The 576,716-nt window shown below is 40.1% G+C and overlaps 2 protein-coding genes and 1 long non-coding RNA gene across 17 annotated transcripts; 1 reads left to right on the top strand and 2 right to left on the bottom strand.

Annotated features, from left to right (window-relative positions):
* Positions 1–123,972: 123,972 nt before the first annotated feature.
* LOC127046837 (bifunctional heparan sulfate N-deacetylase/N-sulfotransferase 4) lies at positions 123,973–380,798 on the top strand. 13 transcript variants are annotated; one of them, XM_050944409.1, is made up of 19 exons: positions 123,973–124,008; positions 133,310–133,432; positions 205,962–206,058; positions 214,743–214,851; positions 217,703–218,940; positions 270,519–270,606; positions 278,513–278,667; positions 296,120–296,305; positions 298,116–298,244; positions 347,825–348,007; positions 350,982–351,078; positions 353,944–354,067; positions 355,557–355,731; positions 357,060–357,230; positions 360,351–360,440; positions 361,713–361,822; positions 371,474–371,576; positions 372,767–373,263; positions 380,179–380,798. In XM_050944409.1, the coding sequence occupies exons 5-18, from the start codon at positions 217,960–217,962 to the stop codon at positions 372,884–372,886; spliced, it is 2,712 nt and encodes a 903-aa protein (XP_050800366.1). In that variant the 5' UTR covers positions 123,973–124,008; positions 133,310–133,432; positions 205,962–206,058; positions 214,743–214,851; positions 217,703–217,959; the 3' UTR covers positions 372,887–373,263; positions 380,179–380,798. The 13 variants fall into 13 exon arrangements, with proteins under 13 accessions (XP_050800366.1, XP_050800369.1, XP_050800368.1 ...); XM_050944412.1 differs by lacking the exon at positions 205,962–206,058; XM_050944408.1 differs by lacking the exons at positions 123,973–124,008; positions 133,310–133,432 and adding an exon at positions 199,553–200,080.
* Positions 380,799–385,069: 4,271 nt separating this feature from the next.
* LOC127046870 (uncharacterized) lies at positions 385,070–407,143 on the bottom strand. Its single transcript, XR_007773235.1, has 5 exons — positions 407,074–407,143; positions 404,373–404,434; positions 388,935–389,009; positions 386,676–386,799; positions 385,070–385,761 (listed from the first exon to the last, which is right to left on the bottom strand). It is a non-coding gene; the product is annotated as an uncharacterized LOC127046870 (long non-coding RNA).
* A 56,072-nt stretch (positions 407,144–463,215) lies between these two features.
* Positions 463,216–546,351, bottom strand: UGT8 (UDP glycosyltransferase 8). Of its 3 annotated transcripts, none has more exons than XM_050944430.1 (6): positions 545,759–546,351; positions 519,597–520,420; positions 481,607–481,749; positions 476,883–476,959; positions 471,071–471,290; positions 463,216–465,489 (listed from the first exon to the last, which is right to left on the bottom strand). In XM_050944430.1, the coding sequence occupies exons 2-6, from the start codon at positions 520,416–520,418 to the stop codon at positions 465,126–465,128; spliced, it is 1,626 nt and encodes a 541-aa protein (XP_050800387.1). In that variant the 5' UTR covers positions 520,419–520,420; positions 545,759–546,351; the 3' UTR covers positions 463,216–465,125. The 3 variants fall into 3 exon arrangements, with proteins under 3 accessions (XP_050800387.1, XP_050800388.1, XP_050800389.1); XM_050944431.1 differs by lacking the exon at positions 545,759–546,351 and adding an exon at positions 545,364–545,450; XM_050944432.1 differs by lacking the exon at positions 463,216–465,489 and adding an exon at positions 469,448–470,099.
* Between the last annotated feature and the right edge of the window lie 30,365 nt (positions 546,352–576,716).

Genomic DNA, 576,716 nt, shown 5'->3' with positions numbered 1-576,716 from the left:
TTTACACCCATTCATGATGACTGTCACTCTAAAGATACTAGCTAGCACAAAATTTCAACACAAAGTTTGTTGAGGTAGGGACTTTCTTTTTGTTCTGTTTGGACAATACCTACACTACAATGGGACTCTGGCCCATGACTAGGACTTCTATATGCTACTATAATACAAATAATAAAACTGACAGTAGTTGCCTTAATTATTGCACATTCAGATATATTAATCATTATAAGGTAGTCTTGCAAAGATGCTACTTATTTTTAGCTGAGCTGTTCAGAGAGTACTAACTCCTCCAGATGAAACTGTTCTCACATGTGCCATCTTGCATGTGACAAAGTAGGTAATTACCCACGAAAGCTCATGCTCCAAAACGTCTGTTAGTCTATAAGGTGCCACAGGATTCTTTGCTGCTTTTACAGATCCAGACTAACACGGCTACCCCTCTGATACATAAGGAAGTAGTTCTTCACACAGTACTTCACAAGTACTTCTTCTGGATAACTGGATGGATCGCAGTCTTGCAAAGATGCTACTTATTTTTAGCTGAGCTGCTCAGAGAGTACTAACTCATGCAGATGAAACTGGGCTAGATACATCACTGTTCTGACCCAGTATGGGCATTCTTACATTATAGAGCTATCATGTGGCATGTGATGTATGTTATCAAAATTTTTAAAGGTGTGTGGGATTGATTCTGTCAGTATAAGTGGCAAATGTAATGGTTGGGTTGTTAAAGGAATAAACTTTAATCTGATATTTTATTAGTGTTAAGACTTTGGGAGATAGATGTTGCTTTTAAGCAACTTTAACTGTTTTTAACCAAACCTTTTGTCTTTGAATAAGATGAAGTGTAAGTAGTCTCTTGGCCTATCCAAATCCACGATCAAGTGTCTTGATGTTTTTGGTCTTTTGGCCTTGAGATGAAAACCTTGTCTGTGTCTCTTAGACCTTGAAGTAAAAATATTATCTACGTTATAGCTTACACTGGAGATAGCTGAACATTGTGAACATTGCATTTGGCCTCCTCCCACCCTGCCTGCAGACCTGAACTTTCTCTAAACCTTTCATGACTTTCCAGACTCAGATTGTTATTGGTAACTGTTCAACAAATACATATTTTGGGCATATGGGTTTTTCATGATGTGTGTGATTGGGCATTTAAGTTATATGGTTTCTTTTCCCTTCATGGGTGGCCTAGTCTTTATGAACTAGAGCAGTGCCTGAATAAAATCATTACAATACAGTGCAAATACCTACATATACAAGTATTCAGAAGAGATCTGGTGTGTGTGAGAGAGAAGAGGATGAATTTCTCATCACTCAAAAGGAGTTAAAATGAAAATATACATTGAGGAGTAGGAGCTCCTCCGATCCATCTCTGGAAATTCTGCTTTAATAGGACCATGAAAAAAAAGTACACAATGTTCTCTTAAACTGTCAGAAAAAGTAATAATAGAGGCCTCAGCACTAAAATTTCTATGCAACTGAAAAATAAAATCAGTTTCTCCGTCCATTGCCCTTCAGCATTATGGAGTAGGCCTTCATGTGTCCATTCCAAAAGACAAAAGACACTCCTGTTTTGTGTAGACCATGGTTGTATTGAGTGATTGCTTCTCACGCAGGAACTATCTGTCCACACCTTGCTCCATATTCTGAGGCTGGAACTGGTTTCCAGGCAAGGTCTCATTCTTCTCGTTTACCCTTTTGCCCTCTAAAGTTCAGTGCTACTCATCCTAATGCAGTATTTATTAATTTTGTTCAGTTTTAAAGCGCTCTCTTAGCATCTTCCTTGCTCCTAAAACACTCACTTCCAAAACCAGTTTGTACAGAGGTAGCCATCCTTCACACACTAATATATAGTCTCACAAATAATGGCTTCTCCCTAAACTAGGGTGACCAGGTGTCCAGTTTTCAACCAGAACACTCAGTTGAAAGGGGACCCTGGCAGCTCTGGTCAGCACTACCAACCAGACAATTAACGGTCTGATCGGCAGTGCTGTGGAGCTAAGGCAGGCTAGTCCCTACCTGTCCTGGGGCACCGCGCTGCGCCCTGGAAGCTGCCAGCAGGTCTGGCTCCTAGGCAGGGGAGCCACAGGGCTCCGCACTGCCCCTGCCCCAAACACTGGCTCTGCACTCTTATTGGACAGGAACCAGCCAATGGGAGCTTGGGGGGTAGTGCCTGTGTGAGAGAGCAATGTACTTGGAGCCTCCTGCCCCACTTCCCTGCCTACTAGCACCGGAACTGCTGCCACTTCCAGTGTACACACAATACAAAGTCAGGACAGGCAGGCAGCCTGTCTTAGCCCTGCTGTGCTGCTGACCAGGAGCTGCCTGAGGTAAGCCTGTGCCCCAACCCCCTATCCCAGCCCTCAGCCCCCCAAAACCTGGAGCCCCTTCCTGCACCCCAGAGCCCATCGCCCCATCCCTGAACCCCCCTAAATGCAGAGCCCCTCTTGCACTCCAAACCCCTCATCCCCAGCAAACCCCCTTCCCCAACCCAGAACCCTCTCCCACACCCTGAACCCCTCATCCCTGTCCCCACCCCAAAGCCTGCAACCTGAGTCCAGAGCCTTCACCCCACCTGCACTCCAATCCCTTGCCCCAGGCCAGAGCCCCCTCCCACACTCTGAATCCTTCATCCCTGGCCTCAGCCCAGATTCCTCACCACCTCCTGCACCCCAAACCCCTGCCTTAACCCGCAGCCCCCTCTCACATTCTGAATCTCTAGACCCCACTCTGCAGTCTGGAGCCCCTTCCAGTACCCCAAAGCCCTCATCCCTGGCCCCACCTCAGAGTCCACACTCCCAGCCAGAGCCTTCACCCCCTCCCATACCCCAAGTCCCTGCCCCAGCCCACTGAAAGTGAGTGAGGGTGGGGGAAAGGAATGTTGTGAGTGGGGGACGGTGGGGTTCATTCATGTGAAACAAAATCCAGTCATGCAAATGTATGTGGGAAAGAAAAACAAACAAGCTATACACATGGATCAGATCAGGAGTCTGATCTCCTAAACATTCACACGCAAATTCTCCACTCTCCATCCAGCTCTATTTTCTAGTATTGTTTTGATTGCAGTTCTGTAGTGGCATCTTAGTTGACTAAAGTGACCAGATACACTGTTTTTTCCCCAGGAAAGTCCTGTTTTTCAAAGTCTTGTCCCAGAAATTTGGAACCTTAAAATAGGATATGCCTAAGTGTTCCATTTTATACTCCACAACAATCCTTACTCTAAAAGCAGCAAAGAATCCTGTGGCACCTTATAGACTAACAGACGTTTTGGAGCATGAGCTTTCGTGGGTGAATACCCACTTCTTCAGATGCATGCATCTGAAGAAGTGGGTATTCACCCACGAAAGCTCATGCTCCAAAACGTCTGTTAGTCTATAAGGTGCCACAGGATTCTTTGCTGCTTTTACAGATCCAGACTAACACGGCTACCCCTCTGATACTTGAATCCTTACTCTGCTTCTCCAGATGGGAGCACAGAGGGACTCTGTATCAGAGGGGTAGCCGTGTTAGTCTGGATCTGTAATTACAGTCTGATTACAGATCCAGACTAACACGGCTACCCCTCTGATATGCCCCTCTGCTATGTACATCAGCCAAACTGGACAGTCTCTATGGAAAAGGATAAATGGACACAAATCAGATATTAGGAATGGCAATATACAAAAACCTGTAGGAGAACACTTCAACCTCTCTGGCCACACTATAGCAGACCTTAAGGTGACCATCCTGCAGCAAAAAAACTTCAGGACCAGACTTCAAAGAGAAACTGCTGAGCTTCAGTTCATCTGCAAATTTGACACCATCAGCTCAGGATTAAACAAAGACTGTGAATGGCTTGCCAACTACAAAACCAGTTTCTCCTCCCTTGGTTTTCACATCTCAACTGCTAGAACAGGGCATCATCCTCCCTGATTGAACTAACCTCATTATCTCTAGCTTGCTTGCATATATATACCTGCCCCTGGAAATTTCCACTACATGCATCTGACGAAGTAGGTATTCACATACAAAAGCTCATGCTCCAAACCGTCTGTTAGTCTATAAGGTGCCACAGGATTCTTTGTTGCTTTTACAGAGGGACTCTGGGAAGTCTCTCTCCCCAGTTCCAACTCCCAGAGTGAGCAAACCTACCTGGGCTACCAGGTAGAAGACACCAGTGACAACTGACGCATAGTTAGCAGCACTGGCCATACAATAGGCCTGCAGGCCAAAGATAACTGGCAGCAACCCTGGCTCAGGGGGGCAAGGAAGGGACTGTGAAGATTCCCCACTAGGAAGAAAAACTGTATTGACCCCTACTGGAGAATGGATGGGGAGAGGGTCATAAACCTCCCATCCCTGAGGATGAGGAGAATAAAGCAATTTATTGTGATTTATTAATTATGCTGGTGTTAGGGTTAATAAAATGATTGTATGCTGACATTTAAAAAAATATGTTACTATATGCTATTTAAACATAAAAGAAAAATTGTAAATGTTTAAATATAACTATTTTTATTTTTAACTAACAAAAATGTATTAAGGTGTTATAACTAAAATATCTTTAACTTATTTACAAAATCTGTGATGGGTATTATCCCTTCTTCCACCATTCTCCTTATGCTGGGTACCAGATGTCCCATTTTTTCATTTTGATAACCTGGTCACCTTACATTTCAGTTGTATGTTTGACTTAAGTTTTATGATCAGTGACCTTGTCCTTGACTTTGCAAAGAATGCTGACTGAAAATATCAGAACAGTGAAGACTTTTTCTTCTTTTATTATAGCATCACATGTATTTGAGTTGTTTATTGCAAAACATAAAAGCATTGTAAAATGCTTGGTTAGAGTTTCTGGAACTTCACTTGCTCCGTACATGGCAACTTTCAATATTTGTATTTTGAAATTTATTGGATAAAAAATTTGAAACATATTTCATTCTTACTACCTCCCTTTTCTTACTTTTCCAAATATAGTATGAACAAGATTAGAACTTGTTTTTACTACTGATTGGCTGTGTCAGAAATTGAAATAGCAAAAAAGCAATACAGCTGAGTCATAGTTATTGACTACAACCCAAACAGCCACTATAGACATGCGCAAAATGCTATGTAAAGTATTAGAACTTTTCAAAGAACTATAGAACCCAGGACCAAGTAGACCTGGTCATCTAGTATGCTAATTCTCAACATTTTACCTACCGTTATATCCTTACCCTCACCAACTATCCCTCTAGTTAGGATCTAGCTGGAAACCTGAACATTTAGCATCTGGGGAAGGACAGAGTGGTTGCAAACCCCTGCCATCTGGCTGCAACCCCAGCTGGCAAACCCATGATGTTGGCCATCTCCTGTCAATGCAAGATCCTTCCTTACTGTCAACTCAGTATTTTGCCAATTCAAGGTTAAATGTCCCAAGTGATAGTGCTCCTATCACAATCCTTCTGATAGCATTTTAGTTACTAATACATCTTGTAGTGAGTGAAGTTTTATTTTCCCCTTTCTTAATTTCTTCATATTACTTCTATTTAGATTCAAAGCTCCGAGTACTTCATGGATCATTAAACTTAAATCCTATGGAGATGCCCCTTGATTTCTGTGGCATTTCTGAGACTGCTACCCAACTGTAAAATGGTTACAGAATATAGTTTGAATGAATTAATTCTACATTTGCACCCATCAGCACACTTTAAATATATAGTGTAGCTTTGGAAGCAGAGAAGTTATGGTGAAAAAGTTTGTAAAAGGGAGTGTCATAAACAGATAGTTAAGGGTTAATGTCTCTTTTACCTGTAAAGGGTTAACAAGCTCAGTGAACCTGGCAGACACCTGACCAAAGGACCAATAGGGGGACAAGATACTTACAAATCTTGGTGGAGGGAAGTCTTTGTTTGTGCTGTTTTTTTTTGTTCTTTGTTCTTGGGGCTAAGAGGGACCAGACGTGCAACCAGCTTTCTCCGATCTTTCTGAAACAGTCTCTCATGTTCAAAGTAGTAAGTACTAGCAAGAAGGCGGATTAGTCTTTTGTTTGTTTTTCTTATTTGCAAATGTGTATTTTGCTGGAAGGATATTTTACCTCTGTTTGCTGTAACTAGTAACTTAGGCTAGGGGGGAGGGAGTCCCTCTAGTCTATGTATAGCTGAAGACCTTGTAAACATTTTCCATCTTGATTTTACAGAGGTAATTTTTACTTTTTTTTCCTTTCTTTAATTAAAAGCTTTCTTGTTAAGTACCTGATTGATTTTTTTTCCTTGTTTAAAACCCAAGGGGATTGGGTCTGAACTCACCAGGGGATTGGTGTGGGGAAAGGAGGTGGGGGGAAGGTTAATTCTTCTCTGTTTTAGGATCCAAGGAATTTGGATCAGTGGATCTCTCAGGGAAAGTCTGAGAAGGGGAAAGGATGGGGAATGGTTTATTTCTCTTTGTTTTAAGACCCAAGGGGTTTGGGTTTTGGGTCCCCCAGGGAAGGTTTTGGGGGACAGGAAGTGTACCAAAACACTATATTTTTGGTTGGTGGCAGCGCTATCAGATCTAAGCTAGGAATTAAGCTTAGAAGGGTACATGCAGGTCCCCACTTTCTGGATGCTAAAGTTCAAAGTGGGAATAATACCTTGACAGGGAGGGTATAAATTTCCATACCTAAATCTAATTTAGATTATTAAAATACAGGAGCAGAAAACCCTGAATTCATATTCAAGTCAATGGTAACCTCTGAAAATCAGGCCACTGATATTTACATGCTTAAATCATTTTCAATTTTTAATCTCCATTTTTGGTAAGAAAATTTTGGTTTTGGCAAACACATTTTGTTAAATTTCTATAAATTTTTTTATTACAAAATTGGTGACAATTTTTCCATGAGAAGTTTTGCTTTTTTAACAAAAAGCTATTTGTCAATGAAAAAAACTTTTCCTATGAACAAGTGTTTACCACCTCTATCCACCATACAATTGACTAACCTATTTGCCATTACAACCCCATGATCTACTAAGTACTATTAACATTGTCTAGATTTTCTCTCATACTTTGCTGATTTTAATGCATATTTACAGGAATGTTATTACAACACTGTTGGATCTATAGGCTTTCATCACAGCTCATACTGTGCATGTATTTAGTACCCACACAACACCTTTATTAAAATAGATTTTAACACTGGAATTTTATCTTTTTCTTTGCCTTGACAATACTGTTAAGTTTCTCTAAACTGAACAAAAACTATTGAAAAAACTCAATAAGCAATACAGTAACTGAGGAATGACATAGCAAGGCATGAAGACAATTCTTGCTTTGAGTCTTTTCTATGCAAATGAGAAGGAAAATAGATAAAAACTTTGAAGACTCTATTTGGGAAGTTAGGAAGTCTCATGTACATTAACTGAAAGTTTGTGCCATTTTAATTACAATGTTTGAAATGAGATCAACACATTACCATAGTGAAACATTCTAGAAATGTGCCAAATATTTGTATAATTCGCCACAATATCCTCACATCTTGCTGTTTAATTTCTATTACGTTTTTGTATGCCAACCACTAATGCCACCATAATCAGCCACTGTATTTGAAATTTTCCTCTAAAAGTTATATATTTGATCTTATTAGCATTCCTGAACAGCACTCTAATAATAGTTTGGTTTCTTTAATTTAATTTCCTAGCTGAGAGATGGTATTTGAATGTGTAAAATTTTACAATACATTTTGAGAATTGGAAGTTTGGCGTTAGAAGACTCTAATGTGTCAAGAATCTGAAAGCATTAAATAAGAGTTATTTGCTGAGTCACTAGCACGGCCATATTTTTGCTCATTCTCTTTAGTACGGCCACTGAGAGCTGGCAAAGAGCACAAGCTGACTTTTATAAATTTGCTAGAGTTACACAGCTATGAGACGTCTGTGACTGTGTGACATATGTTCAGAATGATGTGTAAGCCAAATAGACAAAGGGTGAGAATATTTTAAATAAAGCAAAGGAAAAGCCTATTTCATATTCCATTAATAATAGCCAAAGTGTAGATGTGGGAATTTTGGGACAGGTCCTCAGCTACAGCCAAAGAGTGTTCAGTGAAATAGAGGGGTTGTGTGGGTGCAGAAGTGTTTTTAAACACACTTCTTTGCCTCTCCGCTTCTGGAACCACTGTATGCCAGTCCAGTCCCCAAGTGCTAGTGGTAACTAGGAATCACTGTAGTACAGGAACACAGTAAGCATGCCCTTTTCTCCCAGCAATGTCTCCTGCACTAGCTGGTGTGTGAAAAGTGGGGGAAGAGGTGCTACAGCAGCTCTGTGCCATCTGAGGATCTGTCTATGCAGCAGAGACAGGGGAGGCTCTATTTTTTTTTTTTGCTGTCCCAAGCACAGCAGTCAGGCGGCCGTTGGTGGCACACCTGCGGGCAGTCTGCTGGTCACGCGGATTCAGCGGTGTTTCTGTGGGTGATCTGCCAGTCCTGTGCCTTCGGCATACCCACTGCAGAATTGCCGCTGAAGCTGTGGGACTGGCAGACCTCCCGCAGGCATGCTGCTGCTTGCTGTGCTGGTGCCTGGAGCCACCCCTGAGCAGAGCCTTGAGAAGTACATTGACTTTGAGGCAGCTTTACACTGGTATAGCAACACAGAGCTGCCTAACACAGAGGAGGATCTGCCTCTTTCAGTTTGTAACTAGTTCTTGAAGATTAACATGGTCATTTTGCAGTATTATTTGTACCTTAATAAGTTTCAACTTTCTTTTGCTATATGAAAAAATATATTTGACTAAATTTATCTCTGGTGAAACCCCACTAACTTCCAGGCATGGGTGAGGATTCGGTAGCTTTGTGTCACCTTTTTTCAATTCTGAAGCCATGAGTTTTTTTAACTCAGAATAGAAGGTTTGTTTTATTTTATTCACTTAAAAAGTTATGATTTTTATAATTTATAGTGTTAAGTATCTGGAGGGGAAAAGCACTTTATAATAATTACTATTCATCTTTTCTGTTCTCTTGGGACTTGATGCAATATTCATTGAAGTCAGCAGAAGACTACCGTAGACCTCAGTGGGCATTGGATCAGGTCCCTGCTTACCAAATTATATATAGCTGAATTGTACCATTTTGATAAGCTCTTCTATTCTTTGTTAAGTGCATTGGAAATCATAACTAGCCCTACTTCTCTTTTAATAAAAATATTTTTATTTGAAAAGGTCTTCTCCATTTATTAATACTTCTGATTATTTTGAGTGCTACTTAAATGTTTGGTTTTATAAACAAATACTGTTAACCATATTAAAAGACTGTATCTTCAAGGAATAGTTTCCAGTAGAATTATTTAAAATGAATGTTGTTGTTAACAAACCAGGAGAAAATATGTAATCCCACATTACTAGTACCAAAAGTTCACTAAACTACAATTCTTGAAAGTCCTTAGGACAGACACTGAACAAAAGAGAATTTCCAGTTTGGTCAGTGAATGCATTATTGCTTCTGCCTATATTTTTGAAATCCTGAATGACCTATGCTCCACAGTCTAGTTCTTTGTTTGTTTCCCTTTTCAACAAAATATGTATAAATAATTTTTTTTCCTTAATAAAAAGTAGGGAACACTATTTTTATGACTGTGAAAGTATGCCAAAATGCCAGTATCACAGTTCATACAAAGCCATTTGTCAATGACAGGATACCATGAAGTCTGTTATTAGCAATGATAAATTGACAGAAAGTCCTTCAGTTATTTCCAAAGTCCTAGCAAGGCTGATTATAGAAACATAATATGTACCACCTCAAGTCATACTGGTGGGCTGTGTTGTTTGATTAATGTCTTGCTTTTTATAAAAAGTTCTTTTGCAGCAAAGCCAGCCTAACTTAAGAAACAAAATCCACCCTACCCTATTTTTTTATTTAGCAAATTTATGTTGTTTTTTGGAAATATTACATTGATTATCCCATTAAAAGTTAATATTTAGCATCAATTACCACAAAGTGCTATCAGTGATACTGGAATTACCTTCCTATACTTAGAACAGGAAATAACTGTGGCATTTAAAAACAACTTTGTGTCATAACCCTGGCTAAATATTGACTTTTTATGTAAACTCTATACTTCATTATTTTATATAGAGAAGTGTAAGTTTTTGAATTAACATTTCATTATGTAAAATAATAATGGCAGTAATAGCACTTACACAGACATATTTATCTGTAGATCTCATCGTGTATTACAAGAGTGGTTGAGCATTATTAACAGATTAACTGTGTATGCTAATCAATATTAAAGGCACTCAGTGTATAGAACTAGAAGAGCTGTTTGGAATTTTTCATACACTTTTATTAAACCAAAAAAATGTTTTCCAAAAAAGTTTTTCCTTTGAAAAATGAAAAGCAGAATTTTTAATTTTCAGCAAAATGTTCCATTAATTTTTTAAATTAAAAATAGCTAAGATTTTATTTAAAAACAATCATTAGAGAGATGCAGACACTTTTTTGAACTCATATTTATGACGGCTTTTCAATAACTCAAAATGTTGAAATCTTCCCAGGGAAATTTACGGTGAAGGAAAAATAAGATTTCCTGTTTAAATAACCATATTACTTCCCCTATTTACTTCCATATTTTTTCTGTATGTACAAGCATTTACATATAGTTTTAAAATAATTATTTTGAGAATCAACAGCCACAAATAACCAGTTCATGTTACAAGGTTAGTTAATGATTCTATCTATTACTGAGCGTATGTACTGCATGAATGAAATGACTGCAAGGTGCATGGCAATCTTTTACAAACACCATAATAAAGGATCAAATTAAATGTATACCCCAAATTAAAAACAATAGTAAGAGGACCAAAATAATGCCACTACTGCTGAGTAAAAGAACTAAGTAGAGGCAAAAAAAAAATCCTTTAAGAACTGGAAATCAAATCCAACTGAGGCAAATAGTAAGGAGCATAAACTCTGAAAAGACAAGTTTAAAAGTATAATTATGGAGGCAAAAAAAAATTGAAGACCAACTAGCAAAAGACTCAAAAACTCTCAGAAAAAATATTAAGTACAGGAAGCCTGCCAAACAATCGCTGACCACTGGACAATCAAGGTACTAAAACAAGACAAGTCCATTGCGGACAAGCTAAATGAATTCTTTGCATCGGTCTTCATTGCAGACGATCTGAGGGAGATTCTCACATTTGAGCCATTCTTTTTAGGTGACGAATCTGAATAATTGTTCCAGATTGAGGTGTCAGTAGAGCTGATTTTGGAACAAACTGATAAATTAAATAGTAGTAAGAAGTCATGAGGACCTTATGGTATTCACCCAAGTATTCTGAAGGAACTCAAATGGCAGAACTACTAACGGTGGTATCTAAACCATCACTTAAATCAGGCTCTGTACCAGATGAGTAGACAATAGGTAATGTAATATCACTTTTTTTAAAAAGGATCTACAGGTGATCCCAGTAAGTTTAAATTCAGTAGTAGGCAAATTTATTGAAACTAGACTAAAGAACAGAAGTATCAGACATGTATATGAACATGATTTATGGGAAGGAGACTCAGAACGAGTTTTGTAAAGGGAAATCATGCCTCACCAATCTATTTGAATTCTTTGATGGAGTCAGCAAACATGTGAACAAGGGTGATCCAATGAATATAGTGTACTTTGATGAGGTCCCATACCAAAGGATCACAAGTAAACTAAACAGTCATGGGCCTATCATGAATTGATAACTGCTTAAAAGACAGGAAACAAAGGGTAGAAATAAATTATCTGCTTTCAGAATTGAGAGAGGTAAATAGAAGGGTCCCCCAAGGGATTTGTGCTGGGGCCAGTGCTGTTCAGCATATTCATAAATGTTCTAAAAAAGGGGAGTAAGTGAAGTGGCAAAGTTTGCAGATGATACAAAATATCAATTCAAAAATCACATTTTCAAAATGAAATGTCAAGTCAAATCAACATTTAAATTATTTCATTTTAACCCAAGTCCATTTTCTGGATTTATTGAGAAAAACGGGGGTGGGGGTTGTTTTAGTTCAAAACTAACCACATTTTTAAAGCTTTGTGATTGAGCCACCAAACCAAAAAATAATCAATTATTTGCTCAGCGTTAGTTGCAGTGTATGTTGTTATAGCAGGCATTTTAAAGATAGTGAATAAGATTGTCTAAAGTGTTCCTATTCTAAACATTTTACTCATTTGCTTTTAACTCACTGACTCATTTTCACCCCTTGTTCTGAAATTTCTAGTATTAGTCTCTGCTCAAGGGTAAATTTTCTACATTATTTGAGCAGTGCAGCAGGGTACTAGACAAAAAGTTACATTTTCCCTATTATAAAAAAATATGGCAGCCTATGTTTGAACAGGTCTAGTGCTTAAAATATTATCCTTCTGCAGTTGTATAACTGGGATATTGATGCTACCTACTTTGTGGGTTGCTATGATATTTAAAATATATAATGTTTGCAAAGTCCTATATACATACATAGTACTATTAAGTGACTAGTACATAGCAGAACCAGGAATAAAATTCCACTTCCTCCAGTCTTTTTTAAAATGCTGCACACTTTGCTACAAACAAACAAACACACAAACCAAAAAAACCCACACATTTTCTTTACATTACACACACAGAGACACAAATGAATTTGTAGTCAAGGTGCAAAAATCACACAAGAGTATTTTTATATTTTGCATACATTTTCACTTACAAAATTGTCAGCAATTTTACCCAGGTCTACTTTATTTAAGCAGTTGTCTAGACCTTATCTAAAGATAAATTCTGTGAGACTGTATATTGAGGACCTATTTTTCCAGAATAATGTGCATACAAAACCCATATGTGAGTAGGGCTGAGAAGAAATGTAAGCCACATTCTATCTGTATAGATGCTTATAGTGCTTCCATCACTTTCGTATAAAAGTAAATTCTACTGCCAGTCGTTCTGGTGTAACTATATTGCATTGAAAGCAAAATTTGAGCTGGAAATAAAATCATCATAATGGAGCTTTAAGTATTAGTGCTGACTATAATTTTTTTTCCTCCTTGATAAGTGTTAACTAAAAAAATCTCCTTTTAAATTTATCATGGCATCATCAAGTAGTGAAATTTTCCATGACCAAAAGTGTTAAATTGACTTGTTGCAGTGTCATTTGCCTGAATAATGAAAAGTGTTCCCAAGTCAAGATCTGCACCAGAGTGTTCAGCAGAAGAGTAATATAACTGCACGGTGGCAGTAGATTACAGATGATGGAACTCTTGGAAGCTCTCCTCTATTTTTGCTTCATCTTTTAACAAACCTGTTAAGTAATCTTCCCTGGTTCTGGTGAATAAAATGGAAGGGGTTGAATTAAATCTAAATGTAGCAAGCTCTAAGAGATAAGCAAGTTTTATCCTCAGTATTTGCCTTTTCTCCCTTTAAGCTTTCCCAGGGAAGATTACATGTTGAGCTGCACAACTAAGCTTTCACAGATCACTGTTGAGTAAAGACTAGAAATATGTGATACTATACACTGTAATTAGAAAATCAGAGTAGTTAGTGGAATTTCAGTTCAGAGACACTAATTTACTTATGAGCTAACCTTAATAACATTTTACACCAAACCCTGATCACTTATTCTCACAAGCAGGTCCAGTGTAGACAGGGGGACTATTTGCACATGCAAGATGTAAAGGACTAGGACCTTTGCGGGCAAGATTTTAATGGAAGCCTAACCACACACAATTCTGTGACTGATGTGCAGTCCCCACTTCTGGTCTGTAACTCAGGGATTTACATTGAGGAGACACTGAGACTGCTTGTTTACGGATAAAGGTGACTGCTGATGATAAAAGGTGATTGTTACTCATCAAAATGTTGAAGTGATTTCTAGATGAATTCCTACCTCTCCAAAGGCTACAGGAGGGGTCTCTACCCAAGGCAAGGTGTGCGAGTTTGAAACTGCTTACCAGTAAGGGGAGCCCACCACACTACATCTGTGTGTACAAATTGGGTAATTGAAAATATAGATGTAGTTATGAAGTTATGCATAAATTATTGTGCCTAGAACTTTAGCCTTTTCCTTTAAAAAAAATTGACTCCAAATGCCATCATGTCTGTTTAAAAAACAACACCCCATTAAATCGTTAGTGTGCTGAACATCTTTGATGTGAATTATGTATATTCAAGCCAGCAATAAAAGAAAGCATTTACAGAAGTTAATCATTCAGAAGCAGACACAGCGAGGAGTTGCTGTGACTCCGTTATGTCTCTGATATCCAGTGTTGCGGGTTAAAAAGGTAACTTAGCTTGCACATTTCCTGTTCAGCCTATTTTCACATCATTTTGTTTAAGTATTATTGCTTCTTGAACAGGAATCATTTTGTCAGTGGACAAACCATATTTAAATATTGGTGACCCAGTCATCCCTTTCCAGGGTAAAACCCAGGTTTCCCTAGCTTTTGTTTGTCAGACGGTGGAGATGGATGGCAGGAGAGAGATCACTTAATCATTACTTATTAGGTTAATTCCCACTGGGGCACCTGGTACCGGCCATGGTCAGTAGACAGGACACTGGGCTGGATGGACTTTTGGTCTGACCCAGTATGGTCATTTTTATGTTCTTATATAGAGATATATTTGTAGTTTATAATTTAGAAATGCTTCCTCATAATGGACAGCACTATGAACATAGGAATTTGGAAATGTGTCCTGAATGCGGGGGTTGGGAAACCACATGGCTCTGTGCAGCAGTTCAGAGCTGCTCTTCAGTTTCTTTTATTAAAGTTTTATTTCTTTTTCATTCACTGGTTTATTTAACCAATCCCAACATAGTTTTATGGTGTCAGAAGTGCTGAATGAGAAGTCATTTTTAAGTTAACTCCTGTGTTTCCAGCTGAAAGCAGAGAAAAAAGGAGGCACCAGAGAAGCACGTGGAGCACCAAGCACAGAGGCTTTTACATGTATTTGGTGAGCACAACAGTACTCTGACTAGCTTATGAAGGGGAAAGAAGGCAAAAATTGATGTGTTGCAACCTCCATCCGGTCTGCAACTAGCCGCCATAAGGGCAGAAGAGGAAAACGAAAAAGTGAAATCTTCAATCTTTTTGCATGTTGTTGGGGAGGATGCACTGGATATTTACAACAACTTTAAGTTTGAAGAAGATGAAAGCATGAAGTTAAGTAAAATATTGACTAAATTTGAGGAACATTGCATGCCAAAAAGGAATGAAACCTTTGAGAGACACAAATTCTTTACATGCATACAAAAGACTGTTGTCACCATAGAGCAATATGTTACAGAATTAAGGAAACTCAGTAAAACCTGGGACTTTGGTGAGCTGACAGAGCCAGTCAGAGAAATAATTATTTGTGGCCTTAAAGATGATGTGGTAAGAGAGAGACTGCTCTGTGAAGGAGACTTAACTTTAGAAAAAGTTCTCTAAATATGCAGGGCAGCAGAAACTATGGAAGCACAAGCCAAAGAGCTGAATTCACCAGAAGAGGTTATCCATGTACTAAGTACAAAAGAATATATCCAGAATAGGTCAAATCAAAGAACTGAACCACTCACTATGAAACCACTGCTACAGGGAAGGTGTGGATCACAGCATGGCCCCAAACTGTGTGTTGCCTTTGGGAAACTCTGTCATAATTATGGAGAAAACAATTTTTCCAAATGCTACAGAATCCAAATGCAGAAAAAAATCAAATATATTCAATTAAAGACAATGTGATTGACGAGTTTTTCATAGACATACTAGGATCTAGCAAGCCTGATGCATGAGACTGGATACTGCCTATCACAGTGAATGGAACAATCATTCCACTGAAATTGGACACAGGAGCTCAGGTTAATATTCTGTCTGAACAAGATTATGAAAGACTGAAAAACATCACTCAAACTGGGACCAACAAAAAAATAAAAGTATCTGGTTATTCTGGAACAAAATATACCAGCAAAGGGAAGGTGCATTGCTAACATCAACCATAAAAATACCATGTACAGGCTCCCTGTATTACCAATTTTAGGCCCGGCTGCATGTGAGAAACTCAATTTGGTAAAACGGGTGCTCTCACTACAAGATCATATTGAATCTCTCTATGAGGCACTCTTTTGGGAATATCATGGCCTGTTTGAAAGGTTGGATTGCTTGCAGGGTAAACATACAGTCTGCATAAACAAGCAGATTCCTCCAGTCATCCATCCATGTAGAAAGGTGCTATTTGCACGCCATGGTAAACTCAAGGCTGAGCTTGCAAGGATGGAAGAAATGCAAGTAATAAAAAAAAAATTGAGGAACTAACAGAAGAGGTGAGCTCCCTTGTCACTGTGGAGAAAAGTAATGGCCAGCTATGTGTATGCTTAGATCCTAGAGACCTCAACAAAGCTATAAAAAAAGAGAACAATTCAAACTAACCAGAGAAGATATTATGGCTCACTTTGCAAATGCTTAATATTTCAGTAAATTGGATGCATCTTCAGGTTTTTGGAAGCTAAAATTAACTGAAGAAATTTCAAAGCTATGCACATTAAATATCCTATTTGGAAGATACAGATTCCTATGCTTACTCTTTGGTATAGCATCATCACCAGAAAATGTACCACAAAAAATCATACATATGATCTGCGAACATATTAATGTTATTGACAACTCAAAGGATGGCATCATCATCTGGGGCTTAACAACAGAGGAATATTACCATAACCTCTGGGAAGTCCTAGATGCAACGAGAGCAGCACACCTCAAACTAAATAGGGAGAAATACATTTTAGGGGTTACAGAACTGACTTTTGTTGGGGTCATTATTTCCAGTGAAGGTGTAAAACCTGATAAGAGTAAGATTTCAGCCATTGAATGATGCCACGCCCCCCATCAAAGAAAGACATCCAATGGTTCCTGGGAATGGTTAATTATCTTGGAAATGTCATACCTAATCTATCTATGAAAGCAGCCACTTTGAGAAAACTCCTAGAGAATAAAAATGAATGGTATTGAGGTGCAGAACAGGAGGAATCATGGGAAGGTTTAAAACAACTGATACAAGAACGAGTGGTGAAGTTCTATGCACCAGAAAGGCCTATTAAAATTTCATCAGATGCTTCACAATCTGGGTTAGGTCTAGTGATTTTGCAGAAGCATGAGGTTGGCAGCCAGTGGCATATACATCCAGATCATTGACTGAAGCAGAAGCTAGAGACACAGAGATTGAAAAATAGCTTTTAGGAATATTGTTTGCCTTTGAGAAATTTAATCAGTACATTTATGGACAGACAGTGGAGGTTGGAATGGACCACAAGCCCCTGATAGCGTTATTTAGCAAACCGCTAAATGACTGTACCTTAAGGATTCAAAGACTGACAATAAAGTTTAAAAGTATGATTCGGTTGTGACCTATATGCATGGTAAATTCATGTTCATACAGATGCGCTTTGCAGAGCAGTGGCTCCTACAAAACCAGAGAAGACTTTAGAGACAGAGATGAAAGCCTATGTAGATTTGATTGTAAAGTTAATTCCCACAGATAACAAGAAACTGCAACAAATAGAGAGGAAATAGAGAAAGATGAATCATTGGGAATCCTTAGAGAAGTCACAGGTGGCCTGAAGAAATTAGCAGTTGCTTTCAAAGTATAAAAGAGAATTGGAACTGCAGACATGAACTTACTGTGATAGATGGGTGATTTTCAAGGGCAGTAAGGTTGTTATTCCAATGAGCCTCTGAAAATAATTACTACAGAAGATCCATGAAGGTCATTTAGGAATTGAGAAGTGCAAACAATGAGCACAAAAAGGTGCTATATTAGCCACTGAGCAACCACAACATTACTAATGTGGTAGGAAACTGCTTCTCATGCTTGAAATACAAGTCATGCCAAGAGACAGAGCCATTGAGACTTCATCCGTTTCCACAAAGGCCTTATAAGAAGGTAGGCATTGACTTATTTACCTGGCAACCAAAGGATTATTTAATAGTCACAGATTAATAATCTCTGCATCCATAAATTTGCACACTGCACAGTACTAATAGTAAGTCAGTGATAGCCGGCATGAAGGGAATCTTCTCCAGACATGGAATTCCAGATGAAGTCTTTAGCAATAATGGGCCATAATTTTCCCGTGCAGATTTTAGGCAATTCACCATAGATTGGTGTTTATATCACAATACATCATTACTCCCCCTTCCTCCCAATCAAATGATCATGTGGAAAGGTTTTTATGGACAATAAAGAACCTTATGAAAAAGACCTTTGACAAGTGGCATGATTTGTGTAAAGCATAACTGGTTTACTGAAGTATACCCGTGGTGAATGGCTGTTCTCCAGTTCGGCTGTTAATGGGAAGAAGGATCCAATCTACTTTACAAATAACTGACTTACAAATAACAAAACTTGCTGAAATCTCATAACAATGAAACCATATGAAGATGAAATAAAGTCAGAACTGGAAACAAATATTATTTTGACAAAAGGGCCCATGATATCCCATCTCTTAACCAAGGTGATGGAGTGTGCCTGAGGAATCACACCTCTAGTACTTGGGGCCAATAGTGTACCATTGAAGAACAGCTGCATCCAAGTTCTTATGTAGCCCAGACAGACCGGAGGGACACTTTTCAACATAATCAAAGGGATTTATGAGTAATCCCAGAAACTTCCAACATGTTGACAGTAAATGTGGACTCTGACATTTTCCGTCTGATTGGTCCTTTATAATCAATGCAAAAAGAAGAAACTGCCAAGGAACAAGAGAACAACTGAGACTCTAATAAAAGGTTGATACTGGGAAGATCAAAGCAGGAGATAAAACATTCTGAAAGACTCATGAAAACTTGCTAACCTGCCTGGATAAGGGGTATTTGAGGAAAGTGAGTGGTAAAGACTCATTCGAGAGTGATAAGTTGGTAACCTCTCCTCTCTAGGTAGTTGACACTTTGGGTATATGGAAATGTACTACAAGGACTGAGCATGTAATGCATTTTATTAGATAGCTGTTTTATATGTATGTATATGAATTAATTTGTTTTTTCTTTAAGAGGGCACGTGTAGAGATATGTTTGTAGAAGATTGTAATTTAGATATGCTCCCTCATAAGGAGCAATATTATCAACAAATGAATGTGGAGATGTGCCCTGAAAGCGGGAGTTGGGTACAGCACATGGTTGTATGCAGCAGTTCACCAGAGACACTCTCCAGTTTGTTTTATTAAAGTTGTATTCCTTTTTCATTCACTGATTTGTTATTTAATGAATCCCAAGCTCATTACACAAGGGAAGGGGTCTCTTAGGGAGAAACCCCCATGAGAATGAGGGGAGGAAGTCCACTTGTTAGAGCCCTATCTTGGAAATCTGGAGGCCAGGGTCCTGTTCCCTGATCCATCACAGACTTCCTGTGGACTTTGGGCACATCACTTAGGTTTTTCAAGTTATTTAAATATCAAAAGCAGCAGATATGTTTTGAAAATACCAGCAGGTCCCTTTCTTCTTCAGATGCCTAAATACCTTCAAAAATCTGGCCCTTAGTGTTGCTGTGCCTCACTTCCCCATCTGTAAAATAAGAATTTACTACTTCTTTTTGGTGTTGTGATTATAAATGCATTAAAGACACATATACAGTGATGGGAGCCATATCAATATTTTAGTTAGATCATCATCTCACATCATTCTTTCCTGGGGGAAATTTGCATCCCCTGCAGAAAAGGTCATGGCACCCATCTCCTAATTTGCTGAGTGATCTTTGTGAGCCTAGAGTCCTCTGCACAGAGGGTCAATATCTCTGCATTGGTTCTGGGCCTCTTCAGTCTTTGTCAGCATAATTCCACTGTAAGGAGTCCACCAGTGACGACTCCTGGCCATTCTGCCCTGAGGCTTCTATGGAGGCTCTGGATAAACAGTAATTCAGCTGTAAGCTAAATTTATCTTCTTCTCCAGGACATCAGAGGGGATACAACATGGTTTGTGTTCCCCACTGATGTGCAGACTTGAGACCTGTAGAGGCGCCTCTGTTTGGGCTACAGCAGAGGTTGAGAGATGGTGCCAATGATGTGGCTGAGTTCCCCTTCCATATAAAGATGATCTGAGCCAGTTTAAGGAATTTTACAGACTCAGTGGCTTCCTACTGCAAAATTCAATATCTTCCACTATTATATGCAGTGTCTTTATTGCTGTATCAGTCCCAGGCTATTAAAGAGACATGATGGTTGAGATAGTATCTTTTAGTGGACCAACTTCTGTTGCTGAGAGAGGCATGCTTTCGAGCTTACACAGAGTTCTTCTACATTGACAGTACCTCACCTAAGTGAAACGGGTTTTGTGGTCTCAGGAAATTTCCTTGTCGGCACAGTCTACATCATAAACAAAAAATCAAAGTACGATAATTTCCTAGGTGAGACATGAAATGCCATGGAGACAGGGGCCCATCCAGGTCACTCTGCAGCCCCATCAAAGCAGTACTTTTCACGAGCACTAAATTACTACAAAAATGTTTTAAATTATTGAAATATAATAATGACCTGCTATGACTTTTATATGGTACATAATTTTATTTGCAGCTTGGCTCTTTACTGCAGGTTAGTGTTGTGTGTAGTATGCAGCTCCCATAAATGCCATGTTGTCTCTGAGAAACACAGGCTTTCTGGAGCTTGTTTCTGAGATGTAATGCCAGAGTAACATGAACATTACACAGGAAGCTAGAATTGCAGCAATGTCAGGACAATTTGAAGTTGCATAAGTTAGAGGAAATGAAGATCAGAGGGGTGATGCAGCACTGTGTTCTGAATCAATGCTAAAATATATATGTTACTAAGTAGGAGTCATTCTGATCCTGATTTTCTGGAAGTGTAAACAGGGCTCTGATTCCAGTACAAACCTGGAGATCAAACCTAGCAGGACAAGGCAAATGAAATAATTGACCTGGAACATGAGGTGACTTTTCACATCTGTAGCTACAGTACAGGAAGCTAAACAACTTTTGATCAGATATACAGAAAGCCAACATATTTGAACACTGGCACGAAGGGTTTTTATAACTTTCTCAGAATGAAAATCTCCAGCTTAATGCCAGGTGAGGAGCTTTATTACCTAGCAAAATTATTTAATGAATATGCAGTTACCTTTATACCCAATGATATTTTTGATTTCATATATTCAGTAGGAGTCGTAAGTCTTAGCTCCCCTTTTGCAGGAGAGGTACAATTTTGGGCCTCTGAACAACTTGGTGCAATTGATGTTAACCAGTACCCTTAGGTGATTAAAGTAAATGTCTGAATTATAATCATTAGTACACAATTGTAAATGCAAAAAGCAATCCTAGATCAATGCTTGGCTGAAAGTCAGGCCCTAAATACACAGAGACTTTTGATGTTGAAGGAACTTACTAGTTTGGCCCTGAGGAGAAGTACTCTGTGATATGGCACCAAAAGTGTTTCTTTTTTCTAGTGAAATGACACTCTTTGTAAAATAACAAAGAGAGGAAAGGCCAGTATATGCCTGTGCCAACTTGAGCAAATTATGCCAGATCCTCAGCTACTGTAGTTTGGTGTAGCTCTGTTGACATCACTGGAACTATACCTATTTAATAAGAACTGAGGATCAGGCCCAATTTGTTTGTATGCTGTGGAAACAAAACCACTTAATTACCTTGAAGTAAAAGGTTGTAATACAACATAGCAAGAGGAGTGGGAACTAGAAAGAGGTAAAGGGTCCTTTAATTATAAATATCTACCAAAAACTGATGTGATCCATCAGATCAGATCCTCAATAGTTGTAAATCAGCATAACTCCATTGACCTATGGCCATTTACATCTACTGTGGATCAAATCTGATGTCTTTAGTTACCTAAACTAATCCACAGCTTTAAGAATTCTTCTGCTGAGACAGGTGTCATCTCTCTGACACAAAAAATCTGAGGAGACTGAGCAGCAAAATTACCTTGCACTAATGCTCTTCTTTAATTCTTTCACTGCTGCCAATTCCCTGCATTTTCCTCTGAGGACATTTATAGGCACAGTTACTTGCTCTTAACTTGCTTCTCACTCTCTTCCATTTTTCCTTTTCTCAGAGCTCCTATCAGTCCCATGCTATCCCTCATTCAAACTTGGCATTATGTTTACACCTCTACATCAGTTCTATAACGTGGCTGTACTGTTCTCATCAACAGTTTCCACTGTTCTTCGCTTTCCCTCTATTAACCTCTTCAGATACATGTAAGATCAATATGTCCAGCAGGGAAAACATACTGCAATGAAACTTCAAATGGAAAGATACCACCTGGAAATTACAGGTAGCTATAACTTCCATGTGGCAATGTCTCATTGACTTTAATGACAAATATACATGCAAAACAACTGCAGGAACAGTCCCTATAATATTATATTATAGAACCGTAACTTCTTATTTGTACTGTGTGGATATTCTAAAATAAATAGCAATCATAGCTTTAACAATAATTAGTAATAATTTCATCAGAATTTCAATTGTTTCCAAATGCAAAATGATCACAATATCTGGAGTGCCTTTTGTTTTCTTATTAATTGATGTATTTTAATTTAGTTTTTCCCTGTTTTACTTATTTGTCTGATTATTTCACCCACACATCAATACAAAAATGGGTATAGATATGAAAATATTTGTTTATGCCATTCAGAAATGAAAAGATAAAAACAAGAGCCCCCCCCATCAGAAAATGTGGATTTCTCAAAACCAACAGTTATCATAAAAATATATTGGTTTTCATAAAACTTTAATTGGGAAGGTGTAACAGGTCCAGGATGGAATTTCTTGTCAAAATGAGAGTGAGACCCAGAATAGCTAATAGCACAGTGGTTAGGGGACTTACCTCACATTCAGAAGGACTTGAACCTGGCTCTCCCACACCCCAATTGGCTATTTTTGGAATCATTCTGTTTTAATGGGGAAAAAAATCAGGTCTGTTTTATTGTGAAGTGGAATAAAAAAGTTTCTAAACCTCAATTTTTTTCACAAAATGGAATTCTTGTTTTCTTGCCACTCAACAAATCTGAATTTACATATGCAAATAAAACACACCTAGTTTGTTGTTTACAGAATTAAAGTTATATAGTGAAAATAATAAAAACAAAATATTGAAGGGATTGTGATGAGCACTATGTTCAACCCTGTGAGAGACAGGTAGATAAAAGAAAACTAAATAGTATGAGTAAAAAAAAAAAAAAGCCCACTTTTCAGATGAGTTTTAAAAATAGACAGCTGGAGAAACTGAGAAATATATAGCACAAGAAATCTCTGCCAGCTGGCTGAAGTTGCACAGGAAAAGGTTACAATGCCAAAAATGGCAGGAAGAGTCTGGTATTAGATGAACATCCTGAATTAAACCAAAATTACTTTCAAATAACTATTGTCCAGTGGGAGACAGACATTTCTGGTAATAGGGATTCATAATTATTTAAGTATTAATGATTAAGAAGTTAATGACTTCTGTAGTCTGTAATTAAGGACACACAGGCTTATCCTTGTAGCCTCAAAAAGTGGTAGAAAGATAAATTTTCCTTTTTGACCCCTGTTTTTTCCAGCTTGGACACCAAGCAGAAGAGGATCCCTGACCTTTGCTCACTCAGCTCTAAATGGATGGCATAATTAATCACCAGGCTGATTATTTAAACTGTTCATACAAGTGCAATAGTGTTTAATAAAATGAAGTTTTCTTATCTCAAAGAGCTTTTCTGGTGTTGTTGCTGCTGCTGTTTTTAGCTGAATTATCTTCAGCTGTTACTAATTCTTCTTTTCTTTTGTTGGTTGTCCATTTCTGTTGGGAGGGGGGAAAGAGGTCATTGCCCCTCATTAGCTGAATTTGAACCGATTGGCAGGTACCCATCCTGTTGGTATATCTGTGTTTTGAACAATATGTTTTTCTAGGCAGGGACCTGCCTTTGTGCTGTACTTATGCCATCCACTTGAAATGGTCCAGAAAAAACTAACTGGATTTCATGAGGCTTTCGGGGCAATCCCAAGTCTATGCAAGAATTTAGGCTGTATGGGGCACCCCTCTGGGAACAATCACATAGCCACACCAAAAAAAGATACGGTGGGTAATATTCAGAATGCTCCTGTACCAAAAGAGATGCTGAGGTGCAGTGAATGCAGCCTGCCTGCAGTTTGGATTACCTGCCTCCCAGTAGTCCCTTCCCTTCTCTTGCCTGTTATGGGAATGGATATTCCTTCATGCCTCCCCTCCCTTAGGCCTCTGAGAAATATGTCAAGATTCTCTTGGCACCAGTGGCATCAGGTGTTTCTTTTTCCTTAAAATTTAGGGGAGTTGGGGTGTCTTCTTCCTCATTTCATTGAGTAGTGGAGATACAGGAGTGAAAGCACAGGGAGGGTGTACATGAGTGGTGGAGGAACACACATGGGAAGCATCAGGAGTTAGCATCATGCGTATAAAGAGGTGAGAGAGTAGTAGGTAAAGCAGGAGTGGGTGACGAGTGGATATTAAGTTAAGAAAGGCTGATGTAGAGGGCAGACAGGTTGATTGCCTTGGAGATTATGTATGCAAGGCACCTAATGCCCTTCCTGGCAATTCTTGCATAACTGACGAGCATTTATAGGACATTTTTGGGTAGGTTATTCTAGTAAATGAAAACATAAATAAAGCTAATAATAAACCTATTTGTTCCCTATTTAAAAATAAGAGGGAAATCTCTATTTCACTGAGAGTGAAGCCAAGGCAAGGTCAGTCTCTCAATGATGCTGTCAGAGAGAAAGATTAAGAGGAGGGGGGACAGAGAAGATTGCCACAGGTATTGAAATGACATCCTGTAGCTTTTAAACACCACACTATGTGAGTGACTGAATGCTATATGCCCAGCTAGAAAGCCCAAAAAGGCAGTGAGGGATTGAATACTGGGTAGTGCAATGTGCTGGGGTTGTGTGATCTTTTCATTTCACAATGGGAAAGTATGTGATTACAATGTCCCCTTTCTTTCATCAAAAGATTAGATATCAAAAAATATTCCCTTCAGTAGCTGCGACCCCTTGAGGGGCTCATGGTATTTGCCAGTCTTCTCATTGCAGTGCATTCCACTGCCTCATCTCCAAAACACAAACAAGCTCTTTTTATTTTAAACTGTGACAAGTGTCATTGAAACAGAAGTGCCAAAATAGATACCTTTTCCACCTTGGAAAGTTGATGGACCGCTACTTAAAATAGGTTCAATTTATGTGTCAGAACATGATATATATTTGTAACATTATTTCTGAAATTGTAACTTGATATTTTATCACCTCTACCAGCTAGATGCCTATCACAAAATTCAGCCTATATATTGGAATGATAGAAGAGGAAAGTGCTCAGATTTTTTAAAAATTAACTACAACCTGAATATTGCCATTTTTACTCTTGGATTTTAAAGGGCAAAGAGGATAAGTGGTTAATATACATACAGTAAATTCAAAAAAATAGTAGATACTAATGAAATATTTGACTGAACACTGTCTATAGAAATTGCTATTAAAATCTCAAAGAATGATGCTGTTGATTGACACAAATCAAAGTATTTTTTTCCTACATGCTTGAAGCCTCCATAACATGTTTCAAATAGCTTTCTTACCCATAAGGAAAAGTATCAGTTAGAGGGAGCTAGCTTTAACACTCATATCCCTTTAAAGAATACATAATAAATATTACTCTGCAATTACATACTGTAGCAGTTTCTACCCAAAGAACTCAAAGCACACTGAAGTTGATAGGCATTGTTATTTCCATTTTACAAGTGTGGCAGCTGAGTATCAGAGATGAGCTATGAGAGTTCAATCCCTGTGATAATCAGAACAATTGTTTAGCTGCCTAGATTTGAACATTTTGGCCTCACTGACTTGCTCAAGGTCAGTCATCAAGTGCATGGCAAAAGTGCTAATTTAAACTACCCAGGTATTTCCATTGTGCCCATCTCAGTGGTATCTGATCACTTATAGATCATAGTGAACATGAGCTACAGTATTTACCTGTGGGTTAAGTGCAGATGCAGTCTATGCAGAGACTAGCTGTATTCTAAAGCATGTTCCTACACTAGAGCCTTTTCAAAGAATTTAAACATACAGAAAATGCCATGATCACAGCTTTGTCCCATATATTGGGACTCCTAGGTTTGCTGTTCCATAAATATTTCTCTGGGGCCCTTCTTCTGCACTGTGTTTTTCTGTTGTTGCTCTATAAATAGCAGATTGAATATAGGGATTGTGACATCACAAGCCGTGTGGAATTTGGTGGCATAGGGCATGAAACAGACAAAAAAAACTATTATAGAGATATCCAGCTAGATCTCCATTTCATAAAAGATTAGCTCTAAGGAAAAAGTTTCTCTTTCCATTGTAAAGGTTGCTTTTCTTTTTTCCCCAGGGCAGTGGCTTCCTACTGTAAAATTCAATATCTTCCACTGTTATATGCAGTGTCTTTATTGCTGTATCAGTCCCAGGCTATTAAAGAGACACGATGGGTGAGATAGTATCTTTTAGTGGACCAACTTCTGTTGCTGAGAGAGGCATGTTTTCAAGCTTACACAGAGCTCTTCTACATTGACAGTATCTCACCTAAGTGAAATGGGTTTTGTGGTCTCAGGAAATTTTCTTCTGCACTGTATGAGGCAGGAGTCTCGTGGAAAAAAATAATATGATCATGTAATTGAAGACTGTCTCATAATATATTACATAAGTGGTCCAAATGAAGGTTGCATGAGCAACCTTAAATTCAGCATTTCCTACCTTTCAGGTTCTTGATACTGAAAACTAAATAAATAAATAAATAAAAATTAAGACAATTTTCTGTGCCTAATGTAAAAGGAAAAAAGTTCTATTTATACACAATTGTAACAATATACATTAGCAGTAGCGTTTGCACTCTGGACCTTCATCACTGTGTATAACTACCACCTGCGTGACACAAAATGTAATTTCCCAGAAATTAATTGAAGAACAGTGGACAGACTAGATAAGGATGGAATGGGACCAGGGCTGAAGTAGTAGTGCTGGAGCTATGGATGCTACACCAGTAGCCCTTGCAGAGTCTCTTGAATAGCCTCTCAAAGTGACTCTGCTGCCAGTCTGCAGCTGCAAAGGACAAATTTCTCCTCACAGATCTCCATAGTGCCCACCTGGTAGAGTCAGCCTGAACATTGAGAAGTGATTTGCCTTAACAACATTAAAGATGTTCATAAGTGTTTCAATTTCTAGTCATCTAGAAAATTAGTACCCAGTAATTTAACCCTAAGTCTATCTAACACTAAATCTATGCTGATATCATCATACAGCTGCTAATTTTATTTGCAGAAAGATAATAGGATGTGAAGCACTAACAGGCACAATTTTCCTAATGTTTACTTGGCCTGTTATCTATAAAGTGTCCCAGTCAAAATGATTTATACATTACAATAGAATTCATCCATGAGAAAATGTACAGACAGGGTACCGGGATTAGTGAGAATGCAGAATCAATGACTCAGCATGTTTCCCTCTCAGCTTTTAAGCCACAATGAAACTGTTTGTTGAATGTGATACATCTCCTATGTAGTGAACACTGCTGTGATACTGGACCCAAACCTGCAATCCTTACTTGTGCCTGGGACTACATACCCAACCCCACAAACATTTTACAGGCTCACTACTTCCTAGGACAGAGTCCCCCATCCTGTAAATAACATGCTTTGTTCCTAGTTTTATTAATTTACATTTAGCAGTATAAAAATGCATATTGTTCCCTTGCATTAAGTTTTCCAGGTGATCTTGATCACTCTGAATCAGTGATCTGTCCTCTTGATTTACCACTCCCCTATTTTTTGTGTAATCTGCAAAATTTATCAATAATTTTATGCATGCCATGTTATGTCATTGTAGATTTTTTTAAAATCAAAATGTCATGCAAGAGGAATTGTAGCTCAGAGGGGTGTCTTCAAAGCATGAAGCTTTCCACATCCATTTCGTGGGACAGGGCAGCTTAAGCACCACCTAACACACAATCTAGCACTGGGTGGGCCTTTTCAGAAACATTCAGCGTTGGTTGCTCCAGCTAAAGTTATTGAGAGTTTTACTTTGACTTTAGTGGGAATTATTGGGCCAGTACTGAGCACTATTGATAGTGGGCTCAGAGGGAAGTCTTCTTTAAGTAAGGACTTCATAATCCAGGCATTAGAACAGACCTTTCAGAGTAATATGTTTCTCTAATTCCATGCACTAAGCAGTTTAAAGGCAAGGTTGAGGACTTTAGAGTAGAGGTGGTCAGGAATTTTCTGACCAGTTTTTAGGTTCTTGTTTTATTTAAAAAAAAATTTCAGAAATTGCCTATTTCTGCAAAATGTTTTGTTTTTGGCAACCAGCCTGCTTTCAATAAAGTTCCTCCATAAAACAGGTAGATTTTCAACAGAAATCTGCCTGGTTTCCTGCTTATTCACTTGCTGGGCTGTGGGGATCTCAGGCTTTGAGGGTCCAATTTTTATTGGGATAGTCCCAATATTTGGGGCTTTGTCTTAAATAGACACTTATTACCAGCTTTCCAACTCCAAGACAAGGGAAGTCTCCCAGAGATGAACATCATGAGGAATTCTCCACAGTCAGGGCCGCCAGCTGCTCTATTTTTTTTTTCCCAAAAAAATAAAAGGAGACATTTTGATTTTTCTGAAATGAACATTTTTTGGAATTTCCTTTCTACAGGAAGGTTAAAAATTTTCAATTAAAACCCTTAAAAAAAAGTTAGAATTTCCAGGGCAACAGGAATTGAGTTTTGACCAGCGCTGCTTTAGTGTGCTTTTATGGAGCCAGCTCTTATGCAGTGCTTCGTGCCATACTTTTGTCTTAATATCTTTCTACTCAGAGCCTTGCCTTTATTTGTGGTTTTGTCAGGCAATTTTGAAGGCTGTGATTACAAAGGGGTTAAATGCTTTGACTACTGGAAGAACCTCCTGAACTTTACTCTCAAATGCAAGCTAAATGTAGAATCTAAATAAATCTTCAGTTTAACTTCTTAAAACAATATTTTTCATTTTTCTCTACCTCTGAGTTCTAGCTAGGGACAGAAGCAGAGTTGCTGAAATACCACAAGAAAGGCTGCTCAAAATATTTGTGGCCCTAATAGAAGCGAATAAGTTTTTAATAGTAAAGCCCAACAATTTCCTTCCTTTTGCTTCTTTCTGTTTCTTTAGCTTTATTTCTCTTTTCTTTTTCAACTTTCTGGCTTGCCATGTTTTTAGAATGCATATATCTTCTACATCCTGGAAAATCAATGAGTAACTGCAACTTACATTGACTTCTGTGGGAGGGATGGATGCGCTGCATTTCTGCACCTCTCAGGATATCAAGCATTTGAACTAAAACAAAACAAACAAAAACAAAAATTAGGTCTTCAGTGGTAGAGTTCTAAGATAAGATAGGCCTTCAGGTCAGAGCAAAGCCTCATATGAAGTGGGGTTTTATGAGGCTTCCAACACTTATTAAACATCAGGCCTCATGTAGGATATGTTTTATTTTTTGTCTGGATGAACCAGAAGGGTGAAGGTAGTTTACATTTGAAATACTTGTGAAAATTTTGATCACCCCTGCCAAAAATCCAAAATAGAAGTGAAAGTCAACCTTCATACGCAGGCCTAGGCTAAGATGGTAAGAAATGGGAACAGAAATTGGACGACTAAATAATTTAATTGTCCATATTTGCCTCTTACATGTTGGCTGGTTTTCAAAATGTTCTATAACTATTAGCTCCCTTAACTTACTTACCTTCTGTTTCTTTAAGTAATGGATTATAAACCCTGAACTGAATTTAGAAATTTGAACTCTTGGCTTGAAATCAGAAACACCATGGCATGCTGTGAAGAACCAGTGAAAGGCTATACATACAAAAATGTAGCAGAAATTAGAAATGAAGGTATTAAACTAACAATGCAATGTGCCCAAATATAAGCTCCATATTAGGCATACAGAAGTGAGTACACTTTTGTTGGAGCAATGATTATAATTTAAAAAGAATCCACGAGTTCCATTGCAGTAGTGTCAAAAACCTCATATTTACTGATTTGTTACAAGAGATTTTGGCAGTGATTCACCTGCTGTACAGTTGAAGCAGGTATCTGTATTGCTGTACAGCAAGATACGGTATAGGCTCCAGTTTCTCCTCCAGCCTATCAATATCAGTACTACAACATATCAGGTGGCTGGAGTGCAATCTGATTTGAAAAGAAATCACAAGACAAAGTTTGAGGACAGTCAAGAGAATGCACGGAAAGGGAGATTCATTTTAGCAGAAGCAGAAGGAGGAAAAACAAGACTGAGCAATGTGATGGAGAGCTATAACTTATAACTATATAGAGATAATAGAATATGAACAGTAAGGGGAGAAATAGTACCAGACTATAAAACTCCTCATGTATATTGGAAGACGAGAGAAAGAAATCTTGGTTTGTTGTATGGCTGTCAATGAAATCATAAAAACCCAGAGAGCTATATAATTTGTAATAAGATGGTCCATCTTTTCTTTATGGTTCCACTGACAGGTATAGAAAACCCAAATCCTTCCCTACAACAAACAGGAACCAATTTTACAATTGCGCTCTCCTTTTTCCTCCTTCCTTTCATTTTCAGCTGCCCTGCTTTCTCCCCTCTTCTCATCCTAGCTCTAGTTGCTGCCTCTGCCATCATTAAAAACTACTCCCTTGTCTAAGCAATGTCTGTTTAACTGCCCAAAAACCAGAAATGATAAAATAATTTTCTTTTCTATCAGACAGCTCTTACTAGTGCATGCTGCCTCGATCCTATTAGTTTCAATAGGCTTGAGTGACAGCTGGAACCTACCCCATTGTATATCCTAGCAACAAGCAAGCTAGCCTTTCAGACATGGTGGCTCACTCTAGCAGGAACATTAGACAAGAAAGAAACCGAGGCAGCTTCTGACATGCCCACAATCACCTTCTTTCCTTTTTATTATAAGCTAATTATATATCGGATATAAAAATCAAAATACTTCTATTTTTAGACAGCTGGGAGATCGTTTTTAAAAATGCCTTTTTCTTAATAAAAAAAATCATAATATAATAATACCTTTAAAGTTTTGAAGTAGAGTATCCTTTGCCAGAGGCTTCCACACTTTTTTTTCTTTCAGGCACAAACTGATCATTCACCTCATGGATTGAACTTAATCAACTATCTGACTTCAATCTGTCCTTGAGGATTTCATGCTATATTATGATGCAGATAAGAGCATTATTACTAACCTCAGAGGAAGATTGGATTGTATGGCATGCTGCTGGTACTGAGAGATTAAATCTTGGTATAGACACCATTCAGGCCATGGTTTTATCAAATCTCACAACCTAAACTGCGCTGGTCTAGTGCAGTACTTGCATGAAAGATTATCAAGGGAAGTCCAAGATGCTACAGGAAGTAATGATGGAGATTTGATATGTGACATTCTGCTCTCAGTACTGAACCAATGCTTGCTTAGGGATAGAATGCATTGTGTTGTCAGAACCATGATTTGGACAAAACACAAATCTATTGTTCTGATTACTTGTGCCATGGACAAAAACTACCTCTTATTATAACAGTGACAGTCAAAGTATTTGAACATACATAATATTTTTCATGAGAACAGGAGTGTTAGTGAATCCTAGAGTCCTAGTCAATTTTCTAACTAGGTAGCGTCAATCTCCCTACACTTTAGCTTCAGCTGGAGAGTTATTTCTCACTTTTCTCAACAAAAACTATGTAGTGTGGCAAGAGCACGAGGGCTGGTTATATAGATGGAGAGTGTTTCTTGGGCTCATAAAGGATGATCACCCAGAATAAATGCATTAATACCGCTTATGCAAGTTCTACTTAGGCTAGCAGATCCTGGGCAACAGACTTGAAGATCTTTTTTCCATGACGGAGTAGTTTACTTTTTATCTCAGAACAGTCATGGAATTCAATACAGAGGATTATAAAGATAAAAGATAGTTGTTCTGTGAAAGGCATAAAAGTTTCCACAGTGTGACTAACTTCACTATTCATTTAGCATCAGTTTGATTCAGTATGACTTATTTTCTTCCTGTTTTATTCAGTCATGGCCAGAAGCAGTGCTAAGCATAAGCAGACTAAATAATTGCTTAGGGCCCTAAGCAGCTCAAGGGGGGCTCCTATTTGCTTTTCCTTATGTGTCACGGAGAGCAAAAATATTCCTGTTTAGAACCTCCTATGGACTAGCATCACCTCTGGTCATGACTTATAACTGTCTATCAAGGGAGGCGATAAGCATGCATAATTTGTCTTCTGTGACTGCTCTATCAGGCTGCTGTCAGAAATCCCAGTGTTTCTAGATGTTCCCCTCCTTCACCCTCCCCACAACACCTTTCTTTCCTGTACAGAACAGAAACTTCTGTTTCTATCATTTCATTTCTACTTAGGTAATTATTTTACAACTTTGGCTCAGAGTCCTAGAGTAGAAAAGTTTTCAATGAGCAAAGTTGCTGCGGGGACATAAACGGCAGTGAGGACGCACATGATGAAGAATAATAAAAAAAATGAAACATCAAGCACAATTGCTGTAATTTACACAGGCATCAAGAATGTGCTGAGCAGAGTGCAAAAAATGCACATGCTATATTCTTGCATTGACAAGGGGAATACTCTGAATCAAAGCTACTCAATGACAGGACCAAAGAAAAGAAAAATCAAGTGAGGCAGAAAAGAGAGAGCAAATAGAGGAAAGAACAAGGAATAGACAGTAACCAGAGCATGGGGGGAGAAAAAAGGTAAGGAGACTGTCTTTTGTTGGGGACACAGCCCAGCAACAACAATTTGTTTTGCCAAATGAGTTTTTCTCCCTAAGGCTTTATATTTGAAGTGCAAGGTGGACAGTTGTTAACAAAAGAAAGTATAAAGAGCTCATGGATAGACTGGTTCTAGTCCCAGTGATTCTAGATTAAAACCAGTGTACGTGAAAGGAAGACTAGGGCCTGTGTTTGCAGATACCTAATTTCTCATTGTGCTGTTAATTATCAGGTCCAAAGACATACAAGCCCAAGGAGAAAGTGGAGATGAGGATTTTTGACTTGAGACTTTCATGATAATTTTCATAGAATCTATTCCATATTATTAGTAGTTTTCTTTCTGTTCATGACCAGAGGCCTCATTGTGCTGGGATTTGTATAAACATACAATAAAAGGCAGTCCCTGCCCTAAGGATTTTATAATCTAAATAAGGACAAAGATACATCACAGGGTTTATAGCACAATGTACAAGAGAGAAGAGGAAGACAAGGTTAACAGTAAGAACTTATATTTGCATACATATTTACCTAGATGCCATTTGGTATCTTCAGAGTTTGGAGTTGGTTTAATAAGGTTTGTGGACAAGCACCTGCCTGGCCATTATAATTAGGGCATTTGCCATTGTAGTCATGGGGGTTAAAAAGGGATTTGAAGGATAACAAATAGTGGCTATGCAATATACATGGATAGGATGTTCCCACATATAAGGGTAAGAATAGAAAGAAATTTGAAGATGCATGGGAGAAGTAGACAAGTGGGTGGAAGAGGCGGTCATAGTCAGAAGAGTAAGAGCAGATTATAATGCAGGAAAAAGATAATCAGCAAGGGGTATGTTTTTATTTTTTTTGTTCTGATATATTTAGTGAAATGTTTGCAGGTATTTGCAAACAATACAGAGTTGGTCAGACCAAAAGAATTGTCTCCCTTTCACTTGTATTTTATACTGGCAAAGAATGTGTTTGTAATGGATAAGAAACTAACTCTCCTAGGATCTGCCCAAGAGAAGTGCTATTCACTAGGCACTAGTCCTGGTCAAGCTGATTAAAACTTCCCATAAAAGCATCCAATGATTCTTAGAAGGGCTAACTAAGAAAGACTAGATTTTTCTGATGGGTCAACAATGAACTATGCTGGTTCCCAAAATATTGCAGGGGAAAAGGTGTTTTTCCACAGTAGGACTTACAATAAGTCTCAGTAACCACCTAGTTTTAGACAAACAAAAAAAAAACCCACCAACCCACACACCACAATGATTTTCAAACTGAGCCAAATAGAATAATAGGAAACATTTTGAAACCTGCTTTTATAAGGGATATTTGTGGCCACTTTGAACACAAATCACAGAGGCAGGTCAAACATTTATCCAAAAAAGTATGATTCCCTGGTTTAAACAATACAGGACACTTCTACATATGTAGTTGTTTCCCTATTTAATAGGGATAGACTCTGATCTCTGTTGCATAGGAGTAAATTAGGTGAAATACTACTACTTTACTTCCTATCAGAGTCTGGTCCATAGAAAACAGTACTTGCAATTTCATCCTCCTTATCTAGAAAGCATGTATTAAAAATCTTGTCTGAATTTGAGGAATTTCTAATTCATCTTGTTATTACTTTGGAAACAGGAGAAATGGCAGGGAGACATTTTTCTACCGATTAAATCATCAGAAAACTCAAGACATGGTGAGGAAAACTAATCTGCAAGTGTATTGCTCATGAAAGATTCCAGACTAACAGTTCAGAAGTCTGAAGTTCTCTGTTTATTCACAGAACAGACAGAGCTTGTCCCTGAGGATCATATAAGGTAACTGTAGTTGCAGCTATCACTGTCCGGGCAGATTGTTGCAGGAGGTCTCTCAGCCTAATGCCCTCCTCCAGTCTTTTGGCCTGTTGCTATACATATTCTAGTCCTCCAGACAGGGCACCTCTCAGTTCATTCCCCTTTTGGAGTTAACACAGAATCCCAAAAGTCCAATGTTCTTTTAAACCCAGCTTTCAACCCCCATCTGGGGCTTGCAGTTCTTGGCCTCTTCCACTTATGGAGCTTTCTCCTTCCCTTTCAGTCTTGTGGAGATCTGGGGGAACCAGGCCAACCCTGACCTTTAATTTCCAGCCAAAGAATCCTTATTAGGCAAATAAGGAGTGTTTCTTTGATCCCTTCACCACATCTCTAAGATGATCCTACCTTCACCCATATCAATATCTTCTGGAGTCTCCTTTTCCCACCTGAATCAGCTAAGGAATTGCTTTTTTAAAGACCAGTCCCAACCCCCTCTTCAGCAGCAGCTGGGCTTTATTGCGAGCAGTCCCTCTGTCTCTCACTTTTATTATAGTCAGTATCTCTCCCCTCCAGACAGGAGTTTCCCCTCAGCCCTTTTTCGGTATCTCAGGCTTCTTGATGTAGGGCAATCTGTCTTTCATTCCCTTAATTTGGCAATTCTCCCCCAGGGCTCTCTATGGGTCTGAAGTTTGTGCCTTGGATCTCTTGCCTTGGAATAGTCCACTGCAAACTTTTTGCCAGTTCTCTTCAGCTGAACACCCTTTCTAATTAGCCTTGCCATTTGGAGTGTTCAGCAGACCAGCCTTCATCTGTCAGTGTCTGCTTACTGTGAAGGGACACCTTTTATACTGATCACCTTCTCCTAACTCCTTCCCAGTTGATTGGGCAGGAAGGGAGCCTTGTCCCCAGGCTCCTCGGTCAGGCATTGGGCCTTTAAAAGTACAGTGTCAGGATTCCGTCCCCAAGCACCATTCATTTCCAGTACTCTTAGTTCTCTCTATATATCTATTGGATCCTTCTGAATCATTAAATGGCCGTGGCAAGTGGCAGGGTGGGGTGGGCTGGCAACAAGGCACTACTGCTCTCCATTGCATTTTTAAAAGCACCTAACAGGACTAGATCAAGGTACATTTATGGACTGTTAGGTGTCTCAGCAGGATCCACACAGTTCATCTGCAGCAGGCTAAAGCAAGATAGATTCACACCCCACTTTGCCATATGCTAATTGTTCATGTAGACAAGTCCAACTGAAAATCAACGAGACTTAGGAACATAAATGACTCAACTACCTATAAGGGGGAGTGATGACTCAATGGTTTGAGCCTTGGCCTGGTAAACCCAGAGTTGTGAGCTCAATCCTTGAGGGGGCCACTTAGGGATCTGGGACAAAAATCAGTACTTGGTCCTGTTAGTGAAGGCAAGGGGCTGGACTCAATGACCTTTTAAGGTCCCTTCCAGTTCTAGGAGATAGGTATATCTCCAATTATGATTATAGCTAACTATGTTATATCTGTATATAACTGTGTATATATGTATATAACTATGTTATGTTAGTATGTAAAAGGTGTATATATACTAATAAGGAAAGCATGAGGAACACCATAGATTTTGACATATATAGGAATATAAGGACAGATGCTCAGCTGGTGTGAACTGGCATAGTTCTATTCATTCAAGTAAAGCAACATTGATGTACACCAGCTGAGGTTTTGGCTCTCAGATTTCTAACAATTTTTTATTTTTACTGAAATTTGTATACATTGAAATAATCTAGTAGGACTAAGAGTAGTTAAAGCTCCCTTGCCTTATGGTACTTGACTCATACAACAATGCCGTCCAATAACAACTAGAGATGAAATCCTGGCCTTAATGAAACCAATGGCAAATCTTCCATTGACTTCAGTAGGGCCAGGATTTCACTCTAGATGTTCCACAATTGACCTGAACTACTTGAATTTATTCAGTTTAATAGTTATTTTGATGATGAAGGGAGCTAAGTTAGACAGAAATCCACATTACTATCCGTATAGATCTGTCTGTGGTATGGATGTACAGTTAACTGTGTTAACAGTATGTTAGCACTAGGCAGGGAGAAGTCCACCCTTAGATCTCAGAATTGATGTATGTGAGTTACCCAAGGACTGAGATTTTAACTGTTCAGTGATAAATGAACAACATGCACATTCTGCAAGTTACGGTCATAAAGAAAACATTCTCCTGTTACAAGATACCACATTAGGGCAGATGCTTGTAGGAGTATACTGATCTCAGAAACCATCAAGTACTTGATCGAGACAATCACAGGAAGTCACACAAGATGATGCCTCTTAGATTTACTAAACACAAGGTTGGTTGTTTTTAAGACATATAAACAACCATGTTGTTAATAAAATATACTATTCACCAATTGCCTTGGAAAGTGAACACAACAGTGGGGAAGTGAATCTCACCAGAACAATTTCATATTTCATATATAATATACAAACACACATATCTTGAGTAAAAAGTAGCAAAAACGTATTTATCATGAGAGAGAGAGAGACTGAGAGAGAGAGATGTATACATAGTTTTTACTATTTATACTCCTTTTAGAACTGAGGAGTCAGCATAGCTAAATGAGAGTGAGCTGGGGGAGCATTACATATATGTTCTTCCAGCTCACTCCCCTTTAGCTATGCTGTCTCCTCAGTTCCAACAGGAGTAAAAAGTAGTCAAAACATAGTTAAATCAGCACAGCTTGCAGATGACAATGAACAAACCGAGGGACCAAGTCTACTGAGTATGAATGTGCTATTTTTACATAGTCACTTATCAGAGCACAATCACATTTAACTGCATGTGATTAACATCTATTGGTTTAACCGCGCCGGTACAGTACTACTATAATGAAGAGTTTGGCAGGGTCAGTTTGCAGGGCATGTTCATTTTAGCAACAGAATAAAAATCATTCAAATTTGAAACATGGACTACGGGAACTCAGGCCATAATGCCCATTCCTCCTTCCTTCAAAAAGAGTTTTTATAGTCCTAAAATACCTAGAAAACAATTATCCCAATCATTAGATTTTTGTTTTGTAAACCACATAGTATGCTATTACCAAAATTGTTATTTGTTGCAATAATTAGTGCTAGGTTAGTTCACTTAGTGGATTAGCAATTTTAACTATACAGGAAAATAAATAAATAATAGACACAGCTATTAAATTGAAGGAAGACTACAGCGGCTATTATATATTGCGTATGGGCATGAAACAATATAGGCAGAAAAATGAGAATAGAAACTCACCAAATATCAAAGAAAAGGAAAAAGGACCATTACATATTGGGGTAGACTCTGAATCCAACTTACAATTCTTAGAAGGCTTATTCAATTACCGAAGTGTTCAAAGTGAAGCTAAGAATACCTATAGGAAGATAATTACATGCTCATGGTTTAGTGCCACCATTTGATTATTTGAAATATCCTTAAGACTTTCAAAACTCTTACGATATAAGAACAAAAACACTTATCTAGTGTTCAAGTCCAAGGCACTTTTCAAATATTACATGTTGTATAGTTTAGAATTTATGTAACAGTTAGAGATCTTATTGAGCTGGAAAATAGAGAGACTTTTTGTTTCCCATTTGTTCTTTACATATTTTCCACTCTGGTGACATAATCCTGCTTTGAGACTGAAAGTCAGTAAAAAGCAGTTGACTGTTCATGAGTTTCCAACAGTACAAATTGACAGGAACATTTGTTAAAATTTATGGAATTCAGAAGGAAGACTGGTTGGTGACTTTTACTGTAAATTTTCCTTTAAAATTAAATAAGTTTGTATGAAATTATGTATTTGTCATTTAAAATTGTCACTATATGCCAATAGCTAAAAAATCTATCTATCTCTATCACTGTATCTCTATATCTCTATATCTATTAGCAATGGATATATAGATATATAAGAAAAAGTGCATTGGGATTTATTTAATAAATAGATAAATTAAATACATGAATTAGTTCAGTGGTATTTAACTAAAATAGAAAGGAAACATGTCATTGATCCCATCTATTTAATACCCTAAACTATACCAAAAGAACTTATATATAGATATAAAATATGTTTTATACCACGTATGTGGAGATAGGATGTTTGTAACAAACTGTAGAGCCTTGTGTTCTATTGCATTTACTGTATAACTTTAACAGCTTCACCTGCCCTATGATCACTACTTAGCATTGGTCAGAACATTTCTGTCAAATTGTGCAGTTTGAAAGTTGATATATTTCATTAAAAAATGTAGTGCTATCGACAAAGTTTTTAACAAGAGAGTTTTGAAGTCTAGGGTAGACTCTCTGGTCCTTTCTAATCAGAGATGGAGAGAAAAAATGTGAGAACCCCATACAAGGAGTAGAAGAAGAAGAGGGAGCTTGGCCCCCTCTTGTAACAGTTGCTCTGTGCATAGAGGTTTAGGGAATCAGGTTTCAGGTTTTTCCTGCTGTGAGCAGAAGACAGCATGGAGGGCGGACTTCACTTCACCCTGCAGGTTAGCCTCCCTGGGACAGGGAGCTTGGAAGCAATCAAATGCTGCACAGGGCAGACGGAGGTCGCTTATTTGGCCCAGGGCTGAGTCAAGGGCAAGGTGCTGAGGGAACCTGGGGTAGTGCGTTTGATGATCAAAGGCAGCCTATCAGGCTTGGGGAAGAGAGAACTCCAGGTGAAGCACTCACCGACACAAGTGAGCTAGCTGCATTTGCTGGTGGGAGAGTCAGCAAGGATTTGATATGAGTAATCAGGGCTTCTTGCAACCAGGAGGATTACCATAGGCACATGGAACATGAGGAGCATGTACGAGTCAGGAAAGACGGCGCAGGTTGCAGCTGAGATGAGGAGCAACAACCTGACCCTATTAGGCATTAGCGAGACAAGATGGAAGCAAGCGGGACAGAGACGACAGGAGAGCTGTTGCTGTATTCAGGACATGAAGAGAGTGACACACCCCACACACAGGGAGTAGGCTTCATGTTGTCCAAGCAGGCACAGAGAGCACTGATTGGTTGGGAGGCACAGGGTCCCAAGATCATCACAGCATCCTTCAGAACTAAAATGAAGAGGATTAAGATGAATGTTGTTCAGTGCTACGCTCCAACTAATGACAGTGAAGAGGAGGACAAAGATTATTTTTACAACAGACTCCAGAAAATATTATAGATTCTCCCAGACAAAGACATCATCATCCTTATGGGAGACTTTAATGCCAAAATTGGACCTGACAACACAGGATACGAACAAGTCATGGGGACCCACGCTCTGGGAGAGATGAGTGAGAATGGAGAGAGATTTCTGGATCTGTGTGCACTTAACAACCTGGTCATAGGAGGTAGCATCTTTCCTCACAAGCGGATCCACAAGAGTACCTGGGTATCACCAGCAGGCATGACAGAAAATCAGATTGATCATGTCTGCATTAGCAAGAAGTTCAGAAGATCCTTGCAGGACGTTAGAGTTAGAAGAGGAGCAGACGCGGCATCCGACCATCACTTAGTGGTGGCCAGACTGAAGCTGAAGCTGAATAAGAACTGGATAGACGCGTCAGACAGAAGAGTGAAGTACAACGTCAGCGTTCTGAAGGACCATAAGACCAAGGAAGATTTTGGACTGACGCTGAAGAATAAGTTTTCAGTATTACAGGATTGGTCTGAGGAAGAGGAAGACAGTGTACTAAACAGATGGCAGAAAGTGAGAGAGACACTTAGGTCAGTATGCCAGGAAGTGCTTGGAATTAAGAAACAGCAGCAGAAAGAGTGGATCACAGCAGAGTCCTTGATCAAGATAGAAGACAGAAAGAAGAAGAAGGCAGCAGTCAATAACAGCAGGACTAGAGCAGCAAAGGCCAAAGCTCAAAAAGAGTATGCTGAAGCCCATAGAGCAGTGAAGAAGAGTATCAGGAAGGACAAGAGAGAGTATGTGGATGAACTGGCAGCAGAAGCGGAGCAGGCAGCATACAGCGGTAATATGAAACAGCTGTATGATACTACCAAGCGACTGTCTGGAAAGTTCAGCAAGCCAGAACGTCCCGTTAAAGACAAGCAGGGAAAGTCTATAACAGGACTAGAACAACAGATGAACAGATGGGCGGAGCACTTTGAGGAACTCCTGAACAGACCAGCACTACCAAATCCACCAGATATCAACCCAGCCAACGAGGACCTCCCAATTAATTGCGATAAACCAACCAGAGATGAGATCAGAAAAGCCATCACCATGATGAAGAATAGGAAGGCAGCTGGACCTGATGACATCCCAGCAGAGGCCCTGAAAGCAGACCTGGATGCTTCAGTGGAAATGCTGTACGCCCTCTTTAAGAAGATATGGGAAGAAGAAGTGATTCCAGTAGACTGGAAAGAGGGATATCTCATCAAAATCCCCAAGAAAGGAGATCTTAGCAACTGTGCCAATTATAGAGGAATCACACTCCTGTTGGTGCCAGGGAAGGTCTTCAACCAAGTCTTCTTAGAGAGAATGAAGGATGCCGTCGATCCACAGCTACGAGATGAACAGGCAGGTTTCCGGCAGAATAGATCATGCACGGACCAGATAGCAACGCTTCGCATCATAGTCGAGCAGTCTATGGAGTGGAACTCCTCGTTGTACATCAACTTTGTTGATTATGAGAAAGTGTTCGATAGCATGGATCGAGAGACCATCTGGAAGCTTCTTCGGCACTACGGCATCCCAGCAAAGGTGGTCAACCTGATCAAGAACTCATATGACGGTATACACTGTAGAGTGATCCATGGAGGGAAGCTTACTAACAGCTTCCAGGTGCAAACTGGAGTCAGGCAAGGATGCTTGTTGTCACCACTTCTCTTTCTCCTCGTCATCGATTGGATCATAAAGACATCCACTTACGAGAGTAGGAACGGAATCCACTGGACGTTGTGGACCCAGCTTGATGACCTGCACTTTGCTGACGACCTTGCGCTCCTTTCGCACAGTAAACAGCAGATGCAAGAGAAGACCAACGTAGTGGCAGCCACATCATCATAGGTTGGCCTCAACATTCACAAGGACAAGACCAAGATCCTTAGGATTAACTCAATCAGCAATGACCCAGTCACACTGAATGGAAGCCCCCTGGAAGAAGTGCAGTCCTTCACCTACCTAGGTAGCATCATCGACCAGCAGGGTGGCACAGACGCAGACATCAATGTAAGGATTGGTAAGGCAAGAGCAGCCTTCTTACAGCTCAAGAACATCCGGAGCTCCAGAGAGCTGTCTTTGGCAATAAAAATTCGACTGTTCAACTCCAATGTGAAATCAGTCCTACTGTATGGAGCTGAAACCTGGAGGGCAACCAAAACAACCATCAGGAAGATCCAGACCTTCATTAATAGCTGCATCAGAAGGATTCTCCAGATCCGCTGGCCAGACACCATCAGTAACATCCACCTCTTGGAGAGGACCTGTCAACTCCCAGCAGAGGAAGAAATCAGAAGGAGAAGGTGGGGTTGGATAGGACATACACTACGTAAGCAGACAACTAACATCACCAGACAGGCACTGCGGTGGAACCCCCAAGGCAAGCGGAAAAGAGGCTGTCCAAGAAACACCTGGCGACGCGACCTTCAGGCTGATAGCAAAAAAATGGGCTATACCTGGAACCAGCTAGAGCGAATGGCCCAGGATAGAGGACTCTGGAGATCTGTGGTTGGCGGCCCATACCCCGATTGGGGTGACGGGCATGAGTGAGAGTGAATGAATCAGGGCTATTCATCTGAGGTTATTTCCACAGAATTGCAGGCTGTACAAAGTGTGATGGGTCACCCAGATCCAGGATATTCCTCGCAGGCAATTGCAGGAGAGGAAGGAGATCTGAGGGCAGGGGTGAGTTAAATCAACAATGGATAAAGGTTCCTGATTGCAGAGGTGTTTGGACCTGAACTGGGCACAGGCTACAGAAGGTGGTTGAGGGGCCTATATCAAATAGGGTGGCAACAGGTGGGGATTGCAGGGTCCTCAGTGAGGCTTGGCGTTCGGGAGCTATTGGCTCCTCTGAGACTTTACATGGAAAAAAATTGGGGATGACATGAAGGGTTATTTAATGGGGCAGGGCAAGGATTGGCAGTCTTAGAAACTGTATTAGTTCATCTGGGGCACACACACCAGTAAACAGGTACATGGTATTGCATGTCTGCTACAGGCTAACTTAAAGTTGTTCCAATGGCTGGGGACATCAGTGAGAGAGGTATCTTTCTCTCTCACTGATGACCTGGTCAACACTACGCATTTAAACTGATTTTAGTAGCGTTAAACCGATTTAACCCTACACCCATCCACACAACGAGGCCCTTTATATCGATATAAAGAGCTCTTTAAATCGGTTTCTGTACTCCTCCCGGACGAGAGGAGTAGCCCTGAAATCAGTATTACCATATTGGATTAGATTTAGTGTGGCTGCAAATCGACAGTATTGGCCTCCGGGCGGTATCTCACGGTGCACCACTGTGACCGCTCTGGAAAGCAATCTGAACTCGGATGCACTGGCCAAGTAGACAGGAAAAGCTCTGTGAACTTTTGAATTTCATTTCCTGTTTGCCCAGCGTGGAGCTCTGATCAGTATGGGTGGCCATGCAGTCCCAAATCCAAAAAGAGCTCCAGCATGGACCGTACGGGAGATACTGGATCTGATCGCTGTATGGGGAGACAAATCTGTTCTATCAGAGCTCCGTTACAGAAGACGAAATGACAAAGCATTTGAAAAAAATCTCCAGGCTATGATACAGAGTCCACAGCACAGTGCTGTGTGACAAGCGTAACTGAAAGCCAAAGAATCAAATGGAAGCTCATGGAGAAAGGGAGGGGGACTGAGGACTCCAGCTATCCCACAGTCCCCGCAGTCTCCAAAAAGTATTTGCATTCTTGGCTGAGCTCCCAATGCCTGTAGGGTCAAACACATTGTCCGGGGTGGTTCAGGATATATCTTGTCAATTTGCCCTCCCCCCCTCCTGTGAAAGATTAGGGAAAAAAATCTTTTCTTGACTTTTTTCAGTGTCACCATATGTCTACTGTATGCTGCTGGTAGACACGGTGCCGCGGCGCTGAACAACAGCATCCTCTCCCCTCCCTTCCCCGGTGGCAGACTGTACAGTGCAGAAGGACTGGTAGGAGTCCTTGTCTTCATCCCGTGAGTGCTCCTGGCTGGTCTCAGGTGAGGTCGGCCGGGGGCGCCTGGGTAAATATAGGAATGACTCCCAGTTATACCTGGCAGATGGTACAGAATGGCTGGTAACCATCCTCATCATAGCAACTGGGGGCTGAGCTCCATCAGCACCCCCCCTTTCATGTCTCAAGAAAAGATTCTGTACTGCCTGGACTATCATAGCAGTGGGATGCTGGGCTCCTCTCCCCCACCACCGTTTAATGTCCTGCCTGGACTATCATAGCAGCTGGAGGCTGCCTCCCCCTCACTTTATCTCACTAAAATGTCAGTGTTTCTTATTCCTGCATTCTTTATTACTTCATCACACAAATGGGGGGACCCTGCAATGGTAGCCCAGGAGGGTTGGGGGAGGAGGGAAGCAACGGGTGGGGTTGTTGCAAGGGCATCCCTTAGAATGGCATGCGGCTTATCATTTCTGTGGGATCTGACATGGAGCGGCTGCGCTCTCTGGTACACTGGCTCTCTAGTACACTTGCCCCATATCCTGGGCAGGACTGACTCTATTTTTACATACAACATAAAGGAGGGAATGACCCGGGAGGTCATTCCCATTTTTGTCTTTGCACTCCCAGCCAACCTCAGCAAAGGTCAGCCAGGAGCACCTATGATAGCAGCAGATGGTACAGAACGACTGATAACCATCATCTCATTGCCAATTTACAATGGCACAGCAGACAGTACAGAACAACTGGCAACTGTCTCTGCTACCTTGCAAAGGCAAATGAATGCTGCTGGGTAGCGCTGCAGTACCGCCTCTGTCAGCAGCATCCAGTACACATACGGTGACAGTGACAAAAGGCAAAACAGGCTCCATGGTTGCCATGCTATAGCGTGTCCCAGGGCAATCCAGGGAAAAAGGGCGCAAAATGATTGTCTGCCGTTGCTTTCATGGAGGAAGGAATGAGTGACGACATTTACCCAGAATCACCCGCGACACTGTTTTTGCACCATCATGCATTGGGATCTCAACCCAGAATTCCAATAGGTGGGGGAGACTGCGGGAACTATGGGATAGCTACGGGATAGCTACCCACAGTGCAACGCTCCAGAAATCAAAGCTAGCCTCGGTACATGGACGCACACCACCGAATTATTGTGCTTTGTGTCTCCGCGTGCACTCGACTTCATACAATCTGTTTTACAAAACCGGTTTATGTAAAATCAGAATAATCCTGTAGTGTAGACATACCCTCAGGCTGCACACCCTAGATATGCTTAAGGCTGCTTCATTGGCTATGCTTGAGTTACAACTGAAGCTTACACAGAAAGATGCCTGGCCTTGTTAGTGTAACTCTTCTGCCCCTCTGAGTTGGCAGCAACAAGGGCCAGGTTCAGTATCCAGGGGTTCCGTTTCAATAACACAATACATAACTGGCTCGAGCCCCCACCCAGTGACCTGGGACACTTACATATCACCCCCCCCGGGGGCCTCTAGGAGGCAATACTTCCCCTCTCGCAAGCACAGAGTCTGAGTGTAGCAAAATCCTTTTAATAAAGGAGGGAAACAATGCAGCATCACATTGGAGAAACACCACAAACAGGATTATAACACAAACCATAAGCAAAAAAACCCACCTCCAAGTACGTTTGGCAATGTCCTTTCCCCTTTAGGGTCTTAAGTCCAATCACCCCAAAGTCCAAGAACCCAAAAGTCTCTGGTCAGTGCCACCTCAGAGTTCAAAAGTTTATCTGCAAAGTTTTACCCACCTCAGCCTGGGTGGAAATGGGTGGTGGGGCCCACACAGGGTGGTAAGGGGCACCTTAAATGGTCCAAGGCCAACTGCTCTGCCTCTCCGTGGAGTTCTGCTGCAGCCTTCACCATGACCAGCTCCACTACACGAGCTGTGCCGCTCCTCCAGCCAGCCCACAAGCCATTCCAGCCATCCCCGCAAACCGCTCCACTCCGCTCACTGTTCCATGGGCTGCTCCAACATGCTGCAAACTGCTTCGCTCTGCCAGCCGCTTAGCAATAGGTCTTCAGGCTCCCCCACTAGTTAACACAGCACTCAGTGATTTCAGCTCTTAGCAATTTCAGCTTGTAGTAGGGGAGCCCCAGTGCCGGTGCACCATTGGCCCAACATGAATTCAGCTTAGCAGCCTTTAGATGGACTCCTAATGGAATCAAAATTAGCTCTACTCTTTAACAGGGGAGAGAGGAGAACACGCAATTGGTGTTCCAGGCCCTCAAAAGAGGCCCATATCATCAGGTACACACCAGTCCCCAGCCTCTCTCAATTCACTGGGTTTTGGAACCCATGTCCCTTGTTTAGCGAGTACTACTTAACTGAGGTTGAGTCATCTCTGTCATAAAGCAGTCTCATAGTTCCTCATTTACATAATCAGGGCGACAACACTTTATTCTTCTTGCACCAATAACAAAGAAATTGGGGATCCCAGAGCTGTCAAAATAACCATTCCAGGCTGCCATGGGCTATGGTAGGTGAGGTGGGTGTGCCAATGCAAATACCTGAAATTCCTTTCCACACTCCCTGAAATTCTTTCCACACTCCCCATAATTCACCGCCAGATGTCAAGGTAGAGCTCATCCTGACTCTGCTTACATTAGATATAGGAGTATAATTGGGGACACATACAATACATTCACAGGCATGGATTTAACCATAGCAGTTGTTTTTTGCAGCTTCTGTATGTTCAGGCACACTTGCAAAATATGTTTTGTGGAACAAATGCCACTTGCAGGTTAGGCCCTGCATAATGGGGCATGGGTGACAGAATGCGAGCAGCTGTAAGGGGCCAGCTTACAGCAATGGAATAAGTAAGGGCATCCTGTGGGACTACCCCAGCAAAGCTGGTGGGTCAAATTTGGGGGTATTATGGGGGTTCTTATCCCCTTTATGTAAAATAATAATAATTAAAGTCAGGGGTCGGGGTTGGCTATGTTTTTTAAGACAATAATTCTGCAGGAATGAATTGGGGATAAAGCGGTAGAGCCATTCAAACAATTGTCTGCGGAGAACTTCTGGGTGTTTCCCCAAGGCTTGGTCCCCGAGAAGGATTCAGGGAATATACATTACTTCATAAACTCTCTGGGGTTGATGATGGCATAGCGGATGCCTTATCTCATTTTCAGATTCACAGACTTCTGGAACTGGCACCAGGAGCCAGTCGGGACCCTGGTAGATGCCACTAGCACTACGGAACCTTGACATAGAATGTTTGTCAGTGTGGTTTGCAGATCAGTTGCTCCACACACGTGGCAGAGCTATGAGAGATCGTTTTGATGATTTCATACGATTTCAGGATCAGGAAGGCTGGTCAACAATATGGCCCATTACAGAGGAACGGGTGCTGCAGTAAGGGTACTTGCTGTTGTTAGTAACTTGTCAGCTGGCTCCCTCCACAATCTTGAATTGCCTGCCATTACATTTGTCAATAGGCTAAATGGTTATCCAGATCCTTGCAGTGGTTTTTTAGTTCAAAGGTTTTTGGTAGGCTGGTCACGTAACGGTGACCCCACGGAGGATTCCCATCAACCCATCAGAGTTTACCTACTCAGTAATCTCGTGCAGATCCTTGATGCCATATGTCATAGTGGACAGGAGGTGGCCTTGTTAAGGGCAGCATTCTTGATAGCATTTTTTGGTGCTTTCAGCATGGGAGATCTAGTACCTGGGTCCATTAGGAACTCTAGAGGAAGGGCCTTTGAACTGCATGATATACAATGGCATGAGCATTTGATGATATTACACTTGCGAAGGTGAAAGATGGATCAAGTTGGACAGGATGAATTTGTTATCCTCTGGAGGGGTGATGAGCATGGGGTCTACCCCGTTCAGGCTTTGAAGGCCTACATGGCGATGCAGCGAAAGGCAGAAGGCCCCCTTTTTATGTATTAATGATTGGTAAAATCTTAGTCACCCATTACCACAACATGAAAAGTCACAACACCAAATTGAAAGTATGAGCAAATAGTGTGAGCTGAGTGTAAGGTTAAAAAATCAGACAACTCTTAATGCCCCAAATCAAAGATTGCTGTTGTCAGAGAAGCAGCATTTTCATGAACGTATATTATCTATTGTTGAATATCTATTGACAAACAATCTTGTTTTTAGAGGAAGCATTGACAAATTATACCAGCCCCCAAATGGCAATTTTTTGGGCCTTGGAGAACTGCTGGGAAAATTTGACACAGTGATGAATGAACATCTCTGAAGAGTACCTGAAAATGTAATACATGACTACTATTTGGGAGCAAGAATTCAAAAGAAACTGATTATGCTAATGAGTGGTAAAGTGAGAGACAAAGTTGTTTCATTGGTTTCTTTGGGAAAATATTTTGCCATAATTCTAGATTGCATTCTGGACATAAGTAATCAAGAATAGGTGTCGTCAGTAGTGAGTTTGTCGACCTTAGTGATTCAGCACAGATTACAGTTAAGGAATCATTTATCACATTTTTAGAAGTAGAGGACACTACAGGTTTTGGACTTCTTCAAGCTCTCCTTGATGAACTAAAACAAATAGGATTGTCCATAAGGAACATTAGAGGACAAGGCTAAGATAATGGTGCCAATATGAGAGAATGCGTTTCTGGTGTGCAAGCTAGATTACTGGTGGAAAATCCATATGCCTTTTTTGTTCCACATGCATGCTATAGCCTTAATTTGATTTTGTGTGATATGGCCAAGTCTTCTGTAGAAGCTGTTTCTGTTTTTGGTTTGCTGCAATACATTTATATGCTCTTTTCAGCTTCTACTCAAAAATGGCAAATATTCAAAGCACATGTCAGTGGTATTACTGTTAAGCCTCTATCTGAGAAAACACTAGGAAAGCAGAGTAGAAAGTGTAAAAACATTGAGATATCAATCTGAGGAAGTTTATGAAACACTGGTTGCTATTTCAAAAGAAGCCAGAGAGCCAAAAGCTAAAAGTGAAGCATAGTTATTGGCCTCTGAAATATCCAGTTTCACTTTCTAACATCTGTAGTAATCTGGTATGACATTCTTGTTAAAATCTCAAGTGTAAGAAAAATAATGCAGAGTCCAGCAATGCAGCTTTATTCGACACTTTCCTTACTAAACAACACACAAGACTTTTTAGTGAAATACAGAGAAAATGGAATCAAAGAAGCACATTTTACAGCAAGAGAGTTTGCAGAGCAAAATTTCCATGTCTTAACATGACAAGAGTTTCAAGGAAAAAACGGCAAGTGGAATATGAAGGAGCAGATGAGCCCACAGAAGATCCAGAAAAGAAATCTGAGGTTGAATTTTTTAATGGTGTGATGGATAAAGCAACATCTGCCATTGATGAAAGGTTTAATACCTTACAAGCATACCATGGACAGTTTGGATTTTTGTATGACATAACTAAATTCAATGAATTTAGGAAAACAAGAGCAGTTAATGAAAAAGTGCAAGGACCTAGACAGCATCCTGAAGCATAGTGATAGTTTTTATTTAAATTGACTTGAACTGTATGAAGAATTGAGTACTGTGTCATGTGTTGCCACATGCAAAGTTGGTGATGGACATTGTACAGTTTATTCATACCAGCACATTTTTGACATATATCCTAATGTGTACATTGCCACTTGTATTCTACTGACAATTCCTGTAACAGTAGCATCAGGAGAATGGAGTTTCTCAAAACTGAAGCTCATTAAAAACTATCTCCACTTTACAATGAGTCAGGAATGCTTGACTGGTCTTGCTCTTCTTGCAATCGAACAAGACATCACTTTATCTTTCTCATATAGTGACATTATTACTGATTTTGCAGACAAAGAGTTGTCTGATTTTTTAACCTTACACTCAGCTCATACTATTTGCGCATACTTTCAATTTGGTGTTGTCCCTTTTCATGTTGTGGTAATGGGTGACTAAGATTTTGCCAATCATTAATACCCACTGTTACTATGTTAAAATTGCAACTGTTGAAAATTTTGCTGTGGGAAACAAATTACAGCATCCTTACATTTAAAGTACACAAGCCACTGTCTGCTGACAATTTCACTGTTAGAAAGTCTTTCATAGTAATTGTTTTCTGTGAATTCCTGCCTCTAATGTCTTTAGGATATTTGAGACCTTCTATTCTCACAGGGCCTTTCTCGAGTATAATGGAGCATAATTTGTTGTTTAAAGATTGCAGCCATGCGCCAATGTCATCTATATCCCATGCTAGTACAGTTTCAACTGTTACAATTTCTTGTTTTGTGTCTGCATCTGTTTCAAATGATTGTTCAGTGTTGCTGAGTTTCTTGAACTTTATCTGCATAAAAATTTTCTTCTGCAGTTACTTGATGATCTTAATCAACTTCATTGTTTTCATCTTGAAGATCTTCATCAACTTCATTGTTTTCATGATGTACAAACTTAAGTATAGAATCCTTCTATGTTCTTATAGCTAATTCTATTTCATCTTTCCATTTTGTTTTTTGTGACTTGGAAAGTTGTTTTTTATATGACATTATAATTTATACAGGTGTTTTTTAAAGAAATAACTATTTTAATTATTGTCAGATTATTGGAAATATTATTTAAAATAACTAATATAGGATAGCTGTAGTCTATGACCTTGAGCTAATGGGAAGACACCTCACGGGACACTCCACCCTAACTGAGACACACCAGAGTTGGAAACCCATGTCATTTTTACAAAGTTACTTTTTAGTTTTCAGTGTGTAGTGGGTTATCAGTCTTAATGTTAGTTACAACTCTATATCAACCTCATACTCTAAATAGATCAATGGCATTATCCAGTTTAATAAGCTGGGTTTCCAAGCAGCAGGAAAATAGGATCTAGTTTTATTCCTAGGTAAAGCACAAAGTGATCAAAATGAAGCCAGCACAGATTCATCTCATCTGGATTAAGATAAGACAGAAATGTTACAGAAGTCCTATTCACTAAAATTAGTACAGCATGGACAGAGACAAGCGAATTTCTTTTTCCAACCTAATGTGCCCATGTTATAGAAGGACCCTCTCCAGATTTTGTCACTCCTCCTTTCTGACAAACAATGTCAATTGTGATGCTGAACTTCCATCACCAGTTCATTTTACATAGACAACTAAGTAATCAGATGATAACTTCTGATCACTTGCAATATTGACTGGATATGAACTGATTAACCTGCTAGAATGGAGCTATCACGTGTCTGTCCACTTGGTCCAGGAAGCAGTATAGAGATACCCTAAGTATTACTATAATACAGAGAATAAATAATAATAGAAGGAATAAATAAAAAGTCGGGAAAAAAAAGATAATAAAGACCTTAAATACTTTCCAAGTAATCTAATCTGGGAGATCTGTTTTATCAAGTGGTTTGGAAATTTGAGATTCTTCGGTTTTCTTTTCTTTTTTTTTATTATAAGATAAACACTCATCTATTTCATAGTCAGTTTCACAGTACAGTGTGTTTATCTTTTGCAATGAGGCAGATTCCCCAACCTGAGAGTCTCCATATTCTGTGCATTGGGTTATCAATATTCCCCCTCCTCTAGAGACTAACAAATTTATTTAAGCATAAGCTTTCATGGGCTAAAACCCACTTTATCGGATGCATGCTGTGGAAAATACAGTAGGAAGATATATATATCTACACACAGAGAAACAATGGGTGTTATCATACACACACTAACAAGAGTGATCAGTTAAGATGAGCTATTACAAGCAGGAGAGAAAAAAACTTTTTGTGGTGGTAATCAAAATGGCCCATTTCCAGCAGTTGTCAAGAAGGTGTGAGGAATAGTAGGGGGAAAAATAAACATGGGGAAATAGTTTTACTTTGTGTAATGACCCATCCACTCCCAGTCTTTATTCAAGCCTAATTTAATGGTGTCCAGTTTGCAAATTAATTCCAATTCAGCAGTCTCCTGTTGGAGTCTGTTTCTGAAGTTTTTGTTGTTGTAATATTGCGACTTTTAGGCTGTAATCAAGTGACCAGGGAAATTGAAGTGTTCTCCAACTGTTTTTTGAATGCTATAATTCTTGACATCTGATTTGTGTCCATTTATTCTTTAACATAGAGACTGTCCAGTTTGCCCAGTGTACATGGCAGAGGGGCATTGTTGGCACATGATGACATATATAACATAGGTAGATGTGCAGGTGAACGAGCCCCTGATGGCGTGGCTGATGTGACCCAATCACAGATGCAGACTAACAGGGCTGCTACTCTCAAATCTCTCTCCTCTGTTATTTACTGAGATAACAGAGGAATGGTAATAAAAATTGAGGCTTATGAGTTTTACTAAGCTTAAGTTAATGCTTGAATTGCTGCAAAGCTCATTCACTTTGCACATTCTTTAAAATAATCTTGCTTCATTGGAGAATGTATCTACGCTACATAAACCTCAGTTGGATTTCATTTTTCTTTTTTTTGCCCACAAAGAAACTACTCGTGTCAATTGTATAAGAAATATATATATATATGGGTATGGCAACACCATTTTTCATATTTTCTGTGTATATATATATCTTCCTACTGTATTTTCCACTGCATGCATCCGATGAAGTGGGTTTTAGCCCACGAAAGCTTATGCTCAAATAAATTTGTTTGCCTCTAATGTGCCACAAGTACTCCTCGTTCTTTTTACCAAGAAGTCAGAAGCTCTTCCCTTGTGCTTTGTACTGGTCACATGATATAATGGTTGCTATGAAATACCATCATGTTTACTGGCATTGCAAAATGAAAATTACCTTTTCCACCAACATAAATTTGACTTAGGGGAGCACTAAGATGCTCTAAAGTAATTTCACCTTTCTCAGTGTTGGTTTAATTGCAGATGCACAGCCTGTGTTAGTTTCATGAGCCCCAAAGTGTATTCAGTATTCCCAAAAAAGCACCCTTGATAGAGTAAATTTCCAAATACAGAGCGTGATCCTGTTTCTATTGAATTCACTGGGAAGATTCTCATGGACTTCCATGAGAGCTGAAATATGTCCCTAGTCATTAGCTATGCTTTTTTTATTTCCATGGAGTTCAAGTATTGAATATTTAAAATGCTTTTAAATGCAATGATGGGAAAATTATATTTTCAAAAAAGTACTTTTTATTTCATGATGTATTGTTCCCTGATTAAGTGAAGAAAGCCTGAACAATGAGTCCTAAATTAGATATTGGTTATCCTCCAGGCTAGGAGGTTTCTAAGCAGAAGAAAGTATTGAACCTGTGTCTGGCATATAATGGATGGCAGTCTATATTCACTATAAGGGAGAGCAAAACCATTAGACTCCTCAAGCCTCCAATTAGGCCATTACTTTATCTACCTTAATTGATGCTGCTAATAGTATCATATATAATTGTTCCATATAGGCAGAAAACATGCTTGTTAATTAGTCTGAGCTAATTCAAAGAATGACATATAAGCAATAGCTACAGACTTGTACATGGGATCATGATCAATATGTGAGACATCACCTTAATCTTGCACTGTGGTAATTTAAAATGGTTCATGTTTGTTTAAACGGAGTTCTGACATGTATCAGTTTATTTAGAGAACAGTGAGAAGAGCTTTCAGAATGGCATCCAGAGCTTTATCAGGGGAGTACAATAACTTTTAGTATGGAAATTGCTAAACAAATGTTTGCTAACTTTGTTCTCTGATAAACCACAGCATCTCTTTCCAGATATTTTCTTAATAAACTATTCTGTGTATTTGCTTATTTTAGTTAGCGATCGGTGAAGTTTTGCACTGGCAAAAAAAAATTGTTAATTATAGATTGGGCCAAAAGAGAACTGGGCATAAAATAAATACTATAACATAAAAGAATGTAACATTGCAGAAATGATATTTTGTCTGTGAAAAAAAAATTTGTTTCTTTCAAGTCTCCGACCCATCAAAAAAAAACCACAAAAAATATTATGCTGTAGTGAGTTCTGATTGTCTGAACTTTGAGTTCTTTGTCTATATAAAATAATGCTTCTAACAGAGTTGTTTAATAGGTAAGAAATGAGTCAGAAAGCTTAAAAAAGATAACATGGTAACAATAACCTGCCAGAATTTTGATCTTTATAAAAATCTTTGGATAGTTTTCACTGAATAGTAGAGAGGTCCGTCCCACTCACCTCCCCAAAAAAACAAAAGGCACATGACAAGAACACAAAGAGACACATAGAAGAGACAAAGCAATGGTTTTAAACTCTTTCATCCATTCGGTACAAACATTTGTCTCTTCTCCACTACAATTAGCATTTTTCTTGGCCATCTATAAATATTCACAATGATTCATGCCATGTGAATCTTTGTTTTCTAAAACTTTGCTCTGGACCTCATTTGCTCCTTTCAGCTCAAAATGCTGCACTCAGATCTCAAACACTTGTAGAATAAGACCGTGAATAAAATGTAAGTTGTTTAAAATGCTGTACAAAATATTCTTCGATTTATTAGTTTAATGACTTGTTCCCCACCCCATCCCCGGAAGCTTGTAGAGCACCATTAATTCTCTGATGCCTTTAACAAAGTTAACGGCTAAAGCAAACCTCTGGGAAGTCCTTCCTTTTTTCTTATGAAATAAAGACCCTAGCTTAGGGTCTTATTATAGATAATACATTGCAGGTTTCTCTCAAAACTCCTGCCTAGGATAAGGTATGTACCTATTATCAGAGGGGCAGCCATGTTAGTCTATATCCACAAAAACAGCAAGTAGTCCAGTGGCACCTTAAAGACTAACAGATTTATTTGGGCATATGTTTTCATGGGTAAAAAACCTATTTCTTCAGAAGCAACTTGATGTATATTGATGCATTTGAAGAAGTGGGTTTTTTACCCATGAAAGCTTATGCCTGAATAAATCTGTTAGTCTTTAAGCTGCCATCAGACTCCTCGTTGTATGTATCTATAAACTGTGATAGATTTATGTTTTCAAATATCTAAGAGGTCTCTTTGGGTCTGAACCTACATTGCTGAATTCAAAGGGGCAAAGTCTTTCCTGGGTCAAAGCTTTGCTTTCTCAGGGCTAACCCTGGCCCCAACAGTACAATGAGCAGCTCCTGGACATCTCTAAGCAACAATCTGGTTTAAGAGACAAGGTAATATCTTTTGCAGGACCAACTCCTGCTGTTTGGCTATACTGAAAGTACAGGAGACATTTGACATGGGTTTAACCAGGCTGCAACTTTATTATTGGATGTCTGGGACTACCTGGCAGATAAAAGTGTACAGTGCACGTAACCCCATGTTTATTCCATAATTACCCGGGGGGGGGGCTTTTACCAGATCCCCCTCTTTTTCCATGTAGGCCCCTCCAGAAAATCCATTGCCTGGACCTTACCATCCAGCTTCCCACCCCTTGTAGGTGGGTTAAGGTGGGCTATAATAATGGGTTTGACTTCATGGTGTACCGATCATAGAAGTCCCCAAACCAATCCCATTCACTCCTTTACTGAACACCTCTTTTTAAGTTTTCCATGCCATTTATCCAGTCACTGTATACCTTTCCTATGGAGTACCTGACCAGACATTAGCTTGGCTGCATCCTCCCCAAACCCAGTGAGGTTCCCAGATATCTCCTAACACCCTCTTTTATATCAGTCAAAAATATAACAGCACCTAAGTATGACAGGAGAGCCCCATCCTTCTGAAACAACTCTGATGCCCCATATACTATGCCAGGATGTGAAATTACTGTCATTCCAAGGGTCCCAAGAAATTTTGCCACCTCCCTGTTAACATACCTCCTTGCGTTGTCCGCCCTGAGGGGGAGGTCATGGCTCCCCGCCAGCCCCTGTACTTAAGCATGTCTGACCGTACAATGTTAACTCCTGGAAAATAATCAAGGATGAGCCTCCTTTGCCCTGAGCATTAGTTCTACCCCTTTAAGCATTCCCAAATTGTTTTGCCCAAGATGTACTACAATTATATCTGCTGGCTGCTGACGGGCCCGCACAGCATACAGCACTGGTATCAGTTCATCCCATAACATGCCCCTCTTTTCATGCCAACTGAGTACTGCTTCACCACCGAAGCCCAGCTGCAAACCCTCGGTCAACTTGGATGTGTGCCTATGCATTCAAAAGATGATACTGTGCCTGCAGAGCCACACCACTGTCTGCATGGTCCGTCATCCACCATTTTCAATGAGATTACAACCAATTAATGATGACTTATCACCTGAGGTCTTACATACATTCAGTATGCATCTGAATGCCAACACCCAATTGCCTGAATAACCCCTGCTCCCATACCTATCTGTGCTGCTGTCATTGCCAGGGCCATCCTTAGGCATACACAGCATATATGGCTGCATAGGGCGCCACTAAATTTGGGGCACCATTGCCGAGACAGAACAGCAAACAGGTAAGAGCGGGGTCTGGTCATAGAGCTGAATGCACCTGTGTGGCGCATTATACCTCCTCACTCCCTGGGCAGAGCTGGGTGGAGTGCAGGTGCTCAGGCTGGCTGGCTGCCTGCCCCAGAAGTGAGCCACTTCCTCTGCAGCCAGCCCAAAAACTTCCAGTTCAAGTGACCACACAAGCTGGAATGCGCACAGCTGTCTGGCTGGGAAGCACGTCTCTTGCCCAGCGGGCACGGCATCCTGGCAGTGATCCATCTGATACGGGGGGAGGAAAAGCTGCTGCAGCCCTGTGTGCCCCCCCTCCATCCCCGAGATGCCGCACTTCACCGTGGGGTTGACAGCAGTGCCCAGTAGTATGACCTGACCTGAGAATTTGCTGCTGCTATTGCCACTCCTCATCCCAAGAGGTGAATTTTGGGGTCCCATGGCTTTCTACCTATCTCCTCTACTTCAGCTGTTGGACCAGCAGGCATGGGGTGAGCCAAACATGAAAGCAGTACTGTTTTGCCATTGATCAGCTTTGAGAATGGATATGTTGTTAGCAATAGAATATTATCAGATCAGAGCTATTATTTTATTACAGATTATTTTCTCTTAAATTTTTTTTCAACCTTATGTTTTACACAGGATTCAAAATGGACTGAGTTTCCCTTTTTTTTTGCTAGAGTCTTGGTGACATTTTAAATATCTTTATTAAAATCATGTTAGATTGTCATTTAACAACTTTGTTTGCCAAAAACGCTTGCAAACAATCTTGAATCCAATTTTAATATTTTTTTTAAAAAAATCAATATCTTAGCCAAAAAAACAGAAAATTAAGTTGTTGACAATTATTTGTGACAAGTTTGATTTTGGAGAGGGAGTGGGCCAGTTTTCATCAAAGAAACAAAAAATGTTGACAGGCTTTTCTATAGCCCTGTTACTGCTAAATAGAGCCCTACAACAACTGTAATATGTGTATCTCCTTACTAGTGTATAGAGTGACCATATGTCATGCTAAGATTCTCTTGCCTTTTTTTTTTCCGGTGAGTCCATATAGTTTTTGCCAGCCCAGAGGTGGGCAGCCAAAGTCTTAAGTTTTCACAATGTTTTGCCTAACTTTCATAAAGAAAATACGTGGTTAATATGAGTTAAAAAGGCAAGGGACACGTTCTTATGAAGAATCTGTGCAGCAGATCATGCTAGAACTGTGAAAATGTGAGTTTTTGGTGGAACTTTAGAGGCAGTGATTTATCATGTATTTCTGGCAGTGCCCCAAATGTGCTGCTTTTGCTAATGTCTTTCCAAACAAAAACAAGGCACAATTTAAGGGCTGGACAATTTTAAGGTCAGACTATGAACAGGCAGAGCTTAGAGGTCTGGGTGCAACACAGAAATATCTCAACAAATATTTTTTTTCTGAGTAAGCTCTTGATGGAAAAGAGTGGCTTTTCAAGCAGATGTGCTGCTAGCAGAGTATTCTGATATCTAAAAGCTGTATATTGAGAAGGATTTTGGTCTGATTCTCCAACACCACATGTGGCAAGATTTTGCACCTGTCCAACATGGATATAAAATGCTACCATATCAGAATAATATTTCACATCCATTTTGCACTTGCGTAAATGACTAGATAAAGTTCAAGCCAGTGAGGAATCAGGATCCTAGGTCTGAGGAAGTGCAAAGCAGCTGGAATGCTGCCCTAATGGGGATTCCAAAGATTCTTTTGACCAGGTCCTCTTTTTGCATGTAGGGTATTCACTTTATCACTATCACTCCTACAACCTGATCATTCCTACAACCTGATCATCCCTTTTTGGGCAAAAAAAGGTGTGTTTCAAATAATATTCTTTTCTGTATAGCATTTTACATTGTCAAATCAAAGATTATCTAATTCCCTTACAATATCCCTAGTAGGCAGAAACATATTAATATCTCTATTTTTCATATGAGAAACTGAGATAAAGTGGCCAAGTGACTTGCCCAAGGCCAAATCTGTGGCAGAACTGTGATTAGACCACAAGACATCCAGATTCTTAGCCTCATGCTTATTCCTCTAACTCATATATCCTCTCAAATGTAAATAAAAAATAGCTGAAATGGAATCGTTCTAGTTGCACCTCCAACCAGTTCCCAAGAACTGTACTTTTCAATCCATCTGCAGGAACAGAGACATTCTCAATGTACAGGGTTATCAATAGCCAAAACTGGATGAAAAGGGGTCAGAAATTCAGTAAAGTGAGCCTATTTATAAGTTATTCTGGGACAAAAATATAAATGTTTCCTAATGACAGTCATTAATAGCAAGATGTAGAGGTGACATTAGTCAAGAAGTATGGCTGTATGATGTAAAAAGCCTTTATTGTTTAGCCAAGGGGTGTTGGCAGTGGGAGAAGATACCAAGCATACTGTTAATACCCATTCAGGAAGGTGTGGCACAGGACGTCTATGCATCTGTGTGTGCAGGCAGCCTTGCACAGGTGATAATGACCATTGCAGTGTCATAAGTTATATTCCAGCCATCCACTTAGAATCATAGAAGATTAGTGTTGGAAGAGACATCAGGAGGTCATCTAGTCCAATCCCCTGCTCATCCCCAATTAAATCATCCTGGCCAGGGCTTTGTCAAGCCAGACATTAAAAACCTCTAAGGATGGAGATTATACCACCTCCCTAGGTAACCCATTCCAATGATTCACCACCCTCCTAGTGAAATAGTTTTTCCTAATATTCAACCTAGACCACCCCCACTGCAACTTGAGACCATTGCTCTTGTTCTGTCATTTGCCACCACTGAGAACAGCCGAGCTCCATCCTCTTTGGAACCCCCCTTGAGGTAATTGAAGGCTGCTATCAAATCCCCCCTCACTCTTCTCTTCTGCAGACTAAACAAACCCAGTTCTATCTGTCATAAACAGATAGCTAAGGGTTAATGTCTCTTTCACCTGAAGCACCTGACCAGAGGACCAATCAGGAAACCGGATTTTTTCAACTTTGGGTGGAGGGAAGTGGGTGTCTGAGTCTTTTGTCTGTCTGCCTGCTTTCTCTGAGCTTTGGAGAAGTAGTTCTACTTTCTAATCTTCTGTTTCTAAGTGTAAGGACAAAGAGATCAGATAGTAAGTTATATGGTTTCTTTTCTTTGGTATTTGCATGAATATAAGTGCTGGAGTGCTTTGATTTGTACTCTTTTTGAATAAGGCTGTTTATTTAATATTCTTTTAAGCAACTGACCCTGTATTGTATCATCTTAATACAGAGAGACCATTTGTATGTATTTTTCTTTTTTTTTATATAAAGCTTTCTTTTAAGACCTGTTGTAGTTTTTCTTTACTTCAGGAAAATTGAGTCTGTACTCACCAGGGAATTGGTGGGAGGAAGAAATCAGGGGAGATCTGTGTGTTGGATTTGCTAGCTTGATTTTGCATTCCCTCTGGGGGAATAGGAAAGTACTTTTTGTTTCCAGGATTGGGAATAGAGAGGGGGAGTCACTCTGTTTGGATTCACAGAGCTTGTGTCTGTGTATCTCTCCAGGAGCACCTGGAGGGGGGAAGGGAAAAAGGATTATTTCCCTCTGTTTTGAGACTCAAGGGATTTGGGTCTTGGGGTCCCCAGGGAAGGTTTTTCAGGGGGACCAGAGTGCCCCAAAACACTCTAATTTTTTGGGTGGTGGCAGCAGGTACCAGGTCCAAGCTGGTAACTAAGCTTGGAGGTTTTCATGCTAACCCCCATATTTTGGATGCTAAGGTCCAAATCTGGGACTAAGGTTATGACACCATCAGCCTCTCCTCATAAGTCCCAGCCCACTAATCATTTTCGTTGCCCTCTGATGGACTGTCTCCAATTTGTCCACATCCTTTCTGTAGTGGAGGAGGGCGGCAAAACTGGATGCAGTACTCCAGATGTGGCCTCACCTGTGCTGAATAGAAGGGAATAATCACTTCCCTCAATCTGCTGACAACGCTCCTATTAATGCAGCCCAATATGCTATTAGCCTTCTTGGTAACGAGGGCACACTGTTGACTCATATCCAGCTTCTCATCCACTTTAATCACCAGGTCCTTTTCTGCAGAACTGCTGCTTAGCCAGCTGGTCCCCAGCCTGTAGCAGTGCATGGGATTCTTCCATCCTACGTGTTGGATTCTGCACTTGTCCTTATTGAACCTCATCAGATTTCTTTTGGCCCAATCCTCCAATTTGTCTAGGTCACTCTGGACCCTACTCCTACCTTCCAGCATATCTACCTCTTCCCGCAGCTTAGTGTCATCCATAAACTTGCTGAGGGTGCAGTCCATCCAATCGGCCAGATCATTAATGAAGATGTTGAACAAAATTGGCCCCAGGAATGACCCCTGAGGCACTTTGCTTGATACCAGCTGTCAACTAGACATCGAGCCATTGATCATTACCTGTTGAGCTCGACGATCTAGCCGCTTTATATCTACCTTATAGTCCATTCATCCAATCCATACTTCTTTAACTTGCTGGCAAGAATACTGTGGAGACTAGTGCAAAAGCTTTGCTAAAGTCAAGTGCAGTGGCATTACTCCATTGGATGGATTCATGTAAACTAGAGCATAAGCCCTGCCAAACTAATCTCTGCACATCTTATGCCAGTAAGACTTATTCAGAATGAACATTTCAAGTAAAAATCACAGACCTGATTCATCATTGTTTTACTCCAGTTTTATGCTAGTGTAATGCTATTGAAATCAATGGATGTAAAACATGGATAAGTGTTGTGGTAGGCAGGAGGGAGTCTGAGCAGCTTTTTTTTGCTTCGGCAGTTCAATCGGACTTCAATCAGAGTTTATCCTTAGTAACAAGAATTGAACAGGATCCCATGTGAACAGAATCCCATATGAATTAAACCCATAGATTGTAGGCTGGTGCAGACAGGTATAGCATGACACACATAACAGTGGTCAGCTACAAAGGAAGACAGTTGCATGGTGAAATGCTATGACCAGTAGCAGAAAATGAGACACAAATTTTGTTACAGAAGGCATATAAAATAAAAAGAGTTTGGATTAAAAATTGATTTAATCAGTGTTCATATCACCAGATGATTTCTCTGCAAGAAATGGCAGTACATCACGCTCGCTTGAAGTTTGACAGCACATCCCCTGCTTTTGATAGATGCCCGTCCAACAATTGTGAATCATCAAGTCTATCAGGTACAGTACATTGCAGCCAGTTACACACAATTAAATCTTCAAGATGAACCCTGAAAGACAAGATACGTCTCTCCTATAATAATGCAGAAGACACATTAAAATGCTTCCAAAGTGTTGAGTTTTCATCTTCTTTAACTACACAAGCTGTTAAATGTCTCTGTAAATCATTCTTAGCTCTCTGTTTTAGTTGTTTCCTTCATAATACTTCAAAATACTCTTGAGTCTAGAAAAATTAAGTCTTTTTAAGTTGAGAGTGACTAGGAAAATCGTCAAGAGCCTCTTCTTTATGAACCAAAAACATTTCCTTGTCTTGTGAGAGTAAGGAAAGGTCAGTTAAGGTTCCAGAGTGCCACAGTAAAATGAAAGAGACAAAGTGAGTGAGGTAATATCTTTTATTGAACCAACTTCTGTTGATGAGGGAGACAAGCTTTCGAGCTTCACAGAGCTCTTCTTCAGCTCTAACAACATTTGGTCCAATAAAAGACATTACCTCACCCATATTGTCTCTCTAATATCCTGAGAGTGACATGGCTTACTACACTGCATACTTTAAAATGTGTTCACATCTACTATCACTCTGCTCAAGAAAGCTCCCACTCTGATAAGTCAAAGTCAGAGGAAGCCTACTTTAAAGTAAAAATGTAGGTGTTAAATATGTATAGCTTTCCTTTCCTTTTCCATATCTTTTGCCTTCCTAATCCTTAATTTGTTCAAGAAAATACATTACACATAAATCTTTTGGATTGCTCATGCGCTTCCAGATTGATTCCCCTTTTTGAGACATGATATAGTGGCTACTATTAAAAACTGGACATTTAACATCAGCAGGGGTTACACTTACCACATTATTTCACATTCTAAGTTAAAGGAATGCTGCAAATAAGAGAGTAAAGGCAAATAGTGAGATGTGACACGGTAAATATACAGTTTTTAATGGTGACATCTTTGTAACAATAATGTGTAAGGCCAAATTTATATCCAGGTTTTTAAGTGGGCACTTTTCATCTACTATTATTTGTAGAACTGGGCATAATAATGTCACTGAGGCATCTAGGTACATGACTGCACTCACAAATCAGGTACTTATCTAAGTGACCTAAATTGCATGCAAAAAACCCTAGAACTACTATTATAGCTTTTGATGGAGACCAATGTCTGAAAATCCATTAGGGCAGCACATTCTGCTTGGGTTTTTGTTGGTGTACAAGGATAGAAGACACATCACCCTCTATACAAGCAGGTACAATCCCCACTAAAAAACTCATAGGCACTAGCTACTGGAAAAAGGAAGATGAGGGGGGAGTGTGGGATTATGGCTTCCTCTCTTGTCAGCTTTCACATATTTGCCAGCAATGGAATATATGCTGCACCTTAACCAAAATTCCTCTTAAGGACTCCTAGCTGCAAGGTGGTGTCTCTATATGCTCTCCCAATTGTGGGTCATGACATCAAAGACACAATACGCTTGCAACATATACATATATGTTGCAAGCAGATTGTATATATATATGTATATATACACACACATACAGTGCGAAGTATTAGACATCCTTATCTGTAGTTGTCACTACTTGTACAGCCTATAATACAGTATATGAACTAATGTATATGCCGGGCACTGGAGTAGGGAAGTTCTTTACATTTATTTATATCCTTGTAAAAATGTGTATGTCTCAAATGATTCCATGTGGTTTTTTTTTTTTATTTCATATGGTTTCTTGTCTTGGTCTATGGTGTGGAGGGGGTTACTATTCCTGCAGGCTGTATATATTTTTTTCTGAGGTTAAGAACAATAAAGCATATTTTTAATAAATATACAACCATGCTCCAGAGTATCTTGGCAATGCACATTTCTTTCATAAATAACAATAACCCCTCACTGATATAATATATTCCTTGTGCTGCTGTCAAATAAGATACAATAGCTTGATTTTTACATATTTATATATCTTCTACCGACCTTGTGACTGACTTGTATTGGAATGTACTGCCTCTCACATTAGTAACAAAATATAAACAGTAATACTTCTTGAGAGAAAGTCCTGATCAATTGCTGCATTATCAGTGTATTTGTTAGGCTCGATAATTTTTTTGAATACAAGCTAGTCAAAATAACCTTTTTGAGACAGCATTACAAATTCTGGTTATCAACGCTTCCATCTCTCTAAGAATTTTGCAAAGATTTGGAACTTATCTATTCAGGACAGTACTCCTTCTCCTTTGTTGATATAGCTAAGTTATTTAAAGGTGAGCCAGAACATTACCTCAACTGTTTCCTACATGATGGCAAAGTGCCAATGTTGCTGGGACAGAAAAAGTAGACATTTTACATGGGGATGAAAATCAGGTGAAAACAACTAAATAAAACAAGCCGACTAAAACAGCCTTATGACACCTTAGTTGTTTAGTTTCTACTTAACTCTGAAATGAATGTGTAAGGAGGCGCCCTGGCTCCCCGCCGCGCCTGAGAGGGATGAGCCAGAGCAGGTGCCTCAGTAGGCGGAGTCAGCACTGCCTGTCCCCGCCCCCGGAAGTCAAAGGGCGGGACAGGAAGTATAAAAGCCCAGCCCCAGCGCTCAGTTGGAGGCAGGCTGCTGGAGAGGACAGACGCTGGTGCCTGGGCTCCCGTCGGGCCCAGCCTGCCCCGCGCCCACTATCCAGAGGAGCGCTTGCCGGACCTGCCCCGCGCCCACTATCCAGAGGAGCGCTGTCTGGACCTGCCTCAGACCCGGTACCGGGAGGAACGTCGGCCTGACCTGCCGTGTGCCCGATACCCCGAGGAGTGGCCTGAGCTTCCCCACGACTGGTACCCGGAGGAGCCCATGGTCTGGGACCCCCCAGATGACGCTGGCAAGGACCAGGTACCCAGAGAGGGGGAGGTTGGAAGTAGCCTGGGGATAGCCGACCCTGGTTTGGCTCCTGAAGAGCCCGAACCCATGTCAGTGTGTTGTGGCCAGGATCCCCACTGACCATAGTGGGTCTTGACCACTGCTAGGGCCCCGGGCTGGAATGCAGTGGAGTGGGAGGGCCTGCGTTCCCCCTGCCACCCGTAACCAGGTGGCAGACTCCCCCTCTTCCCGCCTATTGCTGCTGCTCTGCCCTGATCCAGAGGACCAGAGCTAACTAGAATTGTGTTTGGTGCCCCGCCTGAACCAAGGGCTGGGCCCCTTTGACTGTGCCACTGCGCTGCCCTGATCCAAAGGGCCAGGGCTAACTAGAACTCTTACTGCCCCGCCCTGCCCAAGGGCTGGGGCTTATTTACGTTGAGAGCCCTGACCCCGGCTAGAGGTCCGGGGCTCTACCTTGTTTGCAGACCCTGTACCCCCTCAGCACCTGCAGAGGGGCTAAGCCTACCCGGACTGCGGCGTGCTAGGAGGCGCCCTGGCTCCCTGCTGCGCCTGAGAGGGAGGAGCCCTGACATGACCGGCTTACAGAAGGGTAGTTATATTACCAAATTAATTTGTAAAGAATACAAATTCGTATAAAAATCTCTATCTTGTGTGCTTGGCAGTGCTTAATTTGTGCCCCGGTTTGCCAGGGCTGAGTCCTGGTACCTCTAGGCTTGCCAGTGTGAGTTGTTATGAAAAGTTAAAATAAAATTATTTAAGCCCAGGCATCTAATTGCTTGAGTCCCAGCACTGTTGCTTGGTCATTAGAATGAAAGTCCACAAGCAGAAACACTTTATTGCAACAAGGAGTCACCTACAAGTAAGAGCCATAGTGAAGCCTATCTCTGTAACTAGAGAAAGTACACTTCTGCTTTGTTATAAGGAGAAATGTTTAACAAAAAAGCTTCAATAAATAAAATGTATCTGGAGAAAATGCTCTGATAAATCATTTATGAACAATCCTTCACCCGATAAAATTAATATTAACTCTAACTTCTCTCTGAGTAACCAAAACAAGGCTTTTTATAATTGCAGGCAAAGCCCCAAACAGCCCACACCTGTTCTCCTATTACTCCAGCTAATTAGACCAAACAAGTTCTCTTATTAAACTGGACCTAGCTAGCCTCCTACTCTGTCACTCCCACCCCTTTCTTTCTCCAGGATAGGCTAGTCTGTCACAGATAACAGGTGATATGATGTAGTTACTAATCAGTTCTGTTCTTCTAGTGTACTCTGTTCTGTCTTCTGACCCTAATGCCAGAAATGAGTTTTTAAATGCTGAGTGATTTTTATTTGCCTTCTGGGTTTTGATCCTTTAAGGGTTCACATTTTCAAGCTTTTCTGCTCCACCATGAGGGCTAGAAACTTATTTGTTTTTATTGAAAGTAGAGATATGCAGGTAATTTTCCTGACTTCAGAAGGTAGGGCTTAAAAAAAAACAACATATGACAAGACTCTCATTAAACTTGCAAATGTTGGCAACACAATCAGAGCAATCAAAAGGGGAGGGTAGCCCTAAGGCCAGAATACCAGTGCACCAAACAAGTCCATTTAGGAATGGGGAAGGAGAGAGTATGGAGAAGAAGCAACAAAATGCAGCTTCCAGATGGAATGCAGGGAAATAGGTCTAGTTAACAGCTTGACAATGGTAGTCTTTTTTGAAAAGGTGGGAGTAAGACTAGGGAGAAGTACACTGCTAACATTTAAAAAGAGGCTTATCTGTGAGGGTTCTGATCAGAGCCTAGGAAGGAAATGATTGGGTCTGGACTCTTTGGCTACAGGTAGGCAGTTTAAAGGACTTTGCTTTTTGCTAGAAGGTTAAAATAGAGTGTGCCTTAATATTGAACCCAAATGTATGGACCTCCAGTAAAAGGCTTCAGAGGGACAATTGCAAAGCCCTTTAGGGGACTTTTTCAGGGATTAATAAATGCATGCAGAAAGCTAGGTTTAATACTGTTAACTGATGGGTCCATTTATGAACAAGCACCAGTGTGTCAGATTTATTAAACATGAAAAGCCTCATGCTCCCTTTGCTGGCATAGTAGACTTGGAATATTAGGCAGGAAATAACTTTAGAATTTATTGGGAGTGAATTGGAAGAGCTCATGTCAAAACTGACCAGAATATAGATGCTGCAGTAGTGAATATGGGTGTGCCAGCCAAAATATAAGCCAAGATACTCTTCATGTTGTTTTACCATCCTTTAATCACACTCTATGGCTTGCTATTTTAGATGTCCAGAATTATAGCTAACTTAAAAAGTTTACACTGATTTTGGAAGACATTATCAAATACTACTGTTTAAATCTAAAAAGACAATGGCAACTTCAAACTCTTGTTGATGCTGTTGGAAACCATTGTGAGCTGTTTTGGAAATATTAACTATGTATATTTGGTAATTAGGTCAATTATTTAAAATAATATGCACTTCAGTAATCTTACCTCTTTTACAAGTTGTAGTTCATGATCAACTGCTAACTCTTACATCAGCCTAAACCTCAATCAGCCCTGCAGTGATTGAGCTCTGATGATCAACACAACCTCATCTGCAATATTGCAGGTGAAGTGTATTTCAAAGTCCTGGGGACCACTCTAAGAATGCTCTGCAAGCACTCCCTTATCAGTTACTTTCAGGGGATCTAGAATCAGTATATCTATTGATCACAACTTGCAGTGTGGAAAAAGGCAATGGTTCAGGTAGGCTGGTTATGTTATCACTGGACTGTTACCAGTTTAGAGCATAGTATAGAAACTGAGTTTGGTGTTACTGTAGCCCTTGATAGGGGCATTCTTAAGGTGAACAAACTGTAATTCATGATGGACTTAATCATTATTGTGAACAAAATCTTTCATTTTTCAAGGAGAGGATCACCTAAATGCTTGCACATTTGCAAAATCTAGAAAGTGCTGCACTGGGACTTGCAGCAGTGAAAGACACATGTATCCCTCTTTTTGTCCAACAAGTATCTTTGGGAATGACAAATTGGAAGGGGTAAAATTTTTTTGTCAAAGCTGAAGAAAAAACTACTATCTGCTTGAAGCAATTGCTGAACATATGAAAATTAAATTCATAAAGTTTCAGCAATCATCTTTCACATGGGTTCAGTGCTGTGACTCCAAACCGTAGTTTAGTAAGAAAAAAGAATTGGTCTATTAAGTTAGTATATAAATTGACAATATTCTGGGGCATTATACGTAGGTGCTGAGTGAGAAGGAAAAGGTACATCAGAGGTTACAAATAAATATCATCAAATGTACAACAAATGACAATGCACCTGCACATTTAACAAAACATTTAGCTCCTGGGTCACCTGCCTTTCAGAATGTATTGCTCTTGGTCAAAATAATTCCTCCTTGTCCTGTAGCACTGAAGTAGTAAAATGTGGGTTTTACACAAGGAACTCAAGCCACTGCACATACATCAAGGCACACTCCACAACTTATTGCAGATTTGAGTGAAGTGCCAAGTTTAGGTGTTCTCCAGTCTCCTCAAACTATTCTCTATTGGCTTGAAGAAGGAACACTCATGGACACAAAGTAAGCACTGAACTCAAAATTGGGGCAATCATGTTTTCTTTTGGACAAACAAATCTGAAATCTTACACAAAATATAATAAAGAATGAAGTTCCCAGGTTGTAATTTAGTGAGAGGGTCTGAATGGAAGATAATCGGGTTGCACAGATGTCACAGAAAGCATAGTTTGATCTGCAGAATCTTTATTATTGATGATGAAGCTTGTGAGAGAGAGAATGAAAGTTGATGCTGAGTGAAGGGTGAATTTGCAGGGCTGGCAGTTGGGAGAAAAACACTTTTTCCCAGTATTAACAAAGAACATTAAATATAGAAGTCACATAGGTGCCATAAAAAGAGAGGGCAGGGGCAAGAGGTATACATTATTAGTCTTTAAATGTCTTTGAGTGTCTTTGTGTCTTTGACACTGTCTGGTTTCAAAATTATTATTCAATAGCTGAATTCACCAAAGGTAAAGACATGCCAATTTACTGGGTGAATTCCCACCACACCTGATCAGTACTGAACATTGTCCCGAGATCAGGGCCAGGTAAGATGATGATGAGCTAATGCAGTATGTGATCCTTGTTAAGAGATACAAAACTTGATATTTTGCTCATTGACATTCAATTTGCTAAAGAAAATGGCCACAAATTGGAAGCAGAAGAGATTGTAACTACTTAAGTAAACACTTATAGTAAAAACTGTAGGTTCTCAAATTCCTGTTTTGGTTGCTATAATCTAATTGGTAATTTTTTCAGAGATGGATAAAGTCACTGCAAATATACTCTTATATAATAGTTTAAATTTCAAAAAGTAATTAGTGATTGTGGGTGCCTCAATTTTTCTGTGTCCAAGTTAAGATACCTCAAGAGACCTGGTTTCCAGAGGGCAAGTGCTTAGCACTTTTTCTTGAAATAAAGTGTAAAATCATGGGCCTTGCATCGTACCCTGAAGGTTAACAAATATAGTCCATGATTGGCTAAAAAGAACAGAATGTTTTTCTGTGTCAAAGGCCTTCCATCTCTGAAACAGCTCTTCCTACTCTGCACTGAATTCACAAAGATCTCATCCAAAATGAGTTCTGTGTTGTAACATCCTGTCATAAACTGATAAGTAAGAGTTAATAGAACAAAAGTGTTTCATATCTCTTTGCCTGGAAAGGGTTAACAAGAAGAGTGAGCCAGCTGTCACCTGACCAGAGGACCAATCAGAGGACAGGATACTTTCAAATCTTGAGGGAGGGAAGTTTTGTGTGTGCTGTTAGTTTTCTGGTGGTTGTTCACTCTGGGGGCTCAGAGGGACCAGATGTGCAACCAGGTTTCTCTCCAATCTCCCTGATACAGGTTCTTATAGATTCAAAATAGTGAGTACTAGGTAGATTAGGCTTATGCTTGTTTTCTTTATTTGCAAATGTGTATTTGGCTTGAAGGAGTTCAAATTGGTATTTTGCTGAAAAGATTTTAATTTGTACTTGTATACTTAGGCTGGGAGGGTATTCCCAGTGTCTGTAGCTGAAAGACCCTGTACCTATTCCATTTTTTAAATTTACAAAGATAATTTTCACTGTTTTTTCTCTCTTTAATTAAAAGCTTTTCTTCTTTAAGAACCTGATTGGTTTTTTTTTTTGTTTTTTTTTGTTCTGGTGAGACCCCAGGGGACTGGGTCTGGATTCACCAGGGAATTGGTGGGGAGAAAGGAGGGAAGGGGGAGAGAGGCTAATTTCTCTCTGTGTTAGGAGTACTGTCTCTCTCAGGGAGAGTCTGGGAGGGGAAGAGAGAAGGAGGGGGGGAAAGGTGCATTTTCCTCTCTAAGATTCAAGGAGTTTGAATCACAGTGATCTTCCAGGGTAACCCAGAGAGGGGAAGCCTGGGAGACACAACGGTGAGGGAAAGTGTTTTCTTTCCTTGTGTTAAGATCCAGAGGGTCTGGGTCTTGGGGTTCCCTGGGCAAGGTTTTGGGGGGACCAGAGTGTACCAGGCACTGGAATTCCTGGTTGGTGACAGTGCTACAGGTCCTAAGCTGGTAATCAAGCTTAGAGGAATTCATGCTGGTACCCCATCTCTTGGACGCTAAGGTTCAGAGTGGAGGTTTATACCATGACACATCCCCTTTTTCTGGTTCTCCATCACTGTCATCATCAATGCAGTAAAAACACCAGTTCCTCTGAGGTGCCCTTTAAACAACTGTGTAAATGGGATTTGGCCCTTCTTGTTCAGCTACATAAATAAAAAGTGGGAAGAATGACAAAATTACTTATGTTTTAGTTATACATATCTCCACATGAGAGCGCACAGCTCAGTGATTTTTTGAGATGTGCTATAAAAGGTGTTAGGTCTGTCCAAACACAAAAAGAACAAAATGTCAGTGATTGTTATTAATAAGATATTTGTTCAGAATCCCAGTCAAATTCAGTTCTAAATGCTGAGCAGTAACAGTGGGCTCTTTTCCTAATTTGGCTTGGCTATGATTCAACAGTGCTCTTAAAAACCTTGGTCCCTAAAAGTGCCCTTATAAGCACATCTCTGCAAAATGTGTTCACACTCTTTCCCTCTATGCTGATTTTGCTAACATATTCATTGATTTCAATGCAACAGCAAACAAGATTACACTGTCGAGCATGTCCTCATCATTCATCCACTCTGTCATTTAATTTGGTCTGTAAAGGACCACTATTGTTTTGGAGATGAATCAGCAGACGACGATAAGTGATTGCTATTCTGAAGAAATTGTTTTGCAGCATATTTCTACTCGGAGCAAGGGGGACATCATAATCATCACCATCATTATCATTCATCATGACACATCTTTTATTGAGAAAGAGGAAAAAAAGTACCTAGGTAATATTTACTGATTTACATTATCTTTACCCAAAAGTCCTTTAGGGCATCCATTTTAAATCCCAAGGGATCCTTCCTAGGAGGGAACTCTGTGCATTTTTAGGTTGGTTTCAATCAATCCTTACAAGTGAACAATAAAAATGCACTCTTAAAACTAATCAGGAAATCCCATACACCATTTTTATCATAGCATTCCCTTAATCTTCCCTTTTGTCCTTAGTTCCCTCCTCCCCACCAAGAAAATCTAGGACCTAAAATAGGGTTTCCCTAACAGTGCAGCAATCTGATGAGAGGGGGTCATGAAGATAACTTACTCATGATAAGAGATCTTGTCTTGACTGTCTTTGGTCTAGGAAGGCAGTTTGTGAATGATTGGAAACTATAAAAATGGTCATCAGACCATGACTGTAAAACATTCTTTCTGCTTGCTTTCCTAGTCAGGGGATTTAACTGAATTGGATGCTTTCACTTCCTTTGGCATACTGTTACATTATTCATATTAAGTATTGACATTGTATTTTACAAGTATATCAGCTTGTGGTTTTTTTAAAATGCTACTGACATTATTGAAAAATGAGAAATTGTCATCTTTGGAATATCTTGAACTCTGCTTACAAAATTTGTTTTCCTCAAATTAAATATTGTGCTAAACAGTCCAAGATTGTTAGTGCTAAATTGGGATGTATGCATATAAATATGTGTATATCTATATATGCTATTTTAAAAAATGTATTTGTGGACTGTGGTACTAGAGCAAACTTTTTGGTTCCTTAGCCTTAGACTGAAGGTTCAATGGAAACACAAATCTCAGTCTGTACTTACAAGCATCTGTCTTCTGAGGTTGTTTACACATCTTGAGAGTTGGCAAATCCCCATTCCTTACAACTTCCCCTTGCTTCCCAAACAATTGCCCCTCCCTCTACCAAAACTATTAGGACCTCGTTTCTTATCTTAGGTGTCTCTGAGTCGGTGGTTGTGGAGAACCCAGACATTCCCTCGTAGCAACTGTGATTATATGACTCTGTTCTGTATCTTATCTGCAAGAAGGATTGTTTTCACTCTCACAGCTCTGAAAGGAGCCTGGGACACATTTGTCCACCCTAAACTCTAGATAACCTTTATGATTTAGGCAGGCTGTAGCTTGAGCAAGATGCCTTCCTGGAGCTGCCTGCTGTGGAGGCGGGTGGCTCAGTTCCTTTGGAGATCTGGAAGAAGATGGAATCAAGCAGCACAAGTCAGAAGGGAAAGAGGTCAGACTCCATATTCCCCATGAGGACTGCCAAAGAAGTAGGGGAGGGGACTTCTGAGAGAGATGACAAATGGAGAAGAATGGAAAGGATGTTCAAGTTCTTTGAACAGAAGCCATCAAGTGAACCAAACCATGTGGAAGGCAAAAGACTGTACTATTAACCTGTTTTATATTATATAAGAATTGTGTATTGTAGGTAAAAATTAGTGTTCATCAGTAAAAAGTCATTGTTAAGGTTTATCACTCTTCATGGGTAATTATTTTTCTAACAAAATATTGTGGCTTTAATCCTGATGCAAGAGCACTCTCTTCCCTGATCAACAAATAAACTCTTGGGTTGCTTTTTTCTTAACATATTTGGCACAGCCATATAACTGTTTATTTTCCAATAAATTGCTTTTACTGCAAATAATGATTGGTACACTAGGGTAATTAGTAAACTACTCTTTAATTTCTGGCAGACAGTAATTTCTAAGTAACTACTGCTTGTACATATATAGTAAAGGAAAATATTATCATATAATCTATGGAAATAATTAACAAAACAATCTGAATGTTAACAGGGGGTGGGGTGGTATTAAAACCATGAATAGCTTCAAAATGAAAAGCTCTTTATAAATCCTTACAGGGAAATGACAGGCATTTGGGAACCTAGTGTTTTTTGTGTATTACTAGTTGTTCCCTACAGTTTCATCCCCAAATTCTCTTGCTACCATTTTAACTTTGCTTCAAAATTGCTGCCTGCAGTGACATCTACTGGCAGTAGTTGGCACTACTTTAGAGTGTTCTACAATAAGAGCCTGGGAATTTTTGGTTTCAGAGTGGGTTTTTCTATACTTGGCTCAGTCACACAAGGTCATTCTAATAAGCTTCATTTCTTCTTCTTCCCCCCAATCCATTTTTTAAGTGAACTGTCCATTCATTTGGCGCATAGAGATTTGGAAACTAGTTTTAAAATATTGTCACATTTGCATTGGAAGCATTAGAAACTCAACTTCAGTCTTTGGCAAGTTGCTGACAGCTGGTTTACTCATCACCCAGAGGAACACATCTGTTCTTCTCAGGGAATATTTTTAGTCATGAAGTATACTGTATGCTATCCAACTGCTGCCTGGTGTGAATTGTGAATCAAATTCTAACTCTATACATTTTCCATGTGAGCTTTCTTTTTGAAAGAAAAATTGCACTGATAATTAAAAATGTGTGTGTAGGATATACAGGAAACTGTCTAGTTAAATTTTACCAGTTTCCCTGACACTAAAAATTTAATCTTTTCCTTGAGCTAAGTGTTTCAATACTTATAAAAATAACCTTATGTTATACTAGAGTAAATGGCCAATTCTAAAATTATTTATTTCATATGTTCATTTTTATATATTGACATACATTTAAAATACATGTACATAAAATAAACTGCCATTTAAAATATATGGGAAGATATTTTAATTTGTGGTATTGGATATTTTGTGTAATAATTTAGTTTCTCTAGATATTTTTAAATCAAATTCAGTATCAAAGTTTCAGTAGTTAAAAACAAACATCCACAAAGTAAACAGCCTAATGTATTCATCCCCAAGAAGACCAAATATAATAATCTCCTTATAGTATTATTCTAAAAGTGGACATTTAATGCGTCTTTCTTGGAGACATTCTATAAAGCATGTGACAGAGATAAATGACATAAATGGGGAAAAGAAAGCTATGAAGGAAAAGTGTATTTGCTTTGACCTCAGGATGTGATTACATAGCTCCCAGGATTCGATTACATAGTCTATAATACAGGGGTTACCCAGTTTTTTCTCAGTATAAGTTACTGTAGACACTGCACTCTGAACAGAAGGAAGAACAAGGAAGACTCACTCCCATGAAATGCTGAAGTTTATTGCAATAAAGACTGAAACAGTCTTTTACCATCATCTCTTCTGCTGCCTCCTTAGGTTCCCTGGGCAAGGGTGCCCTTTCTGTATAGAGCTGTTCTCAAACTTGATTTGCCATGTCTGGAATCCACTAGATGTTCAAAAGCTTACCCCCAAAAGGGGTCCAATCAAGTTGAAGGATCCAGTTGTCCCCTCATACCCTCACTCCCAGTCCTTTTTTTTTCTCTTGCCCCTGACCAATCTCATACTTCAGAGGGTGGCACTGGACAGTCACAATGAACAGCTCCTTCCAATGCTCCAGTTTGGAGAAATATCTCCCATTTAAACTGTCGCTTAACAAAATATTCAGTTTAACATTGTTTCCAACACAGTATTATCACCCTAGGTATTCAAAGATGGGAGGCAGGCCTCAAAAATCATGAGATTTAAAAATATGTTTGGCTATTTTTATTTGCCTTCTGGTTTCCAAGCCACTAGGGTGCACTTGGGTGACTTTTTCAAGCTTTTTTCTGCAACCATGAGGGTGAGAAACTAATTTTTAATGAAAACTGAGATTTTTACCTCACACTTGCTGTCTGCAGATGTGGCTTTAAGAAAAAGCCAACCATTACCAGACTCCTAATGAAATCATGAATGTCATTAAGTGACACAAAAGTCATTTGTCAGAAGGTAGCTGGGCTTCTGAAGGGATCAGGCCCAGCCTACCTCTGACAGGCTCCACAACTGGGAATGATGCAGCTCAGGTTCAGGTGGAAGTAGTTAGCTCCCGAGTAACTAAGGTAGTTAGGCAGGAAAATACCTGGCATGATGAAAGGTTGAGGAGGTCAATTAGAGGGAGCACTCCAGAGAAGAAAGGAAACTGCCAGAGAGACTGAAGGACTGCAGAGAGACCAAAGATCTGCCCAGCAAATCAGTGAAAGAGGCTGTCAGAAAAACATTTCAAAGAGGGAGAAACAGGGCAGAAGGGGGCAGGGGAGCTGGGGAGAGTCTACAGAGACAGGAAATAGCTCAAGAAACAGCATAGGACTGAGAAGGACTGGTCTGGGTGTCTTAAACAAGGGCCTTGAGCTGGAACCCAGTGGAGTGGGCATACAGGTTTGGTTCTCCCAGTCTGGTGTTTTTTACAAAAGATGACCCTAAAAGCAGGCGGTCTAAGGCTGATTAGCCCATATTAGAGCTATGCTCAGCTGCAAGTGAGTGCTCAGGAGGTGACAGTGCCCCTTCTACATCATTGTACATAAATAAACACCACTATGAGAAATATAAGCTTATTTTTCCATGGCCCTTCAAAGGCACTCTGAGATTGTAGAACCTTACTGGCTGATATTGATGAAACCACAGGTTCCCATGGCTTTAATTTCCAATAATACAAGCCAACCTCTGCTTATGGCATTTTATCTATTAATAGTTTGAGTGCTCATACTATCACACAGTTTGCCAATCCTTACTATTGATTTGTCAGGGTAAAATCTGTAATACAATTTTAGTAGCATTAACAGCTAAAGTAGGAGACATATATGCTTTTAAACAGCAACCACAAGATTCTTGCAGCCCTTATATATAATATATAAGCAGGACTGGAAAATATCTTACTTAAAAGTGATCAGTGGATTTCAGAATCTCTTCCCAATTTTTCCTACTAATATGGTTCTATACGAAGTAAATACACTGTCCCACCTTATATTCTCCTATATGAGTGAAAGATCATGGAATTTCAAAGCTTTTGTAATATTTTTGCACTGTGGAAGGTGACTGGAAATACCTGCTACAGTTAATGTTTTTATTTCTACCTCCTCTTTTCACTCACTATTTATCTTTCAAAACATTTGGCTTTGGAGCTGAAATCACTAATGTTTCTTCTCCACCACAGAATGAAGTTTGTTGTTTTAATTTACGTGGAGTAAAGGGGCTGAAAGAGTTAAAAGTGTGAACACAAATAGAGAGAAACTCAGTCTGCTTAGTACCATGGCAAACACACATTATAAAAAATCCTTTTATTAAAGATATAAAAAAAAGAAAAACATAACATAAGAATGGCCCTATTAGGTCACACCAAAAGTTCATCTAGCCCAGTATCCTGTCTTCCGACAGTGGCCAGTTCCAGGTGCCCCAGAGGGAATGAACAGAACAGGTAATCATCAAGTGATCCATCCCCTGTCATTCATTCCCAGCTTCTGGCAAACAAAGGCTAGGGACACCATTCCTGCCCATCATGGCTAATAGCCATTTATGATCCTCCATGAATTTATCTAGTTCTTTTTTGAACCCAGTTATGGTCTTGGCCTTCACAACGTTCTCTGGCAAGTAATTCCACAGGTTGACTGTGCATTGTGTTAAGAAATACTTCCTTTTATTTATTTTAAACCTGCTGCCTATTAATTTCATTTGGTGACCCTTTGTTCTTGTGTTATGAGAAGTAGTAAACAACACTTCCTTATCTACTTTCTCTACACCAATCATGATTTTGTAGACCTCAATCATATCTCCGCTTAGCCGTCTCTTTTCCAAGCTGATAAGTCCCAGTCTTATTAATCTCTCCTCATACAAAAGCCATTCCATACCCCTAATAATTGTTGTTGCCCTTTCCTGAACCTTTTCCAATTCCAATATATCTTTTTTGAGATGGGGCAATGACATCTGCCCACGGTATTCAAGATGAGGGCGTACCATGGATTTATATACAGCCAACAAATTTTCTGTCCTTGTATCTATTTCTTTCTTAATTATTCTGTTTGCTTTTTTGACTGCTGCTGCACATTGAGTGGATGTTTTCAGAGAACTATCCACAATGACTCCAAGATCTCTTTCTTGAGTGATAACAACTGCTAATTTAGACCCCATCATTTTATGTGTATAGTTGAGATTATGCTTTTCAATGTGCATTGCTTTGCATTTATCAACATTAAATTTCATCTGCCATTTTGTTGCCCAATCACCCAGTTTTGAGAGATCCTTTTGTAGTTCTTTGCAGTCTGCTTGGGTCTTGACTACCTTTACTAATTTTGTATCATCTGCAAATTTTGCCACCTCACTGTTTACCCTTTTTTCCAGATCATTTATGAATATGTTGAATAGGACTGGTACCAGAACAGACCCCTGGGGGACACCACTATTTACCTCTTTCTACTCTGAAAACTGACCATTTATACCTACCTTTTGTTTCCTATCTTTTAACCAGTTACCAATCCATGAGAGCACCTCCCCTCTTATCCCATGGCAGCTTACTTTGTGTAAGAGCCTATAGTGAGGGACCTTGTCAAAGGCTTTCTGAAAATCTAAGAATACTATATCCACTGTATCCCCTTGGTCCACATGCTTGTTGACCCCATCAAAGAATTCCAGTAGATTGGAGAGGCATGATTTCCCTTTACTAAAACCATGTTGACTCTTCCTCAATAGATTATGTTAATCTATATGCCTGAAAATATGGTTCTTTATTATAGTTTCAACCAGTTTGCCCAGTACTGATGTTAGGCTTACAGGCCTGTAATTGCCGGGATCACCTCTGGAGCTATTTTTAAAAATTGGCGTCACATTAGCTATCCTCCAGTCATCTGGTACAGAAGCTGATTTAAATGATAGGTTACAGACTACAGTTAGTAGTTCTTTAATTTCACATTTGGGTTCCTTCAGAACTCTTGGGTGAAGATCACCTGATTCTGGTGACTTATTGCTGTTTAAATTTATTAATTTGTTCCAAAACCTCCTCTAATGATACCTCAATCTGGGACAGTTCCTCAGATCTGTCACCTAAAAAGAATGGCTTAGGTTTGAGAATCTCCCTCATAGCCTCAGCTGTGAAGACTGATGCAAAGAATTCATTTAGTTTCTCTGCAATGGCCTTATCTTCCTTGAGTGCTCCTTTAGCACCTCAATCGTCCAGTGGCCCCACTGGTTGTTTAGCAGGCTTCCCGCTTCTGATGTACTTAAAAAAAAATTGTTATTACTTTTTTAGTCTTTGCCTAACTGTTCCTCAAATTCTTTTCTGGTCTTCCTAACTGTATTTTTACACTTCATTTGCCAGTGTTTAAACTCCTTTCAATTTTCTTCACTAGGATTTAACTTCCACTTTTTAAAGAATGCCTTTTTACCTCTCACTGCTTCTTTTACTTTGTTGTTTAGCCATGGTGGCTTGTTTTTGGTTCTCTTACTATGTTGTTTAATTTGGGGGTACACATTTAAGTTGAGTCTATATTATGGTGTCTTTAAAAAATTTCCACTCCACATGCAGAGATTTCACTTTTGGCACTGTACCCTTAATTTCTGTTTAACTAATCTCATCATTTTTGTGTAGTTCCCCTTTCTGAAATTAAATGCTATAGTGTTGAGCCACTGTGGTGTTTTTCCTGCCACAGGGATATTAAATGTAATTATATTATGGTCAGGATTACCAAGCAGTCCAGCTATATTCACCTGTTGGACCAGATCCTGTGCTCCACTTAGGTCTAAATCAAGAATTTCCTCTCCTCTGGTGGGTTCCAGGACCAGCTGCTCCAAGAAGCAGTCATTTAAGCTCAAAATAGGGTAGGTTTCTAGGCTCAGTTATTACTAGTCTACTCTGAATTTTATTTTTATTATGTTTCAGTAGTTTCAGTTGCCTTCTTCATATGGATCCTGAACACACAAACACCAGTGCATCAAAGTAGGAAGGATGCTCTAGTGGTTAGGAAATTAGATTAGGATTTAGGATACCTTGGTTCAGTTCCTGACTCTGAGACAAGCTTCAAACATGACGATGGGCAAGTCACACAATCTATTGTGTGCCTGATTTCTCCATTTGTAAAATGAGGATTATACTTCCCCACCTCACATAGAGATTGACTTTGTACTACACACAGATTGTGAGAAACTGCCCTCCAAAAATAGTTTAAAAAATCTTTAAACACTTAAACCATTTACAGTTCTAGATTATTAAACAGAGTTGTTTGAAATCTCTATAACGAAATAACTTTTTGTAAAATCCTTTAAAAAATGCTGTCTATAAACACATGCATAAAAGACTATCTTTAATCATGTTAGATTCTCATTGATTTCACTGAGGACTACTCACATGTCTTAAGGTAAACCTGTGATTATATGTTTGCAGGATTGGGCCCTATCACTTTGAATAAAACCTGCAATACAATAGAGACTATACTAACTACATGGCCCCTGAGACTTAATCAAATGATTATACTGTCCTGACTCTGACAGTATATGTCACAACATTTTAAAATCTTGTAAACTGGCATTCTCCTTCTATCCTAAAATCTGTGAATGTTCAAGCTGGTTGGAGAATTGTGTTGACTCCATAAACATTTGCAATGAATCCAAGATACTTATCAGATTTTCATTTAAAAACAAAAACAAAACAAAAAAGCCACTTGAACTCTTATTCCATGTTCATCTAATTATTTAAGATGGTCTCCAACTTTCCATGATACTTTTACATTTTCCACTCACAATTAAATCACCCCAGACAGCATCTCACTGGAATCTTATTCACTGATGACTGGAAAACAGCTGGTGCTGAAGTATCACCAGATGGTATTTTCATATAGCAATATAAACCTAAATGAGTGTTTATGGTGGCATAATTTGTAGATTGTTCTTCTATTATTAATGTGCTGGTGTGCTTGAGATCCAGTTCTAAGAAACTTTTTTGGACACAGAGACAGTTCATCAGGTGTACCAAGGAACTACCAGATCCTCTTTGATTATCATTTTGCAGTCATAACATAAGATGGACCTATCCAGTTTTTAGAATCTTGCAATTGGTGCAGTTCATTCCAAATGATCTATTTTCTCTTTAATATCAAATTTTCAAGAGTCTCTCAGTTATTTTACCCTTTAGAACTTAGGACACAGAATGTGCTTAGAAAAACATAGTTATCATGTTCCTTTATTGTTGTTAATCCGTGTTCACCAAAATACCCAACTTAGTTAAGCATATGGATAACGTTCACTTTTAAAATATACACAGATTTAACCTCCTGCCAACTCCATGAGAGACAAGAAACCAAATCTCTGCCTAATATCCCCATTCCTGATCTCTAGGCAACATATCCGGATTTCATAGTTTACATCTCTCTCTTCTTTTGATATCCTAGGCACTGTTTGACCCATGAAGGTTTCTGGCTTACCATCTGGCACTTGAAGTGGTAGTTCCTTAAACCATTCCTTATACTGTTTTTGAGTTAACAATAACAGTATTTTACCTGTGTGCCTATCCATTTAGATACTATGGGCTGGTTCTCTATTTCAGTGTCAGGAATAATTTCCAGATATTCATTTTTTTAAGACATTGCGTTAGGAAGGGAAAATTCACTTTACTTTCTTATCCAAATCTCTTTCTGCAGCAACATTTCCCTCACTTTCATTTGATTTCTCTACTGGTTTTAATTTGGACACTTCTGCTTAGCTTTTGATTATCAACTGGAGTATATTTATTTTCTGTGCTATTTTCTTCATGTCCCGCATATGTGCCCCAATCTCCTGGCATTTATGAACTTCTGAATTTCAGTATTAGCAGAGTGGTTAACAAAAGCATAGGTAAAATCTCATACTAGCTTTGAATTTAACTTCTGAACTGGGGAACTACATGTCTTTATTTCATTTGCCCATTTTTACTGCAGTCTCATGTTTGATAGATATATACACAGCATTTTTTTATTGCATGAGCTGATTCTACTATACTTTGTGTGTCATGAATTTAACCTATGCAGAAATCTGTCCAGTGAAATCTCTTTTAATAATCTCCAGAATAACAATGCTCTGCCATTGTTGTGAGTGGTGTTCACTTATTTATTTTTTACTCCTTTTTCATTGCAAGAGCCATAAGAGGGAGAGATGTAAGATCAACAGAACTGTTAACTAAATTCCAATTGGCAGACCAAATTTGGTCCTTGGTTACACTTGGGCAACCACCTTAAGGCAATGGAGTTGTTCATATATAAGTGAAGGCACAACTAGTGATGATGTGCAATCAAGAAAGAACACAATTTAAATGTGAGTGCCATATATTGTGTCTGATCTGTACCAATCTACATAGTGCAGGAACAAGGAGCCTCTTATCCCTTGTCTCTCTGCACAGGGTCTGGGTATAATCTTAGGGTCTCACTAAAGTGACTAGATAGCAAATGTGAAAAACCAGGACACTTTGTGTTTTGTGGGAGGAGAATTGTTGCCTGTATAAGACAAAACCCCTAATATCATGATGTCTGGTCACCCTAGATCGCATTAACTTCAGAGGGCACTGAATCAGACTCTTGTGTTAAGATTTTCCAGTGGGACAGGGATGCATAAGAGAAAATAGAGCTGAGACCCTGTCTTCCTCCTGATCATTAGTATAGCTGGTCTTCTTTGGAAGAGAGTGCACGTTCCTCCTGAGACACACCTGCTGCATTCCTTGAAGCAGGGCATTTCTATCTCACTCTGAAAATGGAGCCATGCCTTCAAGGTAGAACCAAGCTCTGAGCTTTTTTGGCTAGTAGTTAGAACACCTGTATTGTTTATCCAAATGCTAGAGCATGTGTAACAAACAAGAGGATTTGGAATTGCAAACTTATGAAAATAAATTTGATCTAGTTGATGTTACTGAAACCTGGGATGATTTGTGTAACTGGAATGTTAAAATGAATGGTTATAACCTATTTAAGAATGATCAAGTGAGCAAAGGGGAGGCAGAGTGGCACTGTCAAAATGGTATTACCTGTTTCTGAGTAACTGAAAATCTGGAAGAAAATTATCTTGAATGCTTATGAATAAATATCCTAACAGATAAATCATAAGATGGAGTATGGGTTGATGTCTCCTAGAGAGCACCAAATCACACTAGGAAAAAGGATGACTGGCTTCTTACACATCTATCTATAAAGTATAGGGGGAAAAAGCTGCATGATTATGGGGGACTTTCTAATGTGTATACAGAATAAAGTTCAGAATTTATACCTGTTGCTTTAAAATAGCCAATTTCAAAAAGCTGAAAACAAGTATGAGCCAAATCTGTTGAGAGGAAGAATTTAATCCCAAAAATGAGAATGATAATCGAGAATTTTTTAAGAATGCTTCATCAGATGCCCCAAAGTCACAATCAGGGGGAAAGGCCCTATTGGTTATTTAAAAAATTGGTTTAGAGGGGAAATAAAGGCAGAGATTATCTATCTATCAAATGGAAAAAAGGAGAAATTGATAGCAATGAATATAAATCAGACCTAGGAAATGTAGAAAACTGATAGGGGAAGCAAAGGGACACAAGGAGAAAACTGTGGACAGCAGAGTTAAGAATAAGTTGACCAGATGTCCCAATTTTATAGAGACAGTCCTGATTTTGGGATCTTTTTCTTATATAGGCACATATTGCCCCCTCCCCCGATTTTTTACGCTTGTTGTCTGATCACCCTAGTTAAGAACAATAAGAAGGAAGGTTTTTTTTTTTTTAAGTATATTAGGAACAAAAAGAATCTTGAGAATGGTACTGATCCATTACTAGACAAAAATGGTAGAACTATCAATAATAATGCAGAAATTTCTGTTTTATATTTTGAAGGAAAAAAAACAGATGATATAGTCTTATCATTTGGTAATACTCTGTCCATTCCACTAGTCTCTCGGGAGGATGTGAAAAAGCAGCTACTAAAGTCAGACGTTTTAAATCTGTAGGTCCATATAAGTTGCAGCCAATGGTTTAAATGAGCTGGCTAAGCAGCTCACTGGAATGTTAATTTTCAATGTCTTGGAACACTGAGGAATTTTCAGAAGATTGAAAGAAAGTTAATGTTGTGCCAATCAATGCCCTGCACTTTAAGCATGGGGAGGGGGTTGTGTGGCTGGCTGGGAAAAAAGGGCAGTGCTTTCTGCCTTGGGAGAGGAGGGGAGACGTAAAACTGTTGGAGAAGCAGTCAGCGTGGTGGATGACTCACCACCTGGGAATGGGGGATGTAAAAAGGTCAGCCTGGGCCTGGTGCCTCCCTCATTCATTGTCTGGCTATGCTGACAGAAGACATTAGATATGGGTTTAATCAGGCCGCAATTTTATTAGATGTCTGGGACTAGCCCGGTGGATAAAATGTTTGGTGCAGGTGAAAACCTGCACAATTCACCGGGTGTGCGTGTGAAAGAGGTGCTCTTTTCAGTCCCCCCTGCACCTTTCCATTTATGTTCCTCTAACAGATCCACTGCCCAGCCTGTTCAGCACCCACCCTCCCTCCCTATTTAGGTCAGAAATATGTTGGGTATTTAGCTATATCTGCTGTGGGCATTGCGCTAGCTGCCCCATTAAGGGGGGCTGGGAAGGAATTTTCCCCTTACCGCTATATTGGCCAGGTGCAGTGGGGGGCGGGGGGTTTCGCCTTCCTTGCAGCAGGTTCAGGTGGGCTCTGTTCATGCATAGCATGACGAATGGTAGGCCACACGTCGCGACTCGTTATTTAAGTGTATAGCAGAGGTTCGGTGCAGGTACTCCATAACTTAAGGCACAAAAGAACTCCCCCCTCCCCCAAATTGGCTGGAACTGGAGGGTCCTGGCAGTAGATCTACTGGAAGGACATAAACAGGAAAGGGAGAGGGGGCTGAAAAAAGCACTTACCCTTTCCCACCCCCAGTGAATTGTGGGGAGTTTCACCTGCAGTGCACGTTTTATCCGCCAGGTTAGTCCCAGACATCTAATAATAAAGTTGCGGCCTGATTAAACCCATATCTAATGTCTCTTGTCATTCTTTTGGCATAGCCAGACAATATTTACAAAGGATAAACAGAATGACTCAGGTAACTTTATGCCTGTCAGTCTGACTCTAAACGCTGGTATGATTATAGAGTGGCTGTTATAGGACTTGATTAATAAAGAATTTAAGGAGGGTAGTATAATTAATGCTAATCAACATGGGGTTACGGAAAATAGATCCTGTCAAACAAACTTGATATCTTTTTTCTGATGAGATTACAAACTTGGTTGATAAGTGTAGATACAATACACTTAGATTTCTGTAATGTGTTTGTCTTGGTACCACACACCATTTTGATTAAAACAGTACAACAATATAAAATTAGCATGGCACATTAAATGGATGAAAAACTGTCTAACTGATAGGTCTCAAGTGTAATTGTAAATGGGGAATCCTCTCTCAGTGGGTGTGTTTCTAGTGGGATCCCAAAAAATTGGTTCTTGGCCCTTTGCTATTTAACATTTTTTTTATCAGTTACCTTGAAGAAAACAAATAATCACTGCTAAAGTTTGCAGATGACACAAATTAGGTGGAGTGCTAAATAACAAAGAGGACAGGTCACTGGAGCAGCTGTTTTGGAATACAGTGTCCAGTTCTGGTGTCCACAATTCAAGGAGAATGTTGATAAATTGGAGAGGGTTCAGAGAAAACCACAAGAATTAATGAGAAAACATACCTTAAAATAATTGACTCAAGGAGCTCAATCTATTTAGCTTTACAAAACGAAGGTTAAGAGTGAACTGGATTACAGTCTGTAAGTATCTACAAGGGGAACAAATATTTAATAATGGACTCTTCAATTAAGCAGAGAAAAGTTTAGCATGATCCAATGGCTGGAAGTTGAAGCTAGACAAATTCAGAGTGGAAATAAGGTGTAAATTTTTAACAGTGTTGATAACTGATTGTTGGAACAATTTAAGAAGGGTTGTGATGGATTCTCCACCATTGGCAATTTTGGCAAGATTAGATTTTTTTTCCTAAAATGTATGTTTTAGAATTATTTTTGGGAAGCTCTTTGGCTTGTATTATACAGGAGGGTCAGACTAAATGATCACAGAGGTCCTTTCTGGCATTGGAATCTATAAATGTACTTGTAATTACAGATATGACACAGAAATCACTGAGACATTATAAAACTTGGAACCAGACAATTCCATGACAGAGACCTTTGCAGATACTTTTGATATTAGACCCACAATTAAAATGTATCATCATAATCACAGCATGATGCCTTATTTCTCTCTATTATTAAAAATATTAAATATTTATGGTAACACCCTAAGGCTCCAAGTAGGATTGGGGCTCATTGTGCTAGACTCTGTAGAAACAAAGAAAAGTGATTAATCCCTGATCGGAGGGTTTCATGTATTTATGGGCCTGAACCAGAACATTAATTTCTGAACTCTTGTGAATTTGGCAGGCACGTGATCAAAGCCAGATCTGAATTTAGATCAAAATATGCAGTACTTAATTATTTAGCCCAAAATACATAGGAACAAAGTAGAAACTGTTTAGTGGCTGAGGCTTTTTTCAACAAGCCCATTGACTTTCCATGACAACAAAATAGCTGTATTTATAGTAGATTTACAGAAACTTAAATTTTACACACTTGGATTTCTCTGGAACCAAACATAAATGAGCATACAGTTGTACATCACCAGGCTTCAATAGCTTACTTGAGAAGAGAATCTCTTTGAGGCATGACCCAGGGGAGGGAATGCTATCCCTTGGGATGGGAAATCCCTGAATTACTTTCATTCTTTCTTTTTATAGTTTTTACTAGTTTGTATCCAACCAGAGATACTTTAAAATGCTGACTGACAGCTGGATGTTCCTGAATAATTCTGCTCCCAGCCTTGCTTCTACTGAAGCCAATGATAGTGCTCATGTTGACTTTAATGAAGCAGAATTAGATCCTTTGGTTGGTAAACACTTTAACTCAAATGCTTTCAGTTAAGCACTGAAACAGAACATCTGCTTGTCTGTCCCATGAATTTTATAATGACCAAGGTCCCTCTGCATTAATCATGTGCTTCTTGCTATTAGAGGGATTGAGAGTTTTTTCTACTTTTTGCTTTGAATCCAGATCCTTACTGTGGGTATGTCTAGTAATCAGGCTTGGGCTCTGGAGCCGTATCATTGCTGTGTTGACTTCCAGGTTCAGGCTGCAGCCTGGGCTCTGCAACTCTCCTACCTTGCAGACTCCAGTTCAAGCCTGGAAGTTGACACAGCAATGAAGCATCCCAAGCTCCATGAACCCAAGTTGGTTGGCATGGGCCAACCGTGGGTGTCTAGTTACTGTGCAGATATACTCCGAGTGACAGTTATTTAAGGAAAGGAATGACTTATTTGTAGAGTCCAGTACAAATTTTAAACTTTTGTAGTTTGAATTCTCATAACAGATCTTCCCACTTTATATTGTCATCTTTGGACAGGGAGGTAAGGCTGACTCAGCATCCCACTACAGTGTTCTGGGGGTGGTCTGCTTGCCCCCTATGTGTTGTCCTGATTGACATTTACAGACTCTCACAGAGCTTCCATTCCTACTTTGTTCTTTTTTCCTTTGTGAGGACAAGGAGACCTGTTCCCCTAAATCCACCTTCTAGAGGACAGGTGATATGTTCATTCCCCTACAAGAAATTTGTGGCAGCTGAACTCTAAAATATCACTATACAGCCTGCTCTGGCCACTGCTACAACCTCTTTAAAGCACTCTTAGTTAGGAGGACCAAGAACTTTCTAAAATGATGCCATAGACTCCATATAGGTGGTTCCTTGAGATAAACTAGTATTTACCCATTATTACAAAATAAAATCTACCAGTGAGTAATAAACAGACCCATTGTAAAGAACTCCTTTCTAACCCAGTTGGTATGTGCAGTTTGACTAGCTGCACCTTGAGATCTATTGCATCCATATCAGCCAGTAGCCATCTTCCTACCTCCCCCACCAAAGAACTTAATTAATCACAAACAAATGTGGTCTCTGACATTTCGGGACCCTGCAACTGGATTGGAAGATGTCAAAGGATCTGATTCTATTTCACTATGCCTAACAGAGAAATATGGAGGTGTTATAAAGTTTTTTAAAGCCAGAAGGGAGCATTATGATCAAGTAGCACGACCTGAAAAACACAGATCAAAGAACTTAACCCACTAATTTCTGCATCGCATCCATCATGACTGTTGAACTATAACAATACCTTTTAGAAAGACTTGACAAAAACACTGGAAGTGATGGAGAATCCACAATCCATATTTGCAGCTATTGTTGGCTGTGACTCAGTACAAGCTATTACCTGTGAGACAAAATTATAAAACAAAAGAAGGAAAACTAGTTTTTTTTTCTCTGATAGATGGGATCAGTAATAGTGAAGACAAGTACTTCCCTGTCCTAAATTCTTATTTAAACATTCATCATGGGCTAATTAAAATTGACTTTCTTAATATGTCCTTCATAATTCATGGAGACATTACCAGTGTTGCTGCATTAGTCAAATCTTTAAAACACTGAACATTATCTTGATATAATATACTGCATTTCTGTCATGCACCCCATGTGTAATGTGTGGGAACCACAAGGACAGTCATAATGTTCAAGATATTATCCTGATACATGGACTGTGCTCACTATTCATGTTGTTTCATTCCAAGAAGTATGCTAATACCCCAAAGCATTGTAAAACTGTTTATTATTCATCTATTTTACCACTTCAATAGAAGAACTAAGGGACACATTAAACTTGGCATGATGAACAGCACATGGCATGACTACAAAACTTTCTACTTCGTGCTGTTGTGGTAATGGATTCTCATTTGCATTGAACACAAATTTCAACTTTATTGAGACAAAAGTTGAGGAAACACATCAATGTAAGATACTGAAAGATACCAGTATAGCATGTCTTGTTGATCTGTTGTAACAAGTAGCCTGTGTGCACTACCTTGGTTATGCATTAGCTAGATTTAAGATAATAAAGACTAGCATGGTGAGGTAACAAACAAATGTGTGTGTTTCATAATCTATTTTCTGCAAAAATGTTCCACAGCAAAATTAGCATATGAAATGTGACACCTCTAAATTGTTTTCACAATCAGTTATTTTTATAGCATGTCAGATGACTTGTGTATTAAATTTAATCCATCTTGGGGAATCGTGATAGGGAAAAATGCAGGTACTGGCAACTTCTTGCCAATTAATTAAGCTAGTTTTCTTTTCCTGACCTAAGATAAAAGTACAAGTGGTTAAAGACAGATTTTCCTAATGTATAATCCATCACTTCTTATCTGTCATTTCATCAACTATAGTAATTGTAATATCCTCCTCTGTGCTTCATTTATCATAATATTCTCATTAGTTCAATAGTGTGTGTCCAAATTCCTTTATGTTGCCTCCTCATTCACTAATGATATTGTTCTAGCTCTGCAGCTACTATTCTAGAGTCTTACCTCTTAAATCCACATTGTTCAAAGATTTATTTTAAAAGTCCATAGGGGTTTTTTGTTTGGTTTGGTTTGGTTTGGCTCAATGACTAGAAATACAGATAGAGGACAAGTCACTAATCCACTCATATAATAATGGGGAAAGAAAAGAGAGCTTTATGGGAGAATTAAAACAGTTGACGTTAGTAATAAAAACTACTAACAAAGATAAGAAAGAGACTGATTACATGTCCAGAAATAATGAAGTAAGAATGTGTTGTCAGACCTAAGTGGAGACTGAATTGTTATGTTTGGTTTATTTCTAACTTTACATCAATCTAAATACCAAATAGAAAATGAGGAAAAGTTATGTTTCTTTTGTGGCTAAAGGAAGTAATTTATTAAATTTAATAGAACTTATTATTGGAGGTTTTTTCTGCTTTTGTTTTGCATTTATTTGAATTAAGTAATTGATACTGAGACATTATTTCTGAACTTGTGTTATCTCCTATGTGTTGCAGTAGTGAACATAATTCCGGATACTTGACTGTATCAAAGTTGCTGAAAGTTTGTTTAATTTGTTTGCTCAATAGCTACCATGATTTTTGTCACATCGAAGGTAGCAATAAATAACTTGATTGGACTTTGAACAATAGCAAGATTATATAATGGATATTATTTTGAAATAGATATGACTCACACTGGCCATTTGCTACTTTTATTACCTGGGGGTAGGGTGACCAGATTTCTCATTTTAAAGGGACAGTCCTATTTTGGGGGACTTTTTTTTATAAAGACACCTATTACCGCTCACCCTCTGTCCCATTTTTTTCACAGTTGCTATCTGGTTACCCTACCGGAGGGGAAATATCACTGATGCAATGTTAAAATGAACAAGTCAAACACTGAAAAGTGAGGAAGTGCAAAGGTGAAATTGAAACTGAAATTTTACTCTCTCCTCTGTGCTTATGCCTTGAAATATGATATTTCTCTGTATATAATATATATAATCATAAATTATGTTAGAGAAAACAATTTATAATATGCAAACTGAAATTTTTTTTAAGGACTGGTCTAAAGCCCAATGAAGTCAACAGGACTCTTTCCACTGATTTCAATGTGCTTTGGAGTAGGTCACTATAACCTAGCATATAATAAGGTATAGTACATTACAGGGCCTGACTCTGATCTTGGACTTGTGTATTGGAATTACTTTATTGACATTGGTGGAGTTATTCTTTTGTTACATTGTCATGGTATGAGATCAGCGTCAAGTCTTCAGTCTTCAGATTTGGTTGGTTTTTTTGTTTTATTTTTTTTTTTGAGATCTATATTTTAGAACAAGACAAATTTGATGAAAATCCATTCAGTAGTTTTAGACTTGAGTTAGACTTTAAGTCTTGAGTTAAATGAACCTGAATCTGAAACACTCAAGTTCTGAAACACTCAAAAGATACATCTACACTGGACCTGGAGGTGTAATTTCCAGCTCAGGCAAAAGTATGCTAGCTAGCTTTGTTTGAACTAGCATGCTGAAAATAGTTGTGTAGCTACAACGGCATGGGCAGTTAGACAGGCTAGCAGCCCTGAATATGTCCTTAGGCCTCAGATGGGATCAGGGTAGCTACACTGCTATTTTTAACACAGTATCTGGATGAATAATAGAGCACATGCATCTACCTGTGCTGGAAATTACACTTCCAGCTCCAATGTAGATATACCCTAAAACTCCAAATGAAAACGTTTTAAGGGGGTCATGTTAAGCATTCATAACTTTACAACCACTGGCACCAGATGTAACACTCTTGTGAGGAAGTGTCTGGGATCTAATGACCACATGTAGCCAGGAATTATTTTTTAATCCCTTTGGCAGATGGATTCTGCAGGAGGACCACTGCCCCATAGCACTATGCTGAGGCACTGAAGGAAAGAGGACCGCTTCCCTGAACCACCAGCGCCACTGCTAGGAGCACCTTGGAGTTTTAGAGCAATATCACACAATCTCTCTTACCTGATGTACATCAAATTGCCATTGTCCTTCACACTGCAGGAGGACAGACAGGATCGTGGTTTAACTAGGCAGTAACACATCTGGGAACTCTCCAGCAATAACTTGTCCAGTGTGGATCATTCCTCCACTGTAAGCCATGAAGGGGTGCCTGGGGGCCGCCTTCAGTTCTTCTATCCCTTTTGCACTGTCCATCTGGCCCCAGCACCCCACAGCCCACCCCTCATATGTGAGTTAAGGGGGTGGGAAAGAAGGTTCGTCTGCTTGCTATATCAGACACTAGGACCCCCAACCCCATTCCCCACCTTCTTTAGGAGATGTTTCTCCAAATCCTTTTCAAATCCTGGTTTAGCAGTGAACCAGACCAGACCGTCCACCTGCACTGGACACTTTTCAAGCTGCAGCAACATGAACTTTACAATTTAGCTTACCCAGCAGGTCCCTGGACTGCAGAGAGGAAGGAGGAAAAATACTACAGTACCCAGATGCATGATACCTAGCATGATGCACATAGCAGGCCACAAAACTCCAGCCCAAAGATGGGAAAACGAGGCTTTTCTTCTCAGTGCAGAGTGATGCCCTAGCTAGGAGCCCTCTCCTTGGGTATTCAGGAGCCAGTAGGCTTATAGTGCACCCTTCTGTCCAGCCAGTCAGACACAGAGTCCCCCTTCTCAAGCCAACAAAGAGTGTGAGTGTCCACAAGGAGGGGGAGAGGGAAGCAATCCTAGAAAGAGTCAAGAGTTCTTCTCCCCTTGCAGTTGGTCCAGGCACAGCCCCACCTGCCTCAAACCTCTGGGGAGGAGGACGTCCTTCAGCAAGACTTCTTCAGAAAGTTTCATGTATTTCTATTAATATCTGATGGAATGATCCAAATTCATGTTTTCTCCAATGTCAGAAAAAGGAAAGAAATATGCCATATGCCACATTTTTCAATATAATATATGACAGTTTTTCAGGTGTAAAATCCACCTTCCTGCTATTCAAACCCAGCTATTTCCCAGACCCAAGGAAGGGTTCTGTGTAAACTCAAAAGCACGTCTCTTTCATCAACAAAAGTTCATTCAATAAAAGCTATTACCTTAGCCATCTTGTCTCTCATGGCTGATATCAGTTCAATAATGCTATTCTTTGGTTAATGTCAGCCTGATAGAATGTAATAGAATGGTACAGCAGTTAATGAACCTCCTTCATATGTCAGTAGAGTTAATAAAGGAGATTCAGATAATTTTCAAATCAAACTTTCAAATTACAAGATACCTTGACAGATAACATAACACCGATTTGTATTTTACATTAGGAGCTTGAAAATATGGCAAAGATGCATTTAGCAAAAAGTATTTATATTACTTTTCTATAATGGAAGATTCACAGTAAGCTTTTATTTTTAGTGTTAGTCCTTATTTTGTGTTTAAACTATGTAAGAAAATATTACTCAGAAGAACTTAGAAAATACAATTTGAATCCATGTGTTCACTTTGATATTCAAGTTTCTTTAAAATCCTGTTACACCAACTAAAAGAATTTGTCACATACTGCGTATGAGAAATTAGTTCTTCTATCTACTGCAGAAATGAATCCATGTTAATGGTAGTAGATTATGAGGGGGAAATGGCCTTGTCAGACACAGACATCAAATTTGCTATTCTAGTCAGGTTTGTTTTTTATTTATTTATTGGAAAAAAGCATAATCTTACTACTTGTTCCTCAAATAATTGACCCTTGTGCAAGTATACTTTTTATCCTCTGGATTTTCTACACAGCAAGAATGGAGCATTGTCTACATCAAAAGTAACATTTGTAATATACCTTAGTCTGTACGCTAAGCTCTTGTATGCAGTGTTATTGTAGCTGTGTTGGTCCCAGGATATTAGACAGACAAGGCGAGTGAGGTAATATCTTTATTGGACCAATTTCTGTTGGTGAGAGAGAGACAAGCTTTTGAGCTTACACAGAGGTCTTCCTCTGTTCTGGGGAAATGTACTATGGCTAAATACAAGGTGAAATAGATTGTTTTGCATAAGTAGCTAACACACATTTCAAGGAACCACTGGAGGTGAAGTGGCTAGTTAACACTTCCCCAGTCATATGGGGGAAGGAGAGAAAAACAAAAGCTGGGCGGGGCAGGGGTGATTTAGTGAGTTATAGATTGTTGTAATAAGACATAAATTCTGTCTCTCTATTCAGTCTATGAGTTTTAGTATCTAGCAAATATGCATTTAAACTTTAAGTCTCATCTTTAGAAGGTGTTGTGCAGGTTTCCTTTGCAGATGAGGACTGATAGGTCAGATACAGAAAGATCACTTTGTGGAAAGTATTCATACACAGGTGATAGGGTTTTTTTTCATTTAACATTTTTCTATGTGAGTTCATTTTAGCACATATAGACTGTCTTGTTTCACCCACATAGTCGTTATTGGGTTATTTAGTACACTGAGTGAGGTACTCCACGTGTTGTGATAGGCATGTGTAGGACTGTTGGATCTTGAAAGGTGTGTTGTGCGGGATGTTGATCATCATAGCAGTTGGGATAAGTCCAGAGGTTTTGAATTGGTTTTTGTAAATGAGCTGACTCACCCCCACAGCACCCTCTGCTGGTGTCTTTGGAGAATTAGCTCGGTTTCCAGCCCGGAGCGCCCTCTGCAGGCCGGTGATCCGCCTGTCCTCTGGCCCCATGTCCCTCCCTCTACCGGTGCTCTTTTACATGGAGTACTGCCCCCAAGCAGTCACCCCTTTCTCTGATGGTTTCCCCTTCCTGGGGGACCCCCACTCTCTATCCCCACTTTGCCTCAGTAGATGGCTACTGCCCAGTCTCCATCTAGCCCCCGTTCACTGGGGCAGACTGCAGTATCAGCCACTCATCATAGGCAACGGGACTTGGACTGGCTGCCTTTACCCACCCTCCGGCTGCCCCTCTGCAAGCCCAGTACCTAAGAGGCCTAGAACTAGGCCCTACAGCCTGGGGAGTTGCTGGCCTAGGGTTTCCCCACTCCTAAGGCCTTTCCCCAGCCCTGCCTTCCTCTAGGTCCCCTGGGTGAGTTCCCAAGCAGCCAGGCCTGTCTCCCTCTCCAGTCAGAGAGAGACTGTTTTCTTCTGGCTTCCCTGGCCCTCCTATAAGGCCCTGTTGCTCCCTTTGGGACATAGCCCCAGGTGCAGCCACTTCCCCAATCAAAGCAGCCTAAAGGCTGCTTTCCCCAGCCACAGCCCCCTTTCAGGGCTGTTTTTAACCCCTTCTGGGCAGGAGCAGGGGTCCACCCTGCTACAGTTTTGTTCTAGCAGAATCTAGTGCTGCTTTGAGTTGGTGTGTCCTGGTCTGTGGGAAGCTTGCTTCTGATAATGATCTTGACAAGATTGGGGTTTTTTTTGAAGGCCAGAAGTGGGGATTCAGGAAAGATTTCTTTCATTATGTGATCTCCATCAAATATGGGTTGTAACTATTTAATGACACCACATATAGTTCCAGTGTGGTGGTGTCCTTGTTTAGTGATACAAAGTGGATAAGGTAATGTAATTTATTGGACCAACTTCTGTTTTGCCTTGTATTTAGCTGTGAATACACTTTCCCAGGCCTGAAGAAAAGCTCCGTGTAAGCTTGAAAGCTTGTCTCTCTTAACAACAGAAGTTGGTCCAGTAAAAGATATTACCTCACCTACCATGCCTGTCTAATATCCAAAGACCAACACTGCATACAAGATCTTGGCATACAGACTAGAAGTGTATTTTGATGTAGCCAATGCTCCATTCCTTCTGCATAGAAATCCATGGGATAAAAAATGTTTGTGTGCAAAAGTCAATTATTTGAAGATGAAGTACTAAGATTATGATTTTATTTTCAATAAATAAATAAAAATACACCTGACCAGAGCAGCAAATTTGACCTCTGGATCTCAAAAGACCATTTTTTCCTTCTAATATACTGTCAGTAACATTGATTTATTTCTGCAGTAGATAAAGGAAATAATTTCTCATACACAGTAGGTGACAAATTATTTTAGTGAGTATACCAGAGAATGGAATTTGAATGTATGTGCTCACTTTGATATTCAAGTTTCTTTAAAATCCTAAGAGCGTGTTACTTGCATAAATTAACACAAAATAAGGACTAACACTAAAAATAAAAGCTGACTTTGTGAATCTTTCATTATAAAAAAGTAATGTAAATACTTTTTGCTAAATGTATCTTTGTACTATTTTGAACCTATTAATGCAAAACAATGTTATCTGTCAGGGTATCTTGTAATTTGAAAGTTTGATTTGATAATTATCTGAATCTCCTCTATTAACTCTACTGTCATATAAAGGAAGTTCATTAACTGCTGTACCATTGCTATTACATTCTGTCAGGCTGACATTAACCAAAGAATAGCAATATCAGACTGATATCAGCTGTGAGAGACAAGATGGTTAAGGTAATAGCTTTTAATAGACAAACTTCTGATGTTAAAGAGACAAACTTCCAAGCTTACACAGAGCTCTTCTTCAGGTCTGGGAAACATACTTACGGTGTCACAGCTAAATACAAGGTGGAACAGGAACAAGACAAGTTGTTATCTCACCCACCTTATCTGTCTAATATCCTTGGACCAACCCAGCTACAACAACACTGCATATATCAGCAACAAGATAATTTGTACTTTAAAAGCAATCCCTATACATTTGAGCCAGCCTAACAGACTGAAAGTTTTAATGGCAAGAATTTCTCCTGTGCTCCTAACTTCTCACTGGGAATAAAGGAGTATAACTATTTGAAAATTAATATTTCAATCATTTTAATTTAAATTGGCATTTATCTAATTGACCATGTTAAACAAGCAGTATGAAGTCCTAGTGTTAGTAACTATGTACAAATTTTCCTTTTTCCTTCTGAAATATTATTGGATCCCAGGTTGCTTTAAGATGGTCAGTCAGCTACTGTTATGTGGTGGGCAATGAAATCACAACCTTTCCTGCCACAGTTATCCATTTCTTTGTCACCTCCAGATTGGACCACCGCAATATACTCTACATGGAACTACGTGTGGCCATTTTGAGGATTCAGCTAGTGCAGCATTTGGCTGCCATTTACTTAGTGGTATTTGCATCCGGGGCCTTATTAAATCAATGCTCTGTAGCCCACTTTGCCTTCCAGTTCATTTCCAGGTATGATTCATGTTTTTCAGCTATAAAACTCTTTTTATGGTTTAGGTCCTGGCTATGTTAGACACTGTCTCTTTCCTCATGTTCTTTACAGAGTTGAAATAAACTGAAATGGTTGAGTTAACATTCCCACTCTCAGATTGACAAATGTTAGGGATGATGGCAAGGAGTTCTCGATGAACACCTCTGTACTTTAGACATCACTCTCTCTCCGTTAGTCTAACAGAGCTTGAAGCTTCTGAGTGCAATGCATAGCTCATCTGTTTTCCACAGGCTTTGCCTGCAAACATCTACAGAAGGTGAACATCCTTCTGGTGTGAGAAATTTGGAGTTCTTAAATAATAAATTATTGTTTTCTTAATATATTATTCGTACACATACTGTCACAAATAGTTTTATACAAAGCTAAATAAAATACATTTTACTGGAAAACTAAAATATGGAGAGATTAAGGTCTACATTTTCTGGACATAAGGAGGAAGGTTAGTGTAGATACCAGTCTAATAGGTGATATTGGCTGTAGAACGTCTGGGCCTAGTTGGGTGAAGAATGTGAGCACAGCAAAATTTATGATGTTTGTACACCAATACAAGGGGCCTAGGTAACAAAATGGAGGAACTAGAGTTCCTGGTGCAGGAAGTGAAACCAGATATTATAGGGAGAACAGAAATGTGGTGGAATAGTAGTCATGACTGGAGTACAGGTATTGATGGGTATCTGCTGTTTAGGAAAGGCAGAAATAAAGGCAAAGGTGGTGGATTAGCATTGTATACCAGTGATGAGGCAGACTATAAAGAAATAAGTAGGGATGGAATGGATAAGACAGAGTCTGTCTGGGCAAAAATCATATTGAGAAAGAAAGCTACTAGAGCCTCCCCTGGGATAGTGCTTGGGGTGTGCTATAGACTGCCAGGATCTGATTTGGATATGGATAGAGACCTCTTTAATGTTTTAATGAAGCAAATACTAATGGGAATTGTGTGATCATGGGAGACTTTAACTTCCCAGATATAGACTGGAGGACAAGTGCTAGTAATAATAATAGGGCTCAGATTTTTCTCGACGTGATAGCTGATGTACTCCTTCACCAAGATGTTGCTAAACCAACAAGAGGGGATGCCATTTTAGATTTGATTTTGGCGAGTAGTGAGAACCTCATAGAAGAAATGATTGTATGGGACAACCTTGGTTTGAGAGATCATGAGCTAATTTGATTTAAACTAAATGGAAGGACAAACAAAAATAGATCTGTGACTAGGGTTTTTTTATTTCAAAATGGCTAACTTTAAAAAATTAAGAAAATTAGTCAGGGAAGTGGATTGGACTGAAGAACTTGTGGATCTAAAGGCAGAGGAGGCCTGGAATTACTTCGTCAAAGCTGCAGAAACTATCAGAAGCCTGAATCCCAAGAAAGTGGAAAAAAATCATAGTCAGGTGTTGTAGACCAAGCTGGATGAGCAAGCACCTCAGAGAGTTGATTAAGAAAAAGCAGAAAGCCTACGAGGAGTGGAAGATGGGAGTGATCAGCAAGGAAAGCTACCTTATTGAGGTCAGAACATGTAGAGATAAAGTGAGAAAAGCCAAAAGTCATAGAGTTCGATCTTGCAAAGGGAATTAAAAGGTTCTATGGCCATATAAATAAGAAGAAAACAAAAAGAAGTGGGACTGCTAAACATTAAGGATGGAGTGGAAGTTAAGGATAATCTAGGCATGGCCCAATATCGAAACAAATACTTTGCCTCAGTCGTTAATGAAGCTAATGAGGAGCTTAGGGATAATAGTAGGATGACAAATGGGAATGAGGATATGGAGGTAAATATTACCACATCAAAGGTAGAAGCCAAACTTGAACAGCTTAATGGGACTAAATCAGGGGGCCCAGATAATCTTCATCCAAGAATATTAAAGGAACTGGCACATGAAATTGCAAGCCCATTTGCAAGAATTTCTAATGAATCTGTGAAGGGGGTTGTACCGTATGACTGGAGAATTGCTAACACAGTTCCTATTTTTTAAGAAAAGTGGGGGAAAGTGACCTGGGTAGCTACAGGCCTGTTAGTTTAACATCTGTAGTATGCAGGTCTTGGAAAAAAAATTGAAGGAGAAAATAGTTAAGGACATTGAAGTCAGTGGTAATTGGGACAAAATACAGCATGGTTTTACAAAAGATAGATTATGCCAAGCCAACCTGATCTCCTTCTTTGAGAAGGTAACAGCTTTTTTAGACAAAGGAAATGCAGTGGATCTAATTTACCTTGATTTCAGTAAGGCATTTGATACAGTTCCCCATGGGGAATTATTAGCTAAATTGGAAAAGATGGGGATAAATATGAAAATTGAAAGATGGATAAGGAACTCGTTAAAGGAGAGATTACAATGGGTTGTACTGAAAGGTGAATTGTCAGGCTGGAAGGAGGTTACTAGTGAAGTTCCTCAGGGACTGATTTTGGGACCAATCTTATTTAATCTTTTTATTACTGACCTTGGCACAAGAAGTGGGAATGTGCTAATAAAGTTTGTGGATTACACAAAGCTGGGAGGTATTGCCAATACAGAGAAGGACCGGGATATCATACAAGAAGATCTGGATGACCTTGTAAACTGGAGTAATAGTAATAGGATGAAATTTATAGTGAAAAGTGCAAGGTCATGCATTTAGGGATTAAGAAGAATTTTTGTTATAAACTGAGGACGCATGAGTTGGAAGTAACAGAGGAGGAGAAGGACTTTGGAGTATTGATTGATCACAGGATGACTATGAGCCGCCAACATGATATGGCTGTGAAAAAAGCTAATGTGGTCTTGGGATGCATCAGGCGAGATATTTCCAGTAGAGATAAGGAGGTATTAGTACCGTTATACAAGACACTGGTGAGACCTCATCTGGAATACTGTGTGCAGTTCTGGTCTCCCATGTTTAAGAAGGATGAATTCAAATTGGAACAGGTTCAGAGATGGGCTACTAGAATGATCCAAGGAGTGGAAAACCTATCTTATGAAAGGAGACTCAAGGAGCTTGGCTTGTTTACCCTGACCAAAAGAAGGCTGAGGAGAGATATGATTGCTCTCTATAAATATATTGGAGGAATAAATACCAGGAAGAGAGAGGAATTACTTAAGCTCAGTTCCAGTGTGGACACAAGAACAAACAGATATAAACTGGCCATCAGGAAGTTTAGTCTTGAAATTAGACAAAGGTTTCTAACCATCAGAGGAGTGAAGTTCTGGAACAGCCTTTCAAGGGGATCAGTGAGGGCAAAAGACATATCTGGGTTCAAGATTAAGCTCGATAAATTTACGGAGGGGATGGTATGATGGGATAGCCTAATTTTGGCAATTAATTGGTCTTTGACTACTAGCGGTAAATATGTCCAATGGCCTGTGATGGGATGTTAGTTGGGGTGGGATCTGAGTTACTACAGAGAATTCTTTCCTGAGTGTCTGGCTGGTGAGTCTTGCCCACATGCTCAGGGTTTAGCTGATAGCCTTATTTGGGGTCAGGAAGGAATTTTCCTCCAGGGCAGAGGCCCTGGGGGTTTTACGCCTTCCTCTGCAGTGTAGGGCACGGGTCACTTGTTGGAGGATTCTCTGCACTTTGAAGTCTTTAAATCACCATTTGAGGATTTCAATAGCTCAGACATAGGTTAGGGGTTTGATACAGGAGTGGGTGGGGGAGTTTCTGTGGCCTGCATTGTGCAGGAGGTCAGACTAGACGATCATAATGGTCCTTCTGACCTTAAAGTCTATGATTCTATGATCTAGTTGGCTGTCTGAATTTTTAAGGGTGCAATTTCTGTCAGCTTAGGCCTAATTCTCATAGCAGTTTATCACCCATTGAATTCAGCCCCTATTTATTTCACTTTCAAAAAACTGGGCTTAAGTTGTAAGGAGGAAATTTTGTTAACCCAGTAACATGCCTAGACCTCTCTCCACAGCTGGAATACAAATTTTAATACTTATTACCCTAAGGGGGACTGTGTTTGACTTAAGGTTAACCAGTGTTGTACTGCAGAAGCTATTTTGTTACTGGTTTGATTAATCTGATTATAGAATAAACCACCAGTTTTGAGGATTATCTGCCCTATTTCTTGCAGTTTGCTCTGAGTGTGGCATTTTCAGTATGGCCCACCCAGGCACCGAGTCACAGATGGTTCCATATTTTTGAAATTTAAGCTCCACAGAAGAAGCGGGTTTTTTTTGTTCTAGAGTATGAATAGCATCAGAGATGATAATCATTTGCACATCAAAAGTTTACACAAATATCTGCTCTGTTTAATCTCTGGTTAAATAATGTATTTTTTAAAATATAAAAGTATCCTTCCACACAATAGGCCAAATCTTTAAGTGTTCTAGCTCAATGCCTGCTGAACCTGAAGGAAAGCAAAGATTGCTTTCTGCCACTTTTCCACCTGTCCCCTCCTCCCAAACTTAAGGGAACCTGCAGGACTAGGTCATCCTAGTAGTAATATAACTTCAAGCAGATGCAGGGCTGTTGTAAGTTTGTGGAGCCCCTCCACAGTCCTTTATGCTGACAAGCATCTCAAGAGTAGAGTACGCTCTGGCCATATCCCAAGCCTTCTATGTTGGAAGAGCATGGTGGTGTGGCATAGACTACAGCCGTTGTAATTATCTCTAAGCCATCTGAGGATTCCTCGATGTTAGAGGAATCCTCAGCTGTCCACTTAGTTCCAAGGAGACTTAGTGGCACTGAGGATCTAGTCTAACAAATAAAGCCTAAGAGAAAAAACCATCTAATCATATGAAAATGTAAAAGGTTGCTGCTAGTGAGCTACTATTGCTTTAAGCAAGGACATAATTCTGTCCTCAGATGAATGCAACTGGCAATGCATTTATTTCCCAAAAAAATCATCATTGGGAGTTCTATGGAAACATCTGAAGGTAGAATTTTTCTCTAAGTTCTTCCTTGTTAATAGTTATGACAGCTCAGCACAATTAATTAAAGCTTGGGTGAAAAAGATCAATAATCTGTGTTTTCTGTCAGGTTTTATCTTTGATTTGTGCGTTATACGTGTATATTTTTTTTAAATTTCAATCTAGTTAGTAGGTGTACATGGATTTTGAGTGTGTATGCTATTTTTAACCAGTCATCCAAACTAGGGGGACATCGAATTCAGAAAGAAAGTAGGAATGACAAATTGTGAAAAACAGACCTGTTGATGTTGCACCAAGGTCATAACTATTGGCAGAATAACAATATGCAGTTTAAAAAAAAATAGAACTGGAATATTGCTGCATTATGAAAGCAATGAGCATTTATAAACTGCTACAGTAAATCAGGTGCTACTGGTAACTTAATAACTTTTCTAGCAAAAACATGTTTTAACTGCTGGAGTTTTAAGTCTATAAAATGAAGACTGATATAGCTGTATTTCTGAATGGTAAAGGCAAAAAAGTATACTTCCTACAACTAGTTACGATTTTTCATTATACAAATGTGCCTTGAAGAGTCACATTACTGCAGGGTTATTACACCCAATAACTACTGACCCCAGGTCACAAATTAAAATCAACCAGATCTACAACTCTATTTAAATTATAATACACCTCTCATTTCATGGAGGAATCTCATAATGAGGATCATAATTGCAAATTGCCCACCACACACATTAGCAGTAGTTGGATTTATTTTAAATTAAAAAGTAGCATTTCTTAGACTCCATCAGCATAATATAAGGGTGATTAAAACACATTTTGGGGGTCATATTTTGAGTTTCTGATCAATTTTCCTATTATAGAGAAATATGTTTTACATATTTAAATTAATATCCTTGTGCCTTACAAGATGACACACTGGAAACATTTCTACTGCATATATTTACATTTCTGCTGCGCATATGTATGTGACTACACTTTTTCTTTCCTCCTCAGATCTTTAGTGGATATTTACAAGATTGCAATTAAAAATGGATTCCCTAAAAATTTTTGGCAAAAAGTGGGGAAGACGGAGAAGAAACTTACTGAGTTAGGAAAGTTGAGAATGAGTCCAACTTTATTTGTGCTATGTCAAGTATTGGTACCACATGTAAATAATACAATAATAGCCTTGATTTAAAAAAATTATTTGTATTTGATTCAAAATGGTATTAATATTTGAAAAAACATATCCTAGGAATCTTGCATATTGAGGGTGTCAATTCACTTGCAATGTTTCTGCTTCCCTATGGGTGTTAGTCTTCTACAGGAGACCAGGTATTAGCAGTTCAGTAGCTAATCACCTTACATGAGATCTGGATTCCAGATAGCAACATATAAGGGTGAACAGAGGTTTGTTTTTTTTAAAAAAAAAAACCTACTTGGAGTACTTTTGTGTAGTTAATACTCAGTCAATGTGTCCATGACTCCTGTAAGCCTTGATTGTTAGTTCATATATAATTAACATTTTTCATCCAGAAGGAATCCAAAGCACTTCACATACAGGGATCACTTTGTCCTTCATTGAAATGCAGGAACCTCTGGGAAAATATAGCTGAACAATGAAAACTTTACAGCGCAGTTTAAGACAAGAAGAGAAGGAGAACATCTTACCTGTAGGTTATAATGCTAAGAACCTGAAATTATGTTGAAGCTAGTGTGTATAGAGACTCTAGCTTAACAGTACAGCACCTCTGCCTATCAACAAGTCCTCTATAGTATAGAGGAAGGGAAAGACTGCTTGTGTTGACTCAAAGTGATTACAAACAAGAAGCAACAGTAGAAAACCTGTGTAAAGGAAACAATGCAAAATGGGCCAGATCCAAAGCCCTTAGAAGTCAATGGAATGACTTCTATTGACTTCAGTGAGGTTTGGATTTTGTTAAGTGAGAAGTGTTTCAAATGGAAATTAGCTTAATATCTCAAAATAGTCATTAATATATAACATTTGATCCTAAGATAAAAGAATTGTTAACATCTGTATTTTACAGATAATATATTAAAACATATCTACGGAAAACTATTTTTTTTCTCTATTTGCGTCACTTGTATAATGCAATATAGTAACATTTTTTATTGAAATTAGTGATAAAAATGTCATGCAAGTTTCACTTAGATTTGTAAACTGGTATGATCTAGAATTAGGGTGAAGTAAGCAAAAGAATATTAGAATTTAGATTCTGTATGAATGAAGAAGAACTTACCTAATATTCTAATGATTTTAGAGCCAGTTCAATTGTTTAGAGAAAATTCTGCTCTCAGTAAACACTGGAGAAATGCTGGACTAGTGATTGAACTGTTCATTGCAAATTATTTGTTATGAATTTAACCCCTTTTTGATTAGAGAATTGTTCATTAACTAATCCCGATTTTCTCTAAATATAAGTAATCATAACTGGGTTTGGATTAATAACTTTTATACTGTGGGTGGTTCACAAGTTATTCACTTTGGCTATTCACTTTGTATTGTCTTATTCAATCAGTGAGCTGAAACATTATTTGCGTAACATTCTGTTGTTTCTGCTTTCTCACAGAAATGTTTTAAATAGAATATCAAATGGTAAATAGTGAAATTCCATACCAGAAATATACTTTGTTCTTCAACTGAATAATCAGCCATGGTAAAATTAATGAAACACTGGGGATTCACAGACATTTTTCACAAGTAGATGCATGAATATTTTCAAAAGGTGAAATTCACCCCGTACAGCCAGACAGCCTAAGGACTGTATTGAGGCCAAGTTGATAATATTTTTATATTTAGAAGAACATTCATAGCAACTCATCTAGTTTTGAAATGCTTTGCATTATGACTCACAGATACTGAGTTCTGTGTCCTCCTTGTTCATGCACTGTCCCTCCCTTCCCTCTGTGGTTATGGCAACAGAAGGGATAGAATAGGTATCTAATAGTCCCTGGCCCTCCTTCTTTTAAATTCTGCTTACCACACGCAAAGGATAAGTTACTCTCACTGATTGGAATTGTAATGGTATGGAGCAGGGACAAAAGTGGTCTTTCAGATAAGTAAATCCCAGGCATTTTGTGGGTCTGAAGAGCATAGTAGACTTCAGTGAATAATTCTAGAGGATTTTGCATGGAAAGACAGCTCACTCTTTATATAGAGTTTTTTTGAGGTTATATTTCTTGACCTCATAAAGCCTGTTTTATTGTGCATGTGAAACCAATTTGATTCTTTTCATCCTTCATCTAGCAGGTAATTAAATAAAGATTTTCAAGGAAGTGTTTTGAAAAGCTCAGAAAGTGTTGTGATAACCACAGTTAGTGCTGATTGTGGTGATATTTTTTTTCTTTCACTTCCTGTAGTCTGAAGCCATCACACTAAGCTGACTACAAACTTGAATGTGTTTGTTTTATCTTTGAAGAACTACAGAAACATTGGAAATGAAGCTTTTGGTTTGCTGAAATATGCTGCATTAGTCTGCTCCTATGTATACATATGATCGTGCACATATATTCTGGAACATCTCAAACACTACAAAACCATGCAGCCAATAATGCAGGTCAAAACAAGTTAGAGTGTACCTCACTGGCAGAAACTGTCATAATAAACCACATAAATAGTGTTAAATTTTACTATATGGTACTGAACAAGAAAAGAATGTTAAACTTGCTTTCTTCTTCATTACCAGTGCCTAGGGCTTGTTTTTCAGTAGTTTTCAGTAGCACCCTCTCCAACAGAAGTCTAAATAGTATCATTCTTTCTCATTTTGCATCATTTGTATAATACAATGTAGCCAATGTTTTGGAAAAGTCACTGTCAGCTGTGAATGCTCAGCACCAATGCCAATCAGGCAAGTGCTGTGCAGTTTATACTATGACCAAAGGTAACTCGAGTTTGACAAATATAAATTTGATTTGATTTTTTTTTATAACAGGGCAAATCTGTTTTGTTTTTTTTTAAGCCATTTCTTCATACCACTCAAGTGTTTTAGGATTAAAATTGTAAAGAGATCTGGCAAGGTAGCTGATTGACGATCAGATAGTAATTTGATAGTAATCTGCACAAATGAAAATGAACTTTTTAAATTGAGAACATTACAATGAAAGGTTCTATGTAATGTAGTAATTCATATGAACTGTTTTCTGAAGAATGCCATTCCAGGCTCAAGTTTCACCCTGTTCCACTAATACACAGTTTGAATTTTTAGTATTAGATTACAAAATAATACTCTGTTTAGAGTGCATCACCTCTGCTCAGCTTTACTTGTTCTGGAATAGCTATCATCAGTCATAACACCTGCACCATTTTATTCAATAAGCAGAACACCATGGGCCAAATTCAAGTGTTGTGCCTGCCTATCTCAGGACTAAATTTGGACGTGTATGGCTATTTTCTGGCTTCTGACCACAGTAGTACAAATAAAGATTGTTAGAGGAGAAGTAAAAATAAAGGACCATATTCTGATCTTATTTAGACCAGTGTAACCCTACTGAAGTAACCCTAGTTCGGTAGGTACTTATATTGCCCCTGTCATACTATTTTTGCTCTTCGATTAATTTGATCTGATTCGACACCAATGAGAGGGAGAGGGATAAGGAGAGGGGAATAACTCCTTCATACCACTGGGCAGTCTCATTTTCATCACACATATCTATCCCTTTTGTAAGCCAAAGGTAAAACTATGACCATCTACAACTATCCTTACACAGCTAATCAGGCAAAAAGGAACAATTACACTATTGTTTTGTTTATGGCACAACATAAAATTATCCCTCTAATTGTCATCAGTGGAATGTAACAAAAAAAAATGCAAAGATTATGATAAAATAGTGCCCAGAAGTTAATGTAGAAAAAGTGGAGGCCTATAACTTTCTCCACATGATTATGATCAGAGCTTTTCAGTGCTCCTACAAAGAGAAACCCCTTCAAGCTCTGGTACATGAGTACCAATGTCTGGGTATTGGTAGTATGCAAAGGAGCCAATAACCAATATGTCATTTTCATCCAAGTTAGAAGGCAGTATTAATGAAAGGGAAAAATAATTGTACAATTTTATTTTTTATTAAATAGAATTGGCACATCATCGTTAATATTGCAACTGAATTTCCATTATAAGTCTGATCTGGCACTCCATCTAAAATTTACAAAGGAACAAGAAAGTTATATTCAACTTCAAGAGTAGAATTGTTGGGGTCAAAGTAGAATTTTTGTATAAAATTTCTAGTGATTTGGACATGGGTTTCCTGAATTATGACAACTAAAGCTGGCTGGAAAACGTTGAGCATTTTTCATGGGGAAAAAAATGCACAGGGCTATTTCAGAAAAAGCTGGGGGAAGAATGGAGATATATTGTAGGGTGTCGGGACACAGTGCAAATAGGGTGCACCTGTTCTCGGTGTGCCCTAGCATCATCAGGACTATTTCAACAGGGGTACACTAACGTGTGCTGGGGCTTAGACCCCTCCCACACACACACACATATCCCTTGAATAAGGAAAGAGCAAACGGCCTCCTTTATCCCTATGCAGGACTCAATGCACTGATGAAGGTGGCTCTGCATGCTTATGACTAGATTTTGCCGTAAAGGTACAAGCCTGGGTTTGAGGAAGAAGTTACTGAAATCTATATTACAGCAACAGGTCTGCCATCTTTCAAACATGTGCAGCATGCACTCCCCATTGTCCTGATCATATGAAAAAATTTAACAGGGTTAACAATATAGGCCAGCACAGAAAATATCCAAAAGCCCAATGTCAGTATTTTCTACTTTTCCACCCTGCCTCGAATTCCATATCCCAACCTTATCCTCAATCATCAATTCTAGTGGCTATGGGTTCATTAACTTTTACTCTCAAATCTAGGCAAGGTGTTTTCCAATTGAGTCATCCCAGCATCATTATGATGTATTTTACCTGTCAGATTGTTTTATCAATATTAGAAAAGAACTTGGAGTCAAAACTTTTGTGGAGGCACTCCATGCTTTGGATCATGTTTTCTTTGAATTATCGAAGTACAGCATTCTAGTGCTATGAAGTAGGAAACTGAGACAGCATCACACAGCTAATGTCCTGCTGTCAATTTTACAGGGCTTTCAGCCAGAACTGTAGTGGGGAGGAGGGAGAAGATTCAGTGTGAGAAGTGTCTCCACTTTTGTTGGATATTTTCAACACATCTGTAATCTATAATAATCATAGAAGTGAACTGCAGCAAAATAACATATAGTTTATAGCTAGCTATATTCAGGAGCACAGTCTTGAGGAATATAGAACCAGAACAGGTCTGAAATACATCTGAATTGATTCCCATGCATTTATGTGTCCCCAAACTGGTTACATTTTCAGCTATGCCATCATTGTCTCCCTGTCCCAGTTCCTTTGCTTAGAGTCTGTAAGACCCAAACTCTCAAAAGTATTTCAGCTCCTCACATCCATCAATTTCAATGGAAGTCAGAATCCCAAATACTTTTGAGGATCTGGGCTTTAGAGCCTAAATAAAATATTTTTACATACTGCTTTTTCATCCATAAATCTCAAAGCAGTTTGCAAAGTATCATTGTTCTTATTTTCCAGATGGAGAAACTGAGAGGCAAAGTAGAATCCAGGTCTTCACAGTTCCAATCTAGTGCTCTACTCAGTAGGAAACACTGTGTGGACCACCTATGCTAAAAGCATTTTGTTGACCAATAGAATTCATATTTGTCTTGTGTAATTATTGGGTTAATTAGAGTAGAAAATGTTGTCTTTAAACTTCTAATGTATACTGTGGAACTGATATTTTAAATTCTTGTAGGCAGAAATTGTGGATACAATTGTGTGCTTACCAGGGGTGGCTCTAACTTTTTGATGCCCCAAGCATGGCAGGCAGGCTGCCTTCAGCGGCTTGCCTGCGGGAGATCCACTGGTCCCTCACCTTTGGTGTACCCGCTGCTGAATTGCCGCTGAATCAGTGGGACCGGCATACCTCCTGCAGGCAAGCCACCGAAGGCAGTCTGACTGCCGCCCTCACAGCGACCGGCAGGGTGCCACAGCGGCTTGCTGTCCCAGGCACGCGTTTGGAGCGTTGGTGCTTGGAGCCGCCAATGGTGCTTGCAGTTATGCACAGATACAACTGAAGTTACTTAGACACTTAACGAAACTGGTTTGTGAGCACAAAATATTATATGTAGATTCAAGCTTTTAAAAGCATTATACTTCAGATATCACTAACCATTTCTTTTGCAGTTACTTACTTTGTGTTCTTTGTTTAACTTGAATATTCATAAGCAGACACACCTAGTTGATTCCCTATTCTGAAGTTCACCCCCCTTGGTTGTCATTGACAACACTGCTCAAGGTAGGAGCAGGCCAGACCCTTAAAGTATTGCATCTTCATTCACATTTTGAATTTAAAACTACTCTTCTTCTTTGTAAATATTAATTAGGTCAATTAACACTTCTTTCTCTGCAGATACAACTGCTAATTTGTTAGCTCAGTTCAACAGCCTCCTCCTGTGTGAATTTAACTATCAATTTGTGAACTCAACTGAACAGCCATAGATAATTGAAAAATAAAATGAATAAAGTAAAAAATGACTCTACTTTATAGTAATGTTTCAAATATATGATCAGTTTTTTCTGCATCAAGCCCTATTCCTCATTTGTTTTGAAAAACTGTATAGAATATTCCAATCAGAAACCCTTTTTCTAATTTTGTTATTAACCTTTGTCTCTAAATGTGGAATTTCCACATCATGAAAGTTACACATCACAAAACTTATTTCTTTACAGCTCAATTCTGCAGTAGGATGAGCACTCTGGTCCCAGTTCAACAAAACATTTTAAACATATAAGTAATTTTAAGCATCTGAATAGTCCAACTTAGACTGAACTGCTTCAATGAATAAATTGTCCTCAACGAGAATGTTTATGAGCTTAAAATTAAGTGTTTTCTTGGTTCAGGGCCAAAGTGCTTAGCATCTTGCTGGATTTACCCCTTGAGATATTAGCGTACATCTATATTTGAGCTGAGAGGTGTGATGCCCAGCTCACATGTACATACCTGCACTAGTTCTGTTCCGGCTAGCACATAAAAATAGCAATATGTCCGTGGCAGCTTGGGAAGCAACTGAGGGTATGTCTTCAGTACCCGCCGTATCGGCGGGTAGCAATCGATTGCTCGGGAATCAATATATCGTGTCTCATCTAGACGCGATATATCGATCCCCGAACACGCTTATATCGATTCCGTAACTCCACCAACCCGAACGGAGTTGCAGAATCGACAGAGGGAGCCACGGACATTGATCCTGCACCAAGAGGACGGTGAGTAATTCGATCTTAGATACTTTGACTTCAGCTACGTTATTCACGTAGCTGAAGTTGCATATCTAAGATCGATTTTCCCCCGTAGTGTAGACCAGCCCTCAGAGTAGCTGCCCAAGCACACACCCAGGGGTCATGTGCAATTGTATTCAGGTGTGGTTGGTTTTTGGTTGGTTGTGTGGGTTTTTTTTTGTTTTTTGTTTCCTTTGTATGCTAGCTGAAGCATAGCTAGTGGGGATACATCTATGTGAGCTGGGAATCACACCTCCCAAACATAGCTGTACCCTTAGATACCCTTAATGAAGCAATATAAGGCATCATAAGGCTGACAAGACTGAGTTCACCTTCTAATCACTATCTTACTTATGGGTAAACCATACTTGATCCTTCTCTTCTTCTTTTCTATACTGAACAAGATGTTAAACTGTCCATAAAAGACACTGCCTGTTCAGGAGCATTCCAGCACTTGGTGTCTCCTTTTGTGGTTATTTTCATAGCTGCAGGGATATATCAGGCCTTATCTGACCTCTGTGACTCTGCATCTGGATTTGACAGGTAAAATGTTCACTCATTATTATTTAAAGAAAGCTTTGGAGATAAGTCCAGGGCAGGGCTTACGTTGGATTAGGTTCACTTTACTCATTTATAGCCTAAATGATATCTGTCTGGGTGGTGGAGGGGAAGGAGGCCAAGTTGCAATATATTCCTCCTGTCCACTCTTACAGTGACAGAGCAGCAGTTGCAACCTCTTCACAGCCTTTGTCAGAGTGATCAGGCTGCTGAGTTTGTATAAACATAGATCAGGGAACAGCAGCCTTTCAGAAGTGGTGTGCCGAGTCTTCATTTATTCTCTCTGATTTAAGGTTTTGCGTGCCAGCGATACATTTTAACATTTTTAGAAGGCCTCTTTCTATAAGTCTATAATATGTAACTAAACTATTGTTGTATGTAAAGTAAATAAGGTTTTTTAAATGTTTAAGAAGCTTCATTTAAAATTAAATTAAAATGCAGACCCCCCCAGACCGGTGGCCAGAACCCGGGCAGTGTAAGTACCACTGAAAATCAGCTCACGTGCCGCCTTTGGCACGCGTGCCATTGGTTGCCTACCCCTGATATAGATCCTTGGCCTCTTTCAACTTGGCTTCAAGTAGAGCTGGGCACAGGGACCCTTTTATATGGCACCTATGGCCAGCTTGCCCAGCTCCAGTTCAAGACTTAAGTGGGGCAGAAAATATTGTGCTGTCCCTCTGTACCTCAGTAAATATCACACAGTGTCATATGCCAGAGCAGATTCACTTTCTGATTAAAGATTTGTTAGACCCTTTCTTTATCTCTTGAAATAAAGAATTTAAAGATAAACCATCCTTAAGGTACAGGTGGATTGAGATCTGGTGGATCCAAGACAGAAGGAAGTAGATTTCAAGAGATATGCAGGTGTCACAGCAGAAGATGAATTGTTTTAAATATTTTGTAGAACTGGTTGGAAAAAAATTGATGGAATATGTTTTGTTGAAATCAAATGTTTCACGGGAATTTGTTTTTTCCACTAAATTTTGATGGCAATTTTCAAAAGAATGCCAAGCAAAATGGAGTATTTTCTTTTGATTTCTCATATTATTTCAGCTTTCCCATTTTACATACTAAATATTTACATTCTAATGTTTTGACATTCCTAGAAACGTCTAAACATTTTATTTCAAATCAAAATATTTCATATATTTTGTTCCATGAAATATTTATATTTTGACTCTTTGTTCTTTTTCAAGATGAAAACAAATTTCAGGTTGTCAGAATTTCCTGTGGGCTGTATGTCACAACTCATTATATAAGTGTGAGTAGGCTGTCCAGTGCAGGTACTCCATAGGAAGTACTTCATAGTAGACAGTGGCTTGATAAATGCCTTGGAAAAGGGCTTAAAAAGGAGGGGCTGGTTAAAGGAACAGAATGGGGGGAGGGAGTTGTAGCTCTGATGATTGATACAGCAGGGAGCCAACCCTCCCTGTCTTATAGCCCAGCTACACAAGGCTGGCTCCAGGGGATTTCCCACCCCAAGCAGCCAAAAAAAATAAAAAGCGGCAATTCAGCAGCAGGTCCTTCGCTCTGAGCGAGAGTGAGGGACTCTCCGCTGAATTGCTGCCTAATCCCTGAAAGTGCCGCCCCACTCCCAAGTTGCCACCTCAAGCACCTGCTTGATAAGCTGGTGCCTGGAGCATGCCCTGCAGCTACGGGGGGTGGGTGATAAGGGCCCAGCCATGGATTGGCTGGGGAAACCTGGATGGAAAAAGAGGAGGATCTGGTGGAACATCCCCTGGATAATTATGGAATGAACATGAACCTACACTGTACACTTTTATCTGCCGGGTAGTCCCAGACATCTAAAAATAAAGCTGCAGCCTGATTCAAACCTTGTCAAATGTCTCCTGCTCTTTTGATATAGCCAGACAATACTAGATTAGGAATGTTTACCCATTCCACTAGTCCCACAAAGACTAAATGGGAAAGATAAAACAAACTGGGGCTCTAATATCTTTTCCAATACACAATACTCCAGGCATGAGTGTCCCAGGGATAGCCAAACAAGGGATGTTCCTGGCATAGCTGCTCAAATAGAGCAAGGGTGAGGTATAAGGGGAACAGACTGCCGCTTCAGATACAGTGCAGAAGCATGACGGTCTCCACAGGGATGACCCTAGACTTTATGAAGCCTGGGGAACTTACAGAGTTTGTGAGACTCCACAGCACACTACGTTGGCAGGGCATTAGAGGGGGAATTGGGACAAACAGGACCTTGGCCATCCCCCTTCCAAAAGGATAATATAGGAGGCATTCCTTGAGAGTTTTCCTCTTCTTTGCTCTCTTCTTGCAGTGAAGAAGACTTCAGTTTCATTCATTCCGTGCTGAAGCTGAGTAAGGACCTCAGGATCAGGCCTTTGCTGGTCTTATCTGTTAAGAGATAATGTGTTTTTTTTTCATAGTCACATCTCAGAGGAGATCTGTACTTCAAAAGGAAGAGGAAACAGCCATTCAACATGCCGGTCTGATAGGGTGTCCTGGGGTGACTGGAAATAAATGAATGAGACAAAAAGACAGTTTCTAATTAGTGGCTGCTGCTAGGTACCGGAAAAAGGTTGCTATTACCACAAAATAACCCATTATAGTCACAATCACATTCCAGTTAGCAAATCACAAATAGGCTCTGGATTTATGGAGTGAATTGCTTCACCAGTCACAAAACTCATTCCTCGTGAAGATTGCCTTTAAATTCCTTAAAGTAAAACTGATGGTCTCTGGCTGTTTTTGTTTGGTTGTTCTGTTTTTTTTTCTTTTGCCATGGGAAAAGAGAACATTAAACGAAAAGAGAACAAATCTGCGTAAAATGTGGCACTCTGCACATGTGCCCATGTGTGGAGGCAGAAGAGTGTGGAAGGATTTGGGCCACTTCCTGCAAACTCCTTGCTAATGTGAGTACTCCTTTGCTTTTGTGAGTAAGGGTTTGCAGGGTCTGGGTCCCATATCCTTGTATATAAAAATGACCTGATCTGGAATCTGATGCACTCATGCTTTATATGTTTTGGTAAGTTGCCACATGCTTTTAAATGACACACACGATAAAGGTCTCCTTAAAATAATACTTAATGAGCATTGAATGATTGGCATATGTGGTTTCCCTTCTGAGAGTGAGCTGTTTAGCAGAAGTTGATTTTAGGGCACCTGAATTTCCTCTCAGCAACTTAGCTGATGAGAATTGCCAAATTAAGCTCTTCCTTTCACTTGTGACAATCGGGCATTATTTTATCTTCAGCCTTGATTGCCCCCTTGAAACACACCATGGAAATATTTGGTATGCACATAAAAGAAGAAGATGAAAGAGCTTAAATCACAGACCCAGGGTGATTATCCAGAAATCAGAGTGCTGAAAAATGAAGGATAAGATCAGCTGAAGTGTCACTAAAATAGAGTTATGAGTATAGTCAGGTAAAATACTTGATAATTGCTTATAATTTTCAGTGTTTGGAAAACAATTTCCTGGCCAGATGTTTTCATATTGTATTAGATATTTCACTCTCTGTCAAGTGTTGTACATTTTCTCTAGTTTATGATTCAAGGTGTTAATCATATTCAGTCTTTCGGGATGATTACCTGGTAACATTAACATACAAATGTACAATGATTATCTCTGCTGTTCAGAATTCGTTGTATTATGCACAAAAAAAAAGAGCGAGAGAAATAAAAGAAATAAATCAGTCTCCTTCAACTGGCATGGTGCCTGGCTCAAAAAATGAAATTATCCTGAATTTTGAGGCTATGAAAATTAAGTATTAATCAAGACACGAGTATTGAAAGTTTCTCCTGAGCTTGTGCCAGCATTGCAATATGGCATCAGACTTCCAGTAAGCTAAAATTAGGGGGGCACAGTCTGACCCCACAAAACATATACATTTCTGCCAGCCCCACATTTGTCATCAGCTACAGTGTGCTAAATATCTGTGGATATCTTCCAGGGACTTGCAGGAACTTGTAAAGCAGGATCTTGCAAAGCTAAAGAGATTCTTACTTTGAAACATTGAAAAGTCTGTACAGAAATTGAGTCACGTCTACCACATTTTCAGCTACAAAATGGTAGGGCAAAATTTTCTCACAGTCAAAAGACTATCTCTTGGTAGAGTGTGTTAATGGATATTCCTTACAGTATCTTTTTCTATACTTGCTGCTACTTGCACTAATCATAATTCCTCTGCTGTGCTGAATTAGCTCATTTGGAAAGAGCCCTTCCTGTATGTCATTGCAATAAGAGAACTGCTTACGCAGTCAATATAGGACCAGGGGCTTCAGAGACAATAGAAAATAATACATCGGAATTTGACCCTTATGTAAAATGAGAGATTGGAGTCAAAAGGAAAATAGTAGCAAAAGAAAAGAAGAGAAAATTGAACCTCTTTTACAACCATCTGTGAATATTGGATAAAAATATAATAACAGTCCCGGTCAGGTGTCTGCAGGGATTTAACCCAGGATGTCAAGATTTAAAAAAAGCAGGCTCTTCTACTGCTTGAGCTAAAGGACCAGGTCTGGCAGTATACAGTTGGTAGCACACTCATAAATCTCACTATGTAGTTTAAGCACTAAAATTCATGGGTTCCACAAATGTATAAGCAGCCCAGTCCTTGGGTCCCTGAGCTGAGTGTGGCAAACGTGGCTTTATACCACTTCTATTCTCCACCTTTCACCTAAATCCTGGGGCTGACTGAGGCACCTCAGATATCTGCTGTGGGAGCTTAGAACCTCTGAAAATCAGAACACATGCTAAAAAGCCTAAATATGGATTTTTGAGAGTAACTTTAGGCCACCAGATCTGGAAATCTGGACCTGGATGACTTTCTCTTTTCCCTTAATAAGTTACGGTAAAAGTTCTGTCTCCAACACAATCTCCAAGTCTCAATGGGCTCACACAGAACATCCCTAGAGGTGACTGGCAAGAAATGCTCTAAATGTCAATTGCTTATTCCCGCCCTCCTGGTGCATTCTCTGCTTGTTAACTGTCTCTTGCCTTTTCCTTCTGTTGTATCTACCTTATAGAGATAATCCCAATGGACCATTTTTAAACAATTTAGTTTTAGAATCACACTTTCAAATGTTTACTTCAGACTTGGCCTGTGCTCCTTCAGTTTGTTCATCTGTGGTCCTCCTCACTACTGCTTAAGACCTCACATCCCATCATTGCAACTGACTCTTCTTTAAAAATAAGGAAGGAGAAAGCTGAAGGGGAAACATCAGCATGTTCACTTTTAATTTTATTTTTGTCTATCATCTAAAATTAAAAGCATTTGTACTACAGACTAACAAACACCTATTCTTATCAGATGGAAACCAGGATCACCTACAGTAGAATTTGGTGAATAGCATGATAAGACCCACTTTTCAAAGCAGACATATGTATCACAAAGGAAGCATAGAAAGGGACATGTTTTTATTTTTTTAAAGGAAATTTTAAATGATCCAAACTTTAAAACTCTTTGAAATAAATGAGTTTCAGTTGCTTGTCAATGTTTGTTAGCCCCTGTTCCATCATAGAGATAATGTGTTTAACCTTTTCAAAAAATGGTTAATAAGTAGTTAGTTGATTAATAAGGGTCTGATTCTGCCACCTTCATTCACACTGAGTGATGCCTTACTCTGCTATTGCAATCATCATGAGTAAAGATGACACAGCTAGATGTTTAAGGCTCTGATTCAGCCAAGCTCTCAAGCATATGCCTAATTTCAAGTGTGTGACATCAATGGACAACTCACATGCTTAAAGTAAAGCGTGTGCCTAGATGCCTGCCAGCATCAGGTCCTTAGTGTGCAGTGAATCAAAATATTCAGTCATTCTGTTTGGTTCAGATAAACTCTAAGAGTGAGATTCTGGCCCTATTTAAGTCAATGTGAGTTTTGCCTTTGTTATTAACAGGAGCAGGAGTTTACATTTAAATATTTGCAATACACAGCTCCATCTTGGAGTTCTTCAGGGATCAGTTTTGGGACCAATCTTATTTAACATTTTTATTACTGACAAAAGGTGAGAGCGTGCAAATAAAAGTTGTGGATGTCACAAAGTTGGGAGGTATTTCCAATACGGAGAAGGACTGGAAGATCATTCAAGAAGATCTGGATGACATTATAAACTGGACTAATAGATATAGGATGAAATGTAATACTGTAAAGTGCAAGGTCATGCATTTAGGAACTAACAATAATAATTTTTGCTATAAGCTGGGGACTTATCAGTTGGTAGCATCAGAGAAGGAGAAAGATGTCAGTGTATTGGTTGATCACAGGATGACTATGAGCTGTCAATATGATGCACCCATGAAAAAGGCTAATGCAGTTCTAGGATGCATCAGGCAAAGTATTACCAGTAGCGACAAGGAAGTGTTAGTACCATTATACAAGACCTCATCTGGAATACTTTGTCTTCTTGTCTTCTGTGTTTAAGAAAGATTAATTCAAACTGAAACAGTTGCAGAGAAGGGCTACTAGGATGAATCCGAGGATTGGAAAACCTACCAAATGAGAGGCGATTCAAACAGCTTTCTTGTTTAGCCTAGCCAAAGAAGGCTATGGGGAGATATGATTGCTCTCTATAATACATCAGAGGGATAAATACCAGGGAGGGAAAGGAGTTATTTAAATTAAGCAGTAATGTGAACACAAGAACAAATGGATATAAACTGGTCATCAACAAGTTTAGACTCAAAACTAGGTGAAGGTTTCTAACCATCAGAGGAGTGAAGTTCTGGAACAGCCTTCCAAGGGAAGCAGTGGGGGAAGAAAACCTAACTGGTTTCAAAACTGAGCATGATAATTTTATGGAATCAATAGTATGATGACATTACCTATGATAGCATGTGGCCCATCAGCGACTGCCAGTAGCAACAATCCCCAATGGCTGGAGATGGGACACTAGATGGGGAGGGCTTGAGTTACTACAGAGAATTCATACCCAGGTGTTTGGCTGGTGGGTGTTATACACATGCTCAGGGTCTAACTGATTGCCATATTTGGGGTTGGGAAGGAATTTCCCCCAGGGTAAGATTGGTAGAGATCCTGAGGGTTTTTCTCCTTCCTCTGCAGCATGGGGCATGGACCACTTGCAGGTTAAACTAGTGTAAAGGGTGAATTCACAGTAATTTGATGTCTTTAATCCATGATTAGAGGACTTCAGTAACTCAACCAGAGGTTAGTGGTCTATTTTGGGAGTGGGTGGGTGAAGTTCTGTGGCCTGTAATGTGCAGGCGGTTAAACTAGATGTTCATGATGGTCCCTTTTGACATTAAAGTCTGTGAGTCTCTCTTGTGCAGAATGCTAGCTGGAAGAACGTTATTGAGCAACTCAGTAGCCTTCCAGGAGGATGGGAAACAGCCAAAGGAATTGATTCTGCACTTTCCTGATGGTGATGGCAAAAATTCCTTTGAACTGAATGGGTTCAGCATCAAAGTCATAATGAGTTAAGTAGGAATGCCAGCCAGGGCTCACTACAGATGATTTAAAAAAAAAAAAAACAGGTTTCATTGTGATGTGCCTATGAGGAATCTGAGCCTTTGCTTTTAGGAAGGCTATTATTACATAATTTGTGCTAAATTTTCTTTGTAGACATTTTAATATATTTGTGTTTGATCACATATGAAATATTTGCTCAACATTCTGTTCAGGGTCAAACTTCCTTTGACAAATTATCATAACCTGCATAATAAGAAATACCATTAAAGAAACTGATTTGTGTTTCAAACGTTCAAAAAATTATCATAAAAACACTGCAATTAAAACAAAACACAAAAAACAAAAATTATAACAAATACCTTGACAACGTTGTTAACATTTTCTTTATAAAATATCGCCCTTTATTACGTTTGGATTGCTTCTTCCTTGTAATAACACTAGTTTCAGGAAAAATGGACAAGGTCTGTTCTCAGCAACAATTCATTATATTAATGTGCCCCATGAGAAATCTTAATACCTGACAAGAGATTTAGTAGTTCTGGTAGTTACACACAGATGTTAGGATGTACAATCTTCAGCCTTCAAAGAAATATTTAAAGATCTGAAGACAGTATTATTGCTAGTGAACAGCTGTTCCAGTGGCCTCAATGAAACAAACATTTCCAGACTACCTTTTTAAGAGGATGTGTGCTGTGAATTAGTAAAAGCATGCACAACTAAATCAGAGTTTGAATAAGTTGTCAATATACAGGGTCCTATAGCTTACAGATACCAGAAAAAGACTTTCCCCCCAGTACCAATACAAATCAAAATATTCCCAGCAACTACACATATAAAAGTTAACCAGCCAGATTCACAAATGCAAATAGTGTAAAACAATTAAAAAGCCTAAACCGCCTGGTTTTTACCTTCTATTTGAAAAGAAACTTAGAGAGCCTGTAGTAATGTCTAGTCTCTCTCAGACCCTTCGAGAGAAGAACCAAGAACAAAGAACTCACACCCAAACTTCCCTCCACCCGAATTTAAAAGTATCTTGTCTTCTGATTGGTCTTCTGGTCAGGTGTCCAGTTTCCTGCTTGTAACCCTTTACAGGTATAAGAGACATTAACCCTTAACACTCTGTTTATGACAGATGCATATAATGTAATCAGGGGACCCAACATTCCAGTACTCATATTGCTGATTCCCTGTCTCTCCCCTTCCAATCTGTTATGGACTCCAAGGTGAAGGCAATCATTTGACTCTACTTACGGTTCTTTCTTTAAAACTTTCAAAAGAGCAAATAACTGAAAATATCCAAATTTATCTAAAGATGAAACACTACAACACAAAAAGGAGACATACATACATACTTTCAGGAAACAAATTCTCTTAGCATGTTCACCCTACACAGAAGTTGTGTTTCAAAGATATGCATTTCAGCTAGCAATATTTATAGTAGGATTTTACAAGTTACAAAACTTTCTCTACATATTGAAACCTACCTCAGCAGTTTGTCCCAGTTTCTTAAATTGTTCTTTACTTTTTCTTACATACCTCTTATCTTCCTTTCGGATATTAATATTCCAGATACTGGTCCATGAAGGTACCTCCCTCTGCTTACCCATATCTTGTTTTGAATACTACATTGCAAGCATTGATGAGCCATGAAAGTACGCCCTCTCTGTGCTTGGATCTTTGTTTTGACAAGTTTCCTATTTTCTAATGCCAAAGCTGACTACAGCTTTGCAAAGTGTTGTGGGATACCTCACATGTGGGGAGAGCATAATACATTAAGTTAACATAACTTCCCAACCCTTATATTAATACTGTGAACATTATACCCACTGATGTGATCTATATTACGCCTAACATAGATATGTATTGGTTAACACTATCTTTCATTTTTATTTATGTACTGCTTTTATGCAGCTGCAAAACTGATAAGGCCTTTAAAATAAATAAATACATGAAATAAAAATTTCCGGTTAGCTCACTTCTTAAGGAGCAGATAAACCACCAGATAAAAAGTTGACAACAGAACTTCAAGTTTGCTGTTCAATATTGTGTGTGTGTTGTAAAGCAAGATGCCCCTTTTTCTTTTTAAACTTCTCTATTGATTAGAAAAATTAATAAACATAATATTAGTCAACAGTTTATACAGAGAAAATTAGCTCTGTCCTTGGTATTTGCTGAACAACAAAAATAAAAAGTTAAATTATGCAAATATTAAAATGAATGCATTTTGTGGCTCTTTTTATTGTAGAATACGTGATTAATGAGCTGTCATATACTTATACGGTGTTGGTTGACACGTTACTGAAAGTTTGTTCATATAATAAGCCCTCAGATATCAATGGAATGTGCTCTCTGTCAAATCTGCTGTGAGGATTTCCTTGTGTTATAAGTCTAGACCATAGAGGAGCCTGGTTATTTGTTAAAAATTAGATTTACCCTCCCATTAGTCAAATCCTGCATTGTGTTACACAGGTGCCCTTGTGAAGAAAAGGAGTGTATGGAGCACGGCTAACCTACCCCAGTGACAGAATAGATTTAACTAGTTTGTGCCACTACTTTCACAGCCCTGACTCCAGGGGGGAATTATTTGCTGGCTAAAAGGTGTGGTCAGAGCCTAGACCCTAATCTATACTCTTCAATGAATTGCACACTGCCTGAAACTCCGATTGGACTCCAGGTCAGTCCATGAAAGCAGAGCCAGAAAGACTGGGAGATATTGTTTGTATTATAAGCAGTCTTCCATGTCTCTCCCAGGCAGCCCCTATCAGCAGGATTCCTACAGAGCCCTACATGGAATTTCAACCTATCCTCCCTTGCAGGGGCGGCTCTAGCTTTTTTGCCACCCCAAGCACAGCAGCCAGGCTGCCTTCAGTGGCTTGCCTGTGGGAGGTCTGCTGGTCCCGCAGATTCAGCGTACCCGCCGCTGAATTACTGCCAAAACTGTGGGACCAGTGGACCTCCTGCCGGTGCATCGTCAAAGGCAGCCTGGCTGCCACCTTGCAGCGCAGGTGCCTGGAGCCGCTACTGCTCCCTTGTGCCTTCGAGTGAACTTCCCTAAGAAAGGGAAGTTGGAAATGGGTCAGTAGTGTTGGTTGCTTGAGAAAAAGCTGAACTTCTCAATGCCTCTGGGGAGTCAGGAAGATTTTCTTCTCTGAAAGGGGATGATTGTATCAGCAGTGAGCCCAGAGTTAAATCCACAAAGGGATTTAGGCACAAACTGTCATGTTAGGCTCTAAGTCCAAAATTTAGATCCTCAAAACTCCTGTTTAGGTGCTGCTTAACCCTAGAGATGCATAGAGTCCATAAAGGTCTAAGTTTCAGCAGATGAAGCAGTCTAGGCACACAGCCACTTTTATCCTGATGCCCAGTGCATATCTCACACCTAAGCCCTAGAGTGATGCTCAAATTAGATATGGCTCCCCACATTCCAGATGAATGCCCTAACCACTGGCCCAATGACTATGTAGTTGTTTATACAAGTGGGAACTCCTTCAGCTTAGATTGAATCTATGTCCTCTGTGAATCTAGCCACCAGCTGCTCTGTGTTTTCCTCAGCAGGAAGGGCAGGGCTCTGAGGTTCACAAAATGGAAGTAAGTTCATAGTTACAGAAATCTAAAAAAAAAAAACAAAAAAAAAAAACAACCAAAAAAACTCAAAACATCTTTGTAGCTTACATTACAACCAGTTTAGAAGCACTTTAGGCTTAACACTTCCATTGGACTTCTCAGAATATTATTAAGTCAACAGGAGTAATGGGGTATAAGTTAGCACAGAACTTTGCTGAGCAAATGTTACCAATTCTATAGTGTTTTTTTTAAAGAAAAAAAAATCAATCTGGACACTTCTCAAGAAAATCAAATTGATTTGCCTGATATAGGGTTACCTGTAAAATTCACAAGTACTTTAAAACTCTTTTCCCCCCCCTAATTTTGGAGAGAATAGACATGCCATTGCTTTCCTGCACAGGCAACTTGCGTTGTCAATCTGCGCAAGTAGGAGAGCAGTCACATAGGTGCCTGGGTGACAAAAAAGTGGGCAAAGGCAAATAGTGGGTGAAGCTGTAGCTCTGCCTCTCAGTGCACTAGCCAGCAGGGCTGAACTGGTGTCAAGGGGGAAACAATCTGCAGCAGATATAGGACTGGCACACTTACTGCCACCGTGGAATACATGGGAAGCAGGGATTGAATTGTGACTCCCTTAGTCACCATCTGATGCAGTCACCATCTGAAGGCTCCCTATCTCCACTGCACCAAGTGGAAACTCAGAATCTGTCCCAAGGCTTCTAATGTTTACTTTGAGGTATGTACTGAGAACCCTAGAGTTAAATAAGAAATTTTCCATTAGCAGTTATATTGCATTCCATATTTCTTTGTTGCTGCTGTCAAGTGTGAAGCTTTCTACTGTATGAAAAAAGGAAGGTTGCTTATAATCAAGCTGTGAGAATTAAAATCTCTGTTGTGGTGAATGAATTTGCAGGGATCCCTTTCTAGAACAGTTAGGATATATTGCTAGGAATTCTCCAGGAGTCTAAATATTATTTTCTTTTCCCCTTTCTTTTATATTTCTATAACCTACTTTTCCCTTCTGCCTCTCTTCCCTGTGACAAACAGCATTGTGTCCATCTTATGTTGTATTATAATACTTCAACAGACCTAACTGCAGATAGGTATTTGACAAACACTCAGAAGTTGGTTTCTCTAAGTTTTAACTACAAGAAAATCTCAGCATTCTTCAGGCTTTTCATTCTGGGGGACGAATCCATTTCCTCTCTTATACTCAAAGTATACAAGAAACATGAAAACAAATGAACAGTAAGTGAAGTTAATTTTCATGCCCCCTTTTCTTTTTTTCTTATGTGGAGAAAATTGAAGCCACACATGATTTTTTTTGGAACGGAGTAGTGGGGCTTACAGTTGGAGGGTCATGGCTGGAAGGGAAAAGGAAACAATGGTTATGCTGGAGAGACACCAGTTCCTTTTCTCCCAAAAATCCAAGCTGGGAAGAGAGAATGAAGGGAATTTTCAAGTCTGGTTCAAGTTTAGCTGAATCTTACTTTGGATCATTTTATCCCTCCCTACAAAATACATCTACTTTGTACAAAAATAACATTTTAAATAAATAATATTTTAGATTCCTGCTGCCAATACTACAGCTATGGCCACCATACAGCAAATAACCTTTCAAATAGGCTTATCTTACACCATGGACTGAGCAGAAGGGATCTCTTGCAAAGCACATTTCTCTAGTAAGAAGCAAAGATGTGCTTTAGTACAATTTATTAAAGAACATGTTGAAGCAGCAGTGTGAGCAGTTTTGTTCATAGTTTATCCCAGCCACAAACTTTCTCATTGAGCTCCTGGCATCAGAATAGATTCAAGAATTATCTGATAATCAGTATGAAGTTTACAAAGGAGGCTAAGCGACTTTATGCACATACCCAATACTACGTATACGATTGGCTTCCTCAGTAATAACCGCATATTCAATACATACTGGAGGAGGCATATATAATTTTGTGGACAGCTTTTCTTAGCAATGGTTAGAAAAAAAAACCACCTTAATTAAAATTCATTCATTGATGAGTAGCCAAAGATAAAGCCTCACATTAAATAATCTCCAATTCACCAATATCTACGATATTTCAGGATCAACCATAATCTGTATGTATGCATAACATCAGTATCTATGAGGGAAGAGTTTCAAAATCTGAACAGGTTCAAAATCTTTCTTAAAATACAAAGCAGCCATTACAAAATTTTTATAACTTGGAAGGTCCCCATTCTTCTCTGGCAAAACTGGGAACCATAACTTGAAGGGCTTGTGCATGTAAGTGACTGTAGGTGAATAAGTGCAGATTATAACATTAACTGATATTGGCCTTTCTAAAAGATTACCTGGTGTATGCAACTGACCAATCAACAGAGCTTCTCATGGAAAGCCTGGGCCTCCCAAAACATTTCTTATTAGAAATGTGTACTCTAGTCTTCTTGTACTGTAAAGTAAAGCACATCTTTAGATGCCCAAAACACATAACTGTAGGAAAGTCAGGAGAGGGCTGTGTAGTATAAAAATCTTTTTCAGTGCAATGGTCAGGGACATTACCCATGGGCTTGTCCTAATTTTTTCTTATAGTTCATTGGATGAGACACAGAGACAGGATTTCACTCACTTCACTGATACAGCAGGTGGAAATTGCTCTCCAGGATTCTCCTTTGATATCAGGCTGAGGTCAGCTTTGAAGTTTGGCAGGAATTCTACTGGAACCCCTCTTAGGGATGGGCTGAATCTAGATACCAGACCCAGTTCTAGGACTATACAACTTGCTTTCATTAGCAGTTTCACATCAGTTGAGAGTCAGGGACCATTCCAACTAGCTAGGTCTCAGTGTTTATGCTAGTGAAGGGAACAGACTATGTTCCCAGTCACATCACTGGTATACTCTCCATGGTATCCCATCTCAGCTCTATCCTCTAGCTGTGGATTCCTCTGAGGACCTAACTTACTTATTAATGAGACATCCCTTAGTATTTAACTAGTTTGATGCTGATAGTAACTGAAGCACATCACAGACATGTACTGGCAGAAAAGAAAGGCTAAAGATGTCTGAACTGACAAATGTGAAGGTAAATGCTATACTGACCTATTTCTGTTAATCAGTGGCAATAGAATTTCTTCCATCAGCTACTTGAATGGCCATTCTGTATGTTAATTGTTATTACATATCTTTACATAAAATACTTCTACAATCAGAAGTCCTGTCTACATATCTCTCTTAGGTTAGAAATCAAATCCATATTTGAAAACACAAATAAAATAAAATAAATAAATCTACACTACAGAAATTCTGCGACACAATAATTTAGACTTTCTACAGACTGCATAAGAACCAAAATCTTTCGTAGAAAGCAGCATGTTATAGTAACACACTTTATCTTGATATTTTAAAAGGGTTTTGTAGATGACTGGCTTTAGGCACAATCAATCTCAGACATCAAACCCAGACAACACAAGCTTATGTTTCTGCATTGATATTTGCAAAAAAGAGGAAGATGAAAAGATAAGTATTACCCTGTCTCAAGGAACTAAAAATCTTTGTCAGAGGACAAAATGAGTTCTAGTAGCACAAGAACATAAAGAAAAAAATGTCATCTATGAAAATACTGATAAATATTCATTATGATGAATTGTCACTTTACAGAACAGAGAAAAATCAGAGGGGGTGGTTCTATACCATTATTGTGGAAGAGTATTTCCCTTTTTACAAGTCCTTACATGCAAGAATAAGCTGTGATTTATTGGAATAAGAGAAAGTGAAAATCTGTGATGGACTATGGCAACATTTTTTCTGGGTGTGTTTGTGTACTCAGAGATCCATGACTATCACTGAAAAGAAATCTGAGCATGCTTGTGCTATAACTTTGTGTGCCATTATTACCTATCAAAAGACCCTTCTGATCAAAGGTTTCTACTTAGTACAGAAAATCCAAGGCCCCTCATTTGACTCAGAATTCCCATGAGCCAACAATAAGAAAATCACTAGTCATGTGCAGATTCTTAGAGTTGGTCTGGGTATCATATTAAATTACAAATTTATAAGGCAAATGTTTGAAGCATTGTGTTGCTAGAGGTACTGTAGCTATACTAGGATATAGAAACTAATAATATTACAGAGATACCTGTGGTTTATTTGCTCATGAATTACCAGTCAAGTAGACAGAGTATTGTAAGAAACCATTATGCAATTTTACTTTAAGATGTCAAATGCATATTCTGTTCAGTTTGGATAGGCAATGTAAATCCATTTTGTTGTTTTTCTCGCAAGAGAAAATCTTAGTGAGGTACTTGTGGTTGCTGTGTTTAACTGAGTTTCATAGAGCAACTATACATGAACACATTCAATTGAAAAGGCATTCCTCCCCCTCCCCCGCAGATAATTTCTACATGGCTAAGGTTACCACATGCTGTGCTTTCTTGTACTAACATTAAAACCACTGGAACCTCAAGGTGTGTTTCTAGGCCGTACACCCTGAAGACAGGAAACTGGTGGTTTAGAGCCAAACAGGAAGTGGTGTTTTATATAACACAACAAGCACTGCAAAATGACACAGATCTCCGAACTCTAGACAATTAAGTAGCTGCTGGTAAGTGAAAGTATCCATGCTTTTTTATACAGTAAGTTCATTGTATTGTATGTTAGGTGATCTATTATTTTTACTGCACAGATGGAAGAGAAACAAGTCTGTCTTTTATTCAGCTGTAACATTGAATTATGGGAACTTGGAAAATGTCTATGGCCTAGAGGGAGACATTGTGCCAGAGTTTCATTTGCAGTTATTGAAGGCAAGAGGTTTACAAAATGTAATGAAATATGGCTAGAGAAGAGATTGCAGTAGGTCTGAAACTTGGAAGAACACTGGAAAACAATGTGTGTATGAGAAATAGACTTTCATGGATTTAAGGACAGAGGTGACATGAATAGTCTCCAGAGGGGACATTAAAAAGCATGTTTAGGGTGATTCTAAACTACTAATATCCTGTAGGAAATGTTTCAGCTCTTTACTGGTTTGCCTTGCATTTTTGTAATGATTATTTTATTAATTGACTGAACCCCATCAGTGTATATAGCTGGACGTCTTTTGATGATGATGGTGATGATGTTTTGTTTTTTGCAAGGCATGAAGAATTCTATGCACAGTCAATGCACATAACTCACCACAAACAGAAATTTTGCAAAATCAGTACCACAAACCAAAATTATTTTGCAACCCCATGTCTTCAGAGACTGCCCCAAACAATCTACAAATGTACTGAGTACATTTTTCTCCACCTATGTAAGAAGGCAACCTTTAGTAATCAACTGCTTTTTGTTGGTCCCTCGAGTAGTCTCATAAATCAGATTTTACTGCACTATAAACTTAGGGAAGTATATCCTAAATCCTGCAATTCTCGGAGAAGGCTATGGCTAGGAATGTTTACATAATGGGGCAATTTGACCTAAATACAAATCAGTGCAGACTTAACATTTGGTTGGTTTAAAAAAATTCAGTAATGGTTTGCATATAATAGTGCTCATGGAGTCCAAAAAACACAGTATCAACTGAAAACTAGTTTGGAAGAGAAACTTTCAATTGCTTGAGAGCTCAGGAGTAGCTTGAACTATTACTCTAGGGACATCTACTGATGATAAATGTTATTTAAGCACATTGGCTTTTGTTTTGCATTTACAGTTGCTGTTAAAAGAGAATTAATGGTGATTTATGTTTTGGGGCAAATCATGAGGTTATTTGCTTGTTGGGATACAGAAAGAGGTGAATAAATCAAGGAAAGAAATTTGCTTTAAAGATAATACCGACTCATTCAGATATTGGCAATGCTTAAGTATTAAGGGCAACATGGTGACTCTGAAGTGAAATATCCATAAGATAGATGGCAACTTCATTAAAAAATTGATCAAAAAGCCATATAGACTTTTTTTAAAAATTGTTAAACATTTCCTGCAATTTTAATATGAAGGGAGCATTTATGTTTCATTTTATCAAAACATTAAAGGGTCTCCATCCACCTTAAACAACTCTCTTCTTTCTGAAAATCTTTTATTTCCTTTTATTATAAAGTAACTCCTAAGGCTACTGTTCCTGAATGAGATAAGAGGAAAAAAATCTTTTTTTTTTCAGGGTAATCGCTTTTGCCATTTGAGAGCACTTTGTGTCTAGTCAGTTCTACTCTTTCCCTTATCAGTGAGTTTGCCTCCTCCTTATGTTTGTATGGGTCACACACAGCAGAAGGCAGAGAGTAAAACTAAGAAAATGTGTTCGTGAAACCACATGAGGCAAGTGGTCGCAGAAGCAGGTGCAGCATCTAAAGCTACTTTTAACTCAATATTTGACCTGAATAAACTTGATATTGGCATTGATCTTTTAAATACTGATTGCTGAACTGTCATCCCGATTGGGTGAGGCAAACTTATAGAATGTTTTGGATAAGGATTTCTTGATTTTCATACACAACTTGGAATGTGGCCTTGGACCCAGCCTCAGCAGATGATATGACAATGAGCAGATCAAGCTGCTGCCTATAATATGGTAGATACAATTAGTAGCAGGTGTGCCAGAGAGATCTTTGGCTGCTGCTGTAGCTGCAGCAGCACTAGCAGTAACTGATCTGTTACTTTTCTTTCCATCACCCTACCCCGTGCTCCACCCTCAACAGTGCTCCACCCTCTACTGCCCAGTGCTCTGTCTCCCCTCACTTGTTCACACATGGAGGATATGATGCCAGGCAGAGCCCATAGTCTCCTTTCCATTGAGACATGACTCCAGGTTCTACTGGGGCTACCAGGGCCGGTGCAAGGAAGTTTTGTGCCCTAGGCGAAACTTCCACCTTGCACCCCTCCCAGCTAACCCCGCCCCCCATGGCAACTAACTCAGCCCCCCACCTGGGGAGCCATCCCCGCAGCAGCTACCCCCCACCGTGACAGCTAACCCCTCTTACCCCTGTCTCCCCGTGGCAACTAACCCTGCCTGGGGAGACCTCCTGCGGAAGCTAAGGCTGCCTGAGTAGCCAGCCCCTCACCTCTGCTCCGCCTCCTCCACTGAGCACGCTGGTGCCATTCTAATTCTCCTCCCACCCCCCAGGCTTGCAGCGCTGATTGGAGGAGACTTAGAGCTGGATTGTGTGCTCAGTGGAGAGGGCAGAGTGGAGGTCAGCTGGCTCGGGGAGCAGTTCCCCTGTGCGCCTCCCCCTCGTTATTGCGGGCAACCCTCCCCGTGCGCCCCCCCACCCAGCTCACCTCCACCTCCTCGCCTGAGGGGGCTTTTAGGCACCCCCAACCACTAGGCACCCTAGGCGGCCTCCTAGTTTGCCTAAATGGTTGCACCGGCCCTGGGGGCTACTAATCCCCACTTCTCTTGAGCGGGATGGAGAAAGAGAGGGATGAATCATGCAAGGGGAGGGAAGAGGAACAAGAAAGGTAAGGAGTGTAAAGGGTGTGTGAAAGGAGAGAGACAGTGAATTGATTTGCTAGCAGGGGAAATGGAAAAGAAGAGGAGGAGTGTGTGAAAGAAGAACAAAAGATAGTGTCTGTTTAAGACTTAAGTGAGAAGACAAGTGTCACAAGAGAATAAGAGGAAAGGAGGAGAGTCTGAAGGGTGAGGAAATGTGAAAGAGAAAGGGATGAGTGTGTGTGCGCATGTGCTCATGTGAATGGAGAGGAAGGGGTTGTGCTCACATATCTGTGAAATGTGAGGAGGATAGGTCCATGAACGGCTATTAGCCAGGAGGGGCAGGAATGGTATCCCTAGCCTCTGTTTGCCAGAAGCTGTGAATGGGCGACGGGCTGGATCACTTGATTATGACCAGTTCTATTCATTCCCTCTGGGGCACCTGGCATTGGCCACTGTAGGAAGACAGGATCCTGGGCTAGATAGACCTTTGGTCTGGCTCAGTATGACCATTCTTATGTTCATATGAGAGGAAGAAGGTGTGTGTTACTGTAGCTACAGTTCTTTTGTTGCTTTCAGTTTTCTGCTTATTATATACCAACTTGCAGTACACATAAGATAAAATCCCCTTAAACAATTACAAAGGAGAGCTTATTCAAATACCCCAGAATGTTAGCTTTTCTTATGCATTTCTCTGTAACCATTGATATTTTCCTTTTGCAGTCAGCTACTGCTGTTACACAATGACACTTAGGGTACGTCTACACTACGGGACTATTCCGATTTTACATAAACGGTTTTGTAAAACAGATTGTATAAAGTCGAGTGCACACAGCCACACTAAGCATATTAATTCGGCGGCGTGCGTCCATGTACCGAGGCTAGTGTCGATTTCCTGAGAGTTGCACTGTAGGTAGCTATCCCATAGTTCCCGCAGTCTCCCCCGCCCCTTGGAATTCTGGGTTGAGATCCCAGTGCCTGATGGGGCAAAAAACACTGTCGCGGGTGGTTCTGGGTACAGCCTCACCCCTCCCTCCATGAAAGCAGCAGATAACCATTTTGAGCCTTTTTTCCTGGGTGAACTGTGCAAACGCCATAGCACAGCAAGCATGGACCCTGCTCAGATCAAGACCGCAATCATGGACATTGTAAACACCTCATGCATTCTTGTGCAGTCTATGCTGAACCAGGACCTGCAAAATCGGGCGACGGGTAGGAGGCTACGGCAGCACAGCAACGAGAGTGATGAGGACATGGACACAGAATTCTCTCAAACCGCAGGCCCCTGCACTTTGGAGATCCTGATGGTAATGGGGCAGGTTCTAGCCACTGAACGCCGATTTTGGGACTGGGAAACAAGCACAGACTGGTAGGACTGCATAGTTTTGCAGGTTTGGGACGATTCGCAGTGGCTGCGAAACTTTTGCATGCATAAGAGCACTTTCATGGAACTTTGTGACTTGCTTTCCCCTGCCCTGAAATGTCAGAATACCAAGATGAGAGCAGCCCTCACAGTTGAGAAGCGAGTGGCAATAGCCCTCTGGAAGCTTGCAACGCCAGACAGCTACAGTCGGGAATCAGTTTGGAGTGGGAAAATCTACTGTGAGGGATGCTGTGATGCAAGTAGCTAAAGCAATCATTAAGCTGCTGCTACGAAAGGTTGTGACTCTGGAAAATGTGCAGGTCATAGTGGATGGCTTTGCTACAATAGGATTCCCTAACTGTGGTGGGGAGATAGATGGAACCCATATCCCTATCTTGGCACCGGAGCACCAGGGCACCCAGTACGTAAACCGCAAGGGGTACTTTTCCATGGTGCTGCAAGCACTGGTGGATCACAATGGACGTTTCACCAACATCCACGTGGGATGGCCGGGAAGGGTTCATGACTCTCGCATCTTCAGGAACACTACTCTGTTTAAATGGCTCCAGTAAGGGAATTAGTTCCCAGACCAGGAAATAACAGTTGGGGATGTTGAAATACCTGTAGTTGTCCTGGGGGACCCAGCCTACCCCTGGATGCCATAGCTTATGAAGCCATACACAGACAGCCTGGACAGTAGTTAAGAGTTGTTCAACTACAGGCTGAGCAAGTGCAGAATGGTGGTAGAATGTGCATTTGGCCGTTTAAAGGCACGCTGGCGCGCATTACTGACTCACACTGACCTCAGCCAATCGATGTCCCCATTGTTATTGCTGCTTGCTGTGTGCTCCACAATCTCTGTGAGAGTAAGGGGGAGACCTTTATGGCGGGGTGAGTGGCTGAGGCAAATCACCTGGCAGCTGATTATGCACAGCCAGACACAAGGGCGATTAGAAGAGCACACCAGGAAGCGGTGCGCATCAGAGAAACTTTGAAAATGAATTTCATCAAGGGCCAGGGTACGGTGTGTCTGCTGTGTTTGTTTCCCCTTGATGAGCCCCCCACCTTGATTGACTCATTCTCTGTAAGCAACCCACCTTCCCGCTTCGATTCCAGCTTGCGTTCTAAGGAAATAAAGTCACTATCATTTAAAAATCATGTATTCTTTATTAATTCATTATAAAAAGAGGGAGAGAACTGACAAGGTAGCCCGGATGTGGTTTGGGAGGAGGATAGGAGGGAAGGAAAAGGCCACTAAAAAAATTTCAAAGTAATGACAGCCTTTTGGTTGGGTTGTCCATGGGGGTGGAGTGGGTGGGTGCACGAAGCCTTCCCCCAAGCGTTCTTACACATCTGGGTGAGGAGGATATGGAACATCGTGAGTGGTGAGGGTGGTTACACAGGGGCTGCAGCGGCACTCTGTGATCCTGCTGCTGTTTCTGAAGCTCCATCAGACATCGGAGGATGTCAGTTTGATCACGCAGCAGCCCCAGTGTTACGTCATGCCTCCTCAGATCTTCCTGCCGCCATCTCTCATCTCGAGCATCCCTCCTGTCCTCACGTTCACTGGCATCTTTCCTGTAATTTGATACCAGATCCTTCCAGTCATTCAGATGAGCTCTTTCATTGCGGGTCACTTGCATGATTTCTGAGAACATTTCATCTCTTGTCTTTTTTTTCCGCCGCCTTATCTGAGATAGCCTTCGGGATGGAGTAGGGAGGCTTGAAAAATTTGAGGTTCATGAGGGAGGGAAAAAAGAGAGAGAAGTATTTAAAAAGATACATTTTACAGAACAATGGTTATACTCTTTCACAGTGAACAACACTATTCACCATACATAGCACATGTGATTTCACTGCAAGGTCTCATTTTGCATCTTAATATTGAGTGCCTGCAGCTCTGGTGTTAGAGATCTCACAGACACAGGTCCGGGCAGCAGAATTCAGCTTGCATGCATCCATGGTAAGCCATTGTCTTTCAGCTTCTGCAGCCTTCATATACTCAGTGCCCTCCTTTCCCAAATACCAAGCAAATCCCGTTCAGTGCTGCTTCTTTCCTGTTAACATGCAGCATCAGAAACAACCACCTCATCCAATTCTCTGGTATGATCGCTTTACCCCTTCCCCCACTGCGCGGCTGGTATCATGGAAGATGACTGCTAAACACCCACCTTCTCCCCCTCCCACCACATGGCTGGTAGCAGGGAAGATCCCTGCTAGCCAAACATGAAAAAGCTCAGCACCAATCCCCTCCCCCCTGCTTGGCTACCTGCAAGGAAGGATTTCTTTTAAGCAACAGGCAAACAGCCCAGTAGGAATGGCCATGTCTGTCCCCTTAATTAAATTCCTGAATTTCAACTAGGTTACCATGAATGATATCACTCTCCTGAGGATAACACAGCAAGATAAAGAACGAATGTTGCTTGAATGCCAGCAATCACCGGGACCATATGCAGCTAGGCTTTGTCATGAAATGATACTGATGCATGACGTGGTCAAGTGTCCTACCGTGGAGGACAGAATAAAGCTGCCCTGCCCAGAAACCTTCTGCAAAGGCTTTTGGAGTACCTCCAGGAGAGCTTCATGGAGCTGTTCCTGGAGGATTTCCGCTCCATCCCCAGACATGTTAACAGACTTTTCCAATAACTGTACTGGCCGTGAATGCATCCAAAGTCCTCAGGGCAAATTAATCATTAAAAAACACTTGCTTTTAAACCACATTTTATATTTACAAAGGTACACTCACCAGAGGTCGCTTCCATGGCTTCATTGTCTGGGCTAGTGGCTTGGGAGGGCTGGGAGGGTAATTCCCTCTGGGGAAGAAAAAGCTCCTGGCTGTTGGGGAGAATGGAGTGCTGTGTGCTCTCTGCAAGCTCGTCCTCTTCTTCCTCCTCCTCATCTTCCCCATCCGCAGAATCCTCAGCCATGGCTGAGATTACCACCTCCACCTCAGAATCCATGGACAGGGGTGGGGAACTGGTGGCGGACCCCCCTAAAATTGCATGCAGCTCAGCATAGAAGCGGCATGTTTTTGTCCCTGCCCCGGACCTTCCGTTTGCTTCTTTGGTTTTCTGGTAGACTTGTCTGAGTTCCTTAACTTTCACACAGCACCGTACTGAGTCCCTGGTGTGGCCTCTCTGCATCATGGCCTTGGAAATTTTTTTAAATGTTTTTTCATTTCATCTTTTGGAATGGAGTTCTGTTAGCATGGAATCCTCTCCCCATATAGCGATCAGATCCAGTACCTCCCATGCAGTCCATACTGAAGCTCTTTTTCAATTCTCAGGAGACTGCATTGTTACCTATGCTGATGAGCTCTGCATGGTCACCTATGCTGGTGAGCTCTTCACCCTGGCCAAACAGGAAATGAAATTCAAAAGTTCACAGGGCTTTTCCTGTCTGCCTGGCCAGTGCACATGAGTTCAAATGGCTTTCCAGAGTGGTCACAATGGTGCACTGTGGGATACCGCCCGGAGGCCAATACCGTCAATTTGCGACCACACTAACCCTAATCCAACATTGCAATACCGATTTCAGCGCTACTCCTCTCGTCGGGGAGGAGTACAGAAACCGGTTTAAAGAGCCCTTTATATCGATATAAAGGGCCTCGTTGTGTGGACAGGTGCAGGGTTAAATAGGTTTAACGCAGCTAAATTCAGTTTAAACGCGTAGTGTCGACCAGGCCTTAGTCAGCAAAGATATACTTGCAATAGCCCCCTTCCCCACATCACTGTCATTTAGTCTAACAACTTCAGATTTCAAAATCCCTACTAAGGTGAGTCCCATTTTGCTCAGCTTCTCTTGTCTCAAAGGTCACTAACAGTGAGAAATCAGAGCTCATAAATAAATTATATGGGCCCAATCTTCTGTGATGCTGAGCAGCCTTTGATTCCATTAGGACTTGAGTGTGCTGCAACTTGTAGAATCAGACTTTAACTTAGGATGAAGATGTATTCATACTAAGGCATTGTACCAGGTTCAATAAGCAGACAGGTGTCAGATACCATCGATTTAGACAACTCTTTACACAAACATGCATCTTTCATCATTTAAAAGTGTATGATGTCTACTTTAGGATGAGGTAGATGTGGAGCTGTCAAGTGATGCTGTTACCATAGAAACAGGGATAAACAATGACACCATCAATAAGTTAAAATGACCACTTTGAAATATTTGCATTTGGTTGTTAGTTTAAAGACTTTATGGAGAACATAGGAAATAGTTCATTATCCACATTTTTCCATCGAATTACCTATATGTGAAGATCTCCATATCTTTGTTTGCAAAGATGCTCTTTTGACATTCTTTTCAAAACTGTTATCACATGGTGGGAGTTTTGATCAATGAATTGTCCTTTTTGATGGTTAGACTGAGGCAGAAGTAATTGAGGTCTCTTTGGATCTCCTTTTCTTTCTCATTCTGGTCAAACAGCATTGTATGACTCTGTATGACAGGCTCAAACTAAGCGTATACCCTATGATAAATGAAGGGAGGAGGGTGGCTCCTTTTTATGGACATGCAGCCAGCCAGTTAGTTATAAAATCCCTCTTAGTTGCTGTTCTTTAATTGCTCTATCTGTAGATGGTTAAAAAGTCTCATTGCTATGCATAGGTAAAAGGACATTAGTGGGCACCTGGCCAAAAGAGCCAATGGGAAGGCCTGAACTTTTTAAAATTGAAACAAGACTCCCCTTTTGTCTGTCTGTGGTTGCTCTCCCAGGGAGAAGTGAACAGGGCAACATCTGTGCTGTAAAAAGCTTTGGGCCAGGAATGAAAAATCCTTGGTATCCTGCCTAGAAACTACTGGTTTGAAATGATCAGGAAATGTCTAGGAAGATGAGATTAGGTTCATGTTTTTTATTTTTATTGTGGATTCCTCTGTGCTAACCCCGGTGCTTTTGTTTTTCTTGTAACCTTTTCAGCTGGACCTCAAGAAAGCTATTCTTGATGCTTAATCCGTGTAGTTATTTTTCTTTAAATCTAGTAAATGCCTAAGTTCCCAGATGTATTTTCTTTCTTTTTTTATTAATAAAATTTACCCTTTTTAAGAACAAAATTGGATATTTGTGTCTTAAGAGTTTTGTGCATGTTGTTTAATTAGTTGGTGGTAACAGCTGATTTCTTTTTTTTTCTTTCTCAGCTCTTCTCTGGAAGGGGGTGAAAAGGCTTGAGGGTACCCCACAGGAAGAAATTCCCAAGTGAGCCTTCCAGGTCTCTCAAAGGGGTTCTGCACTTGAGTGGTGGAAGCATCTACCAATCCAAGGTCAGAGAAAAGCTGTAACCTTGAGAGTTTAATACAAGCCTGAAGTGGCCAGAATTATTTTTTAGAGTTCCTGCAGGCCCCCACCTTCTGCAGTCAAAGTGCCAGAGTGGGGAATCAGCCTTGACACACACACATCCCTGCCAAAAAAAAAAACTGTAAGAGAACCAAAATTAAAATGCCACCATGACTAAATAGCATTGTGGAAGAGGCAGTGAGAGGTAAAAAGGCATCCTTTAAAAATTGGAAGTCAAATGCCAGTGAGGAGAATGGAAAGGCACATGAACTCTCGCAAGTCAAGCCTAAAAATATAATTAGGCAGGACAAAAGAGAATTTGAAGAGCAGCTAGCAAAAGACACAAAAACTAACAGAAAAAAAGTACATCATACCTACCAAATCTACCAAAGCCTACCAAACAGTCAGTGAGGCCACTGGAATCAAGGTGCTAAAGGAGTGCTTGAAGGATGCAGAGAAGCTAAATGAATTCTTTGCATTGATCTTTGCTGCAGAAAATATGTGGGAAATTCATACACCAGAGCCATTGTTTTTTAGGTGAGAAATCTGAGGAACTGTCCCAGACTGAGGTTTAGGAACAAATTCATACATTAAACAGAAATAAGTCACCAGGACTAGATGGTATTCACCAAGTGTTCTGAAGGAGCTTGTCAAGGTTTTATTCCCACTTTGAACTTTCGCGTCCAAAAAGTGGGGACCTGCGTGTACCCTTCTAAGCTTAATTCCTAGCTTAGATCTGATAGTGCTGCCACCAAAAAAAATAATGTGTTTTGGTACACTTCCTGTCCCCCAAAAACCTTCCCTGGGGGACCCAAGACCTAAATCTCTTGGATCTTAAAACAGAGAGAAATAAAACATTCCCCCTCCTTCCCCCTCCCTGGGTTACCCTGAGAGATCACTGTGATCCAAACTCCTTGAATCTTAAAACAGAGAGGAATTAACCTTCCCCCCACCTCCTTTTCCCCCCACCAATCCCCTGGTGAGTTCAGACCCAATCCCCTTGGGTCTTAAACAAGCAAAAAAATCAGTCAGGTTCTTAAAAAGAAAGCTTTTAATTAAAGAAAGGAAGAAAGTAAAAATTATCTCTGTAAAATCAAGATGGAAAATGTTACAGGGTATTCAGCTTATATAGACTAGAGGGACTCTCTCCCCCCTAGCCTAAGATACAAGTTACAGCAAACAGAGGTAAAATACACATTTGCAAATAAAGAAAACGGACATAAAACTAATCTGCCTTTTCTAGCTAGTACTTACTATTATGAACTTGAGAGACTGTTTTAGAAAGAATGGAGACAGATCGGGTTGCACGTCTGGTCCCTCTTAACTCCAAGGGAGAATAAAGAACAACAACAAAAACCAACAGCACAAACAAAGACTTCCCTCCACCAAGATTTGAAAGTATCTTGTCCCCCGATTGATCCTTTGGTCAGGTGACAGCCAGGTTCACTGAGCTTGTTAACCCTTTACAGGTAAAAGAGACATTAACCCTTAACTATCTGTTTATGACAGAGCTCAAATATGAAATTGCAGAACTACTCACTTTGGTATCTAACATATCTCTTAAATCAACTTCTGTAACAGATCACTGGAAGATAGCTAATGTAATATATTTTTTTTAAAAAGGCTGCAGAGGTGATTCTGATAAGCCTAACTTCATACATAACAAATTGGTTGAAACCATAGTAAAGAACAGAATTATCAGACAGGTAGATCAGTACAGTATGTTAGGGAGGAGTCAACATGGCTTTTATAAAAGGAAATCATGCCTCACTAACCTATTAGAATTATTTGAGGGACCTCAAATAAGCATATGGACAAGGGTGATCCAGCTGCTGTAGTGTACTTGGTCCCATAGCAAAGGTTCTTAAATAAAATAAGCATGAAATAAAAGGAAAGATCCTCTCATGGATCAGCAACTGGTTAAAAGATAGAAAATAAAGGGTAGAAATACATGGTCAGTTTTCACTCTCAGAAGAGCTAAATAGTGAGGTCCCCCAAACATCTGTACTGGGACCTGTGCTGTCCAACATATTCATAAAAGATCTGTAAAAGGGCTGACTAGTGAAGTAGCAAAATTTGCAGATGATACAAAATTACTCAAGATGGTTAATTCCAAAGCTGACTGTGAAGAGTTACAAAGAGATCTCACGAAACTGAGTGACTGGGCAACAGAATAGTGCATGAAATTCAATGTTAATAAGTGCAAAGTAATGCACATTAGGATGAAGAATAATTCCAATTATACATACAAAACGATGTATTCTAAAGTAGCTGTTACTCAAAAAAGAGATCTTGGTGTGATTGTGGGCAATTAAGAATGTGTTGTGTCGAACTCCACCAAGCCTTTGCTGAACATGTGCAAAGAGTGATTTTTTTTTTTCAGAAGCTTTACACTCAGCCAAATTTGGATGGATTTTTCACTGGGACAACACAACGTACCTCTCAGGACCCAGAACAACCCTATACTAAAACATGGATACATAATTTTTCATGATACATAATATAGGCAAACACCCACCATGAAAATTTCAGCCTAGTTGGTTAAAGTTTGGCAAAGTTAAAAGCATGTTTATACAGGGTATTAAAATGGAAAATTTAAGTCAACCTTAACAATTTGTGTTACACTGAAAATATGAAGCCAAATTCTGCTTTGCTTCTTCTTAGCATATGTACAACGTGCCTCAGGTGGCACGTGACCAGGATTCATCACTGAATTTGGTATTCTGCACTGATATAACTGAGATTAGAATCTAGCTCCAGATAACATTTTTTTTCTGTGAGCTTTTCAGCTCATACACCAAATGCTTGTACATAAATGAAACTAGATTACTGCAATCAGAGGTACGAAGTACGACTCAATTTAGAAATATTTTCCTATTGTAACGGACAAATAAAAATCAAATCTTTTCTATACAAAGGTCCAGCAGTAAAATGCTATTTTGTTACTATAGCTTTAACAAAAAAAAAGGGGGGGGGGGGGAAATCACGCCAAGGTCTTTAAAGTACACATAAATATTATTATCAATGATACTATAACAAGCTGCCTCAGATGAGTGTCTTTTCTTTTCTGGCTTTGAGTATAGTGGTGTTATCCTGTCCTGCTCTTGCTCCAAAGAGAATATGAGCTTTCACTTCCATACACACACATCTCTGTACCAGGCTCCATTGAGGGAAACCTATTATCATGTTACCATAAATCTACTTCCAAGAAAGTAGCAGGCATTCAAACAGCCTCTGAATGCAGTAACATAGCCTCACTGTGAACTGTCTTTTTATAATGCTTATGTCTGGGCTCTAAATTAAACCCTTCACATGTCAGTGTCACCTAAGAAATTGGAAAAGCTGGAGAACTATTGTGGTATGATTTCTTTATTATCTCTGAGTAATGCAAAAATACTTCACACCAAGGGAAGTAATCCTAAAATAACTACTGTTCTTAAACTTAAAATTCTATACTGTCATTGTTTTCTGTAAACAATGAATGAAATGTTCTGAAGTGTATTTGGTGAAAACCATCTAACTCATTTTAATTTCTATTTCTTCATCCTTCTCTAAATGAGGTATACACACAGGACTAAATTCAGCCAAGTATAAGCCAAGGAATCACAAGCTGGTAGTTAATGGTAGCTCTACCCATTTGTGCTGGGGACAAAATTGGCCTTGTGTGCCTCATTTAGTTTTATATTACTTAGCACTCTGCCTTAATATTGCACAGTACATAAATGACCCTAATGTGACAAGATAAGAGAAGAGAAGGGCAGTGAAAGCAGGATTTTATTTCATCATGTTTTTTTCTAAATTATAGTACCTGAGAATAGTTGGCACATGCTTTGTTCAGTTTCCTGTCTTTGATAGTATGCTTATCTCCAATAGTTGATACGTCTGTGTGTATTAGTGTTCTGACTGATGAACATATGTATTTTTTATGTATTTTAGTTGGAGCTGTTAGTGCCATGTATAGTAAAGAATGCCCATATTCTTTTTCATAAGCTCCTGTTTTCAGTTGCTTATAAGTAGGCTTGGCAAAATTTGTGTGTGAGTGTAATTTTGAGAGATAATATCAATGTTTGTTTTTAATCTTTTTTCAATTTTTATTTTTTTTTATTTTTCACAGTTGTGGGAAATAATGGGGAGGTCAGACAATAATTATTTCATGACAGATTCAAAAAGTTTTAAACTTAGTTCTCTTTAAGATGCAAATTGACAACATCACATATCAAAATATACAAAATAAATATCTTTTAAGTCAAAATATAATTAGTTCTCAATAATCTTTTTTTCTTACTTGGCCTATCTGTAAATTTCAATTATTATCTATATAAATGTTTTTTGGTTGGATTTTGCATATGGTGAAATTGATGTTTACTGACATTTACCAATAAAAATCTAATCCTTCCAAGCCTGTTTATAAATTTGCCAGACTTTACCTGTGAAAGCTGGAATATTCCATGCCAGGTGTCTTCCTGAAGTTATATTTTTTTTGTTTTTGAAAGTTTCAGCTAAAACAGTTCAGCCATTTCCAATAATCAGGTTGGGGAAACTGCGCTGTTTTGCCCTTGTGCTGTAGAGATCTCCATAGACAGGTACAGGCTGCTTTAATTTAAGCAGCACCCAAGGTCCATAAAGCAACCCAGAAGGGGGAAACACATAGATGATTTAAAAGCACCTTCGCTTCCCCTCCTGCACTGTGAGTCCTGAACTGAACCTCTTACAGACACAACACAGAACAGAGGTAAGCAATCTATGGCACACGTGCTGATTTTCAGTGGCACTCACACTGCCTGGGTCCTGGCCACAGGTCTGAGGGGGTGGCGCTTCATTTTAATTTAATTTTGAATTAAGTTTCTTAAACATTTTTAAAACCTTATTTACTTTACATACAACAATAGTTTAGTTCTGTATTACAGACTTATAGAAAGAGATGTTTTAAAAACATTAAAATGTATTACTGCCACGCAAAACTTTAAATTAGAGTGAATAAATGAAGATTTGGCACACCACGTCTGAAAGGTTGCCAACCCCTGACATAGAATCTCACCCCTTGAATCTTGGGTTTGGTATTTGCAGAACTAGATCCCTTTATTATCTGACCTCTGTTATTTGAAATATTTGGATATCTGCCCAAGGCCTTTGGAAGTGAAGTTGTACTATACAGTCCATAGTTTGTGATGTGCTTTACTATCTTTCAGGATTAAAGCCAAAATATAAATATATGATATCACTATTGTCTTTCCAAACTATCAATCACAGCAGCACCTAGTTGTCATCAGGGTAATTCATTTACTTGCATATTGATGACTATCTAACATAATTTTGCTTAGTTATGATCGTATCTCTTTTCATTCACTTTTTATTAATATTTGTGCTAGAGGCATTTTTTTTATAGAAGTTAAATCAAAAAGCAAATTTTGGACCCATATTGAAGACTCGTTTAATTATGGAACAAATATATTACTAAAGGTTAGATCATTCAGTCAGGGAATAGAAGTAATGCCATGTAACAGAGGTGACTAAAAACAAATTGTTATCCAACAATCAAAGGAATACTTGATGAAGAGAGTTTGGAAGCAACCTATAAACTGAAATTCTCTCACACCTAATAACAACAAGGAGTCTGGTGGCACCTTAAAGACTAACAGATTTAGTTGGGCATAAGCTTTTGTGGATAAAAACCTACCTCTTCAGATGCATGAAGTGAAAATTACAAACGCAGGCATTATTATACAGACACATGAAGAGAAGGGAGTTACCTCACTAGTGGAAAAACAGTGTTGACATGGCCAATTCAATCAGAGTAGTTGTAGTTCATGCCCAATAATTGACGAGGAGGTGTCAATTCCAGGAGAGGTAAAGTTGCTTTTGTAGTGAGCCATCCACTTCCAAGCACAAATAAATGATGTTAAATTTTCAAATGAATTTTAGTTCTGCAGTTTCTCTTTGAAGTCTGTTTCTGAAGTTTTTTTGTTCAAGTATGGCTACTTTTAAATCTGTTATTGAATGTCCAGGAAGACTGAAATGTTCTCCTACTGGCTTTTGTATGTTACCATTCCTGATGTCCGATTTGTGTCCATTTATTCTTTTACAGAGAGACTTTCCGGTTTGGCCAATGTACATGGCAGAGGGGAATTGCTGGCACATGATGGCATATATCACATTAGTAGATGTGGAGGTAAATGAGTCTCTGATGGTGTGGCTGATGTGGTTGGGTCCTCTGATGGTGTTGCTAGAGTTGATATGGGGACAGAGTAGGCTACGAGGTTTGTTACAGGGATTTGGTCTTGGGTTAGTGTTCCTGTGGTATGTATCTGCTGGTGAGTGTTTGCTTCAGGTTAGGGGGCTGTCTGTAAGCGAGGTCTGGACTGCCTCCCAAGGTCTGTGAGACTGAGGGATCATTTTCCAGGATAGGTTGTAGATCACTGATGATGCGCTGGAGAGGTTTTAGCTGGGGACTGTACGTGATGACCAGTGGTGTTCTGTTATTTTCCTTGTTGAGACTGTCCTGTAGTAAGTAACTTCTGGGTACCGGTCTCGTTCTGTCAGTCTGTTTCCTCACTTCCCCCAGGTGGATAATGTAGGTTTAAGAATGCTTAATAAAGATCTTATAGGTGTTTGTCTCTGACTGGAGAATTGGAGCAAATTGGGTTGTATCTTAGGGCTTGGCTGTAGACAGTGGATCGCGTGATATGTCCTGGATGGAAGCTGGAGGCATGTAGGTAAGTGTAGTGGTCATTAGGTTTCTGGTATAGGTTGATGTTTGCCTCACTACAAAAGCAACTTACCTCTCCTGGAACTGACACTTCCTCATCAATTATTGGGAATGGACTACGTCCACCCTGACTGAATTGGCCCTGTCAACACTGTTTCCCCACTTGGGAGGTAACTCCTTTCTTTTCATGTGTCAATATAATAATGCCTGCATCTGTAATTTTCACTCCATGCATCTGAAGAAATGCTTTTTTTACCCATGAAAGCTTACTCCCAAATAAATCTGTTAGTCTTTAAGGTGTCACCGGACTCCTTGTTGTTTTTGTGGATACAGACTAACATGGCTGCCCCCTGATATCTCACAAATAATGTTCACAGAACAATTTCCAATACTGATCAAATTCATAAAAATCAACTCTTTGTGGAATAGTTACAAATAGAGATAAGGGCTACATTCTCTGAATAAACTGTTCACTGTGAATTATTTACTTACTCTTAAATTAAAAACTACACTGGTGATTCTTCAGGACTATTATTATGTATTTATGTGTACCTACTGTGTAACAGTATGACAAGCACATACTTTGTGGCTAGAGCTTTTAAAGCTAGACTGTATGCACTTCAGGGAAGCACTCTCCTGACATCTGTGTCTTGGACAGCACTGAGCACATTGCCAGCACTTAACAAACCATTAAAAATAACAATTGGTGTTTGAAATATTTGATTTGAAGCACATAAAATTTAAATTGTTGGATTACATTTGAATGCCCTCAAACCAGCAGTGGTTCATTGTTCTGCAAACTGTACATAGAAACAATATTACTTTTTTGCTCTATATGGGTATCTGGAATTTTATTAAGTTACTAATCATGGGTCATTTTGAGCGTGAGCCTGGATTTATTAGACAATTTTCATTCTGAAGTCATGTGCACTTTGGCTTTTTCCCTTATTGGCAAAGTCTGCCCCTTGTGATTCAGAGGAGTGGCCAGACTAACTCGAAAGAAGCTATTTGTGTTTGGTTTTGTTAAGAAAGTTGCTACATTCTAGAGCTGTCTCTTCCATGGGGTGGAGGGCAGAGAGGTGGAGAGAAGGGGAAAATAATCTCTTAGATATTGTGCCTGACTCTGCTAGGCAGGGACCTAGAACATTTTAATCATAGTTAATTCCCCCAGTTTGGAACATTTGTCTCATTATTATTTCATACTTTGGCTCATAATTATATCCAAAAGAGGAAATACGTTGTTTCCTTTAAAGATTCTGCTGAGGCATTAAACATGAGTCCTATGCCCACTTCTGATTCTTATGCATAAAGCATAAGTCTGTAATGAGATCTGACCATGGGAAAACCAGGCTTGTCTGAATGAGAACAGTGTTAAATTTAGAGCCTGTGGACCTGTGTAAATTAAACTTCTTTTGAACTTAATTTAAAAGGATTGACTCAACTCTAGTACTTGCAGATAGGGGATTTGAAACTTCCTTGTGCAAGTATGTACAAGGAAAATAGCATATGTAATGTTATGTGATGAGATACTGCTTTATGCAACAGGGGAACAGTTCCCCAAGCCCCTTCATTAGAGCCCTGGCACAGGGTCAGTTGACATCAATTGAAGTTTCTTGTACTAAGCAGTTGCAGAATCCGTCTCTTAAGACTTCATATTAATTCCTTTGCTTCATACACAAAGTCAAATGGTCTAACATGCTTATGTTGTTAATATTACAATATTCAAAGCACAACACTTCTTACATGGAGAGAGATATTAATTTATTAGGAAATTTCAAATATTTTAAGCCTTGATCTCCAAACAGATGCTAAAACCTAATCTTATCTATGCTTACAATAGTTCCAGTTTTCATTTCCCTTTCTTCTCCTCCTTGAATAGTTTCTCTGGTTGTACTTATGGCATGTCACCTACTTCTTATCACTTTCCCTCAAGGCAACATTGCTAGCAATATTTTTAGCATCCACTATTGTGCTAGGTAGTTTACAGAAAACATAGATCCCTGGACCAAACCCTTTACAATCTGGACAGCCTTAACATACATGAGAGAATATAACATATGGCAGGAAGGGAAGGAATGAAGGCTAAAGTTATCAGGCAATTAATTTCTCAGTTTACTCATACATACTTCTTGGTGGGTTTTGTGCCTATGTAGAGTGTAAACACTTTTTCTATGTGACGATGCAGAAATTAGCTTTATGAATTATTTGAATGTGACTTCTAAGCTCTTCCAGAGTCATCTCATATCTCCCAAACAATGAAAAAAACCTGTATTTTTCATTAAATTTCCTTTTTGAAAAAAGTTCAAAATGATGTGCAAGTGACAGGACCTACTACTTTTCCCAGGGCCATTTACTTTGGGGAGATTACTGCAATGTAGCCATTGCACAGGTGATGTTTTGTTTTATTTTTTAAATGAATAGACTCCAACAACCATAAGCTGTTGTTTTCAAAGTGGGCATTACAACAATACTACAACAGAGATTTAGTGTTGTGATAATTCTCCATACATACTGGAAACTATCTTCCTTTTTGTCCAATGGTTGCGTTACCTGTGGTTTTCTCAACCTAACATTCTTGGTAAATTTACTCTGTGTGAGGTGGTGTCAGGAAATAAATCAGTGGAGACATGGCCATCTAACCGATAAATGGCTGGCACAATCAGTAAAATACAAGAGTGCTCTCACTTAAAGCTATACTTTATTTAGTGTCAAGCACTTACACAGGTCTGCAACAGGTTAGTAAAACACCTCCAACTGTCAATAATTACGAAAGTTTGATGCGGCTCTCGAGTGGTACAGCAGCAGCCTTCCGATCACTGCCAGTGGGGACCTTAAGATATGCCCATGAAGAGAGCCAAGTAGCCCAAACTTCTACCTGCTTCTTTATCCTTGTTAGTAGGCAATAAAATATTAATCAAAAAAACTTGTTAGTCAAGCAATTTCAAAAGGCTAAGCAGGAGGTTTCTTCAGATTATTAATTAGCTAGATGTGTTCTTGTAGAGTCCTCATGCCTTGAGGCCCTGACAAACACATCCCAGAGGGTAAATATAGATAAGCTTCTTGTTTTGTCCTAAAACAGACCCTAGCACTTTCAACAGGAAGGGCTCAGGGGCAGGTCAAGACTGAGTAAGAGATTCCTTTCCTGTGATTGCTCAAACCCTCTCCCTTCCTGGCTCAGTCATGCTAAGGCTAAATCTGCTGCAAAGGCCTAAAAAAGGCCTATTAATTTGTCTGCTGTTAGTGTAATATTGATTATCATTCTTGTGGCTATCAGCAATGGTTCCTGGCCTTTTTCTGGTCCATCAAAATCTCCCCGTACAGTTGGTTTGAAATATCAGAGGGGTAGCCGTGTTAGTCTGGATCTGTAAAAGCAGCAAAGAGTCCTGTGGCACCTTGTAGACTAACAGACGTATTGGAGCATGAGCTTTCGTGGGTGACATGCATCCAACGAAGTGGGTATTCACCCACGAAAGCTCATGCTCCAATATGTCTGGTAGTCTATAAGGTGCCACAGGACTCTTTGCTGCTTTTACAGTTGGTTTGAAGAAATTTTGGAAACTATCCAAGACGGATGGGGTGGGTTTAACAATACTTAGCATTTGTCTAGAGCATGATATGTTCAATGCATTAAACAAATATTCAAAGTGCAGCTTTATCCTGAAAAGTGACTCTAAAATGGAATCATGGGGTTCCATGATTGTATCTCAAAGATTTCTGAGTTCAATATGCTTCACGTACTGCTAAAAAAAATGTTTTCCTAACCGCTAGCTGTGAAAATTCAAGCTGGGATCATTCCTTCTTGTGCCTGATCAGCTGTGATAAAGCTTCTACAAGCCAAATTATGCCTTCAGTGACACCTGTGCAGCTCAGTTTTCTCCAAGGTGCACTGGTGTCACTGATGGAAACTTAGTAATCAATTTTGTTGATGATGAACAGCAGCAAATACAATCTAACTCATTCTCTCTTAGCTGTGCTGGTTCTGCAGGGGTAACAAGAAATATAAACCTTTGTCACTGAAGTTAGCAGATATAAATCTGAGGGATCAGATGTAGGGTCAGCTTTTGCTACCGTCCATTGAATTGTATTATACTGTCTTACTGTTGCTCCTATATTCAACAGAATGTTGCCCCTGTATTCAATAATTACTTAAGGATTTAATGGGAACAAAGGTGGTGTATGCTTAAGTGCTCTGCTGGATTGAGGCCTTAGTGAACCAGGGTAAGGTTAGAGAAGATTCTTCTTATTTCAGTACATAACCATGCCATTTTTACCTGAATCACTTTTTTTTTTTTTTTGAGGGTGGGAAATCACAAGAAGAAAAAGTGCAGAAGGGAAGTTAACTGAAGAGAGGTGCCATGTTGATTCTACCACATGAGCAGTCAAACAGATCATTTTGCCCTTGATTAATAGCTGCTTGGATAGGACAGATAATGAACCCAAGAGTCAAGTGGGAATACTGGCCCCAGACTTGTGCATTTTATGATACTCTTACAGAATGCCTGACTCTTCATTGACAATCCTGAGCCCACATGCTCTCTGGAAGCCAGGTTGGTGGACATGCTGTGTTTGTTTCCTTCTGGCTGCACATTGCCCACTCTTTTAAAAAGTGAGTGAAGATGCAAATCAGATATTTATGCTGCTGTGAGCTGAATTAAACTATTAAGGGGTTTTCCACTGGAAACTTAGCAGATTTCCCAGGAAAGCACTACTCCAAGAGCAGTACTTCCTTAGCCCACCTGCTCCAACTGCCTAGTCCTCAAAACACTCACAGAGCCCCAAATACTCATGCAGAGAGACAGGTCAGCACACTGCATAACCTCTCCGTCCTTTACTTTCATGCTTCCCCATCACATCTGATGGGCATTTGTATATATTTGTTCCCCTAAAGCATGTTTGCAGCTGCTGCTATTAAATTGGACCAATGTGGCATAAGGTCACATGGTATTGCTAGCATCAGGTAAGCCTTCTTACCAGCAGATGTTGTTTTAGGGGAAAAAATAAATGCACACTGTATGGTTATGTGGTTTTGGGAATGTAAACACTTTAAAATGACAGCTCGTCTAGTTATTGGGACCAATATTTGTGTTTGGTGGGAACCTCACTTGTGGGAGAAAAGAAACGTACTAAATTACCCTCTGACACTTTGATAACCAGCATCCTTAATACTTTACTGGTGGGGAGAAATGATTAACAGGAAATAAGGATGGATGTCAAGCATAGAAAGGAAGCAGACCAGCTGTTCACTTAGGAGCAGAGAGTGGAAGAGCACAAACAAAAGGGGATGATATGCATAAGTGGAAGAGAGTGCAGAATAAATATATAACAAAGATTGAGTGAGTAAATTCTTCAGATTTAAAATGATTCTTCGAGACCCTATCCCCTTCAAAGGGACTTCAACTGAAGTAAAAAAAATGTGTAAGTTCCTCAAACTGTACAAAATTCTAATGTTATTTTTATCTTTATCAAACCATTCTAGCTGTCTCTTTATGGAGTACTATATTAGAAACTTGCAATGGAAGAACAACCTTAGGGACAAATTCAGATCTTGACTGATTGGTGCACAGTTCCCTTTGGCTTCAGGGATATTTGTGCACAGCAATCTGGGACGGAATTCAGTCTTTTGTATGTACAGTTCAGAGTACATTATTCCTGGTTGCATAAAAAGTAGTTTCAATAATGGAATAGCTTGTAATCAAAGATTAATATGGGAAAAATAATCAACGTAAAATGATTCTCACTTCTTCTTTTTCTGAGATCTTGCATCCCAATGTTTGTGTGGCCTATATTGTTTTCTCTGCGCATGGGCATAGCTCTTATACTAAAGAGTAATATGCCCCAAAGTGGATGAATGGGCCAGTATGACTCTGGCTAGGAGCATAAGCAGAACTCACTCACAACATTAAAACTGAATAAAAATATAACCATTTCTAGCTGTTCAGAAATACCAAACATCATTGAATTAATCCTGCCAGCTATCTCAATCCTTTTATCAAAATTTTCTGGGGGGGAGTATTATAAAGTCATATAAATAACTTAGTGCTCTAGATAACCGGGCATTTTTGTGGTAGTAAAATATACTCTGTCTTAATGGGAGGGGCTCAGATCACTAAGCCAGCTTTAGTCCGCCTAATCTTACAGCACTAGACTAGCTGCAGAGAAATATTTTACCTCCTCTTGAAGCACAGAAGATCAAAGGACAGCTGAAAATTTTGGACAATGGAGGTAAAAAGTGATTACTATGAATATTTGCAGTAGTTGGGTCAATTTACTGTAAGAAAGTGATCCTCCAGGCCATACAATATATTAAGGGAAGCTAAAGAATTGGTTGAAAATTAATTAGGCTGCATTCCCCATTTTTATTGCATTCCTTTGTGAAGTGTTTTGAAACGTTCGTTGTACAAAGATGTTTAAACAAAAAACAAAAAACTCCCTCCTCAATGGGACAAACATCTCCGATCACTTCTCTAACTGGTCCGGCAATCATCAACCCCTGTAAACTTGTGTGCCAGTAACCACACTTTCCCTTTTGACTTCTTACCTTTCTTTACCACATTAATAATTTTAGTGGGTGTTCTGTCATTTTTGCTATTTTGCCTTAGCTCCCTGTAAAGGGCCAGATCCTGCAGCTACTTAAGCATATGAGTAACTATGCATATGCCTTTAAGTTTATTGGATATACTCACAGGTATTCAGTTACTTGGTGTTTGCGGGATTTGGGCACATATTTTCAAGCCTTTAAGGCTCTTTCAGAACTTTCCCCTTCATGTGTCTGAATGTATTCCCAGACATTCCACTGCCTTTCTCTGCTTTCCTGTTTTAGGAGTTAAAACTGATGATCCTTATCATGTCATCCTCTTTGATTCTGATGGAAAAGTCTTTGGCCACTTAATCCCATATATAAGGAGGTCTCTCTTTTGAAATCCACATCAAATTGCCTCAGCTTCATAAAATGTCAATTTAAAAAGTTATCCTTTTCCCAATCATCTGGATTTCAATGGTGATTTCTAGCTTTAAAATCTGGTTGTTTTAAATCCTTGTCAGAATTCCCTCAGTAAAGAAATATTTTTGACTTCACTACCTCTAACCTTCCCCACCTTATGTATCCTACCTTGAACTCACAACTATCTCCCCAAATTAGTATGACAAATGAAGATTGATTGATTGCAATCTTATTAGTTATTCACTGACAAATTCAGAAGTCCTTATGCAGCAAAAATCCCAGTGCCTTCAATGGGTAAGGACTAAAAGATTTAATTAATTCCATCATAATACAGTTTGCCAGAACACTGATGTAGCTAAGTAATTCTGTACCCCATTTCCATACATGCCATTTTGAAAGTTTGCAAAATGAGGAATGTCGAGGCTGTCAAATAGCCCAAAATAAAAACTGTGAAACTTTTTTTTGAGAAATTCCAGTTTTAAAATGTGCAGTTGGCACACATCTGTTATATGAAGGTGAGGAAATTAGATTCAGATCTTTATAACTCATTTATCAAATTTTCAAATGACACTTTTGCTAAGCTCCAGGTCAATTTCTAGCACAGCTTTTAGAAACATCTGTAAAATTAGTCATCCTGAGTGCCATGGAGTTTCCTTAGAGTTAAAGCATATAAACAAAATTAGATACTAACAGAACTGAAAATACATTTAGTATTGTGAATAATGCATCATGTAATGAGTTACACAAGTTCAGTCTGAGTATTCTTTGTTAAGTATAATTTTAACTCAGGAAATACTGCATACTCATTTAGAAAATTAAGTTCAGTTACATTAAATTTAATGTTATGTTAGAGTCAAAATCATCAGAGATGGCTTTTGCAGCAAAACATAGAAAAGCAGAAATACTGCAAGTCATGAATGTTTCACAGAAGTTAAGTGAACTCCAGAATGAAAGACTGTTTTTTTTTTTGTCAGTATGACATGCAATGGTTAGCGTTTAGTCTGTGTTACATTTTGCACTCATGCACTACTGTGAGGGAACACTCCATTAGTGAAGTCCCAGTTGGCCTCTGCTTTACTCCATTGCTTTGTTTTTAAAAGCAAATTTTAGCTTCAGTTTGCTCAGAACCTTCAACATGACTTTAGTTAAAAAGAAATAGCAGCGTTTACTCATAAATAATAACTGACAGAAAAAGTAGCTAAAGTATATAAATCAGTGGTTCTCAAACTGGGGGTCGGGAAACCTCAGAGGGTCATGAGGTTATTACATGGGGGGTTGTGAGCTGTCAGCCTCCACCCCAAACTCTGTAAAAGCAGCAAAGAATCCTGTGGCACCTTATAGACTAACAGACGTTTTGGAGCATGAGCTTTCGTGGGTGAATACCCACTTCCTCAGATGCACCCACGTATTCACCCACGAAAGCTCATGCTCCAAAACGTCTGTTAGTCTATAAGGTGCCACAGGATTCTTTGCTGCTTTTACAGATCCAGACTAACACGGCTACCCCTCTGATCCCAAACTCTGCTTTGCTTTCAGCATCTATAATGGAGTTAAATATATTTAAAAGTGTTTTTAATTTATAAGTGGGTAGCACTCACAGGCTTGCTATGTTAAAGGGGTCACCAGTACAAAAGTTTGAGAAGCCCTGATATAAATGTGTAAGCAATTTAATTGTCTTACAGACATTAAGGCCATTTTTTTTTCAAATTGGGTACTGAAAATCAGGCATCTAAGGCTGATTTAATGCACATAAATAATTGGGGTATGATTTTCAAAATTTCTGGGGGATCTGATGGCTTCAAGCACCTTTGAAAAAAATCAGGCCATCAGTTCATTGATAGGTACTTAAAAGTAGAGGGTCTTTATTTTCCCAATTGCTGAGCAACCTCGGCAGTTTTGAAAATAAGGCCACTTATTTAAGTGCTTACATTATTTACAGTTTCCACAGGGGACATAGGCAGCTCCCAGGATCAGATAAAGATCAAAGATTATTTTTCCATATTTAATTCATCTAGTCTATACACCTCAAAGGGTTTGATTTCCCAGCCCCCCCGATTTAATATTACTTTTATATTGCTTCATCTCATTATACACCTCTAACCTGATATAACGTGACCCTATATAACCTGAATTTGGATATAATGCAGTAAAGCAGCACTCCAGGGGGGCAGAGCTGCACACTCGGCAGATCAAAGCAAGTTCAATATAACACGGTTTCACCTATAACACAGTGAGATTTTTTTGGCTCCCGAGGACAGCGTTATATTGGGGTAGAGGTGTAGTATATTGCCATGTTCAAAAGGGTAACTGCCCAGTGAAAACCTGATCTTTTTTTTTTTTTTGCTTGTGTCATTATTACACAAGGACGGCTAAATGGTGTTAAACAAGAGTAAATAAGGACAGGATTTTGTCCTTATTGTCCATGTTACATGACTGAGGATTGACTCAGAAATAACAATAAGAAAAAGTAGTGTAATCTACTACCTTGCGTATTTCCATTCTTATCACTACAGAGCCAGGGAAATGACTTGAATTCAGTGTGTTTGACTGAGGCTTGCACTCTTTAAATTCATACCACTGACTTATGAAATAATTGCCTTAGTTATATGGGCAGAAGTGACTAATGTCAATCTATTTGACATTACAATTACTCAAGTGACTTTATTTACACTTTTATAGTCTGAACACATTATCTGAGGAAGACACCTGAGCAGAGGCCATTTCTGTTAGTCAGTGGAGGGCTTGGAAGGTCTACCTTAATACTGACATATGGACCAATGCATACAGCACCAACCATAGGCACAATTAGTGGCCACTGACTTACCTTCCGTAACTGTAGCAGTAGCATGGCCAGTTATGGCTATGTGACTTTAAGTAGCTGAAAACCACCAGTAACATTTTAGAGAAGCTGGAGGCCTTCGTATGAAGGTGTTTGATCAGATTGTCTTTCCTCTGGATTCAAACACTGAAAACCTGAGGACCATGCAGATGACTTGCTGTATGTAGCCTGCAAAACCATATTCCTCAGCTTCATTATGGGAGAATTCCTCAATGCAACACAAGCATGGACAGATTACTCATTTTCTCACCAGGACCCATTAGATCTGCAGCCACATTAGCTAGTCACAGCCGCACAACAGGTGCTTTGTTTCCCCTTCTTCCTGCCCCCCTCCAGCCCCAGCATTGCTAAGCCACAAAGGAGGGAGGAGTGAGTGTTAGAATAAGCTGCACCTCACAAAGGGATATGGTAGCATGCATGGTGCCTGTACATGCCTAGAGATCCTGGAGGTGTTATCTGAGGCAGAAGGCCTGTTGATTCTGCCTCTAGGATAAGAATAACTCTGATCCACCTCCCAAGTACAATGTTATTGTTAGTAATATTAGTGAGGTTTCTCCTTTTGGTGGACCAGGCTGAGATTTCTTCCTGCAATTGCTGGGGCTGCTGGCAACTCTTAACCGTTGTTTGCTCAGAAGGATCCCTGTGTCTGCTTGTGTGCAGTCCTCAGTGCTATTCACCAATATTTTGAGAAGGCAGCAAGCATGGTGGGTTAAAAATAGGCCAGGTGAGTCTTTCTAGCTCTACTGCTTCTGCTGTCACAGGATTTTTTTCTTTTCCTAAGAATATCTCCTTTGGAATCCTCAGGCTGTGCAGTCATAAGACACACTAATGCCAAAAAAACAGAAGTGTTGATATGGGTTGAAAGACTTTCCACCCGTCCCTTTGAAAGTTTCACTTTACAGGACTCATGTTGAACTACCACCACTCTCCCAGAGGAAATGACCATAGAAGGAAGAAAGTCAAATTGGAGAGAAACAGTGCAGAACTCCAGATAGAATGAAGGTTACTTGGTCCTAAGGATGGCAGAAGGAGAAATGTCTCTTTAGAGGAATGAGGTTTCTGCAGTGCCAGATTAAAATGCTGGGGTCTTGTGCATTATGGTAATGGAGGGCAGGGGGCGGGGAAAGGCTATGTCTGTGGAACAGGTCATGTCTCCAGGGGATGGTGTTGGAGAGCGAGTCAACCCTTCACTCATCCTGCAGCAGGTTCTGTCCCATGGGTCTGGCTTGGCTCCTTCTCCTCTCACCCTGGCCCATTGTCTCTCTGCAAAGCGAACAATGTTCCATCCCCTTCCTGGCCCTGTGATTTCTTTGGAGGGGGGGTTCCCCTCATGGTTGTGGACCTTCCTGAGATGGGGGGCTCTTGTGTAAGTGCACTGAGTCCACATTGGTGAATCTGGGCCTGGGTTACTGGCCACCCTTCAGAATTCACCAGAGGAGTTTTCACTTCTGGGAAACTATTGCTCCTTTGGCTTAAAAAGTGATATCCAGCTAGAAAGCCCTCATCCTCAAAGAAAGGGAAATAATTTATTTTAGATTTTGTTCATTAGACACAATTATGGACTTTCAATCTCTGAATCTCAGCTATGCAAGAAACAGTAATTCTTTCCACAGTACCCACTGCTGCAATTCTGCTCTTCTGCTCTTCAGGTATAAGTGTATGAAACATGACAAAACAGTGTTTAAAAGTTCAGAATTGAGCTTGTTACTAAAGTGTTATGTAAGTTGAGAGCAATTCACCAGATTTCCAAATCCTCATCTGTGTAGAGCAATGCAAATAATAAATTCTTTAGTCAGCCAATGGAGGCAAAATTTGCTTTCCTAAATCATTTTTAGATTAATATGCACGTGTTGCCCAGTATAAAGGCATATTAAATGGGTATAATGTAAAGAAGCTTCATCTATATAGAAACTGTTAATGTTTAATTTATGTATATATGATGATGATCAGAGCTGTAAGGGTATTAACTCCATTAAGGTCTTCTGATGTGTATGGCTGCAGTGTGATTTGATTTGAATTGATTTTACTGCTGACTCTGGTGACCTCCAATAACAAATTGTTGCATTCACTATAGAGTGATTTATGATGGCAGCACTCTCTATTATATAAATACTCTCCAAAGCATTAGTCAGAAATGCACTACCTTACTTCATTAAACCTATAAATACCATCAATTCTAATCTGATTTAGAGTTTTTTGTTTTGTTTTGTTACACAAGGAAAAAGAACCCCTACCTTTATGCCAAATGGACTTAAAATGTAGATTATATAATATTAAAATGACATTAGCCTGATGTTTAAGAGCTACTCTTCAAAATGAGAAGCCTTGTTTAAGAATTCTAGCCCTGATCAAATATAGGGTTTCACATTACAAGAATTAAATATAATACTCAAGGCTAAAACTGTATATGCATGTTATGATAATAAGTAGTGGTGAACATTAACATTATGGTACTTTATAGTAAAATATCCATCAGTTTTATCAGTATGAATACTAGTGTCACACCACAGTCCCAACTGGAATGCCTTCTGGTGGCATGCTGTAGCAGAGCATGCACACATCCTTCAATTTCCTCTTTCAGCATCCCCAGTAAATCCACTTTAGGCTCTCTTGCTTAAAGAATACCCCTCCTTGGGGCCAAAACACAGTTAATTGAATCCCCAGAAAAAGTTCCAAACCAAGTTTCTTTCTCACACCAATGTACATAATCCTTAAAACCCCACTCTTCCCAGAAGGCACACCCCCCACGACACACACCAGCCTCTCTGCTGGGAGTCCTTCCACATCACACTCCAGTGTCTTCTGCTACACCTAGGCTTAGCCTACACTAGATTACATTAGGTTGTTAAGAATATAAGAATGGCCATACTGAGTCAGACTGAGAGTCCATCAAGCCAAGTATCCTGTCTACTAACAGTGGCCAGTGCCAGGTGCATTACTGCATTGGTCAGGGGGTTGAAAAATCCATACCCTTGAGCAGTGTTGTTAAGTTGACCGAAATCGCCTTATAGACCGTGCTAAATTGATGGAAAAAATTCTTCCATTGACCTAGCTACCACCTCTCGGGGAAGAAGATTACCTATACCAAGGGTATATATTTGAGATAGACATCAGGTTCAGTTTCAATCCAGGTCCCAACTTCCTCAGAGTTTTGAGTGCTTAAATTTAGAGCTTTGATTTGGAACCAGTTAAGTAGGTTGGGTCAGTCTTTATATATATAATACATGAACTGAGCAGAAGATGTAAAATATTTTGAGATTTTAAAATTTTCTTATTCTGTATCAGGACAAAACTAAAATCTACTGTGTTTGTTTTTTTGGAAAAAAGCTAGCAAATAGACAACTCCCTGCTCCCCAAAATAGCCAATAACCTGGTGGGTAGGGCATTTAGCTGGGAAGAGGTAGAGTGGGATTCTCTGTCTCTCCTGCTGGAGCTGTTCCACTTTATATAAATATTTAAATAGTCAGTGGTGTGGGCACTTGAACCAGAGTGTACCATATTGCAGTGCATGCCCCAACTAGTGGGTTATATAAGTGTCAACTCTGGAACTTTCAATAACAAAAATATTCAATTGCCTGCTTCTAAGCTAAAGGAGCTGTTCAATTAGCTATCAGTTTATATCAATCTCTTACTCTTGGTGGTTGGGGCCAGACATTGGAGGACGACTATAATCCCACACACTAAACGAGTACCTTACATACATGTTAGACAAGCTACTTCTGGGCATATAAAGATCACAATATTAAATCCCAGGTGGGTGACATTTTTTTTAAACAGCCTCATACATATAGATACCCTGGGGATCTCTGAGGAAGGCAGCTGTCTCTTTAAACACTGAAAGCACATGCCAATACCACATGAGCTATAGTAGTAATTCTGCTAGCTGTTAGGAAGTAACAGGGTTGTTTTTTTTTACTCTGAAGCCAGACATTAGAAGGAGACATAATCATATTTATAAAGCTAGAATATCACACTAACAACAGAAAAATCTATATGGTGACTGGGGAAAAGTCTTTTTTTGTGTTACTCAAGAACTGTGTTAAATTACACTTAAGAATTCTCATATTCCCACCCATGATAAACCCACTGTAGGGGGAAAACTGTGGAAAATCCCCATATATCCTGGGCTTCTCTCTTCTTGGGGGAAGGTTATTGGCCTTGCAGAAAGTACCGAAGGTGTGTTGCCATTATCTCCAGAGCTCAAGACTCTGGACCCTATGTGCTCTTTCCAGTTGCCCAGGAAACATGCATTTCTTTCAAAGGAGACCCATCTAATCAGACAGTGTTGGTACTGGAAAACTTTATTTTAGCAGGATAAAATCCTTGGAATGTTGCTTCAGTGATGATGACCTATTTCCCTCAGATACTCAGGGAATTCAATTACAACATGGCATTTATGTGTTTTCATAAAGATACAGTTATATATAGCTAGCAAACCCCCCTCACACATGAACATACAGACAAACAAAACTTGATTTATAAAACAGTTCTAGTGTTGTCATTTGCAGGAAAATGTTGTTGGGAAGGAAGTATTTCTACTGACAAATGGATAATTCAGCCTTCAGCATCCTCAGAAAGTTTTTGCTGCAAGACTGGCTCATTATTTTTATGTTAACTTCCTGAAATACAGAACATGTAATGCATAAGTCAAAATCTTTGTTTCATCTTTTCTTATGTTGCTTTCTCTTCTCCTGTCACCTCATATCAAATCATGATACTATAGATGCTTCATTCTGCAATATCACACAGTACATCTTGAGATCAATAAGAACAAAAGAGGGATGGGGGGGAGAAGTCAATGACAACTTCTTGCTTAGTAGGGGGGAAAACGTATTAAGTCAGTGAAGGTAGGGATCATGTAAATGTGCATTTTATGTGGACTGATCTCTGCAGCACAAATACACTAAATCAGGAACGAAAATGACTTTTAACTTAGCATCCCTCTCCCTCCCCAGTTGCAATTTGCTTTCATTGCCAAATGGATAAGGAGGAAAGCATGACATCAATAGTCCTCAAGACTCTTTAAGTAGAGGTGGATCAGCTGTGTCCCGTACAGCTGCTCGTGGAGCATTGAGAGGGTAAAGACTCAGATGTAGGAGGAAGCAGTTGGAAGGAAGACTTTTTCAGCCTCTCCAGAATGGCTTGATTGCACCTCATCTGGTTTAATTTTTCCCTGATGACATGCTGTGCCTGGGATTAATAAGTACTGTATGAATGAAATACATAACACTTGACTGTCTGCATAATGGCAGTGGTGGATAGGAATCAAATGGATTTGGTTTACATCAACCTGCTGCTATTGATTTTAGCCTTTATATGCATGTGTAGCAAAATGGAGCTCACAAAAACAACATCACAATTTTTGTCCTCAAAAGAATGAACAATAAGTACCATTCAATTGTACAATGAATAATAGTTTGCATGTGTTTTTAAATAATGTTGAGTGCTAATATTCAGAGGTCTCTCCTCTCACCACAAGCATAATCAGCATAGGTATCTATTAACCCCGTGGTGCACTTTGCCCAGTCAGCATGCTACACATAAACCACTTAGCACATGCTTGGCTTACACTAACAAAGCATATCATTAAAGGGGTTAATTTTTCAGCCTGAGGAGGGGATAATAATGAGGTTTGAGATCTATTGTTTCCTCAAAGCGGTATAACAAAAGCACTGATTCACTGTGGAGTCATATGACAATTCAAACAAGAAAGCACTGCTTTTTACATTTCTATCATAGAACATGAAATAATCTTTTGAAATTTTAAATCACAAGACTCTCTTTAATTCAAGAGTGCAATGAAAATGATGGATCTCAAGGCAGCGTGGTTTATTTTATTAAGAAGATGTTTTGTTCTAAAGACAAAATGATCACCCATTTCATTTCTTTTTTTTTTTTTATTTTACACAATGAGAAAGGGCAAACTGAACAAATATCTTTATGGCCTTCAAGTGAATTGTAGGTGAACCTTGTTTAATAGGTACTTTTCGATGTGAAATTTATGCTATTCAGTTCTGTCTGTAGCATTACTTCCAAATACTTTTTTCCCTTTTCTATTTTCTGCAAATGATTTTGTGCTCAGAATCAAGCAAAGCCATTTATCTGTTAGTTTCAAGCTTATCAGATGAAATTAAACACCAGAATGTGGAGTAATTAGAAATCACCTCACCCTGGAAATGGGATAATGACAGAGTCCTTGAAATCAATGAAGGTTAACTCTGCATGTTTATAGCATATTTCTATAAACCTGAGATAGGATGCTGATTAGGATATTGTATCAGCTTCACTACAATTAAAAGTTATATTTAATCCTGTAGTTAAGAGTTTATTTTGAGCTTTGTGTGACCTTACAACAACATCCAACACATAAAAAGGCCCCTGCCAAAGATAATGCACAGTGTACTTTGTTCAAACTTGTCTTGTTTTCATGCACTTCTCAGACCTAATCACTCAAAGCCATTAGCCCAGCTGAAATTTCACGAAGGTAACATTTTGTAATAAATCCTACTATCTGGGGATTTGACAAATGTACATGGGGAATACTAGAGTTGTTTGTTAAAACTCAGATATTGGAAAGGGTTTGGAATACAAAAGGTATTTACTGTGCATCGATCAGTTACTGGATTGTTTACTTTAAAATAAAAAGTAAAACTATTTTATTTTGTGCAATGCTATAAGCTCCCTCTTGTCCTTTGCAGCCAAAATGCTAAATAGCATATCTTCAGTAAACAAAGAGACTTGTGATTCAGAATTTACAGGGACTAGGAAGAAATCCCACTCTCCTTCCCAATTCCCACCTACAGCACTTGTGGTAGTAGAAAGGCCATGACAAAGACTGCTTATCTCTGGAATATCCAGAATTGGTCACTCCTGAACTATATGAACTAATGATCTAATGCTGATGTGAACAATTCTATGTTCCAAAATTTGGAGTTTGCCTTTTTTATTATTATATAATAATGTGGTGTCAAAATAATAATAAAAATAATAATAATTAATAATAATACATCAAAAGGTATACAGAGAATAAGAGGAAGAACCAGCAGTTCTATATTTTCTGCTTCACAGCCTTAGAGCCAGATTGTTCCAGGTCATTGCACAGTGAAGAAGGGCTCAAACAGAAGGATTTGGGGGATGCAGAGACTATTTCTTCTCTCTGTTCTTGGATGGCACATCTACCTCAAAGTTGATAAAGAGGGGACTCCATGTCATTGATTCCCACTCATCCACACTTGCCTGTGGAGAGGTAGGGGCATGCAAAAAATGCCCAGGCACATACATACCCCTGTGCGCCAAGAAAGGATTGTCCATGGTATGATGCACAGTTACCTTCCTTCCTTTCTGTCCCTGGTTAAGATTTTGAGTCAATCACAGCCCTAGGCTAAAGGAGGTACAGGCACTGTTCTCTGCATAGACCCCCAATGCAAATTGCCCCAATTGGGACAGGGAAAAGTTAGACTGTCCTTCCACATCAGCTTTCAGAATGGGCCACGTGTACCAGAAAAATTGGCTACACAATCCTAATGTGTTTAAGCCACTCCTGAAGGATGCTGTATCCTGTACACACTCTCTGCATACCTAGGAGACAGGAGTCCCTGAGTCAGGAGTCCTCCTGAAGCTGTCACTGAGGTGATCAGCCACTATATTCAGGGTTGTGTCTAAATAGCACAATTTAGCTCTTAGAAAGCATTTAGAAGAAGAAAGCAGTCAGTTCCCTGCTTTCAAAAGTCTAACCTTCATTTATTGTGGGACAGTTAGTAATATATGTAAGAACATCCAGAAATGTTCTTTGCAACTAAGTTTTTTATAGTGCTATATTTTCCTCAGCTCATGCAAATCAATATACCTCATAATCCCTCGTTAACTTTAATTTGTCCAACAAATTTCTCCATAAAACTAATCAGTAGGACAAAATCCTTTTAAGTTACTAAACATTACCCATTGCTCTGATTTCAGTGGGATTGCACCAGTGTAAATGAGAGGAGAATCGGGCCAGAGTATCAAAATGAACACCAACTGGGACCTCATTCCAGCAAACTATTTAGCCATGTGTTTAACTTTAAGCACCACTGAAGTCAATGTGTCTATTCATTTTTTTCAAGTAAAGTACATACTTTGCTGGATGAAGTCCTGAATGAGAATTATAGAGCAACACATTAAAAAACAAACAAACAAAACCATGCAGAGATGCACACTGATATAGCAAAGACTGATTTGCCATTCAGCAAATGTGTTCATAGTTCACTTCTCTTGTTGTTCTTTTTGGAGCACCATAGACCATGTCAACCTCAACTTCCCTAAAAGGTTTTTTGCTTATTCTGAGGCCCATCTAGGTAGAGTTTTCTGTGAAGTGTTGCCAAGTGTAACATTCACAGCCTTGACAAGTACAATAACATCAATTCCACATTTTTCGGTAGCACAGCTTTCTCAATGAGGATCAGAGCTATTCTTCCATCCTGGGTCAACAGACTCAGATAAGGGGGAAAAAAATCAAAACAGAGGCTAATGTTCTTTTCAACCTGCCACCCATCATCACCACATATTCACTTCTTGTCTTGGGGACAAACTCTGTAGATGAGCATTAGCCTGATCTATGACAGAGTAACTTTTGTGTTTTGGCACTTGGTGTTTCCTTTCAGTGAAATATAAATGTTGTTAGAGGGAGAGAGAGCAAGCATACCCTGCTTAATCACTCTTCTGGAAATTCTGTCACATCTTCCCCTTCTCCCCCTGCCATTAGGAAGGCTCAGATTCTAACCACAGTTCTCCATTATTTTTTCTAGTTTTGTTTACCTTATTTTACTGCCATTTACGCTGCTTTGACTGCTGAATTTGTTCCCTCTCCACCTGTGCTAGTTCTCTGCAGGCTGCCTTCCTTTGTGTTTTCATATTGTGCTTACAATAAACATAAGTGACAAAAATCCCATGCAGAAGCCAGGTAATGGAGTTATACAGTATCAAACATAGCCAGGTGAAAAAAAGAAATTTTCCTGTAATTTATCAGAGATGGAGCTATACTCTAACTCCAAATCCAAATACATCTGAACTGTGCTGGTATTCAGATTCAGAATGACAATTAATTCTAATTCTGGAAAAGGCCAATTTCCACATGAGGGGTTTGGAAGCTAATTATTCCCCATCTTTCCCCTGGAACCATGTGTCTCCCAGGATCAGAAGTTCTGGAGTTTTCAGAAGTAGTGTTTAGTTCTGCCTATCCTGGTAATCCAAAATTTATATCATGATTTAGAGTTGAGATGAGAGAGTTTGGATGAGGCTTTCCTTTATTTTGAATTCCCAAGTCTGGAGTTTGTGGACTGGTTCCTGTCCATTATAGAGACAGTTCAGCTACTAAGGTCCAGATTTTTAAAGACACTATGTGTTGCTGCCTTCAATATTGCAACACCTAATTGATCTAGCATCCTAAATCTCATTTTCAAAAGGGATTTAGGCATTTAGGAGTCTAAATCCCATTGACACTTGAATACCTTTAAAAATCTGGTGACTGATTCAGACCATCTCTATTATATTATACATCACTTTGTGTGTGTAAATATATAATTATTTTAAGACTTTGTGGCTTTTTGACTTCAGCATTGGTATATTAATTAACTAGATTGTACTACAAGCCTGTTTTCTTGAAGCTGATACCCATAATAAAAAACAAAACAATTAAATATGTAAGAGATGATTCTGATTCTTCTCTAATTAATATAACTTCTCAGTCTCTGGTGTCATTTCTACTTTCAGTTACAACATGCAAAATCAATGAGATTATATGAGTATTGAGGTAAATTTTGGCAGTGGAAAATCCCCTTTTAGCAGATTAAAAACTCATCAAATTTGCCTGAGATAAGTAAAGTTACCTCCGTTCTTGCTGTATATCCTATGTTTCCCAAAATTTATTATAGAAAATACCTCAGGAATATCTTAAATATTGAAGTAATGTTATTTAGTTACTTACTGCAATTGGCTACTCTGTCAATTCTGACATATAGGGCCACAATAATAATTTTAATAATGAAGTCAGCACGGTCCTAAAATATTCAAAAGTCAAAAAGGAAACACTTCTGAGTTTCACAGTCCACACTGGCTAACCAATACATTCATTTAGTCATCAATTAAAAGAGTGACAATAATGCTTGGAAAAACCAGGTACTTTGGAGACATATGGAAGGCCCTGTTTTGTCCAACCCAGCAGAGCCTCTTGACTCTTTCTTGACACCTGTGATTAATTGTCAGGACTTGCTTTATTCTCTGCATACTTCTCACCTGCATTGTTCGTACTCTGCTCTCCAGCTGCCATGCCAAATCTCTCTGAAAAATTGAAATATGTCTTTATATTTAAAGTAAGACCTGTCACACAGCTGACATCCTAAGCTGATAATGGCATGCTGAATCCACTCTCCCATATGATGCCTCTCTCTCAGTCTGAGCCATTTCACAGCTTTCAATTTTGTAAGCTTATTTTCCTAGTCATCAGATTGATCTTGTCTATTCTCGTGAATTTTCCAGGTCCAATCTAAATGTTGCCTTTTGTCTGCTTTTTTTAAAAAAAGGCTAAACATAACATTAAAAGACCTAAAAGACTTTTGAAGTTTTGGTCTGTTGCAAATAATTATACTGCCAAAAAGGTGGGGACTACCTTCGACTATCAGTTATCACAGGGAATTTGGGAATAAGTATTAGTACTAATTAAAAACAAAATCTAGGGGGAAATATATATTTCACTGGTTATGTGAGGTTTTAAAAATAATTAGGAAAGCATATATTGTATATACTCGATCATAAGCCGGTTCATTTATAAGCCAACCCCTGCCCAAGATGGATAAGTAAAAATGGAAAATCTTTATAATCCATTCATAAACAGACCCTATAATTCAGGGGTTAGAAAACTTTGGCACCTGGGCCATCAGGATAAGCCACTGGTGGGCTGAGATGTTTTGTTTACCTCGAGCGTCCGCAGGCATGGAGGTAAACCTAAGTAAACAAAAGTGTCCTGGCACACCAGCTGCTAACCCTGACGGGCTGGGATAGCAACTGGTGTGGAAATTTTTTCGGGAGGAGAAGCTGGGAGTCAGGGAAGTAACCCCTGTGATGCTCCCACATGACCCCATCCCTAGCCCAGGACCCCCACACTATCCCCATCCCATCCCTTCCCACTTTATCTGGGGAGGATATCTCTGGCCTGGCTGGAGCTGCTCCAGCAGACTGGGAAGTGCAGCCACAGCCTGCTCCGGAGAGCCAGACCAGACGGTGGGGCCGCAGCATATTCCAATGGGCTTGGCTGGGCGGCACGGCCCAGGGTGTTCTGGCGCCCGGGCGGCACAGCCACAGTCTACTCTGGGGGGCTGGGCCAAGCGGCATGGCTGCAGCTTGCCAGCCCCGGAGCTGCAGCTGCTTCGGAGGCTGGGGGGAGAGCAGCGTGGCCAGAAGCAGAGAGACTCCGGCCTCGCCTCCTCCCTTCTCTCTCTTCTGGCTGTGCTGCCTCTCCTTGCTCCCTCTGTTGGGAGAAGCAGCTGTGTCCCACCTCTCCCTCTCTGTACCCGTTCATAAACCAACCCCCTTCTCTGGTGCTTCCCTTTTTACTAAAAAAATTCTGCTTATGAACGAGTATATACAGTATATTTAATTTAGAGAAAATTTATTTTTATCTGGCAAGATATGGGACTGAATACATTACTAAGAGCCCCTGTTAAAGTGGTAACCCCAAAAATCAGAATCTCTGTTTTGTAGAAATAGGAATAGCTCAATGGATATGTTTGATGGAAAAAACCTCATATGATTTGAAAGGTCAGTTCAATAAACTGATAAGCATCTTGAAATTTGGATGTCTACCAAAGCTTATCCAAATGAAGAATGAGTGAATCACATGTAATTTGAGTTTTTGTAAATCCTATCATTTGAGAGGTGAGGGGAAGTCCACAAGACTAGTTTGAATTCCTTTAATTTAAACATATGCTGTTTTGTTCACTGTGTGTTTCAACTTTAAAAAATAACTTAAAAATAAAGCTTTCTTATCTGAAAGGAAGCTGTGCTATGTCTAAGGGCTTGTCAGTACGATGCATTAGTGCACACCTGCTAGGGTGTAAATTCTGTGTGCACCAGAACCTCACCCAGTAACTGTCCATGTGGACCCTGCTAGCACCCATTAAATGCACATCCTTGGTGTACAATGACATAGTACTGTTTGAAATTAAACTATGTCAATATGCATTAAGGAACACATGCACAGGTAGTGCAGAACATGATGGTGCGCATAAGAATGTATATGCCATCTGATGCACACTAATGCACAAGGAAGACATGGCCTTAGGCATAAAACAAGTTACTCTGACATAACAGATGTCCTACAGTATGAAAGTATGCACTATTGCACTGACCCCCACTGTGATCCAAGTACATACACACAGTGCAGTACAGGAGGTCTTCAAGCCACTTTTGGTCTCTACTAGCCTTGGAGCCACTGTGCACCAGTCTGTTTCCACACACCAATTAGAGCGACATTAAGGCTCTTCTAACTTGCACCAGTATTATTTCTCCATCCTGACAAAAAAACTTCCACTCTGGTATATTAGCACATTTAATTAACGTGTCATTGACCTACTTCTCCTTGGTACAATTTAAATTACATACCAAACAAATTCTAAGTACAAACAAGGGCACATATTTTTAACAGTCAGAGTGATTAGCCAAACTACTAATGGAAGTGGTAGATTCTCCCTCTCTTGATGTATTCAAATCAAGACCAGATGTCATTCTGGAAGGTGTGGTTTAGCTAAATGCAAGTGGTGCTTCAGTCATATACAAGTTATTAGGCTCAGTATAGGGGTAACTGGCTGAAATTTAATGGGCTGTGAGATACAGGTCAGATGATCTAATGGTCCCTTCTTGTCTGAAACTTTATGAATCTGGAGATGTTAAATAATACCAGGCCTCAGACTGATCTTTGGGGAAGCCGCTATGCATTCTTAAGCATTATCCTTCATTTACGATTCTTCAGCCAGTGCTCATATCTGCTACTTACTTACAGGTAACTCCATCACCTGCAGATAGACTTTTGAGCTGGAAAGTATCTATTCTGTGCCAGAGACTAAATAACCAACATTTATTTCATGAGCACACTGTGTATCTGAAAGGCATTTAAACAATAGCTCTTGACACCTGCAGACATGTTTAATATGAAATACACTTCTAATTTTTGTCACAGCCGCAGTTTCTGGGCAACAATAAGATCAACTTTCTCAAACAAGCCAAAATAACAGGTTTTTTTCTTGTGTATTTTCTGTGTGTTGGACAGCAAGTTGGCAACATTAGTTGTATTAATGTTCCTGTCAGCATCTACACCAAATATGTTTCTTGATAAAAGAAATCACATTCCATCCTACCATGAACATCTAAATATACATCCTGCATCATATCCAGATTGAAATTCAGCTACCACCTGGATTCCTGTGGGGTTTACTTGGATAATTTTTAATTTGGCATTTGGAACAGAGATGTGCTCAGATTTTTAGTATATTTAGGCAGAACAGTGAGCACTCCACAGAGACTTTCCTGTTCTGGCTCTGTTTTTCTGGTCTTCAGTAGTTTTAGATCAGATTCTTGCAACCCAAATTAGTATCAGGTACATCATATTTTTTTTAATAATTGATTTTAACAGCTCTTATTTTTATTTGGTTTACATTTCTAGAATGCCTTAGGTATACTGTAGGATTCTGCATAATGTTTGCCATGTCCTGTGAATTTTAGAGTAATGGATGAATTTCAAAGAATTCAAAAGTTTAAATGTGTATCTGGAACTATCTGGACCTCCTTCCTCTGGAAATCCAGATGGAAACCTCACAAGAAGAGTCTCTCATGGGAAATTTCCAGTACTGCCTGGGTCTTGCTTTGGTGGAAATGGAGTGAGAAATGCATCTCTGATGTTTCATTATTTCTACATAGTTATGACTGAAATCAATAACCACACACCAGTATGGTTACTTTTCTTTTTCAGCTGTTTACACTTTTTCAGACATAATAAAAGTCTTGATTTCGTTGTAGTTTTACTTAAAGGTTCAGTCTGTTTTTTTTCTTTCTTATCTTTCATTATGGCAACTTTAAAGTGTAGAATATCAAAACCAATCCAAGGAAGTAGAAGCTTCTCCCTACAGATAGCCAGTCCTTAGTGTCTCCAGTTGAAACAGAGTCATCTATTGAAGAACAGTCTTTCTAATTTGTGGATATAATCATAGATTCATTGATAGTAAGGTCAAAGGGGGCCATTGTAACAAAATAGTGTAACCTCCTCCATAACACAGTGATTCCTGCATTAATCCCATAATTTTAGGTTCAATTAGACTGTACTTTAAAAAAAATCATGCAATCCCGATTCCAAGGCCTCAAGAGATAAGGAAACTACTACATCCCTTAACAAGCTGTTCCAATTACCTTCACTATTTAAAATGTGAGGAATATTTCAAGTTTGAATTTTGCTAGTTTCAACTTCCAGCTATTGGATTTTGTTATGCGTTTGTCTACTAGTTTAAAGAACAATGTCATACTGAATATCATCTCCCTGTGCAGCTAATTAGTTGTGTTCATATTCAACTGTCAGGGCCCGTAAGAGCAACCTCATCCCAGCAGGGAAATGCAGTATTTTCTCCATTCAAGTTTCAGCTATGAGTTCTCTGGAAGTTGCAGCCTTCAACCTCTTGGATGGGTCAATGGTTGAAGAAAGCAATGGTAGGAGTTGGGGAGTGGGTTCCATTATTTATGGAGTCTGTCAGTGCTTCCCTCCAGGAAGACAGAATGCTAGTTTTCTTCAAATGAGTTGCTTGAGAAACCATCTGTCAACCCTGGTAGTCTTGAAAATTACCACCTAATTCATATCTTTCTTTTGGGACAAGGTGATGTAAAAGGTAATGATGAAAGCAAATTTGGTTGGTGCTATTCTGATTCCTTGGGCATATATCAGTCTCCTATTACACTTGAGCATAGTACAAAGACTTCACTGTTTGCTTTAGTCGGCGATATCTTTCTGATTATTGACAAAGGTCAACTGTCCACAGTCATTTATTTTTTACTGTAGAACTATCAAGACCCTTTGATACCATAGAGCTATAGTTGACACAGCTGTGGATTCTGACAATGATTCTGTTCCTTCATTTCTGAGAGATCCCAGATGGTAGTACTGGGTAACTGCTTATCCACCTCAAAAGCTTTCAAATGTAGGGCTACAGCAGGGTTCTGCTCTGTAAATCCTACGATTCATGATAGCACAGTAGTGGATGCCCAGATGTAAACCACGTATCTGCAGAGATCTATATTAAAGATTCAGTAGACTATTTCCTGGGCTCCATATTCAGAAATGTACTTCAGTCAAGCTTATTTTGGAATACTTTTCCTTTTTAAATATACCGTTGAAAAACTCTCTTCTTGGTACAGACCATGTTTGTTTGTTTGCTTTTGTTTTTGTTTTTCCATTGCATGTAATAATTTATGATATTTTTCATTGCTTACTTTAGCAATATGATGCCGCACCTAGTTCGTACTATGTCAGCATGAATTTCTTCCAGTGGATTTTGAATAGCACATTTTCTTGTAGTTTATGACAAACTTCTTTATTTGGCATTGCACCCACACAATTGCATATGGTCCTGAAAGTCTTTTAACTTCCTGATATGGTATGGACAATTCTTAATTGCTTAACATCTGTGCACATGATGTTGTTAGAAGCTTAATTAGAACATGGGTGCACTTGTATTTAAGTATGGATTGTAAAAGTATTAAAGTAGACAGTACTAGCTTATGCCTTCATCAACCTGGAAAAAGCTTTTATTTTGTAAGTTTCATTTATTTGCCACGTTAATTAACAAAACTACAGAAAAGATATTGCTGCAAATGCTTTCTTTTATCAATAAAACATATATAAAGTGAAAAACACCATTATTCAGTCCAGGCAAACCCATGAGAAAATTAATACTAAAGGACAAATTCTTCTCTCTTTTTATACTCATATAAACCCCCTTAGCTCTCATTAAGCAAATATATTAAGCACAAGCTTAATTTTAAACAAATATGTAGTTTTACTTTGGTGAATTGAGGACTGACATTCCATAGGTGTCCAAAGGCAGAATTTAACTAAAATTGGGACCTCTGTAAATGAGCTAATGCAGAAATCACTGGTACAACTTAATAGAAAGTGTGAAAGATTTAGTTTCATATATCCTTAGAAAATAATTATGACTCTGTAGTACTATTTTTCTTTAGTACTTTACGTCTACTCTATTATAATTATAAACCCACATTTTAGAATACTAATTAAGAACATATTCACAGCAAGAACAGGCTGGGTGGACATAGAGAAGGTGTTCAAGCATCAGGAAAACAAATTAATACTTGTAAGAAAGAAACAAAAACAGGAGAGTTCCAGGCACCACTGAAAATGACACTCTCAAATATCAATGTAGGAGTCTGTTCTTCTGTCAATGAATCCGCTTAACTGTCATGTGATTTTTAGAAAAACACTTTTTGAGGTTTAGCATTTTTTATACAGGGATCTAAGAAAATTTTTAAAAACACATCACCTGAGCTGCACCTGACAATGTGTACATTTGCCAAATGTTGTTCATGAATAATATTACAATTTTGACATGAAAATGTTTAGGAAATTTCATGGCAGAGGTGCAGAAAAAAATATATAAGTCATGGAATGGTCATCAGATCATGTAGTTTTCACTACATCAACATATCCGCAGGAGTGCTGAAAGGTCAGGTCCAGGGGCAGAAGCAGCGGGACTGGATAGTGAGCTGACCCTCTACTCACCCACAGAGGTGGCTTCTGCCCCATAGCATTGGGCCCAACTCCCTGCTCTGGGCACTACAACCTGCCATACAAGTTTGCAGTCCCACTCAGGTTTGTCTCAGCTGCCCCACTGCCTCCATCCACCCCACTAAGTTTGGGGGTATAATCAAATATGATTTTGCCGCCATTTTCAAGATTTCATGGACTTCACTGAAATTCACTGATTCCATGATCTCCATGATAAAATCATAGCACTATTCATGAACAACAAGGAATTGTGTGTTAAAGTGGTGAGGAATTAGCTATTTTTGTGCTAGTAGGGGTTTCTGCACACCACAGTTGTACATGCAAATTCTGCAGACACATTTTCAAGGCCTGATCTTGTGGAAGCCAGCCTGCACTCTGTCTATTGTAATTGAAAATATGTCCTTAGATAGCTCATATATTTTACATACTAAATTCATATTAAATAATACAACTTAATTTTCATAACACAGCTACTGTTTGTTAAATACAGAGTAGAGTCCTGCTCCTGCAATTTTATTAATACCAGGCTTGCACATGTGCATTAGATTTCAGATCATGGTCCAAACTGTTACTCATTTTTGCAAAATGGAACCATATAAAGCTAAAAAAAGGAGAGATGCACCTTCTTCCTCACGGAATGGGAAAAGAAGGAGAAATTATTTTATGGTATTTGCTTTAAGGTAGTTTTCCAGCCTGTTCAGCAAAATTACACACTGTCTTTTACACACTGGCTATATATTGCATATCCACTGTATTTCTGATGATTTCTACCTCAGTCCCAATTCTAAAGTGAGATACATATACAGGCACATCAACTCATGTCTGGATTGTGTGTGCCTGAGAAAATACCTCATGACAAACATCAGATACAATCATAATGAAACAAAAATGCACAGTATCCTGAACAACAGTAGCTTCTTCACACCCAACATGTCCAAGTGTCAGGGAGCGTAAAACCATTATTGATGTGTTCAATGGGGTTGATGGCCCCAGAAACAATTTTATAGTTGACTGGCACATATTTATTAGCCATATCCATGTGGAATGGAAAATCAATATTTAACTGCCTATGTTTCAGGCCAAAGGAAATTATTAAGTATAATACTAAGATAATTTTGAATCATTTTTGGAGATGATAATTCAAGAAAGTAAATACAGAAGGCATTGCCAGTACTGCAAAAAAGGATATTATGCTGTAAATATTTTTAAGATGTACTGCCCTGCCCTGAAAAAAGTACACACTGAGGATATAGATTAGGAGTTTCATTACATGCTATAATCTTCTGCTAACTAAGAATGTTCTACCAAATTATCCAAGTCTAAGATTTCTTACAATTATAAAGATACTGTCTTCTAAAGGCATCTTTATTAGACCTGAAAGTGGAAGAATATATTGCACACAGAGCTGCAAGCATTGCCTCTTACACAAAGGCTCTTTTAATTTAGCAACATTTTCTCCTACAACAATGTGATTTCCTTCTAAGCCCAATGACCTAAATAGGTTTGGCTGGAACTCTACGTTTTATATTTTCTGTTCCTGACAAATAGTCTGGAATCATAAACTTTCCCAAGGACTGCCAGAATGGATAGAACAGACACTAATCTATTTCCATGCTGCAGTTATATTTGATAGTGAACATTCACATTCCTTGAGCTGGAATTAAATAGTGCACAATCTAGCTTAAAAGCACAAACTAGTTCTGTTAGTACCACAATTTTGGATGACCAATTTGAGACTCCTTAAAGTGGGCCTAATTTTCAAAAAGTTAGGAACTCCTGCCATCTGAAAGTCAGGCCCTGCTAAGATGTCTCAAATTGAGCAATCAAAAATGGAGGTAGTCAGAATTACAAGTATCTTCTGAAACTCTAGGCCATTTTTATGGGCAGTAATCTAGATTTCAATTGCCCTCCAAAGAAAATGTCAAAATAATTGATAAAAACAAAACATTTTAAGCAGAAATGTGAGAAACAGGCATTTTTATATATAAAACAGATGTGAAGCAGTGAAAAGATAGCAAAACACATAGTTTGATCTAAAATATATAGTACTGAACACCCACTGAGTTCTCAATAAATATGACTTAATGATAATCCAGTTTTTAATTACTAACAATAAATCAGTAGACTGGAGTATACCACCATTATACCAGTAAATTATATTTCCAGCCTCTTTGCTAGAGGTCATGGGAAGCACTGATTGAAATGATAGTTTTCCAAACTGTCTTAAATTTATTCACTGTTTAAATTGGGTCAGACTGACCACAGCTGGCATAGTACAGTACACCTTGCTCAAGCAACAATGGATTCATCCTCATCCAGCTATTCCCACAGGTCACAAACTGCAGTTTGCTGCCAGAGTACGTTGCTGAGGAAACGCGTTCTGTCATTGTGCCCCTTGGCAACTCACACTATGGGAATGCCTATGCACAAGAGCAGGGTGTGTGCTTCCAAGAGTGGGTAGACAGTTATGCACTAGCTTTGCTCAAGACAGCATAAAATTAGCAGTGTGGCCATAGCAGCTTGGGCTAGCCCCTGAGTATATACCCAGGGAATGGCTGGGTTTGTATTCAGGTGCTTAGCATGATCAACTGTCCGTCTCACTCAGGCCACACTGCTATGTTGAGTGTGCTGGCTAGAGTAGCACTATAATGTCTGTCTACCAACACTTGAAAGCACACTTCCAGCCGCTGCGATAAACCTGTGAAAACTTCCTCCATGTCTAGGACATCAATGATTCCTTTAAGGTCATCCAGTTGATGGTTTTCCAGCATTGTGATCTCCCCTACTGGACTTTTAGTTTGAATTTAGCCCCACATATCTTCTGAAAAATGAAAAAAAGTGAATCATCATTGGTAGTTTCGTAAAAACAGCAAATCATGGCTCCCTCATCCAGGAAAGTAGAATAATTTTGATTTAGGCTTTTTTTCCCTCTCCCCACTGTGCTTTGTTGACAGGTAATGGGCTGATTTAATCTCATAAATCTGCTTCATGTCCACCCAAACTATTCCATTTCAATGAATAACCTTACTGTGAATGTATTTTAATTAGTGATTTGAAACATGGGACTGCACAATTATAACATAGTAGGCATGTGGGTCTATAGAAAATAGTACAAAAGGCATAATTATTTTCAAAGACGCTGTTGGAATAATGCAGGTAAAAAAAATCCCTGCTGGTGTCTCTGTTTTCTCTGTCCAATGTATCATTAGCTTTTCACATTTTCTCTCGTTTTGTAAAAGGTTGGATGCCTGGACCTCAGATTGTCTGAGACAGCCCACTGTTCTGGAGATTTCTTTTTTCATTCTTGACTTGAAATCAACTTTGTATAGCTGGCTGGGAGCATAGTATTGAAGACAAGATATCTGACTTTGTTTGAAATTAGAAAAAAAAAGGTAAAGAATCAGAAAAAGTAAAAATCAGATTCAGAAGGATTTAGTCCTGGCCTACTAAAATATAATATTATTCAGGAAGGAAGAAATACAAAATAGGCCTAGAAGCAAAAAATCAAAAGCTGGTAATATATGATACTGGATGTTGAAGGCACATTGACCAGAGAAGAGGCTTGAGAAATAATAGGAAAAAACCCCAAGAGCTCTTAGTTCATTTCAGAGCTGCATTAGAGCAAGTGAACAGGATGCTAAATTGCAGTGAATGCATTATAAATTAAAGGAGGTGACAGTATATAACATGATTAAATCAGGCATTAGTTATATTATACTAGGAATGGTGCTTAATATGTCTGATTATTGCCTCTGAGGACATGCACTGTGGCATGGAAGAGTAAGAACAATAAAAGACAAATAGATTCAAAGCACAGGAAAAGCTGTATGAAATACATTAGGCTGTATTTGACTTAGGAGTTTCTGTGATGATTTGACTTCAGACTGAAGTGATTTTGTAAAATGATTGAGAAGTTTAAAAAAACTGCTGGAAATTTTCTAGCCCAGTCTCTGAAAACAAGGAAGTGTTGTTAAAATTTAGGAAATAAGACACAAAAAGCTGCAAACTGCAGTTCAATAAAGCTAACATATAAATTGATTTTTGTATAAATCAGGGGTTGTTTTACTAACCCCTTGAACCACTCATAATTTAAATGTGGACATTTCTGGGAGTGTGTTGACCTTTATGTCAGCTGAGTGGGTTGTATACACCAGTATATAGGGTAACATCTGAAGGATCCAGTCCTGCCCAGGGAACCTAACCCTCAGGCAGATGAAGAGGAGAGAAGCACTGGAATGCTTTCAGGGAGCTAGATCAAGTCCTGCACATGGTGTCCAACTCCCATTCTCCCAGGCAGATAGTAAGACACAGCTATGGGGCTGGTTTTGAGAGCAGAAGCAAAGTCTTCATGTGAAGTTTAATATCTGTGGAGACAATAGAACAATTCAATTGTTAGGCATGCCTAGTCAGTTATTAATTTGTCTCCAGAGAATTTGTCAAGGGTCATAATTATTATCAACTGACATACATCTGAGGAAGTGGGTATTCACCCACCAAAGCTCATGCTCCAAAACGTCTGTTAGTCTACAAGGTGCCACAGGATTCTTTGCTGATGGTAACTTTGGTGTTTTTATCTTGCTATGCAATAGGAGCTGAATTTGAACACCAAATTGATTTCATATAGGCCACCAAATAGCCTTTAGTTAGTCACAACTTTCAATCTAGACTTAGAGGTGATTTCTCTATCATGTTACCAAACTATAGAAATCCTCTGATTTAACAATTAGAAAAACAACTGTGCTTGCTGGGGTTAAATTGCACAGAGAAGACTGCCTTGTAAGTTAAACACTTTCCCTGATATGTTTTTGTATCTTTTAGTAAACCGCAAGTAAACTCATTAAAAAGTGCATTATGCTGATAGTGACCAATCCCTGTGAATAGATAATGATTCTGTTTTTTGCTTTTACTCAAGAAACTGTTAGAGAGAAATCTATTAGCTCATGGATTCCGTGTCCTGGATGTAATTGGAGCTGTTGGTGAAACTTGTGTTTATTACTGAAGGCCTGAGCTGTGTTTATCAACTGAGGGGATCCAGGTTGTTTTGCTAAGTGTTGATGTAAATGCACATGCTTTCAGTACATGTAATATTGTGACTATTCAACAGCTGCTTATCACCCTCAAAATCCCAAGTGTTGATTATGAAATGTCTTTTCTCAAGTGTGCATGATTAAGAAGAAAGGACCAGAGTTTAATTTAATGGAGAGGGAGTTTGAAGGAGTGGGTGCTAAGGTCTTCACTGGCCCCGTAACTCTGTTCTCCACATCCAAGCTATAGCATTCTCGGACATCGCCTGAACACCTGACCAGCTGAAACATAACGTGGACAAAACTGAACTCATCTTTCTTCAAATATTCCTCTCATTCCTCCCTTATCTGTTATTGTTGACTGTGCTGCTATCCTCCCTTCTGCTCAGGCACAGAATCTACAAAACCCTTGAAGCACTTTCTCGACACAATCCCCATTCTGGTTAAGGTGCTCTTTATGGGGACAGAGACTCAATGGCTTGCTATTCCCTCTGCTAGTCAAAATTTTCAGGAAGAAGCTCAGTTGGCACACTCTTCTCACTCAAATGGGGAGTACCATGTTCTGAAGTCTTGTCCCTGATGGGAAGCAATAGTTGGACAATAATGGGACCAACCAAGAGCTCTGCAATGGCTCAAAGTGGAGTGAATGTTCTAGCCAATGATTTTCAACTGGCAGGTGATATGCACTACACATTGTATTCTCCAACCCACACATAAAACAGAAACAAAACTTTTAGACATTGAAACTAACACAAGCAGATGGATCCCGGCACTAAAGTATATGACATGGATCCAGTTTTGGATCTAGCCATAGTTTCTTGTTACCTTTTTGAGCTGTCACCATTTGATAGGAGTCTGAATCCTGGGCTGGTAGTGAAGTCAATAAATTTAGAACTTGGTGAAAAAGTGATGACAAGTCAAGATACCAGATATGGGTCCAGGCCAGATTTCCAACATTCCAAACTTTGGATGTGTGCAGATCTGGAGTTTGATAGAAAGTGCTGCAAAATTTGGATTCAGTCCACGCCTGAATTCAGATTCTAGCCTCTTTCCACACTAAAGTTCAGAGGTGATCAGACCTGGGGTTTCAGTTCAGGACCACATCATTATCTTTTGGCTGTTGAACACAACTGGAATTCAGAGAGAATTTCACTGCAGTTCCATATAACTATCCTGCAGCTGTTGTACCATACACTTTATAACTGAAGATGGAGCTTTTCAGTCCTAATTCTCTGCTCAGCAATGGCCTCAGAGTGGCAGCTGCCACTTAATGCAATATAGGAGCATTGTGCATTTGTAGGCTGACTGTGATTTATTTTAGCCAGTGGCATGGCTGCTTTATCACAGAAATGAGATATTATGTTGATAGCTTCAGAGAAATCTCTAGCAACAGTCAACGGAGGGAGACCTCTTTAGGCATTAAAAACAAATTCCTAGGGAAAGAAGCACAATATAAGAGTTTTGTGTCTCTCATTTTAAATGTTACTAGAAAAAAAATGAGGTTTTTAACTTTTTTAAATTACAGATTATAAAGTTGATTAATCACTGAATCAGTTATGTCTCCCATTGGTGCCCTATTGCAAAGACTGTTGCAGACATGTCTACTTTATGCATCTTTCATTTCTGCTCTTTTATTTCACAGAAGTTCCCAAGTAGTTTCCTGACATTCTAAGCATCAGCCCGTCTTGTCAGGGGGAGCCAGGCTTTTAGGCATCATGGGCTCTTTTACACGTGGATTACACTGTATTTTTGCAAGCACACTTTTTTGTTATACCAGGGCAGTACTTGGTAATTTTTATTATTAATTATCTATGCACTGCTATAAGTGTACATGACACTAGGCACAATAGATGAATTCTGCCAATGAAATGACAGGTCCCTGCCCTGAGTAACCTGAAATTTAACTGCATAATCAAGTACATTTTAGTATAAACTTAGGGTGTCATATGATCATTATAGCCTCATCATAGACCATGGGAGATTTTAGATCTTGGAAGGAATGGAATGGGGCTTGGTGTACATAAATTGGGAGGCTGTCCTAAGCATAAGGATAGCATTAAAAAACTGACACGATAGGACTGGGCAACACAAGAGGTCAGGAAGAAAAATCTCAAGGTGAATGTAGACAGCAAGAGATGGTGTTAGAAGAGATATAGGCAGAAATATAGACAAAGTATTTTATGGAGTGCTTTGGAAAGGAACTGGAGAAGTCTGAAATTAATGCATAAGAAAATAATAAGCCAGTAGAGAGATTCAATGAATGGTAAGGCTTGGGTAAAAAGATGGAATGGAAAGGTCACTTTGTGTAGACTGAGGTCTCAGTTTATTTTTTACCTCAGTTTTATTCTGTACACATTCTTGCCTATCTAATTTTAAAAAGAGAGAGAAGTATATTGGATTTTGCAAAGTGAAAGTGATATTTAAATGTTTTATCGGGATCAAGAGTACAAAAATTAATGTATCACTGTGGAAAACAAACCAGAAGAGAAGCTGCTTCAGAGAAAGTAAAAGACAAAAACTTATGAATAGACAAGAAAGATCAAGATTTACATACCTGCTGCCTTGCTGTTACAGGAAATTGAACATGTGGGTAGTGCCCACCCAAGACCTGATAAAATAATCCCTGTTCAGTGCTCCAGAGGAGAGTTTGAAATGAGGGAATTAAAAATATAACAAAGTCCATGGGGCTCATCCTCAGCCAGAGTAAACTGACATCAGTGGTGTTATGATAGTTTACACCTGCTAAGGATCTGCCCCACCTACGATAAATTATTTCCTGTTCCCCAACACAGCAAGCAATTCAACCCTGTTCACATGAACAGGAATCTCTGTGGTTAAATATCTAATCCTATTTATCCTATTGGTATCCAAGTCACAGACTTGGCTACACTTTCTTGACTCCCAGAAACACAGATTTTTCCAGTGCCTCGGGAAGGCAGAGTTACTTCAAACTTCACTTATACTCTGAGACCACACTTCTGAAGCATCTTTGCATATGCTCTGCATCATTGTTGTGTTTCCAATGACTGTTCTTTCTTTTTTGAACCAAATGTCCCAATAAGTAAATGCTGTCCAATAAGTGCAAGCAGAGACAGTCACTGGAATTCCCATTTGACAGAAGCAGCAGGGAAGGTTCTACAGTACTATTGTTATGGGCTACCACTATTTGATATGAATGAAGATGAAGTTTAAAGTATGAAGCATAAAGAGTGGCAGCACGTCCCTCTTCCCCATTGGGGATGTTAGAACCCCAGGAAGTTCTAAGAGGGAGTAGTCCCTGAAGTCAGGTCAGCACAAAGATTGCAACTGTAAGTAATCCTTGAACAGAGGACTGAAATTGGGGTTGCTCCTCGTGGCTATCAAGGCAAACCTGAACAAGGGCCTGCTATAATCTAGTCCTATATCTGTAAAACTCTTTGAGATCTTCAAATGAAAGGCACTATAGAAATGCAAAATGTTAGTAACCGATGAAGAATTAGTTACTGGGGGATAGGTCATGCCTCAAGTGATCACGCATAGTAAGCACTGCATCACCCCCGGGAGCACTGAGCTTTCTGACCACCAAACAGAAGGAGAAGAAATGTATAGAAGAAATGATGACATTACCTGGCCTCTCCTCCTTCCCTCTGTTGAGATACTATGCACTTTAGAAGTAGTTGGGAGGGAGTAGCAGTTTCAATTCTGCCTGGGACCTATGCAGGCTATGCAAAGAAAGGCAGATTCCTCCACACTGCACATAAATACAAGGGTCAGACAGAATCTTACCCTATATAACAATTACTTCTATTCAACCAGCACTTTGTAAGTGGAATAAGTAGATGGCTGTTTTCCATGATTGAATGCAGTAAAAGCAGATTGGTGAGGCACTCTTTACATTATCATGCCTTGACTTTTTTTTTTCAGTCCAAATTTGGATGCAGAAGATGAATGCTGTCTCTGCTTTAGCCAAATGTAAAGGGAACTCTTTTGCATATTTTTGATATGCGATCTTATCAGCAGACAGCTTTTTCTTTTCAGTACAATAAATCCTCGTAATTCCACAGTACAGAAATCTGACAGTACAAAAAGTAATCTTTATGATTGCTAAAAGTCTCTAAGCAGCATATTTTGCAGCTTACAATTAATTATGGTGTAATTATTACAGAGTACTTAATATACTTGTGGACAGTAGACAGAAAATAGGCAATACCTGGTGACAATGGTGAGAGTGCCTTTCATTAAATGTCTGGTAACTCTTTTGAAGTCCCATGCAGGTCATAATGTGTTTCCCTCTCCATGCAACAAAGGTATTAAAATAAAAACTTTGGAAATATAAATCAGCATAGGGTGAAATTCACCCTGTGCCAAAAACCAACACAGGGATGAATTTCATCGTATAGATGTCAGAACTCAAAGGGGACCGCCTGGATCATCTGTTAACAAGAGCTAGAGTTACAGGCTGACTCCTAAATACTGAAGGTGTAGAAGAACCATTATATCCCCTAGTCCAGCCCCGTATCAGTGCAAGATTTTTTCCTACAGAATATTTACTAGAGCTTTGGATTTTAACAATATTTCCCTACTTGTTATGTCTAATTTTCACATCCCCTCACTAGTGGTGGTACCCTAACGACTTTTTCTGGTTAAATTATTCCTTTTCCCAATTGACTTTACCATTAAGATTTATTTATTTTTTGCGCTAATGTGTAACATGATTTTTTTCCTTTTCCAGCTTCAGGTCATTACACTTTAAAGTATTAAGTAATCCCATTTTTATTTTTGGTACTTGTAGATATTTATAGACTGGTATGTTTCCTTTTTGCAGCTTCTCTACAGAGGTCATAACCATATAGTAAATTGCAAACGTATGTGATAAACTTTCCAACGGGGAGGAGGCGGGGAAGGAGGAGGGTTAAAAAGTGGCTAATGCTCTCATCCTCTGAAGATCAGGTCCCTTTGAGATGTCTCCAGATAGGTGGCCAAAGATTGAGGCACCCTGAATCGATCATGACTTTTTCAAGTGTAAGACATAAATATGATATTTAGCTAGTAAGATAAGCAGACTTTATTTAGTTTCACTTACAGCAATAATAAACTAGAGCTGGAAAAGACATTTGATCATGTGATAGACTCATAGACTCATAGACTCTAGGACTGGAAGGGACCTCGAGAGGTCATCAAGTCCAGTCCCCTGCCCTCATGGCAGGACCAAATACTGTCTAGACCATCCCTAATAGACATTTATCTAACCTACTCTTAAATATCTCCAGAGATGGAGATTCCACAACTTCCCTAGGCAATTTATTCCAGTGTTTAACTACCCTGACAGTTAGGAACTTTTTCCTAATGTCCAACCTAAATCTCCCTTGCTGCAGTTTAAGCCCATTGCTTCTTGTTCTATCATTGGAGGCTAAGGTGAACAAGTTTTCTCCCTCCTCCTGATGACACCCTTTTAGATACCTGAAAACTACTATCATGTCCCCTCTCAGTCTTCTCTTTTCCAAACTAAACAAACCCAATTCCTTCAGCCTTCCTTCATAGGACATGTTCTCAAGACCTTTAATCATTCTTGTTGCTCTTCTCTGGACCCTCTCCAATTTCTCCACATCTTTCTTGAAATGCGGTGCCCAGAACTGGACACAATACTCCAGTTGAGGCCTAACCAGCGCAGAGTAAAGCGGAAGAATGACTTCTCGTGTCTTGTTTACAACACACCTGTTAATGCATCCCAGAATCACATTTGCTTTTTTTGCAACAGTATCACACTGTTGACTCATATTAAGCTTGTGGTCCACTATGACCCCTAGATCTCTTTCTGCCATACTCCTTCCTAGACAGTCTCTTCCCATTCTGTATGTGTGAAACTGATTGTTCCTTCCTAAGTGGAGCACTTTGCATTTATCTTTATTAAACTTCATCCTGTTTACCTCAGACCATTTCTCCAATTTGTCCAGATCATTTTGAATTTTGACCCTGTCCTCCAAAGCAGTTGCAATCCCTCCCAGTTTGGTATCGTCCGCAAACTTAATAAGCGTACTTTCTATGCCAACATCTAAATCGTTGATGAAGATATTGAACAGAGCCGGTCCCAAAACAGACCCCTGTGGAACCCCACTTGTTATACCTTTCCAGCAGGATTGGGAGCCATTAATAACTACTCTCTGAGTACGGTTATCCAGCCAGTTATGCACCCATCTTATAGTAGCCCCATCTAAATTGTACTTTCCTAGTTTATCTATAAGAATATCATGCGAGACCGTATCAAATGCCTTACTAAAGTCTAGGTATATCACATCCACCGCTTCTCCCTTATCCACAAGGCTCGTTATCCTATCAAAGAATGCTATCAGATTAGTTTGACACGATTTGTTCTTTACAAATCCATGCTGGCTATTCCCTATCACCTTACCACCTTCCAAGTGTTTGCAGATGATTTCTTTAATTGTCTGCTCCATTATCTTCCCTGGCACAGAAGTTAAACTAACTGGTCTGTAGTTTCCTGGGTTGTTTTTATTTCCCTTTTTATAAATGGGCACTATATTTGCCCCCTTCCAGTCTTCTGGAATCTCCCCCGTCTCCCATGATTTCCCAAAGATAATAGCTAGAGGCTCAGATACCTCCTCTATTAACTCCTTGAGTATTCTAGGATGCATTTCATCAGGCCCTGGTGACTTGCAGGCATCTAACTTTTCTAAGTGATTTTTTACTTGCTCTTTTTTTATTTTATCTTCTAAACCTACCCTCTTCCCATAAGCATTCACTATACTAGACATTCCTTCAGACTTCTCAGTGAAGACCGAAACAAAGAAGTCATTAAGCATCTCTGCCATTTCCAAGTCTCCCGTTACTGTTTCCCCCTCCTCACTGAGCAGTGGGCCTACCCTGTCCTTGGTCTTCCTCTTGCTTCTAATGTATTGATAAAAAGTCTTCTTGTTTCCCTTTATTCCCATAGCTAGTTTGAGCTCATTTTGTGCCTTTGCCTTTCTAATCTTGCCTCTGCATTCCTGTGTTATTCGCCTATATTCGTCTTTTGTGATCTGACCTAGTTTCCATTTTTTATATGATGTCTTTTTATTTTGTAGGTCACGCAAGATCTCGTGGTTAAGCCAAGGTGGTCTTTTGCCACATTTTCTATCTTTCCTAACCATCGGAATAGCTTGCTTTTGGGCCCTTAATAGCGTCCCTTTGAAAAACTGCCAACTCTCCTCAGTTGTTTTTCCCCTCAGTCTTGATTCCCATGGGACCTTATCTATCAGCTCTCTGAGATTACCAAAATCCGCCTTCCTGAAATCCATTGTCTCTATTTTGCTGTACTCCCTTCTACCTTTCCTTAGAATTGCAAACTCTATGATTTCATGATCACTTTCACCCAAGCTTCCTTCTACTTTCAAATTCTCAGAGAGTTCCTCCCTATTTGTTAAAATCAAGTCTAGAACAGCTTCCCCCCTAGTAGCTTTTTCAACTTTCTGAAATAAAAAGTTGTCTGCAATGCAGTCCAGGAACCTATTGGATAGTCTGTGCCCCGCGGTGTTATTTTCCCAACATATATCTGGATAGTTGAAGTCCCCCATCACCACCAAATCTTGGGCTTTGGATGATTTTGTTAGTTGTTTGAAAAAAGCCTCATCCACCTCTTCCACCTGATTAGGTGGCCTGTAGTAGACTCCCAGCACGACATCACCCGTGTTTTTTACCCCTTTTAGCCTAACCCAGAGACTCTCAATACTTCCATCTCCTATGTCCATCTCCACATCAGTCCAAGTGTGTACATTTTTAATATATAAGGCAACACCTCCTCCCTTTTTCCCCTGTCTATCCTTCCTGAGCAAACTATACCCATCCACACCAACATTCCAGTCTTGTGTATTATCCCACCAAGTTTCAGTAATGCCAACAATGTCATAGTTGTATTTATTTATTAGCACTTCCAGTTCTTCCTGCTTATTACCCATACTTCTTGCATTTGTATATAGGCATCTAAGATACTGGTTTGATCTTGCCTCCCAGCTTTGCCCTGACCCTCCTTTCTCTCTGCCATTATAGCCCGTGCTCCCTCCTGTTTCCAACCCATCTCCCAGGTCTTGTTCCCCACTTACCTGTGGGGTTTGCTCACCTGTCCCCGTCGAACCTAGTTTAAAGCCCTCCTTACTAGGTTAGCCAGTCTGTGCGCAAATAAGGCCTTTCCCCTTCTCGAAAGGTGAACGCCATCTGTGCCTAGCAGTCCTTCCTCGAATAGCATCCCGTGGTCGAGGAAGCCAAAGCCCTCCTGGCGATATCATCTTCGCAGCCAGGCATTCACCTCCACGATGCATCTGTCTCTGCCCGGGCCCCTACCTTCGACAGGAAGAATCGAAGAGAATACCACCTGCTCTCCAAACTCCTTAACCCATACTCCCAGAGCCCTGTAGTCACTCTTGATCTGCTCAGTGTCACACCTCACAGTATCATTTGTGCCCACATGGATGAGTAGCATGGGGTAGTAGTCAGAAGGCCGGATAATCCTCGACAATGCCTCTGTAACATCTCTGATACGGGCCCCTGGCAGGCAGCATACCTCCCGGGATGAACGGTCAGGGCGACAGATGGGTGTCTCCGTCCCCCTCAGCAGAGAGTCTCCAACCACCACTACCCTACGTTTCTTATTATCAGTGGTGGCAGCAGACCTCCCAGCCTTAGGGGTACGAGGCTTCCCCTCCTTAACTGTTGGGGGTGATTCCTTCTCTCCTGTATCAAGAAGAGCATAACAGTTATCTATTAGCACAGCAGGAGGATTTGCAGCAGGGGTGGAGCACTGCCTGCTGCCAGAAGTAACCAGCTGCCAGTGTCCACCCTGAGCCATCTCCTCCTCCACTGGTGTGTCAGATACACCCTGAGCCATCTCCTCCTCCACTGGTGTGTCAGTAGTCCTGTGAACTGGGACAGCTACGTCAGCTGTCTCCACATGAATACTGTCCAGGAATTGCTCATGGATATGGATGTTCCTCAGCCTAGCCACCTCCTCCTGTAGCTCTCCCACTTGCTGCCTGAGAGATTCCACCAGTAGGCACCTTTCACATTGGATGCCACCCCCAGCCTGGATATCAGTAAGTGGAAATTGCAAGTTACAGTCTTTGCAAGCCCACACCAGAATCTGCGTAAAAGCATCCATGCTTTGGTGCTCTGTCTTGCTACAGGCGCAGGTGGAGGAGACAGAAGCAGTGCTGCCACAGGTGTTGCGGGTCCTCCTCACCATCGTAAGCCTCCCTTTGTCAAACTCTCTCAAATTCCCGTCTGCAACTCCCTGTCCGCTCTGCTTTGCTTTAAACAGAAAGGTTTTGGATGTTTGGCTTAGTTTATAGGTTCAGGAGACCAATGGGTCACAGATGAGACCGACAAGGGAGCCCCACTCCCTTCCTACTCCCCTTCCAAACTCCCTTGCAAAACTCCCTGTTAGCAGCTCCTGTTCGCTAAGCTCCCTGGTCGATATACCTCTCTGCCATGGAAGGATTCATTTTTATAGTATATTTTCTAATATTTTGTGCAATCTGCTTCCAAAGCAATAGGGCTTGCATTCTTTCCCCATCACACAATCCATTTGAGCTCATTATTGGGAAGATTTTCCCTTACATAAGCCCAAGGTATTTTAACAAAGTAGTAGTCACATGGAAGTCAGTAGGAATGCTGACACAGCTAAAATTACAGGTATGGTCAAGTACTTGCTGAACCAGGGCTATACAGCCTAAACTGTATTAGTAATGAATTTTCACCCACACCTAATAATTCCTCTCCAACCCTAGTACTTAAGCTTTTAAAATACAATTTCCCTACATGGTCTTAATTACTTTTTTAACTGTCTCTTCTTTGGTTTAATTATTTTTTTCTTTCCCTTATTTTAGTTGTTGTAAACATATTTTCTAAAGGAAATATTCCCCCCAAAATTAGAATCATGCTTAGTCATATTCCTGCCTTTTTCCAAACAAACAATTTGGAAAACTTCATAATAAATAAATCATCCAATGATTTATTTACAAAGTATATTTCCACTCCCTGTACAGAAGCTTTAACAATATCCTGGGGGCTCCAAGGCTCATAAATCCAGCAGGGGAGAGACCTATATCCTTAGCCCTACAGCTTTCACTCATCTCTTTCCCATCCAGTCCACTCTTCATTTTTCATTCCTGTGGCAACTAGCTTTTAATTCTTTCCAGCCCATCCTCAATCTACCAACTTGACACAGTTCCCAAATTCTGGTGCGTGCAGGGCAGCTAATTGAAGTTGCAGTGATCAGAGTGTTGGATTCACCTGCTGTTGCCCAGCTGCTGTCACAGCCCTATTTATGGAAGGACTTCTTTCTTCTAGTGTTTCTTACAATACTGCTATATTTGGAAATGCCTTTTCAATACCTTTGGCTATCATAAAGGTTTTCTTTTTTCCTAATGCCAAGGTACTTCCCGGACTATTTTGGTTTATCATATGACTCTAGGATATTTTATGTTACTTTTATGTAATGCAAATTTGTTTTACTAAAGGTTTTTTTCTGATTTTATATACATTAAAATATGGACTCCAACCAGCAAAGTTACAAGCAGTTATGGAAACATATTTACACTCTGATCTGAGTACTCAGAATACTGGTGATATCAAATAAATAGACAGTAAAATAAACATTTTATTTAAAAATGTGTTGAGGGTAAGTAGAGACTTCTGACTGGCTGGCAAAGGAAAAGGAAATGGTTGAGTGAAACTGTAGAGATCTTAAATATTTTAGACAAATGTAGAAAAATTTTAGAAAAAAATTCTGGACTTAACTCTCGTATTCTTAACTATCATTCATTGTGAGTTTTTTGAAGTACAGAGCCTGTAAAAGTGGAAAGTACCAAGGGCCTATTGCTGCATCCCTCATTCATGCTGAATAGGCCTTGCTCATGTGCGCAGTCCCATTGATTTAAGTCAGACTCTTCATGTGTGTAAGATTTACCCACATGAGTAAACACTGTAGGATCAGGTCCCAAGTTTGTTTTCAGTTTAAGGCAAGTGCTGTTTTCAAAAAGTAGCCTTTGCTTCATGCCATAGTTCAAAGCACTGTATGGTTGGTGCAGAGATCGGTACCATAGCAACCACAAAAAAAATATGTTTCAATACTGAGAATAAAAGCCTTTTGCTTTCTAATGCCTCAACTTTCATGTCCATATCTTTCAGTCTGGATTCAAAACACCTGTTTCTGTTTAAACTGTTCTCTGATTTTGTTTGCTGCTTTCCCCTAATATAAAAAAGTATGTAAAAGTTTTAAATTGCAACAAAATTGTTTCTGTTCTCTTCAAATGTGCAACTGGATCATGTGAGAAGAGTAGGTCCAAATTATAAATATCAGTCACTTCATTTGTTTAGTTTTTAAATGCAAGTAGAATTCTCTTTAAATTACAATACTTTTTATTGAAATGGAGCGAATTCCCACATTGGTCATAAGAAAACCTCCCTTTCAGTTGACTGACTCAGAAAAATTATTTTCACTCCAATAAATTCCAATAAATTCAAGCAATGACTTACTGTGACTTAAAATAACATCCCCTTTGAGATTATATTTACTGCCTTCACAGAAATGTGAACTCTGCACAGACAATGAAGAGACAGATACTTCACTGTCACTCATTTTACCAGTTAACTTGAACTGTGGGCAGGTCTGCACCGAAAACACTGCACTGGTGCATCTGCATCTGGGTTAGCTTCGCCCATCAGCATAGTTAATCCGCCTCTGTCAGAAGTGGTGTCTATGTCAATAGTAGAAGCCCTTCCATCTATATAGCACTGTCTACACAGGGGTTAGCTCGGAGGTGTGGATTTTTCACACCCCTGAGCGGCATAGTTACACTGATGTAAATTTGTAGTGTAGACCTGGACTAAGTATGGGCCTGAATTACCACTGTTTTGCACCTTGTTTAGTGTCTATAATCCTACAAAATGGTTCTTATTCCCTACTGCCTTACCTCTTTGTATTCATTTACATTTTTCAGTGTATCTTGAAAGTGGGTGTAGAATGTCCCCAATTCTTATTTGGGTAGAATTTCATACCCATTTTGTACAGGTTTAAATATCTATACAAGGTGATAGACAGTGGAGAACCAGGCTATTTGTGAATTTTCATTAACAAACATTAACAGTATTCACTGATTATGTTTGTTTTCATACTTGTATCCTTTTTTGCATCCTATTTTTAAACATGTTTTTAAGATAAATTTTCCTTCTGGTGAAAGCTGAAATACTAAATGCAGTGAAGACAAAAACCTTCTATTCATAGAGCAGATACCACACAAATGCTCCATTAGCATTTGCCATGACAGTTGCAAAGTCTAATAGGTTCATTCAGAGCTGGCATAATGGGTACAATCCTTTTGTCTTGAACTGAACTGCACCCTGTGTCCCCAACAGGTAATGGTAATAACTATTTAAATGCTGCTCGTCTCTATTCTCTTCCCTCTTTCTTCCAGATGCATGAGCCTCGGTTCACAAACACATGCCAAAAATACATAAAACATATAACAGTGATTTTATTATCCCTTGCTTTCAGAGAAGTTTTTTTTTATTTATTCTATTTTATTCTATTTTTATTTTTTTGCATTTGCGGTTAGCTTACATGATTTTGGCCTGCTTTTCACTGTTAGTCTAATTTGTGAACTCATCAGACTAAAGGGACTTGTCCATGGAATTTGGATTTCTGATAGACATTTTGCTGTCCTTATAAAAAGAGAGAGAGAGCAAAATAAAAAGAGGGTAGGGGAACTTAATAGGCTCAGTGACTGATCATTTGTCTGGAAGCTTTACTTGTCTATCTTGTCCAACAGGCAGTATTTTACAGCTATTGATAAACAGCAGATAGATTGTTGTAATGGAATATGTGTGATTTTCCCACTGAGAGAAATACTCCAGCTGGTTGTCACAAGCTTTCAGGAGGCACTCAGTACCTGACAGTATAAGATCCTAATGGTCCAACATGTTGACTGTACACTGCAGGACCATGGTCAGCAACAGAAGAGCTAAATAACAAGTAGAGAAGTTAAAACTTACTCCTAGCCATCATTGGGTAAAATTAGCCTATACTCTAAGATAATAACCAGCCTTAATCACAAACTAACAAAGTCTGAAGACAAGCCCAGATTTTTATCCTATAAACACAAGTGCTATGTTTTCCCTTCCATTTTCCAGCTGAGGATTTTATGAGCAGTAAGCCAGATCCTGAAGTGCTTGGCCAGATTTTACACAGGTAAACCCTACATTGACTCCAGGAATCTCTATTGACTTCAGTGGGATTTTGCATAAGTAAGAATCTAATAAGGACTTTAATATCTGGCTCTTCATTGCTACCTAAATATAAATTACTTTTCTTTTTCCTATCTCAATTTTTTTGGCTGCATTAAAATTATGGTTGAAGTAATATTAAATATACCTCTCTTTTACCCAAGGTTCTCAAATCCCCTTACAAACATTAATAAAATCTCCCAACTTCTCTGCACGGCTGGTAAGTATCCATTTTACATATGGGTAATACGAAACACAAAAGACTTGTCTAAATGAATACTTAGTTTGTGGCAAGCTGGAGTGCACAATCCCATGATCCATGTGGACCATGCTGCTGTGCCCTAATGGTTCTGTAGTGTACTTTGATTGACTCCTGCTTTGAAATAGGACTAGATTAAATCACACTAGGAAATGTTTTGTGTGTAGCAACAGAGTCCACAGGGGCAGTTAGTAGCAGTAGTAAGATAAATGTATATCCCAGTTTGCGGCAAACTAAATGTATGTGTAGACAAGCTCAGAGAAAGTTAAGTGAGTTGCCAAAGGTCATACCATGACTCAGAAGCAGAGTTCTGCAGAAAACACGGGACTCCTGACTTCCATGCCCCTGCCTTGTCCACTGAACTCCAGTGTATAGAATAAAGTGACAAAGAGTCCTGTGGCACTTTATAGACTAACAGATGTATTGGAGCATAAGCTTTCATGGGTGAATACCCACTTCATCATATTCACCCACGAAAGCTCATGCTCCAATATGTCTGTTAGCCTATAAGGTGCCACAGGACTCTGTCGCTTTTTACAGATTCAGACTAACACAGCTACCCCTCTGATACTTGACACAGTGTATCGAATGTGTTTCTATTGCTGTAATGGATTTCCAGAGAATTTGTCATTATACAATATTATTATGTATCAACTTCTGTCTTACACTTCCACTCTCTAGTAGAATGCCATTGCTAGAGGCTGGACAATAAGGAACTTTAAAAAATAAAAAATCTAAATTTGAGTTTTCTTAAAGAACATGTTAAACTATTTGAAAACAGTTTATAAAGCATTAGTCAATTAATCTTTAATAAGCCAGGGGAATGCTGAGGGAGGGTACAGGAGAAGAAAAAGAGATGGAACATTTGTCTAGCCCTGTCACACCACAGGCTTGGGAGGCAAGAAGAAGCAGGGAAACCAAAGAGATTAAGAGATTTTGAAAATGAAAGATGTTTTTCCCTGGCTGATACAGTGTAAAGCCATTTTATGGTATTGGGGGTGGGATATTTGAAAAAACGTCCTGGTCCAAATGACAACTGAACTTATATTTGAAAATTAAACATTGAGGGGAATAAGCTCTCTTTGACTCAAATTCCCTCCCACAAATATACCAGAGATCATATTTGGTAATGCAAATATAAAATTCCAGAAAATATCCAGCAAATTGACTGGTATTTATTTTTGAAATGTTAAAATTGACTTTAATCTACCTATGCCTTTATAAACTACTTTTCCACTCTACCCTTCTGTTTTTCCTGATATAGGAGATAACTTTACAAAAATTGCAAAATAATGAAATTATTAAACCAATATTTGTCAGTATCTCCACGGTCAGCCCAACAAAGACTCTGAGGCAAGATACTGTGTACACGTAGTACGCAAATGCTATATTTCTTTGCTATAGTAAATAGCACAGTTCTACAGAGGTACAAAGGCAGCTTAATGCTGTTAAGGCATCCTTAAATAATCACGAGAAATGCAAGTAAGTGGGCCCAAAAATACGTGAGGGCAGAAAACCACAGCTCACCTAATGCTGAGTTTCCAGATTGTTCTGTCACGAAGATGCAATATGCCTTCCCCATTGAACAAGTAGGAGATTCAGCCCTGCCCCTTCCCCAAACCTGAAGATTCCCCTCTAAATCAGCCAGAGGCCAAAAGCATTCACGTGGAGGATCTGTACATCTATATCAGCTTCCAGCCCCTTGCAGCTCTTTCTCATTCACTTGTGTCTAGTTACTTCCAGAACCCAATTAGCTCAATACAAACAGCCAAATAAAACCAGCATAGTACCCCTTGCAGCAGCAGAACATTCTGGCAACTGACAAAGCCTTTGTGTGCTCATGTCATTCTCTGATCCCAGAATCCTATGTGAAGACCACCACATTGTCTTTGATGAGCCCTATCATCTGAACAAGCAATTTTCATACAGTATTTGCCATGCTGCCTGCAGCATGCATCTATCTATCTGCCTGTCTGTCCGTATTATGATACACCTTTTATCCTATTATCTAAACATCACCTTTTTGTCTCACAGTGCCATCTCTGTTAATATTATCTTTGGATTAAAGAGTGGTATGACATGGCAAAACTGAGGACTGGTCTATTCTCTGGCCATAGTCTTGTGTTTTTCTTTTAATAAGTATGCTTCTTTCTTCCTATGCCCTATTGCTTATTAGAGAGAAAAGGTGGATGAGGTAGTATCTTTTACTGGACTAACTTTTGGTGGTGAAAGAGACAAGCTTTTGAGCTACACAAAGCTCTTCTTCAGATCTACTGCTTTATTGGTGCTTGTCTGCTGTTGCACACTCACCATAGCAGCACGTAGGATTCCCTTTCTTACCTTTCGCTTGATGACACAAGATATTCCTTATTGGCTGCTTTGTTGGTAAATTGGTAACCTCACATTTATTCTCACAGACCAGCTCTGACACCCATTTTTTTTTTGTTATTAGGTTATTTCCCCAGTAAAGAATAAGTAATCACACCACATTTACCTGACATTTATTTTATGTTTCCCTATTGCTTCTCTATGTAATGATGACTGAAAGAGGTGACACATAAATTCTTACTAGATCCCAGAAGTACATGTATGGAAAAATGAGCTGTCACCATACCTGTCCCTACCTGTTGCTATTTTTTCTCTTTAATTATACTTAAAGCACCAATCCTGTATGGAAAAACATTCAATGTTAGTAGCAGCAATAATAATCATTAATAATTGATGGTAAGAAAGGACAATTAAATGATGTAAGGCCAGACTTACATTGGTGAGCAATTACTTACACAAGTCGTCCCACTGATTTCAGTGAGACTGCTCGCCAGGGTGAACATGGAGTTCACAATTTGCCTTATCTTTTGTAGCAAGGTGATTTTAAAATAGAGATATAAACGAAGTCATATATATTATCTTACTTAAAACCAGTTAGGGGAGAAAATGAAGAAAAACAAAGAATTGGTTAAATTAAGTGGCTGTACCCAAGGAGAGAGGTATATTTCAATTTATCAGAATATAGCCAGATGCTGATCCCCTTGCTCACATTGTGTAGAATTTCACTCCATGAATGGTTCCCATTGAGGTCACTCATTGACTAAATTACTACTTGATATTAGTAAGAGTATCAGAATGTGGCCCTCAATGAGCCATACACACTTCAGAGAAGTCATCTCCTTTGGGCCAGCCATATGCAACAAGTTGCTGGGTCTGGCTTTAAGACGTTGACAATTCTTTGTTATGAAAAAAGTAGTTATTCAATAGATACTATGGATCTGTCCATTTGGAAGCTTGTGTACAGTAGAGTTAATATTCAGAGAAAAAATATTCCTATTTAAACTATGGGTCTTTCGTCAACTTGAAGCCCACCTGATTTCCATGGAAATTCAGGGCACTCAACACTTCCCAGGATTTAGTCCTAACCCTTTCAAATCTGGCTGAAGCTAGACATGACTACCCATTGTAAAATATCAAAATGCTTCTTAAAATATTTTTATGTTGTTTATTATTCTTTGTTCTCATTCTTATTATAATTGTTACTTAATAAAACACTGTGCCTTTAATTTTCTGTAGTACTGTTGGAGCATGTAAATATGGTCCAAAGAAGCAGTTACTATGTAAGATTATTCTAAACAGTTGTGACTGTTTTACAGTGTATTCAATTTTCCCAGAGGCAGAGGAAGATATAAGCCTTGAGGCTTGGAGGTGGGCAACACAAAGGTTCTCCCTGTCTCATAACAAACAGAGGAGCACATGAGTACATGAACACATTGTGATAATCTCACCTTTGCAGTTCACAGCAGTGACTCAGAATATGCCTGTATTTCTCCCATCCCACTGGACTGGTATACAGTAGATAAGTATTCCACAACTCATTCCACTATATATTTATTTTCCCTGATTCTATCTGTAAACTTAGATGTGTTTTAAAAAATCACAGGATATTTCTTGTCTCTAAGGCCCATATTTATTTATAAATTCTGCTCCAAATGATTGACAAAATATTCTTTTGTGCACTTTCTTAGTAGTTTGTGCAACCAATTTTAATAACAAAAAATGAGTATTTACTGTGGTTTAGTTACCGAACAGAAACCTATGAGTTAAAATGTGACTGTTTATCTTCTGTAATTTACTAGTAAGTAGTCTACAAAATTAATTTCCTTCACCTTTAATGAGGCTATGTTACGTGCTTCTGTGTACTTTATTGCATGTATTAGTCATAACTTGACTGAGGGGAAATGCAGCATCAAATTTATTGTAATAGCAATTTTTCTTTAAAATATTTTAACACAGATGAATTGGCAAATACCTGGTTCATTTGCTGAATTCAATCTTTTATGCAATATTGCCCTCTATGGGAGCAGAAGATATAACATGGAAAATAAGCATGATCTGATTTTATGTCTTGTTATTTTATTTTGGTTACAGCATTTTGCATCTTAAAATGATTTTATTTTTACCATAAAAGAAGCAAGCTCTCTATCTGGAAAACAAACCTATTATCGCTTCATTATTTAATCTATTTCTTTCAAACCTACCTTTGATATTGTAATAAGTCTACATTTCAATATATATAGCATTTTAGCTTCTACACACTAAATTCAGTTTCCAGATTCACTGTTCAAGGGTTATTCCTTGTTTATTTAATATTCATTTCAACTACAACTATACATAAAGAAATAATTTATATGATGATTTTTCACATGTCCAGAAGTAGAATAGAAAGCTCCAAAATCTAACCATCTAATATTAGATATAATCCAATGAATGTAACTGACAATGGACGTGGAATGAAGCAGCACAAAGCATGTACATTATTTGAGAACTATATGGTTCTGCAGCTTTGGAATGCTCACATTGTTGATGGTTTCATAAATTTTTTCTTTCTTCTTTTAATAATTATTTTAATTGGCTCACCTCTTATTAGGCATCATGGAAGAAGTGGAGTTTTAGGAGGATTGTGCGTGGAATTCTAATTGTCTGGAAGATGGTGATCATTGTGCACTATTACTAATTACACCTCATCTTCTTAAGTTACGGCACCCGGTATTACTCTCATGCTTTTATTAAAGTTGAAGTTCTGTAAATAACTCCCACTTAAGGAAAATTTTATAGACAATAATAGCTGGAAATAAAAAAGATCTATTATATCATCAAGCCTATCCTCCTTAAAGGCCCATTAGGTACCTCTGTTATATTTTTCTTCCTTAACAAAATCCACTAGACTTTAAATTGAAAAGTCATAACTCTAATTTTCTTATCAGATGAAAATTCTCTTAAAGTTTCTTTGACTTTAACATTGCTGGCTCCAGTCTCATCAGACTGTCTCTAAAACTGACACACAGTATAGCTGGGCCACTATAAAAATAAGTCCATCACAGATTTGCAACTTTCTTTCTTACTTTCTTTCTTTCTTTCTTTCTTTCTTTCTCATCAGAATGTAACCATTCAGAGGATTCCAAAGTTCCACATGATGTCAATGGCTGCCTTTCATGATCACTCACTGAAGAAATTCTCTGCCCTTTTCCCCATGCAGCATGGTATGCTATGATATTCAAAGGAACTACAGGATATAATTAGTGATTGCTAGCATAACATAAATGCATTTAGGGCTCAGCGTGTTCATTGTACTCATGCAAATAGTTCCATTGGTGTTAACAAAACTACATGTGAGGAAGACAACCAGGATTTAACATATTTAAAAAAATGCAACTGGAATTTCATGTCTCTTTTCCAACCTCAAAACGCAAGGAGCTTTCAGACCCCATTTCGATACCTTTCAAATGTACAATGTTCATACACCCCCTACTCACTACTATGAAATCAGTTTGTCAAACAGAAGAAAGAGTGGATACCTCTGAGTATCCAGTACATTATCTTAGAGTGATGGTAATTTACAGAGGAGATGAGTACCTAAGAGAACAGAAACTGATTTAAGAAAGCTTAGTGTAACATTAAGATTTCCCATGCTGGTTGGAGCATTAGCAGGAGTAGCTCATAAATGAGAAGCCTTTCCCTATAGAACTAGAGCAGACAGAAAACAAATGATATTGGGATTCTTAAGATAAAAGACATTTGCAAACAGATGAAACAAAATACCCTCTACGACAGGATCAGTTTATACAACTGTGTTATAATGATGCTAGAATACCAGTTTGCAAGTGATTTAGCAGTGGATTTTTCATTCCTTTAAATTAGAGTATATAAAAAACCTAAAAGAAAATCATCATTAAAGTGTAGTGGAAGTTTGATAACTGGATTACAAAGAAAGAACAAAGAAAAGAAAAAGGAAAAGATAAATGCTTTTTGTAGTTTCACCTTTGAAAATGCCTTTTGTAGTTTCATCTTTTATTTCAGCAGTGTCTTACAGTATTTAAAGATTCTCCTCTGTGGACATGTTATAGGAGACTCCCACTGGAGTCTAATTAAGGCATTTAAGAATCCTTCCACACATTCGAATAACTCAGAAAAGAAAGAAAGAAAGAAAGAAAGAAAGAAAGAAAGAAAGAAAGAAAGAAAGAAAAAGATTCACTTAAGCTCTTAAACCAAGAATGTAAACCTTAGAACTTTAATTTTAACAAGCAAGGGGAAAATCCACAGTTTATTTGTATACCATTGTGTGGTTTACCAGATGATGTGATGATGGGTTTGCCAGTAGCTGCTTTTGATTCCTATTTATTAGAATCCATATGCCTTTAGGCAACTTGTGAGCCCAAGTACAATTTGACTGTTTGTTCTCTTGCATGAGCTTTTAACTATTGGATCTTCAAAGGATTTATTTGAAGCATTGACATGCTGATTTACCCATTAGTAAAATAATGTACAACAGTGATATAGGCAACCTCTCTTTCTTTACTAGAAGCCTATCCTGGCTGACATATGGAATTTAACTAACACGAATTGACATATCAATTGAATTATGTTATACTATGCTAATTTTTCTCACATTCCTAAGTATTATGATCCTAGCAGAGAAAGAATGACTTAACTCTCTTCTCTTCCTAACAAAATTCCTTATCTTATTCTCTAATTACTCCTTTTAAAAAATGTTTTTTACATTAGTCCATGACAACTCAATTATAGATCTTTCCCTAAAGAACTTCATGGTAGTGTCCCACATTTTTGTTCTTTTTAAAAAAATAGTCCAGATAAAGCTTGAGTTCTGAACTATGTGACATCCGGCTACATGAGAAAAGACTGTGCAGCAGTGCAAGGAAACTGTACAAAAATGAAGGATATTAAAGTCTGTCCTTTTATGAAAATTCACTGTGTAAAAACAGCCTTATGGGTGTTTCTATTCTTTCTCAGTGCTTTCTGTATCACTTATGATCAAGTCGCAAGTGGAAAGGTGTTTTTCTCTGTCTGCTAGCTTACAACTCATCCTGCTCTCTGTTAAGTCATCTTTACATTGACCTTTGTAATACAGGTTCTGCAGGTCATATTAGGCTCTCAGTGACACCTATGGAACCTCATTATCTCCAAATTCTGCTTTGAGTCTTCGGCTTAGCATATGTGCCATGTACCTCAGGTGGCACGTGACAGGATTCATCAGTTTCCTTCAAAGGGTTTCTGAAGCTGTAACTCCCTGGAAGTTAGTATATAACTCAGATGACAATGTCTAAGATGGAATAGAATCCAGCTCACCCAGTCTTTCTTGTATTGGATCTGCAGGCTAAAAGGAAAAAAGTCTTTCAAAAAACCAACATATTTAGTCACTAAAGTCAGTCATTATATCAGTTTGAATACACACAGAGAACAGGTTGGGGGGGGGGGAATGCTCTTTACAAAAGCTCCAGGGCACCTGTTTCTGGTGGGATGGTGCTGATTCAACTTTAATATTGGAGAACACATGAATAGCCTGCTTCTCTACTTCATTACACCAGTTTGATGCTAATATAAGTGCTCTGACTTTCACATCAGGAAGAAATGTGGAACACAACTCTTCAAATATCTATAGGGAGAAAAAAATGGAGCGGTTGGAGGCTGCTTCTAGATCAGCAAGTCCCATTTACAGAGTTTCATACTGAAGCAAGTTAGAAAAACTAAATAAACAACCACCTTTTTCAAGCATATAGGTTATTTGTTGCCTTCCCTTTATTTTTTATTTCAAATATTGTGCTTGTGCAAAAATGTATTCGTTCAGTGTTTAGCTTCTATGCTGCTGGATAGTTTGGTAAGGTCATATTCATCCTATGTTTGTGACATCACTATAGGTCAGCAGGGAAATGAATTTAAAAAATCACAGATCAGGTCACAGGAACACATACAAAAAGTAAAGGACGGAAGCAAACCGTCTTTAACACCCAAATATCTCCAAGAATTAGAAAATGTGATAAAAATGAGAGAGATAAATAGGTTTATGCTTTAAAAAGTTTTTCACATTATGAAAATTCTTTGCAGGTTCCAATTCTGCTCCCAATTAAGTCAATGGGAGTCTGCTCATGAAAGCAGAATCTGAATCTCTGACGGATATTTGTATGGGGAAAAACTGGGAACAGGATAGGGTCCAACAGGCTTTATTTATTTATTTAAGAATGTACAATGACATTTATCTTTGATAAGAAGTGCTGTTATCTTTTCTACAGCATTTAATGTCAAAATGACTTGGTTGTACAATAATCAATGACGTAGATTAGGTTTTGGATTAAGAGCCACTAGTTCATCTATTTTTCTCTTCGATGGTTAGTGTTTTGATGACTGGATTTAGAAGACAAGAGGTTATACTTTTTCAGTTAAGTAAGCATTTAAGGCAAAATATATTGATGGGATTAGAGCAATGTGGGACAGTTCTAATGTTAAATGTTAATTAATATTGGTATAAACATAATTCAATATTGGTTTATATCAACACTCTCTCTGAAAGTAACATAGCCTTTACAGTAACAAAGTCATGCCCAGACATGAATGTTACTTTACAAGGGAGGAAAAGATAAAGGCTATTACAGAACAAAGGTTTCCAGTTAGCCTTTTCCACCTGCAACAAAAGAGTGGGAGTTGTATACAAGGTAGACAGTGGAATAACAGAAGAAGTGTGACTGAAGAAGGTCTGCAGGGAGGAATTCTAGGGAATATTTTTGCCTCCCCCCAACCCCAAGGACATTGTAACAATTTTTTTGTTTCAAATCATTGCTTCATACTTAAGTGGAGTACACCTCTACCCTGATATAACACAACCTGATATAACACAAATTCAGATATAACGTGGTAAAGCAGTGCTACAGGGGGGTGGGGCTGCGCACTCCTGTGGATCGAAGCAAGTTCGATACAATGCAGTTTCACTTATAACACGGTAAGATTTTTTGGCTCCCGAGGGCAGCATTATATAGAGGTAGAGGTGTACAAGAAGTATCTTCCCCATACATCAACTGGGAAATAACGAATAACCCATGACAATGCAGGTACTTCTAGTAAAAGGTATGAGGAGCGTTGTGAGGCATGTGCCTTGGGTGTGTTGTGAGGCATGAAGCTGATATCCAAGTACGTGTGTGTGTGTGTGTATATATATATAGCTTTACCCTTCTGAGCTTACATAACTGCTAAACACTTTGGTTTAGAGTCAAAGTGTTGGATTCTTTTAAAATAAACTTATCAAGACACTAGAAAGAAAATCCTTACATTTAGTGAATTATGTATTTGAATGCTGTAAAAATCCTGCTATCATTTTATGTTAGCCTAATATACATAAAAACACTATGGATCTGGAGGACCCTGTTGAAGACTTAGGGGCAAATCTTAGAATCATAGAATCATAGAATCTTCTGCTGGTGTAAGTTGCCATCACTCCATTGAAGTCAAAGTGGCTATGATGATTTATACCAGCTAAGGAACTGCTCTTAAATCCTTTGTGCACATTCAGTGAAATAAGTTTAATCAACCAATGCTCAATTGGCTTGCTGTAGGGAAGCTCACATGATGCCTCCACAAATCAAGAAGAAGCAAGTCTTTGAGAGATGGCCATTTCTTGTTTTAAAACTCAGGAATCCAATGTTAACAGTCATTCTGTGGCTAAAAAGTGGGAAGGTACTTTTAGTTGAAACAACCATTTCTATTTACTAGGACTTATTTTGGAGAGGTTCCCCTTAGAGCTGTAGCACATTTTTTTATCTGTAAAGTTTGCTTTGAATGGAAAAAAATAAGAATCATTTTTGAAATATTCTCAGAGCATTGCAATGGGTGGATGAAGAAAACAGCGGATAGCACAAAATATACATAACAATGGCAAAACATTCCTTTTATACTCCTGAAAGGTTTGTGATAGAATTACTCAAAATAGAGAGGAAAGATGATCAAGTGATTAGGATGTTTGCCTGGGCCTTGGGAGACTGGGGTTCAAAATGCCTTGCACTGCCATGGACAGACTATGTGATCTAGGGTAAGGCACTTATTCTCTGTGCCTCAGGTTCCAGCTGTAAAATGGAGATAAGAGCACTCCTTTACCTCACAACAGTGTTGTGAGGATGAATACATTAAAGAATGTGAGGCATCACTAGAGTGATATGGGCTATACGAGTACCTAAGAAAGCATAGATAAGTATGGATCTCAGATACTGGTTTTACCTAGGTAACAAAATAAGAGGCATGATTTTCAAAAATGCTGAATCTTCAGCAGTTCTCTTTCACTTTTCATTTTCACTTTAGGCACCCATTTCTGAAAATCCTGGACTTGGTATTTTGTTGATTTCAGATCACGTAAGCTGAGTAATAGTGGGATTGGTAGAAGGCAATGGGATTTAGATGAGTCAAACATTTTCTTACTTGTTTCCAGAATTTATAAACTGTAGGTTTTTTTCAAGAACAAATTTTACAGAGCAAACAAAAAATTTACACATGCTAAGAATTGAGGGGAGAAGTGAGAGGCTCTCTGAAAAGTGTGAGAGAGAAATCAAGATTGTTCTCATGATTTCATCTATAATTTTCCAGCCGACATAAATGGCAGAAAGATCCATAAGGGATTAAGTACAAATACATGGACAAACATAATGGTGATATTAACTAATATTTTATTTCCAAGGGTAATTTACTTTAAAAAAATATGTCATTAGATAATAAGTCCATACTATATGGAAGGGATAGAAGATTACCTGTTGGGTGGTATAAATAAATGTTGTAGCTGTTTTATTATTAGAGTTAAAAATTTCCTCTGTTTCTCCTTTGCTGTTTTGGGGGTTTTTTCACCTTATTTTTTTTACGGAATTATTTTTCTCACTGGCCTCTCTTCTGTTCCTTATTTTTCAGAAAGTGTCTCTGAAATAGAACAGTAAACTAACAATGTTCTAAACTGAATGGCCCTTTCAAACTGACTCATAGTTGGGGTAGCATGTAGACAAAAAGAGTCTGCTTATCCCCTCTACTCAAAATAGATAGGAGTGGGAATTTGATATGTGGGAATTTGTTTATCCCTTACCCAAAAGTGAGTAAGCTCTTTTTTGTTTCACATAGAGCAGCTTTGCCTGTGTTTCAAGCATTAAAAGAAGATATGACAGACTAGTTTATAACCTTTTTGATATAATTCCACTTGGGTAAGGCCAGCCACTTGAGCTGAGCTAATGGGTCTATCCCACTAACGTTAATCTTGCAGCAATCTCTGAAACTCCAGACAGTAGTATGAACAGACTAGCATTGAAACATTATCCTAAACAGCAGGAGAGAGCTGAAATGAGTATTGATTTGTGGATATTTGTGTCAGTGGGTGGACTCTGTCTAGAAGCTATAGTAAGATATTGTGTATTCCACTCAAGATGGTCTTTAAGGCATTGGATATGGAAGGAGAGTTTTGAGGTGGTACAAATTAATAGCCATGCTGCTTCATGTTGGATTCTTCCATTATGACATGCCATTAGGCTAAGGAATAAAGCTCTGGGAATGGCTGAATGTATTGACTTTATCATCTAAATTAAAATAAATTTTTGAGGACGAGCTTAACCGCTTAGCTGCTGGCCCTCCAAAGGAGCATCTGTGCTATGCCATTTTTTGATGTGCCATTAAAGTCAAAGGAATAGCATGATGTGCCTGTTACATCTGGCTGCAGCAGAGGATCATTCTGCCAGATGTATGTTACTTTCCCTTTTCCACAGTGGTGAAGTTAAGTAGCCCAGTCCAAAGTTATGTGGCCTTGGTATTATATCACTGTGAGTGTAGATGGGAGTGAAGTGTGTGAATGGGGCACATGGAGGATGATGGTTGAGACTGATCTTTTCATGAAGTGCCTGGGTTACTTATGATAGGAGGCAGTTATTCTAGATTGCCTAGGGTTATCTAGTATCAGAGGGGTAGCCGTGTTAGTCTGGAGCTGTAAAAGCAGCAAAGAATCCTGTGGCACCTTATAGACTAACAGATGTATTGGAGCATGAGTTTTCGTGGGTGAATACCCACTTTGTCGGATGCATGTAGTGGAAATTTCCAGGGGCAGGTGTATATATATGCAAGGAAGCTAGAGATAATGAGGTTAGTTCAATCAGGGAGGATGAGGCCCTGTTCCAGCAGTTGAGGTGTGAAAACCAAGGGAGGAGAAACTGGTTTTCTAGTTGGCAAGCCATTCACAGTCTTTGTTTAATCCTGAGCTGATGGTGTCAAATTTGCAGATGAACTGAAGCTCAGCAGTTTCTCTTTGAAGTCTGGTCCTGAAGTTTTTTTGCTGCAGGGTGGCCACCTTAAGATCTGCTATAGTGTGGCCAGGGAGGTTGAAGTGTTTTCCTACAGGTTTTTGTATATTGCCGTTCCTAATATCTGATTTGTGTCCATTTATCCTTTTCGGTAGAGAGGAAAAGAACATCTATTGAAACTAGGGTTATCTAGTTTAGATGGATGTTCTCTCCTATCAGGTTCGGAAAGGAAAGGAAATTTTAACTTGAATTTATAAAAATGCTTTGGAGGTTTTGATTTTAATTCTGGTTTTCAAAGGGATGTAAAGGAATTAGGCAGCCAACTTCCACTGAATTTCAATGTGAGTTGGGCATCTGACTCCTTTAGGGCTCTTTGACAACCACAGCCTTAGTCCCTAGGAGGTTGTGGAAGGCATGACATGTTATGAGTATTTATGATCCCCACAGATTCTGTGTAATTCAGGGGTTACAGAAAATGAGCTAGAAATTCCTGGGGTTTTAATTCCAACTCAACCTCTAATTTAGCTGGAGGGGACAGATTAAGTTTCCAAGCAACAGTTTAGAAATACCTACTGTTCTTGGAACCTCAAATTCAAATCCTGGCAGACTCACTTTAGCCCTTCATCATTCCAGGGTACTCAAGGTAAACTGAGTCCTCCCTGCAATTTACTGTGTTGGTCTTTTAGATGATACCTTGTATATTGGGGATGTGCCTGCATGGCATGAACATCAGAGATCCTGTTTCATTTTTTTCAGACAAATATAGGTTTGCACATATCTCTTGTTAAAAATTACCCTTCCCTTACTGTGGGCTTGGCTATGTCTGGGTTGTCTAAGTGTTTAAGCGATCCATGCATGAATCATTTTGGAATGAATGGATATATGTGTGCCTCAGTCAAACCAGTTAAAATTGGAAACTAGATGTTACATCAAAGAGCTTAAGTTTTCCTATAGTGTAATGTAAGAAAATTGCATAAAAAATCATGATCCTTGGCTATGGTTGTGTGATCAGGGCTAATCTTTAACTGTATGGGACAGAAGGTTCTGATCAATAAGTATGCAGTAGCTAGGTGGGCAATGTTTATGTCACATATGGATGGAAGGATATTGTGTGCCTCTCAGATGAAGTGAAATGGTAAAGTACAGCTGGTTGAACACATCCACACCAACACAACCACGCTATCAATTAAATTATTTGTAATTAAACTGATGCTTGACTTTGACTGTAATCCCTCTGTTTTGTTAATAAAGAGCCTTTTCTCTTCTCAGGGGGTCCTAGCTTTAGGGAGGGAGGGAGCCTGCCGTTTTACACAAGTGTGACTCTCCTGCTATACTTCTCACATTCTGTTTTTTCATCTAATTGAAACATACTCCAGCCAGGAAAATCACTAAACTTTGCACTTTCCCATGATTTTAGTTACAGCTTCAGGTGTAGGTGTCAGAAGCAGTAAGTGAGTATTTCACCCCCACATGTAATATAGCCTGGTTGTAAAGGAGGTGGTCCAACTGCACAATGACAGATTATGCAAATTCTCCAGGAGCATCTAATCAATCACTGTGGTGTGAGACAAATGCAGCTGATCTCTGAATTAGCTTCCATTGGAATGTATTCATCTGTAACATGTCAGTCGCTGAATGACATCACAACAGCTTCTAGTCCTTGAAAGTCTTGAGGTTGATTAGCTGAAGGAATTGGCTGTTTCTGCCAATCATAATCATGTAAAGCCGCCTTTATAGTTCTGTAGATATGAGAGAAAGGGAAAGGGAGACTGACTACAGCTAAGCAAGAGGCATAGCAGCAGCAGCACCAGAAACAGCAGTGGTAGCAGGAGCAGCTGGTATTCGGGTGATTAAATAGTTCTCATAGCCTTTTTGCTGTTCTCTGACTGCTCCCTGGTGTAATTCCCATGTCCAAGAAGGAAGCTGCATTTTAACGGTGTGCTGAACGGAGGTTTGAATCATTCCAGCTGGCTGCTTGTTTTGAAAAGGACAGTATGTGTATAAATAAAATGTGAGTGTGCTGGAAGAGTTCAGTTACTAGGGGCTGGAGCAAGAGGAGTCTTCCAGGGGTACTGTTCACACTGCTAGTATGAACTGAAAACTCTCTCTAGTTTATCTGAGCCAAGTGAAGAAATTTGAATAGTGGATGTCTCTTTCCCACACGCTAGACAAACTCAAGTGAAAAGAAAAAGGAAGAAATTCTTCTATAGGTAAGTTATTGCACATATTGGTTCATGAATCTCTATATCTGTGTCAAATTCATATATATATACATAAAGTATCTATAATTATGTACATATGTACAATATGACTATAGGCACAACATATTTACAGGCAGTATGTACAGAATAAATATACAGCAAACATGTTTAAACAGTCTTTATCTAAAATTGAAGGAATTAATATTTTTTCATTAAAGTTTCTGAGATGATCTGTGACATGCATGTAAGTGCTCACAAGGTATATGAATGTGTGTCTGTTGAGTGAAGAATAGGTGTCCACTTCAATGCCTGAAGATACAGAACTTGGAATGCTAGATTAGTTATCAGGATATTAGGATGAAAAATAATTGACAGTCTTCTTAAAGCTGATCTGCATACTTTGCTTGTATCTGGTATTACACAATATACAAGCTCAGCAAAATTAGCAACGGAAATGGCAATATGACAGTTCTTCAGGAAGATACATCAAAAGTATTTAGTATTTAAAGTATTTATTAGAGTAACTAAGATCTGCAGATGTGTTCTATTCCAGTGGTTTAGTATCCAAATAACATTTGTCTACAACATTTAAAACAGTATGATCATTCACAGTTTACAAGTTTTAGCAAGCAAGAGAAACCACCAGATATTTCAGGAATAAATGCCTAGTGCTACAGTGTTAGACCATGAAGAGGACAGCACAGCATCTTTATCTTTCAATCAACATAGTGGCTCCAAGCCACTGTTGCTGTTAATAAGCATTCCAAGGAGAATTGTTCATAAAAGTGAACAAGTCTCTTCCTACTGTAAGTCAATGTAACCAAATAAGAGTCACAATCATTTTATTATTTATTTATCTTTATCTTTATTTATTATGTTTAGTAGCTTGCAAAAGTGAACCCTTCATTTGTAACACTTAGTCACATTAATGGGACTACATACAGAAGATGGGTCTAATAAAGTCTATTTGCAGAGTAAATTAGTACTTGTGAACAACCATAGCAGAATCTGGCCTCTTATGTACAATAAGCTATTTTTTCTGTATTTAAAAAAACCCATAGCAGAGAGTAATTTCAGGCCCTTTCTGCAATTAAACTACTCATGGTGTAAGATGTTACTGAGTGTAAGGAAGGATATCAGAATCTGGCCCTTTGCAAAGTTTAAATGGTTAGTAATGTTACCATGTGCATTTCTTATCTTGGCTTTGCACATCTGCACTTTCTAACTTGCTTCCTCAAATCCTGTTCTAAAGAAAGCTAATTCTAGAAAAGAAAAGCCAAGACCTAAACAACTCTCACTTAACTTCATGGAGGTTTTTGGCTTACAAATTTCTTCTGACTCTCACCAGTGAAACAATCTAATTTGCTTGATTTGATTTATTTTTATAGTCTATGCAGAAGCTTTAAAGATTGATATTTTGTGCCACATCTAAGACTTAGAGCCATTTTTTTGATTTGCGATAAATTCCTAATGTTTGATAGCCATCAGAAAACAAATCAGTCACATCTCAATGCCAAGTTGGTACTACCTGGTCATTTTCTGTAAGGCTATAGAGTAGCTCTACTTTATATGGCTAATTTGATTGGAATAAAATAAAGCCAGAGAATTAGATTTAAATATAGATAAGAATGGTTGAGTCACAAACCACTTGCACATAATTAACTCCAATTTGTATCCAAATTAAACATTAACACACACTACAAACTGCCAACTCCCTTTAAGACTTAATAGAACATACTTAGCTATTTTGGTGGTATTTTGGAAATCATGTAATATTGAGCTGTGCTGAGGTTCAGCTATCATTCAGAATGAGTAAAAGACAAAATATGCTAATACTGAAGACCATGTCTTGCAAACCGTGTATTACAGGAATCATCATCTCAGTGTTACATTATATAGAAAACATGGTCACAGATTGCAAGCCCATGCTAATGAATTTCTAGGAAAGGGCTGATGAGAGGTACTAGCAAACTCTGTCCATCAATTTGAAGTTAGATAGAAGTAAAAAATATGGTTTGAAGAATGTAGAGTCTTATGCTACCAAAATTGATTCCTTGTTTATTTCGTTTTCTTGATTTTGCGTCTCTGCAAACATTAAAAGAAAAGTATAGAAGTAATTTCTTAGCCATAAATATGAGATAAAATACAATTCAGAATCTCTTGAGGATGATTTTCTTTCCATCTACTTCTTCTTTATACATGTGATTATTGGGTCTCCCCTTGCAGTGCATATGATGCATTCTCCCTCCTTCTTCTCTCCTAACTTTTGAAAGAGAATTCAGTTTTTTAGCCACACTCTGTTTGCTTTCTGAACATGTAAAATGAATCTTCAGAACAAAATAAAAAACCAGAAAAATCAGCAAAGCATCATTGTGGGTGGGTTAAAGAAAGAGTTAATTCTGCCCAAAGCTAAAGTTTCTTGTAGTCTCTCGGCCCATTCTGCAGCTCGGAGGATCAGCACTCTCTTTTTAACTCAGTTTGCAATTATTTAAGAGCAGTCAAAGGTGTCCAGTTTAATAGATTTTGGCTGTTGCTTATTTCCAAATCTGGGAGGAAGTTGTGGAACCTCAGACAATAAAGCCAGCATATTAGTGATTGACTAGAAGCCAGAACTGAGAGTCTGTGCTACAGGAAATGATGAAGTTTTCTGTGCTGGAATTCATTTAGAATATTAAATAAGAGAATCCTATCCTGTCTGAGATTTCTATAAGGTCTAGAGAATTCTTATATCATAATGTCAAACCTTGTTTTTCTACTAATGAGGTGTTAAAACTTTAATACCACTTTAAGAATCTTTAATACAAATGTCTCATTTTATCCAGTGAAATTCAGCCAGGAAAATGCTACTCATAAAAAGGAAGAGTAAAAGTTTGTTATTGTTTTTAATCAACATTTAAGTTACAGTAGTAGTTGACCTATAAAAATAGGCTGGTTGAAGAAAATGAAAATCATATATGCCAAACCAAACTATTTTCTACCACTACTGTAGATAATAATAATTATAATAAATGTATGCCAGATTCCTCTCAAATTAACAATTTATAAAGGAAATGACTACTAAGAAGGTGTTTTAAAAGCTATGCTAACAAAGTTATATGCTAATAGCACAATATTGTAGAGTACATGACACTATTTGACCGAACAAGCAAACATGCTGGGACCAAATGTAAGGCATTGTGATGGGGTGCTTTGTGCAGAGATTGACAAGGAAAGGGTTAAATTCCATTCCCTGCCTTTGGTTACAGGGAGGACCACAGGTGCCTTCTTCAAGTGCAGGGATTTTCAGGGCCAGCTGAGGGGAATGAATTAATTCATCTCAGCACACTATCAGAATGACGTGCTGTAGGGAGCCAGGAGCCAAGCTTGACAGCAGGAGTCAGGGAGGATGGGTTTATTTTCAGAAATAGGGTTAGAGATGAGAGGGGAATCTGGAGATGTTCCTTTTTTCTTTTTGGAACTTGGCTGAAGTGAGCCACAGTTTAGAACTTTGCACTTAACTTGGCTGAGGGAAGCCCTGCTGATTGCTTTCCCTTTAATTGGCCAAGACATTCTTTATGTTTACTTCTCAGTGTCACCATGAAGTGCACCAAAGGGGCATTTTATATCCACAAACCCAGGCAGGCTTCTTTCTTTCTCTGACCCTATCATGGGATTAAAAGAAGAGTTTCTCTGTAATTTAATCATTCTGAGTATCTAAGAATGTTCCAGGCATCATAAAAATGGCTTTTATTCTCACTCTTCCTCAGTCATCTTTCGCTACATTTTACCCCAACATATATAGCTCCCTTCCCCTTTTTCTTCTCTGTCTGCTCTTGTTAGGTTGATTGTAAATACAGCTTCCCCAGTGGCTAAAATGCCATAAAGACAAGGTAATGCAATCAGCAATCTGAAACCTGAGCACGTACATTGGCTGATGTTTTGTCCTGAACCACAATATAATAACCGTACTTGTACACAATTACATGTGTTTTTGCTCACACAATATAATCACTAGCATGTGGTGCAGTTATGGACATTTGTTTAGGACTTAATTTAGGACTCAGTTGTATGAGCTAGCTAAGGGCCTAGGGAACACAACATCAGTACATGCTATGTGAGGAATAGCTGGCATATTGTCATTGCACTCAGGAATGTGCTGAAAGATCTACACCTATCTGAAACAGTGCTGGTGATGCTGTCCATGACTCCGGAGTTATGGTTTACCAGTGTTTGGCTGTTCTGAAATCAAGGGTCAGGATCCCATTGTGTTAGGCACTTGTACAGACAAGTAACGAAGAGAATTTTTGACTCAGATAACTTTCTGTTCCAGCCCTTAGTTACACTGCCTTGAGAGATGCTCTAAACCTCTTCTAGCAGGGTAAACTAAAGGAATTCACATGGCAGCATGAGTAAACCTTACTTAATTCTGCATATTCAGCCAGGATTCCATCTTCCATGGGAGTCTTATAGCTTCAGTACATCATGAGAGATTACGTCTTGCTCAGTAGCCCAGTTCATAAAGGAGAATTGAGTCACAAGGTAAATGAACTGCAATTCCCATGAGGAACTCAAGCATTAAATCCAAATTGAAATATTTTGGGCTTTGGCCAAAACATTTAGATTTTTAACCAAAATCTTGTAGAGTTCAGATTTTCTATGAAAAATCTGTATTTTCCAAAGAAAGCAAACACTTTTTACAACATCAACAACAACAACAAAAGTTTAATAGAAAACCCAATTTTACAAACAGTTTTGATTAACTTTTTTCAACTAGCTCTAGTGTGGTCCTTTGAATTTACTGTTGCTTAACAGAGGATTCTTGCATTCCTTGTTGGTGTAGTGGGTCAGAGTAAATGTAATGTACATGTAGCGGGCCAGTGGGATCCTAAACTGATCATCAGCCAGCGGAAAAGGTTATTTTTTTTGTTAAGAAGCTTCTGTACTCTTCAACATTCACTGGGGTTTTTTCTTCAGAGTTCAAATTTAACCAGAATATCCCTGGAACTTGTTATATTTCCATCAGAAATCTCAAAAGAGATCTTCCACTTGGTGTACCTAGTGGAGTCCCAGTCCCAGAGAAACCCAATTTAACTGTAGCAGAAATAAATACATGGAAACTGAACTAAACAAATAATAATAGTAAGAAAAGAAAACAAGTACCATATGCGCCATTTGACTGCACATGTAAAAATATGCATTCTGAGCATTGCTTAGTTGAAATAGATTATTTTGTCATAACAATTTGCAATTATCAAGCACATTTGAGCCGAAGTATTAATTATCTCAAAGGGGTTTAGGTAAATGTCCTTATCTCCATTTTACAGATGAGAAAACTGAAGAACTGAAAAAAAATTGTGATGTATCCAAGGACGTATAAGTAGCCAGTATCAGAGCTGGCAACGGAACCCAGAGGTCCTAACTTCCAGTCTTGTGGTCTAACTGCAAGATATCTTTTCTCCAGTTACACAAAGCATGGTCATGCAAAAGTTATAAGATGACAAATCTAAGTTAAATTAGAATCTTGCATAAAACTTCCTCAGACAATCATGTCAACCTTATGTGTACTTGGCAATGTTTGCAATAATTAATATTGTAAAGTGAAATGTAGTTTCTTGGGTATTGTAATATTTTTAGTACACTATGAAGTTTTACATTCTTACTGCCCAGATTAGTTTTACAGACAATTGTAACACCGAGAGACACAAGTGGTTCCGGTGGAGAGTTAAAAGGCAGTAGTATATTATCAACATAGAAAAAGGTATTCTAGAATCCATGGAAAAGTTATATAGGAAAGTATAATATGACCTTAAATTCTTGCCCCAAAACAATCATGCAAGTAATATTAAGGGTCTGATAAAATCCACTATATTTTGAGCAAGACTAAAACCATGGGTCTGACTCTCTCTTATAGAGCACATCAGGAGAGTTACTTGGATGAAAAACTGGTGTGAGAAGAGCATCAGGTTCCCTGTCTTTAAATCATTCCCACTGAACCTGCTTTGCATGAGGTATGTCACATGGTCATTGCTACAATATCTTAGTGAGGTATTGGGCCTTTTTAATTCCCATCTGCACTGTTGCCCCTCAGCACTGCTGTTTTAGGGCAGATCCCTGAAGTTTCCCTTAGCCAAGCCTCTATGAGCCCCTCTTGTTCCAGCAAAACCTAACATATAGCAGGTTTCAGGTGGAGGAGAAGATGGGAGGACACAATGTGCTCCAATGAAACTGACCAGTGGAGTGGCCATTTGGAAACTGTTATCCATTAGCACAAGTTAGAGCATCCCTGAGACTGCTTTAACTTGTGCTGGGGGCTGGTTCAACTCCTTGCAGAATCTAGGATTCGAAAGACAGAAAAGCAGTGGAAAGCCACCTATGACACCCACCGGTGAACCAGCTCCAGAACACTCTGGGATCTAACCTGAGCACAAATTTTCCTCTAAATTTCCCTCTTCCCTCTAAATGTCCCTGGCATTTCTTGAGGGAATATGTTATTCTAAAGATTTATAGTAGTATATAGAGCCTTTCCTATCTGTTTTTAAATCATCCTGGTCAGTAGTGGTGATAGGTCATTACTATGTGACAGAAGTTCAGTAGCCTAGTTTATACTAGGGATATAGTCACATCAAACTTTCTTCACAACAGCTAATTATGACAGGACATATATAATCCAGACCAGGTTAGACACTGAAATATATGGTCATGGATATACAGCAGAGGGTACCTCAGATGTCTTCCAAGGTTAGAAATATCTTTAGATGTAGATCTCTAAGCAACAGGTAAACAAAAACCCGAGAAGCCACTGAAGAGTAGATAAAAGAAGAAAGTGGGGACTGAGCCAGTGGTTTTACTTCTGTTAAGAAGGCACTAAACCTGAGCATTCTTGATACTGTCCAAAGAGGACACATAACTGTGTGCCTTGGAGCGCAAGATTTAAGGTATTCGGCAAGTCAGTTAGAGGTTATGGGCCTACTATAGGAGTGGCGGGTGAGTTTCTGTGGCCTGCAATGTGCAGGAGGTCAGACTAGATGAGCATGAAGGTCCCTTCTGGCCTTAAAGTTTGAGTCTATGCACAAAAGTACCAGCTTTATTTATTTGCTACTCTGATGGAGAAAGGAGTTATCTATTATCATGTCAAAGATCTTCAGCAGGAAAAAAAAAACCAGTGGTCCTTTCAATAATTATCAAGCAAATCTGGCAAACCTTATTAAAATACCAGAACAAATATTAAGAGGTCAGTAGTTATTTAGAGGCTAATGGAACCATGAATAATATTTATATAGTCCTACTCTTCTTAATTTTTTAGCTTGTAGTATGGTACTCTTTATGTCATCAGATGTATACCATAATATATACAGCATATATGGATGAGTTAAAGTTGCTGCTTGAATCTCAACATTTGCATTGCCTGACTCTTGGAATTGCTAACAGGGCAATCGTAATGTTGCATTAGTGCAGGTCTCTTGACAATTAAAAAAGCAAATCATGCTACACAAACCTGATTGTTTAGTTGACAGAATTACAAAATTAGTAGACAAGGGACTTTAACAAAGCCCTTGATACAGTGTTTCACCAAATCTTACTTGCAAAATGAAATTAAATCAAATTAGCTTCCATTGCAGAATTGAAACGTACTGAAAAGTGGCTGAAGAGTCATTATGAAAGTGAGATGATTAAAAGTGTTCTCTCAGGTCAGGGGGGCTGTCCTGTGGCTTGCTCCATGGAATAGCATTAAACCCATTTTTATTCAACAACATCAGTGATATGAGTAGAGAAATGGTAAACAGCATGTTAATTAAATTTGCAGATTTTGTAAACATCAGTGAGACCAGACAAGTAATATACTGGGCCTGATCCTGTAGTCACACAAGACTGGGAGTCACAGGAACAATGCTCTAGTTCAGGTTCTATCACAGTCATTTTTGTGACCTGGGGCAAGTCACTTAGGGCTATACTCACAAAGGGATATAGGCACCTAACGTCCTCCCTAGGTGCCTAAATCCAAATTTAGGTGCCAGTGATATTCACACACCCAATGGGAATGTGGGTAAAAATATTTGTCTGCGCAGGCGTTGATTTTCCAAAATGCTCGGGGGTGCTTGACCCCCAACTCCACCCTTTCCCTCAAGGCCTCCACCCTTTCCCCGACCCCTGCCCTGCCTCTTCCCACCCAGTTCTGCCCCATCCCCCAAGCATGCCACTTCCTCACTCCTCTCCCTCCCCCCAGAGCCTCCTGAATGCCATGAAACAGCTGATTGTGACAGGCTGGAGGCATTGGGAGGGAGGAAGAGGCACTGATCCATGGGGCCGCCGGTGCGTAGGATGCACTGGAGGGTGTGGGGAAGAGCTGATGGGAGGCTGCTGGTGGGTGCTCAGCACCCACCATTTTTTCCCCATGGGTGCTCCAGCCCTGGCACACCCACAGAGTCGGCGCCTATGTTTGTCTGCCTCACACTGTGTTGTGGGCATAAATTGATTAATATTTGTAAAGCACTTTGGGACCACCAGAAGGAAGATGTTACATAAGTGCAAAGTAGTATTATTTATTTTTAGTAGTACTCAAGAGAAGGCTGCAGCCTTTGGCTCAAAAGGAATTAGAGAGACTGTTTTGGCCAAAGAGTCAAATCCTGAATGGTGTTTGCCTGATGATGAACTCAAGATGTGGAGCCTATTAAAATCAATAGGAGCTTTGCTTATGTTACAACTGAATAGAACATGAGTAAGGCCTTCTGTATTTGCTCCCTTGTGATGTTAGCCTGCAGAGGAATCCTATCATAGATCAGGGAAGTGGTATTGCTTCTCTGTATTGGGTCATGCTGAAACTACACTTAGAAACCACACTCTCCACTTCTAGGAATCTGAATTCCTGAAAGATATTTACAAATTGGGAGAAAGTCAAAGAAAATCAACAAAAAATTAGCTACAGACAGTGACTTGTGAGAAAATCTTATATCTAAGGCCCTACTTGAACTGCAGGATGATTGTCAAATAATTGTGGCTGAGTTGCAGACAAGTTGTGGAAAATCAAGGAAAAGCAATAATGGATCTCTATCAATTGCAGCAATTTGGAAAAGCCAGAGAAGACCTATTTGTTTAAGAAAAAAATTGCTGGAACAATATAAACACTCAACTATTATGTCATACTTGCTCTTTTTTTATAACCGTACATTTTACTACAACTATAATACAGTCATTAATGCACAGGGCTGACAGTGGACGCCCCGCCATGCACTGAGTTGACATCCTGAGCCCCAGTCGCCCAGGGCTGACAGCCAGAGCCTCAGACACTATCAGCTCAGATAAATGAGGCTCTACTGAACTAATAGTGAGAGTCACAAAAGTGTATGTGAAATTGTGGATTGTGCAAAGTAAGCTGATTAAAATAAAAATTACAGTGGAAGCCTAATATTGTGGGATCCACAATTTCTGCAATATCACAAATGAAGTAGGGCCTTACTTATAACTAAATGTGTCTCAGCTTGGCCAAAAACAACTAACAGGAAATGACTATGATAATCTGGAACAACGATTGGACATGTATAAACACCAAATAAAGGAATTTTAAGGGTGATCCAAAGGACTGTGACTGAAAGTAGTGGAGTCAAAGTAAGTAAAGGGAAATTTTAGGCTGAACATCAGTACACATATTCTAACACTGAGGTCTATTCTAACTGTAAAATAGTCTTCCAAAAGAAGTGATAAAAGCCCCAGCACTTGATTAATTTTAAACTAGACTGGAGAAATGTAGTAGGTAACAATGCTACATGAGGCAATTGACTAGAGGACATAAGAGGGGCTATCTAGATCTAATTTTTGTATTTCTATGATTTTATTACAGTGAATCAAACATAACTTCAGTATCAAAGAAAGGGATTTTGGAGGCACCAGCAAAAGATGGAACTTTATTTCTGATCTTCCAAGTACATATTTGTGGAAGTCTCCCATTGATAGATGAGGAATTTCTGTGCACACTTTAGTGCTGATTATGGTTACGTGTCTAAATGCATCAATAGGAGGAAAGAAAAGGCCACTTAGTCAGCAATTGTAGATCAGGTCTGAATTAATGAGAAGGAATTATATTAGCTGACCTGCTGTTATGACAGCACATCTAGAACATGTGTTCAAGGAGCTGGGCGTAGTTATAAGTCAGCTGTGGGTATTTGCAGACCTTTCAAAATTACTGAAGGAAGAATAATAGGGATGATTCTTATTAAAATGTTACCGCTAAGCAGGAGCCATCTATTTATTCACAGGGTAGGTAGAGTGTGATAGACTGAAAATATCCTCTAATGTTGGCAACAAACCTTGTGGAAGCAAGAGAAACTTTATTGAATTAAGTTAAACCTTATTGAACCAGGCTTAATTTTGTGGATTTGTATGTATTTCCATGGAAAAGGTAAACAGAAGAACAGCAGGCAAATCCACTTAGGTTTTAGCATCTACAAAGAGGTTGGAAAAGTGCACAATATACTAGTTCAAATTTGATTCTTCAGAGACCATCACAAAGAAGGGCATTTTGGATAAATAGTCTAGTTTTAAACTGGTTCAGTGCGTTCTTCCAGATCCACCAAACAGACAGGACCCTTGGTCCATAGAAGGTCTTGATGCTTAGGGCAAGGTTGCAAGGACTGGATCTACTGAGGTCCCATAAGAATGGACACTTGTTCTGAGCTAAATCTATAATTAGGCTGTAACCACAAGGACTACCATTAGGTGGAAAGTTGAAGGACTGCTCCTTCCATAATCCATGTTAGGGTTAACTCTGGTAAGCTTATTAGCAAGTGTGTAAGTATTAGTAAGTGTGTAAAAGGTTATTTTATTATTTTTAATATATTTTATCTGTAATGCTTTTTATTTTGAGAATAATGCAGGCTTGCATAGGAAGTGCTGCGTGATACCTGATAATTGTAGTAGTTGCACTTGTTAAATATCTCTGATCAGAAAGCAAGCAGTTGTCCTTGGGCAACCTTTCTGTGCTGGGAATAACTTAGTGAAGTCAGGGAACTGTGCAGCCTGGAAATACCCTGGTCAGAAGGGAGAGAGAGGTGGATCTCCATGCAGAATGGAAATGGCTGCACAGCTGGAAGCCTGAGAGTCCTGAACTGTGACATAGAGCACAGGCAATGACAAGGTAAACTTTCCCAAACTAAACCATCAATATGCTTCAAAACAAACCCAAAAGGGCTCAAGGGCTGAGTCTACTAACAAGGCCATTGCTGGAGAAGGTATTCACTGGAAGGTGGAGTGAGATGAGCTATTAACTTTGTATGTGTCACTTAACATCCATCAGATGGTTCTAGATTTTGGACACAAATCAGCCTAAATTAAATTCAGACTAGCAATATGGAGGCAAAAGGTCCATATCTCCTAATCTGTCCAGTTTTCTTTGTCATTCATTCAATAAATAAATAAACAAACAAACAATCAAATATTTTAAAAGATATATGCAAAAACATTTTATAAACACAATTTTTGGCAGTCTCTCTACTGCAAAGAATTTTTTCACAAAACTCTGATTAAAAACATCTGTAAAAACTAGAGCTACTAAAAACTAGTGAGCAGAGTCAAAAGGGTCAAGTGTTCATTGCTTCCAATAGCTCTTCCAGGCACAGATTCCTGCCACTTTTCATTCCATGAGAATTATACATTGTTTGCTTTGTATCCAATGATAATTAGCCATGACCCTGGCAAATTGTCTGCTTTTCTAAAAAAGCAAGAAATTATACATTGACTATAGAAACCCCTAATCACTGAAAACAATTACTAAAATTGGGTGTTTCAAATGACAAGTGGAGTCTAAATTTACTTAAATCAAGAGAAGGAATTATGCTACAAGGGTAAATCCTCGGGTGGTGTAAATTGTCATAAGGAAGTAACTGAAGTCAGTTGAGCTATGACAATTTCTACGTGCTGAGGATCTGCCTTTGTAGGCAACATCTTTCTATATGCAAGCTGGTGAGCTTGTGATCAGTCTTGTGAGAGCTGCTAAAACACTTTCTAGCAAAGCAGTGTTCATAAAACATCTACACAATTAGTGATTGATGAATCGCAAAAACATTGTTTTGAATAAGAACATAAGAATGGCCATACTGAGTCAGACCAAAGGTCCATCTAGCCCAGTATCTGTCTACCGACAGTGGCCAATGCCAGGTGCCCCAGAGGGAGTGAACCTAACAGGCAATGATCAAGTGATCTCTCTCCTGCCATCCATCTCCATCCTCTGACAAACAGAGGCTAGGGACACCATTCCTTACCCATCCTGGCTAATAGCCATTTATGGACTTAATCACCATGAATTTATCCAGTTCTCTTTTAAACGCTGTTATAGTCTTAGCCTTCACAACCTCCTCAGGTAAAGAGTTCCGCAAGTTGACTGTGCGCTGCGTGAAGAGCATGTGAAAGTTCAGCTGCATAATGGAAGCTCATCCAGATCTCCAGAGTTTGGAAATTCCTCATTTGTGAGATTTCTGGTACTTCCACTTACAAAAGCTGCTGTATTCCAAGAGACCAGAGGCTCAAAACAATGAAAAATAACATAAAAAATCTAATTAATTTTTTTTCAGACTTGGAATTTGGTTTGAATTTTGGGTTTATGTTTAAGAAGGAATGATTCAGTATGTACCTCTTTTATCAAACCAGTTCACTTATCTTTTGTACTGAACCACTAGACCATTGTGGTTAGTTTGTCTAAATAAAGGAGTGTAAGTGCTTTTAAATGAGGGATTGTTGAACAGATAATTAGGGACATTGAGTTGGGTTTATACAAATTTAATATTTGCCCTCAGAAGGAAAAATAAACTCCTGAACCAAACTTTTTTATTTTTGAGGTTGAACAATTCACTTATCTTGTTTCCTTATTTTTCATATAAATCTGGATTCCTACTAGAAATGGAAATGGAAGTTCCAAAATATTATGAGAAAAAGATGTTTCTGAAGCATTTCCAGACCAAACCCCCATAATATCTATTCTGTCATGTAAAGATTTTTGTGTCAACAAGAAATGGGCATGTTATTAACCGTGACCCATACTACCTCTAGTACTTATCTCCTGCTTGGTCCTTTGGCTTTCCCTTTGTGTTCACCCATATCAACCTGATGGCAACATAACCTGGGAGAGAAGACCTCTATCCTTACCGCTTGATTTGAGGGGAGTGTAGGATTCCAGGATTTCATGTCCATCCCTATACAAAGGGATGAACAAACATCTTACACCACTCCTGAAATTTGGGAGATTTGAAATCTGGTTCCAAAGGGATGAACAAACATCTTACACCACTCCTGAAATTTGGGAGATTTGAAATCTGGTTCCAAAATTTTGCAGTTTGGGCAATAAATGAACTAAAGCTTAATGATGTATACAGCTCAAAAATCATTTTCTTGTTAAGAACATTTACTGGTTTATGTTTTATGCATTGTATGTCTTGTTAATGATCCTTGTTGGGGCCAAATTTAGCCCTGGTTTAAGTGGGTCAAGTTCACTGTGATGAATAGGCTAACGTACATTAACCATTGTGTTTAATAGGCCTACATTACAAGCCCTAGTGTAGATGCAGTTCACCAGCTTATTTCATTTGGGGAACTTATATCGACTTTATCAGGTAAAGAACACTTTTGCTGGTATAAGATGCATGCACATGATGAGTGTTTGCCAATATAGCTATAACAGCAAACACGCTTTAGTGTAGACCAGGCCAGAGTCTTCAATGGTACTGCATACTACATATTGCCAGTATATTTAGTATTTCTGAGACAAATGAAAAATTACAGTATTAGCACATGAACTTGTCAATGCAAAATATGACAGTGTAGAAGTCAGCTCTCTAGGTAAAATTCATCTGGTACGAAGAGCCAGCACAAGGACTCTGCATCATTGAAGATTTGTTCTGAGTGAATATTACTTTGTTTCCTTGATCAGTGTACCAAAATTTGGACCCTATCCAGCAAGGTGGATCATCAGTTAATTCAGTCAGAGCTGAGGGCCCACTGGATCTCAGAAATTGGACTCTAAAATGAAACTGGATCAGTAATACTAAATTATACTAAATAAAGCTTGATTTGGACATCTATTTTCAAGTTTTTCAGTGCTATAATAGATTCATACAGTATAAAGATACTCCCAGAAAAACTGAAGTGCTGAATGCATATGAAGTTGTTGAACCATAAAGGGGAGAGTTTCAAATGCCCAAATGGCAGTTCCCAAGTCCCAGTTTTGCCTTAGAAAATCGCCCCCAATGGGTTAGTATAACTGATTTACTTTCATAGACTTTAATTATGTTGCACTACTTCTTACTGAACAATATTAACAGTTCCAAAGAACAAATCTAACAACGTTCCCAAACCTAGAATTGAAACTTGCTCCAAGTGCTATCCGGATTAGAATGAATACCTTTATTTAATAAATATATATGTACGGGTAATTTAAAAACATTTATTCAATGTTTATAACAACATTGATAGATGGAGTGGATTAGATTAGACTGAGATACTAATATTTCGTTCAGATGGGATTTTATCTTTTGTGTTTAGATTGTAAAGTCTTTGGGATAAGGACTGTCTTTTTGTTCTGTTTCTGTACATTGTCTTGCACAATAGGATCCTGGACCATGACTCGGACCTACTACTAGGTGCTACCGCAAAGCAAAATGATAATGATCAATCTCACCAAACGTATTATTTTGACACTTTATAATTCCAGTACCTGAGGGACACAAGAGGAAAAAAAGCTGAGGGGAAAAAAGGAGAAAATGTAGATCTACTAATTGCATGCTAGTCACCTGGGCTATAGAAGTGGACTAAGAAATTTAGTAAGTATAAAACCTTTTGTAGGATCAGATTTATTAGCACTTAAATTATATTGCTTTTGCACTAAAGTCTAAAATAAGGTGTTTTACCTGCTGGTACAGATTGCTGTGACCTTTTTGGACTCAGCTTGATTGCAGCTCCATTTGTTTTGTAAGCTGTCCTGGTGGATAACAGGTGCTGCCATTCTTTGTCTGGCAAAAGCAAGAAAACATTGCCCTCTAGTGTTGAAAGAAAATACATGATGTGAAGTCCAAGTATTTTTTCATTTCAAAATATCTCCAAAACCAAAAGTTGTAGGCATTAGCTATTTTATTTTATGGTCTGTGTACACCCACAATGACGATGTAATTCCCCAGAAAGATTACAGTGATGTGATAAACTCCAAGAGTCAGACATGAGTGATTCATCCATGTCACCAAAGTCCCAGAATTGAAATACAGCCTCATAAAGACAGTTTCCATTGATCTGACTTTATCTTTTTATAAAAAAAATTAACTGGCTCTTTTGAGATTAAATCACCTTGAACCTCAAAACCAATAAAGCAAGCAATAAAGAAGCATTTATTACTCTTATAATTATCTTGATTATTATCTTGTTTATTAGTAGGATTTCTTTAATTAATTATTATTGATTAATTATTATTTGGGGATATGTCCATTCAAAAACTCTGCACTAGAATAAACCGGAATATCTTTCTTGCTATTGTTTGCTAGTGGATCTGTGACATAAACTTGAATCAATGATTGTTCTGCTGCTGGCACACTATGACAAAGCATGAAAGAATATGAAGAGTGCAGCAGCAAGCCTCTGACTCAAGAATATACTTTAGAGAAAATCTTACACTGGCAGAGGAATGGACATAATGACCTCCCTTGTAGGTGTTTTCTATCTCTAAATTCTATGGGTCAAATTCTGATTTCTATACTGATGCTGAGTAGTGCATTACTGAACAAGCAGACTTTTTTATTCAGAGTTTATCCCCATGACTTTGTTTATCTCTTTTGTTGAGCCTTTCCCGTGAATTCTTACATCAGAAAAGTAGTGTAACAATTGGATGTCAGAAGAGGTGCGATATCGGATACCAGTATGATAGCCAAAGAAAAATGTTTAAAAGAGCATTAATACCCTTCCTTTATGTTATTTATGTTTACTACAATCAGAAAAGGCCCCTCATGATGGCACACCATTACTAGATAAACATACCGTTAGCAATTTCCCATATATTATGTTTATTACATTTCCTCAGGTTTAGATTTAAAAGTTTTCCAGAAATCTCAAATATTTAAGTTCCCATCTTTATTCTGCAGTCTAGTTTTACAAATGAAGATCTGTCAACTAACAGGTCTTCTGTAAAAGGAATGTTAATTCTTAGCACTTTAAAATAATCCATGTTTACAACCTTACATTGTTACAGTGGGCAAACAGTATAAATAATTCAGGAAGAGAAGATGCTCACTTATCCTTATTTAAGCCCATCAAACAAAATCATCTATTTTTTCTGTTGTTTTTTTCACCTTTCCACTTTTGAAAAACAACCCCCAAAGCCCTCCCAACTTCATTGTGTACTCCTTGACTGACAAACTCAAATGTGATAAAATGTCTGTGGATGGTTCACTGTAAAGAATATTTCTTTAATTTTCCAGAATTGTTTTGCATCCATCCTTCAAGCTGCAACAGTCTTTCTGGTGCAAATGTCTGTATATAAGGTTTCTAAAATGCACTTTAAACGCTGTAAAGAATTCCCGTGGGAAAATTACATAGTATAGTGGTTTTCCACCTTTTTTAATTTGCAGACCCCTAAAGGGTTTCAAGTGGAGCTGCAGACCCCTTTGGAAATCTTAAACATAGCCTGTAGTCCTCAAGGGGTCTGCAGACACAGCTTGAAAACCACTGGCATAGTGTAACCAGTTTTTCACTGTAAGGAATTACACAAAGCTGTCCAGTGAATCTGGCCCATATGTAATTCTTACCTCAATCTTCTATTTAATAATAGAAGAGAGACAGATTAATGCCCTGCATTCATTTTAAGCCCCATATTTAGATGCTTGTAACCATTTCAGGAAATTACCCTTTGAGGTGAAATGTAACAGTATTAAGCTCAACACAAGATTTAATTGTTTAGAAGAGTTTAGTAAAATTTATTTTAGCTGTTTTAGAGTTGTCTAGATGGTAACAATAATTTTTAATTCATTAAAAATTATGTTTGTCATTTTAATAACTCAAGAAAAACTTCATATAAGCCTGCAGACTTGGATTCATATCCTGCAAATATTTGTACACATGAGTAAATTCCACTGATTGCTTAAGTCATAGAACTATATAGAAATACATAGAAATTGGTTGACAGAGAAAGTCTCTTCATTCTTCTAGCCCATCCCCACTCTAACAACAGGATGGTTCCATACTACACATTTTCTAATACTTTGTCTTGACTAGTTTGAAATGTCTCAAAACACCGGAGTTCCACTATCTCCTTTCAGAAGACTATGCCACAATTTGATAAATCTGTCCAAGTTTTTCTTTTTCTTAATTTCATCCCATTATTCTAAGTTATCCCTGCTTGCAACTGCAAGAAATCTTTTTAGCAAAGAAGAAATGACTGAATGAACATTGTTCATAGTGCTGTATTTAGATTTCATGTCATAACACAAGCATTTTGGAAAGTTACCTTAAATAGATATTTTTAAAAAGTTAACTACTAAAAAAGCAGCTGACAATCAGCTAGTACTGTACAATCAATAAATCTCTTCCTCAGATTGCACATATCAATTACTAGCTTATTTAATTAAGACACATTTTTAATTGCTTTATGGATTTTGTTTTTACTTACTCTAATTTCACCCTTTGTTGCAGATAATGTTAAGCATCATCTCCATTGATTTTTTGCAAGTACTGCATTCAGAGAAGATCTCTTCCAATTTAGATTTCCAGATACTTTGACTTTGAGCTCTAACAACTTTATAACCTCCTCAAAGCCCCTCATAAATGCATTGCAATGGTCACATGAACATTTGGGGAGTGGTACCAGCACCATTTTTTGTCCCCTCTGCTATGGCACTTTAAGAGGATAAAGCCAAAAACTTTGTTTTTAATTGAAAGTATTCCAAAAAATGAATCTTATTATGAAACTTCGTAGAAGTTTCAGAACAGTGGTAATTCTCTTAACCACCTTCTGTTTAGTAAGCATAGTCATTTCCGCCTATTACTTATATACAGGCTACAAGCAGGAGATGACCCTAACTGAAACCACTGGAGAAGCAGAGTGCGAGGGCCTGAAACTTTTACCATACAGGTCCATGGAGCTGAAGACTGCTAAGCCGATGGATCCATCTAATACTGACCCTATTGTCTTGCTATTTGTGGAGAGCCAGTACTCCCAGCTTGGACAAGATATCATAGCCATCCTTGAGTCTAGTCGATTCCAGTACCATATGGTGATTGCACCTGGAAAAGGTGACATTCCTCCTCTTACAGATAGCGGCAAAGGGAAATATATGCTTGTTATATACGAGAATATTTTAAAGTATGTGTCCATGGACTCATGGAATAGAGAGCTTCTGGAAAAATATTGTGTGGAATACAGTGTTAGCATAATTGGTTTTCATAAAGCGAATGAGAACAGCTCACCAAGTATTAAATTAAAAGGATTTCCACTAGACCTTTACAATAATGTTGCCCTCAAAGATTGCTTTGTAAACTCTCAATCTCCTCTACTGCACATTACAAAAGCACCAAGGGTTGAGAAAGGCCCACTACCTGGGGAAGACTGGACGGTTTTCTTATTTAATCACTCCACCTTCCAACCTGTGCTTTTAACTGAATTACAGACTTCCAGATCCGTCCCAGCATCATTGCCTAAGGCTCCACTGTATGCTACAGTGATCCAAGACTTGGGGCTTCATGATGGGATTCAGAGAGTCCTTTTTGGAAACAACTTGACCTTTTGGCTACACAAGTTGATCTTTATAGATGCCATCTCTTTCTTGACGGGGAAGAAGCTCACATTGTCCTTGGATAGGCACATTCTTGTCGATATAGACGACATCTTTGTTGGAAAGGAGGGAACAAGAATGAACATCCAGGATGTGAAGGTAAGCCAAGAACTGGGGATGGCATCTCAAATAAATGACTCAAATCACAAATATATCTGGAGAGAGATAGAGAAAGAGCAAAGGAGGCCTGGAAGGACTCAGTCTCATAGAAATGAAACCAAGTTACAAATAAATCCAACAGGATTTGAAAGCACAATCAGAATTTTGTTACATTTTGTATTGTTGGAACTGGTTGAAAGTGGCTGTCCCCCACTCACCTGCACAGCTATGCATGCTCAAATATACTCTCACACATAAGCATGCATGTACTGGTCACTCTGTATGTGGGCTACCCTCTACTAATGTCAGATCTGCTCAACAGTTTATTACTATATTTCCTCTAGTGGCTGAGCCATGACTAACCCTATTAGTGTTACAGGTAACATAGGTTTTCTTTTAGTCTGAATATTGTGTCAGTGTTTTTTGATTGCTTACCTTGCTAAGAACCGTCAAGTCCTGAATGACAGCAGATTTGTTGTAATTGACATCCACAGTACATGCACATACTGTTCAAATGCATGTACATAATCATATATATGGAAACATTTGCATATAGATAGATGCACACAATTGACAGGTATTTATTTTGAACCAGAGTTTTATTGGGTTTAAAAAAAAAAAGTGGTGTTTGTGCAGTTTGTTAACTTTCCAGAAAGGATGTTTGTTATTTATAACTTCACTTTGTATTAGAAAAACAAAAGAGAAATTCCAAGCAGTTATGAAATATTAAAATGTATAATCTCATTCTGATGTATGAGGCTTAGAAGAACAACTCTCTTTGCCATTAATAGCAGTTTCATAATTAAAGCTTCGCAAAACAAGATGAAAAGATACCTTTACACCTTACACTTGTACATCCGTAGTTATGATCATATACTGTGTTTTTCCCCTTGATTTAGAATGTTCATTGGCTGGATTTTTGGTGTTTTGTGTTTGGGGGCTTTTTTTTCTATTTTTTTCAATTTAACTATCAAAGTTTCCAATACAAAGGCCTATCACTCTGGATGTTTGTCCTGTGAAATTCCACAGAGGAAGATTCTTAGAAATATCTTTGAGAATTAAAAATGATGAATTGATACCAGTAGCATTACTCCTAATTAAATGGTCCTTTGGAATTGTCTAAATGTCCACATATTAAGGAAATTATGATATTAATAGAGGCTATTAGAGACTTTAGAGCTATTGCAAATGTATGTTCCCTATTCCCTACACAGTGAGATTTTTTCTTGTAAACATTGAAATGCTTCCATAATCAATTAGCACGCACACACCCACACCCACACACACACCCCACACACACCAAGCTTTTATCTACAATCTTTTTATGAAGGCCTAAGTTTATTTCATTATGTTTTAAAATTATTTTTTTTATTTTATGCATTTTCTATGATCTGTATCCTGGCCAGGGCCAGCAGCAGAACCAGATGAACTGAGACTTCACCCAAAAGTTGCTCCTGTGACATTTGCAGGCCAGTTTTGCAGACCCAGAAAGTTCAGATAATTGCAACAGGCAGCCATGCTTTTGGATGCTTATCAAAGCTGACACCAGGGTCCAATCATAGCATCATAGAATATCAGGGTAGGAAGAGAACTCAGAAGGTCATCTAGTCCAACCCCCTGCTCAAAGCAGGACAAACCCCAACTAAATCATCCCAGCCAGGGCTTTGTCAAGCCTGACCTTAAAAACCTCTAAAGAAGGAGATGCCACCACCTTCCTAGGTAACCCATTCCAGTGCTTCACCACTCTCCTAGTGAAAAAAGATTTTCCTAATATCCAACCTAAACCTCCCCCGCTACAACTTGAGACTACTACTCCTTGTTCTGTCATCTGCTCCACTAAGAACAATCTAGATCCATCCTCTTTGGAACCCCCTTCCAGGTAGTTGAAAGCAGCTATCAAATCCCCCCTCATTCTTCTCTTCTGCAGACTAAATAATCCCTGTTCCCTCAGCCTCACCTCATAAGTTATGCGCTCCATCCCCCTAATCATTTTTGTTGCCCTCTGCGGGACTCTTTCCAATTATTCAACATCCTTCTTGTAGTGTGGGGCTCAAAACTGGACACACTACTCAAGACAAGGCCTCACCAATGCCGAATAGAGGGGAATGATCACGTCCCTCGATCTGCTGGCAATGCTCCTATTTATACAGCCCAAAATGCCATTAGCCTTTAGGCAACAAAGGCACAATGTTGACTCATATCCAGTTTCGCATCCACTGTAACCCTTAGGTCCTTTTCTGCAGAACTGCTGCCTAGCCACTCAGTCACTAGCCTGTAGCAGTGCATGGGATTCTTCCATCCTAAGTGCAGGACTCTGCACTTGTCCTTGTTGAACCACATCCGATTTCTTTTGGCCCAATCCTCTAATTTGCCTAGGTCCTCTGTATCCTATCCCTACCCTCCAGCATATCTACCACTCCTCCCAGTTTAGTGTCATCTGAAAACTTGCCGAGGGTACAATCTACACCACCCTCTAGATCATTAACAAACATATTGAACAAAACTGGCCCCAGGACCGACCCTTGGGGTGCTCCACTTGATACCAGCTGCCAACTAGACATGGAGCCATTGATCACTACCCATTGAGCCCAACAATCTAGCCAGATTTCTATCCACCTTATAGTGCATTCATCCAGCCCATACAGACCATATCAAAAGCTTCGCTAAAGTCAAGGAATAACACATCCATTGCTTTTCCCTCATCCAGAGCCAGTTATCTCATCATAGAAGGCAATTAGGTTAGTCAGGCATGACTTGCCTTGGTCAATCCATGCTGACTGTTCCTGATCACTTTCCTCTCCTCTAAGTGCTTCAAAATGGATTCCTTGAGGACCTACTTCATGATTTTTCCAGGGACTGAGGTGAGGCTGACTGGCCTGTAGTTCCCCGAATCCTCCTTCTTCCCTTTTTTAAAGATGGGCACTACATTAGACTTTTTCCAGTCATCCGGGACCTCCTCTGATCACCATGAATTTTCAAAGATAATGGCTCTGCAATCACATCCGCCAACTCCTTTAGCACCCTCAGATGCAGGGCATCCGGCCCCAGGGACTTGTGCTCGTCCACCTTTTCTAATAGTCCTGAACCACTTCTTTCTCCACAGAGGGCTGGTCACTTCCTTCCCATGTTGTGCTGCCCAGTGCAGTAGTCTGGGAGCTGATCTTGTTCGTGAAGTCAGAGGCAAAAAAAGCGTTGAGTACATTAATTTTTTCCACATCTTCTGTCACTAGGTTGCCTCCCCCATTCAGTAAGGAGTCCAAACTTTCCTTTACCTTCTTCTTGTTGCTAACATACCTGTAGAAACCCTTCTTGTTACTCTTAACATCCCTTGCTAGCTGAAACTCCAAGTGTGGTTTGGCCTTCCTGATTTCACTCTTTCATTCCTGAGCAAAATTTTTATACTTCTCCCTGGTCATTTGTCTAATCTTCCACTTCTTGTAAGCTTCTTTTTTGTGTCTAAGATCAGCAAGGATTTCACTGTTAAGCCAAGCTGGTCTCCTGCCATATTTACTATTCTTTCTACACATTGGGATAGTCTGTTCCTACAACCTCAGTAAAGATTCTTTAAAATACAGCCAGCTCTCCTGGACACCTTTCTCCCTCATGTTATTTTCCTAGGAGATCCTGCCCATCAGTTTCCTGAAGGAGTCAAAGTCTGCTTTTCTGAAGTCCAGGGTCCGTATTCTGCTGCTCTCCTTTCTTCCTTGTGTTAGAATCCTGAACTCCACCATCTCATGGTCCCTGCCTCCCAGGTTACCATCCACTTTCACTTCCTCTACTAATTCTTCCCTGTTTTTGAGCAGCAGGTCAAGAAGAGCTCTGTCCCTAGTTGGTTCTTCCAGCACTTGCACCAGGAAATTCTCCCCTACACTTTCCAAAAACTTCCTGCATTGTCTGAGAACTGCTATATTGCTCTCCCAGCAGATATCGAGGTGATTGAAGTCCTCCATGAGAACTAGTAACTTCTGTTAGTTGCCTGAAGAAAGCCTCATCCACCTCATCCCCAAGGTCTGGTGGTCTATAGCAGATTCCTACAATGACATCCCCCTTGTTGCTCACACTTCTAAACTTAATCCAGAGCCTCTCAGGTTTTTCTGCAGTTTCATACTGGAGCTCTGAGCAGTCATACTTCTCTCTTACATACAATTCAACTTTCCCACCTTTTCTGCTCTGCCTGCCCTTTGTGAACAGTTTATATCCATCCATGACAGTACTCCAGTCATGTGATTTATCCCACCAAGTCTCCATTATTCCAATCATATTATAATTCCTTGACTGTGCCAGGACTTCCAGTTCTCCCTGCTTGTTTCACAGGCTTCTTGCATTTGTGTATAGGCACTTAGGATAACTCGCTGATCCTCTCGCTTTCTCAGTATCCAACTTTTATGATCATCAGTGGACAACGGAAAGGCCCCTCGACTCCAGACCTTTTGAGATTTGATCATTACTACAGCTGAGCAAATAACTGTTTCTTTTCAATTCTCAATTTTTCAAAAATAATCAGTTTGTTTTAAAATGAAAGAGAACTTTTTGGTTTTATTTTACTGAAACAAAAAACAAAGACAATTTATTTCAGATAGAAAAAAACCTTTTGTTCATCTCAATTTTTGTTTCTTTTTTGGTTTTTCACTTTGTTAGGTTTTAGGTATGGGTTTTTTAAAATCTTTTTATTTAAAAAATAATTTTAACCAAATTTCAAAATGAAATTTCATTTTGAAGGAAAAAACCAAAATGTTTCAATTCAGAAATGTCAAAACAAACCATTCTGACTTTAATTTTTTGCATTTTTTATTCTGCCAAAACTATTTGCTGAATTTGACTCAAATTCTCAACGTTTTGGTGCATTAAATTTGTATTTTTCACTGAATTTACTATTTGACTGAACAATTTCACCCAGCTGTAATCATTACTAGTTACAGAGTGTACTAGTTCAGTAGTAAGATCAGATAGTGTTAGATGCTTAGTGAGCGGAAATGCACATTAAAATCCAGTGACTAAGGGCTTCTCTACACAGGGAAATTGACTGGAATGGCTGCTATGGAGTAAACTATTCTGCAATAGCTCCCTGTGTGGCTACTCTTATCCCAGAAAAAGAGTGACTTTTTCTTTTCTGATTTAGCTTAATCTATTTCCAAAGTGGATTAAGCTAAACTGGAAAAATAAAGGATTCTTATTGCTGAATAAGAGTATCCACAAGGATAGTTATTCCAGTATAGCAACAGCACTTTAAATTCACACCCTACTTTATTTCAGAATAACTTCCCCATGTAGTCAAGCCCAAAATAACTTCTTCTATTGCCCAGAGAATTAATAATTCCATAGTAGTTCTCCTGACTGTCTTTCGTAAATGACACATGATTTCTACCTGTAATCTTCCACATCTCTATTTAAAACAGAAGAGAGCTATATATAATTTAAACTGACAGTGCTGAGTCATCTCTCAGCCCTGACAAATATCACATTGTTTAGAATAACAGACCTCTTCCATTTATTTCCCACTTTTGACTAGCTATACTTTTGATGAGCGAGCTGTATAATAGGGTTTCTCTTCAGATGCCATCACATGCAAAAAATAAATACTAGTACAAATAAAATTAAGCAAAATTGGCATTTTACTGTTTAGAAAACCCATATGCTCTACACTACATTCATGTCATGTGACAGAAGAGTATGTGCATTATGATCACAGACCAAGGTAATGTTTAACCAGGAATATTATGTGAAAACATTTGCAGAATCAAAGACAACATAATTCACGTAGCCCACAGCTGAAGTGCTTGCAAGGTGTTCAGATCTTACCCTGTTCACCAGAGCAGCATGCTGACATTTGAGCGGAATCCCAGCCTTAGAGAAGCAGAAGGATGAAAAAGTAGCTCTGGCATTCCAACATGTTCTGTGTAAAACACTTTACTGCCCCTGCCTCCCTCCCCCAAAAGGTTATATTGACACCAAAGTGTACATTACTTCTTTTGTGTGCATCCATCAAGAGGAATAGAGATTTGTATTATATCTTGACAAAAATGAGGCTTTGTTTACTGTCTTCTAGATATTAGACTTTTTAAAAAAGGAAACATTCAGGAGTTCTTCTCTTTATGGATTGTATTTGAATAGATGTTCTCATGAAATGCTGTGTTCCTCCTGTATTTCTGAAGTGCTGCACAAGGAACAATATAACAATCCACATCTGGCATTGCATTTTCAACAGATAGTACAAGGTAATTGAATATGGGGTTTTTTGCATCACCATGTAGGGAATCACAACCAAAATAGGTAGGATTCAAAACTCTAGTTGGTGCCTGGCCACCAGGTCAGGGCAGATACCAGGCATGATATGCACCCTATGGCTAGTGTTGAAAATTTATGGAAAATCATAGAAAGTATTCATAGCAAATAAAAGTCAGAATGGAGCACTCAATCTTCTTTTAATGGAGTTATTTACCCAGGCAAGAAAAGTAGTCCAGTGGCTAGAGCAGTGAGCTGAGAATCTAGGAACCTGGATTTTATTCCCCACTCTGTCACTAACACATTGTTGAGTGAGTTAGGTGAGCCCAGATTTTCAAGAGTAACTTCTAATATTAGATGTTTCAGTTATGTGGTGGATAACTATGGACAGTTCTGACTAAATTCTCAGCAATGTCTCACTGAATTTGGGTGCCTCAATTTTTAGTGCCCAAGATAAGACATATATGACCTGATTTTCAGGGGTATATTGGGGACCCACACATCCAAATGAAGTCAACTGGGGAATTGCAGTTACTTAGTACCTGAAATCAGTGCCAAAGTTCAGTCTCTGCAGAACCTGAATGTATCCCACAATGAGTTCTCAAATACCAAAGAGGGCATAATTCAGCAAGCCAGGTAAGGTAAGCAACCCTTTCTGCTTCAAATCAAGCCAAAGACTGAGATGCAAGTGACCGGTAAAAAGGCATTAATATTAACTTCTGTTAATTAGTCTGACCAGAAAACATTATAGGTGAGATGGGCTCGATCCAACAACAATTGAACTCAGTCACAGTCTTTAGGACCTTTAGGATCAGGACCTATGTCCCTATCAAGTGACTTTTATTCTTTGTATTTCTTGTAGAAAGGAGATTTGTTTTACTTATAAGTGATATTTGCATATAAAATTATTCTTAATGCCACCACACATTAGTGTGCTGTATTTAAACCTCAGGGCTTTTTTAAAAAAAAGTTTTAAATCAGCTGGCAGGTAAGGATTTGTTTCTCAAGATATTTCAGAAATACTTGCTATGTAAATCAGTCTTTATTTATAGACAGGACATTCCCGGAATACATTAGCATTCGAAACAGGCTGCTTGCTAATGAGTATAACATCAAAATCAGAGTATACTTTGGTTAATTTACAATAAAGAACAATTATTAAAAGTTTAGAGAATAATCTCTCAATATGCTCAAGGAGTGATGCAGTTAAGTACCTGTGGGCCTAATTTACCCCTCAAGTTAGAACAGCTTCCTCAGTAGGAAAGGAAAATATCAGAAGGAGGAAATCTTCAAGAGGCTGTGATTTTCCTAAAGAATTTTGTAGTGTTTCTGTATACTTTATAACAGCTGCTGATACAAGCCATCCAGAGGCGGTTGCATTTCAGTGGTGGATACAACCGTCCCTGTGATTTTCTTTTCTAAAACATGTAGGTGTTGAGATACTTAGGGTTTGATTCTGCCTGTCCTTTGTGTGGATTTTAAGAGTGTTGATGAGCACAGCTCCTTTATTTCAAATGGTTCTAGACCACAAACTAGTTCTCCACATCTGGCTCCATGTTCCTGTACAGGAACGGGGCAGTATTTGGGTCAGATTCTCTTATGAAACATATGCCATAATCTAGCACTACCGTCACAGTCCGTGTTTACACTACATCACACTAACATTCAATTTAGCTTGTCCCTTCAGTCAATTTTTAAAATGTGATACCATCCAAAATGTGATATTTGTTCAATTAATATTTTCCTTTTGTTGATTTTGATACAGAAGGAACAGAAACTAAAATGTAAATTTCATATGAAGTATTCTCTGTCATTTAACACTATCATTTTTTTTTCTGCACCATAAATTCACTAATCTAATTCCTTACTGACATAGGGCATACAGAGCCCGTGCTATCCCAGATTAATAGAGAGACTAGCTGCCTCCTCTTCTGGGACTGATTGGTGACCCTGCAACAGCTAGGGAAGACATTTGGAACTCCAGAAGACAAGGATCACAGAACATGAGTCTGGGAAACAGACTAGAGAGGCATTGTAGGAAGCAGTAAGAGATTGGGAGATATGGTTCCAACTCCTAGATGCCTGGAATGAAGTGTAGAGGAATGTGTGGGTCTGGGTTCCTCTACCAACCCTAGCAGAGTGGTTACTAATGCCAGCAGAGCAAAGGGATCTGAACCCCAACAGGCTAGAGACTGCTGACCACTCAGTAGGGTTACGGGACTCCTGACTCACTAGTATCTGAGAGGGAAGAGACTATTAATGATCCAACTGGAACATTAGAGTCATAGTGAGGAACTATCAGATGGGGTTAAATGGTGATTGGCTGAATGAAGGAGAAACAGAGGTAACCTTGCCATAACTCCTGCTCAACCATGATGGTGGTGGGGGAGGGCACTCCAGCACAATGTTCTCTATCATACACACAGTGCAGAATGATACCTATAATTAAGGTTGCACAAACATCTCCATTCTTGTCATATTCAGTTTTTTTTTAATCATGCCAGATTTGTTTTCTGTCTGGCAACAGATGTTAATGAAAAATTGAACCAAAGTGATTCAGCTATTTTGAAGAACAGTGCTAAAAATGCCCTCACATTTTTTTAAAATATTTTAACAGCTGTAGTATGTTTGTGGTAGATGGCAAAAACTTGAAATTGAATTGCAAAATCTTGAAAAACACCCCACCTTTTGATAGTTTGGTGCCAATTAGTCATGATTTCTCAAAATTAACATTTTAAAAAATATATGCTATGTGAGGGCACATGGAACTTTGTAGTAAGCTCTTTCAAAGTTGTGCAAGATTCCAACTGGTTTTGAACATAATTGCACAGATTAGAGATGTTTGTAAGCAGTTCTGTGTTTTTCTCTATGATTAGCATATTTGTGCAAGGAAACTACAAATGAACAGAAGCATTTCTAACTCTACACGGAGAGTATGACTAAATAACATTACTCCAAACAATCCCTTCCTAGACACTTTTTTTTCATTTCCCATGTAAATTGTAACTGTGAATTAAAAGTTTGTCACTAAAAATTGGTCTTTTGATGGCAATCGGTTCAATATAACAATCACAAGCTAATCATGAGCTAATTCAGTTCAAACTAGATGGAAGGATAAACAAAAACAGATCTGGGACTAGGGTTTTTGACTTCAAAAGGGCTAACTTTAAAGAATTAAGGAAATTAGTTAGGGAAGTGGACTGGACTGAAGAACTTGTGGATCTAAATGCGGAGGAGACCTGGAATTACTTTAAGTCGCAGCTGCAGAAACTATCAGAAGCCTGCATCCCAAGAAAGGGTTAAAAAACCATAGGCAGGAGTTGTAGACCAAGCTGGATGAGCAAGCATCTCAGAGAGGTGATTAAGAAAAAGCAGAAGGCCTACAAGGAGTGGAAGAAGGGTGGGATTAGCAAGGAAAGCTACCTTAGTGAGGTCAGAACATGTAGAGATAAAGTGAGAAAGGCTAAAAGCCAAGTAGAGTTGGACCTTGCAAAGGGAATTAAAACCAATAGTAAAAGGTTCTATAGCCATATAAATAAGAAGAAAATGAAGAAAGAAGAAGTGGGACCGCTAAACACTGAGGATGGAAAGGAGGTTAAGGATAACCTAGGCATGGCCCAATATCTAAATAAGTACTTTGCCTCAGTCTTTAATAAGGCTAATGAGGAGCTTAGAGATAATGGAAGGATGACAAACAGGAATGAGGATATGGAGGTGGAAGCCAAACTTGAACAGCTTAATGGGACAAAATCGGACGGCCTGGACAATCTTCATCCAAGAATATTAAAGGAACTGGTGCATGAAATTGCAAGCCCATTAGCGAGAATTTTTAATGAATCGGTAAACTCGGGGGTTGTACTGTATGACTGGAGAATTGCTAACGTAGTTCCTATCTTTAAGAAAGGGAAAAAAAGTGATCCGAGTAACTATAGGCCTGTTAGTTTGACATCTGTAGTATGTAAGGTCTTGGAAAAAATTTTGAAGGAGAAAGTAGTTAAGGACATTGAGGTCAATGGTAATTGGGACAAATTACAACATGGTTTTACTAAGAGTAGATCGTGCCAAACCAACCTGATCTCCTTTGACAAAGTGACAGATTATTTAGACAAAGGAAATGCTGTAGACCTAATTTAGCTCAATTTCAGTAAGGCATTTGACAAGGTTCCACATGGGGAATTATTAGTTAAATTGGAACAGATGGGGATAAATATGAAAATTGAAAGGTGGATAAGGAACTGGTTAAGGGGGAGACTACAACGGGTCATACTGAAAGGTGAACTGTCAGGCTGGAAGGAGGTTACTAGTGGAGTTCCTCAAGGATCAGTTTTGGGACCAATCTTATTTAACCTTTTTATTACTGACCTTGGCACAAAAAGCAGGAATGTGCTAATAAAGTTTGCAGATGACACAAAGCTGGGGGGTATTGCTAACATGGAGAAGGACTGGGATATCATACAGGAAGATCTGGATGACCTTGTAAACTGGAGTAATAGCAATAGGATGAAATTTAATAGTGAAAAGTGCAAGGTCATGCACTTAGGGATTAATAATAAGAATTTTAGATATACATTGGGGACGCATCACTTGGAAGCAACAGAGGAGGAGAAGGACCTTGGAGTATTGGTTGATCACAGCATGACTACGAGCCGCCAATGTGATATGGCCGTTAAAAAAGCTAATGCGGTTTTAGGATGCATCAGCAACGTTAAGGAGGTGTTAGTACCGTTATATAAGGCACTGGTGAAACCTCACCTGGAATACTGTGTGCAGTTCTGGTCTCCCATGTTTAAGAAGGATGAATTCAAACTGGAACAGGTTCAGAGATGGGCTACTAGGATGATCCGAGGAATGGAAAACCTGTCATATGAAAGGAGACTCAAAGAGCTTGGCTTGTTTAGTCTAGCCAAAAGAAGGCTGAGAGGGGATATGCTTGCTCTTTATAAATATATCAGAGGGATTAATATTAGGGAGGGAGAAGAATTATTTAAGCTTATACCAATGTGGACACAAGAACAAATGGGTATAAACTGGACACTAGGAAGTTTAGACTTGAAATTAGACGAAGGTTTCTAGGAGTGAAGTTCTGGAACAGCTTTCCAAGGGGAGTAGTGGGGGCAAAAGACATATCTGGCTTTAAGACTAAGCTTGATAAGTTTATGGAAGGGATGGTATGATGGGATAGCTTAATTTTGGCAATTGATCTTTGATTATCAGCAGATAAGTATGCCCAGTGGTCAGTGATGGGATGTTGGATGGGATGGGATCTGAGTTACTGCAAAGAATTCTCTCCTGAGTGCTGGCTAGTGAGTCTTGCCCACATGCTCAGGGTTTAGCTGATCACCATATTTGGGGTCAGGAAGGAATTTTCCTCCAGGGCAGATTGGCAGAGGCCCTGGAGGTTTTTCGCCTTCCTCTGCAGCATGGGGCATGGGTCACTTGCTGGTGGATTCTCTGCAGCTTGAGGTCTTCAAACCACAATTTGAAGACTTCAATAACTCGGACATAGGTTAAGGGTTTGTTATAGAAGTGGACGAGTAGGGTTCTGTGGCCTGCTTTGTGCAGGAGGTCAGACTAGATGATCACATTGGTCCCTTCTGACCCTAAAGTCTATGAGTCTACAAGGTATGTAACCCTTTTCTTAAGAAATCATTTCCTGTGACTCAAATGTTTTTATTCCCCATACACAGTCTTTTCTCAATCAGATACTGTCAGAGATGCATTTTGTTTGTTTGTTTGTTTAAGGGCAGCATCAGTAAGTGAGAGATTAGAGAATAGAGTTGTTATGGTTTGTGCTTACCTCAAAAGATCTGCAGTCCCCTCTACTGTGGAAGCTGTGCAAGGTCATATCTGGCTAAGCAATTAAACAGAAACTCAGCTGAGCTATGGAAAGCTATTTTCTCAAGCTTCATGGGTATATATCTCGAGCCTGGAGTTTCTGCAAATTAATTTCTCTCCTTTCCTCCTCCTAATATATTATCTTTCTGCATGGTTTTTAAAAGCTAAAGATCCACAAATGCATCAGTTACTTGCAGAATTGTTCATCTAGCTTTAAATTACGTTGATCCCCAACCATACAACAGTTCCAACCACATTGACATCAGTACTCTAGGAAAAACAATTAGTAATACCTGGTTGTCCTGCATTTGTGCTACATGCCATGCATACAGAGCTTGATTTTTCATCTTTAAAGCTTTCTCTAACCAACACAAACAGATTTGCTGTCAATCAGCATTAGCAAATTCTTGGTACCTTTTTGACTGAAGACATTCAGTATCTTACTATGACCCCTTTTCCCCCAAAAGCTAAATTGTTCTGTTCTGCATAGCCTAGCTGCTGACACAAGGACAAGGTTGTCCTTGTCCAATCTGAGGTTGTATAAATTGATGGAACAGTGGTTAGGAGTGTCCTTTGTGCTATTCTTGACTTCATCCAGAACTTTTTCTTGAATAACTTCATGAGTCTTCTGTATTCTCAACCACTCACGTGTTCTAAGCATCAACGCACTTTCAGTACTTTTAAAATAAAAGTAAAAAACATTAGTTTTTGATTCCTCTCCAGTTTCTAGAGGATTGATCTTTATCTTTGACCTTTACTGGATTTCTGTTCTTTAAAAATGCTTTGAACTCCTGAAGAGTGCAAGTTCTCTCTCATTCTAGTACTATAGTGACAAGAATTCATGTTGGAGTCATAGCTCTTTGAATAATACTGAATTTAATAGTGCTGCTGCATCAGGGCGCTACCCCCTGTGCTTGATAATCTAAGAATAGGTTTTTCCATCTCATAACTTCTGTGATCCTTCTGTGAGGACAATTGATTTTAAATATAGTGAGTAAAAATATCTGGGCCAGATCCTCAGCTATAGCAAATCTGCATAGAATTCAAGTCAGCTGAAGAGCAAAGAGGGTACATAAAACACTGATTTACTTTGCCCCAATCCTCCTGCTGCTCTGTGCAGCAATTCCTCCCTGTCCACTCAGAGTCTAAAACCCATTTCTTAGCAAGGCCATTGAGAAGCTGTTGAAGAGCTCCAACCACATTTCATCTCTGCCAATATCCTGTGCCTTTCATGGTCATGTTCTACACTATGACATAGAAATGATGATGGTCACACTTGTGAATAAACACCATTTAGCAGTGGATAAAGGGATAATGACATATTACCAGATCTCTCAGCAAAGTTTGACATGGTAGATCACATGATATAGCTGACTCTCCTTAGAAATTTGCCAGAAATAGTCAGAAATCTGTTACATTGGTCCTGGGGGATTATGCTAGGATTATGAACCTACATCTCAAGAACTCTCTTGTGGAGTTCTTTAGGGCTCTATTCTTTCCCACATCCCATTTCATACACTTTTACAACCTCTAGGGGAGACTGTGAGATGTCCTTGACTTAAATTACAGCAATACTTAGACAACACCTGACTCTGCATTTTCTTCACAATAAATGCAAACAGCATATCCCCCATTAGTTCCAGTGCTTGAATGAGATCTGCATCTGAATGAAGGAAGGGTGGCAGATGCTAAACACTTGCAAGACACAGGTGATGTTGGAAAGAAGGAAGCATTTGGAGGAGCCAACACCATAACCCTACCTTCAGTCAAGTGTACCAGTATCCTTATTGTCAAGGAGAACTCACTGCTTGTTCTCCTACCCTGTTTTGAAGTCCTCCAAGGCTCTTCACTTTCCAGAACCAAACAGCTGGAATCCTAAGTTCTCTAGCAAAATATGCTAGAAATTCCTTCCAGGCATATCTAGCTAGAAGGGTGTGCCACATTATCACCATGATTATCATACATTTGTGAACTCCAGTCCTGATTACACATTGACTATGCACTACATTTGACAATTAAATGAAAGACTAATAATTCACCACCCATTGGCCTGCCCACTAAGAAGCATAAGTCAAAGTAATGCAAGTGCCTCAAAACTATACTGACTCATCAAATAATGTGTCAGACCAAGAACCTGATTCTGACTGATGTATTCATAGCCCTCAGTGGGCTCTGCTCAGCCCGTCTTAGGGACCCCATTTTCCTCTTCACAATCTAGTCCTAACATGACAGCAGTAATTGTTAAGAACAAAAGAGGGGTTGATGTGCTGACAATAGCCATAAGAGCAGAGAAAAGAGCTTTTGCTGGGGGGGGGGTGTATATATATATATATAGATCAATTCCATAAAAGATTAGAAATCACCACCCACATTACTTCTGTCATGGCAGAATGCAGAATCCATCTCTTCCCCACAGTCTTCCTACAATGACTACCTCCCTAGCAGAGTAACTGTATCAATAGACAATACAGTGAGAAATGGAGAATAAGAGGTTTGGCTGTCTCCTCTTATTTCCTATACACATACCTCAGACACTGTAGACTATTTGTTAATCTTATTTATGTATGGTATACGTTAACCTTATTTCTCTTAGGCATTTGAAAATCACAGTGAAGAATGCAATACATATATGTAGAAGACTCCTACTTGGGGTTCATCTTAAATACATTTAAAATGAATAAAAGAGAAATTCATAATACATCATAAGTGCTACATGTGGACCTGAGTAAGAAAAAAATAAGAATCAATCAACCTGCTCTGAAATGGGAGTGTCTAGCCCAGGGACAGTAAATAGGCAGACTGCGGGCCAACTCCAGGTTGCCAGACACTTTTGAATGGATCCCTAAATCTTTTTATTTACTTATTATTATAATTATTGTTGTTATTTTTTATTATTTTCTCTGGAGTTGGACCTTGACTGTACCTTGACCATGAAATTTGGACATTGACAAAAAAACCTGACTGCTCTTGGTCTAGCCCATCATTATTTTAGTGGATATCATTCAGCATTCTCCCAGTTCTGATATCTAGAATCATCCAATTCTTCTTTGCGAGACAATGGGTTTTTTACTGGTCAAATATCATGACTGATCCACCATATCAAGTGCTTTAGCCTTTCAACCTTTTTTCATTGTCTCATTAAAGGCAGTTCTCTCATTCAGAATCCTACCAGAGAAGCAGTTAATAAATAAAACTCCTTTTTTTTAGGTTTATCAGCTAAACCTTGCCTTTTCTTCCAGGCAGCTTGGAGGATTAATTGTCTGTCTGAGCTGCTTACCTGAATTACAATGGATCTGGGCTTCTCCCTCTCCCATGTCTTTTACTTAAAATATGCTGCGTCCTTTGGGGCTGGTGGGGGGGAGTTATATGGTAAAAACTTCATCTGGCAAATACAGAAAAGGAGAAACATTTTTCCCCATATAGTCCATCTCATTCACTCCCTCTGGAAAACAAATTAAGCTAATATTGTTTTGGTTGTTCCTGTTCTCCAATTCTTTCACCTTTTTTTTTTTTTCAGGAAGATCTCAGTGTTGAATTTTTCCCACTTATAATCCCCATAAAAACAAGATCCTTGACAATTTTCATGTTTTTTCTTTTCAGCTCTGTGTGCTGGTTAGATTTTTATTTTTTTATATAAAATTTAAAATGTTAAATGTTCAAAAACAAATACATTTAAAAATTGTTTTGTTTTTTACACATTTTTCAACCAGCAGCCAATTTCTTGTGCTGAATACATAAAGCTTATGTCTTTTTGCCTATACTTCTGCTAATTTAATGAATCTAATCTGCCTGATTTCTCTAACAGGCTTCTCTAATTCGAAGATCATGTGCCCAAACACACTGGTATAAGTTTTATGTAGATAGTTGGCATTAGATACTTAATTAGCAGCATTTAGGGCATCTATTAGGCGCTCCATACAAACTGTTTTATATCACATTCTCTAGTAACCTACATCAACCTGTGTTTTTAAAATGTAACAAGAAACAATAACATTAGTTTCCTGTACTGAAAAATAGCACATTATGAAATGATTTAAATCTTTGCTAAAAAGGCCAGCTAACCCAAACCTACTAAGCAGTCATAATTATTGCTTTAAAAGCACTTGATACAGTAATAAAACATCACCAAGAATCTCAAATATAATGCACTTCCATTAGCAATAGTATTACTTAAGTTACTTTAAATATGCCTTTATCATCTAAATGCAAGTAAAAGAAACAACACTTAGGGCAACAACACAATTTAGTGTCATTAACTTTACTCAAGCAATTTCAACACAACCATGTTCAGATAGTGATGTTATTTATTCATGTGGGGGTGGGTGGAGAAAAAGACATGAGTGAGAGAGAAAGTACAAAAAAAATCCTGATTGTTATTATCTGGACAATTTCTGCTCACCTATATAAAGTAATCTGGAATGAAAATTTTTCATAAACTTTTGGCATCTAGTTCTTACTACATTTCAATACGTGTTCTCCTTGGAAATCAGATTTTGGGATCCTCTTTGACTCTTTCACAAATCTACTGGGAGGCCATTTAATCAATATTTAAACGTCTTGTGTTATTTTAAGGTATGTTCTTTGTGTTAATGACTTTTCACTCACACACCGGTAAGCTATTATGGAAGGTTTTAGGGAGAACATACCAAGTTTCAGCCTATATAGCAACCACAACTCCTGTTGAATTTAATGAGCATTGCAACTACTTACATTAGACTCCAGGTCTTGATCAGGTCACATTTCTATATTAGTAAATGGAAGATATGCACTATATATATGGGATAATTTGAAAATGATAGGTTGTAGATAGATCATGATAACAAATAATATATCATGACAACCCTAAGGATAAAATTCTTGCTGCACTGGGAAAACAAATACCTTAGGGTCAAAATCTGCCATTGGATGTAAACTGAGAGCTCTCATTCACTGTAGTGAGATTTGCACATCTTCATCCAAAGAAAGAATTTGGTCTTTAAAAAGGATTCTTAGCTTCAACATCTTTGCTCACTTCCTCAAGTCAGTATGTAATCATGAATATGTTTCCAAACAAGAAATATATTGGTATTTGTCTAAATGAACCAGATACTTTTAAAAAGGCTTCTTTTTTCTGTATCATATACATGGTGTGTATACTTTTATATAAACTCAAAAATAAATGGCCTTCTAACTCTAAAGCGCAAAAGACTGAAATTTTACTTTCAAGGCAGTTTGTTAACAATCTTAGCATACAAATACATTTGCTCTTCTGGAGAAATTAATTTGAAGCCACTTGTGTTTAAAAAATCTATCAAAAAACAAAACAAAAAGTCAATAATTTCATGAAACATAAAATTCAGAAAATTTCATCCCACTGTACTTCTCACTAAAAGTGATTTATGTCATATTATATTTATTAATTATAAGGCAATTTTTCTCTTGCAAAAATTGATAAGAAAATCATCCATTTTTACATATGTGGCTTATTAGCTGAACACAAGGGAAAATGTTGTAAAATATCTAGGTTTTTCAATTGAAACTGATTTATAATGAAGCATTATATGGAACATCGTGAAAGTGGTATTCCATCATACGCAGAATAGTTAGCACCTGATTGTCAAGTTTATGAGCTATGACCAATGGCATGACAACTCTTTGAATGTTTCATGAAATCACAAATCATCCATGATGCTCTCTGGCTGAAAACCTTGACTAAAAATTGAAAGAACATCCAAACAAAATCATATTCTGTATCAAAGCTGGGTTAACCCTTCATTACCTATTAGTGTTTAATAGCTACTAGGGAAAGTTTCAACTATTGTAGCAGTAATATGCAAAGTGGTTTACAAGGTGAGAAGGCTTAGATGTCTAGCTGAGGTCTGCAGAGGGTGCCAATGAGAAACTGCAGATGGCTAATGCTCTGGTAGCTCATCTGCTAACTAACACAGGGTGATAAAAACATATAACCTTGGTGCTCCACACACAATGCTGGATCCAGTCCATTACATGAGCTAATTAAAAAGTCTTAGGGACTGAGACAGAGGGCTGTTAGCAGCTACAAAAAAGCTCCTTTTGGGAGCCAGCATGCTGGTCAAATAGAACATGCATAGCAGTGGATAGTTAGAGTAGGAGGGAGTTAGGTAGTCTGATTGGAAGGTTAGTGGGGATCACTTGCACCTGTTGGGAGTCTGATGTGCTAATAGCTCACCAGCTGGACAGCTTGTCCAAGAAAGCAAGCAGTATAAAAGTCTGAGCTGGATGAAGGCCCCTTCTAGCTGCTGTGTTGTACCTGGATCATAAGGCAAGAAATAATAATAATGAGTGTGTGTGATGTTAATCACCTGGAGAGCTTACCTGTCAGGCTACAGGGGGAAACAACTTACAGGGCCAGGTTCTTAGCTGGCACAGCTCCACTGAATTAAATGGCACTATGCAAATATAATCTGAGGATCTGGTTATTTTAGGAGATGGGAGGGTGTTTGTTTTCCAAGCCCTTTAATGGGCCCCAAATACAGTATACTCCCATATATCTGAAATGCTTTTAGCCAAACCTCCATGTTACCTGAATCTCTTCCTTCTCTACCAGCATGAGATATGTGCTGCAGAGGGCATGTATCTCATGCTGGGGAACACGGAAGGGATTTGGATAGTGTGGCCATTCAGCTAATAGAATTGAGACCTCCAGCCACAACTGTGGGGAGCATGAGTATGAGCCCCCAGCCACCCTGCTGCTGAATGGTTCCTCATAGACTCATAGACTTTAAGGTCAGAAGGAACCATTATGATCATCTAGTCTGACCCTCTGCACAATGCAGGCCACAGAATCTCACCTACTCACTCCTGTAACAAACCCCTAACCTATGTCTGAGTTATTGAAGTCCTCAAATCGTGGTTTGAAGATCTCAAAGTGCAGAGAATCCTCCAGAAAGTGACCTATGCCCCATGCTGCAGAGGAAGGCAAAAACCTCCAGGGCCTCTGCCAATCTGCCCTGGAGGAAAATTCCTTCCCGACCCCAAATATGGTGATCAGTTAAACCCTGAGCATGTGGACAAGACTCACCAGCCAGCACTCAAGAAAGAATTCTCTGTAGTAACTCATATCCCAACCCATCTAACATCCCATTACAGATCATTGGGCGTATTTACCTGCTAATAAGCAAAGATCAATTAATTGCCAAAATTATGCTATCCCATCAAACCATCCCCTCCACAAACTTATCAAGCTTAGTCTCGAAGCCAAATATGTCTTTTGCCCCCACTACTCCCCTTGGAAGGCTGTTCCAGAACTTCTCTCCTCTAATGGTTAGAAACCTTCATCTAATTTCAAGTCTAAACTTCCTGATGGCCAGTTTATATCCATTTGTTCTTGTGTTCACACTGGTACTAAGCTTAAATAATTCCTCTCCCTCCCTGATATTTATCCCCCTGATATATTTATAGAGAGCAATCGTATCCCCCCTCAGCCTTCTTTTGGTTAGGCTTAACAAGCCAAGCTCTGTGAGTTTCCTTTCATAAGTCAGGTTTTCCATTCAGTGCAGGGAGCCCTTTGCAGTGTCATTGTCATGGGAAGGAGCGAATGGGGAAGACAGCTCCCTGTGTTGCTGCAAGGCCAGTGACAATTGCTCCCTGCAGAAGCAAGGTGCAGCGTAGGCTGCAGTCTGGGGGTGGGGGCGCAGAGGGGAGTAGAGGCCTGTCTGAAAGTCTCTGCTTTGCCCTTTCAGGACCATAGCGCCCCCCCTCCCCTGGCATCTGTGGGGATTGGGTGTCACTGGCTCTGTGACTGCACAAGGAGCCCTCTACAGCCCTGCTGTCACAGAAGCGAGTAAGCATTCATGGGGAGAGCGAAAAGAAGACAAGCCCCCAGTCATAGGGGAGGCTACCCTGATGCTGAATGGCTCCTGCCCTCTTGATTACCCAGATAAAACCCATGCTGTTAGAATTTGAGGTTGGAGGTTTGCTGAACTTATGAATCTCAGCCATGCTCACCTAGTGGTAGTTTGTTCACATTACTGAGAAGCAGTTGAACTATTCCTCAAAGCTAGAGGTACCAGACAGCAAGTGTGAAAAATTTGGACAGGGGTGGGGCGTTATAGATGCCTATATAAGAAAAAGCCCCAAATATCATGGCTGTTCCTATAAAATCAGGACATCTGGTCACTCTACTCACTATCAACATATCATGGAACACGTTCTTCCTTACCCTGGAGTTTTAAGGGATGATATAAAAGGGTATGAAGGCATCTGCTGCGGAGCTGCTTGGAGGTTCATATTTGTCAAACACAAACATCTAGATGATTTTTCGAGAGTGGGATTTATTTGCCTCCAGTCCTTATGAATCAAGCTACAAGGGTTCAGTTTGCAAACTCATTTATTGCTGAATCTGCAGGGTTTGCACAGATCTAGTCATAACCCTATAATCAAAAGTGTCTTACTTTTTTTGTTTATTTTTACTTTCAGTATATACATTACGCATTAGCCTAGCCCTGATAGCTTCCATTTATTTACGGCTCTCACCCATGCTGGCAGCAACAAGATTTTCCACTGTATACGTCTGCAGATTAAATCCTCCTGCTTCTTTATTGCCACTCTGCTCTTGGTTCAGTAGCACGATGCCAATATCAGTTTTAGCTTAACCTTCACTTTTATTTTGTGTTCTTTATGTCTTATTCATATATTTAATAGCATCGTTATCTACATGTGCCTTCAATGATGCAATTATAGTACTAGTTCCAAGTCTACGGTAGTGTCCTTTTGAACGATCTAGCAGTAGTCCTAGGAAATGTTGTGTACATGTGATTCTGAGATAGTAAGCCAGAGCCTTATATTGAACTGAAATCCATGTTCTGCAGACAAAAAACACATTGACTATAAAAACACAGCGAAAGGAACAGAATTTATTCCTTGCTGTCCAAATACATGTTTTTATTGAGAATGACTTAGCTATTTCTAGAAGAGACAGTCTGGGCACCAGACACCGCAGCTGAAACACCATTAATTCAGACGCAGAAAGCCAGATTTTACATTATCATTGTATTGTTCATTAGCAGCAATTGGCTTTTGAAACAGTATCCTTAATGATCAATATTTATCTTTCTTATCATTGGTCCACAAGCACAGGGCTGGCCTTACTATGAGGGAAACTGAGACAGCTGCCTCAGGTGCCAGACTGTGGTGGGGTGCAACTAAGACCAAGAGTGTAGAAAATTGTGTCTGCTGCTGGTGTGTATGTATTCTTTCTGCTCTAGATGCACAGAGATGGTGGAGTTCTTTGCTGGAAGAAGGAGGGCACAAGAGACATAACAGGCAGGCAGGAGAAAAGGTGAGGGAATAACAGAAAGCAGCAGGAGCTGCAAGGAAAGAGAGAAGGAAGAGCCTCTTATGTACCTGTCTAGCATCCCCAGGAGCCTGGACTGATTAACACCAGCTTCTCAGGGAGCTTCCTGATTCCTGCTGCTTCCTTGAACCCACTTGAGGAGAACAGGCAGTTAACTGAAGTAGTAGGAGATAGTTAGAACCTTAAGACATTGATATCTTCCCTCATTCAGCCCTGCTACCAGCCTGCTTATTTGTCCCCTTCAACTGAGTGTTGAGAGCCACTATACCTGGCATAGAACAGCAGTCATGAGTGAAAGAAGAAAATGTCCCTCTGGGGCAGCATTCAGAAAAAGAAACAAAGCAAAGGAAGCTTTTCTATCTAAGCAGGAAGGAGCTCTCCTGAGATACATAGACACAAATGTTCACAGTGAGCATTCCAGCCCCACTGAGGATTGGAGTGGTGGTGAGATGCCTGATCTTTCAGTTAGTCAGAGTGCAGGAGACCAGGCAGCTACTGCAGCATCCATATCTCCATCTCAAATGGATGTAACCATGCACAATCCTGAAAAAAAGTGTAGATCAGAGAAGTGTGATGGAGGCACAAGAAACAGCTGCTGCTGAGTTTAGTTCCTTCAGTCTAGATGATCCAGGACTGTGGACTCACTCGAGCAGTAGCCTGAGGGACTTCCTTGTACTGCATTGGCCACAGCAAGTGAAAACTTCATGTTCCCCAAAGACAATGAAAATGGAAGTTTCCATCCAACACATTACTGGCATGAAATCCCCACTGATGACAAAGTGGAGAGGTCATGGCTTATGTACTCAAAAACCCAGAATGTTGCGTACTGTTTTTGTTGCAAACTCTTCCACTCTAATGTTTCATCCACATTGGGTTCTAGAGGGAGACAGGACTGGAAAAATCTGGCTAGAAATCTGGCATGCCATGAGAAGGCAGCAAACCACCAGACAGCATTCCATAGGCAGAAAGAGCTTGAGATGAGACTAAAGTTAAAGGCCATCATAGATAATCAGCATCAAGAGAAGATTGCATCAGAGTCTCTTTACTGGCAAAATGTTCTGAAAAGGCTCATTGCCATTCTGAGAATGCTTGCTCCCCAAAACCTAGCACTGTGTGGCACTTCAGATCAGCTGTATGTGCCAAACAATGGAAACTTCCTTAAAATTGTGGAGCTGATGGCTGAGTTTGATGCTGTACTCCAGGAGCATCTAAGAAGAGTCACCACCCAAGAAATGTACACACATTACTACCTTGGAAAAACAATTCAAAATGAGATCATACAGTTACTGGAAACAAAAGTCAAAAAGAAGATCATGGCAGATCTGAAGTCAGCAAGATATTATTCTGTTATTCTGGACTGCACACCTGACATCAGCCATACGGAAGAAATGACTTTAATGGTGTGTTTTGTAACAACAAGAGAACCTAGTGAAAATGTCCCTGCAGTGGTGACTGTCAGAGATCATTTTCTAGAATGTATTGACAATGATGATACTACAGGAGCTGGTATGACAAATGTGCTTCTTAAAAAGCTGGAAGATATGGGAATTGTGATAGCTGACATGAGAAGTCAGGGCTGCAATAATAGTGCCAACATGAGAGGAAAGAACATAGGAGTGCAGACATGGATCTGAGAGTTAAACCCTCAGCTTTTTTTGTACCATGCAGTTTTTATTCATTGAACTTGGTGGTCAATGATGCGACATCAGCTTCTAGTAAGTCTGCTGTTTTTTTTTAAAGTAATTCAAAGCATCTATGTATTTTTCTCTGCATCAACTCACAGATGGCAAATTTTGAAGCAACATCTGAGACCATCCTCTCTGACACTGAAACCACTGAGTGTCACATGATGGGAAAGTTGAGTGGAGATGATAAAGCCTATCAAACACCAAATTGGGAGGATAGATGATGCCATAGTTGCCATTTTGGAGGATAATGCTATGAGAGGAATAATTTGTGAGAGAACAGTTGCAGAGGGAAATGGAATCACCAGAAACATACATAACTTCAAATTTCTGTGTGACTTAGTGTTGTGGCATGACATACTATTTGAAATAAATGTTGTAAGCAAGAGACTCCAAGGTATTGACCTTGATATATCTGGAGCAATGGAACATCTGGACAAAGCAAAGTCATACCTACAGTGTTACCAGTCAGGTGAGGGATTTCAATATGTTCTGAAGAGTACATAGAAGTTGGCAGAGGAACATCACACTGAAGCTATTTTCCCACCCATTCAAGAATACAAGAGTCACCGAAGAAGACATTTTGATTACGAGGCCTGGGATAGTCCCATAAGAGACCCCAAACAACAATTCAAAGTTGAATTCTTTAACCAGGTGCTAGATTGTGCAATACAGTCAGTTGAAGAACATTTTATGCAGCTCAAGGAACACAGCAGTATATTTGGAATGTTGTATGATATTCCAAAACTCCTCACTATACCTGAAGAAGACCTACACCAGCAATGCAGGGCACTAGAGACAGTGTTGACACATGATGACATGTGCGATATTGATGCAAGTGATTTAGGTGATGACTGAAAGCCCTTTCAAGATACGTTTCAGCAAGATCAGCTCCAAACACTATTCTGGAATATATGGGCACAAATAAGATGACCACCCTCGTTCCAAATGCTTTTGTTGCTCTATGCGTACTTCTAACACTTCTTGTAACAGTTGCCAGTGGAGAACACAGCTTCTCCAAGCTGAAGTTAATAAAAACACATCTACGCTCCACAATGACACCGGAGAGGCTGATCAGCCTCTAGAGCATGAGCATGAGCTGGTCGGCCTCTAGAGCCAATAGAGCATGAGCTGGCCCAGACTCTGGACCTTCAGCAGGAAGCAGTTCAAATCTTTGCAACAAAGAAGGCACGGAAAGCACCACTTTGATTATTCAAACAGATAAAAATGCCAGTGTTACTATGCAGACAAGAAAAGTTACATTTACTGTTCAGGCGTTTGAAAGTTAAGTGTTATTTAAAATTTTTGAACAATGCATTTTAAGTTGTAAGTTCTCCTTTATTGGGGTAGGCAGCAGAGCGTACCATGAGAGGAGTAGAACAGGAAGAACGCAGAATTGAGACCTTTCAAAGTTTTGGCCTAAGCAAGGGGGCATGAAGATGTCATTTGAGCTCCCTGCCTCAGGTGCCAAAATGTTGTGGGCCAGCCCTGCACAAGCAGTACTCAAAAAATTTAGTGGCCCTTCCAGCATTTTTACTGGGATGTTGGGGTTTGTAACCCTATATTGGATTAGTCTGCCCTGGACTTCAATGCATGAGGGTCTTCTCACCTATTAAAATGGTTTATATCGTACTTTTATTTTGCGGTTGAATATCAACTTTGTAAGACATCTCCATAGTTCCACAAAACTTAAATAAAAAGGACTGCGCATTATTGTTACTGCTGCTCTGGCTCCCTCTTCAAGGGAAATACGTAAAGACATTTTATTCCATAAAGTAAGGGTTTATTTTTTCATGAAAATGTGCCATTTTTCATGGAGAAAGATTCAAATTTCTCATGGCATTAAATTTTAAAAATGTATTTTAATGCTTAGTTTCAATCAAACAATGTCTTATAAAGGCTAGGAATGTCTTTCAATATATGCTTGAAGGAAAAAAACAAAGAATTTCTACTCACTTTTTGCTTGTTCGAGTTTCACTTTCAAAATTTCAAAGAAAATCAAAGGATAAGTTGTATATAGCTTGTTCAAAGACAAAACAAATATCTATATCATTAACTGAAACATTCTGGAACTACTACTGTAGAAAAGTTTTTTCATTAAAGTAAAATATGCTGCAGCATGTTATACAGATGAAAATTCTCTCGTTTAATGCTCCAGCATTTATCACTTAGTAGTCTGGCATAACATGAAAAGGATCATCCAGCACTTGCAGTTTGGACTGGCACACAACTAACTAACTGCAATGCAGTGCAAAAGTTTGTGTTAGCCTCAATATATTGCATTCTATGTAGAGTAATTCTCACATTAAAGTGTGCCAGAATAGGTCACAGAAATCATTCCTCTTGGACAATCATAGTCTTTCTGTCCTGAGGAGCACTAAACAATTCAAAAGTTGCGAACAACAGGCACTCCTAAGAAATTAGAAGAACAGGAGCTTTCCTGTCTCCTTCCATATTTGTTAACATAGTTTTAGCTTTCTAGTTTGAAGCATTGTAGGGAACAGATCTTTGTAAGTGTGCTAGATGACTTGTGTTACATGCTGAAGCACTGAAGTTTTATATGCAAGCAGCTTGGGTGCAGCTTGCATTGCTGAGGCCCTCATGCCATGTCAAACTAAGTCCCTCCTGAAACCTGACCGTCGTTCTCCAGTTCCACTTACCATACCACATTCTCCACTTCTGAATGATTGAATCCTTGTAAAGCTGCTAAAACAAAATGCCTGCTCTGTAGACCAGCCAAGCAGTTCTCAAACTGTGGGTCGGGATCCCAAAGTTGTTCACTTGTTCACAGCCCCATTTTAATGTGGTCACTAGGGCTGACATTAGACTTGCTGGGGCCTAGGGCTGAAGCTGAAGTCCAAGCCCCACTACCCAGGGTGGAAGCTGAAGCCAGAGGGATTCAGCCCAGGGCAGTTCAACTCAGGCTTCCGCTTCAGCCCAGGGTGGAGGGGCTTAGGTTACAACCCCTGCCCAAGGCCGAAGCCTTCAAGCTTTTCCTCCTTCTACTCACTGGGATTCAGGCTTTAACCCCACTGCCTGGGGTGGTGGGGCTCAGGATTCAGCCCCTTTTTCCAGGGCCATGGAGTAATTTTTGTTGTCAGAAGGAGGTCACAGTGCAATGAAAGAAACCCTGGACTGGCCGATTGGGAGTGGTATGGGGAAGAGAGAAAAAGATTTTGAAAATGGAGTTTAGGCTCCTAAGTAACTTATGGTATGTCTACATAGGAACTAGACACCCATGGCTAGCCTGTGCCAACCAACTTGGGCTCACAGATCTTGGGTTGGAGCCCGGGCTCTAGAACCCAGGAAGCGTCACAGTGCCCTAACCACCAGGCTACAGGGTCATTGTCATGCTTGATTTCTCTTTTTGTCACATAACTGTTTCACTATGGATAAATATTTAAATAGCCATTAGGCCAAAGAGAGACAGTGGTTTGGGCACCCACATGGGAAGCTGTGGGTCCAATCCTCTGCTGCCATCACTCTTTCATTATTTATTCTCAGGGTAACAGCTTCAATAGGATAAATTGAGAGAACCCTACATCAGAACATCCTGTAGCTTGGTGGTTAGAGCCCTCTCCTGAGAAGTGGAAGATGTGTTCAGATCCTTTCTTCCCTCTGGCAGAGAGAGGAGAATTGAACCTGAATCTCCTGCATCCCAGGTGACTGCTCTAACTACTGGGATAAAAGTTATAAGACAGGAAACAGCACCTCCTCTTCCTTCAGCTGCAGGATATTCAGGGAAGAAGGGACGGAAACGATTGGGGAAGACCAGTAGATCAATATTAGGAGGGAAATTAAATGAAGAGCAAAAGAAAACAGGAGATAAATTAATTTCAAAAGGAATAATGTTCTTTTTTATTTCACGCTAACAATAACTGAAAGTACATGTAATAGTTTCTTAATGTTATGTTTCCAGTTTCCAAGAAATAGCAGTAGCCAGCCCAGATAAATTATGTGATTGGAAATAGAAAGAGAAGGAGATCTACATGGTTGCAAGTAGGAGGGGAAGTGGCATGTTCAGGTATGACTGTGATGGAAATGGTCTACAGAGCAATCTTTCTGTGGTAAGATGCAGTGAATATTATAAAAAAGTTTGAAACCCCTGCTGTAGATCATATTGCTCTTAAAGATAGGCCTAGGCCATGCAGTTCAGATCTGGAATATGATCTGAATCTAAGCTTTCCCACTATTTGGTCTGTTCAGATTCATAGTTCTGATTCATCCTAGTTGAAGAAATAGTTGTTAAATTCAGATTTAAGGGTCCAGATCCAAAATTGCCCCAAGTGGTTGGATCTTAGTAGTCTGTATCAGGCCCATCTCTAATTGCTATCTATAATATGCCAAGTTATGTTTGTTTCTTTTTTTCTGTAACATTATGTACCTGTAATCAAGGCCAGCTCGAGGCACCAGCGGAAGAAGAACATGCCTGGGGTGGCATATGCTAAGGGGTGACATTCAGTCCATCTGTCCATTCTTGGGACAGCACAGTCCAGGCGGCTTTTTTTTTTTTTTTTTTTTTTGCCTTGGCAGTTCGGGCGGCAGTCAGAGTGGCTTTTTCTTTTTTTTTTTTGCTTGGGGCAGCAAAAATGGTAGAGCTGGCCCTGCCTGTAATAGAGTCTTGGGTGGCAGGGTGTCCTAGTGGTTAGCACACACACACACACCGCAGTAGTGGGGTTAGTAGTAGCAGAGCCCAAGCCAACCCATTCCACCAGACTCCAACTGCCCTAAGAGGATCAATAGAGGGACCTCTGAGTTATCTTCTGAACTGGGTTGGTCTCTTTTCAACCCTGTCTCCAGTTGGAGCATGCTCTGTAGGGCTGGAAGGATAGAGCTAGGTGGGCCTGGTACTGTCCTTTAACCCTTTCTGACCCAGTGTGGGATTTGAATACCTCATGACCGTACCCCATTTGTAAAGTTGGAAGACCTCATGATCAAAAACCTTATGTACAACAGAACCTCCCTAATCCATACTTTGCTATTTTACATGTTTTATACTTGGCTCAGAAAAGGACTACCTCCGTCTACTTCTCAAACTATATATAATATCTAAGGGCTGCAGTGAGTGCATTCATTTTTTTGTTTTTACAATCTATGCTGCAAAACATTTGTGAGCATGTTATGAAATACCATAAATGGTTAAAATTTAACTAAGGGTGTCCAAATACATGAGCATATATTTTGTGCACTATTATATTTTAAAATTAATTATCTTATTAATGTAGGTAACTCTCAACGACTCTCCAGTCATAAATGTGAATTAGCAAGGCTGTACTGTACATAGTTCATAAATACATATTTTCTTTAAAAATAAAAATATCAGCTGCAGCATATGAATTTTTTAATATAAGAAGCTTTACATGTATCTTCCCAGCAGTACATCCCCAGATTAATGTGCATCATAAATAAATATGTCTGTGGTATTATAAAGTGTAATTCCACTGTATTTGTTATTAGGGTAGGGAATAGGGTTTCCCATATGTTTTCATCATTATTTCTGTTGTAACTGGAAACATGCTGCAAGTACATTATCCTGAAATAAAAGCTACCCATAGATACTGTAAATATTACTAGGTGGGTTAGATTGGCTCTCTATTAAAAGCTGGCAGGATTTTGGTTTTGAACAGTGAGGTGAAGGGCATATTTTCAAAGCCAGGCACAGGGAGCTTAAGCCTAAAAATCCTGTGACTAATGAAACACACCATGATTTGTCTACTGAGGGCTTGGCTACACTGGAGAGTTGCAGCGCTGTAAACCCACCACCAGCACTGCAGCTTACTCATCGTCCACACTTTCAGGGCACATACAGCGCTGCATCTCCCTGGCTGCAGCACTGGTTGTACTCCTGCTCTGCCTCGGATATAAGGATTGCAGCGCCGGTGATGCAGCACTGCTCCGCAAGTGTGGCCACCAAAAACGCTGTAATTGGCCTCCTAGGTATTCAGAGGTATCCCAGAATGCCTGTTCAGCCACTCTTCCGGTTTGTTGTGAACTCCGGGCTCCCGGAGCTGCTTATCTAAAAAACAAACACAGCTCCTGTTTGCTCCAGCAGAGGCAGGCAGGGGAATTGCTTTGGAATGTTCACAACTGTTTGCTTGAGGAGAGAAGCAACACGGCGGGGGGGAGGGGGGAGTCCGTTTTGGAGCAGCTCCAAAAATCCACTCTCTCTGTCTCCCCCATGCTCCCTGTCACACTCCACCCCACCCCCTCTTTTGAAAAGCACGTTGCAGCCACTTGAACGCTGGGATAGCTGCCCACAATGCACCACTCCCAATGGCTCTGCAAATGCTGCAAATGTGGCCACACTGCAGCGCTGGTAGCTGTCATTGTGGCCACACTGCAGCGCTTTCCCTACACAGCTGTGCGAAGACAGCTGTAACTCCCAGCACTGTACAGCTGTAAGTGTAGCCATGGCCTCAGTCTAGTGGAACCTATGCTGATGTACAAGTTGGTTTCGCAGGTCTGAGAGGATGCCTGTGGAAAGTTTAGATATCTCCAAATATGTGAATAAAATTACTCATAACTGAGTTTTCCTCTCTCCCCCTGCTCCTTTCCCATATTTTATAAAGGGTGAGAACAAATTGTCACATATTGTCAAAGTGTTAATGTTGGTTTTATATTAGACTAGGCTGCAGGTGAGGGGAGACAGTTGTTATTTATCACTTATATTGGGGACTACCTCTGGAGGATTCAACTATTTTGGGCTCCATTGTCCTGATTGTTCTACACACATAGTAAATGACAGTCACAGTCACTGTGAGAGTAGAATAAAGTATTTCAGTGGGACTGCCACCGACTAGTACTTTTGCTTGTACTGTTGTCTGTGTTAAAGACATTCTGAGTAAAATAACTTGAAACAGTTAAATTGACCAAAAGCATTTGTGGGGAAATTTTCACTGAATCATGTATTTTCAGAAGCTATTTGTTCTTACTCCCCTTGCCTGTTCCATTAGACAATATCATGCATTATGCTAGAGTAAAAGAACAAGTCTGGGAAACATGAAAAGCCATGGTTCACTGGAGGATATAAAAAAGCCTGAACAGCGCTTAACCTAGTTATACTAAAAAGAATATTCTGTGCTTTAGTAACTCCTTGGAGATAGAGGCTGAAATTTCTGCCATTAATCTGAATACAAACTGGCTTGTCTTCTCTGCATCTAAATATCCTGACTCTCATAAACATCAGTGGTTTACAATACAACCAACTTAGTAATGTCTGAAAGAAAATTAGAAGATTCAGCAGCAGTTAATGTAGTTTCTAGGGCAGGCCGACAACAGAATAGCAAGTATGGTTTATAAAAAAGCACTGAAAGGATTAAAGATACAGGGTCTTAAAAATCAACAGACTGACAGCACCAGTGTTACATGTATGACACTAGCCATGAGTAGTGGGTAGGGGAAATGGTATTTTGAAGAACTGAGAGAAAATGAGGAAGCCTTCCTGATTAAAAAATCTGGTGAATTTTTTTCAGTACAAAAACTCGCTCTGTGAGGTGTGGTTACCAAAACACTTTGAGGGTGTAGATGTTTAAGACTTTTAAATTTTGTGATTTTTCCTTTAGCAACTTTTTAGTGGTGCAAAATTCATCCGTGGGACTCCTATAAATATGACATAAGATATCTAAAGAATGTTAAACAGTTCTCTTCTGGCATGAGTAGAACCCAATGTGAAATATTTGTAACAGCTCTCATAGAACAGTAATGCACAGTCTGCTGACCATCAGCTTCTCTGATTAAAGGCAAGGATACCCTTGTTCATACTTAATATATCCTACTTAACAAGTAGCTCCATACATTACAATAGGAGTACTCATAATGTACTACTCATCATGAGTAGGGTCAGTGATGGATTAGCCACTGGGCCAACACAGCCTGTGCCCAGGGAGTTTGGCCATTTGGGGGCCCCCTTGTGCCCCAACTCTACTCCCTGTCAGGAATGCCAGGCAGGCGGAGCATGTCAAGCCCCCAATCCCATTTCCTTGGCAGGAGTGCTGTGGAGAGGTAATGGGGGCACTGCAGTCAGGAGGGATGGGGAAGGGCTCTCACTTGCTCTGGCCCTGGCCCCCTAAAACCGCTAATCCCCTTTGAGTAGGGATGCCAGAATCTGGAATTAAAAGTGAGACTGATTTCAGTATTGATACTGCCAAATATTCAAAAATCATGAGTCAACTTCCCCCAAATCATGACAGTGACTTAAAAATATTTAAAATAACAATAAAATTGAGGTTCTTTTTGTTGGCCTTCTAGTTCATGTCTTTAGAGTACACTTGTTTCATATTCTCAAGCTTTTCTCTGTAACCTTTTTTTTTAAATAAAAGCTGATATTCTCGTGCAGCCTATTGACTCCAACAGCTTGGGCTTTAAGAAAAATACCATGTATAGTGAGTCTCCCAAGAAAATCTAAGACATATTCCCCCTTTGCAGAGATGCACTGCTAATCTCTTAATCTTTTAACAGAGGGCTTAAACAAAAATGTTCCATATTAGCTTGTGACTAACCCTGCATACCAGATGTGTATGCTAGTAGAGACTATGGGGGAGGAGAAAGAATGGGGAATTTTTAACTTATTTTTCCATTTAAACATAAAGCTTTTCCAATAGCCAAGTAAGGAAGAACTACTTACCAAACATGTGCACTTGCTAGAAATATTTATACTTTGTTCCTGAATAACAAACTTTGTTTATTGATAGTGCGGAATTCAACTTTAGTAACTTAAGCAGCTATAAATGAAGATCTTGTATGGAAATAAGCACATCTTTCCCCCAGGAAATATTTTGAAAATGTCTGACAATTGGTGCAATTGAGTGCGTTCCAAGGGCAAAAAAAGTTGCTTTTCAGAAGCAAGTTTAGGAGCCATAGAAGTAAGTCATCTCTGTCAGAGATGATTTGGCAGTGTCGAGAGAAAGAATGAGCTCCATCAGAAGCAGGGAAATTCATCCAAACCCTCTTCACTCTGTTGGAGAATTTTAGGGGACTTTCAGGAACCCCCTGCTGACTTCAGATGGAAGAACATTATCATGATCATAATTACTTACGCAGACTTCCTTCACTAAGGGCCTGACTTTCATTGATATTAAAGAGCTTTGGATCAGGTAAACTAACTAACTATCTTGGCCACTTTTCTGTGAAAAATTATGCACTAGTAAGCTAGTAATGAATTTGCTAAGGACAAAAATGTTTGTATTTATTCATTTGTTGAAATCTCAGGTTAAGGGCAGAACAGGGGAGCTTGTGACCAAAGGTTTCACCCACAAGTGACAAGGCGTCAGTCTTATAGCGATGGGTAAATACATGTTCTGAAAATAAGTGACTGCTTAGCCTATATTTTCGGATCAAACTCTATTTCTTTTTAACCAGGACATCACAAAAGATTTTATAGAATGAGCTGTTATACCATCAGGTGGAGTTTTGATGGAAGAAATATAATTCACTTACTCCAGCTGGAGATAGAAGTATTAGATGACTTCTGGCTTGTCTTGTTTGTCTGAAGATTATTAAGAAGGCATGAGTCTTTCACTATGTTTGAGTATGCCTGATAGGTTTTCCCAAGGTTTGTAAAACTCCTAAGCTATAGAACTAACATTCAAGGGAATTTCTAGATTTTGTGCAGAAGGAGGGTAAGGAAATGAATTAGCTCAATTAGAATTATATTTTATTCTTAGTTACAAAATCCAGGCAATATCTGAAAGCAATGTGTCCAAAAAATATTTAAAAAGAGATCCCTTAGTAGATGAAACACTAAATTAGAGATATGGGTGGTGGTTTAGCCGTTGCTTCTAGGGTGACATTTACATAATTTTTTCAATGGGATGCTTATTTGGTGGATGAAACTGAGGCTACATCTACATGTAGAGCTAAGGGTACAATTCCCATCTGGCACAGACATACTCATGCTAGCTCTCATTGAGCTAGAGCACTAAAAATACTAGTGTAGTTACAATAACACAGGCAGCAGTGAATGGCAGCATGGGCTAGCTGCCCTGAGTATGAACCTACTCAGACCCTGTGGGTACATACCTGGGGCAGCTAGCAGGGCCGGCTCAAGCTTTTTTTGCCACCACAAGTAGAAAACGGAAAAAAAAAAGTCAGAGAGGGACTGAGGGACCCGCCTAGAGTGACCAGACAGCAAGTGAGAAAAATCGGGACGGAGGTGGGGGGGGGTAATAGGAGCCTATATAAGAAAAAGACCCAAAACTCTGGACTGAGACTTATAAAATCAGGACATCTGGTCACCCTAGGTCACCCGCCGCTGAATTGCCACCGAAGACCTGGACATGCTGCCCCTTCCCATTGGCCGCCCCAAGCACCTGCTTTGTTCACTGGTGCCTGGAGCCGGCCCTGGCAGCTAACCCATGCTGCCATTTGCCACTGCCTCTGGTATTGAGGCTAAACTGCTATTTTTAGTCTGCTACTTTAATGAGTGCTAGCATGAGTGTCTCTACTGGAGCTGGGAATCACACCCTACCTCCAAGTGTAGACATAGCCTGAAAGAGACTGTTTTAAGAAAAGGGGACATGTGAGGATGCAACTGAAAGTTTTCTTTCATCTGGTCAGTGAGAAAGGATCCTGTGACAGATACCTGGTCCTGGATAACTGTGGCTCAGTCCTTTGTGAAAACCCGATACTAGAAACTTGAGGGTGTCTGTATGAGGTAAATAAAGAGAAACAGTGTGTTATCTTTGACACCAGACTATACAGGTTCTCCAAATTCACTCCTATTCGCTGAAGAAGAAAATATGCTTGGAATTACTGAATCTTTGGTGATTCAGCTTTCATGTACCAGGCTGAAAGATTTAGCCTTTGTAAATATGGCAATCACTGCGGGGAGGTTGATGTATTTTAGGCCAGAAGAAATGTTATGATCATTTAGTCTGATTTCTTGCGTAATGCAGGACAAAGATTTTTTCTTTCAATAATTCCTGCATCAAGCCTATAACTTCTGGTTGGGGTACAGCATATTTTCCAGCCATTGGATCTTGTTATGGCATTTATATGCTAGGTCAATCCCCATTTAGGTACTTATGGCTAGATCCACAAAGGACTTTGGAGTTGTGTGACTGTTCACATGGTACCAGGACTATGAGTCATCTTATCCCTCCATCCCTACCCCACCCACCACCTCCAGTGTGAGAGAAACTTGATTGTGGTTAACTGGATGTCAGCTGCCTGACACTAGCCGCCTGTTAACCATTCAAGCACCCAACTCTGGAATGTGCCAGCCGTTACTTTATCTTGCAGGTTAATAATAGGTGCACCCCAGTCCTGCGTCTCTTTGAAACATACCCCTGTAGTGTCTGGCCCTTTATCTACTGAAAACTCACAGAAATATCAGGTCTACTTTCCCCAAGAGAACAGTGTACACACCAGCTTCCATGATTCAAGTCAGGATCAGCACCATGCTTAATACTGCAACACATAGATATATTTATAGTCGAAACATCAATATGTTTATTACCAACGATAAAAAGACAGTGAATAAGGATAATGGAAACAAAAGGTAACATCTAAAACAAATTAACAACACACTTTCTGAAGACTAAACAGGCTAACTTGTCTAAAGAAATCTTATCTGACCCGAAGTCTTTTGCAGAGTTTCCAGACATGGCTGATTGTGATTCCATTTTCATCAGCATAAATGAACTGCCTGTTTACTTCCTAAGTGCAAGATGACAAGGTGTTTATTACCCAAATATAATCCAGTAAATCTTTGAAGTGTATCTCAGGATAAGGTTCTCTTTGCCCACTGTGTTTTTATACCTGTTAGTGCCTTTCTGTTGACATCACATCCCTCTGCTGACTTTGTACGTAAATATGCATGCACTGGGTTAGTTTACAATGCTTAATTTATGTATCAGCAGGGCGACAGGTGAATAAACTTTATTTGTTTTACAGGAAACCTGTTTCTCTACCTTTGCTGTGATACAGACTCTAAGAACATATATCAGTATACATACATAACTCCTTAAATAGTATTTCTGTATCACCATAATAACAATGACCATGGTAATGCTGGATTTTAAGACTTCACACAACATTCTTTGGTGAACCAGAATGTACATACCAAAATCAAGATATTCTTGTAACCCTTTTGCCAGTAGAGGGTTTCTTAGGTCACACATTGTAATATCTAATAGTTTAGAGGTTTGTTAATGTTCCTTCATGATTCTTCTGTGATCTGATGGCATTTTCTCTGGCCTTTGTACATGCCAGATTGTTCTTGGGTTTGCTTAAACCATTTGGTTTGCAGGCAGAATATTTCCATTTGAACCATTCCACTGGTTAGTTTAGCATTCAAGACTCTCTGATTTGACTGGGTATCTGGCTAGCAGTTTATTAGAGAGGGTGACAGAGTGCTGGGCAGCAGCCAATGAACCAGCACTCTAGTCCAGCAACTCCAATTAGTTGTCTGGGAGTAAACCAACCAATGATAGCTATGTCAAATTGACAGACTGGGGACATGCTGGAGAGTGCAATAAGACTAATTGACTCATTATCCCAGAAAGTAGAAAAGGACACAGGAAAGAAGCAGAAGGGGGAGAGGAAGCCTCCCTGCTTGACTTTGATAGCCAGAGCCAAGAGAGATCTTGAAGGGAGAGCTCTTCTCCCTCTCCTATCCTTGGTCTAAGGGTCTGGGAAATTATATGTTATTGTAGATAAGGTGCTGCACAATGCTGTAAAGATGACAGTGGAACATTGTAAATGAACTGCTCATAGTGTTCACTAGCAAAGAGTGTCCAAGCAGTCTGCGTGTGCTGAGGAAGATAGGAAAGGAGGTTTCACCCTCTTACAAAGCATGCTTTTCCATGCAGTCCACCATCTGGGAGAGTGATGGATAGAGTAAGGGTATCACTAGAGTTCAGGATAGATTATCCTCTGTGAGAAAGAAAGAAAGAACAATTGTACATGAAAGTGGAATATGGCCTGTTAAATTTTGTTATACCTAGCAGCTGTAACTCTGGCTGATGGAGACCACAAGAAGATCTTGATCTGCACATTTAGGAATTTTTCTTCTTGTCAAGTCGCTGTTCTCTCTTGAAGCTTTGGAGAATAATGAGTGATTTCTTCTTTTGTGTTGATAATGCAACCAGGATATCCAAGCAGCTGGACTGCCTGTGAAGTATGAATGGCTGTCTCCAAGAATTATGGCGCTTTCATCAGCAAGTTCTCTAGGCAGTGATAGATTTAATTTCCTTCTTCCCATAGCTTGGCTCTTAAGATTACCATTAATTTGAAGAAGGGTTTGGAAGCTGATAAGAGACCAAAGGGCATAGTACAAACTAAGTGTATTTCCCTTGTATTGTGAACCCCAGGAAGTGCGGTGCACTCATGGATCATGACATTAAGGTAAGCTTCCTTAAGTACTGCAAGACAGCCTTATGGAGGGAAGAAAGGAGGAATGAAGAAACTGATGCTTCTCTAAACTATTCTTACACATCCTCAAATATACATAAGGCTAGGACTGCATCAAAAACAATTATCATGGCAGGGCTTCTTGTCATCAAGATTTTGACAACTACAGCTCTCAGAATGGTGTACTACAGTATGGGATTCCAGAGGAAGCTGTTGCATGGATTACAGCAACAGACACTAGTATGCTCAGTGAGTTTGCTTTCTGTGAAAGGACATCAAAGAAAAACATTGTGCTGGAACAAACTGATGAGAGACTGCCCAATTGTAGAGACTGCAGTTCCCACACTGCATTACACTTTACAGTCTGCAGTCAGATGTCTAACTGAAATCAGCTGAAGACAAAGAGGGCCTACATATAATTTTGGTTTCTGTAAAATAGAAACATTACTAAATGTAAGAAAGTAGTGCAAAGGAGATTCTCTGTGATATGATTATATTATTTATAATTCTGAAGAGAAAACAATAGTCCATGCTGTACAAAGCCATGAAAATACAAATCTTGTACTGATTTTAGAGCATATTGTCATGTACTTATAAAAAGATAGGAATTTACTAGATGATCATGTTGTCAGATGTATTCTTAATTACAGTGCAAAAATGAAAAATTGTGATCACTTCACCTGTTGTTTGGATTGATGATCTCCTCTTCTGTATACCATGCTGAAGGAAAATTAGCAATCACTTGCTCTTCCCATTCTATCTGGCAATTTCCCCTCTTCCCAGAGCTTCTGGAAGCTCCTCTGCAGAAACAAAATATGTTTGCATAGCCTATAGCCCTGTGCTGCTGGCTAGAGGAAGCAGATATTAGGAATCGCATGTTTCCCCAGAAAATCTCTTCATCAAAGCACAGCTGAAGTTAATGCTTCTCTGTGGACCATTTACTTTGGCTCCATGGCTTCTAAGCTGTGGAGAGAGAGTAAGACTGTGCAGTCATGTTAAGTCTTGCCATACCAACAGAACACCTAGGATTCCAACGTTAGGGGCAGGGGCTGGAAATTTGTGTGAAGGATCTAGCTCTCAGCATAAATTGATTGTGTTAAATGAAAGCAGAGATTTTCATGTAATTGCTTAAGCCTGGGTTCTGGGGCTTTAAGAAGAACACCCAAATTCAACAAGAGAGAATAAAATTGCAAGAGGTGGCATACTGAGCTGCTTTTAAAAATAACGGTTTATAGAAAAAAAACCCCAACAAATGGAAAGGTCATGCTCCACTCTGTCCTTTTGCCTTTGGGTGTTGCTGGCATCCCCTTCCTTTAAAATGTAATATCTGTTGCAGATTCCGCTATCTCTTCTAGTCAAAAAAATTAAGCACCCCCTGATTTAAACGTCTGGAGACATCCACAGGTGAGCCATTAGTTGTGTGTTTCATAGTATATACATGCCCATTATGAAAACTGAAGGACAGGCCCAAATTTTGAATATATCTCCTGTGCTCCAAGCTCAGTTTTTATTACTGAGAGACTGCTGTTTAAAATACCTGATGTTGCCACAGGGCATATACATCAGTTTATAAGCAGTACATTTTAAGTATAAATTTGAGATTATTGGTAGGAGTTCAGAAATTTGAGATAAGTATGCTGAAAAAGAAATAATATATCTCAAACTCTAAATTATAATATTAATATTAGTGACACACAGCATGGTGATGGGTGCCAATACAAATCCCTAAAATAGAGAGAGAGGTGTGGCTGTTTTTATTAGTACACAGTTTTAATCTTGTCAATGTCCCTTTGAGTTTTGAGGGAGTGTTTTTAGTTCAGATTTTTTTTTAAATCTGACATGATTGATCTAATTTAAATGACTATTCTATCTCTGAATTTCAGACAGCTCTGGTGCTGGGGATCAAACATGATTGCAGATGGCCAGATTCTACCTAGACCTTACATAGAATCCCAGTGTGAATATCGGAAATTGTGTAAGGAACATCACTCTCCTTTGCATGCCTGCATAAGGGCCAGGCAGATCTGCAGTCCTGGTACTCTGGCGGCACAGGGACTGATCTCTACTCTACTCTACTCTCCTCAGTGTCCAAAAGGAATTAAGAGGAATAGGCAGGAGGTAGAGCTGTGGTTCTGTCCCCTCATGCATGGCCCAACAGAGTCAGCCAAAAGCAGAGAAGAAGCAAACTGCAACTCTTCCTCCTCCCAGATGTATGTAGCCATCTGCACAGCTGGAAGCTGCAAGAGGCTTTCTGCATCCCTGGAGCAGAATGACTCTCAATGCCTGCTCTGGGGTGCTACAGGTTTTTATCATCCCTTACTATGGACTGTTGTTAAAGTTCATAATTTAGCCAAAAGTAAATATAAAAGAAAACTAGATTAGTAACAAGCCACCACCAAAATTCTGAAAACTAGAACAGTCTCAAATTTAAAGGTGGAATTTGGAATCCAAGATCACATTCATATCTAAGTCTGAGAAAAACAGCCCCCCTGCTTTAAGTGAGGACAGGAAAGGTTGCAATTCAGATGGGAATGTTGCTAATTGGCCAATATTTCAGCTGGTAAAATCTTTCTTCATTCTCTATCTTGTGTGGAGCCAAGCATATTGTTGCAAATAGCAACTGAACAAATAATAATTGGAAAATCAGGTATATTCGTCATTGTTATCCAGTGTGGTCAGTTACAAAAAAAGAAGAAAATGCTGGTAGACACCATGCAGAATGGTGAACTCTTAACCCGGCTGTTAAAACCTTATTCAAAAGATGAAAATATAACTATCATATTGTAATTGTTGTTTTTCCTGTCGTTGTGAAAACATGGCAAAAGGGGCAGGACGTCGAAGATGGTACATCTGTCCATTTTTCTTTTCTGAAGAGCAAAATAATTTGGTGTTTTTTCCACCCAGACTGTCAGCCTTATTTATACCAAGCGTAAGCCTGAAGGAGTTTGTTTGGTATTCTTTTTTCCTGGAGCTATATAAAACTCTGAAAATATGGATTGATAATGGACATTCCATAAGACCCTTGACTGCACTGTTGAAAGTACAATAAACCATTGCGTTACAGCTGTTTAAGGTCACTGCAGTGCAAATGACCCTGTTCTGTAGCAAGATTAATGCCTTAAGGATTCATCCACCCCAGAGGTCTGTGTGTAACTCCCATTAGTGTCAATGGGGGATACTCATGCTTAGCTAGAAAATAAATGCCATGGGCCAGATTCTGCTCTGTTTTACCTGTCCAATTTTATTGAATTCAGCTTAGTTGGACTGGTGTAAACGTATATTCAACAGAACTTAGTTTTCTATTAGTATTTTTCAGATCACTTTAAATTAGCAATCTCATTTATACTGAGGGCCAGCAGTAGTTTGAAAACTAGCCTGTAGATTTCTTGCACACATTACAGCATTTTACTACAGACAGTTGTTGCTTACTTGCAGTTCACTGAAGATTAGCTTTATCTCTGCTATGATGGAATAAGGGACAGGCCCAGTGACTACTCAGTTTGGGTCCGGGCTGTGAACTCTATTTTAACGCTTTAAGATCTTCTTGGGTGACTTATAATGAGAGCAATTAGATTGAATTGACTTGAACCTTTGAACTGGCTTCCTGTTGAAATAAAAACAGCATATTTTCCTCTCTATATTTTTCACCTAGCAATTGTTTATTGTCAGTATATGTCTCCCTGTTAATCATATTGTAGCTCTGCTTTGATTTGAGTCTCTGGTTACTAAAGCTTACAGCAAGCTTAATCAGACCAGGTGTGTATATCTGAGCTTCAGTGTTCATGCTAATTGAGAGAGACTGCTTCTTCATTGAGAAAAATAGCCACTGTTTACCATCCTTATTGACTAGGTGGTTAAGTTTTGCACCAGGTCATGCAATTCCTTAAGATGCATTATCACTATTATAGCGCCAACAGCTTAATGAAATGCCATGTTCAGCACTGTATAGCAATGCTATTAGTCAATAACTCATGAGTAGTTGATGCATTTGGAGCAATATTACCTCATTCATCCCACTTTGTTGAAAATGGTCAACGCTTTCCTGGAACAGACGCACTCCTGTGTACTGAATTATGTGCAGTTAGACTCCTGACAATTTTCTGGGTCTAGGAGTTAAAAAATAGCAGCACAAGTAGTTCTAAACTGGAGATTCCAGTCAAGAAAAATAAATTCTTCTATTTGTAATACATTTATTACACATGAGGACAAAATATTACTCCTTTATGCATATAAGAAACGGATATATCCTGTTGGACCTCACAGTAAGGGCAATGCTAAGCAGACTGAAGTAGAGAGTCAAGCTTGGAGTCACAGCTATATAATAAAAAATAGACCTGTAGACAGGCTGTCTGTGTTTGGTATCATCAGATTCCTTAATATTAATTATGTATTATGTATATGGCACCGTAGATTATTATAGCATCTTAAAGAAATAATAAAAATAGAAAAGATACAATCCCAGTTTACAGTCTAGGAACCTGGTCCTTTGATATCAGTGGACAAACTTCCATTGATTTCAATGGACTTTAAAACAGGTCCGAAGGGCCCAGTACTGCAAGGCACTGAGCATTTTGAGATGCAAATTGTCCTCAGCTCCCATTGATTTAAATGGAAATGTAGAGACAGAACATTAAGTGGGAGTTGAGAGTATACGTCACTTCAGAGGAAGAAATCCTAAAACTAGACAAATAGAAGCTATGATGATAACAGATGAAGAAAGCAGTAAAGAAGGAATGGAAAGGGTCACAACAAATAAAGAGAATTACTGATTTTCTATAATTGAGTATGAAGGATGAATCCTGTCCTCAATTACACAGATGTAGCTTCATAGGAAGTGCACCCTGTCAGGGAAAAGTCAGGCTTGAAGTTTTTCAGTTGTCTCGGTAGATTTGAAGTTGTGGTGTGCAGTTGGTTGGTCAGTACTTTAAATTAGACTGAAGAAAAGGAGGAGATGACACTCAAATAGAAGTCAGCATCGGAAAGCTGATTAAAACAAATGAGACTAGAGGGGGATTTCTTCTTAGCGTATGCGCAATGTGCCTCAGGTGGCGCAAGACCAGGATTTTCATCAATGAATCTGGTCCACTGGTTGGATCATTAGCTTCCCCGGACCAGGCTGAGTATAGACAGGGAGCGCGATGAGAATGTTGATCCATACCCCCCCAGAGGAGGTTTAAAGGAAAAAAATGAGGCGCTTGATGCTTTCAAAAGAGGATGGTCTAAGAGTCAGGAGTAGCATGAAGAATAGGAACAAAGGCACAAGCACAAGAAGGAGACAAGTGAAATAACAAATAGAGGAGATTGGGCATTATTTTGAAGATTGCAATGCAAGCAGGAACCTATTTGATATCTTGTAGATCAGGGGTCAGCAACCTCTGGCATACGGCTCGCCAGGGTAAGAACCTTGGTGGTCCAGGCCAATTTGTTTACCTGCCACGCTGGCAGGTTCGGTGGCCCGCAGCTCCCACTGGCCGCAGTTTTCTGTCCCAGGCCAATGAGGGTGGCGGGAAGCGGTGCGGGCAAAGGATGTGCTGGCCGCAGCTTCCTGCCACCCCCATTGGCCTGGGACGGCGAACAGCAGCCAGTGGGAGCCATGATCGGCTGAACCTGCCAACACGGCAGATAAACAAATTGGTCCAGCACTCCACGGTTGCTTACCCTGGCGAGCCGCGTGTCAGAGGTTGCCGACCCCTACTGTAGACTGATCATCAGCATAAATATCTAGGTTGCTTACCTTAGAATATAAAATCCTGACACTTCTCATAAGTCTTAGAGGCTTTTATTATATTACACTTAAAATTATTTGTTATTTTATATTAAGTTTTGCACATACTGTACACAGTTCATATCATACTCACATAGTGTCATCCTTAAAAGTGACCATTTTTGCCTTTGATAACAGCTAATGTTACCTCAGTGTCCCCATTCAGTGTTTCCTGGATGACATATTGCCACATTCTGATCCGAGTTGCATCCAAGCAGCTTCATTAATTCCATATTTCAATATGTTTACTGGTGTATTTCCAATGGTGGGTCTTAAAATACTTTTCTATTGCCTTAGATATCATTTCCTCTATATTTTCAGGATTCCTTGGGTTTTCATGATATTAAATAACATAATGACCTGTTGCATAGGTGTAAATCAGTGTAAAATTTGGCCTGCCTTCCCATAACTGGTCATTTGTCTAGAGAACAATGAGCATTGCCCGAGTGCTCAATTTCCTCCCCTCCTACCCCCGCCTCAAATAATGTCGCCCTTCTTTCCTGCCATGATTTTTGGTGATCACCATTTTCTTTATTGTGGCTCATCTGTTTTATTATTCTTCACAACAGCTGTCTGTATGGAAGAGTTTTACTTCACTGCTTTATATTCTTGGAACATTACATATGTCATTATATAATAAGAGATATTAAATCATCAATTATTGTTTCAACATAAACGTGCTATTAAAAACAGATGTGTATTCAAACTCAGTTTTATGGGAAAACACAAAATCCTGTTTATTCTAGCTTATAGAGTGGGTCTTCCAATTGTGCAATTGTTGCAAAGGGCCAGATTTTCAAAGATATAGAGGAGATTAAAGATGCTGATTGATTTCAATGCCATATAGGCACCTAACTATTGAAGCACTTTTGAAAATCCCACTAGGCACCTATCTACAGATGCTTAAATGCTGTTAAAAATCTGTCTCATAACTCAATGATATGATATTGGCTCCACACATTTATGATCCATACATTATGTAGTCAAAAAGTTTCTTTTTATTTATATTGTATTGATTTTTTAACCAAATAAGAGGAGAGTAGAAAATGATAAAAGAACAAAAAACAAAGAAATGTAAAGAAAGGAAAAGGAAAGGAATGAAATGGGGGATGGGAGAGAAGAAGGGGAAAAGGAGATTGACATCTCAGTTTCTCTATGCTGGGAATTAATAAAAGATTTCTAAAAAGTCAGACAAAATCTTTTCTAATTTGTCTGAGGTCCACCTTTCTGAAGCATTACCCACTCTCTTTACCTGCCAGGTCAGCCATGTTGATGAGGCACTCTCTCCACCTTAATGATTTCTTGTCAATTTTCAACAACAGGTTGCCCCAAAGTACAGCATCATGTGCAAGAAGGGAAGAATTTAAATTTTCTGGCAAAACTGGTCCATGTCCATCTGGTAGCCAATACTGTAGAGGATGTTGTATGATCAAAATGGTAATAGGCTGAGCTGAGTATTCCTGCCAGCAAGAGGGAATGGACCATTGTATTACACTCATGTTGTCTTTCTCAAGTGGACCCATTGAAATAAATGGTAAAAATTCCACTGACTTCAATGGGGTCAGAATCTAACCTCTTGTCCGTTTTTGCAAGGACCAGTACAGCTAAAATAGACTGGATTGTCATTCTTTTTAAAAAAATGAGCTGGCCTAGTGGTCCAAACATTGGACTGTGAACACGGACTCTTTCTCTAGTGTTAGACCATTTAATTTCTCTACTTAATTTTCCTGTCTGTGAGTCTGATACTTGGTTAAATACTTCAGAGATGTGAGGACTACGGTTGCTTTGAAGATTAAAAGTTCTATATCAGGAATTGTTGGGCTTTTCCATTGCATAGACCAGAGAGAGGTGGAATTGGGATTCACCTCCTGTCCTTACAGGCCACCCTTTCATGTTCAATGCACATCCCTGTAACAACTACAAATGTGCTTACATGGAAAAGAAACATTGAGAAATTATTTACTGTATTTTTAGCTTTCTTCTGCCAATTAGCAGCTGCTAACGAGGAGCAGAGCCAGCACTATGTGACCAGTCAGCATTCCACAGACCTCTAGCAAGCATTCCATGGACCATAACTTGGGAACCCCTGTGATATATTACTGCAATGCATTAATGGCAGATGTTAAAGGTAGCAAGTGAGAAGAAGGGAGGCATCAGAAAACTGGAAGTCTATATGGATAGTACAAAGTACAAGGCATGATTTCATTAGACAGTGGTGATGGTGGGGGGATAAGATATGTGAAAGGAAGAGAAACTGGTAATAATGGAATTTCTAATCTGCATAAGGATCTCCTCCACCATGAATTATGACACTGAGCATTGGGAAGGTTACCGTATGTTTGCAACACTTTGTCATATCACCTTTAAATCATGATATGGCCATGAAAGATATCACAACTGTAGCCTATTAGCCCATATTTGTCAGATATTGAAACACTTTCCCAAGCAAGGGCCATTTTCTAGGATGATAATGTGGAAATTGCATAATTCAGGATGGTAGTAGCAAATCAGAGATAGTTTGGAGAGCAGAAATACCTTCCCCCACTCCCCCCTTATCTTTTGGTATTGTTGTGATGGGGTATACAAATCCCAGTTTGGCCAGGAAAGGGTTAATAAGTTGCTGTGAGCTCAGAGAGACATGGTGAGTGAGGCAATATCTTGTATTAGATAAACTTCTGTTGGTGAGAGAGACCAGCTTTCAAGCTACGCAGAGCTCTTCCTCAGGTCCTGGAAAGGTACTCTCTGCATCACAGCTGTGAGCTCAATCTCACCCTGCTACATCTGAAGTAGGTGTCAGGCATGGGCCCCACCACTCTCCCTCCTACACTCCAGACTCAACAGGTATCAGGCTTGGAGGGAGAGGTTAAAATGGAACATCCCAGCTCAATGTGGGGTTTGCTGGGAGGGAGAGCAGACCTCCAGCTCTCACTCCAGGAGAGAAACCTGGCTGGGCTCAGGAACTCTTGAGAGACTACTACCAGCCAGAGCCTCCCTGAGGGAATGTAGGCCTGATGCTGAGCTATTATTTTTATTTGTTGCCAGTGACTTGCTTGTTGCAGGGTTAGCCTGCTGCAGGTGCTGCCTCACATGAACGAAGTGACATCTCAAGAAAAAGCCTTACTTAGGAGGAGTACCTTACTCATAAGTAGTCTTGTTTTCCAGTGAAATGTCTTGTGAAATAAGATACTACTCAATATTAGTTAGGGTAGCAAATCTTGCTCTAAATAGCTAATCATTGTACACCATTTTAAAGACAAAGTGCTATACAAATGAATACCTGTATTATTTCTTAATCTGTCTAAAGTTGCCATTGTAATTTCACATGAATATGCATAGAATGTTCATAAAAAGTAAATATTAACTAACCACATCATACGGTTCTCTGTCTCACTAGAAGCAGCACCAAAAATATTGATGGTAACTCACTTTCACTGATAAGAAATATTAGATTTGTTTTTGCAGCTCAATTAGTCTGTCACCTGTCCTCAGCAATGTGTAAATCATTCCTCATTCAAACAACAGATCATGCTTTAGCAGTGGTATTGATCCATGCAGACCTCTGGGTTAGGAGTAAAACATCTTTAATTACTTTGGCTGACTTTTGGGAGTTTGTTTTTGTATTGGGGGGTTTTATTGTTGTTTTTTACAATGATTAAGGAACTCTAGCGACTGTGTTTTAGTGTTGTTACCACTTAGCTTAAATTTAGAACTTTGGTCTCCAGAGAAACATTTCCCACCCCAATCTGATCTGCCTCTGCTTGGAGTAGATATCAGAAAAAGCCATTCTCTAAGGGCTTGATAACCTCTTCACTTTCCTTAGCCAGAGGTGTTTTGACCTTTAATTAAAAGGAAAATTTGTTGCCTTCCATTCAGAAGGCAGAAAATAATGAACTCATTAAAATGAGGTTAGTGTTCAGGCCTTAGAACAAAAAGAGCTGAAGTCTCATTAGTGCCTAACAATCCAGAACATAGCACATAAATAAAACCTAATATGGCAGAGCAAAATGCCTTGGTGCATTAAATTTGAGCAGTATCAAATGTTTACAGTCAATGATGTCTGGGGCATGAAGTTTTAATGTACTTAATAAAGGATAGCAAATTGCTTCCTATTAGCCATGAAATGTTACTTCAAAAATTTCCCCAAAAAGTTTATTATGCAAATGAAGGCTACAGTTGTAATTAACAAGGACACTATGGGAAAATATCAGTCTTGCTTAATAGATGCACCAATTATGAAGAATAAAGACAAAGCAACTCAAACATACAAAAGATAATTACATAGATTAATGTAAAATACTGCTGAGTGTAAATGCAATATAAAGAAAAAAAAGATTTACTTTATGGATGTCCTAGAGAGAGGTAGGCTTACTGACGTGAAGAATCAGTTAATAAATTGAAACACAAAATTCGAAAAAGATTCCACCTAATTTAAGTGCCCTATTTGAAAGAAACACTTTGATTACTTTTTAAAAAAATGTGCTTAGCCTGGCATGAGGTCATGCATGTTTCACCAAACTTAGATATGCTTGTGGTTCTTTCCTTGTTAAATGATTATTTTATTAGATTTACTTAACTTACTTATTCAGAATAAAATAACATTAGTTTAATTACTGGCTTAGAATCTACCATAGAATCTGCAGTTTTTTTATGTGGGTCACCATATCTAAATAGTTATTCTATGCTAATTGCCCAATTCAGCAATCCTTACTCAGAAGAACTACAACTGATTTTTTTTGAATGATGATATAATAAGCAAAAATGAAGAGGCCTATAAATATTCTGGCCAAAGATACCACCATCGATCTATGGCTAAACCCACAATGGGGACTTAGGCTCTGCACTGCAATACCTAACTTTAGGTGCCCTGCTGCCCAGTGAAATCATCAGTCTCAAGTTAGGTGCCCAGACTGTATGCAATGTGTAGGGAGAGTTAGGCATCTAAGAATGGGATCACAGAAGCCAGCAAGCTGAGCAGGAACTGGACTAAACTAGCCTATAGGAAATGCCAAGGAGATGGGTGGGGCCTGGCCCTGCCCCCAAAGGGACATAGCCCCACCACCTCAAAGGTATTTTGGCACCTAACTCCCATGGGAATTAGAAATCTAAATATTTTTGAGGATCTGGGTCATAGGTGCCTAACTCTGGACTAGAGAGAGGTGTTAATCTCTATTTGGTATTCTCAGCTGTGAATACTGTCCTAGGGTGCTATGGCACTGTGTTCTATCTGAGTTAGGCATGCTCTGAGAATATCTATGGGATTGAGCCCCTCAGGCAAGCTAGGTGGGGGAATACCTGCCTGACAATCCCCCCAGGGCCTAGGTGTGAGCTAGGGTCCTGGATTTCTGGAAGAAATTTAGGCACCTACAGGTCTAAGTGGCAGCTGAGCAGCAGAGCAGGATCTAAATTTTGGATGTTGGGGAGAGGGGGCTTGACGGACATCGCTGGAAAGTGAAGAAGTATTCAGCTGGGAAATGGGGAAATAAGTGTTTGCAAAGGAATCCACATAACACATTAACAGTGAACTAATGCTGATGACAGATATAAGAAGTGAGGTGGTGATTTTAAAGTTGAGTGGGGAAGATCAGGAACCTGATGAGCTTTTCCGCAGAGCAGAGGAAGGTTTCTCTAGCCTCTGATGGTGGGAATGCTTCCTCTGAGAAGAAACAAGAGTCCTCTGTAGGACTCCAGGTTTGGTTCTGAATCAGGTAAAATGCCCATTGTTTAAATGTCCTTCCTCCTGGCCAAATTCTGCCTGGTCTTCATGTGGCTGTGCAGTGGTTGAGGAGGGCATAAGACACCTACCCCTCTTGTGAAGCCTGCATATGGACTAATCCTTGCTCTCAAGGGATGTAGACACTGCACCATTCCTGATCTGCTGAGTCACACAGTGCCATAATGGGAGCAGGGAAGAGTGAACCAGGGCTCCATGCAGACATAGGGTTGCCAGATGTCCAGTTTTCAACTGTGCTGACTGGGCTGTTAAAAATCTGGTTGGCATGGAGCTGGCAGGCTCCCTACCTGGCTCCATGTGGCTCCCAGAAGCGGTGAGATGTCCCTCTGGCTCCTAAGCAGAGGGACAGCCAGGGAGCGCCACACATTGCCCTTGCCCCTAGCGCCAGCTCCCATTGGCCGGGAACCTCCAGCAACGGGAACTACAGGGACGATGCTTGCATGAGGAACCACCTGGCCTCCCCAATGCCTAGGAGTCAAGAGACATGTCACTGCCTTCCAAAACGTATGTGCCACCTGGAGCCCTCATTCCCTCCCTTGCCCCAAACCCCTGCCTCAGACCAGAGCCCCCTCCCACACTCTGAACTCCTCGGCTCCATCCCCCAGCCCAGTGCCCCATCCTGCACCCCAAACCCTCATTCCAGGCCCCACCCAAGAGTCCACACCCCTGCCCCAACCCAGAGCCCTCTCCCATATCCTGAGCTTCTCATTTCTGGCCCATCCCAGAGCCGGCACCCTGCCAGGGCTCTCACTCACTCATGTACCCCAACCCCCTGCCCCAGCCCAGTAAAAATGAGCAAGTGAGGGTGGGGGACAGCGAGCAATAGAGAGAGGGGGGATGGAGGGACGGGGGATAAGGCCTCGGACAAGGGGCAGGGCAGAGGCAAGGCCTTGGAAAAGGGGTGTGGCAAGGGTGTTCGGTTTTGTGCAATTAGAAAGTTGGCAATCTTATGCAGGCAGCAGAGCTGGCCACCAGTGCAGGTGGTAAAAAGTTTAATTCCTTAAAAGAGCAGGCATGCAGCGGTCTGTGTGCACCCAGGAGACATTCTCCTGGTGTGGTGCAGATCTGTATTCCCTATTATTATGGACTGTGCCTACAAAGCACAACAGAGTGTATTCTTCATCTAGCAAAATTATTGCTGAAGCCAGCTGGAGTCAATGAGAATCTTGATTGAATAAGTAATTATTAAAAATAGGGAAAGGGTTCAATTATTCTCAAGGCAGGATTGATCTTTTTGTGTTTATTTTCTAGAAAGATACTGAGATCTGTGTAAGACATTCCCCACACTTACAAACAATATAACATTTGGTCAAATGTTAGGACTCACCTATCCGATAGTGTCTCTTTAACGTTAACATACGAGACAATAAAAATGAAATTAATTTCCATATAAATGAATATATGTGACGTGTGTTATACTGAAATGACAAAACAAAGGTCTTTGGTGCTCGCAATAAATGTTGAGTGACACATTTACCATTTAGACTGAGAAAATCATATGACCATAGTTTATAGGATTTAGAACTTAATCCTTGTTCTGCTCTTCTAATGATACCTTACTTCATGAGACCTAACGAGAATGTTTCTTCTCTCGATCTTTTCCCCCTTCCCCTTTTTGTGATCTTAAGAAATAAGATCTTACAAAATAACATAGCAAGGAAAGGAAAAAATGAGAGGATAAAACAAGTTTATTTCACATACCGTGGTATACTATATTTTAATTGATAATACTTCAGGGTCTTTCATCCACAAAGACAAACCACACTGATTTTGCTCAGCATACCAATCTGAAATGCAAGAAGCACTGCATATATTGGAAAACTATGTTTCTAAAAATAATGGCCCAGATTCTAAACTGGTGGCATTCTGCATAGCTCTATTGACTTAAATGGAGCTATGACAATTTTCAACCACTGAAGCTCTGACCCAATGAGTATTTCTGGTGCTGGCCATCTTCATTTTATAATTGCAGTATACTGGAACATAATTGTTACATTTATCTACCAGTTCCCTTTGTATTTGGTCTCATAATACATAATGTGTAATATTACAATGTGAGGATCAAGCACTGATGTACTAATGTATGGTAAGGTCACAAAAGGAAAATGATCTAGTTAATAAATGTATAACCAGATAGGCTGGAGACAATACTAATTTCTTAAATTCAGTGCTAAAGCACACAGTTTACTGCAGTTAGATGTCACTTGTTGTTGTTCCTTGCTAATTTATTTCCTTGGATAACAGTTCTTAAACTACTTGAATAACTTCTTGTTACCTCTGCCTTAAAATTCTCTATGTAGTTAAGTTTAAAAATAAAGGAAAATAAAAACTTGCTGACTGTCTCGTAGGTTGTGTGGAAGCCCAGTGTATGTCTGAAATGACAAACATTTTTAGTTGTCTGTTATCATAAACACAGACTTCAGCTGCTAAGATACATGTTAATTTCAAATATGTTTCATAGTTAGTTGGTGGTCAGAAATGTTTTTTAGCTTTCAAACACTGAGACAACTAGGCTAAGCATTTTCCTGTAACTGACAAATGTAATGATTAGTGACCAGATGTCCCTGCCATGAAAGGAGGTATTACTTGGAGTTTCAATACCTGTAGGCCAATGCCTGCCTCTTTCTTTGAACAGTGGAAGAATATAAATATCTGACTACTGTGAACTTTGTTATTATATCTTTTGACTATTTCTATTTTATTTCTTAAGATCAACACAATAGGTGCTCAAAAGATTGCTGATAATTAAAGCTCTTCACCAATTCAAAACTGGCCAGGCCAGTAGAGACATGAAAGCATTATCCAGCTGGTATCTATAGCCTGACCGATGTAAAATGTTTGTTGTTCTCAGACCAGTCCCAAGTGGAGAGACATTCATGTAGTAAAAGCTACCATTGGAAGCATCACTGCTTGGCAGTCTCGTCAGTGAGGTCAAATACTGAAAGTGCGCAGAGACTTCTGTCTTTTATTTGTACAGATGTTGTACACAAAATTGACCTGAGACACACAGATGAGGCAGGAGGAGTAGATGGCAGAAGCTATTCTGTCTCCAGTGCAATCAGACTTGCATGTTTTAGGAGCATAATTTTTTTTTAGAAAAAATAAACATAATAACATAGCCATGAGGTAAATGCACACAACTCCTACTGAAGTCAATAGGGAGTTACAGTCCATTTACCATGGCTAAATTTGGCCTACAAGCTACAATTTTAAAGAAGTTTTAACAGGTAAGTGAAACCAAAAGCCTTTAATGCCCAGGTTGGCAAACAATACCTGTATTTTGAGTTTTAGTAAATTTCATTATTCAAATTTTACTTATAAACACCATGTTTATGGTGGTTCAGTTGATTAGTATATTGTTACATCTAGAGACCTGAGTTCAAATATTGCCAAACATCAAAACATGTACAAGTCTATGTAGGATCTTGCCCTGTTTCTATTACTCTAAATTACAAAGCTAGGTACTCTTGCCAGTGGTGTTGGGCCCTCACCTTCTTAAATTCCAAAATGTATTCACTAATAGACGAAAAAAAGAATGACCCCAACAACAAACTACAGAACATATTTAAAGAAGACTTTAATTTTATGTCTCGTCAGTGGACACAAATTTTAATACAAGGCTTTCCTAAATTTTATATTCATTTTTCTAAATGCATGTTAATTTCTTATTTATTTCAGGCATTACTAGAGACTCAAAATTTACTGCGCACTCAGGTTGCAAATTTTACCTTCAACCTTGGATTTTCAGGAAAGTTTTACCACACAGGTAAGAAGGAACTTTGTGCTCTCAGGTAGCTACAATTAAATCAGGATTTAAATCAGGATGCTTTCAGGTAGCTACAATTAAATCAGGTATCAGGATTTTAAACCTAATTTTTAGCACTGTCTATTTGTCATTACTGACTCAGAGGAGCAATGGGAAAGTGCTGTATTCCATCATCTCAAGTACTTAGTGACCAATCCAAGGCCCACTGAAGCAATGGAAGGAATCCCATTGATTTCAAAAGTCTTTTGATCAGTCCCTGAAGGATATGAAGTGTTTTTGCATTTTCTGAAGGGCATCCTGTCAGTCTTAGGGTGATAAGGAAAGCAAATTAAATAACAACAATTCTGGAAAGACAGCATGTGTCATTCCAGGCTTTTTGCAATATCACAGGTGCAGTGAAAAGCACGAGGCTGAAAACTGAGTGCCAGAACCTCCTAAGAAGCAGCACTATTTGAATGTGACAGACACCATGATGTGTCTCAATATGATTAGAAAGCAACCCTATAGCAATAATATTAGGAGAAAAATTTAAAAATTATAATTGTCTTTAAAGTCCTTGTTATTCCAAACCTTCATTAAAACAAATTTAAAGAAAAAATATATTTTTTTACTAACTCTGAGTAACCAATAGATTCCTTTTACCCAATGTTTCTCTGGAAGATTAGAATTGCCTTATTCAGCACACTTAATTGTCTCCTTCACATGCACTTCTCCCTGCCTCCACTTTTCTTCTCCGTACAATGTCCCTTCCACTTTTCCCTTTTCCTCACTTTTCAAACCTTCTTGGTAACCCCCTTTCCCTGTCCTGTCCCTCCATTTAGGCTGCCCAGCTTCTTCACTGTTCCCTCTCCCACCATCACTTACTTGACACCCAGTACTAGGAGGACCAGTGAGATGTGCACTCAACCACTTATTTGAACTGAGGCAATTTTCAGAATATTCCACTGTAAGCCTAGAATTTTTTCCTGTTTGAAGTATCGCCTCTGGAATACATAGTTTCCCAATTAGGTCAACCGTACTGCAAAGGGGGCTGTTGGCTGCATTATATTAAAGAAGCTGGGAAATTTTACTGGAGGAGGTAATAACGAGTTAGAGAAGCAAAAGAATGAAGGGATAAGCTTAAAAAACTAGGAACTGGAGTATATATATGTTAGGGCAGGAGTAGGCAACCTATGGCACGGGTGCCGAAGGCGGCACACAAGCTGATTTTCAGTGGCACTCACACTGCCCGGGTCCTGGTCACCAGTCTGGGGGGCTCTGCATTTTAATTTAATTTTAAATGAAGCTTCTTAAACATTTTAAAAGTCTTGGTTACTTTACATACAACAATAGTTTAGTTATATATTAGAGATGTATAGAAAGAGTCCTTCTAAAAATGTTAAAATGAATTACTGGCACACAAAACCTTAAATTAGAGTGAATAAATGAAGATTTGGCACACCACTTCTGAAAGGTTGCCGACCCCTGTGTTAGGGGATGGGAAAAAAAGGGTATGGTGGAGAGGAGTTTCAGAGAGGAATAGAGTGAAGAGGCCAAAATTTATTATTTATTTGTGTTATTGTAACACCTACCTTCCCCAGCTGAAATTGGGGCCCCATTGAACTAGACACTGTGAAAACACATAGTGAGAGACAATCCCTTCCTAGAAGAGTTTACAGACTAAATAGACCAGACAAAGGATGTGAGGGGAAAAAAGAGATTAAATGGTTTGCTGTAGATCATACAGCAAGTCTGTGGCAGAGCTGGGAATAGAATTTAGGTCTCTTGAAAGCCATTGAAAAGTTTGTTTTCAGAGAAAGTTGGCAAGGCATGGGGTATAAAGTGATATTAAGGAAAAATTTAGGGAGTTGCTGTAGCTAATGTAGCTCTTCGTGATCATGGTCCGATTCCTGAGGTCCTTGGCCAGTTTTTACTTAGTCTTTAATCAGGAAACTCTCAGTGAAATCAATAGAAGTTTTGCCCAAGTATGGAGGACTAAATAAGGATGTCAGTATTTTGCCCATTGCATCTTAACCTGCCTGTATAACCATTTCTTATTGGTGTTATCTATAATAAGGTGAGTTAAACAAAAGTAGACCATTATATTGTGTTGGGATATGCCCTGTCATAGTGTTCCATAGACATCAGTTCTTCATGTAGACACAGTTTGCCCACCCCAACAAGTGCAAGAAATACAAAAGGGGAAAAATCGGTGGGGAAAAGATCATTTATTTTGAATACTAATTAGAAATTAATATTAGTAGTGATATTAGGGGCATTTTTCAGTTCAGAATACTGACTTGCAATTTTGGTTTATTTCTTTTTGTTAATCTTGAGTTTCCTCTCAATCCACCACAATTCACTAAAAATTACTTCATGTGTAATCTTCAGGTTTTCTCTTCCCAGTTGACTGGATTATTATCAATATTTCATTTGTAACTGGCGTAGAGAGAATGTGTTCAAGTGTATGTATGTGTGGTCTCCAGCAATTTATAAGGGTTAAAATAGTACAAAGATACTTAATGAGTTGAGGCATGTCATTGGCTCCATTAAGAGACTTGCTGCAGTCTGTACTCAGTGACGCATGTGAGTTCTAAAGTGAGCACTTCATTCATGGGTGATATCGTTGTTGTGTCATACCAGCTTAGTGGAAACATTTTCAAATGTTCTCCATGCAAACATCCACTTTATTGACTCATTATAAATAAAACATGGAAAGGTATTCTTTAATTACTGTAAACATGGCTTGATTACTCAAAAGAGGCTTTTAATGTAAGATGCACGACATGTTTTATTAGGACATTAACTGTTGTGCCTTATTGACTTTTCCTTAATGCACAATTTTGTACTCTCTTCCAAAACTCCGATCAGTTGAAAACTACAAGAAGGAAATAATCATGTGACTCTGTTAGCAAATTAAATAATTAAGAGATCACTGACCTGTACTGCATCTGTACCTCTTCATTTGGGTGCCCACATATAATTAGGATAGCTATATATTAACCTTACACACTAATTGCTTAGAAGTAAACTGTGCACTTGTAGACTAAAAGGCACCAGAAGAGTTGACTAGTGTTTATTAGTAATACAGACTAAGTATGCATTTCCTCTGCATGTATATACTTTTATCTGGATATGTGAGTTAGTGTTCCCAGGATCTGCCAAATTAATTGCTCATAACCTTAAAACTACTGATTTCTTCTTCACACATAGCTTCCGATTTAAGATTGACAGAGCTTTCTAAAACAAGAGATGTTTGAAGAAAATCTTAAAGTAGCATTAAAATTAGGAGCATTTACTGTCAGTAAACCAGTTTGGAAAAGTGTACACTTACACTGCTTCTCTCTGAAAATGCATGTCTACTGATTTAATGAAAAACTACTGCACCTCTTCACTTCATAATTTTCAAATGTTCATTACGGCAGCTGTTGGAAAATGAGGATTTTTTATTACAGAAAATTGTGACTTTTCACGTTTAAAAAAACAACAATTTTCCATTTTAAAAAAACTTTGGGTGGAAAATTTTCAATAACTTTCTTTTTATTTTACTAAATTAAAATTTTCTTTTTAAAGACATACAAGGGTAATAGGTCTCCATGTCAAGTTTCAAATCTCAACCATTTTTATTGTTTTCTTGCAGCTCTGCCTTAAGAGTGTTTAAGTTTAAAAAAGATAGGAAGTATTGTGTTATCTTTCTAAATCTTCATCACAGTGAAAAAATGGTTGACATATTGTACTCAAATGTTATATTAAAAAAAAAAGTCATCAGGATGAGACTACCCCAGGAAAATCTGAGTCCAAAAAAATGAGTTTTGTAAAGGAAACTATTTTGTAATCTTATTCTAATTATTTTAAATATTCACATATTACTGCTTCCTGTGTTCTAACTTTACTTCATTCTTACCTATATTATGTTAAATGCCTGAGTTAAGCTTGCCCTAATCCTATGTAACATCTCTAATATCTATCTTTCTCCCCTCCATCCCTACTTCTGAAACCCTGAACCAAACATGAGTCTTCTCCACTTGAACTATTAAAGTGTTTTTCTCATGGTCTCACAGACTCTCATCTCTCTCCTTGCTAGACCCTTTCAAAAATAAGTTGCTAATATCACCATCCGTTTCTGCCTCTCTGACAATGTCTCCCACCTGTATATATGTGTGTGCATATACAAAACATGAACAAAAACCTGTTTATTAGCCAGAGAGTGCATACCGAAAAAACAGCCACTAACATCTCTTTTGGACAAGGAATTGTTTTCTTAAAAAGAATTAGAATGGAGTATATTGAATTAGAATGGACAGGTTTCAGAGTGGTAGCCATGTTAGTCTGTAACAGCAAAAAGATTGAGGAGTATTTGTGGCACCTTAGAGACTAACAATTTAATTTGGGCATAAGCTTTCATGGGCTAAAACCCACTTCATCGGATGCATGCAGTGGAAAATACAGTAAAAAGATCATATATATATACACACACACACACATAGAGAACATGAAAAAATTGGTGTTGCCATACCAACTCTAACAAGACTAATCAATTAAGGTGGGCTATTATCAGCAGGAGAAAAAAAGTTGTGTAGTGATAATCAGGATGGCCCGTTTCAAACAGTTGACCAGAAGGTGTGAATAACAGTAAGAGGAAAACTAGCATGGGGAAATAGTTTTTACTTTGTGTAATGACCCATCCACTCCCAGTCTTTATTCAAGCCTAATTTAATGGTGTCCAGTTTGCAAATTATTTCCAGTTCTGTGCAGTTTCTCATTGGAGTCTGTTTTTTGAAGGTTTTTTTGGAGAATTGTGACTTTTAGGTCTGTAATTGAGTGACCAGGGAGGTTGAAGTGTTCTCTGACTGGTTTTTGAATGTTATAATTCTTGACATCTGATTTGTGTCCATTTATTCTTTTGCATAGAGACTGTCCAGTTTGGCCAATGTACATGGCAGAGGGGCATTGCTGGCACATATCACATTGACTGCTGTGCAGGTGAACGAGCCTCTGATGGGGGTGGACACAACTCAGGGCTGGTCTACACTACAGGAGAAAATAGAGCTTAGATACGCAACTTCAGCTACGTGAATAATGTAGCTGAAGTTGAAGTATCTAAGATCAAATTACTCACCGTCCTCACAGCGTGGGATTTTTGTCCGAGGCTCCCCCTGTTGATTCCGCAGCTCCGTTCGGGTTGGTGGAGTTACAGAATCGATATAAGCGCGTTCGGGGATTGATATATCACGTCTAGATGAGACACGATATATCGATTCCCGAGCAATCGATTGCTACTCGCCGATACGGCGGGTAGTGAAGACGTACCCTCAGACATCAAGAATTATAACATTCAAAAACCAGTCGGAGAACACTTCAACCTCCCTGGTTATTCACTTACAGACCGAAAAGTTGCAATTCTCCAGTAAAAAACTTCAAAAACAGACTCCAATGAGAAACTGCGCAGAATTGGAAATAATTTGCAAACTGGACACCATTAAATTAGGTTTGAATAAAGACTGGGAGTGAAGGGGTCATTACACAAAGTAAAAACTATTTCCAGCATGCTAGTTTTACCCCTACGGTTACTCACATCTTCTTGTCAACTGTTTGAAATGATCCATCCTGATTATGACTCAAAATTTTTTTTTCTCTTGCTGATAATAGCCCACCTTAATTGATTCGTCTTGTTAGAGATGGTATGGCAACACCCATTTTTTCATGTTCTCTATGTATATATAATCTTCCTACTCTATTTTTCCACTGCATGGATCTGATGAAGTAAGTTTTAGCCCACGAAAGCTTATGCCCAAATAAATTTGTTAGTCTCTAAGGTGCCACAAGTACTCCTGTTCTTTTATCTGAAGAGAAAACTCTCACCAACATAACTAAGTGTGATATAGTGTATTTGGTATGTATTCTTCTACCTGTACTGTGCTACAAATAATCGTATATACATAGATTAGTAGGGCACCAAAAGAAAGACAGTGATACACTCACTGTACAGAAATATTCTTCAAAACATTGCAGAGATTAAATACAAATGTAAATAAAACATTGAACACTTATATTTCTAATACTTGCTGTGAAAGTGAACAAGGATGACCACAAACCACTTCCTTTGTAATTAGTTTTGCAGTGTTGAAAGACTTCTAAAAAAGAAAGCAATCTGTGTGTGCTATAATGAATGTTTGTGAAAAGTAAAGAAATGTCTTAAGCTAAATAAAAGCTCTTAATATAAAATGGTAAAGGAACTAGAAAGAATGCTGCCAGTAAACTGACTGAAGTTTTAATAGTTGATTTGAGGATGAAGTTAGTGAGACTTAATGTAGCCATTCACATTTTAAAAAGCACTGGGCTATCTGTCTGCAAATTCTAGAAAGTAGCCCTATCTCATTTCTCATTTTGAAGATCTTCTTTGTTGTAACCACTTGAATTGTACAAATAACTGGCTTTTCAGTTCATCAGCAGTTCTGAAAAATAGAAGAAAACAACATTTGTTTCAGGTAAAGCAAAATGAAACTTTTTAAAATTCTGTTTAATAAAGTAAAGGACCTTTGAAAATGAAGGACTAGAATCACTAGGCGACTTCACCACTGTTTTGTGAATGGTGCTTGTGTTGGTGCTGGTGACCCCATATGCCCAATAAGGGACTTATTATAGGTAAGTGCCTTACTCTATAGTCCTGTGGTTATTCTTGTGTAGGGCTCTCTCAATCACTTCTGTTGAAGCTGTTCCACTCTTTTTAATAATTAAATATTCATTGGGCCCCAAATTGAAAAAGAATGACTCTCTAGCCTGGTGGTTTGAGCACTCCCCTAGAAGGGGAAAGACCTGGCTACAAGTTTCCACTCCAGAGCAGGGACTTAAACCAAAGTCTCTCACATCGTAGCTGAGTAGCCTAACTATTGGGCTATCACAGAGAGGAGAAAAGTCAGCACTTTCTCCTACTTGGTTTTCTGAATGCCACCAAGTGCCCTTGCGATTCTAACACAAAATCAGAATATTTAATTTTAAAAACTTCAATATGAATTATTTTGACATTTCCATTTTCTTTTCTTTTTTCTCTTGAAGCAATTTGCAGAAACTGACAATTTCACTTGACCTGAATCTTCATTTTTCAGAGAAAAAAGTTTCAAACAAAAATTTTCACTCACTCTGGTAACCATATGTACTTTCTTCAGCCTGAATTGTGACACACGTCTTCACTAACATGGACTATTAACTTTAATTTAAAATGAAAGCTTAAATTCTGCAAAAAAGATGGCATACGAAGGAAAACTCTATCCTGGACTTGCAAATTGAGTAGATTTTTCAAAGCCCTATTATAGATTTACTTTTCTGCCTACTTACTTTATAAAACTGTTTCATATTTCTCTTGATTCTGATTTCATCAAAATATATCAGACTTCAGTTTGATGGGCTCTTAGTGAGAGTTTCTTTTGGTTTTGTTCTGAGTTTTCATAAAATGTAAGTGTCTGGTTTCTACTGCTGCCTGTGCATATACACCAGCCCAGATAAATATGCTCTTTCACCTAAGAATCACATTAGTACTATTCCAAGAGTCAGCCTCTGCTCATGAGAAAAAGTAGTTCAGATCTGATTTTCTCTTCTCCTGGTAGCAGTTTGAAGACCAAATGAGAGAGATCATGACTGCCCACTTTCCAACAGTAGGCAACGTGGACTTTTGGTTACTCCTGGATCTTGGTTCTCCTTTTGAGCCTGCCCTTGAAAGTTAGTTGTCATTATTATAAATTAACATAATATAAGTAGGGAGGGAAATACCAAACATGACTCTTCCTATCATCCTTTCCTTAACACAGCAGTGTAATTGCACCAAATTTATTACATTACAATTGGTGAGGCAGTCATCTGTCTGGTTTAAAAATGCAGTTACTTGCACCTTTCATTGTACAATTATTATTTTTTCTTTCTTATTTTGCAGGAACTGAAGAGGAGGATGAAGGTGATGACCTGTTGTTGGAGTCTGTAGATGAGTTCTGGTGGTTTCCCCATATGTGGAGTCACATGCAGCCTCATCTGTTCCATAATGAGTCATCACTGGTGGAGCAGATGATTCTCAACAAGGACTTTGCACTAGTGAGTAAAAGTTATAAGAAGGTTTGATAGGCTGCAAGCCCTCTTGAGTCAGGAAAGAGTCAATGGGCTATGCCTGGGAGGGGATGGCAATCAACCCTGCCACATGACACCTGAAGTTGGTGTAGGCTATGCCGGAGGAGCTTAAAAGGGGAAACCCTGCTCACTTGCTGCCTGGCTGAGAGGGAGAGGAGAACTTTAGCTCTTACTGTGGGAAAAGAAGGTTATCTGTGTCCAGGAGCCAAGGAAGATGGCTGCCTATCAGGACCTTCCTGAGGGAAGGGGAGGGTTTGCATTTCTTCATGCTTATATTGGGCATTGGTTACCCTGGAAGTGGGAAAGTTGTGTCACCTCACCTCTGAAGATGTTGGCGGCTGGGTGAGTCAGTGTGAGATGAGGAGGGAAACAGAAATGGAGTTTTTACTGCCCTGTGCCATGCTATGAGGAGGCACATGGGAGTCTGTATGGTTACCAGGGTATAGTGTCTTCACCCACTTCATTGGGAAGTGCTGGAGAAAAAATAGGAGGCTTTACCTATAATGTGAACCAAACCTTAGTTTTGCCATTATTTTATCCCTCATTAAGGATCAGCCCCTTTTCTAAAATAGTCTTTTGAGGAGGTGGTGGCCTACAAGCAGCAGATTAGTTATATAATGCCTTCAGGGACAGTCAGTTAGCCTGTTCCTCCACTTTGTAGCTTAAGGAGGACCATTAGAAATAGGAAATCTGCTTCCTGATATACAGTACAGACATGAGGTGGACTCAGGGGCAGGAGGTTAACATTAGGTGAATTGAGGGATTTACTTAGAGGCTTGCATAGAATTTGAAATTCTCTGTGAAGCCACCTCAACCAGATGAAGGGGGATGAGAAATGAAATTGCAGGATTTCACATGTCTTCTTTAAAAACCTATACAAGTCTTTGAAAATGTGCCTTTTAAATAGCTAGTCTGTATATTGGTGGTGTTGATGCATAATGATGTTTGATTTAGCCTGTTTGTACTCTTAACTTTTTAAGAGCTGTCCCTTAAGCACTGGATGGAGCTCAGTATAATTTTATTGTAAAGTAATGTTGAAAGCTCTTTAGAGTCCATCCAGAACAATTCTTCTTGGATAGTCAGCATAAAAAAGAGAGAGAAACAAAATCTATAAGTTTTTTCTTTGGAAAAGACGTTATGTGGTTCTTGACAAAGCCTTGCAACTCCAAGCAGCCAAAGTCACTCAAAAGAGCAGAATGGCATTGTCATTTAGCCTGCTGCTTAGAGAATACAAACTCTCAGAGGATCTACCATTTGCAGAGACCACTATGCTCCCCTTCCCTTCTCTGAGGCTGTAGTGCAAATAAAACTCCCAGGGAGTCAAGGAAACTTATAATTTAAAACAGAACAGGAAGAAAAAGCTTCCCCTGCTTGTTAGTGTTTTTTTCGCCCTTAATGACCTCCATACCACATTGCAAACTTCATGTAATTGCCTCCTGTGCTTTCTGTAGTTTGTTTTTGTTTGCCTGGATATTTGTACAGAATCATATTAGGGTTTTTTAGTAAAACAGACTTTTATCAGCTTTCTTTTAGGACCTGATTCCTTCATGAATTATAGATCCATGTCTTTTGTCATCATGATTAGCAATGGCAAATCAATTCAGGTACGAGAACCAGATTGGAACATTACTCAAAAGTTAAAATAAAACTAAAACTTTGACGTTTAGATGGGCTTTTCCTTTCATTATTTTCTATTTATATGAGGGGGAGGGATAGCTCAGTGGTTTGAGCATTGGCCTGCTAAACCCAGGGTTGTGAGCTCAATCCTTGAGAGGGCCACTGAGGGATCCGGGGCAAAAATTGGTCCTGCTGGTGAAGGCAGGGGATTGGATTCAATGACCTTTCAAGGTCCCTTCCAGTTCTAGGAGATTGGTATATCTCCTATTATTATTATTTCTGTATGATTATAAATTGCTGGGTTCTACCTGGAACCCAAAGCAAAACCAAAAACCAGGAAATTATATATTTGGAAACTTCCAAGCCCCTTTGCAGACCCATGGATTTAAGACACTTGATATGTTTTAGCAAACATCCAAATGTTTTGGGTTTTTTTTATCTAAACCGTACTTTCAAAATTTTGAGTTTTGGGACTAGCTCAAAAAATGATCCCAAAGCTGTAACTACACCCCTAACTCCATGCAGCTATGCTATTTACTGAATCTCCTGTAAAGGAATATAACAATGTGTGTTTAAGTGCACCCACTCCATAGAAGGATCCTTACATCCCTTTAAATCAGAAGTAACCAGCAGTGGACAAATTGCTCTATCAGACTTCTATACAATAATTAAAATTCAATAGAACAATCATTTATAAGTCTGTTTAATTACAAAGTCTGTTCAAATTAAATCATGCACAAATCTTTGGGAATTAAACTTTATAAAATGTTTGAAGGGGTTGTGTGATACTGTTTATGAGTGAGACGGACATAAACAAATGTTAGACACAGCACACATTTAAAAGTCAAAGTAATTTTCATAACCTGTAACTCAAACATTTTTGCCCTATTTTCTTTAAACCTCTCAGGAAAATTCTCCTCAGTAATTGGATTAAACCTGCCAATGTTCAGGTCAAACTATATTTAATACCAAAAGTTATAAGGTGGGCTAAAAGCAGGGCTTGTCACAGAATTTGGTTGTAGCCTAAACTACAAAGGCAATACTGTCTCTCTCTAATCATTTTCATTGAATGGCAGGGGCTTCTAAGGGTACCCATAAATAAGGAGCTAAAGAAAATGAAAGGCTGATGTCATTATAGTTTTATTTCCTTCTAGTGGTTGGACATGGGTTGTACTGACCTCTTAGCTCTGAATTCTATAATAGCTGTACAATTTACTTATGAGAACACTTCTTTTCAAAAGCTTCATGTGAAATCCTCTCTGTGGAAGAAATTTATCTTCCTGACATGACAACCTCCTTGATATCTAACGCAGTGCTGGCAGCCATGAACTCTGAATAATCTTGCATCCTCCTCTCCTTTCTCATTCGTAACATCTTGCCTTGTTTGAAAATCGCATTCCCTGCCTCTCTAATACATTTTTTCAGATCTCTCACAAAAACCAAAAGCTAATCCCTTCACAGTGATCATTACTCATTTTTACTTCAGATTCTAAATCCAAATTAGCGGTTGAATTAATTAACAAGAATAAATAAGGCAAGCAGAAGTCTCCACACTTATTTTTCATTATTGATTATTATGTTTACATGGAGTCCTTCTCATATTTTTGTGCTGTTTTCTTGTGTGTCACTCATCCATCCACTGAATTCCACCCGTACTACAAAACATCAGTAAAGATTATACTTTGGGAGCTTTTGCATAAAGGTGTAACCATTTCCTGAGGAAGCTGACTGGGGATGGGACAGTAGAGTTTGGTTGGGTTTTTTGCCTTTTTTTTTTTTTAAAGGGTCTTAGAGGAAATCATTCTATTTGAGAAGGCTCTGTTAATGCAGCAATTGCTCGTCTTAGATAATTGCTTCATCAGGACTTTTGAGAACAACTTGGTGTTAACATTTTAAATGAAATACAGTGATGCCTACTTTTTGTGATCTCATATATTGTGAAGCTCATTTATAATAAATTAGAACATAAGTTGAATCACTACAGTGCCTTTTGGTATGCAGATTCCATTTACAGTAAACCTACGCTGACGTCAATAGGATTCCTACTAATTTCAATAGGTTTTTGATTAGGCCCAGTAGGACAGTTCTTGGAGAAACAATGATTTAATAATGTTCTTTATTGTAACAGAATTCCTACTCTGAATTAAAGCCAAGCTTAACAAACACTAGCCAATTCAATCACTGCATATGAAACCCATAGTAATATTTTACATTACTTGAAGGTTTAAATATATAGATGCATAGCATCCTCTTGTACTGTATACATATTCTGCTGTTTCTGGGGGTCTGTATGTACAAATTCTAGGTAGGGAGCAGGATCTATGGTTCAGAATAGGGGTTTGAATCAAATAAAAATGATTGAGGTCTGTTCTCAGCTCTACCACTGATGTGCTTTGTGACTTGTACTTCAGTATGCCATCTATAAAATGGGGATAATTATTTCCCTCCTCATGTAAGTGTTTTTGCAAAATTAAATTTTCAAGTCAGTTAAATAGTCTTTAAAAATCACCACAGAGTTGAAGTGTTTGCAACTGTAAAATACCACTTTTGATAAGGGCACACAAACATTTTGCGTATCAGAAAGGACTGTTAATATTTATACCATTTAACAATTGGTTGATGGATGAACGACATTTTCTGAGAGAGAGCAGGACTGAAAATTATGCAATATCTCACCACGGCATGGTGAAAAGTTAAGGAAGTTCTCAGTAGCAGCAAAGCTATATTACATGTATGTGTGAATGATTTTGCATGGTAGCTGGGATCAGCAGTAGAATTTGTTTTAGCCTCAGATGCTGCATCTCTTACCTGTCAAGTGGCTGTTTTCATGGCAATATTCTCACCCTCTAAGGAATTTACACCACTGACAGAATGCTCTGTGAGAGTTAGAAAATAATAACGAAAGGAAATGAATTGTCCATATCAGTCAAAATGTATTAACACAAATCTACCAGGGTTTGCCTTGTCTAATCTAGGCAATATTGCATGGAGAGGGGAAAGTTTAAAACCTTAGTCTGTGTCCTTGGTAAATAACCTAGTAAATTCATGTTCTGTCTCCTCCCCAGATTGTAGGCAGTGGGCACTATTCTTGCCCTTGCATGCCCATGCTCCATTCCCCACAACGAGTGCAGAATAATACTGGTGTTCAAACTTTCAGATATTCAGTAAAAACAGGACAAATAGAGCTCAATTTCCCAATTACATAAATCAAAGATTATTTATGTAAATATGAATGTGACATCACATATCACAACTGGATCCAGGAAATGGAAGGTACAGTTTGTTAATAATTGGATTGATTTGATTCTCATATTTTGCACTTCCATAAAGATTTCTATGTGAAGAACTCAGTGCTTTACCCACAGTAATGAATTAAACCTTGCAAACTGAAAAGATCATAAGCATTATGATCTCCAATTTTCAGACAGAAGCACCAAGACATGGAAAGTCACTTACTTCTAAGTCACATACAAAGACTGTAACAGAGCCACCACAGACAGAGCAAAGCAAGATTTCCTACTTTCCTCCCCTCTCCTTTAGTCACAAAACTTTCATTTCTGCCCTGTTGTACATCCTTATCTGACAAAAACAAATCGAATTTATTTAATCCCAGGGCTTCACCTTTTTCTTTTGTCTCAATTAGTGTCAGCTAGTGAGTATTTCCTTGGGATGGTGAAATGCAGATGGCGCTGAAAATGATGCAGATGCAAGATAAACATTGTTGTGGATATAGACCACAAAAAGAGGCAAGCATATTCTTGAGTTAATGTTAAAATAGATTAATATGCAAAACAACACCAGATTCAGGTTGTCTGTAGTAATGTACATTATTCTGAATTTCCCCTTTATAATCCCAGCCTCATCACCCTTTTGTTCCTAGAACTTTTCAACTGCCAAAACCGCAGAAACCTGCAACTTCTTTTAAAAATACCAAATACAAATTGAGCAAGTCAGTGACTACATTTCAGGTGCAGAGTGTCTACACACTGCCGGGCTTCTGGGTCATCTTATTTTCAGTATCTGTAGTTAGGGCTGGGAAAGTTGGATGCAGTGGATTTTTATGGCATCTGTATTGTCTGTAATAGTTTTATTGAGTGTATGCAGAATCCACCATTGACTGCACAGCTGATGTCTTTTTATTTGTGATTGGTAAGTAGTTCTAGCTACTTAACATGAGGACAATGAACATGCATTATTCTAGACTGACCACTTGGTCAAAAAATTATTTTGGACTGTCAAGCACTCCCTTTACCCACTCTGTTCTTCATTTAATCAGTTTTTTCCATTCACAACCTCCCACCTTGTTTCATTTTGGCTCCATCTTCAGCTCTGTCCCCTAACAGAGACAGTATTCCCACGCTGTGTCTCTGCTCTTTTTCTTTTGTGGCAGCAGTTGCTAAAAGGAAAGCTGTACTCTGCACAAACATTTAGATCATTGCAAGCAGGTGTATGAATCTAGTCAACTGCAGACTAAATCTTCATGTGTATCCTTCAGATGCTCACTAATGCACTTAGATTTAGTCCTGTTTCAAAGAGATCTGATCAACTGTCAATGCACGTTGGATGGGTGCACAGGAACACTATGGCTATGTCTACACTACAGTTTATGTTGGCATAACTTACGTGAATAAAACATGCCCCTGAGTGACATAAGTTACGTTAACATAAGCTCTTGAGTGCACAGTGATATGTTGGTAGGAGAGCTTTTGCCGTTCACAGAGGTGGTTTTATTATGCCAACAGGAGAGCTCTCTCTCATCAGCCTAGAGTGTCTTCACACATACGCTGCAGCGGCACAGACGCATCAGTGCGGCTGCACCACTGCAGCGCTATCTGTATAGACATGCCCTTAAATCATGTCAGGATGATATGGTCTACTCAAGCTTGCCCTGGTCTAATTATTCATATAGCCAAACCTCTAGAATATGAAACTATTTATCTACTATGCAAAACTGTGGCTAAAAGCTGACTGATAATATTGTGTTAGAGTAGCACACAGAGTCCCATTGTGCTAGGCACTACATGTGCACATAACTGCTAGACCTTGCTCCAATTAGCTTACAGTCCAAATAGACAAAGGCCATGTGAAAAGAATATTGTCCCCATTTTAGAGAGGAGGAACTGAGGCATGAAGAGACTAAGTGACTTTTTCACAGTCACTCAAAAAATCTGTGGTAGAACTAGGAACTCAACCTAGGTCTCCTGAGCCTATATCCACTGTCTTAACCACATAAGCGTCTTTCCTGGCAACCAATGTAGGCAGATGTGACATTTTGTTTTTGTTGTAAAATTTCAGAACCATAGCTATATTAATCTACGTATAATGCAACCTAATCCACAATAGATACAAAACAGCTCCTCTGTGTTCAAACACACCAAATCACCTTTATGTCTAGAACTAACTGCCACAAAGCTCACACACTTATTTTAACTTTCCATTTTGTGAACTTCATCTTCTTGATACTAACCTGCTCAAAACCATTTGCTAAAGGATCATGTCTAAATGGAAAATTTTCAACTAGATTAAAAAAAGTTTAAAATCGAACTAAATATTTAATTCTGCAAACAGAAATTTGTATGCAATTAACAGTGTTTAAGAGTTATTCAGAAAATGAGACCTTTTAAAAAATCAACTGTCATAACCGGATAAAATATAACACAAAATTCTTGTATGAATTGACAACCACGATTATGGCACATGTGTTCACCAATGTAAATGCAAATAAAAATAAACAAAAGTGTACATCAAGCTGGCTTAGTTTACAAAAAAAAAAAAAAAAACCTCCTGAAGGAAATCTCACTCAGGCTCAACAATATTAGAAAAATATCTCACTGCTAAAAGTAAGTAATAGCTTATGTAAATCTCCTAATACTGCTAGGTGACAGTTTAAAATGTGGTGTATCCAGGATATCACCTCTTTTTTTTTTTGACAGGATAGAAAAAGTTCAGGAAGGTGCCTGCAGCTGGAGTGTTAACTACTACATCATTTAACATAACATTATCAACAGTGGACCAATAGTTTCAGTGAATATATGAAAAAAATATCATAAAAACATATGACTTGCCATACCAAATAAAATGATTTGGTCCCTTTAGCTCCCGTCCTGCTGCTTTTAATGGCCAATACTAACAGTTTCAATGGAAGCAAATAATTATAATGCCAATTTTGTCCTAATATAGCTTTTTTAAAAAGCATGTCACTATTTGTATATTCAGTTTGATTTTTCAGAAGAGATCTAGTAAATCTAAATGGTGAGTTTTCCAACCCTGCTGCTGCTGTCTGAATTTCCATTATCCTCTAGCATGTTAAAGCTGTGGAAATATGCAATATAAACTTCTTTCCTTCAAGAGTTTGCTGAATTCCTGGAAAGCAGTGTCCATTCGATGTTCATGTTCTCTCCTTAATAGAAGTGTTTTGTAAATAGGGAATATGTGTAAACAGTTGATACAGACATAATCAGGTTCAATAAAGTTCCATGTCAGGGACCATCTCAGTAGAAAGACATAGGTCAGAAGAGGCTGGGAGTTTGAAGCTGCTTTTCTCTTGCTTCTTCAGCAAAGATGATAGCTAAGATAGGCAGCTTCTGGAGATTGCTCCAGTCTTTCAGATCTTTGACAGAAGACTAAGAGAGATCAGCTCCTATGTGCTGAAACTGGATCCGGGCAACTGGGAACGTGTGCCAGTTCAACGGTGTTGCATTTTTTAGTACTAAGGGTCTAGTTCTTGCCCTCCTACTGTAAGATGCACAGAAGTTGGGCTGGGGAGGCAGGGGTGGTAATCAAATGAAGATTCCATGAGTCATCAATAGTACACAAGGCAGGTTAGCTCAGGAACCTGGGGCATCATGTTTTGCATGGGCTTTAAGAAAGAGGAGCATGTACTCCTCTGTTGCACAGCTTCATCTCTCCTGCCAATGATGGAATTAGTGGACTTGGCCATGCCCCAAAACCTGATCACAGTGACTTTTTGGAGATGTGCAACAATATTTTGGACTCATGATATTGGTCATTGCCTATTGACTGCATTGTCTTTCTTCTACCATTGTGCGATGAAAACCCTAAGGTCCAAAATATGGTAATGTATTACCATTCACACACTTGAAGATAAATTATTGCTCTTAAAATACTTATGATAAATTGGTCCATAGGCAAATTCCTATGAAGGATTTATTAATATCTTGAAACTAGGAAGTTACATGGTTGTACGCATAGTTACAGTCAAATATAAACATTAAACAGTGCACAGTCAGGCCCAGTGAAGGAAAGTTTTGACCAATTGGACTCAAGGTTGAAAATATTTAGGATGTTAGTCCATCAGGATAATAATACTGTTTTATAAGGCTTTATCATTTCCTTCTTAGTAGGAAACTCCACTTGTAATAGAAGCTTTCTAGAGAATAGTCACCCTTTACCAAGCCTAAGTCCAAAAGTGTCAAGATTTACCTAATCAGTTTACAAGGTCACACACACAGTGCTTTTATCACTTGTGAAAACAGCTAGTGATGCCAGTCCGTAAGACACACTGTAATGTGCAATAAAAGACTGTGGAAAAATCATTGATCTTTAGATGACTTTCAAAGTTCAATGTAAAACTCCAGATTTATTTTTAAGAAATGAAAGTTTTCAAATATCAGCCTTTCCCTTTGGTCCAGTTTGTTTCTGATGCTGAATATAAAGTCTTTTAAGAACAATTAATTTTATATTGAATTTAATATCTGCAACAGACTAAGGAAGAATATAATACTTCCCTTCATCAATATTTCTTGCTTTCCACCAACTTTAATTTTATTTTGTCTACCTAGAAATTGATCTACTAGTTTATTCAGCTGGCAAAGCTACTATTTTTCTTTAAATCTCAACTATAGTCATTGACAAAGCTACTTCTGTGAATTTCCCCAGCATTCCGCAGGACTACAAAAGAATTGACAAAATCCTCTTTCCCGACTCATGCTTCATCTCTCAGGTTCTAGTAATGATCCTTTTCTACCGTCCAACACCTCATGGTTTTTCTGTGGCTTCAACTTACATTCTCATTTAAACTAAGATAAGACTATTCCATTGTGACTCAAGTAAATTATGAAAGCACGTAATTAGGAGCTCTGGAATCCTGCCTGCACTGTAAAAGAATGTGACATAGTTCTTTGTATTGCATAAAGTGTTCCAAAGGTCTTTTCCACACACAAACACATATATATCTTTGGGTCCAATCTGGTACTCCCTGAGCACCCAAACAAAAAAGGCAGTTGGAATCTTAGGTGCACAAAGAACACGAGATTGGACCTTATAGCAAGGTGGTCTGGTGGGGTGATATAGAAGCTAATAATTAGGCAATGTTGTTTCATATTTTGACTCACCATTATGACAAAAGCCACTGAAACATAATATATTCAAAAGAAAAAACTATTTTAACTTAGAGTTAAGGTTGCTTGGTGATATGTCATCCCCTTGTAGAACATCAAGTTGAGCAGAACTCACACTGTGAGAACCAGGAAATGCAAAGTTCAGGATGCCCATGCACACTTAACTCTGCACTCTCTCAGCAATGCCCCAATATACCACATTAACACATATCCTTTACGCTACCAATCCCACAGTTGCTGAAACGTATAAGCTTTTCATCTCCTTTTACAACTCTCATTCTCACCCACAGGTTTCTAGCTAACACTGTTAATGAACAAAATTCAAAAAAAAAAAAAAAAAAAAAGTTTGCTGACACCACAAACACCTCTCTATGGTCTTTGAGCAATGCTTCAGTATCCACATACTCTCACTGACCTCTGGCATTTTCAGATTTGGAAGGTTCCAGATCCTGGTGTACACTAACACACTTAGCGAACTCCCCAGAAAGGATACCACATGTGTACAACCTAAGAAATACTTCACAGCCTGTTACAACTTCCTTACATTTTGAATACCATCTCATCTTCACTTAACCATCATTAAACCATTAGAATCCTCTCATATTCTTTCTTACTGCTGACAATAGCCTTTGTAATAAAAGTCCTATGCCCTGTTATGGATATAACATCCCCAATTTTGCATAGACATGATATATTCTACATTCCCAAGGTACACATGCTTCTCTTTCCCTTCCTCAAGCACGTGAGAGGGTGGAAAACATTGATCTCTTCATATTGCAGTCACAGCTTGTCACACACCTGAAAGTAATTTGCAGATCTTGCAAACATACCTCTTCCAAGCAGCGCTAATTGCTTCCACCATTCAGTACACCTGACACTGACCACAATGCATGAGGATAATAAATTCTTAGCCTGCTGTCATATCCCAGCTTGTTACTGACAATGCCCTCTGTAATAAAACTCCTGCCCTGTTAATTATATAATATACACAATTCTGTACTGAAATTATGCATACTAGAGCCCGAAGGTACGTGTACAGCTTTTCCCATTGCTCATACACATCAGAGGGTGCAAGCACAGATCTCCTTACCACATAATTACATCCAGGAAAAGAGAAGGTATGTAGCATAGGACACCATTTTTATTTGTTTTCTTTTTTGTCCTTTTAGTTTGAATGTTGTTCAGCTCACTGTTCTGCAAGAGAACAATATACTATCAAGCAATCTTAACTCTAGGTTAAATTCAGTTTTTGAATTGAATTTCCTAAGGTTTTTTTTTTTCTTAAAACAGGAAAAAGTTTTGTTGTTGTCATTAGGGGTCAGTAGTTGTTTAGGCAGTTGTATATATTATGTCCCACAATTAGCATTCTGAGTCAACCTCCCACCAAACACCCACCAGCCTTGCTTTGGAGCATCTGGAAGCCATGCCACTTATCCATTCAAAGCATTCTCCCTCCAACCTGCTACCCTCCCCACAGCAACTAGCGAACATGTCTCCCTGAAGTCTTCATTCCCTGGTATACAAACATTTCTATTGCCTTTATTTCCCACCTATAACCCAACTCACATCCAGAAACTGGAGTGAAAGATAACTATGTTACAGTAGAGGGTGCACTGGCAGAGCTAAAGGCACCAGAAGGTTGGAGTGTGGGTTTGGTGTACTGGAAGAGATGTGGGGTGCTATGCCTCCCACAACTGACTTCCTAACTTCTGTTGCCATCAATCCCCATTAATCCGTATCTCCTCACTGCAGCCCCAAACTGCTCTTTCCTTATTCTACCACTCCTAATACCTATCTTTGTCTCACATGTCTACTTTTCCCCCAGAGACTTTGATTATATTTCCCCCTAACACACACACACACACAAATGCCACTCATGACTTACAAATTGTAGCAGCCTCCAGTTACTTAATCCAAAACTCCTTTTGTTGGTGGTGGTGGTGGGCAGGGAATTTGTGATCAACTCATCCTTAGATATGTTAATTGAAGGGAGAATTCACAGCAGGGAAGAGGTCTGTGATCCAGCCAGTCATTAGTACCTTTCAGTTTAAGGGTACGTCTACACTACGGGATTATTCCGATTTTACATAAACCGGTTTTATAAAACAGATTGTATAAAGTCTAGTGCACACGGCCACACTAAGCACATTAGTTCGGCGGTGAGAGTCCATGGTCAGAGGCTAGCATCGATTTCCAGAGCATTGCACTGTGGGTAGCTATTCCATAGCTATCCCATAGTTCCCGCAATCTCCCCCGCCCCTTAGAATTCTGGGTTGAGAGCCCAGTGGCTGGTGGGGCAAAAATCATTGTCGCAGGTGGTTCTGGGTAAATGTCGTCAGTCATTCCTTCCTCCGGGAAAGCAACGGCAGGCAATCATTTTGTGCCCTTTTTCGCTGGATTGCCCTGGCAGACACCATAGCACTGCAACCATGGAGCCCGTTCAGCCTTTTTTTTTTTTACAGTCACTGTATGTGTACTGGATGCCGCGGACAGAGGCAATACTCCAGCGTTACACAGCAGCATTCATTTGCTTTTGCATGATAGCAGAGATGGTTACCAGTTGTTCTGTACTGTCTGCTGCTAGTGTAATTTGGCAATGGGATGATAGTTATCTGTCCTTCTGTGCTGTCTGCTGCTCTCATGGGTGCCCCTGGCTGAGATTGACCAGGGGTGCAAAAGCAAAACTGGGAATGATTCCCTGAGTCAATGCTTCCTTTATGGTTTCTAAAAATAGAGTCAGTCCTGCCTAGAATATGAGGCAAATGTACTAGAGAAGCGGTGTATCAGAGAGTACAGCTGCTCTGTGTCAAATCCCGCAGAAATGATGAGCTACATGCCATACATGGGGGGTGCCCCTGCAACAACCCCACCCATTGCTTCCCTCCTCCCCCAACCTTCCTGGGCTACCGTGGCACTGTCCCCCCATTTGTGTCATGAAGTAATAAAGAATGCAGGAATAAGAAACACTGAGTTTTTAGTGACATAAAATGAGGGGGAGGCAGCCTCCTGATGCTATGAAAGTCCAGGCAGGACATTAAGCAGTGTGGGGGAGAGGAGCCCAGCATTCCACTGCTATGATAATCCAGGCAGTACAGAATCTTTTCTTTTCACAGGAAAGGGAGAGGACTGACTGAAGCTCAGCCCCCAGTTACTATGATGAAGACAGTTACCAGCCGTTCTGTACCACCTACCAGGAATGACCAGGAGTCTTTCCTATTTTCACCCCGGTGCCCCCAGCCAGCCTCACCTGAAGCCAGCCAGGAGCGCTTACGGGTTGATAAGAAGGACGGTTACCAGTCCTACTGCACCATCTGCCATCAGGGAGGGGAGGGGAGCACATACTGCTCTTCACTGCTGCAGCATCATGTCTACCAGCAGCATTCAGTAGACATAGGGTGAAATTGAAAAAAGTCAAGAAACGATTTCTTTCCCTTTTCTTTCACGTGGGAGGGAGGGAATAAATTGACGAGCTATTCCCTGAACCACGCCGGACAATGTGTTTGACCCTACAGGCGCTGGGAGCTCAGCCAAGAATGCAAATACTTTTCAGAGACTGCTGTGGACTGTGGGATAGCTGGAGTCCTCAGTACCCCCTCCCACCCTCCATGAGCGTCCGTTTGAGTCTCTGGGTTCCCGTTACGCTTGTCACGCAGCACTGTGTAGCCTGTAGATTTTGTTTTCAAACGCTTTGGCATTTCGTTTTCTGTAATGGAGCTCTGATAGAACAGATTTGTCTCTCTATACAGCGGTCAGATCCAGTATCTCCCATACGGTCCATGCTGGAGGTCTTTTTGGATTTGGGACTGCATGGCCACCCGTGCTGATCAGAGCTCCACGCTGGGCAAACAGGAAATGAAAATCAAAATTTCGCGGGGCTTTTCCTGTTTACCTGGCCACTGCATCCAAGCTGAGATTGCTGTTCAGAGTGGTCAAAGTGGTGCACTGTGGGATACCGCCTGGAGGCCAATACCGTCGATTTGCGGCCACACTAATCCTAATCTGATATGGTAATACCGATTTTAGCGCTACTCCTCTCGTCAGTGAGGAGTACAGAAACCGATTTAAAGAGCCCTTTATATCGATATAAAGGGCCTCGTAGTGTGGACGGGTACAGCGTTAAATCGGTTTAACGCTCCTAAAATCGGTTTAAACGCATAGTGTAGACCAGGCCTAACAGTACAAGGCAGCAGAAGGAAACCAGGTTTAGGGTTTGGGTTTTTTTGAGGGGGGGTATTTAGAGGACCTGTAATTTGGGAACCCATCAGCAAAATGACCACAAATCTGACTCACTAATATGCATCAATTTCAAAGCAATCCAATTAACTCTTCAGATTTGAGAGCACTTACAAGAGTTGAATTTTAAAGCATATAAAATGGTGGAAACCCTCTAGCTGATTTTTCAATATTGATGTACACACAGTGTAAAAAGTACTTTTTCTTATTTCTCATTCTCTCTCTCTCTCTCTCTCTTTTCTTATTTCTCATTTTGAGTCCCCCAAAGATTTAGTTAGTGCACTACCTGGGGTAAAACTCGACAGATTGAGACCATTTAGACCCGTAGTTTGATCTCCAGCTCAAGGCAAATAAATCCACCACCTGGAAACTTTTTTTAAATGGCTAATTTTTTTGGAGTGGGGAGGGGAGAGGAGGGGGGACTCATGTTTCTACAACCCATGCCTCAAATGACTCCAAATTCAGATCATTAACTTGCCCTACAGCCTTTTGAGGCACATCACATTTCAAAGGAATCCAACTACACATATCAGTTTTAGAGGACTTAGAATGGTTGACCTTTAAACAGATGACATGGTGCAACCTTAACTATAGTGGTGCCCCAGTGCCACTATAATGCAATGAAACTTTTTACACACAATATCTTTAATTGAATCAATTACATTTTATTCCTTTTAAGAAAATATTGTCATCCTCAATTCTAATAGAAGTTTAACAACAAAAGCAAAGCAGTCTAAAGGATAACAGGGCAGTGTGCATGCTGATATACAACACATAGCATTTACCCTACCTAAAGGTTTTACAAAATTGCATAAAACTGGTACAGAGAAAAATTGTCTGTATGCTTGGTTTCTTATTGATTTTTGAATAATTCATAAAGAATGTTTGTGTGATCAGACACAGAGTATTGGTCTTTTTTGTGGCAAGTAGCTTCTCCATAGTGAGAACTCTTAGATTTTTGCAACCCATCTACTCTAAAGTGGTTAATTTCAATTTCATCATTCCATTGCTGGGACAATTCCTATAGCAATAGAAAACTGTGAAGGCATGAATCCTATTTTGGCATGCATCTGTCCTGACCAAAGAGGACATATAGTTAGGGATATGTTTAGTTGTTGAGGTACTCTTTCAGAAGAGTGCTTGATCCTAAGACAATTTAGAAATTACCAGTAGTATGGAGTCATAGCTACTCTGTCATTGATCAGATTGTATTACGTATCTTATTCAACTTAAAATGGTTAAAGTATTCTCTTGAAATAATTTAGTACTGAATATTAGTGTTGAATTTAGCACATAGAAACATTGTTTTCTAGTATACAAAGCAGAGGACTGGGGGTAAGATGTCCTAGCTTCTGTTCTTGGCTTTGACAATGGCCTGCTGTGTGACTTTGTCCAAATCACTTTAGCTTTCTGTGTCTTAATTTCCTTTTTCACCTTTTGTCTATCTTATCTATTTAGATAGAATTCTTTGGGGCAATGGACAATCTCTTGCTGTGTATCTGTATATCTCTTAGCACAGCGGGCCCTAATCGAGATGTATATCTTACTTTCTTGTACATAATCATAGGGAATTTGGCCCTGAAATCATTGATATCTCTGAATGGTCCTTCATCACATGAACATTCATCATTTCACTTCCAAAACTGACCCTTGTGCCTCATATAGATCTTATAGGTGAGTGACGTCATTAATAGGCAAAAAGCATATTCTCCTAATGGTCAAAATATGAACTAGATTATTTCATGTTAGTCAGTGGCATCTTTATTATTAGAACATCTTTATTATTAGAAAGTAGATAATTCAGCTGGTTATATTGTGTGAATAAATGTTCCCACAGGTTTTATTTAATTTTCTCAAAGGACCAAAGGCCAGTCTGTCTGATGTTAAGTACTTAAAGATGCCTAGCAAAATCTGTTCCTCCTGTAATTATAGAAGCAAACAACAGTTATTAGACCAGTGGTTCTCAAACTTTTGTACTGCTGACCCCTTTCACACAGCAAGCCTTTGAGTGCGACCCCCCCCTTATAAATTAAAAACACTTTTTAATATATTTAACACCATTATAAATGCAGGAGGCAAAGCGGGGTTTGGGGTGGAGGCTGACATCTCGCGACCCCCCCATGTACTAACCTCATGACCCCCTGAGAGGTCCCAACTCCCAGTTTGAGAACCCCTGTATTAGACAATGTAGACAAGAGGACAGGCAACAATTATAATTCAGTATTTTAGCAATTTCCCTCCAAGTATCAATTATATATGAATGGCAAATGGCTTATCTATTTTGTGAGTTGGCAGCTCTTCTTTTGGCAAAAGAAGAATGTTATTGCATGATACCAATGTAAATAATACCTAACCTGTGAGGTTTTCAGGCTCTATCAAGCAGCATATAATTGTTTTTCTGGCCTGCACTCTGTGTCTTTTAGATTGAGAGTTCTTCAGAGAAAGGATTCTATTCTTTGATAACTTCTACCTGTAGTAAAGTGCCATGTATATTTACTTTACTGTATAAATTATAAAAGTACTAAATAAGTAACACGGGGGAGAAGTGAAGTTTGTATGGGAAAGAGGTAAAAATGATGGATGACTCATATAACCAAGCACTCAAAGGAGTGAATTATTTTAGGGCTAACTTTCTAAAATACGACTTATTTGTGTTGCCATGGATTATAGCAAATATAGGCCAGAAATGCCAGATTGAAAAATTCACCCTCAAAGTCCATCTTTGGTTCTGGAGTCAATACCCTATGTCAGGGAAAAGTGCTGGAGCTGCATTTTGTAAATAGCTATAGCAAACATTCTACCAGCCATGGAAATGTTCCTCTGCTTTTTGTAATATAAAATATAGACAAATGGTAATCGTCATGTCAACATGTTTCTCTTTGTTTATTGATCCAAGACCATTTGAAATTGTGATTAAATAAAACAGCATCATTTCCCAGCCCTTTGAGAATTACTTTAAAAAAAACATCCAATCAGATAGGGCATATTTTATAAATACATATAATGCATAATACACAGGCAGTCAAATCTGTTCTAAACAATGGTAGTGCAATATTATCCAACAGGATTATTTTCCCTCTGATACTGTAAAGCCAATTATTTTGCACCTGTTTCTTTAAAGTTACCAGTTGGTAGAATGAGAATAAACTTGACAGCATTACATATTATACATGTATACTCAATGTGTTGTTTCTTTTGCTTTGTTTCAGGAACATGGTATTCCGACTGACATGGGCTATGCGGTGGCTCCGCACCACTCTGGGGTCTACCCTGTACATGTTCAGCTTTATGAGGCCTGGAAGAAGGTCTGGGGTATCAAAGTCACAAGCACAGAAGAGTATCCACATCTAAAACCTGCACGGTACAGACGGGGCTTCATCCACAATAGCATCATGGTAAATAGCATTTCCATTACTTCATTGCAATAATTCCTTAGGAATGACTAAAAAAAATCTATTTTACAAATGCACGAAGCTTTACAGTGGGCATTGAAATCCTTCAAGATAGTGGAATTGTAAGGATGCAAAAACAGTTTTACCAGTATGCAGCCAGTTTGCAAAAGAAAGAAGAGCAAAGAGTCTGTTTGGGGTAGTTTTTTTGGCACTTTCCAATGTGATTATCAGAAATAAAATGTACCAGTAGACAACCAATCTTGGACTATAATTACATACCTTTGCGATTCATTAAAATGTCTTAGCTCCATATCCAAGGGTCTGACTCACTGCAATGCATAAAGGGTCTGAGACCTGCCAAAAGGGAAGAGAAACAAAAGTGCAATATGATCCTGCAGCACGCAAGATATTTTGGTTGGGCCAGACTTTGTGTTTAGATATACCTATGCAACTTCCAGAGCACAAAGTCTGAAACTATGCCTGTGAAAACTTCGTAGGCTGTGCATTGGGGTGGGGAGAGGTAAAGCTTTCTACATCTTTCCTTCAATAGCACATATAGGAATCACTTGGCCTATCACTTGAATATGCAGCTCCTCCTAGAATGGAACAGAGCAGCTAATGAACATCCAGATGCAACACTACACCACAGTTTAGAGCAAAAATGTGGAAGAATCATGTTCAATTGAAACGGTAAAGAGAATTTAGGTAGATCAAAGGTAAATTACACAAGTTGGAATTTGCACAGGACACAGAATGGAAATCTTGACAGGTCAAGTTCTGGCATGATATACATAGATAAAGTTCCTGTTGACTTCAACAAACACCATGGACATACATTTAAGAGCAGAATTGTATCTAATATGTTTGTCAAAAGTATATAATAATAAGACAGAAACAGGTAACAAGGTAGATTCTAACTAGTTCCAATATAGGACTCATTTGAGCAGGGCACTTAAGTATATGCTTAAGTGCTTTGCTGAAAAGAAACTGTAGATTATTTTGTTTTCTGTTCCTTTGGACAGAATACAAAGGAGAGCCCAAATGGCAAACTGTCAAAAAAACTAAGTAAGTCAAAACTGAATAATGTCTGTGCAGGTACAGTAATGAACAGTATCACAGATCTTAGTGTTTTTCTGCAGAGTTCTGATGTACTTGTGATTAAAGAGTTAATGAAATAGCTCTAAGTAGTGAAGATTTTAGTTGGGTTTTTTTTCCCTCCATCTGCTGGTTTTCAGAATCCTGACTCACAATCTCCTGATTTATGATTGTATGTAGAACTGACCTCGGGATATGCTCATTCAACAGTCCTATCAACCCCAGTACATATTTCACTAGTGGGGTCTAATTTGATTTTCAGGGCAAAGGAAGGAATGAACTAGTTCTTTTTGGGTCTGTAACCTAGAATACCAATTGTGCGCTATATCTTACCAGCAGGAAGATTAATAGCCTAAGATAGTGAAGACGACTGAGAAGTGCTATTTGTCTTTTAACAAACTATCCTTGCTAAAAGAAAAGAAGCTCTTTTCTTCCTTTTACAAATCCCTGAAAACAAACCCTGAATTCTTAGTATGAGAAACATATGCAGTGGTCTGGACAAAGGCTGTGGAACACACATGTGCTGCAACCTTTCAACTAGCAGCTGGAGATCTGAACATCTGCATAATCATGCTTATTTACGATAAGACAACTGCTGGAACAAAGAAATCCATATGTGAGTGTTTCAGAATGCAGACGCAGAAGAGTTTTTTTAGGGTGGGGCTTGCAGAAATAGGGTCATGACACTATAGCATTTTTTTTTTAACTTTGTTCTCAGGTACTTCCTCGACAGACCTGTGGCCTTTTCACCCACACAATTTTCTACAAGGAGTATCCTGGAGGCCCTCAAGAATTGGACAAAAGCATCCGAGGAGGTGAACTCTTCCTCACCATCCTCCTGAATCCCGTATGTACCTTGTTTGCTATCCTCTGCTATGTACCTTTGCTATCATTATTGGAAGTGAATGGGACAGAATAACCTGTATAGTTTATTTAGTTCCAATAAATCAAATCTTTTTGCTCAGAGGTGGTGAGCATTTAAAAGGAAATAAGCAAAAACTGTATTGTAAGGAGTAATGTGGATCCCCGGTGATACAAATCAGAGAAAAATGTATATATTTTTTCCAAACAATATTTGTTTTCCAGCCCAAGTGCTAGGCCTTTGGAAACAAGGAGACACTGAATATACTAAAGGGGACAAAGGAAAACAATGGTGATGGAGAAAACTCCTTCTTCTCTTTCTTCCTCTCCTCCTCCTTGTCCCCCCCACCCACCTTCCCTCACCTTTGGCTGCTTGAAAGCTGCACATCTTTCATCTCTCTCTGCTCCCACTGCATCCCCTAATAAAACTAACTATAGGAACAGGTGCACATGCATAGACTATTCAGATCAAGCTGCTAAAGAACAGTCAGCCTAACCCTCTGATGCCACCCACTGAAACCTTGACTCCACACAGTATGTAGCCAGCCAGCATGAACACAGGTAGAAGGGGAAAGAAGAGAGCAAATGAAGAGAAAAAATGGAAGCACGTGTGCATGAGCATTGTGGGAGGGGGCACAGAATGCGGGTATGGTCGTTAATCCATCACAATGAGGCTGCAGGATAATGTTTAAGGGGGAATTACATAATTATTTTGTTCAGGTAGTAACATTTAATTTTTCTGACACTTTTTTGTATGTAGTTTATAAAGAATACACGTTGGTATGGTAGAAAGTGTCCTAGTCACTCATTTAGGATGACTTGCATAACTATCTTCTGACTTCACTTCTCCTGACTAATAAAGTCTTCCCATACAATGCTAATAAACAGTTATTAATACACAATACTATCATATACATATGGCTCCACTTACCAAGAAATCAAGGATGCAAAATTGTGTTAATTCAGGCACTGGGAGAAATATCCTTTAAATTCCTTTAGGTTTTGGAGACAGGAACCTCTGTCATGAGTTGAGTTTTTTTTCTTTTTAGTTCTTTAGAGCAGGGTTTCTCAAACTTCATTGCACACCTTCAGCCTCAGGTGGTGGTGGGGGGCCTGTAACCTGTGCCCTGCCTCCCAGGGCTGAAGCCCTTGTATTGGGCTTTGGCCCCAGGCGATGTGGCTCAGGCTTCAGTCCCAGGTCCCAGCACATATAATGCCAGTCCCTGCAACACCATTAAAATGGAGTCACGACCCACTCTGAGGTCCTGACCCACGGTTAGAGAACCACTGCTTTAGAGTCAACTTCTGCTCCGAATTATACACTTTTCAATCCCATCAGCTTTACTGGGATTGGATAAGAGAAATTTTGAACCTGCTTATTAAATCACCTCCCCTTAATTTCTTTCCTGACCAAGGATATTCATTGGGTCCCACCAGAATTCATTCCAAAGGATGAATACTGAGTTCCATATATATCAGCCCATTGTTCTGCCTTAGTTGTGGCCAGAATCAGTTTCCTCTCAGCAGTGAAAACTCCATTGAATAGTAAAGGAGCACTAATAACATAGGAATGGCCCTACTGGGTCAGACCAAAGGTCCATCTAGCCCAGCATCTTGTCTTCTGACAGTGGCCAATGCCAGATGCCCAAGAGGGAATGAACAGAACAGGTAATCATCAAGTGATCTATCCCCTGTCGCTCATTCCCAGCTTCTGGCAAACAGAGGCTAGGGGCATCATTCCTGTGCATCCTAGCAAATAGCCATTGATGGACCTATCCTCCATGAATGTATCTAGTTCTTTTTTGAACCCTGTTACGGTCTTGGCCTTCACAACATCTTCTGGCAAGGAGTTCCACAGGTTGACTGTGCATTGTGTGAAGAAATACTTCCTTTCATTTGTTTTAAACCTGCTGCCTATTAATTTCATTTGGTGACCCCTAGTTCTTGTGTTATGAGAAGTAGTAACCAACACTTCCTTATCTACTTTCTCTACACTAGTCATGATTTTATAGACCTCAGTCAAATCTCCCCTTAGCCGTCTCTTTTACAAGCTGGAAAGTCTCAGTCTTATTAATCTCTCCTCATACAGAAGCTGTTCCATACCCCTAATCATTTTTGTTGCCCTTTTCTGAACCTTTTCCAATTCCAATATATTTTTTTTGTGATGGGGTGACCACATCTGCACACAGTATTCAAGATGTGGGCATACCATGGATTTATATAGAGGCAACATGATATTTTCTGACCTATTATCTATCCCTTTCTTAATTATTCCCAACATTCTGTTTGCTTTTTTTGACTGCCGCTGCACATTGAGTGGATGTTTTCAAAGAACTATCCACAATGACTCCAAGATCTCCTTCTTGAGTGGTAACAGCTAATAATTTAGACTCCATCATTTTATATGTATAGTTGGGATTATGCTTTCCAATGTGCATTACTTGCATTTATCAATTATAAATTTCATCTGCCGTTTTGTTGCCCAGTCACCCAGTTTTGAGAGAGCCTTTCGTATCTCTTCACAGTCTGTCTGGGTCTTAACTATCTTCAGTAATTTTGTATCTGCAAATTTTGCAACCTCACTGTTTACCCCTTTAAGGACTGGTCCCAGAACAGACCTGTGCGGGACAGCACTATTTACTGCTCTGACCATTTATTCTTACCCTTTGTTTCCTATCTTTTAACCAGTTACCAGTCCATGAGAGCACCTTCCCTCTTATCCCATGGCAACTTACTTTGTGTAAGAGCCTTTAGTGAGGGACCTTGTCAAAAGCTTTCTGAAAATCTAAGTACACTATATCCACTGGATCCCCTTGGTCCACATGTTTGTTGACCCCCTCAAAGAACTCTAGTAGATTGATGAGGCATGATTTCCCTGTACTAAAACCATGTTGACTCTTCCTCAACAGATTATGTTCATCTATATGCCTGACAATATTGTTCTTTATTATAGTTTAAATCAGTTTGCCCGGTACTGAAGTCAGGCTTACAGGCCTGGAATTGCCAGGATCACCTCTGGAGCCCTTTTTAAAAATTGGCATCACATTAGCTATTCTCCTGTCATTTTGCACAGAAGCTGATTTAAATGATAGGTTACAGACTACAGTTAGTAGTTCTGCAATTTCACATTTGAGTTTCTTCAGAACTCTTGGGTGAATATCATCTGGTCCTGGTGACTTATTGCTGTTTAATTTATCAAATTGTTTGAAAACCTCCTCTAATGATACCTCAATCTGAAACAGTTCCTCAGATCTGTAACCTAAAAAGAACGACTCAGGTTTGGGAATCTTCCCTCATCCTCAGCCATGAAGACCGATGGAACAAATTATTTACTTTCTTGGTAATGGCCTTGTCGTCCTTGGGTGCTCCTTTAGCACCTCTATCGTCCAGTGGCCCCACTGGTTGTTTATCAGGCTTCCTGCTTCTGATATACTTTCAAAAAGTAATAGCAATTTTTTTGTCTTTTGCTAGCTGTTCCTCAAATTCTTTTTTGGCCTTTCTAATTATATTTTTATACTTCATTTGCCAGTGTTTATGTTCCTTTCTATTTTCCTCAACTTCCACTTTTTAAAGGAGGCCTTTTTGCCTCCCACTGTTTCTTTTACTTTGTTCTTTAGCCACAGTGGCTCTTTCTTGGTTCTCTTACTTTTTTTTTTTTTAATTTGGAATATACATTTAAGTTGGGCCTCTTATGGAGTCTTTAAAAAGTTTCCATGCACCTTGCAGAGATTTCACTTTGGGCACTGTACCCTTTAATTTCTGTTTAACTAACATCCTCATTTTTGTGTAGTTCCCCTTTCTGAAATTAAATGCTACAGTGTTGGGTCACTGTGGTGTTTTTCCTGCTACAGGGATATTAAATTTAATTATATTATGGTCACTATTACCAAGCGGTCCAGCTATATTCACCTCTTAGACCAGATCCTGGGCTCCACTTAGGACTAAATCAAGAGCTGCCTCTCCTCTGGTGAGTTCCAGGACTAGCTGCTCCATGAAACAGTCATTTAAGGTGTCAAGAAACTTTATCTCCGAATCCTGTCCTGAGGTGACATATACTCAGTCAATATGGGGATAATTGATTTCCCCCATTATTATTATTGAGTTTTTTATTTTAATAGCCTCTCTAATCTCCTGAGCATTTCACAGTTACTATCACCATCCTGGTCATGTGGTCGGTAATATATCCCTACCGCTATATTCTTATTATTAGAGACTGGAATTACTATCCATAGCAATTCTGTGGTACAGTTTGATTAATTTACAATTTTTACTTCATTTGATTCTCCGTTTTCTTTCACATATAGTGCCACTCCCCCACCAAGATGACCTGTTCTGTCCTTCCAATATATTTTGTACCCTGGTATTACTGTATCCCATTGATCAACCTCATTCCACCAAATTTCTGTGATGCCTATTATATCAATATCCTCATTTAATACGAGGCACTCTAGTTCACCCATTTTATTATTTAGACTTCTAGTGTTCGTATTTAAGCACTTTAAAAACTTGTACCCTTTTAGCTGTCTGGCATTACACGATGCAATTGAACTGAGACACTTTTTTATTTGAGTGTTTCGGACCAGACTCTGCCTGTATTTTATCATTTTCCATCCTCTCGTCCTCACTAGGACATGGAGGAGGATCTATTAATAGAGAATCTCTAAGGGATGTCTGAACCATGTGCTCCTCCGCACCACTCAGCTTTCCTTCAGCCCTTAGTTTAAAAACTGGTCTCTGATTTTTTTAATGTTAAGTGTCAGCAATCTGGTTCCATTTTGGTTTAGGTGGAACCCATCCTTCATGTATAGGCTCCCCCTTCCCAAAAGTTTCCCCATTTCCTAATAAATCTAAACCTCTCCTCCCTACACTGTCTCATCCACACACTGAGACTCTGCACTCTGCCTGTCTAACTGGTCCTGTGTGTGGAACTGTGAGCATCTCAGAGAATGCTACCATGGAGATCCTGGACTTCAGTCTCTTACCTAGCAGCCTATATTTGGCCTCCAGGACCTCTCTCCTATCCTTCCCTTTGTCATTGTTACCTACATGTACCATGACCACCGGCTCCTCTCCAGCACTACACATAAATCTAATCTAGATGTCTCGAGAGAACCTCAATCTTCGCACAAAGCAGGCAGGTCACCATGTGATTCTCCTGGTCATTGCAAAACCAGCTATCTATGTTTCTAATGATCAAATTGTCCATTACTAATACCAGTCTCTTTCTAGTAGCTAGCGTTCCCTCCCCTGGAGAAGTATCCTCAGTGCAAGGGGATACCACAACATCATCTGGAAGGAGGGTCCCAGCTATGGGATTGTTTCCCTCTGCTCCAGTTAGATGCTCTCCTTCCCTGGGACTTTCCTCCTCCTCAACGGCACCAAGGCTGTCAGACCAGGGGTGGGACCGTTCTACTGTGTCCCAGAAAGTCTCATCTATGTACTTCTCTGTCTCCCTCAGCTCCTCCAGTTCAGCCACTGGCAAGCTTTCCCTTGCCTATGCCCAGAGTTTTCAGAGACTGCAGCAACTTTGTTTGTTTCATGGGTTGCAAATATGGTAGAGCAGCCTCAATACTTTTAGGGCTAAGGACTGTTGTTTTTTATAATCAGGCCATATATCCACAGCCTAAAGTTGTAAATTGTCACTCTGTCAGATGCAGAGCAACTTCATGCGTTCTGAGGGCTAAATCATCTGTCTGGACAGCTATAAAGTGATCATCCCCACAGACTCTTGTACATCTTTATCAGCTTGAACTGACTTTTTATAATGATACATTTTTGTCCAGAAGGTTCTTCAAGAAGCATGCTAAATTAAGCTCCTCTAACCCACTGTTTACTCTGGGCCACATCCAAAACCTATGGAATTTCATGGGATTTTTTCCATTGATTTCAATAGGCAATGGATCAGGCCTCATCTCTCTCTCTCTCTCTCTCTGTTCTCATTGCTTCTGTTTTTAAGATGTGAGAATTAAGATGTAGAACAAGTGAAAATTATATACTAGTAATTCTTTTTGTCATTATCCTCTCTTTCCCCCATCTACTTTCCCTTCTTCCACACAGGGAAGTAATATCTCTTATGGATTGTATATCTTGTTTCCTGGAATGTGGCCTAATTTTCATAGGTGTGGAGCATCAATAGCTCTAATTGTTATGTTGCAGTTAAAGAAACTTCATTTGAAACTGCCTTTAATATCAGACCACTATTATTTACATGTCTAAAAATAGATTTAAGATTCTAAAATTAGAAGCCTGTATGTGAAAATTTTACTCGATGGCCCTTGGGAGCAAAGTTGGAGTCTGAGTCATAGATTTAGAGAAATGGGGCACCTTTATTAAGACTTTTTCAATACAACATGTGTATGACCTACATATCAGAATAAAGTCTTACTCTTAGTCCTATCTCTTTGACTCCACCATGACTCTCTAACTCGGCAAATCTTGTCGTCTTGTATCTCCCTCATCTGCAACTTTGGCTTATCACTGCTTCTGGAACATTGCTAGAATTTGTCCTTCACTGTAATCTTTATCCATGCATCCCTCAATTCCTGCCTTAGGAAAATCTATGATCTGCTATTTGCTAAACTTCAAGGAGTTCACCACTCTGCAGCTAGACTAGTCTCATTCCAAGGAGTGAGAGCTTTATTATTACCCAATTCCTGGGTCATCTTAATTCTATTCCAATTTATCTCCAAAAAATGCCCTTAATGTTTTCGGATTTCCCTGTTAAACTAATTTCACCCTATTTCTCAGACCTGCTCACCTGTCTGTCCCTTTTCCCCCTGCACTCTCAGCCTTTTTTCCTCTCCTTTCACTTTTACATAATGAGTAATCAGTTTCACTTTTCAGCCTGTTGGTGCATATCTCCTTTTCACATGCCTGAGGTCTGTTCCAAACCACTGTTTGCGTGTGTGTGTGATTTCTTGTAATTTTGTCTAAATACCTTTCTTTAAAGGCACTCTGATGCCATAGTGAGAGCCACAGTATAGGAGCCTGTAATGGGAAAACAAACTTTTAATAACTTAGTCTCTATATAGTGTGATTTATTGTATTTCTGCTGTTTGAAGAATGTATTATATTTATTTTTCTCATTGGTAATTAAAATTGGCAAAAGTGATACAGCAGATACAGTATTTTTCCATGAGATCTACTCCCAATATATTCTAAGTAGATTACATATCTTTGCTGATCAGACTATTTTAAATCAAGATAGAGTTAAAAGCTCCAGCCTTTCAAAAGAAAAATAAGTTAGGGTAGTGTTTGTTTGTTTGTTTTTGTTTTGTTTTTATATCCTTTAGTATATGAGCTTGTTTGACCTCAGTAAGTTCCAATAACGTGAAAGTACAATATATAATATTGGCTGGCATTTGAAAATAATGGTTTTATATCTGTACAGTTAATGTTTGGTTGTTTTTTTCCTCTGATTTTCTATCATTACTTCATCAAAAGTTGATATTTTACTGAACTGTGCCATACAAGTGAAATACTGACATGCAGTTCCTAAATATGAGTTAAGGATGTATTCATTCCATTTAAGACATAATGTATACATTCTATGGAAGACATATAATTTAATCATATGGGAGCTGAAGAAAGATATACCACAACCCCCAACATAATTCAAATCAGGCCATTGTAGTACCCTATAAAATATGCAGCAACTGACAACCATAAAAGCAACAGCTAGTTTCATCACAGAATGGCTTGGAGAGAACACAGAACAAAACCTTTATATTGAGTTAGAACCTTTTTTTAATAAATAGAGTTTTGATGTCCTGCTTTACAAAAAGCATATTAATAAGTGAACTAACGGAGAGCTCTTTTCTTATCCAGAGTAAGAAGAAGTTTGTAGATTTAGTAGTTCTAAATAAGTTTTGAAATGGCAGTGTATGAACGAACACCATTAATCCACTGTGTCTTCTGAACTCCCTGAAAAAACAAGCATCAGGAATACTTGGTGTCTACTATACTGTTCCATTTATCAATTGTAAATTCAGTTGAATAAAAATATACACTTGAATGTGATTTGTACTTGAAACTGACACTAGTGTATAATAGAATTGTGTGGTGTGCAGTCTGGGAAACTTTCATACCCCTAGATTAGTTAATGAGCTTTCCTTTTGCTTGTGTATCATTCTCTGCTGTTCCTGCAACCTAAGAGCAGGTGCAGTACAGTATAGATTGGTGTTTGCTTGTTAGAGGAACTATGAAAAAGACACTGAAAAACATTTCAGCATGTAATTATATAAATATAGCATGTTTGTAGAAATGATGCAAAATTGGATACCTAATATAATCCATGGATATAGCCTATTTTTGTGGAATAAAATCAGAATCATAACACAGATTATGTAAAATTCTATTTCCATTTTGTGTGTGTATGTGTGTGTAGATATATATGTATATTTATGTACACACACACACACACACACACACACACACACTGGGAGCACTGCCAGGCTACCATAACAACTAATGATTTACATTGCATGTTTCTTTCCCATAGACACTCATACACAGGACAGGTTTAGGGAACAGGCTTGGTTGAGTTCTGTTGACACAGGTAATCAGTTGTCTCACTGTATATGGTATTGTTCACTCTTTCAGCAGGAACACTGCACGTTTTTCTTTATTCTTAATTTTCGTCTATAAAATTGAGTTGGAGTAAGAGTTACTAAGGGCCTTATCCAACACCCAGGTGTTGTATCAACCAGGCAAGGTACTAACAAACTTCAACAGGACTTTATTTTTAAAGTGGAAACCTCTTTACCAAGCTGCTGCTGCACCCTCTGTAACTCTCACTCTGCCTCCTCAACTCCTCCCCCCTACTTCCTGTTTCCTGTCCTTTCAGACTCCCAACAGCCAGTGCTCCCAGTTCTAATAATTTCAAGCAACATCTAAACACCACATCTGGGCAAACCTTCCAGTTGTTGCTACCACCTTCATCTCTTGCCATTAGTATTATGTTATTTCTTGTTTCTAAATTAACATTCAAAACCACTCTCAGACTCCTCTTTATTGTTTTGAACCTTTGGATGAGTACAGTGCTTCTGAAAGGAGATTGGCAGTTCTTGAAACAGAGTTCCATTAACTGGGTTTGATTCAAAGTCCATTGACTTAAAAGGAAGTCTTTATATTGATTTTAATGGGCTTTACATCAGGCTCTTTATCTGCAGAATAGGTACTGTATACCATGGATGTAATCAATGCAATCTTCCACACTAGTGAAGTTCTGGAAGAAGATGTCTGGGACTTCTGGTTACTCCTGGTTAGGAGCTGCACCAGGGTTTTTGGTGCCCTAGGCGGGAGTCCTTCCGCTCTCCCAGTTGGCGGCAATTCAGCTGCAGGGCGCGGGCCTTCCATGCTCCCAGTCTTCGGGGCACTTCAGCAGCGGGTCCCGGAGCGAGTGAAAGACTTGCCGCAGAATTGCCGCCAAAGACCCAGAGCGCAGAATGAACCCTGCCGCCGAATTACCTCCAAGGACGGCAAAATGCCGCCCCCCCAAATCCTGACGCCCTAGGCGATCTCCTAGGTCACCTAAATGGAAGCACCGGCCCTGTCCCTGGTTAAAATTCTGCCATCAAACTGATAGGAAGGTTGGTCTGATTTCTGTGCTTTAATGGAGTTTGCTCTTTCTCTGCATACTACTAAATCATCCCTGCCAGACATGACTCATCCTTGGAGCTCATAAATATAATATATTCATTTGGACCACATTGCACCAAATGAAAGATAATTTCCAAAAAAAATCCTCGGGAATATCTCCTGCATTACCTCACTACCAGCTCTTCACCCCACTTCAAATTACAACAGATGAACGCTTTTTGCTAATATAAATACTCATGATATTTTTGGATTAATGTGTAAATATATTTAGTATATGCACTTGATATAAGTTTGTTTTTTTTCCTTTCAACTTCCTTCCTGGGTGATACTTTTGAGAAGTGAATAGATTTCCCAGTCCTTCACCCCTGCATGCATCTCTGAAACAAAGGGTTGAAAGGGAAAAATTGTTATAGGTTTACCAGTGGACTTTTGGCCCTTTTTGTTTCCGTTTAGGTTGGAAAAAGACAACAAGAGCAGTTGTTTCATTTAGGTTCTTCTCAAGTTTGGGTGAGATGTGGGATCTTTATGTAGATTCCTTTACTCCTCTGTAAGGGCCATAATGTGAAATGTTATTCACACCATGGAGCAGTTAATTACTTGTAAAATCCCACTGATGTTAATAGTATTATTCCGAAGAGTAAATGTTCATCTTTATCATTGAAAGGTTCATAATCTTCCTCTAAATTAGTTAAATAAATTCTAATTAATCTGATACTTTGTTACTATTTAGCAATTTTACTACCCAACATTTGGTTGATCATAAAGCTTGTTTCACTAATGAAACTAATTGAAAAGTTGTTTAGCAAATTAAACAGTAAAGTATTTGTTGGGTAACTGAAAACTTATTTGAGGGGGCACCAATTTTCACATAGGTATAATTTTAATTCATATTTGATTAGGGTAGGATGGGGTATACAAATCTCACACTGGCCTGGAATGGATTAAAGAACAGTACTGTACTCAGGTAGCACCGCCCCTCCAGCCCTTTGCAGAGCATGCTCAAACTGGAGACAGAGTTGAAAAAGTAGCAACCTAGCTTAGAAGGCGGAGGCTGGGGAAGAGGACAGATCTATCCTAAAGGCTCCTGACAAATGGGCCAGAGAAGCCTCCCTGAAGGAACAAGACTATAAGCTGGGCCCAGTTGGGGCTGGTGGCTTGGTTTCTTTTTCTTTTTACTTTATCTAGGACCAGAAACTGATGGAGGAAAGCTGCAGTAGGAAGAGAACCAGGGATGGTAATTCAGAGGGCCCCTCTCAGAGGCCAAACCCTGCTGACCTTTCCAGGACCCTGGGTCAGAGCCTGGTGGAGTTGGTAGGCCCTGGGTCCCCTCCCACTTCCCCCATGACTGGCTGGGTATTAACCATTACTCCATCCGGCCCACCACTCTATTAAAGTGTGATAGAGTTTAACTGTGTATATTAATAGCTTTAGAAGGTCATAGAGTTCACTGATTTACCCTTTGTGTCCTACACTGAATTGCTGAATCTCTGAAATTCTCTTAAAAAAAAAAAGACAGTTGTAAATCAAGTCACCACTTTGTGCTTTGAAAGCCTATCTTCGAAACCAGGGGTAGTCACTGGGCAGAGCAGGGCCAAATCCGGACAACCAGATGCTTTTCAACAGACCATAAAAATCTTTTTATTTACTTATCATTATTGTTATTGTTTTTGTATGTTCTCTGGAGTCTAGACCTTGACTATACCTTGACCAAGAAATATGGACTTTAGCAAAAAATGATTACCCCGGGAAAAGTAATTTTCCTATGTATGCTGGAGATGAAATGTAGGTGTTGTGCCCTTTCAGTGAATGGGATCACAGCCTTTCATTCATTTTTAACTCCTCTGAGTACTATTCCAGCATCAGCCTGTTTACTTGGTCAGAAGTAACTGATCAGAGACCTGTTGTGTAGCATGGATTGCAGTGCAGAATCCTATTGGATCAATGGCTGTGGAACTGAAGAACATGCTCTCCTCCAGTGACTGAAAATGGAATTTAGATTTGATTTTGTCTTAGTTCTGTTGCTCTTGGATCCCTATTCATGCCAAACTTAATTTTGTTACCTAAGTTATCTACATGAAGGTCTGTCTCTCAGGAATAATTTATACCATATCAGTGCATGAATTGTCAGGTTGTCTTGTTTCTTTGTTCATAATGCAGGTTATATTCAGCTGTTCTCCAAACAAAATAATTATTACAATGCTGACCCTGTCACCACCATTACAACTAAAATATGAAATATCACAAAGTGAAACAACATATACATGAAAAAGTTCTGGGTACTATGCACTACAGTGAGTGTTTATACTTTGGGTTCAAAGCCTTCTTAGTCTAGAGTATAAATGAGTTTTAATTGTACCACTCTTGTCCACCTAGCGGACATTTCTGTTGCACCAGAATAGTTGGATCTGAGAAGACCATGGCTTAATAGTAAGGGAAAGTAAGGAAGTTGTCTGGGCTCTGCGTTTGAGGGCGACGGGGAACTGGACAGGTCCCCTCTTGGACTTATAGCCAATATTATTAGTCTCTTGCTTTTATGAGAAATACATTCACCTACCTAAAAATTTAACAAGGAAAAAAAGTTGCAGGAGTTTTATGGATTTACTGTTTCAGCAATAGCTTCAATCATTTCCAGGCAGTACAAGGAGCTACTTTACAACAGCAACATTTTGTGTGTAGGTGTATGTAACGAAGTATGAAATGGTCTTAGAGATGTTTATGCAAATATAATTTTCCAGCAGTCTATGTAATAAACAAGATGGCAATAAGATTATAGTGGTACGTTTTTTCTGCTGTAGATAAGATTGGGTCAGAATATTTATTATTAATCTTAAACCCTCTAGTCTTGGATTTATTCTGTTCTACGTCACATTAAAATTCACTGCAAGCTCAAAATTACAAAATAAAACTATTTTTCACCTTTTTCAAAAAGGCTGGCATAGATTGGTGTAGCTCTGTTAAAATCAGCGGAGCAATGTTGATTTACCCCAACTGAAAATCTGTTCTTATGATTCAAAAAAGATTCATTTTTCAGCATATCTAGATTACTGATGGATAAATTTAGAAAGATTCCAAGATCTGGTTTTAGTCTGAACCTTATCCAAAGTATTTCAATATCTTGGGTCTCCAAAACTGGAGTGAAAAGTGTTATGAGGCCGTTCTTGCTCATGAGACTTATGGTTCCATTTAGCCCAGAAAGAGAAGGACAATTTTTTTTTGCTTATTTCATAACATCCTCTTCCTATCCTACCTTAAGCTAGGAAATGATGAAAGGCACAAAAATGAATGCTGACTAAGAAAATTAAAGTTTTTCAAACCTAAAAAAAAAAGTTGTTTTGAGGTATGGGCAAAACTTATGGTTAATAGTTCATAACTCATTCACCCATCCCTAATTCTCATGAGCTATGGCCTGCAGTGCAGCTGCCTTCCAGCAATATGTCAGAAAAATGCCTGATCAGGTAGGGATGGAAGGAGGTAGTAATATCTCCTTGGCATCTGTCTCTCATTGTTCCAAACCTACCCAAGCCCCTTCCATCATAGCTCTGTGGAATCGGAATTGCAAAAGGGATGTGTTTTGGCAGTAGGGACTCAGAATATGCTCTTAAAGTTGAAAATTGTGAAAATTCTGTTGCTCTGGTATTTTTACAGACATCCCATCTCCTATTTACATATTAACAACTAATTCCAACACCCATTTCCCAGTATATAATGCTTTTATGTCCAAGTACAAGTCTAGCCAAGTAAAACTGAGCCACCTTTGTTCACCTTCATTCAAAGACGGAGGGGAAAATAGTAGATAAAGATCTAAATGTTATTTCAGACCTTCTTCAGCACTTTTTTAGGAGATGATCTGGGGAGATGTAATTGAACATTTATGTTCCATGAAATACATTTTTTGACTTAAAGTGCATGAACTGTAACAGTGCTTCCCGAACTTTTTCCCCAAGGACCTCTTTGGCTTCTGACTACATGTCCTATACCCCTTTCATTTATGACACTACCTGGGGCTCTGGACCATCTGGGGTCTAATCTACCTGTTGAGTTCATGACAGTACCTAAAGTGAAAATGCCTTAATGAAACACTAAAAAGGAACAAGCAGCTGCTGTTGCCTTTAAATCATTAAAATCAGAGACTTGAAATTCAAGTACTATACATCTCAGTTTACTCAGGAAAATTGCAAAGATACCATTTGTGCTGATGCTGGATGCAGAAGTTTAAAACAAACTTTAAGAAAATGTGTTAATGATTTGAACAGGCCCTTTTCTGATGTTTCATGAAGGCTATTCTTTCCCCCAGAATGTAGTTAACAGAGAGTACAACTGTTTTAGAAGCAGCTCCCTGCCCCACTTCTGCCCGGGGAGCCCCTACCGTGACAGATCCCAGCCCTGCAGCGCCCCCTGCCAACCGCGGCACCCCCTGCGGCAGCTCCCTGTCACCTGCCTCCGCCCAGGCAGCCCCGCCCCCCGTGGCAGCTCCCTGCCCCAGCTCACCTCCGCTCCACCTTCTCCCCTGAGCATGCCGGTGCCGCTCCACTTCTCCCACCTCCCAGGCTTGCCACGCATATCAGCTGTTTGGCACGACAAGTCTGTGAGGGGAGGAGAATTAGAGCAGGGGCGACGTGCTCAGGGGAGAAGGCAGAGTGATGGTGAGCTGGAGTGGAGAGTGGTTCCCTGCACGTGCCCCACCCATTACTTGCTGTGGGCAGCCCTCCCCACGCCCCCTTTGCTCCAGCTCACCTCCACTCCACCACCTCTCCTGAGCATGCTTTTGGCACCCCCAACCATTTGGCACCCTAGGTGGCTGCCTAGTTTGCCTAGTGGTTACAGCAACCCTGAAACCACTCCAACTCTGCTCTCCATCCCGGCAGAAACTTTTCCCCTTTGCTTCACAGATATTATGCAGGACACAGCAGGCAGTTATGAACATAGGGATATTTTTCTCACTGAGGTCTAATCTTGTGAGTGAACAACACCAGCAATCCTTCAAATGATCAAAGGCACATTCAACTGTCATTCTGTGCTGAGCCTGTAGGTGAAGTGCTCCGCAGTGCTGTTGAGGTGGCTGGTGTACGGCTTCATGAGTTATGGGAACAAAGAGTTGCCAGGATTACCACTGCCATTTCAACATCCCCAATGGTAATGTGCTGGTCAGGGAAGTCCCTACTTGCAGCTTTCTGAACACTCCTGTATTCTTAAAGATGTGAGCATCATGCACCTGCCCAGACCAGCTGACATTAATGTCAGTAAAGTGTGTCCGGTGAGCCACCAGCATTTGCATAACCATAGAAAAAAAGCCCTTCTGTTGATGTACTGTGTGGCAAGGTGGTTAGATGCCAAAATAGGGATATAACTTCACCTTAGTTCAGGAATCCTAGTGCTGCAAATCCATTCACTATGTCTTGCACCTTGCCAAGAATCACAGTCCTGCATAGTAGGAGACAATTAACAGCTCTGCACATTTACATGACAACTGCCTCCACAGTGGATTTCCCAACTCCAAATTGATTCCTGATTGAGCAGTAGCAATCTGGCATTCCAAGTTTTCACTGTGTAATCATCACTCTCTTCTCCACTATTAGTGCAGCTCTCATTTTGATGTCCCTATACTGGAGGGCTGAAGTGAGTTCAGCACACAGATCCAGAAATGTGGCCTTGTGCATCTGAAAGCTCTGTACCCACTGCTTGTCATCCCAAACCTGCATTACAATGTGATCCCACCAGTCAGTGCTTGTATCTTGGGCCCAGAATCAGCTGTCCACTATCTCTAGCTGCTCCAGGAATACCACCAACAACCTTGAATTTATTCTTTTTATGTCCCACAATAAACTCGCTTCCAAGGAATCATCAAAGTTTGTACTGTAGACATGATGTGTGTGTATGTGCGTGCACACATTTTACTAAGATATTTTAATTTTCAAACTAAGATCTGTATTCTTTTATGACATAATGAAAATAGTAGAGAGGCAAGGTGGGTGAGGTAACATTTTTTATTGGACCAGCTTCTGTTGGTGAGAGAGACAAGCTTTTGCTATTACACAGAGCTCTTCTTCAAGTCTGGAAAAGGTACTCAGAGTGTCACAGCTAAATACAAGGTGGACCTGTTTGTTCAGCATGAGTTAACACATACTGTAAGACACCATTCAAGATGAAGTGACCAGTTAGCATTTCTGCAGTCAGAGAACAAAAAAGAAGAGGTTAGTGGGTTACAAATTGTTTTAATACGCTATAAACCCAGTGTCTTTATTAAATCCTTGATTGTCTAGCAAAGATATGAAATTAAACTCCCAGGCTCATCTTTTGAAGATGTTGTGCAGGTTTCTTTTGAGAATGAGGACTGAGTGGTCAGGCACGTAGTGAGTGCTTTTGTCTTGTATCATTTTTGAGTTAATTCAAGAGCATAGTGATTGTCTAGTGTCACCCACATAGTTCTTATTGGAGCATTTAGTGCATGGGAAGTGGTACATCACATGTTGTGGTGGGCATATGTAGAATCCACTGATCTTGAGAGATGTGTTGTGAAGGGGTGTGAGGTATTGATAGAAGTGGAAATATGTCCAGTTTTGTGTCTGATGCTGCTTTGAGTTGGTGGATCCTGGTCTGTGGGGAACTTGGTTCTGATGATGGAGAGATTGGAGGATCGTTTGAGGCCAGAAGTGGGGATTCAGAAAAATTTCTTTCAGGATGTGATCTTCATCAAGTATGGGCTCTAATGATACCCTGTAAGGGCTTGGCTACACTGGAGAGTTGCAGTGCTGGTGGTGGGTTTACAGCACTGCAACTTACTCACCGTCCACACTTGCAAGGCACATACAGCGCTTCTTCTCCCTGGCTGCAGCGCTGGCCGTACTCCTGCTCTGCCTGGGGTATAACGATTGCAGCGTTGGTGATGCAGTGCTGCTCTGCCAGTGTGGCCACCAAAAGCACTGTAACTGGCCTCCTGAGGTATTCGGAGGTATCCCAGAATGCCTGTTCAGCCGCTCCCAACAGCACTGCAAATGTGGCCACACTGCAGAGCTGGTAGCTGTCAGTGTGGCCACACTGCAGCACTTTCCCTACACAGCTGTACGAAGACAGCTGTAACTCCCAGCGCTGTACAGCTGCAAGTGTAGCCATACCCTAAGTGTTCCAGTATCAGGAAGTAGGTGACAACTGAGGGTGTGCAGTCTAAGAGTTCTCCCTCCCCGCCTCCCCAGTATTGAAGTAGATTCTTTTCAGGGTATTTGGGTGGTTTGTCCCATGATGGAAGTGTCCTTGTTTGGTGAAGGCACTTAAAAATGTATTAAGGTGTGTACCCTGGACTTTCTCCTTAGAGCATATTCTGTGGTGTCTGAGTTCCTGGCTGTAGATAACAGATTTTTTGGTGTGTTTGTGGTGGTTGCTTGATCTGTCATGGTAAGTATGATGATCTGTGGTATTTTTGTATATAGTTGTCACTAAGCTCATCATGAGAAGCTTCTCATTAGTATTATTTTGCCCATTCCCATGATATATTTGTAAAATTCCGTCTCATTCCTCTTAACATCTGTCTTTACCCATGCGCACACACATACACACACCAACTTTAACTGACTGTGTATGCCTCCCTCTTTACCATTCTTGGTACAGGTAAAAGAGAAGCTAATTAGCATTAAATTCAACCTTTAAGCTACCTGCTTCCATTTGAAACAGAGCTTTTCATAGCTGGTCTAAGAATTGTGATGTGATAATCCCAGACTAATACATTTTCAAAAAAGCACTCATGGTCAGGTCTGTCATCTACTATCCTCATTATCCAAAAGAGCACTAAGTTGGTGGAACTAATGGGATTAATAAAATAAACCTCTTCTTTTGCTTTCAAAAAATGTAACTTGTAATAACATGAAAGGCTCTCTTTTTTCATAACTGGGAGCTTTCTCCAGAAATTGGTTTTATTATTATAAGAATGTTCACATTTCCAGTACAATAAAATGTAATGCAACCCTCCCCCCAAATGAAAATACTTTAAATAGCAGAGGGTCATTTTCTAATTCAGCAACTCTTTCAGAGAATCTCATTCTGAAAACAGAAAATATTCCTTAAATTTGTATGTCCACAAACTAGCTTCAAAACCATGTGTGACTGCCCTGTATTCCTAGACCAGTGCTCTTTCTTCAGTCACCAGAGAAGTGCTCAGACATGTTTAAAGCAGACTCACACAGACTGTACTATATATCACATCTTCAATGTCCACAAAGTCTCACAGTATCTGTTTTCACGCTCATCTCTCTTGCTTCACAGACTATAATAGTCAGACTCATAAATGTTTAATCTACAAGATAAGTTAATAAATATGGCTCTAAATATTATCTCCTCTCAAATAAGAGCAAGAGAGTTATTTATCCTAAAATCTTTCTTTAAGCCAGCCAGGGATCACTTTATTAAGTCAGAAAGCTACAATAGAAGCAGCGCTACTCTAGAAATCAACAGCCCATGTAAAAATAACTGTAGCCATGTTCAGAAAAAGTAGGAAAAACTGATTTGATGTTTTTATTATCGCTTAATTGGATTTCATTGCTACAACCCAATGGTGATTTCCGGCTCCACTTCATGATCCACAATCCAAAACCAGCCAACTGCAAAACCATGCAACTCCTTCAGTGTGTGTTCCTTTCAGTCTACTGGCCCCCTGAAGCATTCTCCCTCTTGGTCTCCTGTCCCTCAATATTTCCCCATCACCTATTCCTCACCCTCTCACTCCAATCCATGCCTGGAGTCAGTAGCTTGTTAACCTACAAATATGTAAAATAATTTTAAACCTTGTGAGTATATGTCAGCACAGCTCTTTACAAATGTGACAAGTAATGGCCATAGCTAAAGGAGAAAGGTGAAAAAACAAGGAGAAATTAAACAAAATACAGCATACTGACACTTCAAGGCACACCTACCTCTGTCTCTGTGTCCATCACAACCTTGATGTATTGAACTGGCATTCTCTAAGTTTGATTCATGAACTCCAGAAAGCAACAGAGGTGTTTTAAACTTGCTTCAGCCAGGCATGTGTACTCATGCTGGGATTTTGGTGTGTGGTGGGGGTGGGGTGGTATTACAGTTCCTCCTTACTTCCTAACCCAATGGCACACTTGAGGTGAGCTGGACAACTGCTTCCTCTTTCTTTTCTCCTTCTTTGTCATTCCATTGGCTCCTTTTTTATATATAACCTTGTTTTAATGAGACCTTCCACTCAGCGTAGGGTGTTGCAGTCTCTTCTTGCGGTTCTTAGTATGAGTTTGTAAGTTCCCCTCTAAATTCCATACATAAAATCATAGAAGATTAGGGTTGGAAGAGACCTCAAGAGGTCATCTAGTCCAACCCCTGCTCAAAGCAGGACCAACACCAACTAAACTCTGCAACGTTGCAGCTGCACCACTACAGTACTTCAGTGAAGACACTACCTACACTGATGGGAGGGTAATCTTCTAATTTCCTAATGTGGGCCAGGCCTAAAAATAGCTTATCCTCAGGCTAACAAAACAAATCACATTTGGAATTTGTAGACCAAGCCATTTTACAGACATTAAAAATCAAAAAGAAAAGAAAAGACAGGAAAAATTTAGAAAATAATAAAAAGAAGAATTTAAGACAGTAATTTTAAATCCCATTTTTCTTTTTTTTTACCAGACGTCCCTGAGAAGCTGTCCCTTGAGATGAGATATGGCATATAAAATTTCAGAAAGATTGGTTTCTTTGCAAAGTTAGGTGGGGACAGTGAATGTCAGATTTATGACTGGAAGCTAACTTCAAACTCAGCTATGCAGGAGCTATGGCCAATTCATAGTAATATATGTGATTATTCTAACTTTGCTGCGGGTGATCATTTTTTGTTCAAAGAAAGCAAACTCTTTGTAAGCATCGTGGGACATTTTTAATTTTCAAGGCCACTTAAATATATTTACATTTTAAAAATTTCACTGTAACTAAAGGTTTATTGTTCATTTTCAGTCTGTTAGATGTAGATTACGCATATCCCACATGTGCCATACTTAGAACACTTTGTTCATCTTATTTCCTAGTTCTCTCTCATCACTAAAACAGAAGAGAATCACACAGTATTGTTTCAAAATATTAAAAGCAAATGCAGAGAGGGGTTAATTTATGCTTTTCACAAGAGATTTGGGGGTAGTATTATTATGAAATTTCTTGAGTGTTAGTAATATTTCTTTTTTATTTGCTTTGCTTCTCTGAGTATAGCTGCAGAAAGAATAATAAAAAAAATATAACCTTGGGCATTGTAGGAAATAGACTGTAATCCAAAAGTGATTCATAATGCAGTTCTAACCAGGGTCCTGCAAATAAAATGGCTCTGCATATCTTTAAAAAAAAAAAAAGAAAGAAAAAAAAAAGGACAGCAGTCAAAATACTCTTGAGCATTAAGAACTGTTAGTTAATAGGAATTACTGGGCCTGATTGTGTGAGTTGAGGTGTTCAGGGAACCATAACATGATGGATGAAATCTTGGCCTTCCCTTAATTGATGGGAGTTTTCTACTGATTTCAGTGGGGTCAGAATTTCACCTAATGCAATTGCGGGTCCTGATATATTTATGATCATTAAAACAAACAAACCAGATTTTTTTTTTTAAATTGAGCCTGATTCTCATTTACATTACTCTGGGTAAAGAGTCCTTAATGTGGATGTAAAATACACCTGGTTAGTGTAAATTGCCTTATAATAAGAGAGAATTAGGCCCACACTATAACTAATGCAAACTAAGGCCCTGATTCTGCAGTCCAGTCCACTCCACTTCGGCGGCCCTCCAATGGAGGTTATCTCAGGAGTAGCCAGTGCAAAGCAGCTTTCCTGTAACACTAGTCCAAGTGATAGAATTAAAGGATACATGCATATTGTAATAAAAGATCCATGGCATAGCTGCAGTTAGTCCGGCTCATCTGATTTGGCTTGTGGGTCTTGGGTTGCAGAGCTAAAAATTGCAGTGTAGGCATTCGGGCTTGGGCTGGAGCCCAGGTTCTGGAACCCCATGAGGGGGGTATATCTCATAGCCTGTATGCCTAGAATGCAACTTTTAGTCCAGCAGCCTGAACCCCACGAGCCTAAGCCAGTTGACACAGGCTCTGAGACTTGGCACTGCAGGGTTTTTATTGCACTGAAATGTACACAAAGAAGGCAATCCTTACACTTTGCATGAAGAAGAGACAGATGCAACTGAAAACTATAATAGTGTCATATTTCTCTTTTTGCACACAAAACACCAAAACCTTACATACACGTGGCAGTACAAACACTTTCATTTTTTTCTGCCATGACATATATTTCAGTTCAATGCAACCAACTTACATTTGTATTGAAAGATAGCACACTACAAAGAACTCTTATCTCCTGCACAATTACACCCCCTTCTCAGGATATCTCCTTTCATAACAAGAAGTCCTGTAAGTGCTGATAACATGATAGAAAAATTATGGTGCAAACATAAAAGTTGAGGCGACTTTATCGTCCAACTCCAGGTGCATGATTTAATCTGTTTTCTCCTTGCTCAGGCTTTTTGAACAATTTTTCTTTATAAATCTTTATTTCTCTCTCTCTCTCTCTCCCTCCTTTCCACCAGCCCAACTCTAACTGGAGAGAAGTTGTACAGCAAAGTATTAGTCTGCAGACTCGTGTCTTTAGCAGCATCATATTTTGAAACTAATGAACTTCCAACTCAGAGCATAGAGAAAATCTCTCAAGGATAATGTGCATTCTTTCTTCCTTTCTTATAAATTCCATTACATAACATTTTCCTTTTTTTATGGAAGCTTACACTTCACCACATACTTGAAAGTACTTCATCAGAATTAGTTACAAGTTATGTGATAGCAGAAATATTAATAAATAACTGTCAGCTAGAGGATTGTTGGATTAAAAAATGGTTACCTTCAAGCACACACTATAAACTAATTCATTAAAGTGTCAGAAACAAACCTTTAAGGTGAAAAAGAGCTGATTCAAAATTCTCTGATTACCAAAAATGAATTCTTAATTGAAGTAAATGGACAAGAGTAAAATTGCAACTGCTGTGTTCACCATTCAAAATTAATTTGAAAATGGCTGATTTCAGAATATTATATCCTCTAGTGAACTGGTTTTTCCCCCTGAATCCAAGAGTGGAGAATTAAATTAACTCAAAGGTTTGTTTGCTCAGAGTAGAGCACCAAAATGGATTAATTAATCATCATTTATAGATACTGTATAACATGAAGCAGGCAGCTTTTCATAAAAGTGCAAGAATAGCAACCTAACAATGGGAGAGTTATGAAAATGGATGATATATGTTCTCTATTTCCAGTTTATATCAACTTACTTGAGATTTCTTTCTCTGTAGTTTAAAAGAAAACATCGTTGGTGAAAAAACTTAATCAGTGTTTAGAAGAGATAGGGGCTGATTTGTAGTTGTTATGTAGCCATTTATATGCTACCTAGGGACTTGTACAATATTTTCATTGGGAATACTAGTATACTTCAGAGGGACTTCCACACCGAGACTACAGAGTGCTGCATTAGTGGCAACAGATGTAATTCATTACATCATTCAAAACACAATATAAAACCAGGTCTTATTTATCACTTCAATTGTAGCTCAATTTTTGCCAGGGCTGAGCCCCAGCGCCTCTGGGCTTCCCACATTAGTTGTGAAAGTCAAAAAAATTGCTTGAGCCCCAGCACCTGCTTGAGCTCTGGCACCTCTTTCATTATAAACTAAGCACTGCATCTCAGACATCTAACCATGGATGTACTGCTGCCAATTCAAATTCAATATGACAAAAACTGAACTCATTTTTCCCCTCAACCCTCCCCTATTATGTCAGGTATTCACCCTACAACACGTCTAAAACATGTCCTTTCCTCGTCAGCAATACTGCCAAAACTCTTGTTCATACCTTGGTCATCTTTCACTTTGACTACTATGTCCTTTGTCCTCTCTAGTTTCCCTGCTCCTCATTTGATCCCTTCCATCTCATGCAAACTCCTGCTGCTAAAATCATTTTCCTCTTTGGCTGCCCTGTTCATATTACTCCCTTCTTTGAATCTCTTCATTGGCTCCTCTTTGTTTTCCATCATCAGGTTGAAATTTTTCATCCAAACCTTAAGAAAATGCACAGTGCTGCTTCTCTTTACCTCTGTGCTCATCCCTACTCCTCCTCTTGCTTTTCTCTCCCTTTCTATGCCATGTTCCTCCCACTCTCATCTTTGGACCTTATTCTAAAATCAGTGGCCCTCATACTAAGCAGTTTCCCTTTTCAAGCACCTTCTCTTTCTTTAAATCTCTCCTCATAATTTGCGTCTTCTACAAAGTCTTTCAAGAATCATTGCTGAAAGATTCCTCCACTACCTGAAGCTCCTGCCAGCTTCTGATCATTGAGTATATCTGTCCTGTTTTGTCTGTAGTGAATTGTAAGCCTCTTGAGCTGGAAACAGTGGGCCTGTCTTCCTTTCTCTTACACTGGTGTAAATCAGGAATAATGGTTCAATTCAGAGAGTTACACTGGTGTAAAATACATGTAAGTCAAGGGAGAATCATGCCCCATATCTTTCTCTTTATTTATACAACAACAAGCGCACTGTTGGGGCATAAGAAATAATAATATTCACCTTGTGTCAGAGCAGTAGGTTATATGCTATTCTCACTGGAATGCCCTTTCACTCTGGAACATCCTCAGGAACTTTAGAGTCAGACATAGATAGCACCGCATACATATATTGGTAAGAGAGAGAGGGTGACTCAGAATAATATGGTTTGCTATTTCTAGGTTAGTGATTCTAATTTAGGCCAGGTCCATATTGGTGATGACTTAAAATCGCTACCTGGCTGTTCACTAGTTAGTTTAAAATGAAATGGTCACCTCAATCAAGCTTTTGGTAGGAATGGACATATTGGTTCAGATAAAATAAGAATCACCCTCCAACTCTTTAGCCAAAACTCAAAGCCAGATTATTTTTTAGGTTTCCAAAGTTCAGTTAACTTTATTCCTAAACTCTTTTGTTTCAATGTACCTCTACACTCATAGGTTCCAGGTTGGGATAGGAAAAGATCAAATGCCATAATACCAAGTATTGGATTTTCAGAGTCACAGGGAAGCATGAAATACTTGGAAAATAACTTGAGAGAGAATGTAAAAGCAGCAAGGAATCCTGTGGCACCTTATAGACTAACAGAGGTTTTGGAGCATGAGCTTTCGTAGGTGAATACCTACTTCGTCAGATGCATGCATCTGACGAAGTAGGTATTCACCTACGAAAGCTCATGCTCCAAAACCTCTGTTAGTCTATAAGGTGCCACAGGATTCCTTGCTGCTTTTACAGATCCAGACTAACACGGCTAACCCTCTGATACTTGAGAGAGAATGTTTCTGTAAGATTCTCAGTTCATTTTTTTTGCAAATTTCAGAGGTTTAGAGGGCATGAAGCTTCAGAAAAACAAACAGATTCTGATCTAAATCAAATTCCCAGTCCAACTACCATTTAGTTTTAGTAGTCACATGTCCACTACCACCAATGGTACAATTTCATATCCTTAGAAGTTTTAACAGAGAAGATAGGGGCTAAATGCACTGTTTGACTTCGTCCTGAAAGATCATGTAACTAAATTAACCCCTAAGGATTTGTCTACATTGTTGTTAAAAACTCATAGCACAGGGTTCATCACCCAGTGGCCATTATGCCTATAACCAACTAGCTTCATTCCCTTAGGGTATGAAATTAGACATCCATGGCTGGCCCATGTCAGCTGACTCAGGCTCGTCGGGTTGGGGATCGAAGGCTATTTAATTGCACTTGTTGGAACCGCCGTCCCCAAACATATGGGCGTAGCTTTTCCAGGGCGTACACAATGGCATAGCATTCCTTTTCACTGACTGACCAGTGACTTTCCCTCTCAGACAGTTTCTTGCTGAGAAACACGACAGGATGGAAGTTGTGATCTGTTGCTTCCTGCATGAGCACTGCTCCTATACCACGCTCAGATGCATCCGTGGTTACTAGGAATGGCTTGTCAAAGTCCGGGGCCCTGAGCACAGGGTCAGACATGAGCATCGCCTTAAGCTGGGTAAAGGCCTTTTGACACTCGTCAGTCCACCTAACGGCATTTGGCTGGGTCTTTTTGGTCAGGTCGGTCAATGGGGCAGCGATTTGGCTGTAGTGTGGGACAAATCGCCTGTAGTATCCGGCCAAGCCTAAGAAGGATTGGACCTGCTTCTTGGACCGTGGGACAGGCCACTTTTGGATAGCATCCACCTTGGCCTGTAGGGGGTTTATGGTTCCTCGACCCACCTGGTGCCCCAGGTAAGTCACTCTGTTTTGGCCTATTTGACACTTTTTGGCCTTAACAGTTAGTCCGGCCTGCCTGATGCGCTCAAAGACCTTTTCCAGGTGTAGTAGGTGTTCGGGCCAGGAGTCTGAAAAAATGGCCACATCATCGAGGTAGGCAACTGCAAATTCTCCCAGTCCAGCTAGTAGACCATCTACCAGCCTCTGGAAGGTGGCGGGTGCATTTCGAAGGCCGAAAGGAAGGACATTGAATTCATACACCCCCGCATGGGTGACGAATGCTGACCTCTCCTTGGCAGGTTCATCTAGTGGTACTTGCCAGTACCCCTTGGTTAAGTCTATTGTAGAGATGAACTGGGCACGTCCCAACTTTTCCAATAGCTCATCGGTACGTGGCATTGGATAGTTGTCCGGACGAGTTACAGCATTTAGCTTACGGTAGTCCACGCAAAAGCGTATTTCCCCATCTGGTTTGGGTACCAGAACCACTGGAGATGCCCATGCACTGGTAGATGGGCGGATTATACCCATCTGTAGCATGTTCTGGATCTCCCGTTCTATAGCAGCTTGGGCATGAGGAGACACTCGGTAGGGTGGGGTTCTGATTGGGTGAGCATTACCTGTATCAATGGAGTGGTATGCCCGTTCAGTCCGTCCTGGGGTGGCTGAGAACAATGGGGCGAAGCTAGTGCACAGCTCCTTGATTTGTTGCCGCTGCAGACGTTCCAGGGTGGTTGAGAGGTTCACCTCTTCCACGCCACCCTCTTTTTTCCCGTCGTAGTAGACACCGTCAGGCCACTCAGCATCATCTCCCTGGACTGTAAACTGACAAACCTGTAAGTCTCTGGAACGGAAAGGCTTGAGAGAATTAACATGGTACACTTTAGGCTTTAGTGAGGAATTGGGAAATGCTATGAGGTAGTTTACAGCTCCCAGGCGCTCTTGGACCGTGAAGGGCCCTTCCCATGATGCTTCCATCTTATGGGCCTGTTGCGCCTTCAAGACCATAACCTGGTCTCCTACCTTGAAGGAACGTTCTCTGGCATGTCTGTCATACCAGGCCTTTTGCTCTTCTTGAGCATCCTTTAGGTTCTCTCTAGCAAGGGCTAAAGAGTGTCGGAGGTTGCTTTGTAGGTTGCTTACAAAGTCCAGAATGTTAGTTCCTGGAGAAGGCGTAAACCCCTCCCATTGCTGCTTCACCAACTGTAATGGCCCCTTAACCTCGTGACCATACACAAGTTCAAATGGTGAAAACCCTAAACTGGGATGTGGTACAGCCCTGTAGGCAAACAGCAACTGCTGCAACACTAGGTCCCAATTATTGGAGAATTCGTTGATGAATTTTCGTATCATGGCCCCCAAAGTTCCATTGAACCTTTCCACCAGGCCATTGGTTTGATGGTGGTACGGGGTGGCAACCAAGTGATTCACCCCATGAGTTTCCCACAGTTTTTCCATGGTCCCTGCCAGGAAATTAGACCCTGAATCTGTAAGGATGTCGGAGGGCCAACCTACCCTGGCAAAGATGTCTGTTAGGGCCAGGCACACAGTGTTAGCCCTGGTGTTGCCTAGAGCTACTGCTTCTGGCCATCGGGTAGCAAAGTCCACTAAAGTCAGTACGTACTGCTTTCCTCTGGGCGTCTTTTTTGGGAAAGGGCCCAGAATATCCACAGCTACTCGCTGAAATGGGACCTCAATTATGGGGAGTGGCTGGAGAGGGGCTTTGACCTGGTCTTGAGGCTTTCCCACTCTTTGGCATACCTCACAAGACCGGACATACTTGGCAACGTCCTTGCCCATCCCCTCCCAGTGGAAGGACTTCCCCAACCGGTCCTTGGTTCTGTTCACCCCAGCATGGCCACTGGGATGATCATGGGCTAAGCTTAAGAGCTTCCCCCGGTACTTGGTTGGAACCACCAACTGTTCTTGCGGCTGCCATTCTTCCCGGTGTCCACCAGAAAGAATTTCCTTGTATAAAAGTCCTTGGTCTATAACAAACCGGGATCGATTAGAAGAGCTGAGAGGCGGTGGGGTGCTCCGTGCCGCCGCCCAAGCTTTCTGAAGGCTGTCATCCGCTTCCTGCTCAGTCTGGAACTGTTCCCTTGAGGCTGGGGTCACCAGTTCTTCCTCAGACTGGGGACTTGGGTTTGGTCCCTCTGGAAGCGATGTAGGTGATGGGGTTGTTTCCGTTGCTGGTGAACCGCTCTCCGCTGGTGCACCTGAGGGTATTTCAGGCTCTGGCTGAGCCTTTTGGGTATGGCTGTCTGTTGTTTCTGCCAGTTCTGGCTCGCTGGCGCCCTCTGGCGTTGAGTTTGAAAATGTGGTTGCACTTGCTGGTGCTGGTTGCTGTTCCAGTTCCGGGCCTGGGACTGGAGATGCTGTGGCTGCTTCAGTGGTAGGCATGGAATCCGGGTCCACTACCTCTGCCTGGGTCTCTGGTAACACAGACGGGGCCTCTGTGGACGGCTCAGGAACAGGAATGGGTCTGGAAGCTTGCCTGGTTTGGCTACGTGTAACTATTCCCACTCTCTTGGCCCGCCTCACCTGGTTGGCCAAGTCTTCCCCCAGTAGCATGGGGATAGGATAATTGTCATAGACTGCAAAAGTCCACATTCCTGACCAGCCTTTGTACTGGACAGGCAGTTGAGCTGTAGGCAAGTCTACAGCTTGTGACATGAAGGGGTAAATTGTAACTTTGGCCTTTGGGTTGATGAATTTGGGGTCAACGAAGGATTGGTGGATAGCTGACACTTGTGCCCCCGTGTCTCTCCACGCAGTAACCTTCTTTCCGCCCACTCTCAAATTTTCCCTTCGCTCCAAGGGTATTTGAGAGGCATCCGGGCCTGGGAATCTTTGGTGTGATGGTGGTGTAATGAATTGCACTCGCATGGTGTTCTTGGGACAGTTGGCCTTGATATGTCCCAGTTCATTACACTTAAAGCATCTTCCATCTGATGGGTCACTGGGCCGAGGTGAGTTACTGGAGACTGGTGAGGTTGAAGGGTAGGGTATCTGTGGCTTTACTTGGGTGGTATGTGGGGTCTTTGGCTGTCCTCGGTTGTAGGGTTTATGGTCTGTGTGCCCCCTGGGGTAATCGTTCCCCTTGACAGTAGCTTTCTTGCTTTCTGCCAGTTCCATCCATTTGGCTCCAATCTCCCCCGCCTCAGCGATATCTTTGGGATTTCCATCTTGTATGTACCGTGTGATGTCTTCAGGAACACCATCCAAGAACTGCTCCATTTGTATGAGGAGGTTCAGTTCTTCCAAGGTTTGAATGTTGTTTCCTGTTATCCAGGCCTCATAGTTTTTTGCAATGTAGTAGGCGTGTTTGGGAAATGACACCTCGGGTTTCCACTTTTGGGTTCTGAAGCGCCGACGGGCATGATCTGGGGTTATCCCCATTCGGTATCTGGCCTTGGTTTGAAAAAGTTTATAGTCATTCATTTGCAGCTTAGGCATTTCAGCTGCCACCTCTGCTAAAGGTCCACTGAGCTGTGACCTCAATTCTACCATGTACTGGTCTTCGGGAATGCTGTACCCAAGACAGGCTCTTTCAAAATTTTCCAAGAAGGCCTCGGTGTCATCACCTGCCTTGTAGGTGGGAAATTTCCTGTGCTGTGGAGCAATAATGGGCGCCGGGTTGTTAGGGTTGGCTGGCACATGCAGCCCAGCTTTTGCCAACTCCAGTTCATGTTTTCTCTGTTTTTCCTTCTCTTCATTCTCTTTTTGTTGTTTTTCCATTTCTTTTTGGTGCTTTTCCATTTCTCGGCGGTGGGCCACCTCTTCTTCTTCTAGTTTTCTTTTGTGTGCTGCCTCTTGGGCTGCCTGTTCTCTTTGGAAGGCTGCCAGTTTGATGCTTTCTTCCTTTTCTTTCATCTCCATCTCTTTTTGTTTTATTTCCAGTTCCTGTTTGTGTTTTTCCATCTCTCGCCTGTGTTCAGCTTCTTTGATTTGTTCTTCGGCCTCAATTTTTGCCTTAGAAGTCATGGCTCCTGTTTTCTTGTGTTGGGGTGCCCTCCGGTGTTTATTTTCTGAACTGCAGGTTCTCTGTTGCCTCCTGGAGTCTGCCTAGCAACAGTGCCTTTTTTCCCTTTCTCTCTCTAGCTAATGTTCAATGAAGGGAAACCAGAAAAACCACTTTATTTGCATGCATATAAGTGCTGGTATTTGCCTCCTAATGGGAGGGCTATTGCATGACAAAAGACCCTCAACAGTCTCTTAATGGCTTCTCGCTTAACATGTAAGCCACAAACTGCCAGAGAGAGCAGAGAAAAAAAAATTCTCTTTGGTTCCCTTTTAAAACCAACTGTTTCTCTCTGCTAAAAAGCCCTTAGCAGAGAAAAGAAAAATATAATATTCCTACTGGCTTCTGGATTCTGTCTATATCCCACCAGCTGCCACTCATGTAATAACCTTAGTCCCAGATTTGGACCTTAGCGTCCAAAATATGGGGGTTAGCATGAAAACCTCCAAGCTTAGTTACCTGCTTGGACCTGGTACCTGCTGCCACCACCCAAAAAATTAGAGTGTTTTGGGGCACTCTGGTCCCCCTGAAAAACCTTCCCTGGGACCCCAAGACCCAAATCCCTTGAGTCTCACAACAAAGGGAAATAATCCTTTTTCCCTTCCCCCCTCCAGGTGCTCCTGGAGAGGTACACAGACACAAGCTCTGTGAATCCAAACAGAGTGAATCTCCCTCTCTGTTCCCAATCCTGGAAACAAAAAGTACTTTCCTATTCCCCCAGAGGGAATGCAAAATCAGGCTAGCAATCCAACACACAGATCTCCCCTTGATTTCTTCCTCCCACCAATTCCCTGGTGAGTACAGACTCAATTTCCCTGAAGTAAAGAAAAACTCCAACAGGTCTTAAAAGAAAGCTTTATATAAAAAGAAAGAAAAATACATACAAATGTTCTCTCTGTATTAAGATGATACAACACAGGGTCGATTGCTTAAAAGAATATTGAATAAACAGCCTTATTCAAAAAGAATACAAATCAAAGCACTCCAGCACTTATATTCATGCAAATACCAAAGAAAAGAAACCATATAACTTACTATCTGATCTCTTTGTCCTTACACTTAGAAACAGAAGATTAGAAAACAGAACTACTTCTCCAAAGCTCAGAGAAATCAGGCAGCCAGAAAACAAAAAGACCTCAGACACACAATTCCCTCCACCCAAAGTTGAAAAAATCCGGTTTCCTGATTGGTCCTCTGGTCAGGTGCTCCAGGTGAAAGAGACATTAACCCTTAGCTATCTGTTTATGACAGCACTGTAGACATTTGAGTTTGGTTTGGAGCTCAGGATCTAGCATCTAGCAAGGTAGGAGTGTTGCAGAGCTCGGGCTACAGCCTGAACCCAAACATTTACACTGCAATTAAATAGCCCCTAAGCCTGAGCCCTTTAAGACTGAATCAGCTGGCATGTGCCGGCCATGGGTGTCTAATTTCATACCTAAGGGAATGAAGCTAGTTGGTTATAGGCATAATGGTAATTGGGTGATGAACCCTGTGCTATCATTGCGGGTGCTATACCTGAATGCCTGTTAAAACTAGCATTCATTAAAATGATCAGTCTGACATCTTTCACCATCACTCAGTTCACTTCAGGAATTGGTTTAATACTTTGTACAAATATTGTCTTGACCAGCAACTGACATCAAAGTCAATGGGGTCACTGAGGATGCAATTCAGAGAAGGAAAAACTCTAACGTTGAGATATTTTCTTTTTCTTATTAGGTGATCTGCTGCATGTATGTAGAAAAATTACAGTGTCAGATGCATAAATAGCTGTGTATAGACCACTCTGATCAAATGAAATATTTATGACTATTTACTAATGCTGTTATTAGTATCCGGCTTCCTGCTGCTGGATTCCAACTGAATGTCATTCAATTGTTTACATATAGTCTTAATTGACACATTGTGTTGTTTTTAAACAAAAATCAAAACCATGTAGGTATTACATGGATTCAGCAAACATGCACTTCGGTATATAGCTCCATATCCTTTGGGGTTTACACAACTTTGAGGTTTAATATTGCTTGACACATAGGCATCCTGTTTGGATTTCTTCAAAGGAATGTAATAGCAGTTTGTTTCCATCAGCATAAAAGTCAAACTGGATGAAATATCTCAGTAACTATAAAAGAGGGGGATGGGACCCATTCAATAGTTCCCTTAAGAGGTTTTGGAAGTTCTAGAAAACTAATTACTTTTGCTGTACAGATATTTAATCTACAGTTGAATGCTGATCCCTGTTGGATGATCTTAAATAATTTTATTGACCAAGCTGTCTCATTATTAATTACATGTCAGTATTTTACAAATGATCATATGCAAGCTGAGGGTGAAATTTACCCTTCCTTTAAAAAAAAAAAGCCAGAGTAATTGGGCTTTTTACAGGATACTGAGTCAGGTAGAGTGGTGAAATCACATGAACCCCAATATGCAGGCTGGTGACAGGTCTGCATAGTAGCCATTCTCTGGCCATTGTTCTGGCCTGCTGACTGAAATAGTATCCACTATCTGCTCATACCATATATCCACATATAATGTGGACTTTATGGATTCTTTCACACCCACTCCAATGCTGCCTCTTAATTTGTCTATTCAGAGCCAGTGCAAAGCCCCTTCTGTGATACATAGATGTAATGGTCCCCTATGCAGCCACTGCACTCCCCCAACCCCACCACATATCCCCACTGTGGAGCTTAACTGGGACACACAGCTTTCCAAGGTCCCTCTGCATCACTCATAGTGAGTAGGAGCTCAAAGGACTATGGAGCCAATATAAAGGAAAAAGCTGGTTATTTTCATTACCTGAGATCATTTTAAATTCCTCAATCAAGCACACTGTATTTCTTCTCCTTCTTCCTTTGGTCAATGATGTCATCAAGGAACTGAGTAGTCACACTTCTCTTTAAGTGAATAAATGAATATTCCTTGCTACGAAATTAAATTTTTAAAAATCAGCAAAGATTAATAGATTGTAATTGAAGACTACAAGAAAAAAGAGAGAGAGAAAAGCAAAATTAATTTGAAGATCTGTGAGAATCTGCTTGTATGTCCACTCTTACTTCTAATATTTTTATTAATTTTCAAAATGTGACTAATATAAACCATTTTCATTTAGGTACATGTAACAGGGTGGCTCATCTTTTGAAGGCTGGAGGGCCTGAGGCTAACCAACCCTAACTACTAAAGAGGCACACCTGAACTGGATCAGGTGATTCTCCTATAAAGGGCAGCAGGCTGATGCAGGAAGAGAAGAAAGCTGAGGAAATTGCAAAGAGTGGGAAGGACTTCTTCAGGGAAGACCTTCATAACAGGAGAGTTTAGTAGTCAGAGCCATAAGGATGAGCTCTAGCTAAGTAAAGCCTGGGAGTGGTGGTTGAATCAGAGAAGGACAGACCAACTCCCTTGGGAAAGAGGGTCTGGGTCTGGTGGAAGGACTTCATTTGTTTGGGACTAGGAGGAATGAGTTCTGCTTTGTGAAGGACTTTGTGCTAGCCTGAGTGGAACTAGTGAAAGGGTCAAACTAATATCAGTAAAGAGAGAAGAAATATTAATATCCCATTCAATAAGGAAAGGGATTCAAAAATGAAACTTTGAAGTAAAATGGGCAGCCATGTTCCCAAGTACTTGTCACATGTACCCTCTTTTAGCTTAGTTATTTTTTCCATTACTAAAACTTCTGAAATTTTGGAAAGCCCTCTGGTGTAAGAATATTTTTTTCACTAGTAAACTACAGTGGTAATAAGTCATATGAACAATATTAGTAGAAGTGTCATCCATTCTGAGTAGTGCTAAAGTGGGCATTTACTTTGTATTTTTACATGAAACTAAAATCTTGTAATGTTTGGCCTTATGCCATATTTTCTTCCTAATACCTGACTTTCCACAATTCTTCCAGAGAGACTGTTTAAAATAGAACCCAATTCATATAACCTAAAGGGGATAAGGTAGATACAATGTTATTAGATGAGCTTGTGCTTAACAGAAGTTGAAATATTATTAGCACATCCATATTCCTCAGGACTACATGAAGTAATATATCTACTAAGCTTCAGTGTGAGGTGAAATATTTTGAAGGAGATTTTTTTTCTGGAATAACTAAAATGTTCATTTTAGCAAATTGGGACTATAGGTTAGAAAGGAGACAGACAAAAAGGAATGTGTATAATAAGGTAGTAAGGAAAGGCTACTGGATAGAGCACTGGACTAGGACTCAGGAGACATAGTACAACTTCTGAACTCCTCCAGTGACTTCCTATATAAACTTTGGCAGACCCCTTAACTGTGCCTCCTTTCCTCAATTGTAGAATGGAGGTAATAGTTCTCATCTCATAGGAATATTGTGAGGATAAAATTCACTCTTTACTTGGAGATGCTCAGATATTACGGTGCTGCAGACCATATCATTAGAAAATAATGACTAGCATATCTAATTTCAAATTTAGCAAGGCATAATAATGCTTTGTTTTTTTCCATAACACTTTGTTGGAGCTGGAAAAAATTAAGAGTTTAACACACAGTTATTCATCTGTTAAAGTTTATTATCGATATTTGAGTAATTCAACTTTTAGTGTATCTAACCAAGAAAGCTGTGTTATGTGTGGGAGGTAGGAGGAAAATGCATAACTTAAAATTTTAGCTATTCTAACTCATCTAGCCCAAAGATTAGCAGAAAATAGGTGTTCGTGCCTTAGAATAAAGGGTAAATATGCCCACTTTACTAAAATCAGCCAATTTCTTTGTTTCCAACCAGTTCAGATAAGAATAATAATGATGCCAATAAAATGCTGCTTCAATTTGGTTTGCTAAATAGTAATAGCATTAGAAGACTATTTCTGCAGTCTTTTGAAGTAAAAGGAGAGAGAAATCCCCTGCTCTTTTTTTCCTTTCCACTGCTCAGATAAGAGATTTTTAATTACTCTTATTTGATCTATCATCATTATTTTTGAATAATATCTGCTACTTTTGAAGCAAAGTGGCATGAGTTTGTTTACCCTTCACCTTGGGAGTCATGGACTCAAATGTGAGATATTACCCACTTGATAAAAAATTTAACAATTTCCATCTATAACTTGGAGTAGATAGGAGTCCACCTAAGAAAACCACCATAAATTTGCCATGATTGACAGTCTTTACTCAAGATGGGCCCTGGATTAGAACAGTAAGGGACTTGCAGGTCAAGGATGTGGTGCATTGACAAAGCTACCTTGAGAAACTAAAATAGCACCAGTTTGGATCAAATTGTTCTATAGTCAGTGTTGTCATTCTCTCACGTCAATGGCACCTGCACCAAAACCTTAATGTTAATCCACAAAAAAACTGTGCAATATATAATTTAGAATTATGATCCATTGTGATAGAATTGTGCTATGATAGAATTGTTCTAAATATAGTCAAGTGAATTTCACAGGTGAACACTACAAAGAGACTTTTCTCACAAGAATAAGATTAGGAAGTATTCCTCATAACCTCTCCCTCTTTGTTCTTAACTTTATGTTTTACCCCACCTAATCACAAACACATGAGTGCTCCCATTGACGTCACAGACATTACTTCAGAACTGATTGTAGATAGGAGTGGGATATAAACTGATATTAGAAGTTAACGCAACACAACACAAAAGGGGACCAGGTCCCTGAAGCTATGATGATTTATACCAGCTGTGGATTTTGGCCCAGGAGGTTAGCAGTCCAGTTCATTAAGGAATGTAAGGAGGTTTAGATATGCTCCCTAGTGGCTGTAGCATTAAGCACTTACATTAAGTGAGCTTTTGTCTACTAACTGGACCTAAAGTTTCCATTATTTAAACCATCCTATTGTAGCCATACAGTGAGATTGCTAATGTCAACGGAGTCACAAGTTATTTTTGCTGTGCTATGCCAGCATTGACACTACTGTGCTTTGTGCAGGAGAGAGAGAGAGGCTAGGAGGTGAGGGCTGCCAATTAATACTACGGAGAAGAAGTTTCTAACTATCGTTCTACATCTAGAATCATAGACATCTGTAATGGCAAGATAGTAACAAATGTATATACAACCAAAGAAACAATTGCAAGCAGCCATGGCATGGTAAATACAGTACATAATGATTTACTTAGTGTTTAAAAGTGGTTTTATAGGTATAAATACAATATCACTGGGAGAGAAGCACTGTGTAGAAGTTTTAAGTTTATACGAATAATTCATTTAATTACATCAACCAAATAAACACAAAGTAGAACCTAAGGCTACATGCTACTTTTGATTCAAGTACACAGTTTCCATTGACATTAATGGAAGCACTGCAGGTGTAATATCGCCTCTATAATTAACATAGTCATGGGAAATATGTTGTAAATCAGCCTAATTTTTGCTGCTTAAGTCAAGGGAGAATCATGGTTCCTTCCAAATATTGTCTTTCTGGCTCTTTCTTCAGAGAACATGTGTTTAGAAAATATTTGATCATGGAGTCAGGTATGGTTAAAAACAAAAAAAAAAAAGTTCAGAAGGGGAATAGAGCAAAAGTAAAGGTACTATTTTCAGCCACAAATTTATTTGCTTCAGTAGCAGAAGGGTCATGAATACGAATAGTGCTGAATTCTGGAGAAACAATTTGTCATTATTAAAATTTAGTGCTTTGTCAACACAAAATATCAGTTTCAGCTTCCTTTTTGTGTTAGTGCAGCTGTTTGTGCAATTAAGGGGTCTAAATGTTCTGGGATTCAGCATCAGTGAATGTAACTATGGCTCATAAACAATAGAAAGATGTAATCTCTAATAGACTGTCAGAATTCAGAACATATTGAACATTTGAAACTGAAAGAGGAGTTTCTATGGCCAAACTATCAGAGCTACTAGCTATTGGTAAATGGACACTTGACAGTATATTGCATTTCTTAATGATGCTACACTATTTATACACACACACACAGCTTGCTGCCAGCTACATCCAGTTATGACAGTTTGCAGTTGATACAAGTTTAGAACGCTTTCCTAGTAAAATGAAGAGACAGATTAGCAAAACTAATTTTCCTGGGACATTTGTGTAAGAAGGAAAGTGGATGGTGGACATAAATATGCTACCACATTTCATTTGTATTCTTGCAACTATATGAGATGAACAGTCTTACCGGACATATTTTACTATACAACTTTATTTGTATCATGTCATCTGTGCAAAATATGTCCTAAAATCCCTTGCAACACAAAGAAGGAAATTAAAGTTATATTTTATTTAAGAGATGCAGAGGTAAGGGAGAAAAAAAATTGTTAAGAAAAAGCAGTGAACAATTATTACAGCCAATTCTGTGACAGCAATAATGTTCACCCTCACAGCATGCTGCAAGGCCTACTTTTGCTCTTGGATTTTTCAGAAGGAGGTGGGCAGAGCCCAGAGTCAGGGCATTAAGAGAGAGATTGTTTTTGTTAAATTATTGAATAACTGATGGAATGAGGTGGAGCACATTACTGATACATGAAGTTTTGTAATTTTTTCAGTGTGCAAGTGCTAAATCAATCCACAGGCACATTTTTAAATATCAACATGATGACATATCGTAAAGATATGAACCAATGCTTGACTGCAATATTTTTAAGATACTTGGTTGGATGTAATTGTCCTTCTGCATGGGCTGTATTGGTTCAGTCATCACTTCAGTACTGGAGCATTAAAAGATCAGTTTCCAGTCCATCATTTGGGAATTTATTCCAGTGTCTGAACAGATGTCCCATTGTAAGATAAACCGGAAGCTATGTGCTGGTTTCTCTTGTATAGGCTGGGCTGAGCAGCAAGGATATTGACAGCTGTGAAATGTGGACCACATGCTTTTGGAAAACACTGACAGAAACATTATTTGGCCAGAACCTCAGCTAGTGTACAAATCAGCATAACTGAACTGACCTCAACAGAGCTACAATGACTTGCCCCAACTGAGAATCTGGCCCATTATTTTTAGGCTTCATAGATTACAAGGACAGAAGGGACCATTCTGATCATCTAGTCTGACCTATTATAGAACATAGATCATGCAACTTCCCCAAAATAATTCCTAGCACATATCTTTTAGAATAACATCCAAGCCTGATTTAAAGCTTGTCACTGATGAAGACCGCTTGAGAAACTGTTCCAAATTGTTGATTTAGGAGAATTTCTTGAGATAAATGCTGGGAATTAGACACCTAGTGGGCTTTTCAAAAGTGCCTAAGCAGGTAAGGTGCCTATCTGCATCTTTAGGCACCAAAGTCTGGGATTTAGGTGCCTAAGAAGCTTCATGGATCCCATTCTTTGCCTTAGTTCTGTGACTTTAAGATGGAAGAATATTACTTCCCAACCTCACAGAGGATAAATATATTAAAGATTGCGAAGCACTCTGAAACATGCTGATGAAAGTGCTATATATGAAACTATTTAAAAAAAATCAATAGGTACAAAGACAACTGTACATTTATGATTGAGATTAACATAACTTCCAGCAAACTACTTTACAAAAATACTTATTTTGTATTGTAATATGTTTCAAACTACTTGAAGGTTATAGAAAGCATGTTGTTAATGCAGAATAAACTCAGCAGAACTTCCTTGTACACTCATCATTACACACTACACTTAATCAGCACTAAAAATTGGCAGCCTCTTTCATGTACTTAAAGTGTTAGTGCATTCCTGTATTACTAAAACTTAATCATTTTATAAAATATGCCATTGTGCACTTACTGGTCTGTGTTACATTTCTTTAACTTATTTTCACATTCAAGCTACACAACTAGTAAAATAAATGGACAAAGTATAAATCTATAAACTCTAATTAGGAAAGATCATAGCCATTGTGATAGCTCCGGAGTTAAGACTGCATTGACATTTGCATTTAGAGGAAGGATTAAATGCCTTTGTTATGCATGGAGAAAAAATGGTCTGTTTTCACAATCGAAAAAGATAAATTGTGGGGTCCCTCAAGAATCTCTACTGGGTCCTGTGCTTTCATCATAGTAATAAATGATCTAGGAAAGAGGATAAACATGGAGGTGGCAAAGTTTGCAGATAATACAAAATTACTCAAAATATTTCCAAAGCTGACTGTAAAGAGTTACCAAGAGATCTCACTAAACTGGTTCACTGGACAACAAAGTGGCAGATGAAAAGCAATGCACATTGGAAAACATAATCCAAACTAGACATAAAAATATGTTAATTAGCTGTTGCCACTCAAGAAAGAGGTCTTGGGGTCATTGTGGATAGTTCTCTGAAAACATCCAATCAATATGCAGTGGCAGTCAAAAAAGCTGTCAGAATGCTAGGAACCATTAGGAAAGGGATAGCTAATAAGACAGAAAATATTATAATGCTACTATATAAAGCAATACTACGCCCACACCTTGAATACTGCATGCAGTTCCAGTTACTCCATCTCAAAAATATATATATTAGAATTAGAAAAGGTACAAAGAAGGGCAACAAAAATGATTAAGGGTATAGAACAGCTTCCATACAAGGAGAGATTAAAAAGACATGGACTGTTCATTTTAGAAAAGAGACAACCAAGAAGTGATATCATAGAGGGCTATAAAATCATGAATGGTATGGAGTAAGTGACTAGGGAAATGTTATTTACCCCTTCACATAACACAAAAATCAGAGATCCTCCAATGAAATTAATAGGCAGCAGGTTTAAAACAAATAGAAGGAAGTACTTCTTCACATAATGTATGGTCAACCAGTGGAACTCATTGCCAAAGGATGTTGTGAAGGCCAGAAGTATAACTAGGTTTAAAAAAGAATTAGATAAACTCATGGAAGATACATTCATCAGCCAAGATGGTCAGAGATATAACCTCATGCTCCGGGTATGCCTAAACCTCTAGCTACCAGAAGCTGGAACTGGATGGCAGGGGATGGATCACTTGAGAATTATCCTGTTCTGTTCATTCCCTTTGAAGTATCTGGCACTGGCCACTGTCATAAGAGCTAGAAGGACCATTAGTCTTACCTCTTATGGCCATTCTTATGTTTGTATAAATAATGAGTGCATTTTCCCCAGATTTTCATAAGTAATTCTGACTACACAATAAATTTTATGGGAGTCCATAAATAGATCTGTTAATGAATCTGAGTTAAAATTACTTTAAAATGAACACTCTTCAGTGCTTCCTAATGAATATATTCCTGAATTTTGAGATTAGAAAATGTAACACTTCTAAACTGTAGCAAAATGTAAAACATGTTTTTAAAGCTTTTTTGTGTCAATTTTTGATTGACATGAACATCCATTGCTACTTATATTGTAAAGTGTGTCAATGAATATTTTTATTGATTAATATTTTGATGTTCTGGAAGATAGGCTTTCATTGTCAAACTGCATCTAGACCTCAGACTTGAGGAGAGAACCTTGAAAATGTGAACCAAGTGTAAAATGATGTAGTGATGTCTTCCTTAGTCTACAGCCAGCCTGAAGTAATTCTGAGAGGTTTTCACCAAAATTAATTATGGTATTTAGCCATTGTAATTAATTGGGCCCACACTGAAAGGAAAGAAAAAGGGATTGTTAAGCAATAGTTCTTTGAAATATAGCAGGAGCCTTCTGTTCTCTGTTAGAACAGCTGCCCTCGTGGTTCTGTCTTGATTAAGTCGCTGCCCAGCTTCTTTTTTCAGGAAGATCAGTGTTTACATGCTCAGCTGTCTCAAGTCAAAACAGTTCTAATCTGTTAATAAGTCACTAACCAAATATTATTACTGGGAATCTGGTACATAACCAGATGCAGGATGTTGAATTTTGAATGTTAGAGAAAATATAAAACCACCACTCTTCACCACCTCACCTTACCCCAATGGAAAAAAAATGTTATTTACCAACCAAAATGATATATTAAATGCACAGGTGGACTGAACTCTAAAAGCATTCTCTTTTTGTCTTTTTAGAAAAGAGATGATAGTCAAATTGCTTTATTATCCTGTACCTATTCATAGTGTCAGCATAGAGTATATAACATCAAGAGAGATAAGTAAACCAATTCCAGTAACAAAATCAGAACTGCCTCAGCCCTTGAACTGAATCTTGGCCTTTTTTTCTCCATTTAAAATTTATTTTAAGTGATTCAGTGTTCATAAAAGGAGATAAATTGACAATCTTGGGGACTGTTTATCATCACAGAAGGCAATGGCAGTGCATACTTTCCAGCAACAGCCTTATAATGTTGCTAAAGTATGAAATGACCACCCATAGGGGATGCCTAGATATTGTGGTGATTGTGTACTAGCAATGACTTGGAGTATATCAATATGAGATGGTGATTCAGCCTCTGTATTTATTTAATCCTGGGACTCTTTGCTGGGACTGCAGCTACGCATGTCAGATCTGTGGCTGTTGTAGTGTTGGTTCTGTGTGGTGGATGCCTATTCATTAGAAAGTATAGACCTGAGGACATCTTCTAGGAAAAACGTAGAATTAAAATATACGTCATTTGACATAAAACAGTATTAAAGTGTTTGCTATGTTGTGGGCCCTTAGCTCCTCTCCCTTGGTGTAAGTGAAGAGAAGGTAGGGACTGCAGTGGATTGAGGAGTGCATGCCAGCTCATTTCTCAGTGCACTGAGAGCAAGTGTGGGAAGGGAAGTCCCACTGACATAAAGGAGTGGGTCCCTACTATCTATGCGTGTCTTTTTGTGTTACTTGGGCAGCAGTTCTGACAGCTCTGTAGCTCCTGACTTTTCTCCCCCTGGGTTAGAGTGGACCCTCATCTCCTTTTGGTCTAGAGGATGAGCAGTGGAGCTGGACTTGGGAGAACTGTGTTGCATTCATAGGTCAGCTACTAGCTTTCAGAGTGACCTTGAGCAACTCACTTCCCCTCTCTGTGCCTCAGTTTCCGCATCTATAAAATGAGGAGAATGATACTGACCTCCTTTGTAAAGCACTTTGAGATGTATAGATAAAGAGTGATACATACGAGCTAGTTATTATTATTATTACTATAAAATGAGGGAGGAGACAGAATGGCTTGGGTAGAAAAAGGGGATTCTGGATAGGGAAAATAGAGTAAGGCCATGTGTGATAAATGAAGGGGAGGAAGGGGTAGCTTCCTTTTATAGACACCCAGCCAGCCAGTTAGCTATAAAATCCTTCTTGGTAGCTGTTCTCTACTTGCTTTACCTGTAAAGGGCTAAAAAGTCTGACTGCTATGCATAGGTAAAAGGAAGTACTTGGGCACCTGGCCAAAAGAGCCAATGGGAAGGCTAGAACTTTTTAAAATTGAAACAAGACTCTCCTTTTGTCTCTTTGTGGTGGCTATTCTCCTGGAGAGCAGGGACAGGGTTAGACTATGCTGTAAGAGCTTGTGCCATGTATGAAAAATCATCAGATCATACCTAGAAACTACTCATTTAAAACCCCAGCTATGTAAGTAGATCAGGAAATATCTAGGAAGACACAACTAGGTTTATCTCTTTTATTTCTTTATGGCTTGTGGACTCCTCTATACTAACCCCCAAATACTTTTGTTTTGCTTGTAACCATTAAGCTGGACCTCAAGAAAACCATTCTTGATGCTTAGTTATTATATCTGCTCTTTTAAAATTGAGCAACAGCCTAAGTTCCAGATATATTTTTTCTTTTTCTTTTTAATAAAATTTACCTTTTTTTAAGAACATGGTCAGGATTTTTGTGTCCTAAGAGCTTTGTACATGTTGTTTAATTAGCTGGTGGCAACATCTGCTTTGCTTTGTTTTCTTTCTCAGCTCTTCCCTTGCGGGCCACTAGTGCCGGAGTAGGGAATCAGCCTTGACACCGACAAGTGGTAATGTAACTTATGTCACCCAAGGGTGTGAAACAACACCGCCGAGTGACATAAATTATATCAACAGAAGTGCCGGTGTGGGCAGCAGTGTGTTGGTGGGAGAGCTACTCCTACCTATATAGCTACAGCAGCTTGTGGAGGTTGTTTTATTATGTTGGTGAGAGAACTCTCTCCCGCTGGCATAGAGCGGCTACACAAGAGATCTTACAGTGGCATGGCTATATCAATACCACTGTAAGCTCATGAGTGTAGACATGGCCTTAGTGAGGAAACGCGTCAAAGGCATTTTGGATGGGGATGAAGGAGAGGGAAAGTTGAAGGGTGGAGTGGGGGAAGGAGAGATTTAGAAGGGGGAAGAAGAAAGTAAAAAGAGAATTATTTACAGCTATACACACCCAGCATTTAATGATCTGCCATCCTCTTCTTCCATAATTAACTATCAGCCTGAGCTGGCTGGCTGTTGAATGTCAAGGTTAATAAGATATCCCATCAGTATGAATGAACACTGCTCTCTTGCAAAGCGTATGCATTCCAGATACTGCCCTCACAGCAAATAGCATCAGCATAGCATGAGCTTCACAATAAGCAAATGCACAATTGGTTTTATTCAGCATAGAGCATTGGCAATGGGTTTTATTCAGCAGTTTTCTGTTCATCTGCATGCATTTAGTACACATTGTTCATTGCAGTTTAATCTTAAGCCTACTTTGGCACTGAACCTGAATCAGATTCCTGTAGGAATCTGGGATGTCTTGTGATTAGGGTTTTTTTTTTTTGCTATGTTTGTGTTGTGCCCATTTTGTGATTCTTCTAAAAATGTCCACTATCCTTATGCTTACCAGAAAGCTGGCCATCACTTGTTATTAACCAATTTATTATAACCTGTGCTTCATTATGTAAACTAAACCACACAGTGGTAGAGTTATTGACACTACTATAAGATGTGTACTTATGTACAGAGAAGGAAATATGCTGCCTTGTTGAGGTCTATCTTGTCCTACTCTCCCTTAAGCAGTTTCTGAATGCTAGGAGTCATTTCCTGCTGATCACATGCAATGCAACAATATTGTTCATCACATTCCTAGCATTTTCATCCAGACATGCACTTCACAGGATAGAATTTTAGACTCATAGAACTGGAAGGGACCTCAAGAGGTCATCTAGTCCAGCCTCCCGCACTCATGATAGGACTAATTATCTACAGCATTCTTGATAGGTGTTTGTCTAACCTGCTCTTAAAAAATCTCTAGCGATGGCGATTCCACAACTTCCCTAGGCAATTTATTCCAGTGCTTAACCAACCAACCAACTTCCAACAGTTAGGAAGTTGTTCCTAATGTCCAACCTAAACCTCCCTTGTTGAAATTTAAGCCCATTGGTGTCAGTAACCTAGTCCCAGATTTGGACCTTAGCGTCCAAAATATGGGGGTTAGCATGAAAACCTCCAAGCTTAGTTACCAGCTTGGACCTGGTACTGCTGCCACCACCCAAAAAATTAGAGTGTTTTGGGGCACTCTGGTCCCCCCAAAAACCTTCCCTGGGGACCCCAAGACCCAAATCCCTTGAGTCTCACAACAAAGGGAAAGAAACCTTTTCCCTTCTCCCCCCTCCAGGTGTTCCTGGAGAGATACACAGAAGCAACCTCCGTGAATCTAAACAGAGGGATTCCACCCTCCCCGTTCCCAGCCTGGAGAACAGAATTACCGAGAGTCAATCTTTCTTCCCCCCTCACCCAGAGTGAACGCAAAGTCAGGCTAGTACATCTAACACACACAGGTTTTCTCTGACTTCTTCCTCCCAACAATTCCCTGGTGAGCTGCAGACCCAATTCCCTGGAGTTCCTCACTAAAGAAAAACTCCAACAGGTCTTAAAAGAAAGTTTTATATAAAAAAGAAAGAAAAATACATACAAATGGTCTCTCTGTATTAAGGTGACAAATACAGGGTCAATTGCTTAAAAGAAATATGAATAAACAGCCTTATTCAAAAGAATACAATTTAAAGCACTCCAGCAACTATAGACATGTAAATACAAAAGAAAAAAAACCATATAACTCACTATTTGGTCTCTTTGTACTTACAACTGGGAAACAGAAGATTAGAAAAGCAGGAAATAGAAAAATCCTTCTCTAGCTGAGAGAGATTCAGGCAGAAAACAAAGAACACAAACTTCCCTCCACCCAGAGTTGAAAAAAGTCTGGTTTCCTGATTGGTCCTCTGGTCAGGTGTTTCAGGATACTTTTTTTTTTTCAGGTGAAAGAGACATTAACCCTTAGCTATCTGTTTATGACAATTGGTTCTTGTCCTATCCTCACAGGTTTAAAAAAAACATTTTTCTTCCTCCTTCTTGTAACAACCTTTTAAATACTTGAAAACTGTTATCATGTCCCTTCTTAGTCTTCTCTTTTCCAGACCAAACCCAATTTTTTCAATCTTCCCTCAAAGATCATGTTTTCTAGACCTTTAATGATTTTTGTTGCTCTTCTCCGGACTCTCTCCAATTTGTCCACATCCTTCCTGAAATGTGGTGCCCAGAACTTGACACAACACCCCAGCTGAGGCCTAATCAAAGTGGAGTAGAGCAGAAGAATTACTTCTCATGTCTTCCTTGTAACACTCCTGCTAGTACATCTTAGAATGATGTTCGCTTTTTTTGCAACAGCGTTACACTGTTGACTCATATTTAGCTTGTGGTCCACTATGACCCCCAGATCCCTTTCTGCAGTACTCTTTCCTAGGCAGTCATTTCCCATTTTGTATGTGTGCAACTGATTGGTCCTTCCAAAGTGGAGTACTTTGCATTCGTCCTTATTGAATGTCATCCTATTTACTTCAGACCATTTCTCCAGTCTGTCCAGATCATTTTGAATTTTAATCCTGTCCTCCAAAGCCGTTGCAACCTCTCTCAGTTTCGTATCATCTGCAAACTTTATAGGTGTACTCTCTATGCCATTATATAAATCACTGATGAAGATATTGAACAGAACCAGACGCAGAACCAATCCCTGTGGGACCCCACTCATTATGCCCTTCCAGCATGAATATGAACGGTTTTTCCAACCAGTTTTGCACCTACCTTATAGTAGCTCCATCTAGGTTGCATTTCCCTAGTTTATTTGTGAGAAGGTCGTGCGGGACAGTATCAAAAGCTTACTAAAACCAAGATATACTAAGTCTACCGCTTCCTCACTATCCACAAACTTTGTTATCCTATCAAAGAAAGCTATCAGGTTGGTTTGACACGATTTGTTTTTGACCAATCCATACTAACAGTTACTTATAAACTTCTTATCTTCTAGATGTTTGCAAATTGATTGCTTAATTATTTGGTCCATTATCTTATGCCAACTCAGTCATTTTAGGGAGCATTTTATTCTCATTGATATAGAAGTAATGTAAGTAAGATGGCTATCCATGCCACACTCAGGAACAGGAGCGGCACCAGGGTTTTGGGCTCCCTAGGCGGGGGTCCTTCTGCGCTCCCGGTCATTGGCGGCACTTCTGCGGCGGGGGTGGTCCTTCCGCGCTCCCGGTCTTCAGGGCACTTCGGCAGTGGGTCCAGGAGCGAGTGAAGGATGCACCACAGAATTGCTGCCAAAGACCCGGAGCGCTGAAGGACCCCCCCTGCCACAGAATTGCTGCCCCCCCAAATCCTGGCACCCTAAAAGGAAGTGCCAGGCCTGCTCAGGAAGGGGTGATATTGTCCTAGTTTATTATCCTTTACTTTGGAAAGAAGCAGCAACTAATGATTCTAAAACATTCTTTTTCACTTTCAAAGAGGAGAAGAAGAGAGCTAGTTGAATAGTAAAATGGGCCTGAGCTGACATGGATCTGAACTTTCTCAAGTTCCCGAAGATCAGGGATATTCATATCTGGGATTTTGGTTTGGGCTAGGTCTAAGTAAATTGTTAAGTTAACATGAGCTAAACCTTGGAAAGGTCTCCTCCTGCGCACAGGGGCGACTCTATGTTTTCCGCTCCCCCAAGCACGGCAGTCAGGCAGGCTTCGATGGCGTTTCTGCGGGAGGTCTGCCAATTACGCAAATTCGGCAGCAATTCTGTGGGTGATCTGCCAGTCTCACGCCTTCATCGTACCCGCCGCCGAATTGCTGCCGAAACCGCGGGACCGGCGGACCTCCCGCAGAAACACCACCAAAGGCTGCCTGACTGCCACCCTCACAGCAACCAGCAGCCCACTCCCCGCATCTTGCCACCCCAGGCACGTGCTTGCTGCGCTGGTGCCTGGAGCCGCCCCTGCCTGCGCGTATATTTCCACAAGAAGAATTTTCACTAGATGGAGGGGAGAGAAAGAAAGAATTTACTTGCATGCATTTTATTTGCTATTAAATGCCACTGGCAGACGATCTCTGGTGCTCATCAGAAACAAGAGACGCTTCATAGAGGAAATTATATTCTCTAATATTTCCTATACACGTTTTCATGTTATCACGTTAAGATAGTTCATAGGAAGCACTTGTCACATCTTTTTCTGGGATGAATTCAAGAACAAAGAGTCTTTTTTTAAAAAAAAAAAAAAAAAGTACACAACCAAAGAATCTTCTAAAATTGTCCACTATCCTTATTCTTGCCAGAATATTGGCAATCACTTATTATTAACTAGTATAGTCTAACCTATGCTTCATTATGTAAACTGAGCCACACAGTGGTGGAGTTACTGACACTACTATGAGATGTATACTTGTGTACAGAGAAGGAAACACATGTTGCCTTAAATGGCCCAGAATATCAGGGTTGTTACATGTGTATTGTGTTGAGCACTGGATATATTAATGCACATTCTAGTTATGTCAAATGACGCTAAATTATAAGGCGCATAAACATCGAAATTGGCAGTTTAAACATAGTCCAAATGATTTAAAAACTCTTGTATGGTTCCCAGTCTTTGCTCAGAGAAGGCTCAGACAGAATAAAAATGAAGAATGAATGATCTTTTGTGGAATAAAGTGGGTACGGTGCAAATGCACTGGAGATAAACCCTGAGAGACATTTTCTTAAATTCCATCCATCTTCACCTCATAAAAGTACTCAAAGCCTTATAAATAATTTAAAAAACTAATGGACATGGTTTTTAAACAATGTGAGCCTGCTCTTAAAGAGGCGGGTCATGAGCAGATCTGCAAAGGTGGAAATGGAAAATACACTGCTTCTATGCTATGGTTACCTTGAGAGGCAGAAAGGCATGGTGCAGTGTGTTAGTGCAGCCTTTCTCAGTACCACTTCTCTGTTAGGGCTCAAGCCTGAGCACTTTGACTTTGCTGTAGCAATGCACTTAAGCATGTGCTTAACTTTAAGCAAGCAGATAGTCCCACTCACTTTCTTTGCTGGATGAGGGCCAGAAGGCTCTTGCAACTTGCAGGAATGAGCCCATATAGGTTAGTAGCAAAGACATAGTGTCTAATGACATCAGAGTAAACCTGTGCCCCCATTCTTACAGAAACAAACACTCTTTCATTGGAGATACACACACACACACACACACACACACACACCACACACACACACACACACACACACACACACACACACACACACACACACAGGTCAATATTCTAGGGAATCTGATCTTTAATGTGCTCAACCATCCCTTATCAGTTCATTATTCACCAACTCATCTTTGTATGCAGGTTTTCACTCAGTCTTAGGTATGAATCTATAGCCCTCTTTAGCAGTATATAGTTTATTACACCATTTAACAGGCACTTCAATGAAGGGCAGACATCCGCCCAGAAACCTGCCTGCTACTGTTTTGGAGCCTCATATTGCAATGCACACTTCTAGGGGATACTGGAATCACTGTCTTTAAATGGATCTGTGATCTGATAGAGACAATTGTGATGATAAATTCATAGCTGTGTGATGCACAAGATTATGACAACAGTAAATGTCTCACTGGCTAAGGCTGTCATATCCGTGTCAATAATGACCAGGAAATGCAGAAGTCTGACTGTGTTCTTTATTTTTCATTTCCATTCTGACATAACATTAAGAAGTTAAAGTAAAATGCTGATCTCCAGGCAATACAATTCCTGGAAGTTTAAAAATTATTCTGTCTCCAACCTTCTGCCTCATAATAACACCATCCAACACATAGTACAATTACCACAACATGCATGACCTATTTCTTAATTGCAGGGATGAGATTGGCTATTTTTTGCTTATTGAGATCAGATGCATTTTGCTTCCTGTTAACCTCAGAGCAATTCCACTGGAAATATACATAAACGTATGGAGATCAGTTACCACTATATTTCTTGATAGCTGTATAATTAATTTCTGTTGACAATATACTTACTATTAAAGTCTAATCCAATCACTATAAGTAGGTAAATAGCAAATCCAGAATAGATAACTTCCCCATAGAGCCAAATAATTAACTTTTAGAGAGAGACTAACGCCTCTCCATAGGTGAAATTTAATAGGATATCTTTTTATGTAGTGTTATGAACTATGTTTGTCACATTGTTCATACCAATTCCTTCATCACCAAACCTGAGACGGTGATCTGCAAAGCAGTAATCATGTAAAGGAGAAACAAAATAAGACTATTAAAGAGACAGGAGTCATATTACCTTCAAGGAAAAATTATGTCTGGAATCTAAAATTTCCAGCCTGCTATTATGCAAATTTAAACAAAAATATCTACATTTGAGGTCAAGAACACTTTTATGTAGTCTTTCAAGTCTTCTCTGAAAACTGAAGTTTGTTTGTTTTTTAAAGCAAAAATAGAGATTGTCAAATTCAAAAAAAAATGTCTTGTGATGTCAGCAAAAGTGGGACAAGGGAAAATGAGTTTTATGGCATCACAAAACCATCACAGCAATTTTTCAATCTGTAAAAGAATACCAGGACTGGAATTGTAAGAATTCTTAAATCAAGTAAGGAAGGCAAGAGGGAGGAAAAGATGCTCTGTGGTAAGGCTATAGAGCCTTCCTTTCTCAGGCACCAGTTTGAATCCAATCTGTATCCAGTTTTGTAGTGAATGGGAGTTGATACAGGCTCATGACTGTATGTTGGTGAAAGTTATGCAAAAAGCACCATTACAATTAGCTCTAGTCAGCACCACTGTTGACAGTTTAAACTGCAGAGATGGAATGAGCATGTAGATTGAACTTTCCCTTTTGAAGTGGCCATATTGGAAATGGGTTAATCTGCACTGGTGAGGAATTGGTTATTTCTGTAGCCCACAATGTATGGTATCTATGAGATAAATGATCCCAGTCTTCTTTAAGATTTTTCTGGAACTTCTCACAAAGACAAAATTCAGGAGAGGAGAGGAGGGGAGGTTCCAGTGCTATATGAGGAAACCTACACTGCATTTGAATGTATCAGACCTGGCTCAAGCTATCAGCACCTTCACAAGGAGTAAATTTGCTTCATAGTTTCTTGGGGTGAAAAATATGAGTGCAATGAATTGTGGAAGTACTAGGAACCTATGAAAATTATAACAGACAAGACAATTGAGGAAGGTCAGAAAAAATCAACTTCTTTTAGGCATACTGTTTGAGAGAGAGAGGACTAAAATCAACAGAAAAAGGTGGGGTGCAGGACTGTTTGATTTGTTTCTAAACTTCAAAACAAGAGGGGGTAAATGTCTAAATGTAGCATTTTAATGTCAGTTCATGGGGAAGCTGATGAAGGAACAAATCCTTTGAGTGGGACTGGGGAACTCTAAAGGGATGCTGCAGATGCAGACAAAGTTGGGGCTGTAAAACTTTCCAACAGGCATGCCTCCCAGTTACAGTGTGAATGTGCAAATTAATTGTACAGCTAGTTTAGATTTTTTTTAAATTATTACAGGAAAATGCAAGGCTCAATCTTCCAAATACAGCTACTGCCATCTATTGATGTCCTGCTGTTGTTTTATAAAACACTTTTGTTTACCTTTCAGATCAGCATCTTCATGACCCATTTGTCCAACTACGGGAATGACCGCTTGGGGTTATATACCTTTTTGAATCTGGCCAACTTTGTTAAGAGCTGGACTAACCTAAAACTGCAGACCCTGCCTCCAGTTCAGCTGGCTCACAAGTACTTTGAACTCTTCCCTGAGCAAAAGGACCCTCTCTGGCAGGTAATACAACAAACCTGTCAATAGTCCCACACATAATTCTTCAATTACAATGCACTTCTAAAATCTTTTGCAAAAAGACACATTAAAAATGAAGATATTTTATTTTGTTTTAAATGCCTTTTTGGATTCATTTTATTTTCTTCAAAGACAACAGCTTTGACTGAGAATATATTTGCATATTTGTTAGCTGTTGTGTGGCCTGCATAGATAAAGCAGGGCACTTGCTTAAACTCAGTCAAATACCAACCATTTTAAGAGCAGCTGGTTGCTGTTTATCTGGGCTTCCCATCCCTCTTCCCTCTTGTTTTCTTGATGCATCACATTGTATTAACTTATCTAGATGAACAATCATTAGGATGAAAACAGATGAGCGAGATCTACCACAATGAAGATTCATTGTGCCCATTAATATGGAATCACTAGCATTAACTCACTGCAGGATTCCCAGAATACAATATCCTCTTCTTTAAAACAGCAAGGAAAAAATCCTCTATGGGAGACAGTGATTAGCATAAACAGTTACTTTGAAAATAAAGTATCTTACCCCAACTCAATAATGACTAGTTCCCACCTCCATTTGAAATAAACGCCAATGCTATCCATAAGGCCAAGATTGCAATTGTCAAATAATTATCACATATTCATGGTTCTTCTCTGATTCAACACATGATATGCCAAAACATACTCTCAGTTACACAAGTGTAAATCCAGAATAACTCAAAGGAAACGTGCACTTGTTCCAGATTTGCAGTGGTAAAAGAGAGCAGAATTTGTTTTTAACTAGTTTTGGCAAGATCTGCAGCTAATGTATATATTGGCCTAGCTTCCGTTGATAGAGCTATACTGATTTGCACCAGCTAAAAATTTGTCCCATTATATTTGGTTAACTTAATGCATTAACAACTCAGGTCTTCCATTACCTGCCTATGCAAATGCAACATCAGTGTAATAACTTCTTACTTTTTTCTTCAGGTTTTCTATTCACACATTTTTATTTTGCATTAACATGTAGTAGAAAGTTAGTGTTGAATAATATCCTAAATTTCTCTTTTTTTCCCCCTGTCTTTTGGATTATTATGTAAATTTAAATTGTCACTAACTACTATATATTTGAAACTTCTTTGTCACTTAATAAGTAACATGAATAGCTAGAAGGCATAATAGTAATGGGTAATTTTAACCATAAATGGAAATTTGGTTATTAATTCTTAAACTTAATTTTTATTCCTTTTAAATCTAAAATGAACTTAGGCCTCAATCATGCAAGGCCCTTAGGCAAGTGCTTTAATTTTAAGCACATGAATAGTCTCATTGACTCATTTGCTTGATCAGTGCCATAGTGATTGTGAACCGTATCAGACTGGCAGAACTAAAGAATAGTGTCCTCTACAGATAGAGCACAAGAAGGATTTGTGCCAGCTTCTCCAGACTGCTGTACATCAGCCTTGACTTAGAAAGATTTCCTATAGGGATGAGAAGGCAGTTCAGGCTCTGTGCCTCAGAGAAGAGATTGTCAACAAGACTTTTAATTATGTTGTGGATATCGGTTCCCTAGGAACTGAATTATAACCATCGACTCATGTTGTAAACTGCACCATACAAAATTATATCATGATGACTTTCAGTCACGAGAAGAGCAAACAACTTGATCAATTAATTTCGCTTTATTTTATACCCATGAAATATCCGCAAGCAGATTTCACTTCAAATGTATTAGGCTAATATTTTTAGATTTTTTTGAAAAATGAGAAATTTGTTCAATTTAAAAAAAATGGAAAAATGAAAATGGGCTGTGGGGTGTGCAGAGAGTAAAAGCAAAAAAGACTTTCTGGATTAAGACTTTAAAAATAACAAACTTAAGAATGAACGAGTATTCTCCCCCAATTTTCCATTTCATAACTTTTGTGTTTGAAAAATGCTGACCAGCTGTAATACACTTAAAATCTGGGGACATACCTTGTATCAGATGTAAATGAATTTATTTTAGCTGAGCTACACTGATTTATATCAACTAATGAGTTGGTCCTATTATTTTATGGATTAATAGTGAATCTTCTAATTTGAGCTGCGTGTAGTTGTGATTGGTCAGGTAATTCTCATGGTGTGCCTATTCCTGACTGCATGAGTATGTAAGCATTTCCAGCAGAAATACTAAAATTCACTTCTTTCTTTACTTACTGTGAACATTTGTATCATGTCAGCAAAATAACCTCCCGTCTTAGTTTTCAAATGCTTATTTACAATGGGGAGGGGAGAAATTACATTTATCTATCTATATCAGTCCATCTGTCTATCCATTTACGAAGTGCCAGGCACATTTACGCCCTAATGTAAATGAGTATTCTGAGTTCCCTTATTGCATTCTATATTTCAGACACCATTGTAACAACACTATGCTTATTTTGAGGCCCTGATTCTAAGAGAAGCTGGACACCTGAAGTGATATTCTAGCTCAGCCAGAAGTTATGGGCTTGATGCAGGAACCATTTGGTAAAATTTTCTGGCCTGTTATGGAGGAGATATTTTCTGGGCTTAAACACTGATGAATCTATAAATATAGAAGTCCCATGCATGTAATACATAGGGAGAAAGAAGGAAATGTTATAGCCTCACAAGATTTTCATTTTGACACTGATCCTGCAAAATGTACACAATTGCTCAACTTTACTAATTTAATTGGGATTACTCTAGGTCTTGATCCCGCAACATATGGAACACTTTGTTCCCAGTGTGCCAGAATGCTCAAGCATGTGCCTAGCGTTCTTAATTGATTCAGCAGTTGGGGCCAGAGTGCTTAGTTCCTTGCAGGACTGAATTACTGGGGTGAAATTTGAAAAGTGTTGCCACTGACTTCAACCATGCTAGGTTTTCACCCTAGTGCATAAAATTAAATATGTGTGTAAATTCCTACTGCGGCAGGGCATTTGAAATTTCTTCCAGTGAGGTAGAAATAATTGTCTTTTTTTCCCCTCAGAATCCATGTGATGATAAACGGCATAGGGATATCTGGTCCAGAGAGAAAACTTGTTACCATCTTCCAAAATTTCTTGTGATTGGACCTCAGAAAACAGGTGAATTGCAATGACTTGAATAGAGGGTGTGAGTCTAAGCATATTGTAGCCCACTTTTTGGTGTTGTACATATTTATTTTGGAATAATGCATGATAGAGTAAATTAAAATGTATAGAGGTAATGCATTCTGAATAGAAACCAATTGCTGCTGTTAACTCTTCCATTGCTTATGGGGAGAAAGTGGCTTGGATAAAATAGGAACTCTCTTTCCGAACCATCAGCCACTTTTAGAACCAAGCCCAGGTTGTTGTCATAGTACTCCTACCAGATGAATTGTTATATCTCACAAAAATGCCTATTCTCATGGGAATTCAAGTTGATTTTGCAGACTCAAGGGGCTTGAATAGTTTTGATAATACCTTTCTTTGAACTGGAAAGGCTCATGAGGTCAAAATAGCAACACTTTTGCAGTTATACTCCTTCCTATTAAACTAAAGGTATACTTTTTCCCTAGAAATTATGGGATTGACTATGTTGGTGATAACTTTTGGGTGGGAGCAGTTAGCCTCATTACAAGGGAGGCTGCACCTCAAAATAGTAGGCCATGTTTCAGATACTGTTCCCATGCTTTATTCCAATGCAATTTTCAGAATACAGGGGCAAATTCGCCCCCCTGCATAGGGTCAGCACAAGACATACCCTATTTTAAAATGGGATTTCGGTAGCACTCAGCTTTTCTACTGGCACTCTGTACAGAAGTGAATTTAATTCATAGAGAAGGTACAGCATTTCATTCCACCATAATAAAAACAATGCAGTTAGAAAAACTAGAAACCAAATATGGCCAATTACCAGAACTCAGTATACACCAATGTAAGGAATAATTTTGTGCTGATTACTTTCTCAGGAGTTGAAGGATAGTCAGACTTAAAGCATTTCACTCATGATGTTTTCATAAATTAAATTATATTATATTTTGTACAGTTGATACCTACCTCCTTAGTAAAGTGTTTTAGGATCTAAAGATGAATAGCACTATACAACAGCTAGGTATTTATATAGATCTCATGTAATCATTTTTCCCCAGAAACTGGTTTAAGTTTTGTGTCAATGTGTTCTGCATTTAGCAGACTTGTAATATGGAAGTAGTCAGAAAGTAGAACAAACATTCATAACAAACACACGTTATTGTGCTGTGAGACACAAAGATAAGGTAACTATTAAGAGCTCTGACCAAATATCTTCACAATGTTTGCAATCCTAATAAGAGTATTTATCACCTATATAGTCCCTTTCATTTGGAGATGTCAATGTGCTTTATAAATTTAAACCCAACAAACACATCTGTGGGATAGTTAATATTATCACCATCTTACAGAAGATGGAAGCCCAGGCAAAGAGAAGTTTCCCAAGGTTGCATAGACTATGTGTACACATATGTGTGTGTAGAGTACAGACACTGCACCTCCCCAGAGCATGAGTATAAATAGCAGTGTAGACAGTGAGGCACTGCTTAGATGAGTGAAGACATGCAGAATCTTAGGGTATGTACCCTACACAGCTGTCTACATGCACTCATTTACACTGCTATTTTTAACAGTGTAGTGTCCTGCTACCTCCTCCTGGCCAGAGCATTCACTGCCACATGTAGCTACCCACCACAACATGGATGTGGCCTGTTTTTCACTGCTGCATGGAGCTATACATACCCTACGTGCCACTGACAATGTAAACAGACCAGGATGAGTCAGTGATGGTCATTGATACACTAATTGCTGTTGGTCTCAGCATTAGGCATTCCCTCGAGAATATACCTTTAAATTCCTGTTCTCTTTTAAAAAACAAAAACAAAAAATATATACATTTCTCAACCAAGTCACCATAAATCTCAACCTGGAGGTAAGATGTGAAAAAAATCTTTAAAAAGAGAGCTGTTTTAAATAGTATATAATCAATTAATAGAAAGTTTAAAAAGAAATTCTGCTGCAAGCTCATGTAACATCACACTTTTCATTTCCAGTAGCAAAATAGCTAGCATGAAACTGTCTTTCTTAGTGATACCTACAAAGAGGCCATCCCAGATACTTATGACATTTAGGTCTGGTCTAACTCTGTAAGCATCTACATTAAAATGTATCTCTAACTGATGTAATTTGTTCACTATGCCGACTTAATATCTCCACCTCCTCAAGAGGCGCTGTGCTTACAGTGTCAGTGTAGACACTGTGTTGCTTACATTGATTGTTGCTGCCTTTCAGAAGCTGTTGGTGCAAGTGCTCCTGGTGAGGATGAACACTGCCGACACAAAGAGCATAGTGTGGACGTGCAAAAGTGACTTAATTACTGCAGTGGTTGTACATCAATGTAACTTAGGACTTCTTAATTTTGTAGTGTAGACTTGTCCTTAGTCTAGTTTGGTGGGAATTACCTTCTGCCTAAGTGATAATGTTATGTAACATCTAGCAATCCAGAGGAGATAACAGATATTGACAAAGACTGAAAGAAATGAAAACAGTCCTACAACAATTATTTATGAAAAACTGTAGAAAACATGCTTTGTTTTAACATGAAATATGTTGCAAAATTTAGGGCCAATTTCTGCCATTGTATGCACAAACGTAGCTTCCTCTGATGGGAAGAGATACCTCATGTCCTCAGAATTAGGACTCTTGAGAATGAAAGAGTTAATGACCCCAGAACAAATAAACTTGCGTGTATTATCTGTTCATATTTAAAACTCCAGCATGCTAAGACATCCTTTCATTAATGAGAATTTATCTTATAAAAAAACCCTTTTAAAATGTTCCTCTTCATTTGTGCATAGTTGTTCAGAAATACTTGCTTAAATTTAAACACTTTAGAGGTATCTTACCCTTTCTAACTATGTCAAATAATCCTGTGTCTTGGTTTATTTCTCCTTTTAGGAACAACAGCACTTTATTTCTTTCTCCTTATGCATCCTTCTATCATCAGTAATCTCCCCAGTCCAAAAACTTTTGAAGAAGTTCAGTTCTTCAACGGAAACAACTATCACAAGGGAATTGACTGGTAAGAAAACTAACAAAAAAATAATTGTTTAAATCATACAAAACTGTAATACACTGCAATGAAGAATAGAAACAGACTACACAACATATTTTAAAAAATCACTGCAAACAACATTATCACAATGGCTACACTTAGTTTAAGAGAAATATTGAATTATTAGGTTAAAAATGTTGTGAAAACCCAGGAGATGGAAACGATTCATTGCACATTTTTTCATACTACCTAATGGAGAATATTTCATATTGCTATTGATATTACCAGAGTTCAGAGACCTTTTATTAACTGAATTTCATTTTAAGATGCATGTCTATTTTTGTAGTTTTTGTTTATATCAGAAACATGTAGAGATTGTATCATAACAAAAGATGAGGGGGGTTGCAGATTTATTTTGTTAATCCCAATATACATCTGGATGCATGACCTATATCCATGGAAGCATTCAAATAATATATGGCATAACGAACCTATAGTGACATTGCAGGAAGAAGAAGCAGAGGATAATTCTATATTGACTTTGTTTCTAAAACATCCATCTTGCTCTGCACAAAACAGAGGACCAGAGCTTCAGCTGATGTTAGTCAGTGCAGCTCCATTGACTGGCCCACAATCGGCAAATTAGATTAGAAGTGAAAAACCAAACCAATTTATTTCATGTTTTTCCATCTACAGAATTTTTATGTCTGTGATGAGTTTATAATCTCTACTTTGGCCTGTTTACACCAGGTAAAGGGACTGCAGTAGGGCTAGGGGCTTTAAAGGGCACAGATGCAGCCAAGATAGAATTTCTCCAGCATGGCAACTGAGGAAGACATGCAGGCTGGCATAGGGAGGATTCTGGGACTGAAGCATGTAGCACTGCTTGGATTCCAGGTAGCGCTGCTGCTATAGCTATAACGCAAGTAGCCTCCCCCACCTGCACCTCCTTCCCGCCCCTGGAGACTCTCTAATTTATGCCAGGGACCACTCCATTCCTCAGAGCAATACAGAACTGGGAGGATGCAAAGGTGGCTTAAAGCCACATTATCTCCCCTCCCACTGGGCAGCAGGTGCCATGGAACACCTACTAGAAGCACAGTCTAGAATCTCACTTCACATCTTTAATCTGTGCACACTTTGACTTCAAATGAGGAGTGCTTAGATGTGAATCTCCATCAACACTTTTTCCTTAGAGAGCATTTTTAACAATAAAAGAGTATTTCCAGTTATCTGCTGAATATTCATTATAAGTACAATTAGTACTTTCCTTATCACTAGTGGAAATCATTGCCAATACAGTCACAGTGTTTAGCTGTTCACATCATTGACCCCCCAGCCAGTGTTTGTTACTGTTACAACTTTAGAATGAATCTTTTTCCCAGCTGAGTTTTGATTTCTTCCATTTGTGAATTACGTTGGAAGATTAACATTTCCACGTGCCATGAAATGCAGAATATATGCATAAGACAATTTATTATTTTCTTAATTCAAATCATTGTCTCCTTCTCCCCAGGTATATGGATTTCTTCCCTATCCCTTTGAATGTCACCACTGACTTTCTGTTTGAGAAAAGTGCCAACTACTTCCATTCAGGGGAGGCCCCCAGACGAGCAGCTTCCCTGGTCCCCAAGGCCAAGATCATCACCATTCTCATTGACCCATCAGATCGGGCATACTCCTGGTATCAGGTAGGGAACTTTCCACTGAGAAATGGGCAATGAAATCAAAAACAGTGACTGGAAACTAACGCACACCCCTTCCAGAGCAGAGATGGGTTGGCTCAGAAAAAAAAAAAGAATCAACACCTGTGTTTTAAAAAAAGGTTCAAACATATATAGCAACTTGACATATTTGTGCAGACAAATGGAATAGCCAGAGCAATGCCAAAAGAGTCATCTATAAAGTTAAACTAGGCATGAAGTAGAAAAATTCTGAAAACCTATGATAAGGTTTGTAAATAACAATATAAAGCGCTTAGTTCACCACTCCAGTTGACACTCCTTCCAGCCCCATCCTGAGCACATTCACAAAAGATTACGCAAGTCATAAGACGGTGGAGAAGCAGGCCCTATGACTGAATCTACCCTGGCAGAATTTGGACCTGTAATTCTCCATCATTGCGGCACCATCTTTCCCAACACTGGCAGAACTGTAGTAGGGTGATCAGACTCCCAATATTACAGGGACCATCCTGATATTAAGGGCTTTGTCTTACATAGGCACCTATTACCCTCCCCGCTCTGATTTTTCACACTTGCTATCTAGTCACCCTAAACTGCAGTCTGAGATGGTAGACGGCTGTGTCCTGTCTACACAACAACTTCCAACTGTGCTACGAAATGTAGAGCTGCACTTGTGGCAAATTAAGGGTCCAACTGTTCCTAATGTATATGCAGCTCTAGTGCCTGATTCTCCACTGCCTTGCACTAGCTGGTGCATGCCTTTGCCAAGAGATTGCAAAAGTATGTGTGAAATGATACCAGTTCTGAATATTTCAATAAATTAGGCTCTATATGGTTTTAACGTGGGCTTGTTGGTCTCTACAAACAGTTATCTGAGTGTGTGAGTAATATCCCTTCTTAATAAAATAGATGATTCTCAGATTTTAAAGGCTGGAATGGATCACTTGGTCTGATCTCCTGCATAATACAGGCCACATAATTTCACCAAGTGCTCTCCTTCCTCAAGCCCACAACACATGAGAATGGAGAGAACCACAGATAATCTTCTTCCACTGAAATAGCCATAGGTTTTTGGTTGGTAGTAGGGTACTGTGTATGGTGATGGTGGTGGTGATGTTATTATTAAGGGTATGATAGCCACTAACATTTGAAAATGAGACCATTATCCATCTAGGATATTTCATTATATTAACACAATAGCAGTGAAGCTACAATTTGCTAAATTCTTAACTATGTTTGGAAGTCTGAAATACTACAGTTTTCACTTTTTTACTCAATTATGGCTTAATTTATTAGCTAATTACAGTCATTTATCTCTCAATTTTGTATGCTAGCACCAGCGATCTCATGAGGACCCTGCTGCTCTGAAGTTCAATTTCTATGAAGTGATTACATCAGACCATTGGGCTCCCTCAGAGTTAAGGACTCTCCAGAAGAGATGTCTGATCCCTGGGTGGTATGCTACCCATATAGAAAGATGGCTAACTCACTTTCCCACTTCCCAGGTAATTTCCTGCTGGCCATTTCACAAAGCTCACTGATTTTGGGAACAACAATCTCAATGTATACCATTATCGCATATAATCTTGTGATGCTTTTTCATTGATTTTGGGAAAAAATTCAAGGATATCTATATAAACACATAGACAGGAGATCTACATTACTCACTTCACCTCTCTTCAAAGGAAAAAGGACTGTAAGCTGTCTAAACTCCTACCTGCCACATGGGGCCACAACAGTGGTACCCCTAACCCACCCAGCAATATCGTCAATCTATCCAACTACACACTCAGCCCAGAAGAAAAGTCTGTCCTATCTCGGGGACTCTCTTTCTGCCCTGCCACCTCCACCAACATGATACAGTTCTGTGGCGATCTGGAAGCCTACTTTCGCCGTCTCCGACTCAAAGAATACTTCCAGGACAACACTGAACAGTGCACTGATACGCAGGTGCCCTCCCACCAACAGCACAAGAAAAAGAACTCCACATGGACTCCTCCTGAGGGTCGAAATGACAGCCTGGACCTATACATTGAATGCTTCCGCCGGCGTGCACAGGCAGAAATCGTGGAACAACAACATCGCTTGCCTCACAACCTAAGTCGTGCAGAACGCAATGCCATCCACAGCCTCAGAAACCACCCTGACATTATCATCAAAGAGGCTGATAAAGGAGGTGCCGTTGTCATCATGAACAGGTCTGACTATCAAAAGGAGGCAGCCAGACAACTCTCCAATACCAAATTCTACAGGCCACTTCCCTCAGATCCCACTGAGGAATACACTAAGAAACTACAGCATCTACTCAGGACACTCCCTACACTAACACCAGAAGAAATCAACATACCCCTAGAGCCCCGACCAGGGTTATTCTATCTACTGCCCAAGATCCACAAACCCGGAAATCCTGGACGCCCCATCATCTCGGGCATTGGCACTCTCACTGAAGGACTATCTGGATATATGGACTCTCTACTCAGACCCTATGCCACCAGCACTCCCAGCTATCTCCGTGACACCACTGATTTCCTGAGGAAACTACAATGCATTGGTGACCTCCCAGAAAACACCATCCTAGCCACCATGGATGTAGAGGCTCTCTACACAAACATCCCACACACAGATGGAATACAAGCTGTCAGGAACACTATCCCTGATGATGCCACAGCACAACTGGCTGCTGAGCTCTGTGCCTTTATCCTCACACACAACTATTTCAAATTTGATGACAATATATATCTCCAGATCAGTGGCACTGCTATGGGCACCCGCATGGCCCCACAATATGCCAATATCTTCATGGCCGACCTGGAACAACGCTTCCTCAGCTCTCGTCCACTCACACCCCTTCTCTATCTACGCTACATTGATGACATCTTCATCATCTGGACCCATGGGAAGGAGACTCTGGAAAAATTCCACCATGATTTCAACAGCTTCCACCCCACCATCAACCTCAGCCTGGACCAATCTACACGGGAGGTCCACTTTCTTGACACCACGGTGCAAATAAGTGATGGTCACATTAACACCACCCTATATCGAAAACCCACCGACCGCTATGCCTACCTTCATGCCTCCAGCTTCCATCCCGGGCACATCACACGATCCATTGTCTACAGCCAAGCACTGAGGTACAACCGCATCTGCTCTAACCCCTCAGACAGAGACCAACACCTACAAGATCTCCACCAAGCATTCTCAAAACTACAATACCCGCACGAGGAAATAAGGAAACAGATCAACAGAGCCAGACGTGTACCCAGAAGCCTCCTACTGCAAGACAAACCCAAGAGAGAAACCAACAGGACTCCACTGGCCATCACATACAGCCCCCAGCTAAAACCCCTCCAACGCATCATCAAGGATCTACAACCCATCCTGGATAATGATCCCACACTTTCACAGGCCTTGGGTGGCAGGCCAATCCTTGCCCACAGACAACCTGCCAACCTGAAACATATTCTCACCAGTAACTGCACACCACACCATAATAACTCTAGCTCAGGAACCAATCCATGCAACAAACCTCGATGCCAACTCTGCCCACATATCTACACCAGCGACACCATCACAGGACCTAACCAGATCAGCCACACCATCACTGGTTCATTCACCTGCACATCCACCAATGTAATATACGCCATCATATGCCAGCAATGCCCCTCTGCTATGTACATCGGCCAAACTGGACAGTCTCTACGGAAAAGGATAAATGGACACAAATCAGACATTAGGAATGGCAATATACAAAAACCTGTAGGAGAGCACTTCAACCTCCCTGGCCACACTATAGCAGACCTTAAGGTGGCCATCCTGCAGCAAAAAAACTTCAGGACCAGACTTCAAAGAGAAACTGCTGAGCTTCAGTTCATCTGCAAATTTGACACCATCAGCTCAGGATTGAACAAAGACTGTGAATGGCTTGCCAATTACAGAACCAGTTTCTCCTCTCTTGGTTTTCACACCTCAACTGCTAGAACAGGGCCTCATCCTCCCTGATTGAACTGACCTCGTTATCTCTAGCTTGCTTGCTAGCACACATATATATACCTGCCCCTGGATATTTCCATTACATGCATCTGAGGAAGTGGGTATTCACCCACGAAAGCTCATGCTCCAAAACGTCTGTTAGTCTATAAGGTGCCACAGGATTCTTTGCTGCTTATATAAACACATGCTTAGATAAAATTCATCTTTACAAAAACCCTCCCGGAATACCTATTTCCTGACAAAAAACAGGTTAACACAACACACACCTATGGATGTTCCATATTCTCGATCATACCTTCTGCCCCTACAAAGAAAAATGGGTATGAAAGGAAAAGGTATATGTAGGGTAGTAAGCAATCTCCCCTGTGACTGCCTCATCTGACCAGGACTTAAAGAAACTCTGTGATGAAACTAGGAAGCACAGGCTGTGTCTTCTAGCTAGTCTAAGTGCTAGAAAGCCAAAAAGAGCTATAGGATCTGTTTCTATCCATGGCTGGCCTTTTCTGTTGCATGGCCTCAAGTTGCACTACAAAGGGGGAAATGGACCAGTCCCATTGCTAATAAGTAAGAGGAGGGCTGGGTTTTTCAGTGACTTGTATCTTCTCCCTTTAGTCCTGCTTCTCTTTTGATAGGCAACAAGTACCGGCCTACGAGCAGCAGAGTTTGCATGGGATGCAAAGTTCCCAAAAAAATATGCCTGCAAGTTGGGGGATCTATGGCAGGTAGGACTTCCTGCAGCGAGTTGTTTACTCCCTCTCTGGTCCTGCTAAGGGAGGGGGACAACACTGTCCCACAAATTTCAGAACATGCATGGGATTCTGGGTCCTCAAGAAAGCCAGGACTCCAATTACCTGTTTGTGTTCTCTGTTCTTAAGGCTGAGCCTCCTGCTCCTAAGACATATGTTAAGGTTGCTCCCCCCTGCAGTAGTTAATTTCATCACAGCAAATGCAGACATTGCTGTTAGGCATGCAGGTGCACATTGGCATATTTCTTGTAAAATTGGCTACCAGCGTGTTTGCCTAGTTGCAGTGATTAATTTTACAAGATACACAACAATATGAACTCATTCTTTATAGTGTGCATGCAGAAAGTGCACTTATTGTGCTTATTAATGTGCACTCAAATAGTCAATCATTCATAAGCCCTCACAATAAATATGAAACACACCCATCCAAGTTAGTTATTATATGTACAGTTCTGTACTGCAAAAGCTTCTATAAATAACTTTATCAGCTAGACTCAAAGTCCAGTTCAGCACTGAGGTAGCTTTGCATCAGACCAGATTTTGTTAACGTACTTTTGAAAGATCTGTAATAATTACATATTGATTATCAGATACTGTCAATCTACTGAATCTGCATAGTGGTTAGTATTTAATTACACTTCTACCTCGATATAACGCTGTCCTCGGGAGCCAAAAAATCTTACCGCATTATAGGTGAAACCGCATTATAGCGAACTTGATTTGATCCACCGGAGCGTGCAGCACTCTTCTCCCCTTCCCCCCAGAGCACTGCTTTACCACGTTATATCTGAATTCGTGTTATATCGGGTGGCATTATATTAGGGTAGAGGTGTACTAGATATTTACATGCTTATCTCTCTAAAAGCTCAGTGTGTATTTTAATGCTTTTGAATGTTTTGTATGTCTGACTTATCTGATCAAGCTTTTTTAAATCCATTTTTCTCAGTATTCTGTAAATCTTTGCGATTTTGATTTTATTCTTTGACTGTGAATGCAAAAATAACTATACTGGGGGGAACAAGGTAATCACCCAAACAGTTCCCTCAGTTCTCACATGCAAGACTATACATCTCCAGCATGATGCAAAGCTGAAAGAAATTAAGGCTAGAAACAGCAGAATTGCACAACTGCTAATGATACTATATTACTTCAAATCCACCTTGCCTTCAATTATGTCACAGAGGAAGTGAGGTAGCTTAGTTTATTGAACTGAGTCTTTTGTCTTAAATAGACAATCTATCCTTACAGTTGCTAATTATTGATGGACAGCAGCTAAGAAGTGACCCAGCTACAGTGATGGATGAAGTGCAGAAGTTTCTGGGAGTCTCACCTCATTACAATTACTCTGAAGCGCTAACGTGAGTCTGTACCTTTAATCTCTTCTGTTGTATATGATTATGTACATCCATACTTCCCAGGGACAATTTATCATCAGTTACAAACAAAAAATGACATTAAAAGAATATTAAGATTGCAAGGTCAAGCATACAAAAATCACCCACCTTGTGTATATCCATTCTGATGCAGACTTTCATTACATGATCACATACTATTTTCCCTATAGGACCCCTGCCTCATTCAGTGCACAGGATAGATGTGCTCACTGAATGAACAACTAGTCCATTTCTCCCCAGATCCATAGTTCAATGTGAGGCCCCAGAACTTATTTACTTCACCACATCCAAACTCTGCTCTGAAGACACAATTATTAATTTCTTCATGGTTATTTCTATGGTGCTCCTCATTGTAGTTTTTAAGTACTTCACAAACATTATTCAGGTTAATTTTCACAACAGCCCTAAGAGGTGATGGGGTATTATCCCCATTTTACAGATAGGAAACTGAGACGCAGACACCAATGTCGTAAATACACATAATCTTGCATGCCCAATTTGAGATGCATCTGGCCTGATTTTTGAACATTCTTAGCATTATATAGCATTTCATCTATTCAAAGCAGAGCTCCTACTGAATTCTGAGCATTCACAACTGCAACTGCACCTCTGCAAATCAAACACTAGGATCTCAAGTCAGGCACCCAGAAAAAGAGAAATACTCAATTAGTAATCACCTGTGAAAAGTATGGTTTAAGGGACTTGTTCAAAATCACACAGAAAATCTATGGCAGAGGCAGTGATAGAATCCAGTTACCTAGTGCATCATTTAACAGCCTTAATCATGAGAGTTTCCCTTCAACTGTAAGAGTTGTGGTTTTTTAACATGGGTGAAGTAATGTATTTTTCCCTAATCTTGTTCTCAGAAACAGCTTTGTTGAAACTTCCCAAAAAATTCAGCCTGAGGAAAACACCCAACAGGGAAAATTTCAGCTTTAAAGTTTGGCGACGTTATAAGCAACTGAAAAGAGGATCTTATAATGGGAAGTGTCAGGCAGCCTATAATATTTAGTTTAAGCTCATCCCCCAGTGTGAGGCCCAAAAGCAATCAGAGGAATATCCTCCCTGTCTAGTGTGCCTTTGATACACTTTCCATTGATTTCAATGGCCACGGATCAATGAAATTCTTACCAAAGTGCCTGTTATGAGTTCAGTTCAGGTCTGAGATCTACACATGTAGGAGACCCGAAGGGTATAGATTTCCTCTGGATCACATGAAAGGATGGTTAACTATCTCCCTGTCCTTTTCCAGTCTCTGCAGAGAGATCTCCATCAGCTCTGGGATCTCTGCAGGAATTTGGATTGGGTGGATATTAACCCTCCCAGACCAGTAGTAAATAAGGAAAGAAGCTTTTACACTGGGTTTTTCCACATTGGGGAACCTCACTTATAGTTGAATCCCAGGGGCAAGTACTGTATTGGAGCCAAGAAACCAATAGCCTCTTAGGAAGGTGAAGGGCTACAGGGGGTCACCAAAGCCAATGTGCAAACATTCAGCATCTGCTTGGGTGGTCATTGCCTCCTACAGATTCCTATGTCTACAGGGCTTGGGGCAGTAATCCGTATCCAGTCCATAGTTAGGGAGGAGAAGCAAGTCCTACACACTTCCACCTCCATAGGAATGATACAGGGAGGAATGATACATAAGAATGATACAACCATAGGAATGACATAACTCTGGCAGGGAGTTTTCATCTCCCACACATTGCCTCAACTTTAAAGTGAGGGTAAGTCTACAATGGTTCCTCTTCAATCTTTTTCAGAACAAACAACACTTTGTGGGTTATACTAAACATTATACTAAATATAAGCCCAGAATTGTGCAAGCTTCTTCTTTAAAAAAAAAAGTCTCTTAAAAACATTGCTTTTCAAAATAGCTTTTCCTTGGTAAACAGTTTCATTTTCTGGAATGTAATTTTGTAAGTCCTTGGTTCATAATGTGTACAAAGCGCTGGCAGGAGTTTTGAATACACAGCTAAGCTCCTGATATTTGCACACCTGCCACACTGCTCATCTTGCGTGCCTTTTGTTGTGTTTTCAATACATTTGGGGACAAAATTTTCCCTTCGGTAACTAAACTGAAGTCAGAGGAGTCACACACCAAGTATAAAGTTGGTCCTTTGCCTTTATTTAAACAGGAAAATGAGTTGTAAACAGTTCTATAAAATTATACAATCACAATTCAGAACACTGAGAAGGCAAGTGTGTGGAGGAAACACATAGGTTGCATGGAAGAGGAAACAACATTAAACAATGTGGTAGCTTCACATTAAGAATGTCAATATAAAATCGATTGGATAGGCTTCTTCAAAGTCATTGCTGTTTATTAAGCATACAACATGCATTTTTAAAATTGTCAGAATGCAATTCAAGGACCCAATTGTGCAAACAGTACTGGGCAACAAGGTTATTGCCATGAGTAATCTATAAAAATAAATATGGCTTCTCACAGGAGCGTAAAATTCACCCTGGTGCAAAGAATAAGGGCTGTGCAATGCTTAAATGCTACTGAAGCTCTCAAAATAGGATGCAAGTGAGACATAAGTGCTGCTTATGGCCCTGCACAGAAGTAAATATTCAATAGTTAGTAAGCACTCCATCTAGCACTGAGTGCAGAATTAAATTCTAACCTTCACGTACACTACTAAACCAGACTTGGATTTTCCTTTTATTATTCTGATGCATTTGTAAAAACTGAAATTAAACTAATGCTGTAAGAATTAATCCCTATCTGTAAATATGCTCTGTGATCCTCAAGTAAAAAAATGCTAAAGAAAGATGTCACAATCCACAGGATTGGTGCTACATTTCCAGCTTTGAAACAGTTTCTAGGAGGAACTTCTTCAGTGTGCCATACCCCCAAGGGGTCTGTCTCTCCTTGCACAGGTTAGGCCTCACCACCTCCTTAGACTGAACCTCTGGGCCTTCAGCACTGCTTCTTCACACCATGAGCTCTGATCAGCAAGTCCAACTGAGATAGGCTCATGGTAGAGATTTGTACAATCTTTGGGGATTAATGCACCTCACCAAGTATTTGTAGTGATACTCAAACAGCTTTGTCAAAACAGTAGGGTTTGTTAGCCAACTGGAACACAGCATAGGAAGACCTTAAGTTAGCACAGAGAAAGAGAGGTTAAAGCACAGAGCAAGTCCATTTTGGTTGGCCCAGAGCCCAGCCAAACTGTAATGAACCTCATTGTTCAAGCTCTCTTGGTCAGCCCCAGCAGCCAGCTCTTATCCTCCCACTTCACACCTTCTCGGTCCTTTGTTCTCAAGCTGGGGTCTTTTCTCAGCTTCCCTGCTGAGAGCTGGGAAAATCCATACCCTCTTGGTCATTGGTTGCTAGGTGGCAATGTCCTAGTGATTGGGTTTTCCATAGTCTTACTAGCATTCCATTGATTTGGAGTCAGCCTCCACCAGTTCTTTTTTAAATGACCCATTCAGGTTCAGACAGCTAGACGACATTCATACGTATGTCTCCCAGCCTCCCTTTCCCCCTACCACAGCTAGCCATACAAAATGCAGAGGAAACTGAGGCACACTTAGGCATCGTAAAAATACTACAGAAAATTTCCACTTCATCATAAAAGGTAAGCTAAGTGTTTGTGGGAGCAAGGAGGAATCTGCCATGTAAATCAGGTAAATTAGACATTCAGATACCTGTCTGAATGCAGTTACCAGATTTGCTGGCAAATACTACGTTAGGTGTGTGGTTATCTAATTTTGCCTCGGAAAATATCTATTTGCATGTGCAAGTACCCCTCAGAGGTTCAAAAATTAATACAGCCTCACTCACCAAGTCCCCGCCCCCTTTTTTTTAAGATCCATCGCTATCCAGTTTCCTAGTTGCATCCTCTTGACCACAGGATGTCACTGCCTTGCCCTAACTGACTAGTTAGAGAGGGCATTAAACACATAGTTTCCACAAACACGTGCTCTGCAGCAGTTTGAGTTGGTAGTTCCTTTGTGGCTTTTTCTTCACTCTCCTCATCGTTGAGGCAGAGAGAAGTGGGCATTGCATGTTCACATGGTTAACAGAGAGGCTCGGTAGTTGTGTTCCCCACTCAGAGAACAAAGGGGCTAGAGAGGTTGTGGAGAAAGATGGCCAGGCAGCACTAAGCTGCTGCTTTTCACAGCAGGGAAAGCCAGGCACAGAGCTAATACAGATCTAATCTGATCTGTCTAGATCGGGGTGGGCAAAGTTTTTGGCCTGAGGGCCACATTGGGTTTCGTAAATTGTATGGAGGGCCAGTTAGGGGAGGGGGTTGTGGCCTTGCCCCCACCTCTTATCTGCCCCCCCCCGGACTCCTGCCCCATCCAACCCCTCTGTTCCCTGATGGCTCCTCTGGGACCCCTGCCCCATCCACACACCTCTGCTCCCTGACAGACCCCGGCCCACGCTGCCCCATCCAACCCCACCTCTCATTCCTGATGGCTTCCCCAAGACCCCTGCCCCATCCAACCACCCCTTCTCCCTGTTCCCAACTGCCTCCTGCCACTCCATCCAAACCCCCTCCTTCCTGACTGCCCCTTAAGACCCCTGCCCACATTCAATCCCCTGTTTCCCCCCAACCACCATTCACACTCTCTCCCCCGGCCACCACCCCAGACTTCTCTGCCCTCTATCCACCACCCTTCCTCTCCCTGCCCCCTTACTGCGCTACAGCCGCACCATCCAGCTGGAGCCAGGCCACGCTGCCACCACCACCACCACCACACAGAACAGAGACTGGGTCAGGCCAGCTCTGCAGTTGTGCTGCTCCAGGAGCTCACAGCCCCACCACCCAGACTAGCATTATGCTGGCAGCAGAGTGGGTGAGCTGAGGCTGTGGGGGCAGGAGGACAGCAGGGGAGGGGCCGGGGGCGAGCCTCCCAGGCCAGGAACTCGAGGGCCGGGCTGGATGGTCCCGCAGGCCGGATGTGGCCCGTGGGCTATAGTTTGCCCATCCTTGGTCTAGATTCTTATACAGCACTCTCCTGACTGGAGCAGATATGATTCAAGGACTGTTGCTTCCAAGTCTCCTGTCAGATAGTGAGACTATTTTGGAGACTGGAGGAATGGGCTATTAAGCTAAAGTGTGAGTCCTCTGTTACAATTAGCTCTGGAGATTCCACCACCTCCCTAGGTAACCCATTCTAGTTCTTCACCACCCTCCTAGTGAAATACTGTTTCCTAATATCCAACTAGACTTCCCCCACTGCAACTTGAGACCCTTGCTCCTTGTTCTGTCATCTGCCACCACTGACATCAGCCGAGCTCCATCCTCTTTGGAACTCCCCTTCAGGTAGTTGAAGGCTGCTATCAAATCCCCCCTCATTCTTCTCTTCTGCAGACTAAACAAGCCCAGTTTCCTCAGCCTCTCCATATAAGTCATGTGTCCCAGGCCCCTGATCATTTTCATTGCCCTCCGCTGGACTCTCTCCAATTTGTCGACATCCTTTCTGCGGTGGGGGGCTCAAAACTGGATGCAGTACTCCAGATGTGGCCTCACCAGTCCCAAATAGAGGGGAATAATCAGTTCCCTCGATCTACTGGCAATGCTCCTACTAATGCAGCCCAGTATCTCATTAGCTTCTTGGCAACAAGGGCACACTGCTGACTCATATCCAGCTTTTCATCCAAAGTAATCTCCAAGTCCTTTTCTTCAGAGCTGTGGCTTAGCCAGTCAGTCCCCAGCCTGTAGTGATGCATGGGATTCTTCCATCCTAAGTGCAAGACTCTGCACTTGTCCTTGTTGAACCTGAACAGATTTCTTTTGGCCCATTCCTCCAATTTGTCTAAGTCACTTTGGACCCAATCCCTACCCCCCAGTCAGGGCCGGCTCCAGGTTTTCTGCCGCCCTAAGCGGTGGAGGGGGTGCGATCGATGGCACTTCGGCAGCAGCTTAATTGCACCACTCCATTCTTCAGCAGCAGTTCAGTGACGGGTCCTTCACTCCCTCTCTTCCTCTTCAGTGGCAGTTCAAAGAGGAAGAGAGGGATCTGCCGCTGAATTCCCGCCGAAGGCTCAAATGTGCTGCCCCAATAATGGATGGAGTGCACCCCTTTATATTGGCCACCTCAAGCACCTGCTTCCTTCGCTAGTGCCTGAAGCCGGCCCTGCCCCCAGCATATCTACCTCTCCCCCCAATCTTAATGTCATCTGCAAACTCACTGAGAGTGTAATCTATCCCATTATCCAGATCATTAATAATGATGTTGAACAAAACTGGCCCCAGGACCGACCCCTGGAGTACTCCGCTTGATACTGGCTGTCAACTAGACATCGAGCCGTTGATCACTACCCATTGAGCCCAACAATCTAGCCAGCTTTCCATCCACCTTATAGTCCATTCGTCCAATCCATACTTTAACTTGCAAGCAAGAACACTGTGGGAGACCGTATCAAAATCTTTGCTAAAGTCAAGATATATCATGTCCACTGCTTTCCTCATATCCACAGAGCTGGTGATCTCATCATAGCAGGCAATCAGGTTGGTCAGGCATGACTTGCCCTTGGTGAATCCAGGTTGACTGTTCCTGATCACCTTCCTCTCCTCCAAGTGCTTCAAAGACACATGCTACCTCTGCTCAATCTAGCATGCTATCTACCCAAGTCCAGTCTGACCAACCCCTGGATATGTATTCAGGTGGTCATCTTGAGCTGCCATCCCTGTTCCTGTGGCAAGATTACCAACCCACGGGGTTGGGTGGGATTATACTCAGGTAACTAGCCCACACTGCTGCAGTCACAGTATTTTTAGTGTGCTGGCTTGTCCAGAGCTAGCACATCTGTCTACTTGCACTGTGAAGCTGGCCCCCAGCTGTTGTGTAAACATACCCTAAGCTGCCATGGAGCTGGGAGGCACATGAACACCAGAGCCAGGGCAGCAGCAAAGATGCTCTAACCTCTTCTGAATCCCTGGGGGTTGCTAAGGGCAGGGGAAATTACAAAATATGAGGTCTTGTTTGGCTCTCCTTTGAAAATTTGAGTTATAGCTAAAGCTAACACTGTATCCTTAAGTATTTCCATTGTGCCCAGATACAGTATCACATAATATACTGTACACACAATGTATAACTTTGTACAGTCCCAAGAACTTGAACACAATGGGGTTGGTCCAGCTTAACTGAATTGCCTGGCTTTTTCATTCTATAATTTTGGACTTTCCCATAATGTTGAATATACTCATACCGAGACAGAAATGTTTAGGGCATAGTTCTACAGTTTTTCTTTAGCACAGCACAATATATTACTTCTTCTCTTGGGAAACTAGTGCAAGCCAGCCAAAGTACTTCATAATGCAATGAGCAGATTGAAAAGTCCAAAATAGAAATGAAGCTACCATCAATATATCCATTTAATCAATGACTTGTTTAATTTTAATTGATACAATTACTGTGACAATTTAGGCTAGAAGGATTAGTCCTGGGATAATAGGCTGGGCAGGGGGAAAAAAGCCCTCCTCCCTCCCTTCTCTTCTCCTGAAATGAGCTCACATATGTGCAGTAGCAAATTGCAGGTGCACTGGTGTTTAAGGAATAGGCCCAGGGCAACAAAATATTCTGAAACTAATTAATTTTACATTTCAGCCAATTATACTTCATCCTTCTCAAACAGCTGCTGAACAGCAAAAATGCAAACCTTTTCAATGTTTTATGCATGCTGCCAAGTCCCATAGCAATAAATTCAATACTTAACACTATACTTTGCTTGTTTCCTTAGTGTGTTATGCCGTGATCTAACATTCCTACTGTCATAGTATAATTCCCAGTTCTGAACCTTAGCATCCAAAATATGGGTACTAGCATTAATTTCCCTAAGCTTAATTACAAAATTGGAATAGAAGATTAGAGAGCCTGTACGTACGTGTGGTCACTCTCAGAGCCCAGAGAGAACAAAGCAAAATCCAAAAAACACAAACAAAGGCTTCCCTCCACCGAGATTTGAAAGTATCTTGTCTCCTGATTGGTCCTCTGGTCAGGTGTTTGGTTCCCTGTTTGTTAACCCTTTACAGGTAAAAGAGACATTAACCCTTAACTATCTGTTTATGACACCTACATCTTTGATTTTAAGACATGATGATCAGACTTCACATTTCTGCAAAGATTGTTTAGAGACAGTGTTAATGCTGATGCCTGTCTTGGAATGAAAGTGACATCTAGAACTAATGATATGGGGCAACCAGCCCTCCAGGTGTAGTGATACATTAATGGCAAAACAACCACTTCTTCCAAAGGATCTAAACACTGCTTTAGTTGCCTCAAAAATACACACGCAACTAAGAAATATGTTGTTAAAAAAGTACTACTGGCAGATGTGTGCGTGTACACAGAGGAGATCTGATCTGACTTCCACTGAAGTCAACATGGTCTATAGGTCTTTTTTCAAATCTCTGGCACTTCCAGTGGACCAAGTTCTGACCTGGATAAGTGCCTGGTGTCACAAGTCCAGTCAAATGCCCCCTCTTGACCATTCACAAGACTGCTGTGAAGGGAATCAATTCTGGATCCAATGTATTTTAAGTTTCCTGAGTCTTACAGTCCAGTCAGTCACTGTCATTGGCTTGAGATCCCTAGCACACTCTCAGGGTGCAGATTCCATGTCTAACACACCTTCCTGAGAGTTTAGACGATGTAACTCACTTCCCAGCACTGTGGCACTCTGGCACTGGACTCTTCCAGCTCCTCTGTCACTTAACCATGCCTTATCTCAGAACCTCCTGAAGGTGTGAGGTGCTGGGTTACAATTTAACTCTTAGCACACATATGATAAAGTATAGTGCATAACACACAGTCTTTCCACAGGATTCAAACACAGCATTGGTCTTTCTTTAATAAGACAAGAAATACAAAAATCATAAATCCTACATGCATTTCTGTGGTTCCATTTCCTCAATATTCCAGCACATTCTTTGGGCTGGGATCAAGGTTACTGGACTATCCAGCAACCTCGTTGTGGTACATAGCTTGCTTTTTTAAAAAACATGGAGCTTTTTCTCCCTGTGTACCTACTGACTCTGGCCAGTTCATCTCCTTACTCTCTCCTGCCCAAACTTCTTGTGTATCCATCAGTCTTTCCCTCTGAATTCACTTTAAATGCCTTTTTTGTCACCTCTGTCTTTGTCCTACTTAGAGAATTGCCACTCTCTGTATTTCCTATCCTGACCCCTTCAGATAAGAGAAGGAAGTGTCCTTCAAACAGCTCATGGAAACGCACTTAGCATATCTATTGTCCAGTCAAAGCACAGTAGTTGAAGTTAAGTACTCCCTGTTGTCCTTAGTCTGGTGTATATTTGCTGTAGGTTCTGTCTGCAATGGTGGATATGCTTTGAGACAGGGGCTATCCGAGACTATCTAGTAAGTAGAATACCCCAAAAAGGAAGACTCCTGGTGACTGTTTGGAGACATGGATATCTTCAAGCAATTCATAATGTTCTCAAATGTATTGCATTGCATAAATTGTTCTTGAGCATACAGTGGCCATCTAAGACACTGTAATACCAGTATCTTTTCCTACTTGGAAGAAGTAAAATATCTCAGATATCACATAGTGGCAGTTGCTGGCTAACTGACTATCTAATGGTTGAAGGTTCTTCCATAATTAGACCTTTCTTAAGATATTATCCTTTTTAGGTTTGACCCTCACAAAGGCTTTTGGTGTCAGCTGGTGGAAGAAGGAAAGACAAAATGCCTGGGAAAAAGCAAAGGCCGAAAATACCCACCAATGGATCAGGAGGTACCACTTTTCTAGAGATCTGAGTTACAGTTTGTAAAAAAACTCATGCAGCATCATGCTTGGGGCTCAGGAATAAAGGATGGTTCATTTTTTAAGATTTTTTTTTAAACCTACAGTTTAGGATAACCACACCTGTATTTGTCCAGAAAATGCATTCATACTCAAGCTTTTAGCTCCTAGTCATTGCCTCGTTTGTGTGGTGATGCATGTCCCTGCTAACTGGGACATTTCCAGGCTGCACAGCTGTGAATTCTCCCAGCAAACTCAGACAGTGGACACCGAGCTGCTTGCTTTCTCTTCAGACACTAACAGTGTAACTTAGGGTGATCAGATGTCCCAATTTTATAGGGACAGTCTCAATTTTAGGGTCTTTTTCTTATATAGGCTCCTCTTACCCCCCACCCGCTGTCCCGATTTTTAACACTTGCTGTCTGGTCACCCTAGGTCTCCCTAGTGTAACTGCTCACAGTAAAGCTACCACACAGCTCTTCCTGTGCAAGTTTATTTATTGTAAAGTGAAAACATATGTAAATACGATTTAAAAAACCTACACTCATGCTAATAAACTTACTGGTGATCATCCCAACTCCAGCACTGGCTGTGGCAGGTGATTAGTCCTTCAAACCGCACAGAGGAGCCTCTTCTATGGTCTCATAACAGCCTCAGCTCAGAACTAACACATTCGTGAAGAGTTTGGTCCATCTTTTATACAATTCAGGGGTCTTTCATTCGGAGTTTCAAGGAGCAACCAATAAACAGAGTTTTTCTCCATAGGGCATAGTTTCAGGAGGCCTCCCAAGTACCTCCTAGGAAATCCATTTCATACATATTGTCCCAAACAGTTTTTTGGCATTCCTAACTTTCCACAAGGTTTACATTACTCAGTCTCCTAGAAAAGTTGCATACAATCCTACAGTAACCTAAACAAATGCATTTTAATACAATGGATCCAAAAGGTATTGAATTCAGTTTAATAAGGTTTAACTTAATATGGTTAATAAGGTTTGTCCAGGAAATTTTCCTGTCACAATGATACTAAGAGAACTGAAATTGTGGGTCATAAAAATGTGGACACTGTCCCTTTAAGAATTGTACCTGGTTTGTTTGGGGTTTTTAACAAGATTGTTCCCCACAAGGGTGCCAATTTTTAATGTAAATTGTCTTTGTTCCTTTTTCCCCTTTTCCCTCAGTCTAGAGCTTTTCTTTCAAGCTACTACAGAGATCACAATGTGGAACTGTCCAAACTACTGCACAGATTGGGACAGCCCCTGCCATACTGGCTGAGACAGGAGCTTCAGAAAGTGAGATAGCACTGATGTTCAGAGGACCAAAGTCTAATGACAGTTACCGGCACCATAAAACCCCTCACTTCCCCAACTCACTTGTGATTGTCAGTAGAGGACCTCATGAATAACTGTCTCAAAATTAAATACAAATATAAAACTGTTTATATATGCACGCGCTGACAGCTATTAGCATCAACTCCTTTGTCAGCTTCTGGGACACAATATGGAGCTATGTGGCATTATTCTTTATCCAGCCTGGGACTCATGCATAGTCTAGTCCCTCTGTTTACCAGAAAGTTCCAGAAACTGTATGTATGATTGATAGTCTTCATCATATATGACAAATTACAGCCTGTCAGGACACAAGCAAAGGACAGAAACATCTCTCGATGGATTATGAGGTTGGTTGAACTTAATAGTTTTCTATATTTTTTCTTTTGGTCTGAAGCTTCAAGGTGAAAAATGAGGGGGGCATTCAGAACCTTGCAAAACAGGGCCCTTAGTTATTAGGGTTAATTTAGTTATAATTAACAATGCTGCCCTGTTGCTTTCCTCATAAAAAGTAGCTTGTTCTGTTCACAGAGGGCTAAATTCCTTTATGGCATAACTCCATGGACTATTTGGCCAATGGTCTGTGGGATTTCTTTTCTTATATCTTTCTCCCAAACAAGATGTACCCTGGTCTACGGAAGCTGTGTGTGAACTGCAGAAGTGCAGCTCTCCTGTTAGCCCCTCAAGCAGTGAACCAGTCAAAGAATGCAGCCAATTGAAAACTGTGCCTTTCAGTGAACTGACATTCTTCCCTTGTTTTGCCCCCCTTTATAAGGTTTTCATCATGCTTATCTAGTTCCTGTGGTGCTTGTGTTTGGGATGTGAAATCTGATTTGTTTGCCACAGTGTCATTGAAACTCATAAAACAATCATCGGAAAGGTCAAAATCTAAGCAGAACATTAGCTCAGTGATCTTCACACTGACAATGGCTTAATTCTGACAATTTCATGGTCAGGCTTGGAAGCAAATAGTTTTTACTCTGAAGCCTTTAAAATACAGAGAGACTGGGTTTCTACCGTTCTAGTATCATACCCTTAAACCCTTGTCAAAAAGTCCTTAGAACTTAGTAGTAATGAAACAATAAATTAATCTGGGTTCTATAAAAATTACTTTACAAACCTATAGGCTTTCACAAATAATTATCTCCATTCTGTAGATTTTTTTAAACCAGCCAATAGAACTTATATCCACAGTATCACATACATGTGGTGATGTATTCTTATTTCTGCCCATCCATATACACTCCCTCTCTCTTCTTTTTATATATATATGGATAGATAGATATAGATCAGTATAAATAGGTATACACACACACACACAGAGTCAGACACATTGTTTTTTATGGTTACTTTAATGTACATGCCTTTTGGTATATGAAAACAGATTATTGCGGGTACAATTTGAATTCTGGTTTACTCCTTTATTCGGTAATGTCAGGGTCTGCAAGGTGAGGTGGAAATATAAACTAGGCAAAGGAATCCCACTTACAAGTTTGTGGTTTTATAAACAAGTGGGGTTTTCTGGAGCAAACAAAAGTATACAAAGTTGTCAGTCAAAGCATGTGATAACCATGAACCAGTTGGGTCTACAACAGTCTGGATAGCCCAAACAATTGATATGTTTCAGTGGGCTTTGTCATAACTATAAAGGGAAGGGTAACAGCCCTCCTGTATATAATGCTATAAAATCCCACCTGGCCAGAGGCATCAAAATCCTTTTACCTGTAAAGAGTTAAGAAGCTCAAGTAACGTGGATGACACCTGACCCAAAGGACCAATAAGGGGACAAGATACTTTCAAACTTGGGGGGCGGGGGAGGTTTTTGTTTGTGCTCTTTGTTTTTGATGATGTTCGCTCTTGGGACTAAGAGGGACCAGACATCAATCCATGTTCTCCAAATCTTTCTGAACAAGTCTCTCATATTTGGAACTTGTAAGTAACAGCCAGGCAAGGTGTATTAGTTTATTTTTGTTTTCTCTACTTGTGAATGTTCCCTTTGCTAGAGGGAGGTTTATCCCTGTTTTGTTGTAACCTTGAAACTAAGACTAGAGGGGGTTCCTCTGGGCTCTTTGAATCTGATTACCCTGTAAAGTTATTTTCCATCCTGATTTTACAGAGATGATTTTTACCTTTTCCTTTTAATAAAATCCTTCTTTTAAGAACCTGACTGATCTTCCATTGTCCACAGACCCAGGGGTTTGGGTCTTTGGTCACTTTGTAACCAATTGGTTAGGATAGTATTCTCAAGCCTCCCCAGGAAAGGGAGTATAAGGGCCTGGGGGGATATTTTGGGGGAGGAGGAACTCCAAGTGGTCCTTTCCTTGTTTCTTGTTAAATCACTTCATGGTGGCAGTGTACCAGGTGCTAACCTAAGCTGATAGAAATAAGCTTGGGGGCATTCAAGTGGGTCCCCACATCTGTACCTAGAGTTCAGAGTGGGGAAGGAACCCTGACAGGCTCTGAGTAGCCACACTATCCCTATCCAGTTTTTCTTCCCTCCTTCTTGGATACAGTCCACGTCTACTTAGGACACTGGATGTGCCTCGTATTCCTGCCCATTGCCTATCTCCCTCTTCTTTCTCCCCCCTTACTTCCCTCCCCTGCACTATCCCTGCCTCCCGCTTCCATAGGAGGAGCCCAGAAGCAGAAGATGTGTGTATGAGATAGAGGAGATAGTGAAGTCAGGCTGGAGTGAGAGTTGTAGGGGGAACAACCATGCTTTTAGAGTAATAGAGTTTAAGGCCAGAAGGGACCACCATCTAGTCTGACCTCCTGTGTAGCATAGGCCACCAACACCAGGCAGCACCCACACACTAATCCCGGTCACTGAAATTAGACCAAAGTATTACACCCCACAGGAGACAAGCCTGTTATTTGCCACAGACAGACACTAGAAGGGACCAAGGTGCAATGGTAGTTGGGGCCCCTGCAACGGCAAGGAAATAATTAAGATATACCCATGTAAACCTGGCAAGTGACCCACACCCACATGCTGCAGAGGAAGGTGAAAACACCCAGGGTTACTTCCAATCTGATTTGGGGAAAATTCCTTCCAGATGCCACAGATGGCAGTCAGTTAGATTCCGAGCATGTAAGCAAAAACCAGAGAGAGAAAAATGCTCAGTGCCACCTCAGAGCCCTGGCCTTCCCTGTCCAATGGCCCATCTTCAGCCATGGCCAGCCCTGATGCTCCAGAGGACGGAGACAAAAAACCTCTCAGAATACACTGGGGGAGGGAGAAATCCCTGCCTGACCCCTGCAGGTGGCCAGCAAGAAGCCTGAAGCATGAGCTTTTAGGAACAAAAAATATAAACTGGAAGTGACACTCATAGAAGATTAGGGTCAGAAGAAACCTTAGGTGGTCATCTAGTCCAATCCCCTACTCAAACCACGACCAACTCCAATTAAATCATCCAGCCAGGGCTTTGTCAAGCCAGGACTCAGGCTTCTTGAGCCCTGCCCCCTACCACCACAAGCAACTCAATCATATATTTGTACTCATTAATTTGTCCAGGTCTTTCTCAAAGCTAAGTCAGTTGTTTGCCCCTACAATTCCTATTGGGAAGCTTTTCCAGAACCTCATCCCTCTGATAGTTAAAAATCTTCTTTTAATTTCCAGCTAGAATTTGTTCTTGAGCTAACATTGTCCTGTAGCTTAAATAGCTCTTCACCCTCCCTGGTATTTACCCTCCTAATCTCAGAGCTATAACTGGACATTTTAGTGCCTGGGATGAGCAAGTATATTTGTACCCCATATTTGTTGTTGTTGTTTTTTTGGCATTTCTTCAGCCCATTTTTCTGCCCCTGCAGCTTTGCACCCTCAGCAGCAGCCTCGCTTGCCCTGACTTGGTTACAGCCCTGCCTAAACTATTTATAGAGGACAATCATGTCTGCTCTCAGCCTTCATTTTGCTAGACTAAACAAGCCAAGCTTTTTCTGTCTCCTTTCATAAGACAGGGCCTACATTCCCCTGATCATCCTAGTAGCTTTTCATTGCATCTGTTCTGGTTTAAATTTATCTTTCTTTAACATCAGTGACAGAACTGCACTCAGTATTCCAAATGAGATCTGACCAGTTCCTTGTACAATGGCATTAATACTTCTCTCTCTACTGGAATTGACTCATTTGATAAATCCTAGAAAGACATTTGCCTTTTTTCACAGCCACATCACATTGATGGCTCACAGCTGTCCTGTGATTGACCAAAACACCAAGGTCTTTCTCCTTCTTCTGCATCCAACTGATTAACCTCCAGCTTATAACAGAAATTCTTCTTATTATACCCTAAGTTCATGACTTTGCATTTTGTACTACAGATGACTCCCAGGTTACGCAAACCTGATTTATGCAAATCTGCATTTACAGAAAAAGTTCCATAAGCTAGAAATAGTTTGGGGTTTTTTGCATAATGGTCGGGTATACGTTTCTGACTTATGCAAAATTCAAGCTATGCAAGGCGTTCCAAAATGGAATGATTGCATAAGTCGGGGAGCATCCATATTGAATTTCATCCCATTTCTGTCACTCCAGCCTTCAAGGTCATCCAAATCTTCCTGTAGATTATTCCAGTCCTCCTTTGTATTGACAATGCTGCCCAACTTTGTATCTTCAGCAAATTTCATTAGAACACTTCTACTTTTTGTGCCAAGGTCACTAATAAAAATACTGAATACGATTGGTCCCAAGACCAATCCTGGAGGAACTCCCCTAGTAACCGCCTTTCTCTTCAATAATTCACCTTTCAACACAACCCATTGTCCATTTCTGGCAGCATTTGGAACTGGAGCCCAATGCCAACTACAGACTCACAGCAGTGGCTTTGAATGGCTGAAACCAGAAATGCAGTATCAGTTCTAGCTCAGCCAAAAATCATGCACTTCTGGTGGGGAAAGTCATAGGCGGTCCAGAATCATTGCAAGAGTTGGCAACACCATGTCCCTGTAACTGTGTGATGTTAATGGGACCTAAATCATGCCTAAATGATAAAACCACATTGGCCACATCAAAATTCTAAAGTTTCTTCCCCTCCCCACCCCCAAACAGGAAAATGGGAAGGAGAGAGAAAAAAACAGTGTTGCCAAATATTGTGCTATTATTGTGAATCTCGCAATACTTGGTGTTTTCCTTAAAGCCCCAGCTGCTGGCAATTAGAAATTGCATGAGAATTTCAGCTTTCATTTATTAACAAAGTAAGTTTCTAGCTTTTATGGTTCTAGGGAAAAAAATGACAATGTGACTCAAGTGCACCCTAATGCTCAAAAGCCAGAAAGTAAATAAAGAATCACAGGTTTATTATTCTGGAAAAAATACTTTTGAGCCAAACTCATGATTTTTGGAGGGTCCTGCCTCATGATTTTTGAATATTTAGGGATAACAATGTTGAAAAAAACTAGCTTGGTAAAACTTTTTTAGAAATACCGGTGAAAGGTTTTAGTGGGGAACGGGAGTAATTCCAAAGACTATCCAGCCAACCCATAATCTGATAAAACATATTTAAGTGCTAAATTGCATCTGCAGCAACTCATCAGTAATTAAAAGATAACTTTGTATTCTTTTGAAATGAAAAGCTCAGGAAACATCAAATGTTGTTTTGGGAGCTTTTAAAGGAATACAGCAGATGTCATAATCTGTTGCACTCCCTTTTGGGAGGGGTGGAAACCAGCTTTTCATGTAAGTACTAAAGTATCTTTTTAAATCTCCTTTTTCTGCCATCCTATTATGTCTTTAATATCCACTCCAGAGGAACGTTTCACATCACTTTTGTTTTTTGTACCTCCTTGTTACTTATGTTTGGATAAATGCCATACTACCAAGATATTCCACCTTCTCACTGATAAACTGAGACTTGATGTGGTTTTGTTAGTGTAGCATACAATTTGAATATAAAATAACAGCATGTTAGGGTCTAATTTCTTCTGCCTGTAACATGATCAATCAGCACAGCCTTTGTCCAGAACAACTTTATTGTAGAAGGGTCTTTGTACACTGGCTGTAAATAATCTTGACTTTTTTTCCCTTTTAGCAATCCATGAAATTATGCTTTTGACATCACTGACTATGTAACTGATGGGCATCTGAAAAACCAATTAAATAAATATAATAAGAATAAAGAGCAAGCCAAATATGTTGTTAATAACAAGGAAAGCTAGAGTTTTGGGGGATGAGGGAAATCGTGGACTGACTTTCTGTTTTATGAATTACATACCCTGCCAGGCTGGCTCCTGCATCTGTGCAGAGTCTCACTGAAGTCAATTGTACATGGAATTTGCCCAGGTAGAGCTTTCTGTAGTATTATACCTCCTCTACATCCTCCCCCTTTACTGCATCTGTATCCTTCCATGCCCGCTCTAGTATCTCTGCCTTTGAAAGGTAGAATCCAGCATGGTTCAACATATGTGCCAGAATCTATGCAAGCATATCAGATTACCAGAGCAGTGTCTCAGTGTTCATATACAAAAAAACAACAATTTATGTTATCATGGTTGTATTTTAGCTAGAGGAATTAGAATAGCAACTGTAAACTTTCAGATTAAGTATTGACCTCTCAAACTCTAAAATAAAATTTCCAGCTTAATGCTTTTAGCCCCCCGCCAACCCAATCAAACAAATTCCCTCCAAGCTATGGAATCAGTTTGCCAACTTCCCCCAGAACAAATTAAAATGTCTGAATTTCAAACTCTTGGAGGAAGGAAAAGTTTGTATAGTAAAAACAATGAGAGCACTGATTTTGTGATGTTATAAGGCAGTAGGGACGTAATTTAAAGACAGAAATAAAGAATGCTTCATAATATCAAATTATATCCCTGCATCCATTTTTTGTTCTTATTTGTACTCAATTTTGAGTGAATAATTCTTACGAAAAGTGCTGAAAAGCCCATTCAATTGAAGAGCCACAGAATTAGCACAGATAGATCAGTAAAGCTCCTCCACACCATTCTGCTAATATGAGTTAGCCCTTTTCTGGACGAACCCCTTCCAACACGAAGATGGTAGCATAGTCTCTTTGCAACCACTGCATACTCATCTTCGCTGAGGACTCCCCAGAGAGTTGAAATACCATACAACTTTCAGAATATGTCCATCCTCACAAGTATCGTAATAAAACCTACCTTTAAAATAAATATTGCTTATCACATGTATTGCAATATAAACCAAAGGCAAATAGGCCCTCCAAACTTATCTTAAAGACATACATTCTCAGAGGATGAATTTTCTCTGTAAATGAAACAATTCTTACCTTTTTTAATATTCTCTTTTCTTCCAGATTATCCTTTTAATGTGACTGCTAAGGTGTGGACCTATCTACAGATTGGATCCCCCATCACTACCATATCTGGAAAAGCTAGCAGAAAATAAGGATTTGAAAATAACAGAGATTCTTAAGTGTTCAGTGTTCCAGTGACTGGATACTTTTTATAAAACAGAATCAGCATCATTTGGAAATACTTTTTTTAAAAGTCCTAGTCAAAGATCTGAGACATGGGCAAAAAGCTAATGGCCTTGCCTACAGGGTTTTTTGTTGTTGTTGTTGTTTCTTTTTCTATCTGAAAACAGCACATCCAGTTTAACTCTGGTATATACTTGAGGTTTGGGAAAAAGCAAAATAAATTTTGATCACAAAGTATTTTTGTTTGCGGGAGGCAGGGAGAAAAATCTGTATTTGCTGAAATTGTTTCAAGTAATTGTGTATACACCTTCTTAGTTCTTCTCACTTCTGCAAAATAAACACCTCTGCTGGTATGTTAGACATGAGCACTTCTTCTTTCCTTATACCCTCTACAGTTGTCATAGATAAACCAAAATACTGCTATTTGTTTGACCTCTGCCTTATATTTCAAGTTATGGCTCAGCTACTCTTTCCTTCTGCATCCATACTGTGCCTCCTCCCATCCTCCACACTGCAGCCTCTGATGCTTTGTGATTTTCAGCTTCTTGTAGACCTAATCATGTGCCTCACTCTGTCCCCCAGCTTTTGAACAGAGAACAATCATTTTGGCATCTAGTGGTAAATATTATACATGGTGGGCATGACTTTCAAAAGAATTAGGCATGCATGCTTCTACCTGAATTCAATGAGAACCACAGCTACTCAGCTGCTCAGATAATCAGGCCCTCATTATTGAATATTCATTAGTGCAGTGACTTGAACAGGACCCTCCTGTGTCTCAGGTGAATGCTGTAATTATCAACCTACAGTCTGTCTCTCTCTATATATATTAAATTGGACAAGTCCAATTTGAGAGTGCCTTACCTCAGATTACCCAATGGCCTAGTGTTTTGCCCACTTTCCTGGGAAAGGAAGATGTGTGTTCGAGTGCCAGGCAGAGCAGGGATTTAAATCTGGGCCTTCAGGTGAGTGTCCTAACCACTGGGCTATTGGTCTCCCTTGTGTTCTTTTTTCCACAAGAGAGAACTAACCTGGCTTAGACAACTTCAGGAGACTGTTTACAGCTGAGAATCCCAAGCAGAAATAGGTGCCTGCAGCCCAGATCCGTAGGAGTTATACACCTAAGTTCCTTTGAATCTGACCTGTCTTGTTTCTCTGCATTTCATTCCTGGCTGGCTTAGTTGGCTTCCTTCTCAGTTTGTGGGCTTCTGAAGATCCATTACTTAGCTGCCTAACTCTTGCCGTGCATTTCATAGGGACCAGTGAACCTAACTCAGGCTGGGGATTTCACTATGTGGAAGGGTACCTCAAAGTTAGGCACTGCAAGACCCAAGCCCTTTTGTGGATCTAGTCTTATGTGACATAGGAGTCTTTATCCCATTTTCAAAAGTGATTTAGGCCCTTAGAAGCCTAAATTCCATTGAAAGTCAATGATATTGAATGTGCTTGGTTAGGTGTCCAGTGGGACTGCCAAAAGCACCTATCTACATCTTGAACTTCCTGAATACCTTTGTAAATGTGGGTCTTAGGAGGCTTTCAAAAATATTACCCACCTTCTTCTATCACAGATCCATGTCCATCACCAGTCATGCCTCTTCCTCCATCATACTCACTCACTTCCAGACAGTTAAGCTGTATGAGAATTGTGGCTGAAACCTGACAACAGGCCTAGTTTTAGGTTTGGCCTGAATCCAAGTTTCCCCCAGGTTCACATGAGCCTCTGTCTGAGGCAGGAAGAGGGTTGTGACTGTTAATAAAACTTGTCATTTTTATTTAAACTCAACTAGGTTCACAGTTTCACTTTTAGTTTCTGGAGTCAGACTGTCCCTAACCAGGCACACTGAAACCTACAAATGTTGTACTATTAGCGTTCTCAACCCATTCATTTATGAGAAAAAGACTTTCTGACATCCCTCACTTTTGGAATATAGGAAGCTCAGATTTTCAATTATGTAAATACCCAAATTCTTGTCACATTGATGCAGGAGAAATTACAGATGGATTCTATAGGTAGTTTATACTTACATTTCTTTTAATTAATAATTAAAAGATTTCCCCAGGAATGTAGTTTGTTCTTTAACAGTTCAGCCACATGCAACTGGCAAGTGGGAAGGATATTTTGTTCTTGAACAGTTCAGATAACTAAATAAACAAGTTTCTTTCACCTGTTAATTATTTAGTCCACTGGTCTCCACACAGCTAGGTCTAATCAAACATGGGCTAGTCCAAACAGTTCCCTTCTCCTTTGGAATGTCAATCTAATACTTGAAAAAACTGAGTTCCTATACAAATGTGTTTTCCTCAGGAGACGTGAAATGATGTCCAAGGCTGTACTTCCCCTCAGCTAGCAATCTGAAGATTAAGAGAATTCCACCATTTTATCAGAGGAGCCTTCCAGTTGGAGCTAACTTCATCCACCACTGGCATGCAGCTATGTGCTTCTTTCATGTGTTTAGTTTGTAATTCAATAAAATGATTTGAGGCTTGGAAAAGGCACTATATAATTCAGCAGATAATTACATTCCCACTCAATTATCTTTTTACTCACTACTTCTCTCACTATAGAATACACTTTACTATCTTGTAGAATGTATCCATTGATCACAGCCCTTGGTGGGTAATTTAGCTTCCCTCACTCAGTGTGAACTGTAAGAGAGAGAACTAAATATATGAGAAGATGGTTTTTATCTTACCTGTAGCAATGGGACAGGTGTTTAAAATATGCTAAACCAGTTTTTTTTTCTTTTTTCTTTTTCCTTTATATTTTTGGTTTCACTTTATTTACATACCCTGAAGAATCATCTGAACACTAATCTGTATCCTGTCCATAGATGCATAACTTCCATTAATGTCAATGAGAATTACGGGTTCACATAAAGACAAAAATAAACTTGCACAAAATAAATTCTTTCTAATGACATTGTAGTTACAGTACATCTTCCTGCAGAGCACTGAGTAATACCAAGTAAGCAAAGAAAAAGTAGTTCTGCAACTTTCAGCTTTTAAAATGCCATATATAACTTTATTTATTAAAGCAAAATCATCCTTCAGCTAGCCCATTGTTACTAGAGACTGGTGTAAACTAGAGCATTTTTCTTAACCTCATCATACAGACAAGCAAACTTGGGAACAATTAGGATCTGGATCCAGATCCTAACCTCACTATTCAAGATCATCTCTAATACTCAGGGAACATGTGCCCTCTCATTGTAGTGTCTAGAGCACACAGTAAAATTGTCCCAAGAAATCATTCCTATTAGGCAAACTCTTATCTTTAGAGATCACAGCAAAATGCCCTGAATACAATTCTTTTTTCATTATTAGAAGATCACCATGGTTACATAACCAGTTTTCATGAGCCCTTGAGTGATTTTTTAACATAAGATTCACTGTATAATGTCCCTTATTCTCCTATAACTCCACTGACTTCAATAGACTTACTTCTGGTATTTTTATGTGAGAGAAGAATCAGATCCACTAGTTTTGTTCTGACAGAAGCAAGCAATGTGAGGAGGGAACACATTAATATTGTTAGCTCCTCAAGGTTAAATTATTATCTCTTCTCTGTGTTACCTGTTCAGATGCAGAAATCATTGCAATGAGGTTATTGAGTTTTTCTAGAGGACTAGGAGTCAGATGGCTGAATGCCATCTTTAAACTTAGGGACCATAGAGTTCAAATATAAACTGTGGTCTTAAGAAGGAAGTAGGTTTTTACTCTTTAAATGAGCTTCAACTCTTTCAAATAACTATTACAAATAATAAACTAGAGTTTACCAGCTTCTTCGAAGAGGATACATATTTAGCCCAGAGACTGAATTCCCTTACATCTACTTAAAAGAAATGATCCTGTAACTCGAGATGAAAACAGTGCCAGATCTTAGAGATATAGTCTGAAGTAGCTAACATGAGCAAAAATTAGTGAGCTCCTGGGGTGGAATCCATTAAAGGATTTAGGCATTGCAACGCTGATTTTCACTGTGCCTAAAATGAAGGTGCCTAGAAAACCACAGGAACAACTCTCTGCCAGGCAAACCCCGAGTTAGACACCTAGGCTCCTGAATAGGGACAGCAAGGTGCCTTAGAATGCAAAGTACAAATGCTATCAGGCTAGGGGCAAAGCTGCCTAAGCTAGCCAATGGGAGATGCCTACAGGAGAGGGATGTGTGAAACCTCACCCCTCTCACCGAGTTAGGCACCTATTTTTGTTTGTGATTCACAAGAGGGAACCCACCACTGGGAGTCAGACAGCTTAGCTGATTAAGCTGCTCTTTGAGGGAATGAGTTGTGTGGAGTGAGGCAGACACCTAAAACAGTAGCAGGAGGAGGAAGAGATGCAGGTGGTGATGATGATGATGCTCATCTTATAACTGGAATGTGGGAGACCCAGGTTCAGTTGTCCTCTACCACAGAAGAAGGGGCAAAAGGAAAGTGTCCTAGTCACTGAGCTGTGGGATAGGTTGATGTGAGGCTTTCTCAATCTCTCTTGATGAAGCTGTTCTACTGTGGATAAATAATAGAGTGACTGGAGCAGGGGACTGGATCTGGGATCTCTGACCCAGGTGGCTGTCCATCGCTGGACTACAGAGTCATAGTATATCTCTCTCTCTCTCTCTCTTTGCCCACCCCCATCCCCAAGGACTGCTCAATTGTGAATAAAAACTCAAATAGTCATTAGGTCAAAGAGAGAGAGAGAGAATGAGTATAGTTCAGTGGTGTCTGAAAAGCTGCCTGCAGTGAAATAAGAGGATGAGTAGAAACTCCAGAGCGGACTGCTAGGATGTAGACCACTAACCCCAAATTGGTTGTGAGTTCTATACTTAGATTTCAGCAACCAATTATCAAGTGTAAACTCCTCAGGTACTATAACAGCCTAAAGATGAAGTCCAATCTATCTTGTCACCCAAATGAGCATACCTTTGTGATAGTCCCTTACACCAAGAATTACAGCAATATTCAGTTTACTCCCAGTTCCAAAGAACAAGGCACTTACCCCAGGTCAATTGCACGTTAGATTTTACACCAACAACAAAGCTTGTAACCAAGCCTGTGATAAACTATATAAAGATTTATTAAATCAGAAAAGGAAATTAGAGAGTTATTTACAAAGTTAAAGTTGGTAAATATATATGCACAAATGAGTTACAATCTAAAGTTTTAAAAATAGAAGCTTCTTTAATAAGCAAGCTCCATATGACCTTTAGGGCTAACCCAAGCAAAGGATCTCTTGCTTATGGACAGTAAACCTTGCCTCCTGAGTCCAAGCAGCATAGATATACAGTGTCATCTTGTTAGGGGTTTTTAATTCTCCTCCCTCCTGGTCTGATCTGCAAAAACTCAGTTGATAGGAGGAATCCACTTGCATGACTCATCTTCACGGGTAGGGGGAGGGCAGAATAACCAACACGTTTTGTCCTCTTTAACATCCCACAAAAGTCCATCTGGTATTGATGGATATTTCCTGTTGGGCAGGACAAAACACCTTTTGTTGGAGATCAGCACTTCTCATTAGTTAATGTCTCTCCTGTCTCATGATTTACAAAGTTGCAGAAGCTCTCAATACAACTATTCAAATACTACCTTACAATATCAGATACATAAACACAGAAATAATCTGTTCATCAGTTACAGATTTATTCAGTGGGGTTGCTGCATTTCCACAAGCTCAAAAGAGCCTTATTTAAACCTCACAACATCCCTTCAAGGGAAATAAATAACTAAACAAATAAATGTATTCCTGTTAGACAGGTGAGAAAATGGAGGTGCAAGGTGGCTAAGTTAGTTGCCCCAGATGATACAGATAATAAGTGAGATGGATGGGAATAAATTGGTGAGAAGGGACTGCCAGACCCTCAGCTTTAACCACCATGCAAACTGACACAGCAGCCAAATTGTCTTAGAACTGGAGGCTAGAGTTCAGTGTGCAAAATATGCATATGCACAAGGCATGCACATTTGTGCATTCCATGTCCTGCAGTTGTTGATTTGAGATAGGATTTGGGAAAGTGTGTCACAGCTGGCCAATCAGATGTATAACTGTAATTTTGCTAAATGCATGTGCAGATATGGTATAAACGGTTAAAAAACAGAAGAGTTATTTAATAGAAATAACTTTGAAATTTTAATTTTGTATTTCACAAGGTTCAAAATGAAATCTATTTTCTACTTTTCACTAAATAGTCCACATTTTTAGATTTTTTATCAACATTTTTATCAAAAAAATTATTCCATTTTTTCCATCAAAATCATTTTCTAAATCATGGGGTTCAGTAAATGAAAATATCTGAGAACATTTTTTGCTAATTCTCCAAACACATTACTCCTAATCAAAGATTTGAAACCCACTGAGACAAGATCCTCATTTTAGTGACATACCACAAAGCTGAATTTCCATGATGTACTAGTCCTACACCGAGCAACTTCATACAAACCATTTCATTGTTCTTCTTCAAATGAGAAATTGATTGCAGTCCTTCTTCAGAAATATTACCCTCTAGAACTAGGGTCAAGGTAAAAGAAAATAAAGAATTTGACAAACGGCCATTATTTATTGGCCATTTCTATTTCTCCCATAATATGAAGCATTGACAACATGCTGAGTATTAAATTAGAAACATCCTATGCAGACTTGTGTTTATCAGGTACCTGTTTAATGTTGGAATATTAGGAACAAACAGCATATTTTCTTTTGAGAAGGTAAATTCTGGACTTTATTTAACTGTGACATAATGAAGACATTTCTCTTCTAAAATTCTGTTATTTCTAGTAAAACTGCATTCAGACATGTGTCACATCAATCTTCTGGCTTCCTACCCATGATAGGTTTTCTACTATAGCAACATAAATTAGAAAGTATAGAGCTGATTTAAAATTATTCATTTGTACATGGTTACTTCCAGTTAATTTTGACTGCCTCTCCCATGTGCCTTTTTTTTTTTTGGTTGCTTATTCATCTCTACAGTTTAATATTCTTTTATCGCTACATTGGTTCACCAATAAAAGACAAGCTTGGTAGGTAGCTGTCTTTTCTGTGTAATAAAATGGAGTAGGGAAGGTACTGCAGTTAGGAGTTTCTAGATAACAAAAGTCCATCCATTCTTTTCAATAGCCTAATTGTCCCTACACACTTTTACCCACAGATGCTCAGACCAGATGGAGCAAACAATGTGGATCATGTTGCAATAGATATTTTCTTTGGCATATTGTTATTAATAAGAACATATTTATGACTGGGCTAATAATATGCCACATTACTTGCAAGAATCTCCTCTTAGTCATTCCAAACCCTATTGTATTTTTCCAGCTAAAACACATAATGAAATGGGATGGGCCCAATGACAGGAGGGTTTTCATATGGTATCAACACAAATGAAAAATCCAAGGTTCAGCAATATACCTCGGGAGATTCTTAAGCAATAGTTAGTCCTCACAATTGCCAGTTCTAATGCATATTGATAGACCATGACACAGCTGTGTTTCGAGTAGACAGTGTGGGTACATAAAACACATCTAGGCCAATCATCTCACAGTAGGAGGGCAGCAAACTGGGATTCTGTGAGGCTTAATTAATAACTGTCGGTAAAGTGCTACGAGATAGCGGATGCGGGGTTCAAACTAGTATTATTACAGGCAATACTGGGAGCAAATTGATGACAGCATGAATTATGAGCTCTCAATAAAGGAAGTTTAATGGCAGTCAAGATAGATAATCTCCCATTATGAAAGGTATTATTGTAATAACAATGAGACAGGAGAGTGATTGCTGCTTTTAATATTTTATATTACTAAATGTTTTTAATGGTGTATTAGTACTGAGCATCCTGGGGGTCCAGGGTTTCTAAAATGAGCTAGACTGCCTGCTGAAAATGAAACCGGGCAGGCAAGATTTCACTAGAGAATTTCATTACACGGGTTGCTGTTGGGAGATAATTGACCACAATGTGTAATGGCTCAAGAGGGACAATAGAAATAATGGCCTTAGAACTTTTTAGCATTCTGACAGCCTGCATTTATTGTGGGCTTATCATTCATCCGAAACAACTGTTTTCTCCAGCATGCTTTGCTCTTACTTTTACGAATCCCTCCCTAATCTTGAGAACTGCCTCGATGAGCTCCACCATCACTGTGACGGTCTAGTATCTTGTCAGCTTCTAAAACAAGCAGAGTGGATGGTAACCTAAAGCTGATTGCAGAAATGTTTCATATTCTAATCATTTTCAGGATAGCTGGAGTCATTATGGCTATACAACTTTCTTTTCAACATCCAGAACTGATATTATAGACTGCATAATTCTCAGGCCACTTTAAGAAGCAGACACACTTTGGAGGAAACAACTGTAAGTCTTCTTGGCTGGTATTGACAGCGCAGAGCTGCAGATACAGCTGGGGTGGAGGAAAATATTTATAGGAACCTGAACTATGGGTTTGGGGGATGGAGGAAATGAGGATCAGAAAGGAAAGCTATAATGTTAAATCATTCAACCACACTTGAATAGATTTAACAATTCTAAATCACCACTTTAGTAACTCTGGGTATTTCTTTGGCCTATTTCCTTTGGCTGATCTGAGTGAGCCAGGATACAAACAACTGAATTTTGCTCTTAAAAAAGAAATAGAAAATCACAGGCTACTCACATAAAGATGACTCAACGATAAAGTCTCCCATCAGCTTTGTCTGCATTGCAGGCTCTGGACCTCAAAACATGTACTCTGTTAAAGAGAATTAAAAACTAACTGCCACAGCTAATAATTAGCAGCTGATAATTTAGCAACTAACGATACAGCCCCTAATAATACCTGGTTTTGAAAGATACAGATAAAACTTTGAGAATATACAGAATATAAAAAATAATTTTCTCCACTTGCATAATTTACTTGCAGCATTTTTTGTCATCAGACCAATAGGAAAATACATGTTAATTGGATGATTGACTTATAAATTATTTTAATTTGACATGCTAATTGAAGAACTAAGTATAAAGCAACTTTAGTTCAACTAAATGATAGGAAAAAATATTTCAAAAAAACACACTTGCATTGTATAATTTTGTCAGTGATTTTATACTAATTACCACCCATTGTTTTCCTAGACTAGCTGAAATGGATGACAATGCCAAAGACAAAAATCAGTGAATTTTGGAGTCAGGGAGCAAAATCTTTACTTGTTCATTTATTATAACCGAAATTTCAGCTTAAACCTTCAGACTCTAGATAGTACTTGAGAATCTCAGCAAGGGAAAAAAACACAGCAAACAATGAATTTAGAGTGGATACAAATGGGATGGTTTTACCAAGGTCATCTACACTTAATGCTATTTCATAGTGAAATATTGTAGCTCAACAACTAGAGTGTAGTCAATTGTGTTGTAATCCACATTGTCCACGTGTAAGATAGAAACTTTCAAATAGGCTAAAAAGGATGGAATTTGCTTTTACGCACCAGGAGCCAGATGTTTTTCCATGATGTAACTCCTTTTGACCTCAATAGATTTACATAAGCTGTGCATTTGGCATACGGTTTCTGAAGAAGGTGATTTAATTATTCATAGAGGTAGTCTGTGTCATTAGAACTGTAAAATGCTTGTGTAATCTTCTTCCATTGGAGAGAGCTCCTTACAATGATAATGTGCTTTTTATATGGTGACAGATTGTCTCTGGTTCTTGCACTTGTGCAAGGAGTTTTTCTGTACCACACCACTTCAGACTATGCCCCACGCAAGGGCCAGCAACAATGAGAGGAATTCAGAGAACATTTCTTTCTTCTACCTCCCAGGGCACATGCCATTCAAAGGGATGGGGAGAAAGATCTGTCAAATGTGACTAACTCCATTTCCCCGCCTCCCTAGGCTTCAGATCCTGAGCCAAAACTTCAAAGCACATATTATATAGCTTTTTTGAGAGTGTTAACATATACCCTGTTGGCCAAGTCTGTTGATCCAGACTGGGAGGCTCACTCTGCTTGCTCCAAAATGCTGTGCAGACATACCCCAAAAGGCTTCCCATTGTTTAACTGCAGATATCAAGTAGATTCACATTTGTGTAGAGCTATGTTGCATATTTTATACATGGGAAAACTGAGGCATAGAAACATTAAGGACAATATTTTCAGGCACAGGTACCAAAAATTGGGCACATAAAAATGAATAGCTTCAGTTTTTTTCAAATGTGCTACTGGCAGCTGTAGGTGTTCAAAACTTCTGCTAACCAGGATGCTCTTTGGAAGGATCTAAGTGGATCTAAGTGTTTAAACTAGGGCTCTCGATTAATTGCAGTTAACTCACATGATTAACTCAAAAAATAATTGGGATTAAAAAAATTTATTGTGATTAATAGCAGTTTTAATTGCACTATTAAGCAATAGAATTGCAAGTAAAATTTATTAAATATTTTTGGCTGTTTTTCTAAGTTTTCAAATATATTGATTTCATTTACAACACAGAATACAAAGTGTACAGTGATTACTTTATATTATTTTTATTACTAATATTTGCACTCTAAAAATGTTAAACAAAAGAAATAGTATTTTTGAGTTCACCTCATGTGTACAGTAGTGCAATCTCTTTACAAATGTAGATTTTTTGTTTGTTACATAACTGCACTCAAAAATAAAACAATGTAAAACTTTAGAGCCTACAAGTCCACTCAGTCCTACTTCTTGTTTAGCCAACTGTGAAGACAGACACGTTTATTTACATTTACAGTACATACTGCTGCCTGCTTATTATTTACAATGTCACCTGAAAGTGAGGAAAGTAAACATTTGTATACACCTTCATGCTTCAGCCACCATTTTAGAGAACATACTTCCATGCTGATGATGCTCGTTAAAAAGTAATGTGTTAATTAAATTTATGACTGAACTATCTGGGGGAGAATTGTATGTTTCCTGCCCTGTTTTACCAGATTCTGCCATATAGTTCGTGTTATAGCAGTCTCTCATGACGACCTAGCACATGATGTTTGTTTTAAAAACACTTTCACTGCAAATTTGACAAAACACAAAGACAATACCAATGTGAATTCTCTAAAGACAGCTATGGCACTCAACTCAAGGTTTAAGAATCTGAAGTGCCTTCTAAAATATGAGAGGGACTAGATGTGGAGCATGCTTTCAGAAGTCTTAAAAGATCAACACTCCAGTGTGGAAACTACAGAACCTAAACCACAAAAAATGAAAATCAACCTTCTGCTGGTGGCATCTGACTCAGATGATGAAAATAACCATGCATCAGACTGTACTGCTTTGGATTGTTATCGAGCAGAACCTGTCATCAGCATGGACCCATGTCCTCTAGAATGGTGATTGAAGCATGAAGGGACATATGAACTGTTAGGGCACTTGGCATGTGATTCTGACTACAACAGTGGCATGTGAATGTCTGTTCTCACTTTCAGGTGACATTCTAAACAAGAAGTGGGCAGCATTATCTCCTGCAAATGTAAACAAACTTATTTGTCCGAGCAATTATCTGAACAAGATGTAGGACTGAGTGGACTTGTAGGCTTTAAAGTTTTACACTCTTATTTTTGAATGCAGTTATTTTTGTACATAATTCTACATTTATAAATTCAACTTTCATGATAAAGAGATTGCACTACAGTACTTACAGTGGGAGAATTGAAAAATATTATTTCTTTGTTTTTTTACAGTGCAAATATTTGTAATAAAAATAAATATAAACTGAGCACTGAACACTTTGTATTCTGCGTTGTAATGGAAATCAATATGTTTGAAAATGTAGAAAACATCCAAAATATTTTTAAAATGGTATTCTATTATTGTTTAACAGTGTGATTAATCATGATTATTTTTTTTAAATGCTTGTCAGTCCTAGTTTAAACTTAGCTGGACAAATCTGAAATGTTGATCTGTCATTTGACTAAGTCAGTTTGTGGCAGAGCTGGGACTAGAACTCCTGATTCCTCACTTTCAGTCATGTGTGTTAAATACAAAAGTGTTGAGTTGTTTTAATTATACTTGCATCATTGTCAACAATAACAAATGATTCTATTATACTAATTTATATTAAATAGATTTCCATTCATAAGAAAAAGAAAAGAAGAGCACTTACTTGGTCATCAGATAAGAGATTCTGTGACTTCACTTTGGTTAAAAAAATAAAAGACACAGTGCCATCTAGAAAACATGTTAGTGCTCAACTTTGTTGACTTCCCTCAACTTAGGAAAACCAAACTGAAGAGCATTGCATATCCCTTAACTGCACCACTTCCTCCCCGAAAATCAGCTGATCTCATTGATTGACCATCTACTTTTTAAATCTTTGTTGCTCTTTTCTTTTAAAATGTGTAAGTGAAGGTTTTGCTTCTGAAAGATGTCAGATTGAGAGACCAATGAACTAAAGTCCTCTATTTATCGTGGGACAGTTCCCTTAGTGGTAGTGTCAGAATATATTATCTTGCTAATATATCTCAAATTTGACTCGGAGGGACCTTCTGTAATGGCAAGAAGGTAATTTAGTTTCCATAGCCACTCAGTGCCTGGTCCTTCTGCTGGGATGGTGAATAACAGTACCAATTAGTGCCTATTGTAGTTGTAGATTTTATGAGTGAGGAGATATTAATATACTAAAAACTGGACTGAGAACACCAACGTGCTTGACAAAGGCCATAGAGACAGTCATCAGATTGTAAGTCCTGCGTCCTGAAATGTTGGTGTATGTCTACACTGAAAATTAGACACCTGCAACTGGCCATGCCAGTTGATGTTTGAACTAACGTTGAAGCCCTAGCTCTGGCAAGTGTTAGAGACTGGGCTCCAGCCTGAGGCTTAACGTCTACACTGCAATTAAACAGCCCCTTAGCCTGGGCCCCACAAGTCCAAGTCAGTTGACATGGGCCAGCCACAGGTTTCTAACTGCGGTGAAGACATACCCTTAAAAAAGCAGGGAGTTCACTTCTGTCACCTATTGGTGTAATGGGAGACACAAAACCCAGAGTTGCTTAAGAACGGCAGATGAATCGGGGATCCATTGACATTGGCTGGAGAGCAAGGACAGTTTACTGAATAGGCCAGGTCACATTTACCCTTCAGTTTTGTGGTGGTTTGAGGAATTTTGGTTAAAATCCAATTAAGTTTTGAATTTGGAGGCCATAACATGCAATTCACCTTGTTGGGAAATACAAAGATAAGACACTATATTGAATGTGCCAGGTTACCCTGATGAGACTGTTCAGGCACAGCTGGGTCCAGGATCCTGGGTGGAGCTAACAGAGAGAGAGCAAGAAGAAGCACTCCTGCCTGCTGCTAGGAGTGCTTCCCTGGTGATTAGGACTCTGACAAGGGTAGGAGATACCACTGATCCCACCCCAGAACTGAGCTGAGACTGCTGAACAGTGGGCAGTGCAGAGCAGTGGCAGCTTGATGGCAATACAGTACAAAGCAGCAGGGACAGCTGCTACAGAATAATGGATGGCATAAAGTGACAGCAGCGCCTTTGAGAGGACAGATGGCACAGACCAGCAGCAGAGCTAGACAGCTTTGGTGGAAATCACAGAGGAAGCAGCAGCCTACCCAGGGATTCTGGTACAGTCCTCCCTACCCAGCAATTAAAGCTGAAATCACTCCAGCTGGGTTAGTCTGTAGAGCAGCCTAGGCAGCACAGACCTACTAGAATTCTTAGACTTCTCTAGCCCAGGACAGCTAACCTGGAGTGGGAAGTAGTGAAGTGTCAAGGACACATCAGCCACTCACACCAACCAAAGATGGAGGTTGGAATTATTGTTAAGACCCAGGGGGGCTGGATTCTTGCATGATCTAATTTGTTAATTGCTGTTTTTTCCAAATTCATTCTGTTGCCTTCTTTCCCCTCCCCCCACCTCCCAAATAATGTTCCTTTCTTTGTAATCCTGGATTCAGTGCTTCCAAGTGAGGAAGAATTGCCTATCAGGGACACTCAGGGTAGTGTATATAGTTTCCCAGGTTTCCGGATAGGGGGGTCAAGCTGGTAGTAGTAATTTTTTTTCAAGGAAATCCCTGAAAATCAAATGCACCCTTTTTTGCTGCCAACACCTGGCAGAAGGGTTACAAGACATTAACAAGTCAGCTATCTGAGCTGTATTCAAACTGCTGACCTTGAGGTGAAAGGCTCAGGATCCCATTACCAATTTACTGAGCCATCTAACACCCCAGTGCTCCTAATTTCCTGCTGAAAATCTCTGGAAAGAAATAAATCACTGTCCTAGTTATAAGGGTCATATGAAGTGACAGGCCTCACTTAGTGTGATCACAATGAAAACTGTAATAATGCTGCTGTTTCCCCAGCAGGTATAATTGAATCATAGAGGGTATGCTATGCTCTAGCAATCTGCCAGCCTGTGGATCTTATCTCTTTGTGTCACTTTCCAAATATTTTCTGAGCCCTCAGGCACATCTGTAATTGCAATTCTAAAGAGCAAACCCTGGACAAAATGATGTACAGTACTGTAGGTTTCAAGTGCCTTTAGAAGGTGGGCATTTTCTAGGACAGCTCTCCTTGGAACCTTATCTCACCTTTGAGCAACATGGATGGAATTTTTTTAGTTAGATTTAACAATATTAGAATAAAAGTTCACCCAAAAATAGTGCCCAAGTTGCAGAGTTTTAAGGTTAAAAATAAGATTCTTCCAGATGCAAAACTCTCTTGTGTCATCCTTAATTTTACCACCAGTCTAGCAGCAGTAGCAGCATTTTAATTAAGTGCAAGACAAGTACCAAAAACTGAGTACAAGCAACAAGGAAAAATAGGATTATTCTAATCCAATTGAGATATAATTAAATGCAGAAATCAAAGACTCTTAGTGTCACAGAATTTGTTAGAGACTTCAAGTGGATACTCCCACTTCAATCTGATATGCTGCAGCTTCTTCAAAAAATCAAGTTGTTTTTTTTTAAAGGCATAAGAATGACTACAGGTTGGTTATCTTCATTTTAATCAATTTACTAAATGAGCAAAAATCCATTAAAAAAATACATTAAGAACATAGGAACGGCTATATTGGGTCAGACCAAAGGTCCATCCAGCCCAGTATCCTGTCTTCTGACAGTGGCCAATGCCAGGTGCTTCAGAGGGAATGAACAGATCAGGTAATCAATTGATCCATTCCCTGACACACATTCCCAGCTTCTGGCAAACATGAGCTAGTCTAATAGCCATTGATAGACCTACTCTATTATACTTCCCGACATCCTCTGGCAAAGAGTTCCACAGCTCGACTGTGCGTTGTGTGAAGAAATACTTCCTTTTGTTTGTTTTAAACCTGATGTCTATTACAGCAAAATATTTTCAGCATGATCATCCTGACATCATCAAAGAAGCCATGATTTTAAAATCTAGATTCCCACTCGTGCTTCAATAATGATAATCTCAGTTTATTAGCACGAGGTCACAGAAACAAAGCATAACTATGTTCAGATATTCATTAATCTTCCAGTTACTGTTCACCCAGAGGCAGATCAAATACTACTGGAGTCAAGCATAAAGCTGCCACAGACTTTACTGGACTTTGAATCAGTTTCTCTGTGTCTTATTCAAAGCCCATTAAAGTAAATAGACTTTATTGACTTCAGTTTACTTTTGATCAGGCCCACTATGATGACATTTTAGGCAATATTCTGCCCTCTTACACCCAGATGTGGACTATTCTTCAAAAATACGTCACTGAAAAAAACAGCTCAGATGTTTTACAAAATCTCTAGATCTTTTAGGTGAGAATTTCCATGTGGCTCTCAATTAAATATTTTTTGTGTCATGTAAATAGGATTTATTCATCATTGTTAAAACATATATTCCAAAATGAATATACAATTAAAGACAGTTTCTGAGGGGTGGTTCCTGTTATAGCCATGGGGTTGAATTTTGGTTTACAGAATTAGGTAAATGTATGGATTTGCCTTAGGACAGAATTATTGGCTATATGACCATCATTTCTGAAATCCAGTACTAAAGTGAAGGAAGGATGGGTAATTTGCAGGCTCAAAGACTAATTTGAATGCTATGTTCATGTTCACCTTCTGGTTGGCTCTCAACATTTCAAGCAGACCCAGCTATAATCTTGTTTTCAAACACTGGTGCTACTGTTTTTGATTGCATCTGATGTGAGGTACAGCCACATTACTTAATAATTGCTCCAAAATGTATTGCAACATTCTGAAATTCTTTCTCTGGCAGTAAAATTCAGAGTGGGAAAGAAATATCTAATTCTATGCTTCTCTGAATGGAAATACATGCCAGAACGCTTCAGATGTGTGGGATTTGCATTTATTTCCAGCTAACTTGGAGAACATATTTTTAGTATCTGTGGTGGTCAAGTTGGGGAATACAAAAAAGACCATGAAATAATGGCATCTGAGTGCTGTAAACGATAAATCCCTTGAGAGTACCTCTATGAAATGATAACATATTTCAAGTGACCTTTTTCATACAGATGACTATTGTTGAGATCAAACTATCTTGATTGAACATTGTTGTTTTTTTTTTAATTTTAAACTCAGACTGGATTGTTCTATTTTCCTCATTAGAAAAAGCCCTTTTTACCATGCACAACGCAAGTGAGACCTTTTATTCAAATGTGTGAGAAGTCCCCAAAGGGGAAAAATTTGTAATTGTACTTGACTAAACAAAGCTCAAACAGTAAACAGCTATTCTGTCATTTCAAAATACAGTGGGCCAAATTCTCCTCTCTTGCATAGGTGAGACTTCATAGTAGTCAGTGGTAAAACTCCAATTGACTTTAGTGGGCTTTGGATCAGGCCCCATGCCATGAGAATGCAGCAAATAGTTCTGCTTCTACAAAGATGCATTCCAAGGCTAACGTGGGGAGCAGAAAATTGAGTATATAAAATAACCCAATGTTTCTTCAGAGGCAAAGGTTTGAAAACGTGTTTAATGACTGAATAGCAGGCTTTTCTTAGCTTTTAAATGGAGTAGACCAAATCAAGCACAGTCTCACATCCTGCGCAACACCTCTGGAGTCATCAGATTTGTACAGATCAACAGGAGACAATGGGTTTGCACAGAGGGTAAATCAAAGCAGGATTTGGCCCATCTAGACTTAAATGAAGTTGCATTAGTTTAACTGAGAGGGATATTTGGCGTGATGAGGCTAAGGTAACATGAGATTGTAAATACACTTTATAATATAATAACATTGGGCTGAGTGGACACCAAGTCAGGGGCAGCACATCTTTGCACTGCCCCAGCTGTGGAACTGGGAGAGAACTGACACTAACATCATATCCCCGGCCACTTTTTCTCTTTCTTCCAAGGTGGAGGTAAGAGTCGCCAGCCCTTCTGCAATGGCTCAGTGCCGCTGACTGAGGGCAGAGTCAAGGCTTCATCCACTCCTTGTCCCTGCTCACCAACCTGCATGGCATGGGAGTAACAGCTGGAAGTGGTGGATGGTCTCTCTCTCTGTTTCTGTGCTGTTACCTAGTACAATACAAGTAGCCTGATCAGGGGAATAAACAGCCCCTTTATCTCCTGCATGAGTGCAATGCCAGTATCTGTCCCAGTGTTATTTCTCCCTTTTTTTTCTCTTCACCTGCATATTTCAAGTGATGTCTCACATTTGTTGCCATGGAGGCTGGGACAGTGATTAACAACACAATTGGTGTGTATCCGTCTATGGCAGCTTGTGAGGGGAATGGCTGAGATGAATATATGAAGAGCAATCAACAGTAATTCTTCAGGATTTTATCATTAAATTCATCATAAAACTGAATCTGCAATGACCTGCACAAACATTAGCAGTAATAGCACAGTTATACACACAGCATAATGGCATTTTGATAGACAGTCTTTCCTGCAGTTAGGGAGCCTTCCTGCGATTGGACTGCATAATTTACACCATCAACAATGTATTGCCCCACTGTTATTTAAACACTGAGCGCCTTGTCCTGGTAGATTGTGATTAATTAGAATCAGTGTATGTTGATTGAGCTGATTGTCAAATGCCTGTGACCCAGCGCATTGCTCACTGTCACAGTCTAATAGCCTCATTTATGCCGATTCATCCTCCCTCTTCTGTGGGATGGAACAGGTACCATTTCTTAAAAGATTGTGGGGTTTTTTTTAAATCAAGCTTTTTAATAGTACAAAAATAAACTGATGGTTAATAACAAAAAGTCATTAGTATTTAGTCTTTATTTATGGTTCCATATGATGATTATTATAGCCTGAGGCTGCATAAACTTTTCTAGGAAATTTCCACAAGGCATAGGAGAGGACCATAATTATTCCTAAGCACCACCCAACTCAGGGCTGTGCACTCCCTGCCCTTTCCCCTTGCATAGATACCAACCCCATTGGATGCCCTCTTTTGGGGTCTGCAAAGAGGGGATGATGCTTCAAAGCAAGTTGACCTGTCTTCTACATGGGACAGGGAGATCTTCATGAAGCGGGTCCCCTCTGTCCATGGATAACTGGGACATGAGCATGATCTGCCTCGTGCCTAATGTGAACAACCACTAATTTCAATCAAAGTGATAGTAACTAGTGTAATGTGGAGATGAAAACACTTCACATTTAGGTGGGTGGAAAATAATTAATATTAAAAATAAAATGTATGAATACAGGAAAAATGTTCTATTTTAAAATAATATGACTTACTGTGTGGTGTGAGTCACATGTTCTATACACGTGACTAACACATAGCATATGTTGGAGAGGTTTTTATCCAGCTGGCATAGCACATTTATAAACTCAAAGAAATTTGACAGATTAACTTCTGGGGGAAGGTATTGCATATTGTCTCCATTTCTCAGTAGATGGAGTTGCATTTTTTGGCACTCTGATGAGACAGAACTGATACAAACCTATTTTAAAGAGTATTTGTTGACTCTAATAGCAGTCCATCCTTGGAACAGATAAGGCCATCAATTTTTTTACACCTGTGGTACACTCATTTATCTTTGACCTCCAGATTTCAAATGCTGGACATTTGTTTTTTTATTATTACATATTATTATTATTTTAATCCAAGAGCACAGGCTATACCAGCAGAGGGATTTTATCTTTATCATTGATTCTTTTTTTATTAATATGCAGATTTCCTCACTCCTAGTAACACTGCTTACAATTTTCAATCTATGATACAAATGAAATGAAGTAATTTCATCAGATGTTAAAATACTGCAAAATTAGTAGGCAGTTTTATTAGTATCATAGGAACATATTATTGCTAGTGTCTGCTTAAAAGCTATGGAAGTGCTTTGTTAGCTGAGGTCATTTTCCCTCTCCTGATGTTTTGCCACAAACACTCCAATATCACCCATGGATGAGACACACCCTCATGATACCTACAATCTCCCTGGAGCCAATAGTCTCTTAGCAGCATGTAATGCTAAAGTCAATGTAATTTTTTCTAGCTACCTACCCAATAAATCCATCAATGGAAACATGCTGGGTTAGAACCTGCTAAATTTAACTGATGGCCTCCGATGAACTGTAATTTCTCCAAACTGGAGGCATCGCACCAAGCACAATTAGCTCAAAGAAGAAATCAGCACAAGGCTAAATTGTGGCTGTGCCCAAGTACAGGGTTGGGTATTGTTGTGGTGCCCCAGGATTACAGCAGAAATCAGACTATACCTCTAAGTTAGAATCTACTTCTCTACTACCTCCGTTCTCCATCACTATACCTGACCCAGATTAATTCCCTAGTGCTTCTGTGTTAGCCAGCACATTAGTGGTAGGGATCAGGTATGGCCAAGGCATGTCCATTCCCTGCTCTCATCTGCCTATTACTCACCTGCCTTCCAGGGAGGAAGAGAGTGCCCCATATCCCCCGTTGGGAGGGCATTAGGTGGACCATAATCTGGCCCATCATATTTATAAATTAAAACGTTGAAATCCCTTTAACATTAGAGCCATCACTACCCTTGCAGAAATGGTGTGTGTTGTATCCAGGTTGACAACAATTATACCCCTGGATCGGCTGAGACTTTGCTTCTGTGTGTTTAAGGTTGAATTTGCTGTTGTTGTTCACAGATAGAAAGCTACGCTAGGCTGAGCTCCCATAAGTAATTAAGTTGGAAATGCAGTGCTATAAATTGAAATTTAAGGACATCGCTGCAACACCTTTAAAAAAAAAACACTGTATGTACTATATGTTATCATTTAATTAATGTCACTCACCCTAGTAAAAAATCCTGGAACCACAGGTTTATTCAGAAATCTCTTCTCACAAGGATGATACTGCGAATCTTACTAGTTTACCAGACATACATTACATTTTCTATGTAAGTATGTTTTCTGCTCTGGCAGAAATCTGAAACTGGTGTAAATCAATGTAGCTCCATCTAGCCTTGCATGTTTCCATCTGGAACTTTTTGCTGGGACACCGTGTTGTACAGCGTTTGGGGCTCTAGACTAGGAATGGGGACACAAAGATTCAGTCCCTGGCTTTGCCTCTGACCTGCTGTGTGTCTCAACAATCTGTGCTGCTGTTTACCCTCTAATGCTTATTATTCTTTTGTATTGCTATAGCCCCTGGGAATCCCAGTCATGGGCCAGGAGCCTATTGTGCTAGCCACTGTACAAAAACAGAACAAAAAGACAATCTCTGCTCCCAAGATCTTACAATTTAATTAGTCTGTCCTGCCAATTCAGAGTGCAAGATGATGACTATTTCTCACTGGGTATTTGTACAGTACTGAGCACAATCGGGACTCAGTCTTGTTTGGGATTGCTCGTTACTATTGTCATACAAATAATTAACAACAACATGAGGAGAAATTAAGCTGTTCGGTTTTTTCAAAAACATTTGATTTCTTTTGCTCCTAAAAACTTTTTTGGTAAATAGGCCATCCTGTAAAATAAACCAAAAATCAAAACATCACATCCATACACAAAGGTATAGTTGGACTGGCTAACCTATTTATTCAGTAAGACAGTCTCTAACAGATCCCTCGGGACTGCAAAATAGATTTATGGGAATATTATGTTCAATTGGCTTTCTGCAAATAGACTAGGGTATTCTCCAAGTGCTGATAGATTACTCTTCACTGACAAATACAGTGCCTAATTGGCATGAATTTAGAGAATGAGGTTTATTCTCTAGATGTCTTCTTACGAACGTGCTTATGTTTTTTATCTCTTAAAGAAAGCAAGCACAAAGGGCCTAATTCTGCCATCCTAACCCTTTTCCCTGTGAGTAGTTGTCACTCAACACAAATGAGGTTGGTAGAATGGGGGTAAAAGCTTTTTTCTGAAAAAGAACAGAAAATAAAGGCTAGGTGGTGCTTTAACAACAGAGGTTGAAATCCTCCTTCCATTGAGGTCAATAGAAAAACTCCCATGACTTCCACAGGGCCGGGATTTCACCCATATTTTATGGTAATCAGAGGTAGGGCAGGGGCAGGTTAACCTAGGGCACTACTAGGGTTTGGATTTTTTTTTTTCCAGAAAAAAATTTATATACATTTCGTTTCTTTCAAAATTTGTCAGGCATGTGATTGAAAACAATGTTCAAAATTAAACAAAACTTTTGGTTTAAAATATTTGGGGTATTTTTTATTTGTTCCCTTCCCTTTATTCCCTTCCCTATCTTTTCCCTTTTTTCTTCTGAAAAGGGGATGAAAAATAAGAGAAATGTTAGTTTCTCTCATTTTTAAAATAAAACCTTTTCTCACTTTTCTAGTTGAAGAAAAGTAAAAGTAAAAGAGAGAGAGACAAAGAAAGTGTTTTTCCTCTCTCTTTCCTCTTTTTTACTTTCCCCCACTTCTTGCAAATTAACCTAATCATATCTCTGTATTCTGAGACTGGAACTTGTTGTGAAAGTGAAAGGAGGAGCTAGCAGAACAGGACTGGAGGCAACCCAAGCATTCCGGGAGTTACAAAGCAGGATCACCTTTCAGAGTCAGAGAGCTCACACAGAGAAGTCCACAGCCCTGAAGTTGTTACTGAACTTTACAGTAGGAGGCAAAAGCTAGGAGAGTTTACAGTGGTATGTTTATAAGCAGGGATGGAATAAATCAGCAGAGATTTTCACAGGTTTTACAAATTAATTAAAATAATGGAGACAGGCAAGCATGAGAAATATGTGCTCTTAAATGAGGACTCTGACCTGGAAGAGTTTGATAAAAGTAAAGTTGCGCTGATGCATCATCCCCAAGATGGGTGAGATACGTGGCATATAAAACAATTGCTTTTGTTTTAGTACTGACTCTGAATTAAATATCTCTCTCCTTTTTAGGTCTTACCATGGCAGTCTCTGATATTCTGTTACCACATACAGTTATGGGATAAAAGTTTATCAGACTTAATGGAAGTGTAATTTACCAAAAAAAAAAAAAATCCATCTGTCTCTAGCAAGTGGTAGATCAATAAGAAACACATCTTCAGGTATACTGATTACCAGTTCTTGTACCTTTACACTGGCATCAATATTTATACATGGATCAGGGCAATGTACAACAGAGAAAATAAAAGGGCCCTAGGTTTGTTGTGATACATTGATTAACTAGCTATAAGGTCATTTTGAAAGATTTATCTCCAAGTGCCTGCCCTTTATTTACGTCAGAAGCATAGTACTTTGGATGAAACCAGTGATACTTACATAGATTTGATATTTAGGAGGATACAGTTTGGGAATAAAGAGCACTGCTCATTTTAACTCAGTGAATACTAAATGGATTTTTTTGCAAGTTTTTTTGGTAGTATGAGAAATCTGTCATCTCTGATTTTGGAAAATCCCTCCTGTCTGCATAAAATAATAGTGACAGTTCTGCATTAAAGTACTGGACTGAAGTCTGGGAATGTAAATGTTACAATGGAAGGTGAAATCATTTTAAAAACAAACCAAAAACACCTTGGGTCTACAGGTCACCCATGTGGGAGAAAAACATAGTTGCACTAACAAAGTAACATGTAAATATTTATAATAGACCAAAGAAAATATAAATAATATATGTAGTATTGGCAGAATTCATTTAAATAATTTTGACAGATATCAATGTTTATTTTTATGCTTTTTGTTTTTAATCAATTTAAATTTTCACAGTTGCACAAAGTTATGGGTTTTAAGCATTTTTTCAATTTTTATCTATTAAAATTTTCACTGTTGCGGGAAGTTATGGAGGACCAGGCAATAATTATGTAATGCCAGTACACACTGAGATACAAAAAGTCAAAACTTTATAACCATAAGAACACAAATTGTCAACATCATATACAAATTAAGCCCTAAGGTCTCAAGCAGCATTTTTCTTACTTTGCCTCCTGGGTGTACATTTTGATCAATATTTCCATCAATAATAGTCTAAGTACAGTGAAATTAATTTTTATCAACATTTACAGAAAAAAATCTAATCATGACTTAATACATTGCACGAAGTAACTGCTTTATTAAATCCTTAGTTCAGAAACATTCACTAATTTTGTATGTCACTGTGCAAATGCTTTGTTTACTCATTTTATTTATGGAAAATGTTCACTATTGCTTTTTGAGAGCTTGTCATCTTGTTTTGGACATTGTATGCTACTCCGCCTTCAACTTTTATTTGTATAAAAAAACCTTTAACCAGATGCAGCTAAAAGATGTGATCTTTTCCTTTGAGTGTCTTCCTGATAAATAATGTCTAAGGGTTCTAGCCATGCAGCATGTGTGGTTCAACACTGAATGTGGTGCTAGTGAAAACATTTGTTTCTATTTAGACTTACAGAGCAAAAAGTCAGATTGGTGAACTAAACCCTAATCATTTTAGAGGATTATAACAAAGCATAGAGGTTATACCTTCATTGTGATACAGCCAAAGTGCTGAAATGTTAACATTTTAGAAATCTCTCTCTATATCTATGTTAAAATAAATACAGAACCAAGACCATGTATTCACATGGGCTAATTATGCAGACACTTAGATTTGCAGGGAAAAGATTGAATGTGACTGGCAGACAACTTAATATACTATATTACTGCAGTCTGAGACATACATGAGATATAGCTCACAAAATCTGCTGTTGGATTTGTGAGCACCAATGCATGCAATGGATATTCAGAAGTAACACAGTGTCTAGTGACACTGGATCACGATTACATTTGGGCCCCGTGTGAGGATAAAAAAAAAACAAAACTCACATATATCCTCCAAGATTGTGGAAGTTTCAGCTGTGCTTTAAAGTCTTAATCCATTGACTGTCCTGCAGGAATTTAAGACAATCGTGGCATCTCAGATTATAATTCAGTCTGTTGCTCTCAGTGTCCAGAAATCATCTTGCAATTAAGCTATTTTAAAACTATTCCTTCACATGTTAGCAAGAACCCCTTCCCATGAGGTGTGGCAAACCCAGCAGCAATATATCAATGACTATCAAGAGGTAACAAGTGTTATATAAGAAATTCTACAAGTAGGGTCACATGGATAGAGGGTTCCATCCATTTGAGAAAGACAGGGACAGAGGAAAACTGGAACTGGATTTTTGTACCTTTCTAACTGAAGCACTGGGTACATTTAGTATAGCACACAGATACAGTACATTAACTTTTAGATAGGGTTCCTTAACTATATGTATACTTAATTGTAGATTTCATTTCAATTTCATTTTAAAAAAATAAGTTTTGTGTATTTAGAAACCAGACTGCTTAAAAATAAACTTAAGTTGCAAAATTTTATACTAGAGCTGTTGTACCTCAGTCCTGCTTCTTTAATATACTTATGTATTGTTTCTGACAGTGAAAATGTAGAGTCACAGAACAGGAAGTAAAATACGGTAAACACGATGGCATAATAAAATGAATATTACAAAATGTTTATAGTGACATTCATGAGTGATACTGCACTCTGAGCTGATGTCACAATCCCCCAAGGGCCAGTCTGGCCTAGAAAATAGCACCAGACTAAGACTCAGGACACCTTGGGTCTATTCTTGGCTCTGTCACTGGCCTGCTGGGTGACCTTAGGTAAGTCACTTCACCTACGTCTGTCTCAGTTTCCCCCTCAGTAAAATGGGGATGATGATACTGACTGCCCTTTCAGAATTACTGCTCAAGACAGCTAGCAGTTATCACTGGGGAGAGATTTTCAAAGGTGTGAAGACTTTCAGCTGATATTGGGCACCTCACTTCCCTTTGTGGCATAGATTTATAGCTTCTAAGGCCAAAAGGAACCATGACATCATCTAGTCTGACCACCTGCATAACACAGGCCAAAGAATATCACCCAATTAGCCCTTTATGGAACCAAATAACTGGTGTTGAATGAAAGCCTATCTTCCAGAGAGGTGTCCAGTCTTGACCTAAAGACATCAAGAGATGGAGAATCCACCACTTCCTTTGGTTTGTTTCAATGTTTAATCACCCTCTGTGTTAAAAAATGTTTAATCACAACCAATGTGCCCTTATTTCTCATTTGAATTTGTCTGGTTTTAAAGTCTCTTCCTTTATGAATCTGTTTAATGAAGTTATTTCATGACAGACTTCATGTTCAGTAAAGAGCAGAAGTGTAGCTCTTTGGCCTTATTCTCCACTGTCTTGTGCAGTCATGAATTCTGGCCCAAAGTTCGGGTAAAATACTTTAAGAAGTGTCTTATACACATTTTGCTGCAGCAGAAGTGACTTAGCACAATATAAAAAAAAATACCCCTTTATTCCCAAGACAAGTAAAACATTCATATTAAATTCTTGTTGGAGACAATTCCTTAGATAGTAGAAATAAATATATTTTGACCAGAGTAATAAAACAGTTAAAGTGAATAAGCTGTTCACGAGATTTTTGTCCTTCAGGGACAAATAGACAATATGTGTGCTATCCTGCCTGCTTATTGAGCTGGGATAAGAAAGAGAGAGAAAAAGACACTCTCATACACACATGCATGTGCTTTTAATGAGCAGAGGAAAAAAATTATTTGCTGAGCTACACTCTCAAGTTACTTAATTCTAGTAAATGAACAAGATTAAGAGACAGCCCAAAAGGAACTATATGAGAAGCAGGATGCTACAGTGGGTAGGGAACTGGCCTGAGTGAAACCTTGGTTCCATTTTCTGTGCTACCAGTGAACTGCTGGTCTACTTTCTACTGGAGTGACTTAATTAAGGTATCTACTGAGGAGTAGTGCTTTAGGGTTAATTTAGAATTAACCCTAAAGTCCTCTGTCTCTCACTGCACAATCTGAGCAGCAAGGCTGTATGCTCAGCAGCTGAAGGAAAGGGAATCCAGCTTCAGACCTCCATTCTATTTCAGCCTCAAGAATGAGTAGCTACTCACCTCAGTGAGGAAAAATGGCTGGTGATAGCAACTGCACCAGCACAACCCAAGAAGCCCCCAGTGCACAGCAGCATCTAGGCAGCCTACACCAAACTTTCATTTCACTGCATACAGAACCAACATAGCCCTGCATAGGCTCCATACAGCCTGATTCCTTTCACTCTGCAGAAGAGCCACAGTGATTACAATGCAGGAAATCATTTATGCATTTGATTGCCATCTAAGCTTATAGAGCCAGATTTATATTAGCATAAATGCACACTAACCCCATTCATGGTTATAAAGTTATTCCACACTTACACAAGAAGAATTAAGTCTTGGTGCTCTTGTGGCTAGATTTAAAAAAAATAATAATCCATTGAATTCTCCCAGGTGATCTACTTTGGTCCCACTACAACACAGTACTCACCCTTCCAGCAATCAATAACCAAACCAACTGCTTTTTAATCACACAGGTGCGGAGGTTTTATTTGACTTGGTCCTCCCTAAGTTGTCCTGGAAGTACTTATCATATATATGCCACATTCCATTCTTTATGAATATTTTTAATCAACAACTCCCCTATAAACTTCTTACCTACAGGAAAAGAAGATCCCTTTCCACCATTTAAAACCAAAAATTCCACAGAAGAGAAAACCTCTCCCCACCCCCACAGGAATTTAACCTGCTGTGTTGTTCCTGCAAGATTATAAAGCCTCTCAGGTGCTGCAGCAACAGCAGTCCTAACAAAAATGAGTCATCAGTGAGTTTTTCCCTTTTCAGACAGACAGACATTTCATTTCAGCCACACTGACATTTGAAAGGAAAAAAAAATACACAGGGGACTTTCAGAGAGTGACTGAGTACAGCATTCATATACATCGTTGTTCCAGGGGAGCTCCACAGGGCAGCATTTTATGTGCTGCAATCTTATTATAGGCAGGGCCCCATGTTATGGCATCTGATATAGAATCTACCCTTTGATGCAGAATTTTGCTACAGACTCTGTCTCCTCACCAGCTGTGAAAAACCTACTGGTTCCTCCTTGAAAAATTTTTCAGTGCAATTATGTGGTGTCAATACAAAAAATTGTAGCATAGGTAAAGAATAGGGGAACAGTAAAATAAATTGCATTTAATATCCAGCTAACACCAGTTTACTAAGTAATTGCTACTAAATAAGATGTGTAAGAACTAGGTATTATTATTATTATTATTTTGAAAACTGTACTGATTGCATTATTCATTTTTTGTAGTTAATGCATTCAAAACCATAAGCTGCTACAGAATTTCTATCCTGCCACAATGTAGTCCCACAGAATTTAGGTCCAGTTTGCTATCAAGTATACAAGGCCTTGCTTATAAGGGGAAACATCAGTGGATTGCCCAGTATAGCAAGCATAACCAGGGATAAATAACTCAGCAAAGTTTCAGGTATAGCATTTATAGGCAGAAATATCAGTGGGGAGCCCATTGGAGTTGAGTGGTGCATTTACTCAGTTCCCTGGTGTTATATGGAACTTCTAGTGACCGTTTCAATCCAGTATTTACATATTAAGTTACTAGAACTGTCTGTCATGGATTTTGGACTATCCAGAGATGTGGAAGACCATGTCAACCACATTTAGAGCAGTGCAAAAGAAAAAGACTAACATGGGTGTCAAGAACAGCTTAATCAGGAAGCCATATGCAGTGACGTACATAACAATACAACTTTATTGAGCCCACTAACTTAGAGAGAACCTCTCCCCACCCCCACAAGAAATTAACCTGCTGGGATGGGCCTGCAAGATTATAAGCCCTCTCAGTTGCTCTTGCAGCAGCAATCCTAACAAAAATGAGTTATCAGTGTGTTTTTCCTTCTCAGACAGACACTTCATAATCTTAGCTGCCAGTAGATGGTGCCTTTTCTGTGAGCAATCTATATACAGATAGATAGATAGATATATTGTAAAACTCTCTTATAGAAATCAAAGGATTTATGGGGAGAGTGAAAGCTACAACACCTGCATACACAGGCAGGTCTTAACTTCCCCATTGTTTGCACTCCCACCATCAAGCCAACAACTTAATATCAAGACAAGACAATAAACACTAAGATAAAGGCTACATATTGGTGGAGATGTTGTCTGCCCCCCCCCCCTTTAGTTTAATGAGCATTTGAAAATGATAACAAAATTTTATCATCATTGTAGCTCCTAGGAATCCAGGTAGTCTACCATCCACTCCAGTTTCCCTGTTGGTCTGCCTGCCAGAGTCTTGTATACATGATGACATCACTCATAGCTGGATCTAGATTGTCAACAAGTACAGGGTACAGGTGTTCCAAGCTAGGCCTATTAAAATTTCCAGAACCTGGCTCCCATTCTTAGCTATTGGAACATGATGGGATATTTCCAAATCCTCTTCTACATGCCTGAAATGCTTGTTGAATGTCTTAAATGTTTCTAAATATTATAGATGACAATTTCCTAACTCAAAAAGTGTTACATCCAACATGTGGGAAGTATATATTAGACTATGTCTTGACAGATAAAGAGAGCTAAACAGAACTAAAAAGTAATGTTAGCTTAAGTACAAGTCATCTTGACTTTCCTTATTGAAAACAGAATAGAGTCCATACCAGTAATATATATACACACACACACACACACACACACACACAGGGTGCTCTAAAAGGGCTAATTTCACAAAGCTAAACACAATAATGAGACAATTCAGCAGGAAGGAAGAATTTAAACTGAAAAATATAAATGATAATTGGGAATGGTTTAAGAACATTTAACCAGATGCCACAATTGAGAGAGAAGGCCAAACTGGTTAAAAACCCCAATCTGGTTTAAGGGGAAGTGAAAGCAACTACAAAAATTAAAATGCATAAAGAAAAATGTAAGAAAAGGGAAGTTAATAGTTGTGAATATAAATCATAAGCTATGGATTGTAGAAAATGATAAGGGAAGGAAGGGAAAATGTGTGCCAATCAGAGTTAAGGACAATAGGAGGAAAATTTTAAAATATAGAACAAAAAGAATCCTACTAATAGTATTTGTCCATTACAAGAGGGAAATGGTAGCACTGTCAACTAAAATACAAAAAAGGCAACACGTTCAATAAATATTTCTGTACTGTATTGGGGAAAATGAATGATGAGTTCGCTATATCATACGACGATGAAACACTTTCCATTCAAATAGTAACTGAGGAGAATGCTAAACGGCAGCTACTATAGTTAGGCATTTTTAAATCAACATGTCCAGATAACTTGCAAGTGTTTTAAAAGAGCTGGATAAGGAGCCAACTGGACAATTAATATTGATTTTCAATAGCTCTTGGAACATTAAAGAAATTCCAAAAGATTGTAAGAAATGTAATGTGCCAATATTTCAAAATAATAATGATGGGATGACCTGATGTCAATTAGTCTAAAATTGATCCTAGGCAAGATAATGGAGCACTTGATATAGGAATCAGTTCATAAAGAAGAATATCATATATTTAATACTAATTAACACGAAGATATTTAAAATACAGCCTGTCTAACTAACTTGATTTTTTTTATGAGATTGTAAATGTGGTTGATAAGGATAATAGTGTTGCTGTAACATACTCAGACTTTCGTAAGGCATTTGACATGGATCCACACAACACTTTGATTAAAAAACTAAAATGATACAAAATTAATACGCACACATTATGTGGATTAAAAGCTTGCTAACAGGTCTTAAAATATAATTGTAAATGGTGAATTGTCACTGAGTTGTTGTGTTGCTAGTGCGGTCCCACAGAGTTCAGTTCTTGGCCCTAAGCTATTAAATATTTTTATCAACCTAAAAAGAAACATAAAATTATCACTGATAAAATTTGCAGATGATACAAAGATTTGGCAAATGGTAAATAATGAAGAGGACAGGTCACTAATACAGGTCTATCCGGACCACTTTGGTAAATGGGGCACAAGCTAACAATATTTCCTTTACATTTAGGAACAAAGAAAGTTGGCCATATTTACATATTTGGGAGACCGTGTCCTGGGAAGCAGTGACTCTGAAAAAGACTTGGGGGTCTTGGTGGATAATTAGCTGAACACAAGCTCCCAGTGCTTGTGGTCAAATGGGCCAATGTGATTCTTGGATGCATAAACAGGGGAATCTTGAGTAGGAATAGAGAGGTTATTTTACCACTATATTTGCCACTGGTGCAACTGTTGCTGGAATACTGCATTATTCTGGTATCCAAGATATCATATCTGATATCTGTCCAAGAAAGATGTTGATAAATTGGTGAGGGTTCAGAGAAGAGCCATGAGAATGATTAAAAGATTGGTTAAACATACCTTCCGTTGATAGACTCAGGAGATCAATCTATTTAGGTTAACAAAGAAAAGATTAAGGGGTGACTTGATCACATTTAATAAGCATCTACACTGGAAACAAATATTTAATAATGGGCTCTTTGATCTAGCAGAGAAAGGTATAACAAGATCCAGTGGCTGGAAGTTGAAGCTAGACAAATTCAGACTGGAAATAAGGCATACATTTTAACTGTGAGGCTAATTAAGCACTGGAAAACTTTAACATGGGTTGTGGTGGATTCTCCATCACCAGCATTTTTTAATTCAAGATTGATGTATTTCTAAAAGAGTTTGTCTCATTCAAACAGGAATTATTTCAGGGAAGTTCTGCAGGAGGCCAGACTAGATGATCAAAATGGTCCGTCCTAGTCTCTGAATCTCTGAATACTCCACATTTATCCTCTCCTTTCTTTCAGTAAACCTGTACACCAGTTCTTGGTGAACTACAAAGGGACACGCTGTTGCTTTTTGTATCAGCAACGAGTCATTGTTTAGTTTTTTTAAGTAATATGTGAGGTCTCCTCCAAAAGGGAGTATGTTTAGGATTTTTTTCCTGACACATTTTTCTAGTTGTAGAGCAACACCTTCTCTCTTTCCCGGATGAGAGCGTAAGTCTCCTTTTCCTGGAATACTGTGCCTGGCATGCTTGGACAACTATATACTTTAAAGAGATATCATGAGCTACCAGCAAATTCCAATTTCCAGCTGGTGTTCTAGTAGTGGGACTTTCAAGTCAATCTATGAAGATTGGGGCATTTCTCCTAAAGGAGTTCTGGTACTCCTTGCTGCTGCTTTCCTTTCTTGACAGATAAGACAGGAAGGTACTTGGTCCTTAACATCTTCACCCATGCCTAGATAAAAATCTGTTGGATACCCATCTCAGAATCTTTCATACCTTGGGTGACCAGTACAGTAGGCTGCTGGCAAGACAATTCTTTTATATTCATGCACCAGCAAGTTGGTAGCTGGATCAAAGGATAATTGTTCTGAATTGCATTGAACATCTCCAGTCTGGGTTTCCTTCAGCAGAGCTAGTGGCGCACCAAACATAAATCAGGGTCTTGGACTACTCTTGCTAAATGTCATCATAAGACCAGGCTGAGTCTGTTCTCATTGCCCTCAGTTAGAGCATCTACAACCATATTTTGCTTTCCAGGTTTATAGTGAACTGTGAATGTGTATTCACACAGTTTGTGAATCCATCTCCACAGGCCACTTTCTGGACTGTACCTCATAGGGAGCCACTGCAGGACACTGTGGTTGGTCCGTGTACAAGGTGAATTCTGTATTTCATAAAGATGGATGATAGGACTTGACAATAACCAGATATTCCAGTCTTGTAGTTGAATACTTGGTTTCTCTGTCATTTAATTTGTGACTACCAAGCTCATCCAATTTGTTCAAGTGCAAATCCAACAACAATCTTTGAGACATCACAGTATACCAGGAATGGTTGGGATGAATCCAGGAATATAAGCACAGCAAGGTTTAGGTGTCCTTCCTTCAGTGACTTAAGAAGGGTTGGCGGAGGCGGGGTGGTGGAAGGGAGGAATTGAGGAGGGGGTTGGGTATTCCTCTATACAGACAATGTTACTCTTAGTCAGCTGGTATAACGGCACTGGCCATGTTATGAAATATGATAAAAATCCCCTGTAGAATCTGCAGAGAGCTACAAACAGCTGTGCCTTCTCTAGGTTTGTGGGAGCCTTCCAGTTCTTTATAACATTCGGTGTCTGGGGTTGACGATCCAACCCATCATCACTGACTACGTCTCAGAAAGGTGATGCAGTTCTTTCCTGCAAGTTTAAACCCTGACTCCTCAAAAAAGCTTTACAATCCTTTCCACTCCTACCAAATGCTCCTCCCGTGTTTTATGGAAACAAATGAAGTCATCTAAATAGATGAGGATTTATCTAGTTCTCAAAACTTTGGTTAGATTATTTACTACCCTCTAAAATATCCCTGGTGCTATCATGAGTCCAAAAGGCATTATGCAGAACTCAGCTGTTCATAAGGTGTCACAAAGGTAGTTTTATTTTGGTCTTCAGTTGCCATTGTAATCTTATGGTATCCAGATGCCAGATCAAAACAACTATAATATTTTGCTAATAACATTTTATCCAAGGTGTCTGCTATATGGAAAATTGGGTGGTAGCTATCTTGACCTGTCTGTGAAGTATGTCTACTCTAGTCAAGAGATATCCCAGAAATCCCTGTTGGAATTTTTCACAGTTACAATTGGAGATGCCCAAGGTGATGGTGATTTCTCAGTCACAGCATCCTCCTGAATGCTATTTAGCAATTCTTTCACTCCTACTGGAAACACCAGGGGAATCTAATGTTGCAGCTGGCTCATAGGAACACTCCCGGGCTTAAACACAATTAGATATTGCACCGAAACATATCTCCCAAGGTCTTCCTTATTCTTGGGGGACACATTAGCACATTGTAAGAGCAGCTGTTATAATCAATTTCTTTCACTGCGTTTTACAGATGCTTCTGTTAAGTCAATTCCTAGCTTTTTTACTGACTGTCCTGCTTCATAGCTCTTGACTTTTGCCCCATGAGAGGCTTTGAGACACCAGCTACATTGGACATTGTCCCTATGGTCTGATTTTTCACTAGCTGCTGCACCTCCTGGTCAGTCACATTAATTACTCTTACCCAAAATTCCCCCACTGGTTCCATTTGAAATAGAACGTTGATAAAAAGCAATCTAGACTGGATACTCATAGCATCAAACACTCCTACAGGTTCAATGCAGAAGTCTTCTATCCTGGGGATATTATTGCGTATTGACCTGGTTTCACCACAACTTTATTTGAAGACACCACAGGAGTAATTCATCTCTGTCATGCGCTAGACCTCCCAGGCCCCAAGAGTTGCTCCCTACAGTCCATACTTACCACATCCAGTAGAGATATCTATATATAATTCAGAAAAAAGTTGGTTCTATTAACCTTCCAGGAGTTCTTTTGATGCCTTCGGATGAAATCCACTCCCAATACAACAACATTACAAATACTGGTCACCACAACAAAAGTCCATTTAATAAGCAGAGCCTCCAAATTCAGTAGGAGCTAAATTTCTCCTATCATCTGCAGTGGCTGGCGATTTATACTGCAGGAGTTAAATTAGTAATTATTAATGTTCTTCCACTTCAGCACTGGATGTTCTCCAGGGATCAGATTTATTTTTTATCCTGGAGTCCAGCAGTTTTGTGGTTTTCCAGCCGTCAATGTCTCCTGTCACGTAGTAACAGTATTTGGGCTGCTCTTCACATGAGCTATTGTATAAATTGTTGATGGTGGCCCTACTGTATCAGCAATTTCTAGTTTCGCTGATGAGGCTTCCCTCTTCTTCAGTAATTCTACACTGCCTGAAAATATCATCTGGTCTGGAACTCACTCAAGAAACAGTCTTGACATGGCACATCTGTGAATAGCTTGCACCTGGGCCTCCTCCAATTTTTTAGCCACTTCCCTAGCAATCATTTGTTTTAATTGCTGCATCTGGTATAAATGAGTCACCTAGGGCTGAGAATTAACAAATGATGCCTTTAAGGAAACCCCAGTTTCTGCTTCCACATTTGTAACGCTGCATGTAAACTGGTTTATAGGTTTTTCTAGTGTGTTATCATCCTTCACCAGCAGTTTCTGAAGTTTTCCTGTTAAACCACTTTTCACATTGAATTCTGTCATAGTTTGTCCCTGGGTATAGGGCCCACTCTACATTGCCAGTTCCAGATTTGGTGCAGCAGGTTCTTCTTTACTTACATCATCCATCATCCAAGCTGCTTTCTCATCAGACCACTTATTTACAGAGAGCAACAGCTCAAAGTCTGTCAAATACTCAGACTCCAGTCTCATCTGCATAAACAGTAAACTTCTACTCAGGCAAAAGTGCTTTTGCCATCATGGATCCATAGCCACCAGTAGTGATCGTTGCTTTTAGAAATCATGGGGACTGATTGAGACACTGTAGCGAGTATCAACTCATGCTTACACAAGCAATACTTAACTTCTTCCTAACACCCTCTCTAACTAACACAACAACACCATTTCAAAACAAGACAATAACTTAACCCTATGATAAAGATACAGGAACATCTACTGCCGGAGACACTGTCTGCACTGATCATTACAATATTTTACACAGCACTCCAGTAATCCACGTTGGAGCCACCAGAATTTTACTTAAGAATAGGGGGCGGGAGTTAGTCTAATGGTTCCACCTTGCAAAGTGTAAACAAGTAAGCACACGTATTCATGACATGAATATTTAGCTCAATCTCTTTGGTTTTATTACTCTGCTGCCTTGTATAATTTATTCAGAAGCTGTTGAGAACCTACAGGAAGAAAGTACCACTGTTGCCTGCTGTCTAGCTGTAAGTGCAGATGTTTCAGCCAGCTTTATAAATAACACATCAATGTATGTTTTTTGTAGGAAAACATGCTTGAAAAGCAGTAAGGAGTTTCCAGCCCGTTTTCACCCACAGAGACTCTGTCACGTTTTCTTTATCATGCTGCTACTAACTTCCCAGGTATTTCTGAGTCTCTTTGTTCTAAAATTGCATCAGGAGTTGAAGACAGTAAAGCAGAAGCAAGTTACAACACAGAAGAATGGTAAGAAAGGAAAATCATGCTATATTTTGGATTCACTTCAAATGAATTTTGTGTCATTTTCTACTCAGAGTTTGAAGGGGGCTTCAAAGCAGGCTCCCATTGATTTCAGTGGGCACCATATCAAGCCCTATGTGAACTTCAAACCCTACTGCTGTGTTATGAGGCAGGGGGCTCTTTTACATTCTGGGCCGGTCTGATCCAATTTTCATTCATCCTTTAATCTGGGCTGTTCTTTCTCCCCTTTAAAACATGCACTACTCTACTCTCCCCATGGGTGATATATGGCCAAGGCCTGTGTGCTCAAGAGCAGAGAACCTTCTCCAAGGTTGCACGGCGGCCCTGTGCCAGTCCCATAGAAGCTGTGCCACAGAGCAATGCAGTATGTATAAACCACCCAATAGGATAAGATATCTCTGCATAATATCATCCCCTTAGGGTGCCACAACCTGACTCTGGATTTACAACCTGATTCCTACCAGGCACAGCCATGTACTGCCAGCTAAACTGTAAGATATTCAATGAACAGCTTCCAGATGACAAGTTTAGCACAGCTTCCACTGCTGTGGACCTAGTACTTCTCTCCCAGCTTGTGCCACAAGCATTCTACTATAAGACACAGCTAATATGTGGGATTTACCTTTAGTGTATCCAGGAAGAAGCCCTTTCTATAGGGGATTCTGCTGACTTAACTGGTAACATCCTCTGTAGTTTCTGGTCACTAGGTGTTAGAAACCAACCTGGCCTGTGGTTAAACTTTTAACAGGTGAATTGAGAGCACAGAAATGATATGGTAAGAAATAGAAAGCAGTATTCTGCAGCATTTATCATTCTGATTATTATTTTAAGACATGGGATAGAAGGTAGTAAGTGTTTATCTGTGCATGGTTGTATATCTTTGGTTTGGTATTTCAAGTCCATAGCCAGTTCATGTTACACACACGTGGCTCTGTACAGATAGAGCAGACAAGTACAAGAGTATCACACAGTCTTGTTTACAGTGGCAGCTCCAGGCACCAGCACTCCAAACGTGTGTCTGGGGCGGCAAGCCATGGGGGGCACCCTGCCGGTCCCTGAGAGGGCAGCAGTGAGGCAGCCTTTGGCGGCTTGCCTGTGGGAGGTCCGCTGGTCCTGCAGATTCAGCGGCAATTCGGTGGCGAGTACACCGAAGCCACGGGACCGGCGGACCTCCTGCAGGCAAGCTGCGGAAGGCAGCCTGCCTGCTGTGCTTGGGGTGGCAAAAAAGCTAGAGTCGCCTCTGCTTGTTTATAACATTTGAAGAAGCCAAATGTTGAGATAGAAGCTTGCATGGTAAATCAGGTATTCAGTTCTTAATACAAAAGAGCTCAACTTATTACCATCAAATTATGGGGTGCTAACACTATTCTACAGCAGTTTAGCACCTCTTATCAATGTGATATTTATCCAAGAATTTTATCTTCAAGACTAGAGGTGTTATATTGCTCCCTTACATTTTTATCAGTGAGTTTATTTCCCCCTATTTGAGTAAATCTTGCTTTGCACTGGAGAAAAGACAAAACTCCTCTATAAAATATTTATCAATTCTTAAGGAAATAAATTAAACCCATAGGGTATTTTTGATAAATTTTATTGCTTGTACATACCTGCCATAATCAAAGCACAGTACAAACTTCAACTATAAAACCTCACAGCACCCTTGTGTCATAAGTAAGAATCGTGTTATCCACATTTTTCAGATAGGAAAGCTGAAATATCCAGTGACATATTTTTGAAATTAGAGGTAGAAGGCCCATATGCAAAGAAAATATGTAAGAAAGCTACAGAATCTGTGAGAGCATTTATCACACTTAGAAATCAAAAAAATGCACACACAAACAATAATTTAAGCATCTAACTAAACATTTATAAGGCTAATTGCAGTAAGTGCATTTCTGCATGCATAATTTGGGCCACTGCATTTTTAAAAGTTGGAAGAGAGAAATTAAATATCTCGCCCAAAGCCAAACAATGTGTCAATGGTGAAGCTGGGAGCTCCTGGCCATACAATATTTTGTCATGGGATCACCTTGCTTCTCAGGGATACATACTAGAAATAATGCATCTTTTACTATGAAGGTCATATAGTTGAGAAATACCTTATTGCTTTGTGCACTCTGATCTAAGCAAAAATACATTTCATAGAATTTGTAGCTATAATTTTCTGATGAATTAACAGAATACCTCTCAGAGCAGTACAATGTAAAATGTGCTTAGCATCTGAGACACCAGCTTGTTATTAGATACTGAAAATTAGTGGGATTAGGCACTTCACCCCCCTATTTTATCAGTTTCTCTGGGAGATGGGAGCTATTTTTATTTTCTATTTCATTTGACCCCTCTCTTATACATTTAGTTACTGGTACGAAGTAAACACAGTTTTTTATGATGTTATTAAACTCAATCTATGTTCTTGCTATTGGGCTAAGTTTTATAGGAAATCTACAAAATGTGATAAATTGCTCCTTGGAAGTTCAACTCTTGTAGCTGATGAGAATGTGAACACTACTTTTACTGCAAGGATAGAAACAAACAGCTGATTTAGCTGCATAATCAAAATATTCTTTCCAGTCAAGATGTAATCTATGCAGTACATCCAGCCATGCTGGCTGAGAGCATTCATTAGATGTTTCCAGTATTTATTATAGGCAGAGCTGGTACAGCTTCCTTTATGTAAGGCTGCCCAGCACAGCACTTCCCATTCCAAAACCGTTTGCAGTTGCTGATAATTTTGCCAAACCGTAATCATTCAGACTGAAATTCCCCATACTGGGTGTTTGTCACAGACTGAATTTTTGGGGAGTTTCAGCAAAAATAGATCAGCCAAGAATGAAATTAGAGAAATATGAGTTTTGCCTACCGTAAAAAAAATCTTAAAACTGAAAGGACGGGTCTCATGAGTAAGGCAGTTGAATGCTGTCCTGGAGAGTTGGATTCTGTCTCTGTTCAGAATTACTATGTGATGCTGGCCAAGTCACCTAAATCAGACTTCTCACAGGTGGCCACTAACTGTGTGCTACTCATTTTCTGGGTACCCTACCTGAGACCCTGGGCACCAATTCGAAGAAGAGCTGAGCACTCACAGCTGTAACTGAAGCCATTGGGAACTGTAAAGTCAGACCCAACTCATCTCAGATCGGGCCCCCCAAATGGGTCAACACTTTTTATCTTCATGTCTCTGTGCCTCAGTTTCCCATCTGTAACAATACCACCACCGCATCTCAAAATTGTGTCATGAAAATAAAACAATTAATGTTTGTGAAGTACTCAGACACTATAGCGATGAGTACCATAGAAAGCCTATGAGGAAATTAATAAATGTGTCTTCAGAGGATGGTTGGCTGGTGAACTGGGATCACACATGGAACAATGAGGAAAAAACAAAATATTGAGTAGCTTCTCTTTCAATAAGCACTGTCCATCCTTGGCATTGACTGAGGCAGGGGTCCTGTGGAAAAAATAGTATGTGATCATGTAATTAAAGACTGGACTAGAATGCACACATGCTGCTTATCTGAACTAACATTGCACAGGCAAGCTTAAATCTGACATTTCTTAACTTCTGAGTGTTGGACTTTGCAACCTGGACATTCTTTTAGCGTAGATGTTTATGTATAATTTATATACCACTCAGGGTCGGATTAACCCCCTGTGGGCCGGCGCCAAACGTATTTATGGGCCCTCATGTGAGCAATGGAGCATGGCGCGGGAAGTCAGTCCCCAGAGTGAGGGGCCAGCCAGGGGCATGGCATTGCAGGAGCGGCCTTGCTCCACCCAATGAGAGGGCACTATTTACAAATTGGCAGTTGCCAGATGCATAGTGGCCTCTTCCCCTCGGGGTGGGCCTATGCCACACCACAGAGCCCCCCACCACCCAACACCCCCCGACTCCCTATGACCAGAACCCACCCAGACTCACTATGCCCAGCACCCACCCAGACCCACCCACAAATGCACAGCGCCCTGCCCACCACAACTGTCCAGCACCCCCTACATATCCCCCACTCTGTAGTACCCCAACACACACACATCCTCCCCCCCTCACAGCCCAGAACCCCCACATTCTCCCCACAGACCCACTCCCCCACGCCCTGCCTCCCGGCCACAGTCACCGGCCCTGCTGGGAGGTAACTGTGTCTGCCAGGCTGAGCCAGCAGCATAGCCAGGCCTGGTCCCGGGGCCAGAAATCTCTCCAGCCCCTCGGGAGTGGCACGATCAGCCAGGCCAGGACCTGCCCCAGCCGGGGTCCCTCAAGATGCACTTGCCTAGAGGGGTCCAGCCAAGCCCTCCACACTGTTCCCCTCCACACACACACTTGGCTTCTGCATCAGTCCCAGGTGGCTCAGCCCCGAGGAGACAGGTCATGCCCCACAGGTGATGGGAAGCAGAGACTGCCTAGAGCCAGAGGTGCACTGGGGTCCAGCCAGGAGGCTGAGAAGAACCTAGGGTGGGACCAGGGGAAAGGAGCACTCAGCCAGCCGGCGGACAGGCCAAGAAGAACAAGTGGTGAGTGGGGTGAGCCAGTGGGCTGGTGGGTTCTCAAGGCACAGTGCAAGCGGAGCAGGCCAAGGCCCTTCGGAGCATGGGTCCAGCTCCATGGAGCCACTGAAGGCATTGTAAACCCAGCACTGATACCACTACATTCAGCCCCTTGCACATTAATTATCAGCATGTACTTAGCTCCAAAAGTACGCTTCATGCTTTAAGAAAGACATTTGTTTTCCAAGATTAGAGTGCAGCTGTATTTTCAGCATCTTCTCTTGTTATAAGTGGCCTATAATTTTGTGGCCTTATCCTAGCTCTTAGCCCACATTTCCAAACCACTACACAGGTTGGCATAATTCTGCATAATTAGCAGGATTCTCTGTCTAGGAAAGTCCAGGAATAGACAGAATAGGCAATGCAAGCCAGGATTAAGGTGAATTATCAGAGCTGTGCTAGGAAACTTCAGATCCCCCACTTTGCTTATGTCCAGCACTGACTGTGTTCCCTCACTTACACCATGCAAAATGAATCCACAGATTTAAAATAATAACAAACAGCCCCAGACTTTTAGTTTGCCCTTGTAAATAATGCTGATAAATGTGAAGTGTATATTATTATTAGGTGTCTGACACATTTCCAATTACATCAGAAGATGCTAAATAGTCACTGATTCTTTGGCACCTTCAAATTCATTTAGAAGAGACTGATAATTTGTAAGCAAATGCAAAATAATAAACTAGCACCTACTGAATGAAGAACCAAAGGCCTTAATAAATCAAGTTCCTCTAGGCCAGTAACACTTAAGGCAATGTACGCTGAATAATAAGAACCATCAAAAAAACCTCAGATGATGAAAACTGTTTTGGTGTCAGTGCCAATGACAAAGCCAAGGGTTCTTGTGAATATTTGGAGTAGCAACTTAATGTTCCAACACCATGAGCATCAGCAAAACACCTGTAGTGTCTGTCTCCTAAGCCACAAAGCACCTCATTAATATTATTATAGCACTCCCTAAATGCCCCAATCAAGTTTGAAGCCTCCATAGCATATATATCTGCCAGCTCAGGTGGCCACATGGTTTGTTCTGGGGTCTATTCCAGCTCAGTAATCTGTTTCTGCTCTCTCTGCTATGAGGATCTCCTCCGATTGCATCCTGGTCTTCTCTTTCCTTGGTCTTAAACTAGGATCATTCCACCTCAAAAGTCAAACAAGCACGATGGTGGATTCTGTATTCGGGGGAATTCTGAGCATCTGGTCAAACTCCTCATAGTAGGGACAGGTAGATGGGGAATTGTGAGGTTTGCTGTTAGCATCCTTTGCCTTTTGGTAGGTGCCCTTGAGATTTTTAATTCTCCCCTGATGCTAGATATACATTTGCACAATCACCAGCCTCTTGGAGATGCTCTCGTACAAATGCTGGTCTCAGGTACATCTCCTAAAATCATGCTCTTTGCTGTACTCACAGCAGACAGCAGCCAGTACCCTAGTGAAATCCTCTGGCCAGCTAGAACACACTATGTGGAGGATCTCCTGGACAGCAACTTCTCATGTTGTTCAGATGAACTAAGCTGAGCAAAAATGGAGCAGGCTGCACAAAATGAAGGGTTTAAAATGCCATCCCAGTGTATAGAACCAGCAGATGGCTTCTGGCACAAAGGAGAAGAATGGGAAGTGTAGGTAGAATGGCTGGTAAATACAGCCTCAGAAATTATATGATGGCTTTGGAGGACTATCAAAATCTGAGCTCCATATCCTGGGTTTTAGCTGCATCCTTCTAACAGAAAAACCTGGGCTCTAACCTATACCCTCAGCTAGGCAAGCAAGCTTAGGTGCAAAGCACGTATAAACCCAGATTTACAGGGTCTGTGTGTGGATGATAGGGTGAGTTTAGGCTAACACACAGGCAAAAACTCTACAGTGCAGACATACCCAAAGTAAGAGACAGTTCCTGTCCTGAAGAGTTTTCAGTCTAAATATCCCCTCTCCTACAGTGCAGCAGTCCCTGCTTTGGCTGCTTCTGCAGCTATTCCTGTTGGCTGGAGCCTCTGCCTTGTCCATCTATAATACCCTTAATAGAAAGTGTCACCAAAAGGCTAAGAGCTATGCTATAGTCCTGTGCTTGCATTGAACACACCCCTTGAAGTCAGTTGGTATGTCTATACTCCAGCTAAGTGCAAGCCAGAGCTAAGGGCCAGAGCTTGCATGCTAAAAATAGCAGTGTGGAGATTGTGGCTGAGGCTGCAGCTCAGGCTCTCAAACCCATCTGACTCCCTAGGCTTGAGGCTCTGTAAAGGTGCTAAGGGTACATTCGTGTCCTTCTCATTAAAGGACTGAGACCTTAGAATTAAGGTCAATCATCTGGGGGAAATGCAACAGCTAACTTTAAGCAGGGATAAAACTCTCTTGTCCTTTAAATTTTTATGCCCTTTAAAATTCTCCCCAACTTTGAAAGCCATAAAATCTGGAACCTATTTAATGATGTGTCAGGTCTGGTTGATAGGATACTAAATTGGTGAATTACAAGATTGTTGATGAATCCTAACACACATCCTGTGGACCACAAATGTATCTAAGTGCTCATTATTAACAAATAAAACAAGAAAATCTTGCTGTGTAATTGTTGCAATGGCATTTTGAGTTATTACTGTGGAACCACTCTTTTGAAAAAGACACATAACTCTTGAGAGTTTATGGTAATATTTTCTGGATTTATTTGCTTGGGGAGTTCCACATTACTGTGTTAAAAATGAAATGTTGATTATTTTTACAGTGATATTACACTTGAAAATTCCTAATGTTCTTATGTAGTTGAATTCAAAAGTGATCCTTGAGTTTAACACTGGATTTCTACAAGATTGTGCATGTGGAAAAAAATATTTCTAGAGTTCACTAGAGTAATGGAGATGGCAAACCATAATAAAAAGGGCTATAATTCATTTGTATCATCATAATCTTATAAGACCCCTATAATTCTGTAGTCTCTGCCACTTAAACAGGCACATAGAGTCCAGTGTATAAGGACATGAGACTGGCAATCAAGAGACCTGGGGTCTAATTCTTATCTCTGCCACTGACTCATTATATGACCTTGTGTATCTCTCTGTACCTCAGTTTTCCTATCTGTAAAATTAATTCCCTCCTCTGTAAAGTGCTTTGAAATCTCCAGGTGAAAAGATTTGTATAAGAGGTAATTAGGCATAGAAACTTTATAATTTTATTATTATAAACAACTGATGTGAAAGTGCCATATATTCACACAGTAATACATCCAAGGGATTTGAAGAGGAAAACATCCACTCTTCTTGGACATTAATCTTTTCTCAAAGTCTGACCAAGTGGCATATTTTATGTGGGGAGGTGAGAAATACAATAGCTCTGTCTCAAAAGGAGTACTACAGACAAAAAAAAAAGAAAGGAGATTCTTATGTAAACGGCCATGGTTTATATGTGGCTGATTAATATAAAAACACCCTCAATAATAGATTCTGAAAAAACACATTATCTGGAATTCTGTCTGATGTGTCGTATCTTGGCCCATTACAGTCATTAAGGATGTAAGAATTTTAATACCTTTGCTGTTTGAGTGCTGCAAGTTTAGTTCTTATTTTTCATTCTGTACAGTGCCATCTTGTGGCTGAATAAATTTATCTTGTGTTTCAGAATAAGTGCGGTGATCATTAAGACCAATATTTTTAAATGTGGGTGCCTAAAGTCATGCACGTAACTTCATATTTAAGCACCTAAATCAAAGTGACTTGGTTTTCCAAGATACTGAGCACTCACAGCTTCCAATGAAGTCAGTGAGAATTATAAGGTCTCCACACACTTGAAAATGGGACATTTTTATTTAAGTGCTTACCTTTAGGTACTTACGCTTGAAAATGTTGGCCTATGGGGCATGCTAGGAGCACTGACCATGTAGCATGAAGATACAGTGTGTGACTGGGAGATGTAATGAAGTGTTTTATCAGCAATCTTTCTCTCCTTCCAGTTTGTGCAACATCTGTGCTCGCACATTCCCTAAATTATCAGCACACAATATAAATCAGAAATACGGTTTTCCAGATGGAAGGCCTGGCTCTGTGGTGTGCTAACTACACCATGCGCTGCCCAGCAGTTGACTCCAAGTGAAGAGAAATGTCAGGATCAGGATACTTGTTGATGACAGTCCAGCAAGAAGCTGGTGGCTCCCCATCCCACCCCACCCCACCCCAATTCAGCTCCTATAGAGTTGAGTGGCTGTTTGGTGAGCAAAAGGTGTCAGTATCATAAAGAAAAAAATGGTGATGCCGCATTAAGTCATAAATAAAAAGTTAGGCTTAACCTGTTCTAATATGCTGACTTATAACAAAGTTCCATAGACATAAACCTAGATCCCCTGCCTGTACCCAATGTGCTGTAATTGCCGATGACTGTCAGGAGATCATTTTAATTGACAATCAGATTGTGCAAGGTCACTCTGGGGTTTCTCTTGGAAACTATCCAAAAGCCTTTCAGGAAGTCACTGTGCCAAGAAATCTACCTGCACTCAGATCACTGTCAGGGACAGAACACTCATCAAAGTATTCCTGGTAATGTCAGACTATGCCAAGTTACTTGGTAATATCATAATACGTTAAAGTCACTGGGCCTGACCCTGAGCTTATTTACTCAAGTCTCACCTTGATATAATGGCATTGTCTTCTTTAGAGCTACTTTCGATTTACACTGACAAGTGAAATCAGAATTGGGCTCATAGTATCATTTTGTTGTAAAATTCCAACCATTTGCATGCCAACAAATAAAGAATGAACTCTGTATTCCTATGAAATGGCTTTAAAACAAGAAAAACGACTTAGTACTAATACAAATGGAGCCAGATCTCCTATTGTCTTGTACTGTATGTGCCTAATGTTTGTGAAACCTACTAAATCAGAGTGGCAATGATTGATACCTATTTTGCATTGACGTAAATAACTGTTTGAGGTGCAGAGCAACAGAAAATCTGAACCCTGGAGTTCACAATCACCACTTTTTTCTCTGAATACTCAAAATTAAAATTTTAAATAGATAGCTTATAACGTAAGGGAAGCTGTCATAAAGACAGTTAGGTTGTATTGACTAGAAGACTTGTCAATGGACAGAGAGATATCCAGCTTTCACTTTTTATATACTAATATGCCGTACCAGTTAGAGGGTTTTCCTATTTAGAGGCTGCTCACTTGTCTCATTGTATGATGGCTCATAGAGAGATATGGTGAACCTTCCACCCAATGTAGTTTTTTCTATGTACTCATATGTGTCAAGACTTGTCAAACATGATAGCCCTAATGCTGCTCTTGCTGACAGCAGTGTAAGTCCAATGGACCTGATTCTGCCCCCTCAAAATACAAGTAACTGCTATTGACATCAGGCTCATTGACTTGAATGGAGTTACTTCTAATTTACACCAATGCAAGAGCATAATCAGGTCTGTTATCTTTCTTCTACAATGATTAGTTAAAAGAAAAACAGAGGACAGAATTCCTATGTTCTTTTCCGTCTCGAACTCCATCTGATCACCTTACAGGGCCAAGGACACAGGGAGCAGCAACTGCTTAAACTGGTCAAATGCATATTCTGAACAATCTATGTGAAGTTGTCATGAGTTTCCAGAAAACCTGTAAACATTGTGTGACACCTCCCTCACCCCGCCCTTTGCCTGCAATATGTGTAGTTTATAGGTTCACCCTCTGTAAACATATTCATTCTGCTTTCTTCAGCTACAGCATAATTTTAGTCTGTCAGTGAAGTTAGCCATTTGGAAATGCATTGGTGTGTGGTGGGGGTTGCAGGGCCGGCGCTTCCATTTAGGCGACCTAGGCGGTCACCTAGGGCACCAGGATTTGGGGGAGGGGCAGCATTTTGCCATCCTCAGCTGCAATTCGGTGGCGGGGGGTCCTTCCGTGCTCCGGATCTTCGGCGGCAATTCTGCTGCGGGTCCTTCACTCGCTCCGGGACCCACCGCTGAAGTGCCCCGAAGACTGGGAGCACGGAAGGACCCCCCCGCCGCAGAATTGCCGCCAACGACCGGGGGCACAGAAGGACCCCCGCCTAGGGCACCAAAAACCCTGGTGCTGCTCCTAGGGGGTTGCATAATCCTTCTGCATCATCACAAGACTCAGAATAGTACCAGCCTTCAGACGTAGCCACAGTGAACAGGCCCAGCAGTCCTTCTCTACTAAAGCCTGCTTTCCGAGATTCTCATTGTGGTTAATTGTTCACTGACTATGACTAAGCAGAAATTCAAGATGGACTCTTAGAACAAAGTCAGCTTTGTGGCTCTTGTCAGCAGAGCTTTATTACTGTTTTGATCCTGATGACTCTAGATAAAAGGAGAGAGCCTAGTAAATCACATAATGGATGTAATTTAGGAAGCGGTCTGCAAAATCGCCATGAGCAAGGGACAGGGCTATTATTCCTTCTTTCCTTTTTTTGCCTTTCTGAATTATTAGTTTCACATCCCTTGCAACTCTCTGTATTAATTCTGATCAGTGGAACCGCCACCTACAGAGCGGATAAAAGGGTCGAAGGAAAATCCACCATTCCCTCTGTTTCTGCTGTGGCTCACAGTGGCTAAGAGTTCATACATTTGCCTTTCAGACTTCATAAAAATCTTTCTGTGCACTTCATGGGAGCAAATTAGCAGAGGCTGAGCATGTATTTAATACTCTTTTAAAAGAAAAAGAAAAGCTTCACTGAAATGAGATGACAATTGAAAAGGGGAGAATTTTTCCTTTAATTTGAAAAGAATAAAGAGCTTTTGTGAGATAATTGGGTTTTTTCCAGTTTGTTATCTTATTGTACCCATTCACCTTTATACTTTTGCCAGGTGATTTTGTCTCACCAAATCTTGTTGCTCTTACTTCTTAAATAAGCAAAATTCCCCTTGAAGTTAGGGGAGGTTTATCTTGAAGAGCCACAGAATAAACACTGCAGCGTCTGGTCATCTTTACAAAGTCACTTTTTTTTTAAATGCAAATTTGTATATTTTTTCTCCATTTTCCAAACTAGGCTTCTAGTTCAGCAAAGTAGTTATATGCCTGCTTAACTTAAAGCGAGTGGGCGCTTTATGTCAATAGGAACACTCATGTGCTTAACATTATGCACGTGTTTAACTTCCTTCATGAATTTGGGCCTAATATGAAATATCAAGACTATTTTGCAAATAAGAACTGTACTCTCCATATGCATTTTCTGTTATATATTCCTCCCATCCCTGGCATGTATCAGTACAGCATGGAATTGCACTATCTGGCAGGTTAAATTCACATTAAAGAAAGTGTTGTCTATCCTTTCCTTTCAGTGCCATCAGAACACTACACAATTTCTGGCTCACAAGTGTTAAAAACAAAGGACAAACAGCTATACAATCTTCCTCTTAATAGAAGAGAATGTGTTAGAGCTTTAGCAGTACATATGATTTACACAGTAGGTGGTTTCATGGAGACAATGTTAAGGAAGTTTTTAGCACACCCACACATATATAGAATGACCCAGGACACACCATTTGAATATGGATCCAGATTTTATCCATGCTGTCAGTGTTCAGTGGTTTAGGATCCGATCCACACTTACCACACCTGATACTTTTAAATCTAAGTACTCCCCTTAAAAAGAGATTTTTTTCCAGAGGAAGTCTCTGCCAGTACTGAAATGAACTATGTTTTGCTGCCTCTGCCTGATATTTAAAACATTGCAGATGATAAGCATGTTTACAGTTCATCCCATTAGTCATGTGTTAACATATAGGGACAAATTCACCTAGACTCCAATTTGGAAAAACACATAAGAATGTGCTTAATTTCAAGTATGTTCTTAAATTTCAATGAGATTTAAAAGTCAATGGGTTTAAAAAATTAAAGTTAGAGATATACTAACTTTAGACATATGCCTAAGTACCTCACTGAATCAGAGTCTTAAATACTACAGTGATTGATATGTTAGTAATAAGTAGGTAGAAGGATAAATAGTAGTTGTTTCCTGCTAGACCACTCAGATGCTGATAGACATTCCCTAAACCAATGGAGACCCTTCAAGCATGTGACAGGGGAACATGCAGTATTCTCTCATAGTTATGTGCTGCTTTTTGGGTCTGTCCACCTGTTTGTCTTGTTTTTTCTCTCTCCATCTCTGTTAGCCCACAGGAATGCACAGACCTATTTTAGCACTGAGGAATGCTGAAATCTGATTGGAAGAAAAGTTATCCCACGCATCATTTGTGCTGTTGTTCATTGGTGAAGTTAGTGCTCATGAAAGTGTGGGTTGAATAGCACTGTTCTGAGCTAGGTATAATGTTGTGCAAGTCCTGCACAACTTTCTCTGCATGTTTCTGTCGATGCACCTCAGTACGATCAGTTACTTGTATCCTGTGCAGTTTTTTGCATACGTGTGATTTTTTGTTTGTTTATTTTAAATCAGCCACAAGCTATAGAATCCTCTCATACCCTCAGTTCCAGTTTATTTGACTTCATCTTCTGCTGTGTCTAATTATTTCCTGTCAGGATCACTGATGATCATCATTCAATGGAATGTGCAGCAAAGGCTATTTTAAAGTATTGCGGGAATTAAATTACTTTGACTGGCAAAAGTTTCTGATGTGCTGGATTTTCAGTTTATTCAAGAAGAAATTTCCATATGACTGAAAGAAAAATAGATATCGTCTCTGTTACACATATGCACATGAACTTGTAAAAGCACCCTTCTTTGGATGTGAACACTTGGAACATATTAAGCTGCTCTCTCTGGCTTATCTCATATTGTTCTAGCTATAGATAAACATTAACAGCCTTAAATAATTCCATGTTTATATGCATCTTGTATGGCTTTGAGAAAACATTTCTAGCTCATACAGCATCCAATTTTATGAAAATTATTTGAAACATATTGTTTTCCTTTCTTAAATAAAATACCCACTCTAAATGACATTTCAGCTGAGCAGAAGGATGTGGAAACAAACATCAGAGGAGAATCCAAACAAAAAGACTTGAGCCAGAAGGTAAAGATGATTCATGGTTTTCCATACTAGATTTCTACTGGGGAATAGTTGGTTGCACAGAAGACATAATAGATGGGTAAGAAGTGTGAATGTACTTAATTAATATAAAGGGCTTGAATCACTATGCTGGTAAAAACAATCTTCAAAAAGATCTTGGGTCTCACATAAATCAGAGTACATCAAAGCCAAATGAGTAAAGTCAATACAGCTGCCTCTGATGAATGGAGAATAAGGCCTTGCTGTAATTGCATTGGTGATGAAAACACATATTTTGAAGATATTTTCAAGGGATAGCATATAGTACTTGGCTTCCTTTATTCTTACTGTTGGTTCTACTTTCCATTGTTTCTTAGAAGCTTGCAGATTAATGGCTTAATTGTATCTATAGTCACAGGCCAGTCTTGGGGCAGTTTAGAGTCAGGAAGCCCTAAGGGAAGCACTGGTGGGCCTTTGGAGTGATAGGTATGCATAGGCAACGCTCTCCTGCTATACCCTTCACTGAGTGCAGCCGCGAGTGGCTGTCCGTCTATACAAGCCAGTGCAAAGATGTTGGAGATCCATTTCCCTGCCTCCTCTCTGCCATCTTTGGAGCTCTGTGTACTCCTAGGAGCATCAGGATCATCCCCTGGATTCATCTGAATTAAATTTACTTTCAGGGAAGGTAAACAAAAAGGGCTCTGTTTTACTTATTGATACACAGGGCATTGTTCATAAAATTCTTTTAATCATTAATGGAAGCTACTCGACCATGTAAATTCTGTGAGTCTATGGGAAAACAGACCATCACATATACACATCCCCTCTGCCAAAGAGAGTTGAACACAGAACTCTCAGAACATCAGAATAGGAGCTCCTGCATGCTCTGCAAAACTGTGAAAACATCCCCATGATAATCTCTGCTTCCACTGAGAAGGTGTCCATGTAATCTCAGAATCTGTGACCCTGTCTAGGGCTGGCTTTGTGCAATAACTTCTACGTTGATGAATCCATCTCTATAGTTGAGAAAAGCACAACTGCCTCATTGAGAGGGACATCAGAGCTGTTTGCCAGGGAAATAATGTCTGGTAAATGTTGTTGTCGATTAGGTTGATGAATTGAAACCATCACCATCCACTCCTGAAGCCAAAGACCCCAGAAGTGATGTTTCCGTTGAGGACACTGTCGCCCTGAGACAAAGAGTTGATGTGTTAGAAATGGTAAGTGGCTCCAGAGGTTAGCTCCAGAGGTTACAGTCCTCTCAAGGGACTGCAATTTTGATCCCCAGGAAATCTAGTCTTCATTGAATTATTCCTCAAAGTAGGCTTCAGGATACAGTGGCACCAAGCAACAGGAGTGCTCTTTCTTGAAGAGATTTAAAAATTAAGGGCTAGTTTGAGACATCATTTCTAACTTTATAGAAGGAGCAGGAACAGCCCTGGGGAGGAATTATAAATCAAGGAGTTACAGTTCTTTTTCTTGTTCCCACTTCCTGCAGAGAGAAAGTTCCATACTGCAGCCATTCATTTCCTGCTCTTCTGACCAGTATTTTAGGGGAGGAGAATAGATCCAAGGACATGGGGAGATCACAAAACCTTATGGAGCTTTCTCTCTCCTCTGTTTCCAGAGTACTGATCCAGGCAGGTTGTGCACTAGGGCAGAGTCTGGGGTATATGTCTTTATATTCCAGCATAGCTACCTAAGAGCGAATGACAGTCTCACAGTCGGTGTTTGTTGATTGTAGTGAACTGATGATGGAAATTACATCAGGAGATTTCCATAGTTGTGAGCAATGTTGCTGATTTTTTTTTCCTTCTTCATGATTTTAGGGTATGAAATCCATAGAGATGATTGTTTCCCAAAAACCTGCAGGAATGAAATTAATGTTGGCTCAGCACAACAGTGAAAATAGCTCTGAGGAAGAAATCCAAGTATTTCTTTGCATCCATATGGATTCCTTCATTAGGGGAATTGGGATTTCAACAAACTGAATGATGTAGGTTAATCCTAAACAGACACATAGCTCCTACAGGATCTCTGGCTTCTCAAGCTTTATATGGCCTATTATTTACCCATCATTTATTCTCACAGCAAGAATCTTGACAAAAAGTACTGGCCAATAGCTTCACATTAATGGTATTAATGAGATGTCTGGTTACATTTAGAAAAATTAACAAATACTTCATACAAAGTGCAGAGTGTAGGAAAACAAACCCCACCTGGGAACTGATTCTTCTCTGCCTTGTACCCTATAGAGTCATTTATACCTATGCTGAATGAGCCAGGCCCTGGACCTCACTCCAGGTCTTCAGTGTCATTCCAACAGGATAATGGACCATAACATTGGCCTAAAGGCTATTGTGGAGTCTTCTGGCATGAGGAAAACTACGAGTGGTGTAGCTTGTTCCCTTAGACCCCTACCTTATTGACAGTTCAGGCCAGAGTGCTGCTCCTTGGGATCCATTGTTAACCATTGTAATTTCGAGCCAGTTCAAAGCTGCTCAAGGTGTGCAGGGGACCAAACTGGCCCCCAAGATCAGGGTACTACAGATATAATATAAAACTCTTTAGTTGCCATCTTCTTACAATTCTGAATCACATTCAACTCGCCAGGCTTCAGAATTGGGGCCAGTGAGTGTAGGACGCTATTATAGCAACATCCCTGGTACATAATGTCCTGATGATGTTCCATTTGTTTGGATGTGCTTTGTTATCGATGCCAAGGCACAAGTAGGCTCTGGCAGCAGACTGGTGATCTTCCTTGGATATTAGATTACAGCTTTGTTTATGTAAAATGAAAGATGCCTTTAGGTTTCCAGCCTGTATAGTACCTTGTGGAACAAAGATCAGGTCTCTCCTCAGCTCACTGCTCTTTAGGGCTGGAGTTGGGTGAATTATTTATAGTAAATAATTTATTTAACTTATTTAGCCCTTTTTCTGTTTGTAAATTATCTGCAAATAGACTTGGATTTTTATGAATTTCTTCGTTACTCTGAATTATTCAATGACTAGTTTAATAATTATTCCTCAAAGTGGGCTTCAGGATCTAGAGACCCCAAGTGCTCTTTCTTGAAAACAGATTAACAGATGTAGGGCTAGTTTGAGACCTAATTTCTAGCCTTATAAAGGGGCAGGAGCAGCCCTGAGAAGAAATTGTGACTCAGTGAGTTACAGTTCTTTCTCTTGTTCCCCTTTACTCAAGAGGGAAAGTACCTTACTGCAGCCACTAATTTACTCTTCTGACAGTCTATAGATTGCTTACAAGCTTCTTACTCTGACTTTCAGTTTGCATATTTGCTATTTGTGCTGTGTGATTGGTCACTTTAGTCCCATACTATTATCTCTACCTCCTAACTTAAATGACTGCTAGTTTTCTAAATGGTAGTGCAAAAGCCTCCAAGACAAAAAGTTACGTGAATACATATTTGAAGGAATAGTCACAAAACTCTCTAGCTACATTTTTTTATGCACAAAACTTTGCATGTGTGAATTCTTTTGGAAAGTGAATACACAAGATTGTTTTCTAAGCCATCAGAGCAAATTTGACAATTGGGTTCAAACGTGTGGTAACAAATACATTATCAGCAGTACATCTCTAAGTCTATTCATTGTTGAGTTAAAAGCTTTTTTCTTTACTGTTACCTCCAACTTTTAAGTACACAGACTAATTCAGAAAACCAGATCATACGTTCTCCTTATCATAACATTTGAATGTATTATATACATTAATGAAATAAATAAACAGAATTATTATTAATATTAATTACAATAATACCTAGCTCTTATATATGATGTACCTATCATACTTACCTCTTATGCATATGTATGATACCCCAAAAAATGGAAACAATTCAGAAATGAGGGACAAGAATGATTTAGTGGTATGGAAAAACTTACACATGAGAAGAGAATGAAAAGATGGACTGTTAACTCTATGAAGGAAGTAGGTAAGAAGGGATATGATACAACTGAATGGTATAGAGTAGTTAGGTAGGGAACTTCTATTCACTCTCTCATAATACTAGAACAAGTATAGATTCAGTTAAACTGAAAGGGAGCAAATGTAAAACCAATAAAAGGAAAAGCTTTTTTCACACAATGCATGCATATGTGGAATCCATTGTCACAAAATACCATTGAAGCCAAAGGCTTAGCAGGGTTCAAGAAAGGAATGGACATGTACATGGATAACAAGAACTGAGAGATACAATAGTCAGGATTAACAAAAACAAAATCAAGTGTTATAAAACCTTCTTGCTTCAGAGAATAAGCCAAAGTGTAAGTAATGAGGAAGAAAATTTTCCTGTGGACAGATTATCCTATAAATGCTTATGAAAGGAGTCCAGAATATTCTTCTAAAGCAACTGGTACTGGATACTCTCAGAGACAAGATAGACTAATCATGAGGGTTGATGTGGGGTCTAGTTCCAGTTTATGTAATCTCTCAGTGGGATATGAATCCTCATTTTAAACAGAAGATCGGAGTCTAGAATTCACAATCTCCTGGCTCCCACCACAGGGCATTTCCACTAAGCCAAAAGATAGTCTAATGAAGGGAATTCAGCAGGGGGAAATAAGCATTTTCCTCCTTTTTTTCCTTCCATTTTGTCTATATTCTGTCTGAAATGTGTGCTGTGTGTGAAATTTTGAAGCAAGACACCAGGATATGTGCTGTGCTAAAAGCAAGCTGTGTTATGCAAACTTGAGAGAGAAAATTGTGATTGTTGACAGCTTTTGATTTGGAAAAATCTGAATAGATTTACATGAGACTAGCAAAAAGTACCTCCCTTGCCCCAGATTTATCCCCCTGCCCAGTTTCAAAGTCCCAGATAAAACATGGAGTCTTTAGAGTGCTTCAAGAGTTTTTAGAATGGAAAGTGCCATGAAGGTTTGACATAGATGTCATTGCTCCTCCTCTTGTAGCACTGTGTGGGATTCATTCTGCTCAAGATGAAATCAATGGAAACAGGTGCAGTCCCTATACAATGAACATGATTTTAAAAGTACGTTGTTTGCCCTGAAATATTTACCTTTCCCATGATATTCACAATATTACCTATACTTAGAATGGGAATTATGTGAAACTTGAATACATCTGGTGATAAATGTACAATTTTTAATGGTGCCACTTTGTATATTTTCCCTCAAATCCGAAACATTAACACCATCACAGTGAGCACCCTTCTCTGCATTCTTAATAGTTGATTCTTTTAGCACTGAAGGATAGACACATATAGCAGGAATTTGTAAGATAAACATCTGTCACACTAGCAAATGGGATTCTTATTTCTGTGCAAACAGTTATTTGCTGAAATATCAGTCTAGCCATCCATTGCTATAAAACGCCTATTTCCATTTATGTTAATTACCCCTATTTTAACTTTAACTCTTTGTTAAGAGAAGATTATAATTTTTTCTGGACTTAAAAGAATTTAGGTAAGAATTGAGCGTGTATGCCCTTTTCTGCTTGAAATATATTTATTCATCATGATTTTAGTTAAGTCTAGTTCCATTCAAGTGTGATAACATTCTACATCTTCTAATTTTATAGAGAGCTACACTATTCCCCGTTATCTAAAAAACACACAACATGTCAAAAACCTACATTTGGAAACATATGTTCCATTTTGCTATTTTCAGGAGGAAAGGCATCAAGGAATTAGATCAGATGTTTGCCAGTATCCTTAACTAATGCAGATGGAAATCTTTGGTTAATAAGCACAAATTGTTAGTAGGTAGAGGGATATTTATTTTCTGTAAGCTGTCATTAGGGATTCATTGCAGGAGCACTGATAATATTGTGAGGTCTTGGTATTCATAGAGTAGTTCAGAGCACCTCTGCAGACATTAGGCATTTGCTATGTGCAGTGATTTTTGCAATTAGAATAGTGTTACTTACATATTCCCAGTTTATTACGGAAGACTAATTCAACACAGTTCCTTTATACCACCTGTGGGGCTCTTGACAAGTAAATGTACAAAGTGAAAACAGTAGGAAACGGCCTATAGGTTGTAGCCCTTGTTCCGCTTTCACCTCACTTAGCATTTTTCATTTTCTTGGCATGCTGAGTAGTGGCAGTGTCAGCATAAAAACAGGCAGTGTCACCTTTCACTGTCATCTTTGAGCTGTTATTTCAGGTACGAGAAAACTGATTTCTCATAGAAAGTACATCTGGCATTACCCAGTATGTTCTCCCCAGACCTGCCATGTGGGTTCTCTTATCCATATCTGTCATAGTATCTTTTCCCAATCTGAACCTTAGAGTCCAAAAGTTGGGGTAGTAGCATGAATTCCTCTAAGCTTAATTACCTGCTTAGATCTGATAAGCTGCCACCAATCAGGAATTCCAGTGCCTGATACACTCTGGTCCCCCCAAAACCTTCCCTGGGGACCCCAAGACCCAAATTCCTTGAGTCTTACAATACAGGGGAATAAACCATTTCCCTCCCCTTCTCCTCCCCTCCAGGTGTTCCCTCCCTGGGCTCCTGGAGAGATATACAGATTCAAGCTCCGTGAATCTAAAACAAAGGGATTCCACCCTTCTCCCTCCCTGTTAAGTACAGACTCAATTCCCTTGAGCCTCAACAAGGGTAAAAAAATCAGACAGGTCTTAAAAGCAAAACTTTTTAATAAAAGAAAAAAAGAATAAAGAAAATCACTGTAAATTCAAGATGGAATATTACAGGGTCTGTCAGCTTCTAGAAACTGGAGAAAAATCCTTCTCCAGCAGAAATACAATTTAAAATACTTCCAGCCAAATACACATTAGACCTCTACCAGCCAGATACACATTTGCAAATAAAGAAAACCAATTAAAAAGACTAAACCGCCTTTCTATTTGCACTTACTACTTGAATAGAAAATTAGAGCCTGTAGTACATCCAGTCACTCTCAGATCTGAGAGAGAACAAAGCCAAACCCAAAAAACACAAACAAATGCTTCCCTCCACAGAGATTTGAAAGTATCTTGTCTCCTGATTGGTCCCCTGGTCAGGTGTTTGGTTCCCTGTTTGTTAACTCCTTATAGGTAAAAGAGACATTAACCCTTAACTATCTGTTTATGACAATATCAAAGGTAGAATTGTCTCAGTTTTACAGACGAATGCAGAGAGAGGGAGAATAAGTGACCGATATAAGATCATAATTGAAGATGGTGGCAGAGCTAGGAACTGAACATAGCTTGTTTGTTTGTTGTTTGGGGTCAAATGAAACAATTAGTTCAGACTGAAACAAAACTTGAAAATTTTATTTCATTTCTGAGCATTTTTAACACTTATAATAATAAAAAAATTAAAGGAAATTTCAAAACAAAACGTAGTTCTGAATAAGAAAGTTTAAACATTTCATTGCAGAACTATTGACATACTGACAATTAAAATAAAATTTTTAGGGTTTGGGGTTTTTTGACTGAAACAATAAGGCAAAATTAACATGAATTCACAAACTGTTTTGGTGGCACATTTTTCACCAAAAAAAAAGTTTCTGTTGAAAAACTCTAGTCTGGAACCCAAGCTCTGACAGTGGCCAGTACTAGACGCTTCAGAGGAAGGTTCAAGAACCTACATAATGGACTTTGGCAGCCTTAACTGAGCTTTGCTTTTGTGTATTTGAGTCTAATCCTCACTATTCTTTTAAAACAGATGGTTTTTCCCCCAAGATATCTAACAAACTCATTGGTTCAATTCACATTTCCATTCACTTTAGTTTTTTTCCCCACATTTTTATGGGATCCACACTGGCAGCTTGGGATACTGTAGAGGGGCGGACTCACCCCCGCTGCGCCTCCTGCTGGTCGTCCTCAGGAATTCGCTCGATTCCAGCTACGGAGCACCCTCTGCAGGCCGGTGATCCGTGTGTTCTCTGCTGGCCCCCATGTCCCTCCCAGGACCCCGGTGCCCTTATCCCAGGGTTCTGCCTCCCGCAGTACCCCACAGTCTTACTGGGTTTCCCTACCTCAGGGGAACCCTCACTCCCTATCCCCACATCACCTCAGTCATGGTTACTGCCAGTCTCTGTTTAGCCCTCGCAGCCTGGGGCAGACTGCAGTGTATTAGCCAATCATCACAGGCAACAAGGGGTTTGGACTGGCTGCCTTTACCCACCCTCCGGCTGCCCCTCTGCAAGCCAAATACCTGGGAGGCCAAGAACCAGGCCCTGCAGCCTGGGGAGTTGCTAGCCTAGGGCTTCCCAGCTCCTAAGGCCTTTCCCCAGCTTTGCCTCCCTCTAGGTCCCCTGGGTGAGTTCCCCAGCAGCCACGCCTGTCTCCCTCTCAAGTCAGAGAGAGATTCTCTTTCTCCTGTGGCTTCTCTGCCTTCTTATTAGGACCCACTGCTCAGTTTGGGGTGTGGCCCCAGCTGCAGCCACTTCCCCCCAATCAGCCCAGCCTAAAGGCTGCTTTCTCCGGCTACAGCCCCTTCTCAGGGCTGGTTTTAACCCCTTCAGCTGAGGAGCAGGGGTCCACCCTGCCACAGATGCCTACAAAGTTATACTGTAATATTGAAAAGAAAAATTGTTTCAGTTAATTTTGTTGCTAATCAAAAGAGAAAATAGCTAGTAAGTGTCATCTTACCGATATTTATCTGAGGCCCATACTACACAGCGATGCCCCATTTAGTACATTAGTGCCAAAAAACCCTGCTGATCTCATCCATGACAATGGGAAATTCTCATTGCAGTACCTGCCATATACACTATGATAAATACAATGCTAAAACCTTATTGACTTAGGGCTTGATCCTATAAGTGCTCAGTATTCTGGCCTAGGCTGGAAAAAGGTGTAAGCTTGTGTTTAACTTTAAGTGTGCGGGTATTCCAATAAAGACAATGTAGCAACTCACATACTCAAAGTTAAACACTTGTTAAATGTTTGCTGAACTGGGGCTCAGCACCTTTTAGGACTGAGTGCCAAAATGGTGCCATCTTCTCCACTGTCTTTAGGGTAGCACATTCAGATGCAGATACTCAAGATCTGGTGCAAATATATTTTGCTGCCAGAGGTACAACCTGGGGCTTTAAATTTTGCGAGAGCTTTTTGCACTACTGACTGAATCAACCAGGAAGATTACATACTTATGATGGATTTAAAGGGGAACACCACTACAACTTTCATGGTAAGAACTGGATATAGGCCTCAGTTGCAGAGTATGGATCTGGCCTGGAATCTGAGCCTAAACTTTCCCAGGATTTGGAAGTGTTTGTTTCCACCATTCTATCTGAGCCTACCTCCACTAATAACAAGCCCAAACCAAACAAACGCAGAGACATTGTATGCCAGGGAGATATTTTTCAAACATTTGTATGAGGTGATGATGTTAAAGGTACCGATAAACTAGCTACAACACATGAGATTTCTGTCATCTTGGAAGACCTGTCAAGACCTTCAGGTAGAGAAGTATAGATTCATCCATCTTGGAGTTTTTCTCTACAAGGTGGCATCTATGTAAAAATGAAATCTATCCGATGACATTTTATTCTAGACAGTGCTATCCATCTAGAGTAAATGAACCTTTTCTTTGTAATCTATTTGATTAATCTTGAAGACATGAAAGTACATCTTGTAAATGGTGATATTACTGAAAACATCTTATTATGTTGGAACTTTTGTATTCACTTCTGCTTGTATCTGATGTGAATGCCAATGTGTCCAATTTCTTGAGAATTAAGATATCTGTTTTCCATTTATAGCCTGTTATTATCAGCAGTCTTCCTGATGACTTCTTCAGAAAAGAGCATGATGGAAATTACTAATGGAACTGAGAAGTGAACATTTCAGGGTATACTGCTAGATTGGTTTTAATCAGGAATACAACAATATATTTCTGAAAAGGTTTTGACAACTGGAATTAATTTGACTAAATCCACAGAGGCTGCACTCAAACCAGTATCATGTAGGTAGATTCTCTAAATATTTCTAGTTCAGCTCAACAGTCTGAGAGTGCATAGGGTATGCAGTATTTCTCATTGGAACAGATTGTGCCCTGATGATCTTTGGGGAATGCACAAGCAGCTCGCATCTTGCCCCCATTGTGGTGCACCCCTGGGCACAGTTTAACCCCTGTCCAATTCCAGCTGGTTGGTGGCTGTGAACTTCTGCAAATACCAAAGCCACAGAAAATACTAAAGTTGCATTAGTTTAATATAATTGACTGACTGCTAAGCACAGTGAATATCTAACTTTTGCAAATGCACGTTTTCTTCCCATCTTGACTACTACACTGCCCTCCATCACCCATACCATTTGTCTCTTGATTTATCTATTTTTGTGTTATTTTTGTGTACAGCTAGTAGTAAAATGGGGTTCTAATACCTGTTCGGGGTGCTTAGCCAGTACAACAGTAGAGGTAGTAATAATAATAAACAAAAATAATTGAAACATATTTATAAACGGGGTGAAGGGAGCTCTCCAGTTGTGCTATGCTTTGTCAGTGACTGAGAAGCACAGTGAGGACTAAGGAATCAGCACTGTCTTGAGTATAGGGCTGTGCAGAGAATGACCACCTGAGCAGGAGCTGCAGGCGTGACCTGCACGAAAAGACAAAATTCTTCCTTCAACATTCCAGCACACAGAGGAAGTGCATACTCTCCAGCACTCCGCTGAAAGTCCAGTTTGAATGGGATGGTACAGATGGGGAGTGGACCATGATACTGGGGTGATTTGCATCCACAATATGCTAGGGGATATGCAGAGACTGTGATTGTATCTGGCCCTTGAGTGCAGGTACAAGAGGAAATTAAACTTTGGGCCCTAAAGAGTGGTTGGAGTTCATACCATGCCATTTTGCTGCAGACTGGCATTGTCCTGAGGCAATGCTAGTTTAAATGGCTCATCTCCAATCATTCTATCACGTTTAGCATGAAATGAAGAGATATTCCTATTTATTTTCCTGTTTAGAAAATGTTATTAATTTTTAGATAATATAAAAATACAAGATTCAGCAAAAAGAGATACCGTGATAAACAATGAACCACAAACTGAGCCTTAAAGTACAAAACTGCCATGAGAACGTGAGAAAATGGCGTAAGCATTTTCTTGTACCGCAAAAGCAGGATTATATGAAGTGAGATACTTAGCTGTTGGATTCAAATGCTGAATAACAGATTCCATCTTGTGCTTGAGAACAGAATATTTCTGATATTTAGCAACCAAGAAGATGAAGTGGATCCAGTGCTCCATCTGTATTTCTCAAAGGATTTTCTAAATTAATGATAGAATTCCACATTCTTTAATTTAACCTCCTTCTTCCCTCCACCTCCTTTTTTGTCACAGGGGACTTCTTATCTACTTGCGTGTGTTCATAAATTGAATATGTCTACAGCAATGGAGGTCCAAGAAATGAAAGGCAGAATAATGCAGCTGCAAAACCACATGCTTAATTTCACAGGCCAATTCCTCAATATGGAGGGAAGAGATGATTCTCTGATGCATTCTCTAAACTCACAGGTCTGTATTGTTCTGCAATGCATGCTTGACAAATTTGACAAACATTTTTGTAATATAATGTTAAACCCTTTTCCAACTTGGAAGATATTTAAATTCTACACTGACAGTGCAAAAATTATTAATGATTTTGTAAATGTAAATTTTGGTTAACCTTGTACCCTGTCGTTGTCTGGCTATACTGAAAGGAGGACAAGAGACATTTGGTATGGTTTTTATCAGGCCATAACTTTCTTATTAGATGTTTGGGACTACCCAGCAGATAAAAGGGTACAGTGCACTAACTCCATGTTCATTCAATAACTTCTCAGGATGCTTCTAGCAGCTCCTGCTCTTTTCTATCCAGGACCCCAAACCAATCCATTGCTGGGACATTACCATCCACCCCCGCACACACACCTTGGAAGGAGGAGGGCTAATGTGGGCTATAAGAAAGAGGAGTTGGTTCCCTGCCATACCAATCATAGGAACCCCAAATCTCCCTTCCCCCAGTCCCATTCCTTTAACAAAATACCTCCTTTTTAAGTCCTTTACCAAGCCGTGTATCTGGTCACTGTATCTCTTTCTTGGGGAGTACTCGCACTGAAAATCTGCCCCACACTTCCATAATGAGCTATGGCATACAGCCTAACTCCCTTCATGCCACATGTCAACAAAGCCCTTCCTGAACTCTCTATGGGGAAGGTGAATAAACCCCAACTCCACCTAGGCCAATCTGGTGGTAAAGGGAAAATTCCTTCCAAGACCCCCTAAAAGGCGTAGCGAGCACAATGCCCACAACAGGTCTAGACCAAACCTGGTATTTCACCACCTAAAGGGGAGGGATGGTGGATGCTACTCAGCCTGCTCCATGTGAAAGAGGACTTTACTGCAAGGGCTTCCCCTTTTAAACTCTCCCACCAGCCATAAAGCACTGTTCTCTTCATTTGGCCACCCAGACACATTCCCCTCGCCTGCTTAAAGGAGCGATGCAGTCTTTGCCTTATCGTGTATCAGGCCAGTATAGAGAGCTGACAATTGCTAACCCCAGGTTACAATTTAAGAATCTGTAACTAAAAGACACAGCAGGGAATTCCCATTGACTTCATGGGGTGAGGATTTGACCCCTGAGTCTCATCTCACTTACACCAGTGTATTCAGAAATAGCTCCCCTGAAGTAAATAGAATTACATGAGTGAGAAGAGAATCAGGTCATTTGTCTTTTCTAACCTTGATATTTTCCCCCAAGTCTAATCCAGGTAATGGAGCATGCTCAGCAAACATTGTTTTCTATTTGTTCTATTCTCTGATCATATTGATTGGAATGGTAAATTCTCCTACTCTCACATCTTTTGCCTTTGCTGAGACTTGCCTTTCCCATAGATTGTCTTTGTTTTCACCCGGTGTGGATGCCATTATAGAATCTCAGAATTATAGAAATGTAGGGCTGGAAGGGCTGATTTAAGAGGTCATCTAGTCCAGCCCCTGTGCTGATGCATGATGAAGAACACCTATACAATCCCTGACGAGCGTTTGTCCATCCTGTTCTTAAAAACCTCCAGTGAGAGGGAGTCCACAATCTCCTTTGATATTCCAGTGCTTAACTATCCTTATAGTTAGAAAGTTTTTCTTAATATCTAATCTTATATGCTATATGTATTTCTTTATTTATCTATATGTTAATGCTATTATACTATAATTGGGGTGTTTCAGTTTATTTGAGACCATGACTCTAATTTAAATAATAAAGTGTCATATTTTTCTAGTTTTTGTAAATACCCTGTGACGGTGTATGTGTAACTCTCACACCTTCTGGATGTAGTGTTCTGTCCCATCTAGTGGCACTGAAACCACTTAGAGAGCAAGATAAAATGAGTCTGCTCTACGGCGTTAACTAACAGCCAGTTGGCTTTTAGCTTATGCGGTAGAGGCTCATGCACTAAACTTTAAAGGCCCCAGGTTCAATCCCACTCACCGATGACCAGAGTCTGTCAGCATTACATGTACACACCCCATCTTGTGTCAGAGTGGACAGTGGGTGTGCTGACACCACAGTTACTGTCTGCCAGACTGTCTTGGGCCTCACCATGGTCAGGTTCAAGGGTTAGAGTCAACACAGTGGCCCTTGAGTTCAGGGCAGCATGGCTAGTGACCAGAGTCAATACTGTAGGCCCTGAGTTCAGAGCAGTGTAGCCCAGTGGCCAGAGTCAATATAGCAGCCCTCACATATAAGGCACTACAGGGGTGATGACCCAGGTAGGGGTCCCAGGCCCACCCAATTCCACCGGGCCCCAACAGTGGTGGGGTAGTCCTCCACTGGGTCAGTGGGAAATCCCACTGAAACATGCTGACCTCACATGGGTGTGAGATATCACTCGCTCACCCTCACTGGGTCACTTCCTACTGCACTTCCTGAAGCTGGAGTCCGTGGGGCATCTGGGTTTCTGGGCTCCTCAGCGCAGGTAATTCCCTGGGACTCTGTTGGCCATGGATCTCCAGTCTGGATCTCAGAATCTCTGGCTCCCACAGGCAAGGACTTCCCCAGCTGAAGCCTCCACCAAAGGTCCTTTCTCTCTGGCTGTCAGCCCTGACTGAGCAGGGCTGCTCCCTTTTATCCTAGCATAGCACTTGGAGCAGATGCCTAGTATGATCTGAGGGGTGGAACTTTCTCCACCCATACTGTGGGGTTAACCCTGAAATAGAGAACAATTATAGTCTAACTGCAGTTACCACCAAAAATGCAGAGAAAATTGTACTGGGAGATCATATCTGTCACTTGAATTTCTGCAAAATTGTGTCTCAATTGCACAGTTTATTGTAATATGACTTTCCAGGTGGCTACTGTTACGGATCAGCCAAAATAAGAGCTTTGAATAAAAAATCACTTTGAATTGTGTAGAATTCAGAACGCAAATCCTCTGATTCAAGCCTAACCCAGGTTGTATGCAACACCTGAACTGGTTCCTTGTATAATGCTGGCTTGAATGTGTCTGAAATCTCAAAAGAATGACTGATCTCATGAGACTTCCTCCACTTTTTGTTAAAAACTCACAAGAAGATCTCACAGATTTTGGTAATTCAAGTCCAGAGCTGAACCTCAGACCTCTAGCCTAATTCTACTCTGGATCTAAACACTGCATATTGGGTGAAATCTTGGTCCCACTGAAGTCAATGGCAAAAATTCCACCGATTTCAATGGATCCCTTGTTTCATCCATACAATTTTATTCAGCATGTCATCTTTAATGAAGAAGCAAACTTGGAATGTACCTCTAAAAGTTTAATTTGGCTGCCCATTAGATGTTATTGTTTTGTTCATATGCTATTACAGTATTGTTCCTATGCTATTACAGTTGCTTTTCTTGCAGTATAAAGAAGCTGCACCTTACAAGAGTACCTCAGAAATATATAACCTTTTACAAGTACTTTCTGTATGATTGGGAATGCTTAATCCAATGGATTTTTCCTTACTTTTAACTTTGAAAATATTGCTTAACATTTTTTTCTTTAACTATTGCAGAATCTTTTTGAATCTAGATGAATTTCATGGAAAAACAATTTAACAACGCCACTGAGGCTTTGAATAGCCTTCAAAACCGCCTTGAAGAGGTTAGCTTGTTAATTTTTCAGAAATAAAATATGATTTGCAACAGAAAATAACTTCCTCTACCCAATGTTTTATTCTAACATTGCTATTTAGGAGTGGAGTGTGGGGCAGAAATATACACTAAAGTCTCAATACAGCCACTGTCATCAAATATTTATGTATGCAGTGTTGTTGTAGCCATGTCCCCAGATATTAGAGAGGAGAAGGTGGGTGAGGTCATATCTTTTATTGGACCAATTTCTGTTGGTGAGAGAGACAAACTTTTGAGCTTACACAGAGCTCTTCTTCAGGTCTGGGAAACTTAATCAGAGTGTCACAGCTAAATACAAGGTGGAACAGATTGTTTAGCATAAGTAGTTACTACATATTCTTAAGGACCCTTCAAGCTGAAGTGATCCATTAATACCACTCCAGTTATAGCATGGAAAGGAAGATTTGGACCCTGGGGTGTTACCAGAACATAAATATTCATTTATAATAATGCTTAGATATATTTTAATGGTTACATGTTTTTTGTCTATGGATGAAGAATTATAACTTTAATTAAATCTGCATGTATTTCTGGTCAATATTTCCTTAAGAAGCAACCCAGAACTATACTACTAATAACCTAGGACACTGAAACTTGAGGATATGTCTACATTGCAAAAAAGAAAAAGAACAAAAGAACAAAACTAACCCTGTGGCACTGAGCCAGAGCCTGGGTCAAATGACTTGGGCTTGCAGAGCTCTTGCTATGGTACTAAAAACAATAGTAGACATTCCAGCTCTGGCTTGAGCCCTGGCTCTTAAACTCAGCGAAGGAGAGAGCTACAAACCAAAGTGGGAATGTCTACACTGCTATTTTTAGCCCCATACTGAAAGTCCTGCAAGCCAAAGGCATTTGACCTAGCGTCTAAGTTTCAAAGCCACAGGTTGTTTTCTTTTTATTTTCTTTTTCCCCCTTGCAGTATAGATGTACCCTCAAGCTTCAGGGGCCTGGGCTATTAGCAGTATAGGTTTGGATAACTTAGTATGTGTGATTTTGACCTAGCAAGAGAATGTGACTACTTGCATGAAAACTTTCAAGTGAAATGGCATGGATTCTGAACCTTGGGAAAGAAAATATCATTGCTCTCTATCCAGTCCCAGCCAGTCTTTTCTTAGAATTGCACTGGGGATATGTTCAAAGATGCTCTTATGCAAAATGCAGGGTAATACTGAGCACTATCTGTGACTGAATACAAAGCAGCAATTCAATGAAATGCTTCTGTGGATGTCATAAAGTACAAAAGCGCAATTCAAGTACAGCAGCTGAATCTCAGGGCTGAAATTGTAGCCCTTGTATTCTGCCTAGGATGGGGACTTGTTTTTCCAATATATTGCAGCATGGTGTTTAGAATTTTGGATGCCAAGGGAAGGAAGTTTGGATATTGTGAATGGATACTTATGACAGAGGCAGAGGATATAGAAATAAATATAGGATATTCAGGTGGTGATTTATTTTGGGCATGAAAATCACATGTGCGAGCGCGCGCGTGCGCGCGCACACACACACACACACACACACACACACACACACACACACACACACACACACACACACACACACACACAGAGTTCCCTGTTCCCAGTACTGCGCATTATGGAAGGAAGACAAACCTATAGGGAAATTTCATCAAGAGGGACAGTGGCTAAACAAGTTGTAGCCCCCCCGCTCACCCTCCCCCACCCAATGTTCCAGTCATTGTACTTTCCGTAAAACGTCCCTGAGTGATGGTATATATAGAAAAGGAGCTGTTTCCCTAGAACATGGCAACATGTTCCCTTAGAAAAACAGAATGTGCTAAGCAGGAATTGATAGTAAAGTTAAATTGCTTAAAGCTGTTGCTGAGTACTCGATGTCCTACTGTTAGAAGGGTCAGAGTATGCTGCAGTGAGATGAATGGCAGTGACCTGGCCAGCCTGGCCTGGCTGATGGAGGTAACAGAGGGACTAATTTCAGGTTGCAATTCCTAAGGTCTGGTCTACACTATGTAGTTAGATCGACACAAGGCAGCTTACATTGACCTACCTATGGAAATGTGTACACTTAAATGTTGCTCCTGCCAATGTAATTGCTCCGCTGCACCGACTTAATAACTCCACCTCCATGAGTAGTGTAGAGTCAAGGTTGATGTCATGTTGATGCAGTGTCAGTGTAGATACTGTTATGTTGTCTGCAACTGGCTTTCTGGAGCTATCCCACAGTGCCCCACACTGACAATGCAATTGATACAAACACTCCTGGTGAGGCCACACACTGACAAAACATGGAGCAAAGAGTAGAAAAAGCTCTTCCGCCAGCGCTTTCTACAGATGGGTTTAGGCCAGTATAACTATGTCACTCAGTGGTGTGAGTGACGTAGTTCTACCGATATAGGTCAGTTGTGTAGACCAGACCTTAGAGTGTTCTAGCTAAATACAACATGGAACAGATCAGTGCTTTATGTGCACAGAAAATACACAATCCTTGCCCCGAAGGGATTAGAATGTCTAGACACACACACATGAAATCTAGGGGACGTGGATGCAACATAAAGCCAATGAGCACTGTAGTTTATTTTTTCATTGAAGGTGGGAAGGGAGAAGGAAAAGGACAGAAGGGGAAGCAGAATAGTCACAGCTTGTTCCCAGAGTATTTATCATAAGCAGACTGAGCTTTGCAGAAATAGCTTGTTCCGAGGATAAGGTACATAAGTGAATTTGTTGGCTCAGGTTCTGTTCCCTTATGTTGTTAAGTTTACATAAAACATATGGAGAGGGGGAGTTTCTTCCACAGAAACAATCTATTAAATAGACCCGCATGAGCCTGACAACCAGATGACTTGGTTGTGTCTGTGCCTGTGCCTGATTGTACCTAATTTCCAATAAAGCAAAAGGGTTTTGAAGATTTCTCCTTTGCAGTTTAATGAAATCCAATGCAAATTTAATGAAAACACAAAAAATTGCCTTCACCACTAGATGTCACTGGAGTCCTAAAGATTTTTCAGAACTTGTGACTTGTAGCCATTTAGCCTGTAGCAATTGAAATTAGCTGTGCTCAAAATACATATTCAAGACATTGAATGTTTCAATCATTTGCATTTAGAAGCACCAAATAAACTAGCACTGTAACATACTGTCCGCAGGAAAAGTCTCAGTCCATTTGTTGCATCATGTCCACCGTAAACAAATGGGGCCAGATCATCAGTGGGTATAAATTAGCCATGCTTCACTGAATGGAACCACACCACAGCTGTCTCCCTTGTTGGCAGTCTGAACCAAGAGGTTAAGGACTGAATGAGCATGATAATTGTCACTTTCAGAGGTGGTCAGGATTGAGGAATATGCTGGCCATGTAAGGAACTTCTGTTAGCCATGTTGTACTCGTTCTGTTGATAAATTAAGTCAAGGCATTCAGGCCATCACTCAGGCAGTTTAAAGAAGCCTTAGTGTAAATGAGACTTGGGCCCAAAGTCTCCAGAACTTTAACCCAGCACCTTCTGTGAGCATTGAACTCATGATATAAAGATGTTTAAAGTCTACTTTTGGGTAAATCATTTTTCAAAATAAAAAAAATCATGATACCAGCTCTCTAGACTCACTACTCTTTGATTTCCAAATAATTTTTACAGAAGTAGGGTCTGCTTTATAATCACTCCAAAACTGCTCAACAGAAAAATCCCAAATAAAGTTACCATGAGTGCAGTGAGTTTCTTCATCCTGTTAAACAGGTTTTACCAACAGGCTTGTTAGAATTATGCAAGGAAATAGAGGTGTGCCCTAATAGTTGATGAAAGAGCCACAGTACCTTTCACTCAGTAGTCACATCTGAACCTAACTTTGGTGCCTGAATTCAAACTCTGCAAGAGTTTAATTATTCTATTGAATGAAAGTGGGGACAGAATTTTGTGTCTGCTAAACTTCTTTGGACTTGCAGAGAAGAAGCCTAGATGGCTTTGCATGATATGTTGTTTTAGAGTTGGTAAAGTATTTCATGGACTTAATACATGGCATATCTATTAACGGTCCTTTATTTGACAGGGATTGGATTCAGTGTTCCTTCAGATCTCTCAGCTTAAAGATGATTTCTATTTTATTGAGGACTTCTTGAACCACACAGATATGGGAAGCTCAAAATCTGATGTGTCCACATCTGAATTCTTAAAGGAAACAGAAGAAGATACACCTTCAACTTTGTCTCCATCTTCCGAAAATTATGGTGGGTCATATACATCAGTCTAGACTAACGTTTAAACCCATTGTTTACACTCACTGTAGAGATACATTTGGAAAGATAAAGATAAAGCAGATTGACAGGAATTGGATGAATTTCAGGCAACCTTGTATTGAGTTATTTTACATGCTGATACAATCCTTAAAAGAGCAATGCACCTGGTGTTTTGAAGGAAGACAACAACTCTGCAGAACGTACCAGAGTAATTTTGCTCTGCTGTACATGAGGGAGAAAACACTCTTTGATTTCCGATTGTAAATCATTTATGACTTGAAACTTGATGTTAAATTACCCGTTACACTATTTTAACTTCATAAGTACAAAATACTGTTTGTAGTTCAACCCTTTAAAATTATTTCATGGTATTTGTGTTAGTGACTCTAACTGGTTAACTATAACAATGATCCCCACCCCCAAATTGCTTGAAAGAGACATAAAGATACTCAATAACTTTTCTTTGTGAGCCCTATGCTTTTATTTCAGCATAAATGAGTAATCAACACACATAGTAGAGAAAAAGAGTAACCCATCTTGGTCTGTTCCAACATGCCAGCTGGATCCACAGTTACTACAAATACCCTTCAAAGTACTGATCAAGAAAGTTACAAGCCACCGAATGGAAACTAAGTTTCATATTTTGACCAGCATGCCAATCATCTGAATTGCTATTAGTTTCACATCAATCTGCATACCATTATTATGAATTACAGGCCAGATCCTCAGCCATTGTAAATGGGCAGAGCTCTGTGGACTTCACTGACTCAAAAATTATTCATATCTATTGAGAATCTGTCCCTACTGTTTTAATGCTTACTACTAGATATTAGCAATAGCCACATACCACATTGTATGAAGAATAAAAGAACATTGAACTTACTATGTCCCTAAACAATAAGTGAATAACTTCAGAAAACAAAAAGAAGGTGGTGAGAGTGTACACTGGGTACAGTTGTTTTTCAGTATCAGAATTATGTCATTTAAAATAAATTATGTAACAGTTGTCTTTCTGCCGTTAGTAATAATAACTAATAATTTCACATGAGTTTTCATGTAATGAAATAATTTGCTGTTATGTTCGCTGTAGCACCAGTGAAAGACCCAACATACCCGATTCTTCTAGGTCATCAGACAGAAGCCATGGAGCCAGAAACAGTGGAAAAGAAGGACAAAATAAACATCTCTTTCATAAAGAAACTTACAGGTGAGATCCTTGTTGTTGGAAGACATTATCTGCAATCAAGGAGAAAGAATAAATGTCAGGAGCCCACAGGGATCCCACCTGGAAGTACTCACCAGGGCTGAAGTTCACCCCTGGACAAAAGGCCACCAAAACACCTCAAAATAGGACTTAAGTGGTACATAGATCTTGTGAGGGCCCTACCTCCGCAAGGGTGAATTTCATTCCAGCTAACGAGATAGCCTCTGGGAGAGTTACATCCCCAGCAGCTCTGCACAATACAATTTTATTTTGAAGATCAATATATCCCTGTAGTGAGGTTAGCCGGGGCTTGTCTCACTCCAGGGCGGCAGGGAACCACACTGCCTCACTAAATTCGGGAAAATGTCTCGTGGGGAATTAGTCTGGCCACGGGAGTCTTCCTCCGTGGCCTTTGTGAGGGCAGAAATAAACACAGTCAGCCCAGGCCCTAGGTCAGGGTGTGGCACTGGTGAGTCAGGCCCTCAGGCCCTCAGGCAGGGGCTAAGTAACAACAGTATATAATAGTAAGCCCAGGCCCTTGGCTCCAAAGGGCCTGGAAGAGGGGGAGACTGCCACCTGCAAGTTGGGTGGCAGCGGGGGCGCAGGCCCTCCCACTCCAATGCGTCCCAGCAGCTGCTCTTGCAGTGAGTTCTGGGGTCAGGCCTTTATACTTCCAGTGCCATGCCTGACCCTCTGGGGGCGGGCTCAGAGCTCCCTGGCTCCACTCACTCTGGTGTCCATAGGGACTAGTCTTTCCCCAGGGCAGCACAGAACCACACTGCCTTACTACAATCCCAAAATGCTTTAATGAGTTTCAGTGCAGGACAGTGCTTAGAGTATTCCTGTAGATGGTATAAATGACCTAGAACAACAATGAAGAGGTGAGTGAGGTCATATCTTTTATTGGACTAACTATACTGGTGAAAAAGACGAGCTTTCCAGCTACAGAGAGTGCTTCTTCAGGTCTGGGAAAGCTACTCAGAGTATCACAGCTAAATACAAAGTGGAACATATTATTTAGCATAAGTAGTTAACACATATTGTAAGAATGTTGCTGTAGCTGTCTTGGGCCCAGGATATTAGAGAGACAAGGTACAATAAATTCAATGGGTCAGTTATGTATTGTGCAAAATGTTTTATTTAATTTTACCCATTTTAAATTTGTGGCTTTTTAATTTTCTTTTTAATTGTCTTTATTCTTGTATTATGAGAAAGAGAACATGGACAAGTTCACTTTTACTTCCCTACATCATTCATTATTTCAGGCCTGGTCTACACTACGCATTTAAACCGATTTTAGCAGCGTTAAACCGATTTAACACGCACCTGTCCACACAACGAGGCCCTTTATATCGATATAAAGGGTTCTTTACATCGGTTTCTATACTCCTCCCCAATGAGAGGAGTAGTGCTAAAATCGGTATTACCATATCGGATTAGGGTTAGTGTGGCCGCAAATCGACGGTATTGGCCTCCGGGCGGTATCCCACAGTGCACCACTGTGACCGCTCTGGACAGCAATCTGAACTCGGATGCAGTGGCCAGGAGCTCTGATCAACATGGGTGGCGATGCAGTCCCAAATCCAAAAAGAGCTCCAGCATGGACCGTACGGGAGAAACTGGATCTGATCGCTGTATGGGGAGACAAATCTGTTCTATCAGAGCTCCGTTACAGAAGACAAAATGCCAAAGCGTTTGAAAAAAATCTCCAGACTACACAGTGCTGCGTGACAAGCGTAACGGAAAGCCAAAGAATCAAATGGACACTCATGGAGGGAGGGAGGGGGTACTGAGGACTCCAGCTATCCCACAGTCCACAGCAGTTTCTGAAAACTGTTTGCATTCTTGGCTGATCTCCCAGTGCCTGTAGGTTCAAAGACATTGTTCAGCGTGGTTCAGGGTATAGCTCGTCAATTTACTCCCTCCCCCTTCCACGTGAAAGAAAAGGGAAAGAAATCGTTTCTTGACGTTTTTCAATGTCACCCTGTCTACTGAATGCTGCTGGTAGACGCGATGCTGCAGCAGTGAAGAGCAGTATCCGCTCCTCTCCCCTCCCTGGTGGCAGACAGTACAATATGACTGCTATCCGTTGTCACCATCAGCCCGTGAGTGCTCCTGGCTGGCCTCAGGTGAGGCTGGCCGAGGGTCCCTGGGTTAAAATAGGAATGATTCCTGGTCATTCCCAGTAGATGGTACAGAACGGCTGGTAACTGTCCTCATCATAGCAACTAGGGGCTGAGCTCCATCAGCCCCCTCCCTTTCCTATGTAAAGAAAAGATTCTGTACTGCCTGGACTATCATAGCAGCAGGATGCTGGGCTCCTCTCCGCACCGCTTAATGTCCTGCCTGGACTGTCATAGCACCGGGAGGCTGCCTCCCCCTCATTTTATCTCACTAACAAGTCACTGTTTCTTATTCCTGCATTCTTTATAACTTCATGACACAAATAGGGGGGACACTGCCACGGTAGCCCAGGAAGGTTGGGGGAGGAGGGAAGCAACGGGTGGGGTTGTTGCAGGGGCACCCCCCGTGAATGGCATGTAACTCATCATTTCTGCGGGATCTGACACGGAGCAGCTGTGCTCTGATACACTGGTTCTCTAGTACACTTGCCCCATATTCTAGGCAGGACTGACTCTATTTTTAGAACCCATAAAGGAGGGATTGACTCAGGGAATCATTCCCAGTTTTGCCTTTGCGCCCCCGGCCGACCTCAGCCAGGGGCACCCATGATAGCAGCAGACAGTACAGAGCAACAGATAACCGTCATCTTACTGCCAATTTACAATGGCAGCAGACGGTACAGAATGATAACCATCTCTGCTATCATGCAAAAGCAAACGAATGCTGCTGTGTAGCACTGCAGTAACGCCTCTGTTAGCGGCATCCAGTACATATACGGTGACAGTAAAAAAAAAGCTGAATGGGCTCCATGGTTGCCATGCTATGGTGTCTCCCAGGGCAATCCAGGGAAAAAGGGCGCGAAATGATTGTCTGCCGTTGTTTTCCCAGAGGAAGGAATGAGTGACAACATTTACCCAGAACCACTCGCGACAATTTTTGCCCCATCAGGCACTGGGATCTCAACCCAGAATTCCAAGGGGCGGGGGAAACTGTGGGAACTATGTGATAGCTAAAGAATAGCTAACCACAGTGCAACGCTCCGGAAATCGACGCTAGCCTCGGACCATGGACGCACAGCACCGAATTAATGTGCTTAGTGTGGCTGCGTGCACTCAACTTTATACAATCTGTTTTACAAAACGGGTTTATGTAAAATCGGAATAATCCCGTAGTGTAGACGTACCCTCAGATTTCTTTTATCATGTCACCTCTTTGTCATCTCCTTTCTATAGTTATTAGATATTTCTGATTCTGATATCACATCAGTTTTACACTGTGTAACACAATTTCTTCAATTCTAATACTAAGATACTATTTTTTAAAATCTTCTCTCAGGTAGAATTCCTTCCATGCTTTAAACATTTTATTTTTTCTTTTATGGGCCTATTCTGTTTCTGCTTTATCATTTGGGGGTGGCCAGAGATTAACAGAGAAATCAAAGTGAGCTCATACCACTGATTTTATTTGGTTCTTGATTACTGCTATGCACTGAGCAGATATTTCCACTGAGCAGTCCACAGTGATGCCAGGGTCTTTTTCCTGACTAGTCATAGTCAATGTGAAAATCATCAGTGGTTCAAACTTTCCATTCTAATGTACATTGCCTTGCACTTGCCATGTGGTATATTGAATATCATCTGCCCTCTTGGGCCTGTTCTACACTGGAGTGGGGATTGATCTAAAATACACAACTTCAGCTACAAGAATAGCGTAGCTGACGTCGACGTCTCTTAGATTGATTTTGACTTACTTCACGTCCTCGCAGCATGGGATCGATGGCTGCCGCTCCCCCGTTGACTCCACTTCCGTCTCTCACCCTGGTGGAGTTCTGGAGTCCACGGGGAGCACGTTCGGGGACCGACATATTGCATCTAAACAAGACGCGATACATCGATCCCCAATTGATCGATCCCTACCCACTGATCCGGCAGGTAGTGTAGACATGCCCTTGTTGTCCAAAGTCCTAGCTTTGTTATTATTTGCTGTAGTTCCCCATCATCATCTCTAGTCTTAAATAACATAAATAATGTAAAGTCATCTGTAGATTTTACCACCTCGCTGTTTATATTGACAAGAAAAATGTGTTAATCAGTAATGCTCTGGTCCAAAGGGATCATGGAGAGGTGGAATGAAGGGTGCAAGATAATTCTTTCTGACCTCCACAGAATTGGTTATCCAGTACCCTGAAGCGGGAGGTTATATAATGCCAGTCTGGCAGGTTTAAATATGCTGCAGTAGAAAAGCTTTCTCCAGAGGAAGGAGAAGCCATCTCTACAGCTGCATTCAGGCACACCAATATCTTACAACCTTTATAAGTGACTTCACATTTTGTATATGCTGACAAGAAGATTCTTTTTTTGTTTCAGATATCAGAGACATGACTAATAACTGGATTTGCTCACCAGGAGTTCAAATTTGGCCCCATTCCAGACATCCCATACATATTCTAAATAAATAGAATCTTGTAAACATCCAAGGATTGAGATACCATGCATATGTCTATAGAACTCCTAATTCTATAATTAAGATAATGTACTTGATGCAGAAGTAGCTTTATTTTATCATGTAATATTTTATTCTCTTTCATAAGATCACTGGAAAGTAGAACAGATTTGTTTATGTTCTTTTGGGGGCTGCATCAACCAGTTGCAATCAGTCATTTGCAGGAGAAAAGCTAACAGCTTTGTTTTATTTTTGTTGATTGTTCTGTTATCTAATTGAATAAACTACCTGGTGATTGGTTTATAAAATGGAGAGGTTATTTATCAGAGGAATGAAACTAAAGAGGGAAATGATAAAAACGAATCTGAAACAATATGGATGGTGTAAAGGGCTAGTATGCTTACTAGGGGTCTTTAACGCATCATGCATGGAGTTACTACCAGCCAGTGGACTCCACTGAACATGGGTAGGAATGCATACTCCACCTACTGCAAGGGTAGCAGAGATGCTGCAGTAGCATATGCTCCGTTGGAGCCCCACAAGGAATTTTGGTCAAATAAGTGTGCCCCTTCAACAGTCCCTCCAGCCTGGGCTGTGGCTGTAAAACCCTAACCTTATCAACATGGTTAACTATTGCATCAGAGAGCTCTTTTCTCAATCATAATTGAAAAGAGTGATTGGCTAGAAATCCTTTGAGGCCTCAATCCTTGATTTTGAATGGATTATTCTGGTGTAAATTCTAGGTGAAAATGTAAAAGATTGCACATTTTGATATATTGTTTTGATTCAAATAGACCTCCAAGTCTTTTTCTATGGTGCCGACAAAAATGCAAATGGATACCTGACATTTACTGAGATAGAAAACGTCCTGGGAGAAGATGCACCTCAGAAAGAGGAATTGGAAGAATTTGATGATGATAACAATAAGATGTACTCCTACCTTGAATTGAAAAAAGCCCTTGAGCTGACAGGTAAGGATTTTTAAAAAACCAATGAGATTTGTTTCTTAACTAGACTTTTTCTCCCTTCTATCCAACACCTCTTTCTCTTTCTGAAAGATGGCATTGGGACTTGTCTACAGTTGAGAATTTGCTGAAATATCTGTTCTCCAATAATTATTCCAAAATTAGCCCCTATGAGGACACTTTTATTCTGGAATAATTAATACAGAGTAGCTATTTCAGTAAATTTCCAATTGTAGAGACACGCTTAGAGATAGACCTAAGTCATGAACCTGGATCTGGAATCACATCTGAACTGTCCCAGAGTTTGGGATGTTCAGGTTCAGGGTTCCAACAGGGTGTCACAATTCAGTTGTGGATATGAACTTATTCCAGACTTAACAAGTTTCAGATCTTGGGTCCTTCTTTGGGCCCAACTGTAGCTTGAATGAAATCATAATCCTTTTTTGTTACTTGACAGCCACAGCCATTTGGGGGTTTTGAGGCCAGCCCCTACAATTATTACTTTCTGAGTTCCAACACTACGACCACATTATAGAAGGGGAAATGTTACCCTAAGCACATTTTCATAATTATGACTGAGGACTCAAGACAAGAGGTTTTGGGAAGTTTGTTTCTGCATAGTGGAAATGGGGTTCTCACTTTCAATCCTTGGATGTGTAGCTGGAGAAAAAGGCACAAGATAATTTAAGAGCAAAATTCTCCTCTCATATCCTTGTAGTGCATTTGATTCCAAACTTCTGCTTTTCCCCACATGAAAAAATATCAATATATTAAGTCGGGAGAGCAGAATACTGGAGCTGACATTCACCATGTAGCTGAGAGGAGATTTTTCCTCTAAGGGTTTACCTATATTCAAAAACTTGAACTTGATTTAAAATGTAGTGATACCAATGAACATCTGCAATGTAAAATGCACTTAAACTAGTTGCACTTAACTAAACTAAAATGCACTTAACTGACATATAACAATAAGGACATTAAAGAAAATCAGTAACACATGCCAGGTGGTGCCATTATACCTCAGAGCTGCACATATAGCTTGCTGCCTTTGGCCTTCCTTTGCACAGCACATTGGTATCTTAGTCATGTGAATATTTCAATTGTGTTGCCATTTATGGTATATATGGACTGCTCCTGCAACTCTTAAATCAAGCAATCCTCCAACCAAAATGTCCCAAATTCCCACTGACGTCAATAGAGTTATTTATCTAAGTAGGAATTGAGGCTTTGGGCCATAATGATGCCCTAAGGCCATCCCAAAACACAATGGTTTCCTATTCTCTCAAATTTGATATTTTCAGTTTATTACATAACTACACATTTGTCTACATTGTTCTTATAAGAATGTCTGTTATGATAACTGTCTCATAAAGAAATCAGGAAAGATAGCCCAGATGAACCTAGTATAAGGTGGATGGACAACAGGTTGGAAAACCATACCCAGATGGTAGTTATCAATGGTTCACAGTCAAGTTGGAAGAGCAAGTGGGTTCCCCCAGCGATCTGTCCTAGGTTCAGTTCTACTCAATATCTTCCTAAATGATGTAGATATTGGCATAGAGAGCAGATGATAGCAAACAGGGAGGAGATGCAAGTTCTCTGGAGGACAGGATCAGAGTTCAAAATCATGTTGAGAAACTGGAGAAATGGTCTGAAATAAATAGGATGAAATTCAATAAGGAAATCTGCAAAGTATTGCACTTAGGAAGAACTAATCAATTGCACAAATAGAAAATGGGAAATGACTGTCTAGGAAGGAAAAAAGGATCTGGGGCTTTGTGACGGGGTGTATTGGCCTCGCACTGGAGCGGCCTCGCACGGGGTGTATTGGCCTCGCACTCCGCAACCCTGCTAGGCATGCTGCAACTGCTGTTGCAGTGTGAAAGGGAGTTGCCTAGTTCAGTTGAGGCTGACCGCAAGGAGGCAAGACACTCCTCACTGGCTCCAGACGAGGAGCAACCAGAAGCCCATACCAAGGGAGCAGGAGATGTTGCAGCCCAGGCAGGCACCCAGGCACCCACAGATGCCCCAGAGAGATTATAGCCACAGCACCCTGAGACCTTGAAGACACCCAGACTCAGCTATAGGAGTCAAAGTAGGAAGCAGACCTGGGAGGAACCAGCCAGCGTCCCCGCAGTAATCGGCGTGTTACGGGTGGATTCCCTGCTGACTACGTGACAAATCCCATTGCCACTAACAGAGCCCTGGGCTGGGACACAGTGGAGCAGGGAAGGCCCGCATCCCCCTACATGGCCACCCCCCCTGTCTGGGTGGTGTCCCACCAACCGCCTTTCCCCACGCCTTCTACTGACTCCGGCCCCTGGGCCATGCTTCCCTGTAGACAAAGGGAGTCCTTCTAACTCTGGCCACTGGACTACACTTCCCTGCAGACAAAGGGATTCCCACTGACTCTGGCTACTAGGCCATGCTTCCCCACAGACAAAGGAAGCCCTACTGACTCTGACCACTGAGCCACACTTCCCAACAGACAAGGGGAGTCCCACTGACTCTAGTCATTGGGCCACACGTTCCTGAGGCAGGGTGCAACTCTAGTGGCTGCACCACAGGGCTATCATGCCGCAGGGCTATCACACCCTCACTGCGCCCCATCGTGACCAGGGTACTGGCCCACAAGAGGGTTATAGTGCATCACAAACTAAATCTGAGTCAACAATGTAATACTGTTGCAAAAAAAGCAAACATCATTTTGAAATCTATTAGCAGGAATGTTGTAAGCAAAACATGAGAAGTAATTCTTCTGCTCTACTCAACACTGATAAGGCCTCAGCTGGAGTACTGTATCCAGTTCTGGGCACCATATTTCAGGAAAGATGTGGACAAAGTGGTGAAACTCCAGAGGACAGCAACGAAAATGATCAATGGTCTGAAAAACATGACCTACAAAGAAAGATTCAGAACAAAAACTGGGTTTGTTTAGTCTGGAGAAGACTGAGGGGGGACAATGAGAAAAGTCTTCAAGAACATAAAAGGTTGTTATAAAGAAGAGGATAAATTGTTCACCTTAACCACTGAGGCCAGGATAAGAAGTAATGGGCCTAAATTGCAACAAGGGAGATTTAGGTTAGACATTAGGAAAAACTTCCTAATCTTAAAGGTAGTTAAGCACTGGAACAAATTACCTAGGACATTGTGGAATCTCCCTCCCTGGAGGTTTTTAAGAATTGGTTACACAGGGATGGTCTAGATAATACTTAGTCCTGCCTCAATGCAGGAGACTGGATTAGATGACCTATAGAGGTCCCTTCTAGTCCTACATTTCTCTGATTTAGAGTAGCTACATTTAGCTGAATTCACCATAAGAAAAGCTTATCTTTCAAACTTCTGAGTTTCAATGTACTTAAAATATGACCCCATCTAACAGTGAATCTTTTTGTATTACAGAATAACTGAGAAGACTACTTGTAAGGCTGAGAGATGCACACAATGTTCTGGATCTTTATTTTATTTTACAGAAAAGAAAATCACTTGCAGGTTTATTTTTTATTTGGTCATTCTTTTGGAAGAGCAAAATATCAATTATATAAGGATAAAAGGCACACCATATTTACCATAGTAGCCATGTGTTGCAGAATAGCTAGAGAAGGAGACTTCTCAAAATGTTTAACTCACTTTGTAATTGTAAGTACATAGACGAAAAAGGAAGATAAAGGAAATATTATTGATCAAAATGTTTTAAAACCATGGGTTTAGTATTAAAAATTGTTATGCAACTTGAGCATGTCTTTTTAAAGTTTTTCAGTATATAACTTCTGCTTTATTATTCCTTAAGGGCTCTAACAGATAGTCGATGATAACTCATTTACCCTACCCCTCACTCCCCTCAGTTAACACTGTAATACTATTTACTTGGCATATCAAAGACTGAAATCCTTCCATCATCATCCACATAATATATCTGGGATATGGAGCAGAAATTACTGCATATTTTGATCACAATGTGTCAGGTGTGGCTTCTTCAGATGTTTGCGTGTTCAAAATGGTGATTGCCAACACCCAATGACGTGCTAGAGAGGACTCTCGGAGATTCCTTGGGTCTCTGGGTCCAAATTCTGTCATTATCAAATCGAAAGGACAGTTGTGGAATGATTTATTTGCCTCTGATGGAGTTACCCTCTTTCTGGACACAGCTAAATTACTCCTGCTAGAGACTGCTTATCTATATGCTTGTAATATTATTTCAGACAGCATGTTTCTTTTCCTTTGGAATGGACCAGATTGTACCAAATAATTGCCATTTTAAAGTCTTTTCCGGGGGAAGATACCTACAGGCCCCATTACTCCTAAGAATTCTTTAATTCAACAACTACAAATTGAACCCTGTTCTTTACTATCAGCTTCCACAGTATATTTTTCAGAAACACAGTAGAAATATTTCAGCAAAGTGCGGTATAGTAGGTTTGGGCCTGGGACTGTGCCTGCAAAAATGTCCATACCTGACTTGACTCACAAGAACAGTTGCATTAACTTCAGTGGGACTTCTGATATGTTTTCATGGCTGGGCCCTTTGTTGAGATGTTGCCTTCTTCCTTAGTTTCGAGAAAGCATTTGCATTTCAATGAGAAATGAATGAATAATTGTCAATCCATCCACCCCAATGCACCCACACACCCTTATATATACAGGAAATTCTGGGGAGCCTATTGTTAAAACACAGGAAGAACATCATAGTATGCACCAATTCCGTGTTGCCCCAATAGATCTCTAAAAAAGAATGAGATTTGGTCCTACTGCAGTACAAATTATACTTGCAGTGTCATAACAGGAAGGCAGCATCATACAAAGAGGGTAGTATATCCTTTTGGTGGAACATCCGTTGAGCAGTGCCCAGCTCTAACGTTGTGATACAGGGCAGGGGGCTGGGGCAAATATGCAGAGTATAATCCTACATGTAGATCGAACAGAGTAAAGGCTATAAACCAAACATCAGTTGTTCAGAACATCACATTGGTTGTGGAGGTCATGTTTTCCCAGACACAATGCAAGCAAGTTTATAATTTATGGAAGGTATTCACACATCTCATGGAAAAACTAAGCAACTCAAACCCAAAGACATCCCTTTTAGAATGATGCAATTGCAGGATTGGGGCAGGAATGCCCAATCCTTCGAGGTACTGAACACTTCCTAGAAGGTTCTGAGTGTGTGTATTACTTGCTGTATACAGTGGGTACACTTGAAAAGTTCATGCCTGTTCTGGAGGTATTACCAGTTTCAGATGTATTCTCCTTGTTAAGGAAAGAGAATATCACCACAATCTATAGTATTTTGAAAACTGTCAAAAAAGTGAGGCCACTATATATATTGAATGGTGGGTACTCAGCATATCTACCAAATCTGGGTACACATACTTACTTACCCATTTTAATGTTCTCTTCATTTTAGATGTGCAGATTTGACTAATAATAATTAATACCTTTCACTTGTTTAAATCTATAAACTCAAATGAGAAAAATAAATAGACAATAGTTCACAGAACTCCAATTCCTTATAACTTGAATGTCAAAAAATGTCATGAATAGATAAAATAGGAACAATATGGTGCATTTTTAATTTTGTAAAATCAATTTTGTGGGGGGAGGGGAATTGGCAGTACAATTATTTTCTATTTCCTAAAGTTAATATATTTTAATATCCATCTTCCAAAAGCTACTTCTATGGGAGCTCTTACTGGAGAGAAAAACACTTACAGGTTTATTTTTTAATTGATCAAACAGCCACATTTTAGGCAAGAAATTTAGCCTTTGACCAAATATTGCTGGGATTTTCTAAGGCACCTAAGACAACTGGTTGCTTAAATCCCATTTCAGTAGGATTTGGATAACTAATTCTCTTAGTCTTCCTTGAAAATCTCAATCCATATAAATACCATGTGCTGCTGTCACAGTGCCTACGATGACTGTTCTTAATTCTACCAATGGAGAATTTGTATTGGGTGTCCCACCTTGGCCAAAGAGTGCAAGGTACCTTTTCCCCATACAAGTATTTAGAAAGTGCTCAAATGTCAGAGGAGCTACCCTCCCCGTCCTCTGTGAAAGCCAGTGTGAAACTGCTATTTTAATTAAGAACAGGCACAACATGCATTTCTTACGGTACATTATCTACTTCATTGATATTTTAAATTCAGCATACATATACCCTGCATTTAAAATTGAGAATACTGCTGATACCAGGAATACCTCTAAAACTAAAGTGAACTTTCAAGTGCACCCTCCGTATGTGGCAAGTACTGAGCCCCCTCAACTCAGCTGTGACATATATGGTGATTGAGGCCACTTATCCTAATGACCAAAATCTGCCCTTTAAAACATGTGTGTTATCACTACAGAAGTTAATGAGAGTTGCTTGCACATAAACAAAGTACATATCAGAAATAATCAGGGGAAGCACATCACAGCAATTTCATGGCTGAACTCATTCTTGGAGGATCTGCCCTTTTTTCTGACATCCTCAGAACCTCTCAAGTATGTTATAGCTTCATAGTCTCTCAAGGAGTGGGAAGAGGGAGTAAGGAGCAAACTCTACAGATGGCAGTATGTCAGTTTCTGTTCTTCATTAGCACTGGTGGTATTTCTTTATTTTTTGCCTGTAGGATCTCCTCCCCACATATTCTGCCAACTTATGGCAGGAGGCAATCAAACGCTTTCGAAAGAGATTTTATTCCTCAATTTCTTTTGCCCATGCAAATATCACCACTCGTTAGGATGGCAGCCAAAAGAAACTCAAATACAGTTTCTAACCAAGGATTGACTAATTAGCTGTTTATTTGTCTTTCAATCTCTCTCTGCTTCCTTTTTTGAGATTTCCCTCCTCCCCTTCCTTCTAAAAGCTTCCAACTTCTGCATCCCCTATATATCCTTCATTATATATAGACATTTGTCTCTTTTCTCAACTTCCCTCTAGATAATGCCATGCTATTATGGCCTAATGAGTTTGGTCCTGATTGTTCACACCCTTAGAGCTCATGTAATTATTAACACCTATGCAAAGTGAATGTAAAGGGCTCCAAATAAAAAATCTCCTCAATTACATAGACTGTAGTGGTTTAAACCTACTTTGTACTCACTTTGTATAGCTGTAACTACTACACAATATGCAAGGCCATGGAGGGCCAGACCCCTTTTACTACCCCGTGCCAGCAAGAGCTGAGAAGAGAACTGATTAGACTCATGCCAGTTTCACACTGTTACCGGTGCCAGAGCTGCTTTGTGGAAGAATAGTACAACTGATGCGATCAACCACTAAGAGTTTGTCTGACAGGAAAGCTTGTAATGGGGGAAGAGGGTTGTATGAGGAAATACAGGATACCTTCAACCTCAGACCAAATGTAGACTCCACACTGAAATACTTTTTAGTCAGTCAGAGCTCTACATTTTAATAAACACCTCTGTAAAACCAATGTGATATTTTCGCCTATATCTTTTTAAATTTTATAATTTAACATAGTCAGTCCTACTGAGTGCAAAAGACTAGTTCAAAGGAACACGTAGGCAGTGGTTTAGTATAAAAGTCACTGAATGTCTAATAAATGAATGTCTACACTACAATACTGAAATGAAATGTGTTGCTATATGAAAACGCCATCATTTAGAAATCCAATATCTGATTTAATATATTATCACTCTTTTTTGTTTGTTCTCCCCTATAGATGGCCAAATAAAACCAAGTTATTTACTAATAAAGTTTGCTTCACTAAAAAAGCTCTTGAAAACTGTATATTATTGGAGAGTTCAGTATAAATGTTGGAAATTCTTAGACTACTGCATTTTTAATCTGGCTGGGGATTCAGTTGAAATCAATGCTATAATCTTTGCCAGTAATGGGCTTTTTACTATGAGGAACAGAATAATGCTCACAAAACATATTTACGTTTGGAGTTTCACATACATACCATGCCCTTAAGTGTACATAATGACCAGTGCAGTATATATGTATTTTAATATATATACACAGGCAAGTCGCATCTTAGGCGCATTTAACATGCGTGAATTCAGCTTTGCACAGTCAGCAAAAACAGAGGAAAAAAGAAAAACAACAATATAAAAACTGCATCTGTAGTGCGGGCAATTCCGTCCACCATTCAACTCAATGAGTGTTTCACCATACGTGGGTTTTGCTTTACGCGCTAACCGCAGAACGGAACCCCCACGTAAGATGAGTCTTGCCTGTATACAGTTATACATACACACATTGTATGAGTTAATGCATATACACAAAATCAGACAAATAAGAATCATCCGAATAAAAATGTATTTCCAACAACAGTATTTCTCTATTAAATCCATGTTTATTGCATAAGTTTTATCACAGTGGAGATTAAATTATGCTTAATCATCTGGTCAGTGCTTTTGTACCTTCACTATACCAAAAACAGTAAAAGCAATTCAGTCATACACTCAAAATCCTGTTACCATCCCACCCCTCATCGCCTCAATGTGTTCCTTTAGTTGCCATGTACTGATAAGATTGTAAAAAGATATATCTAATCGGCTTATTTATAACATCCTTTTCTTCAAGTATTCAGAAAGCGGTACAAATGTCTGTACCATATATTAGAAACATATTTGTAATGTTATTTATTGCTATAGAAGAGAGGCTCCTGATGGAATGATAATGAAATATAATGTCACTGTGTATGAAGATGATCTCAGCATTCTGTCATTTTCACACCTCTTCCCATGTTAGTGAACAACACAAGATAAATGGGCTTCTTTCCTTTCTCTGTCATTCGTGGGACTTCAAACTATAAATAAACAATGCATACACTCACAACGTGTGTAGTGCAAATTCCAAGTAAACAGAATGACATGGAAAGAAGACATAGTTGCCAACTTTGGTTCAGCAAGACAGCTCTGATGTCACGACCAGTGCCTTGCATCCCCACTCTCCATTCAAACCCAGAAAAGCTGCATGTCAGCTACAGTGATTGACAGAGATTGCTGAGGGATGGGGCCATAGTGGAGAGCAGAAGAGACAATCTCTATGAACTGTGTTTGGTTTGGGAGGTTTAATGTCACACATGACACAAAACCTCTAAACATGCATTGGTTACCAACCCAGAGAACCCATCCCATGTTCAGAGACTTTCGTGTTGGCAACTATGTCAGGGACTGTGTGGTCCATATCAACATAAGTTAATATTTTTTCCAGATAGAACTGTTGAAAGAGAACATTTACAACACTGTGATTTAGAAAAAAAACTTAATATAATAATTATTATTAGGAAAGATATTCAACATTTCTTAAACAAACCCCAAATAGTGGTTTGATTCTGCACTGCTCAAGAGCCATGACAAACCTTCTGCACTGACCTCAGGGCCAAAAAATTTTTTTTTCTTAATTATGCATACTACCCACAGAGACATTTTATTCATGTAATTAAAACTCCCCTACATTTCTTCCAGTGGAAGAAATTCTTTATGTAGGGAAAGGCAAATAAAGCCCCATAAAATAAAATAAAAATAAAACATACATAAATATAACATTTACAACTTATCCTAAATTAATCAAAATCCCTTTCTCTAAAGTAATGGCAAAGGACAGAAGAGTTATGTAGCCTATCGAGGGGAAAAGCAGTACACATTTTTACCATTTTTCTTCAATGTTCAGTTTTGAGAAAGTTATTTTTTATGGCTGCATTCTCAATCTGCAACTTAATTGCTGCATGTCAAACACTGGGAAAGATGACTTTATTGAAACATCATTCTTAGGCAACATGTCAAACCTTTAACAAATACAACACAGATCTAGCTCTAAAATTCTCTCAGCTAAAAGAGGGCTAGATATATATTTAAAATAAAAATAAGAAAATCTTTGCAAGCAAAAGGAAACCTTTCCTTATCTGGGATACACACATTCAGGTTTAAAAACTGGGAAATCATAAATATGGTCATTGAATTACTTCAGAGAATTAAGGCTTCTAAAAACTTCAGTGTCAAAATAACCTCTCTGCATCAGTATTAAGAATAAAATACATTTTGCATTTTAGGTTGCATTTTTTGTAGTGTTTTTTAAAGATATTTCTTAGTTCTGTAGAATCTCATCATATAAGAATACATACTGTAGGGGAGTGTTAGAACTGTTTACTGATGTTTTACTTTAAGTAGTTGTTAGACTAAGTTACAGCAATAAAATTCAATTATTGATCTGATTCATTACTGCACATGGGGTAGTTGGCTCATTTCACCTTCTTTTCATATTTAATGTGACCATTTCTTCTGTATTTGCCATTTGGTATCCCGTTGTGGTAATGTCCATTAATAGTGCTATGTTCATCACTTGACCAAAGATGTTTGCTTTGTTTGTGGATAAACTTTGCTATCCTGGTCAAAATGTAGTAAAATAAGGCAGCACCAAGTAGTACAACAAAGGCAATATCCAGTAAGAAATACTGATAAAAAGAGATGTTGTAAACAGCAGCACGTAGATGCTCTGCTCCATTGTGTCTGAGGATGTAATTAATCCAGTACACTGTCCGATTAACAGGATGTCCGGGTTGGTCCTTGTGAATTTCAGACAGCTTTTGGGCCCGTTGCCTGTAGCTGCAGGAAAGAAACAAACAATGTGACAAATTAAAAATATTATCTTGCTCTCAAATGACAAGTGTCCACATGAACAGAAGATGTACTTCAATTTCTCCATACTGAGTTGGGGTATTTTGGTAGGAAAATGACAAAGAACAGCAGCTGGCAGGTGTTTGAGATGCACTATAGGACAGGTGAGTCCTCTTCAATGCAATAGTAAAAGTATTCAGAGAAAAATAAATACTGACAATAGTTGTACCTATATTTATATCTGTACATATGTTAATATGGCGTAAAATTCACCCATGCAGAGAGACAGCAGAAGGGTTTAAATGGGACTTTAGTGGTGCATTGCCTTTCTGCTGGCCTTCTGTACAGGGTGAATTTTATTCACACTGAAAAATAACCAAAACAGATTAGAGACATTTCCCCCTCCCACTAAAATAGACACAAACTCTGTCCAATATATAGTTCATTTATACTCCTGTCCAAAGAAATATGGAAAATAATGTTTCCAGTTATTAGAGAGATGTAGAATAAAGTGATATGCCCTGTCTCTAACATGGTCTGAACAGATTTTTATATTGTTTGACACTAGATCTTTCATGTTTGGGATGCATTTTTTAAATTTATTTTTTAGTAACAGAATTCCCTGATCATGGGGATTCCCTTTTCCCTTTATTTCAGGACAAACAGATTACTAATGGGGACCTCCCCTCCTCAAATCAGATAATTGTATAGTGGAAGACTAATGTAACTGGGATTCATGAGATTTCCTTTGCAACTTCCTATGCAGGTATTTTTTCCTTCATTAATACCCTACTTCTACTGACTATTTTATTTACTCATAGCATTGTCCTGCCCTAAGACAACAGAAGTGTCACCCACAGACACTGTCCCTATCAACCGGATAAGTTGTGTCCAAAGCTCCTACAGTATAATGCACTAGACAACTAGCTAGAACATCAACCTATTTAATTTAGGAATAGTCTATGTGCTACAAATGATAACATGCATTTGGAATAAGGATCTAATACATGAATATTCTTCCTCTTAAGTATCATGAGACAACAGGTAGCATTAAGCAGTACTCTAATCACTCGGTTTAGCAGTTGATTTTCTTACATTAGCTACAGTGTGAACACAGGCACACTCCCCGAGAATGTGAGCTGTCACCAACGGCAGTAGTCTTGATGACAGTGTGAGTTTGTCACTATAACAAGACTAAGTGAAACATCTCAACATAAGTAAAACCAACATGCTTTTGTTCACCACATGTTGCTAACAGCTTATAGTGATTTATTATCTGTTAATGTGACTTCTCCAGGTCCTTTTCTGCAAGCCCAGAATGGATGTAACTTCTTGTACCCTGCAGATGGAGACAGAAGAGAAGCCATATGCTTGGTGGAACTCCCAGATATAAAGGTCTCTAAAAACTGGAAAAGAATACCTCTGCCTTCCTGTTTGTTTGGGACGCCATCAGGGCCCTTTCACAGATTCTGCATTTTTGATAAATCATCGTAGATGTGAACTGGTGATATTCCCACTCCCCTGGCTGACAGTAACTCTGAATCAGTCAGTGGCCTGGTCTAAACTATGCGTTTAAACCGAATTTAGCAGCATTAAATCGATTTAATCCTGCACCCGTCCACACAACAAGGCCCTTTATATCGATATAAAGGGCTCTTTAAACCGATTTCTGTACCCCTCCCCGATGAGAGGAGTAGCTCTGAAATCAGTATTGCCATGTCGGATTAGGGTTAGTGTGGCCGCAAATCGACGGTATTGGCCTCCGGGCGGTATCCCACAGTGCACCATTGTGACCACTCTGGAAAGCAATCTGAACTTGGATGCAGTGGCCAGGCAGACAGGAAAAGCCCCGCAAACTTTTGAATTTCATTTCCTGTTTGCCCAGCGTGGAGCTCTGATCAGCACGGGTGGCGATGCAGTCCCAAATCCAAAAAGAGCTCCAGCATGGACCATACGGGAGATACTGGATCTGATCGCTGTATGAGGAGACAAATCTGTTCTATCAGAGCTCCATTACAGAAGATGAAATTCCAAAGCGTTTGAAAAAAATCTCCAGGCTATGATACAGAGTCCACAGTGTGGTGCTGTGTGACAAGCCTAACGGAAAGCCAAAGAATCAAATGGACGCTCATGGAGGCAGGGAGGGAGTACCAAGGACTCCAGCTATACCACAGTCCCCGCAGTCTCCAAAAAGCATTTGCATTCTTGGCTGAGCTCCCAATGCCTGTAGGGTCAAACACATCGTCCAGGGTGGTTCAGGGTATAGCTTGTCAATTTACCCCCTCCTCCCCCCATGAAAGAAAAGGGAAAAAAAATCGTTTCTTGACTTTTTTCAATGTCACCGTATGTCTACTGCATGCTGCTGGTAGACGCGGTGCTGCAGCACTCAACAGCTGCATCCTCTCCCGTCTGTTCCCTGGTGGCAGATGGTACAGTGCAGAAGGACTGGTAACCGTCCCTGTCATCATCCCGTGAGTGCTCCTGGCTGGCCTCAGATGAGGTCGGCCGGGGGCGCCTGGGTAAAAATAGGAATGACTCCCGGTCATTCCCGGCAGATGGTACAGAATGGCTGGTAACTGTCCTCATCATAGCAACTGGGGGCTGAGCTTAATCAGCGCCGCCCCCCTGCCCTTTCCTGTCTAAAGAAAAGATTCTGTACTGCCTGGACTATCATAGCAGTGGGATGCTGGGCACCTCTTCCCTCCACCGTTTAATGTCCTGCCTGGACTATCATAGCAGCTGGAGGCTGCCTCCCCCTCATTTTATCTCACTAAAAAGTCAGTGTTTCTTATTCCTGCATTCTTTATTACTTCATCACACAAATGAGGGGACACTGCCATGGTAGCCCAGGAGGGTTGGAGGAGGAGGGAAGCAACGGGTGAGGTTGTTGCAGGGGCACACCCTAGAATGGCATGCAGCTCATCATTTCTGCGGGATCTGACATGGAGCAGCTGTGCTTTCTGGTACACTGGTTCTCTAGTACACTTGCCCCATATTCTAGGCAGGACTGACTCTATTTTTAGATACAACATAAAGGAGGGAATGACCCGGGGAGTCATTCTCATTTTTGTCTTCGCGCCTCGGGCCAACCTCAGCGAAGGCCAGCCAGGAGCACCCATGATAGCAGCAGACGGTACAGAATGACTGATAACCGTCTCTGCTATCTTGCAAAGGCAAATGAATGCTGCTGTGTAGCGCTGCAGTACCGCCTCTGTCAGCGGCATCCAGTACACATACGGTGACAGTGACAAAAGGCAAAACAGGCTCCATGGTTGCCATGTTATGGCATCTGCCAGGGCAATCCAGGGGAAAAGGGTGCAAAATGATTGTCTGCCGTTGCTTTCACGGAGGCAGGAATGAGTGATGACATTTACCCAGAATCACCCGAGACACTGTTTTTGCACCATCATGCATTGGGATCTCAACCCAGAATTCCAAGGGGTGGGGGAGACTGTGGGAACTATGGGATAGCTATGGGATAGCTACCCACAGTGCAACGCTCCAGCAATCAACACTAGCCTCGATACTTGGACGTACACCACTGAATTAATGTGCTTAGTGTGGCCGCGTGCACTCGACTTTATACAATCTGTTTTACAAAACCGGTTTATGTAAAATCGGAATAATCCCGTAGTGTAGACATACCCAGTGTTTTCTTAGAATGCAAGACTCATTCAATATAAAGGTCAATAGGAACAGTTAATGCCTTCTGTGCACAAGAGACAGAGTAGTCTTTGGCTGCCTCATCAAAGTTCTTCATGACACTCTGTTTACGTGTGCCTCTGTGGTGCTATTATGTCTTTGGATCCTTAATATCTTGCCCTTCATCCTGTCATTGAATAGTAATAACATGCCAGATCATTCAGTCTCCAGCCTGTCAAAAGAGAAAGCTCTCTCTGGTACAAGACAAGTGGATACTTCATCCAAAGTTTCAGAGTAGCAGCCGTGTTAGTCTGTATCCGCAAAAAGAACAGGAGTATTTGTGGCACCTTAGAGACTAACAAATTTATTTGAGCATAAATGTTTGTGGGCTACAGTAGAAAATACAGTAGGAAGATATATATATACACACACACACACAGAACATGAAACAATGGGTGTTACCATACACACACTAACGAGAGTGATATGTTAAGGTGAGCTATTACCAGCAAGCGAGAAAAAATTTTTTTGTAGTGGTAATCAGAATGGTCCATTTGCAGCAGTTGACAAGAAGTTGTGAGGAACGGGGAGTCGGGGGAGAGAATAAACATGGGGAAATAGTTTTACTTTGTGTAATGACCCATTCACTCCCAGTCTTTATTCAAGCCTAATTTAATGGTGTCCATTTTGCAAATTAATTCCCATTCAACAGTCTCTTGTTGGAGTCTGTCTTTGAAGTTTTTTTGTTGTTGTAATATTGCAACTTTTAGGTCTGCAATCGAGTGACCAGGGAGATTTAAGTGTTCTCCAACTGGTTTTTGAATGTTATAATTCTTGACATCTGATTTGTGTCCATTTATTCTTTTACGCAGGGACTGTCCGGTTTGGCCAATGTACATAGTTTCCAAGGTGCCACAAGTACTCCTGTTCTTCGTCCAAAGTGTCTGTCATGACAACTGTGTAAATTAAAGGGACATCCATGAGCAAATTCAGCCAGAAAGACTTGTCCTCTAGCCATTAAGTGAGAGAGGACTTCAGATATAAGAGTAATAGTAAGCAAATAGAATCAGACTGAAGTGACTAATATATGTGACAAACTGAAGTGCCTGCAGATGAAAACTTGACAAGTGTAGTTCCAGACATGCCAACATAGAAGCCAGCTTATGAACCCATGATATTATTGAGTCCAGCTGAATTATGAGAGAAACTCAAGACCTCAGATTCATAATTCTTTGTAGAGATGATAACATTTTATTGAACAGCTTGAATGACACACCTCTGCCCCAAGATAAATCTGCTTCTGGGATGAGAAAAGAGAACTTTGTGTTTATTCTAAACCAAGCTGTGGGCAGACAAGACAAGGCAAGGTTACTCTTTTGTATCCCTTACACCATAGGACACAGACAACAATTTTGGATCAGCTACAATTCAAATATTCCAGCTGATGGAGCCAAGTATATGGGTAAAATATCTTTAAACCTCTCTGTCAACATAGCAAAAAATGACCATTCTACATGTTACTACTGATTCATAGTGATTCCATCAAGACAGATATACAGATGCTTTGCTTTACAGAGAAGGAAAAGGGCCGGTTGTTATCCTTGAGAAATATAGGATTAATGGTCAGGGATCTTCATTTGGTACTACGTGCTAACAAGAAAAGTAAATGAGGATAATGATTTTTAATATGGCAGACAGAGTACTAATTATTTGAAAGATTTGTTTGCATTATGTACAGGACCACATTTTAAAGGAATGACTTTTTGTGTATACATAATACCTGAATTTCTTTGTGCATATTGGACAACCAGGCAGGAACACAGCTGTGTGCAGAAATCTCCATTTGCTTAAATATTTGTGCATACAAATCCTTATTTGCATAAAGATTTGACCTACAATGACAATTTAAAATTTTTTTTTTCCTTACCTGGGATCATTAATGACTTTCACCAGTGCTTCATATAGTTCATCCTCAGTAATTGTCTTCCAGTTTAATAATATTCCCATGCCTTTGGCCTGCACTCGGGTCATAGTATCATAGTGGTCTCCAAAGAGGGGAATTCCCACCACAGGTACTCCATGGTACATGGTTTCAAAAATACTGTTCAAACCACCATGGCTAAGGAAGGCTTTAATGTTAGTATGACCTACAGAAAGGAGAAGAGAAGTAAAGGAAAAAAAATGCTTTAAAAACATGTATATTATGTAACATAAAATTACCAAAATTAGAAATAGAAAAGACCAATTACCACATTCAGCAACTCTTCCCAATCAAGTATTATTTGAATAGTGTGCTGTTTTAAACCCTTTCCCAGTTCATTGGTGAATGGGTTAAACAAAACCAGCTCCCTACTGGATGCCTCCCTCTGCCAAATTAATATATTGCCATTTATCATTATCCTTAGTTTCCAAGCCTCTGTTTTTGTCCAAACCAATCTGAACGATTTTTTCAAATAAGATTTTGTGAGGCACAGTATAAAATGGTTTAATAAATCTGAGTATATCACAGCTCCTTTCAAATTTCTATGACTTCCGTTCAGGAAGTGCACACAATTGCTTGAAGTTACATATGTGCTCAAGTACCTCCATGAATTTAGGCCACAGAAATGTTGCAATCGTTGTTTTTTCATTCCTTATAGTCCAACATACAATATGGGGTATATTCAACAAAATGAAAATCTCATTTCACACACATGGTTTAAAATAACTAATATAAACATTAAGTATGATATTGAGGGATTCTGACTAGATTGACTCTAGAAGACCCTGAAGTTATGTTCACATGGTATCCCCAGAGCAGCACAAAGATGCACATTCCAGGTATCCTTTCCTCAGGTTTCTGTTTAGAGTGGAAAGTAGCACTGAGTGGTTTCAGGTTACTCTGATTTGCTGGAAAAGTTGATGGAATAATAGAATTGAATTGGAGCATCCTGTAAAGCCTTGTATTTACTTTTATCTAAATAAAACATCAGTTCCATGAGGGACAAAAGCTGATTATTTTTAACTGACTGTTGTTGATTATTACCATTGGTACATGCTAACTTTGCATTATAAATGAACCAAGGAAAGAACCCTTATCCCCAAGAATTCAGAGAATCATAGAATATTAGTGTTGGAAGAGACCCCAAAAGGTCATCTAGTCCAATCCCCTGCTCAAAGCAGGACCAACACCAACTAAATCATCCCAGACAGGGCTTTGTCAAGCCTGGCCTTAAGAACCTCTAAGAATGGAAATTCCACCACCTAGGTAACCCGTTCCAGTGCTTCCCCACCTTGCTAGTGAAATAGTGTTTCCTATATCCAACCTAGACCTTCCCCACTGCAACTCGAGACCATTACTTCTTGTTCTGTCATTCGCCACCACTGAGAACAGCCTAGTTCCATTCATAAAAAATAGGAGTTTTTAGTGACAGAAAATTAATCTATTTGGGGTAAAATGGTCTGACTGTAACAATAACAATATATTATTGTATTAAATAGAAGAATTTGACTCACTCAGTGCAATGTGGTTACTACAACAAAACTACTTTAGTTAAAACTCATTTGCCTCGTCACTACATTATAATTAAAACTCTCTCTCTCTCTCTCACTCACCCTCACCCTCCCCCACTCACTTATTTACTTACTTTTTAATGTTACTCCTCAGAAAGAATCTTTAGACTGGCATTGTTTTACAACAACTTCTAAGTAACCTAGAAGCAACCATAAGCTTTCATTGGGTCCTAAGCTCAGCAATGTTTTCATACACTGTTGACACAAAGTAAAAAAGCTCATGGGAATAAATCTTAAACATTCTTTAAAAAGAAACTTATGTCTGAGATACAGTTGTTTGACTTCTTATTTCTCGGGTGCTTAGATAATATAGCTATGGCTGAATACCCTGATAAATAAACTGAGAGAGTTTGTTATCAATTTGTAATCCACATCCTATGCCTGATAATGCTTTGGTAGGAACAAGGAGCAAATATATAACTATATTGCCACACATCCACATTCCTCAGGTTTCGATCAATTGTGTGTGTGTGTGCATGTTTCTGAATTTTCACTGAAAACATCAGCAAAGACTGCATATTTGAAGTGTTTGCTGGTAAAGCAAACAGCATATAGTACTCAACTTACTAATAGTTACAAGTAAGCAGTGTTCCAAGATATCATGATTCTAGTAAATTTCTATATAAGGGACTTCTCTTCTTAAAATATTATCTCATGATTGCATAGCTTTTGCAGCGTATAAAGCTTTCTTCAGTGCAGTTGTCCCATTTATGAAGGCCAAAAAGTTCTGTATTTTTTTAAATCAGCTATGAAACTAAAAGAAATGTAAAATAAATCCTATCTCTTGAGTCCTCTCAGCTCTCTTGGAGGTGGGCTAATGAAGTTCTATGAATGACCTACTACTTGGCCATCTTAGTTTTAATAGAACCAACCATTAGGGAAATACATAGAGATGAGACTGGGGAAGGACAGAAGGACAGTGATCCTATAGACTTCAGTAACTCTGACCAAGAGGATGGTCTTGGCTCAAGACAGGAGCTTTAAAGCAGACTCCACTGGCATCCTCTTTCATCCCAATTTAAGCAAGGAATTTGTGTCTTTTCTGGTATATTACATACATATAGGTGCAGACAGATCACAGGTTTCCCTTTGCTCAGATGTGGCCTGGTCCACAGTCCATTGAATTCAATAGGAGTTTTTCTAACAAATTCAAAGGCTTTGGATCAGGACTATGTTTTGTTGGACTGATAAAGGGAATTTTACAGAGGTAAAAGGAATAAAACGTGTAACATACTATAAGCTCTTTGGGGCAAGGAACATACTTTGGTTTTATGTTTATATAGAGCCCACTCTTAGGGAGCCAGGCCTCTAGCCACTACCACAATACAAATAATAAATGCATAAATAAATAAATAAAATAATAATAATTTATTGATTTACACTTTATCTGACTAGGGAAGACAGTGAACAGCCACTGAAGATACACCTGACTTAGTTTAGCCCTTGTGTTTAAGAAAGAAAATTGTTTAGTTTTGAGGAACAGTCATGGCTGTGGTGGTGACTTTACATGACAGTCCAGGCACATGCATTTGTGGAGGAGTTAAGAAACACAGGAGATGGGCAATGTTTTGTGTAAGAGAAACTTCCAGATGACTGAAGTGATGAATTCATCAAATTAGTGAATTCATCAAATTTTGTGTTTGGGTATTCCTAAGTGGTTTTCCAAGTGCTGCAAATTCTCTTGCAGAATTCTGGCCAATAAAAGTCACTGACTGAGTCAAAGCCATGATTATTTTCAGTTGTTGACCTTTTCACTGGGAATATCATTACTATCTTTGCAGCAATCCAACTGTCAGACACCAAGATGTTGTAAGCACTTAACTAAAGATGGCACAGTCTTTGGTTCTTTTGGAGGCCCTAATTTCAAGCCATTTGATTACACTGCTCTACAGCCAAAATGCTTCTGAAATAAATGTAGTCCAACTTTACTAATTCTGGGTCACTGACAATGAAAATGATGCTTAAAATTGTTGATTGGTTCTAGTTTTCAAGATATGCTATTGGGTCAGTATATACGACCCTTGACTTGGGAATGGCAGAGGATAAGTGAGTTATAAAGGGAAGGGATCTCACTTTAAACCAGAAATGACTAAAATACATCTTTGACTGGATCTATGAATAAATCTATGACTGGGTTTGGACAGTACTTGCTTTTTAGGCAAAATAATGAATGATGCAATCTGAAGCTGGTATTGCATCATACATGATAGGAATTGCATCATGTTATTCCTAGAAGTCATGGATGATGCAATCATAACGAAGCTTACATCACTCTGCTGAACAAATTGCCCTATATCAGCTCTAGAAATCATACAGTGTCGTGCTCTCTTATTTGTCAGTGTTTGATTTTGCAAAGGGACACATTTCTGTTTAGCCAAAGTGAGCAGAGATGCCTCGTACTTGTGTGAACAGTGCAGATAACGTCTGCTATGTTTGTGGTGAAGTGACTTTTGCATCACAAAAGCGCAGTACAATGACTATGGTTAAGAAAGCCTATCACCTTTATTTTGGCTACAAAACTGGAGATCAGGACAAGAGGTGGGCCCCACACATATGCTGCAACACTTGTGCAACAAATCTTCGCCAGTGGTTGAACAGGAAAAGGAAATCTATGCCTTTTGCAGTGCCAATGATTTGGAGAGAGCCAACAGATCATACCAGCAATTGTTACTTCTGCATGGTGCCTCCAGTTGGGAAAGGTGTGTCAAAGAAGAAAAAGTGGACTGTGCATTATCCAAATATTCCATCAGCTATACGCCCAGTACCCCACGGAGAAGGACTGCCGGTTCCTGATGCACCAGAATCATTCTCACTTGAGTCAGACGAGGAAGAGGAAGATGATGAAACTTCTGGTCCTGAACCATCAATGTCACAGGACCCACATTTTCTCCCATCCTCCTCCTCTGAACTACACCTCATAACACAAGGTGAACTGAATGACCTTGTCAGGGATTTGGAACTACCCAAGAGTAAGGCAGAGCTGTTGGGCTCCAGACTACAGCAGTGGAATCTCCTGGCAGGCTATCAGGGCAAAAGGAGCCCATCAATGCTTGCAGACTATTGCTGGACAGTGACAAGAGATGCTCCATTTAATGAATATAAGAGACAAGCCAAGAAGCGCCGAGTAGACACTGAATATGACTAAACTATGTACATAATAGTTTTTTGCCTTTTGTTTCATAATAAATTTTATTTATAGAAACCTTTTGCTGATTTTTAAAGTGTTACATAAACAGGACAGGTGAAATATTATCATGTAAAGCAACCATAAACACATGAAAAGACCTAAGTTTACAATTTATGATTAAAACTCTACTATCTACACAATATATATAGACATAAAATGTAAAAACTTAAATATCTTAGAAACAGTAGCCAATCAGTTGTTTTAATTGTTATATTTGAATTCAGCACATCAAAATACATAATAAATATCATATTTTATCTCTGAAGCAGACGACTTCTCAAAAATTGTAGACCAGTGTTATTTAACCAAAAATGAATGTCTTTCAACCCAATGATAATAATAATCAATTTGTCTTAGCTAGCACTTTATATACTCAAAGAGTTGTACAAACATTAACTAATCAATTACCACTTCAGTGATGGGAAAACTGAGGAAAGATAGCAGGACCTGATCTTTGGTGTCATAATGTTCTGAAAAAGTTTTTCTTGAGATTTTAAACACTGAAATTAATTAGATTTTGCTTGCTTGTAAATTATTAGCACGAGAAGCCCTCCAGATAAGCGGCATATTTAAATTTTCAAATTTTAAAGGTTTGGATTTTGTTGAAACTCCCCCAGCCAAAAAGCAAGCAAACATGTAAAACAAGCAAACAAATCCCTCTGGTTGAGAACCACTATGGAAAATTTACAGATGGAATGGAGAACTTTTCAGAAAGTTGTAAGCAACTGAAAATGGAAGTCTGTTTATGTTTTTTTCTCCTTCAGTTATATTCTCAATACATGACAAACTTCACTAATTAGCACAGGATTATTATTTTTCTTTTGCACTCAGAGCATAAAAAGTGTTTTATTTACCTTGAGTTCATTCTGAGTTCTACATTCTTACTGCACTATTTCTGGTATAGAAGTTGGTTGTTTTAAAATAACAAATTTTACAGCACTGTCAACTGCATGTACTTTGATTTTTAAAAAAGCAAGCTTTCACCACATTTTGTACTCACCAAGGAGGTCATTTTGTGGTAACCATTCTCTGAGTTTTGTATTGTTTCCTAAATTCTTCGGCTTGCTTCCTGAAAACCTAAAATGCACAGCAGACAGCAATCTTTCAAAATAAATTCTCAAAAGTTCTGAAACTGATAGACTTGAAACACACATTCAAATCAAATGATCCCTGAATATTAGAAATGGTCATTCACATGGGGAAAGGATTTATTTATGTACCATTATATGGAATTGGATTTGTGTCAGCAGGTCAGATAGTTCCAATGGTACAAAGTAATTGACCAATAACTACAGAGTAATTTCAGTTATTTAGTTTTCCTACTCTCTGGCTGACAGATAAATATGTGTGTCTGATTTGCGTAATGACAGTATAGTTTTTTATTTAATACCCATACAAATCCCTGTGTGATGCTGTACGATTGAAACATGACCATTTATATAATTGATATTGCCACTTTTAGACAATTGCAACAAATCTTGTATAATGTCATGTAAGGTGAATGGAAAAGCTATGTTTTGCTAAAGATGATTATTCTGTTTAAATCCATATATCATCTCTGTATCTGAAGTTATGAATACTGGCTATAGATCTATATCTCAAATGTGTTTGTTCCAGGAGGAACACCCACCAGGTAAAATCATCATTGAAGCCAGACAGCTTTATGTTGATGGCCATTCAAAGGCAATTGACTCTCACAAGGGGCATAGAAGAAGCTTATCCCACACAGCAAGTCTTCCTGTGGACGCCTTAGCCTCCAAGTGGGCAATTGCTGCTCCTGTGAGTCATCACAGCCATGTAATAGTATGTGACTTGACATGCGACCTTGGACTCCATCTTTTGCCTGTAATTTCTGGCAAACTGAGACTGTGAACTTTGTTTGGGATAGTAAAATTCCAGTCACATGGTATAGGAAATAAAAGACCCTGGCAACAGCTCCATTTTGTCTTCATTTCCTGCTTCATTTCTCTGGATGAAGCTCTAAACAAGGATTTGATGACCCCCAAGCCATTTGAGTAATTTCCAGAGAGACTTTTGCAAACAAGCAGTTTATTCCATCACTGCTTCAAATCTAATATAAGAACTTTGCAATCACTTGTATGTATGATTTCTGTCACCATTTCAATTCTCCTCTTCTTTATAAATAAACCTTTGGATTTTAATTACTAAAGGATTGGCAACAGCATGATTATTGGGTAAGATCTGAGTTATATATTGACCTGGGCATATGGCTGATCTCTTGGGATCAGAAAAACCCTTTGTTTGGTTAAATTGGTTATCAATAACGACTCATCATAAAATCTAGTGTCTGGGTGGTGAAATAAGTGCTGGAATGCCATTTTTGACTTCTTGTTAACCAGTGTTAACCAGAGATAGAAGTTTATTTTTGTTAATGGCTTGGTACAATCTAATGATAGAATAACCACCAGTTTGCAGGGTGAGTCTGCCCTATTTCCCTGCAGTTTGCCCTGAATCTGGTATTCTCAGCTGTGACCCATTGATAAGCTGAAGTCTATTATTAAACAGAGCAGAATGTTTGCAGAATCTCTCTATAGGCATTTTGTTGAATGAGAAAATATTAATAAAGCTACTCTGACTGATTACTACTATATAAATCCCTCTACTCAGAACTCCCCATCAACATAACCATAACAAACACAGCTCAGTGTGTGACTTCCCTTTGCAGTTATGAAACCTCCCTTAGGTCCTAACAATACAAAGACTTGGGTGCAGGCAGGGAATCAGAACGAGAGGCAGCCATATTTACTGTGGCTAAGATTTTCAAAGGCAGTTGAGTGTCTTAACTCTCTTAAACTGATTTGAAAATCCCAACCTATAGGAATATGGATTGGTAATTATGAAGGTGCTTATGGATTTATAGCAGTCAATCGTAACACATTTAATAGAAGGGGGAGAGAAAGCAGAACATAATAACTACTTGGGGAGCTCCCTGTTTGCTCAGCCATATCTTGGGTTAAGGACCTTTGATTTCAGAGTTTATTTCACCCAGAATATCGTTGTTAGTTGGAAAAGAAGGAGCACCCTCATGTTACCAGTTAAATAAATAATACATCATTGTATGGCTTTCACTATTTAGTCTACACATTCTGTGCATTTCTTAATAAGCATTGCTATTTACCAGAAACATATAAAGTAAAAAATAAATTATGTTATGGTCTTTGGCTACAATTTCATGGAGAATATATATAGGGAAGCAATAAAAGAGATTTACCTAACTACTTTTATTTATCATACTCCTTCTCTTTCCCCATTTAACACAGAAAAGGGTAATGACAAGCAGAAGCATTTTTTTAAAAGGTCAGTTATACAAGATCCACTTCTTTGGCTATCCCTCAATGTGAAGATGATGTCTGCCAAGGGGGTTCACTGGTGACTTTTTAAGTGGATGAGGCGCCCAATTCTTGCCCTGCAGATTTTCCCATAGAAGTGATAGTTGTAGTCTTGGAGGAGACACAGTTGTTGGCTGGACTGTTGTACCCTTTCTTTCCTCCTTTGTCACTTCTCTGTCTCATGAGCATGTCTGTTCTCCTCAAACTGACTTCCCCCTGTGGGTTGGTGTATGGTGTGGTGCCACTGTGTTCTTTTCCGTGCCAAGTCCTCCCAGTTCGTTGGGTTGGTGCCTCCCTTTTTAAGATGTACTGTCAGTATGTCTTTGAAATGCTTCCACTGCTCTCTGCGCAACACACCCACTTCAAACTCAGGAAGAGACTTCAGAGGTGAATGATCAGAAGAACATGGGTATGTAACGTAAAATTCCTAAATTCATATTTAGGCACCTAATTAATTAAGTAGCCCGATTTTCTAAAGTGCTGAGGACTAAGCAGCTCCCAATAAAGCCAATGGGAGCACCTGGATGTTCAGGTCTTCTGAAAATCAGTACACTTACTTGAGTGTCTAAAACTGAAGTGGAGACCACGACAAGCAAGAAAAATGTAAATAATTTCTGTTGCTATTCATCTCTTTTTCAGCCATCCCACCAAAAAAAAAATTACTGGACCAGCAGCCTTGTAATATTGCGCCAAAAGCCATTGAGTAGTGATAAGCTCGTAAATAGAGTTGGTTAAAATATTCTTTTTTTTTCCTCCTGCCCAGAAGAACTAGTTTGTCAGAGAAGAGGTCACCTAGCAACAAGTCGGCTGGTAGGGGTCTGTGATCACCTAAGAAGGCTGATCAGGGATTCTCCTGACATAGGAGACTGGGAGGTTATAAAAGGGCAGAGCTGATCTACTCTGTGTCTTTGGTCATTTTCACTGGCTCAAGCTGAAATTAACTGCTGCAGGAACCTGCTGCCTTCCTGAATACCAACAGCTCCCTAAGGGGAGGGTGAGTTAGAGTGAGCAGCATTATGCTCAGGCTGTTTGTTGTTTTCTAAATAATCTGTGCCCGCTTGGTGTTTCTTCTCTTACGGGCAATGATGTTTTAGATTACTGTGCAAAGCCTGTCACTTTTGAGACAAAAATAAAACTTCAACATAAAGAAAGGGACAGGGAGGGGCCAGAACACTGGATCACTCTGTTCAATGCTGTTTAGTAATAATAATGTTAATTAAGAATAAATACAGCAAACATAACTACAAATGTCCATTAAAAATGACTGCAGGAATAATAGCTACCAGAAGGCAATGAAATGTTTCTCTTCTGGAGAAGGGAAATTTGATATATTTTATATAAAGTGCTGCTCCCTCATCCTGAGCAGACTCCAGAAGGGAGATTTAGGATTGATATGCTTCATTTCCTGTTCTGAATTGTTGTGTTGCACTGCTGTGTGCTGTTAAACATTTGCATTTAACAAAACTGCTTTCACTGATAGTAAAGGAGTGGCTCTATAGCTCAAACCAGGAGATGCTGGAAATGCAAAATTTCTCAACCGCTCCTACCTAATAATTGTTACGCAGCAAGCTAAGGAATGCAAGTACCCATGGACCAGTCTGAGACCTGGGGGAGATTTCTAAGTTTCCAAGTGAGATGGTGAGGATGCCTTATGCTTACACAGAGGAGTCTCCACATCCATGTGATCTATTAATCACTCCAGCCAGGCAAAGGGAGAGATATTTCTCTTTCCCTCTTTGTGTTTAACAGGCAAGATAAAGACAAGGATGAGGGGCAACACAAACAACAGGGAGCTGCAGGCAAGGAAGACAGACAGACAGACTGAGACAAATGGAGACAAAGGAGAGAGGACAGTTCAGAGGACAAGAATTTCCTACCTGAACAAAGTTTCTTGTTCACACACCGCCCTTTCTCCTTCCTTCCTGTCATTTTGTTTCCTTGACCCCATCCCCAACATTAAGTCAACAGGATAATGTCATCCCCAATTCCTAATATGAGGTCTTTAGCTAGCAGTTATGTTTAAAAGCCTCAAATGTTATACATACCCTCACAAAGTTCCTCGTATTGGTCTATCTTTTTTTCTGACTTACATCCCAGTGCTTGAATATAACCTGAACTGCACTCTGCTAGGAGACTACTGTGTTTCTGACTACAAGGACAGTGCTGCAAATCCAGCTTCTGTGAGAAAGTGGGGAGGGAGGTTAAAAAAGGGCAGTAAATATCACCTTTCATGAAAGAATTAACTCCTTCCTGCTATCCTGCCTATCTACATTATGTATCTCAACTTCAATTTGCTTCCAAACCAGGACAGCCCAAATATGAGGTGAGAAACCTTCAAATCTACCTCAGACATGTATTATACTATAGTTCTTACCTCCAGATAACCCTCTGAGGAAGTCTTGCCAGGGCATATGCTAATTTATTTGCTATGTCTTCTGACAAATATTTCACTCCAGCTCCAAATGAGACAAGGACAAAGCCATTTTCATTAGCACCATTCACCCATGTTTGAAGATCCTGTGGAAACAAACATTTGCACTGAGCATCGTGAAACAAGCATCAGAATAAAATTACTATTGCATACTGGAAATCTGTCTGTCAGTCACTGCACAGTTTAGCAGTGCTTCACGAGGCATTTTAATTTTGGAACTATAATATCCAAAAGATTCAGACTACATAACTGATATTTTGAAAGTTATTAATATTAAAGGTTTCAGAGTAGCAGCCGTGTTAGTCTGTATCTGCAAAAAGAACAGGAGTACTTGTGGCACTCTAGAGACTCAAATAAATTTGTTAGTCTCTAAGGTGCCACAAGTACTTCTATTAATATTAAATTTATCCCTAGTTTGGGTTTAATTAATGCCTTTATATTAACAGCCAATATCACAGGCCAAGAGAGTCTTTCCTAATTTGTTAAGGTAACAAATATTGTTTACATATAGAAGCAGATTTGCATCTGATCTCAGATAGACAGGTACACATAGCTCTGTATTTTGAAAAATCAGCTCATGAGCCTCCAAATGCACAAGAACAAGATATATGGAACATATGAATAAAGCCCTAAACTAAACTCCAGAATCTGAGGTTTGGCCTTAATCAAAGAAGGGAAGGAACTTTAAATAGAGGGTTTTTTTAAAAGGCAAAGATATTTTATTAGGTTGTTATAAGTACAAAAGAGTACAGAACTAGGGATTTGGAGAAACAGATAATTTCTTCTTATAGAACTGGCGTTAACAGTACCGAACAACAAAATGTTCACTTCACAAGCTATTTTATTTTTGGTAATCCCTAGGAATAGCCAGATTCTAGGCTTAGATACTTCTTTACCTTTGAACTTCACTGAACTCCTCTTTAGTTTATTTAGATAGCCATGTGCAGCATTCCAAAGACATAAAATAACAATATTATAAAATAACATTGCCCCAAAACAATCGAAACCTTCTACACAAGTTAAAAACCGAAGCTGAAATATTGACATCATTGAAGTTAAAGGCAAACCACCACATTGACTGCAGTTAAATCAGAATTTCACTATGAAGACTATATTAAAATATACAAATATACCAAAGGCAAATTTCTTCAGTTCTGACACTAAAGCAGATATATGATACAAGATATACAATATGCAAATAGTTAGTTTTCTTACACTGTACACATATGTTTTACCACTGTTTCTTTAGTTCCTCTAAATATTCTCTAAACAGCGAGCTGCTTGCAATGGCATTTCTGCAAAACTCATTCATGCAAAAACTATATACACCTCTAACAAGCAATGTAACAGTCGAAGAGGTGAAAGTGCACATAACTATTAACGCTTAGGAATTTAAGGGGTTTTCAGATTCATCCTTCAGTGTAAACTAATATAAATTGTGAATCTGCAATGAATTACATGAGGAAATATGCTGTCTGATTAAAAAAAAAATAAATCATCCTGACATTACCTACTGAAAAAACAGTAGCACAGACTGGGATGCCTTCTTTAGTACATAGCACAACTAAAGCCTTGTAATTACTGCACAAGCACCCATTCATCTCCAGGTTAATCCAGATTCTGCCCCTCAGAACTTCAGGGCACAGGGCTTCCAAAAATGGAAAGTCTGGCCATGTGTCAACACAACACCTTTCCACCAAGGGACACACAGATGATCTGCCCATCACTAAAAGCAGGTGGCACTGGCAGGGAAGAGAGCACGGATCAGTTGCCTGAGGGAATGATTCAATACCTCCACTAATGAACTCAAGTAAAATCAGCCCTCCCCTAGGCATGGCAGTAGCTCAAGGTACTCTCTGCCCACTAGGCATTAGACAAGCCTGTTTTACTGTGGGACATTCACCTGCCTACAGGGGAGAAGGATTTACATTTTGAAAATGTTTTTTGATAACAACACTGTCACATTCTCAGTCAATGGAGAAGCCAGTCTCCACTGTGTATTAAATAAACTCAATTTGCTGATAACTAGAGGCAATTGGGTGGAGGGCCGGGGGGAGGGGGAGAGAGAGAATGAACAATACAACACATGCTAATTTTTATTAAGTCAAGGTCATTTTCACTTTCCAAATGTACTGCAAGTAGCAGTCCATCTGTAATCTACTGTGTCAGGAGGCGAAGGTGACAGCACTTCTTCCACAATCAGCAGAACTTTTTGGCACTGACTGGAACTTTCAGTGGTTATATTTGCAAAGCAGCATCAAACCTTTTATGAAAGGTAGTATTTCAATGGCTAATAATTGTATTGGATGCTACATGAAATGTTTACTGCTACTTTTCAAATATAATATATTCCTACAGAAGCATACAAGTGACAGAAAATACTACTAATATTGAAGAAGGGCCTGCAACAGAATGTTTCCCAAACAATTCATCATAATGGATATCAGAATTGTTCCACAATTCATCAGTCACTTGTTGGAAAGGATTTAGTCATAAGAAAAACAGCAACAGTATTAATGTTTATTTTCACCACCAAGTAAGATGGCTCTACTGAATTCAGCGTGAGGTTTGCCATTAGCTTCAATAGAGTCAGGATTGCACTCTTAGTTTTTAATACAATAAGCAAAAACCAGTTAGCAGCTTCGGGTAATTAATATTGAAAAAGTAATTTTAAAATACAGCTGGTGTGTGCAGTCACAGAAAGAGTCAGATTTTTTGGATGGAATTTTGTGCAGAAAGTCTTCCAGAGTTCAGAATTGGACACATTCCTCTCGAAAAGAACACAAAGGTGATATTAAGTAATTTGTCCTGTTCTTGTTATAGTCAGCAGAAAACATATAATAAGGTCAAGCTGGTGTTTGTATAAACAAGAGGAAGGAAGCACAGGTGAATTCCTTATTGATTGATCCCGGTTTTTGATGCAGGGTGTAAAATAATCAATTGAAATGTACAGTATTAGTTTTCACTGGAATTCCACAGTAAGAGTCTTTTTTCTTCCATTACGGGTCATCTGCCTATTCACTGTAACAGTTAAACTATGAAAAAAGAGACAGCAAAATTTGAACCCCTCAGTTGACTTTGTTGAAATAAAGTTTATATAACCTCAAGCCAGCAGGTAAAACTTCCCAAGAATACTGTGATAGCAAAGCCCTGCAGAGTCAGAGTAAAAATATCTCTGTAGATCAGAAAAAGAAGAGTTGCTAGCTAAACAGAAATCCAAAACAAATACGAGAACAATGTCATCAGAAAAGGTAGATAAGACCAAGAGGCCAGTGTGCTAAATAGACTTGCCTTTTGCTTTTGGAAACACAAACTCAAATCCTATTTAGATCCTAACTGATGTCAGGCAGTGTTATAAACTGATACCAATGCCTTTCAGATATCCTAGTCTTCAGAATGCTATTTAATTTCTTGGAACCATGATTCATTGCTATTTTCATAAGACTTATTATAAGGCCCACAATTACAATTCCCACATAGCATTAGGAAATGGGCATGAGAATTGAGTAAAAGGAAAATCAAGCGGGCTGTTTACACTGTGCAGCTTGTTCTGTCAACAGCACCTCAAACAGTATAAATATAATTTACTAACACATTAGAACATAAGACCACAAAAAACTGACATCCAATAAAATACAGCATGTGTACCAGTGGCCAGTGAACTGCCTCCTGCTACACAATGCAAAAATGATTTCCATTTTCTCAAGAATGCCTGTTTGAGTCACATCTTGCCACTTAACCATATTTTTTCCCTTGCCTTCCTGATTCTTTTTTGTCTGGGGATCTGCATTCCTTTTGTGACTGTTACTGTATCCTTTAGCCTCCACCCTGAGCCTAAGACTTTTAATTTCCATACTTTGATCTTTCTGATTACTTTCCTCATTTTTTGGAAGCCCTCCTTTTTAAACTTTAGTGTTGCAGAGCTAATTTTTGGTATAATTCTTCCCTTGAAAACGTTGAACTTAATTAAATTGTGGTAATTTTTATATAATAGCTCAATGTAACCATTTCCTGTGTATTGTTTAGGGCTAAATTGAGAATAGCTTCACCTTCCTGTGTGTTTTAGAACAAGCTGTTCCAGAAACAGTAATGCGAGGTGTTGTGTGAGGTGTATCTTTAAACCTGTTCAATTTTGACATATGACCAGTTCATATATTGTTAGTTGAAGTCATCCATTTTTATTGTTTTATAAGACCAGGGCTATATCTTCACCACCTGCCGTATCGGCGGGTAGCAATCGATTTCTCGGGGATCGATATATCGCGTCTCATCTAGATGCTATATATTGATCCCCGAATGAGCTCCTATCGATCCCGGAACTCCACCAACTCGAACGGTGGTAGCGGAGTCGACATGGGGAGCTGTGGACATCGATCCCATGCTGTGAAGAAGGTAGGTAATTCGATCTAAGATACTTCGACTTCAGCTACGAGCTGAAGTTGCGTATCTTAGATTGATTTCCCCCCGCAGTGTAGACCAGCCCTTAGAGGCCTCGTTGACTTCTCTTGAGATTGTGCACTCAGATGACCTTTTTCTGATCAGGAGGTCAGTGATATAACTCTTTAGTATATATGTATTCTTATAACTGGGATTTTTCTAAGTATCCAAAGTACAAGACAGCAAGTCAGAGGATCTTAGTTCTATTTTTACCTCAGCCGCTAATTTAAACTCTTTATGCCTCAGTTTCACCATAGAGAAAATGGGCATAAGAATACTAACTTTACAAAGATGTTTTGGGCTTTATTAATTAATTAATAAACATCTGAAAAGTACTTTGAGATCTCATGAAAGGCACTAGAGAAATGCAAAGTATTATGTTCAGAACTAGAGAGAAAGAGAGAGACCACAGGAACTTTGCATTGCTTATACTTCAGAGGGGTAGCCGTGCTAGTCTGGATCTTTGCTGCTTTTGCTTATACTTATTACCTACAAAATTCACGGCTCATTTTGGTCAATTTCATGGTCGTTGGATTTTAAAGAGTGTAAATTTCATGATTTCAGATGTTTAAATTAAAATTTCACAGTGTTGTAATTGTAGAGGTCCTGACCCAAAAAGGAGTTGTGGGGAAGTCACAAGGTTATTGTCAGGGGGGTTGCGGTACTGCTACCCTTACTTCTGCGCTGCTGGCTGGTATCCCAGCTCTGAAGGCAGAGCTGCTGCCAGCAGTAACGCAGAGGTAAGGATGGTATGGTATTGCCACCCCTCTGCACTGCTGCCTTCAGAGTTGAACCCTCCATCAGCAGCCACCACTCCCTGGCCACCCAGCTCTGATGGCAGCAGCGCAGAAGTAAGGGTAGCATGGTATGGTATTGCCACCCTTACTTCTGCACTGCTACTAGTGGGGAACTGCCTTCAGAGCGAGTCACCCAGCCAACGGCTGCTACTCTCCTGCTGCCCAGCTCTGAGAAACGCTGATCTCCTCTGTGAAATCTATATAGTATAGGGTAAAAGTACACAAAAGACCAGATTTCATACTCCATGACACGTTTTTCATGAATTCGTTAATTTAGTAGGGCCCTGCTTATACAGTGTCAACCATATCTCCATAGTCTTTGATTTAGATATTACAGCTAGGCACCCTTATGCTTCTCACCTTCAATCCAATGCCATTACACAAGCAGAAGAGGACGGTGTGTGACACAGACACTGGCACAGAGTATTTACTTTAACTGATCTTAAGCAACAGAATTCCAAACATGACAGGCTTCCCTTGTAACAAAGACAACAAACACCATAGCTGGCACTATTGCTCATTTATTTTTCTCTTCCAGCAACAGAAAGTCATATCCTTGAGAGAAATCCTGCAGAGTTTATCCTCTGTAATTAAGGAGATTCAAAGTAAATAAAAGAAACATTAACAGTAGCTTAGACAGCAGTACCTATGCTAGGCTGAATTAGACAGCTGGTTCATGACATGATGCATGACGTCCAATATGTGAACAACAGTGAACAGCTATGGTGTTTCTTACAAGGTAAACCAAAGGTAAGTCCAACGAGACAAGATAGATAATACAAGTGGTGTTAGGTACTAACAAAATTTAACATTTGTCTTGTCTACTTGGGCTTTAAGCAATTCCGCACAGGGACTGTCTTTCTAAAATTTTGTACAATATCTAATTCATTATATGGCTGTTTTGTCTTTTATTCTTTTTAAGGCCTGATCCAACTACTACTTAATGCAATTAAAAGGCTCCCACTGATTTCACTGGAAACTTGGTTGGTCCCCTAGGATGCCAAATAGTAATGAACAATCTTATTCTTTTAGGCATAGCTCTAAGGGGCTGCTGTTACCTGTGCCAGCCCAAGAAAAGTCCAGGTCACCCTGAACTCAGTGAGCCTAAATCCTGGTCTCTGAATTCAGATTGACCTTAATACCATTTGTTTAAGGCTTACATAGGCCTCTAGCTAAGGAACATACTCAGGGGTATTGCTGTCCTATTTTCCTGGACTGCAGCTCCCCTTTAAGCACAGGCTGGTGCTGAAAATTAGAAGCGCTGCGCACGGGTTGCAGATAACAGAACAGATAAATTGTGTTCTTAGATAGTAAACTGTTCAGTGAAGAGACTGTGTCCTTAAATCTGTTTGCATAGCACTATGGGGCCTTAACCTTCTCAGGGGCCTCTGGTCACTATTGTCATATAAATATTATGTAAAAATAATAATCAGAAGGTATATGGGCTGAAGAAATGCAGAACCGGAATTTACACACTCTCCTTGTAAAGTTTATAAATTGCAATAGCTTTCTCCTAGATTTTCTTTTTTTTTAATATATATATAATTCTTTTCCATTATCTCTTTAGTATTTTTATTTAAAAAGTAGGAAATTAAATCCAAACAATTGGTGTTAACACACCATTAAGGTTGCAAAATGAAGCACGCAAATCAGTTATGGATGTTTACTAAACATTAACAGAGCCACACTGCACAAATGTAGTATTTTCTATTACTCTGTTATTAATGCATATTATAAAATATTAAGATGTGCAACTTAGCACTTAGAATTTGAAAAAAAACAGAATATGAACTGAGCCCTTAGAATATGAAAAACAGTGCTTTACCAACATAATTACTGTGACACTGCAGTCACAGCCTTATCTTTAGAAATTTTCTCTTTTGAGTTCTTGATCTTGCACCCCTAACACAAGTCTCATGCAAGATTCCGAGAGTAAAATACAAATACTGAGCTGGATCTTGTCCAATCTTCATCACCCAAGTAATCCCAGTTGAACAACTTGCATTCTTAAAGCTGCAGCATAAGTGCCACTATTTTATTGCTACACTCACTTTTGTCATTAATGTAAACTTGCAGTCCCATCCCTATGCCATCTATGCACTTACAAATATGCTTTGCGGGGCTAGTTATAGACTTGGACACAGAAATGTCTCTACTGTGTGTCTTTCCTTCCATGATTCTATATGTTTGTTTAATAAAAACAGAAATATTTGTGAACATTAAACAGTAATGACATGTTACCAAACAGAAAAATTCACTGTTACAAAACCAGTATTTCTTCTCCTAAGATATACACATTATTTTTCAAAGTGTTTTCTTGCTTTTCACCTTGCAACCAGAGAGAGAAATGCCCTGAATGAAAACCTGACCCCACTGAAGTCAATGGCAAAATTCCCATTGACTTCAGTGCGGCCATGGTTTCATTCTGTTTACAAGTTCAGTTAGCTCTGCCTGATCCCTGACCTGGCCTGTTTGCAACCATTTTTTACCTTGTCTTCATTTTGGGCATTTTAAAATTCCTTTATTCAAGTGCTTTCCAGAAAAGGGACAAATGTCAATTTCAAGAGGGTCTCACACAACTGGGCAGAAACAGCAAGTGAAGCCAATTTCCCTGCACTATCCCTGAGCCCTCTCTCCAGGGCCGGCCTTAGGATTTATGGTGCCCTAGGCGAGATTATTAAACTGGTGCCCCTGTGCCTGATCTGCTCTTAGCAACACAAACATAAGCTTACAGTATTGGAAAACTTGCCACATTCACGTTATTAAAACCAGTTTAACTTAATTAAGCACACTGTAATGCTAGACAAGGATCCCAGGCCCTGCTCAGCCCGCTGCTGGTCTGGGGTTCTGACCATCAACTCCTGCTAGCCAGGATCCCGGCCACCAACCCCCCCCTCAGCCCGCTACCAGCCTGGGATTCTGCTCACCCAGGCTGGCAGGAGGCAGAGTGGGGCTGGCGGCTGAGCTCCTGACTGGCAAGGGGCCGGCAGCCGGAACCCCGGAGTAGCAGTAGGCTGAGTGCTGCTGGCACCCCAGACTGGCAGCAGACTGAGCCACTCAACCCCCCACCGGCCCTGCTCAGCCCGCCACCAGCCCATTCAGCCCGCTGCCGGCTGAGTGAATGGAACCCCAGGCGGACAGCAGGTTGAGTGGTTCAGCTGGCCTGCTCAGCCCACTGCCAGCCTGGGGTTCCTTGGGGGTCCCCAGGCCAGCAGCAGGTGCTGAGTGGGGCCGATGGCTGGTATTCCAGCTGGCAATAGGGCAGCAGCCGGAACCCCAGAGCAGTGATGGGCTGAGCCGCTCAGCCTGCTGCTGCATACCATCAAAAATCAGCTCACCTGCCACCTTTGACACATGTGCCGTAGGTTGCCGACCCCTGCTTTATACACTAGTAAGGAGATGAGCATATTACAGTTGTTGGAGGGCTCTTATCAGGAGTAACAGGCTATAGGAAAGTCAGTCAACATTTTTTGTTTCTCTGATGAAAACTGGCCCACTCCCTGCCTCAAACCAAACCTGTCACTAATAATTGTCAACAACTTAATTTTCTGTTTTTGGCTAAGATATTGATTTTTTTTTTTAAATTGAAATTGGATTCAGGATTGTTAGCAAGAATTTTTGGCAAACAAAGTTGTTAAATGACAATCTAAATGGCAACACAGTACTGCTTTCATGCTTGGCTCACCCCCCAGCCTGCTGGTCCAACAGCTGCAGTAGAGGAGGAGATAGGTAGAAAACTGCAGGACCCCAAAATCCACCTCTTGGGGTGCAGAGTGGCAACAGCAGCAGCAAAACCTCAGGTCCAATCACACGCCAATGGGCACCACCACCAGCCTTACGGACATGGTGAAGTTAGCACAGCATCTGATCTCAGGGACGGGGCACCCATGGAGCCACAGCAGCTCATCCTGCCCTGTGCAGCTCCCCCTGGATGAGATGGATCGCTGGCAGCTGCCAGCCCGGGGGAGGGGCGCTCCCCAGCTAGGGTGGCCAGATCCAGATGTCCTAATTTTATAGAGCCAGTCCCAATATTTGGGGTTTTGTCTTATAAAGGCACCAATTAACCCCACCTAGAGTGACCAGACAGAAAGTGTGAAAAATCAGGACAGGGATGGGGGGGGGGGTAAAAGGAGCCTATATAAGAAAAAGACCCCAAAATTGGGACTGTCCCTATAAACTAGGAATATCTGATCACTGTACCCCAATCCCCTGTCCTGATTTTTCACACATCTGGCTAACCCCAGCCAAGCCCTGTGTGACATTCCAATTCTGGCTGCCTGCCGAGGAAGTGAGTTACTTTCACTTTCATTCCTCAGCAGGCAGCCAGCCAGCCCTCCCCCCACCTATCCCCCAGCACCTCACCCAACCCAGCCCTGATGGAGGGGAGGGAGGAGAGAGAGAGGGATGCTCCTGGGGAGGAGAGAGAAAGGAGGGGGTGCTCTGTGGGGCGGGGGGGAGAAGAATGGATGTTATGGGGGACAACAAAGGATACTGGTTCCAGAGCCACAGAGCCTGCCTCTCCTCACCTCAGCCGGGGGGAAAGAGTCACACTCACAGGTGAGCTCCTTCCCCAACCCCTACCCCGACCCCTTCCCAGAGACCCCAGCAGCCAATCCCATTCCTCAGACTGTGCTGCATTCGGCTCTCTCTAGGACCCAGCAGTCCTGCTTCTACACTGTCTGGGCTGCCTGCAGAGTGGTGCCCCCAGGCAGAGTGAGGCCCTATGTGGCTGCCTATTCTGCCTATGCCTAAGGACGGCCCTGCCTCTCTCTCCATTTACAGTTTCTCCACATTTCACTAAACAGTCTTGTCTGGTAAAGAGATGATAAATGATAAAACTCTTTCTGACATTCTCTAAGAGGAAACTCAGATTACTAACCCCAAGAGCACATTGTAAAGGGCTGTATACGCCTTTTACCTAATAAATCCTAAGCCATTACACAAAAAAATGTTCTTTGGCTTTTGGCAAAATTTTTCCACTGGGAGGTATTTTCTAGTGGCTTACAGCTCCTTTTCTTTGCTTCTTTCCACTAACACCACCAACTACTTTTCTATTTAGTGCCATCATTTTTTTTTTTTTGGTACATGCATGGGTCCCAACACTTTTTAATTGGCAGTGACTCCCCTCCTGTGTCAGTCCAGCCTGCAGATCTCAGTTGCTGCTCTCCAAGTTTCCTCCTAATTTTGTGAGGTTGCAGGCAGTCTAGGAGCAGGTCTACAGTGATGCAGTATCTCCCATCAGTGTAGTTAATCCACCTCCCACGAGAAGCAGTAGCTATGTTGATGCGAGAAGCATGCCCGTCAACATAGCACTGTCTACACTGCAAGTTAGGTTGGTATAACTGATGAGTGATGAAGTTATACCGATGTAAATTTATAGTATCAGAGGGGTAGTCGTGTTAGTCTGGATCTGTAAAAAGTGACAAAGAGTCCTGTGGCACCTTATAGACTAACAGACGTATTGGAGCATAAGCTTTCATGGGTGAATACCCACTTCGTCAGACGCACGGCAAGTTTATAGTGTAAACCTGGCCTAAGAGTCTTAAATTGCTGACATTTAGCCAGAGTGAGTCACTGGACCAGTGTTTCTGCAAACACTTAGCCCTGGTCTACACTACAGAGTTAGGTCAATGCAAGGCAGCTTATGTCAACTTAACTCTGTAAGTGTCTACACTAAAATTTTGCTCTGCCAACGTAACTCGCCCGCTACATAACTCCACTACCATGAGAGGCATAGAGTCAGTGTGGATGTATTTAGGTCGACGCAGTGCCATTGTAGACAATGTTGACTGTTGCTGGCTTTCGGAAGCCATCCCACAATTCCCCACACTGACAATTCAGATGGTGCAAGGACACCTGATGATAACATGCACCGCCAACTCAAGGAACAAAGTGTACACACGCAGAAGTGATGTAATTACTATGCCAGATGTATGCTGATGTAAGTTAGGATGACTTGATTTTGTAGTGTTGACATGTCTTTAATTCCTGGCTTTCAAAATCCATTCAGGGTGGATCAGCATACTCCCCCTCTCCCCTATCCAGTTTAAATGGTATTCATGTTGTCCTGAGCTATTGTAAATTCAGTGATCTGAGTGCTCAATCTAGGTAGTGCAGGAACTATTTTAGGTCAGGGAAATGTGATGCATTTTCTCCTCTGCACTCTTCAGAGTTTCCTCAATATCAATTCAGACATCCTCCAAACACATTACATTCCTTTGTCTGCTTTAATTAAACTCAGTAACATTCTTGAAGGGTCCTTGTACAGTCCTCTTTACTCCAGTGAGAGTTCTTTATGGGCATGAGGTCATGATAATATCCAGTCAGCAGAAATTGTTTACATACAAATCTGCTTCCAGAAACCCTCATCCCATTCAGTTTGTAATGAAAAAGCCTCTGCAATACCTTTTAAGATTTTCAGCTCAGCATCCTTCTACTGCGTTTTAAGTTTATATATATTACAGATGGTCAAATAATTAAATAAAGTTTAGTATACAATAAAAAAGCCAAAACATGCGTACACACACAAATCCCAATGAATTATTCAACCAACTCTAATAAACTTCAACTTCTTTCATTTTATTATTTATTATGCCCACTGGTTTGCCAATCCCTACAAGTTATGGGTGCAGTGTATCATAAAGTAATACTTGAATTTTCATCCCTTTTGGGATTTGACATAGAAGACAGATAAAGATATTATTTCATTGCCATTCACCTGCCCCCCACTGTCTGATAGTGCAATAATAATAGTGGTGACTTTTTGTCCACATCTGCAATGTACTATCAGCTGTTCATATATTTTATATTTATTTAAACATGAGATTTCCTAATGCATTAAAAATATCAACATCTTCTTAAGAAAAATTCTAAAGACTGCTCAGCTGCTTTCACAAACAAGTGCGGTACATCCCCAATGGAACATGCTCTTTGGGTGTACTTGATTACTTTTTAAAGAACAAAACAAACAAAAAATCCCATCAACATATTTAAAAAGTTTTTGATTGTTATCCCTATCAAATGATTCCTCACCCTTGGAAAAACAGACATACAGAGCTATTTGTGCAGTTAGTATTTTCTCAGCATCATTGTGGCAGAATCATGGTTGTTATTTCATGTTTATGGTTGTTGTATCAAACCAGGCAAGGTACTAACAAGCTTCAACAGGACTTTATTTTTACAGTGGAAACCTCTTTACCAAACTGCAGCTGCACCCTCTGTAACTCTCACTCTGCCTCCTCAACTCCTCCCCGCTCCTTCCTGTTTCCTGTCCTTTCAGACTCCCAACAGCCAGTGCTCCCAGTTCTAATAATACAAGCAGCATCTAAACACCACAATGGTATAACATATAACACATTTTACAAGCGCACAAAAGCACACAGATACTAAAGAAATGGGCATCTTGTACGATAAGACACACAGAAAGCTACATAGAGAATGGACATGCCAGGATCCTAATTCTAGTTATTCTCTCACTCTCTTCCTTTTCACATTCTTCTCCTGACATGAGCAATGACTGTTCCAGGAGGCTGAAGTGGAGGAAAAGAACAATACGCTACTGTAACCCTTCTGCCCCTCTAGTTGGCAGCAACAAGGGCCGGGTTCAGTATCCAGGGGTTCCGTTTCAGTAACACAATGCATAACCGGCTCGAGCCCCCACCCAGTGACCTGGGACACTCACATACCACACCCCCCTGGGCGCCTCTAGGAGGCAATACTTCCCCTCTCGCAAGCACGGAGTCTGAGTGTAGCAAAATCTTTTTTAATAAAGGAAGGAATCAATGCGGCATCCCATTGGAGAAACACCACAAACAGGGTTATAACACAAACCATAAACAAAAACCCACCTCCAAGTACGTTTGGCACTGTCCTTTTTCCGCTTAGGGTTTTAAGTCCAATCACCCCAAAGTCCAACAACCCAAAAGTCTCTGGTCAATGCCACCCCAGAGTTCGAGAGTCTATCTGTAGAGGTCCCTCCCCCCAGCCTGGGTAGAAAGGGGCACCTTACGTGGTCCAGGGCCAACTGCCCTGCCTCTCCGTGGGTTCTGCTTCCGCCTTCTCCACGAACTGCTCCGCTTCACCAGCCGCTCCACTCTGCTCCTCCAGCCGTCCTCAGGAACTGCTCCGCTCCACCAGCTGCTCTGCTCCATGAGCTGCTCTGCAAAACTGCTCGGCTCCGCTCACTCTGTGGGCCGCTCCACCCGTCCCGCAGCTACTCCGCTCTGCCAGCCGCTCTGCTGCCACCAGCTGTCCCGTGATCCGCTCCAGCCGTCCCCGCAACTGCTCCACTCCGCCAGCTGCTCTGTCCCACAGCATATCTTCAGGCTCCCCCACTAGCTAGCACAATGCTCAGTGCTCTCAGCTCAGTAATTTCAGCTCTTTAGTGATTTCAACTCTCAGTGATCTCAGCTCTTAGTAGGGGAGCCCCAGTGCTAGTGCATCATTAGCCCAAAGTGAGTTCAGCTCAGTAACCTGTATTTAGATTCTTAAGGGAATAAAAAAATCAACTCTGACATTCCACAGTGGAGAGAGGAGGGGGTGCAACTGGTGCTTCTGGCTCCACAAGGAGCCTGCACCACCAGGCACAGATACCTGTCCCCAGCCTCTCTACTTCACTGGGTTTTGGAACCCATGACCCTTGTCTAGCAAGTACCACCCAACTGAGGGTGAGTCATTTGTCACCAAGCAGTCCCACCGCTCAGCAATCTGGGATAGGGTAGGCGTGTCTATGCAAATAAACTCCCTGACATTCTTTCCACCAGATGTCAGGGTAGAGCTTATCCTGACTCTGCTTACATCCTTCCCCCAGCCAAGAATTTGTCGTCCCGACAAATCACATTCCCTACTATACCAACTTATTGGTCCCCTCCAAAAGGCATTAGATAGCCCACTTTAGCTTTCACAAACCTGTGTGCTAAATGTATAGGCTCCTCACTAATCACCCCAGGTGCATCGTAAGTTAACCGTTTCACTGGTCTTATTACCCTGTCTCGCCTATTAAGAATCTCTGTTGCTATGGTAGGGGGGACATCCTCTTGAGTGCCGGATGGGGAGGTTTCCTGTGAGTTCCCCTCAGATACTGGCATAGGCTCCTGCATTTCTAGTTCTAACAGTGGAGGGTCGCAGGTGCTCTGGACATCCTCCATCTGTATGTCACCATTGTCCAATAGCCTGTGTAAGTCATTACACGGGGGTCCCACCAGTGGCTCAGGGATGTCAGGAATGGGCCTAAATACTTCTGCCATAGGGTTTAGGGCGGAAGAGGATGTGCTCTCTTCTGATTCAGCGGATCGAGACTGAAATCTTGTCTTCATCCCAGGATACACCATGGTTGTGTCTTCCTCCTCAGACTCACTGTCAGATGTGCCGAGTAGGGGTAGGTTAGCTGCAGGAGGCCGGCTGTCCACATTGGAAGGCGGCTTTGGTACAGCACCTTTGTTCTGCCCAGTTGCCCTGTTGTGGCCCATCTCATAAGGGCTGCTTACCAATTCTCCCACAGGGAGCAAAAGGTTTCTATGCACGGTTTTGGTCTGCCCTGGACCCTCTTCAGGTTTTATCTTGTAGACCGGCAGGTCTCCTAGCTTTTCCATCACTAAGTAAGGTATTGCCTTCCATCTGTCAGCTATCTTGTGTTTGCCAGCAATACCCAAATTTCTCAGCAGGACTCTGTCCCCTGGCTGGAGCTCTTGCAGACGTACCCTAGCATCATATCGATGTTTGTTGCGGCCTGCATTCTTCTGAGCTGCAGATGTAGCTAAGTGATAAGCATCCCGCAGCTTTTCTCGTAGACGGGATAGATATTGCTGGTGAGTTTCATAGCTATCTCCATCCTCGGATACACCAAAGCACAGGTCTATGGGTAATCTTGGTTCTCGCCCAAACATTAAGAGATATGGGGTGACTCCCGTAGCGTCGTTCTTTGTGGCGTTGTAGGCGTGCACTAGAAAAGCGACATGTTGGCTCCAGGTTGCCTTCTGCTCTGGCCGCAAAGTCCCTAACATATCTAACAGGGTTCGGTTGAACCTCTCTGGCTGAGGGTCACCCTGTGGGTGATAAGGCGTTGTCCTTGACTTTTTAATTCCTGCTATCCTCAGCACCTCCTTCAGAAGGTGACTCTCAAAGTCTCGTCCCTGATCCGAGTGTATCCGGGCTGGGAATCCATAAACTGAGAAATATTTTTCCCACAGTACTCGAGCGACGGTAGTGGCCTTCTGATCACGTGTGGGATATGCCTGCGCATATCGCGTGTAATGGTCGGTCACTACTAGGATGTTCCCAATATTCCTCTTGTCCACTTCTAAAGACAAGAAATCAATGCAAACCAGCTCCAGAGGTTTGTTGCTGGTGATGTTCTTCAGATATGCAGCCCTCGTGGGCAGAGTTTTCCTTTGCACACATCGCGCGCAGGTCTCACATTTCCGGCGAACATCTTCAGCCATCCGTGGCCAATAGAATCTACTGCGGATAAGTTCCAGGGTCCTCTCCATCCCTAAATGTCCAATGTCATCATGCAGGGCCCTCATGGCCAGGGCTCTGTAATCTTTTGGCAGCACTAGTTGATTCCGTTGCTTTTGTAGAGGGTCTGTGGTCGTGCGGTGTAGCACTCCCTGAATCAGTTTTAGTTTGGTCCATTCTCTCAATAGTAGTTTGCCCTCTGGGGTAGGTGGGACAACCTCAGCTGGGCCTCGCCCCCCTCTTTTGGCAAGTAGTGTATCACGAATGTCAGCATCTTGTAGTTGGGCCTCTTGCCAGTCAGCCGTATTGAGCATGGGCAAGGGAGATTGGTCCAAAGCAATATAGTTCACTGAAGCAGAAGGCACGCCTTCAGGGGGTAGGCCCAAAGCTTCAGCAACACATCCATGAAGGCTCTCATGGGCCTCCGGCTCTCGGCGACTCACACTGCAAATAGCTCTCACGCCATCCGTGGGTATCACAGCAACATCAGGTGCCTGCGGACGTCTGGACAAGGCATCTGCATCTACATTGCTCCTCCCTGATCGGTATTGAATGCTGAACTCATAGCTAGCCAAGGCGGCCACCCATCTCTGGCCTGTAGCATCCAATTTAGCACTTGTTAACACATAGGTCAGTGGGTTGTTGTCTGTCCACACCTGGAACTGAGCACCGTACAAGTAGTCTCGGAATTTCTCAGTGATGGCCCATTTCAAGGCCAAGAACTCCAGCTTGTGGATGGGGTAGCGAGTTTCACTGTCAGACAGTCCTCGGCTGGCAAAGGCTACCGGTTTGCGTTTGCCTTCCACTTCCTGATACAGTACTGCTCCCAGACCCTCCAAACTGGCATCAGTATGCAGGATAAACGGTTTGCTTGGGTCAGCAAAGACTAGGACGGGAGCATGAGTTAAGCGAGTAATGATTTCCCGAAAAGCTCTCTCACATCTTTCATCCCACCGCGGCCCAAATGGTTCGAAGGGGCCATAGTGTCTCTGCAAAGGCGGCTTTGGAGGCCTCCGCTTATTCTGGGTCTTAGATTTGTTCTTGTTGGACTGGTATCCCCTGGTAAGATCATTCAGAGGTTTTACAATCGTAGCATAGTTCTTCACAAATCTGCGGTAGTAACCACTAAATCCAAGAAACGTCTTGAGTTCTCTGTAGTTACTGGGACGTGGCCAGGTAGTGAGTGCTTCTATTTTATCGGGGTCAGTACTCACACCCTCTTGGGACACGATGTGACCTACATACTTCACTGAGGTTTGGCAGAACTGGCATTTATCAATTGAAAGCTTCAAACCGTATGCCTCCAACCTGTCGAGCACTTTAAGAAGTCTTTCTTCATGTTCCTCCAGGGTTCTTCCAAACACAATCAGGTCATCCAAGTAAACTAACACCTGCAGTAAATTCATGTCTCCCACGACTTTTTCCATAAGACGTTGAAATGTGGCAGGTGCTCCAGAAATCCCCTGGGGCATGCGTTCGAACTGATAAAACCCTAATGGGCAGATGAAGGCTGTCTTCTCCTTATCTTCTTCACCCAGAGGGATCTGGTAGTATCCACTCCGAAGATCCAACACAGAGAACCACTGACTACCCAGCAAACAGTCCAAGGCATCTTGTACTCGAGGCATGGTGTACTGATCAACTGTAGTGCGCCTGTTTAGGGTGCGGTAGTCAATACACATCCGGATTTTTTCCACTCTTCTTACGAACGACCACAATGGGTGAGGCATAGGGGCTTCGTGACTCTGTGATGATACCATTCGCGATCAGCTCTTGAAGATGATGGCGCACGTCTTCCATCTCAGAGAGGGCAATCCTCCTAGACCTCTCCCTGAAGGGTCGGGGATCTTGTAGCCTGATATGGTGTTCCACTCCCTTTGCACATCCCACGTCCCACTCATGTAGTGAGAACACCTTGGATCTCTCGCAAAGCTTCTTCCTCAGGCGATCCTTCCACTCCTCAGACAGCGGTGAGTCCCCGAAGTCAAACTTCGCAGGATCTATCATTGGAACTTCAGCTTCACACTGGGGTCTCACAACGCTTTCAGGCTCAAAAATGTCTGCAATCTTCTGCCCTGGTTTTACAAACACATCACGGCGTGTTTCATTAGCAACCAGTATCGTCACCTCCTCCTGGGCTTCAGCAGGTAGGGTTATGACTCCGCTGAGAACCAGCACTCCTTCTGGGAGCCCTCCCTTGGTTGGCTGCTCTACCACAGCTAATGTTTCCTTACTGCCTTTTAGGCAGGTACTCCTGACAATCACCTCCTTTTCTGACATGGCAGGCACCACTAAAGGGACCGGGCCCGCATACCTCAGTGCTCCGACTGGCAAATCAGGCATCACTTTTCTCGTGTCCTCAATTTTTCTGTAAGCCTCGGCACAGTGTGTGTGTATCACCAAGGTATTCAGATATTGGTCTCCTGCTTGCTGTCTGCAGTAATCGGCTAGTATCCTAAAGAGGCTGGAGTTGGTCCCTATTAGCACAGACACATCAGAGGCTCCTTTGGGGTCAGGGCATATTAAAGCAGCAGTGTCCACCTCCTGTCTTACCCCAGCAATCTCTTCTGGGAATTCCAGGTGTACTATGACATAGCCCTGATAAGGGTATTCATCCATGCTGAGGCCACACAGACCAATGCCAGTCAGTGGCTGTATGGGCAGGTGCCTAAGCATCTGTTGGTAGAATGACTGAAATATAATAGTCACTTGAGATCCAGTGTCAAGCACAGCTTTACACTCCGCCCCTTCAATCCTAACCATGACCTCTGCTCGAGGCCCTATCAGTCCTGCAGGGATCCCAGCTGGTTGGTCTCTTCTGGGGGAATCTTCAAATCCTCTAGGCCTAGATGGTCTCCGTCCCCGGACCTTCTGGCAGCTACTGGATCTCTCCCAACTGATCCTCAGCTTTTCATACACTAAGGAGGGGTTCTCTTCCTTATGGCAGTTAGCAGCACTGTGCCCATCCTGACCACACCGGTAGCAAAAGAAGTGTCCTTTCCCCATTCGGCGAGGTGGGACGGTGACTCTAGATACTGACTTCTCTATCATCACAGTCTGAGGCTCCTTATTCCGGGAAGTCTTAGCTTGGTCAATGATGCTTTGCAGCTCAGCTATCCGTTCTGTCAGGACCTGCATTTGTTGGGCAAGTTCCTCTGTGGTGCTCACCATCAGTACACTGGCCATTGGCGGTGGTGTCGTACTGGCTCGTTCCAATGTTTGGGCTTCCCAACACTCGCTGGCTGCCTGCCTTTCTTCTTCTTCCCTGACCTCCTTTATCAGCTGGGAGTAACTTGGGGGATGTTCCTGCCGTTCTCTTAGTCGGAGATGAAGTAGGATTGGGTTCCGATACTGAGTCCCTCTTACAACTTGAGCCAGTCTGGTCTGATCCATCTGCTCAGCAGTCACTGCTCCCCTCATAACAGCTCTCTGAAGTAGTCTCTCCAGCCTCTGTATATAGGCTGAAATTTTCTCACCCCTTTGCTGTCGGGAATTAATGAATTTACAGTAACTGTCCTCAGGGCCCTCTACGCTCCCAAAGGTATTATCAAGGGCCTCTAGGCAGTCCTTCACACTGACCTCAGGGTCAGTGAGCTTCAGGGTGCGAACTACATCTAATGCTGGGCCACTAAGGCTCTCTATTAGACATCGTCGCTTTTCTACATCGGGTACGGCCCACTCCCGCAGCATTTCAGTAGTATGCTCCGACCAGAGTTCAAACTCCTCTTCCCCATCAAATAACCTTAACTTACGACAAGAGTTTGATGTAGCATAGGCCAACACAATCTTTTCCAATATATGCCCCAGTGCTTTTGCCCAATCATAGGCTGAGTCTGCCGCCCCTGAGCTAGAGGCTGCAGGACTGGGGCCCAACAAACCCGACATATTAGCCATTATACAAACAGTAGTTTCCTCAAAATATAAACATAATTATTTCCCAATACAGTGGAACACTCAACAAGTGCTTGCGAGGGGTACTGACCCAGGGATCCCGGACGAGCCCCCAAAAATGTAACCCTTCTGCCCCTCTAGTTGGCAGCAACAAGGGCCGGGTTCAGTATCCAGGGGTTCCGTTTCAGTAACACAATGCATAACCGGCTCGAGCCCCCACCCAGTGACCTGGGACACTCACATACCACACCCCCCTGGGCGCCTCTAGGAGGCAATACTTCCCCTCTCGCAAGCACGGAGTCTGAGTGTAGCAAAATCTTTTTTAATAAAGGAAGGAATCAATGCGGCATCCCATTGGAGAAACACCACAAACAGGGTTATAACACAAACCATAAACAAAAACCCACCTCCAAGTACGTTTGGCACTGTCCTTTTTCCGCTTAGGGTTTTAAGTCCAATCACCCCAAAGTCCAACAACCCAAAAGTCTCTGGTCAATGCCACCCCAGAGTTCGAGAGTCTATCTGTAGAGGTCCCTCCCCCCAGCCTGGGTAGAAAGGGGCACCTTACGTGGTCCAGGGCCAACTGCCCTGCCTCTCCGTGGGTTCTGCTTCCGCCTTCTCCACGAACTGCTCCGCTTCACCAGCCGCTCCACTCTGCTCCTCCAGCCGTCCTCAGGAACTGCTCCGCTCCACCAGCTGCTCTGCTCCATGAGCTGCTCTGCAAAACTGCTCGGCTCCGCTCACTCTGTGGGCCGCTCCACCCGTCCCGCAGCTACTCCGCTCTGCCAGCCGCTCTGCTGCCACCAGCTGTCCCGTGATCCGCTCCAGCCGTCCCCGCAACTGCTCCACTCCGCCAGCTGCTCTGTCCCACAGCATATCTTCAGGCTCCCCCACTAGCTAGCACAATGCTCAGTGCTCTCAGCTCAGTAATTTCAGCTCTTTAGTGATTTCAACTCTCAGTGATCTCAGCTCTTAGTAGGGGAGCCCCAGTGCTAGTGCATCATTAGCCCAAAGTGAGTTCAGCTCAGTAACCTGTATTTAGATTCTTAAGGGAATAAAAAAATCAACTCTGACATTCCACAGTGGAGAGAGGAGGGGGTGCAACTGGTGCTTCTGGCTCCACAAGGAGCCTGCACCACCAGGCACAGATACCTGTCCCCAGCCTCTCTACTTCACTGGGTTTTGGAACCCATGACCCTTGTCTAGCAAGTACCACCCAACTGAGGGTGAGTCATTTGTCACCAAGCAGTCCCACCGCTCAGCAATCTGGGATAGGGTAGGCGTGTCTATGCAAATAAACTCCCTGACATTCTTTCCACCAGATGTCAGGGTAGAGCTTATCCTGACTCTGCTTACACTACAAACAGGCATCAGTTAATGGGACTATGTTCCCAGCATTCCCTATTCACATACATACTCAGCTCTTTTCAGCACTCGCTTATTCCTGCTTCTCCCACACAAAGAGTCTTAGAGCTAGGCTGCAAATCACGTGATTTTTTACATCAAGATAGACATCTGCAGTGACAGTTACAACAGCTCTAGTCCCAAAGAATGCTGTAAAAACAAGTTTTAAGTTAAGTTAGTGGAGGAAGCTGATAGGGAAAGGGGAGAGGTATCCATGTCTCCATATAGATTCATATTATGTTTATATGTTCTTATTATTTATGGTAGAATCTACCTAAGCTTTACAAGGAGAAAGCAAAAGTGTGTTGGGAAGGAAATGTTTGTTCCTTTTTCAATCTGTTTGTCTGGCATATGCAGTGACTGAATAGATCTGGTACTCTATGGTACTGGAAAGAAAAAGAAAACATGTGCAAGGGGCATATTGGCAGCTATTGGAAAACTGTATACCACTAACATTTGAAATCATGACATCTGTCATGCAGTAGCATAACATGGATGGAACAAATCTTTTAAAAAGCATGGGCAGTCAAAGACTGACCCACAGCCCACTAAAATCAACAGAAAGACTCCCACTGACTTTACTGGGGTTTGGAGAAGGTTCTCAATGACAAAAAAAAGCAAACACTTCTTGCTATTTTGCCTGATGGTACGTGCAAGTTCAGTACTATTCTAAAAAGAATCTTCTCATAGTATCATGTGAAAAGCACAACTGAAACTCATGTTTTCTCTGGTGTACACACGCACGGCCGGCTCTAGGCACCAGCATTCCAAGCATGTGTCTGGGAGCAGCATTTTTCAAGGCACGGCACTCCAGCTTTACTTGTTTATTTATTTATTTATTTATTTGCTTCAGGCAGCAAAAAACCTGGAGCCAGCCCTGTGCACATGATGATTTTTCAAGTTCTTTACATCCCATTCCAATATATATAAAAAACCATATCTCTTGTAATACTAAAGTACACATTCTACACATCGAACACTTTACACAGTGCTACAGGAAGTTCACACTAAACTTTGCCATGTGGAAAGCAAGCATTCAGTTACACTTAGATTACACAGTAATAATGAACAATGAAAACCCCTTTCTTCAGTCCATACACTTATTATCTGGAGGACTTTCTCTTTCCCTGGCTTTGGTTCCAGTCACCTCTCCATCCACCAAGATTTCACCATTCTGGAAGCTCCATCCACCAAGACATTCCAACAATTACAATCAGTTGGGGTTAAATCCTTCATGGAGTAACGATCTCTCTCCAGAACTGACACGTAGATCACAAATTACCTCTTCCTGAACAATGAGGAAGACTATTAGCAACCTAACTTTCTGGCACTTTCTCCTAGATGTCTCACAGATAAATTACCGTATATACTCGTTCATAAGCTGAATCTTTTTAGTAAAAAAGGGAAGCACCAGAGACCCAGAGATGGGGGTCGGCTTATGAACGGGTACAGATAGGGAGAGGTGGGACACAGTCCCTGCCCCCAACAGAGGGAGCAAGAAGAGGTAGCACAGCCAGCAGAGACAGAACGGATGAGGCGGGGCCAGGGTCTCTCCACTTCTCGCCACACTGTTCTCCCCCCAGCCTCCGAAGCAGTTGCAGCCCTGGGGCTGGCAGGCTGCAGCCATGCTGCTCGGCCCCGCCCCCCAGAGCAGGCTGTGGCCATGCCACCCGGGTGCCAGAGTACACTGCGGGCGTGCTGCCTGACCCTGCTCGTTGGAACATGCTGCAGCCGCGCCGCCTGGTCTGACCTGCTGGAGCAGGCTACGGCCACACTGCCAGGCCTGCTGGAGCCGCTCCAGCCAGGCAAGAGACATCCTCTCCTGGCCCTTCCCAGATAAGGTGGGAAGGGATGTGATGGGGAGAGTGGGCAGGTCCCAGGTAAGGGTGGGTGATGTGGGGCTTGGTCACAGGGGTTACTCCCCTGACTCCCAGCTTCTCCTCTCAAAAAAATTTCCCCACCAATTGCTGTCCCGGCCTGTCAGGGTAAGCAGCTGGTGTGCCAGGACACTTTTGTTTACTTAGGTTTACCTCCAGGCCTGTGGACGCTCGAGAGAAACAAGCCATCTCGGCCCACCAGTGGCTTATCCTGATGCCCCGGGAGCCAAAGTTTGCTGATCCCTGAATTATAGGGTCGGCTTACGAACGGGTTATAAAAATTTTACATTTTTACTTATCCATCTTTGGGGAGGGGGGTCAGCTTATAAACAAACCGGCTTATGATCGAGTATATACGGTAAGCTAAATACAAGTTACTTATTTACTTTCCTCAACTCTCCCATTTACCCTGCTTCTTTAACACAATTCACACCACTGCTCACTTACCCAGTCTTGCAACTTGAAGGAAATCTTTGACTCCTCTCTGACTTTATGCCATCACCTCCAAATCATGCAGTTCTTTCCCGGACAACAGATCAAAAATCCATCCATTCTTCTCTGTCCTGGAACCTAAACACTTGTTCGTGACCTGGTCCATTACCAACTACTTCCTCTCTGTCTTTCTGTGAGTAGAGATGAGCCTCCCTGCCTAGTGGCTACAATCTGCAGCACCACCTAGTGGTAATGGGCTAGGGTAGGGGAACGCAAGCCTTCCCATTCCATTGGTTGTCAACCCTCTTGAGCACCATAATGCAGGATTCCACTACCTGCAGTCCAGCTAACATTCCTCCCAGGCCTCTTCCTACTGCTCTATCCCTCTCCTTCAGGCATGTCATGGCTGGCAGTTGTCCATGGCAATCTGGAATTGAATCAGCAGAGGGGTGTGTGATCCATAATCAAGAGGAAGGTGTTTCCCAGTAGGTAATACCATAATACTACCCCTGGAAGCACTGGTGCAGCATATGAACCATCCTGTGAAGTCTCGGTGGAAGAAGACTGATTCACTGCCCAGGAGGTCTTTCAAGGTCCTGAAGACTTAATCGCCAGTTTCAGACTAGGCAATATTCTTGAGGCTACAGTTCTTCAGCAGGTCAGTGACAAGTGTGGCTATCACGGTGAAGCTGGGTATGAACCATCTATAGCAGCCAGCCAGACCCAGAAATTGTCTAACTTGCCTCTTTGTTGATGGGATAGGGCAGTCTGTCAAGGCCTGGACATTCCTGATTAAAGGCCTAAGTTTGCCCCTTTCAATGGTGTTCCCAAATACATCAACTCATGAAACCCCAATCGGCACTTGTCCTGGGTTCGCCATGAGGCTGGCAACCTCCACAGCTTGTAAGACTGTCACTGTATGCTCAAGTTATGTCTCCCAATAACCACCGTAAATGACTATATCATCTATGTAGGCTACTGCATACTGGCTGTGCAGTCACAGGATTGTGTCCTCAACTTTTGGAAGGTGGCTGCAGCCCTGTGAAGGCTGAAGGGCATAGTCTTGAAGGAGTACAGGCCAAAAGGTGTTGCAAATGACATTTTCACTCAAGATGCCTTGTTAAAGGAATCTGCCAGTAGCCTTTGGTCAGATCTGGGGCTAAGATGTATTGTTGTGGCCGCCAATCACTCTAACAACTAATTGACTCGGAGCATGGAATATGTATCAAATGGCAATGGGTGAGGCAACAAATGTGGATATCATATTTACCTTCCTACTAAGTCTATACAAAATAGAGTCATTCCATCTGTCTTGGACACCATGACAGTGGGGCTCTGCCAACCATTGTGAGAGTCTTCTACCACTCTAAGGTCCAACATTGCTTGTAGCACCTGATGTACAGCATCTCACATTTTCCTGAGCAGGGGATGGTGGCTTTCCCAGACCTTCACTTCACTAACTTCAGTAAATACTTCCTTAGTGTATAATACATGAGTTAGTTTTAAATACAAAAACATGTTTTGATAAACTTATTTTTTTCCTTATGTTGTCCGGCACATTTAAGTCTTTTTTTTTTTTTAACTAATAAAACAATTTTAAAATGCTGGGTTTGAACATTTTTAATTGAATTTTACACTCTCTCTAAATGAAGCTTGAAACTAATCTTAAGTAAAAATTATCTTCTACTAAATAAGAAATGCATTATTGACCATTTTCTAACATAATAGATGTAAAAATTGAGAATGCACATAAATATAAGTTAAACTCCAGAATTGCCTAAATAAATACCAATATAGTGTATCCTACTGATTAGCAAAAAGAAATATCAAATTTAGTATAAAAGTTATATTTGATTGCATATCAACATGCTTTTATGGTTATCAGCTAATGAGATGGAACCTTTATTTAGAAAAATAACTAAAAATTAAAAATGCAAAACAAGATTAAAAATCAATTATTTAAATCAAGGTTTCCTGCTTGCTGATTAAAATCACTGATTTATCCTGGTCTCCCACGTTTCAAAGGAGATATTAGCTCCAGCAGAAGCCAGATATGTTTTTTTAATTCATTTCCTCAAGGTTCATATATATTCTCTTCAAAAAGACTGCCTAGGCAGTCCTCTCCTTTCCCTATATGAATAGTATTTATTGTAGCCAGCATTTCATAAAGGAGCAGATATCATGACCTTGCTTTGCTCTTTTTTATATTTGTCTATGAGGAATAGTTTCTACACAAGACTATATTATTGAAGACTGAGGCGTTTAAGTGTGTAATATTCTTTCACTAAAGTTCTGTCTGTGTTTGTACACTTGGAATAAGCACTTATGGCTCCAACCATTATTATTATATGGAAAAAATCGTTTTTATCATTCACAGACAAAAATGGTATTGTGCTGACACTACTGTGTGAGCTTTGTTCAGTTTGATTTTCTAATTAGCCATTCTTAGCTGGTTTAAATGTTAAATGCACAGCTGTGGCTATGGGGTGAGGTCCCAGCTGGCAGTAACCAGTGGTGCCTAATACTGAGCTTTGTTTCAAATAAACAAAGTTCACATATGCAAACATAACTGAGTTTAAATATCAAAAGCTTTCCCTGTTCAGCTTGTAGATTCAAATGTGTAATAGCATCAATGTCTGCTCTCTGAATATGGCTGTGGACAATCATTCTTTAATGGAAACACATACACACTATGTAATATTTTATATAATTTTTAAATGCTAAAATACTGTTTACAGCAGAGGAAAAAAACAGATTTAATTTAGAAAGTACAATTAAAGTAATTTTCAGTAACAAGTTGTCAGTTAATCTATAGTTATTTTATTTTTATCAATTCCTAAGCAAAGAACAACTAGCACAATGGAGGAGGAGGGTCTATAGCAATACAAATAAGAAATAATAATAAAGAAGCATGTAGATGGCTGTATTTTTTTATTATTATTATTTTCTAGTTTCCTAACTTTCCTGGTGTATTCTAAATCAGAGAAGCTTGTATTTGTTTAAATGCTACACTGTGAAATGCAAGTTTTTCCATTGGCTGCCTGGGTGTTGCTGAACAAAACTGGGCCCTATCGTGTAAGACAAAAGAGGAAACCATTCATGATTCATAATAAGCAACAACTACAAACAGAATAGTGGCTAAGTGTCCAGAGAGCGTTCAGGAAAGTGTTATGATTTCAAGCACATTACATACTTAGAGGTGGTATATCATTTGAGTATGGGGAGGAAGGGTGGCATTATTCCATCATTTTATTATTGTGAGGTGGGATGTGGAAAGGAGAAGAGGTCAGGAGAAGATGATGTGTGTATATGGTAACTATGGTCAACGTATGAATTTCTCTCCACATCCATATCATCCTTCTATCCTGTTTTGATGATGTCTCCCACCAGAGACTTCAGAGGCTAGCATTTTGGGCAGTTTCATCCCACTATAGATGCACACAATATACAGCAATAGAAGAGCAGAACAAGGATGTATGTCTGGTGTTCTGCCTCTCTTGTTCCCATGTGCTACTTAATTTTTAAGCATCAATGAAATGAATACAGTCTGCTTTCTTTTTTTATTTAATTCTTGCCATTCAAGTTCCTCTGGGTCACCCTATTTACCAGGAAGATATACTCTTGTCCCAATTAATTTCATAAAGTAAGTTGAACTCTGGAACCTTTCATCTTTTTCCACAGATATTTAATCAGTCTTAAACAAAAACTGAAAGCACTTTTCTGGGTGTACTTTCTATTTTGTAAGTCCACGTGCAGAAACCAACAAGGACCTACCTTTGGATGCTATTCTTCATTGACTACTCAGTACAAACTTGTTTAGACCCTGAATTGCCCCATTTTTTCCTCTTTTCATCCCTCTTTCCCAGGGCTGCCCAGAGGATTCAGGGGGCCTGGGGCAAAGCAATTTCAGGGGCACCTTCCATAAAAAAATTGCAGTACTATAAAATACAATATTCTCTTGGGGACCCCACTTGCTCCCCCGCCCCACAGGCAGCCCTGGGAAAAATAAACCTTCTGCATCACAGCACAAACCCAGTTTTGAGAAAACTTCTTTACAAGGTATCACTGGTTCTCAGCATCAGCTAGTGCTAAAAGGCACTAAAGCTCATTAAAAGGGTTGGACAAATATTTTCCATCAAAACTTTTTCTAGATTGAAAACTAGGGTTTTTTAAAAAGCAGAAAAAAATCACGGACAATGTCTGCTTTCCTTCAAAATTTGTTGTGGTTTTTTCAATTGAAAAGCTGAAATTAGTCTTCCAAAACCTGAATATGGTTTGGGGTTTCAGAAGTGTGTGGCCAAATATTTGCTGCTTGCTGTGTTTGATTGTTTAAAGAAACAATAAAAAATTCTGCTTAAAAAGATCCAAAACTTTTGAACCACCTCAGCTTGTGACCAAACACCTGAGCCCATCCAGTCAGAGATTTTTCCAGGTTTCTGATACTCTGCTGGCTTCCTTGACTCATATCTGCCTCCATAACTTTGGGTTCATTTAGCTTAGAACGTAAGACAAGCCATACTAAGTCAGATCGAAGGTCCATCCAGCCCAGTATCCTGTCTGCCGACAATGGCCAATGCCAAGTGCCCCAGAGGGAGTAAGCCTAACAGGTAATGATCAAGTGATCTCTCTCCTGCCTCCCATCTCCACCCTCTGACAAACAGAGGCTAGGGACACCATTCCTTACCCATCCTGGCTAATAGCCATTAATGGACTTAACCACCATGCATTTATCTGTGTCCTAGAGACTGGCTCCGTGGGGTCCCTCACAAACTGGAGACGGTTACTGTGAGTTTGTCTTTAGTATAGCTTATGTACATACTCCACGAACTGCGCATTTGAGCTTGTTCCAGAATCTGCAAGCCTCAAACTGCTGAATGAACTTTAGGGTACGGAAGGCTGTGCCTCCCAAACAGCCTGGCCCTGCCCCCTATCCGACCCCCACCCACATCCTGCCCCCCGATTGCCCCCCTCAGAATCCCAGACCCATCCTGCTCCTTGTCCCCTCACCATCCCTCAGAGACCCCATCACCACCACCCCAGGACCGCACCCCTGCTACCTGTGCCCTGACTGCCCCGACCCCTATCCACCCCCCCGCTGAGTCCTGACAGACCCCCAGCACGCCCACAGTCCAACCCCCCCATTCCCTGTCTCCTGACCGCCCCCAACCTCTGCCCCCTCCCTGTGCCCTGACTGTCCTTGGGACTTCCTGCCCCTTAGCCAACCCCCTCGGCCCCGGACCTTTACCCCCGGCTCCTCTCTCTCCTGGAGCCTCAGCGAATCCAGGAGCTTCCCTCGACAGAGGCAGCGTGGCTGCTGTGGGGCCCCTGAGCTCTGCCCTGCTCACAGCCACATGGTCAGGGGGCGGGGCTGGGAGCTCCAGGCTGAGCTCAGCTCCCTCCACTCAGCCTGGAGCTCGCAGCCCCGCCCCCTTACCACACGGCTCTGAGGAAGGCAGAGCTCAGGGGCCTCACCAGAGCCACGCTGCAGCTGTCCCAGGAAGCTCCTGGACACTGAGGCTCCTGGAGAGGGGCAGAGACAGGGTCACGAAGGGCTGCAGCTAGGGCCTCAGCCATTCTCGTTGGGGCCCTGCGGGGCCTGGGGCAAATTGCCCCACTTGCCCACCCCCCCGGGCGGTCCTGCTCTTTCCCATTCCCTTTTCTCACAAGCACCTCTCTGCCTTCACCCAGCCTATACAGCTCATAAAAATAAAACCAAGGACCAAAAGGATTTATGTTTTTACAGTATCACTGAATGTGTTTCTCTCAACAAGAATCTCCCATGACCGACTACCCTGCAAGTTTTGGTGCTAACTCTTGACAAGAAAGGAGACACCATTAAGATGTCATTAATTCCTATCCTATCAGTGGAATTTATAATTAAATGCAAAAAATAATGTTAAAATGACATTAAACTTCCAACTTGACAGAAAAAGAACTCAGCTAAAACTTCTAAAGCCCCCTTAACTCATGACCTGTTGTTCACTGTAGTTCATGTGAGGTGTAAGTCACAGTTCTGAAAGCCATTCATTAGATAGACATTCAGGAAGCACCAGATTGGAGTCCTCTTGTCTTCTACAAATCTAAGACAAGTCATATGTAACATTATGCTGACATTCATTTTGTACTGAGTAACAGAAAATGATTCAAGACAAGTGTTAGATGTTCAAAGAAAACGTTTTTGTATGGACTTCTGTGAGTACTTATATTTTATCTAATAATGAAGTTGGAGGTGAAGTACCTCTTTAGAAATACTGAGTGAAATCCTGGACTTACTGAAGACAATAGGAAAATTCCCATCCATTTTAATGTGGCCAGGATTTCATTCACTATATTATCAGCGGTTCTCAAACTATGGGGCAGGCCTTCCAAGGGTGACGCGGGAATGTGTCAAGGGAAGTGCAAGCTGTGTGCTTTTTTTTTTTTTAAAGTGCTCTGGCTGTTAGCCCTGGGTGGCTGAGGCTTGTGCAGAAGGGCCATGCACACCCCAGAGGTGGGGAATAAAGGGGACAGCTGGAGCCACGTCACCCTGGGGCTGACAGCTGGAGCCCTGCCACCCAGGTTCTGGTTCTCCTTCCCCTCCAGCCCCCAATTCCCTCAGCAGGAGGCAGCCTGGGCTCAGGTTCCCCTTCCCCCAGCCCCCAATCCCTCACCTGGAGGTGGAGGGGCTCTGGCAGCCCCGGTGTGGCAGCAGCAGCACAGAAGTAAGGGTAGCAAATGTGGCACTAAGTCTGCTGTGAAAAGTGATGACAAATACCACTTTTCACATTGTCTCCCTTACTTCTGCACTGCTGCTAGCATGAGGCTACCTTCAGAGCTAGGCGCCTGCCCAGCAGCCACTGCTCTCTGCTCTGCCTTCAGAGCTGGGTAGTAGTATATATACTTGAGGGAGCACAGTAAATGACTACTGACACAAAGAAGGAGGGCTCAATCACACAAGTTTGAGAAGCACTGCACTATATTAATCTTAGATGTATCACTATTTAATATGAATTCTTATTTGTATATCTGTTTTATTGAAAATGTAAAACAAGATGTTTTAAAAATCTAATTTCACTTTTTTAAACTCTGGACCTGTTTATAAAAATGGTTTTTCACTGCACAATTAAATAAACCATTTTTAAACAAAAAAAAAATGGAAAAAACAAATTCTGTCATGTTTAACCATAATGAATTTGACCCATATTGAGCATCAGCAAGTTTGAACCCTAAATTTTCAGATGTCAGCACAGGTATTTCCTGAGCTAACGGAGTATCTGTTTTCTACTACCTATGGACCAGAGGGATACTTTACATACAAATTTGCCAGTGGCTCACATGACTATCTGCTGGACAGCAGTAGAGTATTAGAAATTAGGAATCTTAAATTCTGTTCCAGGGTTTCACAGAGGATTGTGGTCTATTTGCTAGAGCATTAGCTGCAGCCATCACAGCCAAGCCCATATTTCACGCATTCACTTGGAGATGCAATGTGGCTGAGAGGACAAGAGATTAGTCTGCCATATTAGAGATACAGGATATATTGCCAGCTTTGTTTGCAGTAACCTTGTGAATCCTCTGTCAATTTATTTGTAAAAGAGATGAATGATATTTGACTGCTTCTGCAGGTAGATCTTGAGGCCTTGTCAATAATAAGGTATCTGTAGTGCACTGAAATATAAACCACAGTCAGTAGATTTGATATCACATTGGGTAGACTTCTGGTGCCTAATTCAGGGTACTTTTTCTTTATGCCACAGGTTATTTGGACAGGTGTTGGACTGATGATCTATGGAACATTGCCTGACTTAGCAGAGCAGTGAAACGAACAGTCTAATGTAGCTGAAATGCAGATTTCCCACAAAATCCAAAAATTTGAGAACTCTATTCTGAAATGGCAAGTGAGAAAGGAATATCTGGGAATATGGAATTTATGACAGGAAGGAAGTGATCGTATTAAGGTTCTGGGTCTAAGAAGATTAAACCAACAGACAGAACCAGTGAGTGCAGCATGTCAGAATGGGGCAATTGATGGGAAGATATTTCATATGGAAATTTATTTTAATAGGGAGTCACATGATGCAGTACAGCACCTAAAATGTCTCCACAAGCTTCCATCAGCATTCTTAAAAAATCCTTATTTCAAGTACTTAATTCCTCCCCCCCCCAACTAATGAAAAATCACATATACATCTTGCTAAACCTTCTCTTAGAGCATTCAGAAAGGCATTTCTATTAATATCAAAACTAACAACTCTAGAAGAGTGGGAACAGCTCTGGAAAAGAGTCAAGATGGCAGAGCTATGCAGTATGTAAAATCCAATGATCTGGCCTCCAAGATTATACAGGAAGTTAACTTCAATTTGACTACAGTAATGACTCAAGAAATGAAAAAGTCTCTGCTGTCCTTCTTAGACCCTCTAACTGGAAGAGTAAATCTTAGGAAAAACTTTATAACTATAAGGATAGTTAAGTACTGGAAATATTTTTTCTGAATGGATTCCACAACTACTGGATCTATAGGTAAAAAAAATGTTAAAATAACAGAGCTTATTAGGCACAAAATAGCCTACACCCTTGATATGTAGTGATCCTCCTTCAGAAATGTAGATAGACAATCGGTTTTATAAGCTACAACAGAAAGGAGAGATCTTTCTTACTCGGATAAAAACTTGTCATTTTTCTAGGATTTTTCCTCCCTTTCACAGCAGCACATAACTGCATTTAATCCAACAAGAAAGCTACTTCAAAATCAGCTAGTTATATATTTTTTTAATTGTTTTTTTTACTTTAGATTCAAGAACCTTCAGGATCTTTGACGAAACGCAAAGCTTTATGTTTAAAAATTCTGAGGAAGCTTTAAAATTTGGAAACTCAGATTAAAGATATCTTAACACTAAATGCCTTAAAACATTATTTTGTGTTAAACTAATGCTGCTATATAATTAAATGGCAAATTGATATATATGACCATAGTTTCTGATTATATGTTAGTTAATAGAGTTCATCTCATAATGTTAATAATATGAAACCCTAAATTTTGGGTATTGCTTGAGAGAAGCCCAGACTCTCCACATAATCTACCGTCTCTGTACACTTAAGTGAGCTTATATGAAATCCATTATGATCCTTTACCTGTAGATAGGCTCCCTGATCATTCTCAATGTCCTTTTCTTTCAATATGAAACTGATACTTCTAATTATTGGTACTTATACCTGACTAAGAATACTAAAGCAGGATAAACTTAGGCTCCTACACTCATTCAAGGACATATCTTATCTTGCTGATTAATGGCTAACTAACACAATCGGTTTTAAAAGAATGTCATAATTCAGAATTTTCCATTGTTTATTTTATTTAATATTAACCAATGTTATTGAACTTAAGAACTTCCCCCTGAAAGAAGTAGAATGAAGGTGAGAAAAAGGGAAGGGAGAATATTATCTGTTAGTTTTCCAAATTGTATTACCATTGGCAACACGGAACTACTATATGAGTATTACTGTGCAGATCCTATTGATTCAGTGATGTCTTTAATGACTGGACTTCTTTTCTGTCTTTAGCTGTGATGATTTAAGAATGAATCTACTCACATTGCCCTCAACAGGATATTGTATTGTACATGTGATAATGTGAGTTTATGAACGAGTCATCCCACTACACTACCTGTTTATTATAAAAAAAAAAAAGAACTAAACAGCATATGAAGCAATTTTATATGGTACAAAATGAGATCGAGAATCAGGTTGTTGAGACTCCTAAGATAGACAACATAGGGGTTAACCTCCAACCTCCAAACTGGAGATTTTATAAATGGGTGTCTGTAATTCAATATGTTTAGAACTGGTTATATTTTACAGAGACTCAAATCAGCAGCTCCACATTGCAAAGCAGCAAAGAAATATATTACTTCACTATTATTCTTTCTAACTTAGTATGGGGCAAAGGCATTTTTATTTCAGCAGGAGATCTCACAAAATTCCAACCTAGGGACTATTCTGCAAATTTAGAGAAGGACTGTAATATTCTTTGCCACAGTGCATGAATTATCGTTGTCTTTGTGGATATATGACCTACAAGGCTTTACTCCACAAAAGGAAAACAGTATGTTTAAAAGATGAGATGCCAAAGGACTGTGGGCTGTTAGAAATTTTTCCAGGGCAGAACTACTACTTTCTTTGAACAATACCTTCTCAGGTATTCTATAGGTAGCTACAAATTAGATATTTCCTAGACATATTTAAAAGGAGACACACCACAAGTGGAGAAGAACCATTTAGAACGTATAACCCAGATAATACCCTATCTCTATTGCACATCTTTAGTCTATATTCTGGACTCCAGATATTAAAATTCCTTGTATGGATAATCATTGACAAAAACTGTTTCAAAATCCTTTGAAGTGTCTATTTGCAACAATTACAAAGAAATACTTTGTGTGACATAGATTTTTCTATTTTCATTCAGTTTTCAGCCAAATAAATCCAGATCAATATTTAAGATGGTGTAAATACAACTATGAATCAGACTCTCTCAGCATTACTTATGGAGCTGTCAGTACAGACACCGGGCATTGAGTCACGTTATTATGTTCTAAGTTGGTAATTCACACAAGAGAATCATATAACTTTCACTCACCTACGCCAGTGGTTTTCAATCATTTTTCATTTGTGGACCCCAAAAAAATGTCAAATGGAGGTGACATTTTGGGAATTTTAGAAACAGTCTGCGGATCCCCAGGGGTCCATGCACCGCAGGTTGAAAACCACTGTTCTATCATAACGACAACCTTTTGTGGACTCCTTAGACATAGTTTGAGGAGCCCCAGGGGTCTGCAGACCACAGGTGGAAAATCACTGACCTAGGTGAACAGTCACTTACGTGGGCAGTCTCATTGACTTTAATGGGACAGCTGTGTCAGCAAGTGCTCACTCACGTGAATAAGGATTGCAAGATCTAGCCTTCAGTGTTTAACCCTTTATTATACATGCTGGCCCCTAGCTAGTAAAAATGAGCACAGCTTCATTGCAGCCAATTTATTTTTAATTACTATCTTTAATATTAATAATGTGTAAAATGAAGGACCAAATTAAGCACAGTGAAGGCCAAAGTGGCCTTTCCTGCACAGGGGAATAATGTAGTATAAGGCATGGCAGGTAGTAATGCAGAGGAGGGGAAAGCAGCCTCTACAGAGCTACTACTCTGATTCCCACGGAAACTGGGCAAAATCTGGGGGGCAGACACTGTGATAGATGAGGGTTAATTCAAGGTACAGAGGAAAGATTGAATAAAAAATGGGTTTGTTTAGTCTGGAGAAGAAAAGACTGAGTGGGGATATAACAGTTTTCAAGTACATAAAAGGTTGTTTATACATTAGGAAAAACTTCCTAACTGTCAGAGTAGTTAAGCACTCATACAAATTACCTAGAGAGGTAATCTGCATCTGAGGAAGTGGGTATTCACCCACGAAAGCTCATGCTCCAAAACGTCTGTTAGTCTATAAGGTGCCACAGGATTCTTTGCTGCTAGAGAGGTTGTGGAATCTCCGTCATTGGAGGTTTTTAAGAACAGGTTAGAGAAACACTTTTCAGGAACTGTCAAGTTATTACTTAGTCCTACCTTGAGTGCAGGGGACCAGCTGGTTGTGGAAAAGAAATTCAAATCACTTCAACAAAATCTAACTAATGCCCCTCACCCTCCAAAAAAAGTTCAAGCTGAATAAACTCAATTGCAACATTTACAAGCAAACAAACTACTGCACACTTCATAGACTTAATATTTTTCTTCAGTTTTAGAACCAAATGGATCCATACCTACATTTAAGATGTTCTGTATGTGATTATCAATCACATACTGTTTGTAGGGTTGTTTTTATATACCCAATTTTGGGCACTTGGCACTAAGTCACCTTTTCACATTGGCCATTCATTCAGTTTTTAAACCATTATTGCACACAGTGGGATGGGACCAACTCACCTGTATTGATTTAGACACAATGCCTGCAGTAGGCAAGAGGATTATCCTAGCTCTATTAAATATACCAATGAAGCCCACATTACTTATGTGGCAACATTAAGCCTATAGCTGCCTTTAGATACACAAATCTCAAAATTCTGGCTGAATTAAATAAGCTTCACAACTCTCCCTTTCCCTCCCTTGCAATATTATGTACAAACGTGCCCTTTTTTCTAACTGAGGACTGGTTCAACATCAGATAGTTGAATTCTGTAGCATCTACATGAATGGTCTCTTCCTTTAGGCCTCCTGTACCTCTGAGTAGCACAGAGGCTGTGAGATGACATGATCAGGACTGTAATGCACATGTATTATTCTCTGCTGCATGAAGTTCCGAGCTCACAATTTAGTGCTCTCCCATATAACAGATCACAAATGAGTTGGTTTCACTATACAACTTTTCCACTATTAATAAAACAAACCTTGTCAACTGAATTTCCTACAGCTGTTCAACTAATGTTCAAAATATGTATGTCTAAATTAGGATCTACACTTGAGCATTAAAATTGGTATTTGAGGGGGTATATAAGTGCCTATTTTAAGAACACAAATTTGGACACTAGACCCAGCTATAAGGCCCACAGGTTAGAAGCCACATCTGTAGTGCTACCAAGCAGCTGACATCTTTAGGCTATCACCCAGCAGCAGCTGTAACTAGCTTGCATGTCGCTTCCCATGAACCCACTGAGGACACAGCCCATGGCTCCAGATATAAACCCAAGGAGCATCCCAGGAACTGTCCGGGATACAGTGTGGATCTCTGGAATTGCCATAACTGTTCTTTGCTCTTGAACTCCTGGCTTGATTTGGACTTTGCCTCCTGACTTGGACCCCGAAACCTGACTCAGACCCTTAGTATTGGCCCTGGCCTGGACCTGACAATGAATTCCTCTGCTACTTCTGGCCTCAGGTTTGCCCTTACCCCTGACTGCCTTTACTGGGATCCTGACTCCAACTCTCAGGTCCACTCTAATGCCCCAGAGCCACTGGGAAGCTGACATAAGGTAACTGACTCCTGGAGGATTCCTCAGGAATAACAGGTGGCACAAGCCAAGTAGCAGCTCTACACCACTACCCTCCCAACATCCCATGTAAGAGTTCATTCTAAGAGAAAATGAGCATGGCCAAGAAGTTCCTATATCCAACAACTCCCCAGGTGCCTGACTGGCTCCTTGGAGTTATGGGCATCTGTATATATTACAGAAGCTTTGAGGCTACTGTAAATTATACTAGAAACCAGCCTAGTCATTGGAGCTACCTCTGCCCCCGGCCTTTATGCTGTTGCTCTGAATGTATTTCACTTGCAACAGAGGATTTAGATCTCTAATTTAGGTACCCAGGTTCTTAAGATGGTTGCCTTTCTTGTGAATCCTAGCAGGTGCTGGAGTCTTTTACTTTTTACAGTTACTAATGGAGTTCAAAATGACTCCTTAATCAATCATGTGAAATGTTAAAATAGTTTACATATATGAACTTAGAAGCAATATTAAAAACGTTAACTATTATTTCATTAGTTTGCACAATATCCCGCAATTATAGTTTGTTTGATGCAGGGCTATTACACAGATCAACAGAAACCATTATATAATGTTTTCAATCTAGAAATCCTGACCAAGTTTCCTATTCTGTAGCCCATCTTTCCATATATTAGTTCCATAGGAGAAGCAACTAAGGGTGTTAACAGGTACACTAAATTCCTCTACCTCAATTCTGTATCCTTCCTCATGTCCAATATTTTCACCAGGCCAGCCAGCAGAATCCATTAATTGAAAGGATTAGTCCTGAACCATAGGTGACAATGCATATGTAAATCATTATATAAACAACAGCTTGTTGAAAAATTCTGTTCTGCCTTTCAGTCATCATGGTGTTACTAAACAGAGACATTCCTAGATATCATGTGTCAAGAGCACATCATGCACTCAAGTAATTAAATTGCATTATGAACTCTCAGGTCTCTGTGGCCAGTTTCCTAAAAATGATACTAGCTCTAGCACTGGCACTATTTCTGTATGAAATTTAGTTTTACTGTGTTTTGCAGCTGTATTTTATTTTATTCAGACTTTAAACTTTTACACTGTTACCAAATCTCACTTGTTTGGTTAGCTGTTCTGTCTTGTTACAAACTTTTCTGATTCATACCTCATATATATATATTAAAATAAAACAGGACATCCTCTATTCCCCTAGCTAACAGAATAATTTATAGTACATGACATACCAGCATCATGAAATTGGGAATAAGATGAGGTAGAATATTAATGAAATCTCTTTATGTAAAATTGTCCATCTGATCACATTCATCTCTCTGCTACATTCATTTGCACTCAGCTAGGACTTCAGTTTCTAACAGTCAAGCTATCATACATTGTGATCCCTCTGCTGGATCATGAAACATCTAATTCAAAGCAGGAACAAGCATAAGAAAAGTAGAGAACATCTACATGAAAGACAGGTTTTATGCTTGGTGTTTCTATCTACAAAGTATTTCCAATTATTGTTATTGTGTATTTAACACAACAACAAAAATGAGTTTTAAAAATTTAAGATATTAGGACACCATTTAACTTAAATACATTTCAAATTCATTAAGAAATAAGACTCATCCAAATATTACAAAAATTACCATAAAACTCAGCAAACCTTACTTCTGGTAGAGGACTAGCCGGTTTGGTGAGGATTCCTCCCACATAAACAACATTTGGTAGTGTGGGTCTTGGAAACTCTAGTGCTATATCTGTACACAGCATCCACAGGCTGGAGTCATGAACCAAATCATGCATCGACCGCTCTGGCAGCACTTTGTGTTTCTGCATTATCATTTCATATTTCGGCAGAACCAAAAAATTGACTCCAAATCTTGAAACCAGATAAACAACAGTGTTTTTAATCCTGTCTAGAAGGTTCATATGATCTGTGAGAAGCGAATTAAATTCTGGAACGTAAGATAAAGGAGCCGGAGCGCCTACTTCTGCTGGATACCAAAGGCCAGTGGAAAAAACAGCATATTTAACACCTAAAAGGTGAGCTATAACAAACCCACACATCTCATTAGGATCCACTAGCAACAGATCAAATTTTTCCTGCTTCAAGACATGCATTAGGTTCTGGTTGCCCACAATCATGTCACAGTTCTTAGAATAATGATCCAGGATGTCAAACAGTTCCAGTGCTGTCAGTCTTCCAGAGAAAATATTCCTCATTTTGGACTGAAGAAAATCATCCGAAGTGCTGCTATCAAAGATCCCTGGGTAACGTTGGAGTCTATAGTGATTAGATGGAGGGATGTGTCTGCCCTCAGAGAGAAGGAACACTGTCTGGTGACCTTGCTCATGCAAGGCTGAGGCCAGGGCCTTGAAAATATACAGATGGCTTTCAAACATAATTGGCGGCACAACAACGATTTTGGCAGCCTTTGCTATCCCGACAGCGCCCCACAGGAGAATGAAAACTGGAGTGTAAGACTTCATAGCTGAAATGACAAAAGAAAAAAAAATTTCAACAGATTTCAATCCCACCTGTTGTTCAGAGTTTGATAAACAAACATTACTTGATAACATTTTCAAGTGTTTGCCATGATAACCTTTAGTATCATTTTATCCCAAAGTCTTTTTAGTAGCGTTCACAGGGAACAAGATAGCTACTTAGTTAAAAAAAGAAGTAGGTGTTATGTTTAGTTTCTTGTTAGGTTTTAATTTTTTTCTCTCTCTCTTTTCCCTTCTCCCCTTCCATCTGGTTATACAGGTGGGCTAGCAATTTCTTCTGATACTGATACAGCTCCTGTATTATATGGCAGGAAAGCTGATGAGGACAATGCAGCTGGTACCTTCCTGCAAGATACTGTGTGCACGGCTTCTAAATTATACATGGTACCCAAAAGCAAAGGGAAACAAGAACTTAGTGTCCTCTGAAACCCAGATCGACCTAGGCTTTGGAGCACTAGCATAACTGCAGCCAGTTCATGTTAAGTATTTTGAGTGAATTTAATATTCATAAAGGATTCAAAGACCTAGAGGCTAAAATCCTCTGTTTATCTACATAACAGGCACAGCTTGTGTATTAGCACTACAACCTTCCCCACCAGGATGCCTCAACCCTGTATCTAGAAGCACCATCTCTGCCAATGCACTCCTGACTCTCTCAGTTGAGAATTCCAACAATTCTGATGGCAGATTTTGGGATGTGCACTCATTACCAGTTGAGCAACAGTGCCTCGTGTGTGTTTCCATTGTAAGCTCATGTTGTCACAGCTGCCCAAAGCCTTCAAAAACTTTCTCCTGCATTTTCCAGGCCTGACCTCTGGTGAAGGTGACTTTATATTTTTTGGTTTTTAAGTTTGAGACAAAAATGATTCGAGCTTTTCTCAGTAGGTGGAGAATATGAAAACTCACATACAAACTTTCCATACATATATTGTTAGCTTTTTAACAATGTTATAGTCCAAACAATAGCCCTCCCTGAAACAGAAGTACTTGTGAGTGTTGCAGCAAAACTGAATTTGATATGACTGGATTCTGAGCCTTTGAAAGTTATACTTTGCATGAGTACAATTGTTGTGCTTGTTCGAAATTTGTAGTAACATAGGGAGCTGAGATGTGCAAGTCTGCATTGCTAATTTAGTCCTTGATTCAACACATCTCAACTCCCATGTTACTTCATGCTGCATGTTACTGCAAATGTCAAACAAGCATAACAATTGTACGCATGTGCGAAGTATGACAATAAGCATGTGCTTAAGTCATCCTTATTCAGATCAGCATTTAAACAACTGCTTAAGTTCCATATACTTCATATGGAACAAAGGGGCCAGATTCTGACCATAAGTGGCCAATAGAAAATTCCTGGGGTGTAAAGGAGTTTCTTGCAGGCAGAAAGCTAATCCCTGACTTCTGACATATGCAGGGGATAAGAGAGGTGAGAGAGAGAAGGTGTCACAAATGGAGAAGGAGAGAGAGAGGGGTGTGCCACTCCATTCATTTGATTCTCTATTAGCAGAAGGCTTCTGAATGCTTAACAGCGAGTAATATTACTCAATGGACAATAGAGATGCTAAAAGAGCACTCAAGGACGATAAGGCCATTGCAGAGAAACTAAATGAATTCTTTTCATTGTTCTTCATGTCTGAGGATGTAAGGGAGATTCCCAAACCTGAGCCATTTTTTTTAAGTGACAAATCTGAGGAACTGTCCCAGATTGAAGTATCATTAGAGGAGGTTTTGGAACAAATTGATAAACTAAACAGTAATAAGTCACCAGGACCAGATGGTATTCACTCAAGAGTTTTGAAGAAACTTAAATGTGAAATTGAAGAACTACTAACTGTAGTCTGTAACCTATCATTTAAATCAGCTTTTGTACCAAATGACTGAAGGATAGCTAATATGATGCAAATTTTTAAAATGGCTCTAGAGGTGATCACAGCAATTACAGGCCAATAAGCCTGACTTCAGTACCAGGTAAACTGGTTGAAACGATAGCAAAGAACAAAATTGTCAGACACATAATGACCATAATTTGTCAGGGAAGAATCAACAGGTTTTTTTGTAAAGGGAAACCATGCCTCACCAATCTACTAGAATTCTTTGAGGGGGTCAACAAGCATGTGGACAAGGGGGATTCAGTGGATATAGTGTAGTTAGATTTTCAGAAAGCCTTCAACATGGTCAGTCACCAAAGTCTCTTAAGCAAAGTAAGCTGTCATGGGATAAGAGGGAAGGTCCTCTCGTGGATTGGTAACTGGTTAAAAAATAAGAAACAAAGGGTAGGAATAAATGGTCAGTTTTCAGAATGGAGAGAGGTAAATAGTGGTGTCCCCTGGGGTCTGTATTTGGACCAGTCCTATTCAACATATTCATAAATGATCTGGGCAGAGGGGTAAACAGTGAGTTGGCAAAATTTGCAGATGACACACAACTGTTCAAAATAGTTAAGTCCCAAGCAAACTGCAAAGAACTACAAAAAGGATCTCACAAAACTGAATTTCATCTGCCATTTTGTTGCTCAGTCACCAATGTTGATAAATGCAAAGTAATGCACATTGGAAAACATAATCCCAACTATACATATAAAATGATGGGATCTTAATTGGCTTTTACCACTCAGGAAAAAGATCTTGGAGTCACTGTGGATAGTTCTCTGAAACCATCCATTCAATTTGCAGAGGCAGTCAAAAAAGTGAACAGAATGCTGGGAATCATTAAGAAAGGGATAGATAATAAGACAGAAAATATCAGATTGCCTCTATATATATCCATGGTATGCCCACATCTTGAATAGTGCTTGCAGATGTGGTCGCTCCATCTCAAAAAAGATATATTGGAACTGGAAATGGTTCAGAAAGGGGCAACAAAATTATTAATGGTATGGAATGGCTGTCATATAAGGAGCGATTAATAAGAGTGGGAGTCTTCAACTTGGAAAAGAGATGACTAAGGGGGGATATGATAGAGTCTATAAAATCATGACTGGGGTGGAGAAAGTAAATAAGGAAGTGTTATTTACTCCTTCTCGTAACAAAAGAACTAGGGGTCACCAAATGAAATTAATAGGCAGCAGGCTTAAAACAAACAAAAGGAAGTGTTTTTTCACACAACAGTCAACCTGTGGAACTCCATGCCAAAGAATGTTGTGAAGGCCAACACTATAACAGGGTACAAAACAGAACTAGATAAGTTCATAGAGGATAGGTCCATTAGTGGCTATTGGCCAAGATGGGCAGGGATGGTGTCCCTAGCCTCTGTTGGCCAGAAGCTGGGGATGGGTGACAGGAGATGGATCACTTGATGATTACCTGTTCTGTTCATTCTCTCTGGGGCACCTGGCTTTGTCATTGTCGGAAGACAGGATACTGGGTTAGATGGACCTTTGGTCTGACCCAGTAGAGCCGTTCTTATGTTCTTATAATTCCCTTAACATAGGCTAATTTGTTTTTTAATGTTATACCGGTCAACAAATGAGATAGCAATGCCTTTGGGCCACTAAAATATGATGTGCATCAAGAAAGGTACCCAGTTCTCTCTTCTCACACCTAAATAAGTGGTCTGCTTTTCAAAAATTGTGAGCATAATTTGTAGGGGAACTTCCAACAGTCAGAAGACTAGCACAAGGCATATGCACTACTTAATTCTGATTTAAACATTGTTTTGAAGTTTTAGGTGGAATCTAAGCTTTGTACTGCTATCCATGTAGCCTTTGTGTCCAATATGAGAGGAAAAGAGCCTCACACAATATTTATCACCAGCAAAAAAATGGATACACAAGATTTTTTTTCTAATATTCAATTACAGAAACAAATGTAAAAAAAGTGAGTAAATTGCAAGAACTGCTTCTGAAATGGAAATTTAAAGCACTTATCTTTTCCTCTTGTTTTCTTTTAGCTTGAAGAAACAAATACACTCACCACACCATCTAGTAATGTAAACCATAACAAGAAGTTTGTTAGCTTTTTTCCCTGTTATGGGACCCTGGCTCCACAGATTAAGTAAATATTGAGCCCTGCTCTCTGCTTCCCAGGAAGAGAGTGATACAAATGATTGTCAGTTTTCTGCCTTAAGTTTGAGCTCTTTTAAAAATGTTCCCAATTGATTTGAACTGTCCATCCACCAATCTGCCATCTAGAAATTTTAAACTCTGTTTATGTACTATAAGATCTAGAACATTTTGCACATTGCTGCTACACCACCTTCCAGCTAGAACAACGAACACAAATTTACTAAAAAAACCTATTCTCAGCACTGTTTAAATATCATTGGTTCTAGTATAGAAGCAACAAAGTGAATATATGACTGAATTCTGCAAAAAAAAATATTTAGGTGTAGTTTTATGCTTCATGGAAAAAGTGAAAGTTCCATCTGCACTGGGTTTTAAACTGAGTTAGTGGAACCACTTTATAAAAGGATTTGTCAACAGTTCCTGCTAACTCATATTAAATACAGTTTGCCTTTTTGATCAGCCGGTGTACACTGATGTAGCTTCACTGACTTTATAGAACTACACCAAGTTACACCAGCTAGTTAGCTGGCCCCATGTCTATAGTCTAGAATAATTTTTAAAATACAGTTTGAAACTAGATCTGCCAAGTCCATGATGTCCAGGCAAACTTTTTATAAACCATTTAAACTGGATCATTTTTAATCCACGTTTTGAAAAAGCTCCATTAACTTCCTTTGGTCTCAGAGAGTACCTTTAAATCTCACTGAACACATCAAAATCAGAAAAGACTACAGTTATATTTACAAGCTTCTAAACAATGTAAATATTGTATTTAAAAACTTTAAAAATACTTCAGAGTATCACTTTGAAATCAGATATACCAGCCGCTACTTACGTACAAGTATTATGACTGTTGGTGCTGAAAAGAGGAACAATTTGGATATTTTAAAATGTTTTTGGATGTTAATTGTCTTATATTTCAGTTTTTTCTTCCAATTTTATGCAAAAACAGTAAAACTAACTAAACAAGCTACACACACAAAGGTGAGTCAAAGTCAATCTAATTCAGATATCGTGCTCACATTGCCTTTTTATTGGTCTGGAGATAAACAGAAAACATTTTCCAAAATGTATAATATACATAAACTGAAAGAAACAATTGTTAAAAGCTGACATACAGCACCTTTACATATGCTTGCAAATGTGAATTTGCTTGCACAAACTGAGTTGTAAAACATGTCGTTAGCTGATCTTCTTCTATAAACAGCTGCACACAAATTCTGCTTGTGCATAAATCTGTAATATTTTGGGCTACAAGTAGAGGAAACTTTTCTTTCAACCTCAGTTCCTCTGCTTAACACATTAGGAATTATTTCACTTTCTCTGAAGCCCCAATCTTGACTAAAAATAATACCAAGGTCTGCAGAAGGTACTGGATATCACTTGGGAGATCACACTGATTGAATCTCAAAGAATACTCTGCTGACAGGCTTACTGTGTCCCTGCAAGATCAGCACATGACTGTATAAGAGAGGTTGTGTTTATCAGTGCTGATGATAAACCTATGTAATTGCACTGTGAACATACAGATATGTCAAATCTTTGGTGGCTGCTCAGGTGCAATCCAGGACAAAGATGTAGTTTAGGATTGGGCATGTGTGCCTACCCTGGTCTTGCAATTGCACTGTGTCCAGGTCTGTTGTCTACAATTCACGAAGGATGTTATGTTGATAAATTAGAGAGGATTCAGAGAAGGGCCACAAGAATGAATAAAGAATTAGAACACCTTCCTTATAGGGATCGACTCAAGGAGCTCAATCGATTTAGTTTAATACAGAGAAGATTAAGGGGTAATTTGATTACAGTCTGTAAATACAAATATTTAATAATAGAATCTTCAGTCTAGCACAGAAAGGTTTAACATGATACCAGGATTGGAAGTTGAACCCAGACAAATTCAGATTGGAAATAGGGCTTAAATTTTTAACATTGAGGATAATTAACCTTTGGAGCAATTTACCAAGGGTCATGGTGGATTCTCCATCACTGATGATTTTAAAATCAAGATTGGATTTTTTTTTTCTAAAAATATCTGCTCTAGGAATTTTGGGGCGGGAGGGGGAGTTCTGTGTCCTGTGTTATACAGGAGATCAGACTAGATGATCACAGTGGTCCCTTCTGGTCTTGAAATCTACAAATTTATTAATCAATTCTTCCATAAAATAGCCAATAATAAAATCAATGATTAACTGCACTGCATCTAATAAAATTACTATAAACATTTAGCAACTACATCTCCTCAGGCTATAAGCATTCTTATAGTAATAAAGTACAACTTCGGTTAACAAATATGAAATTACACATAATACATGACAGCATAATATTCTTATTGAGAAATAAACAGGTGTTTACATTCTTAACATCAATATGAAAGAAACGGGCTGGCACAGGCTTGCAATGTTCTAAAAAGATTCCCTCTAATCTCAGTGAAGAGGTAAGTACACTATGTAACCAAAGGGAGTATTTTTCCATGTATTATGTTACGTACATACCCCCAAAAGCTACATAAATTAAGGCTGTAATTCCATCTGAGGGTTATGGTAACACAATGTCAGCAGAACTCCTCAATGAAACTGCAGTGTTAATATGTGCAATGTAGAGTACCTTAATTCTTATGCTTTGTTTACTACAAATAGTGTTATATTGCTGTTGCAGCATAAAAAGAATCAATGAAAAATAAAATAAAATGTAATAAATATCCACAGATTGCTCATTCACATTTTTAGCAATGCACATTAATATTGCAGCAATGACACAATATTCCTCCTTTGAAACCATTATCCAGTCAATACAAATGCAGAAGAAACACAATCCCTTCACTATTAGTATAGTGCTTCTTTTCAGTACCAATACAATGTTTCAAAATGTATTACAAAAACTCCCATTGCAATTGATGAGCTTTGTTTGCTAACAACAATACATACATAATCCCTAACAGAAACATTAATATTAGACATAAAGGGCTATACTCTTGATCCCAAAGAGATGCCTTATTGAGGTTGGTGATGATTTCCCCCAACAGAGGGGAATCCTCAGGTAGCACAGAGTGTACCAGACCCATGTCAGAGCACAAAGGGCTCTGTCTGATCCTCTGACAGCACAGAGGTCCTAATAAGACTGTTCCAGCAAATGCTACTAATATCAGCTCTTGGCTTCCATAAATTACAATAGAGGCCATTTCAGCCCAGAGCCAGCTCAGGATTAGGGGACTGGAAAGGATTATACTCTGCCACAGCTAAGGAGCTGCCCCAAGACATGAATTAACACTTAGCAGTTTGCATACTAATCAGTCCTCACAACATCACTGTTAAATATTATTATTCCCATTTTACAGATGGAAGAAATTGAGACAGAGGGGTTAAGTGATTTATTTAAGGCAACAAAACAAACCATTGATAAAATTGAATTAAACCCAGTTTTCAGTCCCATGCTCAATCCATTAGACCATGCTGCTTCTCTTCAAGCTATTTGTATCATTAGTGTTCTGTGAGAAACCAGTTTTGGAACATGCTGGGCATTTCCAGGAAGTTCCTCAGAGCCCTTGATAACCGCTGACTTTGATGGGAGTCTTTGACGGATTTCAGCACCTAACTGGAGATGTTCAGTATCTGCCAGGGCCTAAGGATAGACACTGGGGTTACACAGGTGTACATAAAGCAGAATTCTCTCCTTTGATGTAACTTACAGCAGCCCAAGGTCTAATCGTAGTTGTGTTTGCTGCAGTGGTTCCATCAGGACATGTCAAGCTCAGCTAGTCAGTAGCAAAATTAGAAACAGAATCTAGGAGCTTCTAGCTCCAACTCTAGGGTTGCCAACTTTCTGACTTCAGAAAACCAAACACTCTTGCCCCACCCCTTATCTGAGGCCCCACTCCCACTCACTCCATTCTCCTTCCCTCCGACACTCACTCTCCCCACCTTCGCTCACTCGCTCATTTTCACTGGGCTGAAGCAAGGAGTTGGGGTGCAGGAGTGGGTGAGGGCTCCGGCTGTGGGTGCAGGCTCTGGAGTGGGGCCAGGGATAATGGGTTTGGGGTGCAGGAGGGGGCTCTAGGCTGGAGGGGTCAGGCCAAGGAGTTTGGAGTGTGGGAGGAGGCTCCAGGCTGGGGCAAAGGGGTGGGGGGGGTGAGGACTCCAGCTGGAGTGTGGGCTCTGGGGTAGGACCAGGAATGAGGGGTTTGTGATGCAGGAGGGGGCTCTTGGGTCGGGCCAAGGGGTTCAGAGTGAGGGGCTGGGGTGCGGGAGGGAGTGCGGGCTCCAGTCGGCGTTTACCTCAGGTGGCTCCCAGAAGCGGCTGGCATTTCCCTCTGTTTCCTAGGTGCAGTGGTGGCCAGGGGGCTCCGCATGCTGTCCCCGTCCACAGGCGCTGCTCCCACAGCTCCCATTGGCTGCAGTTCCCAGCCAATGGGAGCTGTAGAGCTGGTGCTCAGGACACGCCTGTGCTATGGGCTGACCGCCCCTGCACCTAGGAGCTGGAGGGACAGTCTGGCCACTTCCAGGAGCAGCACAGAGCCAATCAGATTGAGATTTTTAGTGGCCTGGTTAGCTGTGCTGACTGGAACCACCAGCGTCCCTTTTCAACCAGGCATTCCAGTTAAAAACCAGATGCCTGGCAACCCTATCATCCTCAGGCCATTAGCCTATGCCTCTTTCTCAAAAGTTAACTTATCTGACCAACAAAGCAGATTTGATCTAAATGTCAACAGGCTGTTATGCTAGGCTGCTGAATACAGCAGAAAATAGGCACACACACAAAACCCAAACAAGTCACTAATATTTCTGCTCTTAATTAAAAGGCCATGAAGGTAAACACATTTTCCTTCAAATTCATTTTTATAATTATTTAAAATAAAAGATTTCCTTTCCAAGATTTTTCCTAGAATTTGCTTTCAGTAAAATAAGAAAAATTTGTGGGCCTAAACAGATTGTCAATATCCCTGTAAACCAGAAGATTGATAGTTTTTTTTTAAATTAAAGTTATTCAGAAACCTAGCACTGAATTTAAACCCTTACTGCCCTGAGCCAAAAAGAAGCAAGAAACCAATAGTTTTGGGGGTTTTTTTGAAATTGGACTAGTATTTGTAACTAAGTGCTTTGCATAAGGGGGTGTGGGAAGAGAAAGTTAAATATTGCAATAATCAAAAGGTTAAACATTAAACCCATTCTAACTACTACACATAAAGAATGTGAAGATCTTAATGGTCTGCTAAAGCAAACTAAGCACAAGCATAGACGACCAGTAGATGAACACATTTTTTCTGTAGACCTGAAGAATTCCTGGATTTCTGAATACATTTCCTTTATAACAAAATGCTAAAAACAATGACTTTTTGAAATTATTAAAAAAAAAAGCCCAAAACACACTACTCCAAACCTCTCCCCTTCCCAAAACGGATAAAGCAGGAGCTAGAATTGCAATAACAATTTCACTGTTCTTCAATCCACTTGAAATCAAACTCAACCTCCAGACTTACAGCTTGATCCACAGAGGCCCCTTTCAGCTGTGTAGAGCCCCACTGAAATCAGTCAGGCTTGACATCATCACAGAGGTCCAGCTCCGTAGAGCATCTTGCAAAATCTAGACTTTAGATCCTGTTCTTGCACTTCTGGGTAAACTCCCAGAGAAGTCAATAGGGCAAAAAAAGCAATGTTTTGATTGAACTAAAAGTGGCCTGCTTGTAATTTTTACCAGCAGGCAAAATAGGGAAAGCATTGTTAATATTAATGCCACTACCTTCTATCCACTCATATTCACTCTTTAAAACACACTAATTTTTTTGTTTATTTTTTAAATCTTGCCAGCAAGACGTGAAACCATGGATTAAACGGTGCCCTTCATATTAAGCAGCAGGGATGCAATGGCAGCAAATGAGCAATCTTTCTAGCCGTAGATCTCTCATCACCCTACAAAAAGATTTTGAGTTACTTGCTACAACTTAACAAATACCAGAGCATATAAAGGAGCTCAGAAAAGCATCAGATTAATAAACTAGATTTTCGCCCCTAGAGATCTGAATTCAAATCCTGATTAACAATGAATTAGGCTCTTCTCAAAGCTAGTGGATATGTATCACAAGATACTATTCAGTTACAATACAGAAAAAATGGAGACTTAGGTAGGTTGCAAATTACAGCCACTGCTTTGGAAAAGCTCTGAGAGATTTAACCATTTGAATCTTTCTACCCACCTGCAATGTTGTTTTTTCTCATTACCCTATAATCTCCTAAATAAAATCAAAACTTCAGAGCAAGGAATATAAATTGTGTTTGTGGAGCTGTTAAAATCTTTTGGGGCTTTTTATTTAAAATATTAAACTGGAATGAAATCATATTATATTCCCTGATTTAGAGCAGATCGGAAGGGACAAATAGTATTGATGGGCAACTGAGTTAATCATTAATGTGTTGATTAGACTTAAGTTTTTCTCAACCACATACATACATATCATTACAAGATTGTAAATCTGTAATTTCCAAACATAGAGAGTGGATCTTCATCATATAATTTGGTATGTGTTATAACATTTGCTTAAGACCGGCCCAGGGCTGGAGTATTGCAGGTCAGACTGTTTTGTATTACCCAATGGGCACACACAATCAGAATCAACATCAGTAAATGTATCTCTTAGTGCTGCCATCAGAGGTCACCCTTCATGCTACAAAAAATAAAACTGTAAGCAGTATGATGTCATCACTACTGGCAGACCCACTTTCTATGACCAATGACAGTAAATGCTGCTTAGGGAAGTACTATATACTAGAGCATATTTATCACACTATAAACCAGATCATAGGTGAAATGTTCAGCTAGGGACTGAAAGCTGCTAATAATGTTGATGAGAATGCTACTGAGCTCTTTCGGAAAGCACTGATGAAAAGTGCTATATAAGAGCTAGGTATTATTCTTGTTATTATGACTACTAGTAATAATAATATTTATACTGCTAGAGTTTAAATTTGAAAATGGAAAAGAAATGAAAACAAAACAAATCAATGAATTCAAAAATGAGACAGGGAGATGAATACAGAAATCAGTTTTAAACAGAGCAGTAGAACAAGAAATTTTAAAAAAGGTTGAAGTGGATTTCAATTTCACAAGTTTCATCAAAGGCCCAATTCTGCACTCTCTCTACTCTGGTCAAACTCCCACAGATGTCAACAGGAATTTTGGCTGAATGAGGCAACTTAGGCTAAACTCTCATTAAGCACCACTTTATTAAGGAAATATAGGTCAGGCCTTTATAGGCTTATATGTTTTAAAAATGTGTTTTCTTTTTGTATTTTTAAACATCAGAAACAACGTGAAGGTCATTACTGAAGGTCATTACCATAGTTAAAACTGCTGAACTGAAGTAATGGCAGGATGCCAGTCATTTTATCGTACCTCAAATACCTTAGAATTGTGGGTGACAGGCCAAGTTCAGACTTGGCCCAATTCCACTGACTTAAGCAGAGGTGCACCCACTTACATCCTGGTTTGAAGTTGGTCTGAAGAGTTTGTGTGGTTTATTGGACAATAATTCTGACACACCCTGAATTCTGCACTATATTACTGACAGAATGGCTTTATAGAGGCACTTAAGGAAATCATATGCCTGCATTCCAAGCCAAAGGTTAGGTGCAGTAGTCAAACAGAAAGCAGGTGACATTTCAGAAGGTTATAAGCCATGTACATCATGCAGAGGACATCAAAAAGAGGGAAATGAACAGAAAAGAAGAAAAGGACTTACTTTTTTATTCCAAACAAAATACCTTTGGGGAAAAAAATCAAAGAATTGTAAAGTATGTTTGGGGGGAGGGTTAGTTTTAATGTCAGTCATGCAGCACTCATATTGGGAGTGTTACAAGGCAATGCCACCCAATTAGCATTAATTAGACCACACATCACCAGTCTTAGAAGAAAGGAAAATGACTGAATGAACAGGGAGGCTGACTTACTGTCTTGCCATTAAAGGTGGTCCCACCAGGTCAGATATGAGGGAAGGCAAGATACTGCAACTGAGTAAGTGCAGCTGGACTGCTCTACCTGCAAGCTATCATCTGCACATCATGCTGTCTGTGTTCTATATGTTCTACAGGTAAATCACTTTAGTCACTCCAGTATTTTTTGTGAGCACTAAATTCAGTCAGAACCACTGAGAGTGGCCTTTAAAGAGAAAGTTAGGAATCTGCAATTTGGGGTAAGAAACAAATTTGCTACGGAAGTGTTAAGAAAATGAGCCACTCTCATGTCATTCTACTGCAGCCAGTGGAGTTCTAACAGGGATGACAGTACCAAAGGTCTACAGACCCACAAAACCTTGGAGTGTAGAAATAATGCATTGTGCAGCGTGGGGGAGAAAGATCCTACAGCAACTACAGCAGACATATGGATTTATATTAAGGTTTTCATATCATGTATCTTGTTATGGATTACTGAAATAGTGTATTATTCTGTCTTGTAATTTTTTAGGTATGAAAATGAATAGGTACAAACTTTGGACTTGACTGCAGCTATGAGCTCCTATTCAAGTCACTGAATGTGCCTTTTAAGAAGTCAATGGGAGCCCTGCACGTACAGCTGAAGACAGAATATTGCATTTACTCTTTATTCATCTCATTTTTAATAATGACAGCTGCACCCCCAATCCATCCATGGAAGCAGCATACAGGGTTTGAGAGCATGGTATAAAAAATATTACATTTGCTAGGTGGGAAATGGAGAACAGATCTGATGGCTTCAGTCAAAGCACTGAGTGGTTTGTTCTGACTGCCAGGGGGATTTACTGAGGGAGTCCGCTGATTTTGTATAAAGATTTGAGATGCTTGCAGGACAACTTATGGAAGTTTTTGGGGGTAGACAGCTGTTTATATACCTGATTTTACCTGACTTCATCTAATACAAATTTAGAGGTAGATTAAACAAAGTTTTACATTAAAGAAGAAGAAAATAATGAAGAAGAATCAGTATTAAATGCACCTTACTTAAAAGGGGCTATAATGGAGTATGTATGTTGAGAATTTGAAAGTAGAAGGAAGCTTGGGTGAAAGTGATCATGAAATCATAGAATTTGCAATTCTAAGTAAGGGTAGAAGGGAGTACAGCAGAATAGAGACAATGGACTTCAGGAAGGCGGATTTTGGTAAGCTCAGAGAGCTGATAGGCAAGGTCCCATGGGAATTAAGACTGAGGGGAAAAACAACTGAGGAAGGTTGGCAGTTTTTCAAAGGGACGCTATTAAGGGCCCAAAAGCAAGTTATTCCAATGGTTAGGAAAGATAGAAAATGTGGCAAAAGACCACCTTGGCTTACCCTTGAGATCTTGCGTGACCTACAAAATAAAAAGGCGTCATATAAAAAATGGAAACTAGGGCAGATCACGAAGGATGAATATAGGCAAATAACACAGGAATGCAGAGGCAAGATTAGAAAAGCAAAGGCACAAAATGAACTCAAACTAGCTATGGGAATAAAGGGAAACAAGAAGACTTTTTATCAATACATTCGAAGCAAGAGGAAGACTAAGGACAGGGTAGGCCCACTGCTCAATGAGGAGGGGGTAACAGTAACGGGAGACTTGGAAATGGCAGAGATGCTTAATGACTTCTTTGTTTCGGTCTTCACTGAGACGTCTGAAGGAATGTCTAGTATAGTGAATGCTTACGGGAAGAGGGTAGGTTTAGAAGAGAAAATAAGCAAAGAGCAAGTAAAAAATCACTTAGAAAAGTTAGATGCCTGCAAGTCACCAGGGCCTGATGAAATGCATCCTAGAATACTCAAGGAGTTAATAGAAGAGGTATCTGAGCCTCTAGCTATTATCTTTGGGAAATCATGGGAGACGGGGGAGATTCCAGAAGACTGGAAGGGGGCAAATATAGTGCCCATCTATAAAAAGGGAAATAAAAACAACCCAGGAAACTACAGACCAGTTAGTTTAACTTCTGTGCCAGGGAAGATAATGGAGCAGGTAATCAAAGAAATCATCTGCAAACACTTGGAAGGTGGTAAGGTGATAGGGAATAGCCAGCATGGATTTGTAAAGAACAAATCATGTCAAACTAATCTGATAACATTCTTTGATAGGATAACGAGCCTTGTGGATAAGGGAGAAGCGGTGGATGTGATATATCTAGACTTCAGTAAGGCATTTGATACAGTCTCGCATGATATTCTTACAGATAAGCTAGGAAAGTACAATTTAGATGGGGCTACTATAAGGTGGGTGCATAACTGGCTGGATAACCGTACTCAGAGAGTAGTTGTTAATGGCTCCCAATCCTGCTGGAAAGGTATAACAAGTGGGGTTCCGCAGGGTTCTGTTTTGGGACCGGTTCTGTTCAATATCTTCATCAACGATTTAGATGTTGGCATAGAAAGTACGCTTATTAAGTTTGCAGATGATACCAAACTGGGAGGGATTGCAACTGCTTTGGAGGACAGGGTCAAAATTCAAAATGATCTGGACAAGTTGGAGAAATGGTCTGAGGTAAACAGGATGAAGTTCAATAAAGATAAATGCAAAGTGCTCCACTTAGGAAGGAACAATCAGTTTCACACATACAGAATGGGAGGAGACTGTCTAGGAAGGAGTATGGCAGAAAGAGATCTAGGGGTCATAGTGGACCACAAGCTTAATATGAGTCAACAGTGTGATACTGTTGCAAAAAAAGCAAACGTGATTCTAGGATGCATTAACAGGTGTGTTGTAAACAAGACACGAGAAGTCATTCTTCCGCTTTACTCTGCACTGGTTAGGCCTCAACTGGAGTATTGTGTCCAGTTCTGGGCACCGCATTTCAAGAAAGATGTGGAGAAATTGGAGAGGGTCCAGAGAAGAGCAACAAGAATGATTAAAGGTCTTGAGAACATGACCTATGAAGGAAGGCTGAAGGAATTGGGTTTGTTTAGTTTGGAAAAGAGAAGACTGAGAGGGGACATGATAGCAGTTTTCAGGTATCTAAAAGGGTGTCATCAGGAGGAGGGAGAAAACTTGTTCACCTTAGCCTCCAATGATAGAACAAGAAGCAATGGGCTTAAACTGCAGCAAGGGAGATTTAGGTTGGACATTAGGAAAAAGTTCCTAACTGTCAGGGTAGTTAAACACTGGAATAGATTGCCTAGGGAAGTTGTGGAATCTCCATCTCTGGAGATATTTAAGAGTAGGTTAGATAAATGTCTATCAGGGATGGTCTAGACAGTATTTGGTCCTGCCATGAGGGCAGGGGACTGGACTCGATGACCTCTCGAGGTCCCTTCCAGTCCTAGAGTCTATGAGTCTATGAGTCTATGTAGCGTTCACAGGTAATGAAAAGGTTATCTGAAACTGGAGAGTCAATTAAGGCACCTGATTGCACCTGGGAGGTAGGCCAGGGACAAATAAAGAGGAGCCCCAGCGGGGTAAGGAGGTGTATGGTTAGAATAAAGAGAGAACGCCCAGACTAGATGGACAATAGGAAGAAACTCTGTAGTCCATTGCGAATAGGAGCCCAGGTAAAAGGGAAGAATCTGGACGTCTAAAGAGACAGAGACCTTGAACAGAACAGGGGATGCTTAACAGAGATGAAAGGTCAACCTCAAGGAGGGCAGAGTTAGTTTGTTTGTATTTTGGGTTTGGGATTTGTTGAGGGATTCTAAGGGAGAAACACGAGTCCCACCTCTGACAGAGGGGTGAATGTGGGGGATGCTGTGGGGGATGCCTGGTAACAGGTATAAGTGATAGGGTTGGGAGCAGGTCTGAGTAGATAGACTTTATCTGCATACCAAAGGGTCTTTAGGCTGGGATGCACTATAGTAGGAAGGCCTAAGTTTATCTATCAGCCTTGTGAGAAAGTGGCATGAGACCCCCCTTCCCCACCCCCTGCACACACACAGAAGGATAAGGACACTAGAAAACCCTGAGATGCATGAGTGTAAAGATGTTGGGGCCCAGAGCTGTGGCTGAATACCTGATGAAGGGCATTGGACTCTATAACCCTGCAATGGGTAAAAAGTGAATTGGCTGGAGGGCCAAGTAGTGAGATGAGGCAGATCACTAAAGGACTAGAGCAGCTGCAACAGGGTGCTGTAGTCAAGGAGAGCTTGTTATACCGTGTCCAGCCATGATGGGACATGCCAGTGGTGAAATTATTATTCTTAGAGGGACAAACTTCTCTTTCTCTTCCAAAACTGTCAGGGCTTACTTCTAACATGCAACTCTCTTGGATAATTGCATCCAAAAGTGCTGATGTAATCTAAAACATTGTTTTAAGAAAAGTCCTTAAAAATACTTTAGAATCAAAATTTTCTAAAGCATGATATAGTCCTAATATACAAATGTTTAATAATAATAGAGATACATAATTTCTGCTAGCATAATAAGAGTAACTCTCCAAAACAGATGCTTAAAATGAGACTTCATGCTCTAGAATTACAGGGAATGAAGACAATGCTGGAACAGCCTAGATGGGCTACTACTGCTATCAAAAAGATTAAAGGTATGTTCTACTAAAGTTGGATCTGTTCACACAGGGTAAAACTAATAATCAAGTCAATGGACAATTTATGAAACTGAGGATCATAGGTTCAGGGCTAATGAGTTTATTATAATATCAAGTGTCCACTATCTTAATAATGCCAAAACATGTTCACCTTCATGCAAAATATTTTTCTTGTAAAGCTTCGCTACTACCAAAAATACAACCAATATAATTTAATAACCGAACAGAGCACACAAATCAGTCACCATTAACCACCATTTGCTTATCAGACACCCGGGTAAAGTGGAGGAATGAGAGTAAATGAGGGGGACAAGAGGAAAGCCTTTTACCTGCAGAGAGAGAGTGTGTATTACACTCAGTACCGTATCAGGAAACAGTGAGAGGTAGAAGAGACTTCTAACCAAAGATCTCTGAGCCGCTCCCGGAGTGTGTGGGGGGTGGAGCACGTAGAAGCAGCTCAATCCCAGTCACTCCTGGGCCACGCAGGCAGAAGCACAGAGGGAAGTAAAGAACCAGCAGCCTGTGCTGTAGGCGCAAGGGGAGCATAGGGAAATCCAAGGGTAGATGGCAAACCCCAGAGCCTTACAGGGTACCAGGCCTACCTAAACTCCCACGGGCTACACGGACCTTCATCGGGCGGAGGCTGACAACCAAAGTGGCATGTGTAATGAAGATGATACTGTATTAAAGCCTCAGTGTTTTGTCTCCCTCTGGTGGGAGGGAGGAAATATGTCTGAAGCCTGTAGACTAGCATATGACAGTATAAAATGAGGAACTTTTTCTTAAGTATCAAAAGTTGCAGTTTATTTAAAATATTTCCATCAATTATAGGTTTTTCCATGGAAGCACTACTCTGTGGGAAGTGGCAGAGAAGAGAAGTTACAGTGCAATATGATGAACAGTAGATGTATTTTAAAAGACTTGTTTACGTCTTTGAGAGGGCTGAGAAGAATGCAGGCTATGTGCTCTTGGATACTTCAGTAGGATTCTACGGGTCATAGTGCAGAATTTGACCGAAAGGATCAACGACAGAGTTTGAAACAGCAATGGTTTGGTAAAACACAATAATAATTTTATTTTACTGAGACTGGGGTTTAATTTTAAAATAAACCATTTAGGGGGAGAAGTGATGCCCTGGTATTTTGTTTCTAGTATAGCTAGCTCCCGCATGGTACAAGCTATCCGCATTTCACACCATCATATGACAGCCAAGCATCTAGAAGCATTAAAAGGGCAATAAAGAATTATTTTGTTTTGCTTCATTCTACAACAAGTGACCAAACTTTACTAACTCACATGATTAAAATTGCAAAGTAAGATATATCAGGTATGTCAAATACTGCAGTGGAAATAAAACTTTATTAGCATACATGTTTTAATTATGCTTGCTGGCAAGCTTGTTCAATTCAGATCAATTAAAGTAACTTTATTTATTAAGGTTTGTGTAAGTTACTATTTTTCCAGAAGACCATTTTTGAAGGGCATTGGTTCACACAACCCTTAAATCACTGATCCTGTAGGACATTTCAAAATGATATATCTTATAGCTTGGTCATCCTGGATTTGACTTTGTTTTAGAATTTATACACTTAAAGGTACTTTTCTTAGCATGAAGGATAAAAATCAACAGAACTAGTTTAATACTTTACTCCTTCTCACTTTCCTATGACAGAGTAAAAGTAAAAGGTTCCTGTAAGTTTTATTTCTGATTATCAGAGCTTGGATTTGAAACTGCCCCTTACTCAGAATAAACCTGCTTTCCTGCCTCTATAAATATTGCTTCTCAGTGTATTATATATTTCGTATAACAAGTACTAATTTGTAAGGTACACCATGTCCATTAGTTTTCATCTAAGCATACATATATTAAAAAAAAAAGTATTGTATTAAATATGAAAACTAATGAACATGAAGTACCTAAAAGTTAGTACTTGTTATATGAAATACATAATATGCTATGGTTTGCACATTCATGTTAGTTATCATAAACAGCAATATAGAAATTTCAAGCTTGATTAGGTCGTCAGGACAAGAGAGCAGACTTTAGAGACTGATGCAGTGGTGACTAAGGCTGTGTGAATTTTTAAATATTTCTTTTCTGAAAAGATTATTGGATTCTGGAAAAATCTACTGAGCATAGCAGCATATTTTTTTCAAAAAATGGAAGACTTTTGTCATTCAAATGTTATTTTGAAACTGCGTCCTTGTCTTGCAAGTTTCAGTATTGAGCTCATGTTCATAGTAGTCAATTACTGGGTGCCACAGTAATATTGTTAATTACTGCTCACCCACTCTAGACTAAGCAACTGTAAATCCCATGGGCACTTGGTCCAGGAGACTCAGCTCCCACATCAGAATGACATATAAAGTAGGAGCCCCAACAGTACCCCTCTGAAATATAGCTTGCACATCAGAAAAGAAAGACTCCAATTGTTGATGGAGATGTAGCAGCATGTTTTCACATCCCCAGTACACTTCCTGCCAATCTCTGATGTCAGCAGTGAATGAAGATCAACGTGGAATGTCGGGAGAGACTCATGTAAGGATGCTGAAGCTGAGGCTGGGAAGATGCACGGAGGTTAATTTTTGAGGAAAAACGTAGAGGAGATGAATGTAGCGTACTTAGTTTAAAAACAAAGTTTTTGTATCAAGAATAGAGAGCCAATATAAAGAGGAGAATAACTGAGTTTGCAGCTGGTAGGGCAGGAGGCTGATGGGGACAGCTTGGATGTAAAACCTAAACAAAGTGTCACCATCACTTTGTATTGGAAAATACCTAGAATACCTGCATAATGTAAATAATACACATGACCAACAATGATTTTAAGTGGGGATATTTACTCTTAAAACTCTGCTCAGCTGCTCCCTAACCTTATAGCACTTAGATTCCTTAGATGCTTAAAGTTTCCCCGGCTTCATGTTCTTAAAACCACTTAAGTCATAATGATGCCAAGCTGCTTGGAACCCTAGCTCACACCTCAAACACAGCAGGATAATTCAGCACACATTCTCTCTGCCTTCCAGCATGGTAAAACATTTACTATAACTATTAAAATAAATAAAACAAATATATATTGCCCTTTTTAGAAACTCAGGGCTTCTTAGACACTCCTATGCACTATATGCAGAATATTCTTAGCATTCTATTTGTTTTTATCTTAATGTGTAGAGTGGGTTTTTTAAAAGATACTTGCAATTCTAATATTCTCCTAGTTTAATAGTGTTCTTATAGAGCTCCTGACTAATATTTTCAGACTAGGGTGCTTCAGGTTAGATACCTACATCTGTAAAGAAATATTTGAAGCCCCTGACAGCTGTGGGCACTCAGCACTTTTTTAAATCACTTGTTTATGTACCTAAATATGAATTTAGTTGTCTAATTCAAGCACCCAAATTGAATATTTTGTTTGCTGCTCTCTTTACATTCGCTAACATTTCATAGGATGGATTTGAAGGAGTTTTGGTAGAGCATTCTGAAGTTTTAAGCCTCTTTCTTCACCAATTTTGAACTAAATTCTGCTTTGGTACACCCAGGGAAGACCAGTGCTTTGAATGGAACTGCAGAAGTGTAAGTTAAGGTAGAATTTGGAGAAATGGAAAAATTAATGAGTAGTGTAAATGGTTACTTTGGCTTACTTCACCTGGAGAGTTGTGAGTGCTAGGAGGCTGATTTAAATGAGGCCTCATCAGACAGGAGGTAACCATCCACTGGTGATGAGAGTTAAAAATGCATGTAGTTGCTAGGAGTGTGGTGGGAGCCAGAAGAACAGAAAAGGGAGCATGGTAAATGCAAACAGAGGCCTTCCCCAGCTAAACACACATTTGTGGAAAGGTGCTAAATCTGGACTTTTTTTTACTATGCAAGGAGCAATACAATATAAACAAGATGCAGAATGAGGTGTGAGGAAAATCCCAACGTTATGTAAGGTGAAGTTCACTGAGTAGGTGTAAGGTTCTTGGGGAGGCTACAGGCCTATCCAGGGTGCTCTGCAAGAACGAGGCCCACACACACTGTGAGTTATTGGCTTTAATGAAGGTAAAGTGACATACCCGCAACGGAGACTCCTGGCGTTGCTGTCACAGAGGCGGGGAACCCAGCACACCGAAGCTCGGCCTGGTATGGAGTCCAAAGGCAGGACCAAGACCATGCAGCTATATATACAAAACCAAAAGCAACTCATACATATGCAAATAGGGACTTCCCACAGGCTGTGTCTGCCCCTTGGCCAAAGGCCAGGACTTTCCACAGGCGGCGTACACCCTTTGGCCAAGGGCCATACAAACTGGTCCTAACCAATTAAAAGCGGATTATAACTGCCGTGCCATGTCCTACAGTGACCGGTCACTGAGAAAGCGAAAATACCCTAGCCAGACCGTGACACAGTCTTCCGCGGTTCCCTGCAGCGGGGTAAGTTGCTCCAGGGTGACAAACAACATTTCAGAATATAGTCACTGAGAGATTTTATGAGAGCTATAGTAATGGGATAACCACATACACCTGGCATTCACAGGAAGGCTAACAAATTGATCCAGAGCAATCCAGCTGCATTACTATGGCAGAAGGAGCATCCCACTATAACTAATCACAAACAGGAAATAAAAGGAACCTGCTAGGGTCAAACTCAGAGGAGTGAAACTACCCTGTGGAAGAGATTCTTCCCTCTGCCCACATCTTTCCTTTTTTCTTCTTCTTCTTCTTCTTCTACTATAGTGGGGGTACTGTGTTTCTCCAGAGCTCTTTCTCTCTCCCTCATAGCTGATTTAAATGAGGCCTCATCAGGCAGGAGATTCTGAAGTGGGTAGATTCCATGCCAACTGAACAGCTATGCATGCTAAGAGAGGAGGTATCCCATCAGGGAGTCTCCTGACCATTTCTTCTCTGGTACAGGAAGAATGTGCCCTCATGCTGGCTTCCCCCTTTCCTTTTAACAATGATAAGGGAATAAGAGGGTAAGTGAATTCATGAGAGGCAAGAAGAGAAAATGAGGATCACATGGTAAACAAATGGCCTTATCAGAACCCTCTGCTCTCCCAGTGCTCCAAGTCCACAGTGGGGACTATGCATGGTAAGCTTGTGTGGATGGGAAGTGAATTCAAGAAGGAAATGGGAATAAGATGAGGAGCACGGAAGGGGACTGTGCTGGGGTGTTTACCCTATGCTGGTGGTGAAAAGGTTAGTGTGGGCCCGAGGTCAACTAATATACCTGACTGGACTTGGAAGGTGGGGAAGGTCTAATTAAAGAGAAGTCCCATGGGGAAGCTGCTGAGTAGTTCCTGCAAAGAGAGGAAGCCCAAAGTAGACGGGGGTGAAGATAGAAGGAAGAACTCACTAGTTGTACTCAGAGTAGTAGCAAAGGGAAGCCAGAGGGATACAAAGAAACTACTGGTGTGGAACATGGTCCAGGGATGAGCCCTGACAAAAGGCCAGGACCTGGAAAAAAGCCCAGGCAGGCTTTCAACTGAAGAGGAGCTTTGGGAGGAAATGTACGTCTTGGAATGGGCCCTGATAGGATAGTTCAGCAGGAGTGATGGAAACTCCTGGAGTAGCCCTGAGAAAAGGCCAGTCAACAGCCTTGGGATAGACAGAGTAGAGGCAAGACTCCAACAAGTTAAGCCCGTAGAAGAATAGAGAAGTGGAGGACCCTGGATAGATTAAAGATTGAAGCTTGAGGAAGGAGACAGAAGTTGTTTTTGTAATAGCTCCAGTTTCACTGTTGAGACTCGTTAAAAAACTTGGGCCACTACTCTGCCAGAGAAGAAGCCCTGGAGGGACAGAAGGCATCATACTAGTGGACTAGAGTCATGTAGGTTGCTGTCTGGGACACTGATACCTCAGTAGGGGAGAGACTTTCAAGTGACCTGGCTGAGTCATGAGAAGAGAGACTGCTGGAGGAGCTCTCAGCATATGCTACTAGATGAGGAAAGATCTGCTACACCATGCCCAGCCATGAGGGGGCATGTTGCACGGTGGCACATTCCAAGCATAGTGGAATCAGAAATAATGGAAGTCTTAGTTACATAGAAATCATATTGGAGGATGGAAAGCCCACAGGAAGGAAAGAAACACATGAGATCATCCTGCCTCTTCAGAAAAATTAATTGAACTTTGGAAAATATCAGCAAGGACACAGTGTCCCTTTGCCATCCATCACTAGACAGATGTCTTGCAAACTGAGAAAGATAGGTTCTTCAATCAAGAGGGGAAAGGGAGTTGAAGCCTCTGGAACAAAATATAGATGTGAAACCTGCTTAGATAAAGATCTTTCACATTAGAAGAAAAGGGAAGCACCACCTTGTACTTTTGTAGACTGAGGGAAAGTCAGCCATAGCTAGGAAGAAGAATGACTGATGAGAGAAACCATTTTGAATAAAGCCTATATCTTTCTAGATTAAGTTTTAGACTTATAAAGACTATTTTATTTTGGTTTTACTTCTGATTATTTCTATCTTCATTCCTTATACTTGAACTCACTTAATCATGTTTATTTTGTAAATAAATTTTTCATTTTACTATAAACGAACTCAGTGCTGTGGTTAAAGGGAAGGGTGTATTTAGTCCCAGTTAAGCTGAAAACTTGTGATGTTGTTTTGCCTCTTTAGAGGATCAAAAAACTTTATTATATCTCTGAGCTGTTCAAGAGAGGGCTGGATACTCAGGGCATACAGTTTTGGAGAAATTTGGGGATGTGTTGGATCATCTTGCTGGAATGCTGGTTGTAACCAAGGCTAGTGGAAGCCAAAGAGGGGCTGTAGACAGGTTGCTGGGGTTAGAGCTTCTGAACCAGGGCTATTTAAGCACATAGACATTCAGGGTGTGACCTGCATGCTTCTTGCTAACTGTGAGCATCTCAGACTGGGAGCTATAGTAGCAAGGCACTGTAAGGCACTCAGGGTTGCAGGAAAGGTGGGAAAATATCCCCTCACTGCTCTAGATTTGCAGCCCCCAAACACAATGACAAGGACACATGGATTAAATTATATTTAATTAAATCTCAACATTTAAATGTTAATGTCATTTTACACAAGAAGCAATTAAGCTCTGAAGTAAGATCCTGGCTAATACAAATTAAGACACCAAAACTCATTAAAACCTTTCCTTCCCAATCTAAGGGTACGTCTACACTACCTGCCAGATCAGCGGGTAGCAATTGATCTACTGGGGATTGATTATTAACATCTAGTGTAGATGCAATAAAATCAATCCCCGTCAACTCTGGACCTCCACCACGGTGAGAGGCGGAAGCAGAGTCGATGGGGAAGCGGCAGCGGTCGACTCACCGCTGTCCTCACAGCCCAGTAAATCGACCTAAGATACACCGACTTCAGCTACGCTATTTATGTAGCTGAAGTTGCGTATCTTAGGTCAAAACACTCCCCCCACCCAGTGTAGACCTAGCCTAAGATTCAGCCACCTTCTTAGCCGTAGGGCAGGTAGGAACCAAATAATTGTTTGGAACTCTATTAAATAGCAAGGCAATTTTGATTAAACCGAATTTATCATTCAGTGAAAGGGCAGCACACGTAGGAGACGCTCTCTGAGGGCCAAATGTTCAACTGTAGGTACTTAAAGGCACCTAAATCTGTTTAGGCATTTAAATATTTGTGGCAGACCCCCAAATAAGGATTTAGCTGCCTAATTTTATGTAATCAAGCAGTAATAGTTGGCCTTTATTGTCAAAGTGACTGGCCAAACCACCTCTGCAAATGTTAATTTAAAATGCAAACTGAGCATGATTGTCTCATTAGGGACATTTTATCATATAAAACTGAAGCTCCTATAAACCTAGACCTACTGCACAATCTCATCTAATGCACATTGTTCCTTAGTGGGTAAGACTAGGATGAAGGGGAGGCCCCTATTGCAGCCATAAAACAGGCATAGTCAGGGACAGAGGCAGAACCTTTCTTTCCCCTCAGCTACTTCTAGCCCAGGCTTTATTCCCCAAGCTCTCCAGGCCTAGCCATCCTGGAGCAAGCTGGCATCTGCCTTTGTATTAACACTGCTGTGGGTTCCTCAAGACCAACACAGATGCATCCACCAGCATCTTCCCCAAGAGTCCAGTGCAGACACCCAGCGCAGCCCCCTATCCTCCAGTGGGAATTCCACTGGTGCCAATAAAGTCAGTTTCAGTTTCCTTCCTACCCTCACCCTACCCCTTATTCTGCTGAGACAAGTCACTCAGCAGCAGGAAAATCCCCGTTTCACATCTGCACACCTCCCAGAGCCACTGTGCCCCTCTGCTCTGCCTGCCGCGCCAATGGGCCACTTGGGCATTGGCCCCAGCCCAGTCACCTTCTTTGCTTGCCCATGACCCCCGGTGAGGGGCTTTGTGCCCCCGCCCCCTCCGTACCATATGATGGCTGAGGGGGTTGCATGTCCACAAGGAGGGATAAAAGCCTCCTGCCTCTACCCCTCGCAGCCCGCTTCGGGGCCAATACCCGTGGCTGAACCTGCAGTAAAACGCCGCACCTCGGTGACCAGCCGCTGCTGCAGAGCCGAGCGCAACCCCGGCGCGCACGGAGGCCACCCCCGCTCTCCTGCCCGGTTGCTACGGCGGGACTCCGGAGCGAAGTTGTGCGGGCTGCAGAGACGCATCAGACTAGGCGCGCGCGCCCCCCTCCCTCCCGCCACTAACCAGCCTCGTGAGGCCTCCGCAGACTGTCCCGTTCTTGCCCTTCCCCTCCTCGCACCTGTCCCTCAGTCCCACCGTGCAAGCCCCTATTCTCCCGTGTGCCCCCCTCTGCTCCTCTCCAGCCCACCCTCACTCCCACCGTGCCGCGCGGACACCCCGCAACCCCCCCCCCCCCCCATAGATGTCCTGCATAACCCAGGTCTTTCTGCAGCCCTGCCCCTCCGCCCCTTACCTTGCTTCGGGACTGTGCCTCTGGCCGCTGCCTCTGTGCTGGGCGGGAGACAGCGGGGGTTGTTCCCCGCTGCCCAGCTTTCACCGGCCGCTGTTGTCACACGGAATAACAACGGGCTCGGGGAGGTGGGTTGTCTGACTCTTCCCAGGCCTCTTCCGTGCCTGATACAAATTGGGGGTTCTTCCGACAGCCCGCTCCTGCTCCCCAGGACAGGCAGAGCCCGGCTGCCCCCTCCTCTCAGTCTCCTGCGGGACTCTGCTGGCTCTGATATCTGGGGATCGGGAAGGGGACCCAAACTCAGCCCCCCTCAACTCCTCATCAGGTCCGTCTACCTCCTCCACGCCTCTCCCTTCAGCGCTGTGCCCCAGACACCCTGACACACGCTGTGCACATGGACTGATAATGACATATGTCCTCTAGAGCCTATGTCCACACTCTTCACGTTGACACACTGATCTGCTCCTGGGAGGGGGAAGCTGGTGCAGCTTCCAGGTCGTTCTGTCAGCCAAACTGAGTATGTTTTACCCTCTTCACCCACTGTGAGATCTGCTCTCCAGATCAAGCGCCTTCCAGTTGCATACACTGCCCAGACTCCCAATACAGAAGGGACCTCTCAACAGGGAAGTCCCTTATCCCCGCCTCCAGCAGGCGGGACTGGCTCTCCCTCTCTCCAATCAGCCTGTCCGTTCCCCCAGCAGCCCTCTGGAGCAAAAGGAGGTAGGTATCAGCCACATGGAAACTTTTATGTTAGGAAAACAAGACTTGAAAGGGAGAGTAGAATTGCTGCTGGACTTTCAGTTGCTACTCTGGAATAAAGCCCAGTCCCCAAAATTCCACTTCCTGCATGAACAAGCCTAACCAATTAGGATATTTAAAAAAAATAATAATAAAACCCTAGACCCCCTATCACTCGTGCAGCAGTGATGAAAAACACAGGGCTCCTTCACCTGCATCCTGATGGAGCTGGACAATTTTTGGATCCTCCCCTCCCCAGCTCCCACACCCCAAAATTCCAAGTTCTAGTGCACCTGAATTATCTGAATTTTAGGATACAGAACCAATTAGCTGGTGGACCATGCTGTTTCATGGCGCTGTTGTGCTGGTTGCATTCTGCTTCAAAGTACTGGTGCTTAAACATGTAAGATTTTTTAAAAATTAGGAATGTAGATAGGAACAGAGAAATTACTATTCTGAATCTGACCAGTAGTACATCTACTCCAGTACTTGTCTTCAATATTGGCTAGTATCAGATTCTGCAGAGAAGATGCAAGAAACATTATAGTGAACAATCACAGAATAATGGATGTAGAGGAAGTTTCTTCCTAGCACCTTGAGTTAGTAGGTGGCTTTTGTCCTGAAGCATGAAAGTTTATTAGAATCAATTTTTATACATCTGATTTAGCTGTGGGTATTTTCAAGATAAGGATAATAAGGTGAATGAGACATTTCCAGACAAAATAAAAGAAATATCCAAAACACAAAACCTAGTAGTAATGGGGGACTTTAACTAACGAAGAAGAGAGCACAGCAAAATAAGGATAATGGACTTTAAAAACAATAAGAGAACTGGTAGGTAAGGTACCATGGTGTGATGGTCTGTACCTCAGGGGAACACCCTACACCCCCATGTTCATCTTTCTAAAATGACTGTGTGATATCCAATGCAAAGTTTGTCAAGTTGGGTGTCTTCAGAAGGCTCATAATCCACTGAGCATGGTTGTTATAATGATGGTATAGCAATTGTTACATTAAGGTTATAGGTTATAATTTCATGTATATAGTTATGAGGCTGAAAATGTATCCTCATGGCTTAAAGCAAGCCCATGCAAAAACTCTCTAAGAATAGAAAGGCAGTTCACACCTCGTCAGGGCATGGATGGGTCAAATCCAGCCCAGCCTCACAGGAACAAGGGACACTGGCTTAGGCAGCAACAAAAGAACCTGTTAGACAAGGGGCTCTCAAACTGGCAGTTGGGACCCCTCAGGGGATCGCAAGGTTGTAACATGGAGGGTCGCAAGTTGTCAGCCTCCACCTCAAACACCGCTTTGCTTCCAGCATTCATAATGGTGTTAAATATATTAAAAAGTATTTTTAATTTATTAGGGATGGTTGCACTCAAAGGATTGCTATGTGAAAGGGATTACCAGTACAAAAGTTTGAGAACTACTGTGTTACACCTTCGAGGGAGTCACCCCCTTCTTTTGGTCAGTTTGGGACCAAGATGAGGTAATGCTCAGCTGACTCTGAAAGGGGGGGCGCAAAGCATAGAGAAAAGAAAGGATATGATAAAAGGGAAAGACTTTTGCCATGCTCTCTGTCTCTTCCACCTACATCTACAGACACCACCACCACCACCAAGCGACCAAAACGCTGATCGAAGGAGAGAGCCTGACTGAAAAGTAACCAGCCAGCCTGTGGTGAGAAGCATCTACGTTTGTAAGGACACTGAAAGTGTTAGATCAGCTTAGAATGTGTTTTGCTTTATTTCATTTGACCAAATCTGACTTTTTATTCTTTGACTTATAATCACTTAAGATCTATCTTTATAGTTAATAAATTTGTTTGGTTATTCTGCCTGAAGCAGTGCATTTGGTTTGAAATGTGTCAGAGCATCCCCTAGGGATAACAACCCTGGTACATATCAATTTCTTAGTTAAATGAATGAACTTATATAAGCTTGCAGCATCCAGTGGGCATAACTGGACACTGCAAGACGGAGGTTCCTAGCTTTGCGTCTGGGACCAGAGATATTGGCTAGTGTCATTCTCAGCTGCACTGAGAGTAGCTTCCATGCCAGAGGCTGTGCATGAACAGCCCAGGAGTGGGGGTTCTTACAGCAGATCAGGGTAAGGCTGGCTCCCAGAGTCAAGGATTGAGGAGCCCTCATAGATCACTGGTCCAGACAACACCAGAGGGGAACATCACTGTGGTGCAGCAAGCAGAGTGTTTGTACGGCTCGTTACTCCAAGTGAAGTTCACACTTTCATCCCTGATATTTGTGATTTTAAGTGAGTCTTAAGTGCAGTGACTAAGAACAGTCAGTTGGAGGTCACAGTTTTGTTATTTTCTGCTTGCTTATTTCAGGAAAGGGAAGTAGGAACAGAAAAACAGGAAAATGACTATGGAAGCGGAAGAGAAGGCAAAGGACCGTGAGTTTCAAATGTGGCAGGCAGAAATGAGGCTTAAAAAGAGGAAGCTTCACAGAGAAGGGCCATGGAAGAAAAAGAGAAAGAGAGAGAAGAAAGAGAAAGAGCAAAAACACCAACTGGACCTGCTAGAGAAGCAGAACCAAAGCCCCCCAACCCCAACGACTCCCATCACTCCAAAAATCCACAAATGGGAACACTAATGTCCTGCATACAGTGAAGACAATGATATTGATGAATACCTGACTACCTTCAAAAGGCTGCGTGTAATACATGGAATCCCTAATTATAAGAGAGTTCCTACCCTGATTGCAAAATTAACCGATAAATCTTGAAATGCATGCAATGCAATGCCTATTGAAGGTGATTTAGACAGTTTAAATTTTAAAGATATTGTTTTGCGAAGTTTTCAAATTACCCCTGCAACATATTGAGTTACATTTAGGACTCTCAGAAGGGATATTAGTATGAGCAATGGGGAGTATGTAAACAAAATGAAAGATTTGTTGGGAAAATGGGCAAGGGGCAAAGAGGTGGCAAGTTTTAAGGGAATGTTGGATCTTGTTGCTCAAGACCATTTCCTAAGGGTACGTCTACACTACAGGATAAATTCAAATTAGCTTAAACCAATTTTATAAAACAGATATTATAAAGTTGATTGTGCGCGTCTACGCTAGGCACATTAATTCGGTGGTGTGTGTCCGTGATCTGAGGCTAGCGTCGATTTCTGGAGCGGTGCACTGTGGGTAGCTACTGTAAAATAATGAGGCCAATAATGTCGATTTGCGTCCACACTAACCCTAAATCGATATAGTAATATCGATTTTAGCATTACTCCTCTCGTTTTGTAGGAGTACAGAAATCGATTTAAAGAGCCCTTTAAATCGATATAAAGAGCAGTGTAGTGTGGACGGGTGCAGGGTTAAATCGATTTAACGCTGTTAAAATCAGTTTAACAGCGTAGTGTGGACCAGGCCTAAGCGTATGTAAGGCTGATGTAAAGCAGTGTCTATGGGACAGAGATGTAAAATCTGTGGATGAGATGGCCTTTTTAGCTGATGCCTTCGAACAGAATCAGGCATCTATTGAGGGCAGGCCACAGAAAGAGGGGTTTAAAACAGGTGAGAAGGGAGGATCCCATTTTGCCCCTGGGAAGGGAGAAGGGGATTGGGAGCCTAATTCTCTTTCCCAAAAAAATTCCTCTATCCCAAATTTCCTGTAAAAGCTGAAAAGCCCAAAAGGTGCTATCAGTGTAATTCCACTGATCACCTGAGGAATAAATGCCCTGTACTAGGAGGGAGCAGGCAAACAATAGCTTGTTAGCTCTGCTGTCCTCAACACAGAACACACACCACACACCACCCCACACCACCCCCAAGCAATTGAAACCTATCATATTGGTTCTGTGAGGTTAGCCTCTGGAGAACCAGATATGGAGCATGCTAAGGCTGTCCAAATTGATGGCAGGGAATAGTTGGGGCAGAAGGATACAGAGGCCCAGATCTCTCTAGTAAAGCAGAGTGTGGTTCCAAAGGCCAGTATGTTGCCTGGCCAAATGGCAGAGATTGTGGGGTTGGGCAAAAGCAGATTCCTCATACTACTAGCTAAAATACATCTGGTTTGGGAAGGTTTTGGAAAGTGTGGGGGTAATGGAACACCTCCTATTCGACCTGCTCCTTGGTAGTGATTTTTTCCATGTAGCTCTGGTTAAAGTATTTGCCTGTAGCAGGAGGGAATGATATACTGGGATCCCTGAGGGAAAGGGTAAGGTCTCAGGAACTGCTGAGAGAATGGGAGAGAGTCTCCTTGATTCTTCTTGAGCTGGGGGAAGCCACATGCTTCTATGTGGGAGGGTGGTTGAGACCAATTCTTGCACTGCAGCTGGAGGCAACACCACATCAGGAAGGGATGGGGGTGTAACATCTGCCTGGGAGAGAATTGTCCAGGTTGTTAGCTGCCAGCAGGTTGCGGCTGAACCAGAGGCAAAACTGGCCCTAGGGAACAGAAAGAAGTATGTCCCAGAGGAGATCCCAGAAAAGGGGCAGGGAATCTTAGAAACCACTGAGGTGGGTGAGGATTCCTGTTACTCTGTAAGACAGGGAAGCAGGATACTTCCAAGTATGGGAGGGGCTGAGACTAACTCCTTCCCAGGAGAAGGCAACATGCCCTCAAGTGCAGGGGCAGGAGAGGTGTTGTCTGTAATTAAGGAAACTGTCCCAGTTGTTAGCTGGCAGAGTTCTGCAGCTGAACAAAAGATAGAACCCCTTCCTCAGGAGCACAGAGAAATGTGTCTTAGGAGTGGGCCCAGAGGAGGTAACTGGGGAAGGAATAGTGAGGGTACAGGAATGTCTCCTCACTAGTCACTTGGGGCAGGATGCCCAGGACACTAGGAAGATGGCTAGGTCAGCATCTGTGCACCCAGGCACTCAGTCTGTGACCCATGTTTTGAGAAGGAACTGTGTAACTGACTTCCTGGAGCAGAGTAGTCACACCTCTGACTTCTCAGGGTCAGAAAAAGGGGTGGCAGAGGGTACCCCAAGCCAGGTCCCAGTTTTTCAGGATGCTATTTCTAATATGTTTTTGGCAAGTAACTGTGTCTGTTTTCATCAAGATGCAGCTCCAATGCCTGTGACAGCAGAGGAGTTGAGACCAGGAAATTGCCAGGTGCTGGTTTGTGAGAACACAAATGACCCAGCTGAAAGGGGTGTTATCCCCCAGGCTGGTGAAATACAGAGAGCAGTTATGGGAAAGCTGCTGGTAAAAGGTGAATCTGATCAAAGGGTAAACACACCTAGCTCAGAAAGCACAGATCACAGCCCTCTAGGGGGCAAGGAAGGACTCAGTGCTGGGAGGGGGGAACAAAGGGTAACCCCAAAAGGAAGCTGAATTTTCTACATATGTACAGTCCTGGGGTTGGAAGATTGCTCCACAAAGGGCCAGCCAATGTGCACGATCCCCCTGAACCCTTATTATGCCAGACCCTGAGATATCAAAATACCGAAAAATGATTAAATTAAGAGTCCACAGAGAAGGGGACACTTGAGGAAAGAAAAACCAGTGACTGATTACATGGGAGAGAGTCAAAGGACACCAGGACAAACTAACCTCAAACTAGAATATCTGAACAGAGGGCGTGGTATCATAAAGATACTTGTAAACACACATCTAAGATAAAATTGTTAGTATCAAAGTTAAGTTTTGGGAATAAGAATTTTGACATGGATGTTAAATCTTATGATAATGCTAATTTTCAATTAATAGCTGTAAACAGGTTTAAAGTTTATCACAGCAGAGAAACCATAAAAAAAACTGGTTTGTTGTGTGTGGATGGGGAAACTGTGTCACACTGCCTCATGGCCTTAATGTCTGGATGCCAAGAGAACTATAACAACAAACTACTTTCGAGATAGTCAGTGACTAACCCTCTTTCAGTAAACTAAGAGGGGAGGTGTGACGCTCGGGGGAACACCCTGTACCCCTATGTTCATCTTTATAAAATGATTGTGTGATATCCAATGCAAAGTTTTGTCATGTTGGGTGTCTTCAGAAGGCTCATAATCCACTGAGCATGGTTGTTATAGTGATGGTATAGTAATTGTTACAGTAATGTTATAGTAAGGTCATAGGTTATAATTTCATGTATATAGTTATGAGGCTGAAAATGTACGCTCATAGTTCAAAGCAAGCCCATGCAAAAACTTTCCAAGAACAGAGAGGCAGTTCACAGTTCGTCAGGGCATGGACGGGACAAACCAATCCTAGCCTCACTGGAACAAGGGACACTGGCTTAGGCAGCAACAAAAGAACCTGTTAGACCCTTGAGGGAGTAACCTCCTTCCTTTGGTCAGTTTGGGACTAAGATAAGGTAATGCTCACCTGACTCTGAAGGCGGGGGGGAAGCCAAGAGGAAAGAAATGACATAATAAAAGGGAAAGACATTTTGCCATGCTCTCTCTCTCTTCCACCTACATCTACAGACACCACTACCTTTAAGCATTTGAAGCACTGATCAAAGGAGAGAGCCTGACTGAAAAGTAACCAGCCAGCCTGTGGTAAGAAGCATCTAAGGTTGCAAGGACATTGAAAGTGTTACGATCAGCTTAGAATGCGTTTTGCTTTTATTTCATTTGATCAAATTTAACTTGTTTGCTTCGACTTATAATCATTAAGAGCTCTGTTTATAGTTAATAAATTTGTTTGGTTATTCTACCTGAAGCAGTGCATTTGGTTTGAAGTGTGTCAGAGGCTCCCCTTGGGATAACAAGCCTGATACATATCAATTTCTTAGTTAAATTGATGAACTTGTACAAACTTGCAGCGTCCAGTGGGCATAACTGAGCACTGCAAGACGGTGGTTCGTAGGATTGCATCTGGAACCAGAGATACTGGCTAGTGTCATTCACTTGCAAGTAGCTGGGAGCAGAAAGACTGCTGAAAGTACCTAAAAAGACAAAGGAACTGAGCGGTGTAAAGAGAAATACCTGGAACTCTAAGCTACATAAACTCTGCTACTTGCCTAAAACAATATTTAGGGTGAGAAATTATTTCTTAAAACCAGTCTTTTTAAGATCTTAAGCTTAGTATGCGTGTTTTGTTTTATTTGCTTGGTAATCTGCTTTGTTCTGTTTATCTCTTATAATCACTTAAAATCTTGTTTTTGTTTATTATTAAACCCAGTTTGTGCAATTTCTAACTCGGGGTGGGAGGGGGCAAGAAGTTGTGCATATCTTCCTGCACATTGAGGGAGTGGCGAATTTATGAGGTTACGTTGTATAGATTTCTCTACAGCGCAAGACAGTTATTTTGGATGTGCTTTCCAAAAGGGAACTGCACTGGAGTGCTGAGCGATTTCCTAGCTAAGTCTTCTCATAGAGAGCTGTTTGCAGACTCCATGTGATTCTACAGCTGGTGATTCCGTGTGTGTGTGTGCGTGCGTGTGCGTGCGTGCGTGCGCTGCCAGAGGCCAGATAGCCTAATTCAGGAAAACATGGAGAGGGAGCCCAGGCTAGTGGAGCAGGCAAGCTCAGTGAAATCAGGTGGCATCCTGGAAGGGGGGTCCAACCCGTCACACTGGTATTAACTGGTTATTGGATATTGGGTAACTGTCAGTGTGTGTGTTGTTTTTGTGTATTCTAAATGATTGTCAGGGACATCCATAGCTTTGGATGGAGCTCATTAATTGTAGAGCAGTAAAAGTCTAAATAAATACTAAGTCATTCCTTTTTTAAAGAGTTCCTCATGTCTTCTCAATCACCTACAGTGAATACTTTATGTTTTAATTTTTTGTTTTAGATCAGCAGGTGCAGAGGCAGCAACAGCATTTGAAAATGGTAATGTTATTTCAAAACTATTTTTGTAGCAAACCTCATAAAAGTCATAACCCAAAATGTTTTAAAATTACAAGATTTAAAAAATACTAATTTTTTAATTCATGATATCTCTTTTCCTTTATTTTTTAAAGAAAATTGCTATAATGGTCCAGAAGAGAACAACAATTACCAAAAATTACCATGTAACACAAGGCCTATAGGCCTGTAAGATTTTAGCGTAGCCCTAGTAGGCCATAGGCTTAAGAATGCTTAACCTGCATGGGTCACCTAGTAATAACTCTATGCACCAAAGGTCACAAGATTATTGTAAAGATGTGCCATTGGGGGACTGTAATAGACCACAGTGCATTGTCTGAGACCATGACCCACCTGATTATAACAGCTTTGAATCTCTGTCTTGACTGCAGAGTACCTGTCATGCAAAGAGGCTAATGAGAATAAGAGGAACTACAAAAAATGGTGCACCCCAATATTCATGGGATGTAAAAGTACAGATAAGGGACAGCAGGCAGACATCTTCATGAATATGCATAAAGTATTAGGCATAGTTAGAATTACAACATATAAAGGGTTCCCTGGTTGAGTAAAAGTGGGAATATCCACAGGAAAAGCCCCAGCAGGAACTATCCTTCTACTCATGATAAATTGGTGAGAGGTCCTTTGGACTCTAAAATATCTTTGAGGATGTGAGTATGACCACAGTTATAATTATTGCATTGTTTTTGTCGGATTTCTATATGCGTAGAAAGTGTACTTATTCCTTTATTAAAACTTATCATGCAGATAAGACTTAGTACTTGTGATTGTTTCTGTGGTCATTGTTCTTAGACTTTGTGTGTACCTAGAACCTCCAAATTTGAGAAGAGCACCAGAGGCAGTTTCATTCTGTTAAGCTTGAAACTGTAGAAACTGGAACCGAACCCAGAGTGGTGTAATATAACATCACTAAATTTACTTTAAATAAAATAAAAGAGTACATAATGGCAATCCTGATGGGACTGTAGTGAATACAGAGAAGAGAAGGGAGAGAAAAGACCACCTTTGATAATACGGAAATGGTTTGTGTATCCCTACTTGTGAAAATCAATTGAAAGAATCATTTCATGCAGGTAAGAGAATCATGTCATGATCGCAGTAACTAACAGAGGGAACTTCCTGTTTTGCTCGTTCCTGTTTTTTGTGTGTTTTCTATTGCATTACTATGTGGTTTTGTTTATCTGTCTATGTGATATTGTAAAAACTGAGCTCAAGGTAAAATGTAAAGAGGAAGTATCCTCTCATTGATACTGTAGTTACTGAAATTGATTAAGATGTCTTATTGATGAGTAATGTTTAAGAGGGAAGATTATCATCAAATAGATAAATAGATCTTGTGAGAGAGCCAGCACTTGCATATGGGTGGAAGGAAAAATGTGTGGGGTTACCTTCATCTCCGCCCCTCCTCTCCGTGTATTCTGTAATGCAGCTGCTAACAGTTGAAGGAGAAGAAAGTCCCACACGCACTTCTCAGTCAGAGAATATTTAGTGATAATAGGGAGAAACGGAGGGACACATTCCTAATAGAGGACTCCTAAGACAGTCATTGAACAAGCTCAGGTGCCAGTTCAGGCAGTTGCCTCAGTGGCCCCACAGAAACCCCTTGAGACCTCTGCGTGGGACTACACTGAAACCTATCATGGAGAGTTAGCAAAAATTCCAAATAATCAAGCCCTCACAGACCACTCAGATCCATGGAACTTAAGTTGTTCCATTTTTAAGAAAGAAACATTAAAAAGAAAACCTCAGGAGGTGAAGGGAATATCAATAGGTTGTGAACATATTGCATGTAACATTTTAGGAAGAAAACTGAGAAGGAAAATAGACCAGTTGGATCAGGCACAACAAGCCTTATCCCAGGAGAAAAGGATTAGTGAGGCATTGAAAGAGCAGCTTATTCAGACTCTGGAAGTGAATTCCATGCTTATTTATCAGAGAGATGGTCTTGCAAAAGAACTGACATGCTGCAAGCAGCAATTACAAAGAGCTGTTTATGAGATTACACTGTGGAGAAATCAAGCAACAGTGGTCCAGGAATGTTTGTTTGGGCAAGAAGTGAAAATTGCAGAACTAGTTCCAAGAACTGAAGCGTTCGAACAAACCTGTGATATTCTGGAGGGCAGGTATTTTCAGGTAGTAAAAACAGAGGTTGAGACAGGACAGGAAGCCCAAGATGTCCCAGAGATGGAGAATGAGGAAGATATGTGTACAGATATGCAGCCACCCCCTATATATTTTGTTAATATAGTTATCAGATGATCCAACTTCCTATACTCCAGTAGCTATGGTGGGATCTGGGAAAGACCAGCCAGCATTAGGACATAGACCCTCACCCCCACTTACCTGGTTCAGGGCTAAACACAGACAGGAAGAGAACAGAAAGGGACTAGTGAACACTCTGGAGAGTCAGAAAAAGAGGAACTGCTAGGCACAGATGATTTCAGGGGAGAACAGGGTGGATTTGAAGAGGTTGAAGAGGTTGTCAGGGCTAAAGAACGGGAAAAAGGAAAACAGTCAGGCAGTTTCAGTGAAAGGTCAGATGAGGCGTTGTATGTTGAATGGTTGGAACAGAATATGGAAAAGACAGAGAATTTCAGTTACAGGAAGTTCACCAAAGGAGGAAAACTCAGGAAGTGCTGCATGCCCATCCTAAATTGTGTCACTTATTAAAAGAAACCCAGGGAATTAAAAAACTTGCTGCAGGTACATGCAGGAAGGCAATCTTAAATATAGATGCATCCCATGAGAGACCTTGCAACTTGTAACCCCAACAGATGATTACAATGTAAGCCACTTGATTAAGAATCGGTTATGAAGAGAACAAGTGGCATACTTCATTCTGATTCCCATATGACCATTTTAAATCAGGAGGCCCAAACAGGAATGGAATATCCACCTACCAACTGCATACCTTCAAAAGATGCAGGCATCTACCCCTTTAACAGATAAAAAGACGTTTTCAGAGTTAAAATTGGATTCCACAGTCCACTGTAACAGCTGTCCAATTTTTGGAGATACAAGTTCTTTTGAAGAAGGAGGAACAGAAGATCCCCATTGTAACCTTAAAGAAGGAAGAATTAGAATTTTTAGAGCAAGAAAGAAAATCAATTTTGAAACTGGGATCTTCAGGATCAGATAGTGATGCCTTTCTGATACAAGTGCTAATAACAAATGTAAAAACCCTAGATGCCATTGCAAAGATGGCAGGGCCAACGAAAAAAGGAGATCCAGTTGCACCACATGCAGGATATTTAGAAATAGTAGTAAGGATTGTTTCAGTTACATTAATTTTTGTTATAAGCTGGGGACTCATCAGTTGGAAGTAATAGAGGAAGAGAAGGACCTTGGAGTATTGGTTGATCACAGGATGACTATGAGCCATCAATGTGATATGGCTGTGAAAAAAGCTAATGCTGTCTTGGGATGCATCAGGCGAGGTATCTCCAGTGGAGATAAGGAGGTGCTAGTAGCGTTATACAAGGCACCGGTGAGCCCTCATCTGGAATACTGTGTACAGTTCTGTTCTCCCATATTTAAAAAGGATGAATTCAAACTGGAACAGGTACAGAGAAGGGCTACTAGGATGATCCGAGGAATGAAAAATCTGTCTTATGAAAGGAGACTAAAAGAGCTCGGCTTGTTTAGCCTAACCGAAAGAAGGCTGAGGGGAGATATGATTGCTCTCTATAAATATATCAGAGGGATAAATACCAAGGAGGGAGAGGAATTATTTAAGCTCAGTACCAATGTGGACACAAGAACAAATGGATATAAACTGGCCATCAGGAAGTTTAGACTTGAAATTAGACAAAGGTTTCTAACCATCAGAGGAGTGAAGTTCTGGAACAGCCTTCCAAGGAGAGCAGTGGGGGCAAAAGACATATCTGGCTTCAAGACTAAGCTTGATAAGTTTATGGAGGGGATGGTATGATGGGATAGCCTAATTTTGGCAATTAATTGGTCTTTGACTATTAGCGGTCAATATGCCCAATGGCCTGTGATGGGATGTTAGATGGGGTGGGATCTGAGTTACTACAGAGAATTCTTTCCTGGGTGTCTGGCTAGTGAGTCTTGCTCACATGCTCAAGGTTTAGCTGATTGCCATATTTGGGGTCGAGAAGGAATTTTCCTCCAGGGCAGATTGGCAGAGGCCCTGGGAGTGTTTTGTCTTCCTCTGCAGCACGGGGCACGGGTCACTTACTGGAGGATTCGCTGCACCTTGAAGTCTTTAAACCACGATTTGAGGGACTTTAAGAGCTCAGACATAGGTTAGGGATTTGATAAAGGAGTGTGTGGGTGAGATTCTGTGGCCTGTGTTGTGCAAGAGATCAGACTAGACAATCATAATTGTTCCTTCTGACCTTAAAGTCTATAATTCTATTATTCTAAGGGGATTTAGTTAGGATTTTACAGTTAACTGTTGATAGAGCTTTGTGGAATACATTACCACCAGAATTTTGGGCCAGGGAAAAACCATTTAAGAACACTGTACACCTGTTAGAGCGAAATATGCATCCAGGATAGGAAGGGGTTATGTTGCTAGCCAACATGAGGCAGTGTGAGGCATAATCCCCACACAAATTTCGTAACAGATTATGTGCAGCTTGGAAGTCCAGTGAAATGACCGGAAAGGAAACTGACCCCCGGTACATCAATTTGTTGGTCAATAACTCTTTACCTATAGTTCAGGAAAAGGTTATTATGCATGTGTCCCAAAAGTACTCTTCCAGAAGGTTTGGACTTGTTGTCTAAAGCTTATAATTATATACAAACCTGACAGAGAGGTTCCAAGTGAACTAATCCTCCTATAGCAACTGTCGAGAAAGTCTAATTTAGACCAGTATTAGAAAGTCCACAGGTTATGGTGCAAGGCCAACAAACTAACTCAATAGGGCTGGTTAATAATAGAAGCCAACCATCAGATTTAAAGGGTGTCATGCCACGGCATCCCCAAACCCAAGTTCCATGATACAACAATCAAACTCAAATGAAGGCCTGCATGTCACTTCATGCTCCTTACTGTCTTCACCAACTACAATCAGGAGACAATTTATACCTGACTCTAATTAATGAATCTATGAATTTGGATTGCCAATCCTCTCCAACCCAACCCATTGTAGTAGCTACTTCAATATACTGGACTTTGACTTCACTTACAGAGCACAAAAGCCAGAAAGAGGAGGAGAATGGGGACCCACAAGGACACAAAGCATGAATCGAACAGGTCCTGTGCAGGTTTTTTTTCCCCAAGGGAAAACATTGCAGAGGGAAGGTCACATGTGCAGCCATTAGTGGTTAAACATGTAGATGCTTTTGCTAAGCACAAGCATGAATGTGGAAGAATGGCAGTGCCTATTATAATCACAGGAGGAAATTTTCTCCCACAGAAGTTTCTTTTTTAGGTATTACCTTGCTTTGAGGAGCTAGAACACCAGTCCAACAGAAGGGCTTCCATTACAAGTCCACTGTATAAACTTCTGAAAATAGGGATTGGTTGGGCCTGGACCGATCAGCATGTGAATACATTTGTAAAACTACAGCAAGCAGTAACGCAAGCACCTACCTGTGCTAATCACTTTAGAATCCAGCAAGCGATATCACTTAGAGATCTCTATAAGTGCAACTGCACTTGCAGCAGTAGCTTCTCAAGAGAGGCATGGGAAAATCAGGCCAGTAGCCTATGCCTCTAGAAAAATGAGTCCAGTGGAACTCAAATATTTCATCTGTGAAAAATATTTATTGGCCACCATCTGGGAAATCAAGCATGTTGCATTTTTAATTGGTTTAAACCCAATTGTACTGCATTCCACACATACACTGCTCCAGTTTTTGCTCTCAAATCCAATCAACGATGGACAGGTGTGTTGTGATCATCTGGCACACTGGACCTTGTTGCAGGACAAGGATATAACAGTGTCTCCCTTACAGACCTTAGCTCTGTTACTAGGTGCCCTGTTGTATTCTGGGAACTGTCATATGTGCCCAGGTGTTGTTCAAGGGAAACTTTTGACCTAGTTTTTCACATTAATGTCTCCCCAAATAAAAATCACAGAAGCATATTGCTTTTTATAGATGTGTGCAGCTACTGTGATCAAGGGAAACCAATACCTTCCTGTTGTTATTGATCTATTCTCTAAATAGGTAGAAGCATTTCCCCTTAAGGTAAACACTGCTTTAGCAAAAGCAAAGATCTTGGTAGAACAAGTCTTCTTTTGTTGGGGACTCCCTGGTAGGCTAGAGTCAGACAGAGGAACAGACTGACAATGGGCAAATGTTCCAAAGGTGTTTATGGTTGTTGGGAGTGCAACAAAAATTGCACATCAAATTAATGCTGAGGAAGCTGGTGGATGCAGTTGGGATACTATGAGTCCAGTCATTTTAATGGCACTCAGGGCATCTCCAGCTGCCTCCACAGGTCATACAACCTTTGAAGTGATGACTGGCTGAATTATGCGAATGCCAGAGCACCTTTTCTGGCATATCAGTGGCACATAGCAAGAAGGAGACAAACTAGAGACCTATCTGCAAGCATTAAACAAACATCTTAATCAGGTTTACTTGCAGGTAGCTGTTGAATTGGGAAAGTCTAAATGGAAGGCAAAAGCCTATATTGATAAAGTCCATAGAAAGGATGCTTGGGAAATTGGAGATCAGGTTATGCTCCTAACGTAGGCTGTACCAGAATACAGTTTATGTAACTGATGGAATGGTTCACACTAAGTTATGGATACAGTTCCTCTGTGTACAAAAAGAGCATAATAAGAGGAAAAAGAAAGGTAGATAAATTCTACCATGCCAATTGCTACAGCCAGTCCTGTATCAGGAGAAGGAAATGCGTGATTTGTGGGTAAGTTCTGATTAGTATATTGACCTGGGTCCGGGGCTTGGTCCTTTGGGATCGAGAGAATCTGTTTTTTCCTTTTACTGGGGTCTTAGTTTTCATAGCTATTTGCCTCCATAACGAGTGGCACTGGTGGTGATACTGGGAAACTAGAGTGTCTAAGGAAATTGCTTATATGACTTGTGGTTAGTCAGCAGGGTAAAACCAAAGTCCTCTCTGGCTGACTGGTTTGTTTTGCCTTAGAGGTGGAAAACCCCCAGCCTTGGGCTGTAACTGCCCTACTTTAAGCAATTTGTCTTGAATTGGCAGTCTCAGCTGGGTCCCACCAGAACCAGGATCATTACACCTGGCACTGGCCCTTTTTGGTCTCTTCTTTGTAGCTGTTCTGGATTATGCAAGAGGCAACCTTCACAGGGCATGAGGAAATGGATGTGAGAGGAAAGCCAGAGTTAGTATGAAGGAGAGGCAGGGCATGATAAAGGAGTAAAGTGTAGAGCAGATGGTGGCAACTAAGAAGATGACCATGGAGCCAACTGAATGGTAGACAATTGGCCATGCCATCTGCTACCTGACTTTTCCTGGAATTAGAGTCTGATAAACCAAGTTCTGACGAGCAGGAGTGAGTCTTCCTTTTCTTCTCCCCTACCCGCACCCCCCAGTTACTGGAAGCAAACTGAAAAGTAAAAGTAAATTATTAGAAAACATTGCCATAAGAGAAAGGAGAAAGGAAAGTAGAAGCACTTAATCTACATTTCTCTGAAGTTGCATTTTTATTGATGGCAGGGGGAGGAGTCATTCACTGCTGAGCCACAGTGATGGATAATGAAAAGCTTAAACAATTAGGCTGTGTTATAATAAAATGGTCATTTGTCCAAACTCTGACTCCTGATCCATCAATATCTCTTTGTAAGAGGTGTATCCCTAAAATATGCCTTTGTCTCGAGTGGAATGCAACCAGAGGCGTGTAGTGCAAGGAGTCTCAGTAGGGAAGGCTGAAATAAACAATGGGACTATACAAAGGCGAAAATTAAAATGTATATATTTGTTTCTGTGCCATGTTCTATTCATTACCTGACTAAAGCCAAAACAACACAGCTTAAACTTCTTTCCAAACTGGTATTAATATGTCTATACAACAACATTAAGAGATTTTACAACAAAGGACAATGCATTTTATAAACACCATTCAGAAGGAAACTGCCAATCTTTTTCTTTCTATCTTGTTTAAATTCTTTTTGTTTATTATAGCCTGGGAGCTGAAAAATAAAAATGGTTTCCCTGATTATATTGTCCATTTGCATAGGCAAGTAAAATCAGTTCCTACTCTTCTTCTGTCTGATGGACCCAACTATAATTTACTCAGTTCCTATGCTTAGGGTAGGCATGAAACTGGGGAGCAAAGGTAGATTTAGATCACCTTTTCAGTCTCCATGTTCTGAGACCATTCATGTGCCTACCCAGCCTGTAGCTGCACTGATGTACACTAGGCTTCCTATAGCCCCATATGGGCTCCCAGAAGCAAAAATAGGTGAAAATACAGATAACGGCTGTAGTACAGTGCACTTTGGTCAGTCCCCAATGTGCTGTCAACCTGTCCTCTATGCAATACACCAGCTGTGGAGACTTTTCGAGAAGGGATATTCACAAAGGCTGTTTCTGCCCGCTTTAAGCTCCTATTCACTGTTACAGAATTTTAAAGATTCCTTAGTGTAACTGATAATTAGGTCTATCTTTTTAAACGGGCATAAGACAAGATTCTATGTTTGTTTTTGTTTTTTACTTCCTTCTTTGTACACCAGCCCCATTTGGATGTCATAGGGACAGTGCACATCTGAATTAGTGTTTGTTATTAGTCAACTGTTGCTGCTGCAAGTTGATCTTGGATTGTCCCCAAAAAATAGGGGCTGTTTGTTTTTTTTAAATTTGTTTATAAAAAAACAAGCACATTCAGTTGTTAGAATGTTCTGGGAGGTAGGGGAGCAGGGTTCTGTTCCTAGCTTTGCTACTTTTTTTCTGTGTGAACTTGGGCAAGTCACTTAGACCCAGATCCGCAGAGGTACTGAGGCACCTAATTCCCAGTTTTAGGCACCACTGAAATGCACAAAACCCCCACTTTGGATGCCACGAAACTCTTAGATGCCTAAGTTCACTTGGTGTCTAAATTTTTGTTGTAAAAGTTCCCTGGGCACCTAACATTCTGCCTCTGGGCATGTGTACTGCTACCTCACTCCAAGTGTCCAGATGCCTGTCTCACACCTAAAACCTGAAGAACATATGTGCTCACTTGCCTCCTTTGCCTGTGGGGTCTGATCCAGTTGGCATGCTCAGAGGCTGCCTACCAGATCAGGCTCCAATTTAAAATTTGGAGGAGAAAGAAATGTTGGTGTCACCAGCCTCAGAACCTTTAGTCCAGTGAATAGAACACTAGTGGGTCTCCCTCAATCTTTCCTGTTGAAGCTGTTTTACATTGTATGAATAATTAAAAAGTCACTGGTGCAGAAAGAAAGAGCAAGAGAGAATGATGCTGTAGCCTGGTGGTTAGGGCACACTGGGGAGTTGGGAGACCCAGAGTCCAGTCCCCCTGTCCAATCACTCTAAATCACTAATTATCCAAAATGGAATGGCTTCAACAGGAGGAACTGAGGGAGCTCTGTATCAGAATATTCTATAGCCTATTGGTTAGGGAACAGTCCTGAGAATTGGAGTCCCCTGGGCTTTCTCCTCACCCTCTACCCCCCAGGCAGAGAGGAGCAAATTGAACCTGGGTCTCACACATCCCAGGTGAGTGCTCTAACCACTAGACTAAAAGTTATAAGGAAGCTGCTTCCACCAGCCCCTTCTTTTCTGGATGTTTTGTGTGGAGTTGGGTAGGCACCTAACTCATTCTTGTAAGAAATTGCATAGAAGGCTTAGGTGCCTGACTCTGGAAGAGGAGTTACTGGCTGTGGAGCTCAAACAGAGGTAGATGCCTTCTTGCAGCCATGACCTAAGCACCTAATTCCATGAGAGGGGTGAGGCTTAGGACACGCCCCTCTCATTGGCATCTCCCATTGGTTGACTTAGGCAACTCCTCACTTCATGTGCTGGCTTTTGTGGATCTTATGTTAAGGCACCCATCTTTCCCCATTCATTGTGTAGGGAACCTACCTGCCTAATGCAGGTTTTGTGGATTCCATTGTTGTTGACTTTCTAAGTGTCTAAAAATTAAGTTTTGCAACACTCAGCACTGAAATGCCTAAAGTCTCTTTGCAGATCAGGGCTTTGCTCACTCTGTGCCTCAATTTCTCCTTTATTAAAATAGACGTAATGAGGGATTTTGTTTTATTTAATGAATAATTTATGGAGCAATTTAAAGTCATGAGTTAAGTGCACATAAAGCTGCAAAGCAATATTTTGTTTATTTTTCAGCAGCTGAAGGATTTATATATTAAAGAAATACACCTAGATGACATAGCTCAAGTGAATTTAGCTTTTTGGGGCAGGAAGAGGAAGGAGGACATATTTGGAGCTATTCCTGTATAGAGTTATGTATCCCCATTTGGAATTGTATTCCCCTCATGGGGTGCAAGAAGGCTTCACAGCCTGCATTTCCACATCTAATGCATGTTTGCATAGAATACAGCTGCCCCACATCTACCCTCTGTGTTCCTCATCATTGCTGCCTTGTGCATAATCTTAAAAGGAGCAATAGCTAAGGAGAAGAGTGAGTCTACTTAAAAAACATTGCATCATACTTAGGTAACAAGGTGTTGCAGCTGCCAGTAATACCATGAATCATTACTCCTGGATTAGAGGAATACCAGTATCAGGGGCAGATGGACCCTTCCCACTTGGACATACAGAGACCACAGTGCCCTAGAAAAATATTTTTGGGTGGAACAGATCTCTGACATGCACCTTATTTGCTCATTCTGGACAAGGAGATCATGTCAGCAAAGACAACAAAGGCACTGTCAATGGGAGGCTGCTCTCCGTACAACACAGACATCCCCCACTGACACAAACACATTCTGCTGCCTGCACCATGGAGAAGCAGAAGGTGAAATGAGGATAAGGAAGGCAGAAAGAAGGAAGGCAGCTCTTTAAGACTAGTGATGACAAGCAACAAAAACTATAGAAGCAGAGGAGGGAGAGGAGCAGGAAGATTCCTACTAGGAAGCTGGAAGTAGGGAAGTGCGAGAAGTGAGAGACCAGGGAAAAGATAAACCATGAAAGTAAGAAAGTAAGGAGCAATTGAGAAAGATGGTATGTGGTGAGTATTAACTAAGAAAGGGGACAAAAGTGACCAGAGGACCAGATAAAAGGCTTATATAATCATCCCACTAAACTGCATGCCCTGGACAAGCTGGTGATGGCTGTTTTGCTGTATCCAAATGGTAACCACTTCCCAAATGCAAAGAGTCCTGTGGCACCTTATAGACTAACAGACGTTTTGGAGAATGAACTTTCGTGGATGAATACCCACTTCTTCAGAATCATGTAATGGAAATTTCCAGGGGCAGGTATATATATGCAGGCAAGCTAGAGATAATGAGGTAGTTCAATCAGGGAGGATGAGGCCCTGTTCTAGCAGTTGAGGTGTGAAAACCAAGGGAGGAGAAACTGATTCTGTAATTGGCAAGTCATTCACAGTCTTTGTTTAATCCTGAGCTGATGGTGTCAAATTTGCAGATGAACTGAAGCTCAGCAGTTTCTCTTTGAAGTCTGGTCCTGAAGTTTTTTTGCTGCAGGATGGCCACCTTAAGGTCTGCTATAGTGTGGACAGGGAAGTTGAAGTGTTCTCCTACAGGTTTTTGTATATTGCCATTCCTAACATCTGATTTGTGTCCGTTTATCCTTTTCCGTAGCGATTGTCCAGTTTGGCCGATGTACATAGCAGAGGGGCATTGCTGGCATATGATGGCGTATATTACATTGCTGGATGTGCAGGTGAATGAACCGGTGATGGTGTGGCTGATCTGGTTAGGTCCTGTGATGGTGTTGCTGGTGTAGATATGTGGGCAGAGTTGGCATCGAGGTTTGTTGCATGGATTGGTTCCTGAGCTAGAGTTCCTATGGTGCGGTGTGCAGTTACTGGTGAGAATATGTTTCAGGTTGGCAGGTTGCCTGTGGGCGAGGACTAGCCTGCCACTCAAGGCCTGTGAAAGTGTGGGATCATTGTCCAGGATGGGTTGTAGGTCTCTGATGATGCGTTGGAGAGGTTTTAGCCGGGGACTGTATGCGATGGCCAGTGGAGTCCTGTTGGTTTCTTTCTTGGGTTTGTCTTGCAGTAGAAGGCTTCTGGGTACATGTCTGGCTCTGTTGATCTGTTTCCTTATTTCCTCATGCGGGTATTGTAGTTTTGAGAATGCTTGGTGGAGATTTTGTAGCTGTTGGTCTCTGTCTGAAGGGTTAGAGCAGAATGGGTTGTATGTCCCTGATGATGCATTGGAAAGGTTTTAGCTGGGGACTGTATGTGATGGCCAGTGGAGTCCTGTTGGTTTCTTTCTTGGGTTTGTCTTGCAGTGGGAGGCTTCTGGGTACATGTCTGGCTCTGTTGATCTGTTTCCTTATTTCCTCGTGCGGGTATTGTAGTTTTGAGAATGCTTGGTGGAGATTTTGTAGGTGTTGGTCTCTGTCTGAGGGGTTGGAGCAGATGCGGTTGTACCTCAGTGCTTGGCTGTAGACAATGGATCATGTGATGTGCCCGGGACCTACCAGATCAGCCACACCATCACCAGTTCATTCACCTGCACATCCAGCAATGTAATATATGCCATCATATGCCAGCAATGCCCCTCTGCTATGTACATCGGCCAAACTGGACAGTCGCTACGGAAAAGGATAAACGGACACAAATCAGATGTTAGGAATGGCAATATACAAAAACCTGTAGGAGAACACTTCAACCTCCCTGTCCACACTATAGCAGGCCTTAAGGTGGCCATCCTGCAGCAAAAAACCTTCAGGACCAGACTTCAAAGAGAAACTGCTGAGCTTCAGTTCATCTGCAAATTTGACACCATCAGCTCAGGGTTAAACAAAGACTGTGAATGGCTTGCCAATTACAGAATCAGTTTCTCCTCCCTTGGTTTTCACACCTCAACTGCTAGAACAGGGCCTCATCCTCCCTGATTGAACTACCTCATTATCTCTAGCTTGCCTGCATATATATACCTGCCCCTGGAAATTTCCACTACATGCATCTGACGAAGTGCGTATTCACCCACGAAAGCTCATGCTCCAAAATGTCTGTTAGTCTATAAGGTGCCACAGGACTCTTTGCTGCTTTTACAGATCCAGACTAACACAGCTATCCCTCTGATACTTCCCAAATGGTAATCAGACATGTCAATCTGATCATCATGCCATGAATAAAGGATCTAAAAGAGAGGAAGTCAGAAACATTCATAATACAGAAAAAAATGATGTTGTGAATGAAGGTGTCAAAGCTTTTTGTTTCAGGAAAAGCATCACATAATGAAATTACATAAACCTTCCTCTGTCCATATAGACATGGGATGTGGAAACTATTCATTTTTAGCACAGCTATTCATTGTTAGCACAAGGAACTTCAAGAAGTTTTCCCATCCGTGCTGTGAGACTACATTGGCCATACTTATGACACAGCTGGGCGCAGATGTGAAATGGAATGGAAATGGCATAAGTATCCTGTTGCTGTTCAAGTAAGATATGATGCTCATTCTGAAATTCCCAAATTTCTAATGAATTTGTACATTTCACTAGGGCCACTAAAGTTTCCATCTGAAGCAAGAGCTGGAAGCTACACAAATCCTTCACCAAAGCTACCTCCTAAATCTTGCTTCTACCCACCTAGCCAGAGAATTATGCTGTGTTACTGATAGTTCACATCCATTGATATGTAATTAAAATATACACAAGCAGCCAATGTGATTATCATGGTTTCAACACTTTTATTTAATTTAATCATTAACATGGAAATATACATTAAAGCTCAACAATTTGCAACAAATAATTTATTTGATGAAATTTGGCCTTTATTGTGTTTGCAAACTGCTTCCCCAATTGTAAAATGGTGATAATATCCTTTTTAAAGCTTTCCACGTGGAAAGTCCTGAGAATGATTTTACCATGTGTTATTTGCGTGGCTTGGTTTTGATGATACTGATGTTAAAAAAGGGTAGTCTTATTAGAGGCCCTAGACCAGTGGTTCTCAAACTAGGGCTACCGCTTGTTTACGGAAAGCCCCTGGCAGGCCAGGCCGGTTTGTTTACTTGCCACATCCGCAGGTTCAGCCGATCGCAGTTCCCATTGGCCGCAGTTTGCCGCTCCAGGCCAATGGGGGCTGCTTGAAGGGTGGCCCGCACAGCTTCCTGCAGCCCCCATTGGCCTGGAGCGGTGAACCACAGCCAGTGGGAGCTGTGATTGGCTGAACCTGAGGAAGCAACAGGTAAACAAACCAGCCCGGCCCACCAGGGGCTTTCCCAGAACAAGTAGGGGCCCAAGTTTGAGAACCACTCTCCTAGATCACCACTATGGGAAGGGCCATAGACCAGAGGAACAAAGTGGAGACCAATATTCTTTTCTCTTTATACTACCAAAAAAGATCCAGAGTAAGTAAGGCCATATTGAATCCGAAGTTTCTCCCTAAATTCCTGAATAGATTCAAAATGGAAACCCTAAAATCTACCTTAACTGCTTCTTGCTCAAGCACATTTCCCCTCATTTATAGAGCTCAATGAAACCTGTGTCTAATCTCACAAATGGTCCCTCCATTATTGTTACAGGGGCTGACCTCCTCTGTTAAGGAGATTGAGCCAACCCAGATCCACCTGTGGATAATTAATTGCCTAGGTAGTTGGGCAGCTGTTAATTATGTAAGGAGCACCTGGACCAAATGAAGGTTTATGAGGAGGTCAGTCACAGAACAGAGGAAGCTCCTGAAGAGAGAGGATCCTCAGGGGAACCATTTAGGAAGCTACTCTTAGTGGTATCTTCCTGGAGAGCAGAGGCTCACAGATAAAGGAACAGGCTCAGAGAGAAAGTGTTCCCAGGCAAAAGATTGGAGCAGCCCAGGAGAAAGAACTGAATATGGCACCTACTGGAAAAGTACTAGAGACTGGCTCAACAAAGAGAGATGCACTGCCAGCGGAATGCCCACTGGAGGGCCAAGCTCCAGGCAGGTAATTCAGCCTCAGAGTGCTCTGGGCCTGGAGGAGATGACAAGACTTATTAGCTTAGGGTGAAGAGCTTCCAGAGGCGTAGCTAACTGAAACTTTTGTTTATATCTGTGTTGTCATTTCTTTTAAATAAATGAGACCCTATGAAGAGGGTACTCTTTTTAATACTAAAAAGGCCAGTCTGGACTTGCTTATACCCTAGATAAGGGGAAACTGAGGTGATAGTCTCCTCCAGTGCTCTACCTGACCACATGCCAGGATGACCTCCATGCCATTACAACTTCATTTGTCATATTGGCTTCTACCAACTGAAAGCTCCACCCTTTGGCATGGCCACAGCTCTAAAATTATTTACAAAAGTAGCACAACTGGTAGCACAACTGACACAACAAGAAATATGCTTGTCTCCATTCCTCCTGATTTGGACCCCTAACTGAAATAGCCAAACAAGGCCCATCTGTGAACTGGCTCCCACCCTGAGTACAGAGGATTGATCAGCTAAGGGTATGGATAGACAATATAGTCTTTGTTTCCCTAGAGAAATACTGTAAGTTTCTTATGGCCATCTGGAAGTGAAAAGGTCACCATAAGGGCCTGTCTGACATCTGATGAAACTTAATGGAATGTGTGTCTTTTATAAATATCCTAACATGAGCAGATTGCACATGAAGACTCTACAAAATTTCTTATTACCCATTCTACTGGAGCTGGTCCTGCAAATATCAGCCAAAATCCCATTATCCTGATCAGTTCTCAGATCCTTTCAAGATGATATGCCAAACAGGTGTTCTGAGAACCACAAGAGAGGTGAGGCAAACAGTAAGGTCCTGACCATAGGTGAGTTTGCCAAATGGCCAAGCTGTCTAAGAAAATGTGGTCTGGCTCAGAAAAGGGAAACCATTTATTTCTTGGAGCTAAGGATGATGTGCTCCGCTCTCAGGGACTTAATTCCATTCATCCTTGCATGTTTTAGTCACAATAGACAACTTCATGGTAATGGAATACTTAAACAAGCAGAATGAGATAAGTCTTTTTTATTGCACAGGGAGAGCAACAAGGGTGCTGCATAGATAGTATGGATGGCAAGGATTCACTCTCTCACATGACATTGCAAACAGTGAGGCAGTTATGTGTTTCCTATCAGCATTCAGTGTTTTTACACTGATGCATACCTGCAACTGCCATTTGACACCTGACATCAGCAATAGAAATGCTGCCCTTCACCCACTATTGTGGCAAGATACAGCATGAAAAAAATTGCAGGATGAAAACCTAGTGACCCAAACATGGTGAAGACAAAAGCAGAGCAAGCATAAACCAAGTAGGAAAATGTATTGTCACCACAACATTGCTGATGTAAGAATGATGTTAAAGGGCGGAAGATATGACAGTGTTCTTAAATTTTATCTGAAATGCATATGAATTAGTTGCACAGTTGAACAAAGGGATTGTAATATAAAATAACATGTTGTACCTACATCATTTGTATGACTATATGTGACAAAAATATCATAATTTCCAAAATACAGCATTCAGAACTCTGCAATCTCTGTTGCATTCTGGCCCCATTACATCCCTCAATATGTCTTGCCCCAAATTCATCAAGGATATCTAAGGATAGCAGGGGTAGTAGGAGCCTGGGGATTTGTGAATGCAGAACTGGAGAGAGAGGGCAAATCTAATAAAAGGAGGTGAGGGTTTTGACCATTCCTGCAGTCATCTAGCTTTGTCTACAATATTTTTAGTTTCTAGTTGGATGGCTCAATTAATTTATATAGTGCAAAAAATTTGGACAGCCCTTTGCACGCACACACCCAATTCCTGCCCCAAAGAGCTTACAACCTAAATAAGATGCAGAACAATAGTTCTAGAAAGGGGGCATGTAGGAATTATTAATGATGAAAATTCATGTAGTATGTTCTGTTAAAGAAGTGGCCAGAATCAGCCTTAGGATTTTTAGGACAAGCAAGATGAGTTTTTGAGAATTCACCCTCACAGACACATCTAATTCAGGCAACTTGATTATATGATAATTGTTCACTTACACCAAAAATCACAAGTATTCCAGGTTATGCCCAGTCCCAAGAGACCAGTCACGCACTCAGGTCAATTTGTATTGTAGATCTCCCACCAAAGACAAACCTGGCAGCCATTTCTATAGTAAACTAACTAAAGGTTTATTAGCTAAGAAAATGAGAGCTATGGAGAGATTAAACCAGGTAAAAGTATATATACAGGTGAGTCACAATCAATAATTCCAAATAGTAGCAGAGATGTAGTAATCTGCCAGTTTCCCAAAAGTGTCTCAGAGCTACCCAGAATAACTCTGGGGAGCTCCATCTTGTCATTAAGTTATTCTGGCCAGTTAGAATCTAAACAATCCATACATGATTTTTTTTTCCTTGTTCTTCTCATAGAAAGCAAGCTGAGGCCTTGGCTACACTTGAGAGTTACAGCGCTGCTGGTGGCTTTATAGTGCTGTAACTTACTCCCCGTCCACACTGGCAAGGCACATACTCCCCGTCCACATGGCAAGGCATATCTCCCTGGCTACAGCACTGGTTGTACTTCACCTTGACGAGAGGAATAAAGAGAACAGCGCTGATACTGCAGCGCTCAGGTGCCAGAGTAAACAGTGATTAATCTTACTATGCTGTAACTGACCTCCGGAACCTTCCCATAATGCTTTTAAGTAAAGATTACACTCTTTGTTTTGTTGTGATGCCGCTGTTTGTTTTGTTGTGAACTCAGGGCTCCTGGAGCTGCTTATCTAAAAAACAAACACAGCTAGTGTTTGCTGTGAATGAGGCAGGCAGGGGGACCCCTTTGGAATGTCCACAGCTAGTGTTTGCTTGAGAAGAGAAGCAGCACGGGTGGGGGGGTCCATTTTGGAGCAGCTGCTTATCTGGTCTGTGAGGAAAAAACAAAGAGGGCTATTTGCATTTAGTGAATGAGAGGGGGTGGGGGAAGGGGTCGTAACTTGCAAGGCAGAGAGCTGACACAGTGTCAGCTCCAAAAATCCACTCTCTCTGTCTCCCCCACGCTCCCTATCACACTCCACCCCACCCCACCCCACCCCCTTTTGAAAAGCACGTTGCAGCCACTTGAATGCTGGGATAGCTGTCCATAATGCACTGCTCCCAATGCCGCTGCAGATGCTGCAAATGTGGCCACAACAGTGCGCTGGTAGCTGTCAGTGTGGACACACTGTAGCGCTTTCCCTGCACAGCTGTATGAAGACAGCTTTAACTCCCAGCACTGTACAGCTGCAAGTGTAGCCATACCCTAACAGTGTAACTACCCATGTGGGGTCTTTCTTATGGTGGAGAGAGCGGAGTGCTTTTAAAGTCTTTGATCTCTGATCATCACACATAATGACCACTTGCATTCAAATGCACAAGTAGCTCTTCCCTGTTAACGTTTTTCATTTGCATTACACTAGGCTTCTTTCCTGTTTGATGGATTATTTAGTTATAGGTGTAAATACACTGTAAATGTTTGCTATTACATTCTAACAGGATACAGGTAAGTGACAACCATGTATGCAGCATCTCATTGGTGTTTAAACTTCATGAAAACTAAACACATATGCATTTAACAATCACTTTGATCTATATGCATACAAAAGTGAATTGGCCTGGATTCCAGCTGTGAGTTTCAGTTCTTAGCTGATACCTAGGGTTTCGCCAGAGCTGGCACCTGGCTTATCAGTCACATACATGATAACTACTATTATGGTTTTCCGACCAGTTGTGCACCCTCTTTATAGTAGGTTTGTCTAAGCTGTATTTCTTTAGTTTGCTTAAGAGAGGGTCATATGAGACAATATTAAAAGCCTTATTGAAGTCCAGATATATCACATTTACTGTCCTCCCTCCCGCATCCACCAGGCTTGTTACTCTGTCAAAAGAAGTATCTGTGTGAGTTTTAGATGATTTTTATGATTTTTCCTTGAGATATCTAATAATAAAATCCAGAATAGCTTATAATGTATTAGTGTAAGTGTTGAAAATATCCATTCCATGCTTTCCACCCAAAAAAGAAATATATCAAATAAAATTAAGTAACCTAACAGTTGTCTTTTCTTTCTTTTTCTTCCTTTTCTGTCTCCTATTTCTGATACATTATAATCATCTCTGCCACTTTCCTTTTTCTTGGTTTTTTTTCCTCTCTCCTGGTTTCTCTGTTTCATTATTCTTCCCTATCTTCTTTCTACCTTGCCTTTGTTTAATTCTGTTTTAATTTGTTTTACTATAGGGTTCTTCTGTCAATTATTAAGGTATATAATTTAGGCTAAATTGAAAGAAGGGTCTGGACCCAAACATCCAATCCAATCCCTCTTTTTCCTCATAAACTTTGGGGAGATTTGGATAAGAATTTAAACAATGTGGCTCAGAGCCAACTCTAATTATTCGCAGTGACTGAAAATAAAATTGGGCACCAGTGAATTTAAATAGTGCAGTACTGCCGGCTCTCTGCGCAGGAGTGAACTTTATTCAGTGTCCTGCTGAATTCATAGTTATTCAGATTATCTCTTGCGCTTAAAGAAAAAAGGTGTTGCTGACATTACCTCTTCAGTGATGTTATGTGGAGAATGTAATATTAACAAGTGAATCTGAAGGTAACCCATGCTGATCATCCTAATTTCCTGTGATATACTCAAAGGGCATCAAGCAGTGAGGTTTCACTGTCCACGTGGCTTCTTCCTGATGTTATGTAATAACTTTCCAACCCATCTACTCTGCCAGTCATTTGCATAGAGAAATTGACTTTGAAGACCAAGAAAGAGCAGTGCAAATATTTCAATTCTTTTTATTAATGCTATAATAATGTGCTTGGTATAGACGGTTCCCTTTAAATCTTCATGTTTGACATGTTCACTCTTAGGTAACATTGCTGAATCAGGGAAGAGCCTGAAATTTGTGATGATCTTGAGTGTCAGCTCATACTATTTGCAGTAGGTGGGCCAAATTCTTCCCTCATTTACACCTGTGTATCCCTACTGGCTAGACTCAGATCTAGTTTAAGTGGCTTCAACTTCACTGAAGCAGTGGCTTTATTCTTGCTTACACTAGGGCCCCATTTTGATCCATTAAATTCACAAATATATGTTAGTCATAATCTGGCCTTCTGTATGTGTGGCAGAGTATGTAGAGTCTAGAAGATGTCAAGGAATTAAATGATGACTAAGGTTGGATATGAGAGAGGTCTATACAATCATGACTGGTGTGGAGGAAGTAAATAAGGAAGTGTTATTTACTCCTTCTCATAACAAAAGAACTAGGGGCTACCAAATGAAATTAATAGGCAGCAGGTTTAAAAACAAGCAAAAGGAAGGATTTCTTCACATAACACACAGTAAACCTGTGGAACTCTTTGCCAGAGGATGTTGTGAAGGCCAAGACTAAGTCAGGGTTCAAAAAAGAACTAGATAAATTCATGGAGGGTAGGTCCATCCATGGCTATGAGCCAGGATGGGCAGGGATGGTATCCCTAGCATCTGTTTGCCAGAAGCTGGGAATGGGCAACAGGGAATGGATCACTTGATGATTCTGTTCTGTTCCTTCCCTCTGGGGCATTGGCCCCTGTTAGAAGACAGGATACTGGTCTGGATGGACCTTTGGTCTGGCCCAATACGGCCGTTCTTATGTTCTTATGACATTACTACTCTGCAGATTTCTCCTGAAGCAGGAATAATGTAAATGAGATATGCATAATTTATTTTCAGAAAAACTTGGTTTTCTGAAAAATATTGCAACAAATATATTGTGTATGGAATGAAAGTTCATGTGTATGTATATGTGTGTCTGTTTGTAAGGTAGTTATGACACATTCATTATGGTTTAGTAGTCTAAGAAGAGATTTGCCTGTTTTTCCCAAGAATGTTACCTTAGGGTGGGTTTGTCCCAAGGGAAAGTTTGACTTGCATAGCTGGGAAGGTTGTTTGCTGCCTCTCCAATGGGATACCCTTTGGAAGCCATGATGTCAATCATGGTAGGTGTAGGACTATAAAAGTGAGACATGGGACTTCGGTGCGGAAATCACAGGCAGAGCAAGATTATCAGAGATAGATGATAGGGTGAGCCCTGCATTGAGAATACAGAATACTGTACAGTCTCAGGGACTCCCCTGGACTAGAATGTTAGAGCCCTCAGTAGTATAACAAGTTTTGGGGAATTTTGAACTGGAATATAATTCATCACACAAAGTAGGCCAAATTCTGCCCTCACTAAAATGTGTAACTCCACTGAATGATGAATAAGCTGAAAGTGGTAGCATATCTGTAATTTAGCACAGAATTTGGCCTAGTGTCTGTGAACACTAAACCACAGCTCAGAAACAGGCTCTAAGGCTAAGCAAGTACCAGTGTAAATCAGTACTAATGCATCAAATTAATGCAACTCATCAAATTAGTGACCGGATGAATCTCAGAAAGGGTTGTATACTAGATATTGAATATATAATATATAAAGAAATATTAACAAATTATTGGGTGCTAAAGACAAATTTTGCCCTCAGTTATACCTATGAAACTTCACTGAACAGAGTTATAAGGATGTAACTGCTAGCAGAATTAGACCCTAAGTAGCCCACGCCAAATTACCCCCATCTGTCTTGTGCCACTGTAATGAAGTAAAGCAGCCATAAGTCCATTTTAACCAGGTAGTTAAGCTTAGTTTAGTCTTGCTTCACATCACCAGAGCAGCACAAAGCAGATGGAGCGTAATTCTGAATCAGATAGACAGAAAAGGGACTCTTGTAACTTATAAGAGGTAGATCTTTCCTATGATTGGTAAAATAATGATCTATTGAGAGATGCTTTTAGCTTATCAGAAATTATTCTAGCAGATGCTTATCATCATAAATGCACTATAACTAATAAAATATTAATTAACAAAAGGGGCAGGGAACAATTGGCATAGCAGATGTGTTCTATAATCAATGTAATGGCAGACCAATTGAGTAATGTATTGATTATACAGGTCTGTCTCATCTTACCCTGGGGTTACGTTCCGCGATCAGCGTGCAAAGCGAAAATCATGTATAGTCAAAATCACATTGAGTGTAATGGTGGGTGCAATCACCTGCACTACAAGAACAGTATTTAAATTGTTATTTTTCTCTTTTTTTGTGTTTTGTTTTTGTTGACTGCATAAAGCTGAATTCGTGCATGTAAAATGCTCGTAAGATGTGACAGACCTGTATATATAAGTTGTTAAGAGCTAATTATGGCTTCAGATGGTCTCAGTCATGGTAAATTAGTTAAAAATGTCACTGTCCTACTGATTCAAAATAAAATCAAAGGATAGGAAAGTATTTTCTTTGTTCTAAACAGTATACAAAAGATGAGTTTTAGGAAGTTAGTTTGGGAAGTTGAACTGAAGTAAGCTGCCATTGCTTCTCCAGTCTCAGATTGGTATGCATATTTTTTCTTTCTATTTAGTATTGTATTAAGTCTTGAT

Source organism: Gopherus flavomarginatus, chromosome 3 (assembly GCF_025201925.1).
Source record: "Gopherus flavomarginatus isolate rGopFla2 chromosome 3, rGopFla2.mat.asm, whole genome shotgun sequence".
Classification (NCBI taxonomy): Eukaryota; Metazoa; Chordata; order Testudines; family Testudinidae; genus Gopherus; species Gopherus flavomarginatus.
Note: the sequence above shows the minus strand (reverse complement) of the source record. Positions and strands in the feature narration are given on the sequence as shown.

Excerpts from the sequence above, each read along its gene's own strand:
- LOC127046837 (XM_050944412.1), top strand. The coding sequence starts at position 217,960 with ATGAATCTTATTATGAAACTTCGTAGAAGTTTCAGAACAGTGGTAATT. Across the intron at positions 270,607-278,512 it reads AGGAAAGTTTTACCACACAG|GAACTGAAGAGGAGGATGAA; the intron begins GTAAGAAGGAAC and ends CTTATTTTGCAG. Across the intron at positions 355,732-357,059 it reads GGGCATACTCCTGGTATCAG|CACCAGCGATCTCATGAGGA; the intron begins GTAGGGAACTTT and ends TTTGTATGCTAG.
- UGT8 (XM_050944430.1), bottom strand. The coding sequence starts at position 520,418 with ATGAAGTCTTACACTCCAGTTTTCATTCTCCTGTGGGGCGCTGTCGGG. Across the intron at positions 481,750-519,596 it reads CGGCTAGTCCTCTACCAGAA|GATCTTCAAACATGGGTGAA; the intron begins GTAAGGTTTGCT and ends TTGTTTCCACAG. Across the intron at positions 471,291-476,882 it reads ACCACAAAATGACCTCCTTG|GTCATACTAACATTAAAGCC; the intron begins GTGAGTACAAAA and ends TCCTTTCTGTAG.